This window comes from Ranitomeya imitator, chromosome 2 (genome assembly GCF_032444005.1).
Source record: "Ranitomeya imitator isolate aRanImi1 chromosome 2, aRanImi1.pri, whole genome shotgun sequence".
Classification (NCBI taxonomy): Eukaryota; Metazoa; Chordata; class Amphibia; order Anura; family Dendrobatidae; genus Ranitomeya; species Ranitomeya imitator.
The window spans coordinates 380147529-380624996 of record NC_091283.1 but is presented as its reverse complement, the minus strand read 5'-3'; the positions used below and the strand labels follow the sequence as shown (position 1 = coordinate 380624996).

General features: G+C 44.7%; 7 protein-coding genes and 1 long non-coding RNA gene across 8 annotated transcripts; 6 read left to right on the top strand and 2 right to left on the bottom strand.

Annotated features, from left to right (window-relative positions):
- Positions 1 to 329: 329 nt before the first annotated feature.
- LOC138664045 (zinc finger protein 773-like) lies at positions 330 to 47750 on the top strand. Its single transcript, XM_069750459.1, has 6 exons — positions 330 to 371; positions 1021 to 1458; positions 1588 to 1767; positions 1850 to 1973; positions 2053 to 2196; positions 44723 to 47750. The coding sequence occupies exons 2-6, from the start codon at positions 1276 to 1278 to the stop codon at positions 45727 to 45729; spliced, it is 1638 nt and encodes a 545-aa protein (XP_069606560.1). The 5' UTR covers positions 330 to 371; positions 1021 to 1275; the 3' UTR covers positions 45730 to 47750.
- LOC138664059 (uncharacterized) lies at positions 16633 to 222088 on the bottom strand. Its single transcript, XR_011318287.1, has 3 exons — positions 221724 to 222088; positions 44823 to 44899; positions 16633 to 17011 (listed from the first exon to the last, which is right to left on the bottom strand). It is a non-coding gene; the product is annotated as an uncharacterized lncRNA (long non-coding RNA).
- On the top strand, positions 101250 to 130904 carry LOC138664040 (zinc finger protein 182-like). Its single transcript, XM_069750453.1, has 10 exons — positions 101250 to 101309; positions 106377 to 106465; positions 106595 to 106708; positions 106791 to 106914; positions 106998 to 107095; positions 109018 to 109167; positions 109297 to 109476; positions 109559 to 109682; positions 109766 to 109909; positions 127949 to 130904. The coding sequence occupies exons 2-10, from the start codon at positions 106388 to 106390 to the stop codon at positions 129391 to 129393; spliced, it is 2457 nt and encodes an 818-aa protein (XP_069606554.1). The 5' UTR covers positions 101250 to 101309; positions 106377 to 106387; the 3' UTR covers positions 129394 to 130904.
- LOC138664039 (uncharacterized) lies at positions 193344 to 195330 on the bottom strand. Its single transcript, XM_069750452.1, has 2 exons — positions 194657 to 195330; positions 193344 to 194584 (listed from the first exon to the last, which is right to left on the bottom strand). The coding sequence occupies exons 1-2, from the start codon at positions 194774 to 194776 to the stop codon at positions 193937 to 193939; spliced, it is 768 nt and encodes a 255-aa protein (XP_069606553.1). The 5' UTR covers positions 194777 to 195330; the 3' UTR covers positions 193344 to 193936.
- LOC138664046 (gastrula zinc finger protein XlCGF57.1-like) lies at positions 216273 to 256471 on the top strand. The gene is made up of 7 exons (XM_069750460.1): positions 216273 to 216386; positions 220416 to 220502; positions 220632 to 220811; positions 220894 to 221017; positions 221097 to 221194; positions 221395 to 221485; positions 253588 to 256471. Exons 2-7 carry the CDS (start codon positions 220446 to 220448, stop codon positions 254670 to 254672), a joined length of 1635 nt encoding a protein of 544 aa, XP_069606561.1. The 5' UTR covers positions 216273 to 216386; positions 220416 to 220445; the 3' UTR covers positions 254673 to 256471.
- Positions 256472 to 266011: 9540 nt separating this feature from the next.
- LOC138666628 (zinc finger protein OZF-like) lies at positions 266012 to 274876 on the top strand. Its single transcript, XM_069754824.1, has 4 exons — positions 266012 to 266085; positions 267503 to 267651; positions 272745 to 273011; positions 273058 to 274876. The coding sequence occupies exons 1-4, from the start codon at positions 266012 to 266014 to the stop codon at positions 273756 to 273758; spliced, it is 1191 nt and encodes a 396-aa protein (XP_069610925.1). The 3' UTR covers positions 273759 to 274876.
- A 51905-nt stretch (positions 274877 to 326781) lies between these two features.
- LOC138664057 (zinc finger protein 665-like) lies at positions 326782 to 405365 on the top strand. Its single transcript, XM_069750474.1, has 13 exons — positions 326782 to 326845; positions 328241 to 328386; positions 328516 to 328695; positions 328778 to 328901; positions 328985 to 329058; positions 348122 to 348271; positions 348397 to 348573; positions 348655 to 348778; positions 348859 to 348956; positions 350345 to 350435; positions 351700 to 353123; positions 403729 to 403902; positions 404074 to 405365. The coding sequence occupies exons 2-13, from the start codon at positions 328309 to 328311 to the stop codon at positions 404311 to 404313; spliced, it is 2934 nt and encodes a 977-aa protein (XP_069606575.1). The 5' UTR covers positions 326782 to 326845; positions 328241 to 328308; the 3' UTR covers positions 404314 to 405365.
- Positions 405366 to 421308: 15943 nt separating this feature from the next.
- Positions 421309 to 462657, top strand: LOC138664048 (zinc finger protein 773-like). The gene is made up of 9 exons (XM_069750462.1): positions 421309 to 421426; positions 423153 to 423245; positions 426762 to 426841; positions 430025 to 430174; positions 430304 to 430483; positions 430566 to 430689; positions 430773 to 430870; positions 441524 to 441596; positions 460398 to 462657. Exons 4-9 carry the CDS (start codon positions 430079 to 430081, stop codon positions 461315 to 461317), a joined length of 1491 nt encoding a protein of 496 aa, XP_069606563.1. The 5' UTR covers positions 421309 to 421426; positions 423153 to 423245; positions 426762 to 426841; positions 430025 to 430078; the 3' UTR covers positions 461318 to 462657.
- The last annotated feature ends 14811 nt before the right edge of the window (positions 462658 to 477468 follow it).

The window sequence follows — 477468 nt, the reverse complement described above, 5'->3', positions numbered from 1 at the left end:
ACCTCGTATACACACGGCTCTGCTCCGTACACCTCGTACAGACAGCTCCGCTCCGTACACCTCGTACACACACGGCTCCTCTCCGTACACCTCGTACACACACGGCTCCTCTCCGTACACCTCGTACACACACGGCTCCTCTCCGTACACCTCGTACACACACGGCTCTGCTACATCCACCCTGTAAACCCCTCCTGACCCCACACAGAAACTTCCCCTCATCCAGCACCATGACAACCAGCACAGCAGAGTCCTGCATACACTGAGGCCCCTGATCATGTGACCCCTGACTCCTCCCCTCCTGTGACCTCATCACAGGTCCTGTGCGCACAGAACAGCCATATATGTGGTGTGCGGCTCTGCAGGTGGAGGTAGGTGCTGGAGATTCCCCATTACTGGGCGGAGGCAGGGGGCATTAACCTCCTCAGTGCTGCGGTCCCATTCCAGGAGACAGAACGTGTTCCCGTCTGTGTCGCTATATCATGGCCTCTGTCTGTATTGGATTACATTGGGTCACTTCCCTCCTGACGGCGCTCGCTGCTCTGTTAGGGCACATGCCCATGATCCAGCTCACCTGCACTGCATTCAATATTACAAGAACAGTGGATGCAATTCATAGAAATCCCATTCCCACTGTGCTTCTATTTACCGCGGCGTACACTCACCAGCGCAGGTTTATGAGCCGCAGCATGTCACTTTCAGTTGCGGAGACGATATTCAGAAATTTCCACAATAGAATATATTGGGTGCGGAAAATCCACATCGTTCAGTGAACACATGCAGATTTACCTGCGTAATTAGAACGCGGAGCTTTGAACACAGCGAAAATACGCTGCTACCAAAGCGAAACTACTTCCTGATCATAGGCACATAGCCTTACTGGTTTTTATTAAATATTTAAAGCCCCACTCTAGTAAGTTTTTCTTTTTTCACAGTCCACATGATGTTATTAATGTAAGTTCCCTGCCCCTAGTAAAATACTTACCAGCCGCCGTCTTCTTCTTTTCTCGGCGCCACTAGGTTCTGTTCTGCAGGTTGTGACTGACTGGATCACTCCAATGCTTGTTGGGCGGACCGGAGGTCACTACTCAATATAAAGCTATGAGGGCGAGAACAAGGCCAGAACGAGGCTCTCATTCACGTACACTGAAGGCTTGTGACCATTACCTCTGATTTCCGGTCACTCATAAACTGAAGGCAGGACGGGACCATGACTGGATGTAGTGAACATGTGACGCCGGTAACAGCTCCGGAGATTTCTTACATGGGATCTTTATGATTTTACATCGTCATCTTCTCCCCATTCAGGTCCCTACAATATCGGATCCTCTCAGCGGAGATCTTCTATATAAGAGAATTCTTCTGAGTGACCCTACAAGGATGGATAGGGACAGGGACAAGATGGCGGAGAGGATATTACACCTCACCCTAGAGATCCTCTTCCGGCTTACTGGAGAGGTGAGAGATTCTGATGACGTCACATTACATCATTCTTATCTATGGGAATAACAGATGGACAGAACTGGAGAGGTGAGGACTCTGGAAATGTCTGTAATGAGGTTTATTAATGTGTCTCTCCATAACCAGGATTATACAGTAGTGAAGAAGACCTCTAGTGAGCGCTGTCAGGACCCTGTGTCTGAGGGATGGGGAAGACCCCTGAGCCCAATCACGGGGCCTCCACCTCACCCCCTGATACATGAGGACATCAGTGACCTGAAGATCCTAGAACTCATCTACAAGATGATTGAGCTGCTGACTGGAGAGGTGACACTGCTGGGAATGCTGCGACATTATATAGTAACGCTATGGAGGGATCGGGGGATGACGGTATCATTGTATGTGTCAGGTTCCTATAAGGTGTCAGGATGTCACCATCTATTTCTCCATGGAGGAGTGGGAGTATTTAGAAGAACACAAAGATCTGTACAAGGACGTCATGATGGAGGTTTCCCAGCCCCTCACTTCACCAGGTAATAGGACTAAATACACACGGCCTATAATTATCTGTATGAAAAGAATGAATTCAGTCCCTGTATGTGTTTCCTCCAGTTCTATCCAGTAACAGCCCAACACCAGAGAGATGTCCCCGTCCTATTTCTCCACAAGACAGTCTGCCCAATATCGGTACTACAGAGACATATATGAGGGGTGATGAGTGGTTTAATGAAGAGATTTCTGCATATGACTACCCAGGTAAGTGACCACTAAATGCAGAGAAGTAACAGATTCTACTCGGTTACTGGCTGCTACAAATATGTGTTGACCTTTTTTTTATACACTTAGGCTGAGATCAATGATTACCGTATATACTCGAGTATAAGCCGAGATTTTCAGCCCACTATTTTGGGCTGAAAGTCCCCCTCTCGGCTTATACTCGAGTCATACCCAGGGGTCGGCAGGGGAGGGGGAGCGGGGGCTGTGTAATTATACTTACCTACTCCCGGCGCGGTCCCTGCACGTCCCTGCTTTTTCCAGCGCTGCAGTTTCTTCCTGTACTGAGCAGTCACATGGTACCGCTCATTACAGTAATGAATATGCAGCTCCACCTCTCATAGGGGTGGAGCCGCATATTCATTACTGTAATGAGCGGTAACTGTGACCGCTCAATACAGGAAGAAAATGCGGCGCCGGGGAACAGACCTGCAGCGACGGCGCCAGAAGCAGGTAAGTATGATGGGGGCAGTGTGCGATACTCACCTGCTCCTCGTGCCACCGGCGGCGCCGCTGTGTCTTCTGCGTCCTCTTCAGTGACGCTCAGGTCAGAGGGCGCGGTGACGCGATTAGTGCGCGCCGCCCTCTTCCTGAACGTCGGTGCAGAGGATGGGAAGACACAGCGGCGGTCAGCGGTGGAACGGTAAAGGTGAGTATGTCATTTTTTTATCGCAGCAACAGCTTTTGGGCCAAATATCTGTATGGAGCATGTTATGTGGCCATGTGCAGCATTATATGGGGGCAAATGTCTGTATGGGGCATCTTATCCGGCCATGTGCAGCATTATATGGGGGCAAATGTCTGTATGGGGCATCTTATCCGGCCATGTACAGCATTATATGGGGGCAAATATCTGTATGGGGCATATTATGTGGCCATGTGCAGCATTATATGGGGCAGTTATCTGTATGGAGCATCTTATGGGGCCATAATCCACATTTGTGGAACATTATACGGGGCAAATGTCTGTATGGAGCATCTTATGGGGTCATAATCCAACATTTGTGCAGCATTATATGGGGCATATTTTAATATGGAGCATCTTATGGGGCCTGTTGTGAATTCTGTTGTCGGGCTCCCTCCTGTGGTCATGAATGGTACTTCGGCTGGTTCTGTCCATGGACTTCCTCTGGTGGGTGTTTCTGAGTTTCCTTCCTCAGGTGACGAGGTTAATTCGTTAGCTGGCTGCTCTATTTAACTCCACTTAAATCTTTGCTCCATGCCACCTGTCAATGTTCCAGTATTGGTCTAGTTCTCTCCTCGATCGTTCTTGTGACCTGTCTTCCCAGCAGAAGCTAAGTTCCAGCTTGTATTTCTTTGGTTTGCTATTTTTCTGTCCAGCTCGCTATTTTTATTGTTGTCTTGCTTGCTGGAAGCTCTGGGACGCAGAGGGAGCGCCTCCGCACCGTGAGTCGGTGCGGAGGGTCTTTTTTGCGCCCTCTGCGTGGTCTTTTTGTAGGTTTTTGTGCTGACCGCAAGGTAACCTTTCCTATCCTCGGTCTGTTCAGTAAGTCGGGCCTCACTTTGCTAAATCTATTTCATTTCTGTGTTTGTATTTTCATCTTTACTCACAGTCATTATATGTGGGGGGCTGCCTTTTCCTTTGGGGAATTTCTCTGAGGCAAGGTAGGCTTTATTTTTCTATCTTCAGGGCTAGCTAGTTCCTTACGCTGTGCCGAGTTGCATAGGGAGCGTTAGGCGCAATCCACGGCTATTTCTAGTGTGTTTGATAGGATTAGGGATTGCGGTCAGCAGAGTTCCCACGTCCCAGAGCTCGTCCTTTATTATCAGAAACTATCAGGTCATTCCGTGTGCTCTTAACCACCAGGTCCATTATTGTCCTGACCACCAGGTCATAACAGTACAGGTGGCCCAAAGTACTAATGCATCTCAATAGAGGGATAAGAGAAGTTCTGAGACCATTTTTTTTTCTTTGCAGTGTGTTTTGTCTCTCTCTTCCCCTTTACCTCTGGGTGGTTCAGGACACTGGTGTAAACATGGACATTCAAGGTCTGTCCTCTTGGATGGATAATCTCACTACAAGGGTACAAAACATTCAAGATTTTGTGGTTCAGAATCCGATGTCAGAGCCTAGGATTCCAATTCCTGATTTGTTTTTTGGTGATAGATCTAAGTTCTTGAATTTCAAAAATAATTGTAAATTGTTTCTTGCCTTGAAACCTCGCTCCTCAGGTGACCCTGTTCAACAAGTAAAGATCATTACTTCTTTGTTGCGTGGTGACCCTCAAGACTGGGCATTTTCCCTTGCGCCAGGAGATCCGGCATTGCGTGATGTTGATGCGTTTTTCCTGGCGCTTGGATTGCTTTATGACGAACCTAATTCAGTGGATCAGGCAGAGAAAATCTTGCTGGCTGTGTGTCAGGGTCAGGATGAAGCGGAGATATATTGTCAGAAGTTTAGAAAGTGGTCTATGCTCACTCAGTGGAATGAATGTGCCCTGGCATCAATCTTCAGAAAGGGTCTCTCTGAAGCCCTTAAGGATGTCATGGTGGGGTTTCCCATGCCTGCTGGTCTGAATGAGTCTATGTCCTTGGCCATTCAGATCGATCGACGCTTGCGTGAGCGTAAAGCTGTGCACCATTTGGCGGTACTATCTGAGCATGGGCCTGAGCCTATGCAATGTGATAGGACTTTGACCAGAGCTGAACGGCAAGAACACAGATGTCGGAATGGGCTATGTTTTTACTGTGGTGATTCCACTCATGCTATCTCCGATTGTCCTAAGCGCACTAAGCGGTTCGCTAGGTCTGCCACCATTGGTACGGTACAGTCTAAATTTCTATTGTCTGTTACTCTGATTTGCTCTTTGTCATCCTATTCTGTTATGGCATTTGTGGATTCAGGCGCTGCCCTGAATTTGATGGACTTGGAGTATGCTAGGCGCTGTGGTTTTTTCTTGGAGCCCTTGCAGTATCCTATTCCATTGAGAGGAATTGATGCTACGCCTTTGGCCAAGAATAAGCCTCAGTACTGGACCCAATTGACCATGTGCATGGCTCCTGCACATCAGGAGGATATCCGCTTTCTGGTGTTGCATAATCTGCATGATGTGGTCGTTTTGGGGTTGTCATGGCTACAGGTTCATAATCCAGTATTGGACTGGAAATCTATGTCTGTGTCCAGCTGGGGTTGCCAGGGGGTACATGGTGATGTTCCATTTTTGTCTATTTCGTCTTCCACTCCTTCTGAAGTTCCAGAGTTTTTGTCGGATTATCGGGATGTATTTGATGAGCCCAAAGCCAGTGCCCTACCTCCTCATAGGGATTGCGATTGTGCAATTAATTTGATTCCTGGTAGTAAGTTTCCTAAGGGCCGATTGTTCAATTTATCTGTGCCAGAACACGCCGCTATGCGGAGATATATAAAGGAATCCTTGGAGAAAGGCCATATTCGCCCGTCGTCATCACCGTTAGGAGCAGGGTTCTTTTTTGTGGCCAAGAAGGATGGTTCTTTGAGACCTTGTATTGATTACCGCCTTCTTAATAAAATTACAGTCAAATTTCAGTATCCTTTGCCGTTGCTGTCTGATTTGTTTGCTCGTATTAAAGGGGCTAGTTGGTTCACCAAGATAGATCTTCGAGGGGCGTATAATCTTGTGCTTAGTAAACAAGGCGATGAATGGAAAACAGCATTTAATACGCCCGAGGGCCATTTTGAGTACCTGGTTATGCCATTCGGGCTTTCCAATGCTCCATCAGTATTTCAGTCCTTTATGCATGACATCTTCCGAGAGTACCTGGATAAATTCCTGATTGTGTATTTGGATGATATTTTGGTCTTTTCGGATGATTGGGAGTCTCATGTGAAGCAGGTCAGAATGGTGTTCCAGGTCCTTCGTGCGAATTCCTTGTTTGTGAAGGGGTCAAAGTGTCTCTTTGGAGTTCAGAAGGTTTCATTTTTGGGGTTCATTTTTTCCCCTTCTACTATCGAGATGGACCCTGTTAAAGTTCAGGCCATTTACGATTGGACTCAGCCGACATCTGTGAAGAGCCTGCAAAAGTTCCTGGGCTTTGCTAATTTTTATCGGCGCTTCATCGCTAATTTTTCTACTGTTGCTAAACCTTTGACTGATTTGACCAAGAAGGGTGCTGATGTGGTCAATTGGTCTTCTGCAGCTGTAGAGGCTTTTCAGGAGTTGAAGCATCGTTTTTCTTCTGCCACTGTGTTGTGCCAGCCAGATGTTTCGCTTCCGTTTCAGGTTGAGGTTGATGCTTCTGAGATTGGAGCAGGGGCTGTTTTGTCGCAAAGAAGTTCTGATGGCTCGGTGATGAAGCCATGTGCTTTCTTTTCTAGAAAGTTTTCGCCTGCTGAGCGTAACTATGATGTTGGTAATCGTGAGTTGTTGGCCTTGAAGTGGGCATTCGAGGAGTGGCGTCATTGGCTGGAAGGAGCCAAGCATCGCGTGGTGGTCTTGACAGATCACAAGAATTTGACTTATCTTGAGTCTGCCAAACGGTTGAATCCGAGACAGGCTCGATGGTCGTTATTTTTCTCCCGTTTTGATTTTGTGGTTTCGTACCTTCCGGGCTCTAAGAATGTGAAGGCTGATGCCCTGTCAAGGAGTTTTGTGCCTGACTCTCCGGGTGTTCCTGAGCCGGTGGGTATTCTCAAAGAGGGGGTAATTTTGTCTGCCATCTCCCCTGATTTGCGGCGGGTGCTGCAAAAATTTCAGGCTGATAGACCTGACCGTTGCCCAGCGGAGAAACTGTTTGTCCCTGATAGATGGACTAGTAGAGTTATCTCTGAGATTCATTGTTCAGTGTTGGCTGGGCATCCTGGAATCTTTGGTACCAGAGATTTGGTGGCTAGATCCTTCTGGTGGCTGTCTTTGTCACGGGATGTGCGTTCTTTTGTGCAGTCCTGTGGGACTTGTGCTCGGGCTAAGCCCTGCTGTTCTCGTGCCAGTGGGTTGCTTTTGCCCTTGCCGGTCCCGAAGAGGCCCTGGACGCATATTTCTATGGATTTTATTTCGGATCTCCCCATCTCTCAAAAGATGTTGGTCATTTGGGTGGTTTGTGATCGCTTTTCTAAGATGGTCCATTTGGTACCTTTGTCTAAATTGCCTTCCTCCTCTGATTTGGTGCCATTATTTTTCCAGCATGTGGTTCGTTTACATGGTATCCCGGAGAACATTGTTTCTGACAGAGGTTCCCAGTTTGTTTCGAGGTTTTGGCGATCCTTTTGTGCTAGGATGGGCATTGATTTGTCTTTCTCCTCGGCTTTCCATCCTCAGACAAATGGCCAAACCGAACGAACTAATCAAACTTTGGAAACATATCTGAGATGCTTTGTTTCTGCTGATCAGGATGATTGGGTGTCCTTTTTGCCGTTGGCTGAGTTCGCCCTTAATAATCGGGCCAGCTCGGCTACTTTGGTTTCGCTGTTTTTCTGCAATTCTGGTTTCCATCCTCGTTTCTATTCAGGGCAGGTTGAGTCTTCGGACTGTCCTGGTGTAGATACTGTGGTGGATAGGTTGCAGCAGATTTGGACTCATGTGGTGGACAATTTGACATTGTCCCAGGAGAAGGCTCAACGTTTCGCTAACCGCCGGCGCTGTGTGGGTCCCCGACTTCGTGTTGGGGATTTGGTTTGGTTGTCGTCTCGTTATGTTCCCATGAAGGTTTCCTCTCCTAAGTTTTAAGCCTCGTTTCATTGGTCCGTATAAGATTTCTGAGGTTATCAATCCTGTGTCATTTCGTTTGGCCCTTCCTGCTTCTTTTGCCATCCATAATGTGTTCCATAGGTCGTTATTGCGGAGATATGTGGCGCCTGTGGTTCCATCCGTTGATCCTCCTGCCCCGGTGTTGGTTGAGGGGGAGTTGGAGTATGTGGTGGAGAAGATTTTAGATTCTCGTGTTTCGAGATGGAAACTCCAGTACCTGGTCAAGTGGAAGGGTTATGGTCAGGAAGATAATTCCTGGGTTTTTGCCTCTGATGTTCATGCTGCCGATCTGGTTCGTGCCTTTCATTTGGCTCATCCTGGTCGGCCTGGGGGCTCTGGTGAGGGTTCGGTGACCCCTCCTCAAGGGGGGGGTACTGTTGTGAATTCTGTTGTCGGGCTCCCTCCTGTGGTCATGAATGGTACTTCGGCTGGTTCTGTCCATGGACTTCCTCTGGTGGGTGTTTCTGAGTTTCCTTCCTCAGGTGATGAGGTTAATTCGTTAGCTGGCTGCTCTATTTAACTCCACTTAGATCTTTGCTCCATGCCACCTGTCAATGTTCCAGTATTGGTCTAGTTCTCTCCTGGATCGTTCTTGTGACCTGTCGTTCCAGCTTGTATTTCTTTGGTTTGCTATTTTTCTGTCCAGCTCGTTATTTTTATTGTTGTCTTGCTTGCTGGAAGCTCTGGGACGCAGAGGGAGCGCCTCCGCACCGTGAGTCGGTGCGGAGGGTCTTTTTTGCGCCCTCTGCGTGGTCTTTTTGTAGGTTTTTGTGCTGACCGCAAAGTAACCTTTCCTATCCTCGGTCTGTTCAGTAAGTCGGGCCTCACTTTGCTAAATCTATTTCATTTCTGTGTTTGTATTTTCATCTTTACTCACAGTCATTATATGTGGGGGGCTGCCTTTTCCTTTGGGGAATTTCTCTGAGGCAAGGTAGGCTTTATTTTTCTATCTTCAGGGCTAGCTAGTTCCTTAGGCTGTGCCGAGTTGCATAGGGAGCGTTAGGCGCAATCCACGGCTATTTCTAGTGTGTTTGATAGGATTAGGGATTGCGGTCAGCAGAGTTCCCACGTCCCAGAGCTCGTCCTTTATTATCAGAAACTATCAGGTCATTCCGTGTGCTCTTAACCACCAGGTCCATTATTGTCCTGACCACCAGGTCATAACAGGGGCCATCATGAACTGTATGGAGCATTATATGGGGTTCCTGATTCAATAAGGATATTCAAAAACACTTAACCTACTGATGTCTCAATTAATTTTACTTTTATTGGTATCTATTTTTATTTTTGAAATTTACCAGTAGCTTCTGCATTTTCCACCCTAGGCTTATACTCGAGTCATTAAGTTTTCCCAGTTTTTGTGGCAAAATTAGGGGGGTCGGCTTATACTTGGGTCGGCTTATTCTCGAGTATATACGGTAGATTAGCCACAACATCTGCCTGCTTATCCATCATGTTCTATACTGTGCTGCTGACAAGGCTTTCAGTGCTGGCTATACACAGCCAGAAATGCGTGCCTGTCCGTTGTGTTTTATCCTGTACTGCTGCCATCCCTTGCATAGAGTAAATATAGGAAACTGCTCCCAAAAAAAGGGTAATTTTTGGATGGTTTGTTAAATAGCTATTTGTTTTCACTTTACAAACAACAAACTTGTAGCTCATCCTCAAAAAGGGAATGTTTCTGGATGGCTTAAAAGTTTATTCCAAAAACACAAGTTCTAACCTGTGATCACTTTGATTATGACAGGTGGACTCTGAGTGATCCTGATAATAGGGCACTGCAGCCCCATCTTGAATACAGTAGAGGTGTGCATATTCAACCTCCTTTCTATGGGACTGCTGGAAATAGCCAAGCATTGTTCTCAGCAGGCCCCTAGACGATGAATGGCTTGTAGGACAAGCATTCACTCTATTCAGGATGGGGCTGCACAACTCCATTCCCAGGATCACTTTAAATCTCGGCAATCAGCATGTTATGCCTTATTTTGTTTCTTCGTGAAGCAGATGTTCTCCAAGTGACTTTAGGCTTTTCCCAACCAAAAGTTTATTGCTCAGCTACCTGAAAAAAGTTTCAATGTCATTGTCAAAGGCTGATGAAATAAGCCATTGCTTCAGCTTCATTTTTTTCATTACCGTTTTTGGTGCAGTAATAAACCCGTCTGTTTTACCAGTAACTCAACTGCATGAGGACGTCAAACAGAAAAAGCACACCGTTGAATTATTTCACAAGATAATCAAATGCAATTTTTAATAATATTCAACAACATAATGAAAAAGAATAATAGAGATTTAATACAGATGCTTTAGAGTTGAGGGACGCGGCATTGTCACCACACAGCTTGTACGTTTGACCTTAAATCCTTAGTCTACATGCATGTCCTTTTTTTGGACTGTCATATTACCCTTAGAATGCTATTTGGCATAGCACTGTCCTTACACTAGTGGAAACTCCACTATATCTTTATTTAGAAGGTGGACCTTGCACTAATTTGTCTTGGACCTCTAAAGCCAATCTATCTACCTCAGCACAGTCACTTTTTTATCTCAAAATCCTCTCTAAGGAAAATTTTGTCATAAGGACATGCACTTTTTCCTTGATTTGATAAAATTATACTCTTATTTATTATACACTGTCATACTTTGTTTAACCCCTTCATGACCCAGCCTATTTTGACCTTAAAGACCTTGCCGTTTTTTGCAATTCTGACCAGTGTCCCTTTATGAGGTAATAACTCAGGAACGCTTCAACGGATCCTAGCGGTTCTGAGATTGTTTTTTCGTGACATATTGGGCTTCATGTTAGTGGTAAATTTAGGTCAATAAATTCTGCGTTTATTTGTGATAAAAACGGAAATTTGGCGAAAATTTTGAAAATTGCGTAATTTTCACATTTTGAATTTTTATTCTGTTAAACCAGAGAGATATGTGACACAAAATAGTTAATAAATAACATTTCCCACATGTTTACTTTACATCAGCACAATTTTGGAAACAAAATTTTTTTTTGTTAGGAAGTTATAAGGGTTAAAATTTGACCAGCGATTTGTCATTTTTACAACGAAATTTACAAAACCATTTTTTTTAGGGACCACCTCACATTTGAAGTCAGTTTGAGGGGTCTATATGGCTGAAAATACCCAAAAGTGACACCATTCTAAAAACTGCACCCCTCAAGGTACTCAAAACCACATTCAAGAAGTTTATTAACCCTTCAGGTGCTTCACAGCAGCAGAAGCAACATGGAAGGAAAAAATGAACATTTAACTTTTTAGTCACAAAAATTATCTTTTAGCAACAATTTTTTTATTTTCCCAATGGTAAAAGGAGAAACTGAACCACGAAAGTTGTTGTCCAATTTGTCCTGAGTACGCTGATACCTCATATGTGGGGGTAAACCACTGTTTGGGCGCACGGCAGGGCTTGGAAGGGAAGGAGCGCCATTTGACTTTTTGAATCAAAAATTGGCTCCACTCTTTAGCGGACACCATGTCACGTTTGGAGAGCCCCCGTGTGCCTAAAAATTGGAGCTCCCCCACAAGTGACCCCATTTTGGAAACTAGACGCCCCAAGGAACTTATTTAGATGCATAGTGAGCACTTTGAACCCCCAGGTGCTTCACAAATTGATCCGTAAAAATGAAAAAGTACTTTTTTTTCACAAAAAAATTCTTTTGGCCTCAATTTTTTCATTTTCACATGGGCAACAGGATAAAATGGATCCTAAAATGTGTTGGGCAATTTCTCCTGAGTACACCAATACCTCACATGTGGGGGTAAACCACTGTTTGGGCACATGGTAAGGCTCGGAAGGGAAGGAGCGCCATTTGACTTTTTGAATGAAAAATTATTTCCATCGTTAGCGGACACCATGTCGCGTTTGGATAGCTCCTGTGTGCCTAAACATTGGCGCTCCCCCACAAGTGACCCCATTTTGGAAACTAGACCCCCCAAGGAACTTATTTAGATGCCTAGTGAGCACTTTAAACCCTCAGGTGCTTCACAAATTGATCTGTAAAAATGAAAAAGTACTTTTTTTTCACAAAAAAATTCTTTTCGCCTCAATTTTTTCATTTTCACATGGGCAGTAGGATAAAATGGATCATAAAATTTGTTGGGCAATTTCTCCCGAGTACGCCGATACCTCATATGTGGGGGTAAACCACTGTTTGGGCACACGGCAGGGCTCGGAAGGGAAGGCGCGCCATTTGACTTTTTGAATGGAAAATTAGCTCCAATTGTTAGCGGACACCATGTCGCGTTTGGAGAGCCCCTGTGTGCCTAAACATTGGAGCTCCCCCACAAGTGACCCCATTTTGGAAACTAGACCCCCCAAGGAACTTATCTAGATGCATATTGAGCACTTTAAACCCCCAGGTGCTTCACAGAAGTTTATAACGCAGAGCCATGAAAATAAAAAATAATTTTTCTTTCCTCAAAAATGATTTTTTAGCCTGGAATTTCCTATTTTGCCAAGGATAATGGGAGAAATTGGACCCCAAATATTGTTGTCCAGTTTGTCCTGAGTACGCTGATACCCCATATGTGGGGGTAAACCACTGTTTGGGCGCACGGCAGGGCTCGGAAGGGATGGCACGCCATTTGGCTTTTTAAATGGAAAATTAGCTCCAATCATTAGCGGACACCATGTCACGTTTGGAGAGCCCCTGTGTGCTTAAACATTGGAGATCCCCCAGAAATGACACCATTTTGGAAACTAGACCCCCAAAGGAACTAATCTAGATGTGTGGTGAGGACTTTGAACCCCCAAGTGCTTCACAGAAGTTTATAACGCAGAGCCATGAAAATAAAAAAAAAAAAAAATATTTTCTCAAAAATGATCTTTTAGCCTGCAATTTTTTATTTTCCCAAGGGTAACAGTGCTTCATAGAAGTTTATAATGCAGAGCCGTGAAAATAATACGTTTTCTTTCCTCAAAAATAATTATTTAGCCCAGAATTTTTTATTTTCCCAAGGGTTACAGAAGAAATTGGACCCCAAAAGTTGTTGTCCAGTTTCTCCTGAGTACGCTGATACCCCATATGTGGGGGTAAACCACTGTTTGGGCACATGCCGAGGCTCGGAAGTGAAGTAGTGACGTTTTGAAATGCAGACTTTGATGGAATGCTCTGTGGGCGTCACGTTGCGTTTGCAGAGCCCCTGATGTGGCTTAACAGTAGAAACCCCCCACAAGTGACCCCATTTTAGAAACTAGACCCCCCAAGGAACTTATCTAGATATGTGGTGAGCACTTTGAACCCCCAAGTGCTTCACAGACGTTTACAACGCAGAGCCGTGAAAATAAAAAATCATTTTTCTTTCCTCAAAAATTATGTTTTAGCAAGCATTTTTTTAGATTCACAAGGGTAACAGGAGAAATTGGACCCCAGTAATTGTTGCGCAGTTTGTCCTGAGTATGCTGGTACCCTATATGTGGGGGTAAACCACTGTTTGGGCACACGTCAGGGCTCGGAAGTGAGGGAGCACCATTTGACTTTTTGAATACGAGATTGGCTGGAATCAATGGTGGCGCCATGTTGCGTTTGGAGACCCCTGATGTGCCTAAACAGTGGTAACCCCTCAATTCTACCTCCAACACTAACCCCAACACACCCCTAACTCTAATCCCAACTGTAGCCATAACCCTAATCACAACCCTAACCGCAACACACCCCTAACCACAACCCTAACCACAACACACCCCTAACCACAACCCTAATTCCAACCCTAACCCTAAGGCTATGTGCCCACGTTGTGGATTCGTGTGAGATATTTCCGCACCATTTTTGAAAAATCCACGGGTAAAAGGCACTGCGTTTTACCTGCGGATTTTCCGCGGATTTCCAGTGCTTTTTGTGCGGATTTCACCTGCGGATTCCTATTGAGGAACAGGTGTAAAACGCTGCGGAATCCGCACAAAGAATTGACATGCTGCGGAAAATACAACGCAGCGTTTCCGCGCGGTATTTTCCGCACCATGGGCACAGCGGATTTGGTTTTTCATATGTTTACATGGTACTGTAAACCTGATGGAACACTGCTGCGAATCCGCAGCGGCCAATCCGCAGCCAAATCCGCACAGTGTGCACATAGCCTAATTCTAAAGGTATGTGCACACGCTGCGGATCCGCAGCAGTTTCCCATGAGTTTACAGTTCAATGTAAACCTACGGGAAACAAAAATCGCTGTACACATGCTGCGGAAAAACTGCACGGAAACGCAGCGGTTTACATTCCGCAGCATGTCACTTCTTTGTGCGGATTCCGCAGCGGTTTTACAACTGCTCCAATAGAAAATCGCAGTTGTAAAACCGCAGTGAAATGCGCAGAAAAAAACGCGATAAATCCGCAGCGGTTTAGCACTGCGGATTTATCAAATCCTCAGCGGAAAAATCCGCAGAGGAACAGAATACGTGTGCACATACCGAAACCCTAACCCTAGCCCTAACCCTAGCCCTACCCCTAACCCTACCCCTAACCCTACCCCTAACCCTACCCCTAACCCTACCCCTAACCTTAACCCTATTCTAACATTAGTGGAAAAAAAAAAATTTCTTTATTTTTTTATTGTCCCTACCTATGGGGGTGACAAAGGGGGGGGGGGGTCATTTATTATTTTTTTTATTTTGATCACTGAGATATAATCTATCTCAGTGATCAAAATGCACTTTGGAACGAATCTGCCGGCCGGCAGATTCGGCGGGCGCACTGCACATGCGCCCGCCATTTTGGAAGATGGCGGCGCCCAGGGAGAAGACGGACGGGACCCCGGCTGGATCGGTAAGTATGATGGGGTGGGGGGGACCACGGGGGGGGGATCGGAGCACGGGGGGGGGGAATCGGAGCGCGGGAGGGGTGGAACGGAGAACGGGGGGCGTGGAACGGAGCACGGGGGGGCTGGAACGGAGCACGGGGGGGTGGAACGGAGCACCGGGGGGGGTGGATCGGAGTGCAGGGGGGGTGATCGGAGCACGGGGGGGTGATTGGAGCACGGGGGGAGCGGACAAGAGCACGGGGGGGAGCGGAGCACTGGACGGAGGGGAGCCGGAGCAGTGTACCGGCCAGATCGGGGGGCTGGGGGGGCGATCGGTGGGGTGGGGTGGGGGCACATTAGTATTTCCAGCCATGGCCGATGATATTTCAGCATCGGCCATGGCTGGATTGTAATATTTCACCCGTTATAATAGGTGAAATATTACAAATCGCTCTGATTGGCAGTTTCACTTTCAACAGCCAATCAGAGCGATCGTAGCCACGAGGGGGTGAAGCCACCCCCCCTGGGCTAAACTACCACTCCCCCTGTCCCTGCAGATCGGGTGAAATGGGAGTTAACCCTTTCACCCGGCCTGCAGGGACGCGATCTTTCCATGACGCCACATAGGCGTCATGGGTCGGAATGGCACCGACTTTCATGACGCCTACGTGGCGTCATGGGTCGGGAAGGGGTTAAAGGGAATCTGTCACCTGAATTTGGCGGGACAGGTTTGTGGTCATATGGGCGGGGTTTTCGGGTGTTTGATTCACCCTTTCCTTACCCGCTGGCTGCATGCTGGCCGCAATATTGGGTTGAAGTTCATGCTGTGTCCTCCGTAGTACACGCCTGCGCAAGGCAAGATTGGAGTTGGTAGGAAATTTACATTTTTTCTATGGACTATCAAAATTCAGGCTGGCACAGAGTTATAAAAAACGAAATTTATTCAAAATCCACCTCTTGTGTAATACCATTTATAGTTTTTTACATCATGTCCTGTTATTGTAACATTCCGTCTATAATTACAACAATGAGTCCCACCCTCGGGCGTGATATCTTACATACCGGAGGTGACAGACTCATTTAGATACGAGATATGGGGATGTAGCATTTGGAAGTTAAATTAATAGATTCCTTAATGAGTCTCATAACGCTCTTGAGAGCGTGTCTGATATTTGTAGTGGGACGCAATGTTATGATATGCCGCCGACATGATATGTCCGCTGCACACTGAAATGGCACTACTGCAAGCCTGGAACGTAGAGGAATGATGCCTCCGGCAGATCTGATAGCGTCATCTATGATGACACATTGAGTGGGTGGAGCTATGTCGCCGCAACCTAGAGGCGTGTCTTTGGAGATGTCGGATACATTGCAAGTCCAGATCTGACAGCGTCATCTAGGACGTTACACTGGGGGGCGTGGTTAAGACACCGCAGCCTGGGGGCACACTTCCGGAAATGACGTAGATAGTACAGGCCTGGAACGCAGAGGAATAAACAGCGTCATCTAGAAGGCGCACTGGGTGTGCGTGGTTATGACGCCTAAGGGCGGACTTCCGCCCTTTTCTGAACTTCCGGTGAGATGCACGAGGAGACGCACATGGAGGAACCCAGAAGTGATAGAGGTGGATTTTTTGACGTTTTGGCGTTTTAGGGTCATGAGGATTAATCTCTAACAAGTAGGTCTTTATAAAAAGCATAGACCAGAGCGGCAGCAGACCTCAGGATGATTTTGAACAAGGAGGTTGTTTATCCCTTGTGAGGGAAACACCTTCCTCCCCCAAACTTGCAATTTATTTACAGTGGGGCAAAAAAGTATTTAGTCAGTCAGCAATAGTGCAAGTTCCACCACTTAAAAAGATGAGAGGCGTCTGTAATTTACATCATAGGTAGACCTCAACTATGGGAGACAAACTGGGAAAAAAAAATCCTGAAAATCACATTGTCTGTTTTTTTAACATTTTATTTGCATATTATGGTGGAAAATAAGTATTTGGTCAGAAACAAAATTTCATCTCAATACTTTGTAATATATCCTTTGTTGGCAATGACAGGTCAAACGTTTTCTGTAAGTCTTCACAAGGTTGCCACACACTGTTGTTGGTATGTTGGCCCATTCCTCCATGCAGATCTCCTCTAGAGCAGTGATGTTTTTGGCTTTTCGCTTGGCAACACGGACTTTCAACTCCCTCCAAAGGTTTTCTATAGGGTTGAGATCTGGAGACTGACTAGGCCACTCCAGGACCTTGAAATGCTTCTTACGAAGCCACTCCTTCGTTGCCCTGGCGGTGTGCTTTGGATCATTGTCATGTTGAAAGACCCAGCCACGTTTCATCTTCAATGCCCTTGCTGATGGAAGGAGGTTCTGCAATATGAGATAACAGGTCATATAATATGTATGAATGATTGATATGTAAAGAGATATAACTCTGGATACTATTGTGTTATTGTGAAATTACCCCTTAAAATGCCTTACGTTAAAGTTTTGGAGACTTGCATTGGTATTCTGTCCCTATCCACAGATTCTTAAGCTCTCCTAAACAAGAAACCTGATCATTCAGCCAGGAAGCTTTCTCTATCCAACCCCCATTTTCAGGAGTGTCGGAAACTTATCTCTTAGAGAACAAAAGAATCTGCAGTCCAATATCAAACATGCTGAATCCTGACCTCCACCAACTTTAGACTGTCGACTAAACCTGATGATAGCCTAATGTTTATGTGGATCTTCAGTAGGCCACCCACAGTAGAAGGTGATATTGGCTTTTGTTTCTTAATTGGTGGTTATCTATTAGATTTATTCAACAGATATTGGATGATATCCTCCTCCTCATTTCTGATCTCTTCTACATTCCTAAATGGCATATACACTTGGTCAGGATCATTAGATAATGTGTGTGGTCGATCTTATTATTTTATAGAATGCACTTCTTACAGTGCATAGTAGTTGCAATTGGTTTACAACCATTTTTCATATTTGAAAACACAAAAGCGCACAGAGAGGTAAAAAAATACTCTGTTGTAAAAAAGTCACAGTAAATAAGCAAGTGCTAGTCAAAAAATGAAAAAATACAGGGTATTTAGTAATACTTTTTTTGCAAAAAAAAGGATGTTAAGCTGCTCCACCAATCGCCAAGGTATACCCTTAATAGAGCAGTCCTGTCTAATGTATATAATCCCTATCTGATGTATTAAAAACCTGATCATCTGTATAGTACCTGTTAGAGTTGAGCGACCTTGACCTTTTTAGAGTCGAGCCGGGTTTCGCGAAACCCGACTATCTCAAAAGTCGGGTCGAGTGAAATCGGCCGATTATGACGTAAAGTCGGGATCGACCGAAACACGAAACCCAATGCAAGTCAATGGGGCAGCATAGTCGGCAGTGAGTGGGGGCCAGGAAAACACCTAGAGTGCCCATTTTAATGTCAAAACCATCCATTCTTCTTAATGAAGCTTGTCAAGCGTAATTTACCTTATAATAATTGGAAGGCATTTGAAATTGGGGGTCATTTGGCTAAAGTTGTGGTGGGTAGGGCTGGTTCAAGTAATTAGTGGGCCCAGGAAATCTGGACCACGTCACGGCAGTGGAGCAGGGAGAGGTAAGTATTTCAACTTTGCAAGTGCTGTGAACCTGAGCAAGCAGGGGGGGCCCACTCGTTGGCATTGGCACTGGCACAGGGCCCCTCAAAGTACAGCGGTGTGTTTGCACGGCGGGGGCGCCTCCCACCGGCAGCAACACTTTTGCGTACTATGAGAGGCCCTGTGCCAGTGACGTCGCCAACTAGTATTCCTCCCCCCCACCTGATGAAGGAACCTGCACTTTCATCTGCACCTTCCTCTTTGTCCCCGTGTAAGGTGGTATGGTATGCGGGAAGAGCAACCTGACTTTCAGCAGGGTCACAATGTTGTTGTGTAGCGTGCACGGGGAATGTTGCATTATGGGTCAATGTACCAGCAGACTCATCTATCACTGGCTGGGCAATGGGCAGGATGAGGAGGAAGCACAGATATAGGCCCAAAGAATAAAGTTGGCTAAATGCAGTTCAAAATTGGTAACACAGAAATAACCAGGGGGCATTGCAGTGGAGGACAACTGGAATGAGAGGCTGATACAGAGAGTAGGCCCAAATCAGTAAGTAGTCGAAATGCAGTTCAAAATTGGCAACCGTAGTAAACAGGCGGCACAGCTTTGTTCAGTGGAGGAGAACAGCAAGGAGTGGCAGACACCGATAGTAGGCCCCAACCCAACTAGTAGGCAAAATGCAGTCTAACATTAACAACTACTTAACGAGCGCCTGAAAACGGAATTTCAGGACAGGAAACCAGGAGAACAGCAAGGAGTGGCAGACACCGATAGTAGGCCCCAAACCAACTAGTACGCCAAATGCAGTTGTTCCGTTTAACCACAATTTAATGAGAGCCTGAAGATAGAAGTTCAGGAAAGGCAACCTGGAGAACACCTTGGAGTGGAACACACCATCTCTCTACACCCCATACCCAATTTGTAGGCCTAATGCAGTGTAGTTTCCAAGAACTACTAAACGAGAGCCGGAAGATCGAAGCTCAGGAAAGGCAACCTGGAGAACACCTTGGAGTGGAACACACCATCTCTCTACACCCCATACCCAATTTGTAGGCCTAATGCAGCGTAGTTTCCAACAACTACTAAACGAGAGCATGATGATCGAAGCATTGGCGAGGAAACCTGGGGAACACCTTGGAGTGGAACACACCATCTCTCTACAGTGGAACACACCATCTCTCTACACCCCATACCCAATTTGTAGGCCTAATGCAGCGTAGTTTCCAACAACTACTAAACGAGAGCCGGAAGATCGAAGCTCAGGATAGGCAACCTGGGGAACACCTTGGAGTGGAACACACCATCTCTCTACACCCCATACCCAATTTGTAGGCCCAATGCAGCGTAGTTTCCAACAACTACTAAACGAGAGCCGGAAGATCGAAGCTCAGGAAAGGCAACCTGGGGAACACCTTGGAGTGTAACAAACCCTCTCTCTACACCACGGAAGGGCTGATTCTTAGGAAGGAAGGCTGTCGGAAAGAAGCAGGGCGCGTCCGAGGGTGATTATATTCTTATTAGGTATATACTCACCCTCGGACGCGCCCTGCTTCTTTATTTGTAATGAATGTTTATTTGCAATGTCGTTTTGACTTACTCTATTTTTTGGTAAATAATGATTTTATTATTTTCATTGTTTTGCATCTTCTTGGCAATAATATAAAGAAGACGCGACAGGACAACACTCGGTGGATGCCATATCTGTGTTTAAAATTGAAAAAACCTTTCAGTTAACTACTTGCAGGAGAAAGTTATTGTAGCTGGTGGCCATTTTTAGTACTGTACCAGATTTTTGTTGTATGTATTTGTTTTTAATGTTAAAATGTCTGCATTTGATATCTCTCCAGTATTTTCTTTTTTATAAGCAAAATACTTATTTTTATATTTTCTGATGTTGGTTCCAGGGGTACACGGGCAGCAGTGGTGTGGTCAGTGGAGGCCTAGTGGAAGGAGTGACCGCAGACAGGCATCGAAGGCCTAAAATAATAACACATGGCTGTAGGCAATTTTAAATTGGTTCCAGGGGTACACGGGCAGCAGTGGTGTGGTCAGTGGAGGCCTAGTGGAAGGAGTGACCACAGACCGGCATCGAAGGCCTAAAATAATAACACATGGCTGTAGGCAATTTTAAATTGGTTCCAGGGGTACACGGGCAGCAGTGCCCTGGTCAGTGTAGTAGTAGTTGAAAGAATGGACCGCAGACAGGCATCGAAGGCCTAAAATAAAAAAATTGGGCTGGCTGTAGGCAATTTTAAATTGGTTCCAGGGGTACACGGGCAGCAGTGGTGTGGTCAGTGGAGGCCTAGTGGAAGGAGTGACCGCAGACAGGCATCGAAGGCCTAAAATAATAACACATGGCTGTAGGCAATTTTAAATTGGTTCCAGGGGTACACGGGCAGCAGTGGTGTGGTCAGTGGAGGCCTAGTGGAAGGAGTGACCGCAGACAGGCATCGAAGGCCTAAAATAATAGCACATGGCTGTAGGCAATTTTAAATTGGTTCCAGGGGTACACGGGCAGCAGTGCCCTGGTCAGTGTAGTAGTAGTTGAAAGAATGGACCGCAGACAGGCATCGAAGGCCTAAAATAAAAAAAATTGGGCTGGCTGTAGGCAATTTTAAATTGGTTCCAGGGGTACACGGGCAGCAGTGGTGTGGTCAGTGGAGGCCTAGTGGAAGGAGTGACCGCAGACAGGCATCGAAGGCCTAAAATAATAACACATGGCTGTAGGCAATTTTAAATTGGTTCCAGGGGTACACGGGCAGCAGTGCCCTGGTCAGTGTAGTAGTAGTTGAAAGAATGGACCGCAGACAGGCATCGAAGGCCTAAAATAAAAAAATTGGGCTGGCTGTAGGCAATTTTAAATTGGTTCCAGGGGTACACGGGCAGCAGGGGTGTGGTCAGTGGAGGCCTAGTGGAAGGAGTGACCGCAGACAGGCATCGAAGGCCTAAAATAATAACACATGGCTGTAGGCAATTTTAAATTGGTTCCAGGGGTACACGGGCAGCAGTGGTGTGGTCAGTGGAGGCCTAGTGGAAGGAGTGACCTCAGACAGGCATCGAAGGCCTAACATAACAAAAATGTCAATACAATGGTATTGTCAGTGGCAGGCATTGAAGGATGTCAGCGCATAGACTAAACATTGGTGGAGCTGTGAGATAATTTTGCAAGTGGTAGAGCACTGTTTGAGCTGGGGTGGGGGGAAACTGTCTTGTGGCCGGCGGTACAGGCCCAGGGCCCCTCATATTACAACGGTGTGTCTGACGTTGGGTGCGCACCACCACCGCCAGAGACACTTTATTGTACTAGGAGGGACCCAGTGGCAGTGCCGTCGACCAAAAGCGGGCTCACCTACCTCTTCAGACAAACTGCACTCTCACGGGTGCTGTCGCCAAGTGTCGATACCACGGCCCCGTGTGGGGAGTTTGGCCATTTAGTGAGGTGTAAACATGTCGTATGCTGGACAATCAGGTGCAGAAAATTACGAGATTGGAAAAGGCATTCAGAATAGTCCACAGGCAAGACCTTTTCATAGGAAAGCTAGGTGTCAGCCGGGCAAGGTGGGGCAAAAGATTTCGAAATCCAGTTGTGGTTCATTTTAATGAAGGTTAGATCATCTACATTTTGGGTAGCCAGACGAGTCCTTTTTTCTGTTAGTATTGAACCTGCAGCACTGAATACTCTTTCTGATAGGACACTAGCTGCCGGGCAAGCAAGCTCCTGCAATGCATATTCTGGCCAGGTGTCTAATTTTGATGCCCAGTAATCAAATGGGAATGACGGTTGAGGGAGAACATCGATAAGGGATGAAAAATAGTTTGTAACCATACTGGACAAATGTTGTCTCCTGTCACTTTGAATTGATGCTGCAGTACCTGTCCTGTCTGCGGTCATAGCAAAATCACTCCACAACCTGGTCAGAAAACCCCTCTGGCCAACGCCACTTCTGATTTCTGCCCCTCTAACTCCTCTGGTCTGCTGGCCCCTGCAGCTCGTGTGAGAACGATCACGGGCGCTGTGTGCAGGGAATGCCAGAAGCAAACGGTCAACAAGAGTTGATTGTTTGGTTGCTAATATTAGTTCCAAGTTCTCATGTGGCATTATATTTTGCAATTTGCCTTTATAGCGAGGATCAAGGAGGCAGGCCAACCAGTAATCGTCATCATTCATCATTTTAGTTATGCGTGTGTCCCTTTTGAGGATACGTAAGGCATAATCCGCCATGTGGGCCAAAGTTCCAGTTCTCAAATCTGCGGTTGTGCTTGGTTGAGGGGCAGTTTCAGGCAAATCCACGTCACTTGTGTCCCTCAAAAAACCAGAACCCGGCCTTGCCGCGCCACCAATTTCCAGTGGCCCCGGAAAAGCTTCCTCATTAAAAATATAATCATCCCCATCATCCTCCTCGTCCTCCTCCTCCTCTTCGCCCGCTACCTCGTCCTGTACACTGCCCTGGCCAGACAATGGCTGACTGTCATCAAGGCTTTCCTCTTCCTCAGCTGCAGACGCCTGATCCTTTATGTGCGTCAAACTTTGCATCAGCAGACGCATTAGGGGGATGCTCATGCTTATTATGGCGTTGTCTGCACTAACCAGCCGTGTGCATTCCTCAAAACACTGAAGGACTTGACACATGTCTTGAATCTTCGACCATTGCACACCTGACAACTCCATGTCTGCCATCCTACTGCCTGCCCGTGTATGTGTATCCTCCCACAAAAACATAACAGCCCGCCTCTGTTCGCACAGTCTCTGAAGCATGTGCAGTGTTGAGTTCCACCTTGTTGCAACGTCTATGATTAGGCGATGCTGGGGAAGGTTCAAAGAACGCTGATAGGTCTGCATACGGCTGGAGTGTACGGGCGAACGGCGGATATGTGAGCAAAGTCCACGCACTTTGAGGAGCAGGTCGGATAACCCCGGATAACTTTTCAGGAAGCACTGCACCACCAGGTTTAAGGTGTGAGCCAGGCAAGGAATGTGTTTCAGTTGGGAAAGGGAGATGGCAGCCATGAAATTCCTTCCGTTATCACTCACTACCTTGCCTGCCTCAAGATCTACAGTGCCCAGCCACGACTGCGTTTCTTTCTGCAAGAACTCGGACAGAACTTCCGCGGTGTGTCTGTTGTCGCCCAAACACTTCATAGCCAATACAGCCTGCTGACGTTTGCCAGTAGCTGCCCCATAATGGGAGACCTGGTGTGCAACAGTGGCAGCTGCGGATGGAGTGGTTGTGCGACTGCGGTCTGTGGACGAGCTCTCGCTTCTGCAGGAGGACGAAGAGGAGGAGGAGGGGGTGCGAACGGCTACAGCCAATTGTTTCCTAGACCGTGGGCTAGGCAGAACTGTCCCAAACTTGCTGTCCCCTGTGGACCCTGCATCCACCACATTTACCCAGTGTGCCGTGATGGACACGTAACGTCCCTGGCCATGCCTACTGGTCCATGCATCTGTTGTCAGGTGCACCTTTGTGCTCACAGATTGCCTGAGTGCATGGACGATGCGCTCTTTAACATGCTGGTGGAGGGCTGGGATGGCTTTTCTGGAAAAAAAAGTGTCGACTGGGTAGCTCGTAGCGTGGTACAGCGTAGTCCATCAGGGCTTTGAAAGCTTCGCTTTCAACTAACCGGTAGGGCATCATCTCTAACGAGATTAGTCTAGCTATGTGTGCGTTCAAACCCTGTGTACGCGGATGCGAGGCTAAGTACTTCCTTTTTCTAACCATAGTCTCATGTAGGGTGAGCTGGACTGGAGAGCTGGAGATCGTGGAACTAGCGGGGGTGCCGGTGGACATGGCAGACTGAGAGACGGTGGGAGATGGTATTGTTGCCACCGGTGCCCTAGATGCAGTGTTTCCTACTACGAAACTGGTGATTCCCTGACCCTGACGGCTTTGGCCTGACAAAGAAACCTGCACAGATACTGCAGGTGGTGCGGAAAATGGTGGCCCTACACTGCCGGAAGGGATGTTGCGTTGCTGACTAGCTTCATTGGCCGAGGGTGCTACAACCTTAAGGGACGTTTGGTAGTTAGTCCAGGCTTGCAAATGCATGGTGGTTAAATGTCTATGCATGCAACTTGTATTGAGACTTTTCAGATTCTGTCCTCTGCTTAAGGTAGTTGAACATTTTTGACAGATGACTTTGCGCAGATCAATTGGATGTTGTTTAAAAAAATGCCAGACTGCACTCTTTCTAGCATCGGATACCTTTTCAGGCATTGCAGACTGAGCTTTAACCGGATGGCCACGCTGTCCTCCAACAGGTTTTAGCTTTGCCACGCGTTTTGGGCAAGATACGGGCCCGGCAGATGGAACCTGTTGCGATGTTGATGCCTGCTGCGGCCCCTCCTCCTCCGCTTCAGAACTGCTGCCGCCTGCACCCTGTTCCCCCAATGGCTGCCAATCGGGGTCAAGAACTGGGTCATCTATTACCTCTTCTTGTAGCTCGTGTGCAACTTCGTCTGTGTCACCGTGTCGGTCGGTGGTATAGCGTTCGTGATGGGGCAACATAGTCTCATCAGGGTCTGATTCTTGATCAGCACCCTGCGAGGGCAATGTTGTGGTCTGAGTCAAAGGACCAGCATAGTAGTCTGGCTGTGGCTGTGCATCAGTGCACTCCATGTCAGATTCAACTTGTAATGGGCATGGACTGTTAACTGCTTCACTTTCTAAGCCAGGGACGGTATGTGTAAAGAGCTCCATGGAGTAACCCGTTGTGTCGCCTGCTGCATTTTTCTCTGTTGTTGTTTTTGCTGAAGAGGACAAGGAAGCGACTTGTCCCTGACCGTGAACATCCACTAACGACGCGCTGCTTTGACATTTACCAGTTTCACGAGAGGAGGCAAAAGAGCTAGAGGCTGAGTCAGCAAGATAAGCCAAAACTTGCTCTTGCTACTCCGGCTTTAAAAGCGGTTTTCCTACTCCCAGAAAAGGGAGCGTTCGAGGCCTTGTGTAGCCAGACGACGAACCTGGCTCCACAGCTCCAGACTTAGGTGCAATATTTTTTTTCCCACGACCAGCTGATGCTCCACCACTACCACTACCCTCATTACCAGCTGACAATGAACGGCCCCGGCCACGACCTCTTCCACCATACTTCCTCATTGTTTTAAAAACGTAAACAAACTAACGGTATTTGTTGCTGTCACACAAATTACACGGTGAGCTATAACTTCAGTATGATTTAGCTACCCCTTTAGAGGTGAGTGAGACCACAACGAAAATCAGGCACAATGTTACACACTCTGTTGTTGGTGGCAACAAATGAGAGAGATGCCACACACGCAGGACTGTCACTGAAGCACAAATGTAAATATTAATCTCCCACTGATTTGATTTTTTTTTTTTTTTCAGGGAGACTTTAGAAAAAAAAAAAAAATAGAATAAAATGATTTTTTCAGGAAGAATTTAGAAACCAAAGAAAATAAAATGATTTTTTCAGGGAGAATTTAGAAAACAAATAAAACAAAAAAAGGCTTTCTATGGCCCACTGAGTGAGAGATGACGCACACAGGAGTCAGGAGTGGCACACAAGCCCAGAGGCCAATATTTATCTCCCACTTTTTTTTTTTTGTTCCAGGGAAAATTTATAAACCCAATAAAAAAAATAATAAATAGGCTTTCTATGGCCCACTATCTGAGAGACAGAGAGAGATGGCACGCTTAGGACTGGCACACAAGCCCAAAGGCCAATATTAATCTCCCTTTTTTTTTGTAAGGGAGAATTTATAAAACCAAAAAAAAATAAATAAATAGGCTTTCTATGGCCCACTATTTGTGAGAGAGATGGCACGCTCAGGACTGGCACACAAGCCCAGAGGCCAATATTAATCTCCCACTGATTGATTTATTGATTTTTTCAGGTAGAATTTAGAACCCAAATAAAGCAAAAAAAAAAACAAAAAAGGGCTTTCTATGGCCCACTGAGTGAGTGATGATGCACACAGGAGTCAGGAGTGGCACACAAGCCCTGAGGCCAATATTTTTCTCCCACTGATTGATGTAGTGATTTTTTCAGGTAGATTTTAGAAACAAAATCAAGCAAAAAAATAAATAGGCTTTCTATGGCCCACTGAGTGAGTGATGATGCACACAGGAGTCAAGAGTGGCACACAAGCCCTGAGGCCAATATTTTTCTCCCACTGATTGATGTAGTGATTTTTTCAGGTAGATTTTATAACCCAAATCAAGCAAAAAAATAAATAGGCTTTCTATGGCCCACTGAGTGAGAGATGACACAGACAGGGATGGCACTCTAGCAGAAATGTCAATCTTAATCTCCCACAAAAAAAAAAAAAAAAAAAACAGGGAGTGTCCTTCAATTACTATCTCCCTGCAGTAATCTCAGCCAGGTATGGCAGGCAGCAATAAGGAGTGGACTGATGCACAAATTAAATAAAAAGTGTGTACAAACCAAAAAGATAGCTGTGCAGAAAGGAAGGAACAAGAGGATTTGTGCTTTGAAAAAAGCAGTTGGTTTGCACAGCGGCGTACACACAGCAATGCAGCTATCAGGGAGCCTTCTAGGGCAGCCCAATGAGCTACAGCGCTGAGGGGGAAAAAAAAAAAAATGTAGCTTCCACTGTCCCTGCACACCGAAGGTGGTGTTGGGCAGTGGAAATCGCTACAGCACAAGCGGTTTGGTGGTTAATGGACCCTGCCTAACGCTATCCCTGCTTCTGACGAAGCGGCAGCAACCTCTCCCTAAGCTCAGATCAGCAGCAGTAACATGGCGGTCGGCGGGAACTCCCCTTTATAGCCCCTGTGACGCCGCAGACAGCAAGCCAATCACTGCAATGCCCTTCTCTAAGATGGTGGGGACCAGGACCTATGTCATCACGCTGCCCACACTCTGCGTTTACCTTCATTGGCTGAGAAATGGCGCTTTTCGCGTCATTGAAACGCGACTTTGGCGCGAAAGTCGCGTACCGCATGGCCGACCCCGCACAGGGGTCGGATCGGGTTTCATGAAACCCGACTTTGCCAAAAGTCGGCGACTTTTGAAAATGAACGACCCGTTTCGCTCAACCCTAGTACCTGTATGAACAGGGCTCAGAGAGAAAATATCCACGTTGAACATGCAAAATGGAACAGCTACAATGCAAATGACCCACAGAGGAGTGGTGAACTCCCCAGTCTTGTAGAAACAAGAGAACAATTATAAAACCAAAAACACATGGGCCATCTGCATAGCGAACAAGTCTGTAGAAACCTGTTCACACCACCAAAGAACTTGAAAACACTAAAGCGCACAGAGAGGTCAAAAACAACATGTGTTTTTGGTTTTATAATTGTTCTCTTGTTTCTACTAGACTGGGGAGTTCACTGTTATGACCTGGTGGTTAGGAGCACCCGGAATGACCTGATGGTTAAACTCACAGTACAAGCTCTGGGAAGTGGGAACTTTGCTGACCGCAATCCCTAATCCTAGAACTAGAAATAGCCGTGGAGCGTACCTAACAGGCCTAGACGCCTCAGCACAGCCTAAGAACTAGCTAGCCCTAGAGATAGAAAATAAAGCCTACCTTGCCTCAGAGAAATTTCCCCAAAGGAAAAGGCAGCCCCCCACAAATATTAACTGTGAGTTAAGATGAAAGTCACAAACACAGAAATGAAACAGGTTTTAGCAAAGGGAGGCCAGACTAACTAAATAGACAGAGGATAGGAAAGGTATCTTTGCGGTCAGCACCAAAACTACAAAAGACCACACAGAGTGTGCAAAAAGACCCCCGCACCGACTCACGGTGCGGAGGCGCCACCCTGCATCCCAGAGCTTCCAGCTAGCAAGACAAAATCATGAAAGCAAGCTGGACTAGAAAACCATGAACAGAAAATAAACGGGGACTTAGCTTCTTGCAGGAAGAGACAGGTCTCCAGAAAGATCCAAGAGCGAACTGAACCAGCACAGGAACATTGACAGCTGGCATGGAGTAACGATCTGAGTGGAGTTAAATAGAGCAGCCAACCAAAGGATAAACCACGTCACCTGTGTAAGGAACCTCAGAAGCAGCAGCTTCACTCACAGCCACCAGAGGGAGTCCATGGACAGAACTCGCCGAAGTACCATTCACGACCACAGGAGGGAGTTCAACAACAGAATTCACAACAGTTCACCACTCCTCTGTGGGTCATTTGCATTGTAGCTGTTCCATCTCGCATGTTCAACGTGGATATTTTCTCTCTGAGTCCTGTTCATACAGGTACTATACAGATGATCAGGTTTTTAATACATCAGATAGGGATTATATACATTAGACAAGGCTGCTCTATTAAGGGTATACCTTGGCGATTGGTGGAGCAGCTTAACATACTTTATTCAGTCGCCATGACAGCACAACGAGAGAGGGGATCCGCCCTTCAGGGACAGGAAACCTCAGACATAAAAGGGCGGCACTTCACTCCCCCGCCAGTTGGTTTCCTGTCCCTGACAGTGGAACCTCTTCAGACAGGCCCAGAGAAGAGGGTTGAAGATAGAAGCTATCCCACTCCTGACAGGCCGATGCAGGTAGCGGGGGTCCCCTACCTCGGCCTGATCAGGGGGATGGAAGCACCACACGGCAGGGGGACTGTCTGTGTAGGTGACAGCAGGAGGAAGCAGCCCTAAGCGGGGGGCTTGACTTCTGTGGTGCCGCTGTTCACCTGGTACGTGAGGCCCAATGGTGCGCATCTGCCGGAGCTTCTGGGGTCGGTCCGCCGCTGCTGCTGGGGTCTGCGGTGGCTAGGTGAGCGCTGCCGTCCTTGTTCGGCGCGTCTGCTCTCATCGCCGCGGCCGCGTCCGGAAGGGGCGTGTCCTGATGACGCGGGTGCGGCGCGGGGCGATGACGCGGCCGCGCATGCGCGGTAGCGTCTTATCCTGGCTAATGGCGGCGCCCGGCGTCGCAGGGGGGGATTTTGGCCTCAGGGTGTCTGGCGCTCTACGGGCGCTAGCGGGGGCAGTACCAATTAGCGGTGCACCGAGGGATGTCCCTGCTGACCCCCCATCCGGGGGTGGTACCCAGGGGGATAGATTTAAACGCTGCACTGAGGCCTCAACATTGTTCCTGTCCACCATCTTGGAATGGAGTCTCTGGAAGGAACACCGCAGCTGGGCGGTGAGCAGCAGCAGTTACCTGAACAACCTTTGAGCAGCTCCCAGCGGCGTTCTAGTGGCAGTAGTCGCGCTGGTAGAGCCAAAGAAACTCAGAAGTCAACTAAGTCCTCTGGCCGTAAGGAATCTCCGGCTAAGAAGGACCCCCCGATCACGGTACCATTCACTGCAGGGATGGGTAAGTGAGCTTCGTGAAAGTACATTTCTGATAGCTGTCCCTCCTTGTATTCCCTCTCTCCTTATTAGGGGAGGAAATCTGTGTCCAAATCCAAACATAGAGAGTGTGCCATCTGTACGGAACCTCTTCCGGATGGACATAAAAAGAAATTGTGCAGCATCTGCATTCAACAATTAATTGAGGACGAGACCCCTGACCTTACGTCTACTCTTAGGGATCTGGTTAGACAGGAGGTCAGAGATTCCATAAGGTCTCAGAAGACAGTTTCAAAAAAGAGGAAGGAGATATTATCCCCAGCCTCGGATGTGGATTCAGACACGGGTGATGTGAGTTCGGATTCTCATCCGTCATCATCATCAGAGGACGTGGAATCTAGTCGAACCTGTCTATCACTGGACAGGGTTAACCGCTTAGTCAAAGCTGTCAATAGCACTATGGGCATTGAGGAGACCCAGGCGGAATGTTCCATCCAGGATATAATGTTTAAAGGCATAGATCGCAAATCCAGAAGAGTATTTCCCGTAGTTGATAAAGTTAAGTCTCTGATTACGAGAGAATGGAAAAAACCCGAAAGGAAGGGGTCTCTCCCACCAGCGTTCAAAAGAAGATATCCCTTTGAGGAAGAAGCTTCTTCCTCCTGGGACAAGGTCCCGAAACTGGATGCGGCGGTGGCTAAAGCATGTAAAAAGACGTCTCTTCCGTTTGAGGATCTGGGGAGCCTAAAAGACCCGCTTGATAGGAAAGCTGAGGTATTCCTTAAAGGAGCTTGGGAAACATCAGCGGGTTCCCTGAGACCAGCGATTGCGGCCACCTGCACTGCCCGGTCGTTGATGGTATGGCTGGGTAATCTAGAAGACCAGCTCAAAGATAAGGTTCCTAGGAGCGAGATCCTATCATCTATGTCTATGATTCAGGATGCAGCAGCCTTCCTTGCGGATGCGTCAGCCGATTCTGTTAGGCTAGCGGCAAGGTCATCAGCACTGTCCAATGCGGCCCGTAGGGCTCTTTGGATAAAATGCTGGCCAGGAGACTTGCAGGCCAGATCAAAACTATGTGGCATCCCCTGTGAGGGGGTTCATTTGTTTGGCCCAGTGCTGGATGAGCTTCTAGAAAAAGCAGGTGACAGTAAGAAGCGATTCCCTCTCCTAACAAGACCCTTCTATAGACGGGACTATAATAGAGGAGGGCCATATCGCCGAAGATCGGACAGGGATTCAAATAGAGAATCGACCAGATACAACTCTTACAGGAGAAGAGGTAGAGGTTACATGTTTAACTCTTCTAGAGACTCTAAAAAGCATCAATGACTGGCGGCCCAGGTGGGCGGTAGACTTTTGGCCTTCTACCCAGCCTGGGTAAAAATCACCAATAGTCCATGGATACTCAGTATCATTAAAGAGGGGCTAAAGTTCCAATTCCACCATACCCCCCTGGAAAAATTCAAATTAACTCCTATCCGTTCTTCTCCCGCAGAACAGTTGGCGTTGGAGTCAGAGGTTCGAGATCTCCAAAAAAAGGGGGTTCTCGTTAAAGGACCTACGGAGGAACAAGGTACGGGGTTTTACTCCCCTTTATTCCTGGTAAAGAAGCCAGATGGATCTTATCGTACCATCATCAATCTGAAGGGCCTGAATGTATTCCTGCTGGTCCCATCCTTTAAAATGGAATCTGTGAAGTCGGCAATAAAGCTTCTTTTTCACAATTGCTTCATGGTTGTCTTAGATCTGAAAGACGCCTATTATCATGTCCCGATACATGCAACTCATCAGCGCTTTCTCAGGGTGGCGATTTCTCTTGCCGGCACAGTGGAGCACTTTCAATATCGGGCACTCCCCTTTGGTGTTGCAGTCGCACCTCGGGTGTTCACTAAGATTATGGTGGAGGTTATGGCACACCTTCATGAGCAAAATATACTAATAATTCCCTATCTGGATGATTTATTGATCGTTGGGCGCTCAGAGGTACACTGTAAAGAACAGTTGGGGAAAGTGATGGCGGCGTTACACAACTTAGGATGGATTATCAATCTCAAAAAGTCGCGTCTTCAGCCCTCAACATCACAGCAGTTCTTGGGTCTTACTGTGGATTCAGCTCAGCAGGAATGTCGCCTGCCAGACTCAAAAGTTGATACTATTCTCCGGCTGGCCTCCAGAGCAATTAGTAATCCCGTAGTTTCCCTAAGAAGTGCTATATCACTCTTAGGTTCACTTACTTCTTGTTTTCCGGCGGTGATGTGGGCACAGTTTCACTCCAGGGCTCTGCAATGGGATGTTCTGCATAATTTTCGGCGTCTGGGCGCTAACCTTGACAAAAAATTTTCCCTATCTGTAGAGGCCACGGGTTCACTAAGGTGGTGGACACACATCCCTAATCTGCGTAAAGGGGTACCTTGGACATATCAGATATCACGGGTAATAACAACGGATGCTAGCCCCACGGGGTGGGGAGCACACTGGGAGGGCAATTGCATTCAGGGTCTGTGGTCCCATTCTGAGCGAGACACGTCCTCCAATCTGAAGGAATTGATGGCGGTGGAACGCGCCTTAGATAGGTTCCTTATACCTCTGCAGGGTAGACATGTTAGGATACTCTCTGACAACCAGGTGACCGTTGCTTATGTGAACCACCAAGGAGGTACACGGTCTAGGTCATTAATGAACGTTACAAATCATATCTTTCAGATGGCCGAAAATCACCTGCTCTCCCTTACGGCCCTTCATATAAAGGGAAATCTAAATACCATGGCCGATTACTTAAGCCGCAACGAGCTCAAACAAGGGGACTGGTCTCTAAAACCGGCTGTCTTCAATCAGATCGTGCGGTTGTGGGGATGTCCAGAGATAGATCTGTTTGCCAGTCGAGGAAACAAGAAACTCCATCAATTCTGTTCCCTAGACCCAAGGGACAACCCGTACGCAGTCGACGCTCTTCTGATCCCCTGGAATTTCAATCTCGCCTACGCTTTCCCTCCTCTGAATCTCATTCCTATAGTTCTGAGGAAAATTCCGGAAGACGGAGCCCGAGTGGTTTTAATACCCCCATTCTGGCCCAGAAGGTCTTGGTTCCCATGGTTGAGAAGCATGTCCATTTCCCAACCATGGATCCTCCCAGAAATACCGGACCTCCTTTCCCAGGGTCCAGTCTTCCATCCACGAGTAACCAACTTGCACCTGACAGCGTGGAACTTGAGAGGTCACTTCTGAAAGGAAAGGGTTTCTCCCAGAATCTTGTAAATACTCTACTTAAAAGTAGGAAAGCCTCCACGACTAGCATTTATGTTAGGGTATGGAGGAAGTTCCTATCAAGTTCAGGAGCACAAATCGATCAAAAACCTGATATTGCTCAGATCCTAGAATTTTTACAGAAGGGCCTAGAGTTAGGCTTAGCCACCAGCACCCTTAGAGTTCAGGTTTCAGCTCTAGGGGCACTATATAATTCCAACATAGCCAGTAATCACTGGATAACAAGGTTTTTTAAAGCGGTCACCAGATCCAGGCCGGTTGTTAAACAGAGAATAGTTCCATGGGACCTAAATCTTGTTCTCTCAGCTCTAACACAAGCTCCGTTCGAGCCTATTGACTCTGTCCCGATCAAGATCCTGTCGGTCAAAACAGCCCTCTTAGTTGCTCTTACATCGGCAAGAAGGGTTAGTGATCTTCAGGCATTATCCAGGCAACGTCCATATATGCAATTTTTGGAAGATGGAGTGGTGATGAGTCCTGACCCTCTTTATCTTCCAAAGGTTGCCTCAAAATTTCATAGATCCCAGGAGGTGATCCTACCTTCATTTTGTCCTAATCCCTCTAACAATAAGGAGCAGAGATTTCATTGTTTGGACGTACGTAGGTGCCTTCTTAAATACATTTCAGTAACAGACACCTGGAAAAAAGACCACGCATTATTTTTATCCTACCAGGGGGTCAGGAAGGGACTTAGAGTATCAAAAAATACCCTAGCCAGATGGATTAGGGAGGCGATATCTCTTGCTTATACCGCAGGTGGCGTGGAGATTCCAGAAGGTATAAAGGCTCACTCCACTCGTGCGGTAGCCACATCCTGGGCTGAGAGAGCAGAAGTATCGATTGAGGACATCTGTAAGGCGGCCACATGGTCTTCTCCATCCACCTTTCTTAGACACTATAGATTAGATCTAGGTGGCTCCTCCGACCTCACGTTTGGGAGAAGGGTGCTGGAAGCTATTATCCCTCCCTAGTCACTTTTTCACTTCTCTGAAAGTCTCTCGTTGTGCTGTCATGGCGACTGAATAAATACGTACGCTACTCACCTGGTAGCAGTGTTTTTTCAGGAGCCATGACAGCACCCTTATATTCCCTACCCTCTTTGTTTATGGGTTCAACACTTCCTTTAGAGAAATTCCTAAGTTTATTCACTGGGTGAATTGTACCATATATTAATATTGTTTATGTGCTACTAACCTAGAAGGTCCTTTCATACTCTGTAAACCAACTGGCGGGAGAGTGAAGTGCCGCCCTTTTATGTCTGAGGTTTCCTGTCCCTGAAGGGCGGATCCCCTCTCTCGTTGTGCTGTCATGGCTCCTGAAAAAACACTGCTACCAGGTGAGTAGCGTACGTATTTTTTTGCAAAAAAACGTATTAACTAAATACCCTGTATTTTTTCATTTTTTGACTAGCACTTGCTTATTTACTGTGACTTTTTTACAACACAGTATTTTTTGACCTCTCTGTGCGCTTTTGTGTTTTCAAGTTCTTTGGTGGTGTGAACAGGTTTCTACAGACTTGTTCGCTATGCAGATGGCCCATGTGTTTTTGGTTTTTCATTTTTCATATTTGCTGTGATCTCTATATTTAACTTTTTGTGATGGTGGTAAGTTAAACAAGACTTGAAAAAGCAAATTTGAGCCATTTGTTTGTGACATGAGTGGTAAATGTTATATTTTAGCTGGTCAGGTTTGTGAGCCCTTGCTGCTTTTTAGTCCCAGACTTCCTGGGTCCTGGATTCGTTATTTCCGTTTCTTCTTCATTGGTCATACTGTCTAGGCCTTAATGTTTTCCATTGCTTATTCAGTTTATGAACATACATCAATTGCGATGCAGTGCATCAAAAAGAAACATTTTTTTAGCCACTGCTTGCTAAAAAGCCGTGGCTACCTCCGTATACAACATATGTGTATAAACACCAGCATGACAGGCATCTACTCTGAAAAAGAATACTTTTTTGGACCACTTATCAGGACACGTTTGAAATGGACAAAGACAAACTGGAAGCTGTAAAGGACTTAAACCAACTCTGATCAATGATCACTCAAGCTGCAGCGATGTTACCGAAAGTCAATAGGAAAATAGCTATGGGGAAATCAACAATGAAGTAACTGGCGAAGGTCTTGAAATCGAGGAAGATTTCACTGGCGACGAAGACACAGCTTGTATATAGTCTTGTCCTTCCTGTAACATATGGATGCAAAACCTGGATGATAAAGAAACAAGACTGAAGACGAATCAACGCCTTCAAAATGTGGTGCTAGAGAAGGATGTTATCAATAGCATGCATGGCAAGAAGAACAAACAAATCAATTCTGGAACAGATCAAGCCAGACATGTCACTCGAGGCAAGGATCACCACGTTACGCCTTGCCTAATTTGGACACATAATACAAAGAGAGTAATTACTGGAGAAGGGCAACATGGTCAGAAGAATAGAAGGAACAAGACTTAGAGGAAGACCAGCAACCCGATGGCTTGATACACTCAAGGTATGAAAAAAGGATATGTGGAACTGTCAGCGTTTCATCGGTGAACAAATAGGAATCCACTCCAATCGATATAAAAAGAGAATTTGGCACTCCACATAATGATGCAAAAACGTTTTATCCAATATATAAAGCTGAATGTGTGTGTGTGTATGTCCGGGATTGGCACCTGCACCGTCGCAACTACAGCCACAAAATTTTGCACAGTCACACGTCTGGACCCCGAGGGCGTCATAGGCTATGTTGTGAGGCGAAATTTTAACCCCGCACACATTTCACCACACATACACCAACCTCGCCACATAAAAGTCGAAACACAAAACTCGCCACTCAAAACTCGCCACGCGCAAAATTCGCCACATGCAAAACTAGGCTCAGGCAAAACTCACCACACGTGCAAAACTCACCTCATGGAAAACTCGCCACACGTAAAATTTGCACACGCGGAAAAATTGCCACATGCACAAAAGTTGCCTCATACAAGACTTGCACATACTCAAAACGCAACGCACCAAACATAAAACTCGCCACACGCAAAACTCGCCATGCGCAAAACCTCCTGCACACAACTTGCTACACTAACCTGTCACATGCAATTTGACACACAAAAAGTTGCTACACGCATGTTGCCACACAAAACTCATCTCACAAAAGTTGCTACATGCATGTCGCCACACGCAACTTGACACATGAATCTTGCCCTAAAACACACACAGGTCTGGTATTGTCCTTCAAAAATAAAAATCTGATTAATAAGCAGACAAACTACAAGAGCAACAAATGTATGATATAGGAAATACAACAGCTGTCAGTCACATGACCTGTCTATTATGTGTATGTGTGAGCTAATTTATACTGCCAGGGGGGAGGGCTTCCTGTTGGCTGGGATTTATCAGGCTGCCAATAGCAACCAATCACAGCTCAGCTTCTATTTTGCTGCAGTTAATTAATCTGAGCTCTGATTGGTTAATATAGGCAACAAAGGACATTCTCAGTATAACAAAGCTTGTGTGAGGTAATAGCATGTCAGTTAGGGTGTGTTGGTGGAAAGGCTGATGTCAGTCATATTGCCTCTATGTGAGAGGATATAGAAACTGCCAGTTACAGACTATTTTTACACAATAATGCCTCATAAGAAAAGGAATTCCATGGCACGAATGTCAGCTGATGCGAAAAGAAAAGCTGCATTACGGGCCAATGAAAAATGTGAAGACCGAGAAACAAGGCTGACACATGAGAACAACAGCTGCTTCCTCAAGAGCCAATAAACTTTCTGAGCAGAGGGAAGTGAGGCTTGCAGACATGAAAACAAGAGCTGCTTCCTCAAGAGCTAATTAACTTTCTGAGGAGAGGGAAGCGAGAGTTGCAGACATGAAAACAAGAGCTGCTTTGAACTTTCTGAGGAGAGGGAGCGAGGCTTGCAGACAAGAGAACAAGAACTGCTTCCTCAAGAGCCAATGAACTTTCTGAGGAGAGGGAAGCGAGGCTTGCAGATAAGAGAAGAAGAGCTGCTTCCTCAAGGGCCAATGAGTCATCTCAGCAGAGAGAAGGCCGACTTGCCACTAATAGAATTGCTATTTCTTCCACCAGGGCATAGGAAACGGTTGGAGATTTGAAACATGCTGCCTTTTGCTACCAGTCAGACATAAACTATCAGGATAATCCTAAAGTTCAGATAGGCAAAATGGATGTGGTCTGCATGTACTGCAGTGCCCTAAAATGGAAAGATGAACCGCCAGGTTTATGCTGCGCAAATGGCAAGATAAAACTTCCACCTCTCCTGTCACCACCAGATCCCCTAAAGTCTCTGATGACAGGTACCAGTACAATATCAAAGCATTTCTTGGACAACATCAGGAAGTGCAACTCCTGCTTCCAAATGGCATCATTTGGTGCAACAAAAGAAATGTTAAAACAGGATTTATGCCGACATTTAAAGTTCAAGGACAGGTTTACCACTCAATTGGCTCACTGCTTCCATTACAAGGAGAAGAAAAACACTGGAACGGAGGAAATAGGGGCTTGATATTGAAGGCTATCCAGGGGTGAAAGCAACTGATACTCTTGGTCGCGTCTACACTGTTCATCCGTCAAATGCAGAGTGCTTCTACCTGTGCATGTTACTTCATGTTGTCAAAGGCCCTACATCATTTTCTGACCTGAAGACCGTGGGAGGCCAGGTGTGTGAAACATTGAGGGAAGCTTGCCAAAGAAAAGGACTTCAGGAAAATGATGGACACTGGGACCTGAACCTCAGTGAAGCAGCAGCCACACAAACCCGAAAGCGACTAAGACACCTATTTGCTATTATTCTAACAACCAACCTGTAGCATTTCAAATCCTCTTGAGATTTGAACAAAGTACAAAACTGATCTCAGTGAGGACATCCTCATGCAGAGAAGGGAAAATCCTCAGCAACTCATCAACTTCACTGAGGAAATGTTCAATGAAGCTTCAATGCTCCTTGAAGATCAGTGCATAGCAATGTCAGGAAAAGCCTTACAGTTGCTTGGTTTGCCTGCTCCAATAAGAAATCCTGAAGGCATCCAAATGTGTAGGGAGATTTTCATAGAAACAAGCTACAATATTGATGAACTGACAGCATTTGTGTCTCAGAACGAGCCAATATTGGTACCAGATCAAAGGGACACCTATAACTACATTTTAAAGGGAACCTGTCACCCCCGAAATCGATGGTGAGGTAAGCTCACTGTCATCAGGGGCTTATCTACAGCATTCTGTAATGCTGTAGATAAGCCCCCGATGTAACCTGAAAAAGGAGAAAAAGAGGTTAGATTATACTCACCCAGGGGCCGTCCCGCTGCGGTCCGGTCAAATGGGTGTCTCAGGTCCGCTCCGGCGCTTCCTATCTTCATTCCATGACGTCGTCTTCTGGTCTTCACACTGCGGCTCCGGCGCAGGCGTACTTTGTCTGCCCTGTTGAGGGCAGAGCAAAGTACTGCAGTACGCAGGCGCCGTGCCTCTCTGACCTTTCCAGCGCCTGCGTAGTACTTTGCTCTGCCCTCAACAGGGCAAAGTACGCCGGCGCCGGAGCTGCGGCGTGAAGACCAGAAGAGGACGTAATGGAATGAAGATGGGAGGCGCCGGAGCGGACCTGAGACACCCATTGGAGCAGGACCGCCCCTGGGTGAGTATAATCTAACCTCTTTTTCTCCTCTTTCAGGTAACATCAGCGGCTTATCTACAGCATTACAGAATGCTGTAGATGAGCCCCTGATGACGGTGAGCTTACCTCACCATCGATTTGGGGGGTGACAGGTTCCCTTTAAGTTTCAGTGAAACCAACAAAGGTGGGATTGTCTTCCTTGTTGCTCCAGGTGGAACAGGAAAGACATTTGTAATCAACTTGCTCCTGGCAAAATTTCGGCAACAAAAAAAGATTGCACTTGCAGTGGCATCTTTTGGAATTGCAGCCACGCTTTTAAAAGGTGTCAGGACAGCACATTCGACATTCAAACTACCACTTAACCTGTCTTATAGTGACAGCCCCGTGGGTAATATTGCCAAGGGATTAGGACTGGCCAAATTGCTTCACAAGCGCAGTGCCATCATTTGGGATGAATGCACCATGTCACACAAAAGTGCTCTGGAAGCAGTGGACAGACTGCTGCAAGACTTGCATAGCAACAAATATACCATGGGAGGAGTAGTTGTTGTTTCGGCAGGTGACTTCCGCCAAACACTACTCGTTATTCCAAGATCAACCCCTGCAGACGAACTCAATGCCTGTCTCAAAGCATCGCACCTTTGGAGAAAAGTAAAGAAAATGTCACTGAACACAAACATGAGGGTCTACATGACAGGCGATGTTTCTGCTGGACTGTTTTCGAGCCAACTGTTGACTATTGGAGATGGCAAGGCACCAGTAAACTCAACCACTGGACAGATCACCTTCCCAAGCAACTTTTGTTGCATTGTGACTTCCATTGAGGAGTTGAAAGCAAAGGTTTTTCTAAACATTCAACTACATTTCAAAAATTCTGGTTGGCTGTGTGAAAGGGCTATTCTAGCTCCCAAAAATGACAGCGTCAACAAGATCAATCTTCAAATTCTAAATCTCCTTCCAGGTGTGTGCACAACCTACAAGTCAGTGGATACAGTAATAGACCCTGCTCAAGCATTATTTTATCCAACTGAGTTCCTCAATTCCTTGGAGCCACAAGGACTTCCTCCTCACAAACTCTTTCTAAAACATGGAGCCCCTGTTCTGCTATTGAGGAATTTGGATCCACCAAAGCTGTGTAATGGAACAAGACTCTTGATTAAGAACCTGTTTCCACATGTAATTGCGGCAACCATTTTGACAGGATGTGCCACAGGAGAAGATGTTTTCATTCCAACAATTCCTCTCATTCCATCTGATTTGCCTTTTGATTTTAAACGCCTCCAGTTTCCTGTTCGACTGGCATTTGCTATGTCCATCAACAAGGCTCAGGGACAGTCCTTGAAAGTAGTTGGAATCGATTTACAATCTCCATGCTTTTCTCATGGTCAACTTTATGTGGCCTGTTCAAGAGTTGGAACAGCCAAAAATCTGTTCGTCTTTGCACCTGAAGGAAAAACGAAGAATGTCGTTTATCAAAAGGCTCTCAAATAAGTAGTAGAAGATTACTTCACATTACTTGGCCAATTTACCGTGTATACTCGAGTATAAGCTAAGATTTTCAGCCCATTTTTTTGGGCTGAAAGTCCCCCTCTCGGCTTGTACTCGAGTCATACCCGGGGGTTGGCAGGGGAGGGGGAGCGGGGGCTGTCTAGTTATACTTACCTACTGCTGGCGCAGTCCCTGCTTCTTCCAGCGCTGCATATTCTTCCTGTGCTGAGTGGTCACATGGTACCGCTCATTACAGTAATGAATATGCGGCTCCACCTCCCATAGAGGTGGAGCCGCATATTCAGTGCTCTAATGAGCGGTAAGTGTGAGCGCTCAATACAGGAAGAATATGCAGTGGTGGAAGAAGCAGGGACCGCGCCAGGAGCAGGTAAGTATACAGGGAGGGGAGCGCTGCGCAATATTTACCGCTCCTCATTCCGGTGCGGCTCCGTCTCCAGCGTCCTCTGGCTGTGACGCTCAGGTCAGAGGGCGCGGTGACGTGGTCAGTGCGCGCCCTCTGCTGAGCGTCAGTGCAGGAGACGGAGCCGCACGAGGAGCAGGTAAATATTGAAAGCGCCGGCGTCATGAGTGAAGAGAGGTGAGTATGTGATTTTTTTTTTTTTTTTATTGCAGCAGCATATTATATGTCAAAGCTTTATATGGAGCATCTATGGGCCATAATGAACGGTGCAGAGCATTATATGTGGCACAGCTTTATATGGAGCATCTATGGGGCCATAATGAACGGTGCAGAGCATTATGTGTGGCACAGCTTTATATGGAGCATCTATGGGGCCATAATGAACGGTGCAGAGCATTATATATGGGGCACAGCTTTATATGGAGCATCTATGGGGCCATAATGAACAGTGCAGAGCATTATATGTTGCACAGCTTTATATGGAGCATCTATGGGGCCATAATGAATGGTGCAGAGCATTATGGCACAGCTTTATATGGAGCATCTATGGGGCCATAATGAACTTTGCAGAGCATTATATGTGGCACAGCTTTATATGGAGCATCTATGGGGCAATAATGAACAGTATGGAGCATTATATATGGCACAGCTTTATATGGAGCATCAATGGGGCCATAATGAACGGTGCAGAGCATAATATGTGGCACAGCTTTATATGGAGCATCTATGGAGCAATAATCAACGGTATGGAGCATTATATGTGGCACAGCTTTATATTGAGCATCTTATGGGGCAATAATAAACGGTATGGAGCATCTATTTTTATTTTTGAAATTCACCGGTAGCTGCTGCATTTCCTAACCTAGGCTTATACTCGAGTCAGTAAGTTTTCCCAGTTTTTTGTGGCAAAATTAGGGGGGTCGGCTTATACTCGGGTCGGCTAATACTCGAGTATATACGGTAGTTAAATCTGTGAGGAATATCTCTGGTGTTGAAATATATGTTGTGAAATGCTTCTATTAGCTTAGTTTTTGCCTTTTAATAATTACATTTCTATCTATTTGTTTTGTGGTTTTTGTGTGCAGAATACATTTTTGTTAACACATTCTATTTTGCTAACAGCAGTTATTAACCCGGGCGAAGCCGGGTAGTACAGCTATTATATATAATATCCGTAATTTTGTTGTAAAAAATTAATTGACGTTTCAGCCCAATGGCCTTCCTCAGAACTACACAAGAGATATATTACAATAAGTATACTGCAATACATAAGTTAAATACAATCAAGGTAATGGTGGAGAAGACCCTGGAGACCTATCTAGGCATGCACAAAATTGATCTTCCTACAGACTGTTCATCCATCAAATCGCCATGGCTTGAGATCGAGCTAAAGGCCGATAATAATAAATAATAATATTTATATTTTATTTTTTTCTTAATTCAATAGTATCACACTTAAAAACTTGAATTAGAAACTCTAATCATTAAAATATATGCAAATAACAATGCTCCACTCCCTCTTCTTTACCAGATTAGAGTCTCATCTGAGGAATTAAAAAAATATATATTTTTTCATTTTAAATCAGGATAGACAATTATTCTAATCCCATTGTTTGACATATATATTTTGTTTCCGCGCCCCCTTCCCTATCTTTTTGAAAAAGAGTCTTCACTATGATACTTTGTAGTTGGTAATTGGGCAACAGTTTCTTTCATGTAATGAGTCCTCTTTTCCCAAAAGCAGGGAGAAAGACATTCTTTGCCAATAGGGATGAGCAAAACCATGAAAGTTTGAGTTTGTCAGGTTTGGCCAAACTGGAGATCAAAGTTCGCTTTAGTACTGTTAGGGGCTGCAAAAGTAAGCAAAATGGGGGTAAGAGCAGGACAAGTGCCCTGAAAACAAATGTGGATAGAGAAATGACTTAAAATAGCATAGAATCCCCACAAAAACCGCCCCCCGACGTGCTGTATGAGCTCCGTTCCATGGTGACCTCGGATCACAAAGTATCAGGGGATTATTCTGGAGAGGCCGCCTGATAAACGGGTACCACTTCCAAGGAAGGCAGTAGTCAAGCAAATTAACCACTTCTCAACTGAGTCAGCACTTGATGTAGCGAGAAAAATTAGCCATTCATGACAAATTAGAGGCTCTGTAATTGGAATGAGTAGTTAAATATTTTAATGAGTATCTATTGGAGAGAAAATTTAGTGCCAGCAGCCAGGTAATTTCATCTCCAGTAGCATACACTAAAGTCTCCCACTACCGCGCACACACGAATGGTATAGTGAAACTGCTAATGGTCATTAAATTAGATTATTTTGGCTGCACAGGTGGCTCAGTGGTTAGCACTGTGGCCTTGCAGCACTGGGGGCCTGGGTTCAAATCCCACCAATGACATCTGCAAGGAGATACGTATGTTCTCCCTGTGTTTGCTTGGGTTTGTTCTGAGTACTCCAGTATCCTCCCATATGCCAAAGACCTACTGATATGTAATCTAGATTGTGAGCACCAATGGAAGCCGTGCTGACCATGTCTATAAAGTGAGTGATATCAACACAATAAATAAAGACATTTCTCACTACAGATCACAATAAAAAAACATGAATCTGTCAAAGAATGTATGGAAGGAAGCTGTTAGGTGTCGAGTTCCCGCAGCTGCACAGTGAGAATCTCAAGCCATGTCCTCTGCGGTCTCCCATTCTTCCTCCACCACAGAGGATCCTGCTCAGTAGAGACGTCGGTCCCAGCGTCTTGCTCAGGCTAATGCTGTGCGTCTGGTTGCTGCTGACGTCCCAGGTCCAGCTATAGCAACCAGCAATAGTCAGCGGTGAGCAGACGCTCCTGGGACTAAGTCTTGCTTTTTGCCTTCTGAGCATGCCCATGAGACGACCGCTCATTGGTGGTCGGAGGCCACATGTACAGGTCCTCAAGCAGCTCAGATTGGTCCTCTAGTAAGGTCCCGGAAGGCTGTGACTATAAAAGAATCTAGTATGATCCTAAATTGTGGTGTGTGTGGATGCATGTATGTAACTGGTGCAAGCTCCTAATTATCCCCTTCCCTCGTGTTGTGTCTGAGTCAGGGTGATTAGAGCAAATACAGCGCCATGTAGTGCATTGCCAGCACTGAGCACGATAACCAGCGTCATTAGTGGCGCTCACCAGTGTGACGCCATGCACAATCAGTGCGCTTTACTCCCTAGTCAGGGTGGTTAGTGGTGGTTGCAACGCTGCGCGCACTCTGTGCACTAAATTGGTCGGGTGCTGTCCAGGCATCACTGGTGCGATGCCGAGCGCTTAGTAGGTCTAGAGAGACTCTTACTCCACGTCCATGGGGCTGAGTCTTGTGACCGAACACTAGCGCTGATTCAGCTGTGCCCTGTGATAGCTAACAGGGTACGGTCTGTGTGCTCTGCGGTACTGCGGCTCTGTGAAGTAACAGAGCTCGTCGCAAGTACACATCGGGTGACGGTTAACCCACGTGTGTCCAGTGTGATACCGCCACTTTGTGTCCACCATTGCCGAGCAGCAGTTAACATCTCTGCACGGTGGACCCTGGGCTGCGAACGCACCTTATTATTATCCTTATATTTATTTGGTGTGTTCCGCCAGCCCTAACAGAAGCTATCCAAATAAAATCTGTGGAAGGGAAGTATGTGACCAGAATTAACTTTAATTTCCAGCTGATGATACCGATATGAGACAACAAAAAAGACAACAAAATGTCAAAAAGCAAGAATTTGCCTTGACCTATGAAAAATTTAGGAACAAATATTAAGATTGTGAAGTGGATTTGATTTAAAATAATTAGGAAGATGAGACCCTGTACCAGGAGGTGAAGGTGGACGTGGCGGTATAGGTGGAAGAGGCAAGGGAGGAGTAATCCAACACTGTGTTTTGAGTTTTTTATTTTTGGGGGGAACCTGAGCTCCAACCAGGGTGCAGAGTTCCCTCTGGAGGAAGTGGACATGGTCGTGTAGGTGGAAGAGGCGGAGGAGGTAGTCAACAAATGTAGATAGGGTAATGTCTTAAAATAACATAGAATATAGCAAAAAATAAAAAACAACAATATTGACAAGGAGGCAGAGGTCAAAGTGGAGAAGGCATTTGAGGAGGAGGAGGTGGCGGTGTAGGTGCTCCTGAAACGCATTGTCAATAAAATCCTTTGTGTATATTGGATCCGTTGGTGCTATGCATTCATCTCACATTTACCCCCGATAACTACTAAAGATTGAGTTCTGTCATACACATACTGTAAGTCAGCAGTTGAATGTCTAACAGGAGAATGAGGCAAGATGCAGGTCAGATGTAAAGCGAGATCTACTGTGGCAAACATTGACCTAGTCAATTGAAAATGTTATTTTACTACAAACTGTATAGACATTTTTCTATACAAAATATAAATATATAATAATATAGCTGAATAAGTGACATGTTATTGAAAAATAATAAAATTGTTTTTATTTTTGGCAGATGACTGTACCAGGAGTTCAGAGAAATATCTGTTAGTGTCAAATTTGAAAGCAAATGATCACAGAATCGCAGAAAATACATATGAAAAGCCTGCCATTACCTCAGGTACAGCTCCAGCCCTACACAGCAAAAGTCTATCACCTGATTATTTTCAACAGCTACTATCTTCATCACGGACTGTTAAAAAAAACAAAAATAACAGAAAAAATGGTGAGCATCACAGAGTTCACAAAAGAAAGAAGCAACAAGCACGTTTGGAATATGGGAAATGTTTTAAAAAGAAATCAACTGATGTAACACATGAAAGAAGTTACACAGGGGAGAAACTAATTTCATGTTCGGAATGTGGGAAATGTTTTACATATAGATCTGAATTTGTTCAACATCACAGAATTCACACAGGAGAAAAGCCATATTCATGTTCAGTGTGTGGGAAATGTTTTACAAGGAAATCAAATCTTGTAATACATGAGAGAAGTCACACAGGGGAAAAGCCATTTTCATGTTCAGACTGTGGAAAATGTTATACAGATAATTCAAAACTTGTTAAACATCAGAAAATTCACACAGGAGAGAAGCCATTTTCGTGTTCAGAATGTGGGAAATGTTTTACAGAGAAATCAAAACTTGTTAAACATCAGAAAATTCACACAGGGGAGAAGTTATTTTCATGTTCAGAATGTGGGAAACGTTATGCAGAGAGATCAAAACTTACTATACATCAGAGACTTCACACGGGAGAGAAGCCATTCTCATGCTCAGAATGTGCAAAATGTTTTACAGAGAAATCAAAACTTATTTTACATCAGAGAATTCACACAGGAGAGAAGCCATTTTCATGTTCAGAATGTGGGAGACGTTGTTATAAAAAATCTGATCTTGCTAAACATCAGAGAACTCACACAGGCGAGAAGCCATTTTCATGTTCAGAATGTGGGAAATGTTTTATAGATAAATCAAATCTTGTTAAACATCAGAGAATTCATGCACGTGATTCAAACAAGTGATTTTAATGTCTCGAAACACATTAATTTAAGCATGAGAGTTCTTGGCTGCAGTTTGCTTCACTGTGCATTACCTTTTCATAAGAATTATTGTTTGTCAATATTCTTTTTAATGCACAGTGACCGTGTGCTCCCTCTCTGGCCCTGATGAAAAATTACAAGCAGGTAAGAGAGCGCACTGTCAGCGCGCATTATAACGCAACATCATTTTCAGGGGTGTGTTGTGAATTCTGTTGTCGAACTCCCTCCTGTGGTCGTGAATGGTACTTCGGCGAGTTCTGTCTATGGGCTCCCTCTGGTGGCTGTGAGTGAAGCTGCTGCTTCTGAGGTTCCTTACACAGGTGACGTGGTTTATCCTTTGGTTGGCTGTTCTATTTAACTCCTCTCAGATCGTTACTCCATGCCAGCTGTCAATGTTTTTGCATTGGTTCAGTTCGTTCCTGGATCTCTCTGGTGACCTGCCTTCTCCTGCAGAAGCTAAGTTCCTGATAGTCATTATTTGTTCACTGTTTTCTTGTCCAGCTGGTTTTCATGATTTTGTCTTGCTAGCTGGAAGCTCTGGGATGCAGAGTGGCCCCTCCGCACCGTGAGTCGGTGCGGAGGTCTTTTTTGCACACTCTGCGTGGTCTTTTGTAGGTTTTTGTGCTGATCGCAAAGTTACCTTTCCTATCCTCTGTCTATTTAGTAAGTCTGGCCTCCCTTTGCTGAAACCTGTTTCATTTCTGCGTTTGTGACTTTCATCTTTACTCACAGTCAATATATGTGGGGGGCTTCCTTTACCTTTGGGGAATTTCTCTGAGGCAAGGTAGGCTTTATTTTCTATCTCTAGGGCTAGATAGTTCTTAGGCTGTGACGAGGCGCCTAGGTCTGGTCAGGAGCACTCCACGGCTATTTCTAGTGTGTGTGATAGGATTAGGGCTTGCGGTCAGCAGAGCTCCCACATCCCAGAGCTCGTCTTGTATGAGGTTTAACTATCAGGTCATTCCGGGTGCTCCTAACCACCAGGTCATAACAGGGGTGGGGCTGGTCTCTGAATTTCCTAATCGCTAATGTCTTACAATGCACACTGACAGCTCATAAGTTCTTATCAGAGCTGACGACGGAGCACACTGTGTCTGTGCATTGAAAAGATTATTTCACAGTGTCAATATCCTACTGAGAATTGACAAATAATGCATTCCTTGTAGAGTAGGGACTAGCCCAGACACTGAAACTGATGTCAATAGTCCTTTCAGTGTAGGCACAAAGGCTGTGGCAGTGACCTTAGTCTCTGCCCCTGAAGACTTATTGTTTGAGTATCCCAGCATGCACTCCACATTCTCAAATGAAGTGTCATTATGCCCTTAAGAACTAGGGGTATTTTCTTTTTTTCATCTCTGTCTTTTGCTTCCCTTTTTCCCAGAACCATAACTTTTTTATTTTTATGTCAATATGGCCTTGTGAGGGCTTGTTTTTTTGCGGGACGAGTTTTACTTTTGAATGACACCGTTGGTTTTTCCAAATAGTGTACTGGAAAACAGGAAAAATATTCAAAGTGTTGTGAAACTGCAAAAAAGTGCAATTCTGACCTGCCATTATAATTCCCCAGGTCATTATAAGTTCGTAGATGCCAAATATGTATAGGTTATTTTTTATTTAGGCAGTGAAAAAAAATCCAAAGTTTGTAAAAATAAATAAATAAAAATAAAAAGTTGACATTTTTCGAGACCCTTAGCGTCTCCATTTTTCGTGATCTGGGGCTGGGTGAGGGCTTATTTTTTGCAAGCCGAGCTGACGTTTTTCTTGAAAACATTTGGGTGTAGTTATGATGTTTTGATTGCGCATTATTGCATTTTAATGCAATGTTGTTGCAATCAAAAAAACATAATTCTGGCGTTTTAATTTTTGTTTTTGTGTGACGCCGTTTACCGATCGGATTAATTCTATTTACATATTGATTGTGCGATTCTAAACGCGGCGATATCAAATGTGTAATTTTTTATTTTATCTTGAAGTGATTTAAATATTAAATATTTAATTTTTTTAAAAACTTTTTGTTTTCACTTTACACTTGCTTCAATAGTCTACACGGGAGACTAGATGCTGCGATCATCTGATCGCCTGTGCTACACACACCAGGGCTTCATCCCTACTCTGTGTAGCAGAAATGCTCACTTGCTATATCAATCTGGCTATGACAATCACAGGGGTCTACTGTTGTCATGACAACCTATATATTTATAATTTTTTTTTCTCTTAAGTATCGGCACACTTGATCGCCGGCCCCAGCAAGAAGCAGGCGGCTGACAGTGCGCGCTACTGAAGAGGAGTGGATACTCACCGCGATCTCCAATGAACGGTCCCGGTGAGTATTCCAGCAGCTGTGCTTGATCTGCTTGTGAACAGCGCATGATGTCCCTGCCATGCGCTGCTTACAAGCATTAAGCAGCTGCTGGCACCAGAGCAGGACACTGCGACTGCGAGGGAGCAGAGGAAAGTAAGAGTAATGTTTTTTGCTTTTTTTTTTAATCTTTCCTGATGGGGCCATGGATACCAGGATGCATGGCTCCCGGGTCCCTGTCCTTGTATGCATAGCTCCCCCATCGCTGTCCTTGTATGCATAGCTCCCCCATCCCATCGTTGTATGCATGACTCCTTATCCTCTATCCTTGTATGCATGGCTCCTTGTCACAAATTGGGGGGTGACCTTTGGCCAGCACACGGATATCACATGTGCAGGGGACTTATCTTAGTTATCCCACCACTGCTACAATGTGATGAAAACACAAACAAGGCTATTGACCTACCAATGTACCGCAGGAGCTTACTTTAGCTATCCCACTGCTGCTACAACATAACACGAACTGCAGGGATTTATGTATAACCCTCTTTCCAGTTCCGCTTCGGAAATTGCAGCTCTCCGGCGCCCCCTTACCCTCAGGTCAGTCAGTGAACTACACCTAGGATAATTGGTCGCTGGATGGGCCGCTTCACTGTGTACTGGCTAGCAGGCAAGCTGCAGCCAGGGAATTATAACCCTTACACGACATGCGCCGCACTATTACTGCGCATGATGTGTCACCCCCTTTGATGTGGGCTCCGGCGGTGAGCCCACATCAAAGTCGCGACATGTCGGGGCCGTGGCCTAGCGAGTAATGTGAGCGGACGTGCGACGGATCTCTCTCCCCGCACCGCTCTTAAAATTCACCCTTGAAGGCGCCGCCGAACGCCGAAAACCGGGCAGAGAGGCACCGCAGGTCCCCAGCGTGCAGGAACAAGCACCGGAGGTAGCGAGCGGTGAGGAGCGGTGATGCTCCTAATAACCAGATTCCTACTCCACACTGATGAGGGGCAAAAACCCTGAAACAGCTGTCTGTGGATGGATACCATGCTTGGCATAGGTGGCTTTCCTTCATAGGATGCTGCCCTTCCCGTGGTTGTTCCTTCCCGGGAAAAGGCCTGGCTATTCACTGCTTGCGTCGAGAAACACGTGATGGTGTCTCCGCAGCTTCTTTACATCCACGCCGAAAACAGTCGGCGCCTGCAGCTGGCGCGAAAATCCAAGATGGCGCCGTGGCAGAGGAAGAGGCAGCCAGAGCCAGCGCTTCATACCGCCGGAGGTAATCGCTCGGCTGGAGCGGTTTGCCCGCACGGAGGAGGGGGGTGCCCTGCTGCTGGATCCAGAGGGGCTTGGTGAGGAGGAAGCCCCGCAGAGGCAGATTAGAGGAGGGGAAGATAATCCCAGTGAGGTGGAGGCGCAACGTTCCCCAGGGAGGGTGCAGGGAGTGCACAGTGCTGACAATGTGACACCTGCTGGTAGCCCAGTGCAGACTAATGATTCTGATGATGTGCAGAAACCAAGTATGGGGGAACCAACACTGCAGGACATTTTCTCTGCTGTTATACACTGCAAATCTGCCTTGGCTGCTCTGAATCTAAGGGTGGATGATTTAACAGTTGAAATGAAGTCCCTTAAAGAAGTTGTCCACTACTATAAAGTTTTTTTTTTTTTCATAAATCTTGCTATTATGTGCCACTGAAAACATCTAATGTGTTTATTTTAGCAATATTACCTGTTATCATGCTGAGCAGCACATCTTCAGTGCTGGATTCAGCTCTCATGAGGTTAATCGACAACTTCCTTATTATGCCCTAATACTACAAGTTCCATGATGCTTTGCACTGCCACTAAGCCCGAACCTAGCACACCCACTCCAAAACACACCCAAACCCCTCCCTCCTCTCTCTTCAAAAAGATTTGTGATGTCATTTCTGTCCAACTCCTCTTTTACATTTGTCCAACCCACACTCCATTACACACAGATAGATAGATAGATAGATAGATAATAGATAGATAGATAATAGATAGATAGATATGGGATAGATATATAGATATGGGATAGATAGATAGATAATAGATAGATAGATAGATAATAGATAGATAGATATGGGATAGATAGATATGGGATAGATAGATAGATAGATAGATATGGGATAGATATTGGATAGATAAATAGATAGATATGGGATAGATAGATAGATATGGGATAGATAGATAGATAGATAGATAGATAGATAGATATGGGATAGATAAATAGATAGATATGGGATAGATAGATATGGGATAGATAGATAGATAGATAGACAGATAGATATGGGATAGATAGATATTAAATAGATGGATATTAGATAGATATGGGATAGATAGATGGATATTAGATAGATGGATAGATAGACAGATAGAATTAGATAGATATGGGATAGATAGATACATGCAGATATATCTATATATCTATTTCCATAGATATGTCCATATCCATGTTTCTAAACCCCTTCATCCCTGGAGCTTTTTCCGTTTATCGCTCCCCTTCTTTCCAGAGCCATAATGTTTCCGTCAATATGGCCATGTGAGGGCTTATCTTTTGCGGGACAAGCTCTACTTTTGAACGATATCATTGGTTTTACCATGTCGTGTAGTAGAAAATGTGAAAAAAATTCAAAGTATGATGAAATTGCAAAAAAAGTGCAATCCCACACTTGTTTTTTGCTTGCCTTTTTGCTAGGTTCACTAAATGCTAAGGCTGTGTGCACAGGTTGCGGATTTGATTGCAGATCCGCAGCGTTTTTTGCAGTACGGAATTGCATTAAATCCACAGTGTTGTGCACAACCAATGCAAGTCTATGGGAGCCGCAGACTTGTTGTGCACATGCTGCGGAAAAGGCCGCACCGAAACGCAGCTTTTTTTTTCTCCGCAGCATGTCACTTCTTTTGTGCCGAACTGCAGCGTTTTTGTACCCTTATGCCGCGATCACACACAGCGAGATACGGCCGAGTCTCGCAGGTTAAAACCAAACTCTGGCACCGGCACTCTGGAGCGGAGCGTGCAGCCGCACAGCAATACATGGAGCCGCACGCTCCGCTCCGGAGTGCCGGTGCCAGAGCTTGTATTTAACCTGCGAGACTCGGCCGTATCTCGCTGTAGTGTGACTCCGGCCTTAGACTTTCATTGAGATGTAACAAATATCTGCAGTTTTGCTGCGGATGTGGGCCCGAGAAACGCTGCAGTTCAGGAGGAGGGAAGTGTGTGGGCGGTGACCAGGGCCGGACTGGCCATCGGGCACTTCTGGCAAATGCCAGAAGGGCCGGTGCCAGTAGTGGGCCGCTGCACTCTTTCCCCCCTACTCCCACCAGTGCCGCCGCCGCATTCAACTATACCGGCGTCTATGACGCCGGTATAGTTCAATGCAATGATGGAGGAGAGAGCGTCCGCTGACGCTCCCTCTCCCATCATTCCCCGCTCTGCCTCTGACACTGCGGGTGCGCGATGACGTCATATCATCGCACTCCTGCTGTGTCCCGGGCAGACTGCAGCTGCCGAGACAGGAGACAGGAGCCAGGAGCAGCGCGGGCAAGAGGAAAGGTGAGGAGAGTGTGGAGCCATTATCGGGGGATGAGATGTGGGTTGTGCTGTATATACCACTGTGTGGGCTGTGCTGTGTATATAGCACTGTGTGGACTGTGCTGTGTATATACCACTGTGTGGGCTGTGCTGTGTATATACCACTGTGTGGGCTGTGCTGTGTATACTACTCCGCAGGCTGTGCTGTATATACTACTACGCGTGTTGTGCTGTATATACTACGACCCGGGCTGTGCTGTATACTACTACACGGGCTGTGCTGTATACTACTACGCGGGCTGTGCTATATTATGTGGGCTGTGCTATATACTATGCAAGTTGTGCTATATTATATGCGGGCTTTGATATATACTATGGGAGGTATATTATATTCTATGGGGGAGGCCGTGTTATATACTATGTGGCTGTGTTATATACTATTGCGGGAGTATATTCTATTCTATGGGGGAGGCTGTCTTATATACTATGGGGGGTATATTATATTCTATGGGGGAGGCTGTCTGATATACTATGGGGGGCTGCATTATATTCTATGGGGGCTACATTATACTCTGGGGTGGCTGCATTATACTCAGCAAATTCAGATGTAAGGCTACTTTCACACTTGCGTCGGTACGGGGCCATCGCAAACCTTCGGCCAGACGTACCGACGGACGTTATGCTAACTTTAGCACAACGTGGGCAGCGGATGCAGTTTTACAACGCATCCGCTGCCCATTGTGATGAGCGTGGAGGAGGGGGTGGAGTTCCAGCCACGCATGCGCGGTCGGAAATGGCAGACACGTCGCACAAAAAAAGTTACATTGAACTTTTTTTTGTGCGTTGTGTCCGCCAAAACACGACGGATACGTTGCTAATACAAGTCTATGGGTACAAAACGCATCCTGCGAGCACATTTGCAAAATCCGTTTTTTTTCGCTGGATCTTTTTTTCTTCTGCCGGATCTTTTTTTTCCCGCCGTATCCGTTTTTTACCACCTGATCGTTTTTTTCCGCCAGATCAGTTTTTTTCTCATAGAGTTGTATTAGCGCCGGAGTGCGTCTGATGGCCACACGTTTCATCCGTTTTTTGCTAGATCAGTCGCTGTGCATTTTTTCAACGTACCGAAAAACCGTTCCTCTGTATGTGTTTTCCGTCCGGTGGAAACAGCTTTTTTGACGGATCCTGCAAAAACGTATTAAACGTGTGGCCACCAGGTGCAATCCGGCGCGAATACAACTCTATGAGAAAAAACAGATCTGGCGGAAAAAAAAACATCCGGTGGAATAAAATGGATCCGGCGGAAAAAAACGGATCAGGTTGAAAAAAACGGATCTGGCGGAAAAAACGATCCGGTGCAAATAAACGGATCCTGCAAATGTGCTCGCAGGATGCGTTTTACCCATATACTTGTATTAGCGACGGATCGTGACGGATGGCCAGACATCGGCTCCGTCGTGCTACGGATCCGTCGTGTTTTGGCGGACCGTCGGCACAAAAAAACGTTCAATTGAAAATTTTTTTGGCCGGCTCGCCCGCCATTTTCTACCGCGCATTTGCGGCAGAAACTCCGCCCCCTCCTCCCCGCACTTCAGAATGGGCAGCGGATGCGTTGAAAAACTGCATCCGCTGCCCACGTCGTGCACAAATTTCACAACGTGCGTCGGTACGTTGGCCCGACGCATAGCAATGGACCCGTACTGACGCAAGAGTGAAAGAGGCCTTAATGAGCGATGAATTTAAAAAGAAAAAAAAAAAGCGGAAAAAAAACGGCGTGGGCTCCCGCGCAATTTTCTGCGCCAGAGGGGGAAAGCCGACGGCCGGGGCCAATATCTGTAGCCTGCTATGAATATCAGCCCGCAGCTGTCTGCGTAGCCTTTACTGGCTATTAAAAGAGAGGGACCTCCCCCCCAAAAAAAAAATGACGTGGGGTCCCCCTATATTTTATAGCCAGAAAAGCTACGCAGACAGCTGCAGGCTGATATTCATATTCTAGAGAGGGGCCATGGATATTGGCCCCCCCCCCCCCACTACAAATACCAGTCCGCAGCCGCCCCAGAAATGGCGCATCTGTAAGATGCGCCAATTCCGGCACTTAGCCCCTCTCTTCCCACTCCCGAGTAGTGGTGGGATATGAGGTAATAAGGGGTTAATGTCACCTTGCTATTGTAAGGTGACATTAAGCCGGGTTAATAACGGAGAGGCGTCAATAAGACACCTATCCATTACTAATCCAATAGTAAGAAAGGGTTAATAAAACACACACATTTGGAAAAAAGTATTTTAATATTCTTCATTTAACCATACTTACCATACTTCAGCGCCTGCAAAAAAAAGTAAAATAATAAACCGTATACTACCTTTCCGCCGTAGTCCAATTAATGAGTGTCCCACGACGATCTCCCCTATAGAACAGTGACATCGGGTGATGTCACTGCTCTATAGGGCCCTCAGTGACACACTGACAGGAGACAATGGCTCCTGCAGTGCATCACTGAGGTTACTCTAGTTCACTGGTCTCACTTTATGGCAATTGCTGCGTGGGAAAATGTCTCACCCAGCAATGCCAATAGTGAGACTAGGGACTATTTTCTCACAGGGGCGTAGGAATACCTTGTGAGGAATACATGATGGAAGGATACCTTCCATCATTGTGTTCCTGGAGCCCCTGGAGAGTGGTCGCATCAACTGATGCTCCTGCTCTCCACGGGAGATCGTCGTGGGACACTCGTTTTAATTGGATTTCTGCGGACAGGGAGTATATTGTTTGTTTATTATTTTAATATTTTTTACAGGTGACAATGGCTTCGGGGAACAAAGTGACAAGTGATGGTGAGTATGTACTCTATGTTATATGTACTGTATGTCTGTAGTATGTATGTATGTACTGTATGTTGCATGGTGCATGTCGCATGTCGTCGCATGGTGCATGTCGCCGCATGGTGCATGTAGCATGGTGCATGTCGTCGCATGGTGCATGTCGCATGTCGTCGCATGGTGCATGTCGTCGCATGGTGCATGTCGTCGCATGGTGCATGTCGCATGGTGCATGTCACATGGTGCATGTCGCCGCATGGTGCATGTCACATGGTGCATGTCGTCGCATGGTGCATGTCGCATGGTGCATGTCACATGGTGCATGTCGTCGCGTGGTGCATGTCGTCGCATGGTGCATGCCGTCGCATGGTGCGTGCATGTCGTCGCATGGTGCATGTCGTCGCATGGTGCATGTCGTCGCATCGTGCATGTCGCATGTTGTCGCATGGTGCATGCAGCATGGTGCATGTCGTCGCATGGTGCATGTCGTCGCATGGTGCATGTCGTCGCATGGTGCATGTCGTCGCATGGTGCATGCAGCATGTCGCATGTTGCCGCGTGGTGCATGTCACATGGTGCATGTCGTCACATGGTGCATGTCGTCGCATGTTGCCGCGTGGTGCATGTCACATGGTGCATGTCGTCGCATGGTGCATGTCGTCGCATGCAGCATGTCGCCGCATGGTGCATGTCACATGTCGTCGCATGGTGCATGTCACATGGTGCATGTCGTCGCATGGTGCATGTCGCATGGTGCATGTCACATGGTGCATGTCATCGCGTGGTGCATGCCATCGCATGGTGCGTGCATGTCGTCGCATGGTGCATGTCGTCGCATGGTGCATGTCGTCGCATGGTGCATGTCGCATGTTGTCGCATGGTGCATGCAGCATGGTGCATGTCGTCGCATGGTGCATGTCGTCGCATGGTGCATGCAGCATGTCGCATGTTGCCGCGTGGTGCATGTCACATGGTGCATGTCATCACATGGTGCATGTCGTCGCATGTTGCCGCGTGGTGCATGTCACATGGTGCATGTCGTCGCATGGTGCATGTCGTCGCATGCAGCATGTCGTCGCATGGTGCATGTTGCATGTCGTCGCATGGCGCATGTCGTCGCATGGTGCATGCATGTCGTCGCATGGTGCGTGCATGTCGTCGCATGGTGCATGTCGTCGCATGGTTCATGTCGTCGCATGGCGCATGTCGTCGCATGGTGCGTGCATGTCGTCGCATGGTGCGTGCATGTCGTCGCATGGTGCATGTCGTTGCATGGTGTGTGTTGTATGTATGTATGTATGTACTGTGTATGTTTTTTTTTTTACATTCAACACATTAGCCGGATGATGGGACTACTACTGTCCCATCATTGGCTAATGTGTCACTTACTGTCAGTGTAGCAGGCAGAGCCCGATGGGACTTGTAGTCCCATCGGACGATCCCTGCACACACGCACAGCACCGGCACACACACACACACACATGCCGGCGGGCAGAGCCCCGCACACGCCGGCGGGCAGAGCCCCGCACACGCCGGCGGTGCAGAGCCCCGCACACAACGGCGGGCAGAGCCCCGCACAAGCCGGGAGGCAGAGCCCCGCACAAGGCAGCGGGCAGAGCCCCGCACATGCCGGCGGGCAGAGCCCCGCACACAACGGCGGGCAGGCACCGGCGCCGGTCCACAAAAACACCGGCGCCGGCAGGCAGATCCCCGGCGACCGCAGGCAGCACAGCCCTGCCCGCACATCATGATCCCAGCAGCAGTGAGCACACAGAGCCCCGCCCGCCCCCAGCACAGCCCTGCAGGCAGCCCCCAGCACCGCCCACAGCCCAGTCACTCTTGCTGAGTGACTGCTGACTGTGGGGGCTGGTCACGCCTGCTGCTGACGTCACGTCAATTTCTAGAGTCTGGAAATTGACGTGACATCGGCGGAAATGAGCGGCGGCTGCAGTCTGGGGGTCACGAGACCCGGACTCAGCAGGCAGAATAGCGCCGCTCACAGGCGAAAACGGCAACGCAAGGTAATTGCCCAATTCATTAGGGGCCCCGGGGGGATACATTGGGGGGTTAATTGAAAGTAGTGGACAACCCCTTTAACTCTGCTATGCGTAAGGTGGAGAAAAGAGTGGAGGTGGTGGAGGAGCGTGTGGGCAGTGTGGAGGATCAGACAAACGAACTGTTGAAAAGAGAAAAGAAATACATTCAACGAATTGCAGAATTAGAATTTAAAACAGACGATTTGGAAAATCGATCTCGGAGAAACAACTTAAGAATAGTTGGGGTGCCGGAGAAGGTGGAGGGAAACAACCCTACTGAATATATTGAGGCATGGCTTAAAAACTCGGTGGGAGGCGCAGACCTTACCAACCACTTTTCGGTGGAAAGGGCTCATAGAGTCCCCACTCGTCCACTGCCGCCTGGTTCCGCTCCTCGAGCTATACTGGCAAAAATTTTGGACTACCAGGATCGGGAATCCCTACTAGGGAAGGCTAGGATCAGTGATGGCCTGAGTATAAACGGAAATCGGATCTCCATTTATCTGGATTATTCGGCATCGGTGCAGAAACTCAGAATGAAGTTTGGTGAAGTCAAGCGACGGCTCCGAGAACTGGACCTAAAATACTCAATGCTCTACCCAGCTAAGCTCAGGGTGGTGGCGCTGGATCGTGTTCAATTTTTTCCCTTCACCATGACAGCGCCGCACGTGAGAGATGGCATCCGCCCCCAGGAACAGGAAACCCGTAGCAGAGATATAAGAATGGGGCGGCCCCTCTCTCCTCAGTTTGGTTTCCTGTTCCTGCAGGTGGACGCCTGTTGCAGAGCTCCTACCTCCGGAGGGATCTCCCTCTGATGATTCCGGTCTGGAGGCCGAGGTCCGGCGGGGGGGCCAGCCGTAGTCGGCGGCATCGCGTGCGGTGCTGTCCGGTGTCTGGCTGCTTAGTCCGCGCCATCCCTTTCCCTCGCTGGACTCCCCGGCGACCGCTCTGTGCAGGAGGCCGGTCCGGGGATATGGGGGCGTGTCCTTCACTGACGCTGGCGCCGAAGTGAAGGATGACGACTTCCGGTCGCAGGAAGTGATGTCACACGCCGAGGGAGCCGGTGTGCTGGACACTTCCGGGCGGAAGCTGATCCAGTGGCGCGCACACCGCTCCTCTATAAGATACAGCAGCAAAGAGGAGTCGCTGGTCCTGCTCTTCAGACGGAGATGACCGAACTAGCGGTAGATCCGGAGCTGCTGATGCCTGCGCCCAGAATGTCGGAAGACACTCAAGCTGCAGCGGTACCCAGGGTCCTGGAGGGGTGAGTGCCTTTGTAAGGCAAGCTACACACACACTGATACCCTGTGCACTATGTTTTATAGGAAGGGAAAGCCACCTCCAAGCAAAAGAATAGGGTCTGTCCACTATGTAAAGAAAAACTCCCTAGGCTATACAGCAAAAAGGTCTGCCAGCCCTGTATCGACAGAACAGTTGCGGAGGAATCTTCTTCCCTATTACAAAACATTAAAACAATTATACGGGAGGAAGTTAAATCTACAGTTAAAGAACAGTTGAAACATCACACAAAGGAGACCCCCGCTCCCCCAACAAGTGAACAAGGGTCGGACATAGATTCAGGGGATGAGCTGGGAGCCTTAACCCCCTCTGATGCCTCAGATTTAGACTCCTCAGATGAGGAGTATGGCCACCCATGTTTTCAGTCGGAGGACATTGGGAAGCTGCTCAAACTTGTCAGAACGACTATGGGGATAGAGACCCCTAGAGAACCACGGACAATCCAAGACACCATGTTTAGCAACTTGGAGGAGAAGAAGCGAAAGTTTTTTCCCTTCCATGATAACATAATCAAATTAATAAAACGTGAGTGGAAAAAGCCTAATAAAAAGATGTCCGTCCCTCAGGCATTAAAACGCAAATACCCCTTTGATGAGTAAGTCTGTGAAAAGTGGGATAAGGCCCCTAAACTAGATGCAGCCATCGCTAGCACCTCTAAAGGGGTTGCGTTACCATTTGAAGACATGGGAGCCCTAAGGGACCCACTCGACAAAAAAGCAGATGCTTTTCTAAAGTCGACTTGGGAAGCAGCGACATGGTCATTTAAACCCGGGGTTGCTGCCACTTGCACGGCACGTGCTATGGTCAAGTGGTTAAAGGAGTTAAGTGACCAAATCAAAAACAAATGCCCGAGAGAGAGGCTTCTGGAAGCATTGCCTTCTCTGCAAGGCGCCGCAAGATTCCTAGCAGACGCCTCGATAGATTCGGTTAGAAGTGCCGCACGTGTGTGTGCGTTATCCAATTCAGGAAGGAGAACATTATGGCTAAAAAATTGGACAGCTGACTTCCAATCAAAGGTCAAACTCTGGAGTACCCTGTGAAGGGCAATACCTTTTTGGAAAAGCTCTAGACGAGATCCTTGAGAAAGCGTCGGACAAAAAGAAGCGGTTTCCACCTCCTTCCTTTCCCAGGCGCCGATGGGATACCTCTCGTTCGTCCTTTCGTGGTGGATATAGAGGGACCCGCGGCCGATCAGATGACAGGTCTAGTCGAGGCAGACCCTGGAGAGAGCGAAAGGAAAGGGGATTCCTTTTCAACAAACCTCCCCCCAAGCCTGATCCCAAAAGTCAGTGACGCCAGTATTCCGGTGGGGGGAAGACTCCGGCGGTTTGTCCATCACTGGGCAGCGCTGCCGGCTTCTCAATGGATAACAAATTTGTTGTCAGAGGGTCTGAGGTTCAAGTTCTCCAACCTCCCACCAAATCGTGTAAAAATGACCCAGGTGGCGGGAAAAAATCAGGCCATATTAAAAAGAGAAATCTATCTCCTCATGCAAAAAGAGGTGTTAGTAGAAGTACCCCATCAAGAGATAGGGAAAGGGATCTACAGCACTTTATTTCTAACACCAAAACCAGACGGCTCGCTGAGAGTAATATTCAACCTAAAGGCCCTAAACCATTACATTCAAATAGACAAATTCAAGATGGAAACTTTAAAGACTGCAGTAAAAGTACTCGACCCAAACTGTTACATGGTGGTGATCGATCTTACAGACGCTTACTACCATGTGCCAATCGCTGTCCAACACCAACAATATCTAAGATTAGTGGTAAATCTGGGGGAAACCCCTGTCCATCTACAATATCAATGTCTTCCTTTTGGGGTAGCCATAGCGCCCCGTATATTCACAAAAATTATTTCCGAAGTAGCATCTTTCGTCAGAAAAGAAGACATAATGTTGGTACCCTATTTGGACGATTTTTTGATAATAGCAAAAAACAAAGAAAGTTGCGAAAAAGCGGCTGCAAGAGTACTGGAGGTGCTGACCAGTTTAGGATGGATGATAAACCTGAAAAAATCAAGGCTTGTCCCAACTCAAACTCAAGAATTCCTCGGAATCGTGTTAGATTCAGTCAAGCAGGAGTGTGTCCTCCCACAGAGGAAAGTTCAATCTATTCAGCAGAGAGTACAGTCATTCCAACTACAACAGACTATCTCTCTGAGGAATGCAATGTCACTCTTAGGAGTCCTAACGGCAACAATTCCAGCAACGCGATGGGCACAAAGCCACACACGAGAGTTACAATGGCAAATACTAGCCGAACAAGAAAGAAATCCATACAATCTGAATCGGAAGATTCTTCTATCACCAAAGGTTCAAAACTCACTAGAGTGGTGGCTGAAAATAGAAAATCTAACCAACGCAGTGCCATGGTCAGTACGAGATCCAGTAGTCATTACTACCGATGCGAGTCCGTGGGGTTGGGGGGCACACTTAGGAGATCAGGTCCTTCAGGGTCAATGGGGGAGCCCAATGACAACAGCATCCTCCAATCTAAAAGAATTGTCTGCGGTAAGACTAGCACTTCTTCATATAGGAAAAAGGATTCTGGGAAGACATGTGGTGGTGTTGTCTGACAACAACACAACGATAGCTTATATAAACCGCCAAGGGGGCACAAGATCAACATCCCTTATGGCAGAGGCCAAAGAACTTTTTATATGGGCCGAAAACAACCTTCTTTCACTAACCGGAACATACTTGAAAGGATCAGAGAATCAAGTAGCCGACTACTTAAGCCGTCACACGTTACATCAGGGGGAGTGGTCCCTGAACCAGCGAGTATTTGGGAAAATATGTGCCAGCTGGGGCGTTCCAGACATAGACTTGTTCGCCACAAAACAAAATCGGAAGGTGAAGAGGTTCTATTCTCTGAACCCAAGAGAACACCCGGAGGGGGTAGACCCGTTCCTATATCGGTGGAACTTCCATCTAGCATACGCATTCCCCCCAATACCATTAATCCCGACAGTCCTCAGGAAAATTCGGGAAGACAAAGCACGAGTGATCCTCATAGCTCCCTTTTGGCCGAAAAGAGCATGGTTCACATGGCTCAGGCGCATGTCTATCTCGGACCCGTGGATCTTTCCGGATGCCCCGGATCTCCTATACCAAGGGCCAGTTCAACATCCCCAAGTTCACAGGTTGCATCTCACCTCCTGGAACTTGAAAGGGGACTTCTGTTAGCAAAAGGATGCTCAAGCCCTTTGGTGACCACATTGCTCGCTAGCAGGAAAAAAGTCACCTCAGACAAATACCAGAAAATCTGGCAAAAATTCCTAGATTTCTCGGGGCGACAGTTGTCTAACTCTGGTCAACAGGTCCCGGTAAAGGAAATTCTTGAATTTCTCCAAAAAGGGTTGGAAAAAGGTCTGTCTACTAGCACCTTAAAGGTGCAAGTCTCTGCCCTTGGTGCACTGTTTGATCATAAACTTGCTGACCACCCTTGGGTCTATAGGTTCATTCGAGCCTCCTTTACTTCCAGACCCTCAAAATTAATACCTAAGGTAGCTCCCTGGGATTTAAATTTAGTTTTAAAGGCTCTAACCGTTTCCCCCTTTGAACCTCTTGATTCTATATCAATAAAATCCTTGACTCTAAAAACGGTTCTCCTAGTTGCCTTAACGTCTGCCCGCCGTACTTGTGTGTTACAAGCTATGTCGGTGAACCCTCCTTACACTACTTTCCATGATGACAAAGTAGATATTAAAACCGACCCTGCCTTTCTTCCGAAGGTCAATTCTAAATTTCATAGAGACCAGGAAATTATTCTGCCCTCTTTTTGTTCCCAACCAAAATCCCAGGGGGAGAAAACCTTCCATTGTCTCGATGTCAGATGCTGCCTCCTTCAATACATAGAGGCCACAAAATCTTGGCGTCAGTCATCGGCCCTTTTTGTCACCTTTCAGGGGACAAACAGGGGAAAAAAGGCCTCAAAGGCAACTATTGCACGGTGGTTGCGTACGGCTATTTCACTTTCGTATTCTTTTTCTGGTCAAGTTCCCCCACAGGGTGTTACGGCTCACTCCACGTGTGCTATAGCCACTTCCTGGGCGGAAAGGGCTAATGCCTCGATAGAACAGATTTGTAAAGCGGCAGTATGGTCATCACCCTCTACCTTCTTCCGACATTATAGGTTAGACTTAGGTCAATCAGACTTGTCTTTTGGGAGAAAGGTGTTGTCTGCTGTCGTCCCACCCTAGGAATCTTCTATTTCTTCCTCTCACGTGCGGCGCTGTCATGGTGAAGGGAAAAATGATAATTACTTACGGGTAATTTGATTTTCCAGAACCATGACAGCGCCGCATTAATTCCCGCCCTATCTTGGTGATGGTTGTGTGATTCAAAAAAAAAAAACACTTATTGTATATAAGTAAATGTATATATGCAAAACATGTGTGTAGACAGAAGCTAACGAAAGATTATACAAATGTAAATATGATACATAACTGTGTACTAACAAAGCGGTCATCTTCCATACTCTGGAAACAAACTGAGGAGAGAGGGGCCGCCCCATTCTTATATCTCTGCTACGGGTTTCCTGTTCCTGGGGGCGGATGCCATCTCTCACGTGCGGTGCTGTCATGGTTCTGGAAAATCAAATTACCCGTAAGTAATTATCATTTTCCAAAGTCCGGAGGAGGCGATGCAATGGCTGGACACTAACGCCAAGAAAATTGGCACTGATCGGAACCGATGAGACTGATACTGAAGATCTATAATTCTACTGGTTCTACCTCTTTTTGGGGTTTTTTTGAATGTGATTTGTGTATTTAGACAAAATGCACCCAAAGGTTACAGTATTGTGTTCGGCGGCGCAATGAATAGTTCATATTGGTCGCGGTGGGAGGGGGAGAGATGGACGGCAAATGACATAGTTCTAGGGTATATCAAGTGCTCTCAGTTCTCATATAGAGAAAGAAAGTTTGGTTTAGCTGAGTTATTTTGAGTTTCAGATGGGGGAGGTTGGAATTATTGTGGGGGTGGGGGGAGGAGGGCATTGGTGGAGACCTGGGGGAGACGGTACTCATTTTTTATCTGGGAGGGAGGAAATGGGAGGGAATGTTAATATTATAAGTTGGAATGTTAGGGGGCTAGCGGATGCTACCAAGCGTGCGGCAATATTTCAGTACCTACTGAAACAGAGGCCCTCGGTGATATGCCTGCAAGAAACCCATTTAGTGGAGGAAAAAGTTGATATGTTACAGAAGAGATGGGTGCGCAAGGCGTATCACTCGACGTTCTCTAATTATGCAAGGGGGGTGTCGGTTTTGATCCATACAAGTACTCCATTTGAGGAAGTTGAGGTAAAAACTGATAAAGACGGTCAATATGTTTTTTTAGTGTGTAAAATCTTTAATCGTTTGATTTGCATCGTTTATATATACCCCCGCCATATTCTGGTAAGAAAATTCAGGAGATTTTGGAGTCTATGAGAGGATGGGTTGGGGTTCCCCTTCTGGTGGTGGGAGATGTGAACAATATAGCCGACGACCATTGGGACAAGAGTAATCACGCTCCGCTACGCAGGGACGGTAATGGTACTCCTTTTGGAAACTATCTTAGAGAAATAGGTTGGATTGACTTATGGCGGGCTCGCAATGTTAATACATATTCTTACTCCTGTTACTCGACCACGTATGGTTCTATGTCTCGAATTGATGTCACCTTGGGTAATGACGGGATGAACTAATTGTTAAGCGGGGTGGAATATAGTCCCAGGATTCTATCAGATCATAGCCCAGTTCAGGTCTCTTTAAAGTTATAAGAACAGGTTGGGTCGCGGAGGATGGGCTGGAAGGTTCACCCCTCCTGGCTACAACTCTTGGACATGGAAAGGGTGGGGGCTGAGATAGAGGAGTTTTTTAAGATTAATGAAGGTAGTGCAGAATGCCATGTAGTATGGGACACTATGAAGGCATATTTAAGGGGCATTCTGTTTCGGGACATTTCAAGACACAAGACAAGGACTAGAGTACAGGATCAAGCTGTCCTGGAGGAACTGAAGGCAGCTGAGGCGGCATTGGGGGCCCATTGCACTAGAGAGTCTCAGAGCCGTATGAGGATGGCTCAGAAGGAGGTCAACCAATTATATTTGAGAAAGGCGGAGAGATTGCGGGCTTTTTAAAGAGCATCTTTCTATTCGGAGGGGGAAAAGGTGGGGCATTTACTTTCGGTAGTGGCGTCCGCACAGAGGGCTTCCTCGCAAGTCTACTCCATTAAGACGGAGGATGGAACATTGGTTACTCGGGGGGAACAAACTCTGGAAGTGTTTAGAAAATTCTATGATAAATTATATACTTCTAGTGTGGGGAGGGGGTCCGAGGATATGACGGGTTACTTGGAGGGGATTGATCTGCCCAGGTTGAGTAGAGAGGAATGTGAGGTGATGGAGGAGCCGATTGGGGAAGAAGAATTGGGGGCTGCGTTGGCGGGTGTTGCTGGGAATAAGGCTCCGGGGGCGGATGGTATTCCAGCTGAGGTTTATAAGGTACTGAAAGAAACATTGCTGGCCAAACTGGCGGGGGTGTATAATAGCTCATTGGAAAGAGGGGAGCTACCTTTGTCAATGAGAGAGGCTATTGTGGTAGTGATCCCTAATGCCGACAAGGACCCACAGCTACCAGAATCCTATAGACCAATCTCACTTCTGACGGCCGACATAAAGATTTTGGCAAAAGCTTTGGCAAATAGGTTGTCCAGGGTGATTGACAGACTGGTTCACCTGGATCAGTCAGGCTTTATGCCCAATAAGTCAACGGCACTCAATCTGAGAAGGTTGTTTTTAAATCTGCAAATCCCTTCTGACAATGTCGGCAAACGGGTTGTGGTGTCCTTGGACGCCCATAAGGCTTTCGATTGCGTGGAATGGAGCTATCTGTTTAGCTGATTAGATCCTTGTTTGGTGAGCTGATTTGGGGTGGAAAGAGCCCCAGATTTAAACAGGAAATTCTACAAAGGCCAAAGATGGAGGGAGGGGTGGCACTACCTAATCCGTGGTTGTATTTTTTGGCATCACAGTGTCAGCATTTTAAGGGATGGGGTGATGAGTCGGGTGGGGCGCGGGCACCCTGTAGCCTGAGATCATTGATTGGGATGAAGGTATTGAGTGAGGACCTGGAGGGGGAGCTGTTATGAATAGGTAATTCAGAACCACAATGGACCTTGAAGTTCAGAGCACACAAGTGACCTGACAAAAACCACAAAACATAGGACGAGCTCTGAGACGTGGGAACTCTGCTGACCGCAATCCCTAAACCAATCAAACCACACTAGAGGTAGCCGTGGATTGCGCCTAACGCTCCCTATGCAACTCGGCACAGCCTGAGAAACTAGCTAGCCTGAAGATAGAAAAATAAGCCTTCCTTGCCTCAGAGAAATTCCCCAAAGGAAAAGGCAGCCCCCCACATATAATGACTGTGAGTAAGATGAAAATACAAACACAGAGATGAAATAGATTTAGCAAAGTGAGGCCCGACTTACTGAATAGACCGAGGATAGGAAAGATAGCTTTGCGGTCAACACAAAAACCTACAAACAACCACGCAGAGGGGCAAAAAGACCCTCCGCACCGACTAACGGTACGGAGGTGCTCCCTCTGCGTCTCAGAGCATCCAGCAAGCAAGCAAAACCCCAAAAAGCAAGCTGGACAGAAAATATAGCAACAAAAGTAACACAAGCAGAACTTAGCTTATGCTGAGCAGACAGGCCACAGGAAAGATCCAGGAGGAAGCAAGACCAATACTAGAACATTGACTGGAGGCCAGGATCAAAGCACTAGGTGGAGTTAAATAGAGCAGCACCTAACGACTTAACCTCATCACCTGAGGAAGGAAACTCAGAAGCCGCAGTACCACTCGTGACCACAGGAGGGAGCTTGATCACAGAATTCACAACAGGGGGCATTTTCATGAGAAAGGCAGGCATCTCTCGGATGGGCCAAATTTTACATCAGGGCAGAATTAGGAACTTTGAGGCATTGCAGGAGGAGTTTTTACTGCCAGACTCTGAGATGTATCAGTATCGCCGCCTTTCTCATGCGTACCGGGCACAGTGTAGGAGAGGGCCTGTGGAGATCCAGGTGGATCTTATGCTGGATTTTATCCTTGTAGGGGGAGGCACGAAGGGGGTGATCTCGGGAATATATGAATTCCTTCTATTCTCTTTTTTGGAGGAGCACCCTATTAGAGCCAGGGCGAAATGGGAGGCTAACCTGGGGGTGATTGATAATGACCATTTGGAATCAATACTAGATTATGTGCCCAATATATCAATGAGCGAGCCTGGGAGGTTGTCACAATTATTTGTTATTCATAGGGCTTATAGAACTCCGGACATGTTATTCAAAGCCGGGTTGAGACCTAATTCAGAATGCCCTAGATGCTCGCAGTCTGAGGCGGGTATCCTCCACATGTTGTGGCAGTGCCCCAGGTTGTCCTCCTTCTGGGTGGTGGTGCTGAATAAAGTGGGACTGGCATATAATTGCTCTGTGCCGCGGGATCCTTTGGTATGTGTTTTGGGCTACGTAGAGGAGATTATAACTGATAAGTTGTACAAAATGGTTATTGCTAGACTGTTATTTATTACGCGAAAGTTGATCGCCAAGTTCTGGATTAGGGAAGAGCCACCAACAAGAAGAGACTTTATAATGCAAGTGGATCATATTATTACTTTGGAGAGGAGTATCTACTCTAGGAGAAACAAGATGGACCTCTTTGATAGGTTGTGGAATGTGATTTAAATTATTTTGTTTCTGTTTTTGGGCCTTTTGCCCCCTTGGGAGCATTATTGATTATCTTCCTTTTCTTGTACATCTATGTATGATGTAGTAAAGTGGGGCGGTTCTTGACAGGTCTCTAAAGGGTGGGGGGAAGGGGGGTGGGAGTTTGGTTTGGGATTAAATAAGTTTCCTAAAAAAGTAAAATACATTTGTATATTGCTGACAGCAAGGCATTTTTTATGTACTACCTTTATTGTAATAAAAAATATCTGATTAAAAAAAAAAAGTCGCGACATGTCAGCTGTTTTGTACAGCTGACATGTGCACGCAATAGCGGCGGGTGAAATCGCTATTCACCCACCGCTATTAACCTGTTAAATGCCGCTGTCAAACGCATACAGCGGCATTTAACCGGCGCTTCCGGCCGGGCAGCCGGAAATGATGTCATCGCCGACCTCCGTCACATGATCGGGGGTCGGCGATGCATCAGGAAGGTAACCATAGAGGTCCTTGAGACCTCTACGGTTACTGATGCCTGCCTGCTGTGAGCGCCCCCCTGTGGTCGGCGCTCACAGCACACCTGCATTTCAGCTACATAGCAGCGATCTAGCCTCCCATGGAGGCTATTGAAGCATGGCACAAGTAAAAAAAAAATGTTTTTAAAAATATTAAAAAAATCTAAAAAATATAAATCACCCCCTTTCGCCCCATCCTTAATAAAACAATTAAAAAAAAACAAACCTACACATATTTGGTATCGCCGCGTTCAGAATCGCCCGATCTATCAATATAAAAAAGCATTAACCTGATCGCTAAACAGCGTAGCGAGAAAACAATCCGAAACCCCAGAATTAAGTTTTTTTGGTCGCCGTGACATTGCATTAAAATGCAATAACGGGCGATCATAAGAACGTATCTGCACCGAAATTGTATCATTAAAAACGTCAGCTCGGCACGCAAAAAATAAGCCCTCACCCGACCCCAGATCACGAAAAATGGAGACGCTTCGGGTATCGGAAAATGGCACTTTTTTTTTTTTTTTTTTAAAGCAAAGTTTTGAATTTTTTTTCACCACTTGGATAAAAAATAACCTAGATATGTTAGATGTCTATTAACTCGTAATGACCTATAGAATCACAATGGCAGATTAGTTTTAGCATTTAATGAACCTAGCAAAAAAGCCAAACAAAAAATAAGTGTGGGATTGCACTTTTTTTGCAATTTCACCGCACTTGGAATTTTTTTCCCGTTTTCTAGTAAAAGACATGGTAAAACCAATGGTGTCGTTCAAAAGTACAACTCGTCCCGCAAAAAATAAGCCCTCACATGTCCATATTGACGGAAAAATAAAAAAGTTATGGCTCTGGGAAGGAGGGAAGTGAAAAATTAAAACACAAAAACGAAAAAGGGCCGCGACTTGAAGGGGATAAATACTCAGGCCACAGCCAGACAATAGCTTATAAAACCCTGTTCCGTCGCTGCCAGCTCACCTGCCTAGCCCAGAACACACTTTGCTGCCACCAGCTCAGATATCTCGACAGAGGGGTTCAGAGCCAACCCAAATTAGTAGCGTGGTTAACTTCAGAAGACTTAGGTACGTTTTAGAGCAAGGAAACGAAGCTAGTAAATATTATAACTTTTACTCCATAAAAAGATTAGGCAATGTTTATAAAAGGTATATCAAGATTTTACAAGATGAGACAATTTAAAGTACGTACAGCAATTATAAAAAAAATGGATTGAAACAGAAAGTAAGACTCACATGTGCTCAGATCATTTTAGCTAACCAGGCCGGTGGGTGGAGCCAAATGTCCCAGTTCATCAGAGGGACCTGCAGTAACAGCTCGATAGGCAAGAATGAAGGTTGGGTTGAGTGCCGTGCCTTATACTTGCAGGCTTGTGACATCACTAAAGGGGCTGGTTTACCTGCACCCTCCCCTCACCTCAAAGTTACAGATTTTACCAGCAGTACTTATAATTCTCATAACTTGGCATGAGAATCTAGCAGAGTAACGGCACATACCTCATTCTTATATTGAAATTATCTTTCTATTGATACCAAATTCGTGCTAGTTCTTCCACACGGTTCAGGAGAAATCCGCACTTTGTACTCGTTGTGTTTAGCTGCTAGCACTTACAGTAGTTGACAGATCTACCGATGGAAATTCGCAATGTGTACTCCTTATTTTTCTAGCCTAAATCAGTGTCCCGATATCTTACTATAATAGAACAAAGAACCTCATGACTTTTGAGATAGACTATACCAGTTGTAGCTGGTACTAGATGGGAGAATTGTCTACCGCAGCTACAGGGGCAATAAATATTCTTTTGGTGGGAGGGAGGAAAGGAGAGGTTTGGGATTCACACACACACACACACACACCAGCAGAGTGGACTGACTAGCCCACAGTGTGTGATAACAAGGAAAATTAAAAATCATATTATACATTATTGTCACATTTCTTATCCCCTATCCTTGTATGCATGGCTCTTATAAAACAAAAAAAAAACAAAAACATCCTATTTACCTTGCCTATGTGACCTCGCTGCATCTCGTTCTGGCGCCAGCAGCTCTTCCTGCCGAGCGATCATGTGGCCCCGCTCATTAAGGTAATGACTATTCTCTCCAAGCCTATGGGAGTGGAGAGGCGTGAATATTCATTACTTTAATGAGCGGGGCAATGCTATCGCTCGGTCTGAAAAGCTGCTGGCGCCGGAACGAATGAGTTGCAGCAAGGGCACGTAGGGAAGGTACCTAGGATGTGTGCTGGAAGTCGGTGGCAGTGCAGTGATTATTCATTTCTCTTTTGCAGCGGCACAGGCTTTAGCCACAGCCGCCAGCTCCTGCCTCTGTGACCCGCTGCTTCGCCGTTCCCCCTCCCCTGCCATCTTTCAATGACAATGACAATAAGCCGAGGAGGGTGTTTTCAGCACAAAAAAATGTGCTGAAAAACTTGGCTTATACACGAGTAAGCTGTGGAATTTGGTTAGATTTACCTTCTCCCCTCCCTACGCATTTACAGGGTTTACACATTGGGCATTAGCAGTATGTCACTTCATTTGGCATCTGTTATGTATAACCACTATGTGTGGTGGGTAGTTATTGTGTGTTTTTGTGTGTTTTTTTGCTATTCCCATATGGATATGAATTTTGTCCCTTTTTGGGGAGATTTTATTAGGGTTGATATGGTGGGATAGGACCTGTTCAGGGACTCCTAGGGTAAAACAACATGGAGTGGGAAAGCCATATTGCTTTTAATTTAGAGTGATGACCTCCGCTATTAGGTAGGGGATTCATTTAGGGTTTCATTTGAGGGAAAGTTTTATTTTTGCTCCCTCCCTAATACCTTTTGCTTTTGTCATCCTTCACCATACCAATATTTGATTGTGGCCATAGTACCAGGTATAATAATTTCCTTCCCATTATCCCTTCCATTGAGTTTTTGTTTTGGGTTATTGTTATTTAATAAAATAGCGGATTATTTTGCTATGTGAGATATAAGGTAGTGACTGTCATTAAATAGTGACATTAGGGTGAGATACAGTGTGATAAGCATTGCGTTGTAAGGGAGATCTGCCCAGCAACAGACTGCAGGGACAGATACAGTTACTGTTTGGGACTAGCCCATAGTTGGGAGGGGGAAATGCCAGAAAAAAAGGACACTGCTTTCTGTCTGAAGAGAGTTTGAGTTCATTAGCTAGAGAAATAAGGTCAAGTTCAAGGTGCAATGGTCTTATAGTAAAAGCGAGTACATATTGCTCTAGGTGGTAAGATGTTTTACAAAATTTACTGTGGACAATCCTGCAAATTCCAGAGCTCAAGGCTCTATACAGGTGCTATGGAGAGCACTTTAACCCTTGCGTACAGAGAAAGATGGACATGGAACCGCGTATGGGCAAGGTAACGGATCTTGAGTATTTGGGGAACTGCCCCTCATCAGTGCAAAGTGCTGGGTGTATGTCTGCAAATTGAGATTATGGTTTAGCTTTTATCCTAAGCCATGTGGCAAAGCTCGTTGGAGGGTCGATGTTAACTTTTAGGATTGCTACTTCAAATAGGTGACTCTAGAGGTCTAGTCCTATTCCTCTCTGAAGAGACAATTTGCATTTTTAATTTCCCAGAGGAGCAATGCAAGGCTTAAGTCTCCTCACCTTGACATGGCAGGCTTGACATATCACTCTCCGCAAGGAGAAATGTTGCCTTTTCCATTAACTAATGTGACTAAAACTGAAGATCTTGTAATTAAAGTTACATTATTAACATTATCCGATGAAACAAAAAACCAGGGCCTGGTATAATTAGGCAGCAATTTACCTAAACTAGAATGCAGCCAACAACAGCTTTGTCTTGAATAAAATGTCTCAAGAGGAACTCACTTTTCTCGAATTCCATGAGAAAATTGTTCAGGGTCTCCCATTTGATTTGACAGCACACAAGGCAGCCTACGATTCTTAAGATGTCACAGAGTGCCCTTAGTCATGTTTGTGCTCCTTCACTTTTAAGTCCTGCCATTTGTTTCTGACCACATGTGAGAAATCATCACGTTGAAAAAAAGAAAAGAGCAATTAATTGTCGGGTCAATTTTTCCATGTTTCTCATTGTGAAAATAAAAATTTGGGGGCTAATGCAGTAGTTTAGTGGAAAAATTAAAAATGTTCAATACGAGGACTAAATGTTGTAAAAATTTGGGAAGTTCCAGTGGATTCAAAATGCTAACTGTACCCCTAGATAAAATCTTTGGGGTGCATAGTTTACAAAATGGGGTCACCTATGTGGAGGTGGCAGAGGTTTTGTTGTTTTGGCAGCATAGGCGTCCATGAATGGCAGCATGGCGTCCAACCAAATTTGGGCACCAAAAGTCAAATGGTGCTCCTTTCCTTCCAAGTTCTGTCATTTTTCCAAACAGTTTCTGATCACATATGGGTATCCACATGTTCATGAGAAAGTGGGTAACACATTTTTTGTCCATACTTTCATGTTACCCCTTGTAAAATGAACAAAAAAATAGTACTAGATCAACATTTTAAAGGACAAAATATACGGTATGTAACTAGTGTTTCATTCTGGAAGATGTAGTATGCTGATGCCCCAAGGATATCAGCATGTCTGTTCACAGTATCATCACCCTCTAAAAATAATTCATAGTTAATGAATCAAAGAAAAAGGGGCTGGATGGGCTGGGCAGATCTATCATCCCATGTCTATGAAAAGTCCCCATGGTCCTGAAAATTATATAGCACGGTCACTACATTATCCTTCCAATTTTATGTCCTAACCTATGTCATACCCTATACATATTTTGAATTGTACACTATGCACATCATGCATAACCTTTACATTACCTATGCATCACCATATCACAATACATGGAAAATCATATCACATACCTACACTATACATTCCAAAACCGCAGGACATACAGTACAGACCAAAAGTTTGGACACACCTTCTCATTTAAAGATTTTTCTGTATTTTCATGACTATGAAAATCGTAAATTCACACTGAAGGCATCAAAACTATGAACTAACACATGTGGAATTATATATTTAACAAAAAAGTGTGAAACAACTGAAAATATGTCTTATATTCTAGGTTCTTCAAAGTAGCCACCTTTTGCTTTGATGGCTGCTTTGCACACTCTTGGCATTCTCTTGGTGAGCTTCAAGAGGTAGTCACCAGAAATGGTCTTCCAACAATCTTGAAGGAGTTCCCAGAGATGCTTAGCACTTGTTGGCACTTTTGCGTTCATTCTGCGGTCCAGCTCACCCCAAACCATCTCAGTTGGGTTCAAGTCTGGTGACTGTGGAGGCCAGGTCATCTGGCGTAGCACCCCATCACTCTCTTTCCTGGTCAAATAGCCCTTACACAGCCTGGAGGTGTGTTTTTGGTCATTGTCCTGTTGAAAAATAAATGATGGTCCAACTAAATGCAAACCGGATGGAATAGCATGCCGCTGTGGTAGCCATGCTGGTTCAGTATGCCTTCAATTTTGAATAAATCCCCAACAGTGTCACCAGCAAAGCACCCCCACACCATCACACCTCCTCCTCCATGCTTCACGGTGAGAACAAGGCATGTAGAGTCCATCCATTCACCTTTTCTGCGTCGCACAAATACACAGTGGTTGGAACCAAAGATCTCAAATTTGGACTCATCAGAACAAAGCACAGATTTCCACTGGTCTAATGTCCATTCCTTGTGTTCTTTAGCCCAAACAAGTCTCTTCTGCTTGTTGCCTGTCCTAAGCAGTGGTTTCCTAGCAGCTATTTTTGTTATGTTCTGGTGGTTTAGGAACAACATGAGACAAGCTTTGAAGGAGGTGGTATCTGTACTGACCGCAGACCCTGAACCTAGCAGCGCAACTAGAAATAGCCGTGGGGGGTACCTGACGCTCCCTAGACCCCTCGGCACAGCCTAAGATCTAACTTCCCCTAAAGAAGGAAACAGGAAACCTATCTTGCCTCAGAGAAAATCCCCAAAGGAAAGATAACCCCCCACAAATATTGACGGTGAGAGGAGGGGAAAATAACATACGCAGAGATGAAATCAGATTTTAGCATAAGAGGCCAGTCTAGCTTGATAGATAGGACAGGAAAGGATACTGTGCGGTCAGTATAAAAACTACAAAAATCCACGCAGAGATTACAAAATCTCCACACCTGACTAAAGGTGTGGAGGGTAAATCTGCTTCCCAGAGCTTCCAGCTAACAGAAAAAATCCATAATGACAAGCTGGACAAAAATAGAATGCACAGAACAATAAGTCCACAACATGTGGACTGAAATGAGCAAAGCCAGAACTTATCTTTGCAGAACTGGTCAGGAAACCAGGAGAATCCAAGCAGAGATGTGAATCCAGCCAGAGAACATTGACAAGTGGCATAGGCTGAAGACTAGAGCCAGGTTAAATAGCAGAGCCAGGAGAGACGATTAGTGAAAGCAGCTGCTAAAAATAAACCCAAGGAGCGGCAGTTCCACTCAAAACCACCAGAGGTAGCCCAAGGGCAGAATTCACAAAAGTGCCATTTACAACCACCGGAGGGAGCCCAAGAACGGAATTCACAACAGTACCCCCCCTTGAGGAGGGGTCACCGAACCCTCACCAGAGCCCCCAGGCCGATCAGGACGAGCCAAGTGAAAAGCACGAACCAAATCGGTAGCATGGACATCGGAGGCAACAACCCAAGAATTATCCTCCTGGCCATAACCCTTCCACTTGACAAGATACTGGAGCCTCCGCCTCGAAAAATGAGAATCCAAAATCTTCTCAACCTCATATTCCAACTCTCTCTCAACCAACACCGGGGCAGGAGGGTCAACCGAGGGAACAACGGGCACCACATATCTCCGCAACAAAGATCTATGGAAAACATTATGAATGGCAAAAGAGGCTGGAAGAGCCAAACGAAAAGAGACCGGATTAATAATTTCAGAAATTTTATAAGGACCAATAAACCGAGGCTTAAACTTAGGAGAAGAAACCTTCATAGGAACATGACGAGAAGACAACCAAACCAAATCCCCCACACGAAGCCGGGGACCAACACGCCGACAGCGGTTAGCAAAACGTTGAGCCCTTTCCTGAGACAACGTCAAATTGTCCACCACATGAGTCCAAATCTGCTGCAGCCTGTCCACCACAGAATCAACACCAGGACAATCGGAAGGCTCAACCTGCCCAGAAGAAAAACGAGGATGAAAACCAAAATTACAAAAGAAAGGTGAAACCAAAGTAGCCGAACTAGCCCGATTATTAAGGGCAAACTCGGCCAACGGCAAGAAAGACACCCAATCATCCTGATCAGCAGACACAAAGCATCTCAAATAGGTCTCCAAGGTCTGATTAGTTCGCTCAGTTTGGCCATTAGTCTGAGGATGAAACGCCAAAGAAAAAGACAAATCAATGCCCATCCTAGCACAAAAGGCCCGCCAAAATCTAGAGACAAACTGAGAACCTCTGTCAGACACAATATTCTCCGGAATGCCATGCAAACGAACCACATGCTGAAAAAACAATGGAACCAGATCTGAGGAGGAAGGCAACTTAGGCAAAGGTACCAAATGGACCATTTTAGAGAACCGGTCACAAACAACCCAGATAACAGACATCTTCTGGGAAACAGGAAGATCCGAAATAAAATCCATGGAAATATAAGTCCAGGGCCTCTCAGGGACCGGCAAAGGCAAAAGCAACCCACTAGCGCGGGAGCAGCAAGGCTTGGCCCGGGCGCAAGTCCCACAGGACTGCTGTTGTGAATTCTGTGGCAGAGCTCCCTCCTGTGGTCACAAGTGGTACTTCGGCTGGTTCTCTCTGTGAGCTTCCGTTGGTGGAGGAAGGTGGTACTGCGGCTTCTGAGTTTCCTTCCTCAGGTGATGTGGTGAAGTCGTTAGGTGCTGCTCTATTTAACTCCACCTAGTGCTTTGATCCTGGCCTCCAGTCAATGTTCTAGTATTGGACCTGTTTTCTCCTGGATCGTTCCTGTGGCCTGCTGCTCTGCATAGCTAAGTTCCTCTTTGCTATTTGTTTGCTGTTTTTTTCTGTCCAGCTTGTCAATTTGTTTTTTACTGCTTGCTGGAAGCTCTGGGACGCAGAGGGTGTACCTCCGTGCCGTTAGTTCGGTACGGAGGGTCTTTTTGCCCCCTTTGCGTGGTTTTGGTAGGGTTTTGTGTTGACCGCAAAGTTACCTTTCCTATCCTCGCTCTGTTCAGAAAGTTGGGCCTCACTTTGCTAAATCTATTTCATCTCTACGTTTGTCTTTTCATCTTAACTCACAGTCATTATATGTGGGGGCTGCCTTTTCCTTGGGGGTATTTCTCTGAGGCAAGGTAGGCTTATTTTCTATCTTCAGGCTAGCTAGTTTCTCAGGCCGTGCCGAGTTGCATAGGGAGCGTTAGGCGCAATCCACGGCTGCCTTTAGTGTGGTTGGAGAGGATTAGGGATTGCGGTCAACAGAGTTCCCACGTCTCAGAGCTCGTTCTTGTTTTTGGGTTATTGCCAGGTCACTGTATGTGCGCTGACCTCTATGTCCATTGTGGTACTGAATTACCTTTCATAACAGACTGCACAAAAGCACGCACATCGCGAGACAAGGAAGGCCACCAAAAGGACCTAGCAACCAAATCTCTGGTACCAAAAATCCCAGGATGACCAGCCAACACTGAACAATGAACCTCAGAAATTACCTTACTTGTCCATCTATCAGGAACAAACAGCTTCCCCACTGGACAGCGGTCAGGCCTATCAGCCTGAAATTCCTGAAGCACCCTTCGCAAATCAGGGGAGATAGGAGAAAGAATCACCCCCTCCTTAAGAATGCCAACCGGCTCCAGGACTCCAGGAGAATCAGGCGAAAAACTCCTAGAGAGGGCATCAGCCTTAACATTCTTAGATCCCGGAAGATACGAGACCACAAAATCAAAACGGGAGAAAAACAGGGACCATCGAGCCTGTCTAGGATTCAGCCGCTTGGCCGACTCGAGGTAAATCGGATTCTTATGATCGGTCAGGACCACAACACGGTGTTTAGCTCCCTCAAGCCAATGTCGCCACTCCTCAAACGCCCACTTCATAGCCAACAACTCCCGATTTCCGACATCATAATTGCGTTCCGCAGGCGACAACTTTCTGGAAAAAAAAGCACACTGTTTCATCAAAGAACCATCAGACTCCCTCTGAGACAAGACGGCCCCTGCCCCAATCTCAGAAGCGTCGACCGCAACCTGAAAAGGAAGAGAAACATCCGGTTGACGCAACACAGGGGCAGAAGTAAATCGGCGTTTAAGCTCTTGAAAGGCCTCAACAGCTTCAGAGGACCAATTCGTCACATCAGCGCCTTTCTTCGTCAAATCAGTAAGGGGCTTAACCACACTGGAAAAGTTGGCAATGAAACGGCGATAGAAATTAGCAAAGCCCAAAAATTTTTGAAGACCCTTCACAGATGTGGGTTGGATCCAGTCATGAATAGCTTGGACCTTAACAGGATCCATTTCTATAGAAAAGGGAGAAAAAATAAAACCCAAAAAAGAGACCTTCTGAACTCCGAATAGGCACTTAGACCCCTTCACAAATAAAGCATTATCACGAAGGATCTGGAACACCATCCTGACCTGCTTCACATAAGACTCCCAATCATTGGAAAAAATCAAAATATCATCCAAATATACGACCATGAATTTATCAAGATAATTGCGGAAAACATCATGCATGAAAGACTGGAACACAGATGGAGCATTAGAGAGCCCAAATGGCATCACAAGGTATTCAAAATGGCCTTCGTGCATATTAAATGCAGTTTTCCATTCGTCACCCTGTTTAATACGAACAAGATTATATGCCCCTCGGAGGTCAATCTTAGTAAACCAACTAGCCCCCTTAATCTGAGCAAACAAATCAGAAAGCAAAGGCAAGGGGTATTGGAATTTGACCGTGATCTTATTAAGAAGACGATAATCAATACAGGGTCTCAAAGAGCCATCCTTCTTAGCAACAAAAAAGAAACCCGCTCCCAATGGTGACGAAGAGGGCCGAATATGCCCTTTCTCCAAAGATTCCTTAACATACCTCCGCATGGCGGCATGCTCTGGCACAGACAGATTGAAAAGTCGGCCCTTAGGGAAATTACAACCAGGAATCAAGTTAATAGCACAATCACAGTCCCTATGTGGAGGAAGGGAACTGGACTTGGGCTCATCAAATACATCCTGGAAATCCGACAAAAACTCAGGGACCTCAGAAGAGGGGGAAGAGGAAATTGACATCAAAGGAACGTCACTATGTACCCCTTGACAACCCCAACTAGTCACAGACATAGTTTTCCAATCCAGCACCGGATTATGTTCCTGTAACCATGGAAATCCCAGCACAACAACATCATGCAGGTTATGCAACACCAGAAAACGGCAATCTTCTTGATGTGCAGGAGCCATGTACATAGTCATCTGTGTCCAGTACTGAGGTTTATCCTTGGCCAAGGGTGTAGCATCAATACCCCTCAAAGGAATAGGGCTCTGCAAAGGCTGCAAGGAACAACCACAGCGCCTGGCGAATTCTAAGTCCATTAAGTTCAGGGCAGTGCCTGAATCCACAAATGCCATGACAGAAAAGGACGACAATGAGCAAATCAGGGTCACAGATAAGAGAAATTTAGGCTGTATAGTACTAATGGTAACAGACCTAGCGACTCTCTTAGTACGCTTAGGGCAATCAGAGATAACATGAGCCGAATCACCACAGTAAAAACACAGCCTATTCTGACGTCTGAATTCCTGCCGTTCTATTCTAGTCAAAATCCTATCACATTGCATAGGTTCAGGACTATGCTCAGAGGATACGGCCATATGGTGCACAGCTTTGCGCTCGCGCAGACGCCGATCAATCTGAATGGCTAGAGACATAGATTCGTTCAAACCGGCAGGCGTAGGAAAGCCCACCATAACATCTTTAAGGGTTTCAGAAAGACCTTTTCTGAAAATAGCAGCCAGAGCCTCTTCATTCCATTTAGAGAGCACAGACTATTTTCTAAATTTCTGGCAGTATAATTCTGCCGCTTCCTGACCTTGACACAGGGCCAACAGTGTTTTCTCAGCATGCTCTACAGAGTTAGGTTCGTCATACAATAATCCGAGCGCTTGAAAAAATGCGTCTACATTCAATAATGCCGGATCCCCTGTTTCAAGAGAAAAAGCCCAGTCTTGCGGATCACCACGCAGCAAGGATATGATGATTTTCACCTGCTGAATGGGATCACCTGAAGAACGGGGTTTCAAAGCAAAAAACAATTTGCAGTTATTTTTAAAGTTCAAAAACTTGGATCTGTCCCCAAAGAACAAATCCGGAGTAGGAATTCTGGGCTCTAAAGCCGGAGTCTGGACAACATAGTCCTGAATACTCTGTACTCTTGCAGCCAGTTGATCCACACGAGAAAACAAACCCTGAGCATCCATGCCAGAGCATATATCCAGCACCACCCAGATATCAAGAGGAAAAAAGAGGCAAACCCGAGCACAGAAAAAAAAAATGGTTCAGAACTTTCTTTTCCTTCTTTTGAGATACATTTAATTCATTTTCGGCCACTTGTACTGTTATGTTCTGGTGGTTTAGGAACAACATGAGACAAGCTTTGAAGGAGGTGGTATCTGTACTGACCGCAGACCCTGAACCTAGCAGCGCAACTAGAAATAGCCATGGGGGGTACCTGACGCTCCCTAGACCCCTCGGCACAGCCTAAGATCTAACTTCCCCTAAAGAAGGAAACAGGAAACCTATCTTGCCTCAGAGAAAATCCCCAAAGGAAAGATAGCCCCCCACAAATATTGACGGTGAGAGGAGGGGAAAATAACATACGCAGAGATGAAATCAGATTTTAGCATAAGAGGCCAGTCTAGCTTGATAGATAGGACAGGAAAGGATACTGTGCGGTCAGTATAAAAACTACAAAAATCCATGCAGAGATTACAAAATCTCCACACCTGACTAAAGGTGTGGAGGGTAAATCTGCTTCCCAGAGCTCCCAGCTAACAGAAAAAATCCATAATGACAAGCTGGACAAAAATAGAATGCACAGAATAAGTCCACAACATGTGGACTGAAATGAGCAAAGCCAGAACTTATCTTTACAGAACTGGTCAGGAAACCAGGAGAATCCAAGCAGAGATGTGAATCCAGCCAGAGAACATTGACAAATGGCATAGGCTGAAGACTAGAGCCAGGTTAAATAGCAGAGCCAGGAGAGACGATTAGTGAAAGCAGCTGCTAAAGCTAAACCCAAGGAGCGGCAGTTCCACTCAAAACCACCAGAGGGAGCCCAAGGGCAGAATTCACAAAAGTGCCATTTACAACCACCAGAGGGAGCCCAAGAACGGAATTCACAACATATTTTACCATGAAGGCCTGCTGCACAAAGTCTCCTCTTAAGGCTGGAGTCACACTACAGCGAGATACGGCTGAGTCTCGCAGGTTGAAAACAAGCTCTGGTACCGGCACTCCGGAGCGGAGCATGCAGCTCCATATATTGCTGTGCGGCTGCACGCTCCGCTCCGGAGTGCCGGTGCCAGAGCTTGGTTTTAACCTGTGCGACTCGGCCGTATCTCGCTGTGTGTGATCCCGGCCTAACAGTTGTTGTAGAGCTGTGCCTTCTGCTTGAACACTGTGAAGCAGAGGTGACTCTTGGTCTTCCTTTGCTGGGGCTGTCCTCATGTGAGCCAGTTTCTTTGTAGCGCTTGATGGTTTTTGCAACTGCACTTGGGGACACTTTCAAAGCTTTCCCAATTTTTCTGACTGACTTTCATTTTAATTCATAGTTTTGATGCCTTCTGTGTGAATTTACGATTTTCATAGTCATGAAAATACAGAAATGAGAAGTTGTGTCCAAACTTTTGGTTTGTACTGTAGTTTACACTTCACAAGACACAATATATATATGTGTGTATATATATATATATATATATACACATTATATATATATATATATATATATATATATATATAATATATATGTATTGTGTCTTGTGAAAATCGTAAATTCACACAGAAGGCATCAAAACTATGAATTAACACATGTGGAATTATATACTTAACAAAAAAGGGTGAAACAACTGAAAATATGTCTTATACTCTAGGTTCTTCAAAGTAGCCACCTTTTGGTTTGATGACTGCTTTGCACACTCTTGGCATTCTCTTGATGAGCTTCAAGAGGAAGTCACCGGAAATAGGATTTCTTGCCTTATAAATGGGGTTGGGACCATCAGTTGTGTTGAGCAGAAGTCTGGTGGATACACAGCTGATAGTCCTACTGAATAGACTGTTAGCTGCTTTTTTCTTGCCATAATACAAATTCTAAGTAAAGAAAAGCGAGTGGCCATCATTACTTTAAGAAATGACAGTCAGTCAGAAAAATTGGGAAAACTTTTAAAGTGTCCCCAAGTGCAGTTGCAAAAACCACAAAGAAACTGGCTCACATGAGGACAGCCCCAGGAAAGGAAGACCAAGAGTCACCTCTGCTTCTGAGTATAAGTTTATCCGAGTCACCAGACTCAGAAATCGCAGGTTAACAGTGGCTCAGATTAGAGACCAGGTCAATGCCACACAGTGTTCAAACAGAAGGCACAGCTCTACAACAACTGTTAGGCTGGGATCACACACAGCGAGATACGGCCGAGTCTCGCAGGTTAAAACCAAGCTCTGGCACCGGCACTCCGGAGCGGAGCGTGCAGCCGCACAGCAATACATGGAGCTGCACACTCCGCTCCGGAGTGCCGGTACCAGAGCTTGTTTTTAACCTGCGAGACTTGGCCGTATCTCGCTGTAGTGTGACTCCAGCCTTAAGAGGAGACTTTGTGCAGCAGGCCTTCATGGTAAAATAGCTGCTAGGAAACCACTGCTTAGGACAGGCAACAAGCAGAAGAGACTTGTTTGGGCTAAAGAACACAAGGAATGGACATTAGACCAGTGGAAATCTGTGCTTTGGTCTGATGAGTCCAAATTTGAGATCTTTGGTTCCAACCACCGTGTCTTTGTGCGACGCAGAAAAGGTGAACGGATGGACTCTACATGCCTTGTTCTCACCGTGAAGCATGGAGGAGGAGGTGTGATGGTGTGGGGGTGCTTTGCTGGTGACACTGTTGGGGATTTATTCAAAATTGAAGGCATCCTGAACCAGCATGGCTACCACAGCGGCATGCTATTCCATCCGGTTTGCGTTTAGTTGGACCATCATTTATTTTTCAACAGGACAATGACCAAAAACACACCTCCAGGCTGTGTAAGGGCTATTTGACCAGGAAAGAGAGTGATGGGGTCAGGGTGGATTTGATTTAAATCTAACTGATTTAAATCACGATTTAAATCACTAGTCAGTAAGGCTTGATTTAAATCAGTGATTTAAATCAAAGTTTCTACCTAACTGAATTTGACTCCGCAGAGGTCCCAGCCTCTTCACGGCAAAAATGTTACAACATGAACAGAGTTGAGAAAAAGACCTTAATCCTATTGTTCTACAAACCTATGAATACAGAATCAACCCCTTCAGTGCCAAGTCCACGAAGTTAGACAATATGTTTCTGATTGTTTGGAGTGGAATAGATCTACACAACACAAGAAGAATGTGAATCTAAGTGTGAGGAGGAGGAAGGGCAAGCAGACAAGAAAATGAAAGTGAAACTTTGAGCACAATACTGCAGCATAGCCACAGACAGACAAGTCTGGATCTGTTTGTGTGTACGATCTGAGGTTTATTACATTCTTTCCTTATAATGGCAGCAGGCCATAAAAGAGACCCAGTTTGGGAATATTTTAATGAAGCTCCTTCGCCTATCGGTAAGGCAGGCATGCGTGCAAAATGCAAACGATGCAACAAAGAGATGCAAGGCCTGGTGGCGCGAATGAGGCAACATCATGAGAAGTGCGGTGATGAAGATGAGTCATCTTCATCACCGCACTTCTCATGATGTTGCCTCATTCGCGCCACCAGGCCTTGCATCTCTTTTTGCCGTGAAGAAGAGGCTGGGACCTCTGCGGAGTCAAATTCAGTTTTGAGAACTGCGTAAGTAAAGCGAGCGTCTGTGATAATATAGGAGAGAAACTGCCCACTAATCCTACAGAAACCTCTGGAAGAGCATGGCATTGTGAATGTTACACATATACAGCCTTTATTCTACTGAGTTAAACAACTCAGCTTTATCTCATGATGGAAGAACCTTTGGATGGTAAAATATTTTCCTCAAAAAGCAGTTTATTGAAAAAAATCCGATTTAAATAAAAAAAATCCGATTTAAATAAAAAAAATCCGATTTTTTGGATTTTTTAAAAAATAACATTGATTTTTATCCACCCTGGATGGGGTGCTACGCCAGATGACCTGGCCTCCACAGTCACCAGACTTGAACCCAATTGAGATGGTTTGGGGTGAGCTGGACCGCAGAATAAAGGCAAAAGTGCCAACAAGTGCTAAGCATCTCTGGGAACTCCTTCAAGATTGTTGGAAGACCATTTCTGGTGACTACCTCTTGAAGCTCACCAAGAGAATGCCAAGAGTGTGCAAAGCAGCCATCAAAGCAAATGGTGGCTTCTTTGAAGAACCTAGAATATAAGACATATTTTCAGTTGCTTCACACTTTTTTGTTAAGTATATAATTCCACATGTGTTAATTCATAGTTTTGATGCCTTCTGTGTGAATTTACGATTTTCATAGTCATGAAAATACAGAAATGAGAAGTTGTGTCCAAACTTTTGGTCTGTACTGTAGTTTACACTTCACAAGACACAATGTGTATATATATACATATATATATATACATATATACAGTACATATATATATATATATGTGTGTGTGTGTATATATATATATATATATACATATATATGTGTGTGTGTATATATATATACATATATATGTGTGTGTGTGTGTGTGTATATATATATATATATATATATATATATATATGTATATATATATATATATATATATATATACACACACACAGCCATTTATTGTCAAACTACTGTGGTTTCTCTTTTTAAATCATAACGACAACCCAATCCAAATTACTCTGATCAAAAGTTCACATACCCTGTTGATTTTTGCCTTATAACATGCAAAGAATTTGACACAAATGGGTTTGAATGGCTACTAAAGGTAACATCATCACCTAGTCTTCTACCATCAGTATGATACATTTCCCAGAGCTGCTGGGAGTTGACAGGGTCCAACCAGATCCAGAGCCACCCCTCTGAAAGGCTCTTCATTAATGGGCAGAGTTACCAGTGGGAATTTGAGGTGCTTCCCTGCCTTCCCCACCTTCTGACAGGTGTCATACAAGCGGCAGTAGGTAGCCACATCTTTGTCCAGTAAAAATGCTGGGCTAGCCAGGCCTTTCTTAGTGATCCTTAGATGTCCGACCATCGGAATGTCATGTTTAATCAACAACAACTCTGCCCTGAATGGATAGGGTACCACTAACTGTCGTTCTCTAGGCCACACCTCCGGTGAAAATTGCTGGACCGTCAGCTGGTACAGCCATCCTTGGTCCCAGACCAACTGCTAAAGGTCTGAGTATGAAAGATGCTGTGCCCCCTGCACCTTGAGAGCTGTCAGGCTGTCGACGGTTTCCAGCCACTTGGTCAGAAGGGGAAAAGCAGTTAAACCCCCGAGGGGCCCCTGGGGTACCGGCGTTACCACTTTGCATGACAGCAGTCATGACCATTACAACCACAGAGCGTGTCTGCTTGCCCCGGCTTCTGACTAAGCCGCTGGTCCAGACTGACTAACCTGGCCGTCTGACATCCCGGTGGTGGAAGAAACCTGCAGTGAGGCCTTAACTGGGAGCCCTATCTCTCCTGGGACAGCCCCGCCTTCAGTTGCATGCTCCACCTCTGCAGTTGTCTGCCCAATTTGTCCCTTCTGTGACAACCTCACAGTACAAACGATTCCAGCATGCCTGCTGGCCACACACTAAGGCATTGCTAAAGTTTGCTTGATAATTCCCCCACTTCAATCAGAGAGGGACACAGTACATCAGCGACCCCCACATCCCCAACAGTATGCATATTAATCACATTGACATCAACAACAGGGGTGGACATTACATTGCTGTCTAAAGGATCAGGCCTTGGGAGTTCAGTGGCCACATTCTGGGACACTATCCTCAAGTCTGTCCCAAGCACAACACTTGCAGGAATATTCAAGGATACCTCCACCTCCTACACTCCCTTCCCAGCACCCCAGTCCAAATACAACTTGGCAACAAATAGCACTTTTTCGACTGCTCCAGTCCTGGAGACAGCGAGGGTATTGCTAAGCACCAAATCCTGTGAGGACATCAGCTCAGGCCACACAATATTCATCTCAGCGGCCGTGTCCCTCAGTCCCATGGCAATGGCCAGACATATGGTGACGGGCTGAAAGTTGTCAAGGGACCTCTCATCACCCTCACCCACATACAAAACAGTGGCAGTTTCTGGGGAAGGGACAGGCCCTTCTTGCACTGTGGACACATAACTTTGAAGTGTCCAGGTTGTTTGCAGATATGGCACAATTGGAGTTCCCCTGCCGATGTGGAAAGGGATGCATGGGCAGGTGTCCCCTTAGGCTTGGTTACAGGGACAGCATACACTGCAATCATCTAACCACCTCTTCAGCCAGCAGATTTCTTGGCTTCTGGAGTCTTGTTGTTGGAGTACTCGTCGGCAAGTGTCGCTATTGCAGAGGCCCCCTTTAGCTTCCCGTCAAAGAGATTATGTTGGAGGTCCTCCGGGCACTTCCAAAAAAACTTCAGTTGCAATTAGCTCCTTCAGCTGCTGGACAGTGAAGAGCTCCAATCCCGTGCTACATTGGTCGACTGCTCTCAGTAGGGCCTTCATGTGATTGGCCTAGCTGACTTCAGGACCCCGCTGTATCCTCCATAGCTTCTTCCAGTGCGTCTCAGGGGTCAAGTTGCACTGCTGGAGTAGATCTTGTTAGATATCATCATAGCTCAGGGTGGTCTCACTGGGCAGATATCCCAAAATTTCCAAGCCCTTACCACAAAGGCGAGGGGATAAGAACCAGACCCACTGGTCCTCAGGCAGATGGTATTGATGGCAAGTCTTTTCAAATGTCAACAAGAAAGTGTCCATCTCCCCTCCTTTGTCCTGCAAGGGGAAGTCTTCTGCCTGTAGCTTCAGGACTCAGATCTTAGGGGACTCATGATTGGCTGTGGTCTGCGGCTGGAGTTGTAGCCAGAGCATTTGTAGCTGGTGCTCACGGTAACATTCTGCCATGAGGGTCTCACAGGTGGGCTTGTCTCCTGCGTGGAGTCTGTTCAGGGCAACTTGCAGGAGGGCATCCTAGCCTGCCTGGCTGGGGACAGGCAGGTGGTGAGCAGCCCACTGTTGGTACTGACTGCCAGTGTCTGAATCTGCCCCTGGTGTCACCGGCCATCCTTGCACTCTTTGGTCACTGATACAGAGCTGCAAACTGTCACTTTACTGTGATGTCCCCCCTGGAGCAAAGTAAAAAAAAAAAAAATTACATGTGTGAAAAAAAAAATTTCTAAATAAATAATAATAATAAAAAAATATTGTTCCAATAAATACATTCCTTTATCTATATAAATAAAAAATAAATAAAAGTACACATATTTAGTATCGCCGCGTCCGTAACGACCTATAAAACTGTCCCACTAGTTAACCCCTTCAGTGAACACCGTAAAAAAAAAAAAAAACAAGGCAAAAAACATCGCTTTATTATCATACCGCCGAACAAAAAGTGGAATAACACGCGATCAAAAAGACATATAAATAATCATGGTACCGCTGAAAACGTCATCTTATCACGCCATAAACAAGCCGCCATACAGCATCATCAGCGAAAAAATAAAAAAGTTATAGTCCTCAGAATAAAGCGATGCAAAAATAATTATTTTTTCTATAAAATAGTTTATATCGTATAAAAGCGCCAAAACATCAAAAAATGATATAAATGAGGTATCGCTGTAATCGTACTGACCCGAAGAATAAAACTGCTTTATACCAATAAAAACGTCAACTCGTCCCGCAAAAAACAAGACCTCAAATGACTCTGTGGACCAAAATATGGAAAAATGATAGCTCTCAAGATGTGGTAACGCCAAAAATATTTTTTGCAATAAAAAGCGTCTTTTAGTGTGTGACGGCTGCCAATCATAAAAATCCGCTAAAAAACCTGCTATAATTAGTAAATCAAACCCCCCTTCATCAAACCCCATAGTTAGGGAAAAATAAAAAAATGTACAGTCATGGCCAAAAGTTTTGAGAATGAGACAAATATTAATTTTTCCAAAGTCTACTGCTTCATTTTTTCTAATGGCAATTTGCATACACTCCTGAATGTCAGAGTGATCAGCTTAACAGCAATTACTGTACTTGCAAAGTCAATATTTGCCCAGAAAATTAACTTTAACCCCCAAAACACATTTCAACATCATTGCAGTCCTGCCTTAAAAGGAGCAGCTAACATCGTTTTAGTGATTGATCCATTAACACAGGTGTGGGTGTTGATGAGTACAGGGCTGGCGATCAATCAGTCATGATTAAGTAAGAATGACATCACTGGACACTTTAAAAGGAGGCTGGTGCTTGGTATCATTGTTTCTCTTCAGTTAACCATGGTTATCTCTAAAGAAACACGTGCAGCCATCATTGCACTGCACAAAAATGGCCTAACAGGGAAGAGTATCGCAGCTACAAAGATTGCACCTCAGTCAACAATCTATCGCATTATCACAAACTTCAAGGAGAGAGCTTCCATTGTTGTCAAAAAGGCTCCAGGGCACCCAAGAAAGACCAGCAAGCGCCAGGACCGTATCTTAAAACTGTTTCAGCTGTGGGATCGGACTACCAGCAGTGCCGAGCTTGCTCAGGAATGGCAGCAGGCTGGTGTGAGTGCTTCTGCACGCACTGTGAGGCGGAGAATCTTTGAGCAAGGCCTGGTTTCAAGGAGGGCAGCAAAGAAGCCACTTCTCTCCAGAAAAAAACATCAGGGACCGACTGATATTCTGCAAAAGGTACAGGGAGTGGACTGCTGAGGACTGGGGCAAAGTCATTTTCTCTGATGAATCCCCTTTTCGATTGTTTGGGACATCTGGAAAACAGCTTATTCGGAGAAGAAGAGGTGAGCGCTACCACCAGTCTTGTCTCATGCCAACTGTAAAGCATCCTGAAATCATTCATGTGTGGGGTTGCTTCTCAGCCAAGGGAATCGGCTCACTCACAGTCTTGCCTAAAAACACAGCCATGAATAAAGAATGGTACCAGAATGTCCTCCAAAAGCAACTTCTCCCAACCGTCCAAGAGCAGTTTGGCCCCCAACAATGCCTTTTCCAGCATGATGGAGCACCTTGCCATAAAGCAAAGGTGATAACTAAATGGCTCATTGAACAAAACATAGAGATTTTGGGTCCATGGCCTGGAAACTCCCCAGATCTTAATCCCATTGAGAACTTGTGGTCAATCATCAAGAGACGGGTGGACAAACAAAAACCAACGAATTCTGGCAAAATGCAAGCATTGATTATGCAAGAATGGAGTGCTAACAGTCAGGATTTGGTCCAGAAGTTGATTGAGAGCATGTCGGGGAGAATTGCAGAGGTCTTGAAGAAGAAGGGTCAACACTGCAAATATTGACTTGCTGCATTAACTCATTCTAACTGTAAATATAACCTATTGGTACTCATAATATGATTGCAATTATATTTCTGTATGTGATATAAACATCAGACAAACACTAATAAAAACCAGAGGGCAGCAGATCATGTGAAAATATAATTTTGGTGTCATTCTCAAAACTTCTGGCCATGACTGTATTTATTTCCATTTTCCCATTTGGGATAGGGTTAGGGCTACAGTTAGGGTTGGGGCTACAGTTAGGGTTAGGGTTGGGGCTAAAGTTAGGGTTAGGGTTTGGATTACATTTACGGTTGGGAATAGGGTTAGGGTTAGGGGTGTGTCTGGGTTAGAGGTGTGGTAAGGGTTACCACTGAGATCAGGGTTAGGGATGTGTTTGGATTAGGGTTTCAGTTAGAATTGAGGGGTTTCCACTGTTTAGGCACATTAGGGGCTCTCCAAACGCGACATGGCGTTCGATCTCAATTCTGCGTTGAAAAAGTAAAACTGTGCTCCTTCCCTTCCGAGCTCTCCCGTGCGCCCAAACAGGGGTTTACCCCAACATATGGGGTATCGGCATACTCAGGACACATTGGACAACAGCTTCTGTGGTCCAATTTCTCCTGTTACCCTTGGGAAAATACAAAACTGGGGCTAAAAAATAATTTTTGTGGGAAAAAAAGGATTTATTATTTTCACGGCTCTGCGTTATAAACTGTAGTGAAATACTTGGGGGTTCAAAGTTCTCACAACACATCTAGATAAGTTCCTTGGGGGAGTCTAGTTTCCAATATGGGGTCACTTGTGGGGGGGGGGTTTCTACTGTTTAGTTACATGAGGGGCTCTGCAAATGCAACGTGACGCCTGCAGTCAATCCATCTAAGTCTGCATTCCAAATGACGCTCCTTCCCTTCCGAGCTCTGCCATGCGCCCAAACAGTGGTTTACCCCCACATATGGGGTGTCGTCGTACTCAGGACAAATTGTACAACAACTATTGAGGTCCATTTTCTCCTGTTACCCTTGGTAAAATAGAACAAATTGGAGCTGAATTAGATTTTTTTGTGAAAAAAAGTTAAATGTTCATTTTTATTTAAACATTCCAAAAATTCCTGTGAAACACCTGAAGGGTTAATAAACTTCTTGAATGTGGTTTTGAGCACCTTGAGGGGTGCAGTTTTTAGAATGGTGTCACACTTGGTTATTTTCTATCATATAGACCCCTCAAAATGACTTCAAATGAGATGTGGTCCCTAAAAAAAATGGTGTTGTAAAAATAAGAAATTGCTGGTCAACTTTTAACTCTTATAACTCCCTAACAAAAAAAATTTTGATGTAAAGTAGATATGTGGAGAATGTTACTTATTAAGTATTTTGTGTGACATATCTCTGTGATTTCATTGCATAAAAATTCAAAGTTGGAAAATTGCGACATTTTCAAAATTTTCACCAAATTTCCGTTTTTTCACAAATAAACACAGGTAATATCAAAGAAATGTTACCACTATCATGAAGTACAATATGTCACGAGAAAACAATGTCAGAATCACCGGGATCCGTTGAAGCGTTCCAGAGTCATAACCTCATAAAGGGACAGTGGTCAGAATTGTAAAAATTGGCCAGGTCATTAACGTGCAAACCACCCTTGGGGGTAAAGGGGTTAAAAAGACTGCTGGGTGCACTATAAGCAGGTGTCATATCCTGTTACACCCCTCTCTCTGCGATATATCACTCAAAAAAATAATCGATGAACGCAGTAGTGGTTTTTTTTATCTCTGTCAAATGTGGAGGTTGCACTTACTGGGTGTTATCTAGTTCTGTCATTCCCAGGTGACTTTTGATCCTCTTTCTTCACATATACCTATACCCCGTGTGTACTAATCTTGGCGTGAGTTTGATAGCCTAGGGGTGAGTCGATGAAGGATTGATATATAGCAGATAGAGGGGTGTAACAGGATATGACCCCGTCTGGTTATAGTGCACCCTGCAGCCTTTTTTACGTGTTGCTTGTTCTTTGCACCTTGCACTTAATTTTCATTTTTGTATGTTTGTACTTGGTAGATATCGCTTTTAATGTTTATATTATAGGTTATTTTTTTAATCCAAAATGAGATACATGTATTTTGTAGTATACAGGAAGAAAAAGATTTTTCCACCACCAGGAGCAAAATAGTAACAATGCAGTGACATAACAAGTATCTGCATAACTAATCATATTTAAAACCTATGTATGAGATAGCCAAGATGATTGGTGGTAGTCTCACATTCTAAGAAATAGTGAATGGGGAGATATGGAGGCTGAAGTTAAAAGTTCAAAACATTGTTACCCTTTTGCTCATTAGTGCATGACACCATTCACATTACTTTTTTTGAGAGAGGTAAAATCACCTTCCATGGCTCTTCAGAAGGGCAGCACACCAGCGAAGAGATTACCCTTGTTTGTTAACGCTATCTAGTGTTGTGCCTAATTGCACAACCATACCAGGGAAACAAAACTATTTTCTCTCACCTTGATAAGACGTATCATTTTCACTACAATTAGACAGTGCTCTCCTCTTTTCCCCTCATCTTCTCTTTCCCAAGTTCCATTCACACACCATTCACGCAATTTGTGTCTTCAGGGGCATGAATGCGACAGTTCAGTCCACACCCCCTTACAATGCTATATGTTCACTGGGAAGCGCCCAATAACCTGCCAAGTAGAAAAGCAGCTGTCGTCTCATCCATCAGTCATTTGTGCAATTGTCCTCACCATTGGTGGCAGTGGTGGAGAATATAAATGATAGATCACTCACAATGTAAAAAGCCTTATTACCATATGTGAGAAATGCGTGATCAGAAATACAAAAGTAAAAAATATTTTGCTAAAAAACAAGAATATCATGGAATATCATATTCAGTCATATCATATTAACATAGAAATAATTCAGTGTATCCAGCACTGCTGTATAAATAACATACTAATAAAGGCCAAATATATATCAAATAACTTGCAAAAGTAAAACAAACTACAAAAGAAAAATGCCTTAATTAATTCACTAATTACAAAATTATCTTAAATTAGACATCAAACAGCTTCATAAACCTCTTTCTCTTACAAACGGGTTTGGGCCAACCGTAGGGTGTTTTACCACGGAACCTATAATTCATCGTATATTTAGCCAAAGTTCCTCTTTTACGATGGACATGATTTTCCATCAACAGCCAATTCACTTTAGTTTTAAATTCAGTTATTGTTGCTGAGAAGACATCAATCCAATGCTGAGCCATTAGTTTCCTTGCTATATACGTTGGCTTGTAAAAGTATTCACCTCTTTGGCATTTTTCATGTTTTGCTACCTCACAACCTGGAATTTCCCTTTTTTTGAGGGTTTACATTAATTCACGTAAAGAACATGCCTACAATTGTGAATATTTGTTTTTTCTTTTATTGTGAAGCAAGCAACAAATAGCACAAAATAACTGAAAACTTCAGTGTGCATACCTATTCACCCATCTAAATTCAATACTTTGTAGAGCCTTTGTTACAAGCCGCTTTAGATAAGTCTCTATGAGCTTTCCACATCTTGCCACTGGGATTTTTTCTCATTTCTCAAGGCAAAACTTCTCCAACTCCTTGAAGTTACTGTAGATGGTTTCCTCTGGTGAACAGCAATCTTCAAGTCTGGCCACAGATTCTCAATTGGATTAAGATCTGGGTTTTGACTAGGCCACTCCAAAACATTTACACGATTCCCCTTAAACCACTTGAGTGTTGGTTTAGCAGTATGCTTTAGGTCATTGTCTTGTTGGACTGTTAACCTCCGTCCCAGTCACAAATCACTGAGATACTGAAACAGATTTTGCTCAAGAATATCCCTGTATTTCACATAATTGGTTTGGGGTCAGATATAGAGTTTACCTTGTGGCCAAAAAAGTTCAATTTTAGTTTCTTCTGACCACAGCACATTCTTCCATACATTTTAGACATCTCAAACGTCTTTTGGCAAACTTAAAATGAGCCTTACAATTTTTGTTTGTATGTAAAGGATTTTTTCTGCCCACTCTTCCACAAAGGCCACCCCTATGGAGTGTACGGCTTATTGTGGTTTTATGGACAAATACTTCATTTTCTGCCTGGGAACTCTGTAGCTCCTTCAGTGATACCTTTGGTTTAAAGGCCCCTTCACATAAAGCGACGCTGCAGCGATACCGACAACGATCCGGATCGCTGCAGCGTCGCTGTTTGGTCGCTGGAGAGCTGTCACACAGACCGCTCTCCAGCGACCAACGATGCCGGTAACCAGGGTAAACATCGGGTAACTAAGCGCAGGGCCGCGCTTAGTAACCCGATGTTTACCCTGGTTACCATGCTAAAAGTAAAAAAAAACAAACACTAGATACTTACCTACAGCCGTCTGTCCTCCAGCGCTGCGCTCTGCTTCTCTGCACTCCTCCTGTACTGGCTGTGAGCCGGAAAGCAGAGCGGTGACGTCACCGCTCTGCTTTCCGGCTCACAGCCAGTACAGGAGGAGTGCAGAGCACAGCTCTGGAGGACAGACGGCGGTAGGTAAGTATCTAGTGTTTGTTTTTTTTTACTTTTAGCATGGTAACCAGGGTAAACATCGGGTTACTAAGCGCGGCCCTGCGCTTAGTTACCCGATGTTTACCCTGGTTACCAGTGAAGACATCACTGGATCGGTGTCACACACGCCGATCCAGCGATGTCAGCAGGAGTCCAGCGACGAAATAAAGTTCTGGACTTTCTTCAGCGACCAACGATCTCCCAGCAGGGGCCTGATCATTGGTCGCTGTCACACATAACGATTTCATTAACGATATCGTTGCTACGTCACAAATAGCAACGATATCGTTAACAATATCGTTATGTGTGAAGGTACCTTAAGTGCTGCCTATCTGATTAATGCTCTTTTTGCCTGGGCTGAGAGTTTTGGTGGGAAGCGCTCTCTTGGCAGGTTTGTTGTGGTACCATGTTCTTTCTATTTGATGATAACGGATGGAGCTCCGAGGGATCATCAGAGATTTGGATATTTTTTTTATAACCCAATCCTGACGTACTTCTCAACAACTTTGTCCCTGACTTGTTTGGAAATCTCCTTGGTCTACGTGGTGTTGCTTGGTTAGTGTTCCCTCTTGCTTAATGGTGTCGCAGTATCTGTGACCTTTCAGGAAAGGTGTGCATATACTGATAGACCATGTGACACTTAGATTGGACACAGGTGGACTTTCTTTCACTAAGCATGTGACTTATTAAGATACCGTATTGTTCGGACTATAAGAAGCACCGGACCCCAAATTTTCAAAAGGAAACTAGGGGAAAAAATTAATGTGTCAAATGGGGTTCCGTCTTACAGTTCGAATTCAGCTTACCGCTTGGGGGGGGGGATCGGCAGCGGTGGAGCATGGTCACAGGGGGTGTTTGGTGGTCCGGTGATATGACTCCCATCCCAGACTGGTGCGGCAGGTTTGGTGTGCTCTGTGGTGCGGGGGCTGAGCCATCATTTTGTGAAAGGCCAGAGGCTCCCGCACATCCATTAATGCGATGCGGTGGCCTCCAAGAAATCCCATCCTCGGCTGCTTCGGCAGTGTTCTGTGGTGTGGGGGGCTCCACCAGCATTTTGTGATAGCCGGTGGTCTCCGGGAAAATGGCTGCCGGTGGCGGCGCATGGTCTGATTGAGATCTCGGGAGACGAGATCTCAGCACTGAGATCTCGTCTCCTGATATCTCGGGACGAGATTTAGTTGCCAAGATCTCTATCTGAACTTGCGCCACCCCCAGCTGCCATTTTCCCAGAGGCCACCGCATCGCAGCAAATTGAGATCTCAGGAGAAGAGATGTTTTCCTCTTATATCAGCTTATACAACTTATTGTATGCTAACTTTGCAAAACTGATGCACGGTCATTGACCAATCATGTTTGTTAATATGTTGATTACACATTGTCCAGGCCAGCTAGTTTGTTGACTTGCAAAACAGAGGAATAAAAACTATGCAAATAGATTAAATAATCAATCAATACGAGTTGATCTTGTCACCATTCTTTCCCTTTACCTCTGGATGCTGGCTTGAAGAAGAGTTGTGGACTATAAAAAGGGAATATATACCTCTGTGACAATATAACCAAACATTCAAGATATCTAAAACATCCAAGAGATACAGAGAACAAGAGACCCTTTACAAAACCACAGCCAGGAACACGCTACGGTATAGTTGTCAGATCATGGCTCCTTCACAAGAGACATAGATTTGACATTCTACAGGATGCCAGCTGAACAAATATAGATCTGCTCCACTGACCATCACTGCATCATGGATATGTCTGGCGAAGTCAGGATTTGGACCCGCCAGTCACCTGAGCCCCATGGATACATTTGGGAAAGCCAAGAATAGGACCCACCGGTCACCTGGCTCTAATGAGATGTTCGGAGAAGCCAGATTGTTTATCTCTTGTCACCTGGTCTTGTATTTCAATGGACTGTTATCTTCCTAAGCTTGTTATTACCTCCTCTCTGTGCATGCCACAGGTGGGGTAGTTGGCCCTGGAAGCTCTGAAGTCACAGGTCTTCTTATCCCGGAGAGTCAGTGGAAGGGTGAGAATCTGTAATTTGCACCATCTTGGGTATTTTGATGGGACCGTTGCATGTGTTATTTGCCTGTTTTGTGGTTCAATAAAGTATTGCCACACTGTTTTATTCTCACCCTGTGTTGTCTGAGGAGTATTATGCCCACAGTAAAAGGAGAATGGTGGTTCGGTTTGATGATCCCTGGTCTGTACGGTTTTTGGCTAGCGGACTAGGGCATCCGCTAACTGCCCGTGCCTCCACAGTACATATTCACAAGAGTAATTTATAGTATGGAATCCCATAGAAAATGTGGATTCTGAAAATAAACTAAAGGATTTCTGACAAATCTGTTGGGGTGTACTTATTCATGCTGAGTACTATATATCCCTCTGAGTAAAAATTGCTCCACACTGTAACTGTAAATATAACTTACGCTATGTTCAAACGTTGCCTTTTTGCTGCGTTTTTTAATGCAAATTGTTTTTTCTTCCTGACTGAATTGTAAAACTATTGCGTTTTTGAAAACTGCAGAATGTCACTTTCAGGATTTTTTCACTGATATAAAACAATGAGTAAGAGCAAAAATGCAGCAAAAAAAACGCAGGTATTAGATTTTGCTGTGTTTTTGGTGCAGAAAACTCAGGAAGTATCATTATGTTCCATTGGAGGCCACTACACTTTATCAGCATGCACAAGAGACAAATGTTACTGATAAAACTGCAGTAAAAAATGCAGCAAAATTTGATTTTTGTAAGCAGCTTCTTTACTGCCAACAGACTAGGTTTTGCCTGCAGAAAAAAACAAACTGCAAAAACACAATGTGTGAACATAGCCTTACACTGTGTCACTAAATAAAAACCCTCAGTGTGCCCCTTAACACAAATATACCCCACAATGTATACCTCACTTGAATAAACTCTGCACCACACTTTGCCAGCTGAATAAATAAGGATTCTGGAATTCAGAGCATGTTGGTTCCACATCCAGAGGATAAGGTCGAGGTCACACTACAGTAGAATAGAGTGCTATGTGAGAAAACATCGCATAGCACTCGGACTTGTGTTAATCTATGGGGCAGCTCACATTGCCATATTTTTTCTCAGGCGTATTCAACGTGCGTGTAAAATCCCAGCATGCTGCAGTTTTACACGTACTGTATATCGTCCAAGCCAATGCAAGTCTATGGGTGTGAGAAAAAAATAGGCCACCACATGAACCATCCGTGTGACTTGTGAAAAGCACGCACACATTTTCCTCATTTCAGCCCATTGACCCATTAAATTAAATGGGGAAAAGCAGTGAGAAATGTAAAGCCATACGGATGTCATACAGATACATACAGTAGGTGCGAGAAAATCGCATCATCGCATTGCAAACACATTACACTCGGATGACCTATCAGTAGTGTTGAGCATTCCGATACCGCAAGTATCGGGTATCGGCCGATACTTGCGGTATCGGAATTCCGATACCGAGATCCGATATTTTTGTGATATCGGGTATCGGTATCGGAAGTGTAAAATAAAGAATTAAAATAAAAAATATTGTTATATTCACCTCTCCGGCGGCCCCTGGACATCAGCGGGAGGATCCGGCGTCCGGCACGGCTTCTTTCTTCAAAATGCGCGCCTTCAGGACCTGTGGAATGACGTCCCGGCTTCTGATTGGTCGCGTGCCGCCCATGTGACCGCCACGCGACCAATCAGAAGCCGCGACGTCATTCCTCAGCTAAAGTCCTAGAATGAGCGCCTTCTAGGACCTGAGGAATGACGTCGCGGCTTCTGATTGGTCGCGTGGCGGTCACATGGGCGGCACGCGACCAATCAGAAGCCGGGACGTCATTCCACAGGTCCTGAAGGCGCGCATTTTGAAGAAAGAAGCCGTGCCGGACGCCGGATCCTCCCGCTGATGTCCAGGGGCCGCCGGAGAGGTGAATATAACAATATTTTTTATTTTAATTCTTTATTTTACACTTTAATATGGATCCCAGGGCCTGAAGGAGAGTTTCCTCTCCTTCAGACCCTGGGATCCATGAGGATACATTCCGATACTTGATGTCCCATTGACTTGTATTGGTATCGGATATCGGTATCGGCGATATCCGATATTTTTCGGGTATCGGCCGATACTATCCGATACCGATACTTTCAAGTATCGGACGGTATCGCTCAACACTACCTATCAGAGAACACTTGTGCGACTCTCGGCAGGGAGACTCGTACCGATTTTCCATACGTTTAGTGTGACCGCGGCCTTAAGCAAAAGTCGTGGTCACATTAGCGTATAGCATCCGATGCAATATGCTAATGACACTCGGCTTAAACTCTGCTGCGAGCGGGAGCAGAGTGTCAGTGCTCCGATTTTCCTTTACCTGACAGCATGAAACAACTTTCCATAACCAGTATCAAAAAGCTCATATACAGGTGTTTCTCACTAAGTTAGAATATCATCAAAAAGTTAATGTATTTCAGTTCTTCAATACAAAAAGTGAAACTCATATATTACAGAGTCACTACAAACAGAGTGATCAATTTCAAGTGTTTATTTCTGTTAATGTTGATGATTATGGCTTACAGCCAATGAAAACCCAAAAGTCATTATCTCAGTAAATTAGAATACTTTATAGCACCGGCTTGAAAAATGATTTTAAAATCCGAAATGTTGGCCAACAGAAATGTATGTTCAATACATGCACTCAATACTTGGTCGGGGTTCCTTTTGCATCAATTACTGCATCAATGTGGCGTGGCATGGAAGCGATCAACCTGTGGTTCTGCTGAGGTGTTATGGAAGCCCAGGTTGCTTTGATAGCAGCCTTCAGCTCATCTGCATTGTTGGGTCTGGTGTCTCTCATCTTCCTTTTGACAATACACCATAGATTCTCTATGGGGTTAAGGTCAGGCGAGTTTGCTGGCCAATCAAGCACAGTGATACTGTTGTTTTTAAACCAGGTATTTGCACTTTTGTCAGTGTGGACAGGTGCCAAGTCCTGCTGGAGAATGAAATTTCCATCTCCAAAAAGCTTGTCGGCAGAGGGAACCATGAAGTGCTCTAAACTTTCCTGGTAGATGGCTGCGCTGACTTTGGTCTTGATAAAACACAGTGGACCTACACCAGCAGATGACATGGCTCCCCAAGCCATCACTTATTGTGGAAACTTTACACTAGACCTCAAGCAGCTTGGATTGTGGCTTATCCACTCTTCCTCCAGACTCTTTGACCTTGATTTCCAAATTAAATGCAACATTTACGTTCATCGGAAAACAACACCTTGGACCACTGAGCAACAGTCCAGTTCTTTTTCTCCTTGGTCCAGGTAAGACGCTTCTGGCCACTATTGGTCAGGAATGGCTTGACACAAGGAATGTGACACTTGTAGCCCATGTCCTGGATACGTCTGTGTGTGGTGAAGCAATGACTCCAGCAGCAGTCCACTCCTTGTGAATCTCTCCCAAATTTTTGAATGGCCTTTTCTTAACAATCCTTTCAAGGCTGCGGTTATCCCGGTTGCTTGTGCACCTTTTTCTACCACACTTTTTCCTTCCACTCAACTCCATTAATATGCTTGGATACAGCACTCTGCGAATATGCAGCTTCTTTAGCAATGACCTTTTGTGGCTTCCCCTCCTTGTGGAGTGTGTCAATGACTGCCTTCTGGACATCTGTCAAGTCAGCAGTCTTCTCCGTGATTGTGGAGCCTACTGAAACAGACTAAGGGACCTTTTTAAATGCTTAGGAAGCCTTTGCATGTGTTTTTTGTTAATTATTCTAATTTACTGAGATAATGGCTTTTGGGTTTTCATTGGCTGTAAGCCATAATCGTCAACATTATCAGAAATAAACACTTGAAATAGATCACTCCATTTGTAATGACTCCATATAATATCTGAGTTTCACTTTTTGTTTTGAAGAACTGAAATAAATTAACTTTTTGATGATATTCTAATTTAGTGAGAAGCACTTGTATGTCTTGTATGTCTTGTATAGTATAGTTACATTCACGGCTCCGCTCTGCAGACATGGAACACACATGGCTCCGCTCTGCAGACATCGTACATGCATGGCTCTGTTCTGCAGACATCGTACACATGGCTCCGCTTTGCAGACATCGTATACACACGGCTCTGCTCTGCAGACATGGTATACACATGGCTCTGCTCTGCTGACATCATATACACATGGCTCTGCTCTGCAAACATCGTACTCTGTACACACCGTACACACACTGCTCCCCTCCGTACATGTCCTCATACGGCTCCGCTCCGCAGACATCGTACACACACAACTCCACTATGTACCTGTCTTACATACGGCTCCGCTCCGCACAGGGCCGGCGTTTGGCACAGGCAGACCAGGCAGACGCCTTGGGCCCCCACCTAGAAAGGGGGCCCCCTACCTCTGCAGCCCCTGTATGAAGTGCCCAGAGGGTGTACAGCAATGGCGTCTCTCCCAAAACCCCCCTTGAGGCCCCTTCAGTGCTGTGATTTACTCATGTGCTCCCAGAGCTCTGTGCTGTTTGCTGTCGGATCAGGTTTCACAGTCACATACAGCAGCCATTGGCTCTGACCACAGTCACTTCTTGTAATCTGAAAGTGCGACCTGCTGTCACTACTGTCTGGATGACACAAGGCAGGAATATTGTCTGCTGAATCAGGGTATTTATTATATAGAAATAAATGAATTCCCATGTGAAATAATAAGGGTAAACTATACACATATAGTACAGGTGTGCATAGGAATCAGCGTTTTTGGTGCATTTTTTTTTCAGCCAAAGCCTACTCTCTTGGCAGTAAAAACACTGCTTTCAAAACACCCATTTTTTAGGGTATGTGCAGAGGATACGGAAATGGCAGCACCTTGGACGCAGCGGACATGTGCTGCGTCCAAAGTGCTGCCATGTTTTGAACACAGGTGATTCCGCATGTGTTCATTGATCTGTGCGGAATCACTGCGTCCTATACATTGCACGGGTGAGATTTCTCTTGTGGAGACTCATGTCTACGCCAGATAAATTGGCATGCTGGGGTCTGGACAGACGCGCCGCGTGTCCGTCTCCGCAGGTGAGGTGCGGGTGTCAGTGCATGCATAGTAGAGATGGAATTTCTTGAAATCCCCTCCACTATACTGTAACATCTGGCCGCTGCGGGTTGGACGCTGCACAAGTACACAGCAGCCGACCCACAGCGTTCACTGATTGTGGACACACCCTTAGAGCTTTTGCGGTTTGTTTTTTACATTATGCATTTTGTCTACAGTACATGTTTAATAAAGTTGGTGTTATTCACAAAAACGCAGCAAAAAACAACATTGCAACGTTTGCAGCATGTTTTAAACTTTTTCATTGCTTTCTACGGGTGAAAAAAATTGCTGAAAGTGACACGCTGCAGATTTAAAAAAGGCTGCAGTTGTGAAATTCTGTCAGGAGAAATAAAAGGGTGTGCAGGAGATTTCTGAAAATCTCAGTTTTTGCTTGTGCTGTAAAATGCTGTAAACTTCTTATTTGCAGAAGAAAAGCTGCAAAACTTCTGCATATGAACATGGCGAAAAGCTGCTTTATAAAGTGCCAGCAAAACATAGGAGATTTCCGAAATCTCCGGCAGGCGCTTGTTTGTTTTCTGACTGGATTTCAGAACTGTAGCGCTTTTTAAATCCCCTCAGCTTTACCTGCAGATTTACCGCAGATTTATCGTGGAATTACCGCGGTTTTTGTGCAGTTTTCAACAGCGTTTTTACACCTGCGGATTCCTATTATGGAGCAGGTGTAAAACGCTGCGGAATTCCTCAAAGAATTGACATGCTGAAGAAAATACAACGCAGCGTTTCCGTGCGGTATTTTCCGCAGCATGTGTACTGCGGATTTTGTTTTCCAGTCGTTTACATAGTACTGTAAACGCATGGAAAACTGCTGCAGATCCGCAGCAAAATCCGCAACGTGTTCACATAGCCTGAGAAACACGTCACTACTTCTGTAGTTCTCACCCTCCTGGTTTTGGCTTACATATGCTGACGTGAAATACTGACCAAACACTCAACGTGTGAACGTGGCCTTAAAGGGACTCTGTCACCTGAATTTGGCGGGACTGGTTTTGAGTCATATGGGCGGAGTTTTCGGGTGTTTGATTCACCCTTTCCTTACCCGCTGGCTGCATGCTGGCTGCAATATTGGATTGAAGTTCATTCTCTGTCCTCCATAGTACACACCTGCACAAAGCAATCTTGCCTTGTGCAGGCGTGTACTATGGAGGACAGAGAATGAACTTCAATCCAATATTGCAGCCAGCATGCAGCCAGCGGGTAAGGAAAGGGTGAATCAAACACCCGAAAACTCCGCCCATATGACCCAAAACCAGTCCCGCCAAATTCAGGTGACAGGTTCCCTTTAAACATACTGTAGACAAAACAAACATCCTCACTCCAAAAAAAAGCTGAAAAAAGTGTGAAGAACACCACAAAACAAGCTGAAAAACAGGGGTTTTGAACGCAACATTTTTACTGCTAATAGAAAAGGTTTTGGCTACTGAAAAAAATGCTGCATGTGAACATAGTCTTACTCTGAAACGCTATGTCTATCTGTTGTGTTACATAGGACTGCAGGTGACATCTACTACATTATCTGTTCTCAGAGAGTTAGCACTGTTTTATCTGAAGAGTTAAAAAAAAAATTAAGAGGGGGTTGGGGGCAACTCTTTGTCTTGGGCCCCCAATCTTTTCTGACCCTAGCAACGCCCCTACGTACAGCTAATAGTGGCAGACCCGTTGGCCGATATAAGGCCCCTAAATATGGGGGCCACAGTGCAATGTTATCATTTGGGGCCCCCACTTTAAATTATTGCCTAGGGCCCCACTTTGTCTAAAACCGGCCCTGGCTCCGCATATGTCACACACACACGGCTCCGCTCTGTACACCTCTTACACATGCGGCTCCGCACACCTCATACACACACGGCTCTGCTACATCCACCCTGTAAACCCCTCCTGACCCCACACAGAAACTTCCCCTCATCCAGCACCATGACAACCAGCACAGCAGAGTCCTGCATACACTGAGGCCCCTGATCATGTGACCCCTGACTCCTCCCCTCCTGTGACCTCATCACAGGTCCTGTGTGCACAGAACAGCCATATATGTGGTGTGCGGCTCTGCAGGTGGAGGTAGGTGCTGGAGATTCCCCATTACTGGGCGCAGGGGACATTAACCCCCTCAGTGCTGCGGTCACATTCCAGGAGACAGAACGTGTTCCCGTCTGTGTCGCTATATCAGGGTCTCTGTCTGTATTGGATTACATTGGGTCACTTCCCTCCTGACGTCGCTCACTGCTCTGTTGCTGTACAGTCTCCATTATGGCCGTCACCCGCTCCATGTTGTCACTGTCAGGTGATATTAATGTTCTATCATTATCTGTTACTGACTAGAGATGAGTGAACTTGTTCGTAAAACATTCGCCAATCTCAAATTCGGCACGAACGTAGCACATTCGGATTCGTGTTGGCTTTCACAAGCATTTTTACTCAAAGTCGGCAAAAGCCTGCCACAGTTCAGTAAATAATAGCGTTTCCACTAATGCTTTTCTGTGACTTTTGCTATGACAGTGCTGCTGTTTCATGAGCGGGTGTACGGGGGAACGTATTTGATGAGGGGAGGGGTGTGGAGTGGTTAGAGGATTGTCTGAGGAAATTACAGGAGCGGCGTGCTGTTTTTTGCCCCCTTAACTTTGTGTGATTTCGGCAACCAATCAGGGCACAGAAACAATCCACAATGTCATGACACAAGGTCTTCTGTGATTGGCTGCTGAAGTCACATGTCCCCGCCGATATGGAAAGCAGACATCTTGTTTTGCTGCCTCCATTTGCTCAGTGTCACAGTGCAGAGAGGTCACTCCTGTTTAGGGCTGGTGCTGAAGATGAATTTGTCAGTGAAAAAGATAGGATCCTGTCCTGTGTGAAATTGATTTTCCAGTATCGAAGTAGATTGTGCAAAAACTGGAGGAAGGGATGGAGGAAGCAACCTTAAAGGTACTGTCACACTAGACGATATCGCTAGCGATCCGTGACGTTGCAGCGTCCTCGCTAGCGATATCGTCCAGTGTGACAGGCAGCAGCGATCAGGCCCCTGCTGGGAGATCGCTGGTCGGGGAAGAAAGTCCAGAACTTTATTTCGTCGCTGGACTCCCCGTAGACATCGCTGAATCGGCGTGTGTGACACCGATTCAGCGATGTCTTCACTGGTAACCAGGGTAAACATCGGGTAACTAAGCGCAGGGCCGCGCTTAGTAACCCGCTGTTTACCCTGGTTACCAGCGTAAAAAAACAAACAGTACATACTTACATTCAGCTGTCTGTCCCTTGCCGTCTGGTTCCTGCACTGACTGCTGGCCGTAAAGTGAAAGCAGAGCACAGCCACAGCGGTGAGTCACCGCTGTGTGACTCACCGCTGTGCTGTGCTTTCACTTTCACTTTACGGCCAGCAGTCAGTGCAGGAACCAGACGGCAAGGGACAGACAGCTGAATGTAAGTATGTACTGTTTGTTTTTTTACGCTGGTAACCAGGGTAAACAGCGGGTTACTAAGCGCGGCCCTGCGCTTAGTTACCCGATGTTTACCCTGGTTACCGGGGACCTCGGGATCGTTGGTTGCTGGAGAGCTGTCTGTGTGACAGCTCTCCAGCGACCAAACAGCGACGCTGCAGCGATCCAGATCGTTGTCGGTATCGCTGCAGCGTCGCTAAGTGTGACGGTACCTTTAGTAACATAGTTAATAGTAAGGTTGAAGGAAGTCTTTAAGTCCATCTAGTTTAGCCGATAGCCTAACCTAACATGTCCTAACATGTTACTCCATCACCAAGACAGCATAGACTTGGACCTCATGGAAGCGCCCGACACATGATAGCCTTCTTGCTGCCCTATCTGCAACACGATGCCCATATTCTTAGGATTAGATATAGTGCTGACTACTGGTTTGCAACTTTGTTGGATCCACAGTACAAGAGTAAATTTAGCCAGATGCTTCCCCCACTGGAAAGGGTTACGCGCATTCTGGAGTATTGAAACTCGCTTGTAGACAATCTTAAGAGTGGTTTTCCCCAAGACAGCAGTGAGGCACACAGTGAGCATCCCAGTTCTGGACATCCAACCCCGGGAACGTCAAGGCATCATCGGCAAAACATAAGCAGCAGTAGCAGTGTAAGTGGCATAAGCAATTTCTGTGATTTTTTTTTTTAAACCCAGTTTTAGAGTACAAGTCTGACACATTGTGAACAACTGGAGAGGATAGTACAGGAGTATCTAGAGCTCAATATCAATGCCATCAGGGGGGATTTGGACCCTTTTACATTTTGGTCTTCAAAAATGGCAGAGTGGCCTGAGCTCGCCTATCACGCCTTGGAGGTTTTGTCATGCCCAGCAGCGAGCGTTCTCTCAGCACATATCTTCAGCGCTGCTGGTGGTGTCCTGACATATAAGCGCATCCAGTTGTCCCTTCAAAGTGTAGACCGCCTAACTTTCATCAAAATGATTAAGCCATGGACCTCGAATGACTTTTGCACCCTAGTCGCATATTGGGCAGACTAGGCCATGGTATGGTGTTTAGTATCATGTTTTGATCTCGTGTTATTGCAGTCTGTGCCATCTTTGTGGTGTCTTCTGTGCCTGCTGTTACATAGTTACATAGATTGAAAGAAGACCTAGGTCCATCAAGTTCAACCTTTCTCCACCACTTGTACAAGGTCAGATTTTAATATCCTACATACCGTATATACTCGAGTATAAGCCGAGATTTTCAGCCCAAATTTTTGGGCTGAAAGTGCCCCTCTCGGCTTATACTCGAGTCAAGGTGGGTGGCAGGGTCGGCAGGTGAGGGGGAGAGGGCGCTGAGGCATACTTACCTGCTTCCAGCGATCCTGGCGCTCCCTGCCTGTCCCACGGTCTTCGGTGCTGCAGTTCTTCCACTGTTCAGCGGTCACGTGGGACCGCTCATTAGAGAAATGAATAAGCGGCTCCACCTCCCATAGGGGTGGAGCCACCTATTCATTTCTCTAATCAGCGGTGCCGGTGACCGCTGATAGAGGAAGAAGCTGCGGCACCGAAGACCAGCTGTGCGGGAGAAGGAGCCGGACGCCGGGACCAGGTAAGTATCGCATATTTACCTGTCCCCGTTCCAGTCGCCGGGCGCCGCTCCATCTTCCCGGCGACTCTGCGCTCTGACTGTGCAGGTCAGAGGGCGCGATGACGCATATAGTGTGCGTGGCGCCCTCTGCCTGATCAGTCAGAGCGGAGAGACGCCGGGACCGGACGCTGGGAGCTGCAAGCAAGAAAGGTGAGTATGGCATTTTTTTTTTATTGCAGCAGCAGCAATGGCACAGATATATGTGGAGCATCTGAGGGGAAATATGAACGGTGCAGAGCACTATATGGCACAGCTATGGGGAAATATGAACGGTGCAGAGCACTATATGGCAGAGCTATGGGGAAATATGAACGGTGCAGAGCACTATATGGCACAGCTATGGGGAAATATGAACGGTGCAGAGCACTATATGGGGCACAGCTATGGGGAAATATGAACGGTGCAGAGCACTATGTGGGGCACAGCTATGGGGCAATAATGAACGGTGCAGAGCACTATGTGGCAGAGCTATGGGGAAATATGAACGGTGCAGAGCACTATATGGCACAGCTATAAGGAAATATGAACGGTGCAGAGCACTATATGGCACAGCTATGGGGAAATATGAACGGTGCAGAGCACTATATGGCACAGCTATGGGGAAATATGAACGGTGCAGAGCACTATATGGCACAGCTATGGGGCAAGAATGATCTATTTTTATTTTTGAAATTCACCGGTAAATGCTGCATTTCCACCCTAGGCTTATACTCGAGTCAATAAGTTTTCCCAGTTTTTTGTGGCAAAATTAGGGGGGTCGGCTTATACTCGGGTCGGTGTTGTGAATTCTGTGGTCAAGCTCCCTCCTGTGGTCATGAGTGGTACTTCGGCTGGTTCTGTCTATGAGCTTCCTCTGGTGGATGTGAGTGGGGCTGCGGCTTCTGAGTTTCCTTTCTCAGGTGACGAGGTTAAGTCGTTAGGTGCTGCTCTATTTAACTCCACCTAGTTCTTTGTTCCTGGCCTCCAGTCAATGTTCCAGTATTGGTCGTGCTCTCTCCTGGATCATTCTTGTGGCCTGTCTGCCCTGCATAAGCTAAGTTCTGCTTGTGTTACATTTGTTTGCTATTTTTTCTGTCCAGCTTGCTATATTTGTTTTTCTTGCTTGCTGGAAGCTCTGAGACGCAGAGGGAGCACCTCCGTACCGTTAGTCGGTGCGGAGGGTCTTTTTGCCCCCTCTACGTGGTTGTTTGTTGGTTTTTGTGCTGACCGCAAAGCTATCTTTCCTATCCTCGGTCTATTCAGTAAGTCAGGCCTCACTTTGCTAAAATCTATTTCATCTCTGTGTTTGTATTTTCATCTTAACTCACAGTCATTATATGTGGGGGGCTGCCTTTTCCTTTGGGAAATTTCTCTGAGGCAAGGTAGGCTTATTTTTCTCTCTTCAGGCTAGCTAGTTTCTCAGGCTGTGCCCGAGGCGCCTAGGTTTTGTCAGGAGCGCTCCACGGCTACCTTTAGTGTGGTATGATAGGATTAGGGATTGCGGTCAGCAGAGTTCCCACGTCTCAGAGCTTGTCCTATGTTATTTGTCACTTGTGTGCTCTTAACAACCAGGTCTATTGTGTTTCTGAATCACCTGTTCATAACAGGTCGGCTTATACTCGAGTATATACGGTATTCAAGAAAAAAGCATACAATGGTTAAATGTAAGGACATTAACACTTTTCACCCCAAACTACATTAGAACTTATAAATCTCCATGTTCCTCTTAGCCTCTGTCATTAATCACATCACAGCTCTTAACCCTGTTCCATAATTCTCACTATATTGACAACTATATATGTCTGTTTTCCAATATCACTGCAACAAATACACTTATTTATTACCATATGGTACAATTTTTCTATTATCTCATTGCCCTGCAGCTGATCCAATTAACCTGTGTGTATGTCCACTATACCTGCTAATGGCTATGATCTCATCTGGTGGCTCCAATCTGTCTAGTGCTTCCAGAAGTACATCTTATTAGCTGTTTAGAAGCAGAATCCGTTGCTTTGCACAAGATGGCTGCTAGAGTCCACGTGGCTGCTGAGCATACAAGGACTTCTCATTCTCTTACAGACCCAACAAGGATGGATAGGGACAGGGACAAGATGGCGGAGAGGATATTACACCACACCCTAGAGATCCTCTTCCGGCTTACTGGAGAGGTGAGAGATTCTGATGACGTCACATTACATCATTCTTATCTATGGGAATAACAGATGGACAGAACTGGAGGGGTGAGGACTCTGGAAATGTCTGTAGTGAGATTTATTAATGTGTCTCTCCATAACCAGGATTACACAGTAGTGAAGAAGATCTCTAGTGAGTGCTGTCTGATACATGAGAATAACTATGACCAGAAGATCCTAGAACTCACCAACAAGATGATTGAGCTGCTGACTGGAGAGGTGACACTGCTGGGAATGCTGGGACATTATACAGTAACGCTATGGAGGGATCGGGGGATGACGGTATCATTGTGTGTGTCAGGTTCCTATAAGGTGTCAGGATGTCACCGTCTATTTCTCCATGGAGGAGTGGGAGTATTTAGAAGGACACAAAGTTCTGTACAAGGACGTCATGATGGAGGATCCTCGGTCCCTCACATCACCAGGTAATAGACAGGACTAAATACACATGGCCTATAATTATCTGTATGTAAAGAATGAATTCAGTCCCTGTATGTGTTTCCTCTAGATCTATCCAGTAACAGGACAACACCAGAGAGATGTCCCCGTCCTCTTCTTCCACAGGACTGTAAACAAGAAAATCCCAATGTTCCTCAGGATCATCAGGTAGATGGAGAGAAGGTGTCATGAGATCTCCCCTATGATGTGTAGAAGGCTGTGAATGTCTTGTATTCAGTCATGTTTTATCTACCAGTATTAGACACTGAATGGCCAATTTATTAGAGACATCGGTCATATCCAGATCAAATCTTATCAGTTTGTAAATTAGATTTGTGACCCCGGAGTGCAGCAGAAAATCTAGTGAATAGTTTTCCGTGCCTCCACATAAGAATGAGAATATTGAGTTATCTGAGTGACTTGGAATGCTTTCATCTATAATGATGCTGACAGTCTGCTGAGAATGTTGGGATCCTCCTGTTTCAGTGGGTGATAACTTTGGAGAATTGACCGTGAGGCCATCCCCCAGTGACGTCCTGTTTCAGACTTTCCTCAAACTAAACGTCATATGAAGTCAAGTTTAAAAAAATATAACAGATTTAGGTATTGGCTGAATAGGAAAAGGTACGGAATTTTATTACAAAGCAAAAAAACAAAAGTGAATAGGGCTTAAAGATAGATATTTATAATGATTGCTTAAAGTAAAAGGCAGAGATCATGGCAGGAGAGCCACCGGCCACCGATTTTCACACATGTGACACATAGGATTATAATACAATCACTGTACATCACTGCCAGTGAAATTTGGCATGCAGAATCATTAACCTCTTTGGTTCTGACTGATCAGTAAGGCAAAGTACACATTAGTGTTTCTGTGCGCAGCGTATCTTCTGCATGTGCAAACGCATGCCAAAACGCATGCAAATGCATGCTTACGCTGCGTTTTTACTCTACATCATCTCATGCATGACGCAAAAAAACTTGCTGCATGTGCATGCGTTTAAAAGCGTTTTGGCATGCGTTTGCATTGTTTTTGTGCATACTGGAGATGGTGAAATCATTTCCTGGACATGCGCAGTCTGAAGTACCAATGCATATTGAACGCATGCGTACGCATGTCAATGCGATCCCATAGACAGTAATGCGTTGTTTTGATGCACTCATCCGCATGTGCATGCCTGCGCATAATTGATGCCTCAAAAAATGCAGCATGTTGTATTCGCCGCACACCGCGAAACGATGCATGCGTACACATCTGCATGCGAACTTATGCAAACGCATGCAGATCGGTACACAGGTATACGCTGCGCACACATATGCTAATGTGAACCCGGCCTTAGGCTGGTTTCACATTAGCGTATCTGTGCACAGCGTATGATCCGCATCGATCCGCATACATCATGCGTACATATCTTTAACATGGTGTACGCACGGGACATGCATTTGCATAAGTTCGCATGCAGATGCGTATGCATGCGGCGTTCCGCTTTGTACGGCGAACGCAACATTTTTTGAGGCATCAAATATTGTGCAATCATGCGCATGCTGATGATTGCGGATGAGTGCATAAAAACAACACATTACTGTATCTGGGAATGCATTTGTACGCAAGGACATGCGTACGCATGCGTTTGAAGCGCTTGCGTACTTCGGACTGCGCATGGTCAGGAACTGATTGAGACACGCCCTCCTGGAAATATCTAACGCATGCACATAAACGGCATAAAAGCAGGCAAAAAACGCATACAAACGCAGCGTAAGCATGCATTTAAATGCGTTTTGGCATGCGTTTGCAAATGCAGATGATACGCTGCACACAAATAGGCTAATGTGAACCTAGCCTTAGTATTGACCAACCCATTGAAGCCCTAAACAAAGGTGACTCCACCACATCCCCCTTTTTGCAAGGTTATCTCAGAGAGCACAAATTACCAGCACATTAATGAATGAGACTATAATCGGATTGTGTTATACCGGGGGCAGGATGGGGCCATGACTGAATGTAGTGATCATGTGACGCCGGTAACAGCTCCGTAGATTTCTTACATGGGATCTTTATGATGTTACATCGTCATTTTCTCCCCATTCAGGTCCCTACAATATCGGATCCTCTCAGTGGAGATCTTCTATATAAGAGAATTCTCCTGAGTGACTCTACAAGGATGGATAGGGGCAGGGACAACATGGCGGAGAGGATATTACACCTCACCCTAGATATCCTCTTCCGGCTTACTGGAGAGGTGAGAGATTCTGATGACATCACATTACATCATTCTTATCTATGGGAATAACAGATGGACAGAACTGTAGAGGTGAGGACTCTGGAAATGTCTGTAGTGAGATTTATTAATGTGTCTCTCCATAACCAGGATTACACAGTGGTGAAGAAGACCTCTAGTGAGCGCTGTCAGGCCCCTGTGTCTGAGGGATGGGGAAGACCCCTGAGCCCAATCACGGGACCTCCACCTCACCCCCTGATACATGAGAACATCAATGTCCAGAAGATCCTAGAACTCACCTACAAGATGATTGAGCTGCTGACTGGAGAGGTGACACTGCTGGGAATGCTGGGACATTATACAGTAACGCTATGGAGGGATCGGGGGATGACGGTATCATTGTGTGTGTCAGGTTCCTATAAGGTGTCAGGATGTCACCGTCTATTTCTCCATGGAGGAGTGGGAGTATTTAGAAGGACACAAAGATCAGTACAAGGATGCCATGATGGAGGTTCCCCAGCCCCTCATATCACCAGGTAATAGACAGGACTAAATACACATGTCCTATAAATATCTGTATGTAAAGAATGAATTCAGTCCCTGTATGTGTTTCTTCCAGTTCTATCCAGTAAGAGGACAACACCAGAGAGATGTCCCCATCTTCTTCTTCTACAGGACAATCTGACATATATCAATACTACTGATACGTATGTGAGGGGTTATGAGTGGTGTAAAGAAGAGATTCCTACATATGACTACCCAGGTAAGTAACCACTAAATGCAAAAAAGTAACATTCTACTTAGTCACTGGCTTCTACAATTGTGTTGACTATTTTGATACACTTAGGCTGTGATTAATAATTAGACTGGCCACAGTGGCTGGGTGCTGGAATAATGCTTCCCATGGTTTTGAAATTGGCCATACTGTCTGGGCCCACATTCTTCCCATTGCTTATTCACTTTATGACTGCCTCAGTGTATACCACGTTTGTGTGTATGTGTGTTATATATATATATATATATATATATAGATAGATAGATAGATATTTATATTTTTCTTTTTTCAATAGTATCACAATTTACAATTTGAATTCTGAACTCCAATCATTAAACTTACATATGCAAACACCAATTCCTTACCCCTCCTACTTTTTTTGTGCCTACTTTACCATATAATATATACATATATATTATATGGCATATATACCATTATATGTATACTACAGCCCTCCATCACCCAAGCAGCAGCCCCATCAAACTCTCTCCATGGTTGATAATCTGTTATAAATCACATGCAGATGATAAAGCCTATGACGAGTAAAGTCAAAGAAATCCTCTAAGTGATAAACCTCTAAAAACCTCCTAGAGCCTATAGTGCCTAATCCTAATCTTTTCTGAGGAATTAAAAAACTCATGTTTTCCAGTACGTCGCTCTGGACAGCACACCAGGATGTAGTCCTTCCTTGTCTTATTATGGGACAGGATCACAGAGAGGTTAAAAGGCCCCTTCCACCTCCACCCCCCAGTGCTTTTCTTGTTTCGACAGGGCATAGTTGCATGATAGTTTCTCCTAGAGTGAAGATATTTTATCCTGTGAAGCTTCATTGTACAAACTCGGGGGCACTGGGGGGACCCAGCCTTCTCTTCGCTGCCCAGCAGTTCGGGGGTGACACTTTCTGAGTAAAGGTCCCTCAGCCATCAGTCGCTGTATCAGAGTACAGACTCAGCACGATCGGGTGTTCTCTGCCTTCCCTTCCACCTGTCCAGTGGTCCAGGGCCAGCACCTCTCTCTGTAGAGCTCCTTCAGCCAACAGCCAGCCGGTTCACCTTCTGCAATAGTATTACCAGCTGCCCCTGTTCTTCTAATGGTATCTGGAGGCAAAAATTATGAGGAAGGAAGGGGTGAATCTATAGAATGAAATGGGGCAGCACAGATAATAAAACAGAGTGAATGTTTTCTCTAAGGACTAGGCCTCTGGGCTCATACTAGCCTTATGCCTTTATGCCGAAGGTGGGCCTGGAGCCTCACATGCTGAAGTTTGTCTTTAGGTTCGGAAGTTAGGATCTGTACCTCTAGACTAAAGTTAGGCCGCATGTTTGGGATATGTCTCATGGTTTTACTTGAGTCTGCCACATGTCTTAACTGCACATGACCTCATAATTTGGCTTCAGAGTTTATCTTAGGACTTAGGTTTGTCCTCATTTTGTGGTCGAAAAACACTCAGATGTTTCCACTGTTGCCTGCCAGACCAGTATCAATCTAACTACTCCATCCATAGGAAGGCACATGGTGTTAATATAGCACATTATTTCTGTGAAGACCGCCATTCAGCTGCGCCTCATTAATTGGCTTCTTCAGGTGGGGCTCGTCTAACATTTGAGATGTACCACTCAAAGTGAAGGTTTATCCTGAATTAACAGATACTGAAATTTAAGTCCGAGTCTGGTCTCATGTCTCGTGCCCTCCAATGCGGCCGTAACCTGCGCCTCCAGGCCTGTGTCATGTAGTGTTTCGGTGCCTCAGGGGAGCTCATATTGCCTCATAGTGTCTTGTGATTCTGGCTGTGTGCCTTGTGCCTCTGGCTTCATGCCGCATACATCTGACTTAGTACTTTGTGCCTTGTGCTTCAAACTGCATGCTTCGGGCTGCGTGCCTTGTGCCTCTGACTGCATGCCTTATGACTCTAAGCCGCGTGCCTTGTGTTTGTGTATCTGGCTGCGTGCCTCTGTGCATTTGGGTTCATGCCTCCAGGCTTACACTTCACACTTTGTCTCTAGCCTCGACTCTGGTTAGAGGCTCCTTGTGTCTCTGGACCCAGGTCCAGATTCCTTTGCCTCATTCTTTGGAAGTTGGATTAGCCAAATGAGTAACTATCCTCAGATTGGCAGCAGTCTCAATGCAGCTACTGTCCATGCTCTGTCCAGTCAGACTTGGCCCTTAATTGCTAAAGTTGGGACACTCTTTCATAGTTATAGTTGAAGGGAGACATATGTCTACCGAGTTCATCCTATAACACGACTTACTGATGAGGGAGTAAAAAAAATAAATAATTTCTTCATGTTGGGGGATAAGACCTTCCCGACTCCACATACGACAATCTGACTTGTTAAACATCCTGTCAAGAGATTCTAAATATAACCTTTAATTATTAAGTTAAAAATTCAAAAACTCTCAAAGTCATATATTAAAAAAATGCATGTTACAGCCAAAACACATAAGGGTCCTCCAAAAAGTATAATAAACTTATAAGATATAGTAATATGTAGGGACTATATCACCCTAGAATTCCTTATCGGAGTCCCTGCCTGTCAGTAGAAGTTGGCACCCTAAGTTGTGATATATGGCCCCCCTGCTCCTCGGCGGCTGTCTCTTAGGACCCTAATATACCCCTAATATAAAGTGCAGCACAGGTAGTGATAAATGCAAAATCCTGAATGTGTTTAATTATATTTTATACAATAATCAAAATTCCTAGTTGACATAGTAAAACGTAAGTATTAAAAACAATCCTGCTACGTGGTAAGTATAATAGACCATATTCAAGTTTTTCCATAAACATGGGAATAAACAATAAAAAGCAAAATAAACCCTTGAAACAAAAAACAAGACTATAACTTAACTTAATAATGGAAGTCACCAAATGGATGACAAATATATACTGTATGTACTCGCCACTAGCAGAAAAGGAAACTAACAACATTAAACTGATCTTTGAGTCCTCTCGGACTCATGGATTCCATCCAGTAAATCCACCTCGTTTTGTGCTAAATCATTCTTTTGTCCCAGCCCTTGCATCACCTCCATGTTTTGAATTAACAATACGTGCCAACGGGGTATGTCTGCCGTGCCTAATTTCTCCTAGATGTGCATTGAGAACAAATCACCAAAAGGTGCAATGGCCACTGCTAAAGTTGCCTATCAATGTATTGTCAAGCACAGGTCTTTTCCCTCTTTGATGGGACAAAGTGACTATGTACAATATGATCCTTAATTGATTTTCCTTTCCTAAAGATAACACATGGTTTAGAAGAATTGAGGCTGCAGATGTCGGGATCAGCTCTCAAAATTTGACAATGGCTTCTAAAAATATCCATGACCTTGTTGAATTAATCATCATGGGATCGTGTGATCAAGTCAGATTATTTTTTTGGTTTAGGAGTCAGGAGAGATGGTGTATTGACACATACAGCATGTCTATATGCTGAATCCACAATACCCTCAGAATACCTCCTATCCAGGAATCTTCTTTTTAAGATCCCTCGATTGAGTCCTGAAATCAGCCAAAGAGGAACAATATCTTCTTAGTGTTAGAAATTCCTTTTAGAATTCCTTTCTTTAATGGAGTAGGATGGTAACTCTCCCATTTGAGCAAACTGTTGGTTTCCGTGGGTGTCCGAAATATGAAAGTACTGAGAATCATCCAGGAAAGCAATTTGATCCCCCCAACTTCATAAGTGAATGCCAGGCCTATATCATTGGCGTGATTCAAAGGATTCAAATGACATTCAGTCACCTGGACAACAGTGCCAGTCTACTAGCCTGGAAGCAAATTGGCATAGGTAGGAGTAGAAGGGCTCCCAATCACCCTACCCCTGAGCTGGTGTTAATACTTGCCGTTGAAGAGGGAAAAATTGCAGCTCGAGAAAAAATGTAATGTGAGGCCCTAGATATTTACAGCTGCAAGGCCTACAGTATTCCAAATGCTACTGTAATGTGCCTTAACATTTATGGAAGTCAAGATGGTACCTGAGTCAATAGAAATTCCCACCAGTTTATTCAAGAGAGCTGTCATATTTCTTAAATATGAAGGGAGGGCCTTCAAAAAAGATCTTAGCAATCTGTCCAAGTAGATACTTGAATTCTGAAAAAGGGCATCAACCTCCAAGACGATGTGTTGCCCCTTGAGGGCATTGATGCCCTTATTAATCTTTTGAAGTGCGTAAAAGGTTGCTGTCACAGGAAACTTCGGGAGTATAAAACAGATTCTAGTACCATAATAAGTAATATTATACTTATCAAGGAAGGCATCCAGGCCCTCTTTGTAATTTTATCGCGATTCAGCACTACAGCATCATGTGGCAGAGTGTCCCATACTCCCACTTTTTTTTCAGTGGAGAACCCACGGGCTCCAGACTCTTACTGTAAAGAATCCATAGTCTCAAGGTTCTTACAGTAGATAATCACCCTCTGTGATAAGAAACCTTTTTTCCTATAAATATAGAGGATGGTCACTGTCACCGTTGCAGTCCGAGTGTGCAAATACAAGTGCTTCTCACTAAATTAGAATATCATCAAAAAATTTCAGTTCTTCAATACAAAAACACCACCTCTATCAAGTGGTCTGATGATGAACACATTAATGGCAGGGGTTGTAACCTGCCAGACTGCATATTTCCTTAGTTTCAATAGCGTCCAGCCCCTTACTTGAGGCCTAGAGATTTAAGGACTCAAAATAGATGTTAGTGGGCTCCCTTATGTTTATCTTTAGGCTTATGCAAGATCGATCTTCCTGCAGATTATCAGGATATACACTCCCTGACAGAAGTTATGTAAATAAAAGCTTATAACCTGATGTGAAATTCATCCATTGGTTGTATAAATTATTCTTTTGAAAGCTGAAACCCTCCGAAATGTGGTTTAAGTTAAGAAAATAAATTGGCATCAATGCAGAAAGATTGATCAGTTAATGGACACAGAATGGTCAGATTTTGGCAAGACAAAAGTTTTGTTCCCTGGTCATTAGTGTTGAGCTTTCCGATACCGCAAGTATCGGGTATCGGCCGATATTCGCGGTATCGGAATTCCGATACCGAGTTCCGATAATTTCAGTATATCGGAAACCGGAATTGGAAATTCCCATCATGCAAACTCCCGTTTTTTTATAAATCAGCCAATGAGGAATGATTTGAAGTGTGGGCACATCCTGTTCTGCATGGTGGGCATGTAACTACTGGCATGGCTGTGATTGGCTGCTGAAATGATGTACGACGCCCTATAAAAGTCGCCGCCGCCGTTTTGTGCTCACTCTGCTGTGAATTCAGTTAGGGACAGGACACTGTGTTCTTACTGAGGGCCAGTTTAGAGATTACGATTTGCTTAATTGTGCTTAATCCAGGCTAAATTAGCAACCGCTGTGTTCACCTTGCTTTTGCCTCGCAGCGCTGTTCACAGCTGTCTGCAAGGTCTGTGTGTGTGAGTGCAGCTCGCTCTGTTGTCTGTCCATAGCCACAGCCGGTTGTGGTCAGCTCAGGGTGCTTCACTGCCTCAAACTGCTAAATCCATTGTCCTTTTTTGCAATTAGTGCAGCCTGCTGCACATTTTTTCAAATATATCCTATATTAGTGGCTTTCCATCTGTATCCTGCTAGATTGTGGAAAATCACTATATAGGATTAGATAGAGGAGCTTTGTTTGGCCTTGCAGCGCCATTTGCGGCTGTCTGCACGGTCTGTCTGAGTGCAGCTCACTCTGTAGTCTGTCCGCAGCCACAGCTGGTTGTGTTCAGCTCAGAGTGCATCACTGCCTCATACTGCTAAATCCATTGTCCTTTTTTGCAATTAGTGCAGCCTGCTGCACATTTTTTCAAATATATCCTATATTAGTGGCTTTACATCTGTATCCTGCTAGATTGTGGAAAATCACTATATAGGATTAGATAGAGGAGCTTTTATTTGGCCTTGCAGCGCTGTTTGCGGCTGTCTGCACGGTCTGTGTGAGTGCTGCTCACTCTGTAGTCTGTCCGCAGCCACAGCCGATTGTGTTCAGCTCAGAGTGCGTCACTGCCTCATACTGCTGAATCCATTGTCCTAAATTGCAATTAGTGCAGCCAGCTGCACCTTTTTTCAATAATATCCTATTAGTGTCTTTCCATACGTATCCCGCAAGATTGTGGAAAAACACTATATAGGATTAGATAGAGGAGCTTTTCTTGGCCTTGCAGCGCCGTTCACGGCTGTCTGCACGGTCTGTGTGTCAGTACTGCACTCACTCTGTAGTGTCTGTTCTGCGAAACAAACCCAAAGTTCACCAAACACTCCACTTTACTGTTGTGTAGGCCACATAAGCTCATAATAAAGTCTGGTCCACACTCCATAAAATAAGTGATTCTTATACCTGTTAGCAGCTGTTCAGGAATAAGCACACTAAGCCGTTAGTACTTTCCTGCCTATCTTTATCACTCAGTCTATCACGATGAAGAAGGCAGGGAGTAAGGCACGTGGGCGTGGAGCAGGGAGAGGACGTGGGGATTCTGCGCCAGCTGCGGGCACCGGTGACTCATCATCCCCGAGTTTTAGCAGGGAGCAGACCTTCATGCGCAGCTTTGTCGGAGCACGCCGTACCCTGCTGCTGCGGGACGAACAAATTGAAGCCGTTGTCTGATAGATGGCAGCTAACGCATCGACTTCCATTAGTGCCACATCCTCTCAGGCACAGAGCACTGAAGAGCAACCATCTGTCTCTTCACCACCTGCCAAATTGCCCAGGCAGTCAGAGAGCCCAGGACAGGAGCCATCTCTACTTCTGTTCTCTGAATCTCTTGGCTTGGAAACAGGGGGCCAGCCAAGCAGCATTAGAGAATCAGAAGAAGAGACTGTATGCAGTGATGCCCAACAGCTTTGTCTCTCTGAATCAGAAGAGGCGGGTGGGACAGTGCCTCCGGTTACAACTTCTCAGTACGCATCAGATGATGAGACTCAGGTGCCAGTTTCTGGGGCGTACTTTGCTGCCGAGACTACCCAGGAGAAGCAGTTGGTGGAAGAGGGTAGCGTAGATGATGAGGTCCTCGACCCATCATGGCGTGAGGAACAGGAAGGTGGTGGGAGCAGCTCTGAGGAAGAGATTCCCCGAACGGCTGGGAGAGGGAGGGGGAAGACTGCGGCGCCTGGAGCCTCCACTTCGGCACCCATTAGTAGCACGCCTCTTCCAAAAGCCAAAGCGGGCGCTCCCAAGACTTGCAGTGCCTGGTCCTTTTTTGACACAGTTGCAAATGACATTTGCTTTGTCAAATGCAAGCTGTGTAGTCAGAAAATCAAATGAGGTAGAAATGTCAGCAACCTCAATACCTCAAACATGTGGAAACATGTGCGGACCAAGCACGCGGTGGAGTTACAAAAACACACTGAAGACCTAGGCCAACCTACAGCGGCACCTACCACCTCTTCAGCTCGTGTTGTTGCATCTTCCTCCAGCTCACACACTGCTGGTTTGGCTTCCTCACAGAATCGCCATGGAAGAACCTCTGGCACTGTTGTCCAGAGACCCAGTGTAATTCCACCCACAGCACCACGTTCCCAGTCATCCTCATACTTCCTGCCCAGTCTACAGCCATCAGTAGCACAGGTATGGGAGAAAAGGCGACCATTCTCGGCAAACCACCCACGAGCACAGGCTCTGAATGCAGGCATTGCCAAACTTCTGTCACTTGAAATGCTCTCATTCAGGCTGGTGGAGACTGACAGCTTCCGTAACTTGATGGCATTGGCAGTCCCACAATACAATGTGCCCAGCTGCTTTTATTTCAGCAGGCAAGCCGTCCCTGCCCTGCAAAAGCATGTGGAGGGAAACATCAAACATGCGCTACTAAACGCCATTAGTAGCAAGGTCCACCTCACCACTGATGCGTGGACCAGTCACCATGGACAGGGACGATACCTTTCCCTCACTGCCCATTGAGTCAATGTTGTGGAGCCGGGTACAGACATGGCGAGTAGCGCTGTACGTGTACTGCCAATGCCAAGGATTGCAGGAATCCAGTCTGTGCACATTGACTCCTCCTCATACTCCAGTTCCTCAGAATCATCGCTGCAGGAGCCGTCACGGTCTACCTCCACCTTGACCCGTGAACGCTTACCTGTTACAACCGATATGAGCACAGCTGTGGCCAAACGTCAACAGGCCGTACTTAAATTAATTTCTTTGGGGAATCGAAGCCACACAGCACAGGAGCTCTGGAACGCCATCAATTCTGAGAGCGACAAGTGGTTTGCGCCAGCGAATCTCCAGACAGGCATGGTAGTGTGTGACAATGGCCGAAATCTGGTAGCAGCTCTGGCCCTTGGCAACCTCACTCACATCCCATGTCTGGCACATGTGCTCAATTTGGTTGTGCAGAGTTTTCTGAGGGACTATCCGGATCTTGATGCACTGCTGCACAAGGTCAGCCTTGAGCGTGCTCACTTGCGGCGTTCCAGCATGGCCAGATCGCGCATTGCAACTCTGCAGCGCTGATTCCATCTTCCGGAACATCGCATCATATGTGACCTCCCCACCAGATGGAATTCCACGTTACATATGTTGGAGCGGTTGTGTGAGCAGCAGCCAGCAGTAATGGAGTACCAGCTGCATCAGGCGCAAAAAATGCGCAGTGCGCGCTGTTCAGACTTCAGAACCACTGAGTGGGCCACTATGAAGGATATCTGCCAGGTTTTGCGGGCCTTTGATGAATCCACGCGGATGGCGAGTGCAGATGATGCACTAGTCAGCATGACTGTCCCCCTTATCTGCCTGCTTGAAAGAACCCTGCAAGCGCTAAGGGATGAGGTGGTGGAAGAGGTTGAGGATGAGGAGTCAGAAATGCCATCGGCTTCTGGACAGTCTGCGCGACGAGGTTCCTCACAAAGGAATAGGCAGGGGACCTTTTATGAGGAGGAGTCAATGGAGGAGGAAGACATCTTTCCAGAGGAGGGAGTTACACAAATCTCCAGTAGTCAGTATGTAGAGCGAGGGTGGGGTGATGCAGAGCAGGCAGACATCACGCCTCAAGCAGGGGGCAGCGTTTCTTGGCCAGTTGGCAGTCTGCAGCACATGGTTGATTTCATGCTGCAGTGCCTGAGAAACGACCGCTGCATCGCCCACATTCTTACCACGGCTGATTATTGGGTGTACACCCTCCTCGACCCGCGCTACAGGGACAATTTGCAAACCCTCATACCACTGTTGCAGCGGGAGCGTAAAATGCGGCTGTACCAAGACACACTGGTGCAGTCCATCTTCTTCTCCAGTCCAATCGAGAGAAGTGCTGTGCCTGCTACTGCTAGTGCTTTACAAAGCAGCTCTGTGCATAGAGGCAGTGGAGGAATCTCTGCACAAAGAGGGAGCAGAAGCAGTGGCTCAGCACAAGCCAAGACCAGTCTGTTCCAACAGTGGCAAAGTTTTGTGTGCCCGCCACAAATGTCTACACCATCACTGACGGTGATGGATCCAGTCAGCAGGAGGCCACATTTCCATCAGATGGTGACAGACTACATGTCTTGCACTCTCAGCGTACTCCCAGACGGCTCTTCCCCCTTCAAGTTTTGGGTCTCTAAGCTGGATACATGGCCAGAGCTTAGCCAGTATGCATTGGAGGTGCTGGCTTGCCCTGCTGCCAGTGTATTATCGGAATGCGTCTTTAGTGCTGTAGGTGGTGTACTAACAGACCGTTGCATGCGACTATCATCCGATAACATTGACCGGCTTACTTTTTTGAAAATGAACAAGGCCTGGATCTCACAGGAATTTGCCACTCCTCTTACCGATTAAATAATTGGTTGCCAACAGTATCCAGGTCTCCAGCTGTGTTCATGTTTCAACCACCTGAACTTTAATCCCTGGGCTCCAACACCGCCAGTTGCTGCCCAGAAGTGCCAGCTGCACAGACAACACATGACCCAGTGTTATTGGGTTTCAGTAACGTCCGCTGATCCCCTGCTGTGTATCCGGCAACGTGTCCAGCGACCGCCACGCTGGCACTACAACAGCAATTAAAGGGAACCTGTCCCCCCCCCCCAGGCGTCTGTAACTGAAAGAGCCACATTGTGTAGCAATAATGCTGCACAAGGAACAGGTGGCTCCTTTAGTTCTGCTTCTTGCACACGCTACACTTAACACTTATAAAATATCTGTCCCCTCATACCGTGAAACCGTCTCGTAGGTGGGACTTTCCTTTGCTATGAGACGTAGCACAGCCGGCATTCACACCCCCATGGTGCCGAGCGCCGCCTCCTCAGCGTTGTTTGCATCTGTCCCGGAGCCTGCGCTGTTATTTTTAACCTTGGGCATGCACAGTTAGTGCAGCCCATCTTCTGACATCATTTGATGTCATGCTGACTGTGCCTGTGCAGGCGCGCTGCCAGAGATCACGCCCCGCAGTGTCTTCTGATTTTGTCACACTGTGGGGCTGGGATTCCTGGGCATGCACAGTGCATATCTTCGCCTCTCCCTCTTCTCCCTCTGCCTTCTACAGACAGTGTGGCGTCAGCTGATCCCAATTCACATGCCAGGGCCGTGACGCCGCACACTCTGAAGAAGGCGGATGGAGAGTAGTGAGAGGCGAAGATATGCACTGCGCATGCCCAGGAATCCCAGCCCCGCAGTGGGACTAAATCAGAAGACACTGTGAGGCAGTTTTGTCGGGCGGTGCGGCCGCACAGGCACAGTTACCATGACACCAAATGATGTTAGAAGACAGGCAGCGCTAACTGCGCATGGCCAAGGTTTAACATAACAGCACGGGCTCCGTGACAGATTCAAGCAACGCTGATGAGGCGGCGCCCGGCGGCATGGGGGTATGAATGCCGACTGTGCTTGGTCTCATCCCGACGGAAAGTACCACCTGTGGGACAGTATCACGGTATCAGGGGACACATTTTATAAGTGTTTAGTTCACCGTGTCCACCTTGTCCTTGTGCACCATTAGTGCTGCACAAGTTGGCTCTTTCAGTTGCTAACACATGGGGGGTTAAAGGTTCACTCTCAACTTGATCCAATTAGGCCTCGGCCTACACTCAGCTCCTCCTGCTGTCCCTGGGCTCTAACACAGTCAGTTGGTGCCTGGAAGTGCTGTCCGCACAGTCAATACCTCGAATCTGCTCCTCCTGCTGTCCCTGGGCTCTAACACCGCTAGTTGGTGCCTGGAAGTGCTGGCTGCAGAGTATACACTTGCTGCCGTGTTATTGAGTTTCAGTAACATCAACTGATTCCCAGCTGTGTATCTGGCAAAACCTCCTATCTGCTCCTCCTGCTGTCCCTGGGCTCTAACACCGTTAGTTGGTGCCTGGAAGTGCTGTCCGCAGAGTCAACAGTCGCTCCTCTGTTATTGGGGTTCAGTAACGTCAGCTGTTCCCTAGCTGTGTGTGCGGCAATGTGTCATGCGACCGCCACGCTGGCACAACATCAGATATTAAACTGCCTCCACTGCAGGCTTCGGCCTACACTCTGCTCCTCCTGGATTCCCTGGGTTTCAACACTGTCAGTTGTCGCCCGGAAGTGCTGGCTGCCCAGAAAAAAACATTCGCTCACTTGTCAGTGGGGTTCAGCAACGCCAGCTGTTCCCCTGCTGTGTAGCCGGCAACGTGTCCAGCAAAAGCCACGCTGGCACAATAACAGCAAATAAAAGGGAACCTGTCCCTCCCCCCAGGCTTTTGTAACATAAAGAGCCACCTTGTGTAGCAGTAATGCTGCACGAGCAACAGGTGGTTCTTTTTATTATGCTTCTTGCACATGCTGCACTTAACACTTATTAAATATGTGTTCCCTCATACCGTTAATCCGTCCCGTAGGTGGGACTTTCCTTTGCAATGAGACGCAGCACAGCCGGCATTCATACCTCCATAGTGCCGAGCGCCACCTCCTCAGCGTTGTTTCGGGGTTTTTGCCCCTCATCAGTGTGGAGTAGGAATCTGGCTATTAGGAGCAGTGCCTAGTAAAAAGGCTATAAAGGCACAGATGATTGGCCTCGGGGAGACCAAAACATCCAACACCGCGGAGACACCATCACGTGTTTCTCAACGCAGTGATTCCAGAACACTGCCCCCATCCCTTATGGGAAATATGCAGATGCATGTAAAGAAGCTGCGGAGACACCATCACGTGTTTCTCGACGCAAGCAGTGAATAGCCAGGCCTTTTCCCGGGAAGGAACAACCACGGGAAGGGCAGCATCCTATGAAGGAAAGCCACCTATGCCAAGCATGGTATCCATCCACAGACAGCTGTTTCGGGGTTTTTGCCCCTCATCAGTGTGGAGTAGGAATCTGGCTATTAGGAGCAGTGCCTAGTAAAAAGGCTATAAAGGCACAGATGATTGGCCTCGGGGAGACCAAAACATCCAACACCGCGGAGACACCATCACGTGTTTCTCAACGCAGTGATTCCAGAACACTGCCCCCATCCCTTATGGGAAATATGCAGATGCATGTAAAGAAGCTGCGGAGACACCATCACGTGTTTCTCGACGCAAGCAGTGAATAGCCAGGCCTTTCCCCGGGAAGGAACAACCACGGGAAGGGCAGCATCCTATGAAGGAAAGCCACCTATGCCAAGCATGGTATCCATCCACAGACAGCTGTTTCGGGGTTTTTGCCCCTCATCAGTGTGGAGTAACACTGCGTTGAGAAACACGTGATGGTGTCTCCGCGGTGTTGGATGTTTTGGTCTCCCCGAGGCCAATCATCTGTGCCTTTATAGCCTTTTTACTAGGCACTGCTCCTAATAGCCAAATTCCTACTCCACACTGATGAGGGGCAAAAACCCCGAAACAGCTGTCTGTGGATGGATACCATGCTTGGCATAGGTGGCTTTCCTTCATAGGACAATAGCCCGCGCTGTTGTGTTAAACCTTGGCCATGCGCAGTTAGCGCTGCCCATCTTGTAACATCTTTTGGTGTCAGGATGACTGCGCCTGTGCGGCTGCGCAGCCCGAGATCCTGCCACGCAGTGTCTTCTGATTTAGTCACACTGTGGGGCAGGGATTCATGGACATGCGCAGTGCATATCTTCGCCTCTCACTCATCTCCTTCAGCCTTCCTCACACTGTGCGGCATCACGGCCGTGGCATGTGATTTGGGATCAGCTGACGCCGCACACTCTGAGGAAGGCGTTAGGAGATGAGTGAGTTGCGAAGACAGGCACTGCGCAAGGCCATGAATCCCAGCCCCGCAGTGTCTTCTGATTTACTCACACTGCGGGCCTGGGATTCATGGGAATGCGCTGTGCATATCTTCGCCTCTTCATCTCCTTCCGCCTTCCTCTGACAGTGCGGCGTCACGGCCGTGGCATGTGATTAGGGATCAGCTGACGCCACACACTCTGAAGAAGGCGGATGTAGAGGAGTGAGAGGCAAAGATATGCACTGCGCATGCCCATGAATCCCAGCCCCACAGTGAGACTAAATCAGAAGACACTGCGTGGCGGGATCTCGGGCTGCGCGGCCACACAGGCGCAGTCATCCTGACACCAAAAGATGTCAGAAGATGGGCAGCGCTAACTGCTCATGGCCAAGGTTTAACACAACAGCGCTGGCTCTGTCACAGATTCAAACAACGCTGAGGAGGCGGCGCCAAAGGGGTATGAATGCCAGCTGTGCTGCGTGTCATTATGAAGGAAAGTCCCACCTCCAAGACAGTTTCACGGTGTCAGGGGACACATTTTATAAGTGTTTAGTTCAGCGTGTGCAAGGAACATAATTTAAAAGAGCCACCTTTTCCTTGTGCAGCGTTAGTGCTGCACAAGGTGGTTCTTTCAGCTACTAACGCCTGGGGGGTTAAAGGTTCCCTTTTATCTTGCTCCAATTAGGCCTCTGCCTACACTCTGTTTGTCATGCAATCCCTGGGCTCCAACACCGCCAGTTGCTGCTCAGACGTCTCTTTGGCACGGGTGCTCCCTTCTGCCCAGCCTGGTTCCAGCACCGTCAGCTGTTTCCGGGTAGTGTCAAGGTCACTTAGACTCTAAAACGTTGTTCTGTCGTGTTGCGGTCGGGTTAGCCGACTCCATGGTGCCTCCAGTTTAGGAGCTTCCTATGTGGGCTGCGGGAAGTGGCAATCAAGGCTGGTTCTGTAGTGCCAATAGGACAAGCTCGCCCTGTAGGACTGTTGGTTTTCGGTAACTGCGGTAGCCTCGCGGCCTATCTATTATTTCTTTTCCTGTGGACCCTCTGCTCCACATCCTGGTTCCAGCACCGCCAGCTGTTTCCGGACAGAGCCTTTGGCTTAGGTGCCTCCTTCTGGGTATCCAAGTTCCGCCAACGTCAAGTGGTCCTTGGTAGTGCTTTGAGGCACGGGTACCTCCTGCTTAGTAACCGGGTTCCAGCACCGTCAGCTGGTCCTTCCGAGCCCCGACGTGTGCCCAAACAGTGGTTTACCCCCACATATGGGGTATCAGTGTACTCAGGACAAACTGGGTAACAACAATTGGGGTCCAATTTCTCCTGTTACCTTTGTGAAAATAAAAAATTGCTTGCTAAAACATCATTTTTGAGGAAAGAAAAATGATTTTTTTTTTCACGGCTCTGCGTTGTAAACTTCTGTGAAGCACTAGGGGGTTCAAAGTGCTCACCACATATCTAGATAAGTTCCTTGGGGGATCTAGTTTCCAAAATGGGGTCACTTGTGGGGGGTTTCTACTGTTTAGGCACATCAGGGGCTCTGCAAACGCAACGTGATGCCCGCAGACCATTCCATCAAAGTCTGCATTTCAAAAGCCACTACTTCCCTTCCGAGCCCTGACGTGTGCCCAAACAGTGGTTCCCCCCACATATGGGGCATCAGCGTACTCCGGACAAACTGGACAACAACATTTGGGGTCCAATTTCTCCTGTTACTTTTATGAAAATAAAAAATTGTGGGCTAAAAAATAATTTTTGAGGAAAGAAAAATGATTTTTTATTTTCACGGCTCTGCGCTATAAACTTCTGTGAAGCACTTGAGGGTTTAAAGTGGTCACCGTACATCTAGTTCCATGGGAGGTCTAGTTTCCAAAATGGGGTCACATGTGGGGGGAGCTCCAATGTTTAGGCACACAGGGGCTCTCCAAACGCGACATGGTGTCCGCTAACGATTGGAGCTAATTTTTCATTCAAAAGTCAAATGACGCTCCTTCCCTTCCGAGCCTTGCCGTGTGCACAAACAGTGGTTTGTGACCACACATGAGGTATCGATGTACTCAGGAGAAATTGCCCAACACATTTTAGGATCCATTTTATCCTGTTACCCATGTGAAAATGAAAAAATTGAGGCTAAAAGAAATTTTTTGTGAAGAAAAAGTACTTTTTCATTTTTACGGATCAATTTGTGAAGCACCTGGGGGTTTAAAGGGCTCACTATGCATCTAGATAAGCTCCTTGGGGGGTCTAGTTTCCAAAATGGGATCACATGTGGGGGAGCTCCAATGTTTAGGCACACAGGGGCTCTCCAAACACGACATGGTGTTCGCTATAGATTGGAGCTAATTTTTAATTGAAAAAGTCAAATGGCGCTCCTTCCCTTCCGAGCCCTGTTGTGCGCCCAAACAGTGGTTCCCCCCCACACATGGGGTATCGGCGTACTCAGGACAAATTGTACAATAACTTTTGGTGTCTAGTTTCTCTTTTTACCCTTGGGAAAATAAAAAAAATGGTTGCTAAAACATCATTTTTGTGACTAAAAAGTTAAATGTTCATTTTTTCCTTCCATGTTGCTTCTGCTGCTGTGAAGCACCTGAAGGGTTAATAAACTTCTTGAATGTGGTTTTGAGTACCTTGAGGGGTGCAGTTTTTAGAATGGTGTCACTTTTGGGTATTTTCAGCCATATAGACCCTTCAAACTGACTTCAAATGTGAGGTGGTCCTTAAAAAAAATGGTTTTGTAAATTTCGTTGTAAAAATGAGAAATCGCTGGTCAAATTTTAACCCTTATAACTTCCTAGCAAAAAAAGAAATTGTTTCCAAAATTGTGCTGATGTAAACTAGACATGTGGGTAATGTTATTTATTAACTATTTTATGTCACATAACTCTCTCGTTTAACAGAATAAAAATTCAAAATTTGAAAATTGCAAAATTTTCAAAATCTTAGCCAAATTTCCATTTTTTTCACAAATAAACGCAAAAATTATTGACCTAAATTTACCATTATCATGAAGCCCAATATGTCACAAAAAAACAATCTCAGAACCGCTAGGATTCGTTGAAGCGTTCCTGGGTTATTACCTCATAAATAGACACTGGTCAGAATTGCAAAAAACTGCCAGGTCATTAAGGTCAAAATAGGCTGGGTCATGAAGGGGTTAATGTTTCAAGTACAAAGAATTATAAAAAGATTTGAAGAGACTGGACATATGTTTGACAAGCCCAGGTCCGGCAGACCCCGCAAGACAACTGCTCAGGAGGAACGTTTGTTGGTTAGAAAATCCAAAGAAAACCCCTCTTCCACTGCAGCAGAGCTCCAACAGGCCTGGTCATCTCAAGTCTCTGTGTCAACTAGAACAGTTTGTAGGATTCTGTCTCGCAATGGCCTCCATGGTCGAATCAGTGCCGAGAAGCCAGCACTAAACAAAGGCAAATAAAAAACCGTGTGGCATTTGCAAAGTCCCACAGCCTGCTAAACACATGGACGCTGGAAAAGTGGCAGAAGGTGGATTTCTATGATGAATCTTCAGTAGAATTGCACCACAGCCGTCGCAAATACTGCAGGAGACCTACTGGAGCCCGTATGGATCCAAAATACACCCAGAAAACCGTTACATTTGGTGGTGGAAAGATCATGGTCTGGGGTTACATTCAGTATCAGGGTGTGCAAAACATTTGCAAAGTGGAAGGCAATATCAATAGCCTAAAATATCAAGAAGTATTAGCTACCTCTTATATTCCCAATCATAAAAGGGGTCAAATTCTGCAGCAGGATGGTGCTCCATCTCATACATCCATCTCTACAACAAAGTTCCTCCAGGCAAAAAAAGATCATGGTGCTCAAGGACTTGCCAGCCCAGTCACCAGACATGAACATCATTGAGCATGTTTGGGGTAGGATGAAAGAGGAAACTTGGAAGACAAAGCCAAAGAACCTAGATGAACTCTGGGAGGCATGTAATACTGCATTCTTTGCTATTCCTGATGACTTCATTAATAAATTGTATGAATCATTGTTGAACCGCATGGATGCAGTTATTCAAGCTCATGGAAGTCACACAAAATATTAAATATGACTCTAGTAGCACCACAACTTCATTCACCAATGTTATGCAACATATATTTGTATTGTAAGTTAATTATTTGTTTGAATATCACATTACTTTCTGTGGGCGGCAAAACTTTTGTCTTGCCAAAATCTGACCAATCTGTGTCCATTAACTGATCAATATTTCTGCATTGATGCCAATTTATTTTCTTAACGTAAACCACATTTCGGAGAGTTTCAGCTTTCAAAATAATAATTTATACAACCAATGAATGAATTTAACGTCAGGTTATAAGTTTTTATTTACATAACATGGATAAGCGACATAACTTCTGTCAGGTAGTGTACACTTATTCTATTCCATTTAATGGACATATGCATATTGCTCCCCCAATCTTTCTAATAACATTGTCCATATCTTTTGAACAGAGAATCTTCACTATAATACCTTGTGGTACATAATCGGGTAACGGTTTCTGCCTGTAACCCTGTGCACACTGCAATTTGTCTGACTGATTAAGGTCATCGTAGGATCGAAAACGTCTTCTTAATTTTATTTTGTGCAGGCAATCCAAAAATAATCTGCTTACAACATTTACCTGAGTGCCAAGTTTTCTACAAGATTTACATAGTATAGGATCCTACTTGGGCACCATCCACAGGAGTGCCGTAATTACCAATTTTAAGTGGAGAATGAGGCATAATTCAGGTCAGATGTAAGCCAAGGTTAATATCAGTAGTATGAGGTCCATTATGGCAAACATTGACCAAGTCATTTGAAAATGTTATTTTATTACAAATTGTATAGACATTTTTCTATAAAAATTATAAATAATAGAATAAACTTTGAATGACATGTTATTGAAAATTAATAAAATTATTTTATCTTTGGCAGATGACTGTACCATGAGTTCAGAGAAATATCTGTTGGTTTCAAATTTTAAAGCAAATGATTATGGTATCAAAACAGATACATATGAAGAGCCAGCATTTATCTCGGATATAGCTCCAGCCCTACACAGCAAAAGTCTATCACCTGATTATTTTAAACATCTATATTCATCACAGACTGTTAAACAGAACAAAAATAACAGAAAAAATGCTGAACATCAAAGAGTTTGCAAAAGAAAGAAGCTGCATGCATGTTTAGAATGTGGGAAATGTTTTACAAAGAAATCAACTATTGTAACACATGAGAGAAGTCACACAGGGGAGAAACCATTTTCATGTTTGGAATGTGGGAAATGTTTTATAGATAAATCCAAACTTGTTCAACATCACAGAATTCACACAGGTGAAAAGCCATATTCATGTTCAGTATGTGGGAAATGTTTTACAAGGAAATCAACTCTTGTAATACATGAGAGAAGTCACACAGGGGAAAAGCCATTTTCATGTTCAGAATGTGGGAAATGTTTTACAGAGAAATCTAAACTTGTTAAACATCATAGAATTCACACAGGGGAGAAGCCATATTCATGTTCAGAATGTGGGAAATGTTTTACAGAGAAATCTAAGCTTGTTAAACATCAGATAATTCACTCAGGGCAGAAGCCATTTTCATGTTCAGAATGTGGGAAACGTTGTTTTCTGAAATCTGATCTTGCTAAACATAAGAGAATTCACACAGTGGAGAAGCCATTTTCATGTTCAGAATGTGGGAAATGTTATACAGATGAATCGACTCTTGTTAAGCATCAGCGATTTCACACAGGGGAGGAGTTATTTTCATGTTTAGAATGTGGGAAATGTTTAACAGACAGATACAAATTTGTTAAACATCAAAGAATTCACACAGGAGAAAAGCCATTCTCGTGCTCAGAATGTGCAAAATGTTTTACAGAGAAATCAAAACTTATTATACATCAGAGAATTCACACAGGGGAGAAGCCATTTTCATGTTCAGAATGTGGGAGAAGTTGTTCTACAAAATCCGATCTGGCTAAACATCAGAGAATTCACACAGGGGAGAAGCCATTTTCATGTTTAGAATGTGGGAAATGTTATGCAGATAAATCAAATTTTGTTAAACATCAACGATTTCATACAGGGAAGCAATTATTTTCATGTTCAGAATGTGGTAAATGTTTTAGTCAGAAAACGAGTCTTATTACACATCAGAGAATTCACACAGGGGAGAAGCCATTTTCATGTTCTGTATGTGGGAATTGTTTTACAAGAAAATCAACTCTTGTAACACATGAAAGAAGTCACACAGGGGAGAAGCCATTTTCATGTTCAGAATGTGGGAAATGTTTTGTAGATAAATCAAATCTTGTTAAACATCAGAGAATTCACACGAGAGAAGCGATTTTCATGGACAGAAACTGGAAAATGTAATCAGAAAATTCTTGTTACAAATCTGAGAATTCACACTGGAGAAATGTGATTTACTTGTTCAGAGTTTATGAAATGTTGTTTAACCCCTCTGTGACCTTAGACGTACTATCCCGTCGAGGTGCCCTGGGCTTATCTGACCCTGGACGGGATAGTACGTCATAGCCGATCGGCCGCGCTCACGGGGGGAGCGCGGCCGATCGCGGCCGGGTGTCAGCTGCTTATCGCAGCTGACATCCGGCACTATGTGCCAGGAGCGGTCACGGACCGCCCCCGACACATTAACCCCTGGCACACCGCGATCAAAGATGATCGCGATGTGCCGGCGGTGCAGGGAAGCACCGCGCAGGGAGGGGGCTCCCTGCGGGCTTCCCTGAGACCCCCGGAGCAACGCGATGTGATCGCGTTGCTGCGAGGGTCTCACCTCCCTCCCTGCTCCCTCCAGCCCCGGATCCAAGATGGCCGCGGATCCGGGTCCTGCAGGGAGGGAGGTGGCTTCACAGAGCCTGCTCAGAGCAGGCACTGTGAAGGCTGCAGCGCTGCATGTCAGATCAGTGATCTGACAGAGTGCTGTGCAAACTGTCAGATCACTGATCTGTGATGTCCCCCCCTGGGACAAAGTAAAAAAGTAAAAAAAATTTTTTCCAAATGTGTAAAAAAAAATTAAAAAAATATTCCAAAATAATGAAAAAAAAAAAAATGTTATTCCCATAAATACATTTCTTCATCTAAATAAAAAAAAAAACCAATAAAAGTACACATATTTAGTATCGCCGCGTCCGTAACGACCCGACCTATAAAACTGTCCCACTAGTTAATCCCTTCAGTAAACACCGTAAGAAAAAAAAAAAAAAAACGAGGCAAAAAACAACGCTTTATTATCATACCGCCGAACAAAAAGTGGAATAACACGCGATCAAAAGGACAGATATAAATAACCATGGTGCCGCTGAAAGCGTCATATTGTCCCGCAAAAAAAGAGCCGCCATACAGCATCATCAGCAAAAAAATAAAAAAGTTATAGTCCTGAGAATAAAGCGATGCAAAAATAATTATTTTTTCTGTAAAATAGTTTTTATCGTATAAAAGCGCCAAACCATAAAAAAAGATATAAATGAGGTATCGCTGTAATCGTACTGACCCGAAGAATAAAACTGATTTATCAATTTTACCAAACGCGGAACGGTATAAACGCCTCCCCCAATAGAAATTCATGAATAGCTGACTTTTGGTCATTCTTCCTCACAAAAATCGGAATAAAAAGCGATCAAAAAATGTCACGTGCCCAAAAATGTTTTCAATAAAAACGTCAACTCGTCCCGCAAAAAACAAGACCTCACATGACTCTGTGGACCAAAATATGGAAAAATTATAGCTCTCAAAATGTGGTATTGCAAAAAATATTTTTTGCAATAAAAAGGGTCTTTCAGTGTGTGACGGCTGCCAATCATAAAAATCCGCTAAAAAACTCGCTATAAAAGTAAATCAAACCCCCCTTCATCACCCCCTTAGTTAGGGAAAAATAAAAAAAAATGTATTTATTTCCATTTTCCCATTAGGGCTAGGGCTAGGGTTAGGGCTAGGGTTAGGGCTAGGGTTAGGGCTAGGGCTAGGGTTAGGGCTAGGGTTAGGGCTAGGGTTAGGGCTAGGGTTAGGGTTAGGGCTAGGGTTAGGGCTAGGGTTAGGGTTAGGGTTGGGGCTACAGTTAGGGTTGGGGCTAAAGTTAGGGTTAGGGTTTAGATTACATTTACAGTTGGGAATAGGGTTGGGATTAGGGTTAGGGGTGTGTCAGGGTTAGAGGTGTGGTTAGGGTTACCGTTGGAATTAGGGTTAGGGGTGTGTTTAGATTAGGGTTTCAGTTATAATTGGGGGGTTTCCACTGTTTCGGCACATCAGGGGCTCTCCAAACACGACATGGCGTCCGATCTCAATTCCAGCCAATTCTGCGTTGAAAAAGTAAAACAGTGCTCCTTCCCTTCCGAGCTCTCCTGTGTGCCCAAACAGGGGTTTACCCCAACATATGGGGTATCAGCGTACTCAGGACAAATTGGACAACAACTTTTGTGGACCAATTTCTCCTGTTACCCTTGGGAAAATACAAAACTGGGGGCTAAAAAATAATTTTTGTGGGAAAACAAAAAGATTTTTTATTTTCACGGCTCTGCGTTATAAACTGTAGTGAAACACTTGGGGGTTCAAAGTTCTCACAACACATCTAGATAAGTTCATTGAGGGGTCTAGTTTCCAATATGGGGTCACTTGTGGGGGGTTTCTACTGTTTAGGTACATTAGGGGCTCTGCAAACGCAATGTGACGCCTGCAGACCATTCCATCTAAGTCTGCATTCCAAATGGCGCTCCTTCCCTTCCGAACCCTCCCATGCGCCCAAACGGTGGTTCCCCCCACATATGGGGTATCAGCGTACTCAGGACAAATTGGACAACAACTTTTGGGGTCCAATTTCTCCAGTTACCCTAGGGAAAATACAAAACTGGGGGCTAAAAAATAATTTTTGTGGGAAAAAAATTTTGTTTTATTTTTATGGCTCTGCATTATAAACTTCTGTGAAGCCCTTGGTGGGTCAAAGTGCTCACCACACATCCAGATAAGTTCCTTAGGGGGTCTACTTTCCAAAATGGTGTCACTTGTGGGGGGTTTCAATGTTTAGGCACATCAGTGGCTCTCCAAACGCAACATGGCGTCCCATCTCAATTTCTGTCAATTTTGCATTGAAAAGTCAAACTGCGCTCCTTCCCTTCCGAGCTCTCCCATGCGCCCAAACAGTGGTTTACTGCCACATATGGGGTATCAGCGTACTCAGGACAAATTGGACAACAACTTTTGAGGTCCAATTTCTTCTCTTACCCTTGGAAAAATAAAAAATTGGGGGCAAAAATATAATTTTTGTGAAAAAATATGATTTTTTATTTTTACGGTTCTGCATTATAAACTTCTGTGAAGCACTTGGTGGGTCAAAGTGCTCACCACACATCCAGATAAGTTCCTTAGGGGGTCTACTTTCCAAAATGCTGTCACTTGTGGGGGGTTTCAATGTTTAGGCACATCAGTGGCTCTCCAAACGCAACATGGCGTCCCATCTCAATTCCTGTCAATTTTGCATTGAAAAGTCAAATAGCGCTCCTTCCCTTCCGAGCTCTCCCATGCGCACAAACAGTGGTTTACTGCCACATATGGGGTATCAGCGTACTCAGGACAAATTGGACAACAACTTTTTGGGTCCAATTTCTCCTGTTACCCTTGGTAAAATAAAACAAATTGGAGCTGAAGTAAATTTTTTGTGTAAAAAAGTTAAATGTTCATTTTTATTTAAACATTCCAAAAATTCCTATTAAACACCTGAAGGGTTAATAAACTTCTTGAATGTGGTTTTGAGCACCTTGAGGGGTGCAGTTTTTAGAATGGTGTCACACTTGGGCATTTTCTATCATATAAACCCCTCAAAATGACTTCAAATGAGACGTGGTCCCTAAAAAAAAATGGTGTTGTAAAAATGAGAAATTGCTGGTCAACTTTTAACCCTTATAACTCCCTAACAAAAAAAAAAATTGGTTCCAAAATTATGCTGATGTAAAGGAGACATGTGGGAAATGTTACTTATTAAGTATTTTGTGTGACATATCTCTGTGATTTAATTGCATAAAAATTCAAAGTTTGAAAATTGCGAAATTTTCAAAATTTTCGCCAAATTACCGTTTTTTTCACAAATAAACGCAGGTACTATCAAAGAAATTTTACCACTATCATGAAGTACAATATGTCACGAGAAAACAATGTCAGAATCACCAGGATCCGTTGAAGCGTTTCGGAGTTATAACCTCATAAAGGGACAGTGGTCAGAATTGTAAAAATTGGCCTGGTCATTGACGTGCAAACCACCCTTGGGGGTAAAGGGGTTAAGGACCTTGATTAATACTAAATATCAGAGTTCACACAGAGAAGAAACCATTGTCATGTTAATAATGAGGATAAAGGTCTAATCTTTTAAGCACTAAATCATGATTAAAATGTATGCAATTATCAGTCAACATCTGTTATCAAGAATCAAATGGGATAAAAAAACACAAAAATTGGATCACTACCTACTTGAGTCTTTGATTTCTGTTAAGGTACTGTCACACTAGACGATATCGCTAGCGATCCGTGACGTTGCAGCGTCCTCGCTAGCGATATCGTCCAGTGTGACAGGCAGCAGCGATCAGGCCCCTGCTGGGAGATCGCTGGTCGGGGAAGAAAGTCCAGAACTTTATTTCGTCGCTGGACTCCCCGCAGACATCGCTGAATCGGCGTGTGTGACACCGATTCAGCGATGTCTTTGCTGGTAACCAGGGTAAACATCGGGTAACTAAGCGCAGGGCCGCGCTTAGTAACCCGATGTTTACCCTGGTTACCATCCTAAAAGTAAAAAAACAAACACTACATACTTACCTACCGCTGTCTGTCCTCCAGCGCTGTGCTCTGCTCTCCTCCTGCTCTGGCTGTGAGCGTCGGTCAGCCGGAAAGCAGAGCTGTGACGTCACCGCTCTGCTTTCTGGCTGCCCGGCGCTCACAGCCAGACCAGAGAAGCAGAGCGCCGAGGACAGACGGCTGTAGGTAAGTATGTAGCGTTTGTTTTTTTACTTTTTAGGATGGTAACCAGGGTAAACATCGGGTTACTAAGCGCGGCCCTGCGCTTAGTTACCCAATGTTTACCCTGGTTACCGAGGACCTCGGGAACGTTGGTCGCTGGAGAGTTGTCTGTGTGACAGCTCTCCAGCGACCAAACAGCGACGCTGCAGCGATCCGGATCGTTGTCGGTATCGCTGCAGCGTCGCTATGTGTGACGGTACCTTTAGACATCATTGGCACTTAAGCTGGTAATTTTGTGGATTTAGTCTATTCATGCTAAGAAACAATTAGTTGCGTGATCGAACACATTAATTGGAGCATAAGAGTTTTTGCTTGTCTGTGCGTTACCTTTTCATTAGAATAGTTGTTCATCAACAACTTGTCAATATCTTTCTTAATGCACAGTGACATTGCGCTCCCTTGCCAGCTCTGATGAAAAGTGAAGAGCAGGCAAGGGAGCACAATGTCAGTGCGCATTGTAATGTATCGTCACTTTCAGGGGCTTTCCTCTGTATTTCCTACTCACTGGGTAATCTTATAATATACACTGACAGCTCGCTCTCTTGATGGCTCCTCACTTCTCATCTAATTAGGTCAGATTTGAGGTCATCTATAAAGGAGGATCTGATGGAGGCGATACTATTTCACAGAACAAATTCATAGACTGCACAAATGCTATTCAGCACATTTTGTTGAAAACTTTTTTCCACTTACTGCAAATAAAAATGCCAAATCAAGTGCAATATTGCTAATGCCCAATGTGGAAACTCTGTAAATGGGTAGGAAGGGGAGAGGGTAAATCAAACTAAATCCCACAGCTTACACAAAAGCGAATAAGTAAAGTAAACAGGATGCAAGGAACTCAAAAAAAAAAAAAAAATATATATATATATATATATATACTGTATGTATGTATGTGTGTGTGTATATATATATATAGTACAGACCAAAAGTTTGGACACACCTTCTCATTTAAAGATTTTTCTGTATTTTTATGACTATGAAAATTGTACATTCACACTGAAGGCATCAAAACTATGAATTAACACATGTGGAATTATATACTTAACAAAAAAGTGTGAAACAACTCAAATTATGTCTTATATTCTAGGTTCTTCAAAGTAGCCACCTTTTGCTTTGATGACTGCTTTGCAAACTCTTGGCATTCTTTTGATGAGCTTCAAGAGGTAGTCACTGGAAATGGTTTTCACTTCACAGGTGTGCCCTGTCAGGTTTAATAAGTGGGATTTATTGCCTTATAAATGGGGTTGGGACCATCAGTTGTGTTGTGCAGAAGTCTGGTGGAAACAGTCCTACTGAATAGACTGTTAGAATTTGTATTATGGAAAGAAAAAAAGCAGCGAAGTAAAGAAACATGAGTGGCCATCATTACTTTAAGAAATGAAGGTCAGTCAGTCCAAAAAATTGGGAAAACTTTGAAGGTGTACCCAAGTGCAGTGGCAAAAACCATCAAGCGCAACAAAGAAACTGGCTCACATGAGGACCGCCCCAGGAAAGAAAGATCAAGAGACACATCTGCTTCTGAGGATAAGTTTATCCGAGTCACCAGCCTCTGAAATCGCAGGTTAACAGCAGCTCAGATTAGAGACCAGGTCAATGCCACACAGAGTTCTAGCAGCAGACACATCTCTACAACACTGTTAAGAGGAGACTTTGTGCAGCAGGCCTTCATGGTAAAATAGCTCTAGGAAACCACTGCTAAGGACAGGCAACAAGCAGAAGACACTTCTTTGGGCTAAAGAACACAAGGAATGGACATTAGACCAGTGGAAATCTGTGCTTTGGTGTGATGAGTCCAAATTTGAGATCTTTGGTTCCAACCACCGTGTTTTTGTGCGACGCAGAAAAGATGAACGGATGGACTCTACATGCCTGGTTCCCACCGTTAAGCATGGAGGAGGAGGTGTGATTGTGTGGGGGTGACAATATTAGGGATTTATTCAAAATTGAAGGCATACTGAACCAGCATGGCTACCACAGCATCTTGCAGCGGCATGCTATTCCATCCGGTTTGCGTTTAGTTGGACCATCATTTATTTTTCAACAGGACAATGACCCCAAACACACCTCCAGGCTGTGTAAGGGCTATTTGACCAAGAAGGAGAGTGATGGGGTGCTACGCCAGATGACCTGAACCCATTCAAGATGGTTTAGGGTGAGCTGGACAGCAGAGTGAAGGCAAAATGGCCAACAAGTGCTAAGCATCTCTGGGAACTCCTTCAAGATTGTTGGAAGACCATTTCCAGTGACTACCTCTTGAAGCTCATCATGAGAATGCCAAGAGTGTGCAAAGCAGTCATCAAAGCAAAAGGTGGCTACTTTGAAGAACCTATGATATAAGACATATTTCAGTTGTTTCACACCTTTTTGTTAAGTACATACTGTAATTCCACATGTGTTAATTCATAGTTTTGATATCTTCAGTGTGAATGTACAATTTTCATAATCATGAAAATACAGAAAAATCTTTAAATGAGGTGTCTCCAAACTTTTGGTCTGTACTGTGTATATGTATGTGTATATATATATATATATATATATATATATATATATATATATTATGAGAATGACCTCGACATGTTTCTCCATAATAATACTGGTTTATCGGGGGGCGTGGCCTAGCGAGCGATGTGAGCGGACGTGCGACGGATCTCTCTCCCCGCACTGCTCCTAAATCCTCACCCTTGAAGGCGCCTCCGAGCGCCGAAAACCGGGCGAAGTTGCTCCGCAGGACCCCTGGGCACGGAGGAGAGTGCCGGAGGCAGCGAAAGGAGAAGAGCGGTAATGCCGCGCAAAAGACAGTCAGCGCCCGCGGCTGGCGCGAAAATCCAAGATGGCGCCGTGGCAGAGGAGGAGGCGGCCAGAGCCAGCACCGCATACCGCCGGAGGCTTGAGGTAATCGCCCGGCTGGAGCGGTTTGCTCGGACAGAGGAGGGGGGTGCCCTGCTGCTGGGCCCTGAGGGGCCAGATGAGGAGGAAGTCCCGCAGAGACAGGAGAGAGGAGGGGATGACACCCTCAGTGTGGTGGAGGAGCGGCTTTCTCCAGGGAAGAGGCAGGAGATGCAAGAGACAACTAACATGTCACCCACCGCCAGTCCAGTGCAGGCTAAGGACTCTGAGGGTGCGCAGCAATCAAACGTGGGGGAACCTACACTGCAGGACATTTTCTCAGTCGTTATACACTGCAAATCTGCCCTGGCTGCGCTGAACCTAAGGGTAGACGATCTAACAGTTGAAATGAAGTCCCTTAATTCTGCTATGCGTAAAGTGGAGAAAAGAGTGGAGGTGGTGGAGGAGCGCGTGGGCAGTGTGGAAGATCAGACAAATGAACTGTTGAAAAGAGAAAAGAGATACATTCAGCGCATTGCAGAACTGGAATTTAAAACAGATGACCTGGAAAATCGTTCCCGTAGGAACAATCTAAGAATAATTGGGGTGCCGGAGAAGGTGGAGGGGAATAATCCTACGGAATACATTGAGGCATGGCTCAAAAACTCGGTGGGAGGAGCAGACCTTACCAACCACTTCTCCGTGGAGAGGGCCCATAGAGTCCCCACCCGGCCCCTGCCGCCTGGATCCCCCCCTCGAGCTCTGCTGGCAAAAATTTTGGACTATCGGGACCGGGAAACCCTACTAAGGAAGGCCAGGATCAGTGACGGACTGAGCATAGACGGAAATCGGATCTCCATTTATCCGGACTACTCGGCATCGGTGCAGAAACTGAGAATGAGGTTCGGCGAGGTCAAGAGGCGGCTCCGAGACCTGGACCTAAAATATTCGATGTTATACCCGGCTAAGCTCAGGGTGGTGGCGCTGGACCGTGTTCATTTTTTCCAGAACCCGGAGGAGGCTATGCACTGGCTAGATACCAATACTAAGAAAATTGGCGTGGATCGGAGCCGATGAGACTGACGCTGAGACTTCGTCATTCATTTGTTTATACCCCCTGATGGTGATTTTTGAACTTGTCTTACAGAATGCACCCAAAAGTTTGAAATAGTGTGCTCGGCGGCGCAAAGAATATTTCATGTTGATAGCGGTGGGAGGGGGAGAGATGGACTGCAAGGGGCTCAGTTCTAGGTTGTATCAAGAGCTCTCAGTTCTCATACAGAGAAAGAAAGTTTGTACTAGTTGAATTCTATTGAGTTTTAGATGGGGAAGTTGGGAAAGGGGGATGGGAGGGGGTGGGGGGTGTCGGGGGAGACCTGAAGGAGACTGCTCTAACTCATTGTTTTTTCTCTAGAAAATGGGAGGGGACGTTAATATTATAAGCTGGAATGTTAGGGGGTTAGCGGACGCCACTAAGCGCGCGGCAATATTTCAGTATCTTCTGAAACAGAGGCCCTCGGTGATCTGCCTGCAAGAAACCCACCTAGTGGAGGAAAAAGTTGATATATTACAGAAACGGTGGGTGCGCAAGGCGTATCATTCGACGTTCTCTAGTTACGCGAGGGGAGTGTCAGTCTTAATTCACACTAATACCCCATTTGAGGAAGTTGAGGTTAAAATTGATACGGATGGTCAATACGTTTTGTTAGTGTGTAAAATCCTTGACTGTTTAATGTGCATAGTATCATTGTATATACCTCCGCCATACTCTGGAAGGAAGATCCAGGACATATTGGAGGCTATAAGAGGTTGGGATGGGATCCCCCTTCTGGTGGTGGGTGATGTAAACAATATAGCAAATGACCACTGGGACAAGAGTAACCACGCATCACAGCGCAGGGACGGTAATGACACTCCCTTTGGTAACTATCTCAGAGAAATTGGTTGGATTGATTTATGGAGGGTCCGCAATCCCAATACATATTCCTATTCCTGTTACTCGACTACATACGGCTCGATGTCAAGAATTGATGTTGCCTTGGGTAACGATAGGATGAACGAACTGTTAAACGGGGTGGAATATAATCCCAGGATTTTATCAGACCATAGCCCAGTTCGGGTCTCTCTAAAGTTGTCAGGTCAGGTTGGATTAAGGAGGGCGGGTTGGAAAATTCACCCAGTCTGGCTACAAATTTTGGACATGGCAAAGGTGGGAGTAGAGATAGAGGAATTTTTCAAAATTAATGAAGGGAGCGCGGAATGCCATGTAGTGTGGGACACCATGAAAGCTTATTTAAGGGGAATTTTGTTTAGGGATATCTCAAGACATAAGACAAGGACCAAAGAGCGGGATCAGGGCGTTTTAGAGGAGTTGAAAGCAGCAGAGGCGGCATTGGGGGAACATCGTACCGGGGAATCTCAGAGTCGTATGAGGGCAGCTCAGCGGGAGGTCGATCAGTTATTTTTGAAAAAGGCGGAGAGGTTGAGGGCCTTCCAGAGAGAAACTTTCTACTCGGAGGGGGAGAAAGTGGGGCACTTGCTCTCGGTAGTGGCATCCGCGCAAAGAGACTCTTCACATGTTTACTCTATTAAGACGGAGGAGGGAACGTTGGTTACTCAGGGGGAGCAGATCCTGGAAGTGTTCAGGAAATTTTATGGAAAATTATATACGTCCAGTGTGGAGAAGGGATCCGAGGATATGGAGAGGTACTTGGAAGAAATTGATATGCCCCGGTTGAGTAGAGAGGAGTGTGAATTATTGGAGGAACCGATTGGGGAGGAGGAACTGGGGGTGGCTTTGGCAGGTGTTGCGGGGGGTAAGGCCCCGGGAGCGGACGGCATTCCAGCTGAGGTTTATAAGACCTTGAAAGAAACTCTGTTGGCCAGGCTGGTGGGGGTGTACAATAGCTCGCTGGAAAGAGGGGAGTTGCCTTTGTCGATGAGAGAGGCTATAGTGGTGGTTATCCCTAAGGCTGATAAAGATCCACTGATGCCAGAATCCTATAGACCAATTTCACTATTGACTGCCGATATTAAGATTTTGGCAAAAGCCTTGGCAAATAGGTTGAGTAGGGTGATAGACAAATTGGTGCACCCTGACCAGTCAGGATTTATGCCTAACAAGTCAACGGCAATCAACCTGAGAAGGTTGTTCTTAAATTTACAAATCCCTTCAGATAATGCTGGCAAACGGGTTGTGGCATCTTTGGACGCCCACAAAGCCTTTGACTGTGTGGAGTGGAGTTATCTGTGGACAGTGTTGGAACGTTTGGGGTTTGGACCTAGGTTCATCTCATGGGTGCGGCTGCTGTATTCTTCCCCGGTGGCAAAGGTAAGGGTGAATGGCGTCCTCTCTGAGACTTTCTCTTTGTCTAGGGGGACTAGACAGGGCTGTCCTTTGTCCCCACTGCTTTTTGCCTTGGCGGTGGAACCCCTTGCTGCAAAAATTAGAGGTTCCCAGGAGGTGAGGGGATTTATGTACGGAGATTCGGAAGAGAAGGTAGCGCTATACGCAGATGATATTTTGCTCTTCTTGGAGGATTCGGGGGAGTCCCTGACAGGGGCGGAGGCCATTATTGAAGAATTTGGGAGCTACTCTGGCCTGAGAATCAATTGGGAAAAGTCCAATATGATGTTAGTGGATGGGGATTATGAGAATAGTGCTATGAGGGAATCTCATGCAAAGTTGAGGTTGGTGGATAAATTTAAATATTTGGGGATTCAGATTGCGTTGCCTCTGACGAGTTTTGAGGAACTAAATTTGGCGCCACTATTGCGGAAGATACGTATTAAGGTTCAGGCGTGGAAAAAGTTACACTTATCGGTCATTGGTAGAATAAATCTAATAAAGATGATTGTGATGCCGCAACTTCTCTACGTGCTGCACAACTCCCCTATATGGATATCGCAGAATAGATTTCGGAGGATTAGATCTCTATTTGGCGAGCTGATTTGGGGAGGGAAAAGTCCTAGATTTAAACAGGAAATCCTACAAAGACCAAAGACGGAGGGGGGAGTGGCACTGCCCAACCCATGGTTATATTTTTTGGCTTCACAATGTCAGCATTTTAGGGGATGGGGTGTGGAATCGGGTTGGGAGCGGACACCCTGTAGTCTGAGGAAACTGATTGGGTCAAGGGTACTAGTTGAGGGTTTGGAGGGTGGGCATTTCCGAGAGAAGGGGACTAAATTTTGCACTGTTAGGCTCATCCATAAGGTTTGGGACAAAGTTAAAGGAATTAGGGGTGTGAGGGCACTTACTAGGTTTTCGCCCATATGGAATAATTGTCTCTTGCAGGAGTTTAGACAGATGGAGGGATTCCATGTTTGGAAGGGAGCGGGAATTTCTCGGATAAGCCAAGTTTTGCACCAGGGTAGAATTAAGAATTTTGAAACACTACAGGAGGAATTTCAGCTGCCAAGCTCTGAATTGTACCAATACAACCGCATCTCTCATGCATATCGGGCACAATGTAAGAAGGGGCCTATGGAGATCCAGGTGGATCTAATGCTAGATTTTATCCTCATAGGGGAAGGCACGAAGGGGGTGATCTCAGGAATATATGAATTTCTTCTATTTTCCTTTTTAGAGGGGCACCCTATCAGAGCTAGAGCAAAGTGGGAGGCAGACCTGGGGGTGATTGACGGCGATCAGTGGGACTCAATATTGGAATACGTGCCCAGGATCTCGATGAGTGAGCCTGGGAGGCTGTCACAGCTGTTGGTCATTCATAGGGCTTATAGAACTCCGGACATGTTGTATAAAGCTGGTTTAAGACCTAACTCCGAATGCCCTAGGTGCTCGCAGTCCGAGGCGGGTATCCTCCATATGATGTGGCAGTGCCCCAGGTTATCCTCGTTTTGGATCGTGGTGCTAAATAAAGTGGGACTAACATACAAATGTTCGATACCACGGGATCCTTTGGTATGCATATTGGGTTACGTAGAGGAGATTGTAACTGATAACTCGTACAAAACAGTCATTGCAAGATTGCTGTTTATTGCTCGAAAGTTGATCGCTAAGTTTTGGATAAGGGTAGAGCCACCAACGAGAAGAGATTTCATGACACAAGTGGACTATATCGTGGCATTGGAGAAGAGCATTTATTCTAAAAGAAACAAGATGGACCTTTTCAACAAGTTGTGGAATCCTTGGCTCAAGTCGGCGTGATCTGGAGATTGTTTTCTAGTTTTTTGGGTACTCTGCCCCCGTGGGAGCAGTATTGACATGACACCTTCTTGTTCTTGGTTAAGGATAGACGTTTGGGAGGATCGGAGTGGTTTTTCTTGGGTCTCCGGGGATGGGGGGGAGGGGAGGGGAGGGAAGCTGGTTTGGGATTAAAAAGTTTATTGAAAATGCAGAGCATATGTATGTACTGTTTACAGTAATGTAATCTACTTATATTTTTCTTACTGTTTAATAAAAATATTTGATTAAAAAAAAAATAATACTGGTTTATCAGGAAGTATGAAACTAGTGTTCCATTCTGGAAGATGTAGTATGTCTGTTCACATCACCCTCTAAATATAATTCCTAGCTAATGAATCAAAGAAAAAAAGGTGGGATGGGCTGAGCAGATCTATCATCCCATGTCTCTGAAAAGTCCCCATGTGCTGAAAGTTATATAGCACAGTCACTACCTTATCCTTCCAATTTTATGTCCAAACCTATGTCGTACCCTATACATATTTTGAACTGTACACTACCCACATTATGCATAACCTTTACGTTACCTATATATCACCATATCACAATACATGGCAAGTCATACACGGTGTTCCAAATCACTGTATTATGCACAAAGAGTTTAGGAGTGATAAGGTTAGAATTTTTTTGTTTGTCATTTAAACTCATTGTTGGTGATGTGTGTCAGGGCTCTTTATATCACTGAAAGGAATTGCAGATACCTGTGCAAATTAGTTTGGCAGGTGTGTCCAAATAAAGGCAAGACTACTTAAGAAGGCTGTTCCACATTATTAAGCAGCCTACATTTTTGGCCAAAATGGGAAAGAAAAAGGATGTGTCGGCTGCTGAGAAGCAACAAATTGTGGAGTATTTAGGTCAAGGCATGACTACAATCAATATTGCCAAGACACTTCATCGTGATCATCGCACAATCAAGAAGTATGTAGCTGATTCCCATCACACACGTGTGCGTGCTGATAAGGAAAAATTGAGCACTCTTTCCAACAGGCAATTGCGCAAGGTTAAAAGAGCAGCTGCAAAAATGCCTTGTCATAGCAGCAAACAAGTTTTTGAAGCTGCTGGTGGCTACAAAGTCCCCAGAACAACAAGATGCAGGGTACTTCAGAGGTTTGCAGCTGTGCGTAAGCCATCCTGTCAACCACCTCTATCCACTGCACACAAGCAGAAACTGCTCCTGTGGGCCAAACGATACATAAAGACTGACTTCCAAACTGTTTTGTTCACCAATGAGTTCCGTGCAACGCTCGATGGTCCAGATGGATGGAGTGGAAGATGGCTGGTTGATGGACACCCCATGAAAACACGGCTAAGGCGCCAACAAGGAGGAGGTGGAGTAATGTTTTGGGCTGGAATCATCGGGAGAGAGATTGTCGGCCCCTTTATGATCGCTGAAGGGGTAAAGATGAACTCCATAATCTATGTGGAGTTTCTAAAACAACACTTCCTGCCATGGTTCAAGAGGAAGAACCGTGCTTTCCGCAGCAAGATCATTTTCATGCATGATAATGCACTGTCTTATGCTGCAAAAAACACATCTGCATCTCTGGCTGCTATTGGCATAAAAGAGGACAAACTTATGGTGTGGCCACCATCTTCCCCTGTCCTCAACCCCATTGAGAACCTCTGGAGCATCATCAAAAGGAGTGTCTATGATGGCGGGAGGCAGTTCACATCTAAGCAACAGCTCTGGGAGGGTATTCTGTCCACATGCAAAACAATTGAAGCAGAAACCATCCAAAAACTGACAAATTCAATGGACGAGAGAGTTCAGAAGCTTCTTTCGAACAAGGGGTCCTATGTGCAAATGTAACATCACCTAGAATAAAGTTTTCACTTGTAAACTGTTTGATTTTATATTGTAATAAGCTGATAATGCTTATAACTTCACAATTGACCATTTTTTTGTTGAAATTAAATAGAAAAGGTTGAAAACTCTGCTGTGCATAATAATTTGGAACATGTATTTTGAGTGTTTATTTTTTAAAAAAGATACTGTTTTCATAGGCAGTATGTTCCAAAACATTGCAATTATACTAGAACAGTAGATGACTGGAAAATAACAATGACTGCAATTCAGATAGGTAATTTAGGGAGAATATGAGGAAATATTATTTGCATAATAATTTGGAACACAGTGTATATACCTACACAATACATTCCAAAACTGCACAACATAGCTGACACTTCACATGACACAAAATATATATACTGCATCTACTCATATACTGTATATATACAGTTGTGCTCAAAAATTTACATTACCACAGTAGAATTTTTGCTTTCTTGGCCTTTTTTCAGAGAATACTAATGATAACACCAAAATTTTTTCTCCACTCATGGTTAGTGGTTGGGTGAAGCCATTTATTGTCAAACTACTGTGGTTTCTCTTTTTAAATCATAATGACAACCAAAAACATCCAAATGACCCTGATGAAAAGTTCACATACCCTGGTGATTTTGTCCTTATAGCATGCACAGAAGTTGACACAAATGGGTTTGAATGGCTACTAAAGGTAACATCCTCACCTGTGATCTGTTTGCTTGTAATCAGTGTGTGTGCTTAAAAGCTGAGTGAGTTTCTGTGATCCAGACAGACTCTTGCATCTTTCATCCAGCCACTGACATTTCTGAATGTATGAGGAACGACTTGGTTGTCAAATGACAGGTGTGGGAGGTATTTCTCTCAGTCACCCCCGTAAGAATCAACAAACATCTTAAGCTTCTGCTTCAGAGTGCCATTGAACCATTTGCACAGGCCATCAGTCAGTGGGTGGTACGGGCTTGTCATCATCTGTATCTGCATACAGAGGAACTCCATCAGCTGCTACATTAAGTGTGTCCCCAGGTCAGTGAGCATTTCCTGGGGAAAATTCATTCTGGAGAAAATTTCCAGTTAGATAGTAGTCTCCTTGTTGGCCCCCCTCCTATGGCACCCTCCTTGGGTGCCATACTATACTACTGTCAGTACAAAGCATTTCCCAGAGCTGCTGGGAGTTGACAGGGTCCAACCAGAGCCACTCTTCTGAAAAGCTCTTCATTAATGGTTAATGATAAACTTACCTGGAGCAGCCAGTGCCAGGCAGCAGCTGCCAAGGCAAACAGGATCATGGGGTGCATTAAAAGAGGTCTGGATACACATGATGAGAGCATTATACTGCCTCTGTACAAATCCCTAGTTAGACCGCACATGGAGTACTGTGTCCAGTTTTGGGCACCGGTGCTCAGGAAGGATATGGAACTAGAGAGAGTACAAAGGAGGGCAACAAAATTAATAAAGGGGATGGGAGAACTACAATACCCAGATAGATTAGCGAAATTAGGATTATTTAGTCTAGAAAAAAGACGACTGAGGGGCGATCTAATATCCATGTATAAGTATATAAGGGGACAATACAAATATCTCGCTGAGGATCTGTTTATACCAAGGAAGGTGACGGGCACAAGGGGGCATTCTTTGCGTCTGGAAGAGAGAAGGTTTTTCCCCCAACATAGAAGAGGATTCTTTACTGTTAGGGCAGTGAGAATCTGGAATTGCTTGCCTGAGGAGGTGGTGATGGCGAACTCAGTCGAGGGGTTCAAGAGAGGCCTGGATGTCTTCCTGGAGCAGAACAATATTGTATCATACAATTATTAGGTTCTGTAGAAGGACGTAGATCTGGGGATTTATTATGATGGAATATAGGCTGAACTGGATGGACAAATGTCTTTTTTCAGCCTTACTAACTATGTTACTATATGTTACTATGTAATGGCCAGAGTTACCAGTGGAGCTTTGGGGTGCTGCTCTGACAGGTGTTGTACGAACACCAGTAGGTAGCCACATCAGTCCCCATCTTTGGCCAGTAAAAATACTGGGCTAGCCTGGCCTTTCTTAGTGATCCCTAGATGTCCGGCCATCGGAATGTCATGTTTAATCAGCAACAACTCTGCCCTGAATAGAGTACCACTAACTGTCGTTCCCTAGGCCACGCTTCCGGTGAAAATTGCTGGACTGTCAGCTGGTACAACCATCCTTGGTTCCAGACCACCCGCTCAAGGTTATAGTATGAAAGAACAAAATAGAAGAGAAAATCCAGCTTCCAAAAATATCCAATTTATTAAAGTTAAAATCCAAGGTCCAAAAACATGGTTCACAGGAGAAGAGATAGCAGCATGGTACGCGTTTCGAACACTAGGTTCTTTTTCAAAGCTGCCTACTATGCACCAGAATGAGGTTTAAATAGCAACTGTGACCAATCACAGTGAATTAATCCACACCTGATACATCAGTAATTATATACAATAAAAACGCAATGATATTGCAAAAGAGAAAAACAAAGGAAAGATATAATACAGACATATAAAAAACATATAATGTGACTAAACAGCATTGATCTCTCAGTAATGAAACATGATTTCCTTGCGAGCATTTAAACCCATGGGATAGCAAGTGTTAAGGCAAAACATCCAGTAGGCTTCACGCGTCATTAAGCGTCTTTTCAGATCTCCTCCTCTGGCTGTTATCAGAAGTTTTTCAATGCCGACAACCTGAAGGAATGCAGTATCTCTTTGATGACTGGTAATAAAATGCTTAGAGGCGTGAGACATAGAGCGATTATTATTAGTGGAAACAATAATGTCAGTGATATGTTCAGAAATACGCGTCTTTAACATGCGAGTAGTGCAACCTATATAGCTTAAATTACATTTGATGCATGTTATCATATAAATTACATTCTTACTATTGCAGTTAATAAATTGCTGAATGTTGTGTTCTTGTCTGTTACTACTATCAGTAAAGGAATGCATAACAATGGAATGCGCACATGTGCGACATTTAGAAGCACCACAATGATAAAAGCCTTTATGATGTAACCATGTGTGGGAGACCTTACTAGATCTAAATAGGCTGGGTGAAAGAATATCAGACAAAGTAGTAGCCTTTTTTGCAATCACCTGACAGCCTGAAGACAGAATTTTGGAGAGAATCTCATCCTCATAAAGAATAGGAATGTTTTTCAAAATAAGAGATTTGATGTTATTGTATTGAGGACTGTATTTAATGGAGCAAAAATTTTTTTGGTTTTGATGCAATTTACTCTTATTTTTAGATAACAGCATGTCACTACGTTTTTTATGTTGTACTATATTTTTGGCTCTATCCAGAGACCATAAAGGCTTTTATCATTGTGGTGCTTCTAAATGTCGCACATGTGCGCATTCCACTGTTATGCATTCCTTTACTGATAGTAGTAACAGACAAGAACACAACATTCAGCAATTTATTAACTGCAATAGTAAGAGTGTAATTTATATGATAACATGCATCAAATGTAATTTAAGCTATATAGGTTGCACTACTCGCATGTTAAAGACGCGTATTTCTGAACATATCACTGACATTATTGTTTCCACTAATAATAATCGCTCTATGTCTCACGCCTCTAAGCATTTTATTACCAGTCATCAAAGAGATACTGCATTCCTTCAGGTTGTCGGCATTGAAAAACTTCTGATAACAGCCAGAGGAGGAGATCTGAAAAGACGCTTAATGACGCGTGAAGCCTACTGGATGTTTTGCCTTAACACTTGCTATCCCATGGGTTTAAATGCTCGCAAGGAAATCATGTTTCATTACTGAGAGATCAATGCTGTTTAGTCACATTATATGTTTTTTATATGTCTGTATTATATCTTTCCTTTGTTTTTCTCTTTTGCAATATCATTGCGTTTTTATTGTATATAATTACTGATGTATCAGGTGTGGATTAATTCACTGTGATTGGTCACAGTTGCTATTTAAACCTCATTCTGGTGCATAGTAGGCAGCTTTGAAAAAGAACCTAGTGTTCGAAACGCGTACCATGCTGCTATCTCTTCTCCTGTGAACCATGTTTTTGGACCTTGGATTTTAACTTTAATAAATTGGATATTTTTGGAAGCTGGATTTTCTCTTCTATTTTGTTCTATTGTTTCACGTGAAGACTGCACGGCATCCGGGCTTCCCCCACAACAAATGCCTAGTAGGTGAGCTGGTTTCTCTCCATTTTTTTTTTTTTCTTTTGTGTTAGTCCAGTTTTGAAACCGTGCACACCTAGAGCCTGTGTATACAAGTGCTAGCTTTGTCTAAATACGTTTGTGCTCTAAAGGCATTCAATTTTTTCTTCCTTTTTGTTTGTGGGTTTTTTGATATATATTTTTAATATGAATGAAAGTCCAGAAAGAGCTCGTAAGGCTGCTCAGCTGTTTTCAATGGATCTTTCTTCCACAACTGATAGGTCTGAGTCAGACCTCTTCAGCATAGACGTTAACAAACTGGAAAAACTCATGACAAATGAAATGAAAGTGTGGTGGGATTTTACTACATTGGACAATTATGTGCAAAAAGACATGATCCCAAGAGGATTGCGCATTAAAAAAATTCCCACCACCATATATTCACAGCAGTTTGTGGATGAATGGAATATGATCCTAAGTAATTGCTCGACTAAATTAATGCAATTAATTATGAAATATGAGGACATTAAGCTGAAAAATATTCAGTCAGAAATTAATGACATTAAAACTAGTCTTGAAAAGAAAGATATCAATAAATATAATGAGGAATTAAAAAATATTAAAACATCTCTATTGAAATCAGAGGATTTAATTATGAGCCGCAAGAAAAATAAATTTCAACGTGACTTAAGTGACTATCAAAATAATCAGGTATATGAATGGGGCAGGTGGCAGAAAGCATATAAAAGCCCTCGCCCTATCCTGAAACGTACTAATTCCTCTTACACATCTGAGCGCCGAGTCTCTTTCAGTTCCTCAGACATGGATTCTATGGATAATGGGTCTAGTGAAACTGGTGGTGACGTAAACATCAATCAAAGTATGGACAACATCAATACTTACTACCGTAGACCAAGAAGAATTAATTCAAAAAACGCAAGAGGCGCGGGGGCCGCAAACACCGCAGGAAATTTCCGCATGGCTACCCGCAACAGAAAGTAACATCTTTTTCAGGTGATTTTTCTAATATTTTAAATATTTCCAGCTGTGATCTTTCAGTTGAACAATTGCAAGTGTTGTCTTTGGGACTTAAATATGCACCGGATCAACGATTTGATTTATTTCATACATTGATGGACATTAATAGATTTATTCGCAATTTGACAGTTAAAAGACATTTTTTTAAACAGGAATCAACTGTCACTGCGGACACTTCTGTTGTTATAAATGAATTCTGTGATCTCACATTTAATGAACAATGTCTTTTGATGAACTTGAACGAATTGAATGGTTCTAATGTATCTTTGAATCGCGATGTCAATCAAGCTGATCAATTCATAACAAAAAATCCATCATTCTACCCCATTCATTCGAGGGTGGACTGTATGGACAGATTCCAGGCTGTCATGGAACGAGATTTAAGATCTTTGGATACATATGTCCAGCAAGAAACTCACAAAGGTAATTTAAATTGGAAGCAGCGCAGAGCTCTCCATGAAATTAAAAAAATGGACGAGATCACTATAAAAAAGGCAGACAAAGGTGGCCTAATTGTGGTGATGGACACATTGGTCTACAAAGAACAAATGAATGATCTCCTAAATGACAGCACCACGTATAGAAAATTACTCTCAGATCCTACATCTTCTTACAAAAAGGAATTGTTCAGTTTGATTGATGATGGTGCAGCTCTGGGTGTTCTTACTAGAACACATGCTGAATACCTAAAGGTTGATTGCCCCATTATACCTACAATATATGGCTTACCCAAGGTACATAAAGGTGTTACACCTCCACCAATGCGCCCTATATTATCAGGGATGGGCTCTCTAACAGAACATCTTAGTCAATGGGTAGATTCCCTCTTACAGCCATTGGTTACGAGAGTTCCAGGATTCTTGAGAGATTCGAGAGATGTTTTACATCAGCTCTCTAATATTGTATGGTGTGATGGATTTCAATGGATAAGTTGTGATGTCGTCTCTCTGTACACCTGCATTCCACAAAATATTGTTATTCAAGCACTTGAATTTCATTTGCATAAGTACAGTAATTACACCATTGATTTGTGCAATTATATTTTGCAGGTTATCGTTTTTTTAATGACTCACAATTATTTTTTCTTTGATCAGCAGTTTTTTCTCCAATGTTAAGGAGTTTCTATGGGAGGCAAACATTCACCATCCGTTGCTAATTTGGTAATGTCATACTGGGAGGAATTATTTCTTTATTCGGATCGTAATCCATTTTTGATGGACATATTCTGGTATGGTAGAAATATCGACGATTTGCTGCTCATATGGAGTGGCGATGTATCTACCATACCGGAGTTCCTCAGTTATCTCAATTCTAATGAATTCAATCTTTGTTTTACATGCAGCCATAATTCACACATGATTTCCTTTTTGGACTTGATGCTGCATAGTACTGTTGGCGATGGTATTGCCACTTCCACATTTCATAAACCTTTATCTGGTAATAGTATTTTACATGCGTCCAGCAGTCATCCTGGACATACAATAAAGTCTATACCAGTGGGTGAGCTGACTAGAATAACCAGAAATTGTAGTGATGCTAGCATTTTAAAGCAAGAGACTGATTTGTGTTGTAAAAAATTAGAAAAAAGAGGCTACTCTAATTGGTCTCTGGATAGAGCCAAAAATATAGTACAACATAAAAAACGTAGTGACATGCTGTTATCTAAAAATAAGAGTAAATTGCATCAAAACCAAAAAAATTTTTGCTCCATTAAATACAGTCCTCAATACAATAACATCAAATCTCTTATTTTGAAAAACATTCCTATTCTTTATGAGGATGAGATTCTCTCCAAAATTCTGTCTTCAGGCTGTCAGGTGATTGCAAAAAAGGCTACTACTTTGTCTGATATTCTTTCACCCAGCCTATTTAGATCTAGTAAGGTCTCCCACACATGGTTACATCATAAAGGCTTTTATCATTGTGGTGCTTCTAAATGTCGCACATGTGCGCATTCCACTGTTATGCATTCCTTTACTGATAGTAGTAACAGACAAGAACACAACATTCAGCAATTTATTAACTGCAATAGTAAGAATGTAATTTATATGATAACATGCATCAAATGTAATTTAAGCTATATAGGTTGCACTACTCGCATGTTAAAGACGCGTATTTCTGAACATATCACTGACATTATTGTTTCCACTAATAATAATCGCTCTATGTCTCACGCCTCTAAGCATTTTATTACCAGTCATCAAAGAGATACTGCATTCCTTCAGGTTGTCGGCATTGAAAAACTTCTGATAACAGCCAGAGGAGGAGATCTGAAAAGACGCTTAATGACGCGTGAAGCCTACTGGATGTTTTGCCTTAACACTTGCTATCCCATGGGTTTAAATGCTCGCAAGGAAATCATGTTTCATTACTGAGAGATCAATGCTGTTTAGTCACATTATATGTTTTTTATATGTCTGTATTATATCTTTCCTTTGTTTTTCTCTTTTGCAATATCATTGCGTTTTTATTGTATATAATTACTGATGTATCAGGTGTGGATTAATTCACTGTGATTGGTCACAGTTGCTATTTAAACCTCATTCTGGTGCATAGTAGGCAGCTTTGAAAAAGAACCTAGTGTTCGAAACGCGTACCATGCTGCTATCTCTTCTCCTGTGAACCATGTTTTTGGACCTTGGATTTTAACTTTAATAAATTGGATATTTTTGGAAGCTGGATTTTCTCTTCTATTTTGTTCTATTGTTTCACGTGAAGACTGCACGGCATCCGGGCTTCCCCCACAACAAATGCCTAGTAGGTGAGCTGGTTTCTCTCCATTTTTTTTTTTTCTTTTGTGATAGTATGAAAGAGGCTGTGCCCTCTGCACCTTGAGAACTGTCAGGCTGTCATCAGTTTCCAACGCCGCCTGAAACCCATGACTGGATGTTGCCAGAATAGACGTGAATGCCATGTTTTCTGTTAGGTCCAGGGAAACTATTGGCCTCCGTCTGAACAGACAGCCACTTGGTCAGAAGGGGGAAGCAGTTAAACCCCCAAGGGACCCCTTGGGTCCCGGTGCTACCACTTCGCATGACATCGACCATGGCAGTTAAAAAACACAGAGCGTGTCCGCTTGCACGTGCTTCTGATCAAGCCGGTGGTCCAGACTGACTAACCCAGCCATCTGACATCCCGGTCGTAGAAGAACCCTGCAATGAGGCCTTAACTGGGAGCCCTATCTCTCCTGGGACTGCCCCGCCTTCAAATGCATGCTCCACCTACGCAGTTGTCTGTCCCTTCTGTGACAACCTCACAGGACAAATGGTTCCAGCGTGCCAAATGGCCACACACTAAGGCATTACATAAGTTTGCTTGATAATTCCCTCGCTTCGAGGGGAGAGGGATACAATACATCAGCCACCCCCACATCCCCATCAGTAGGCATGTTAATCACATTGACATCAACAACAGGGTGAATATTACATTGCTGTCTAAAGGATCAGGTCTTGGGGGTTCAGTGGCCACATACTAGGACACTAGCCTCCTCAAGTCTGTCCCAAGCATAACACCTGCTGAATATTCAAGAATACCCCCACCTCCCGCACTCCCTTCCTAGCACCCCAGTCCAAATATACCTTGGCGATGGGTAGCACTGGTTCAACTCCAATCCCGGAGACAGCGAGGGTTTTACCGGGCACCAAATCCTGTGAGGACATCAGCTCAGGCCGCACAATAGTCATCTCCGCGCCGGGGTCCCTCAGTCCCATGGCCATATACAGACATACAGTGGGTATGGAAAGTATTCAGACCCCTTTACATTTTTTACTCTTTGTTTCATTGCAGCCATTTGTTTAATTCAAAAAAGTTCATTTTTTTTCTCATTAATGTACACTCCTGCACCCCATCTTCACTGAAAAATTCACAGAAATGTAGAAATTTTTGCAAATTCATTAAAAAAGAAAAACTGAAATATCGAATGGTCATAAGTATTCAGACCCTTTGCTCAGTATTGAGTAGAAGCACCCTTTTGGTCTAGTACAGCCATGAGTCTTCTTGTGAATGATGCAACAAGTTTTTCACACCTGAATTTGGGGCTCCTCTGCCATTCTTCCTTGCAGATCCTCTCCAGTTCAGTCAGGTTGGATGGTGAACATTGGTGGACAGCCATTTTCAGGTCTCTCCAGAGATGGTCATTTGGGTTTAGGTCAGGGCTCTGGCTGGGCCAGTCAAGAATGGTCACAGAGTTGTTCTGAAGCCATTCCTTTGTTATTTTAGCTGTGTGCTTAGGGTCATTGTCTTGTTGGAAGGTGAACCTTCGGCCAAGTCGGAAGTCCAGAGCACTCTGGAAGAGGTTTTCATCCAGGATATCTCTGTACTTGGCCTCGTTCATTTTTCCTTCAATGACTAGTCGTCCTGTCCCTGCAGCTGAAAAACACCCCCATAGCATGATGCTGCCACCACTATGTTTCACTGTTTGGATTGTATTGGACAAATGATGAACAGTGCCTGGTTTTCTCCACACATACCGCTTAGAATTATCACCAAAAAGGTCTATTTTTGTCTCATCAGACCAGAGAATCTTATTTCTCATAGTCTGGGAGTCCTTCATATGTTTTGTAGCAAACTCTATGCGGGCTTTCATATATCTTGCACTGAGGAGAGGCGTCCGTCGGGCCACTCTGCCATAAAGGCCGACTGGTGGAGAGCTGCAGTGAAAGTTGACTTTGTGGACCTTTCTCCCATCTCCCTAATGCATCTCTGGAGCTCAGCCACAGTGATCTTGGGGTTCTTCTTTATCTCTCTCACCAAGGCTCTTCTCCCACGATTACTCAATTTGGCTGGATGGCCAGGTCAAGGAATACTTCTGGTGGTCCCAAACTTCTTCTATTTAAAGGGACACTGTCACCTGAATTTGGAGGGAACAATCTTCAGCCATGGAGGCGGGGTTTTGGGGTTTTTGATTCACCCTTTCCTTACCCGCTGGCTGCATGCTGGCTGCAATATTGGATTGAAGTTCATTCTCTGTCCTCCATAGTACATGCCCACTATGGTTATCCAATCTTGCCTTGCGCAGGTGTGTACTATGGAGGACAGAGAATGAACTTCAATCCAATATTGCAGCCAGCATGCAGCCAGCGGGTAAGGAAAGGGTGAATCAAAAACCCCGCCTCCATGGCTGAAGATTGTTCCCTCCAAATTCAGGTGACAGTGTCCCTTTAAGGATTAAGGAGGTCACTGTGCTCTTAGGAACCTTGAGTACTGCAGAAATTCTTTTGTAACCTTGGCTAGATCTGTGCCTTGCTACAATTCTAGACAAATCCACAGAACACAAAAGCACTATGTGTACATGCACGTGCCAACATAGGCAATTATATATATATAACGCTCTGTAAAAGTGACCAGTGCGCTGTGGAAGAATTGTGGAAAAACCCACTTGACCAGGGAAAGGGACAACCATAGCCAGTGTATAGATAAAAGCCAGATATGACACCAAGCAGGAAGTATATATAAAACGCCTTTATTAAATACAATTGGCAAATAAATGTATATTTTAATTACTCATAATTTGTGCGCACAAGGACAAAAAATGTTTACTAAGGAATAAAACAATAGTTGTATAAATATTAAAAAATGTATAAAAAGGAAAATGGTAAAGGCTGACCCCAACAATATATTCATATAAGAAAATAGATGTGGCTCCCACAGAATATATATAACCACACAAAAAAAAATATTTTTTTGTAACAAAAGAACACCAATAGATGCCAAAAAGCAAAAAGTGCCGCAGAGAACTCAAAGTATATATAGACGTATAAAAATGAACATAATGAGATATAAAAATAAGACGCCAAAGGCAGTATATATAATAGGCCGCACAAACTAAAGTGCAACGTGCCAGTACACTTCAATTAATTTATATGAAAAAAATAAAAAGTAGAACACCATTATATAATTAAATGTGCAAAAATGTACTTAACCCTGCTGTTCTGTTGGTCAAAAATGACCGACTTTGAACTTCAATATTCTTTAAAATATTCAAGATGCGGCTCTGAAACCCGTGGCCGACCGACCCATCCTCATTTAAGTCAATCAACCACAAGTTTCAGAACCGCATCTTGAACACCCCAAAAAATACCAAAGTTCAAAATAGGTCTCCCCAGACCGAACAGAACAGCAGGGTTAATAAAGTGCAAAGAGGGTGTGCAAAATTGCAAAAAGGTGATAAAACATGCACAGGATGGCGGTCTATATAGTCTAAGCTGAACAATGCAGTGTAAACAGGAGAAATAAATAAAGTGCTGAGGTGCAAAAGTGCAGAATTTGGCAAGGAAGGTGCACAATATGGCAATATATATAGCCTACACGGGAGCAATGCTGCTGAATATTATATATAGATATCAGCAGCAGAAGCCGCTAAAGCACCACGGATGGCTAGGGGAGGTGCAGCAATCACATCATAATGTGGTCTGTGACAAATGGGGAGCGCACTATACCTTAGATGCGATAAACAGGGTCAGCCAAGTCCTCATGAGAACGCGCCCCGACGCGCGTTTCGGATAGTAAGCCTTCGTCAGGGGGGTGCTTCGTCATCCGTGGTGCTTTAGCGGCTTCTAAGGGGACTTAGGACCGGACAGACTATCCTCTCTTGATATGGGTAAATACCGTTGTTTAATCTTTCTGCGGCTGTGGCCCTTTTGTTTGGTTTAATCCACCTCATAGGTAACTTATATCTGGCGGGTTATATGGTAAGGGTATGCCTTAGAGCAGTGGAGGCCACATGACATGTTATGCTCTATATATAGGCTCCCCTCCCCCCGTTTCCCTGTAAACCTATACAACATATAACTAGTGTTACTATTCATGTGATCTGCATCTAACTCCTGCCCAGTATACCGCAGCTATTTGATATATCACACTGTGTGTACCCATCATGGAGGTATAGTCCTACCGCTCCTTATTATTTTTTGGAATCTGTCCATACACCCATTTTTACTATGCCGTCACTGGATATATTGATTGCTCCGTTGTTCTGTACATACGCTTTATGGTAGCTCTGTGTATGTTTTTAATCTTGCATTTAATAAAGATTTTTCACGTTTGTTTAAAAGTGGCATGTCCGTTTGACTCATTTGCTCTCCTGTTGTCCTATATATGTTCCGAGTCGTTTTTTGCCCCTAATAGATATGCTACTTAGCATTTATATGCCAGTCTATGCATGGTAATTCTAGTAGTTTGACTCATTTGCTCTCCTGTTGTCCTATCTCAGGGGTCAAGTTGCATTGCTGGACTAGATCTTGCTAGATATTGTCATAGCTCAGGGTGGTCTCACTGGGCAGGTGCTCAAAAATTTCCAAGCCCTTACCCCAAAGGCAAGGAGATAAGAACCGGACATACTGGTCCTCAGGCAGATAGTATTGATGGCAAGTCTTTTCAAATGTCAACAAGAAAGTGTCCAACTTCCCTCCTTTGTCCAGCAAGGGACAGTCCTCTGCCCGTAGCTTCAGGACTCAGAACATTGGGGACTCATGATTGGCTGCGACCTGCGGCTGGAGTTGTAGCCAGAGCATTTGCAGTTGGTGCCCACGCTAACATTCTGCCATGAGGGTCTCACAAGTGGCCTTGTCTCCTGCCTGGAGTCTGTCCAGGACAGATTGCAGGAGGGCATCCGAGCCTGTCTGGCTAAGGACAGCAGGTGGTGAGCGGCCCTCTGCTGGGACTGACCGCCGGGGTCTGACTCTGCCCCTGTGTGACCGGCCATTCTTGCAATCTTTGGTCACTGACAAAGAGCTGCAAACTGATGCACCCACACACCTCACAGTATTTGCACTTGGACTGTCTAGTGCTGAGCTGATCTTAAGACCCAAGCAAAAATAAGCTATTGCTGGTAATCTTTAGTGCCTGAGAGTATGGGTCCCACACTCTTATCTCAATCCCACTGTGCTGCCGTGATGAACCTGCACCTCTAAGCCCCACCTGACATCACTATTACGTCAGAGAGATCACGCGATACAGTCTCCCCACTTTCACCAAAGCGACGTTCTGCACCCCCTGGAGACACATAATGTCAGCTTGGTACAGTTTACACAGACACCCCCTGTCCACACGGGCACAGGGAGAGTGTGGCCCATGCAGCTGCTGACATGGCACAATGATCGTTCACAACCGTGACCTGCTAAGAGACCCCTTTCACTAGCCCCAGTTAAGTAGAGCCTTGACAGCCTGGTAGGACTGTCACCAGTTCCTGATATAAGTCCGGTCTGTCAATGGGATTATATCGGACCAAAAGCCAGCCCAGGTAGTATGTGAAGTTAAACCAAGAACACTGACATGTAGATTTGTGGATAGAGATAAAAGAGCAGCCTAAGGTTAAATTATATATTTATATGTATTTAAGGCTGGACCACCTGCTGAACCAGGCACCCTGTAACAGCTAAATATAAACCAAAACCAAGAGACAGAGATCCCTAAAAAATAACTTTTAATAATACGATTAAAAAGACTATATTTATCCACAATATAAGTAAAACAGTATTAAATGTACCTAGTAGACCCTATGTCGAATTACAATGAGTCCTGCCTGGCAGTGGAGGTTGGCACCCTACTTTTCTGCGGTAGGCGCCCCCACTCCTCAACGGCTTGCCCTTACAGGCCCTAAAAAGACCTATAATCAGAAAAGGCTAGTAAGCCCTACTAAACAGACCTGTAATAGTCACCTGCCTAACAGTGCAGGTAGACTGTTATGACCTGGTGGTTAAGAGTCCACACTGATATGACCTGGTGGCTAAAACGCAACATGGAACGAGCTCTGAGAAGGTGGTATCTCTACTGACCGCAGTCCCTAATCCTAACAACACAACTAGAAATAGCCGTGGGATGTTCCTGACACTCCCTAGACACCTCGTCACAGCCTCAGATATAGCTACCCCTAAAGAAGGAAATAGAAAGCTATCTTGCCCAGAGAAACCCCCAAAAGGAAAGATAGCCCCCACAAATATTGACTGTGAAAGGAGAGGGAAATGACGAAATCAGAAATGAAATTAGAATTCAGCAAAGGGAGGCCAAAACTAAACTAGATAGACAGAGAGCAAAGGTGTTATGACCTGGTGGTAAGGACAATAATGGACCTAGTGGGTAAGAGCACACGGAATGACCTGATAGTTACTAATAATATAGGACGAGCTCTGAGACGTGGGAACTCTGCTGACCGCAATCCCTAATCCTATCACACACACTAGAAATAGCCGTGGATTGCTCCTAACGCTCCCTATACAACTTGACACAGCCTAAGAAACTAGCTAGCCCTAGAGATAGAAAAATAAAGCCTACCTTGCCTCAGAGAAATTCCCCAAAGGAAAAGGCAGCCCCCCACATATAATGACTGTGAGTAAAGATGAAAATTACAAACACAGAGATGAAATAGATTTAGCACAGTGAGGCCCAACTTACTGAACAGACAGAGGATAGGAAAGGTAACTTTGCGGTCAGCACAAAAACCTACAAAAAGACCACGCAGAGGGCGCAAAAAGACCCTCCGCACCGACTCACGGTGCGGAGGCGCTCCCTCTGCGTCCCAGAGCTTCCAGCAAGCAAGACAAAATCAAAATAGCAAGCTGGACAGAAAAATAGCAAACCAGAGAAAAACAAGCAGTAACTTAGCTTCAGCTAGGAAGACAGGTCACATGAACGATCCAGGAGAGAGCTAGACCAATACTGGAACATTGACAGGTGGCATGGAGCAATGATCTAAGTGGAGTTAAATAGAGCAGCCAGCTAACGAATTAACCTCGTCACCTGTAGAAGGAAACTCAGAAGCCGCAGCTCCACTCACAACCACCAGAGGAAGCCCATGGACAGAACCAGCCGAAGTACCATTTATGACCACAGAAGGGAGCTTGACAACAGAATTCACAACACAAAGGATACTGTGCGGTCAGTATTAAAAACTACAAAATCCACCCAGAGTTTACAAAAATGAACTCCACACCGACTCACGGTGTGGAGGGGCAAATCTGCTTTCCCAGAGCTTCCAGCTAGCCTGAATAAGACATAGTGACAAGCTGGACAAAAGAGACAAAATGCAAAGCAATAGAGTCCAAACAAATGGACAAACAAAACTAGCAAAACTTATCTTTTGCAGACAAGGACTGGCCATATGAGAAATCCAAGGGAAGAATCAAATCCAACCAAGAACATTGACAGCAGGCATGGACTAAAGCCCAGAGCAGGTTTAAATAACAAACCCAGGCAAGGCGATTAGTGAAGGCAGCTGCTACAGCCACCTAACGGAGCAGCAGTTCCACTCGAAACCACCAGAGGGAGCCCAAGGGCAGAACTTGCAAAATCACCATTAGCAACCACAGGAGGGAGCTCCAGAACGGAACTCACAACAGTACCCCCCCCCCTTGAGGAGGGGTCACCGAACCCTCACCAGAGCTCCCAGGCCGATCAGGACGAGCCAAATGGAAAGCATGAACCAAATCGGGAGCATGAACATCGGAGGCAACAACCCAAGAATTATCCTCCTGGCCATAACCCTTCCACTTGACCAGATACTGAAGCTTCCGCCTCGAAAAACGAGAATCCAAAATCTTCTCTACCACATATTCCAATTCCCCCTCAACCAACACCGGAGCAGGAGGATCAACGGAGGGAACCATAGGTACCACATATCTCCGCAACAAGGATCTATGGAACACATTATGAATAGAAAAGGAAGCTGGAAGGGCCAAACGAAAAGACACTGGATTGATAATTTCAGAAATCTTATAAGGCCCAATAAAGCGAGGCTTGAACTTAGGGGAAGAAACCTTCATAGGAACATGATGAGAAGACAACCAGATCAAATCCCCAACACGAAGCCGGGGACCAACACACCGACGATGGTTAGCAAAACGCTGAGCCTTCTCCTGAGACAACGTCAAATTGTCCACCACATGAGTCCAAATTTGCTGCAACCTGTCCACCACGGAATCCACACCAGGACAGTCAGAAGGCTCAACCTGCCCTGAAGAAAAACGAGGATGAAAACCAAAGTTACAAAAAAAAGGCGAAACCAAGGTAGCCGAACTAGCCCGATTATTAAGGGCAAACTCGGCCAATGGCAAAAAGGTCACCCAATCATCCTGATCAGCAGACACGAAGCATCTCAAATAGGTTTCCAAGGTCTGATTGGTTCGCTCCGTTTGGCCATTTGTCTGAGGATGGAATGCAGAAGAAAAAGACAAATCAATGCCCATTCTAGCACAAAAGGACCGCCAAAACCTAGAAACGAACTGGGAACCTCTGTCAGACACAATATTCTCCGGAATACCATGCAAACGAACCACATGCTGAAAAAATAATGGAACCAAATCAGAAGAGGAAGGCAACTTAGGCAACGGCACCAAATGGACCATCTTAGAAAACCGGTCATAAACCACCCAGATGACAGACATCTTCTGAGAAACAGGAAGATCAGAAATAAAATCCATGGAAATATGCGTCCAGGGCCTCTCAGGAATAGGCAAAGACAAAAGCAACCCGCTGGCACGGGAACAGCAAGGCTTAGCCCGAGCACAGGTCCCACAGGACTGCACAAACGAACGCACATCCCGCGACAAGGAAGGCCACCAAAAGGACCTAGCCACCAAATCTCTGGTACCGAAAATCCCAGGGTGACCAGCCAACACCGAACAATGAACCTCAGAAATTACCCTACTAGTCCATCTATCAGGAACGAACAATTTCCCCACAGGACAGCGGTCAGGTTTATCAGCCTGAAACTCCTGAAGTACCCGCCGCAAATCAGGGGAGATGGCAGAAAGAATCACCCCCTCCTTGAGGATCCCAGTCGGCTCAAGAACTCCCGGAGAATCAGGCAAAAAACTCCTAGAAAGGGCATCAGTCTTCACATTCTTAGATCCAGGAATATACGAGACCACAATATCAAAACGTGAGAAAAACAAAGACCACCGAGCCTGTCTAGGATTCAACCGCTTAGCAGACTCGAGGTAAATCAGATTCTTGTGATCAGTCAAGACAACCACGCGATGCTTGGCTCCCTCAAGCCAATGTCGCCACTCCTCAAATGCCCACTTCATAGCCAACAACTCCCGATTGCCGACATCATAATTACGCTCAGAAGACGAAAATTTTCTGGAGAAGAAGGCACAAGGTTTCATCAAAGAGCCATCAGAATTTCTCTGAGACAAAACGGCCCCTGCCCCAATCTCAGAAGCATCAACCTCAACCTGAAAAGGGAGAGACACATTTGGCAGAAGTAAAACGACGTTTAAGCTCCTGAAAGGCCTCAACAGCCGCAGAGGACCAATTCACCACATCAGCGCCCTTCCTCGTCAAATCGGTCAGAGGCTTCACAACACTAGAAAAATTAGCAATAAAGCGACGATAAAAATTGGCAAAGCCCAAAAATTTATGAAGGCTCTTTACAGATGTAGGTTGAGTCCAATCATGAATGGCCTGGACTTTAACAGGGTCCATTTCAATAGCCGAGGGAGAAAAAATGAAACCCAAAAAAGAAACCCTCTGAACTCCAAAGAGGCACTTAGACCCCTTCACAAACAACGCATTAGTACGAAGGACCTGAAACACCATCCTAACCTGCTTCACATGAGACTCCCAATCATCGGAGAAAACCAAAATATCATCCAAATACACAATCATAAATTTATCCAGATAATTCCGGAAGATATCATGCATAAAGGACTGAAATACCGATGGAGCATTAGAGAGCCCGAATGGTATTACAAGATATTCAAAATGGCCTTCAGGCGTATTAAATGCTGTTTTCCATTCATCACCTTGTTTAATACGCACAAGATTATACGCCCCTCGGAGGTCGATTTTAGTAAACCAACTAGCACCCTTAATCCGAGCAAACAAATCAGAAAGCAAAGGTAACGGATACTGGAATTTGACAGTGATCTTATTGAGAAGGCGATAATCTATATAGGGTCTCAAGGAGCCATCCTTCTTGGCAACAAAAAAAATCCCGCTCCCAACGGTGACGAAGACGGGCGAATATGCCCTTTCTCCAAGGACTCCTTTACATAACTCCGCATAGCGGCATGCTCTGGCACAGACAGATTGAAAAGTCGGCCCTTAGGGAACTTACAGCCAGGAATCAAATTAATGGCACAATCGCAGTCCCTATGAGGAGGTAGGGAACTGGACTTGGGCTCATCAAATACATCCTGGAAATCCGACAAAAACTCAGGAACTTCAGAAGAAGGGGACGAGGAAATGGATATCAAAGGAATATCACTATGTATCCCCTGACAACCCCAACCAGTCACAGACATAGATCTCCAATCCAGCACTGGATTATGTTCCTGTAACCATGGAAAACCCAGCACAACAACATCATGCAAATTATGCAACACCAAAAAACGAATATTTTCCTGATGTGCTGGAGCCATGCACATGGTTAACTGTGTCCAGTACTGAGGTTTATTCTTGGCCAATGGCGTAGCATCAATCCCCCTTAAGGGAATAGGACTCTGCAAAGGTTCCAAGGAAAAACCACAGCGCTTGGCAAATTCTAAGTCCATTAAGTTCAGGGCAGCGCCAGAATCCACAAATGCCATAACAGAAAAGGACGACAATGAGCAAATCAGGGTAACAGACAAGAGAAATTTAGGCTGCACAGTACTAATGGTAACAGAGCTAGGGACCCTCCTAGTACGCTTAGGGCAATCAGAAATAGCATGAGCTGAATCACCACAGTAAAAACACAGGCCATTCTGACGTCTGAATTCCTGCCGTTCTGCTCTAGTCAAAATCCTATCACATTGCATAGGCTCAGGACTTCGCTCAGAGGACACTGCCATATGGTGCACCGCCTTACGCTCACGCAAGCGCCGATCAATCTGAATGGCTAGAGACATAGATTCGCTCAAACCGGTAGGCGTAGGAAAGCCCGCCATAACATCTTTAAGGGTTTCAGAAAGACCTTTTCTGAAAAAAGCAGCCAGCGCTTCTTCATTCCATTTAGTGAGCACAGACCATTTTCTAAATTTCTGGCAATATAACTCTGCCGCTTCCTGACCCTGACACAGGGCCAACAGTGTTTTCTCAGCATGCTCTACAGAGTTAGGTTCGTCATACAACAATCCGAGCGCCTGAAAGAATGCATCTACATTCAATAATGCCGCATTCCCTGTTTCAAGAGCAAATGCCCAGTCTTGAGGATCACCACGCAGTAAGGATATGATGATTTTCACTTGCTGAATGGGATCACCAGAAGAACGGGGTTTCAAAGCAAAAAACAATTTGCAGCTATTTTTAAAGTTCAAAAACTTGGATCTGTCCCCAAAAAACAAATCAGGAGTAGGAATTCTTGGCTCTAGAGCCGGAGTCTGAACAATATAATCTTGGATACTCTGGACTCTTGCAGCAAGTTGATCCACACGAGAAAACAAACCCTGAACCTCCATACCAGAGCATATATCCAGCACCACCCAGATATCAAGAGGTAAAAGAAGACAGAACAGAGCACAGAAAAAAAAATGGTTCAGAACTCTTTTTTTTTTCCTTCTTTTGAGATGCATTCAATTCATTCTTGGCCTGCTGTACTGTTATGACCTGGTGGTTAAGAGGCCACACTGATATGACCTGGTGGCTAAAACGCAACATGGAACGAGCTCTGAGAAGGTGGTATCTCTACTGACTGCAGTCCCTAATCCTAACAACACAACTAGAAATAGCCGTTGGATGTTCCTGACACTCCCTAGACACCTCATCACAGCCTCAGATATAGCTACCCCTAAAGAAGGAAATAGAAAGCTATCTTGCCTCAGAGAAACCCCCAAAAGGAAAGATAGCCCCCCACAAATATTGACTGTGAAAGGAGAGGGAAATGACGAACTCAGAAATTAAATTAGAATTCAGCAAAGGGAGGCCAAAACTAAACTAGATAGACAGAGAGCAAAGGATACTGTGCGGTCAGTATTAAAAACTACAAAATCCACCCAGAGTTTACAAAAATGAACTCCACACCGACTCACGGTGTGGAGGGGCAAATCTGCTTTCCCAGAGCTTCCAGCTAGCCTGAATAAGACATAGTGACAAGCTGGACAAAAGAGACAAAATGCAAAGCAATAGAGTCCAAACAAATGGACAAACAAAACTAGAAAAACTTATCTTTTGCAGACAAGGACTGGCCAAATGAGAAATCCAAGGGAAGAATCAAATCCAACCAAGAACATTGACAGCAGGCATGGACTAAAGTCCAGAGCAGGTTTAAATAACAAACCCAGGCAAGGCGATTAGTGAAGGCAGCTGCTACAGCCACCTAACGGAGCAGCAGTTCCACTCGAAACCACCAGAGGGAGCCCAAGGGCAGAACTCGCAAAAACACCATTAGCAACCACAGGAGGGAGCTCCAGAACGGAACTCACAACAGTAGACACCCTAATTTACTGCGGTAGGTGCCCCCACTCAACGGCGGCTAGCCCTAGGGTCCCTAACAGTCCCTATATTTCGGGATAGACAAAAGATATTGTCCCACAAACACCACCGATACCCGTAAGAGAGAAAAAAACAAAACAAAATAGAAAAAGTAACCTAAGCAAAAAAATATAAACAACAAAAAATGTATACTAACACTGTACTCAACCAGTGTACCATAGGGAGCACAACAAGATGCTGTGATGGAGAAAAAATGCTCCCCTACAGGTAATGTACCGTCAAATGACTTAACCCTGATATGGGTATACAGAGTGCAATAATATTTTTGTCCACAAACAGATACCCAGCACTCAAATAAGGTCCAATCTTGTTTCACTATATAGTATGTCAGTGCTTGATGTAAAATGACAAGTAATGTATGTCCATAAATGTGACATAATAACAAGAAAAGGACAAAAAAGAGGAAAAACCTCCAGGTTAGGGACCCTAGGGCTAGCCGCTGTTGAGTGGGGGCACCTACCGCAGTAAATTAGGGTGTCTACCTCCACTGTTAGGCAGGTGACTATTACAGGTCTGTTTAGTAGGGCTTACTAGCCTTTTCTGATTGTAGGTCTTTTTAGGGCCTGTAAGGGCAAGCCGTCGAGGAGTGGGGGCACCTACCGCAGAAAAGTAGGGTGCCAACCTCCACTGCCAGGCAGGACTCATTGTAGTTCGACATAGGGTCTACTAGGTACATTTAATACTGTTTTACTTATATTGTGGATAAATATAGTCTTTTTAATCGTATTATTAAAAGTTATTTTTTAGGGATCTCTGTCTCTTGGTTTTGGTTTATATTTTTCTCTGGGATTCCGCATTATTGTGACTGGTGGTTTTTCAAACCCTGTAACAGCTACACATACTGGAGGAGGATTATAATCTCATACTGTATATGATACAATTGACTGGCATGACATTAAATCCCCCCACATTGTTTACACAGGCTACAGACCTCAGCCATCTCCAAGTCTTCGGTTTAAGGAGTTGCCACTCATGAATCAGTGGACACCCAGTTTTTTTCCACATGCAGAAGTTTTCTTGACAGTTCAAGTGCAACAGATTGTGACACACCCTCTGTTTCCATAATAAATTACATTTCCAGCTTTTCTTTACATTTTACCTGGACTATCCCTGCGTTCTCTTAGCCGTCCAGCCCCAGGAATTTCCAGCCCAGTTTCGCAGTACAGCTGAGATGTTAACTTTCCTACACACTGTTCCATGTCAATCTTCCTTTGTACCGAAGGGCTTAGAGTGACCTGTGAGCAGGATTGAGCTCAGTAAACTACTGACAGTGTCAGGTTGGCGTTATACTGATTTAAAATAATACCTGGGTTGATGAAATCGGTCTTGTGGTTGTTGTTTATCTTTATTTGCAGTTTTCAGTTAATGAGATTCGTGTGCTTCGGGCGGGCCTGTGGTCGAGGCTTTATGTGGTGCTCTGCTTACATATTCATCCCTATGGGATGAATAAGACACTGACCGTAGTTTACTGAGCATAATCCTGCTGACAGGTTCACTTTAAAGTGCTTGCCATAGGACCTGAATCTTGAGCCCTGGACATTGCAGTAATATCCACAGGAAATTTGTAAGGCCTCATGCCGCCCAGAAAAATATGTACTCCCATTTGCCTTCAACTCATTGCACCTTGAACTTTACATTAGCTAACTAACTTAAACTCCTTTCAAGCAGGAAAGCAAGTGTCCTTTTTCTGGCACGTGCCTCTCCCACTATGGGTTAGTCCGGAACAGTAACTATATGTTCCTGCAGTATGTTGCTGGCCACATATGACATTCAAACACTATGTATTACATTAATATATACTAAGCATATTACACTTACAGTGCTTATCATACTCTATCTTACCCTCTTACTATTTAACTACAGTCACTACCTTATCTTGCCTATGTTATGTCTTAAGTCCTAACCTATGTGTTACCCTATAGTTATTCTGTCCTGTACATTACCCACAATATGCACAACATTTATGTTACCTATATCACAATACATGGCAATTCACAACATATCCCATAACTACAGTATACATTCCAAAACTGCAAGACATAGTTTGCAAGAGTGTAACAATGTTTTGAACTTTGACTTTCAGGCTCCATATCTCACCATCCACTACTGCTTCAAACTTGAGACTACCATCATCTTGGCTATCTCATACATAAATTTGACCTGCAAACTATTTAGCATATGATTAAATATGCAGATTTTTGTCATGTCACACAATCTACATTTTTCTTTTTATTATTTTGTCAGTATTTTGTAAATCTACCTTTGTCTTTCAACACTGTCTGAAACCTTCCTGTCATTCAAACATGCCTTGACTGAAATATGACCCCAGGTCTTTTCTACACAATTACAAAAGTTGGTTCATACTGATCGACTCACTTGGGTATGTATAGTTTTTTCTTCAATTCTACACATAAGTATTCGATTGGACTGAGGTCTGGGGAATGTGAGGCCAATCCAGGACCTCTACTTCATTGTGATTGAACCATTTTTAACTAATCTTGATGTATCCTTCAGGGTGTTGTCCTACTGGAACAATATATGTTGTCCTTTTCACTATGTTGGTGTCCTGCTGGAACACTGTTGTTCTTTTCATACCCTCAGTAGTTGAGTGTACGAAGTAACTCGTCTTATTGAGAACTAGCATATAATTCAGCATTGAGACCACCATCGATCCTGGTTAAGTATTCAGCACCTTTGGCTGTGAAACAACCCCATATCATCAGGTTTCCTTCACCAAACTTAACAGTTCCTTCCATTTCTCATTGTTAGCCTTTTTCCCTTAACTCTTACAGACCATTTGCACCCACCAGAGCCTAGTCTATTGACTTGACTTTCGTTTCATCAGTCCAAATCACCTCTTTCCAATCTTCTACAGTCTACTATTAGTACTTTTTTCAAAACTCAAGCAGACACTTCCTATGGTGATATTGAAGTCAAGGCTTCTTCACCTTTTATGAGCCACTATTTCAGACATGTGTCATGTGCGTCACACGATTCTTAAATAGACATCTGTGATTTCACTATTATGAAGCAAACGAGCCACCTTCACCAATGTGTTTGTTGCGCCAGAACTGATAGAACTTGTGATTAGTTGACTTGTTGACTCTGATATTTTGCCTGGATGTCCACCACTTAGCTTTTGAATGGATGGAAGGACTTCATTTTGTATTCTTCCAACTGTCATGGCACTCACATGATGCAGTTTGACAGCTATCGATTAGCTGGGTGATGCTGTTTCTCTTTTCTTGGGAGATCTTCTTCATGGCTGCTCATCGATTCGAACAAGGGACGTTTCGCTTGGGAATCAACCTAATAACACACTAAGCTATTAGGGAATATGAGAACAGGTTGTATTTTGTAGTATACAGGAAGAAAAATATTTTTCCATCACCGGGAGCAAAGTAGTATTAATGCAGTGACATGATAAGTATCTGCATAACTAATCATATGCAAAATTTATGTATGAGATAGCCAAGATTATTGGTGGTAGTCTCACATTCTAAGCAGTAGTGAATGGGGAGATGTTCAAAACATTGTTACCCTTTTGCTCATCAGTGCATGACACCATTAACATGACTTTTTTTTTTAGAGAGATAAAATCACCTTCCATGTCTCTGCAGATGGGCAACACACCGGCAAAAAGATTATCCTTGTTTGTTAACGCTATCTAGTGTTGTGCCTAATTGGACAACCATACCAGGTGAACAAAACCATTTTCTCTCACCTTGACAAGACGTATCACTTTCACTACGCTAAGACAGCACTCTCCTCCTTCCCCTGATCTTCTCTTTCTCATGTTCCATTCACACACCATTCACATGACGCAATTGGTTTCTTCAGGGGCAGTCCGGTCGACACCCCCTTACAGTACTATATGTTCACTGGGAAGCGCCCAATAACCTGCCAAGTAGAAAAGCAGCTGTCGTCTCATCAGTCAATTGTGTAATTGTCCTCATCATTGGTGGCAGTGATGGAGAATGTTTGTGATCTCCCTGACAATTGTTGGCAAGTGGTCTGCAGTTTGTGACACATACAAACACATACTGTAAATATAAACGATAGATTCCTCACAATGTAAAACGCCTTATTACCATTACAAAAGTAGAAAATATTTTGTTAATAAAACCAACAAGAATATCATGGAATATCATATTTAGTCATATAACATTAACACAGAAATAACTCAATGTAACCAGGACTGCTGTATAAATAACAGACTAATAAAGGACAAATATATATCTAATAACTGCAGTATCTTCAGTATCTTGCAAAAGTAAAACAAACGCTAAAAGAAAAATGCCTTAATTAATTCACTAATTCCAAAATTATCTTAAATTAGTAACATAGTAACATAGTAACATAGTTAGTAAGGCCGAAAAAAGACATTTGTCCATCCAGTTCAGCCTATATTCCATCATAATAAATCCCCAGATCTACGTCCTTCTACAGAACCTAATTGTATGATACAATATTGTTCTGCTCCAGGAAGACATCCAGGCCTCTCTTGAACCCCTCGACTGAGTTTGCCATCACCACCTCCTCAGGCAAGCAATTCCAGATTCTCACTGCCCTAACAGTAAAGAATCCTCTTCTATGTTGGTGGAAAAACCTTCTCTCCTCCAGACGCAAAGAATGCCCCCTTGTGCACCTTCCTTGGTATAAACAGATCCTCAGCGAGATATTTGTATTGTCCCCTTATATACTTATACATGGTTATTAGATCGCCCCTCAGTCGTCTTTTTTCTAGACTAAATAATCCTAATTTCGCTAATCTATCTGGGTATTGTAGTTCTCCCATCCCCTTTATTAATTTTGTTGCCCTCCTTTGTACTCTCTCTAGTTCCATTATATCCTTCCTGAGCACCGGTGCCCAAAACTGGACACAGTACTCCATGTGCGGTCTAACTAGGGATTTGTACAGAGGCAGTATAATGCACTCATCATGTGTATCCAGACCTCTTTTAATGCACCCCATGATCCTGTTTGCCTTGGCAGCTGCTGCCTGGCACTGGCTGCTCCAGGTAAGTTTATCATTAACTAGGATCCCCAAGTCCTTCTCCCTGTTAGATTAGACATCAAACAGCTTCATAAACCTCTATCTCTTACAAACGTGTCTGGGCCAACCGTAGGGTGTTTTACCACGGAACCTATAACTTATCGTAGATGTAGCCAAAGTTCCTCTTGTATGATGGACATGATTTTCCATCAACAGCCAATTAACTTTAGTTTTAAGTTCAGTTATTGTTCCTGAGAAAACATCAATCCAATGCTGAGCCATTAGTTTCCTTGCTATATACATTGGCTTGTAAAATTATTTGGAACGCCCGCCAGGGCCGTAGGGTACTCGGTACCGGGTCTGGTACTTAAAGAAATGTGTCACGGCGGCGGCGACCCGGTCCGTGGCCCTGGGCGTCCATGTTAAAGGGACTGTCTTTAAAGGGGTTAGTTGAATCATAAAAGTTTGTGACGCCACCAGGGGTGACCGACGCTGATTAAAGGGGTGCTTAAAGGGGCACCAAGATTTATAAGCCACATTCAAGAGAAGCATGAGTCAAATCCTCGTTGCCTGCGTTTTGCAGGGTTAGAAGTAGTTAAATTCCTACCAAGTGGGGGAGATCATAATAAAATTCTTTTGAGATGAGAGGCAAAATGGATCATCAAAGCAAACGCGCAAGGTCCCTTAGTACTTAATGAAAGATTAGACTACTCTTGCTTCCTGTGAATGTGCTTTAGTAATATCAGATCAAGTCATAGAAATGATCGACGATAATTGTTTTTTGTAAAAATGTTTGTCATTTTAAATGTATAGTTCTATTGGTACTTTTTACAAATGTATTTTAATGATATTCAAATGCCGTCACATGATGAGGCATAAAAGGAAATGACATATTACTTGTTACCCATGGACCCGTGGAAGCGTATCTTAACGCGAAAAGGCAGTCGTCCTGTTCATTTGCCTGTTTTATCTGCACTTGTCCTGCCCGTAAAACCATGTCCATGAAAAACTTTTTGTAATAAAGGACTAAGGTTTATACGCCACCAAAGAACGAAGTGTTGCTGCTTTTTTTTTGCTTTTTTTCACTGGATTGCTTCATGTGTGATTTCTACAGTAAAGACCTTCATCATCGTGTTTTCACTCTGCTATGTGTCGTTGACCCGGAGCTCATCTACTTCACCAGTAAGTAGACTGAAATCTTAGTAACATTCGACTTTTTCCTTTTTTGGCTACACCAGATGAGATGGCTCCACTCCGAACACCTCATACACAGGGCTCCTCTCCGTACACCTACGGCTCTGCTCCGTATGCCTCGTACACACACGACCCTGCTCCGTACACCTTGTACACATGCGGCTCCACTCCGTACACCTCATACACACGGCTCCTCTGTACACCTCGTACACACCCGGCTCCACTCCGTACACCTCATACACACGGCTCCTCTGTACACCTTGTACACACGCGGCTCCACTCTGTACACCTCGTACACACCCGGCTCCACTCCGTACACCTCATACACACGGCTCCTCTGTACACCTCGTACACACCCGGCTCCACTCCGTACACCTCATACACACGGCTCCTCTGTACACCTCGTACACACCCGGCTCCACTCCGTACACCTCATACACACGGCTCCTCTGTATACCTCGTACACACCCGGCTCCACTCCGTACACCTCATACACACGGCTCCTCTGTACACCTCGTACGCACCCGGCTCCACTCCGTACACCTCATACACACGGCTCCTCTGTACACCTCGTACACACCCGGCTCCACTCCGTACACCTCATACACACGGCTCCTCTGTACACCTCGTACACACCCGGCTCCACTCCGTACACATCATACACACACGGCTCCACTGTACACCTCGTACACATACGGCTCCACTCCGTACACCTCATACACACGGCTCCTCTCCATACACCTATGGCTCTGCTCCATATGCCTCGAACACACACGACCCTGCTCCGTACACCTCGTACACACCCGGCTCCGCTCCGTACACCTCGTACACACAGCTCTTCTCTGTACACCTTATACACGCACGGCTCCACTCCATACACCTCGTACACACGCAGCTCTGCTCCGTACACCTCGTACACACACGGCTCCTCTCTGTGCACCTTGTACACACACGGCTCCTCTCCGTACACCTCGTACACACACGGCTCCTCTCCGTACACCTCGTACACACGCAGCTCTGCTCAGTACACCTCGTACACACACGGCTCCTCTCCGTGCACCTCGTACACACACGGCTCCTCTCCGTACACCTCATACACACACGGCTCCTCTCCGTACACCTCTTACACACATGACTCCTCTCCGTACACCTCTTACACACATGACTCCTCTCCATACACCTCGTACACACATGACTCCTCTCCGTGCACCTCGTACACACACGGCTCCTCTCCGTACACCTCGTACACACACGGCTCCTCTCCGTACACCTCGTACACACATGACTCCTCTCCGTACACCTCTTACACACATGACTCCTCTCCGTACACTTCGTACACACATGACTCCTCTCCGTGCACCTCGTACACACACGGCTCCTCTCCGTACACCTCGTACACACACGGCTCCTCTCCGTACACCTCATACACACACGGCTCCTCTCCGTACACCTCATACACATGGCTCCGCTCCGTACACCTCGTACAAACACGGCTCCGCTCCATACACCTCGTACAAACACGGCCCTGTTACATCCACCCTGTAAACCTCTCCTGACCACACACAGAAACTTCCCCTCATCCAGCACCATGACAATCAGCACAGCATATTTTACAATGAGGAAGGTGCTCACTTTAATAGGAGGTGCTCTGGAAATAACAATAATATATAAAGAAACTCCGGCACACTACAGTTCATGAAATTTGCTCTTATTTATTAATTATTCTTTATTTTCAAAAAATTATTACAGCGGTGGGATTCCAAAAATATTCTTCCAACAAACTTTCAACGGACATATATCGTTATTTTCTTTTTCTCAATGTTTCGGCTGAAAAGCCTTTTTCAAGAGATTAATGTCCTTCTGTAACATATACAAACAGATATAACTTACATGGAAAAATAAACAAACATCATAACATAAAGAGAGGAAATTATTATGTAACATGTCTCCTCATAGTGCATCAACAAAATGCTATCCACCGTATGAGTTATCACATAGTAGTCCCATGCCACATATTATATCAGAGGAGCATCACATAATCAAAAATCTGTATGCTTGACTAACCAGCACAGCAGAGCCCTGCATACACTGAGGCCCTTGATCATGTGACCCCTGACTCCTCCCCTCCTGTGACCTCATCACAGGTCCTGTGCGCACATTAGGCAAAGGGGGCATTAACCCCCTCAGCGCTGGGCCTGTATTTTCATTGCTGCATGTTAATATACATAACTTTCTTTCTGGCCTGTGAAACACAGAATACCCTCACAAATACGATACTACGTTTATGACCTACACGTGCTTGCCCCTCACTCCACTATAGTAGCGGAGTGCAGCAGATTTACAGGCAGATCCGTTCTGCTGTGTGGCGATCGCTGATGTAGTGACGTCTTTGCATCTTCTGCCCTGACCTCAGATGGTGCTGGGGACGCAGATACAGGTGGGGACGCAGATGCAGGTGACATCAGGACAGTGCATCGGAAATGATACCTGGATTTCTAAGTATTTTAAAAATATAAATCTGAAAATTGTGACATGCATTTGTATTCAGGCCCCCTAAGTCAATTATTTGTAGGACCACCTTTTGCTGCAATTACTGATGTAAGTCTTTTTGAGTCTGTCTCTATCAGCTTTGCACATATAGAGACCAAACGTTTTGCCCATTCTTCTTGACAGACGAGCTGACTCCGAGGCAGAAACTGCTTGTTATCGCGTGTGGTCTAAAATCAATAGGTTTTATAAGTGGATATATAAAAGACTCTCTGAATGCTATAAAAATAGTAATACATTAACGATCCACCACCGCTCCAGATCTCAATGGTGCCTTAGGTTCTCCATCACTTCCTGCACTTTCTGCTAATGTAATCAGTACAGACAATTTGTAGCCTAAGCAGTTCTTGTCCTTACATTTAAATGTTATATCTTATCATGTTTTCCCTTATCATCTCCAGTAATTGTATTATTACATGGGATCTTTAAGATTGTGGGGATTCACGTCTATAGGTAAGCATGAGGTAGCACTCACACAGGCAACGCAGTTTGGTCCAAACGTGCAGTTTTATTGCTTTTATAAAATTCCAAGGGATTCAAAATCTAAACAGCCTATTCTGCTAGACATTGCTATATTAGCACATAAACAGTATATTCAACAGGCATATACAGTTGTGTGAAAAAATGTTTGCCCCCTTCCTGATTTCCTATTCTTTGCATGTTTCTCAAACTTGAATGTTTCAGATCACCAAATAAATGTAAATATTAAACAAAGATAACACAAGTAATCACAAAATGCAGTTTTTAAATGAAGGTCTTTATTATTAAGAGGAAAAGAAATCCAAATCTACAGGGTCCTGTGTGAAAAAGTGATGGCCCCCTCCCCCCTTAAAACATAAATTAACTGTGGTTTATCATATCTTTGGAAAGCACTGTTCAAATTCCCTAGCCACACGCAGGCCTGATTACTGCCACACCTGTTCTCAAACAAGAGGTCACTTTTAATAGGAACTGCCTCAGAAAGTGAAGTAGACTTAAAGATCCTCAAAAGCTAGACATCATGCCGCAATCCAAAGAAATTCTGGAACAAATGAGAAACAAAGTATTTGAGATCAATCAGTCTGGAAAAGGTTATGAAAACATTTCTAAAGCGTTTGGACTCCATCTAACCACAGTGAGCGCCATTATCCTCAAATGGCAAAAACATGGAACAGTGGTGAAACTTCCCAGGAGTGGTCGCCTGATCAAAATTACCCTGAGAGCGCAGTGACGATTCATCAAAGAGGTCTCAAAGACTCGACAATAACATGCAAAGAACTACAGGCCTCAGTTAAGGTCAGTGTTCATGATTCCACCATAAGAAAGAGACTGGGCAAAAATGGCTTGCATGACAGAGTTCGAAGATAAAAACTTCTGCTGTGCAACAAGAACATAAAGGCTCGTCTCAGTTTTGCCAGAAAACATCTTGATGATCCACAAAACTTTTGGGAGAATACTCTGTGGACTGACGAAACAAAATATTAATTTTTTAGAAAGTGTGTGTCCCATTACATCTGGTGTAGAACTTACACAGCATTTCAGAAAAGGAACATCATACAAGCAGTAAAATATGATGATCTGGGGCTGTTTTGCTGCTTTGGGACCTGGAAGACTTGCTGTGGTAAATGGACCATGAATTTTGCTGTCTACCAAGAAGTCCTGTTAGAGAATATCTGTTTGTGACCTCAAGCTGAAGTACACTTGGTTTATGCAGCAGGATAATGATACAAAACAAACCAGCAAGTCCACCTCTGAATGGCTTCAGAAAAACAAAATTAAGACTTTGGAGGGCCTAGTAGTCAAAATTCTGACCTAAATTCGACTGATGCTGTGGCATGACCTTAAAAAGGCGGTTCATACTCGGAAACTCTCGAACTCGAATGTGGCTGAATCACAACAATTCTGAAAAGATGAATGGGCTAAAATTCCTCCAGAGTGTTGTAAAAGACTTGTTGCCAGTTATCGCAAATGCTTGATTGGGCCACCCTTAGCAGCAACAACTGCAGTCAGTTATTAGGTTTAGGGGGCAATCCCTTTTTTTGTCACACAGGGCCCTGTAAGTTTAGATGTTTCTTTCCCTTAATAAAAGAAGACTGCCATTTAATAACTACATTTTCTGTTTTACTTGTGTTATCGTTGTCTAATTTTTCCATTTGGTGATTAGAAACATTTAAATGTGATAAACATGTAAAAGAATATGAAATCAGTAAGGGGGCAAACACTTTTTCACACAACCGTATATGTCAGTGCAGGCTCACCTATACAGACATCAGTCCTTTCTCCCAGAGCAAACTTTATACAGAGACGAGGTATCGTCCTACCAGTCTCGGTATCCCCTTCAGCCTGAGTTCCAGCATCTTCCAACACCAAAAATAAGTGTTCAGGTCCGTGCACAGTTCACACTGAAAAGCAGCAGCTTCCACATGTTACTCTGCAGCTCTGACATACAGACTGTTCAGATGTCCTAGCTGTCACCATTCAGAGAGACTATGGCTTGTCTCCCAGCTGTCACGTGCAGCTTTACATTCAGAGAGAGACCATGGCTTTTCGCTTCCAATTACAGCTCACTTTTTGGCTGGTCACTCTCCAGCTTCAACCTAATCCACTCTGCTTCATTCGGCAGACTGACTAAAGGAGAACCCACTTTCTGGTTCTTGGTTAAAGCTAGCCAGGTGAATCTAATCAAGACCTGCAGTACTAGGATTTAGCCCAGTCATACCTGGCTTTGGTACAGATGTTGCATCGACTCATCTTTTTACCATTCAGGTCTCTACAATATTGGATCCTCTCACTGGAAATCTTTTAAGAGAATTTTCCTGATTGACCCATCAAGCATGGATAATGACAGGGACAAGATGGTGGAAAGGATATTACACCTCACCCTAGAGATCCTCTTTTGGCTTACTGGAGAGGTGAGAGATTCTGGTGACATTATTATTGTTTTTTTTTATTATTAAAGCGCAATTTATTCCATGGTGCTTTACATAAGGAGTGGTATACATAACAAAAAACAAGTACAATAATCTTAAACAATACAAGTCATGACTGGTACAGGAGGAGAGAGGACTCTGTCAGCAAGGGCTCACAATCTACTAGGGATGGGTGAGGATACAGTAGGTGACCGTAGAGCTGGTCGTGCAACGGTTTGGTGGTTACTGCAGGTTGTAGGCTTGTCAGAAGAGGTAGGTCTTCAGGTTCCTTTTGAAGGTTTTCATGGTAGGCGAGAGTCTGATATGTTGTGGTAGAGAGTTCGAGTAGGGCGATGCGCTGGAGAAATCTTGTATGCGATTGTGGGAAGAGGAGATAAGAGGGGAGTAGAGAAGGAGCTCTTGTGAGGATCGAGGTTGCATGCAGGTAGGTACCGGGAGACTAGATCACAGCTGTATGGAGGAGACAGGTTATCGCTGGCTTTGTATGCCATGGTTAGGGTTTTGAACTGGAGTCTCTGGGTAATGGGGAGCCAGTGCAGGGATTGACAGAGGGGAAAGGCTGGGGAATAGCGGAGGGGCAGGTGGATTAGTTGGGCAGCAGAGTTTAGAATAGATTGGAGGGGTGCAAGTGTATTAGAGGGGAAGCCAGAGAGCAGGAGGTTGCAGTAGTCAAGGCGGGAGATGATGAGTGCATGGACTAGGGTTTTTGTAGATTCTTAGTTGAGGAATGTACGGATCCGGGAAATATTTTTAAGTTGAAGTCGGCAGGAAGTGAAAAGGGATAGGATGTGTGGTTTGAAGGAGAGATCAGAGTCGAGGATTACCCCAAGGCAGGAAGCTTGTGGGACTGGGGAGAGCAAGCATCCATTTACTTTAATGGATAGGTCTGTTGTGGGGGTCGAGTGAGATGGGGGAAAGATGATGACTTCTGTTTTGTCTATATTAAGTTTTAGAACTCTAGCAATGAAAAAGGATGAAATAGCGGACAGACATTGAGGGATTCCGGTTAGTAGGGCGGTGATATCTGGTCCAGAGATGTAGATCTGTGTGTCGTCAGCATAGAGGTGCATTCTTATCTATGGGAAGAACAGATGGATAGAATTGGAGAGGTGAGGACTCTGTAAATGTCTGCAGTGAGATTGATTAATATGTCTCTCCATAACCAGGATTACACAGTAGTGAAGAAGAACTTTAATGAGAACTGTCAGGCCCCTATGTCTGAGGAATGGGGAATAGCCCTGAGCCCTATCACGGGGCCTCCACCTCACCTCGTGATACATGAGGACATCAATGACCAGAAGATTCTACAACTCTCCTATAAGATGATTGAGCTGCTGACTGAAGAGGTGACACTGCTGGGAATGCTGAAACATTATGCAGTAACACTATGAACAGATTCGGATGATGACACAATATCATTGTGACAGGTTTCTATAAGGTGTGAGGATGTCACTGTCTATTTCTCCATGGAGGAGTGGGATTATTTAGAAGAACACAAAGAGCTGTACAAGGATGTCATGATGGAGGTTCCCCAGCCCCTCACATCACCAGGTAATAGACAAGAATAAATACACACAGCCTATAATTATCTGTATGTAAAGAATGAACTCAGTCCCTGTATGTGTTTCCTCCAGTTCTATCCAGTAAGAGGACAACACCAGAGAGATGTCCCCGTCCTCTTCTACCACAGCGCTGTAAACCGGAAAATCTCAATGTTCCTCAGGATCATCAGGTAGATGTAGAGGTGTCATGAAATCTCCCCCATACTGTAGACGGCTGTGATAGCAAAAGGGTGAAAATAAAAATACCTAGGCACTCATCTGTCTTGCCAACACACAGCTTGGTTCAGTCCTCTGCACAACTCCATTTGGTTTCTTCTTTACCTTTACACCACACATGACATCCTCTTTCTCACTTTCTTTACTTTGGTATGGAGCTCATTAGTTTGCTCAAATTTGTCCAGAAAATTTGTTGAGTATTCATTTTGTTCAATCCAAACTGATTAAGCTCCAAGGCATAATAAATGTAAGGTGAATAACATAAAACCTTGCCACTCTTGAGTCTGAAGTTCCTGAGGCCAAAGGAGCTCCAATATGTTACTATATGGCTGTCCGTAATAATGTGTCCATTTAGTGCATGTTTTGTACTTGGTGGAGATGACCAGATAAAGCTGATCACAGAAATTAGATGTTGTCTAGAACTTCTCACAATTCTCTGGTTATAGAGACTGCTGGATACAATAGAAGATAGAAGCCGACTGGTTTGATTTTTGGTCATCATGTTAATTTATGATCTTTTCTGTTCTTCTCAATCTGGCTTCAACTTTTACAATCTTTGTTTCAGGGTGAAAATCGGACCCATTTTAATAATATAGAGATATATGCGAGTGATGATGAGCGGTGTAAAGAGGAGATTTCAACAGGTAACGGCACAGGTGAGTAGGGGCCAATAAATTTGACTTAGTCACTGGCTAGTGTAATTCTGTATTGTAGAATTTACACTGAAAAAATTTGTCACATATTTAACTGGAAAAAATATCTGATTTTTTTTAAACCATATGAGAAAAATACTTTATTTATAATATTAATGCCAAAATGTAATGTGCAAAATGACATGATGCTTTTTCGGGACCAAAAAAAAACAGGGCCAATCTCCATACCTATTATGCTGACCTTATGGATGTGTGATCACCGCAGCCATATTCTGGCCAAACTGAAAGCGCATTGGCCATAACTGCGATTAGTGATTGGCTGTAGCAGTCGCACCCTTGTCTGGTCAGAAGAGTGAGTATAGCTGTGTACCGAGGCAGCATTATAAAAAGCGTTTTGAGGATCATTAAGGTACAAATGCTTTATTCTACTGTTTTAAAGTGTGCTTAATAGTTTTTGAAAATAATTGGGAATCTGAAAAGATGCTGGAGAGCACATCATGGAATTAGCTGTGACTAAGAGCTTAAGTGGATATGTATTGGGGAAAGTCCCTAGATCACAACTAAAAGAGAAACCTGCTTTTCTTAAAAGGGAGTGGAGAGGCGTGCATATTCATTACCTTAGTGAGGGGGGCCATGTGATCACTCGGCCGAAAATGCTGCTGGCGCTGTAACGAACGAGATGCAGCGAGGGCGCGAAGGAAGGTATGTAGGATGTGTGCTGGAAACCGGTGGTTGTCACTGTGCGCTATTACAGAGAAATGAATATTAATTTCTCTTTAGCAGCCGCACAGGCTTTAGCAGCAGCCACTCGCTCCTGCCTCTGTGACCCGCCGCTCCCCCTCCCCGCTGGCTTTCTGGGACAATTGACTCAAGTATAAGCCGAGGGGGCGTTTTCATTACAAAAAAAAATATACAGTATGTTTCCAGGTCATTTTTACTGCACAATGACACCATAAAAATTACATTAAATTGAAGGGTCTCATTCATAACTACAAAACATCTTGAAAAAAAAGTTTTCATAATTCAATGTTCATGGAAAAATAAAACATTATGGCTGTTTGATGAGGGGGGGGGGGGGGGGACAAATTAAAAATTTAAGCCACTCATCAACAGGGAGTGAAACAGTTGATACTTGAATCTTAATGAAATTTGTGTCTAAATGATTATATAGAAATATTCTAAATATATATATTACAAATGCTAATTTAATTTCAAAGCACTGCTATTGAAAAATCATATTTATTCTCTGATATTTTCAGATTTCAGATATCAAGGCATCACATCAGATAACGGTGAAGAAAATGCCATTATCCAAGTTATTGCTCCAGCCTTTCTGAGAAAAATTAAATCATCCAATCTTTTTCAGCAGGTTTTATCTCCTGATTCTCCAAAGTTTGCTAAGCAAAATAATAATCACAGACTGCATGTTGAACATCAAAAGGTTCATACAGTGGACAAGCCATATCCATGTTCAGAATGTGAGAAATGTTTCACACAGAAATCACATCTTGTTCAGCATCAGAGAATTCACACAGGGGAGAAACCATTTTCATGTTCTGAATGTTGGAAATGCTTTACAGAGAAATCAGATCTTGCTAGACATATGAGAATTCATACAGGGGAGAAGCCATTTTCATGTTCAAAATGTGGAAAATGTTTTAACCAGAAATCAAGTCTTGTTAGACATCACAGAAGTCACACAGGGGAGAAGCCATTTCTATGCTCAGAATGTGGAAAATATTTTAGTAGGAAACCAGATGTTGTAAAACATCAACGAATACACTTGGGAAAGAAGCCTTTTTCGTGTTCAGATTGTTCACTTCTTGTTCACTTTGTAAGAAATGTTTTACAGAGAAATCAAGTCTTGTTATACATCAGAGAAATCACAAAAGAAAATGGCCCTTATACACTCCTCAAAATTGAAACTGCATCATCAAGAAGGAAAAGTCTTTGAATTATGGAAATTACAGGATAGATAAATATGTTAATGATAACCAAACTATGAAAATGTGGAAACACTAATTTTGCATGCAAATCAAGATCCATTGTTGGCATTTCCCTTTGCAATTTGCCACCAATGACGTCCCAGATGTACTCGAGGGAGACAGATCCGGAGATGCAGCAAGCAATGGTAGCACGTTTAGGAAGAGCAGGCTCCTCATACTAGCATGAGCAACATACAGGCTGGAGTTGTTGTGCTGATAAACAACTCCTTAGAAACCTTGGAGAAATGGTTGCATCACTGGTTCCATGACAAAATCAATGTAACGCCAAATTGTTCAAGCTGTTAGTGTTCCTGGTATGAAGTCTATAAGAGTCCAGGTTTTCCATGCATAATGCCACACCACACCATAATCCTGGAAGTAGGACCAATGTAACGTTCCCTCATAAATGCCCCATCATATCATTCATTGAACATGTGGTATCCAAATGAAGACCGGAGGATTGAATGGAGCAATGGAGGTCTAACCTCTTCTGAATTTAGTTCCTCTTTTGTAATGGAAGCAATATTTGGTGGAGGCTGGTCTGGAGACCACTTGGACAACTCCATGAAGAGGCCTTCACGAGAGAACATCATACCAGTACTTGCCACAAGAATATTGCGTAGGGTGACATAATGTACGATAATTGAACCCCTCTCGTTTTTATTTAAAGGTGCACTAGCAGCTCAGTGTTACACTAATTTTGTTGCGCAATTCGTGGTATGGCCATGTCTTCAAAGTGTCCTTAGAGCCATTCTACATATCATGGGTTCACCCATTTAGAATAAAGTCCTCTCTCAATCTCTAGAAGAGATTAACGAACAGAAGTCCTTTCCTCCTCCCACACACTGACCGCTCCGAGCCAGCTCAGCTGCCTTAAATAGGCCCGGCAAATCCTGGACCGGAGATAAAGGAGTGACCATTTCCACCCAAGCTCTTCAGGTTTCTACTAAAACCTGGACACAAAATCCAGTCCCATTAAAACTTTTTCAGCAACCTATTGTTACTGGAACCTTCTTCTCTGGAACCTACGTCACCAAGGCTAGCGACATTGGTGATATACAGTGGGTATGGTAAGTATTCAGACCTCTTTAAATTTTTCACTCTTTGCTTCATTGCAACCATTTGGTAAATTAATGTACACTCTGCACCCCATCTTGACTGAAAAAAACAGAAATGCAGAAATTTTTGCAAATTTATTAAAAAAGAAAAACTGAAATATCACATGGCCATAAGTATTTAGACCCTTTGCTCAGTATTGAGTAGAAGCACGCTTTTGAGATAGTACAGCCATGAGTCTTCTTGGGAGTCATGCAACAAGTTATTCACACCTGGATTTGGGGATCCTCTGACATTCTTCCTTGCAGATTCTCTCCAGTTCCATCAGATTGGATGGTGAAGTTGGTGGACAGCCATTTACAGGTCTCTCCAGAGATGCTTAACCCCTTCATGACCCAGCCTATTTTGACCTTAATGACCTTGCCGTTTTTTGCAATTCTGACCAGTGTCCCCTCATGAGGTAATAACTCAGGAACGCTTCAACGGATCCTAGCGGTTCTGAGATTGTTTTTTCGTGACATATTGGGCTTCATGTTAGTGGTAAATTTAGGTCAATAAATTCTGCGTTTATTTGTGATAAAAACGGAAATTTGGCGAAAATTTTGAAAATTTCACAATTTTCACATTTTGAATTTTTATTCTGTTAAACCAGAGAGTTATGTGACACAAAATAGTTAATAAATAACATTTCCCACATGTATACTTTACATCAGCACAATTTTGGAAACAAATTTTTTTTTTGCTAGGAAGTTATAAGGGTTAAAATTTGACCAGCGATTTCTCATTTTTACAACGAAATTTACAAAACCATTTTTTTTAGGGACCACCTCACATTTGAAGTCAGTTTGAGGGGTCTATATGGCTGAAAATACCCAAAAGTGACACCATTCTAAAAACTGCACCCCTCAAGGTACTCAAAACCACATTAAAGAAGTTTATTAACCCTTCAGGTGCTTCACAGCAGCAGAAGCAACATGGAAGGAAAAAATGAACATTTAACTTTTTAGTCACAAAAATAATATTTTAGCAACAATTTTTTTATTTTCCCAATGGTAAAAGGAGAAACTGAACCACGAAAGTTGTTGTCCAATTTGTCCTGAGTACGCTGATATCTCATATGTGGGGGTAAACCACTGTGTGGGCGCACGGCAGAGCTTGGAAGGGAAGGAGCGCCATTTGACTTTTTGAATGAAAAATTGGCTCCACTCTTTAGCGGACACCATGTCACGTTTGGAGAGCCCCAGTGTGCCTAAAAATTGGAGCTCCCCCACAAGTGACCCCATTTTGGAAACTAGACGCCCCAAGGAACTTATCTAGATGCATAGTGAGCACTTTGAACCCCCAGGTGCTTCACGAATTGATACGTAAAAATGAAAAAGTACTTTTTTTTTTCACCAAAAAATTTTTTTACCCTCAATTTTTTCATTTTCACATGGGCAACAGGATAAAATGGATCCTAAAATTTGTTGGGCAATTTCTCCTGAGTACACCAATACCTCACATGTGGGGGTAAACCACTGTTTGGGCACATGGTAAGGCTTGGAAGGGAAGGAGCGCCATTTGACTTTTTGAATGAAAAATTATCTCCATCGTTAGCGGACACCATGTCGCGTTTGGAGAGCCCCTGTGTGCCTAAACATCGGCGCTCCCCCACACATGACCCCATTTTGGAAACTATACCCCCAAAGGAACTAATCTAGATGTGTGGTGAGGACTTTGAACCCCCAAGTGCTTCACAGAAGTTTATAACGCAGAGCCATGAAAATAAAAAAAAAAAATTATTTTCTCAAAAATGATCTTTTAGCCTGCAATTTTTTATTTTTCCAAGGGTAACAGGAGAAATTTGACCCCAAAAGTTGTTGTCCAGTTTCTCCTGAGTACGCTGACACACCATATGTGGGGGTAAACCACTGTTTGGGCACATGTTGGGGCTCGGAAGTGAAGTAGTGACGTTTTGAAATGCAGACTTTGATGGAATGCTCTGTTGGCGTCACGTTGCGTTTGCAGAGCCCCTGATGTGGCTTAACAGTAGAAACCCCCCCCAAGTGACCCCATTTTGGAAACTAGACCCCGAAAGGAACTTATCAAGATGTGTGGTGAGCACTTTGAACCCCCAAGTGCTTCATAGAAGTTAATAATGCAGAGCCGTGAAAATAATAAATACGTTTTATTCCTCAAAAATAATTATTTAGCCCAGAATTTTTTAATTTTCCCAAGGGTAACAGGAGAAATTTGACCCCAATATTTGTTGTCCAGTTTCTCCTGAGTACGGTGATACCCCATATGTGGGGGTAAACTACTGTTTGGGCACATGCCGGGGCTCGGAATTGAAGTAGTGATGTTTTGAAATGCAGACTTTGATGGAATGCTCTGCGGGCGTCACGTTGCGTTTGCAGAGCCCCTGATGTGGCTAAACAGTAGAAACCCCCCACAAGTGACCCCATTTTGGAAACTAGACCCCGAAAGGAACTTATCAAGATGTGTGGTGAGCACTTTGAACCCCAAGTGCTTCATAGAAGTTAATAATGCAGAGCCGTGAAAATAATAAATACGTTTTCTTTCCTCAAAACTAATTATTTAGCCCAGAATTTTTTATTTTCCCAAGGGTTACAGGAGAAATTGGACCCCAAAAGTTGTTGTCCAGTTTCTCCTGAGTACGCTGATACCCCATGTGTGGAGGTAAACCACTGTTTGGGCACACGTCGGGGCTCAGAAGGGAAGTAGTGACTTTTGAAATGCAGACTTTGATGGAATGGTCTGCGGGCGTCACGTTGCGTTTACAGAGCCCCTGGTGTGCCTAAACAGTAGAAACCCCCCACAAGTGACCCCATTTTAGAAACTAGACCCCCCAAGGAACTTATCTAGATATGTGGTGAGCACTTTGAACCCCCAAGTGCTTCACAGACGTTTACAACGCAGAGCCGTGAAAATAAAAAATCATTTTTCTTTCCTCAAAAATGATGTTTTAGCAAGCATTTTTTTATTTTCACAAGGGTAACAGGAGAAATTGGACCCCAGTAATTGTTGCGCAGTTTATCCTGAGTATGCTGGTACCCCATATGTGGGGGTAAACCACTGTTTGGGCACACGTCGGGGCTCGGAATTGAGGGAGCACCATTTGACTTTTTGAATACGAGATTGGCTGGAATCAATGGTGGCGCCATGTTGCGTTTGGAGACCCCTGATGTGCCTAAACAGTGGTAACCCCACAATTCTACCTCCAACACTAACCCCAACACACCCCTAACCCTAATCCCAACTGTAGCCATAACCCTAATCACAACCCTAACCACAACCCTAATTCCAACCCTAACCCTAAGGCTATGTGCCCACGTTGCGGATTCGTGTGAGATTTTTCAGCATCATTTTTGAAAAATCCACGGGTAAAAGGCACTGCGTTTTACCTGCGGATTTTCCGCGGATTTCCAGTGTTTTTTGTGCGGATTTCACCTGCGGATTCCTATTGAGGAACAGGTTAAAACGCTGCGGAATCCGCACAAAGAATTGACATGCTGCGGAAAATACAACGCAGCGTTTCCGCGCGGTATTTTCCGCACCATGGGCACAGCGGATTTGGTTTTCCATAGGTTTACATGGTACTGTAAACCTGATGGAACACTGCTGCGAATCCGCAGCGGCCAATCCGCTGCGGATCCGCAGCCAAATCTGCACCGTGTGCACATAGCCTAATTCTAAAGGTATGTGCACACGCTGCGGAAAACGCTGCGGATCCGCAGCAGTTTCCCATGAGTTTACAGTTCAATGTAAACCTATGGGAAACAAAAATCGCTGTACACATGCTGCGGAAAAACTGCACGGAAACGCAGCGGTTTACATTCCGCAGCATGTCACTTCTTTGTGCGGATTCCGCAGCGGTTTTACAACTGCTCAAATAGAAAATCGCAGTTGTAAAACCGAAGTGAAATGCGCAGAAAAAACGCGGTAAATCCGCCATAAATCCGCAGCGGTTTAGCACTGCGGATTTATCAAATCCGCAGCGGAAAAATCCGCAGAGGACCAGAATACGTGTGCACATACTGAAACCCTAACCCTAGCCCTAACCCTAACCCTAGCCCTACCCCTAACCCTACCCCTAACCCTAACCCTACCCCTAACCCTAGCCCTACCCCTAACCCTACCCCTAACCCTAACCCTACCCCTAACCCTAGCCCTACCCCTAACCCTACCCCTAACCTTACCCCTAGCCCTAACCCTATTCTAACATTAGTGGGAAAAAAAAATTCTTTATTTTTTTATTGTCCCTACCTATGGGGGTGACAAGGGGGGGGGGTCATTTATTATTTTTTTTATTTTGATCACTGTGATAGATTATATCTCAGTGATCAAAATGCACTTTGGAACGAGATTCGGCGTGCGCACTGCGCATGCGCCCGCCATTTTGGAAGATGGCGGCGCCCAGGGAGAAGACGGACGGACCCCGGCAGGATCGGTAAGTATGATGGGGTGGGGGGAGCACGGGTTGGGGATCGGAGCATGGGGGGATGGATCGGAGCACGGGAGGGGTGGAACGGAGCACGGGGGGGTGGAATGGAGCACGGGGGGGTGGAACGGAGCACGGGGGGGTGGAACGGAGCACGGGGGGGTGGATCGGAGTGCGGGGGGGTGATTGGAGCATGGGGAGGGTGATTGGAGCACGGGGGAGCGGACAAGAGCACGGGGGGAGCGGAGCACAGGACGGAGGGGAGTCGGAGCAGTATACTGGACAGATCAGAGGGCTGGGGGGGCGATCGGTGGGGTGGGGTGGGGGCACATTAGTGTTTCCAGCCATGGCCGATGATATTGCAGCATCGGCCATGGCTGGATTGTAATATTTCACCAGTTATAATAGGTGAAATATTACAAATGGCTCTAATTGGCAGTTTCACTTTCAACAGCCAATCAGAGCGATCGTAGCCACGGGGGGGTGAAGCCACCCCCCCTGGGCTAAACTACCACTCCCCCTGTCCCTGCAGATCGGGTGAAATGGGAGTTAACCCTTTCACCCGATCTGCAGGGACGCGATCTTTCCATGACGCCACATAGGCGTCATGGGTCGGATTGGCACCGACTTTCATGACGCCTACGTGGCGTCATGGGTCGGGAAGGGGTTAATTGGGTTAGGTCAGGGCTCTGGCTGGGCCAGTCAGTAATGGTCACAGAGTTGTTCTGAAGCCACTCCTTTGTTATTTTAGCTGTGTGCTTAGGGTCATTGTCTTGTTGGAAGGTAAACCTTCAGTCAAATCTGAGGTCCATAGCACTCTGGAAGAGGTTTTCATCCAGGATATCTCTGTACTTGGCTGCATTCATGTTTCATTCAATGACAACAAGTAGTCCTGTCTCTGCACCTGAAAACACCACCATAGCATGATGTTGCCTCCACGTTTCACTGTTGGGATTGTATTTGGCATTTGATGAGCAGTCCCTGGTTTTCTCCACACATAACGCTTAGAATTATCACCAAAAAGGTCTATTTTCATCTCATCAGACCAGAGAATCTTATTTATCATTGTCTGGGAGTCCTTCATCTGTTTTTAGCAAACTCTATGCTGGCTTTCATATGTCTTGCACTGAGGAGAGGCTTCTGCCATAAAGGCCCTACTGCTGGAGGGCTGCAGTGATTGTTGACTTTGTGGAACTTTCTCCCATCTCCCTACTGCATCTCTGGAGCTCAGCCACAGTGATCTTGGGGTTCCTCTTTACCTCTCTCACCAAGGCTCTTTTCCCACGATTGCTCAGTTTGGCTGGATGGCCAGGTCTAGGAAGACTTCTGGTGGTCCCAAACCTCTGCAGTTTAAGGCTGGGTTCACATTGCGTCCTGGCAGACCGTTAGACCGACTACGTTACACCGCGGCATAAACGCGGTATAACTTAGTCCGTTAAGGCCACCATTGACTGCAATGTCGGACGCATCGCTAGCGCACTCCCACAATGGGCGTTCGCTAGGGATGTGCCCTCATTGAGTGACGGACCCTGAGACGCGGGCTGCAGCGTTTCCGGGTCCTTCACTGCTAGCGCAGATAGAGCTAGCAGATGCTCTATCTGTGCTAGCGCGATGTAAACGTCGGCACTTGCGTTAACAGCAGCCCGTTAGCGTATGTGCTGAACGGGCTGCTGCTAACGCAGTGTGAACCCGGCCGGATTATGGAGGGCACTGTGCTCTTAGGAACCTTGAGTACTGCAGAAATTCTGTTGTGCCTTGCCACAGTTCTGTCTCTGAGCTCCAGTTCTTTTGACCTCATGATTCTCATTTGGTCTGACATGCACTCTGAGGTGTCTTATATAGACAGGTGTGTGCCTTTCTAAATCAAGTCCTATCAGTTTAATTAAACACAGCTGGCCTCCAATGAATGAGTAGAACCATCTCAAGGAGGATCACAAGGAAATGGACAGCATGTGACTGAAATATGAGTGTCTGAGCAAAGGGTCTGAATACTTATGACCATGTGATATTTCAGTTTTACTTTTTTATTAAATTTGCAAAACATTTCTACATTTCTGTTTTTTTCAGTCAAGATGGGGTGCAGAGTGTACAGTAATGTGAAAAAATGAACTTTTTTGAATTTACCAAATGGCTGCAATGATACAAAGAGTGAAAAATGTAAAGGGCTCTGAATACTTTCCGTGCCCACTGTATACCTCCCATCCAGGACTTTACCACCTACATACATATATTCACTAACTGACTAGCAAATGTGTAAGTTCACACTAGGCATGTTTTCAGCATTTGTTTCCTGCAGCGAAACTTGATCTCTTGGCAGGAAAGAAGCTGCAGAAAAAAAACATGTTTTCCTTGGTTTTTTTGCTGCGGTTTTGGCATGCTAGATTGGTTTATTGTGCATGCTGATAAACTTTAGTGTTGAAATAAAGTCCTATTCTATAGAATCGAGTATTGGCACAAAAATGAAGCAAACCCTGATACCTGCATTTTGGGTGCGTTTTTTTCACCAACCATTCATTTCAATGGATGAAAAACACGCAAAGCACAAAATCCTGATAACAGAAAAAACAAGCTGTGTGCATGAGATTTCTGAAATCTCATAGACTTGCTTGTACTTGAAAATGCAGCTGAAAATTTACATACAAAAGCGCATAAAAAAAGCCGCAAAAATGCCTAGTGTAAACTTAGCCTAACAATGTTTGGACTTTCAGGCTCCATATCTCACCATCCATTACAGCTTCAAACGTGAGACTACCATCATTTTATAGACGATCATCTTGGCTATCTCATACATAAATTTGACTTGCAACTATATTTATCACATGATTAGTTATGCAGATTCTTGTCATATCACTACAATGTTACTCCTTTAAAATTGTTATTATTTTGTCAGTATTTTGTAAATCCACCTTTTGGCTTTCAACACTGGCTGAATACTTCTGGGCATACTCTCCATCAAGCATGTCTCGAATAAAATCTGATCCCAGCTATTTTATACACATTCCCAAAGTTGGTACATAAAAGTCGACTCGGGTATGTATACAGCTTTTTCTTCAACTCTACCCACAAGTGTTTGATTGGGTTGAGGTCTGGGGACTGTGGGGGGGCAATGCAGCACCTCTATTCAATCAACAGGCCAGACCGCATATTAAATATAAGGGTTGGGGGTCACTTGAGTAATAGTGATTACAAAATAATAAGTTTTCATGTATCCTTTAATAAGGCTGGAGTCACACTAGACCGTAATACGGACGAGTGCAATGCGATAAAAAATAGCATAGCACTCGGCCCGATGTTAATCTATGGGGCAGCTCCTATTATCCGTTGTTTTGTCTTACTGACACCTCTCCATTATTAACCAGGCTTAAAGGGAAGGTGCCATCAAAAAAAATTTTTTTTCAGAAATTGTAAAAATGTAAAGAATTAATGATTACATTTTCTTAAAACATGTTATCATTTGTTTATAATTTAGTAAAATATGAAAAATAATTTGAAAAGTTTTGGAATTTCCACTTTTCAACACTAGGGGGAGCAGCTGCTGAAATTTCAGAAAAACCTAGTGTACAACTAGCTCACATTACAGCACTGCAGTAATTATGGGCGGAGTCTGCTGACATGTGTGATGTCTCCTCTCCTCCCCTTCTGGGTGTTTGCTAAGGGATTAGAGAGGATGATATTCAGGAACCCAGTGAGCAGGCATTTTGTTGGTGACTGCAGAGTATGGCTGCCGTCACACTATCAGTATTTGGTCAGTATTTTACCTCAGTATTTGTAAGCCAAAACCAGGAGAGGAACAATTAGAGGAAAAGTATAATAGAAACACGTCACCACTTCTGGATTTATCACCCACTCCTGGTTTTGGCTTACAAATACTGAGGTAAAATACTGACCAAATACTGATAGTGGACGGCAGCCTTAGGCTACTTTCACACTAGCGTTGTTGGCTGTACGTTGCAATGAGTCATTCAGGAGAAAAATGGGTATTATACCTACCGATAATTCGGTTTCCAGGAGTCCATCCTGACAGCACATTGGAGGACGTCCTCCTCCTCCTTGCAGGGACAGGAAATACAACACGAGAGGTTAAAAGGTCCCACTCCACCCCATTTCCCTCAGTGTTTTGACAAGTACCACACCATGAATAGATCTAATTTGAATACTTTATTAACCAAACATATTACAGCATATGAACTGGCATACATAGGGGGGGAAATAACGGTGCTGTCAGGATGGACTCCTGGAAACCGAATTATCGGTAGGTATAATACCCATTTTCCAGGACGTCCCCCTGACAGCACATTGGAGAATACCAAAGAAAACTTTGCTTAGGGTGGGACAACTGCTTGGAGAACCTTTCTCCCATAAGACGTCTGCTGAGCTGCTACTACGTCTAGCTTATAGTGCTTACAGAACGTGTTTACTCTGGCCCAAGTTGCGGCCTTGCAAATCTGATCTAGGGACGCTCCTGCTCGCTCAGCCCATGATGCTGAAACAGCCCTAGTAGAGTGTGCTCTAATCCCTGTTGGGCAGGCTACCCCTTCAGATGAGTAGGCTTTTGAAATTATAGTGGTGATCCATCTAGCTATTGAAGCCTTGGAAGCTTTTTTACCTTTATTCTTACCCCCGAATAGAATGAAAAGATTAGAATCTTTCCTCCAGGAGCTAGTGGCCTCCAGATAATTTAATACTGCCTGCCTAACATCAAGGGAGTGTAAAGCCTGTTCTTTTTCATTAGAAGGGTTCTCACAAAAGGAAGGTAAAATTATTTCCTGGTCTCGATTTCTAGCTGAGGCTATTTTAGGGATAAAAGCTGGATCTAATTTTAGGATTATATGGTCCTCTCGGACCTGAAGATATGGATCCTTAATTGATAGGGCCTGAATTTCCCCTACACGTTTAGCTGTTGTTATTGCTACTAGGAAGGCCGTCTTCCAGGTACGAATTGAAATAGGCATATCCTCCTCAAGAGTATAGGGATTTTTACACAGAGCCCTGAGGACCAGATTTAAGTCCCATGTAGGAACTAGCTGTCTTAAGGTAGGCCGTAATCTCTGGATGGCCTTCACAAATCTGATTATCCAGGGGTGGGAGGCTAATGGATAATCCAGGAAAGTACTAAGGGCCGAGATCTGGACTTTAATCATACTTGGCCTGAGCCCCAAATTAAAGCCCTTTTGTAAAAAATTTAAGACTCTAGGAATATCTAAGGCTCCCGGAATCACGGCCGACCCACCACCTTCCATACAAAATTTCCTCCAGATTTTGTGGTAGATGGCTGAGGTGACAGGCTTCCTACTAGCCTGGATGGTTGTAATTACTTCATCTGAAAGACCTCTGGATTTCAAGATGTCCCTCTCAGGAGCCATGCTGATAGATGTAATCTCTCCGGGTCTTGGTGTAGAACGGGCCCCTGATGAATTATATCTTTCCATAACGGGAGTTTGATAGGGTTTTCCGTTGTCATGGCTCCCAACAATGGGAACCAACTTCTCTTCGGCCAAAATGGTACAATCGTCATCACTGTTGCCTGGGCTTCTTGAATCTTCCTGAGCACTACTGGGATAAGTGCTATTGGGGGAAACGCATAAGACAGAGGTTCGTTCCATGCTTGACTTAAGGCGTCGACTGCTTCCGGCATGTCTGAAGGGTTGAGGGAATAAAATTTGGGCACTTTCGCATTTTTTCTTGTGGCAAATAAGTCTATCCTGGGCGTTCCCCAACGGTGGCAAAGTATTTGGAACATTTCTTGATTTAGTTCCCATTCGGTTGGATAAACTTTGCTTCTGCTTAGATAGTCGCCTAGCATGTTCTGAGATCCTTCCAGATGTACTGCTGTTATTGATAGGACCACGTTTTCTGCCCAGGCAAAAATTCTTTGCGCTAGATCCTGAAGCGCCTTGTGTCTGGAACCTCCCTGATGTCTCACGAAGGATACCGCTGTCATGTTGTCGGATAGGATTTTTACGTGCTTGTCCTTTAGGCGAGAATGGTTTCTTCTGAGATCTTCCCAAACTGCGTATAGTTCTCTGTAATTTGATGACATCTGACTGATCTCTTCGGGCCACTTGTCTTGAAAGAATTTTCCTTCCAAGTGCGCTCCCCATCCCCACTGACTTGCGTCCGTGGTGATTACCACGCAAGGGGTTGATATCCAAGGGACGCCCATTCTTAGATTGTAGTCCTGGGTCCACCATCGTAGCGATCTTCTTACCTTCATTGATAGCTGCAGTGTTTTGTCTAATGACGAACGACAACGATCCCATACCATGAGGACTTGTTCTTGTAATGGTCTTGAATGAGCCTGAGCCCATCTGACACACGGGATGCAAGCTGTCATCTTCCCCAAGACCTTCATAGCCGCTCTTATCGTGACTGGACTTCTCTGGAATTCTAAGATCATCTTTTTTATTGAGATTCGTTTGTCCCTTGGTAAGAAGGTTTGTCTGATTGTAGAATCTAGTACTCCTAGAAATATTTTACGGGATTCTGGTCTTAGATGCGACTTTTCCCGGTTTACCACCCATCCTAGTTGTTCCAATACAACTATGACCCGATCTCTGTGCTGCAGCAGAATATCCCTTGTTCGTGCTACAACCAGAAAATCGTCCAAGTGTGGAATTATTGTTATTCCTTGGTTTCTTAGGAAAGCCACCACTTCTGCTACCAATTTTGTGAAAATTCTTGGAGCAGATGCTAGACCGAATGGGAGGCATTGAAATTGGAAGTGGCAGGTCTGGTCCGGGAATCTTACCGAGAATCTCAGAAGATCCTGAGATGAGGGGTGTATCGGAACCTGATAATACGCACTCTTCAGATCGAGAGTGCACATTACCGAATCCTTGTTTATAAGGTGAATTGTTGACCTGACTGATTCCATTCTGAATCGTTTGTATTTGACGAATACGTTCAGAGGTTTCAAATTTATTATCGTATGGGATTCCCCTGACGGTTTTGGAATTGAGAATAGAGAGGAATAATGACCTCTGCCTATTTCTGGAGAGGGAACCCGAACTATGACCCGAGAGACGAACAGATTTTGTAGGTCTGTGAACATAGGGGAATTTGTAGCTACCACTGTTGGTGCAATACACCTTTGTGGTACGCGGGAAATTAGCTCTATTCTGTAACCCTCTGAGATTATTTTGAGGACATAACTGTTGTCTGAGATCCGACTCCAGTATTTTAGAAAGAGGCTTAGTCTCCCGCCTATCCCTATGGCGTCATTGTTTCCTTGGTCTATAGTTTGAACCGAACAAGGAATTTCTTCCCCTTCTGTTCATAGGAACCTCTGAAGGCTCCTCTGCCTGACCTCCATTGTTCTCTATACTCCGGTTGCCTGCGGGGGGAGGGGGGGAGAGGTCTTCTCCGAAAGGGCTGAAATTTCCTGGGTTTTTCCTCGGGGAACCCTTTTTTACTGTCAGCTGTTGATTCTAAAATATCATCTAACGCCTGGCCAAATATTCTGGAACCTGAGAATGGAATGGCACAATTTGTTTTTGGATGCATTATCCCCCGACCAAGATCTAAGCCAAATAGCCCTACGGGTTGCATTGGACAAGGAGCTATTTCTAGCCGCAAATCTAACAGATTCAGCTGATGTGTCCGCCATAAAGGCCGTGGCTGACTTTATGATAGGCAGAGAGGCAATTATATCTGCCCGAGAAGTTTTATTAATTAAATGTTCCTCTAATTGTTCCATCCACAGGAACATGGATCTTGCTACAGATGTGGCTGCGATGTTAGTCTTTATTAAGGCTGCTGAAGTCTCCCAGGCTCGACGTAAAAGGATATCCGCCTTGCGATCCATTGCATCCTTGAGACTAGATGAATCCTCAAAAGGTATGGATGTTTTCTTTGCCACCTTGGCTATTGGGATATCCACCTTAGGAACTTCTTCCCAAATCTTGATCTCTTCTGGATCGAACGGGAGGCGGCTTAAAATCTCTGGACATCACCAATCTTCGCTCCGCGTCTTTCCATTCTTGTGATATCATCTGACGAATATGTTCGCTCACAGGGAACACTGTCCGTTCCCGATATGTGAGCCCTCCAAACATCTGGTCTTGTCTAGATCTCGGACGTGGATCTTCTTTCATCTGCATAGTACGTCTGACCGCCTGAACCAGCTCTTCTGTGTCTTCTACTGGAAAGTAATACCTTCTTCCTTCCTGTTCTTCCATTGGCAATTCTCCTTCTTCTTGATCAGAACCTCTGTATTCTGATTCCGCCTCTGACGAATCATCCTGATCTTCTTGTTCTGGATCCCTTCTTGGTCTCTTACGAGCCGGGCCCGGACTGTACACGTCCCGTTGAGACATTGAGGCCAAGGAATTCTGGACCTCTTCACGGATTATACTCCTCATCTCCGATAACATTGATGGTTGTTCCTCTCTAACAATCTTTTCAACACACGAGCTGCAGAGATCTTTCTTGTATGCTTCTGCCAGCTTCCATATAGAACACCTCTTAGATTTTAACATCTTTCCAGACTTTTTTGTCTGAGGGAGGGGAGTCTGAGTGGCCTCTTCATCCTAAATATAAGAATAAGAATGGCTCAGTGTGTGTGCAGGCGTATATATGTAATCCGTGCACTGCGCACTTACCCCCGTCTCATTTCTGTTCTCCGTATACTCTGTGGAGAGATGCCCATAATAAACATGTGATCTCCCACACAAATAAGGGATATAGCAGCTTCTGCTGCACTCACCCTTAGTCTCCGGCATTTTCCAGCAGCCTGCTAGCACGGATACACACACTTCAGTGTCCTGCTGCCGATAATACTCTGCAGGGATTCAAATCTGGCGCTCTCTTAACCAGAAGGAGCGCTGGATGACGATCTGTGCGTGCCCTGAGATTTTTTGCGCCCTTAAGACTGCTTACTTCCGCGTTCCACAAGGTGGAACGCACGCCGAGATGGTGCCTCCCCCGGATCTGACGTCACCTTACCTGCGTCGATACCGGAAGTACTGCCTGGTATAAGGATTTTACATCCGCGTTCCACTGTGTGGAACGCACGCTGCTCCTGCTGCCGCATCCTCCTCCATGCGGCGCCTCTTCTCCTGGCGCCTGAACCGAGAGCCCCCTCCCGGGAGGAAGCGGTTCAACCCAGGAGCCCGTCCGCTCGACTGGTCTCTAGGCAGAGGGACTCCCCACCGGGAAGTTTCTGCCTCGGGCTTTTGTTGCGGGGGAAGGATATTGGCCCAGCCGCACGATCCCCCGAGCCCTCCGGATCGGTAAGCTTCCGCGCTGTGCTGTGCTGCTCCTCTCGTGTGTCCCTCCATGCAGGGACAGGAAAAACACACTGAGGGAAATGGGGTGGAGTGGGACCTTTTAACCTCTCGTGTTGTATTTCCTGTCCCTGCAAGGAGGAGGAGGACGTCCTCCAATGTGCTGTCAGGGGGACGTCCTGGAAAAACGCATCCTGCAAAGTTGTCTGCAGGATGCGTTTTTTCCCTATAGACTAACATTACCGACGCATTGCGACGTATTGCCACACGTCGTAACTGCCGTGCGACGGTTTCGTCATGTTTTGGTGGACCGCCTCCACAAAAAAAGTTACATGTAACGTTTGTGCGTCGAGTCCGCCATTTTCAACCGCACATGCACGGCAGAAACTCCGCCCCATCCTCCCCAGACCTTACAATGGGGCAGCGGAAGCATCGTAAGACTGCTTCCGCTGCCCACGTCGGGCATTTCTTTCACAGCATGCGTCGGTACGACGCACTGCGACGGGCCCGTACCGACGCTAGTGTGAAAGCAGCCTTATACTGACAAGTCTACGGTCACCGAGGATGGCAGGCAGCAAGGATTCTGGGAGATATGTGGTGGAGGGAGCAGGGTGACAGCAGCACAGAGTATTTCAGGAGAGCAGTGTGCTGGTCTATGGGGGCCCCCTGTTCGGTGTGCGGAGCAGCCAGGGATTGTACATAGAGCGCTGTCTTTTATACACATGGATGGACCGTCTGCTTGTTTGCTCCACAGAAATCCTGGAAACATTTCTGCGGATTGATGGCCTGGTCTGATCCAGACTTTGCATACAGACCCCATTCCCCTCCTCAGATCCTGTCTTCCCCATCCTGTCCTAGCAATATGTGAAAGCGAGGCGACAGGCGCAGTCTGGGGTGACGCTGGGAAGGAAATGTAGCCATATAGTAACGATAAAAATGAGACCCCTCTCTTCAGCTGCCTCACCAGCCTTCCCCTGACTACACCTAACTGGAGGTCATGCTGCCCCCTCTATTACCCCAGACCCGCGTGCAGGTGCTCAGCCAGAACCACCATAGAATGGGTCCGCTTTCTGAAGATAATACTGCCATAGTGTTCTCACATAATACCGCCATATAGATCACACACAATACTATCAAATAAATCACACAATACTGTCATACAGTTCTCACATAATACCACCATATAGATCACACATAATACCGCCAGTGTTCTCACATACCGCCATATAGATCACACATAATACCGCCAGTGTTCTCACATACCGCCATATAGATCACACATAATACCGCCAGTGTTCTCACATACCACCATATAGATCACACATAATACTGCCATAGTGTTCTCACATAATACCGCCATATAGATCACACATAATACCGCCAGTGTTCTCACATACCGCCATATAGATCACACATAATACCGCCAGTGTTCTCACATACCGCCATATAGATCACACATAATACTGCCATAGTGTTCTCACATAATACCACCATATAGATCACACATAATACCGCCAGTGTTCTCACATACCACCATATAGATCACACATAATACTGCCATAGTGTTCTCACATAATACCGCCATATAGATCACACATAATACTGCCATAGTGTTCTCACATAATACCGCCATATAGATCACACATAATACTGCCATAGTGTTCACATAATACCGCCATATAGATCACACAATACTGCCATAGTGTTCTCACATACCGCCATATAGATCACACATAATACTGCCATAGTGTTCACATAATACCGCCATATAGATCACACAATACTGCCATAGTGTTCTCACATAATACCGCCATATAGATCACACACAATGCTGCCAGTGTTCTCACATAATACCGCCATATAGATCGCACACAGTACCACCATATAATTCTGACAATACTGATCAACCATAATACCACCATACAGATCACATAATACCGTCATATAGATCTCACAATGCCATAATACAGCATGACGCCCGCAGCTCCTGTTATCGCACGCATTGAGTTGTGTGTGCAATGGGGAAAGATATGCAGGGGGGAGAGGAGTGCATAGAAGAGGATTAGATACACGGTTCACCAGACAGTATCACACAAGAGAGGATTAGATACACGGTTCACCAGACAGTATCACACAGGAGAGGATTAGATACACGGCTCAGCATAATATCACACAGTATAGGATTAGATGCACGGCTCAGCAGACAGTATCACACAGGAGAGGATTAGATACACGGCTCAGCAGTCAGTATTTCACAGGATTAGGCTATGTGCACACGTCAGGATTTTTTCCTGACATAATCCTGAGAATTCTGCCAGAAATCCGCGTGCTTTTTTTCGCGCGGATTTCTCACGGAATTTGCGCTTTTTTTGCGGATTTTTTGCGTTTTTTATTTTTTTATTTTCCGGAATGTCCTTTTTTATAGGAAATCTGCAAAAAATCCGCAAAAAGATAGAGCATGTCCGGATTTTTTGCGGTATGCGTTTTTTTAGCGGATTTATAGCGTTTTTATGGCGAAATTCCTGCTTAGATACACTGGTCAGTAGGGTTGAGCGACCTTGACTTTTTTAGGGTCGAGCCGGGTTTCGCGAAACCCGACTATCGCAAAAGTCGAGTCGAGTGAAATCGGCCGATTATGGCGAAAAGTCGAGGATCGACCGAAACACGAAACCCAATGCAAAGGCAATGGTTTTTTTTTTTTTTTTCTCTCTCTCTCTCTCTCTCTCTCTCTCTCTCTCTCTCGAACTGAAAAGCTGGTGTTACACAGTGCAAATCGCTACATCACACAAGCGACAATATGGCGATAGGCGTCCACGCCCCTAAGACCTATCTCATCACTCTGCCCACGCCCCTTCATTGGCTGAAAAAAACGAAACGCGACTTTGGCGCGAAAGTCGCGTACCGCATGGCCGACCCCAAACAGGGATTGGGTCGGGTTTCATGAAACCCGACTTTGCCAAAAGTCGGCGACTTTTGAAAATGAACGATCCGTTTCGCTCAACCCTACTGGTCAGCACAGGATTGGATTTGATACACGGCTCAGCAGACACTATCACACAGGAGAGGATTAGATACACGGCTCACCAGACAGTATCACACAGGAGAGGATTAGATACACGGCTCACCAGACAGTATCACACAGGAGAGGATTAGATACACGGCTCAGCAGACACTATCACACAGGAGAGGATTAGATACACGGCTCAGCAGTCAGTATTCCATAGGATTAGATACACAGGATAGGATTAGATACACTGCTCAGCAGACAGTATCACACAGGAGAGGATTTGATACACGGCTCACCAGACAGTATCACACAGGAGAGGATTAGATACACGGCTCAGCAGACAGTATCACACAGGAGAGGATTAGATACACAGGTCAGCACAGGAGAGGATTAGATACATGGCTCAGCACAGTATAGTGATAGATGCAGGGTCTGATGTCCTGTGAGGAGCTGCAGTGAGGTCGAGCAGCACAGAGATTCTCCCCCATCCCCCTGTTACCTCTCTGCAGCTCCTGATAAGAGGACATCAGACCGCAGCACTTCACCCTCTCTAGCGATTCTAGAGATTACAGGCAGCAGAGGACAGGGAACGGCCGCTGACAGTGTGAGGGGAGACAGATGTAGCTGCTCCTCCAACAGCACAGCTCTCAGTCACAGTGGAGCTCACATGTACACTCCACTGTAGGCTGAAGCAAGATGGCGCCGATCTCCTGCCTCTGCTGTGATGTGGAGACAGCCCAGGGGGCGTGGCCACATCAGAGCAGAGAAGCTTATAATGCATTACTAGCAATGGGGTCGGACGCCGACTGCTGAGTCCTATGCCCAGGGCTGCCGTATGTGAAGACTGTAAGTGTCGTGCAACTACACTTACAGTTCTGCAAATGAAAATGGCGGCGCCCAGTGGCAGAAAAAAAAAATGAATAAAAAAAAAAAAAAATACTATGCACTTGAAAATAACTTATAAAAATAAGCAATTAAAGAGGTTTTTTTTTTTTACAATATTAAAACGCGGCACCTTCCCTTTAATGTCACCTTACAATAGCAAGGTGATATTAACCCTTTATTACCCCATATCTCACTGCTACAGGGGAGTGGGAAGAGAGTGGCCAAGTGCCAGAATAGGAGCATCTTACAGATAAGCCTTTTCTGGGGTGGCTGGGGGCAGATGTTTTTAGCCAGGAAGGGGGGCAATAACCGTGGACCCTCTCTAGGCTATTAATATCTGCCCTCAGTCACTGGCTTTACCTTTACCTGGGGGAGAAAATTGCGCAGGAACCCACACTAGTTTTTTCCGTGATTTAACCCTTTATTTTAACAGAGCCACCACATTTTGCACACAGACACTTTTAACATTAGTAGTGAGGGATATGTTAAAAAATAAGGGATATGAAATGGTTTACTGTATGTAAACCATGTCTCATATCCTGTCGGGTTTGGGAAGGAGATAGCAAAAGCCGGTAACTGAATTACCGGCTTTAAAGCTATCTAGCGCTATATGAAATATAAATATATGTATATATATTTGTCTCAATGACATATCTATATATATAATTGTCTAAGGGCTTTTCCGTCTGTCTGTCTTTCTGTCTGTCTGTCTGTCTGTCCTGGAAATCCCCCGTCTCTGATTGGTCGAGGCCGCCAGGCCTCGACCAATCAGCAACGGGCACAGCGACGATGATGTCATAAAGGACGTAGACATCTCACGTTTCTGATTCAGCGACGGGCACAGTATCGACGTAGATGTCATAATGGTTGCCATGGCGACGATGATGTCATAAAGGTTGCCTCGACCAATCAGCGACGGGCACAGTCTGCCGCGAATTCTGGAATCATCATTGTCCATATACTACGGAGACATGTATATTCTAGAATACCCGATGCGTTAGAATCGGGCCACAATCTAGTATATATATCTATATATATAATTGTCTAAGGGTTTTTCCGTCTGTCTGTCTTTCTGTCTGTCTGTCTATCTGTCTGTCTGTCTGTCCTGGAAATCCCGCGTCTCTGATTGGTCGAGGCCGTCAGGCCTCGACCAATCAGCGACGGGCACAGCGACGATGATGTCATAAAGGACGTAGACATCCCGCGTCTCTGATTGGTCGAGGCAGCCAGGCCTCGACCAATCAGCAACGGGCACAGCGACGATGATGTCATAATGGTTGCCATGGCGACGATGATGTCATAAAGGTTGCCTCGACCAATCAGCGACGGGCACAGTCTGCCGCGAATTCTGGAATCATCATTGTCCATATACTACGGAGACATGCATATTCTAGAATACCCGATGCGTTAGAATCGGGCCACAATCTAGTATATATATATGTATAGACTGTATATATGTTTTTACAAATATTTGAGGCCATGGATCCATTCTATGTCCATTTTGCAAGCCGGCGAGAAAATCTCGCTGTACGGATGCCATACGGATGACTCACGGATAATTTTTGGAGAAAAAATCGCATCCTCACATTGAATACTGATCACTGTTAAGGAAATTTTCTGCGTATCTCGGCCATGAAAAACGGACCGTATTTTTATACGTTGTGTGTGACTCCAGCCTAAGATGTGTAGTAGAGGACACTAATCTTCAGAACGGCAAATTTCCAACAGATGAGAGATGATCTTGGTGCAATTAACTGCGACGATATCCTGAGACATAAAAATGCACAAGGAAAATGGGCGACGTTTCTTAGCATCCTGGATAGGACCTGTGCACAATATATACCGTATGGGAATAAACATACTAGGAATAGGAGGAAACCAATATGACTAAATAGAGCTGTAAGGGGCGCAATAAGTGACAAAAAGAAAGCATTTAGAGAATTAAAGCAAGTAGGTAGTGATGAGGCATTAACCCCTTAGTGACAGAGCCAATTTGGTACTTAATGACTGAGCCAATTTTTACAATTCTTACCACTGTCACTTAATGAGGTTATAACTCTGGAACGCTTTAACGGATCCCGCTGATTCTGAGATTGTTTTTTCGTGACATATTACTTCATGTTAGTGGTAACATTTCTTTGATAGTACTTGTGATTATTTATGAAAAAAAACGGAAATATGGCGAAAATTTTAAAAATTTTGCAATTTACAAACTTTGAATTTTTATGCCCTTAAACAAGAGAGATATGTCACACAAAATAGTTAATGAATAACATTTCCCAAATATCTACTTTACATCAGCACAATTTTGGAAACAAAATTTTGTTTTTGTTAGGAAGATATAAGGGTTAAAATTTGACCAGCGATTTCTCATTTTTACAACAATATTTACAAAACCATTTTTTTAGGGACCACCCCACATTTAAAGTCACTTTGAGGGGTGTACATGACAGAAAATACCCAAACTTGACACCATTCTAAAAACGACACCCCTCAAGGTGCTCAAAACCACATTCAAGAAGTTTATTAACCCTTGCCATGCTTCACAGCAACTGAAACAATGTGGAAGGAAAAAATGAACATTTAACTTTTTTTGCAAACATTTTACTTCAGAACCAATTTTTTTATTTTCACAAGGGTACAAAGAGAAAATGAACAGCAAAATTTGTTGTGCCATTTCTCCTGAATACGTCGATACCCCATATGTGGGGGTAAACCACTGTTTGGGCACACTGCAGGGCTTGGGAGAGGAGCGCCGTTTGACTTTTTCAATGCAGAATTGGCTGGAATTGAGATCGGACGCCATGTCGCGTTTGGAGAGCCCCTGATGTGCCTAAACAATGGAAACCCCCCACAAGTGACACCATTTTGTAAACTAGACCCCATAAGGAACTTATCTAGATGTGTAGTGAGCACTTTCAACCCCCACGTGCTTCACAGAAGTTTATAACGTAGAGCCATGAAAATAAAAAAAATCTAATTTTTTACACAAAAATTATCTTTTCGCCCACAAATTCTTATTTTCACAAGGGTAACAGGAGAAATTAGACCATGAAAGTTGTGCAATTTCTCTTGAGTACGTCAATACCCCATATGTGGGGTTTAACCGCTGTTTCGGCGCACAGCAGAGCTTGGAAGAGAAGGAGCACCGTTTGACTTTTTCGATGCAGAATTGGCTGGAATTGAGATCGGACGCCATGTCGCATTTGGAGAGCCCCTAATGTGCCTAAACTGTAGAAACCCCCCCACAAGTGACCCCATTTTGGAAACTAGACCATTTAAGGAACTTGTCTAGATGTGTGGTGAGCACTTTAAACCCCCAGGTGCTTCACAGAAGTTTATAACGTAGAGCCTTGAAAATAAAAAAAATCACATTTTTTTCTACAAAAATGATCTTTTCGCCCCCAAATCTTTATTTTCACAAGGGTAATAGGAGAAATTAGACCCGAAAAGTTATTGTGCAATTTGTCCTGAGTAAGCTGATACCCCATATGTTTGGGTAAACCACAGTTTGGGTGCATGGCAGAGCTTGGAAGAGAACTAGTTCCGTTTGACTTTTTCAATGCAGAATTGGCTGGAATTGAGATTGGACGCCATGTCTCGTTTGGAGAGCCCCTGATGTGACTAGACAGTGGAAACCCCCCACAAGTGACCCCATTTTGGAAACTAAACCCATTAAGGAACTTATCTAGATGTGTGGTGAGCACTTTGAACCCCCAAGTGCTTCACAGAAATTTATAACGTAGAGCCGTGAAAATAAAAAATCCTTTTTTATTCATCAAAAATTATTTTTTTAGCTCGGAATTTTTTAATTTCTCAAGGGTAACAGGAGAAATTGGACCCCAAAATTTGTTGTCCAGTTTGTCCTGAGTACGCTGATATCCCATATGTGGGGGAGGGACCACTGTTTGGGCACACATCGGGGCTCGGAAGGGAAGTAGTGACGTTTTAAAATGCAGACTTTGATGGAATGCTCTGTGGGCGTCATGTTGCATTTGCAGAGCTTCTGATGTAGCCAAACAGTAGAAACCCCCCACAAGTGACCCCATTTTGGAAACTATACCCCCCAAGGAACTTATCTAGATGTGTGATGACCACTATGAACCCCCAACTGCTTCACAGAAATTTATAATGTAGAGCCATGAAAATAAAAAAAAACATTTTTTTCCACAAAAATGATCTTTACACCCCCAGATTTTTACTTTCACAAGGGTAACAGGAGAAATTGGACCACAATATTTATTGTGCAATTTCTCCTGAATACGCTGATACCTCATATGTGGGGGACCACTGTTTGGGCGCATAGCAGAGCTCGGAAGGGAAGGCGCGCCGTTTTGGAATGCAAACTATGATAGAATGGTCTGCTGGCGTTATGTTGCATTTGCATAGCCCCTGATGTACCTAAACAGTAGAAACCCCCCACAAGTGACCCCATTTTGGAAACTATACCCCCAAGGAACTTATCTAGATGTGTGGTGAGCTCTTTGAACGCCCAAGTGCTTCACAGAAGTTTATAATGCAGAGTCGTGAAAATATATATATTTTTTTCCACAAAAATTATTTTTTTTATCCCCCAATTTTTTATTTTCCCAAGGGTAACACTAGAAATTGGACCCCAAAATTTGTTGTTCAATTTGTTCTGAGTACGCGGATACCCCATTTGTGGGGGGGACCACTGGGCACACATCAGGGCTCGGAAGGGAAGTAGTGACGTTTCAAAATCCAGACTTTGATGGAATGATCTGCGGGTGTTATGTTGCATTTTCAGAGCCCCTGATGTACCTAAACAGTAGAAACCCCCCACAAGTGACCCTATTTTGGGAACTAGACCCCCCCAAGGAACTTATCTAGATATGTGGTGAGCATTTTGAACCCCCAAGTGCTTCACAAAAGTTTGACGCAGAGCCATGAAAATAAAAAGTCATTTTTTTCCCCGCAAAAATGATTTTTTAGCCCCCAATTTTATTTTATTTTCACAAGGGTAACAGGAGAAACTGGACCCCAAAAGTTGTGCAATCAGTCCTGAGTACGCTGATACCCCATATGTGGGGGTAAACCGCTGTTTGGGTGCACGGCAGAGCTCAGAAGGGAGAGAGCACCAATTGACTTTTTGAATGCAAAATTGGCTGTTGCATTTGGAGACCCCCTGATGTACCTAAACAGTGGAAACCCCCCAATTCTAACGCCAACCATAACCCCAACACACCCCTAACGCTAATCCCAATCCAATCCATAACCCTAATCAAAACCTTAACCCCAAAACACCCCTAACGGTTAGGGTCGGGATTAGGGTTAGGGGTGTTTTGGCGTTAGGGTTGTGATTAGGGTTATGGCATAACCCTAATCACAACCCTAACGCCAAAACACCCCTAACCCTAGTCCTAACCCTAATCAAATCCCTAAGCCCAACACACCCCTAATCATAATCTCAAATCTAACCCCAACCCTAATCCCAAACCTAACCCTAATCCCAAACATAACCCTAATGCCAACCTTAACCCTAGTACCAACCCTAATCTCAACTCTAACCCTAATTTTAGCCTCAACCCTAACCCTAACTTTAGCCCAAACGCTAACCCTAACTTTAGCCCCAACCCTAACTTTAGCACCAGCCCTAACCCTAACTTTAGCCCCAACCCTAACTTTAGCCCCAACCCTAGCCCTAATCGTAACCCTAACCCCAATTGGAAAAAAAAATACATACATTTTTTTTATTTTATCATTTTTTCCTAACTAAGGGGGTGATAAAGGTAGGGTTATTTACAATTTTTTTTAATTTTGATCACTGTGATAGGATCTCACAGTGACCAAATAAAACAAGAGGAAGAATCTGCTGGTCGGCACATCACGGCGGGCGCACTGCGCCTGCACCTGCCATTTTCCTCCCGGAGGAAGAAGCTGGCGCCCAGGAGGGGACGCAGGAGGACTCATGGACACCGGTAAGTATGATAGGGTCCCCGAATCCCCCTATTTCTCTCCTCTGATGTGCGATCACATCAGAGGACAGAGAATGACACGCCGTGTTTTTTTTGTGCGTTCGCCGGTAAATGGATAATTACCGGCGATCGCAAAACAGGAGTCAGTAAAAACCGACCCCGATCATGCCGGGTGCCAGCCGGCGGGCGCACTGCGCATGCGCCCGACATTTTGTCCTCGGAAAAAGATGGCGGCTCCCATCGGGAGCCACAAGGAGCATTGGGGGAGACGGGTGAGTATCGGAGGGGCTATCGTGGACCCCATTTCTCTGTCTTCTGATGTGAGATCACATCGGATGCCAAAGAAATTAAATGGGAAATCGCTTTTTCTTTTTTTTTTTGCGGCTGCCGGTAAGCGGTTAATTACCGGCGGTCGCAACCCCGGGGTCGGTAAACCCCCCCGAATCATATTCTCTGGGGTCTCGGCTACCCTCGGCAACCGAGACCCCAGAGAAAATCCAACTCTGGGGGGTGCTATTCACTTTTTCCACAGCGCCGTTAATTAACAGCGCTGTGGTTTAAGTACCCTTAACTGCCACCGTTAAAAGGCGTATCGGCGGTCGTTAAGGGGTTAGATAAATACAGAAAATTAAATAAATTCTGTAAAAAGCAAATCAAGGCAGCAAAGATTGAGACAGACTCATTGCCAGAGAGACTAAAATGAATCCCAAATTATTTTTTAACTACGTTAATGGTAAGAAACTAAAAAATGATGGTGTTGGCCCCCTTAAAAATAGTCTGGGTGAAATGGTGGGTGAGGATGAGGAAAAAGCCAATATGCTAAATGACAGTTTTCAACAGTATTTACATAAGAAAATCCTATGGCAGACAATATGATCAGTGATAACAAAAATTCCCCAATAAATGTCACCTGCTTAACCCAGCAGGAAGTATGGCTGTGTCTAAAAGTCACTAAAGTTGACAAATCCCCGGGCCCGGATGGGATAAACCCCCGAGTACTGCAGGAATTAAGTACAGTCATTGATAAACCATTATTTATAATCTTTAAAGACTCCATAATAACAGGGTCTGTACCACAGGACTGGCGTATAGCAAATGTGGTGGCAATATTCCAAAAGGGGAAAAAAAAATGAACTCTGAAATTATAGGCCAGTAAGCTTAACCTCTACTGTGGGTAAAATCCTGGAGGGCATTCTAAGAGATGCTATGCTGGAGTATCTGAAGAGGAATAACCTTATTATTATTTATTATTATAGCGCCATTTATTCCATGGCGCTTTACATGTATGGAGGGGTATACATAATAAAAACAAATAAAATAATCTTAAACAATACAAGTCACAACTGGTACAGAAGGAGAGAGGACCCTGCCCGAAAGGGCTCACAATCTCATGACCCAATATCAACATGGCAATAGTAGACACGGCATTCAGGGCTTCTTGGAGGTGCACAAGTTAGGTATCCAACCCGTCAACTGTAAGCAATAAATTACTTGGCACTCAGGAGAATTTTTTCATGATAAGAAGTGAACAATTCGTTTATTAGGTTCATCCAGTTCAAATTTAAACGTTTTCGGTCTAATCACAAGACCTTCATCAGAAATCGTTTGAGAATACTGGAATATATATACAGAAAAAACAAGAAAAGGTTTTTAGAAAAAATTATATGATGCACAGTACATATATAAACATGATACATTAACAGTGGCTGCATCATGGTATCCTTTTCCCTTATTGTTCCTTTTTTTCCGGGCTTGGGCTTCATAGCCAGCTCCATACGATGGGTCATTCTCCTCTTTCATGTTTTGGTTCCCAGGCGCTCTCCTCTCCCGGACCCTATCTGACGCCGGCACCCTTGTGGGCCCGTACATAGTTAGTGTGTCTTCCAGGTATTATTTTGGGGCCTCTGATGGCGCATTATCTGGGTCTTTTACGCTGTACACTCATACCCATACATCCTGTTACACTATATACAGGCTCTGGGTCGTCACACATAAGGGCTGGTTCGGTAGCTCATAGTATTTAACAGGGCCTTATGCCCGGTCGCTCCACACGGTACCTGCACTATGGCATCTATGTGTATTTTCATATGTCCATGTTTTAATATACTTTTTTGTATTTTAGGCAGTCTCACCTTGCACCATCTCTCTGTGACCCCGCATTTTGGGAGGTCACTTCATAGTCTGTATCCTTTTCTGTGGATGGTCTACTTGCCTCCCACACGGCTATGCCCTTGGCAGGACTTGTCACCATCACTGTACAAATTTTTCCTTAACACGTCCACAGTTTGTAATATCCCCTGTACAAGGCTCACGACTCACGAAACACCAGGCCGGATTCGTTCTGACCGCCACTGTTGTTGTCTATTGTGTAGCAAGTGATGTATTTAATAATCTTGACCAGAATGTATCATGTTTATATATGTACTGTGCATCATATAATTTTTTCTAAAAACCTATTCTTGTTTTTTCTGTATATATATTCCAGTATTCTCAAACGATTTCTGATGAAGGTCTTGTGATTAGACCGAAAACGTTTAAATTTGAACTGGATGCACCTAATAAACGAATTGTTCACTTCTTATCATGAAAAAATTCTCCTGAGTGCCAAGTAATTTATTGCTTCCAATATCAACATGGGTTTACTAGGGACCGTTCGTGTCAGACTAATCTGATCAATTTCTATGAAGAGGTAAGTTCCGGACTGGACCAAGGGAACGCAATGGACGTAGTGTATATGGACTTTTCTAAAGCTTTTGATACGGTGCCACACAAAAGGTTGATACATAAAATGAGAACATTGGGGATAGGGAAAAATATGTGTAAGTGGGTTAACAGCTGGCTCAGGGATAGGAAACAAAGGGTGGTTATTAATGGAGTACACTCGGACTGGGTCGCGGTTAGCAGTGGGGTACCACAGGGGTCAGTATTAGGCCCACTTTTTAACATTTATTAATGACTTTGTAGGGGGCATACAGAGTAGAATTTCAATATTTGCAGATTGTATTGTGGTACCGTGTTAGCCAGAAAAATCGATGTGAATATTTTTCTGCCCAATGATGACAGAAGTATTCTAGGAGTGATACCTTTATTGACTAACCAGAAAATAATATGTTTGCAAGCTTTCAGAGCACAGTGGCTCCTACAAAAATTTTGCAATCCTGCCTGAAGAAGGAGCCACTGTGCTCTGAAAGCTTGCAAACATATTATTTTCTGGTTAGCCAATAAAGGTATCACTCCTAGAATACTTCTGTCATCATTGGGCAGAAAAATATTCACATCAATATTTGCAGATGACACTAAACTCTGCAGGGTAATCAATACAGAGGACAATTTTATATTACAGGAGGATTTATGTAAACTGGAATGTAAATGTAGAGGTCATACACTTGAGCAGAAGAAATAAGATGGATAATTATGTGCTTAATTGTAAAACACTGGGCAAAACCGCATCGCATGGTGCTTGCATGGATGCCTGTGATCTCATTATTACGAAGCATACGAGCCAACTCCACTGCCGTGTTTGTCGCACCACAACTGATAGACCTTGTGATAAGCTGACATGTTGACTTCGATATTTTGCCTGGACGTCCACTTCTTGGCTTTTGAATGGATGGACAGATTTAATTTCATATTCTTCCTACTGTTATGGAACTTATGAAGCAGTCTGGCAATTTTCTTGGTCGAGAGACCACTATTGATGAGCTGGATGATGTTGTTTCTCTTTTCTTGGGAAATCTTTATGGCTTTTCCTCGATTCGAACTAGTGAAACTTTGCTTGCGAGTCAACCTGATACACAATGAACTATTAGTGATTGTGTGAACAGGTCATGTTTTGTAGTATAAAGGAAGAAATAGATGTTTCCATCACGAGGAGCAAAACAGTAACAAAGCAGTGACATGACAATGAATGTAAGTTCGCAAGGACTGTACCAGTCTGTCACTGTAAATTTGTTTACTGTAAATGATATCTATAACTCTGTATGTAACCCCTTTCTCATGTACAGAACCATGGAATTAATGGTGCTATATAAATAAATAATAATGACAAGAATCTGTATAACTAATCATATGCTAAATAGTTGCAACTTAAATTTATGTAATAGATAGCCAATATGATTGTCTATAAAATTATGGTAGTCTCATGTTCGAAGACATAGTGGATGGTGAGATATGGAGTCCTAAAGTCAAACGTTCAAAACATTTTTGCCCTTTTGCTTGTCAGTGTATATACAATATATCCCCTCACAGTTTTGTAAATATTTTATATCTTTTCCTGGGACAACACTGAAGATATATACAGTTGGTACGGAAAGTATTCAGACCCCTTTACATTTTTCACTCTTTGTTTCATTGCAGCCATTTGGCAAATTCGACAAAGTTAATTTTTTTCTCGTTAATGCACCCCATCTAGTCAGTGTACGGCTTGTATAAGAGTGTAAATTTGGTGTGCCTTCTAAATAACTCAACATACAGCCATTAATGTCTAAACCACTGGCAACAAAAGCGAGTGCTCTCCTAAGTGAAAATGGCCAAATTCTGCTGAAATTGACATTATTTTGTGTGGCCACCATTATTTTCAAGCACTGCCTTAACTCTCTTGGTATGGAGTTCACTAGAGCTTCACAGGTTGCCACTGGAATCCTCTACCACTCCTCCATGACTACATCAAGATGGATGTTGGAGTCCTTGGGTTCCTCCACCTTCTGGTTAAGGCCTCTTTCACACTTCCGTCTTTCTTTTCCATCATAATGCGTCGTTTTGTGAAAAAAACGGATCCAGCAAATGTTTCTGCTGGATCCTTTTTTTCTCATAGATATGTATTAGCAACGGATTGTGACGGATGGCCTTCTGTTTCATCCGTCTTGCACTGGATCCGTCGTAAAATTGCTGTCCGTTGTGCGGAGACAACGCACATAGAAACGTTTTTTCTGTGCGTCGGAAAATCGCTCAGCAACGGATCCTGTGCTGCCCATCATTGGCTATAATCTTGCTGCACAGCTGCACTATGTCCCGGAAGTATTTTGCTGTGTTCCGGGGCATAGTGCGGCGACGCATGCGCACTAATGCCTTTCGGCTTTGCCCGCAGTTGGGCAAAGCATACTGCGCGTGCGCAAGGCAAGATTGCCTTGCGCACGCGTGAACTACAGAGGAAAGAGACTCATATTCAAGATAATATTGCGGCCAGCGGGAAAGGAAGGGGTGAATGAAAGGAGAGAAAACACCGCCCATTGGACCGGACAGAGAGCCCGCCAAATTCAGGTGACAGAGTCCCTTTAATATCAGTATTTTATAAATCATATTTATGATTTCTTGTTAAATTTACCCCTTTTTGTCTTTGGTGTCTATTATTCCTGAAGGGCCATATAATTCCTATGTCGTAGTCTCACTATTTGTCTAAGCCAGGTTGAACATAGAGTGAGATACAATTAGTTTTGGTCATGTAGTTCAGTCCAGGGGTGTGCACCACTTGTGGTTTTTTGTTGTAGGTTAATATCTGTGTATATACTTTTCCTTAGGGTTTGCATGACTTTGGCCCCACTAGGTTGGGACCCTGGACTAAAGTGTCTATGTCCATATTTAACAGAGAATCACAGGCCCACACAGCAGCAGCCCTTCCTGTCCAAGGCCACAGTCCTCAAGGTTCCTGACCTGGCCTGAGCATCTGATCATCCAATCCCCTTCCCCAAACATTGGTCCTCACGACCAGGACACAGTCATTTGGGGGTACAGTCCCTTGTCCCCCATCAGTCCATGCGCCATAGGATGGGGATACAGTCCTTATATTAAAGTCTTCACCTTAACACAATTTCTACAAGCAGGCCTCTTCCAGCCACGAGGGCGTCCTAAAACATTCCCTCCTTCCTGTTAAGGGAGAGAAAACACAGGCCTTACTGCCAAATAAAAGGTTCCATTAGTCATTTTTTTCTTTTTGCAAACAAACAGAAGCTGACTTCGCCTACTCCTGGGCTGGACTTCTGACACAACCACCGTGTCACGCTTCACTCCCGGCGCCTTCACATTCGGCCACACCTCTTGCCTTTCGAGTCTTCCACTCGACGGGCTGCGTGTCACATTGCGCCATGTCCTCTTCAGGTACGCACCTCCCACTCTGGGCTGGATCCTGGCTGCAGTGCACATACTTCTTTTGGCCGGCACCTTTGGGGGCTGGACACATTTTTGCACTCTTGGGTACCATCCATGCCCATGATAGGCGGTCGTTCTCTCAACCGCTGCCATCGTCATCTTGGAGTCCATGCTTCTGGTTGCCATCTGTATTCGAGTGCTCACTCTTCTGCACTGTGGGCATTCTTTCAACCGCTCTGTTCATGTGAGGAACTTGCATCCTTCTGAATATGACACTTGTAAACGTGCCCAAGCAACAGGTACACAGAGGCATGGGGAGAAGTTGGAGCTGCATGCATTTTCCCAGGAGTAGGGTCATACGTGTCCTGGTGTGTTGCTATGACCCTGTTTCTCTGAGTCCTTGTCTATATCAGTCCCAGTCGTTGAGATGATGCACCCTGTTTCAATAATAATGTGAATGATGTCATCAGGGGAAAATACAAGAACCCGACCACCACCTACACACACAAGGCTTAATACAGATCGTAAACACACTGCTCCACTCTGTACAAATTTTACACACACAATTCTGCTCTGTACACATACGCACACACATCTCTGCTACATACATGTCCTTTGCACACGGCTCTGCTACATACACATCGTACGCACACGCAGGGCCGGCTCCAGGTTTTTGAGGGCCCCGGGCGAAAGAGTCTCAGTGGGCCCCCCCTTTAACACATACCCCGATTCATGATCGCATATAAACACAGCCATGTAGTATATAACACTGCCCACGTAGTATATAGCAGCCCATGTAGTATATAGCAGCCCACGTAGCATATAGCAGCCCATGTAGTATATAGCAGCCCACGTAGTATATAGCAGCGCCACTCACTCAGGCACTGGTAGGACTAGGAGCTCCTCCTGAATCTGCCTCATAACTTCAGCAGCAAGGCAGCCAGCCAGGGACCATCAGAGCAGAGAACGTGCTCTCTCCGCCCACAAACAATGTCACACTGGCTGCCTTCTCTTAACCCCTATGTGTGCCTGCCTGGCTGCACTGATTGAGTAAGAAGATGCTTGTGTCAGAGCTGACACATAGGGGTTAAGAGAACGCAGCCAGCAGTGACTTTGTGGGCGGAGAGAGCATGTTATCTCCTGCTCTGCTCTCCCAGCTGTATCTATGACAGCATGAGTGGGCCCCCCTCTCTCCCCAGGGCCCCGGCATTTGCCCAGGTGCGCCGGGTGCTGACGCCGGCCCTGCGCACACGACTCCACACCTGTTGTAAACACAGCTCTGCTCCACTGCATACACGTCGTACACACATGGCTCTGCTTCATACACACACGAGGCTCTGCTCCATACACATTGTAAACACACAGCGCTGCTCCGTACACCTTTACACACACACACACACCGCTCTGCTCCGTTCACGTCGTACACATGCAGCTCTGCCCCATACACCTCGTAAACACACGGCTTTGCTCTGTACACCTTGTACACACAGACAGCTCCCCTCCATACACCGTGTAAATGGAGCGCCCCCAGACACAGGGCCACGAGTTCTCGGTACCGGGCCTCTCTGGTTCGGTTCTGAGGCTGTCACGGTGGCTAGACCCGGTCCGCGACCCTGCTAAGGGGCGTCCAATAAAGGTGGTACAGTCTGTCAGGGATTCGTGACGCCACCTGTGGTGTTCGGTCAGGGTGACCGACGCTGCTGTGGGGTCCGCTGGGGTGATGGAATGGCAGCTGGATGGTATACCTTCCCACAGGTGAAGTATGTCCCCAGGGCTTCCCAGTTAGGTGGAAGGTGATGATGTGAGGTGCAGTCAATAACGAGGACACAAGGTTGCAGTCTCTTTACCTCTTTACTGAAGACTTCAGGATCCCCAATCCAGAGCACGCTTAACTGGGCTATCTGAGACCGGCCGGTCCGATGGGCACTTCCAGAGTTCTCTTTGCAAGTGGAAATCAGTGCCTACCACTAGCGCCTGTGTGTTGTAGTGCTACCCTGCTGGGCATTCGGAATAGTCCTCACAACTGCTGTTCTCATTCGTTCGTTCTTTCTAATTCTCTCTCGCTTGTTCCAGATTATTATTATTATTATTTTATTATTATTATACATTTTTATAGCGCCATTTATTCCATGGCGCTTTCCATGTGAATACAAGGCAAATATAGACAAATACATTAAACATGAGCAGATAACAGGCACACGGGTACATAAGGTGAGAGGACCCTGCCCCCGAGGGCTCACAGTCTGCAGGGGATGGGTGATGAAACACTAGGAGAGGGTAGGGCAAGTTGCGCGGCGGTTCAGTAACTTCAGGATCACTGCAGGCTGTAGGCTTGTCGGAAGAGGTGGGTCTTCAGGTTCTTTTTGAAGGTTTCTATGGTAGGCGAGAGTCTGATGTGTTGGGGTAGAGCGTTCCAGAGTATGGGGCAAGCACGGGAGAAGTCTTGGATGCGGTTGTGGGAAGAAGAGATGAGAGGGGAGTAGAGAAGGAAGTCTTGAGAGGATCGGAGGTTGCGTGTAGGTAGGTACCGGGAGACCATGTCACAGATGTATGGAGGAGAAAGGTTGTGGATGGCTTTGTATGTCATTGTGAGGGTTTTGAACTGGAGTCTCTGGGCGATAGGAAGCCAGTGAAGGGCTTGACATAGGGGAGAGGCTGGGGAATAGCGGGGAGACAGGTAGATTAGTCGGGCAGCAGAGTGTAGGATGGATTGGAGCGGTGCCAGAGTGCTAGAGGGGAGTCCAGAGAGTAGGAGGTTGTAGATGTTACTAGTTTCTCGTCCCCCAGTATGTTATGGCTAGGACGCACCCGTATGAAGGGAAGGCTCGGAGCTCTTCCGGGACCCTAGAGACGCCCCTCTCCATGCGTTGCCCCCTATGTCTTCGTAGGAAATTTTAGGTAGAGAGCCATCCTATAATGAACTATCCTGTGGAGTTCGAAGTAAGGCCTAGAGTCAGTTACTCCCGCGGTGTTCCGGCGACCGGCTCCGCGCCTCAGCAGGATGTTGCCTCGGTCTCACGGCACGACTCCTACTGGCTCTCCTTTGTGCTTGATCTCGTTTCTCACTGTTCCACAATATCCTGTCACTTTCGTGTCACTTTCTTAGGATACCACCGCGGGGTTTGCAGGCGCGGTTCCGTAACGTTCTGCTCTGTTCGCTAGGCACCTGCCAGGTTCCCACGCCTGACAGGGACCCCCCTGTGTCTTCTCCCTGCAACACCCCCTGCCACGGGATGTTGCCTGAATCCAACCCAGTCAGCTTCTGACTAACTTCCTATCCAACCCCTAGTTTTACCAGTGTGAGGAGTAGCCCAATAAATAAAGCCTTTTTCTCCCCCTAGTGGCCGGAGTGTGAAGTGTAATGTGTGCTGGTGATACCTGGTCAGTAGAATTCCTTCAGTGCCATCAGACGTACCATCACTCCCCTTTGTGGCAGAGTGTCATACTGCAACGACCAGATCTCTGGGGCGCTGCATAAACACATAGCTCCGCTCCGTACACCTTGTACACACACACGGCTCCTCTCCGTACACCTCGCGTACACACAACTCCACTCCATACGCACGGCTCTGCCTCAACCAGTACAGCAGAGCCCTGCATACACTGAGGCCCCTGATCATGTGACCCCTGACTCCTCCCCTCCTGTGACCTCATCACAGGTCCTGTGCGCACAGAACAGCCATATATGTGGTGTGCGGCTCTGCAGGTGGAGGTAGGTGCTGGAGATTCCCCATTACTGGGCGCAGGGGACATTAACCCCCTCGATGCTGAAGGTGTTTAGATGTATTTTTGTTGCTGCATTCTAATATCTGTAATGTTTTTTTTTTCACTTTTCCTCTGAACTATCAAACACAGGACACATATTGCCCTCACACAGTATGTTGTCCCCCACAGAGCACCCCACCACACAGTGCAGACCCCCTCCTTCCACTATAGGCGCTGACTATTCCGTGCTGTTTGCCCCTGGGGTGATATAGTGGTGTCATTGCGTCTACTTCGCCGACCTCAGAAGGTGTGGTGGGCACAAATACAGATAATATCAGGCAACTGACCTCACAAAAGGTGCCACTTCCAAGATGTGGGGGGAATAGTGGATGTGTGAGGGGCTGCTCTCTGCACATTCTGATTAAAGCATTGCTAATAAAAAAATAATTCCAAAAGATCCAGCTATTTACCTTTTATTATTGATTTGTTTATGTGTTTTATATACCTGGTTTAAAAATAACAGTATCACTCTGCTTGATTGGCCAGCAAACTCGCTTGACCTTAACCCCATTGAGAATCTATGGGATATTGTCAAGAGGAAGATGAGACACACCAGACCCAACAATGCAGACGAGCTGAAGGCTGCTATCAAAGCAACCTGGGCTTCCATAACACCTCAGCAGTGCCACAAGCTGATCGCCTCCATGCCACGCCGCATTGATGCAGTAATTGATGCAAAGGAGCCACGACCAAGTATTGAGTGCATTTACTGAATATACATTTCAGTAGGCCAATATTTTGGATGTTAAAATCATTTTTTTCAAGCTGGTGTTATAAAGTATTCTAATTTACTGAGATAATGACTTTTGGGTTTTCATTGGCTGTAAGCCATAATCATCAACATTAAAAGAAATAAACACTTGAAATAGATCACTCTGTTTGTAATGACTCTATATGAGTTTCACTTTTTGTATTGAAGAACTGAAATAAATTAACTTTTTGATGATATTTTAATTTTATGAGAAGCCCCTGTATAACACAGTGATCACATAGACTTAGAAGGTGTGACTATGCGGTCATTGTCATTTATAGGTGTGCAGCCTATCTTAGCCAGATCCTGACCTTACCGTATATTTAAGACTACCATGTTACCTGGCCACCTAATTAGTCTTATTCACTTTTAATTATACACCCCTTTAAAAGAGATACCCTCGCCATCAAACACCTTTTTCAGACTGTATGGCACCAAGAATCACACATCAATAAGATTTTTTACTTATAGTCCAGTTTCACACATTTGCATTTTGCGATCCATACTCTAACCACAATGCACGGACTGGCCACGGGTCTCATGATTTCAACTTTACATCTTCATAGGTGTGTGAGCTTTCCAAGTTTAGGTCTGGAGACCCCCTGTCAGCCTGGGCATTAAGGTCCAAGTAGGAGCTGAGAACAGTAAAGATTTGAAACCAGCCTTACACTAGGAAAGGTAATCTGGGTTTCCCAGGAGTGAAAAAATGTTCAAAGCTTTCCCCTAAGGTATTGAATTTTGGAATTACTGCCTATCATTGTAAGTGGTTTGGAGACCGATTGAAGTTTTTCCGGTCACACTGTATACGGTTAATTTCAAGCACAGATAACCTTGGCCCAACATGGTCGAGGCTTTCAGGTTTACATAACCAATTAAAAAGATGCTTTGGACTAATCCTCTTCGCTCTTCGCCAGTCGTTACTCTGGCTGCCCATTCATTACAGGATACAATTCAAAGTACTTGTTCTCACCCACAAAGCTCTCCACAGTGCGGCACCCCCTTACATCTCCTCCCTCATTTCGGTCTATCGGCCTAACCGACCGCTGCGCTCTGCAAACTACTTTCAACTAACCTCTGCACTGATCTGTACCTCCCACTCCCGACTCTAAGACTTCTCCCGCACTGCGCCAATACTCTGGAATGCTCTACCCCAAGATATTAGGACCATCCACAATTTGCATAGTTTTAGGCACTCCCTAAAAACACATTTGTTCAGAGCGGCCTATCACGTTCACTAATCAAAGTCATTTTATGTTTGTGTGTGTAGCCCATTCACTATCCCCATCTATCCCCCACCCCCTGAAGATGGCTGGACCATCATTGTAAATACATCATTGTAAATACACACCTGTGCATTTCCCCCACCTCATTGTAGATTGTAAGCTCTCATGAGCAGGGTCGTCTTATTTCGCTTTAATTTTTGTATTGTTAACGTTGTTACTTATGACTGTTGTGTTTGAAACTGTTAGGCTATGTGCATACGTTGCAGATTATTTGCAGTTTTTTAGCGTTTTTGTGCTATAAAAACGCTATAAAACCGCAAATAATCTGCATAAATTAAGCATCCTATCATTTTTAATGAAATCCGCAATTTCTGTGCACATGATGTGCGTTTTTCCGCATGAAAAACGCATTGCGGAAAAATAATGAACCTACTCATTAATTTTGCGTTTTTTTTCGCGGTTTTCCCACTGTCTAATGCATTGGAAAATTTCCGGGAAAAAACACGCAAAAAACGCGCAAAAACCACGCAAAAAACGCGCAAAAAACGCATGCGGATTTCATGCGGAAATCTGGCAGAAATGTCCGGATTTCCACAGGAATTTTCTGCATGAATTCCTGAACGTGTGCACATAGCCTAAAACTATAAAGCCCTGCAGAATATGTTGGCGCTATACAAATAAAGATTATTATTATTATTATCCTGGTACGGACAAAGGCCTTCAGCCCACAACTTTGGGCAAAAATCTTTAAGACTGAATTTAACCTGTAATCACACCCCGACACTTTGATTCACTGCTCGCTCTGCAGATACACGCTGCAGAGTGAGGTTTGATTCAAAGTGGCGTTGTGTGATTACACTCGCAGTATAGTGAGCAGTAACTGTAACCACTCCATGCACACCCCTGTGATTGAAAGCGGCGGCTCCTAGGAGGATATAAATTAATTTTCTCATAGTAATTTTGCTTTTAATAAGGTGGCCGGACAGCATTTTAAAAATATTTACCAGCATATTGACCCAATATCTGCAGCTTACATCCTGCCCAGACCCTTGTATGATTTCAGCCAGGGCTGTGGAGTCGGTAAGCCAAACCTCTGACTTCGACTCCTCAATTTCCATGACACCGACTCCATCAAAATGGGCTATGATTCTGACTCCACAGCCTTGCCAGGGTTGTGGAGTCGGTAAACCAAACCTCCGACTCCACCAAAATTGGCTCTGAATCCATGACTCTGGCTCCACAGCCTGATTCCAGCCTTGTATATTTGAATCTGAAATGCTATGCCGTTTCGTAGAAAAACTTTGTTTATAAACTGACCGAGGACCAAGCAGGTGACTTGTCAAAATGGACAGTCCCTGGTGACTACTCCCCAACTGCTGCCAGTGACTTATAGAACATTCCCTATGCATGCATGCAGGGGAAGACCCTTCACCCAAGGGGTTCAAGTGAGGACAAGCCGCTGGGCATCAGACAAGTGTTTGGTGCTTCTGCACCATGAGTGCAGCTGGACTTCATCACCCACTTGTTTGTTATCTATTTCCACCCTCTTCTCACTACTGTAAAGCTAGAACTGTCAATCAAATAAGAGGAGGACAGAAATCAAGTATGTGGGAAGTAGCATTGAATTGTTCCGCCATCTAATGGGTGCACTGAGCATCTGTGCTTGGTTTAAAGTTATTTTGTGCTGACAAACTCTATAAAGGGAACCTGTCAGCAGGATTGTGCTCAGTAACCTACAGACAGTATCAGATCGGCGCCGTTATACTGATTACAATTATTCCTTTGTTGATGAAATCCTTCTTGTGGTTGTTATTTAATCTTTATTTGTAGTTTTCAGTTAAAGAGATTCTTGTGCTCCCAGGGCAGGCCTGTGGGGTGTCTTTATGGGGAGCTTGGCTTACATATTCATCTGTATGGCTTCTGACAGGTCAATGGTCCTTCTCTGACCTGCCTGCTATTTTACATACTGCATAGAATATTGTGTGGGGAAAGAAAGCAAAATTAACATTTATCACACCAATGCCTGCACTGTAGCATAATATAATGGACAATATGCATATATTCATTCATAATTTAGTCAAATGTATAGTATTGTGGGGAGAAAAAAAAATTATATACAAAAATGGCGCTGGCAGCCGTGTCTGCACAGTAGCATCTATCATGTTCACCGGCACCATTTTTCTAGAGAAAAAAAAATTGGCTCCATCAAAATGGTGCCTTCGCAGTAGTGCCAATAATTGTTTTTCTCTAGTAAAATGGCAGTGGCGCAGTAGCATCTATTGCGTTCCAATAGATGATACTGGGCAGGCGCCGCCATCTTGATGGAGCCAATTTTTTTCCTGTAGCAAAATGGCGGCAGCGCCTTCGCAGTAGTGTCTATCGGAACATGTGGCCGCCGGCACCAGTTTGATGAAGATTTTTTTTCCCCCACAATACTATATATACATACTATTGATTGTATCATACTACAGCGCAGGTGCTGTCGTCTACGTGATAAATGTTAATTTTTTTTTTCCCACACAATATCCTATGCAGTATGTAAAATAGGGGGCAGGTCAGTGAGGGATCAGTGACCTGTCATAAGCCATACAGATGAATATGTAAGCAGAGCACCACATAAAGCCCAGCCCACAGGACCACGAAAATCTCCATAACTGGAACCTGCAAATACAGATTAAACACCAACCACAAGACGCGTTTCATCAACCAAGGTATCATTTTAATAAGTATAATGGGGCCAACCTGACACTATCTGTAGTTTACTGAGCACAATCCTGCTGACAGGTTCGCTTTAACTGGAGTTAGCTCAATCTTGGAGTGTCCAGTATTTTGCAGAAGAGCCTGCATTAGACTAACTGGGACTAACTATAGACTATCACAAGGGCTTGCTTCGACAACTCTCCATTTTTTGGCTGTATCACACAAGTAAGTAACATTATGTTTTTACAGTACCTCTCATTGTAAACCTAACTATATGAAATTTGTGACTCTTTATTATTAGTATAAACTGAACAATTTGTCCTCATCAAGTACTACATATTTGTGAACCTAGAACTTGCAGTGTTAGTAATGCCAAATTCGTTGAATGTAATGGGAGACATTAATGAGCAAATTGGAAGATGAATCTATGAACAACATATTCAGCTGCCGACTGTGAGCAAGAAACTTCTTGTTACTGTGTGAGGCCTAAAATATATAGTTTTTACCTGTAGATAAATATGCAGGAAAACTCTCAGATGGTGTAATATAATAGATATAGTGAAATTAACATTAACAATTCACTGCCATTTCATATCCAATGATGCTTGAGTTCTCCACCAGTTTCTATTTTTCCTGCTCAAACATGTAATCAATAGAAACTATTAGTGGCAAAAGCAGTTCCAGTCCTTAACAAGAGCGAAAGTACTATCAATCTCCTCTTGTTTCCCTTAATTTCTCTAATAATTCTATTAATACTTGGGATCTTTTTGATTTCCCTTGCAAGTCTCTACAATATTGGATCCTCTCAGTGGAGATGGCGACAAAGATATTACACCTCACCCTAGAGATCCTCTTCCGGCTTATTGGAGAGGTGAGAGATTCTGATGAAGTCACATTACATCATTCTTATCTATGGGAATAACAGATGGACATAACTGGAGAAGTGAGGACTCTGGAAATGTCTGAAGTGAGGTTTATTAATGTGTCTCTCTATAACCAGGATTACACAGTAGTGAAGAAGACCTCTAGTGAGCGCTGTCAGGACCCTGTGTCTGAGGGATTGGGAAGACCCCTGAGCCCAAGCACTGGGCCTCCACCTCACCCCCTGATACATGAGGACAGCAATGACCAGAAGATCCTAAAACTCACCTACAAGATGATTGAGCTGCTGACTGGAGAGGTGACACTGCTGGGAATGCTGGGACAATATGCAGTAATGCTATGGAGGGATTGGGGGATGACGGTATCATTGTATGTGTCAGGTTCCTATAAGGTGTCAGGATGTCGCCGTCTATTTCTCCATGGAGGAGTGGGAGTATTTAGAAGAACACAAAGATCTGAACAAGGACGTCATGATGGAGGTTCCTCAGCCCCTCACATCACCAGGTAATAGGACTAAATACACACGGCCTATAATTATCTGTATGTAAAGAATGAATTTGGTCCCTATATGTGTTTCCTCCAGTTCTATCCAGTAAGAGGACAACACCAGAGAGATGTCCACATCCTCTTCTTCCAAAGGACTGTAGACAAGAAAACCCCAATGTTCCTCAGGATCACCAGGTAGATGGAGAGAAAGTGTCATGAGATCTCCCCTATGATGTGTAGACGGCTGTGAAGGTCTTTTTTTCAGTCTTGTTTTATCCACCAGTATTATATGTTTTATACTTATGTAATGGGAACGGTGGACATGGCAGGATTAGTGCTGATCACAGATGTGACTTCTCCATCTCCATCTGTGACTTTTACAATATTTGTTTCAGGGTAAAGATCTGATCCATATTAATACTACAGAGACATATGTGAGGGGTGATGAGCGGTGTAAAGAGGACATTACTACAGATAACCGCCCAGGTGAGTAGTAACTTCTAAATGCAAAGAGTTTGTATGTTCTCTCCGTGTTTGCGTGGGTTTCCTCCGGGTTCTCTGGTTGCCTCCCACATTCCAAAGACATACTGATAGGGAATTTAAGAAAACTATATGTGATATTTGCGCTAAGTTCACCTATATGAAGCCATAAATAGTTAAAATACTAGGAAATGTCATAAACAAGGTTCCCCATACAGGACTGTGATTAACAAGATGTGTTTACCTTAATATCAAAGAAAAGGAAATCTGTGTCCAGTGCTGACATGTGGAAAGGTCCTTCACTCATGTGCTGAAAGGTTGGTATCTGAAGCCTTCTCTGAATTTCTGTTCCGGAAATATCCAATATGTTGCAGAGCAAATAGTAGTATAGGAGACGCTGTCCCGGCCGGTGACTAGCGTACTCCCCCAGAGCTTGGTAACTGCCGTGCACAGGCAGTGGCGGTCGCTAGTATAGAGCTGAAGCCGACAAGGTGCAGGACCTTGTGTGACGTCACAGTCACGTGATGTGTACACGTGACCAGCTGCAAAGCTGCGGAGCTACGGAGCTACGAATAGCACACAGGACCAAATAATCCTACGCGTTTCAGAGTCACTGACTCCTTCATCAGGGATGGTGCTGTGTGCAAGATGTGTGCTTTATATAGCGGGCCGCCTTTTTTTTTTTTTTTCTTTATTTGCTCATTGGATAAAAGCAAACAGTTCTATCTCAGTATTTAGACCATGGGGTGCCAAAGTATTCAGTTCAAATATGTACCTCATTTCTTCTCTTGACATTTGGTGAATAAAGTTGCCACCTCTCCAGTCTTTTTTCACTATTTTCAATCCAGTGACTAAGATGTCCTCAAGTGAACCCCCGTGATATTTGGCAAAATGTTGAGATAAAGGGTGTTCCGAGAATTTTTTACTAATGTTGCACAAATGTTCTCTAATCCTTACATTCATAGGGCGAATAGTGCGACCTATGTACAATTTCTTGCAAGGGCACATAATACTGTAAATAACTCCTTTAGTGGAGCAGGTGATGAAATCTTTAATATTAATTACTGTTGACTGATTGGAGATGGAGATTTTTTTTTGTGCCTAGTTTCTTACATGATAAGCATTTTTTGCATGGGAAGAAGCCATTGGGGCGTTTTGATAAAAAATGATGATTTTTTTCTTCTTTCTCCAGAGGTCTACATATCGTTGGGGCAATTAGATTCCCCAAATTTTTTGCCCTTTTGAAAACGAATTTTGGACGCACTGGTAGTAACTCCCCAATTATCTTATCCTCTTTGAGTATGTTCCAATGTTTATTTACAATCTTGTTCAGCAGTCCACTTTTAGAATTATATTGCATTATAATTGGAATCTCATAATCTCCCCATTTTTCTCCATTCATTTTTTCTGACTTCTTTTCTATCTGCGTCAAAGAATAGCCAGACACCCAGGGATCAGAATCTTTTCATTCTAGATTGTATCGATTTTATACTCACTCACAATTATTTTAAATTTGGGGCGGACTACTACTCCCAGGAATGGGGTACTGCCATGGGTACCAGGTTCGCCCCTAGTTATGCCAACCTTTACGTAGGGAGGTGAGAAGAAGAAACCATCTTCAGCGGGGGTGAGCTACGGGCGAACCTGGTCCTATGGCAGAGGTTCATTGACGATATCATATTTATTTGGTCCGGGGGCCCCATTTTATTAAATGATTTTATTCAACACTTAAACACAAATGATTACTTTTTAAAATTCACTTCAGTTATAAATAATAAAGAAATACATTTTTTAGACTTGAGAATTTTTATTGATAGCAACAAAATACATACTCAAATATATCATAAACCCACTGATTCTGGAAACTATATAGCCTTGGACAGTTGTCATCTTCCCAGTTGGCTTCTCAATGTTCCAAAGAGCCAATTTATCAGGGCACATAGAAATTGCTCTAGACTGGACGACTATAATAAGGAAGCAAACCTCCTGGTGGAGAAATTTGTAATTAAAGGATATGACAAAAAATTCCTGTTAGAAACTAAGGAACAGGTTGGAGAACACCCGAGGGAAAGGTTCCTGATGCAGATAGAAAAGAAGTCAGAAAAAATGAATGGAGAAAAATGGGGAGATTATGAGATTCCAATTATAATGCAATATAATTCTAAAAGTGGACTGCTGAACAAGATTGTAAATAAACATTGGAACATACTCAAAGAGGATAAGATAATTGGGGAGTTACTACCAGTGCGTCCAAAATTCGTTTTCAAAAGGGCAAAAAATTTGGGGAATCTAATTGCCCCAACGATATGTAGACCTCTGGAGAAAGAAGAAAAAAATCATCATTTTTTATCAAAACGCCCCAATGGCTTCTTCCCATGCAAAAAATGCTTATCATGTAAGAAACTAGGCACAAAAAAAAATCTCCATCTCCAATCAGTCAACAGTAATTAATATTAAAGATTTCATCACCTGCTCCACTAAAGGAGTTATTTACAGTATTATGTGCCCTTGCAAGAAATTGTACATAGGTCGCACTATTCGCCCTATGAATGTAAGGATTAGAGAACATTTGTGCAACATTAGTAAAAAATTCTCGGAACACCCTTTATCTCAACATTTTGCCAAATATCACGGGGGTTCACTTGAGGACATCTTAGTCACTGGATTGAAAATAGTGAAAAAAGACTGGAGAGGTGGCAACTTTATTCACCAAATGTCAAGAGAAGAAATGAGGTACATATTTGAACTGAATACTTTGGCACCCCACGGTCTAAATACTGAGATAGAACTGTTTGCTTTTATCCAATGAGCAAATAAAGAAAAAAAAAAAAAAAGGCGGCCCGCTATATAAAGCACACATCTTGCACACAGCACCATCCCTGATGAAGGAGTCAGTGACTCTGAAACGCGTAGGATTAGTTGGTCCTGTGTGCTATTCGTAGCTCCGTAGCTCCGCAGCTTTGCAGCTGGTCACGTGTACACATCACGTGACTGTGACGTCACACAAGGTCCTGCACCTTGTCGGCTTCAGCTCTATACTAGCGACCGCCACTGCCTGTGCACGGCAGTTACCAAGCTCTGGGGGAGCACGCTAGTCACCGGCCGGGACAGCGTCTCCTATACTACTATTTGCTCTGCAACATATTGGATATTTCCGGAACAGAAATTCAGAGAAGGCTTCAGATACCAACCTTTCAGCACATGAGTGAAGGACCTTTCCACATGTCAGCACTGGACACAGATTTCCTTTTCTTTGATATTAAGGTAAACACATCTTGTTAATCACAGTCCTGTATGGGGAACCTTGTTTATGACATTTCCTAGTATTTTAACTATTTATGGCTTCATATAGGTGAACTTAGCGCAAATATCACATGTAGTTTTCTTTGATTAACCACTTCTGGGACGATTGGGAGTGATTTCGTCCATATATTTGCTGCTTATTCACCTGAAGCAACTAAGCAGCGCCTTATGGTTCATTTTTAGACATTTTTGATAGGGAATTTAGATTGTGAGCCCCATTGGGGACAGCGATGATAATGTATGCAACCTGTAAAGCGCTGCGGAATATGTTAGCGCTACATAAAAATGAAGGTTATTATTATTATAAATGCAGAGAAGTGACAGAGTCTAGGCATGTTAAGAAGCAAACTGGGCACTCTCTTAGGGGTCCCCAACGTTTCTGTTCTGACTTTAAGACACCCCCAAAACAAAGCAGACACCAAGAAAAGAATTGCACTCACAAGATCACACAATAATAAGAGTTGACCAGTGCCAGGCTTTCGCACAGATTGCATAGTTCCGTTGTCATCACTCCACTCCGTAGCCTGAGAATTATGGTTGCTTCTAGCCATCAAGGGGAGCCAACCACTACACTTGGCTGCAGTAGAACGTATCTGCAGTGCAGGTGTGACTTGACAGTGATACGTCTTTGACAGGAGTGACGCAGCTCTGTGAACGAGAACCCATGCACCATTGGCACTTGCCAACTAATTGATTTGGGCCTAAGGGGGTCTAGGGATTGTGATTCTTTTGGTGGTGCATGCTTTTCTTGTTGAATAGACATCCACCATTTACTGCAGTACAGTACTCAATGTACCGTAAAGCAGAGGAACAAGAAATATTCTGTACATTTTGACCCATAGACAAAGCAGTTCTAAAAGAAAGAGCTATTCCATTTAGTACAAGAAATGAATTGTGGAGAACTTCCAGGGTGAAAATCTTAATGCTTTCTGCAAAGCATAATATAGCAAAGTATGATAACCTCAGTCAATAGGTGTGCAAGGGAAATGCTAAAAAGCATGAGTGTAGATCACGTTGGCATCCATTATTTCCTGAGCTGGAAGACATGATCTGTGAATGGGTTGCTGACAGGAGAGCAAAGGCTTTGGTTATGCGCAGGTATGATATTCAAGAATTTGCTTTTGCAATGGCACCACAATTAGAAATATCCCCAGAAGATTTCAAAGTATCACATCACTGGCTTGATGGCTTCCATCAGTGATGTGAACTGTCTCTAAGAAGATCTACAACTCTGTTTAAGTTAGAAGATGCCTATTAAACGTGGATTTGAATTCAAGATCTTTGATGGCATTGACTTTTCAAAGTACCAACATTCTAACATGTTTTCTATGGAAGCAACTCCAGTGTTTATGGGCAATGGATCACGAATGACAATTGATCAGCAGGGTACCTCCTCACTCTACTTTTCCTCTACTGGTCATGAAAGTATGAAAGTGCATTTGTTACCTGTATTTTGTTAATTCATCTGGATGGAACTAAAGTCCCATCTCTAATCATTACTTAGTGGAAGAAGTAGAAGATAGAACATGTTTCAAGTATTTATAATCTTGAAACCAAAAAAACCATGATGCACAGAAGCAGTTATAAGGCATTGTGTTGACTTAATACTACCGCTTTTTTTGCGAGGTGGCCAAAGAGTTTGTGAATTGGGTGAGGAAAGATATATATTTTTGTACCTTGTTAATCAGTTGATTAAAAAATATTTAGAATTAAGAGTCCTCAGTGGTTGATACCTTTTTAATGACTAACTGAAAAGATGGTAGCAAATTGCAAGCTTTCGGGACTACTCAGGCCTCTTCATCAGGCATAGATTAACCCCTTCATGACCCAGCCTATTTTGACCTTAAAGACCTTGCCGTTTTTTGCAATTCTGACCAGTGTCCCTTTATGAGGTAATAACTCAGGAACGCTTCAACCGATCCTAGCGATTCTGAGATTGTTTTTTCGTGACATATTGGGCTTCATGTTAGTGGTAAATTTAGGTCAATAAATTCTGCGTTTATTTGTGATAAAAACGGAAATTTGGCGAAAATTTTGAAAATTTCGCAATTTTCACATTTTGAATTTTTATTCTGTTAAGCCAGAGAGTTATGTGACACAAAATAGTTAATAAATAACATTTCCCACATGTATACTTTACATCAGCACAATTTTGGAAACAAAATTTTTTTTTCCTAGGAAGTTATAAGGGTTAAAATTTGACCAGCGATTTCTCATTTTTACAACGAAATTAACAAAACCATTTTTTTTAGGGACCACCTCACATTTGAAGTCAGTTTGAGGGGTCTATATGGCTGAAAATACCCAAAAGTGACACCATTCTAAAAACTGCACCCCTCAAGGTACTCAAAACCACATTCAAGAAGTTTATTAACCCTTCAGGTGCTTCACAGCAGCAGAAGCAACATGGAAGGAAAAAATGAACATTTAACTTTTTAGTCACAAAAATTATCTTTTAGCAACAATTTTTTTATTTTCCCAATGGTAAAAGGAGAAACTGAACCACGAAAGTTGTTGTCCAATTTGTCCTGAGTACGCTGATACCTCATATGTGGGGGTAAACCACTGTTTGGGCGCACGGCAGGGCTTGGAAGGGAAAGAGCGCCATTTGACTTTTTGAATCAAAAATTGGCTCCACTCTTTAGCGGACACCATGTCACGTTTGGAGAGCCCCCGTGTGCCTAAAAATTGGAGCTCCCCCACAAGTGACCCCATTTTGGAAACTAGACGCCCCAAGGAACTTATCTAGATGCATAGTGAGCACTTTGAACCCCCAGGTGCTTCACAAATTGATCCGTAAAAATGAAAAAGTACTTTTTTTTCACAAAAAAATTCTTTTAGCCTCAATTTTTTCATTTTCACATGGGCAACAGGATAAAATGGATCCTAAAATGTGTTGGGCAATTTCTCCTGAGTACACCAATACCTCACATGTGGGGGTAAACCACTGTTTGGGCACATGGTAAGGCTTGGAAGGGAAGGAGCGCCATTTGACTTTTTGAATGAAAAATTATTTCCATCGTTAGCGGACACCATGTCGCGTTTGGATAGCTCCTGTGTGCCTAAACATTGGCGCTCCCACACAAGTGACCCCATTTTGGAAACTAGATCCCCCAAGGAACTTATTTAGATGCCTAGTGAGCACTTTAAACCCTCAGGTGCTTCACAAATTGATCTGTAAAAATGAAAAAGTACTTTTTTTTCACAAAAAAATTCTTTTCGCCTCAATTTTTTCATTTTCACATGGGCAGTAGGATAAAATGGATCATAAAATTTTTGGGCAATTTCTCGCGAGTACGTCGATACCTCATATGTGGGGGTAAACCACTGTTTGGGCACTCGGCAGGGCTCGGAAGGGAAGGCGCGCCATTTGACTTTTTGAATGGAAAATTAGCTCCAATTGTTAGCGGACACCATGTCGCGTTTGGAGAGCCCCTGTGTGCCTAAACATTGGAGCTCCCCCACAAGTGACCCCATTTTGGAAACTAGACCCCCCAAGGAACTTATCTAGATGCATATTGAGCACTTTAAACCCCCAGATGCTTCACAGAAGTTTATAACGCAGAGCCATGAAAATAAAAAATAATTTTTCTTTCCTCAAAAATGATTTTTTAGCCTGGAATTTCCTATTTTGCCAAGGATAATAGGAGAAATTGGACCCCAAATATTGTTGTCCAGTTTGTCCTGAGTACGCTGATACCCCATATGTGGGGGTAAACCACTGTTTGGGCGCACGGCAGGGCTCGGAAGGGATGGCACGCCATTTGGCTTTTTAAATGGAAAATTAGCTCCAATTATTAGCGGACACCAAGTCACGTTTGGAGAGCCCCTGTGTGCCTAAACATTGGAGATCCCCCAGAAATGACACCATTTTGGAAACTAGACCCCCAAAGGAACTAATCTAGATGTGTGGTGAGGACTTTGAACCCCCAAGTGCTTCACAGAAGTTTATAACGCAGAGCCATGAAAATAAAAAAAAAAAATTATTTTCTCAAAAATGATCTTTTAGCCTGCAATTTTTTATTTTCCCAAGGGTAACAGGAGAAATTTGACCCCAAAAGTTGTTGTCCAGTTTCTCCTGAGTACGCTGATACCCCATATGTGGGGGTAAACCACTGTTTGGGCACATGCCGAGGCTCGGAAGTGAAGTAGTGACATTTTGAAATGCAGACTTTGATGGAATGCTCTGTGGGCGTCACGTTGCGTTTGCAGAGCCCCTGATGTGGCTTAACAGTAGAAACCCCCCACAAGTGACCCCATTTTGGAAACTAGACCCCGAAAGGAACTTATCTAGATGTGTGGTGAGCACTTTGAACCCCCAAGCGCTTCATAGAAGTTTATAATGCAGAGCCGTGAAAATAATAAATACGTTTTCTTTCCTCAAAAATAATTATTTAGCCCAGAATTTTTTAATTTTCCCAAGGGTAACAGGAGAAATTTGACCCCAATATTTGTTGTCCAGTTTCTCCTGAGTACGGTGATACCCCATATGTGGGGGTAAACTACTGTTTGGGCACATGCCGGGGCTTGGAATTGAAGTAGTGACGTTTTGAAATGCAGACTTTGATGGAATGCTCTGCGGGCGTCACGTTGCGTTTGCAGAGCCCCTGATGTGCCTAAACAGTAGAAACCCCCCACAAGTGACCCCATTTTGGAAACTAGACCCCGAAAGGAACTTATCTAGATGTGTGGTGAGCACTTTGAACCCCCAAGTGCTTCATAGAAGTTTATAATGCAGAGCCGTTAAAATAATAAATACGTTTTCTTTCCTCAAAAATAATTATTTAGCCCAGAATTTTTTATTTTCCCAAGGGTTACAGGAGAAATTGGACCCCAAAAGTTGTTGTCCAGTTTCTCCTGAGTACGCTGATACCCCATGAGTGGGGGTAAACCACTGTTTGGGCACACGTCGGGGCTCAGAAGGGAAGTAGTGACTTTTGAAATGCAGACTTTGATGGAATGGTCTGCGGGTGTCACGTTGTGTTTGCAGAGCCCCTGGTGTGCCTAAACAGTAGAAACCCCCACAAGTGACCCCATTTTAGAAACTAGACCCCCCAAGGAACTTATCTAGATATGTGGTGAGCACTTTGAACCCCCAAGTGCTTCACAGACGTTTACAACGCAGAGCCGTGAAAATAAAAAATCATTTTTCTTTCCTCAAAAATTATGTTTTAGCAAGCATTTTTTTAGATTCACAAGGGTAACAGGAGAAATTGGACCCCAGTAATTGTTGCGCAGTTTGTCCTGAGTATGCTGGTACCCCATATGTGGGGGTAAACCACTGTTTGGGCACACGTCAGGGCTCGGAAGTGAGGGAGCACCATTTGACTTTTTGAATACGAGATTGGCTGGAATCAATGGTGGCGCCATGTTGCGTTTGGAGACCCCTGATGTGTCTAAACAGTGGTAACCCCTCAATTCTAACTCCAACACTAACGCCAACACACCCCTAACCCTAATCCCAACTGTAGCCATAACCCTAATCACAACCCTAACCCCAACACACCCCTAACCCTAATCCCAACTGTAGCCATAACCCTAATCACAACCCTAACCACAACCCTAATTCCAACCCTAACCCTAAGGCTATGTGCCCACGTTGCGGATTCGTGTGAGATATTTCCGCACCAGTTTTGAAAAATCCGCGGGTAAAAGGCACTGCGTTTTACCTGCGGATTTTCCGCGGATTTCCAGTGTTTTTTGTGCGGATTTCACCTGCGGATTCCTATTGAGGAACAGGTGTAAAACGCTGCGGAATCCGCACAAAGAATTGACATGCTGCGGAAAATACAACGCAGCGTTTCCGCGCGGTATTTTCCGCACCATGGGCACAGCGGATTTGGTTTTTCATATGTTTACATGGTACTGTAAACCTGATGGAACACTGCTGCGACTCCGCAGCGGCCAATCCGCAGCCAAATCCGCACCGTGTGCACATAGCCTAATTCTAAAGGTATGTGCACACGCTGCGGATCCGCAGCAGTTTCCCATGAGTTTACAGTTCAATGTAAACCTACGGGAAACAAAAATCGCTGTACACATGCTGCGGAAAAACTGCGCGGAAACGCAGCGGTTTACATTCCGCAGCATGTCACTTCTTTGTGCGGATTCCGCAGCGGTTTTACAACTGCTCCAATAGAAAATCGCAGTTGTAAAACCGCAGTGAAATGCGCAGAAAAAAACGCGGTAAATCCGCCATAAATCCGCAGCGGTTTAGCACTGCGGATTTATCAAATCCGCAGCGGAAAAATCCGCATAGGACCAGAATACGTGTGCACATACCGAAACCCTAACCCTAGCCCTAACCCTAACCCTACCCATAACCCTAACCCTACCCCTAACCCTAACCCTACCCCTAACCCTAACCCTACCCCTAACCCTACCCCTAACCCTACCCCTACCCCTAACCCTAACCCTATTCTAACATTAGTGGAAAAAAAAAATTTCTTTATTTTTTTATTGTCCCTACCTATGGGGGTGACAAAGGGGGGGGGTCATTTATTGTTAGGAGTCGAGTTTCCTCTGCTGCACAGGGGGAATCTCGATCCGTCTCCGCTGCGGTCTCCCATTCTCCTCCAGCCGCCGTGGAGTCTGCTCAGCAGGGACGCCGCTCCCAGTGTCTTGCTCGCTCTCACTCTGTACAGAGAGTTACTGCTGCTTCTTCAGCTCCTGCCATTAAAGTCAGTGCTGGTCAGCGGCGAGCGGACTACCCTGGGACTAAGTCCTTGTTTGCGCACACTGAGCATGCCCAGAGCAAGATCTCCCGTTGGAGATCGAGGGTCATGTGCTCTGGCTCTGCAACGCATTCCATTGGTCCTCTTGGCAGGCCCTGGAAGGGCAAAGTTTCTGTGGCCACTTCCTGTCCTGCAATTATATAAACTGCGCATGACCGCACGGCCATGCGCTAGTGTACAATTGAATACGTGTGTTTGTTGTGAGTGCAAGTCGTTCATTAAATACCCCTACCCTATTGTATGACTGTTCGCGTACGGAGTATGGCTGCTATCTAGCGCCCGACAAATCACTCAACGTGTCACACACGTATCAGCGTCTATTGCTGTGACCGCCAGTGCGGCGCCACGCGCCAGTAGTGCGCTTCCTGACCCACGTCTGGGTGCTTAGTGGTGCCTGCCAGCACGGCACAGTTCGCACTTCGGTGCTCTAATTATAAGAGTTGCCTAACACACCCTGTTGCGGTGTTGTGTCAGCAAGTGGTCTAATCGGACTTCAATCCTAGTTGGGGTTAAGTTCGCTGACTGCTTGCTCGCCTTCTATGTGAGGTACCGCGATCCTGTGATGCAACAGGATCGCTTCCTTCTCGTTGGGTGAAGTTTAACCCACGCGAGTATACTTATGAGTATCGCCATATAGTCCGTCATTACTCAGCAGCAGGTTCCATCTCTGCACGGTGGACCCCGGGCTACGAACGCACCGTACACTATCAGTCTTATTATTTGGTGCGTTCCGCTAGCCCTAACATTACACTAGCGCCAGGGTCTGGCTAGTGATGACGGACAAACAGCAATCCCTGCGGTATATACAGCAGCTGGAGGGTAGGTTGGCGGCTCTCGAGAGCGCAACTCCAGCTGTGGATGTTACCGCAGTTGCTGTACAGGCTGCCAGCGTGGCTGCAGCAACTTTGTCCATTGCCACCCCTGTTCCGACATTTTCTCGCCTCCCGCTGCCAGAAAAATTTTCTGGTAATAGCAAATTTTGTAGGGGATTCGTGAGTCAGTGCTCTATTCATCTCGAGCTTCTGGCTGCAAGTTTCCCCACAGAGCGGGCTAAGGTGGGATTTATTGTGTCTCTATTGTCGGACAGGGCATTGGAATGGGCTACGCCGCTGTGGGAGCGTGGCAATCATGTGGTGCAAAGTGCTCCTCTGTTTTTGAGCACTTTAAAACAGGTCTTTTTAGGACCTCAAGTCACCCATGACACTGCGCTCCAACTGCTGGCATTAACTCAGAGTGAGTCTTTGGTCAGTAATTTTGCCGTCCAATTCCGCACTTTAGCATCTGAGCTGGAATGGTCGGATAAAGCTCTTATCCCCATATTTTGGAGGGGCTTGGCTGACCATGTAAAGGACGCTCTGGCCTCTAGGGAGATTCCTGCCACACTGGAGGAGTTAATAACAATCTCCACTCGAATTGACCTCCGTTTTAACGAGCGGAGGTTACAGCGAGCCCAGTGTAGGCAGAGGTTTCGGCTGGCTCCTACTTTCGCCAAACCTCTGGAATCTCCGGTCCTGGTTCCTGAGTCACATGAGGCCAGGGAAGTGTCACAAGTGGGACCTAAGTCCCGGACTGCTTGTGCACTCAGGGTCTGTCATGTTTGCCAGCAGTCTGGACATTTAGCCACCAGATGTCCTCAGCGGTCGAGGAAACGTCAGCGTCTAGTGGTCGTAGGTGGAGGTACACTAGACACGGCGACGTTTGCCTCTAAATTGTCCTTTAAGGGGACAATTACTTTAGGCTCATTCTCCCACTCGGTAGAGCTCTGCGTGGATTCTGGGGCGGAGGGCAATTTTATGTCTTCTGCCTTCGCCCAACGCCACGCAATACCTCTGGTTATGCTAGCTCAACCTGTAACGGTACGAGTGGTGAATGGGTCGACTCTGCCCTCACAGATAACTCACCAGACCATCCCTTTTACTCTGTCCATGTCGCCATCTCATCAGGAGATTATTTCTCTGCTCGTCATTCCAGAGGGAATTGATGAAGTCCTGTTGGGAATACCTTGGCTACGGTACCACTCTCCTCATATCGAGTGGTCCTCAGGCAGAATTCTGGGATGGGGTGAATCTTGTGGGGGTAGGTGTCAGAGGGAGTGCGTTCAGGTAGCTACAACTGAGGTACCCGCAGATCTTTCCTCTCTCCCCAAGCAGTATTGGTCGTATGCAGACGTATTCTCCAAAAAGGCGGCGGAGACCCTTCCGCCCCATCGCCCCTATGACTGTCCTATTGACCTCTTGCCTGGTGCTGAGCCTCCCCGGGGTCGAGTCTATCCGCTATCTCTCCCGGAGACGGAGGCAATGTCACAGTACATCCAGGAAAATCTGGCAAGAGGGTTCATCAGGAAGTCAGTGTCACCTGCTGGGGCAGGGTTCTTCTTCGTGCAGAAGAAGAGTGGGGAATTGCGTCCATGCATAGACTACAGGGGTCTTAACGCCATCACCGTTAAGAATAAATACCCTTTGCCTTTGATATCTGAACTGTTTGATAGGCTTCAGGGAGCAAGGGTATTTACTAAATTAGATCTGCGGGGTGCTTACAACCTGATTCGCATCCGTGAGGGGGACGAATGGAAGACGGCTTTTAACACCAGGGATGGGCACTATGAATATCTGGTGATGCCCTTTGGGCTCTGTAATGCCCCAGCCGTTTTCCAAGACTTTGTGAATGATATCTTCCGGGATATGCTTTCCACCTCGGTCGTAGTCTATCTGGATGATATTCTCATCTACTCTCCAGATATTGACTCCCACCGGAGAGATGTTTGCAAAGTCTTCGACCTCCTACGGGCAAACTCCCTCTATGCCAAGTTGGAGAAGTGTATGTTTGAGCAGGAGTCCTTACCTTTCTTAGGCTACATCATCTCAGCCCAGGGATTGGCTATGGATCCTGCCAAACTACAGGCTGTGATGGACTGGCAGGAACCCCATTCTCTTAAAGCGGTGCAGCGCTTTATGGGGTTCATCAATGATTATCGCCAGTTCATCCCGCATTTCTCAACTTTCGTAGCTCCCTTGGTTGCCCTCACCAAGAAGGGGGCGAATCCCAAATTGTGGTCTGAGGAGGTCTCCAAGGCCTTTATCTCTATAAAGTCACACTTCGCTAGCGCTCCCATTCTTCATCGCCCCGATGTTGATAAGCCATTTATCATGGAGGTGGATGCCTCTTCTGTTGGTGCTGGAGCAGTCCTCTTCCAAAAGGATGCTCAAGGTCGGAAGCATCCTTGCTTCTTTTTCTCCAAGACCTTCGCACCAGCAGAGAGGAATTATTCCATCGGGGACAGGGAGTTGCTAGCCATGAAGTTGGCTTTCTCGGAGTGGAGACATCTCTTGGAGGGAGCACGTTTTCCCTTCCAAGTATTCACAGATCACAAAAATTTGGTGTATCTGCAGACAGCTCAGCGGTTGAATTCTCGCCAGGCCAGATGGTCCTTGTTCTTCTCCCGGTTTCATTTCACCCTCCATTTCCTTTCTGGGGAGAAGAACATTCGGGCCGACGCTCTCTCTCGCTCCGTTGTGTCATCTGCGGAGGAGGAGCCTCGGCTTATTGTCCCCACCGAGAGTTTGAGAACCGTGGCCCCGGTTTCGCTGGAGTCTGTGCCCCCGGGCAAGACTTTTGTTCCATCTAGTTTGCGACCGGAGGTTCTCTCTTGGGCGCACTCGTCCAGGGTGGGTGGACATTTTGGTACTAAAAGGTCATCAGAGTTACTGGCGAGGACATACTGGTGGCCGCATATGGCTCGTGATGTCGCGGAGTACGTTCGGGCGTGTGTCTCTTGCGCCAGGAACAAGACTCCTCGGCAACGGCCAGCTGGTTTGCTTTATCCTCTGCCCGTGGCTGACAGGCCCTGGGAGATGGTCGGGATGGACTTTGTGGTTGGCTTACCCAAGTCTCGTAATTGCACCATTATCTGGGTGATCACCGATCATTTTTCCAAAATGGTGCATTTGGTGCCTCTTCCACGGCTACCATCTGCACGGGCGTTGGCTGTCTTGTTAGTGACCGGGGTCCCCAGTTTGCGTCTCGATTCTGGAGGGAGCTATGTCGTCTACTCAGTATTGAGTTAAATCTCTCTTCGGCATATCATCCCGAGACGAATGGGTTGGTAGAAAGGGCCAACCAGACCTTGGTCACATATCTGCGACATTTTGATTCTGCCAGACAGGATGACTGGGCATCCTTGCTACCGTGGGCAGAGTTTGCACTTAACAATGCCGTAGCCGACTCCACCGGTCAGACTCCATTCCTCTTAAATTACGGCCAGCATCCGCGTGTTCCTGTGCCCATGCCTGTGTCTTCCGCTGATCCCAGGGTGGCAGACTGGGCTGTGGAGGCACGGGACATTTGGGATCGCACGCAGGATGCCATTCGGGCCTCCAAGGAGAGAATGAGGTCCTCCGCCGATGTTCATCGGCGCCCCGCTCCGACTTTTGCCCCTGGCGACTTGGTGTGGCTCTCCGCCCGTAACATCAGGCTGCGAGTTGAGTCCACTAAGTTTGCTCCTCGCTATTTGGGTCCCTTCAAGGTTCTCGAACAGGTTAATCCTGTGGTCTACCGCCTGGCTCTTCCTCCACGCTTGGGTATCACCGACACCTTTCATGTGTCCCTCTTGAAACCCGTATACATGTCCCGGTTTTCTGAGTCATCTGCCGGGACATCGGGTTCGTCTACGGACGATTACGAGGTGAACGCTATTTTGGGGTGCAAGGTGGTACGCGGCAAAAAGTTTTATTTGGTGGATTGGAAGGGTTATGGTCCAGAGGACAGGTCTTGGGAGCCTGCTGAAAACATTTGGGCCCCACAGCTCATTGCTGCCTTCGAGCGTAGCGAGGCCCAAAGAGGGGGGGGCCCTAGGAGGGGGGGTAATGTTAGGAGTCGAGTTTCCTCTGCTGCACAGGGGGAATCTCAATCCGTCTCCGCTGCAGTCTCCCATTCTCCTCCAGCCGCAGTGGAGTCTGCTCAGCAGGGACGTCGCTCCCAGTGTCTTGCTCGCTCTCACTCTGTACAGAGAGTTACTGCTGCTTCTTCAGCTCCTGCCATTAAAGTCAGTGCTGGTCAGCGGCGAGCGGACTTCCCTGGGACTAAGTCCTTGTTTGCGCACACTGAGCATGCCCAGAGCAAGATCTCCCGTTGGAGATCGAGGGTCATGTGCTCTGGCTCTGCAGCGCATTCCATTGGTCCTCTTGGCAGGCCCTGGAAGGGCAAAGTTTCTGTGGCCACTTCCTGTCCTGCAATTATATAAACTGCGCATGACCGCACGGCCATGCGCTAGTGTACAATTGAATACGTGTGTTTGTTGTGAGTGCAAGTCGTTCATTAAATACCCCTACCTGTTGTGAATTCTGTGGCTGAGTTCACTTCTGTGGTCACAAGTGGTATTGCAGTCTCTGGGCTTCCTCCCTCAGGTGTTTTGGTGAGCTCGTTGGCTGCCTTGCTATTTAGCTCCACCTGAGTCTGTCTTCCTTGCTCCTTGTCAATGTTCCAGTGTTGGATCTGAGCTACTGCATCTTTCCTTGGGCCTGCTGCTCTGCTAGATAAGTTCTTCTAGTTTGTTTTCTGTTTTTTCTGTCCAGCTTGTTATTATCTTTTGCTGGAAGCTCTGAGAAGCAAAGGGGTGCACCGCCGTGCTGTTAGTTCGGCACGGTGGGTCTTTTTGCCCCTTTGCGTGGTTTTCGTTTTAGGGTTTTTTGTAGACTGCATAGTTCTCTTTGCTATCCTCGCTCTGTCTAGAATATCGGGCCTCACTTTGCTGAATCTATTTCATTCCTACGTTTGTCTTTTCATCTTGCTAACAGTCATTATATGTGGGGGGCTGCCTATTCCTTTGGGGTATTTCTCTGAGGTAAGTCAGGCTTGTATTTCTATCTTCAGGCTAGTCAGCTCCTCAGGCAGTGCCGAGTTGCATAGGTAGTGGATAGGCGCAATCCACTGCTGCTTCCAGTTGTGTGAGGATAGATCAGGTACTGCAGTCTACAGAGATTCCACGTCTCAGAGCTCGTCCTATTGTTTTGGGTTATTGCCAGATCTCTGTATGTGCGCTGATTACTGCACGCTGTGTTGCCTGATTGCCAGCCATAACAGTACAAGGAGCCTTTCAATGATTTCCAATAGAGGGAAAAAAGAAATCCTGACATCATTTTTTTTTCTTAGCTCTGTCTTCAGTCTTTTTTTTCCCCTAGACATTAGAGTGCTTCAGGACACAGCTGTGGACATGGATATTCAGGCTCTGTGCTCCTCAATGGATAATCTCGTTGTAAATGTACAAAAGATTCAAGATACTATTGATCAGAAATCGATGCTAGAACCAAGAATTCCGATTCCTGATTTGTTTTTTGGTGACAGAACTAAGTTCCTGAGCTTCAGAAATAATTGTAAGCTATTTTTGGCCTTGAAACCTCATTCTTCTGGTAATCCTATTCAACAGGTTTTGATTATTATTTCTTTTTTGCGCGGCGACCCACAGGACTGGGCGTTTTCTCTTGCACCAGGAGATTCTGCATTGAGTAATGTTGATGCATTTTTCCAGGCGCTGGGATTGCTTTACGATGAGCCTAATTCAGTGGATCAAGCTGAGAAAAATCTGCTGGCTTTATGCCAGGGTCAGGATGATGTAGAAGTATATTGTCAGAAATTTAGAAAATGGTCAGTACTCACTCTGTGGAATGAATCTGCACTAGCGGCTTTGTTCAGAAAGGGTCTCTCTGAAGCTCTTAAGGATGTAATGGTGGGATTTCCTATGCCTGCTGGTTTGAATGAGTCTATGTCCTTGGCCATTCAGATCGGTCGTCGCTTGCGCGAGCGTAAATCTGTGCACCATCTGGCGGTATTGTCTGAGAGTAAACCTGAGCCTATGCAGTGCGACAGGACTATGACTAAAGTAGAACGGCACGAACACAGACGTCTGAACAGACTGTGTTTCTATTGTGGTGATTCTACTCATGCTATTTCTAATTGTCCTAAACGCACTAGGCGGTTCGATAGCTCTGCCGTTATTGGTACTGTACAGTCCAAATTCCTTTTGTCCATTACCTTAATGTGCTCTTTGTCATCATATTCTGTCATGGCGTTTGTGGATTCAGGCGCTGCCCTGAATCTGATGGATTTGGATTATGCTAAACGTTGTGGATTTTTCTTGGAGCCTTTGCGGTGTCCTATTCCGTTGAGAGGAATTGATGCTACACCTCTGGCCAAGAATAAGCCTCAGTACTGGGCCCAGCTGACCATGTGCATGGCTCCTGCACATCAGGAAGTTATTCGCTTTTTGGTACTGCATAATTTGCATGATGTGGTCGTGTTGGGGTTGCCATGGCTGCAAACCCATAATCCAGTATTGGATTGGAACTCTATGTCGGTAACCAGCTGGGGTTGTCAGGGAGTACATGGTGATGTTCCATTTTTGTCTATTTCGTCATCCATTCCTTCTGACATCCCAGAGTTCTTGTCGGACTTTCAGGATGTATTTGAAGAGTCCAAGTCTGATGCCCTTCCTCCGCATAGGGATTGTGATTGTGCTATCGATTTGATTCCTGGTAGTAAATTCCCTAAGGGTCGTTTATTTAATTTGTCCGTGCCTGAACACACCGCTATGCGCAGTTATGTGAAGGAGTCCCTGGAGAAGGGACATATTCGCCCATCGTCGTCACCATTGGGAGCAGGGTTCTTTTTTGTAGCCAAGAAGGATGGTTCGCTAAGACCGTGTATTGATTACCGCCTTCTTAATAAGATCACTGTTAAGTTTCAGTATCCCTTGCCATTGATTTCTGACTTGTTTGCTCGGATTAAGGGGGCTAGTTGGTTTACTAAGATTGATCTTCGTGGTGCGTATAATCTGGTGAGAATCAGGCAGGGAGATGAGTGGAAGACGGCATTTAATACGCCCGAGGGTCATTTTGAGTATCTGGTGATGCCGTTCGGACTTGCCAATGCTCCATCTGTTTTTCAGTCTTTTATGCATGACATTTTCCGTGAGTATCTGGATAAATTCTTGATTGTTTACTTGGATGACATTTTGATCTTCTCAGATGATTGGGAGTCTCATGTGAAGCAAGTCAGAATGGTTTTCCAGGTACTGCGTGCTAATTCATTGTTCGTGAAGGGATCAAAGTGTCTCTTCGGTGTGCAGAAAGTTTCATTTTTGGGGTTCATCTTTTCCCCTTCTACTATCGAGATGGATCCGGTTAAGGTTCAGGCCATCCAGGATTGGACTCAGCCGACATCTCTAAAAAGTTTGCAGAAATTCCTGGGCTTTGCTAATTTTTATCGTCGCTTCATCTGTAATTTTTCTAGCATTGCCAGACCATTGACCGATTTGACCAAGAAGGGTGCTGATTTGGTTAATTGGTCTTCTGCTGCCGTGGAAGCTTTTCAGGAGTTGAAGCGTCGTTTTTGCTGTGCCCCTGTGTTGTGTCAACCTGATGTTTCTCTTCCGTTCCAGGTCGAGGTTGATGCTTCTGAGATTGGTGCAGGGGCGGTTTTGTCACAGAGAGGTTCTGGTTGCTCAGTGTTCAAACCATGTGCTTTCTTTTCCAGGAAATTTTCTGCTGCTGAGCGTAATTATGATGTGGGCAACCGAGAGTTGCTGGCCATGAAGTGGGCATTCGAGGAGTGGCGTCATTGGCTTGAGGGTGCTAAGCATCGCGTGGTGGTTTTGACTGATCATAAGAACCTTACTTATCTTGAGTCTGCCAAGCGCTTGAATCCTAGACAGGCCCGTTGGTCGTTGTTTTTTGCTCGTTTTGATTTTGTGATTTCATACCTTCCGGGCTCTAAAAATGTGAAGGCGGATGCTCTGTCTAGGAGTTTTGTGGCCGACTCTCCGGGGTTATCTGAGCCGGCGAGTATCCTCAAGGAAGGAGTCATTGTGTCTGCCATCTCCCCTGATTTGCGGAGAGTGTTGCAGAAATTTCAGGCTAATAAACCTGATCGTTGTCCGGCCGAGAAACTGTTCGTCCCTGATAGGTGGACTAGTAAAGTTATCTCTGAACTTCATTGTTCGGTGCTGGCCGGTCATCCAGGAATCTTTGGTACCAGGGAGTTGGTTGCTAGATCCTTCTGGTGGCCATCTCTGTCACGGGATGTGCGTGTTTTTGTGCAGTCCTGTGGAATTTGTGCTAGGGCTAAGCCCTGCTGTTCACGTGCCAGTGGGTTGCTTTTGCCCTTGCCGGTCCCGAAGAGGCCTTGGACACATATTTCGATGGATTTCATTTCTGACCTTCCCGTTTCTCAAAAGATGTCTGTCATTTGGGTGGTCTGTGATCGCTTTTCTAAAATGGTCCATCTGGTGCCCTTGGTTAAATTGCCTTCCTCCTCTGATTTGGTGCCTTTGTTCTTCCAGCATGTGGTTCGTTTACATGGCATTCCTGAGAATATTGTTTCTGACAGAGGTTCCCAGTTTGTCTCGAGGTTCTGGCGAGCCTTTTGTGGTAGGATGGGCATTGACCTATCTTTTTCCTCGGCCTTCCATCCTCAGACTAATGGCCAGACCGAACGAACCAATCAGACCTTGGAAACATATCTGAGATGTTTTGTTTCCGCTGACCAGGATGATTGGGTGTCATTTTTGCCGTTGGCTGAGTTCGCCCTTAATAATCGGGCCAGCTCGGCTACCTTGGTCTCTCCATTTTTCTGCAATTCTGGGTTCCATCCTCGTTTCTCTTCAGGACAGGTTGAGTCTTCGGACTGTCCTGGTGTGGATAATGTGGTGGACAGGTTGCAGCAGATCTGGACTCAGGTAGTGGACAATTTGACCTTGTCCCAGGAGAAGGCTCAGCTTTTCGCTAATCGCAGACGCCGTGTGGGACCCCGACTTCGTGTTGGGGATCTGGTTTGGTTATCTTCTCGTCATATACCTATGAAGGTCTCCTCTCCTAAATTTAAACCTCGTTTTATTGGTCCGTATAGGATTTCTGAGATTCTCAATCCGGTGTCTTTTCGTCTGACCCTCCCAGACTCCTTTTCCATACATAATGTATTCCATAGGTCGTTGTTGAGGAGATACGTGGCACCTATGGTTCCATCTGTGGAGCCTCCTGCCCCTGTTTTGGTGGAGGGGGAATTGGAGTATATTGTGGAGAAGATTTTGGATTCTCGTGTCTCTAGACGGAAACTCCAGTATCTGGTCAAATGGAAGGGTTATGCTCAGGAAGATAATTCCTGGGTTTTTGCCTCTGATGTCCATGCCCCAGATCTTGTTCGTGCCTTTCATGTGGCTCATCCTGGTCGGCCTGGGGGTTCTGGTGAGGGTTCGGTGACCCCTCCTCAAGGGGGGGGTACTGTTGTGAATTCTGTGGCTGAGTTCACTTCTGTGGTCACAAGTGGTATTGCAGTCTCTGGGCTTCCTCCCTCAGGTGTTTTGGTGAGCTCGTTGGCTGCCTTGCTATTTAGCTCCACCTGAGTCTGTCTTCCTTGCTCCTTGTCAATGTTCCAGTGTTGGATCTGAGCTACTGCATCTTTCCTTGGGCCTGCTGCTCTGCTAGATAAGTTCTTCTAGTTTGTTTTCTGTTTTTTCTGTCCAGCTTGTTATTATCTTTTGCTGGAAGCTCTGAGAAGCAAAGGGGTGCACCGCCGTGCTGTTAGTTCGGCACGGTGGGTCTTTTTGCCCCTTTGCGTGGTTTTCGTTTTAGGGTTTTTTGTAGACTGCATAGTTCTCTTTGCTATCCTCGCTCTGTCTAGAATATCGGGCCTCACTTTGCTGAATCTATTTCATTCCTACGTTTGTCTTTTCATCTTGCTAACAGTCATTATATGTGGGGGGCTGCCTATTCCTTTGGGGTATTTCTCTGAGGTAAGTCAGGCTTGTATTTCTATCTTCAGGCTAGTCAGCTCCTCAGGCAGTGCCGAGTTGCATAGGTAGTGGATAGGCGCAATCCACTGCTGCTTCCAGTTGTGTGAGGATAGATCAGGTACTGCAGTCTACAGAGATTCCACGTCTCAGAGCTCGTCCTATTGTTTTGGGTTATTGCCAGATCTCTGTATGTGCGCTGATTACTGCACGCTGTGTTGCCTGATTGCCAGCCATAACACCTACCCTATTGTATGACTGTTCGCGTATGGAGTATGGCTGCTATCTAGCGCCCGACAAATCACTCAACGTGTCACACACGTATCAGCGTCTATTGCTGTGACCGCCAGTGCGGCGCCACGCGCCAGTAGTGCGCTTCCTGACCCACGTCTGGGTGCTTAGTGGTGCCTGCCAGCACGGCACAGTTCGCACTTCGGTGCTCTAATTATAAGAGTTGCCTAACACACCCTGTTGCGGTGTTGTGTCAGCAAGTGGTCTAATCGGACTTCAATCCTAGTTGGGGTTAAGTTCGCTGACTGCTTGCTCGCCTTCTATGTGCGGTACCGCGATCCTGTGACGCAACAGGATCGCTTCCTTCTCGTTGGGTGAAGTTTAACCCACGCGAGTATACTTATGAGTATCGCCATATAGTCCATCATTACTCAGCAGCAGGTTCCATCTCTGCACGGTGGACCCCGGGCTACGAACGCACCGTACACTATCAGTCTTATTATTTGGTGCGTTCCGCTAGCCCTAACATTTATTATTTTTTTTATTTTGATCACTGAGATATAATCTATCTCAGTGATCAAAATGCACTTTGGAACGAATCTGCCGGCCGGCAGATTCGGCGGGCGCACTGCGCATGCGCCCGCCATTTTGGAAGATGGCGGCGCCCAGGGAGAAGACGGACGGGACCCCGGCTGGATCGGTAAGTATGATGGGGTGGGGGGGGACCACAGGGGGGGGATCGGAGCACGGGGGGGGGGGGGGAATCGGAGCACGGGAGGGGTGGAACGGAGCACGGGGGGGCGTGGAATGGAGCACGGGGGGGCTGGAATGGAGCACGGGGGGGTGGAACGGAGCACCGGGGGGGGTGGATCGGAATGCAGGGGGGGTGATTGGAGCATGGGGGGGTGATTGGAGCACGGGGGTGAGCGGACAAGAGCACGGGGGTAGCGGCGCACAGGACGGAGGGGAGCCGGAGCAGTGTACCGGCCAGATCGGGGGGTTGGGGGGGCGATGGGTGGGGTGGGGGCACATTAATATTTCCAGCCATGGCCGATGATATTTCAGCATCGGCCATGGCTGGATTGTAATATTTCACCCGTTATAATAGGTGAAATATTACAAATCGCTCTGATTGGCAGTTTCACTTTCAACAGCCAATCAGAGCGATCGTAGCCACGAGGGGGTGAAGCCACCCCCCCCTGGGCTAAACTACCACTCCCCCTGTCCCTGCAGATCGGGTGAAATGGGAGTTAACCCTTTCACCCGATCTGCAGGGACGCGATCTTTCCATGACGCCACATAGGCGTCATGGGTCGGATTGGCACCGACTTTCATGACGCCTACGTGGCGTCATGGGTCGGGAAGGGGTTAAAAGAAATTCTGAAGAATCACATATTTATACACAACACCGCACAGAGCTGTCATTATGGGAGAGTGATAAACAGTCGTGTCCATAAATATTGGAAAGTTCCTAGATTGGGGTTTGGTTCTGTGTTATGATGCCCCATAAGGTCCGAGTGCAAATTCCTTAATTGATGTAAAAAGACATAAATCCATGGGACACATTCATTCCTGCACCAAGTGTGTCAAAGGTTGTCATAAATTTATACTCCGAGATTCTCCTGTCTCTCTGAAATTTGAAGTTACCTTTCAATACAAGTAATTTCAGGTCCATGGTGCTATGATCAGGCATACAGAAATGTTTGGCCACCAGTAGATCCATTCATTTTTAAGTAAGGCTGAACTCTTAGGTTCCAGGCTGCAGCAGTGGAATCTCCTAGCAGGCAATGTTCGGATTTCTTTGTTCCGCAACTCTTAAAAAGATCTTGTCCAATACTTCTACATGGAGGACGATCTTGTGGCATGCAACAACATCAACAGTTTAGTTAGCGCTCTGAAACTAAGTAATAATCCAGAGGAATGGAGACTTTTCGTCAATTCATTCAAAACAAACCTAAAAGCCTTATGGCTGCATAATGGCAATGTGCTACCTTTAATTCCTTTTAGTTATGCAGTCCACATGAAAGAAACCCATTACAAAATGAAACAGCTGCTGAGGTTCCTGAACTATGACCAACTTTTGTGACCTTTCTGTGGTGACTTAAAAGTTGTTGCCCTCTTTGTCTCCAGGGTGGATGCACTGCTGCTTTCTGTGTACGACTAATCCGTGCTCCAAACAGGGTAAAACCAAGAACCACCAAAACAGAGAATGCACAATAAAAAGATATATCTTTATTTAGGAATAATATGACAATAGAAAAGCATACGATAAATGTGTACGTATCAAGATATGCATAAAAAATGGAAATTATTAAAAATACATTTTTGTATATAAAAAAGACCAGTTTGGCATGTGGCGGGCAAGGTAAAATTAACAAGATAGAATATATATATATATATATATATATATATATATATATATTTTATAACATTTCCCCAAAGAAGTATAAGTACCAAACATAAAGATTCATAAAACTAAATAATAAAGAAAAAAAATATTTTGCAATATTTATATAGTCACTCCAATGCACAAGCAATGCGAGAATTGGAAAAATGAGTCACACCAGTGTAGTACATAAAAAATGTAATAACATAATGCAATAAACATTTTTAATAAAAAATAAATACATAAGAAATCCTATATCACAAGGTGCATATGGGCTGAAAATTATATATCTATATATGTGTAAGTACACATATAGATCTAGGAGAAAATAATTATATACGCTGTGTACAACAGTGAACACTATATATAAAAGGCACAAATAATAAAGTGCAATTGCGTAAGATCAACAAGGTGCTATTCAATGTGCATTTTAAAGTAGCCTGTGCATGGTGCTCAAAAATCACCAAAGAGAAAAATGGGGGAATATAGCTTTTAAATGCCACCAGATCTTGAAACACACCCCGACGTGCATTTCGGAATGTGGATTCTTTTGTCAGGGGCTTTCTGTGTACGGGGGATAGTCATGCAAGAGAATATCACTATAATAAGAGACCTGCCTCTTCGACATTCACTTCAGCTAGGGAGGAAAAATGTCCAGCATCCAGCACTTGTTGACCCACATAAGATTTTGTTACCACCATTGCATATCAAGTTTTGCCTAGTGAAAAACTTTGTAAAGGCAATTGATAAGAATGCAAAGGCACTCAAGTATCCCATTGATATATTTCCAAGGTTGAATGAAACAAATATAAAGGAAGGAGTCTTTATTAGGCCTCAGATGTGTAAGCTTCTTAAAGATGAGAAGTTTCTCCATTTGTTGCAGGGCAAGGAAAAGCCTGCATGGGTAACATTTGTGGTAACTAATTTTTTTGGGGAAATTCAAGAGCGTATTGCTATGGAGAGTTGGTGTCAAATCTCAAAATATATAAGGGTCTTGGCTGTAAAATATCCTTAAAAATTCATTTCTTGCATTCGCCTCTAGTCATTTTTCCACCAAACTGCAGAGCAGTAATTGACGATTTCAGTGATAGATTTCACCTAATGTAATCCATCAATTCTTGCAGATTACTGTTGGACAATTGTAAGAGATTATCCAATGCAGTTGTACAAGAGACAAGCAAACAAGAGTTGTCACTGAATGAGGACCAAACTTTGTAGTGCAATTTCTGTAACTGTTTATACCGTATTTTGTGGTTATCTAAGACGCACTGGATTATAAGACGCACCTCAAATTTTGAGGAGAAAACTAGGAAAAACAACTTTTTTTAATAAAATGGTGGTGCTTCTTACAATCCAGGCATCTTATTGCTTACCGGGGGTGAAGGCTGCAGTGAAGCAGGGTCCCAGGGTTGCTGCTGGAGGAGGCAGGAGTGGGGCGATTCTGCGGACCGTAGACTGGGAGAAAGGGGTGTTCGGATGTGCGACGCTGCGGGTGTTCCATGGTGCAGGCCACAGTGGAGCAGGGTCCCAGGGTCGAAGCAGGAGGAGGCAAGAGTGATGCTGCTGGTGTTCGGTGATGCGGGGGCTCCACCAACATTTTGTGAAAGGCCAGAGCCCCCGCACTGTTCACTATGTCGTGCGCCCCAAGAAAATGGCTGCCAGGGCAGCGCATGTGCAGATGGAGATCTTGGCGCTGAGATCTCATCTCCCGAGATCTCCATCTACGCTGCATCGGCAGCCATTTTCCTGGAGACATAGCGTAGAAGCAGGCACGGATGGAGATCTCAGCTTTCCTCCATTTGCACCTGTGCCAAGTGAGAAGCCGGACCCTGGAAGAAGAATGGCGGCCACCATATGCCACCGCCGCAGGGCTACCGCTATCATAGAAACTACAGCCAACTAAGGGTATGTTTCCACGGTCAGTATTGTCAGAGCTTTGGACGCAACACATGTCTGCTCCGTCCAAAGTGATGCAGGCTTTTGTACGCACAGTGATTCTGCATGTGTTGATTGAACCATATGGAATCACCGCATCCTATACATTGTATGGGTGACTTTATCTTGCAGAGACGAAGCATCTCCGCAAGGTAAATAGACATGCTGCAGTCTGGAAAGATGTGCCGCATGCCGGGTATACAAGGAAGCCGGAGTGTCCCTGGATGCATAGTGTAGATGGGATTTCTTGAAATCTCATCCACTTTGCTGTAACATCTGTCCGGCAGCATTTACTGACCGTGGAAATTTACCCTACAAATTTTCATTGTCAGATTTGAATTCAGGAGGTCAAAATCATTGAGAAATGACTCATTTCATAACTGAAACTGACAAAATTTGGATAGTGTAATTGGCTCTGGAATCATTATTATTATTATTATTATACATTTTTATAGCGCCATTTATTCCATGGCGCTTTACATGTGAATACGGGGCAAATATAGACAAATACATTAAACATGAGCAGATAACAAGGCACACGAGTACATAAGGAGGGAGGACCCTGCCCGCGAGGGCTCACAGTCTGCAGGGGGTGGGTGAGGATACACTAGGAGAGGGAAGAGCTGGCTGTGCGGCTGTTCAGTAGGTTGAGGATCACTGCAGGCTGTAGGCTTGTCGGAAGAGATGAGTCTTCAGGTTCTTTTTGAAGGTTTCTATGGTAGGCGCAAGTCTGATGTGTTGGGGTAGAGAGTTCCAGAGTATGGGGGAAGCACGGGAGAAGTCTTGGATGCGGTTATGGGAAGAATCATGAGGCAGAAAGTAAGTCTAGCATGTTGTTTTTAACAGGGGATGGTGCTTGAAACAAAGTTCACCAAGGAGAAGCACACTTGTTTTTGTTGTAATCTCTAGAAAATTGATCTGATCAAATGACATTGGTTCAACTGCACGCGCATGCGCTAAAGCCACAACATTTAAAATATAATTCCTGAGTTTGAATTTATTTGGCCACTTCATGCTCCAGCTGAGAGAGCTTGATCCACCACAGGTTGCAGACTGCCCATCGTAGTCATACTGTCATGTAGATAAAGACAAAACACACGCCACTCAAGGATCCTGTGTGGTGCCCAAGTCAGGTTTCCAGCCCGTCAATCCAATAGTAATAAATCACTTGGCACTCAAATGGTTTCCTTCAGATGAAAAAGTGAACATCCCATTTATTTGTGCATCCAGTTCAAAGATTATTTAAACGTTTTCGGTCAAATCACAAGACCTTCATCAGAAATATCTGACTACGGGACTACTCCACACAGCGTGACGGACCGGACGTCTATGAGCGCCATATGCAGCAGCGGATACACGCCCTCCTTCTCCCTTCAGGATCTGTGAGACGTTCCAGGTGCGCTTTCCATCCCGGGTTGCCTAGGCTCATATACCCCATTGTCCTATGCTTCCAGTTTTGTTAAAGATATTTCTGATGAAGGTCTTGTGATTTGACCGAAAACGTTTAAATAATCTTTGAACTGGATGCACAAATAAATGGGATGTTCACTTTTTCATCTGAAAGAAACCATTTGAGTGCCAAGTGATTTATTACTATTACATACTGTCATGTAGTCACTTAGCATGGTTTTATTATGTTTACCAGCATGGTGCAGAAGACTGTGAAGAGCATGAATCTGCCTAATATAGTGTTTCCAAGAGATCCCTGGTATCCTCCCTTTAGCAGGAATTTGGACGTCACTGCAGGAAGTCCCCTGGTCACTCCGTTGATTAGTCATTGACTATCAATTATTGTATTGTGCAACACATACAGTAATACGGGCATCAGAATCATCTTGATCAGATTTATTCTCCCCACCACTGAAAGACACAGTCTACCCCACGCCCCTATTTTATTCCTAAATTTACCTAATAGTGGTATAAAATTCAGATCTACTTAGCTTGAGAGCGGAAGTGACACCCGAATACCCAAATATTTAAACTGTCGAACCACAGGCAGCCTACTTCCCTTCCCTGTTAGCAGGAGCTCATCTTCTTTACCATCTACTGCCAGAATATTGGATTTCTCCCAATTGATTACTAGGCCCGATAGATTACCGAACAACTGAAGGATGTTCATCACTCCCAACAATGACTCTCCAGAATCTTCCAAAAGAGCAGCATGTCATCCGCATAAAGAGCTATTTTCTCCTCTATCTTTCCATATCTGAACCCTTTGACCGAGGCTGCATTCCTAATTGTCTGCGCCAGGGGTTCCAAAGCCAGCGCAAAAAGTAGCGGCGACAGCGGACACCCCTGTCTGGTCCCTCTGTGAAGACTAAAGCTGTCAGACAATTGCCCATTAACCTTAATCCTAGCAGTCGGGAATGTATACAGTAACTGTACCCATGATATAAAAGTTGGCCCAAACCCAAAACTCATCAAGACTTCCCTAAGATAGCCCCATTCAACACTATCAAATGCTTTACTCGCATCCAGCGACACCACTACCCTACAACCCCTGTTGTCTGACGGTAGCTTCAGATTAAAAAATAGTCTACGCAGATTTATCGCTGTAGACTTGTTCGGCATAACGCCAGACTGATCAGGATAAACAAGTTCCAGAACCGCACTCGTTAATCGGTTAGCCAGGATCTTAGCAAGTACCTTAACGTCCACCGTAAGCAACGAGATGGGCCTATAGGATTCTGCCAGTTCTCAATCCTTACCCTCCTTTGGAATAACCACCACCACTGCCTCTCACATGGATATTGGTAATTTTCCTTCCCTTCCTTCAGTGCCTCCTCAAAGACTGCCTTCAATTTGGTCACTGTCACCCCCTTAAGTGCTTATAAATTTTGCCCGGAAGACCATCCGCCCCAGGGGCCCTGTTGTTCGATATTGACATGATAGCGGACTCAATCTCCTCTTCCGTTAAGGGCTCCTCCAACCTATTTCTATCACTATCCTTAATGCTAGGAAGTTTCGCCCTCCCAAGAAAACTCTTTATAGTTTCTGAAGAAGCCTCCAACCCAGATGTATACAACTGCTTATAGAACTCTCTGAATTTCCCTAAAATGCCTTCTGTAGTTCCCAACACTACCCCTTCCTCTGTCTTTAGTTTGTACACATATGAGGAGTCTCTCTGTGCCGCCGACACTGCCGAGAGTAAATGACCCACTCTTTCCCCATCCTCATAAAATTGTGTTTTCTGGAAAGCTCTCCTTTTCTCCGCAATTTTCAAATGTAACTTATTAACTACTTCCTGTGCTTTCATAAGCCTTTTTTTATTTTCCAGTGATGGGTCTGTCACCATGTCCATTTCTGCCTTCTCCAACGCCTCTATAACCACCCTATCTTTTGATCGAGTCTTGGACTTACACTTGGATATCTCACGAAAAAGAAGGCCCCTCAGAAAAGCTTTCATGGCATCCCAGACTACCCGTCTACTAGCACTAACTTCATTAAACTGCCAATACTCTTTCAATTCCCTCTCTATGACATCCATACTAATTTGTGCAAGCCATAATGGGTGCATCCACCCCCCCTCCCAGTCTTTCCTCCTACCCATTTAATAGACAGTTCTATGGGCTTATGATCGGGAGGTATTCCACCCCACAAGCCATCCGCATCATTAATTCATTGCCCAATGCCATATCTATTTCTATCACTATCCTTAATGCTAGGAAGTTTCGCCCTCCCAAGAAAACTCTTTATAGTTTCTGAAGAAGCCTCCAACCCAGATGTATACAACTGCTTATAGAACTCTCTGAATTTCCCTAAAATGCCTTCTGTAGTTCCCAACACTACCCCTTCCTCTGTCTTTAGTTTGTACACATATGAGGAGTCTCTCTGTGCCGCCGACACTGCCGAGAGTAAATGACCCACTCTTTCCCCATCCTCATAAAATTGTGTTTTCTGGAAAGCTCTCCTTTTCTCCGCAATTTTCAAATGTAACTTATTAACTACTTCTTGTGCTTTCATAAGCCTTTTTTGATTTTCCAGTGATGGGTCTGTCACCATGTCCATTTCTGCCTTCTCCAACGCCTCTATAACCACCCTATCTTTTGATCGAGTCTTGGACTTACACTTGGATATCTCACGAAAAAGAAGGCCCCTCAGAAAAGCTTTCATGGCATCCCAGACTACCCGTCTACTAGCACTAACTTCATTAAACTGCCAATACTCTTTCAATTCCCTCTCTATGACATCCATACTAATATGTGCAAGCCATAATGGGTGCATCCACCCCCCCTCCCAGTCTTTCCTCCTACCCATTTAATAGACAGTTCTATGGGCTTATGATCGGGAGGTATTCCACCCCACAAGCCATCCGCATCATTAATTCATTGCCCAATGCCATATCTATAATTGAAAGAGACCCATGAGTCGAAGAGTAACAGGAATAGCATACTTCATTGTCATTCCTCACTCTCCAGAGATCCACCATCCCCAGTCCTTTTATAAAATGCCCAAATGGCTACAATTTCTTTACACCTTTATCCATTCCCTTTTTTATGTCTGTCCCACCCTTCATCGATAACATTAAAATCCCCAATAAGCAGCAGTGGTAATCCCATTCCCCTCTTAAATAAATCAAATATTTCTTGAATCTTGTTTCTCGAGTACGGGGGCGGAATATACACAGCCGCTATACACATCGGTTGCCCATAAATTCTACAGATTATAAAGACATACTATCCCTCACTATCCACATGACTCTCAATTTCTTCAAATGGTGTAGATGCTCCTATAAGCAAAACAACCCCCCTAGCATATGAAGAGTATGTGGAGTGATATGCCCCCCTAATCCACCTCCTCTGCAACACCACCTTTTCCCTTAATAAATGCGTCTCCTGAAGGCATATCACATCCAGACCCCTCTTTCTAATTTGTTCCATAAGTGCTGTTCTTCGCTTTCCCTCAGACAGTCCTCTTATATTCCAACTAAGGATTTTAATTCTATCCCCCATCATTTGTACTCATATGTACAAATTTCTGACCCCATAAAATAAAACACTGTTTTTTGTGTTTCTTAGAACCAATTTTAAAACAACAAACCTCAAGTCCCCCCTCCCTCCTCCCTCCCCAGCATATATTATTACAATAACCCGAAACCATAACTTTGGTGTATTTCTCCTCTTCCATCGGAGGTTGGGTTAACCTGCTACAATCTACCATCTTAACTTTACCTCTAAAGTCACTATCTGACTTATCACACTCCCACAACCCCTCTGCATGTACATAACTACAATAATACAAATTCAACTTCAAATAGTCCCTCCGTAATCAGCATCACATATTAAAATAGGGATCAGCAGATTCTACAGAGCAGTAGTCTTTTAACTTTCTCCATTTCAACTTTTGCCATCTTCTATTTCAACTTTTGCCATCTTCTCACTTCTCTCTTTCCTTTTCCGCTTTATGTTTCTTAATATTTGAGTCTAGCCATTTAGCAGCCTCCTCCGGTGTTAGAAAAAAAATGAACCGCACTCAGGGCCACAACCCTGAGCTTTGCTGGGTATAATGTAGAATAGCTCAGTGCCAAGTCTCTCAGTCTCTTCTTTACTGCTCCATATCCCATCCTCTGCTTTTGCACCTCAGCCGAGTAGTCAGGGTAGATAGAGATCTTTTGGCCATTAATACATAAAACATCGGACTCTCTTGCATTCTTCAATATGATGTCTTTGTCTCTATAATTAAAGATTCTGGCAATAATAGCACGAGGGGGGAGATCCCGGTGGGAGGGCTTTCATGGGGACACGATTCTCCCTTTCCACCGCAAACAACCTAGTCCGATTATCAGCAACGATTTTATTTTGGAGCCATTCTTCAATAAACTTCGTAGGATCAGTCCCTTCAGCCTTATCAGGGAGGCCCACCAGTCTCACATTCCTCCTGGACCGACTTTCCAAATCATAATTTTTATCAGACAAGGCAGCACATTTCTGCAGGCACTGAGTGTGGGATTTCTGCACCTTAGCGAGTTGATCCTCCAGTATCAACTTTGTTCATAGCAGCCTTCATCATGGTCGCCTCTTTTATAACCCCATCAACTCTGTGTGTAAGAGCCGTTAGAGTAGTTTTGCAAAATTTGATTAGATCATAGATATCACGCAGTGTGGGCTCCCCTACTGCAGTATCTTCAATATTTTTTTGCTCCACACCCTCCTGCTCTTGGCATTCTTCCTCCCCCTCTGACCCCTCCCACACCACATCTTTCTCTGAGTCTCCTCTTGTCTCTCTCACAGTCTCTCCAAGTTTCTCACCTCGGCCACTTTCTTCTGAGCTCCCTCCACCCACGCATACTTCTCCAGTCTGGCTGACACCTCCAGCCTCCTTGCATAAGAGGCATTTGCGGCGTCTGCCCTCTGACTATCCTCCTTGCCGCCAGCGCCATCTTGAGCCTGGCTCCCCACTCCTTGCTTGGCATCCTGCTGCTGTTTCTGAACCATCTCTGCAGCTCCCAGCAGCGCTGCATGACGGGACCAGCCTGGTCAAAGATTAATTCAGGTCATACTCAGAAGTCAGGCAGGTGGATGTCTGAGCAGGAGCTGAGGCAAGAAACAGGTAAGATAGTGAAAATCAATTTCTTCCAGTGATACAAGGTATACTTTTCATGCCACTTGCCTAGTGAGCTAAAAATTCAATACTACAAATTGTATAGAGATTAGAAATGCTATAAAAATGTATAATAATAAGAATTTATATACTTTTAAGGAATGTTATTTCAAAATAATAAAACTGACTTTATTTTTGGCAGACGACTGTACCAGAAGCTCAGAGAAAAATGTGATATTTTCAGATTTTAAAGCAGATGAACATATTACATCTGATACATGTGAAGAGAATGCTATTGTCCCAAATATGCTTCAATCCATACACAGAAATGGTCTGTCATCTGATAATTTGGAACTTGTTCTTTCTCCTGATTCATCACAAATTGTTAAACAAAATGAAAATAACAGAACTTATTATGAACATCAAAGAGACCACACACAAAAAAAGCCATTTTCATGTTCAAATTGTGGGAAATGTTTTACAGATAAGTCAAATCTTGTTAGACATGAGAGAATTCACATAGGGGAGAAATTATTTTCTTGTCCAGAATGTGGGCAATGTTTTAACTATAAATCTGTTTTAGTTACACATCAGAGAATTCACACAGGGGAGAAGCCATTTTCATGTTCCCAATGTAGGAAATGTTTTTCAAACAAATCAAATCTTGTAACACATTTGAGAATTCACACAGGTGAGAAGCCATTTTCATGTTCTCAATGTGGAAAATGTTTTACAAACAAATCATATCTTTCTTCACATCAGAGAATTCACAGAGGTGATAAGCCATTTTCATGTTCAGAATGTGGGAAAAGTTTTAAAGATAAATCAAATCTTGCTGCACACCAGAGAGATCACACTGGGGAGAAGTTTTTTTCTTGTTCAGAATGTAGGAAAAGTTTTAATCGGAAGACAAAGCTTGTTATACATCTAAGAACGCACACAGGGGAGAAGCCATTTTTGTGTTCAGAATGTGGGAAATGTTTTATAGATAAATCAACTCTGGTAGGGCATCAGAGAATTCACACATGGGTGAAATTGTTTTCATGTTCAGAATGTGGGAAACGTTTTACAGATAAATCAGCTCTTGCTGGACATAAGAGAATTCACACTGGGGAGAAACCATTTTCATGTTTAGAATGTGGGAAATGTTTTACTAGCAAATCAAATTTTGTTGGACATCAGAGAATTCACACAGGAGTGAAGCCATTTTCATGTTCAGAATGCAGGAAATGTTTTACACGGAAATCTGCTCTTGTTAGACATCTGAGAAGTCACATACAGAAGTGATTTTCATGTTCAGAATGTGAGAAATGTTGTTCTTTGAAAACTGATCTTGCAAAACTTCAGAAAACTCATACAGGAGAGAAGCCATTTTCATGGCCATAATGTGGGAAATGTTAGAGTAATAAATCAAGACTTGTTAGTTGTTACACATCAGAAAATTCACATGGCGAGTAAATTCATGTTCAGAATGTGGGACATGTCACAGTGAGAACTCCAAATTTGTTACATGCAGTATGTACGAAGTCTGAGAATTTATACAGGGTAGAGACCAATTTCAGATTCAGAAAGTAGGAAATGTTTTATAGATAAATCAAATCCTGTTACATATACAAGTGAAATGCAAAACATTGTAAAGCACTAAATAATGATTTACAGTGGTGTTTCAGAGCTTGTGAACAATCACAAATTTTACATAATTTCTGCATACACCGTATGCACAATTATTAGACAATTTATATTTTTGATGATTAATTTTATTGTTAAACAACTACAGTGCTGTTGGTCAATCCAAAAGGTTAAAAAACCTGAAACCTGAATATTTAGGAAAGTAAAAGCGAGATTTTGTCTTTTTTAGGAAAATATTTGTGTGTACAATTATTATCCAAATATTAGTGTGCAGAAGTTTTATTCAACTGAAATCCAAATGTTCCAATTTAAAGATTTTATTTTAATTTATTAAAGTGAAAATAATAACCAAACAACTCAAAATGTTCAAAAATAATTTTTTACTTTTCCATAAATATTAATTTCAATAAATATCAGCAACCAATATTTCAACCCTTCTTTTCAATAATAGTCATAAGAAATCTTGCAAGCAGCACCCTCACTCCTCTTCGTATGTATTGAACTATGTGCTACCCTGTAAAGTCTTATCTTATTTGTAAAAGCACCCTCTAAATTGTAACGTGCTGTAAAATATGTTGGCGCTATAGAAATAAAAATTTCTATTAAATCATTATTATAAGCCTTCCATACACAAGGCATCTGTCAGTTTCTTAATCTGTAGACGATCAACTTATTGCAAAACTTATACTCACATATTACCAGCAAATACAGTCCGCATACCAAACCTAAATCAGGACTGGATTTCTTTTCATGTACATTCTCCAATGTTGTGTACATGATGCAATGTACAAGGTGCCCTGGAAGTATCTATATTGGGGAAACTATGCAAAAACTACAAACAAGGATGAATCTACACAGACACACAATCAGGAATGAAATGGACACGCCTGTGGGAAAACATTTCTCTGGGCCTGGACACTGTATGATGGATTTAAAAGTCTTAATCCTAAAAGGTCATTTTAAGGATGACCGAGAAAGAAAAATTTGGGAATTCAAACTGATAGAGATGTTCAATTCTTTGACACTAGGACTCAATTTAACACCTGGATTTATGACTCGCTACATGGATACAATTCACAACTCCACCAGAGGGACACGAGATAGCTAAGAAGAACATTGCCACTGCCTCTCCATTTGTAGGAAAATGCCTAATTTGATTTGGCTTATCTTTAGGAGGCATCACCCCTCGCAGCCTTATGAACAAATGTCCTGCTGTAATATCTCTTATATGTTGTGCCTTTTTCTTATTCATTTGTAATCCTGTCTGAAGTAGGAGTCTCTGTGCTCTGAAGGCTTGCAAACATCTATTTTTTTGTGGTTGGCCAATAAAAGTATCACTCCCAGAATACTTTTGTCATCATTGGGCCGAAAAGTATTCACATGCAGAAATTTGGAAAATTCAACCAAGTCTATATGCGATTACCAATAAACAATGCACGTATACATTAAGTACGTTACTGGAGAAAGCTATCTAGTAGAGCATTGTTTTTTTTTGGCTTTATGAATGACTTCAGTTTGCCATGACATACATATGAAGTGCAGGACTTATGAGAACAGGAAATCATCTTGCCTATTCTGCAAAAAAAAAAATTGATTTTTGCCTACATGAGTCTTTCATTTATTTTATTTATACACTAATGACATTGGAATTGGTCGTCCGCTGTTAGGGTATGTGCACACAGTTAGGAATTGGCAGCGCATTGGACGCTAAGCATGTTCGCTGCATCCAAAGCACAGCCAGCTATTGAACGCAGGTGAATCCGCATGTGATGACTGAACCAGGCGGATTCACCAAATCCAATGCATTGTATGGGTGAAATTTATCTTGGGGAGGCTCGCGTGTCCACAAGATAAATAGACATGCTGCGGTCGTAAAGTGAAAGCACAGCGGTGACGTCACCGCTGTGCTCTGCTTTCACTTTACGGCCGGCAGTCAGTGAGTGCGGGAAGCAGACGGCAAGAGACCTGACGGACACCGGAATGTAAGTATGTGCTGTTTGGTTTTTTTTACGCTGGTAACCAGGGTAAACATCGGGTTACTAAGCGCGGCCCTGCGCTTAGTAACCCGATGTTTACCCTGGTTACCAGCGAACGCATCGCTAGATCAGTGTCACACACACCGATCTAGCGATGACAGCGGGAGATCCAGCGACGAAAGAAAGTTCCAAACGATCTGCTACGACGTACGATTCGCAGCAGGATCCCTGATCGCTGCTTCGGGTCAGACACAGCGATATCGTATGGATATCGCTGGAACGTCACGAATCGTACCGTCGTAGAGATCGAAATGGCACTGTGTGACGGTACCCTAAGTCTCCTCTGTCTTCTTTTCTGCAAGCTAAACATTCCCAAATTCTGTAAACGTTCCTCATAGGACATGGTTTGCAGACCAGTAACCATTCTGGTCGCTCTTCTCTGAACTTGCTCCAGCTTTTTAGCTTTTTGATTTCTTTTTTTTTTTTTAAATGTGCCCAAAACTGCACACAGTATTCCAGATGAGGTCTCACCAAAGAGGAGTAGAGGGCAATAATGACTTTGCATCATCTAGACTGTATGCTTCTGTTAATACATCCCAGAATAGTATTTGCCTTTTAGCTGCTGCATCACACTGTTGACTCATATTCAGTCTGTGATCTATTAGTATGCCCAAGTCTTTTTCACATGTGCTGTTGCTTAGCCTTATTCCTCCCATTCTGTATATGCTTTTTTCATTTTTATTGCCCAGGTGTAGTACTTTGCATTTTCCCTGTTAAAAACCATTCTGTTAGTTGCTGCCCACTGCTCCAGTTTATTGATATATTTTTGAATCCTCTCTCTCTTTAGTATTAGCTATCCATCCTAGCCTTGTGTCATCAGCAAATTTAATCAATTTATCCTCAATTCCTTCATCTAAATCATTGATAAAGATGTTGAACAATACAGGGCCCAGGACAGAGCCCTGTCGTATCCCACTTGAGACATTCTTCCAACTGGATGTGCAGCCATTTATGACCACTCTTTGGGTCCGATCACTAAGCCAGTTATGAATCCACCTAACAGTTGCCTTGTCCATTCCATACTTAGTCATTTTTTCAATAAGGATTGTGTGAGATACTTTGTCAAATGCTTTGCTTAAGTCAATATATACTATACTGCATTTCCCTGATCAACCCAGTCAGTGATTCTGTCATAGAAGGAAATTAAGTTAGTCTGACATGACTTATTAGTCATGCTGACTCTGTTTAATCACTTTATTCTTATCCAGGTACTTATGTACATGTTGTTTAATAATTTGTTCAAAGATCTTTCCTGGTATAGATGTCAGACTCACCGGCCTATAGCTCCCTGGGTCCACCTTCTTCCCCTTTTTGAAGATGGGAACAACATTTACTCTTCTCCAGTCTTCTGGGACTTCTCGTGTTCTCCAAGAATTTTCAGAGATTATGGAGAGTGGTTCAAAAATTTCTTCTGCTCTCTCCCTCAGTACTCTATGGTGTAATTCATCTGAACCTGGAGACTTGAATTCATTTATGTTAGTTAAGTGTTTCCTCACTCTCTTTCTATTTATAGATATCCTGGATTCTTCTATTCCCTTAATAGGATAGTGAAAATCAGTGGATGTTACATTTCTTTTCTGAGAGAAAACAGATGCAAAATAGGAATGTAAAAGTTCGGCCTTCTCAACATGCTTTCTTACCATTTCATAATTTCCATTCTGTAAAAATCCTACAGCATCTTTTAATTTTCTTTCACTTTTGACATATCCCTCAAATCCTTTTTTATTGGTTTTGACATATCTTGCAAGCCTTAATTCATTGTCAGCTGACAGCATTATATTCTTCTTTAGATATGCCTCCCTCTTTCCATTTGATAAACGTTTCTTTCTTCCTTTTTAGCATGTGTTTAAGTTCTGTGTTCATCCATCCTGGTTTCCTTAAATGCTTCCTATTCTTCCCTCTTTTCGGAATTGTTAACGATTGTGCTTTGAGAATCTATTTTTTCAAGATTTCCCATCCTTTGTGGACATTTTTGTCCTTAAGGATATCCAGCCATTGGATCCCTCCGATTCTATTTCGGAGTCCCTTAAAATCTGCCTTTCTGAAATCTAACCTTGATGTCTGAGTCTTCACAGGTCTTCCCTCTCTAGTTATCCAAAATTCTAAAATAGCATGGTTGCTGGGTCCCAGCCACTCTTACCTCTCAACCATTTCGTCCCTGTTTATAAGGATTAGATCCAAGGTAGCAGATCCCCTTGTTTTCTCCCCTACCTTTTGGAAGATAAAATTGTCAGCAAGAGAGGATAAGAATTTGCTTGACCAGTTAGTTTTGCCTGAGAAAGATTCTCAACAAATATCTGCATAGTTGAAATCTCCCATGACAACTATGAAATGTTTTTTTGGAGAACTTGGCCATTTGATGCCACAGCTTGCACAGGCGACCTGTAGTAAATGCCTACAATGGTGTCCTTTCCATTGTTCTGTCCTTGTATTCTTACCCAAACAGTTTCCATAGAGCTCCATGTCTCTGAAGCTTCAATCTCTTTGCAGATATACGCTTTTCTAACATACAATGCGACACCTCCTCCTCGTGATCAAGTCTGTTTCTTGCAAATAAGTTGTATCCTTCTAGCCTTGTATTCCAATCATGTGTATCGTCCCACCAAGTTTCAGTGATTCCAATGACATCATATTTCTTTTCCTGCATTAGTAGTTCCAATTCTCCTTGTTTGTTGCCCATGCTTTGTGCATTCGCTTAGAAACATTTTAGTTTGTGGGTGGTTTCTCTTTCTCCAATATTTTTATTATTTAGATTTTTTTGTCTTTGTTTTTCCCTTCCACTTCTAATAGCAGAGTTCTCAGTAGTATTTGTCAGGTGTATGGCTGTTTCTGGCCTTTTGCTTCCCTTCCCATATTGTTCTAGTTTGTTAAATATTAATTAATTGAATTATTCTTATTCTGTACTGAGCACATTGCTTCTTGCTGACACTACCAAAAGCTATTTCTGTGTATGTAGCTCAGAGTATAAGTTAACACCATATACAGAGAACATGTGATCTGTGGGAGACATATAAATAACGTCTCTTAGGAGGGTGGGGGGATTTTTTGTCACTTGGGGCTGTCACCTCCGGCCTTCACATTCATTCTCCATGGATATGAGACAAGACACAAGGAACAGCAGCCGGTAGCCATGATGACCTTCAGATTTCACACAGATAGACGGTTTTACCATTCAGGACTTTTGGGAAAGATGAGTAACAAGACAAGCGCTGATATTTACACATGGACAATCTGTTCGTAACTATTTCATCTACTTTTATGTTTTGCTGCAATGTGGTTTTTCTGCGGACAATTCAATAAACCACTATACTTTTTATGAGAATATCATGACATTTTTTCTTTAAGAGTAAGCACCTGGTGAATAGTCCTGATTAAATAAATGTGCGAAATAAGAATTTTTAACATAGTTAAAAGCTCTCCTGAGGAGTGTAGCAAGGCGACTTCCAAATACATGTTTTCCAGTCTTCATAAGGTGCACCCCATCACTAGCAAGTAGTCCATCATGTCGGTAGTTCACTACATGATCCAGAAATCCAAATCCTTGCTGACGGCACCATCAACGTAGCCATTTCACCTGCAGAATCTTATTCCACCTCCTTGATCCATGGACATCCACTGGAAGGATGGAAGAGAAGACCACCTGTGCTCCCAAATTCTTTCACTTTCTTACCTAAGTTTTCAAAGTCACTGCAGATGGTTTCCGGTTTGTATCTTGCGGTGTCATTTGTCCCCACAGTAGTAAGGGGTAGTCATCTGTAGGTCTGAAGAGTCCTGATATCCTTTCTCCTTAATGATTTTCAATGAAGCTAACCTCTCTCCTAGATTTTGTAACTTTTCCTCCAACTTTTCCTCACCTGAACCTTGCGCCCAATCAGCGCCGGCGCCACTGCCCCCCCTTTGGACGTATAAGTAGTGAAGAGGAAGGGAGCAACCAGCCGCAGCTTTCATTGCCTCGTGATTACTTATACGCCAAGGGGGGACAGTGACACCGGCGCTGATTGGGCACAAGGTTCAGTTGACGACACAATCTCACATGAACCCTGGCAATGTGAGTGCTGACAGCACAGGAACGGGAACGGCGCCGGCACAGGTGAGGGTGAGTAGTTTCTTTTATTTAAGTCAACAAAAGAAAGAAAGTAAGCGGCACAGCCCAACTGCCCTGCGATTATCTGCTCAATGTGGAAAAGTCTAAGACAATAGGCAGTCCGCCCAGATGAGAGGAGGTGCTTGCGTGAAACGAAGTATCCATGTAAGACAAAAATAAAGAAAAGACGCAATAGCACTCACCAATCTGTAGCAGTTCAAACGTCCTTTATTGGAACATACAGTGAAAAATCTTCACGGCACAAGGGAGGGAGGGAGTGAGAACAGGAGTGCGGCAGACAGGACAGTCTGCCGCACTCCTGTTCTCACTCCCTCCCTTGAGCCGTGAAGATTTTTCACTGTATGTTCCAATAAAGGACGTTTGAACTGCTACAGATTGGTGAGTGCTATTGCGTCTTTTCTTTATTTTTGTCTTACATGGATAGTTTCTTTTATTTAGGCAATCATAAAAGTTGTTAAATGTTTTCGGTCTTACATTCACACCTTCATCAGTAATGCGGGGGGAGGTATACAGAAAATAATTGGAATTATATAAAGAATAAAGTTGGAAGATGTAGCATAAACTTTATAGCGATTATCATGATTATATACATTACGTTCAGATTCTTTATGTTTAAAGTTATTTTGTTGAACTCTGTGCCCTCTCATTACGCATGTTGCCTTCATTTTCTTGATATAGCATTCTGCTGTGTAATGAATTCTATATAAAACGTAATTAGAGGACACAGAGTTCAACAAAATAACTTTAAACATAAAGAATCTGAACATAATGTATATAATCATGATAATTATGCTACAACTTCAACTTTTTTCTTTATATAATTCCACTTTTTATTTTCTGTTCCCCCCCTCCTCAGTTCTCATGAAGGTCTGAAAGTAAGACCTAAAACGTTTAACAACTTTTATGATTTTATGACTACCTAAATAAAAGAATCTCCATTCACTGCAAACCTAATTGAGTGCCAAGTTTCTTTTTTATTGTATACAGGCTGGATACCCTACTGGAGCACCACTTCTCACACCACTTCTAGGAGTGACGTATGCTACTTTAGCATTACCACTGAAAAGTTGTCGGCATGGGAGGGGAGTTTAGATGTTTTATTTTAACAGGGGCTACATTCAAATTGAGAGGAGGTTGTCATAGTAGTGGATAAACCCTGTTAATAAAAATTCAGGTATTTTAGATATTTCCTTTAGATTTGTTCTGTGTTTATGTTGCTGGATTGGACACATTATGTGATAAATCTCTGTATGTGACTATACTGTAATGGGACTGTGTGTTATCCTGGGGACAGGACGGGGCCATGACTAGATGTAGTGATCATGTGACGCCGGTAACAGCTCCGGAGGTTTCTTACATGGGATCTTTATGATGTTACATCGTCATCTTCTCCCCATTCAGGTCCCTACAATATTGGATCCTCTCAGTGGAGATCTTCTATATAAAAGAATTCTCCTGAGTGACCCTACAAGGATGGATAGGGACAGGGACAAGATGGCAGAGAGGATATTACACCTCACCCTAGAGATCCTCTTCCGGCTTACTGGAGAGGTGAGCGATTCTGATGACGTCACATTACATCATTCTTATCTATGGGAATAACAGGTGGACACAACTGGAGAGGTGAGGACTCTGGAAATGTCTGTAGTGAGATTTATTAATGTATCTTTCTATAACTAGGATTACACAGCAGTGAAGAAGACCTCTAGTGAGCGCTGTCAGGCCTCTGTGTCTGAGGGATGGGGAAGACCCCTGAGCCCAATCAAGGGGCCTCCACCTCACCCCCACACACATGAGGACATCAATGAACAGAAGATCCTAGAACTCACCTACAAGATGATTGAGCTGCTGACTGGAGAGGTGACACTGCTGGGAATGCTGGGACATTATACAGTAACACTATGGAGGGATCGGGGAGATAATGGTATCATTGTATGTGTCAGGTTCCTATAAGAAATCAGGATATCACTGTCTATTTCTCCATGGAGGAGTGGGAGTATTTAGAAGGACACAAAGATCTGTACAAGGACATCAAGATGGAGGTTCCCCAGCCCCTCACATCACCAGGTAATAGACAGGACTAAATACACACGGCCTATAATTATCTGTATGTAAAGAATGAATTCAGTCCCTGTATGCGTTTCCTCCAGTTCTATCAAGTAAGATGACAACACCAGAGAGATGTCCCTGTCCCCTTCAGGATCATGAGGTAGATGGAGAGATATTCAATATGATGTGTTGATGACTGTGAAGGTATTGTGTTCAGTCTCGTTTAATCCACCAGTATTATACACTGAATGTAAAATTTATTACAGACACCTGCCCTTTTCCTGATTGGAGCCCTTGTGCAAGTTAAACTAGTGACTGTAGAGTGCAACAAAAAAAAGTGATCAGTTTTCAATGTAAATCCTCAGTAGAATGGGAAAGTTGAGCTATCTGAGCCACTTAGAACATGGCATGGTCATCGTTAATAGATTTGCCAGGAGAAGCTTAGAATCAAAATCTGAAGTCATTGTACATGACTGCGGACTTCTGCAGCCTCATAGTGTAAGCACCGCACACGTTGCCATAGAGAGTTGACGATAACGTGACCCCAAATACGTGATTTGCTTGGGAGAATTTCAGGCTGATGGAGGTGGAGTAATGGTGTTGGGAATGCTTTCTGGGCGCATGCTGGGTCCTCTGATTTCTGTGGATATATGTTTGGACACTATGAATAACTTAAACATTTTGCCATTCCAAGTTCATCATGCAGTGCTGCCAGAAACATGAAAGCATTTTTTTCTAGCATTCTAAAGGATTTACCAACGATCACGACCAGCGATATGACCTGGCCGTGATCGTTGGTAAGTCGTTGTGTGGTCGCTGGGGAGCTGTCACACAGACAGCTCTCTCCAGGGACCAACGATCAGGGGAACGACTTCGGCATCGTTGAAACTGTCTTCAACGATGCCGAAGTCCCCGGGTAACCAGGGTAAACATCGGGTTACTAAGTGCAGGGCCGCGCTTAGTAACCCGATATTTACCCTGGTTACCATTGTAAAAGTAAAAAAAAAAAACACTACATACTCACATTCCGATGTCTGTCACGTCCCCCGGCGTCAGCTTCTTTGCACTGTGTAAGCGCCGGCCGTAAAGCAGAGCGGTGACGTCCCCGCTGTGCTCTGCTTTACGGCCGGCCGGCGCTGACACAGTGCAGGGAAGCTGACGCCGGGGGACGTGACAGACATCGGAATGTGAGTATTTAGTTTTTTTTTTTTTTACTTTTACAATGGTAACCAGGGTAAATATCGGGTTACTAAGCGCGGCCCTGCACTTAGTAACCCGATGTTTACCCTGGTTACAGGTGAACACATCGCCAGATCGGCGTCACACATGCCGATCTAGCAATGACAGCGGGGTGATCAGCGACCAAAAAAGGTCCTGATCATTCCCCACGACCAACGATCTCCCAGCAGGGGCCTGATCGTTGGTCGCTGTCACACATGAAGATATCGTTAGCAGGATCGTTGCTACGTCACAAAAAACGTGACGTTGCAATTATATCCTTAATGATATCGTTATGTGTGAAGGTACCTTAAGCCTTCACAATCTCCAGATCTTAATCCTATAGAGCATCTCAGGAACAAATTTGAATAGACTGTTAAAAACATCTAAGTACCTCCATCTGGAATATATGACATGACAAATTGTTGAGATTCTGAAGGTCAGTGAAAGTCCAATATGCTACTAAATGGCTGACTCTGATAATCATTCATTTTATGTTTATACTTGGAGATGACTGTATAAAGCTTATCATAGACATTAGATGTTGTCTGTATCTTCTCTCAATTTTCTGGTTATGGAGACTGCTGGTCTAAATTAGGAGCCAACAGGTTAGATTTATAGAGGAGACCTGCAGCTATGTTCTAACTACTGCTGTCTTTTAACTTTTGTTTATTTATGATCTTTTCAGTTCTTTTAAATCATTTCATGCAACTTCTCCATCTTTCTGTGACCTTTACAATATTTGTTTCAGGGTAAAGATCTGACCCATATTAATACTACAGAGACATATGTGAGGGGTGATGAGCGGTGTAAAGAGGAGATTCCTACAGATAACTGTATAGGTGAGTAGTAACCACTAAATGCCAGAGTTTGGCTAGAAGAGGAAGCACAGAGTTTGGCCATGTACTAGTCCAGCATTGAATTTTTCCACTCAGAGATAAAATAGTTTTACTGAGGATCTCCTCCATAATATTTTTGACTCTTAATTTTGCATCAGGACTAGAACATTCTGAGTTAACAGAGTGACTCCAGTGAAAATGATTTAATATTAATGACCTAAGATGAGACATATGAGCTACCGTATATACTCGAGTATGAGCCGAGATTTTTAGCCCATTTTTTGGGCTGAAAGTGCCCCTCTCGGCTAATACTCCAGTCATTGTCCCAGGGAGTTGGCGGGGGAGGGCGAGCGGCAGCTGGCGAATCATACTTACCTGCTCCCGGCACATCTCTGCATTTCTGATGGTCTCCGGGCGCTGGAGTGATCAGCGGTCACGTGGTACCGCTCATTAAAGTAATGAATATGGATGCATATTTATTAGTTTAATGAGCGGTACCAGTGACCGCTGACCACCGATACAAGCTGCCGATGCTCGGAGACCATCTGTCACTGAGAAGCAGGGACCACGCCAGGAGCAGGTGAGTATAAAAGGGAAGGGTAAGCTTTGCGCGATATTCACCTCTCCCCGTTCCACCGCCGGGCGCCGCTCCTTCTTCCGCATCTTCTGGCTGTGACTGTTCAGGTCAGAGGGCGCGATGATGTGGTTAGTGTGCACGCCGCCCTTTGCCTAAACAGTCAGAGAGCCGGGATGATAGAGCGGCGCCTGGCGATGGAACGGGGACAGTTGAATATCGCAAGTGCCGGGGGCCTGAGCGACGAGAGGTGAGTATGTGATTTTTTTTAATCACAGCAACAGCATATGGGGCATAATCCATGGAGCATCTTATAGGGCCATAATCAACCTTTGTGCAGCATTATATGGGGCAAATGTTTCTATGGAGCATCTTATGGGGCCATAATCAACCTTTGTGCAGCATTATATGGGGCAAATGTTTCTATGGAGCATCTTATGGGGCCATTATTAACTTTTGTGCAGCATTGTATGGGGAATATTTTAATTTGGAGCATCTTATGGGGCCCATCATAAACTGTATGGAGCATTATATGGGACGTATTTTGTATGGAGCATCTTATGGGGCCATCATGAACTGTATGGAGCATTATATGGGGCTCCTGATTCAATATGGATATTCAAAAACACTTAACCTACTGATGTCTCAATTAATTTTACTTTTATTGGTATCTATTTTTATTTTTGAAATTTACCGGTAGCTTCTGAATTTCCTACCCTAGGCTTATACTCGAGTCATTAAGTTTTCTCAGTTTTTTGTGGCAAAACTAGGGGTCTCAGCTTATACTCAGGTCGGCTTATACTCGAGTATATACGGTAATTGATAATCTGAAGGGATATTGGAATGGGCAGCTTGTAACACACCACATTTTCCTGCTTGTTATGTTAAGGAGAGTAGGCCCTTGTTTGTAGGCCCAAACTAATTGACCCATTCAATTTGGATTGAGGATGAGAAGTAAAAAATTAAGTTAACTTGTCATGTAATTATCAACAGCGCCTTGCAAAAACCTAATGCAAGTTGGGCAGCTTTGTCAAAGACTATTTTCAATGGTTCTAAGAAAAGCACTGTAATGAATGGAAACGGAGGCACAGGTGGTGAAGTTCACATTCGTTTTTATTAAAGTTTAATGTGGAACCTCTGGACCAAGGTCCGGGGGGCTCTGAAGGGGGCGTGACTATGTGAGCCCCAGACACCTGTGGTAAGACCCCTCGAACAGGGTCGGAATGAAATGCCTGAGGGACACTGGTGCTACCTCCAGATAGACCCCGAACTCGTGGCAGCTGCCCCAGCGGGACAGGCGGACTAGCTTGTTTAACAGGTGTCGTAGAGCTAACCAGATGGTACCGGGTGTTCGGGTAGAAGTAGGTACTGGCGTTGTTCTGAGTAGAGGATGGCAGATTGGTGGGATGAGACAGAACTGTCGTAGACAGAACGGACGTCGTCCAGGATAACCAGGTAACAGGTAGCTGATGATCTGTGGAGACAGACAATGTAAGCAGAGCAGTGGCAGAGAACTTCAGAGACGGAAGCACATGCTAGCAGGAACCGGAAATGAGCAACAATGTTGCTCCGGCGCCCTCCCTATGGTAGAGGCGCTAGAAATAGAGATCCAAAACACGCCATTGGTCAGAAGTACCTTTTTTAAAAATGTGAGCTGTCTCTTTAAGAGACCGGGAGCGCATGCGCGACCTAAGCACTCTGTCCGAGAACCTGCTGGGCGCGCTCCAGGAAGCAGAGGAGGATGGGGAGGCAGAGACCACACCAGGACAGCGTGGAGCTGGCACACAGGTTGAGACCCGACTGGGACCCCGCAGAGGTACAGGGACCGGGTGTAACAAGCACTAAAAGACCACGAAAACTTTCAACTTCTTTTAATGGGTGTTGAAATTGGGAGAAAACAGGAGAAAACACTGTGTTATCATCCTTGAGTAACACTGACATATAAGAGGTTTCGAACAATATCGTTGACTAACTCTTGGAAGTTGGAAGACGGCTGAAGAATTACCAAGTCCAAAAAGACATGGATGTCATTATATTCAAAGGTCCATGATGAGATCTTAAAGCAGTTTTCATTTTGAAATATTGAGAATGTCCAGACAAATTTATTTACACATTCAAGGAGAATATTGGAGGTTTCAGTATTGTAGACTTTGTACTATTAAATTGTTTGCACTAGTTCCCTGCAAATCTGTCAAGTGTTATAAATTTGCACAATTACAAAAATTCTTTCTAATTTATCACTAAGCACTGGCTGGCTCTTAACTGTCTTAACAATAAAAATGTTAATATACTCAGTTCCAGGAAAGTAGTGACCAGTTCTCAAAATATTAATAATAATAATTCTAATATATCATAGAAAACTCTTTAAAATAAATGATGATCATGCATATTGGGCATGCATCATGCACCAGCCCAACCGGGAACTGTAGTGCATTTGTAGAAGTGTGAAGAGACCACTCACAATAGCGCTCCCTTTTAGTATAGGACTGCAGACCCATAGAATCAGAACAGCTTCTTTACATGGTCAGCAATGTCAGAACCCATGATCTTTCCTCTCGTCCACAACCTATCCAATGAACGTAATTCTGTAGAGAGTACGTTTTACCTTGCTAGAATCAATGTTTTGTTGAATATCAAATTCCTGATGGTTATCAATAACAACTGAAGGAGAAGTCTTAGCTGTATCTACCGAGGAGCAATATAATTTGAGCAAGGAGTTTGAAATACATGAGAAGTCTTGAAAGAATCTGGAAGTTGGAGATGGAAAGTAGTTGGATCAATGATTTAATTCATCTTCTATGGGGCTGTATACTTAAGGTTGAGTTTAGTGGACTCAACCTTGATCCTAACAACCACACCTTTAGTCCTATATTAAAGAAAAGACCCATGGATCGTTCAGTTGGTGAGACATCAAAGCTTTGGATTTGAGTGGCCAGAATTGAGCGCTTATTGATTTGCCTGCTAATGCAATCTGATACAAAATGTGATACATAGCAGTGTGCAACTCCAAACTACATTAATCAGCTGGTGGTACAAAGTTCCTTTCCCCTTTCAGGAGAAGAAGCCAAGAATGTTTAAGGTCAAGTTTATGAAATATGCAATCCAGTCTGAAAGTAAAGTCATAGCAGTGTCCATAAGGGGTTGATTAATGCATCATCCTCATTTTTAGTCTGATAGGTGTAGAAAAATTTCCATCAGATTCCAGAATCATTCCACTGAGATTTTGGCACATACATCTAAAAGCCAAAGCCAACTCCAATTACTGCTGTTTAACCATTAAAAAAAATCTCTAAGAGGCATTTAAATGTTTCCAATTAGCGTCTGTCTAGTTGCCAATTGTCCCCTTTTTCCCCTCCTGAAGCAATGAATCCTTCATGAGGAGAAGAATGGATTAAAGGATTGTCATGACAGCTGGGGAGCCACTAAAGAGCACCCCTGTTTCGCCTAGCAAGTCCAAGGGTTAAAAGTTGACCAGCGATTTCTCATTTTTACAACACCATTTTTTAGGGACCATATCACATTTGAAGTCACTTAGAGGGGTCTATATGATAGAAAATACCCAAGTGTGAAATCATTCTAAAAACTGCACCCTTCAAGGTGTGCAAAACCACATTCAAGAAGTTTATTAACCCTTCTGGTGCTTCACAGGAATTTTTGGAATGATTAAAAAAATGAACATTTAACTTTTTTTCACAAAAAAATTACTTCCGATCCAATTTTATTTTCCCAAGGGTAACAGGAGAAATTGGAAAAAAGTTATTGTGCAATTTGTCTTGAGTATGCTGATACTCCATATGTGGGGGGAACCACTGGACGCAAGGAAGGGAAGGAGCGGCGTTTGACTTTTTCAATGCAAAATTGGCTGAAATTGAGATCGGACGCCGTGTCGAGTTTGGAGAGCCTCTTATGTGCCTAAACAGTGGAAATCCCCCACAAGTGACACCATTTTGGAAACTAGACCCCCCAAGGAACTTATCTGAGAGGGTGGTGAGAACTTTGAACCCATAAGGGCTTCACAGAAGTTCATAATGTAGAGCCGTAAAATTAAAAAATCATATTTTTCCCACAAAAATGATCTTTTCACCCCCATTTTTAATTTTCCTAAGGGTAACAGGACTCCAAAAGTTATTGTTATGTTGTAGCTCGGAAGGGAAGTAGTGACGTTTTGGAATGCAGACTTTGATGGAATGGTCTGCGAGCATTTGGAGAGCCCCTGATGTGCCTAAGCAATGGAAACCCCCACAAGTGACCCCATTTTGGAAACTACACCCCCCCAAGGAACTTATCTAGATGTGTGGTGAGAATTTTGAGCTCCTAGTTGTTTCACTAAAGTTTATAAAGCCCGGGCGTGAAAATAAAAAATCATATTTTTTCCACAAACATGATTTTTTAGTCCCCAATTTTTTATTTTCCCAAGGGTAACAGGAGAAATCGGACCCCAAAAGTTGTTGTGCAATTTGTCCTGAGTATGCTGATACCCCATATGTGGGGGAAAACCACTGTTTGGATGCATGGCAGAGCTTGGAAGGGAAAGAGCACCGTTTGACACTTTCAATGCAGAATTTGCAGGAATTGATATCTGAAGCCATGTCGCGTTTGGAGACCCCTGATGTGCCTAAACAGTGGAAACCCCCCAATTCTAACTCCAACCCTAACCCCAGCACACCCCTAATCCCAACCCTAACCATAACCCTAATCACAAATCTAACCCTAACACACCCCTAACCCTAATCCCAACCATAACTGTAATCCTAACTTTAGCCCCAACCCTAACCCTAACGGGAAAATGGAAATAAATTAAAAAAAAATTTTTTATTATTTTTCCCTGGCTAAGGGGGTGATACATGGGGGTTTGATTTACTATTTATATTCAGTTTCTATAGTTGGTTTTTATGTTTGGCTGCTGTCACACACTAAAAGGCACTTTTCATTTCAAAAAATAGTTTTTGCATCACCACATTTAGGATGAGTTGATGTTTTTATTGGTACCTTTTTTGGGGCATATGACATTTTTTATTGCTTTTTATTCAGATTTTTGTGAGGCAGAATGAACAAAAACCAGCAGTTCATGAATTTCTTTTGGGGGGGAGATGTTTATATCGTTCCGTGTGTGGTAAAATTGATAAAGCAGTTTTATTTTTCGGGTCAGTACGATTACAGCGATAAAAACTATTTTATATAAAAAATAATTATTTTTGCATCTTTTTTTCCGAGAGCCATAACTTTTTTATTTTTCCGCTGATGGAGCTGTATGACGGTTTGTTTTTTTGCGGGACAAGATTACGTTTTCAGCGGTACCATGTGTAGTGCTGCAGTAGCACCGTACGTAGTGAAGAGGCAGTGAACCACAAAGTTCAAACACAAAAGTCTCTTTAACGTGTTACTTCACACATAAAGGTGCATAGCATTTTATAGTACACGTCATCAACGATCAATACACACAGTTGCATCTCATCTCAGTGCCCGTTTTATAGCACTACACATCATATGGCTTTTAGATTGCTGTCCCTAAACATGCCAGACATCTCCTTGCCCAGTATCCGTGGGACGACCGCACACCATATTACAGTCTCCAAACACAGCTTTACCTGTTGCAGACACTACAGATGCCAGTCCTCCTCTGACTAGTTCCTGTGGGTGTCCTGCACCGCTGTATCACAGACTCGTTACTCACACAGCCGTACACAGCCCAGGATATCCTCCGGATAGCAGCCGGGCACCATATCCACCTGTTTGCAATCGTTACACATGCCAGTCCTCTTTCAAGCATAGGACATCCAACTCCGGGCACAGGACTGTCCACATCCAAGACCAGTTAACATGGACAACTTGCATCGCTGTATACGCTGTGGGTGCCAGGCTATTTAGCTGCCATAGCTGCTGCCTCCGCTGGCCTGTGCTGCTTCACACACACACAGCCAGCGACTTCAGGCCTCTGCTCTGCACAACAGCGCACACCAGACTGACACTGACGTTGCACCTGACACACCCATACCTCTTACTGCAGGGTTTTTAACAAACAAACCCGTGGCTTTCATCCACATGGAAAACCCGGACCAGAAATCCATGACTACCATGCACACCTATGGACTTCATCAGTCTCCTTGCACAACCTGGGAAGAACTGTGACATGAGTCACTGCCTCACACATGTTTATTAATATTCATCTTTTTGATTGCATGTTATTCCACTTTTTGTTCGGCAGTATGATGATAAAGCATTGTTTTTGGGTCATTACGGATGCAGTAGTACTAAATATGTGTACTTTTATTGTTTAGATTTGTTTTTAATTCAAATATTTATTTATTGATGGAATAAATATTGTTTTTTTATTATTATTTTTTATTTATTTTTAAATATTTTTACAATTATTATTATTATTTTTTTTATTCATTCTTACTTTTACACTGTGTCCCACTATGGGACACTCATTTTGTGCAGGCTGATCACTTCTACAGCATGCAGATCTGTTACACTGACCTGAGAGTCTTCCGGCTCATCACTGCGCATGACAGGAAGCCTCTCAGGTCTGGAGACCCGGATTTCGTCATGACGACATTGGGTCTCCATGGCAGCGATCGGGACCCCGTGTCATGGGAGGGGCTCTGGAATGCTGCGATCATGTTATGAAGACAGGTAAAAGATTAATTCAGGTCATACACAGAAATCAGGCAGGTAGATGTCTAAGCAACAGATGAGGCAGGAAGCAAATCAAGAGCAAACCAAGATCATTTTCTACTAATGATATAGAATATAGTTTTGATGCCACTGTCTTGTTCAGTTGAAAATTGAATGTTACTACAAATCATAATTATAAATGCTATGAAATATTATATGCTAAATAAGAATTGATATATATTTTCAAGGAATGTTGTTTAAAAATAATAAAACTGATTTTATTTTTGGCAGATGACTGTACCAGAAGCATAGAGAAAAATTTGATATTTTCAGATTTTAAAGAAGATGATCATAATATTACACCAGATACATATAAAGTGAATGTCATAGTCCCAGATACACCTCCAGCCCTACAGAGTAATTGTCTATCAACTGACTCTTTTGAACTTGTTCCATCTCCTGATTCATCACAAATTGTAAAGCAAAATGAAAATAACAGAATTTATCATGACCATCAAAGAGATCACACAAGAAAGAAGCCATTCTCATGTTCAAATCGTGGGAAATGTTTTACAGATAAGTCAATTCTTGTTAGACATGAGATAATTCACACAGGGAGGAATTTATTTTCATGTTCACAATGTGAAAAAAAGTTTTACAGGTAAGTCAAATCTTGTTAGACATGAGAGAATTCACACATGGAGGAGATTATTTTCTTGTCCAGAATGTGGGAAAAGTTTTACAGATAAGTCAATTCTTGTTAGACATCTGAGAATTCACACATGGGGAAACTTATTTTCATATTCAGAATGTGGGAAAAGTTTTACAGGAAAATCACATCTTGTTAGGCATCTGAGAACTCACACAGGAGAGAAATTATTTTTATGTTCAGAATGTGGGAAAAGTTTTACAGATAAGTCAAATCTTGTTAGACATCAGAGAATTCACACAGGGGAGAAATTATTTTCTTGTTCGATATGTGGGCAATGTTTTAATTATAAATCTGTTTTAGTTACACATCAGAAAACTCACACAGGGGAGAAGCCATTTTCATGTTCCCAATGTAGGAAATGTTTTTCAAACAAATCAAATCTTGTAACACATTTGAAAATTCACACAGGCGAGAGGCCATTTTCGTGTTCCCAGTGTGGGAAATGTTTTATAAACAAATCACATCTTGTCACACATCAGAGAATTCACAGAGGTGAGAAGCCTTTTTGTTGCTCAGAATGTGGGAAATGTTTTAGAAATAAGCGAAATCTCATCATACACCAGAGAAATCACACAGGGGAGAAGGTATTTTAATGTTCAGAATATGGGAAATGATTTAATTTAATTGGCTTCTAATACATCAGAGATTTCACACAGGAGAGAAGCCATTTTCATGATCAGAATGAGAGAAATATTATTCTATAAACTGTGATCTTGCAAAGCATCAGAGAATGCACACAGGGGAGAAGCCATGCTCATGTTCATAATGTGAGAAATATTGTAGTAATAAATTAAGACATGTTAAACATCAGAAAATTCAAGTGTAGAGTAGAGGCCAGTTTCAGATTCAGAAAATGGGAAATGTAGAGATAAATGTACTCTTCCTGGACACAAGAGAATTCACAGAGGGGAGAATCCATTTTCATGTTCAGAATGTGGGAAATATTTTGCAAATTAATCAAATCTTGTTGCACATTAAATAATTGACACAAGGATGAGTAATTGACACAAGGATGAGTAATTTTCCTGTTCAGGAATTAGGATATTTCATCTATTAATTTAATATCAGAAGAGGTGGCAAATTGTACAAGAAAGAAAATAAAAGTAAAGTCCCGTGTCATACAAGAGAAATGTAAAACAATTTAAAACACTAAATAATGATTTACAGTGGTGCTTGAAAGTTAGTGAACCCTCCCAAATTTTCCATATTTCTGCATAGATTGTTTGCACAATTATGAGGCAGTTTGTATTTTTGATTAATTTTATTAGTGAACGACTCCAGTGCTGCTGTTCTATCCAAAAGGCTAAAAATGAAACCTGAATATTTAAGAAAGTAAAAGTTCTATTTTGACTTGCGTGGATATCCATGTGGGCAGAATTATTGGCCAAATATTATAGTACAGAATTATTATGCAACTAAATAAAAAGCTTACAATTTTCCACCTCCGTTATTTATTTTCATCTGTTTGAGAATAATAACCAAACAGCTCCAAATGTACAAAAATACAATTCCATAAATAATATCAGTGACCATTATATCCACCCTTCTTTTCCATAACAGTAGGGCTTTCACTTATCTTATGTGAACTGTGTGTTACTCTGTAAGGTTTTATCTTATTTGTACATGTCCACTCTGAATTGTAAAGTGCTGCAGGCGTGCTGTTGTCGCTAAAGAAATAAAAAATTGTTGTTATTATTAGAAGCTTTTCATACATTTAGTCTATCAGTTTCTTACTCTGTTGACGATCATCTTTTTGGGCAGCACAGAAGCATAGTTAGGGATTCGGCTCAGAGGGCTAAATTTCTGAGTGGGCCCCTAACCAGGTAACCATGTTTCCAACTATGGTGCCGCACCCCATAGTGGGTATAGGGGAATTTCAGCAGATGACCATGCCGTTACTGAAAATAAATCACTATACAAAGACTGACACTGATATTACTCCTCATTATATGGTAACCATAAAATGATAGATACCAGTCCTGCAGAACATGTAAGAGATTTTAGTGCAGTTATAGATGGTGACTTACAGCTAATGTTCTTGATGGAGTCGCTCATCTTTTCCATCTGGCCCAGACCAACAACACAACTTCTTCCAGCCATGACTCATCTGCAGAGTTTGCAACAAAGACACATTTGACTTATATTTCCAGCACCTTCCCCAGCTATATTTCCAACCTTCAAAAACTACTCATCCTGCTGATACCCTTATTCTGAGCCAACGCTGTGGTATGTGTCCTTATTACTGCACCTCCTGTGGGTACTAGCCTTTTTTGTGGCTTTTAGATGGTGAAAGCAAACCCCAGAATATATTAATGCCCAATGAAAGTGCCTTAGAAGACAATGCCCACATTTTGTCTCTAGAAAGTAATAATGTTCATATGTACCACTTTAAGTCCTAATACCCTGAATGCCCCTATAACAAAAAGTGCCCACTGAACATTGTATAATGTCCCTTGAGTCCCCCCATATAAAGCTTAGTATGATGTCCTCACAGCTCCCCTATACACAGTGTCATGTCCCCACATCTCCCTTCTACACAGTATGATCATAGAATGTTAGAGATGGAAGGGAACTCATAGATTGTAAGCTTGCAGGCAAGGAGCTCACTCCTCTTGGTATCTGTTGATTTATGAGATTATTGTTATTCTGTAATGTCTTTTATTGTCTGTGCAAGTACCCTCTAAAATGTAAAGCGCTGCGGGATATGTTGGCGCTATAGCAATAAAATTATTATCTCAAGGGACATCGTGTCCAAACCCCTGCTCAATGCAGAATTCACTAAACCATTCACTAAACCATCTCAGACGCATGTCTATCCAGCCTCTGTTTGAAAACTTCCATTGAAGGAGAACTCACTACCTCTCGTTGCAGCCTGTTCCACTAATTGATCATCCTCACTGTCAAAAAGTTTTTTTTTCTAATATCAAATCTGTATCTTCTCCCTTTCAGTTTCATTCCATTGTGTAACAAATGGAAACGGAGGCACAGATGGTGAAGTTCACATTCGTTTTTATTAAACGTGGAACCTCTGGACCATGGTCCGGGGGGCTCCGAAGGCGGCATGACTGTGTGAGCCCCAGACATCCGAGGTAAGACCCCTCAAATAGGGTTTGAATGGGATACCTGAGGGACACGGGTGCTACTTCCAGTTAGACCCTGGACTCGTAGCTGACCCAGCGGGACAGACAGAAAAACAGGGTTAGCGGGTAACATAGAGCTAACCAGTGGGTACCAGGGGTACAGGTAGAAGCTGGTTCCAGTGGTACTGATGTTATCCTGAGGTTCAGGTGACTGAATGGCGGGACAAGATAGAACAGGTAACGGGTAGCAGATAGTCTGTGGAGACAAACAGTATAAGCACTGACAGAGACTTAAGAAGCACATGCTAGCAGGAACCGGAAGTTAGCAACTGTGGATACTTGTTGCTTCGGCACCCTCCCTATGGTGGAGGGGCTAGAAATAGTAATCCTTAAAACGTCATTGGTCAAAAGCACCTTTTGGAAAAATGCACGCTGTCTCTTTAAGAGACCGGGAGCAAGTGCGCGACCAAAGCACACAGCCCGAGGACCTGCTGGCTGCATGCCAGGAAGCAGAGGAGGGAGGGGAAGCAGAGGCCTTGTCAGGACAGCGTGGAGCCGGCACAGAGCGGGAGTCCCGACGGGTACCCCACGAAGGTACAGGGGCCGGACCAGGCGTAACACATTGCTTCTTGTGTTTCCATGTGCATGTGAGAATAAGGATGATCCCTTTACATTGGGACATCCCTTCAGATATTTGTAGACAGCTATTAAGTATCCTCTTACCCTTCTTTTTTGCAAGCTAAACATTCCCAGATACTTTAAACGTTCTTCATAGGGCATACTTTGCAGTCCGCTTACCATCCTGTTAGCTCTTCTCTGAACTTGCTCCAATTTTTCAATGTCTTTTTTAAAATGTGGTGCCCAGAACTGGACACAGTATACCAGATGAGGCCTTGCCAGGGAAGAGTAGAGGGGGATCATTAGTTCACGTGATCTAGACTCTATGCTTCTCTTAACACATTCTAGAACCGTGTTTGCCCTTTTTGCTGCAGCATCACACTGTTGACTCATGTGCCGTCTGTGATTTATTAGTATACCCAAGTCTTTTTCACACCTGCTGTTCCTTAGTTCTGCAGTGCCTTGCGAAAGTATTCGGCATCATAGACCGTGAGTTATCACATCTGCAAAATATCACAGTGCTTCTCCAGTAAATACAGTGCCTTGCGAAAGTATTTGGTCCCCTGGAACTTTTCAACCTTTTCCCACATATCATGCTTCAAATATAAAGATACCAAATGTAAATTTTTGGTGATGAATCAACAACAAGTGGAACACAATTGTGAAGTTGAATGAAATTTATTGGTTATTTAAAATTTTTGTGGAAATTCAAAAACTGAAAAGTGGGGCGTGCACTATTATTCGGCCCCTTTACTTTCAGTGCAGCAAACTCACTCCAGAAGTTCATTGTGGATCTCTGAGTGATCCAACGTTGTCCTAAATGCCTAATGATGATAAATATAATCCACCTGTGTGTAATCAAGTCTCCGTATAAATGCACCTGCTCTGTGATAGTCTCAGGATTCTGTTTGAAGCACAGAGAGCATCCTGAATACCAAGGAACACAACAGGCAGGTCCATGATACTGTTGTGGAGAAGTTTAAAGCCGGATTTGGATACATAATGATTTCCAAAACTTTAAACATCCCAAGGAGCACTGTGCAAGCGATCATATTTAAATGGAATGAGTATATGAGAATATATTGTTGAAGAACAGTAATGTGCTTCTTGTTTCCTTTTTGGCAGCTTTAATTAGTTTTTTAGATAAAGTATTTTTCTCCCTATAGTTTTTTAGAGCTTCAACGGTGCCATCTAGCTTTAGTAGTTTAAATGCTTTCTTTTTACTGTTAATTGCCCCTCTTACTTCTTTGTTTAGCCACATTGGGTTTTTCCCATTTCTTGTCCTTTTATTCCCACAAGGTATAAACCTCTTACAGTGCCTATTTAGGATGTTCTTAAACATTTCCCATGTATTATCTGTATTCTTATTTCTGAGGACATTGTCCCAGTCAATCAGATTAAGGGCATCTCTAAGCTGGTCAAACTTTGCCTTCCTAAAGTTTAGTGTTTTTGTGACTTTCTGACAAGTCCCCCTAGTGAAAGACAAGTGAAACTGTACAATATTGTGGTCGCTATTTCCTAGATACCAGACAACCTGCAGATTTGTTATTCTGTCAGGGCTATTAGATAGTATTAGGTATAAAAGTGCTGCTCCTCTGGTTGGATTCTGCACCAATTGTGAAAGATAATTTTTCTTGGTTATTAGCAGAAACCTGTTGCCTTTATGGGTTTCGCAGGTCTCTGTTTCCCAGTTAATATCTGGGTAGGTAAAGTCCCCCATAACCAGGACCTCATTATGGATTGCAGCTTCATCTATCTGCCTTAGTAGTAGACTGTCCATGGTTTCTGTTATATTTGGGGGTTTGTAACAGACCCCAATGAGAATTTTGTTACCATTTTTCCCTCCATGAATTTCGACCCATATGGACTCGACATCCTCATTTCCTTCGCTAATATCCTCCCTTAAAGTGGACTTTAGACAAGACTTTTTAGATAAAGATAAACCCCTCCTCCTCCTCTCCGATTTTTACGATCCTTTCTAAAGAGACTGTAACCCTGTAAGTTAACTGCCCAGTCATAGCTTTCATCTAACCATGTCTCGGTTATTCCCACTATGTCAAAGTTACCTATAGATATTTCTGCTTCTAAAAGATAAAGTTGTCAGCAAGGGAAAATAAGAATTTTCTGGACCCATATCTGGATAGGTAAAATCTCCCATGATCACTATGCCATACTTTTTTGAGAATAGAGACATCTGATGTAAAAAGAGTTAATCCATATCTTCAGTCTGTCCAGGTGGCCTATAGTAAACACCTACAATTGTTTCCTTTCTGTTCTTCTCTCTTTGAATTCTTACCCAGTTTCTGCACAGCTACCAGTCTCTGAAGCTTGGATCTCTGGGAAATATATGTTTCCCTAACAGGGCCGGACTGGGACCAAAAAGCAGCCCTGGCACAAAAAAATTCACTTCATATAGTCACACAGACACACACATCGTACATGTACACAGCACACATGCTGGACAACACAGGCTCATTACATACATCATAGTTACACACATCATACATGCTGGACAACACAGGCTCATTACATGCACATCATATAGTCACATACATGTACACAGCACACATGCTGGACAACACAGACTCATTACATACACGTCATATAGTCACACATACATGTGCACAGCACACATGCTGTACAACACAGGCTCATTACATACAATTCATATAGTCACACATCATACATGTACACAGCACACATGCTGGACAACACAGGCTCATTACATACACATCATATAGTCACATAAATGTACACAGCACACATGCTGGACAACACAGTCTCATTACATACACTTCATATAGTCACACACATCATACATGTGCACAGCACACATGCTGGACAACACAGGCTCATTACATACACTTCATATAGTCACACAGACACATCATACATGTACACAGCACATATGCTGGACAACACAGACTCATTACATACCCATTAAATAGTCACACATCATACATGCACACAGCACACATGTTGGACAACACAGACTCATTACATATACATCATGTAGTCACACACATCACACATGCTGGACAACACAAGCTCATTACATACACCTGATATAGTCACACAGGCACACGCATCATACGTGTACATAGCACACATGCTGAACAGGCTCATTACGTATACATTACTCATTATTGCACACACAAGTATTACACACATGCAAACACTACAGATACCACACACACATTACACACACACTAGACACCACACACACATTATACACACACACACACTACAGATGCCTCACACACATTACACACACACACTACAGATATCGCACACAAAAGTATTACACACACACTACAGATACCATACACACATGCATTACACACTCACACACTACAGATACCATACACACAAGTATTACACACTCAGGCTACATATTTTAAGAGTCGAGTTTCCTCTGCTGCACAGGGGGAATCTCGATCCGTGTCTGCTGCGGTCTCCCATTCTGCATCGGCCGCAGTGCAGCCTGCTCAGCGGAGACGTCGCTCCCAGCGTCTCACTGGGACTGATGCTGTGCATAGGGTTACTGCTGCCTCTCCAGGCTCTGCTGTTGTACCCTGCACTGATCTGCGGCGAGCAGGCTTTTCTGGTTCTAAGTCCTGCTTTGCACACACTGAGCATGCCCAGGGCAAGATCTCTCAGTGGAGATCTAGGGTCACATGCTCAGGTACTGCAGCGACTTCCATTGGTCCTTCTCATGGAAGGTCCTGCAGGTGCTAGGACTAAGTTCTGCTTTGCTCTGAGCATGCCCAGGGCAAGATCTCTCAGTGGAGATCTAGGGTCACATGCTCAGGTACTGCAGCAATTCCATTGGTCCTTCTTTGAAGGGTCCTGTACGTGCTGCAGCTATTTAAGGCTTGCATGGCCGCACGGCCATGCGCTAATATCATATGTGTTTTGGCTTATGCCAGTGGATACTATACCACTCTGTTCTATGTGGTGTGAAGCTGTTAGCATTGGGACTGTACACTCAGGCAGGCAGCTAGCGTCAGTGGGGGCAATTAGCCTAGTTAGGGCATTAGCTCCGTGTACAGCGCGACTCTGTGAAGCAACAGAGTTCGCTACCAGTTCACACAGGGTAAAGCCTAACCCACGTGTGAGCTCAGAGTCCATCTGCCTTTACTTAGCAGCAGATATCTCTGCACGGTGGATCCCGGGGTGCGAACGCACCTTGTAGCTATCTACCTATTACTCGGTGCGTTCCGCTAGCCCTAACACAGATAACACACACAAGTACTGCATTACACACACACACACACTACAGCTACCGCACATACACTACAGATACCGCACACACAAGCATTACACACCATACACACACATGTATTACACACTCAGACTACAGATAACACATACACACAAGTATTACACACACACACTACAGATACCACACACACATTACACAACACAGGTTCTAGTGCTCACAGCAGCTCTGTCCCGCCACCTCCCCGTCTCTCCTTTTCTGCCAGGAATGAAAGCAGATCAGAGCAGGAGATAATGTCACAGTGCTGACTTTGTGCTTCCAGGGAGAGCTAGGGAAGCAATTCCTCATGCAGGTATTACCTTTTATCTTGGGTGCTGCTGGCTCTCTCCACTGTTCACTGATGCTGGTACTTGCCAGCGTCTGATAGAGAGAAGCAGGAGTCCTGTGTATGCTGCTGCCTCCTTTTTAAACTTTTGAGTGGGTCCTTTGTGTGCGCTCTCCTGCTTGCCTGCACTGACAGGTCAGCATCTGCGTGCACAATCACGGACGGGGGTCATGCTCAGGCACTTGTCAGCGTGTGCAACGGGAGGGAGCACGCACACAGAGCCTAGTCAAAGATTTTAAAAGCTCCAGCGGCCCATTTCGTAGATTAGAGTCGCCGGCCCACTGGGAATTTGCCCAGCTCGGCAGATTAGCAATCCGGGTCTGTTCCCTAACATACAATGCAACACCTCCTCCCTTCTTGTTAATTCTGTTTCTAATAAATAAGTTGTAGCCTTCAAGGTTTGTATTCCAAGCATGTGTATCATCCCACCAAGTTTCAGTGATGCCTATGACGTATCTCTCTTCCTGTGTTAGCAGCTTCAATTCTCCTTGTTTGTTTCCCATGCTCTGTGCATTTGTGTAGACATATTTTAATTTGTAGTCGGTTTCTCTTGCTCATCTACTTCCATTCAGAGTTTGTTGTTTTTGTTCTTTCCACTTTTAATAGCAGGGCTTTCAAAAGAATTAATTAGCTGCATATTGGCCTAGTTTGAAGCTCTCCAGATGAGTGTAGCAAGGTGTCTGCCAAATAATAATAATCTTTATTTTTATGCAGCGCAAACATATTCCGCAGCGCTTTACAGTTTGCACACATTATCATTGCTGTCCCCAATGGGTATCACAATATAAATTTCCTATCAGTATGTTTTTGGAATGTGGGAGGAAACCGGACTACCCGGAGGAAACCCAGATGTTGTCCTTGGTGGGGTTTGAACCCAGGACTCCAGCACTGCAAGGCTGCAGTTCTAACCACTGAGCCACCGTGCTACCCAATATGTGTTTTCCTGTTTTTGCAAGACGCAACCTATCTCTAGCAAGGAGTCCATCATACAGGTAATTCACTTCATGGTCAAGAAACCCAAAACGTTGCTCATGGCAGCATTGATGTAGACCCGTTGTTCACCTGTAGAATCCTGTTCAATCTCCTTGCTCCATGTCCACCCACTGGGAGGATGGATGAGAAGATGACCTGCGCTCCTAGTTCCTTCTCTTTCCAGCCTACGTCTTCAAAGTCTCTGCTATAGTTTCCAGGTCCTTTCTTGCAGTGTCATTTGTTCCTACATGTGTTGGTGGGCTTGGGTAGTTGTCTGTAGCACTGAAGAGTCTTGAGACCCTATCAGACACATCTTTGATTTGGGCACCAGGAAGACAGCGCATTTCTTGTGAAGTAACATCCGGTCAGCAGATAGCAGCTTCTGTTACTCTCAGTAGGGAATGCCCCCCCACCACCACCACTCTCCTTTTCTTCTACACCACATCACTTCTTCTCCCTTCAAGAGGCTTCTGATTTCTTACTGGAGTGTTCTTTGTGGGCAAAGCACTTTTTTATGTACATATTCATAGTTGTCCTGAATGGTATCAGTTCTTCAGTGGTATGTGTGCTGACTGCCTCCTCACCCTCCTGCTTCTTTAGGTCACTTGCTTCCAAATATCTTTTCTACAAGTACATTGAAAGGTGCTTCTCTTCGAACACTCTGAAAAGTTAGTTCTCCTCTGCAGGAACACTGAAAAGTTCTTATCTTGCAACATTCTGAAGAGATTCTTCTGCTCTGTCAAGGAAATTCTCATCTTGTTTGAGCTTCAGTGTAGACATTCTCTCTTGAAGACTGTGCACCTTTGCCGCTAACAGAGTCACAAGCTTGCATTTCTGGAATGTAAGGCTATGTGCACACGTTGCGGATTAGGCTTAGGAATTTCTGGTGTGGATTCTGCCTTTCCTGGCAGAAAACGCACCTGCAGTTCCGCAGCGTTTTTTGTGCAGTTCCGCAGCGTTTTTTGTGCGTTTTTGCTGCGGTTTTCTTGCGGATTTGCTGCGGTTTTTACCCCTGCAGTTTTCTATAATGGAATGGGTACAAAAACGCTGCAGATTCACAAAAAAGAAGTGACATGCTACTTCTTTTAAACCGCAGCGTTTCCGCAGCTGATTTTCCACAAAGTGTGCACAACATTTTTTTTTCTCATTGATTTACATTGTACTGTAAATCAATTGCGGATCTGCAGTGTTTCTGCACCTCAAAAAACGCTGCGGATCCGCAGAGAATCCGCAACGTGTGCACATACTCTAAAGTTTGACTTTTCCTCTGGCAAGTTTATAAAAATATAGCACACATTTGAGCACACCATATGGGTAATCTCCTCCATACTGAACAAATCAAATTTCTATGGAATCGCTGTAAAGGTTTCACGATTTTCTCCAAACAGCTCGATTCAGCTCCACCCAAAGATCCTCAGACTTGCGGCCACTCTTCACTCTCCGCAGAATGCACCAGGAATATGCAAATGATCTCCTACAAGCTTAGTAGTAGAGAAGAGGGAGGTCTCGTCAAACTCAATTTGACAGGTGGACCTGCCCCTATCAAAGTGTGTAACCCCTCCCCTCCCTGTCTGCCAGCTGTCCCTCCTTGGCTGGTTTTCCCTTTTGATACAGTTTGATATTGTTATCACAGTATTTTGATACAGTGATTATAATCCCAGTATTTGTTTTTATATCCTATTAGATTTTCATTTTATATGTAGCTGCTGTGAGATTGCATTCTGTAATCAGAGCAATGTATTTTATTCACAGTGTTCACATATAGTGCAAAATTGTGTGTTTGTTTTTATATCCTATTAGATTTTCATATTATACGTAGTTGTTGTGAGCTTGCTTGATGTATTTTAGAACCAGTGTTTCTGTCCATAATGCTCAGCATATGGTCATCTCATTTACACAGAGTAGCTGTCTACTCCTTACTTAACTACAACCAGATGTAGTTCTGCAAGACACACACCAAATGGTTAGGCAATCAACCCAGCAAAAGAGACGGCTCATAAACTACAGCCAGAGTTTCACATGTTATTCAACACCATACATGACAACCGACAAATGGGGACTAGACAATCAGAATTTCTGCAGGTGTCAAACAGCACCATACAAAACAGAAAGGGCAATACACAACTGTGACCGAAGCAGCAAAAAACAGATGTGGAAGTACACAGAGAGTGGCTTAAAATATTTATTGTCACATACCACAACTACAGGAAAAACACATTATAAGGCAGTTTTAACTAATAGCAGATGCTAGCTAGCAGTGTGAAGCGGACAGACAAGTACATTTTTGATTAAATTGGTAATTTCTGTTCGTGTTGGCAAAAACTATATGATGAAATCTCTCTCTCTTTTCCCCACGCCAGATTTGTGGAGGGTCTGCCAAATACATTCGTAGATGACGAATTATTCCTGCCGGAGAAGGTGAATTTGGCTATTGTTGATGATCTCATGGAGAGTGCTAGTGACAATTGTGATAGAAAAAGCCTTTACCAAGTATATGCACCACAGAAATCTCAGCATTTTCTACCTGGTACAAAACATATTTTGTCAGGGTAAGAAAAGTCGAACGATAAATTTAAACACAAAATACATGGTGCTTTTTAATAACCCCCGAGATAAATTACAAATTTTAACTCTATAAAAAAAGGATGCTGAATTTTTACTAAACAGGTTACTGCAGAATAAAAATGTTACAGCCTGGAATAATAAAGCTGAATTTATTTTCAAAGGATCCGTAATACCAGGGTCTAACTTACTGGATTTGGTACGTAGTACAACGCCGGGTCATGCTCTGACCAGCAGAAATTTACCGCCGGGTCGGGATTCGTTTATGCAGGCTATGGCCGAGCTAAATATACCGTCTACAATTGTGGCTAACCCCACTACTAGGAAGCTTTTAGATGAATTACAAATTTCCAGCAGTGAGGCACACGCTGTATCTACACCACAGAAGCTAGCCCCAACGCCACGTACAATTCAATCTTTACATTCCCCGTCATTAGGTACCACACGCGGAACTCTGCTACCTAAAAAAAAGGTCTCTACCGATACTACAAACCATGTGGCTCACGATGTAAAGAATGTACAGGATAAATGCTGTACTTGGCATGTAACACTATATTATTTATTTTGTAAGAAGTGTAATGATGTATGTTAATTGTACTTGTGATACTATTTACTTATTTATTTTGTAAGAAGTGTGTTGGTGTATGTTCATTGTACTATTTAATGTTTTTGCTTTTATACTCTAAGAATTTTTATATTATTGAAATGTCTTTGAGATGTATTTATTTTACTATAATAAAATCTTTTAAACTTTTACAATATTGTGTCTTTGCTTTTTTTTTATACCCGTATAAAACACACCGCTTCATACTTGCGGGTGTTGTAACATGGCCATATACATAATATGCCCATATAATGAGCCTGGTGTTATAAACCACATGTAAAAATGAGAATCCAGTATCAAATAAATACAGATCTCCTAGCTTTTCTTAAAGTCTTTATGGGGTAAGTTTGCTCAGAGATCTAATCTATCATGTACCAGCATTGTTAGGGACCCAGATGAGCTTTTTAAGTATTTGTTCCTGCCTTACTATGACATCTCGATGTTACATTTCCTTGATGATGACACCGCAACCATTAACTGGAAATACGCAAAAGGCCACCACATCGTCAACAAAAACACAAACATTTTTATAGCGTGTTTTACAACAGCGCATGCCCGGCTAGAGCTCTATTCGCTGCTGGACCGGCTGCAGGAGAGGTGCCTTTATCACGACACAGATTCTGTTATTTTTGTACAGAGAGCTGGTGAGTGGCAGCCGCCTTTAGGCAATTACCTGGGGGAACTGACCAGTGAAATACCCGATGGTACACACATCACAGAATTTGTATCCGCGGGCCCCAAAACTTACGGATACAAACTCAACACCGGTAAAACTGTCTTAAAAGTTAAGGGGATAACACTAAATGTCGGTAACTCTCAATCTATTAATTTCAACAGTCTAAAAGATCTAGTTCTGGACTACCCGCGCAATTCTGCCGCAGAAACTCAGAAACGTATTGTCGTACAGCAGCCGTCCATTGTAAGAAATAAAAAGTACTGGGAGATTGAAACAAGGCCATTACGCAAAACACAAAAGTGCGTTTACACAAAGCGGCGACTAATTGACAGTTTCACCACCCTGCCTTTTGGGTATTAGCCGAGTATTGTGGTGATGGATACACGCCTGCAACACCCATTCTCATGCATTCTAGCAGGACCATCTAATTCTGGAAAGAGCTATTTTGTAAAACAGTTGCTATATAATATTGAAACTAATTTTTCTCAGAAACCTGATAATATTGTTTGGATTTATTCGTGTTGGCAAAAACTATATGATGAAATCTCTCTCTCTTTTCCCCACGCCAGATTTGTGGAGGGTCTGCCGAATACATTCGTAGATGACGAATTATTCCCATCGGAGAAGGTGAATTTGGCTATTGTTGATGATCTCATGGAGAGTGCTAGTGAAAATTGTGAGATAGAAAAAGCCTTTACCAAGTATGCGCACCACAGAAATCTCAGAATTTTCTACCTGGTACAAAACATATTTTGTCAGGGTAAGAAAAGTCGCACGATAAATTTAAACACAAAATACATGGTGCTTTTTAATAACCCCCGAGATAAATTACAAATTTTAACTCTAGCTCGTCAGATGTATCCCGGAAAAACACGTTTTTTCCTAGAAGCTTTTGAGGATGCCACGCGGGAGCCTTATGGGTATTTGCTTGTAGATTTGAGAGCTAATACCCCTGAGGATCTGCGCTTATGGACCGGATTGTTTCCACCAGCATTGCCTGCTGTCTATGTTCAAAAGAAAAACACTTCTAAAAAGTGAATTTTACCCAGTATCAGACATTCTACGCTGTGTGCGTTGTGATGTAAAGATGTCTGAGAGACTCTGGCGTAACTGGGCTCTCTTAAAAACTCTGGTGAAAGCAACCCCCGCTGTCAGAAAGTCTATTTTGCGCAATGCAAGCAATGATTTAATTACAGCCATAGGCGAGATTGCTTTAAACATCTTAAAAGGCAGGATTCCTCTGAAAGAGCGTCAAAAAGGCATATTAAAGAAGTGGCATAAAGCTATAAGAACCCTGAGCGACAGATCTCAGCCCATAAAGAAAAAGAAGAGACTACTAAAGCAGGCCGGCGGGTTTATTGGGCCTCTTTTAGCTTTTGCAATTCCAATAATAACAAGCCTGCTCGCTGGAAAATAATGGAGCATACAGAGAAAATGTATCTAGTGCCCAAACAGGAGCTAGACAAACTAAGGCCCTGTACTACAGATAACATACGCGACAGTGTTATTCGGCGGCTTGATGGTGAGATTAGCGCCATTTTACAACGTCGTGACATTCCCGATGATGTGAAAATTAAAATGTATAGCACCGTTCTACAGCGCTACTTGGTACATACGCGACACAGCTCAAAAGAAGTAACGGCTTTAAATCTCGTTAGCACTCCTGATCCTGGTCAGCAACAATTGTCAAATACCGACTCTGATAAAAATCAAGAGATCACTGAAATTGTCAGCCATATAAACCAAAGATATAAAAAGAATGCTGAATTTTTACTAAACAGGTTACTGCAGAATAAAAATGTTACAGCCTGGAATAAAAAAGCTAAATTTATTTTCAAAGGATCCGTAATACCAGGGTCTAACTTACTGGATTTGGTACGTAGTACAACGCAGAGTCATGATCTGACCGGCAGAAATTTACCGCCAGGTTGGGATTCATTTATGCAGGCTATGGCCAAGCTAAATATATCGTCTACAGTTGTGGGTAACCCCACTACTAGGAAGCTTTTAGATGAATTAAAAATTTCCAGCAGTGAGACACACGCTGTATCTACACCACAGAAGCTAGCCCCAACGCCACGTACAATTTAATCTTTACATTCCCCGTCATTAGGTACCACACGCAGAAATCTGCTACCTAAAAATAGGTCTCTACCGATACTACAAACCATGTGGCTCACGATGTAAAGAATGTACTGGTTAAATGCTGTACTTGGCTTGTAACACTATATCATTTATTTTGTAAGAAGTGTAATGATGTATGTTAATTGTACTTGTGATACTATTTACTTATTTATTTTGTAAGTGTGTTGGTGTATGTTCATTGTACTATTTAATGTTTTTGCTTTTATACTCTAAGAATTTTTATATTATTGAAATGTCTGATTGATTGCAGAATGCAATCTCACAGCAGCTACATATAAAATGAAAATCTAATAGGATATAAAAACAAATACTGGGATAATAATCACTGTATCAAAATACTGTGATAACAATATCAAACTGTATCAAAAGGGAAAACCAGCCAAGGAGGGACAGCTGGCAGACAGGGAGGGGAGGGGTTACATACTTTGATACACTTTGATAGGGGCGGGTCCACCTGTCAAATTGAGTTTGACGAGACCTCCCTCTTCCCTACTACTAAGCTTCAATTCTTGCTTTGACAATTTCCTCCATGCAGCTTGATCCATCTACACCCAAAGATCCTTTAACTTGCAGTGACTCTTCCCAGAATGCACAAGTTTCAATTCCTGCTTTGACGATTTCCTCCAAGCAGCTCAATACAGCTCCACTCAAAGATCTTCAGACTCTGGGCAACTCTTCACTGTTCCCAGAATGCACCAGTAATAGGCATATCATCTCTCAAGATCTTCAATTCCTGCCTTGATGATTTCCTCCAAGCAGCTCGATCCAGCTACACCCAAAAGTCCTCAGACATGCAGCGACTCCACTCTTCCCAGAATGCACCAGCAATATATGAATTACCTCCCAGGAGTTGAAATTTCTGATTTGATTATTTCCTTCAAGCAGCTCCATCCAGCTACACTAAAAGATCCTTAGACTCACAGTGACTCTTCAGTCTTCCCATAATGCACCATGAGTATGCAAATTATCTCCCATAATTGAATTCCTGGTTTTGCAATTTCTTCCTAGCAGCTGGATCCAGCTACACCCAAAGATCCTCAGACTCATGGTGACTCTTCACTCTTCCCAAAATGCACCAGGAATATGCAAATTATCTACCATGAGCTTCAATTCCTGGTTTTGTCCCCACAACTCCCCTCTACACAATATGATGTCCCCATAGGTACCCTATACACAATATAATGCATGAATAGCTCTCAATACACAGTATAATAGGCCCACAAATCCCCTATACACAATAGGATGTCCTTATAGCAGAAGGGGTTGTATTATATGATGGATCTCACAGTAGTCCCCACAGTTTGATGGCCCCTCAGTAGCCCTCACACTGTTTAATGGCTCCTTAGTAGCCACCATACTATATGTATAGTGGCCCCACACACTGTATCATGCCACCACCCTGTATAATGGACCCCATAGTAGTCCCCATACTGTATAATGGGCCCCTTAGTTGCCTCCACTCTGTAGGATGTTAGTAGCTCACAACGTACAGTACAGACCAAAAGTTTGGACACACCTTCTCATTTAAATATTTTTCTGTATTTTCATGACTATGAAAATTGTACATTCACACTGAAGTCATCAAAACTATGAATTAACACATGTGGAATTATATACTTAGCAAAAAAGTGTGAAACAACTGAAACTATGTCTTATATTCTAGGTTCTTCAAATTAGCCACCTTTTGCTTTGATGACTGCTTTACACACTCTTGGCATTCTCTTGATGAGCTTCAAGAGGTAGTCACCAGGAATGGTCTTCCAACAATCTTGAAGGAATTCTCAGAGATGCTTAGCCCTTGTTGGCCCTTTTGCCTTCACTCTGCGGTTTAGCTCACCCCAAACCATCTCGATTGGGTTCAGGTCTGGTGACTGTGGAGGCCAGGTCATCTGGCATAGCACCACATCACTCTCCTTCTTGGTCAAATAGCCCTTACCCAGCCTGGAGGTGTGTTTGGGGTCATTGTCCTGTTGAAAAATAAATGATGGTCCAACTAAACACAAACCGGATGGAATAGCATGCCGCTGCAAGATGCTGTGGTAGCCATGCTGGTTCAGTATGCCTTCAATTTTGAATAAATCCCCAAACGTGTCACCAGCAAAGCACCCCCACCATCACACCTCCTCCTCCATGCTTCATGGTGGGAACCAGGCATGTAGAGTCCGTTCATAGTCATGAAAATGCAGAAAAATCTTTAAATGAGGTGTGTCCAAACTTTTGGTCTGTACTGTATATGTATATATGTATATATATATATATGTGTATGTATGTGTGTATGTCCGGGATTGGCATCTGCACCGTCGCAGCTACAGCCACAAAATTTTGCACAGTCACACGTCTGGACCCCGAGAGCGTCATAGGCTATGTTTTGAGGCGAAATTTTAATCCCGCGCGTTCCAATTCACCAAACAATTTTGCCCCTATCTACATAATGGGGAAAAAGTGAAAGGAAAAGTGTTGGAGGCACATTGACAGCTGCCAGATGTGAACAAGGGGGACTTAAAGAGTGAGAGCGATGGCACCAAAGAGTATATACCGTACAGTTGCTAAGGTGGGGCCCCGACATGGGATACTCGCCACACACGGGGATCTGAACACACACACAAAAGGCGCCACAAACTACCACGTGCTTGAACACATATACCACCCTCAGCACACATTTCACCACACATACACCAACCTCACCACATAAAAGTCGAAACACAAAAGTCGCCGCTCAAAACTCGCCACGAGCATAACTCGCCGCATGCAAAACTAGGCTCACGCAAAACTCGCCACACATGCAAAACTCACCTCATGGAAAACTCGCCACACGCAGAAAAATTGCCACATGCACAAAAGTTGCAACACATGCAAAAGTTGCCTCACACAAAACTTGCACATACTCAAAACGCACCACATATAAAACTCGCCACGTGCAAAACTTGCCATGTGAAAAACTTGCTGCACACAACTTGCTACACTAACCTGTCACATGCAACTCGACACACAAAAAGTTGCTACACGCATGTCGCCACACAAAACTCATCTCACAAAAGTCGCTACATGCATGTCGCCACATGCAACTCAACACACACAACTTGACACATGAAACTCGCCCTAAAACACACACAAGTCTGGTATTATCCTTCAAAAATAAAAATCTGATTAATAAGCAGACAAACTACAAGAGCAACAAATGTACCATATAGGAAATACGGCACGTGTCAGTCACATGACCTGTCTATTATATGTATGTGTGAGCTAATATATACTCCCGGGGAGAGGGCTTCCTGTTGGCTGGGGATTTACCAGGCTGCCAATTTAGCTTGCAAATACTGAGGTAAAAATACTGACCAAATAATGTGTGAATGCTGTCTAATACAGGAGGAGATGACACACAGGTATATACTATATACAGGAGCAGATGACACACAGGTATATACTATATACAGGAGGAGATGACACACAGGTATATACTATATACAGGAGGAGATGACACACAGGTATATACTATATACAGGAGCAGATGACACAGGTATATACTATATACAGGAGGAGATGACACACGGGTATATACTATATACAGGAGCAGATGACACACAGGTATATACTATATACAGGAGCAGATGACACACAGGTATATACTATATACAGGAGCAGATGACACACAGGTATATACTATATACAGGAGCAGATGACACACAGGTATATACTATATACAGGAGCAGATGACACACAGGTATATACTATATACAGGAGGAGATGACACACAGGTATATACTATATACAGGAGCAGATGACACACAGGTATATACTATATACAGGAGCAGATGACACACAGGTATATACTATATACAGGAACAGATGACACACAGGTATATACTATATACAGGAGGAGATGACACACAGGTATATACTATATACAGGAGCAGATGACACACAGGTATATACTATATACAGGAGCAGATGACACACAGGTATATACTACATACAGGAGGAGATGACTTACAGGTATATACTATATACAGGAGGAGATGACACACAGGTATATACTATATACAGGAGGAGATGACACACAGGTATATACTATATACAGGAGGAGATGACACACAGGTATATACTATCTACAGGAGCAGATGACACACAGGTATATACTATATACAGGAGCAGATGACACACAGGTATATACTACATACAGGAGGCGATGACTTACAGGTATATACTATATACAGGAGGAGATGACACACAGGTATATACTATATACAGGAGATGACACACACATATATACTATATACAGGGGAGATGACTTACAGGTACATACTATATACAGGGGCGATGACACACAGGTATATACTATATACAGTGGAGATGACACACAGGTATATACTATATACAGGAGGAGATGACATACAGGTATATACTATATACTGGAGGAGATGACACACAGGTATATACTATATACAGGAGCAGATGATACACAGATATATACTATATACAGGAGATGACTTACAGGTATATACTATATATAGGAGCAGATGATACACAGGTATATACTATATACAGATGACTTACAGGTATATACTATATACAGGAGGAGATGACACACAGGTATATATATACAGGAGGAGATGACACACAGGTATATACTATATACAGGAGGAGATGACACATGTATATACTATATACAGGAGGAGATGACATACAGGTATATACTATATAAAAAAGGAGATGACACATACTGTAGGTATATAGAGGAGGAGATGACATACAGCAAGTATATACTATATACAGGGGAGATGACATACAGGTATATACTATATACAGGAGATGACATACAGGTATATACTATATATAGGAGGAGATGACATACAGGTATATAGTATATACAGAAGAGATGACATACAGGTATATAATATATACAGGAGGAGATGACACATGGGTATATACAATATACAGGAGGAGATGACATACAGCAGGTATATACTATTTACAGGGGAGATGACATACAGGTATATACTATATACAAGAGAAGACATATAGGTGTATACTATATATGAGGGAGATGACAAACATGTATATACTGAGGTGAAAATGAGGGGTGTGAGGTGAAAATGAAAAGGTGTGAGTGCAAAATGAGAGGAGTGAGGGAAAATAGTGGAGTGATTGGAAAATGACAGATGTGAGGTCGAAATGACAAGTGTTAGGGAGGAATGAGAGGAGTGAGGGGAAAAATAAGAGGAGGGAGGGGGAAAATGAGAGGTGTAAGGGAGAAAATGAGAGGTGTAAGGGAGAAAATGAGAGGCATGATGAGAAAATAAGAGACGTGAGGTGCTATAACTAACCACAGATATTTACTGTGCCCAGGCAACGCCGGGCTCTTCAGCTAGTATATATATATATATATATATATATATATATATATATACATATAGGGCTGATGCTGGGCTGTATATATTAGAAGCTGCTGTTGGGCTGTATATATATATGAGGGGCTGATGCCAGGCTGTATATATCAGAGGCTGTTGCTGTGCTGGCTGTATACAGAATAGAGGCTGAGGGGCTGTATAAAGTGTATACACAGCAATATACTGTAAACAGGTCCACACTATATACATACAGTATACACAGACACACTGTAATGCAGGATATAGTGTGGACTTGTATATACAGTATGGCACTGTGTAGAACAGGAGCTGCAAGAAAGATACACAGACAGACACACATAGACACACACAGAGATCATACTCACCCACCACGACACTGTGAAGATTGAACCACTTCACCTCTGGATCTTCAGTGACTGAAGATCCAGAGTGAAGTCCTGCCGCGCTCTGCGGTGGAGAGTCCTCTTCTCGCGCCGACATCGTGGCTCCACCTCCTTCCTCGAAGGTAGCTGAACAAACTCTCATCTGATCTAATCCGAGGGAGTGATCATATACTGTAGCTGAATAGGTAGTGCCTAGAAGCTTCTGTTGGGATTGGAGAAGGCTGCCGCATTCCATAAGCTAAGCATTAGGTACAGGGAGGGCACTAAGGAAGTCTGGCTAGGCTAGCCAGGTCAGTGGATGCTGACACAGGTCACAGGTCAGACTCTGCCGCTCTGTGCCAGCCACTGAGATGTAGGACCGTAGCCAGGACCCTACACTTCCAATAGTTTCTCTTTTGTTAAATATTCCTTATCATTAGAAATGGTTCACAGCAAAGAGACGTGTATTTTACATGTTTTGAGATATTTATCCCTATGTTGTTGGGAGGCCCCTGCTTGGTGGGTGGCCCAGGGCCCGGGCCCCTTGGGCCCACCCCTGGATCCGGGCCTGCTTTGCACGTTAATGACAGGGCAATTTTTACAATTCTGACCACTGTCCCTTTATGAGGTAATAACTCTGGAATGCTTTAACGGGTCTTGGCAATTCTGAGGCTGCCGTCACACTAGCAGTATTTGGTCAGTATTTTACATCAGTATTTGCAAGCCAAAACCAGGAGTGGGTGATAAATGCAGAAGTGGTGCATGTTTCTATTATACTTTTCCTTTAATTGTTCCACTCCTGGTTTTGGCTTGCAAATACTGATGTAAAATACTGACCAAATACTGCTAGTGTGACGGCAGCCTGAGACTGTTTTCTTGTGACATAGGCCGGATTCACACTAGCAGTATTTGGTCAGTATTTTACATCAGTATTTGCAAGCCAAAACCAGGAGTGGAACAATCAGAGGAAAAGTATAATAGAAAGATATGCACCACTTCTGTATTTATCACCCACTGCTGGTTTTGGCTTACAAATACTGATGTAAAATACTCACCAAATACTGACCGTGTAACTGTAGCCATATTGTACTTCACTTTAGTGGTAAAATTTATTTGCTATAACTTGCATTTATTTGTCTAAAAAAATTAAATTTGGCGAAAATTTGGAAAATTTAGCAATTTTCAAAATTTGAATTTTTATGCCCTTAAAACAGAGAAATATGTTACACAAAATAGTTAATAAATAACATTTCCCACATGTTTACTTTACATCAGCACAATTTTGGAACAATATTTTTTTTCGTTAAGAAGTTATAAGGGTTAATTGACCAGCGATTTCTCATTTTTACAACAAAATTTACAAATCCATCTTTTTTAGGGGCCACCTCACATTTGAAGTCACTTTGAGAGGTCTACATGTCAGAAAATACCAAAAAGTGACTCCATTCTCAAAAATTGCACCCCTCAAGCTGATCAAAACCACATTCAAGAAGTTTATTAACCATTCAGGTGTTTCACAGGAGAAGAAGCAATGTGGATGGAAAAAATGAACATTTAACATTTTAGTCACAAAAATGACCTTTTTAGCAACAATTTTATTTTCACAAGGGTAAAAGGAGAAAATGAACAGATAAAGATGTTGTGCAATTTCTCCTGAGTACGCCTATACCCCATATGTGTGGGAAAACCACTGTTTGGGTGCATGGCAGAGCTCGGAAGGGAAGGAGCGCCATTTGACTTTTTCATACTACAATTGGCTGGAATTGAGATCAGACGCCATGTCGCTTTTGGCGAGCCCCTGATGTGCCTAAACAGAGGAAACCCCCCAAAAGTGACCCCATTTTGGAAACTAGACCCCCTAAGGAACTTATCTAGATGTGTGGTGAGAACTTTGAACCCCCAAGTGTTTCACTAAAGTTTATAACATCCGGGTGTGAAAATAAAAAATCATATTTTTTCCACAAACATTGTTTAGTCCCCAATTTTTCCAATTTCCCCTGGGCAACAGGAGAAATTAGACCCCAAAAGTTGTTATCCAATTTGTCCTGAGTATGCTGATGCCCTATATGTTGGAGAAAACTACTGTTTTGAAATGCAGACTTTGATGGAATGATCTGCGGGCGTCATGTTCCGTTTACAGAGCCCCTGATGTGCCTAAACAGTAGAACCCCCTTAGAAGTGACCCCATTTTGGAAACTAGACCCCGTAAGGAACTTATCTAGATGTGTGGTAAGAACTTTGAACCCCCAAGTGTTTCACTAAAGTTTATAATGTCCGGGCGTGAAAATAAAAAATCCTATTTTTTGCCCACAAAAAAAATGATCTTTTAGTCCTCAATTTTTTATTTTCCCAAAAGTTGTTGTTCAATTTGTCCTGAGTATGCTCGTACCCCATATATGGGAAAAAAAACAGTTTGGGCACACGTCGGGGCTCGAAAGGGAAGTAGTGACGTGCCTAAACAGTAAAAAAAAAATCATTTTGGAAACTAGACCCCCAAGGAACTTGTCTAGATGTGCCCCCTTTTTGGAACTAATCTACAGTTTCCTGTAAATCTAAGGAAATCAGTAGTGCATGGAGGTGTGGTACAGTTTGAAGCAATTTTTCCTTTTTTGAAGCTTACCTTTTCTTTCAGTTGGTGGGACCACCCCTGGGAAATGCCGACCTGGTACGATACGAGCACCTTCAGTTCCAGAAGTACTGGGGCCCACTCCTTCCCGAGTGCCAAATATCAGGGCCTTAACCACTAACTCCTGGAACTGAAGGTACGACGTATCGGTGTGGTGTGCACATTGTGACAGCAGGAAAGTGTTGAGCATTGCCATTTGTACATTGTGCTCGGACAACTTTTTGTATAACTTGGCCTTTCCCAAAGCACTGTATGGTTGGAGGCAGGGGTGGATTATAAGAGGGTCAATATGGGCGGTAGCCCAGGGCCCAGTGGTGTGGGGGGGCCCTGGGCTACCGCACAGATTGCCCGCCGCCATCAGGGCATTACTGCCCGTGCCCTGACTGGCGTATCATTTATGGGCCTGGTGGGCAGAGAGAGGGGGCCCACATCGGGCCCCGTCTCATCTGCTCACCGGGCCCCTACCAGCGCTGCGGTGGTTTCCTATTGACATGCGGGTGTGCGCCCGCACATCAATAGTTAACAACAGCCGCCAGCCAATTGGAGGCTGGCAGCTGAAGTCGGCCGCAGGCGCAGCGCACACGTCGCCGGCGTCTGACGTCATTGTGAGTCGCTGGCGAGTGCGCGCTGCTGGAGGGAGCTCGCAGCTGGTGCGCTGCTCAGGTGAGGAGAACTCGGTTTGTTTTTTTTGCTAACTAACGTCAATCCGGGCGGGCCAGAATGCTGAACAGTCTGTGACACTGTCTGACTGAGGGCAATATGCTGGAGCCGGAGGAAACACTGGGGCAGATGATAGCTGGACACACTGGGGCAATACTGGATACACTGGGGGCAATGCTGGAGGACACACTGGGGCAATGCTGGAGACACTGGGGCAGATTGTTGGAGACACTGGGGGCAATGCTGGAGGACACACTGGGGCAGATGATTGCTAGACACACTGGGGCAATGCTGAAGATGCTGGGGCAATGCTGGAGACACTGGGGCAGATTGCTGGACACACTGTCTGGGGGCAATGCTGGACACTCTGGGGCAATATGCTGGACACACTGTCTGGGGGCAATGCTGGACACACTGGGGCAATGCTGGGGACACTGGGGCAGATTGCTGGACACACTAGGGCAATGCTGGACACACTGGGGCAGATGATTGCTGGACACCCTGGGGCAATGCTGGAGACACTGGGGGCAATGCTGGAGGACACACTGGGGCAAATGATTTCTGGACACACTGGGGCAATGCTGGAGACACTGGGGCAATGCTGGAGACAATGGGGCAGATTGCTGGACACACTGGAGCAATGCTGGACACACTGGGGCAGATGATTGCTGGACACACTGGGGCAATGCTGAAGACACTGGGGGCAATGCTGGAGGACACACTGGGGCAGATGATTGCTGGATACACTGGGGCAATGCTGGAGACACGGGCAATGCTGGAGGACACACTGGGGCAGACGATTGCTGGACACACTGGGGCAATGCTGGACACACTGGGGCAGATGATTGCTGGACACACTGGGGCAATGCTGGAGACACTGGGGGCAATTCTGGAAGACACACTGGGGCAGATGATTGCTGGACACACTGGGGCAATGCTGGAGACACTGGGGCAATATGCTGGACATACTGGGGCAGATTGCTGGACACACTGTCTGGGGGCAATGCTGGAGACACAGGGGCAATGCTGGAGACACTGGGGCAGATTGCTGGACACACTGGGGCAGATGATTGCTGAACACACTGGGGAAATGCTGGGGCAATATGCTGGACATACTGGGGCAGATTGCTGGACACTGGGGGCAATGCTGGACACACTGGGGGTAATATGCTGGACACACTGGGGGTAATATGCTGGACACACTGGGGGTAAGATGCTGGACACACTGGGGCAATATGCTGGACACACTGGGGGTAATATGCTGGACACACTGGGGCAGATTGCTGGACACACTGTCTGGGGGCAATGCTGGACACTCTGGGGCAATATGCTGGACACACTGGGGCAGATTGCTGGACACACTGGGGGCAATATGCTGGAGTCAGACACTGAGGCAGATTGCTGGACACACTGTCTGGGGGCAATGCTGGACACACTGGGGCAGATTGCTGGACACTGGGGCAATATGCTGGACATACTGGGGTAATATGCTGGACACACTGGGGGTAATATGCTGGACACACTGGGGCAGATTGCTGGACACACTGGGGGCAGGACTGGCATGGGCAGAATGTAGATACGGGGCATGATTGGAGACACGGAGCAGAATGAAAGAAATGGGGCAGGATTGGATCATGGGGCAGGATGGATATGATGGAGATGGATGGGGAGATCATATGGGGTAGAATGGATACTCATGAGGGCAGGATGCAAGAACATATGGCTGGAGCCAGGAATGAGAGAAACGGGCCAGGATGGGGAATATTATTACCATAGGGGCTAATTAAGGGATATTATTACTGCAGTGATGTATTTATTTTATTTTTTGAGTATATTGTTTTAAATGGGGGGGTGGTCCTATTACTGTGCAGAGTGACACTATATCGCCTTTTTTTCTTCATGTGGTGTAATGTAGAAATTGGGAAAAATTAAGTAATGTGTTCTGCAAGCGGAGCTTGAGATAACTGTGTTATTTCCTGCAGAAACGAGTCCTGGCTGGAAGACGTGATGGCGGTCTGTGCTGGATAAAAGATGAAGGACTTCACCTAGAGACGTCACTGGTGAGTCAGTGTTACCTATACACTGACACTATACACTGTACTGTATACTATATACAGAGGTCCTGTGTACAATGTCACCAGTGATCACTGTATTACCTCTACATTTTATACAGAGCTCCTGTGTATAACACCACCAGTGATCTCTGTATTACCTCTACACAGACACTGCATACTAAGTACAGATCTCCTGTGAATACTGGCACTTATGGTGATAGTATTGTGTTTTTTTATTTTTTAAATTACTGATCAGTATTGTAGTATTCAGTCATGTGGTGGTAATATGTGGTCTGGAAATGGTGTTGTGGTATTTGTCCCTTGTATGTGCTATTTGGTCACCAAGTGGTGGTAATATGTGGTCTTGACATGGTGCGGTGGTATTTGTTCCTTGTATGTGATATTATTCGATCACTGTGGTTGTAATTTGTGGTCTGGTCATGGTGCTGTGGTATTTGTTCCTTGTATGTGATATTATTCGATCACTGTGGTTGTAATTTGTGGTCTGGTCATGGTGCTGTGGTATTTGTTCCTTGTATGTGATATTGGTCAAAATATACCTAAACTGTATTGCATATTTTAACAAATATTTAATAGGTTACAGTAGAGTAGGGCCCGGCCATTTTTCTGGAATAATCTGGTTCAGGTATATCATGACCCCCGTCACATGACCCCCATCACATGACCCCCGTCACATGACCGGGGGGCCCACAGTGACTGAACAGCCCGGGGCCCTGGCTACCCTTAATCCACCCCTGGTTGGAGGACTTGATCAGAGAGATCAATGCCTCCCATATTTTTTGTTGTACCCCAGTGCACAGTCCAGCTTGCAGACCAGGATAGAGGTACCATGTACAGTGCTAAGGGCTCTGCCATTACCGTGTATGGTTGTCAAGAGAAGGACAACCCTCTTGTCCTTGTACTTGACCATCTGCAGGTGGTCGCTACAATGGACTCTGTTGTCACCCTTTCTGAGCATCTGCCCACGTAGCATTTTCGGGAGGCCTCTCTGATTTTTGCGGACAGCACCGATCCAGGCAGGTAACACCGCGGCTGTGCCCTGCGATTGGCGCCATTGATGTGATCATCGATCGCATCAATCTGAGCAGTTTTGGCCGATGCCTGGCTTGCCAGGCACCGACCTAAGATCGAGTACATCAGTACTCGATCCTAGCCTGGGACTTCACTGTTTCAGCTAATCTGATTGGCTGAAACAATTAAAAAGGCTGCGATTGGCTGTTCAGAATTAAACAGCCAATCACAGCGATTGGGAGGCCGAGTGGGTGAAGACAGGTGAGATGCCGACACCATCTTCCTACAGGTAAGATGGTGTCAGAATTTTAATGCAATCATCGCGACTTAATGCGCAGTGTCGCATTCAAGGGCATGATGTACTATCCCATCCATGGTCATACGAGCCTGGGTCACATGGATGGGATAGTACATCAGATGTTAGAAAGGGGTTAATATTTGCCAGATGCCGGAATAATGAGAGTGAGAATGTTTTAAGGCATTTTTTATTACTTACTGCAAAGTCAAGTTTACATGCATTTCATTAGTATTTGGTACCATTGTCCTTAAACTGATTGACTTGGGTCAAACATTTGGGATATCCTTCTACAAGCTTCTCATAACAGTTGGCTGGAATTTGGACCCATTCCTCCTGACAAAACTGGTATAACTGATCGAGGTTTGCAGGTCGCCTTGCTTGCACCTGTCTTTTCAGCTTTGCCCATACATTTTCAATTGGATTGAGATCAGGGTTTTGTGATGTCTACTCCAAAACATTGACTTTGTTATCCTTAAGCTACTTTGTTACCATTTTGGCAGTATGCTTCGGGTCATTGTCCATTTGGAAGACCCATTTCCACCCAAGCTTTAACTTCTTGGCTGATGTCTTGAAATGTTGCTTCAGTATTGCCACATAATTTTCTTTTCCCATGATGCAATCTATTTTGTAAAGAGCACCAGTCCCCCCTGCAGCAAAACACCCTACAACATGATGCTGCCACCCCCGTGTTTCACAGTTGGGGTGGTGTTCTAATGCTTCCAAGCATCTCCATTTTTCCTCCAAACGTAATGATGGTCATCATGCCCAAAAAGTTCAATTTTAGTTTCATCAGACCACAGGACATGTCTCCAAAAATTAAGGTCTTTGTTCCTGTGTGCATTTGCAAACATTAATTTGGCTTTTTTATGTTTTATTTGGAGTAATGGCTTCTTCACGGCAGAGTGGCCTTTCAGCCAATGTTGATACAGTACTTGTTTCACTGTGGATATTGACACAATCTTACCGGTTTCTGCCATCATCTTCACCAGGTCTTTTGCTTTTGTCCTCAGGTTGATATGCACTTGTCAGACCAAAGAGAAAAAGGGAAAAAAACACCAAAAAAGAGTCCCAGTACAATAGTGAATACAAACAATGCTTTATTTGAGAACCAGGTGAAAAAAGGGGGTAACAAAACAATGATAGAAAAATAAAAACTATTAAAATATACAGTTGTGCTCAAACGTTTACATACCCCAGCAGAATTTTTGCTGTCTTGGATTTTTTTCAGATAATATGAATGATAACACCAAAACTTTTTCTCCACTCATGGTTAGTGATTGGGTGAAGCCATTATTATCAAACTACGTTGTTTTCTTTTTTTAAAATCATAATGACAATCCAAAACATCCAAATGATCCTGATCAAAAGTTGACATGCCCTGGAGATTTTGGCCTGATAACATGCACAGAAGTTGACACAAAAACAACTTTTGAGCACAACTGTATATGTAAAAACAAGAACACACACACAGGAGTGTAGGATCGCCCTGGAAGGAGACATAAGGCTAGCACAAAGTAACCATAATGGTATAAGGTGCATAAAAATCGGCACAGTAAAGTGTATAGCCAAAGAAGAACATGTGTATTTAAATAATGCAAGGGTATGATGTAAACAGTATTACTGATGTAAACAGTATCAACTGAGTAGCTCAGATAAGGTCCATATTCAGGTAGTAAAATATGTGAGTACGGTAGAACATAAAAGTACAGCAAATAGTGAGACAGTGCTCATAATGCGATATGGAGCTAGTGCAGTAGATCACCTAACAGTGTAAGCCATATAGTAGTTAAGTATTGGGGACAGTGGACTTACACTAGCAAAGGGGCTCCTTCATCCGAGTGGCGTCTTCCTTGCTCTGTTATTGCAAGGGTTAAATAGTACTGTCTATGTCCTGGAGCTTTCCTTCCTAAATTGTCTCAGCTGTTCTGTGTTGGCCACTCCTCTCAGGTATATATGATTACCTCTTGCACCACAGAAATGCTGGTGATAGTTTATAACTTCCTGGTTTGGTGTTGAAGGAATAGTCTGAATTAGTTGTAGTTGGTTGTCTTAGTGTTTGCTGAAGCTGTCGTTACTTTGATTGACAACTCGGACATCCAATCTGAGACTGGGAGGCACTAGCTATCTCAGGTGTTCATTGACCCAGGTGATTGCCAGTCTATTGAACTGGGCTGTAACTCCCAGACCTCTGCCAGACATGCATTCAGCTACTGTGTGGTTTTTCTTTCTGTGCCTTGCATTCTGTACAGTGGGGCAAAAAAGTATTTAGTCAGTCAGCAATAGTGCAAGTTCCACCACTTAAAAAGATGAGAGGCGTCTGTAATTTACATCATAGGTAGACCTCAACTATGGGAGACAAACTGAGAAAAAAAAAATCCAGAAAATCACATTGTCTGTTTTTTTAACATTTTATTTGCATATTATGGTGGAAAATAAGTATTTGGTCAGAAACAAAATTTCATCTCAATACTTTGTAATATATCCTTTGTTGGCAATGACAGAGGTCAAACGTTTTCTGTAAGTCTTCACAAGGTTGCCACACACTGTTGTTGGTATGTTGGCCCATTCCTCCATGCAGATCTCCTCTAGAGCAGTGATGTTTTTGGCTTTTCGCTTGGCAACACGGACTTTCAACTCCCTCCAAAGGTTTTCTATAGGGTTGAGATCTGGAGACTGGCTAGGCCACTCCAGGACCTTGAAATGCTTCTTACGAAGCCACTCCTTCGTTGCCCTGGCTGTGTGCTTTGGATCATTGTCATGTTGAAAGACCCAGCCACGTTTCATCTTCAATGCCCTTGCTGATAGAAGGAGGTTTGCACTCAAAATCTCACGATACATGGCCCCATTCATTCTTTCATGTACCCGGATCAGTCGTCCTGGCCCCTTTGCAGAGAAACAGCCCCAAAGCATGATGTTTCCACCACCATGCTTTACAGTAGGTATGGTGTTTGATGGATGCAACTCAGTATTCTTTTTCCTCCAAACACGACAAGTTGTGTTTCTACCAAACAGTTCCAGTTTGGTTTCATCAGACCATAGGACATTCTCCCAAAACTCCTCTGGATCATCCAAATGCTCTCTAGCAAACTTCAGACGGGCCCGGACATGTACTGGCTTAAGCAGTGGGACACGTCTGGCACTGCAGGATCTGAGTCCATGGTGGCGTAGTGTGTTACTTATGGTAGGCCTTGTTACATTGGTCCCAGCTCTCTGCAGTTCATTCACTAGGTCCCCCCGCGTGGTTCTGGGATTTTTGCTCACCGTTCTTGTGATCATTCTGACCCCACGGGGTGGAATTTTGCGTGGAGCCCCAGATCGAGGGAGATTATCAGTGGTCTTGTATGTCTTCCATTTTCTAATTATTGCTCCCACTGTTGATTTCTTCACTCCAAGCTGGTTGGCTATTGCAGATTCAGTCTTCCCAGCCTGGTGCAGGGCTACAATTTTGTTTCTGGTGTCCTTTGACAGCTCTTTGGTCTTCACCATAGTGGAGTTTGGAGTCAGACTGTTTGAGGGTGTGCACAGGTGTCTTTTTATACTGATAACAAGTTTAAACAGGTGCCATTACTACAGGTAATGAGTGGAGGAAAGAGGAGACTCTTAAAGAAGAAGTTACAGGTCTGTGAGAGCCAGAAATCTTGATTGTTTGTTTCTGACCAAATACTTATTTTCCACCATAATATGCAAATAAAATGTTAAAAAAACAGACAATGTGATTTTCTGGATTTTTTTTTCTCAGTTTGTCTCCCATAGTTGAGGTCTACCTATGATGTAAATTACAGACGCCTCTCATCTTTTTAAGTGGTGGAACTTGCACTATTGCTGACTGACTAAATACTTTTTTGCCCCACTGTATGTAGCTATTTCGTTGCCTGGCCTTGGACCTCATTCTGACATCTGTCTGCTTAACCCCTTCTGCTCTGATTCACTATCCTCCTGGAATTCTGGTATACAGTTTGTATATACAGTGTGTATGGTGTGTGTGCAGGCTGTGTGCTGTAATGTGAGTATATATGTGCAGGGCCGCCATCAGATCATTACTGGTATATGTGGCCCCTCTCTTCTGCTCACCAAGCCCCAGCGGCAGGATTCTGTCGGTGTAGTAACTGAACCTGTGTCTAAGACCCAGGTTCATTTAAAATCTTTTGCTGATTGGACCCAAACAGCAATAGTTAAAAGCTGCCAGCCAATCAGAGGCTGGCAGCTGACGTCAGCACTCACGTCACCAGTAGGGTTGAGCGAAACGGGTCGAACATTTTCAAAAGTCGCCGACTTTTGGCGAAGTCGAGTTTCATGAAACCCGATCCGACCCCTGTGCGTGGTCGGCCATGCGGTACGCGACTTTCGCGCCAAAGTCGCGTTTCAATGACGCGAAAAGCGCCATTTCTCAGCCAATGAAGGTAAACGCAGAGTGTGGGCAGCGTGATGACATAGGTCCTGGTCCCCACCATCTTAGAGAAGGGCATTGCAGTGATTGGCTTGCTGTCCGCGGCGTCACAGGGGCTATAAAGGGGCGTTCCCGCCGACCGCCATCTTACTGCTGCTGATCTGAGCTTAGGGAGAGGTTGCTGCCGCTTCGTCAGAAGCAGGGATAGCGTTAGGCAGGGTCCATTAACCACAAAACCGCTTGTGCTGTAGCGATTTCCACTGCCCAACACCACCTTCGGTGTGCAGGGACAGTGGAAGCTCCTTTTTTTTTTTTTTCCTCAGCGCTGTAGCTCATTGGGCTGCCCTAGAAGGCTCCCTGATAGCTGCATTGCTGTGTGTACGCCGCTGTGCAAACCAACTGCTTTTTTCAAAGCACAAATCCTCTTGTTCCTTCCTTTCTGCACAGCTATCTTGTTTGTTTGTCCACACTTTTTATTTAATTTGTGCATCAGTCCACTCCTTATTGCTGCCTGCCATACCTGGCTGAGATTACTGCAGGGAGATAGTAATTGAAGGACAGTTCCTTTTTTTTTTTTTTTTTTTTTGTGGGAGATTAAGATTGACATTTCTGCTAGAGTGCCATCCCTGTCTGTGTCATCTCTCACTCAGTGGGCCATAGAAAGCCTATTTATTTTTTTGCTTGATTTGGGTTCCAAAATCTACCAGAAAAAATCACAACATCAATCAGTGGGAGAAAAATATTGGCCTCAGGGCTTGTGTGCCACTCCTTACTCCTGTGTGTGCCATCTCTCACTCAGTGGGCCATAGAAAGCCTATTAATTTTTTTGCTTGATTTGGGTTCTAAATTCTACCTGAAAAAATCAATAAATCAATCAGTGGGAGATTAATATTGGCCTTTGGGCTTGTGTGCCAGTCCTAAGCGTGCCATCTCTCTCTCTCTCAGATAGTGGGCCATAGAAAGCCTATTTTTTTATTATTTTATTGGGTTTATAAATTTTCCCTGGAAAAAAAAAAAAGTGGGAGATTAATATTGGCCTCTGGGCTTGTGTGCCAGTCCTGAGCGTGCCATCTCTCTCACAAATAGTGGGCCATAGAAAGCCTATTTATTTTTTTGGTTGATTTGGGTTCATAATTCTACCTGAAAAAATCAATCAATCAATCAGTGGGAGATTAATATTGGCCTTTGGGCTTGTGTGCCAGTCCTAAGCGTGCCATCTCTCTCTCTCAGATAGTGGGCCATAGAAAGCCTATTTATTATTATTTTTTTTATTGGGTTTATAAATTTTCCCTGGAAAAAAAAAAAAGGGAGATTAATATTGGCCTCTGGGCTTGTGTGCCAGTCCTGAGCGTGCCATCTCTCTCACAAATAGTGGGCCATAGAAAGCCTATTAATTTTTTTGCTTGATTTGGGTTCCAAAATCTACCAAAAAAAATCACTAAATCAATCAGTGGGAGATTAATATTGGCCTCTGGGCTTGTGTACCACTCCTGACTCCTGTGAGCGTCATCGGTCACTCAGTGGGCCCTAGAAAGCCTATTTTTTGTTTTATTTGTTTTCTAAATTCTCCCTGAAAAAATCATTTTATTTTCTTTGGTTTCTAAATTATTCCTGAAAAAAATCATTTTTTTTGTATTTTTTTTTCTCTAAAGTCTCCCTGAAAAAAAAAAATCTGTGGGAGATTCATATTGCCCCTTCTGCTTGTGTGCCAGTCTTGACTCCTGGGTGTGCCATCTCTCTCTCTCTCCCCAATTGTGGGCCATAGAAAGCCTATTAATTTTTTTGCTTGATTTGGGTTCCAAAATCTACCAAAAATAATCACTAAATCAATCAGTGGGAGATTAAAATTGGCCTCTGGGCTTGTCTGCCACTCCTGACTCCTGTGTGCGTCATCTGTCACTCAGTGGGCCCTAGAAAGCCTATTTTTTGTTTTATTTGTTTTCTAAATTCTCCCTGAAAAAATCATTTTATTTTCTTTGGTTTCTAAATTATTCCTGAAAAAAATCATTTTTTTTGTATTTTTTTTCTCTAAAGTCTCCCTGAAAAAAAAAAAAAAAAAAAATCTGTGGGAGATTCATATTGCCCCTTCTGCTTGTGTGCCAGTCTTGACTCCTGGGTGTGCCATCTCTCTCTCTCTCCCCAATTGTGGGCCATAGAAAGCCTATTAATTTTTTTGCTTGATTTGGGTTCCAAAATCTACCAAAAAAAATAACTAAATCAATCAGTGGGAGATTAATATTGGCCTCTGGGCTTGTGTGCCACTCCTGACTCCTGTGTGCGTCATCTGTCACTCAGTGGGCCCTAGAAAGCCTATTTTTTGTTTTATTTGTTTTCTAAATTCTCCCTGAAACAATCATTTTATTTTCTTTGGTTTCTAAATTATTCCTGAAAAAAATCATTTTTTTTGTATTTTTTTTTCTCTCAAATCTCCCTGAAAAAAAAAAAAAAAAATCTGTGGGAGATTCATATTGCCCCTTCTGCTTGTGTGCCAGTCTTGACTCCTGGGTGTGCCATCTCTCTCTCTCTCCCCAATTGTGGGCCATAGAAAGCCTAATAATTTTTTTGCTTGATTTGGGTTCCAAAATCTACCAAAAAAAATCACTAAATCAATCAGTGGGAGATTAATATTGGCCTCTGGGCTTGTGTGCCACTCCTGACTCCTGTGTGCGTCATCTGTCACTCAGTGGGCCCTAGAAAGCCTATTTTTTGTTTTATTTGTTTTCTAAATTCTCCCTGAAACAATCATTTTATTTTCTTTGGTTTCTAAATTATTCCTGAAAAAAATCATTTTTTTTGTATTTTTTTTTCTCTCAAGTCTCCCTGAAAAAAAAAAAAAAAATCTGTGGGAGATTCATATTGCCCCTTCTGCTTGTGTGCCAGTCTTGACTCCTGGGTGTGCCATCTCTCTCTCTCTCTCCCCAATTGTGGGCCATAGAAAGCCTATTAATTTTTTTGCTTGATTTGGGTTCCAAAATCTACCAAAAAAAATAACTAAATCAATCGGTGGGAGATTAATATTGGCCTCTGGGCTTGTGTGCCACTCCTGACTCCTGTGTGCGTCCTCTCTCACTCAGTGGGCCCTACAAAGCCTTTTTTTTTTTTTTTTTTCCTAAATTCTCCCTGAAACAATCATTTCATTTTATTTGTTTTATAAATTCTTCTGTAAAAAATATTTTTTTTTTTTTTTTTTTTCTGAAGTCTCCCTTTTAAAAAAAACAAACACAAATCAGTGGGAGATAAATATTTACATTTGCGCTTCAGTGACAGTCCTGTGTGTGTGCCATCTCATTTGTTGCCAACAACAACAGAGTGTGTAACATTGTGGCTGATTTTCGTTGTGGTCTCACCCACCTGTAAAGGGGTAGCTAAATCATACTGAAGTTATAGCTCACCGTGTAAGTTGTGTGACAGCAACAAATACCGTTCGTTTGGTAACGTTTTTAAAACAATGAGGAAGTCTGGTGGAAGAGGTCGTGGCCGGGGGCGTTCATTGTCAGCTGGTAATGAGGGTAGTGGTAGTGGTGGAGCATCAGGTGGTCGTGGGAAAAAAAATATTGCACCTAAGTCTGGAGCTGTGGAGCCAGGTTCGTCGTCTGGCTACACAAGGCCTCGAACCCTCCCTTTTCTGGGAGTAGGAAAACCGCTTTTAAAGCCGGAGCATCAAGAGCAAGTTTTGGCTTATCTTGCTGACTCAGCCTCTAGCTCTTTTCCCTCCTCTCGTGAAACTGGTAAAAGTAAAAGCAGCGCGTCGTTAGTGGATGTTCACGGTCAGGGACAAGTCGCTTCCTTGTCCTCTTCAGCAAAAACAACAACAGAGAAGAATGCAGCAGGCGACACAATGGGTTACTCCATGGAGCTCTTTACACATACCGTCCCTGGCTTAGAAAGTGAAGCAGTTAACAGTGCATGCCCATTACAAGTTGAATCTGACATGGAGTGCACTGATGCACAGCCACAGCCAGACTACTATGCTGGTCCTTTGACTCAGACCACAACATTGCCCTCGCAGGGTGCTGATCAAGAATCAGACCCTGATGAGACTATGTTGCCCCATCACGAACGCTATACCACCGACCGACACGGTGACACAGACGAAGTTGCACACGAGCTACAAGAAGAGGTAATAGATGACCCAGTTCTTGACCCCGATTGGCAGCCATTGGGGGAACAGGGTGCAGGCGGCAGTAGTTCTGAAGCGGAGGAGGAGGGGCCGCAGCAGGCATCAACATCGCAACAGGTTCCATCTGCCGGGCCCGTATCTTGGCCAAAACGCGTGGCAAAGTCAAAACCTGTTGGAGGACAGCGTGGCCATCCGGTTAAAGCTCAGTCTGCAATGCCTGAAAAGGTATCCGATGCTAGAAAGAGTGCAGTCTGGCATTTTTTTAAACAACATCCAATTGATCAGCACAAAGTAATCTGTCAAAAATGTTCAACTACCTTAAGCAGAGGGCAGAATCTGAAAAGTCTCAATACAAGTTGCATGCATAGACATTTAACCACCATGCATTTGCAAGCTTGGACTAACTACCAAACGTCCCTTAAGGTTGTAGCACCCTCGGCCAATGAAGCTACTCATCAACGCAACATCCCTTCCGGCAGTGTAGGGCCACCATTTTCTGCACCACCTGCAGTATCTGTGCAGGTTTCTTTGCCAGGCCAAAGCAGTCAGGGTCAGGGAATCTCCAGTTTCGTAGTAGGAAACACTGCATCTAGGGCACCGGCGGCAACAATACCATCTCCCACCGTCTCTCAGTCTGCCATGTCCACCGGCACCCCCGCTAGTTCCACGATCTCCAGCTCTCCAGTCCAGCTCACCCTACATGAGACTATGGTTAGAAAAAGGAAGTACTTAGCCTCGCATCCGCGTACACAGGGTTTGAACGCCCACATAGCTAGACTAATCTCGTTAGAGATGATGCCCTACCGGTTAGTTGAAAGCGAAGCTTTCAAAGACCTGATGGACTACGCTGTACCACGCTACGAGCTACCCAGTCGACACTTTTTTTCCAGAAAAGCCATCCCAGCCCTCCACCAGCATGTTAAAGAGCGCATCGTCCATGCACTCAGGCAATCTGTGAGCACAAAGGTGCACCTGACAACAGATGCATGGACCAGTAAGCATGGCCAGGGACGTTACGTGTCCATCACGGCACACTGGGTAAATGTGGTGGATTCAGGGTCCACAGGGGACAGCAAGTTTGGGACAGTTCTGCCTAGCCCACGGTCTAGGAAACAGTTGGCTGTAGCCGTTCGCACCCCCTCCTCCTCCTCCTCCTCCTCGTCCTCCTGCAGAAGCGAGAGCTCGTCCACAGACCGCAGTCGCACAACCACTCCATCCGCAGCTGCCACTGTTGCACACCAGGTCTCCCATTATGGGGCAGCTACTGGCAAACGTCAGCAGGCTGTATTGGCTATGAAGTGTTTGGGCGACAACAGACACACCGCGGAAGTTCTGTCCGAGTTCTTGCAGCAAGAAATGCAGTCGTGGCTAGGCACTGTAGATCTTGAGGCAGGCAAGGTAGTGAGTGATAACGGAAGGAATTTCATGGCTGCCATCTCCCTTTCCCAACTGCAACACATTCCTTGCCTGGCTCACACCTTAAACCTGGTGGTGCAGTGCTTCCTGAAAAGTTATCCGGGGTTATCCGACCTGCTCCTCAAAGTGCGTGGACTTTGCGCACATATCCGCCGTTCGCCTGTACACTCCAGCCGTATGCAGACCTATCAGCGTTCTTTGAACCTTCCCCAGCATCGCCTAATCATAGACGTTGTTACAAGGTGGAACTCAACACTGCACATGCTTCAGAGACTGTGCGAACAGAGGCGGGCTGTTATGTTTTTGTGGGAGGATACACATACACGGGCAGGCAGTAGGATGGCAGACATGGAGTTGTCAGGTGTGCAGTGGTCGAAGATTAAAGACATGTGTCAAGTCCTTCAGTGTTTTGAGGAATGCACACGGCTGGTTAGTGCAGACAACGCCATAATAAGCATGAGCATCCCCCTAATGTGTCTGCTGATGCAAAGTTTGACGCACATAAAGGATCAGGCGTCTGCACCAGAGGAAGAGGAAAGCCTTGATGACAGTCAGCCATTGTCTGGTCAGGGCAGTGTACAGGACGAGGTAGCGGGCGAAGAGGAGGTGGAGGATGAGGAGGATGATGGGGATGAGTATATTTTTAATGAGGAAGCTTTCCCGGGGTCATTGGAAATTGGTGGCGTGGCAAGGGCGGGTTCTGGTTTTTTGAGGGACACAAGTGACGTAGATTTGCCTGCAACTGCCCCTCAACCAAGCACAACCGCAGATTTGACAACTGGAACTTTGGCCCACATGGCGGATTATGCCTTGCGTATCCTCAAAAGGGACACACGCATTACAAAAATGATGAACGATGACGATTACTGGTTGGCCTGCCTCCTTGATCCTCGCTATAAAGGCAAATTGCAAAATATTATGCCACATGAGAACTTGGAACTAATATTAGCAACAAAACAATCAACTCTTGTTGACCGTTTGCTTCTGGCATTCCCTGCACACAGCGCCCGTGATCGTTCTCACACGAGCTCCAGGGGCCAGCAGACCAGAGGTGTTAGAGGGGCAGAAATCAGAAGTGGCGTTGGCCAGAGGGGTTTTCTGACCAGGTTGTGGAGTGATTTTGCTATGACCGCAGACAGGACAGGTACTGCAGCATCAATTCAAAGTGACAGGAGACAACATTTGTCCAGTATGGTTACAAACTATTTTTCATCCCTTATCGACGTTCTCCCTCAACCGTCATTCCCATTTGATTACTGGGCATCCAAATTAGACACCTGGCCAGAATTGGCAGAATATGCATTGCAGGAGCTTGCTTGCCCGGCAGCTAGTGTCCTATCAGAAAGAGTATTCAGTGCTGCAGGTTCAATACTAACTGAAAAAAGGACTCGTCTGGCTACCCAAAATGTAGATGATCTAACCTTCATTAAAATGAACCACAACTGGATTTCGAAATCTTTTGCCCCACCTTGCCCGGCTGACACCTAACTTTCCTATGAAAAGGTCTTGCCTGTGGACTCTTCTGAATGACTTTTCCAATCTCGTAATTTTCTGCACCTGATTGTCCAGCATACGACATGTTTACTCCTAACAAAATGGCCAAACTCCCCACACGGGGCCGTGGTATCGCCACTTTGCGCCAGCACCCGTGAGAGTGCTGTTTGTCTGAAGAGGTGGGTGTGCCCGCTTTTGGTCGACGGCACTGCCACTGGGTCCCTCATAGTACAATAAAGTGTCTCTGGCGGTGGTGGTGCGCACCCAACGTCAGACACACCATTGTAATATGAGGGGCCCTGGGCCTGTACCGCCGGCCACAAGACAGTTCCCCCCCCAGCTCAAACAGTGCTCTACCACTAGCAAAATTATCTCTCACAGCTTCACCAATGTTTAGTCTATGCGCTGACATCCTTCAATGCCTGGCACTGACAATACCATTGTTTTGACATTTTTGTTATGTTAGGCCTTCGAAGCCTGTCTGCGGTCCGTTCTTTCTACAACTACTACACTGACCAGGCCACTGCTGGCCGTGTTCCCCTGGAACCAATTTAAACTTGCCTACAGCCAGCCCAATTTTGTTATGTTAGGCCTTCTTAGCCTGTCTGCCGTCACTCCTTCCACTAGACTTCCACTGACCAGACCACTGTTGCCCGTGTACCCCTGGAACCAATTTTAAATTGCCAACAGCCCAATGTTATGATGTTAGGCCTTTGATGCCTGTCTGCCGTCACTCCTTCCACTAGGCCTCCACTGACCTGTCTACTGCTGCCCGTGTTCCCATGGAACCAATTGTAAATTGCCTACAGCCAGCCCAATTTATTATGTTAGGGCTTCGAAGCCTGTCTGCGGTCCCTCCTTCCACTAGGCCTCCACTGACCTGTCTACTGCTGCCCGTGTTCCCCTGGAACCAATTTTAAACTGCCTACAGGCAGCCCAATTTATTATGTTAGGGCTTCGAAGCCTGTCTGCGGTCCCTCCTTCCACTAGGCCTCCACTGACCTGTCTACTGCTGCCCGTGTACCCCTTGAACCAACATCATAAAATAAAATAAAAAGTATTTTGCTTATAAAAAAGAAAATACTGGTGAGATATCAAATGCAGACATTTTAACATTAAAAACAAACACACAACTAAAATCTGGTACAGTACTAAAAATGGCCACCAGCTACAATTACTTTCTCCTGCAAGTAGTTAACTGAAAGGTTTTTTAAATTGAAAACACAGATATGGCATCCACCGAGTGTTGGCCTGTCGCGTCTTCTTTATATTATTGCCGAGAAGATGCAAAACAATGAAAATAATAAAATCATTAATTACCAAAATAATAGAGAAAGTCAACACCACATTGCAAATAAACATTCATTCCAAATAAAGAAGCAGGGCGCGTCCGAGGGTGAGTATATACCTAATAAGAATATAATCACCCTCGGACGCGCAATGCTTATTTCCAACAGCCTTCCTTCCTAAGAATCAGCCCTTCCGTGGTGTAGAGAGACGTTGTGTTACACTCCAAGGTGTTCCCCAGGTTGTCTTTCCTGAGCTTCGATCTTCCGGCTCTCGTTTAGTAGTTCTTGGAAACTACACTGCATTAGGCCTTCAAATTGGGTATGGGGTGTAGAGAGAGGGTGTGTTACACTCCAAGGTGTTCCCCAGGTTGCCTTTCCTGAGCTTCGATCTTCCGGCTCTCGTTTAGTAGTTGTTGGAAACTACGCTGCATTAGGCCTTCAAATTGGGTATGGGGTGTAGAGAGAGGGTGTGTTACACTCCAAGGTGTTCCCCAGGTTGCCTTTCCTGAGCTTCGATCTTCCGGCTCTCGTTTAGTAGTTCTTGGAAACTACACTGCATTAGGCCTTCAAATTGGGTATGGGGTGTAGAGAGAGGGTGTGTTACACTCCAAGGTGTTCCCCAGGTTGCCTTTCCTGAGCTTCGATCTTCATGCTCTCGTTTAGTAGTTGTCGGAAACTACGCTGCATTAGGCCTACAAATTGGGTATGGGGTGTAGAGAGAGGGTTTGTTACACTCCAAGGTGTTCCCCAGGTTGCCTTTCCTGAGCTTCGATCTTCCGGCTCTCGTTTAGTAGTTGTTGGAAACTACGCTGCATTAGGCCTTCAAATTGGGTATGGGGTGTAGAGAGAGGGTGTGTTACACTCCAAGGTGTTCCCCAGGTTGCCTTTCCTGAGCTTCAATCTTCCGGCTCTCGTTTAGTAGTTCTTGGAAACTACACTGCATTAGGCCTACAAATTGGGTATGGGGTGTAGAGAGAGGGTGTGTTACACTCCAAGGTGTTCCCCAGGTTGCCTTTCCTGAGCTTCGATATTCCGGCTCTCGTTTAGTAGTTGTTGGAAACTACACTGCATTAGGCCTACAAATTTGGTATGGGGGAAACATTGGCGCATCTGCGGTCCCTCCTTCCTCTAGGCCTCCACTGACCTGTCTACTGCTACCCGTGTTCCCCTGGAACGAATTTTAAATTGCCTACAGGCAGCCCAATTTATTATGTTAGGGCTTCGAAGCCTGTCTGCGGTCCCTCCTTCCACTAGGCCTCCACTGACCTGTCTACTGCTGCCCGTGTACCCCTTGAACCAACATCATAAAATAAAAAAATAAGTATTTTGCTTATAAAAAAGAAAATACTGGTGAGATATCAAATGCAGACATTTTAACATTAAAAACAAACACACAACTAAAATCTGGTACAGTACTAAAAATGGCCACCAGCTACAATTACTTTCTCCTGCAAGTAGTTAACTGAAAGGTTTTTTAAATTGAAAACACAGATATGGCATCCACTGAGTGTTGTCCTGTCGCGTCTTCTTTATATTATTGCCGAGAAGATGCAAAACAATGAAAATAATAAAATCATTAATTACCAAAATAATAGAGAAAGTCAACACCACATTGCAAATAAACATTCATTCCAAATAAAGAAGCAGGGCGCGTCCGAGGGTGAGTATATACCTAATAAGAATATAATCACCCTCGGACGCGCAATGCTTATTTCCAACAGCCTTCCTTCCTAAGAATCAGCCCTTCCGTGGTGTAGAGAGACGTTGTGTTACACTCCAAGGTGTTCCCCAGGTTGCCTTTCCTGAGCTTCGATCTTCCGGCTCTCATTTAGTAGTTCTTGGAAACTACACTGCATTAGGCCTACAAATAGGGTATGGGGTGTACAGAGAGGGTTTGTTACACTCCAAGGTGTTCCCCAGGTTGCCTTTCCTGAGCTTCGATCTTCCGGCTCTCGTTTAGTAGTTGTTGGAAACTACGCTGCATTAGGCCTTCAAATTGGGTATGGGGTGTAGAGAGAGGGTGTGTTACACTCCAAGGTGTTCCCCAGGTTGCCTTTCCTGAGCTTCGATCTTCATGCTCTCGTTTAGTAGTTGTCGGAAACTACGCTGCATTAGGCCTACAAATTGGGTATGGGGTGTAGAGAGAGGGTTTGTTACACTCCAAGGTGTTCCCCAGGTTGCCTTTCCTGAGCTTCGATCTTCCGGCTCTCGTTTAGTAGTTGTTGGAAACTACGCTGCATTAGGCCTTCAAATTGGGTATGGGGTGTAGAGAGAGGGTGTGTTACACTCCAAGGTGTTCCCCAGGTTGCCTTTCCTGAGCTTCGATCTTCATGCTCTCGTTTAGTAGTTGTCGGAAACTACGCTGCATTAGGCCTACAAATTGGGTATGGGGTGTAGAGAGAGGGTGTGTTACACTCCAAGGTGTTCCCCAGGTTGCCTTTCCTGAGCTTCGATCTTCCGGCTCTCGTTTAGTAGTTCTTGGAAACTACACTGCATTAGGCCTTCAAATTGGGTATGGGGTGTAGAGAGAGGGTGTGTTACACTCCAAGGTGTTCCCCAGGTTGCCTTTCCTGAGCTTCGATCTTCCGGCTCTCGTTTAGTAGTTCTTGGAAACTACACTGCATTAGGCCTACAAATTGGGTATGGGGTGGAGAGAGATGGTGTGTTACACTCCAAGGTGTTCCCCAGGTTTCCTTGCCATTGCTTCGGTCTTCCGACTCTCGTTTAGTAGTTGTAGAAAAGTACACTGCATTAGGCCTACAAAATGGGTATGGGGTGGAGAGAGATGGTGTGTTACACTCCAAGGTGTTCCCCAGGTTGCCTTTCCTGAGCTTCTATCTTCAGGCTCTCATTAAATTGTGGTTAAATGGAACAACTGCATTTGGCGTACTAGTTGGTTTGGGGCCTACTATCGGTGTCTGCCACTCCTTGCTGTTCTCCTGGTTTCCTGTCCTGAAATTCCATTTTCAGGCTCTCGTTAAGTAGTTGTTAATGTTAGACTGCATTTGGCCTACTAGTTGGGTTGGGGCCTACTATCGGTGTCTGCCACTCCTTGCTGTTCTCCTCCACTGAACAAAGCTGTGCCGCCTGTTTACTACGGTTGCCAATTTTGAACTGCATTTCGACTACTTACTGATTTGGCCCTACTCTCTGTGTCAGCCTCTCATTCCTGTTGTCCTCCACTGCAATGCCCCCTGGTTATTCCTGTGTTACCAATTTTGAACTGCATTTTGCCCACTTTATTCTTTGGGCCTATATCTGTGTTTCCACTTCATCGTGCCCATTGCCCAGCCAGTGATAGATGAGTCTGCTGGTACATTGACCCATAACGCAACATTCCCCGTGCATGCTACACAACAACATTGTGACCCTGCTGAAAGTCAGGTTGCTCTTCCCGCATACCATACCACCTTACACGGGGACAAAGAGGAAGGTGCAGATGAAAGTGCAGGTTCCTTCATCAGGTGGGGGGAGGAATACTAGTTGGCGACGTCACTGGCACAGGGCCTCTCATAGTACGCAAAAGTGTTGCTGCCGGTGGGAGGCGCCCCCGCCGTGCAAACACACCGCTGTACTTTGAGGGGCCCTGTGCCAGTGCCAATGCCAACAAGTGGGCCCCCCCTGCTTGCTCAGGTTCACAGCACTTGCAAAGTTGAAATACTTACCTCTCCCTGCTCCACTGCCGTGACGTGGTCCAGATTTCCTGGGCCCACTAATTACTTGAACCAGCCCAACCCCACACAACTTTAGCCAAATGACCCCCAATTTCAAATGCCTTCCAATTATTATAAGGTAAATTACGCTTGACAAGCTTCATTAAGAAGAATGGATGGTTTTGACATTAAAATGGGCACTCTAGGTGTTTTCCTGGCCCCCACTCACTGCCGACTATGCTGCCCCATTGACTTGCATTGGGTTTCGTGTTTCGGTCGATCCCGACTTTTCGCCATAATCGGCCGATTTCACTCGACCCGACTTTTGAGATAGTCGGGTTTCGCGAAACCCGGCTCGACTCTAAAAAGGTCAAGGTCGCTCAACTCTAGTCACCAGCGTATGACATTGTCATTTGCCGGCGAGTCTGCGCTTGAAAGTACTGGAGGCCAGGTAAGGAGAAAGTGTTCTTTTTTAATTGAAACCGGCAAACCTCAATATGTTTTGACAGCAAGATGGAGACACATGGGGCACGATGGAGACAGATGGGACAGGATGGAGACAGATGGGGCAGGATCATGGGGCACGATGGAAACATATTGGGCAGAATGAAGACAGATTGGGTAGGAACATGGTGCAGGATCATGGGGCAAGATGGAGACATATGGTGCAGGATGGAGACAGATGAAGCAGGATCATGGGGCAGGATAGAGACAGATGGGGCAGGGTGGAGACACATGGTGGAGGATCATGCGGCCCGATGGGAGACATGGGACAGGATGGAGATAAATGGAGCAGGCTCATGGGACAGATAGGGCAGGATAGAGACAGATGGTGCAGCATGGAGACAGATGGGGCAGCATCATGGAGCAGGATGGACACACATGGGGCAGGATGGAGACACATAGTGCAGAATCATGGGGCATGATAGAGACATATAGGGCAGAATGGAGACTGATGGGGCAGGATGGGGAGAACATATGGGGCAGGATGGGACATCACATGGGGCAAAATGGATATTCATGAGGGCAGGATCGGAGAACATATGGGGCCAGGATTGGAAAACATATGGCTGGAGCCAGGAATGAGAGACAAGGGGGCTAGGATGGGGATATTATTATTGTAGGGGCTAATTAAGGGATATTATTACTGCAGTGATGTATTTTATTTTTTAAGGATTCCGTTTTCAATGGGGGGAGTTCTGTTACTGTGCAGAGTGATGCTGTCACTTTTTTTCTTCATCTGGTGTAGTGTAGAAGTTGTGAAAAGATTAAGTAATATGCTCTGCAAGCGGTGCTCTAGATAACTGTGTTATTTCCTGCAGAGATGAGTCCTGGCTAGAAGAAATGATGGCGGTCTTTGCTGGATGAAGATGAAAAGCGAAGATGAAGGGCTTCACCTAGTGAAATGGTGGATGAGGATGAGGAAAAAGTCAATATGCTAAATGACTTTTTTCATCAGTATTTACACAAGAAAATCCCATGGCAGACAATATGATCAGTGATAACAAAAATTCCCCATTAAATGTTACCTGCTTAACCCAGCAGGAAGTATGGCGGCGTCTAAAAATCACTAAAATTGACAAATCTCCGGGCCCGGATGGGATACACCCCCGAGTACTGCAGGAATTAAGTACAGTCATTGATAGACCATTATTTTCAATTTTTAAAGACTCCATAATAACAGGGTCTGTACCACAGGACTGGCGTATAGCAAATGTGCCAATATTCAAAAAGCGGACAAAAACTGAACTCGGAAATTATAGGCCAGTAAGCTTAACCTCTACTGTGGGTAAAATCCTGGAGGGTATTCTAAGGGATCCTATGCTGGAGTATCTGAAGAGGAATAACCTCATGACCCAATATCAGCATGGGTTTACGAGGGACCATTCCTGTCAAACAAATCTGATCAATTTCTATGAAGAGGTAAGTTTCGGCCTGGACTGTTGTGAATTCCACTCTTGGGCTCCCTCCGGTGGTTGTAAGTAGCATTTTTTTTAGTTCTGCTCTTGGGCTCCCTCCTGTGGTTTTAAGTGGTATGGCTGCTTCTTGGATTTAGCTTCAGCAGCTGTTTTCACTGATCGTCTTTCTGGCTCGGCTATATTAGTCTGGCCTTATCCCTTATTCAATGCCAGTTGGCAATTGTTTCTGCCTGGAGTCATTGCTCTTAGGACTTTCCTGACACTCTGACCAGTTCATCTAAGCTAAGTCTTTGCTTGTCCTTTTGCGGTTCACTTGTTGTGGACTTTGTTGTTCAGCACTTTCTTTGTTTTTGTTGATTGTCCAGCTTTTCAGTATGGATCTATTCAGCTAAGCTGGAAGCTCTGGGCAGCAGGTTTGCCCTCCACACCTTTAGTCTGGTGTGGAGATTTTTGCATTTCTCTGCGGTGGACTTTTTCTAGTTTTTATTACTGACCGCACAGCGTTCTGTCCTGTACTATTTCTATCTAGCTAGAAGTGGCCTCCTGTGCTAAATCTTGTTTCATACTACGTATGTAATTTCCTTCTCCTCTCACAGTCATTACTTGTGGGGGGCTAATCTATCCTTTGGGGATTTTCTCTGAGGCAAGATAGTTTTCCTGCTTCTATCTTTAGGGGTAGTTAGCTCTTAGGCTGTGACGAGATGCCTAGGCAGAGTTAGGAGCATTCCACGGCTACTGCTAGTGTTGTGTTGAGCTTAGGGACTGCGGTCAGTATAGTTGCCACCTGCTCAGAGCTAGACGCATGTCGCTCCTTAATCACCAGATCATAACACTGGACCAAGGGAATGCAGTGGACGTAGTGTATATGGACTTTTCAAAAGCCTTTGATACGGTGCCACACAAAAGGTTGATATATAAAATGAGAATAATGGGGATAGGGGAAAATAAGTGGGTTAAGAGCTGGCTCAGGGATAGGAAACAAGGGGTGGTTATTAATGGAGCACACTCGGACTGGGTCGTGGTTAGTAGTGGGATACCACAGGGGTCAGTAATGGGCCCTCTTCTTTTTAACATATTTATTAATAACCTTGTAGGGGGCATGCAGAGCAGAATTTCAATATTTGCAGATGACACTAAACTCTGCAGGGTAATCAATACAGAGGAGGACAATTTTATATTACAGGATGATTTATGTAAACTAGAAGCTTGGGCTGATAAATGGCAAATGAGCTTTAATGGGGATAAATGTAAGGTCATGCACTTGGGTAGAAGTAATAGGATGCATAACTATGTGCTTAATTCTAAAACTCTGGGCAAAACCATCAATTAAAAAGACCTGGGTGTACGGGTGTATGACAAACTCACATTTAGTGGCCAGTGTCAAGCAGCTGCTGCAAAGGCAAATAAAATAAGGGGATGCATTAAAAGAGGCATAGATGCTCATGAGGAGAACATAATAACTAGAGCGGGTGCAGAGAAGAGCGACCAAGGTTATGAGAGGACTGGGGGGTCTGCAATACCAAGATAGGTTATTACACTTGGCGCTATTTAGTTTGGAAAAACGAAGCCTAAGGGGTGATCTTATTTTAATGTATAAATATATGAGGGGACAGTACAAAGACCTTTCTGATGATCTTTTTAATCATAGACCTGAGACAGGGACAAGGGGGCATCCTCTACGTCTGGAGGAAAGAAGATTTAAGCATAATAACAGACGCGGATTCTTTACTGTAAGAGCAGTGAGACTATGGAACTCTATGCCGTATGATGTTGTAATGAGTGAATTCATTACTAAAATTTAAGAGGGGACTGGATACCTTTCATGAAAAGTATGTTACAGGTTATATATACTAGATTCCTTGATAGATAAGAAATACGGAGGGCACCGCACACTGATTAATGAGCCAGAGAGTTCACCATGGGCTTGGAAACAACATGAGAACACATAGAAAAAAAAGATCATGCCCATATATTGGGAACACCTCAGATTATATTAAAGTAAAAAAAGCTTTATTGGTAGGAATGCACAGCACAAACAACAGTTAAAAACACTAAAATACAAACAGAAATCTATACAAGAAACCATGCCCTAGTATAGGGGCAATGATGACTAGCACCTAAAGTCCCCTTCCCCCCTTCTTTTTCACACAAAAAACAATATGCAAATAATGTGCAAAAAAATGCAAGCACGCAAAATATGTGGAAAATACAAAAAATGGCTCCTAAGTAGTAAACCATACAGGTCTCAATATGCATATATCCAGACACAATGTGCAGATGAAAAATATATGAGCCTAAACCGATGTCACAGTACCGTATGGGTGCAAAAAGATGTTAGATAACATCCTTGCAAAGAAAATGCAATGCACAATGAACGAAGATAAGAAAACAGATGGGGATGGCAAAAAAATAAAGGAATTTTTTCCCCAATGTGGAGCTTACTCTTTGCCACATGGGTTTTTTTGCCTTCCTCTGGATCAACATGTTAGGGCATGTTAAGTTAGGCTATGGGTTGAACTAGATGGACTTAAAGTCTTCCTTCAACCTTAATAACTATGTTAGTATGTTACATAGAGACGTCATTGGTGACTCAGTGTATTACATGTACACGAACACTATACATTATATATAGAGCTCCTGTGTATAATGTCACTGGTGATCACTGTATTACCTGTACACTGACACTATATACAGACCTCTTTTGTATAATGTCACCGATGATAACTGTATTACCTGTACACTATATACAGAGCTCATGTGTATAATGTCACTGGTGATCGTTGTATTACCTATGTACTATATACAGAGTTCCTGTGTATAATGTCACTGGTGATCACTATTACCTGTGCACTATAGACTATATACAGAGGTCCTGTATATAATGTCACCGATCACTGTATTAAATGTATTACCTGTACACTGACACTGTATACTAAGTGCTGATCTCCTTTGCATAGTGACAGAGTGATTTTAGTATTGTGTGTTTCTATTAATGATCAGTATTGTAGTATTTGGTCACTGTGGTGGTAATATGTGGTCTAGCCATGGTGTGGTGATATTTGTCCACTGTATGTGGTATTATTCGGTCGCTGTGTGGTGGTAATTTGTGGTCTGGTCATGGTGTGTTGGTATTTGTTCCTTGTATGTGAAATTATTGGTCATTTTAAAAATTGAAAAATAAATAAAAATATACCTAAAGAGTATTGGATATTTTAAAAAAATGTTTAATAAGTTTCAGTAGAATAGGGCCCGGCCCGAGGAGTCTACCTTGTAGTGGTGGTGGCTTAAAAAATATTTTGGCTAAAAAAAAGCTGCTGGCTATATATGTGATATGGTGATGGGAACTGATAATGTGTGATTGGTGAGGACATTGTGCAGATATGGAGTTTTTCCAAGAGTGGGCGGTGGGACTGAACAGTTCGAGGGGTGGAGGCAGAGTTGGGGTCGTGCCTGGGTGGAGTCTCAAGGGGGCCCTGAAAATTTTGCCAGTATAGGGCCCCGAAATTCCTAGTGGCAGCCCTGCCGCTCCGTACACCTCGTACACAAACGACTCCGCTCCGTACACTTTGCACACGTGGTTCCTCTCCGGACACCTCGCACACATGTGAGCAGGTTTGCAAGATGCCATAACGGGTCGGAGGCAGAACCAGGGTTAACGTGGGGTTTATTTTTACTGGTAAACTACTTGCAGGGGAAAAATGGGGAAAACAGTATAATTGAACAAGAGGTTTGGAACTCAGGGAAAACAGGGAAAGTGAATAGGGTAGGAAGTTCAAGAATAGCAAACTTATCAGTCTGACGACATCAAAATGCGGTTTTCAGGTTGTGAGCGTTGGTGCCAAGGCCATGGCACGTATGTGAGTCTGGTGTAGTTCTGGAGAAGATGGCGTCCTGGATCATGGCGGTGGCAGTGATTCCTCGTGGTCCGGTGGATGATCGTCGAGAGAAATGACGAGCAAGGAATAACACAGTCTTTTTCCGTGTCAGAGTCCAGAGACAAGTATGATGGAAAGCAGGTATGATGGGAAATCCCTCCCGCCTATGTGGTGACTGCGTGACTTATCACGGTCAGCACTGTCAGCGGGGACCGGACGCATCTTTGTCTGCAGTCTCTGGTCGCGGCTCCCAGGCCCTTTTGGCTTGGGCCTACTCTGGATGCTCTGCAGTAGGAGCCCTGACACTGCCATCCTGCGCGCTGCACGTTCCCGCTAAGACTGCCCAATTTCCCATGCACTGCAGCTCTTTTACCTTAGCAGGGCCTCCTGCTCCAGAGTTCAAAGGTCGGTCCGGGGCCTTATGCTTTCCCCCATGCAACCTGGGTGACAGTCCTGACAGTTCCAGATCCATCGCAGAGTAGGTTTGCCTGTTCCGGGTCTTCTCCTTACACACACAAAGCCCCGCACACCTCATACACACGCGGCTCCGCTCAGTACACCCCGTACACACACGGCTCCGCTCCGTACACCTCGTACACACACAAAGCCCCGCTCAGTACACCCCGTACACACACGGCTCCTCTCCGTACACCTCGTACACACACGGCTCCTCTCCGTACACCTCGTACACACACGGCTCCGCTCCGTACACCTCGTACACACACACAGGGCCGCCATCAGGGCATGACGGCCGTGACTGGCGTATGGGGCCCGGTGAGCAGAGGGGGCCCGCATCGGGCCCCGTCTTATCTGCTCACCGGGCCCCTACCGGCAGCCGCAGGCTAACCGGGCCCTTAGCGCCGACGCTGCAGCTGTTTAAAGCTATTGACGTGCGGGCGCAGGCCCGCACGTCAATAGTTAATAGCTGCGGCGCCGCCAGCCAATCTGAGGCTGGCAGGCGCTGATGTCAGCCGCAGCGTGCGTGCATGTCGCCGGCGTCTGACATCATTGTCAGTCGCCGGCGAGTGCATGCACGCTGCAGCTGCGTGGAGACTTCGCCCGCCGCAGGAGCGCGGTAGGTAAGAAGAACTTCTTTTTTTTTTTTTTAGAGCGGCGATCCGGGGGCCCAGGGAAGAACGCTGGACAGAGATGGGGCAGAGTGCTGGGAAGAGATGGGGCAGAGTGCTGGACAGAGATGGGGCAGAGTGCTGGGAAGAGATGGGGCAGAGTGCTGGACAGAGATGGGGCAGAGTGCTGGGAAGAGATGGGGCAGAGTGCTGGGAAGAGATGGGGCAGAGTGCTGGACAGAGATGGGGCAGAGTGCTGGACACAGGGGCAAAACGCTGGACAGAGATGGGGCAGAGTGCTGGGAAGAGATGGGGCAGAGTGCTGGGAAGAGATGGGGCAGAGTGCTGGGCAGAGTGCTGGACAGAGATGGGGCAGAGTGCTGGACAGAGATGGGGCAGAGTGCTGGACAGAGATGGGGCAGAGTGCTGGGAAGAGATGGGGCAGAGTTCTGGGCAGAGTGCTGGACAGAGATGGGGCAGAGTGCTGGACAGAGATGGGGCAGAGTGCTGGGAAGAGATGGGGCAGAGTGCTGGGCAGAGTGCTGGACAGAGATGGGGCAGAGTGCTGGACAGAGATGGGGCAGAGCGCTGGACAGAGATGGGGCAGAGCGCTGGACAGAGATGGGGCAGAGCGCTGGACAGAGATGGGGCAGAGCGCTGGACAGAGATGGGGCAGAGCGCTGGACAGAGATGGGGCAGAGCGCTGGACAGAGATGGGGCAGAGCGCTGGGAAGAGATGGGGCAGAGCGCTGGGAAGAGATGGGGCAGAGCGCTGGGAAGAGATGGGGCAGAGCGCTGGACAGAGATGGGGCAGAGCGCTGGACAGAGATGGGGCAGAGCGCTGGACACAGATGGGGCAGAGCGCTGGGAAGAGATGGGGCAGAGCGCTGGGAAGAGATGGGGCAGAGCGCTGGGAAGAGATGGGGCAGAGCGCTGGACAGAGATGGGGCAGAGCGCTGGACAGAGATGGGGCAGAGCGCTGGACAGAGATGGGGCAGAGCGCTGGACAGAGATGGGGCAGAGCGCTGGACAGAGATGGGGCAGAGCGCTGGACAGAGATGGGGCAGAGCGCTGGACAGAGATGGAGCAGAGCGCTGGACAGAGATGGGGCAAAGCGCTGGACAGAGATGGGGCAGAGCGCTGGACAGAGATGGGGCAGAGCGCTGGACAGAGATGGGGCAGAGCGCTGGACACAGATGGGGCAGGATTGGACACAGATGGGACAGAGTGCTGAACACAGATGGGGCAGAGTGCTGGACACAGATGGGGCAGGATTGGAAACAGATGGGGCAGAGTGCTGGACACAGATGGGGCAGAGTGCTGGACACAGATGGGGCAGGATTGGAAACAGATGGGGCAGAATGGAGACAGATGGGGCAGGATTGGAGACAGATGGGGCAGGATGGGGAGATCATATGGGGCAGAATGGATACTCATGAGGGCAGGATGGGAGAACATATGGCTGGAGCCTGCAATGAGACACACGGGGGCTAGGATGGCGAATATTACCATAGGGGCTAATTAAGGGATATTATTATTGCAGTGATGTATTTATTTTATTTTTTGAGTATACTGTTTTAAATGGGGGGAGGTCCTGTTACTGTGCAGAGTGATACTATGTCGCCTTCTTTATGTGGTGTAATGTAGAGGCTGTGAAAATTAAGTAATGTATTCTGCAAGTGGAACTCGAGATAACTGTGTTATTTCCTGCAGAGACGAGTCCTGGCTGGAAGAAATGATGGCGGTCTGTGCTGGATGAAAGATGAAGGACTTCACCTAGAGACGTCACTGGTGAGTCAGTGTTAACTATACACTGACACTATACACTGTATACTATATACAGCGATCCTGTGTACAATGTCACCGGTGATCACTGTATTACCTGTACACAGACACTGCTTACTAATTACAGATCTCCTGTGTATAATGGCACTGATGGTGATAGTATTGTGGTTGTTTTTTTTTATTACTGATCAGTATTGTAGTATTCAGGCACTATGTGGTGGTAATATGCGGTCTGGTCATGGTGTTGTGGTATTTGTTCTTTGTATGTGATATTATTCGATCACTGTGCTGGTAATATGTCATCTGGTCATAGTGCGGTGGTATTTGTTCCTTGTATGTAGTATTATAGGTCATTTTAAAAATTGAAAAATAAATAAAAATATACCTAAATTGTATTGCATATTTTAACAAATATTTAGTAGGTTACAGTAGAGTAGGGCCCGGCCAAAAGTGTCTACCGTGTTCTGGTGGCGGCTTAAAAAATCTTTTGGCCAAAACAAAAGCTGCCGGCTATATGTGTGATCTGGTGATGGGAACTGTCAATGTGTGATTGGTGAGAAGTGGAGATTTTCCAAGAGAGAGCGGTGGGACTGTGGACAGTTCGAGGGGTGGAGCCTGGAGGCGGGGCTGGGGTGGAGCCTGGGCGGAGTCTCAAGGGGGCCCCGAAAATTTTGCCAGTATGGGGCCCCGAAATTTCTAGTGGCAGCCCTGCACACACAGCTCCGCTCCGTACACCTCGTACACACACAGCTCCGCTCTGTACACCTCGTACACACACGGCTCCTCTCCGTACACCTCGTACACACACGGCTCTGCTCCTTACACCGTATACCCCTCCAGACCCCACACATAAACTTCCCCTCATCCAGCACCATGACAACCAGCACAGCAGAGTCCTGCATACACTGAGGCCCCTGATCATGTGACCCCTGACTCATCCCTCCTGTGACCTCATCACAGGTCCTGTGCGCACAGAACAGCCATATATGTGGTGTGCGGCTCTGCAGGTGGAGGTATGTGCTGGAGTTTCCCCATTACTGGGCGCGGGGACATTAACCCCCTCAGTGCTGCGGTCCCATTCCAGGAGACACAACGTGTTCCCGTCTGTGTCGCTATATCAGGGTCTCTGTATTGGATTACATTGCGTCACTTTCCTCCTGACGTCGCTCGCTGCTCTGTTACTGTACAGTCTCCATTATGGCGCTCCATGTTGTCACTATCAGGAGATATTAACTCCTTAATGACCGCCAGTACGTCTTTTAACTGACCATCTGATATAAGAGAATAGCATCCGCATACAGATGACAATCCAGCAGCGGTCAGCTATACACTATAGCTGACAACTTGCTGCATCAGCCGCAATCAGTGTTGTCACTGTCCATATCTGTTTAACCCCTCAGATGATGTTGTCAATAATGACTATATCATATACTGTAAATAACAGAGTGTGGGGGCTTCCTCTTTATCCATAACGGTGCCCTCAGATCATGATTGTGTGGTCCTGATGTTTGCCATGGCAGTTCACAGCCAAATAGTGGCCATAGAGTCTCTGGGCTATAGCGGCATATTCAGAAGTGAAGCGACATTTAGGTGGTAAGGATACACTTTTCCGTTCCTATCATGCCACTTTGCATTAATTCCTGAAAATCACTTGAAGGATTAATAAACTACCTGACAGCAGTTTTCAATATGTCAAGGGTTGCTGTTTTTAAAATGGTGTCACATTTGGGGGGTTTCCAATATATAGGACCCCCAGAGTCACTCCAAACCTGGAAAGGTCCCTAAAAAATTTTTTTTTTGTAAATTTCCATGAAAAAATGAAAAATTGCTGCTACATTTTTAAACCTCCTAAAATGCTACCAAAATAAAATAACATTTTACAAATGGTGCTAATGTAAAGCAGACATGTGGGAAATGTTATTTATTAATGTTTTGCTGTGTTATGACCATCTGGATTAAAGGGATAATCATTCAAAGTTTGAAGATTGCTAATTTTTTTACATTTTTGTCAAATTTCTGTTATTTTTTTTTATAAATAAACTTAAAACATATTGACCTAAATTTACCATTGTCATAAAGTATAATGTGTCACGAAAACACAAACTCAAAATCACTGGGATTTTGTTGAAGCATTCCAGAGTTATTACTACATAAAGTGACGCTGGTCGGACGTTACTGACGTCCCCAGTTCTGCCATTCCGATCTCTGTGGATGTTCCCGACACTTTATAACTTTGTGTCTTGTTTTTATGGAATATTTAAGAAAGGTTCAGATATTTTAGATTTTCTCTTTCAGATGTGTTCTGTGTTGTTGGCTGGATGTAATGATCATGTGACGCCGGTAACAGCTCCGGAGGTTTCTTACATGGGATCTTTATGATGTTACATCGTCATCTTCTCCCCATTCAGGTCCCTACAATATCGGATCCTCTCAGTGGAGATCTTCTATATAAGAGAATTCTCCTGACCCTACAAGGATGGATAGGGACAGGGACAAGATGGCGGAGAGGATATTACACCTCACCCTAGAGATCCTCTTCCGGCTTACTGGAGAGGTGAGAGATTCTGATGACGTCACATTACATCATTCTTATCTATGGGAATAACAGATGGACAGAACTGGAGAGGTGAGGACTCTGGAAATGTCTGTAGTGAGGTTTATTAATGTGTCTCTCCATAACCAGGATTACACAGTAGTGAAGAAGACCTCTAGTGAGCGCTGTCAGGACCCTGTGTCTGAGGGATGGGGAAGACCCCTGAGCCCAATCACGGGGCCTCCACCTCACCCCCTGATACATGAGGACATCAATGACCAGAAGATCCTAGAACTCACCTACAAGATGATTGAGCTGCTGACTGGAGAGGTGACACTGCTGGGAATGCTGGGACATTATACAGTAACGCTATGGAGGGATCGGGGGATGACGGTATCATTGTATGTGTCAGGTTCCCTTAAGGTGTCAGGATGTCACCGTCTATTTCTCCATGGAGGAGTGGGAGTATTTAGAAGGACACAAAGATCTGTACAAGGACGTTATGATGGAGGTTCCTCAGCCCCTCACATCACCAGGTAATAGACAGGACTAAATACACACGGCCAATAATTATCTGTATGTAAAGAATGAATTCAGTCCCTGTATGTGTTTCCTCCAGTTCTATCCAGTAAGAGAACAACACCAGAGAGATGTCCCCGTCCTCTTCTTCCCAAAGTTCCTCAGGATCATCAGGTAGATGGAGAAAAGGTGTCATGAGTTCTTCCCTATAATGTGTAGAAGGCTGTGAAGGTCTTGTGTTCAGTCTTGTTTTATCCACCGCTATTTTACACTGAATGGACAATGTATTAGGCCGGAGTCACACTAGACCGTAATACGGACGAGTGCTATGCGATAAAAAATCGCCTAGCACTCGAACCAATGTTAATCTATGGGGCAGCTCCTATCATCAGTTGTTTTCTCTGCCGTATTTAGGATCTGAGTGAAATCGCAGCATGCTGCGATTGTCAGCGTATCTCAGCCGAGACTCACCAATGCAAGTCTATGGGTGCGAGAAAAACTCGGACAGCACACTGACCATTAGTGTGAGATCCGAATGCAATGCTTTTTTAAAATGACCTTTTACATAGAGCGAACTGCTGTATGTAAAAGCTCATGTTAAAATCGCATTGCATACGGATGCCATACGGATGTCACACTGTTACTAGATGCGAGGAAATCACATCCTCGCATTGCACACAAATGACATACGGATCACTGTTCGGGAACATTTGTGCGATTTTCGGCCGTCACAATCGGACAGTTTTTTTTTACACGGTAAGTGTGACGCCGGCCTTAAGACACATTTCCTAACTGGAGCTTTTCTGCATAGAAATTAGTCCCATCATTCTGGAGCATGACAGAAAAACTATTTAATAATTTTCTGTCCATATTAGAATGTTAATATTACTCGGTCTGAGCAGCTTTGAATTTTTTTTACATACATAGTGTTGATCATGCGCTGTGAAATTTATTATCAAAGAAAACTATTTATTTCTTTAATTTACTTTTTACAACTTATTGATAAAAAAAGAATTTTCCACCAAAACCTGAGCACAATTGTCGATCAGAGGTGCGTGTCTGTGATCAGCACTCATACACTGCAGGATATACACAGTGATGTGGTTCAAATGGAAAAATCAATAATTGACAGCAAAAATTGTCCTTTTGATAGAATATTAGAACTGACTCTTATCAGTTAAGTGCAATACTGCTCAAAGCACAGTGACAGATCAGGATGACAAATGGATCTGGTAAAAGTGAAAAAATATAGCTGGAAATAATGCTGTGTGCCAAAAATTGAGCAGATGTTGGATGCAATTGGGTGGAGGTGGAGAAAGGGGATTGGAAGACTGGGAGATTTAAGGAATATGAGATGAGATCAGGAAAGATATTAATGATGGCTGATCAAAGCACGCAGCATTGGCTACAGATCCAACAGCCTACAATTTTCAAAGAGGGACATGGGGAAAAGCTTAACAGTTTATAGAACTGTTTTGCATGACAATCTCAGTGAAATATTACACGGACAAGTTGAGGAAAGTCACTTGGTTAATTTGTCCAGATTACCTAACTACCTAACTACAACCTTGAATGACGCACAGATTAGACAGACTACATCTGCTAGTAAGAGTCCAAGCTTTGATGTTGGGGATAAGGTATGGTTATCTAATAAAAATATAAAACTCAAGATTTCTTCAGCCAAACTGGGGCCCAAATGCATTGCAACATAAAGAAATAGTTGATGATGTTAATTCGGTATCCTTCTGACCGCAACTTTCTCCATTCTTTTGGATACATAATGTATCCTTTTCCTGTTACGATAAGAGGTAACTTGGAGTATGACATGCAAAAAAATCTTGAGTTCCGTATCTTGAGAGGCTCTCTGCATTATCTGGTTCACTAGAGAGACCATGATTCAGAGAATAGATACTGGGCATCAGCAGAGATACTAGTAACCTCAACATCGATAACCTGATCAGGAAATTTGACAAATCTTTTCCTGACAAGCCTGGACCCAAGGTGTCACGGATCCCAGGGAGGATCACTTTATCATCCCCACTGCTCACACCAATTTGTCATGAACCAGGGTTGTTTGGTTGCCCCTGGTTCCTTTCTGAAGAAGATTTATCTATATCCCACTTCCCAGTTCAGGTTTGGAGATTGCAGCTCTCTGGCGCCCCGCTTACACTCAAGTCAGACAGGGTACTACACCTAGAATGATTAGTCGCCAGAAAGGCTGCCTTTCTTTGTACTGACTAATGGGCACCCTGCAGCGAGGGTGATATAGCTACTCCCACTAGGGCGGGAAAAATAATTATCAACGCCGTCCATCGCTACAACGTCTTCCAAACGCACAGGACAAGTCTGCTGCCACCAGCTCCGATTTCTTCATTAATAACGGGTCCGGAGCCAACCCAAATTAGTAGCGCAAATCACTTCAGAGGATGTGATAGTACATTATAGAGCTTGAAGAAACAAAACTATTAATTTTATATATTTTACTCCAAAAAGGTAGGCAGTGTTTACCAAAGGGTAAAAGGATATTATAAAAGAAGACAAGTATCGTATGTACAGTATAATTACAAATAAACAGGGATTAACAGAAGAAAAACTCACCTACCGGTTCGTTCATATCAGCTATTAGCTGACCATGTGCTGTGTTGTGAATTCTGTGGCTGAATTCACTCCTGTGGTCACAAGTGGTACTGCAGCTTCTGAGCTTCCTCCCTCAGGTGTTCTGGTGAGCTCGTTAACTGCTTCATTACTTAACTCCGCCTGATGCTGCTATCCTTGCTCCTTGTCAATGTTTCAGTGTTGGATCTGAGCTTCTCCTGATTGTTCCTGTGACCTGCTGCTCTGTATAGCTAAGTGCTTTTTGCTTTTTTGTTGCTTTTTTTTCTGTCCAGCTTGTCTTTTGTTTTGCTGGAAGCTCTGAGACGCAAAGGGTGTACCGCCGTGCCGTTAGTTCGGCACGGTGGGTTTTTTTTGCCAACTTTGTGTGGTTTTGCTTTAGGGTTTTTTGTAGACTGCAAAGTTCGCTTTACTGTCCTCGCTCTGTCCTAGAATATCGGGCCCCACTTTGCTGAATCTATTTCATCCCTTCGTTTTGTCTTTTCATCTTACTCACAGTCATTATATGTGGGGGGCTGCCTTTTCCTTTGGGGAATTTCTCTGGGGCAAGTCAGGCCTATTTTTCTATCTTCAGGCTAGCTAGTTTCTTAGGCTGTGCCGAGTTGCCTAGGTAGTTGTTAGGCGCAATCCACAGCCGCTTTTAGTTGTGTTTAGGATAGGATCAGGTGTGCAGTCTACAGAGTTTCCACGTCTCAGAGCTCGTTCTTGTATTTTTGGGTATTTGTCAGATCACTGTGTGCGCTCTGATCGCTAAGCACACTGTGTTTCTGGATTGCCTTCATAACACCTGTCATTAGCAAACATAACAGTACAAGGAGCCTAACTAATGATTCTCAATAGAGGGAAAGAAAAAGTTCTGACATCATTTTTTTTTTTTTTTTCTGCTCTGTGTTCACTTTTTTTTTTCCCCTAGACATTTGGGTGATTCTGGACACAGGTGTGGACATGGATATTCAGGGTCTGTGCTCTTCAATGGATAATCTCGTTATAAATGTACAAAAAATTCAAGATACTATTGATCAGAAATCTATGTTAGAACCAAGAATTCCTATTCCTGATTTGTTTTTTGGAGATAGAACTAAGTTTTCTAAGTTTCAAAAATAATTGTAAGCTATTTCTGGCCTTGAAACCTCATTCTTCTGGTAATCCTATTCAGCAGGTTTTGATTATTATTTCTTTTTTGCGCGGCGACCCTCAAGACTGGGCATTTTCTCTTGCGCCAGGAGACCCTGCATTGAGTAGTGTCGATGCGTTTTTCCTGGCGCTCGGATTGCTGTACGATGAGCCTAATTCAGTGGATCAGGCTGAGAAAAATTTGCTGGCTTTGTGCCAGGGTCAGGATGATATAGAAGTATATTGTCAGAAATTTAGGAAATGGTCAGTACTCACTCAGTGGAATGAATCTGCGCTGGCAGCTTTGTTCAGAAAGGGTCTCTCTGAGGCTCTTAAGGATGTCATGGTGGGATTTCCTATGCCTGCTGGTTTGAATGAGTCTTTGTCTTTGGCCATTCGGATCGGTCGACGCTTGCGCGAGCGTAAATCTGTGCACCATTTGGCGGTACTGCCTGAGGTTAAACCTGAGCCTATGCAGTGCGATAGGACTATGACTAGAGTTGAACGGCAGGAATACAGACGTCTGAATGGTCTGTGTTTCTACTGTGGTGATTCCACTCATGCTATTTCTGATTGTCCTAAGCGCACTAAGCGGTCCGCTAGGTCTGCCGTCATTGGTACTGTACAGTCCAAATTCCTTCTGTCCATTACCTTGATATGCTCTTTGTCGTCATTTTCTGTCATGGCGTTTGTGGATTCGGGCGCTGCCCTGAATCTGATGGATTTGGATTATGCTAAACGTTGTGGGTTTTTCTTGGAGCCTTTGCGGTGTCCTATTCCATTGAGAGGAATTGATGCTACACCTTTGGCCAAGAATAAACCTCAATACTGGGCCCAGCTGACCATGTGCATGGCTCCTGCACATCAGGAAGTTATTCGCTTTCTGGTGTTGCATAATCTGCATGATGTGGTCGTGTTGGGGTTGCCATGGCTACAAACCCATAATCCAGTATTGGATTGGAATTCCATGTCGGTATCCAGCTGGGGTTGTCAGGGGGTACATGGTGATGTTCCATTTTTGTCGATTTCGTCATCCACCCCTTCTGAGGTCCCAGAGTTCTTGTCTGATTATCAGGATGTATTTGAAGAGCCCAAGTCCGATGCTCTACCTCCGCATAGGGATTGTGATTGTGCTATCAATTTGATTCCTGGTAGTAAATTCCCTAAAGGTCGATTATTTAATTTATCCGTGCCCGAACACGCCGCTATGCGCAGTTATGTGAAGGAATCCCTGGAGAAGGGACATATTCGCCCATCGTCATCACCACTGGGAGCAGGGTTCTTCTTTGTAGCCAAGAAGGATGGTTCGCTGAGACCGTGTATTGATTACCGCCTTCTTAATAAGATCACTGTTAAATTTCAGTATCCCTTGCCATTGTTATCTGACTTGTTTGCTCGGATTAAGGGGGCTAGTTGGTTCACTAAGATAGATCTTCGTGGTGCGTATAATCTGGTGAGAATCAGGCAAGGAGATGAATGGAAAACTGCATTCAATACGCCCGAGGGTCATTTTGAGTATCTAGTGATGCCGTTCGGACTTGCCAATGCTCCATCTGTGTTTCAGTCTTTTATGCATGACATCTTCCGTGAGTATCTGGATAAATTCCTGATTGTTTACTTGGATGACATTTTGATCTTCTCAGATGATTGGGAGTCTCATGTGAAGCAGGTCAGAATGGTTTTTCAGGTCCTGCGTGCTAACTCTTTGTTTGTGAAGGGATCAAAGTGTCTCTTCGGTGTGCAGAAAGTTTCATTTTTGGGGTTCATCTTTATCCCTTCTACTATCGAGATGGATCCAGTTAAGGTCCAAGCCATCCAGGATTGGATTCAGCCGACATCTCTGTAAAGTCTGCAAAAGTTCCTGGGCTTTGCTAATTTTTATCGTCGCTTCATCTGTAATTTTTCTAGCATTGCCAAACCATTGACCGATTTGACCAAGAAGGGTGCTGATTTGGTTAATTGGTCTTCTGCTGCTGTGGAAGCTTTTCAGGAGTTGAAGCGTCGTTTTTGTTCTGCCCCTGTGTTGTGTCAGCCAGATGTTTCTCTTCCGTTCCAGGTCGAGGTTGATGCTTCTGAGATTGGAGCAGGGGCGGTTTTGTCACAGAGAGGTTCTGATTGCTCAGTGATGAAACCATGTGCTTTCTTTTCCAGGAAGTTTTCGCCCGCTGAGCGTAATTATGATGTGGGCAATCGAGAGTTGCTGGCCATGAAGTGGGCATTCGAGGAGTGGCGTCATTGGCTTGAAGGAGCTAAGCATCGCGTGGTGGTATTGACTGATCATAAGAACTTGACTTATCTCGAGTCTGCCAAGCGCTTGAATCCTAGACAGGCCCGTTGGTCGTTATTTTTTGCCCGCTTCGACTTTGTGATTTCGTACCTTCCGGGCTCTAAAAATGTGAAGGCGGATGCTCTGTCTAGGAGTTTTGTGCCCGACTCTCCGGGTTTATCTGAGCCAGCGGGTATCCTCAAGGAAGGAGTCATTGTGTCTGCCATCTCCCCTGATTTGCGGCGGGTGCTGCAAAAATTTCAGGCGAATAAACCTGATCGTTGTCCAGCAGAGAAACTGTTCGTCCCTGATAGGTGGACTAATAAACTTATCTCTGAACTTCATTGTTCGGTGTTGGCTGGTCATCCTGGAATCTTTGGTACCAGAGAGTTAGTGGCTAGATCCTTCTGGTGGCCATCTCTGTCACGGGATGTACGTACTTTTGTGCAGTCCTGTGGGATTTGTGCTAGGGCTAAGCCCTGCTGTTCTCGTGCCAGTGGGTTGCTTTTGCCCTTGCCGGTCCCAAAGAGGCCTTGGACACATATTTCGATGGATTTCATTTCTGACCTTCCCGTTTCTCAAAAGATGTCAGTCATTTGGGTGGTCTGTGATCGCTTTTCTAAAATGGTCCATCTGGTGCCCTTGGCTAAATTGCCTTCCTCCTCTGATTTGGTACCTTTGTTCTTTCAGCATGTGGTTCGGTTGCATGGCATTCCTGAGAATATTGTTTCTGACAGAGGTTCCCAGTTTGTTTCAAGGTTTTGGCGAGCCTTTTGTGGTAGGATGGGCATTGACCTATCCTTTTCCTCGGCTTTCCATCCTCAGACTAATGGCCAGACCGAACGAACCAATCAGACCTTGGAAACATATCTGAGATGTTTTGTTTCTGCAGACCAGGATGATTGGGTGTCCTTTTTGCCGTTGGCTGAGTTCGCCCTTAATAATCGGGCCAGCTCGGCTACCTTGGTTTCTCCATTTTTTTGCAATTCTGGGTTCCATCCTCGTTTCTCTTCAGGACAGGTTGAGTCTTCGGACTGTCCTGGTGTGGATTCTGTGGTGGATAGGTTGCAGCAGATCTGGACTCAGGTAGTGGACAATTTGATCTTGTCCCAGGAGAAAGCTCAACTTTTCGCTAATCGCAGACGCCGTGTGGGTCCCCGACTTCGTGTTGGGGATCTGGTTTGGTTATCTTCTCGTCATATTCCTATGAAGGTTTCCTCTCCTAAATTTAAACCTCGTTTTATTGGTCCATATAGGATTTCTGAGGTTCTCAATCCTGTGTCTTTTCGTTTGACCCTCCCAGACTCCTTTTCCATACATAATGTATTCCATAGGTCGTTGTTGCGGAGATACGTGGCACCTATGGTTCCATCTGTTGAGCCTCCTGTCCCGGTTTTGGTGGAGGGGGAATTGGAGTATATTGTGGAGAAGATTTTGGATTCTCGTGTTTCTAGACGGAAACTCCAGTATCTGGTTAAATGGAAGGGTTATGCTCAGGAAGATAATTCCTGGGTTTTTGCCTCTGATGTTCATGCTTCCGATCTTGTTTGTGCCTTTCATGCGGCTCATCCTGGTCGGCCTAGGGGCTCTGGTGAGGGTTCGGTGACCCCTCCTCAAGGGGGGGGTACTGTTGTGAATTCTGTGGCTGAATTCACTCCTGTGGTCACAAGTGGTACTGCAGCTTCTGAGCTTCCTCCCTCAGGTGTTCTGGTGAGCTCGTTAACTGCTTCATTACTTAACTCCGCCTGATGCTGCTATCCTTGCTCCTTGTCAATGTTTCAGTGTTGGATCTGAGCTTCTCCTGATTGTTCCTGTGACCTGCTGCTCTGTATAGCTAAGTGCTTTTTGCTTTTTTGTTGCTTTTTTTCTGTCCAGCTTGTCTTTTGTTTTGCTGGAAGCTCTGAGACGCAAAGGGTGTACCGCCGTGCCGTTAGTTCGGCACGGTGGGTTTTTTTTGCCCCCTTTGCGTGGTTTTGCTTTAGGGTTTTTTGTAGACTGCAAAGTTCGCTTTACTGTCCTCGCTCTGTCCTAGAATATCGGGCCCCACTTTGCTGAATCTATTTCATCCCTTCGTTTTGTCTTTTCATCTTACTCACAGTCATTATATGTGGGGGGCTGCCTTTTCCTTTGGGGAATTTCTCTGGGGCAAGTCAGGCCTATTTTTCTATCTTCAGGCTAGCTAGTTTCTTAGGCTGTGCCGAGTTGCCTAGGTAGTTGTTAGGCGCAATCCACAGCCGCTTTTAGTTGTGTTTAGGATAGGATCAGGTGTGCAGTCTACAGAGTTTCCACGTCTCAGAGCTCGTTCTTGTATTTTTGGGTATTTGTCAGATCACTGTGTGCGCTCTGATCGCTAAGCACACTGTGTTTCTGGATTGCCTTCATAACACCTGTCATTAGCAAACATAACAGTGCTGTGGGGGATGGGCACATCTCTAGATGCATCACAGATCTGTCTCGCAGCTAGACCCGGGACAAAAGACTAGTGAAAACTGATGCCTCACTCACTTATCTCCGTGCCCAAGACCAAGGCACTCCCCCTGTGGTGACCTCACTCAGAGGCTGAATACTCCCCTTTCTTAGAGTTATGACAAGCCATTTCTATACATAACTCTCTGCATTTCATTGGGTTTAGATCCTAGCGATTTCAGTGAGTTATAGATCTCTCAGTGGACATCCGGAATATGTAACTTTTATATTTCTATCCCTGATCGGTGCCATTATACATAACTTTTCATGAACAAGAGTCCCATGCGGATGGAAAATTGCTGTACCAGTTATAGCTGGTATCAGGCGGGAGGGGGTTCAGACAGGAGACTGGCTTTCGCAGCACAAAGCCATAGAAATTCCTCAGTGGATGATGCTGGCTGGTCTCACATTACAGCGATCTAGCAGGAGGGAGGGAGGAAGAGTGGCTTAGAATTCTAGCCTGTGTTGGCAGGCTGTTATGATCTGGTGGCCTAGGAGCAGCATGAGATGGACTCTGGAGAAGGTGGTCCCTGTACTGACCGCAAACCCTGAACCTAGCAGCGCAACTAGAAGTAGCCGTGGGGGGTACCTAACACTCCCTAGACCCCTCGGCACAGCCTTAGATCTAACTTCCCCTAAAGACAGAAACAGGAAACCTATCTTGCCTCAGAGAAAATCCCCAAAGGATAGATAGCCCCCCACAAATATTGACTGTGAGAGGAGAGGGAAATAACATACGCAGATATGAAATCAGATTTTAGCATAGGAGGCCATACTAGCTAAAAAGAAAGAATAGAACAGAGTACTATGCGGTCAGTATAAAAACACTAGAAAATATCCACCACAGAAAATACGAATCACCACATCTGACTAAAGACATGGGGGGGTATATCTGCATCTCCAGAGACACAGCTTGGCTGCAAAAAAAATCCTTCACAGACAAAGCTGGACAAGACAAAAACATGAATATGCACAGAACTGTAAGGTCCACAGCAGGTGGACAGCAAAAACAAAGCCAGGACTTTGTAGAAAAGCACAGCAAACTGGAGAGACCAGCAGGGAAGTGAATCCTCCAAAAACAATGGACAACTGGCAGGGACTAAAGAGTCCTGCAAAGCTATATACCCCAGTCAGTTTTGCAATTAGTAGATACACCTGTCCAATCCTGCAGTCCAGGCACAACTGCATTACCCTCTATAACCACCGGAGGGAGCCCAAAAGCTGAATTCACAACACAGGCAGAGGAAACTGCAGCTGAGAGCTTTGTGTTAGGGCTAGCGGAACACACCAAATAATAAGACAGATAGAGTATGGTGCGTTCGCAGCCCGGGGTCCACCGTGCAGAGATGGAACCTGCTGCCAAGTAATGACGGACTATATGGCGGTTGTTGTGAATTCTGTGGCAGAGCTCCCTCCTGTGGTCACAAGTGGTACTTCGGCTGATTCTCTCTATGAGCTTCCGTTGGTGGAGGAAAGTGGTACTGCGGCTTCTGATTTTCTTTCCTCAGGTGATGTGGTGAAGTCGTTAGGTGCTGCTCTATTTAACTCCACCTAGTGCTTTGATCCTGGCTTCCAGTCAATGTTCTAGTATTGGACTTGCTTCCTCCTGGATCGTTCCTGTGGCCTGCTACTCTGCATAGCTAAGTTCCGCTTTTGTTATTTTTGTTTGCTGTTTTTTCTGTCCAGCTTGCTTATTTGGTTTTTTCTTGCTTGCTGGAAGCTCTGGGACGCAGAGGGTGTACCTCCGTACCGTTAGTCGGTACGGAGGGTCTTTTTGCCCCCTTTGCGTGGTTGTTTGTAGGGTTTTGTGTTGACCGCAAAGTTACCTTTCCTATCCTCGCTCTGTTCAGAAAGTCGGGCCTCACTTTGCTAAATCTATTTCATCTCTGCGTTTGTCTTTTCATCTTACTCACAGTCATTATATGTGGGGGCTGCCTTTTCCTTTGGGGTATTTCTCTGAGGCAAGGTAGGCTTATTTTCTATCTTCAGGCTAGCTAGTTTCTCAGGCTGTGCCGAGTTGCATAGGGAGCGTTAGGCGCAATCCACGGCTGCCTTTAGTTTGGTTGGAGAGGATTAGGGATTGCGGTCAGCAGAGTTCCCACGTCTCAGAGCTCGTTCTATGTTTTTGGGTTATTGTCAGGTCACTATATGTGCTCTGACTTCTATGTCCATTGTGGTACTGAATTACCTAATCATAACAGGCGGTACAAAGTGAATACACACATGGGCTAACCTCACCCTGTGTGAAGGAAGCGAACCCTGTTACGTCACAGGGCCGTGGTACCGCACCAAGAGCGCAAGCAACGAGTCTCAGAACTCAATCCCAAGACACAGAATTTGAGTTCATAGACCTCATGCGCTCGACACCGCTACTGAGGTGTCAGAGTGACAGCAATAGAAGCACGAGAGTGCATGCAGTGCCGCACTGGCGAACGCCACTAACCACCCAGGCTTGGGTCAGGAAAGCGCTGTGAAAGCCACAAGGCGCCGCACTGGCGGTCACAGCAATAAGACGCTGTATTGTGTGTATACGTGCTGATGGCTAAGTCGGGCGCTAGATAGCAAACATACACCTTCCGCGAACAGTCATCCAATAGGGAGGGTTATTTAAAGAGCGACTTTCACTCACAACACACACACATTTACAAATGTACACTAGCGCATGGCCGTGCGGTCATGCGCAGCTTATATAGTTGCAGCACGTTCAGGACCTTCCAATAAAGGACCAATGGGAAGCTGCTACCAAAGTTTTGCCCTTTCAGGACCTTCCTGGAGGACCAATGGGATGTGCTGCAGTACCTGAGCATGTGACCCTCGATCTCCAATGGGAGATCTTGCCCTGGGCATGCTTAGAAAGAGAAAAGCAGGACTTGGCCCCAAAAGCATCTGCTCGCCGCTGCCCAACACTGACTTCAATGGCAGAAGCAGGAAAAGCAGCAGTAACTCTTTGTACAGAGTGAGACTGAGCAAGACGCTGGGACCGACGTCTCTGCTGAGCAGACTCCACTGCGGCTGGATAAGAATGGGAGACCGCAGCGGAGATGGCTCGAGATTCCCCTTGTGCAGAAGCGGGAACTCGACACCTAACTTTACCCCCCCTCCTAGGACCCCCCCCCTCCTTGGGCCTCACTACGCTCGAAGGCAGCAATGAGCTGTGGGGCCCGAATGTTTTCAGCAGGCTCCCAGGACCTGTCCTCTGGGCCATAACCCTTCCAATCCACCAGATAGAGCTTTTTGCCACGTACCACCTTGCACCCCAAAATAGCGTTCACCTCGTAATCGTCCGTAGACTAACCCGATGTCCCGGCAGATGACTCGGAAAACCGGGACATGTATACGGGTTTCAAGAGGGACACATGAAAGGTGTCGGTAATACCCAAGCGTGGAGGAAGGGCCAGACGGTAGACCACAGGGTTAACCTGTTCAAGGACCTTGAAGGGACCCAAGTAGCGAGGTGCAAACTTAGTGGACTCAACACGCAGCCTGATGTTACGGGCGGAGAGCCACACTAAGTCGCCAGGAGCAAAGGTCGAAGCGGGACGCCGATGAGCATCGGCGGAGGACCTCATTCTCTCCTTGGAGGCCCGAATGGCATCCTGAGTGCGGTCCCAAATGTCCCGTGCCTCCACAGCCCAGTCTGCCACCCTGGAGTCAGCAGAAGACACAGGCATGGGCACAGGGACACGCGGATGCTGGCCGTAATTTAGGAGGAATGGAGTCTGACCGGTGAAGTCGGCTACGGCATTGTTAAGCGCAAACTCTGCCCACGGTAGCAAGGATGCCCAGTCATCCTGCCTGGCAGAAACAAAATGTCGTAAATATGTGACCAAGGTCTGGTTGGCCCTCTCTACCAACCCATTCGTCTCGGGATGATATGCCGAAGAGAGATTCAACTCAATACTGAGTAGACGACTAAGCTCTCTCCAGAATCGAGACGCAAACTGGGGACCCCGGTCACTAACAATTTTGTCTGGCATACCGTGTAGGCGAAAGATATGTTTGATGAACAAGACAGCCAACGCCCGTGCAGAAGGTAGCCGTGGAAGAGGCACCAAGTGCACCATTTTGGAAAAATGGTCGGTGATCACCCAGATAATGGTGCAGTTACGAGACTTGGGTAAGCCCACCACAAAGTCCATCCCGACCATCTCCCAGGGCCTGTCCGCCAACGGCAGAGGGTAAAGCAAACCAGCTGGCCGTTGCCGAGGGGACTTGTTCTTGGCGCAAGAGACACACGCCCGAACATATTCTGCGACATCAAGAGCCATATGCGGCCACCAGTATGTCCTCGCCAGTAACTCAGATGTCCTTTTGGAACCAAAATGTCCACCCACCCTGGACGAGTGTGCCCAAGAGAGAACCTCCGGTCGCAAACTGGATGGTACAAAAGTCTTGCCCGGAGGCACAGACTCTAGCGAAACCGGGGCCACAGTTCTCAAGCTCTCGGTGGGGACAATAAGCGGAGGCTCCTCTTCCTCCTCCGCAGATGACACAACGGAGCGAGAGAGAGCGTCGGCCCGAATGTTCTTCTCCCAGAAAGAAAATGGAGGGTGAAATGAAACCGGGAGAAGAATAAGGACCATCTGGCCTGGCGAGAATTCAACCGCTGGGCTGTCTGCAGGTACACCAAATTTTTATGGTCTGTGAAGACTTGGAAGGGAAAACGTGCTCCCTCCAAGAGATGTCTCCACTCCGAGAAAGCCAACTTCATGGCTAGCAACTCCCTGTCCCCGATGGAATAATTCCTCTCTGCTGGTGAGAAGGTCTTAGAAAAGAAGAAGCAAGGATGCTTCCGACCTTGAGCATCCTTTTGGAAGAGGACTGCTCCAGCACCAACAGAAGAGGCATCCACCTCCATGATAAATGGCTTATCAACATCGGGGCGATGTAGGATGGGAGCGCTAGCGAAGTGTGACTTTATGGAGTTAAAGGCCTTGGAGACCTCCTCAGACCACAATTTGGGATTTGCCCCCTTCTTGGTGAGGGCAACCAAGGGAGCTACCAAAGTTGAGAAGTGCGGAATGAATTGGCGATAATAATTAATGAACCCCATAAAGCGCTGCACCGCTTTAAGAGAATGGGGTTCCTGCCAGTCCATCACAGCCTGTAGTTTGGCAGGATCCATAGCCAATCCCTGGGCAGAGATGATGTAGCCTAGGAAAGGTAAGGACTCCTTCTCGAACATACACTTCTCCAACTTGGCATAGAGGGAGTTTGCCCGTAGGAGGTCGAAGACTTTGCAAACATCTCTCCGGTGGGAGTCAATATCTGGAGAGTAGATGAGAATATCATCCAGATAGACTACGACCGAGGTGGAAAGCATATCCCGGAAGATGTCGTTCACAAAGTCTTGGAAAACGGCTGGGGCATTACAGAGCCCGAAGGGCATCACCAGATATTCATAGTGCCCATCCCTGGTGTTAAAAGCCGTCTTCCATTCGTCCCCCTCACGGATGCGAATCAGGTTGTAAGCACCCCGCAGATGTAATTTAGTAAATACCCTTGCTCCCCGAAGCCTATCGAAGAGCTCAGATATCAAGGGCAAAGGATACTTATTCTTAACGGTGATGGCGTTAAGACCCCTGTAGTCTATGCATGGACGCAATTCCCCATTCTTCTTCTGCACGAAGAAGAACCCTGCCCCAGCAGGTGACACTGACTTCCTAATGAATCCTCTTGCCAGATTTTCCTGGATGTACTGTGACTTTGCCTCCGTCTCCGGGAGAGATAACGGATAGACTCGACCCCGGGGAGGCTCAGCACCAGGCAAGAGATCAATAGGACAGTCATAGGGGCGATGGGGCGGAAGGATCTCCGCCGCCTTTTTGGAGAACACGTCTGCATAAGACCAATACTGCTTGGGGAGAGAGGATAGATCTGCGGGTACCTCTGTAGTAGCAACCTGAATGCACTCCCTCTGACACCTACCCCCACAAGATTCGCCCCATCCCAGAATTCTGCCTGAGGACCACTCGATATGAGGAGAGTGGTACCGTAGCCAAGGTATTCCCAACAGGACCTCATCAATTCCCTCAGGAATTATGAGCAGAGATATAATCTCCTGATGAGATGGCGACATGGACAGAGTAAAAGGGATGGTCTGGTGTGTTATCTGTGAGGGCAGTGTCGACCCATTCACCACTCGTACCGTTACTTGTTGAGCTAGCATAACCAGGGGTATTGCGTGACGTTGGGCGAAGGCAGAAGACATAAAATTGCCCTCCGCCCCAGAATCCACGCAGAGCTCTACCGAGTGGGAGAATGAGCCTATAATAATTGTCCCCTTAAAGGACAATTTAGAGGCAAACGTCGCCGTGTCTAGTGTACCTCCACCTACTACCACTAGACGCTGACGTTTCCTCGACCGCTGAGGACATCTGGTGGCTAGATGTCCTGACTGCTGGCAAACATGACAGACCTTGAGTGCACAAGCGGTCCGGGACTTAGATCCCGCTTGTGACACTTCCATGGCCTCATGTGACTCAGGAACCAGGACCGGAGATTCCAGAGGTTTGGCGAAGGTAGGAGTCAGCCGAAACCTCTGCCTACACTGGGCTCGCTCTAACCTCCGCTCGTTAAAACGGAGGTCAATTCGAGTGGAGACAGTTATTAACTCCTCCAGTGTGGCAGGAATCTCCCTAGTGGCCAGAGCGTCCTTAACATGATCAGCCAGGCCCCTCCAAAATATGGGGATAAGGGCTTTATCCGACCAGTCCAGCTCAGAAGCTAAAGTGCGGAATTGGACGGCAAAATGACTGACCAAGGACTCACCCTGAGTTATTGCCAGCAGTTGGAGCGCAGTATCATGGGTGACTTGAGGTCCTAAAAAGACCTGTTTCAGAGTGCTCAGGAACAGAGGAGCACTCTGCACCACATGATCGCCACGCTCCCACAGCGGCGTAGCCCATTCCAACGCCCTGTCCGACAAGAGAGACACTATAAATCCCACCTTAGCTCGCTCTGTGGGAAAACGTGCAGCCAGGAGCTCGAGGTGAATAGAGCACTGACTCACGAATCCCCTACAAAATTTGCTATCACCAGAAAATTTTTCTGGCAGCGGGAGGCGAGATAATGTCGGAACAGGGGTGGCAATGGACAAGGTTGCTGCAGCCACGCTAGCAGCCTGTACAGCAACTGCGGTAACATCCACAGCTGAGGTTGAGCTCTCAAGAGCCGCCAACCTACCCTCCAGCTGCTGGATATACCACAAGGATTGCTGTTTGTCCGTCATTACTAGCCAGACCCTGGCGCTAGTGTAATGTTAGGGCTAGCGGAACGCACCAAATAATAAGACAGATAGAGTATGGTGCGTTCGCAGCCCGGGGTCCACCGTGCAGAGATGGAACCTGCTGCCAAGTAATGACGGACTATATGGCGGTACAAAGTGAATACATACATGGGCTAACCTCACCCTGTGTGAAGGAAGCGAACCCTGTTACGTCACAGGGCCGTGGTACCGCACCAAGAGCGCAAGCAACGAGTCTCAGAACTCAATCCCAAGACACAGGATTTGAGTACATAGACCTCATGCGCTCGACACCGCTACTGAGGTGTCAGAGTAACAGCAATAGAAGCACGAGAGTGCATGCAGTGCCGCACTGGCGAACGCCACTAACCACCCAGGCTTGGGTCAGGAAAGTGCTGTGAAAGCACAAGGCGCCGCACTGGCGGTCACAGCAATAAGACGCTGTATTGTGTGTATACGTGCTGATGGCTAAGTCGGGCGCTAGATAGCAAACATACACCTTCCGCGAACAGTCATCCAATAGAGAGGGTTATTTAAAGAGCGACTTTCACTCACAACACACACACATTTACAAATGTACACTAGCGCATGGCCGTGCGGTCATGAGCAGTTTATATAGTTGCAGCACGTTCAGGACCTTCCAATAAAGGACCAATGGGAAGCTGCTACCAAAGTTTTGCCCTTTCAGGACCTTCCTGGAAGACCAATGGGATGTGCTGCAGTACCTGAGCATGTGACCCTCGATCTCCAATGGGAAATCTTGCCCTGGGCATGCTCAGAAAGAGAAAAGCAGGACTTAGCCCCAAAAGCATCTGCTCGCCGCTGCCCAACACTGACTTCAATGGCAGAAGCAGGAAAAGTAGCAGTAACTCTTTGTACAGAGTGAGACTGAGCAAGACGCTGGGACCGACGTCTCTGCTGAGCAGACTCCACTGCGGCTGGATAAGAATGGGAGACCGCAGCGGAGATGGCTCGAGATTCCCCTTGTGCAGAAGCGGGAACTCGACACCTAACACTTTGTATGTGTAATTGAAGTAATCAGAACTTCTTCCTATTTCCTGACAAAAGGGTTTGGAGGATACTCTTAAAAGACAAAGTACTGTCACATATCTACTTAGAACTGCTTTATCGATGTCTGCGTTTGTCAGTAGGTGCCACCTTATTTCATCCGTTGGTGATGGTGGATACATCTTGGTCAGTATCTCTAGACATTGCAGGCACTGTCCAGCCAGGGATACTAGTGTAGTTGGAACATGTGTTCTACCCAGCCAGATACAATGGGTGTGAGTGCTGTTCATTATCTCAGTGGTAGTTATCAGCTCCCTGCTCTGTTCAATGGTGTAGTACCACACCATACTTTAACTCCCATTGTACTGCTGAGAATTCACAGGTGTTGTCCTTAGTTTACCTTTGACATCTCTGGTTCTATTCCTGCTGATATCCTCATTCTGACCCAGCTTGATCCTGACTTTGTTTTTTCTTTTATCCTTCATTACTTTGACCGTAGCGTGTTGGACTTTGTTTTTAACTGTCCTCCTGGTATCTGACCTTGGCGATTCCTTTGGCTACAATTTTGTCTCATGATTTTGCTCTTGGTTTGGCCTTTCAGTTACTGATCTGGCTAGTGTGACTATCCTGTCTTCAGGCTCGCTTTGTCATCAAGTAGCTGATCCGTTGATACAACTCAGGGGTCCCAATATAACTCCAAATTTGTGGAAGGCTGCAATTCGTCTATCTAAAGGTACCTTCACACATAACGATATTGTTAACGATATCGTTGCTTTTTGTGACGTAGCAACGATATCGTTAATAAAATCGCTATGTGTGACAGCGACCAACGATCAGGCCCCTGCTGGGAGATCGTTGGTCGCTGAACAAAGTCCAGAACTTTATTTCGTCGCTGGATCTCCCGTGGACATCGCTGGATCGGCGTGTGTGACACCGATCCAGCGATGTCTTCACTGGTAACCAGGGTAAACATCGGGTAACTAAGCGCAGGGCCGCGCTTAGTAACCCGATGTTTACCCTGGTTACCATGCTAAAAGTAAAAAAAAACAAACACTAGATACTTACCTACCGCTGTCTGTCCTCCAGCGCTGCGCTCTGCACTCCTCCTGTACTGTCTGTGAGCCGGAAAGCAGAGCGGTGACGTCACCGCTCTGCTTTCCGGCTCCCAGACAGTACAGGAGGAGAGCAGAGAAGCAGAGCGCAGCGCTGGAGGACAGACAGTGGTAGGTAAGTATGTAGTGTTTGTTTTTTTTTACTTTTAGCATGGTAACCAGGGTAAACATCGGGTTACTAAGCGCGGCCCTGCGCTTAGTTACCCGATGTTTACCCTGGTTACCGGCATCGTTGGTCGCTGGAGAGCGGTCTGTGTGACAGCTCTCCAGCGACCAAACAGCGACGCTGCAGCGATCCGGATCGTTGTCGGTATCGCTGCAGCGTCGCTAAATGTGAAGGGGCCTTAAGACCTGCTGGATGGCTTGGCTAGCGTCAAGTCTGTCTGAGGTTACCTTTTTGAGTTGACTACATCTTACGGACTTTACATGTGTTTTGGTTTGTTTTTGCATTTCAGAGATTGGCTTGATTGAATTGTTTGGCTAATCACAGTGATCGCTAATCATGGGAGCACAAAAGTCCCCAGGTGATAAATTCAGATGGCCCCCTGACAAGGGACAGCAGTCAGTTTTACTCAAGTCACTGCGTGATTAAATATGATGGCTGCTTCCTACTGCTTTGTACAATTGCTTTGTGGAAACTCTTTACCTGCAGCATTGTACATGTATGGGAGATGTATGGGCGTGGTAAAAGGAACCTGACGAGTGATTCATGCTTCACAAACCATGAGCTGCATAAATCAGAACCTGTCTGCAGGATTGCAGCCACAAATGTTCTTCTCTGAAATGCTCCAGTATTTTTACAGAAAACATGGTTTAAAGATGGGGTAAGGACTTTAGAGAGAGATAAGAAATGAGACTAGTCTAGCGTCTTCCCTGGCAAGCTTCTCTCCACACCGCTCTAGTTGATTAACAGATCTCTCCCTATGTACACAATTGGCTAGAGAAGTGTAGGGAGAAGGCGGTCAGTGGTGGCGCAGGAGCGTTTCAGAGGGAAACATACCTGGCTGCAATTGAGCATCCAGGATCTGAGTCACGTTGTCCGCGGTTTGTAAAGCATAAATCACGTGATGGTTCTCTTTAACGTTATATCACTGCTTGTGACTCATTTCTTCGGTTCTTCTGTCCCAATCTCTGTGGATGTTTTCTGCACTTCATATCTTTTTTATTCAATATTTAATAAACATTTAGATATTGTTGATTTTTTTTTCTTTTAGATTTGTTCTGTGTTTTTGGTGCTGGATTGGAGATAATCTGTGTTAAATATCTGTAAGGGACTATAATGGGATTGTGTGTTATACCGGGGCAGGACGGGGCCATGACTGGATGTGGTGATCATGTGAGGCCGGTAACAGCTCCGGAGGTTTCTTACATGGGATCTTTATGATGTTATATCATCATCTTCTCCCCATTCAGGTCCCTACAATATCGGATTCTCTTAGTGGAGATCTTCTATATAAGAGACTTCTCCTGAGTGACCCTACAAGGACGGATAGGGACAGAGACAACATGGTGGAGAGGATATTACACCTCACCTTAGAGATCCTCTTCCGTCTTACTGGAGAGGTGAGAGATTCTGATGATGTCACATTATATCATTCTTATCTATGGGAATAACAGATGGCCAGAATTAGAGAGGTGATAACTCTGGAAATGTCTGTAGTGAGATTGATGTGTCTCTCCATAACCAGGACTACACAGTAGAGAAGACCTCTAGTGGCAACTGTCAGGCCCCTGTGTCTGAGGGATTGGGCAGACCCCTGAGCCCAATCATGGGACCTCCACCTCACCCTCTGATACATAAGGACATCAATGACCAGAAGATCCTAGAACTTGCCTACAAGATGATTGAGCTGCTGACTGGAGAGGTGACACTGCTAGGAATGCTGGGACATTATACAGTTACACTGTGAAGAGATGGGGGATGACCGTATCATTGTATGTGTCAGGTTCGCATAAGGTGTCAGAATGTCACCATCTATTTCTCCATGGAGGAGTGGGAGTATTTAGAAGGACACAAAGATTTGTACAAGGACATCATGATGGAGGTTCCCCAGCCCCTCACATCAACAGGTAATAGACAGGACTAAATACACACGGCCTATAATCTAGAAGTAGATAATGAATTCAATCCCTGTATGTGTTTTCTCCAGTTCTATCCAGTAAGAGGACAATACCAGAGAGATGTCTCCGTCTTCTTCTTCCACAGGACTGTAAACAAGAAGATCCCTATGTTCCTCAGGATCATCAGGTAGATGGAGAGAAGGTGTCATGAAATTTCCTCTATGTTGTATAGAAGGCTGTGAAGGTCTTGTATTTAGTCTTATTTTATCCACCAGTATTATACACTAATGGAAAAATTTTAAAATTTGTGACACCTGTCCTCTCCTATTTGAGACTGTATGGAATAGACCCCTGAACTCTGTGCGTAAATCCATTGGAAGATTGACTGATCTGAGCAACTTCAAATAAGGCAGCATAATCTGGGCTAGGGCCTTTATTTCAAAAACTTCCAACCTTGTGGGGTTTTTGACATGCAATGATCTCCAGAGTAAACTAAGAATGTTATGATCAAGGAAAAACCTCCAATGAAAGGGGATCCTATGGACATAATCAACTTTTCAAAGAAGATGTAAGAGATTATTTTCAAGAACAGGTCAAGCAAATTTCATATATATACAGCTCTGGTGTCCATCTAATGAGTCTGAATGCACTTGTTGCTTTTTAGTACCCATGCTATTAATGCAGACAACCAGTTGCAATGCCATTGCTGTCTGAGAGAATTAAAGAGATAAAATTTGATTGGGTGCAAGACCACAAAAAATATATTACTGAGCAGTGGAAAACATTGTTCCAGATGTCTGTTGCACAATACACATTAACGGGTGAGAATTTCACACATGTAGAATGAATCCATGAACGCTTCCTGTCAGCGATTAACATTTCAGGCTGGTAGAGGTGAATTAATGATGTAGTGAATGTTTTCCAAGTACATTCATGGTCCTTTGATACCTTTGCATGGACATTTAGACAATAGGGTTTACTTAACCATTTCGCCACAAGTGTCATATAGTCTTGGATTACTTCCAAAAGCATGACAGCAAATTTTGTTTGCTTCCCTGGCTTTCCGTCTCCAGATGTTAATCCTATAGAGATTCTTTGGAATGGGATAGAATGGGTTGTTAAGGGCACATCAGTACCTCCATCTAATTTGCAGAAACTGCAAGCAGCTACCCTCTTAAGTATGGGTCAATATTCTTGCGGAACAATTTAGTTGTTATGTGGAATCTCTGACTCGATGAATTACTGAGGTTCTAAAGGCCAATAGAGGTAAAATTCTTGGTGGGTGTCTCTAATAATGTGGCCATTCACTGTTTGTTTCATACTTGGTGGAGATGACAGGGTAAAGCTGATCATAGACATTAAATGTTGTCTGGATCTTCTCACAATTTTCTGGTTATGGAGACTGCTGGTTAGAATTAGGAGAAGACAGCTTGGATTTATACATGAGACTTGCAGTTATGTGATATAAAATGCTATCAGAACATGTATGGTCATCATGTTCATTTATGATCGTTTTTGTTATTCATTTCACACAACTTCCCTATCTCTATATGACTTTTACAATATTTGTTTCAGGGTAAATATCTGACCCATAATAATGCTACAGAGATATATGTGACGGGGGATGAGTGGTGTAAAGAGGAGATTTCTACAGATAACAACACAGGTGAGTAGTAACCACTAAAAGCAGAAAAAGTATAGATTTCACTCAGTCAATGGACTGTAGAATTAGGTTTTGAATTGTTTAGGGTTTGTTAACACAGTTTGTTGATGTAGACTTTTCACATAAAGCTTTTTTTGAGCAAAAACATACCCTTTACACTATTTTGTACAATCATCTCTCTGCATCTGAGCTGCTGAAGAAGAAATATTTTGTGATCACAGGATGCTCTAAATGTACCATTGAAGTTCTATGTTCACATCTTATACCTGTCTGGTAGCGAGAGGGTGGAAGGTGGGGGCTGAGTTTCGGCTGTGCTACTTCATGAGAAATTAAGATATACCATGTGACCAGGGCTGGGGAAAAAATTGGAGAAGTGAAATAACAGCTAGGAGTGTTCCGGGAAAATTGACTACATAAAACAGATTAAGTATAACTTTATTAGCTGTAGAAAAGTAAGTCACATGAGTATACTTAATTTTAGTGCGTGCAAAAAGATGTCCATATTCTGTAAGCTAGGTAGTCTACGAATGAACCAGGAAATGGAAACTATGGCTTGCAGAGGACATTGATGTAAATTTTTGTGGTGGAATCCAATTTTTTGTAGGCATTCATCAAGTACAAAAAAAGAAGTATAATGGACTTGTCCTTTTTTCATGTATCCATAGCTTAGTTTCATTAAAAAAAATCAAAGCCCTACACTTTCTTCAAAGCCATGGCTTATTTTGACATGACCATATTGTGCCTCTTATTTGCCTGTTCAGTGTTAGACTGCATGTAGCTGTCAGGGAGGGTATGAGTTCGAGACTACCGTATTGTACTTACAGTCTTAGTTATGAGTCACCAAGAGCAGATAACTGGAAAAGATTAGTGACAGACAGTGAAACATGAACCTATAGAGAGGTCAAAAAATGTAAGCGTCGACTTCAACATCGAAGTTAAAAATGAAAAGAGCACAAGTCTGGTGGTCTTATATCGTAATCTATTAGTGCCTGTTTATAGTCTACTTTCTTAGTCAGTTGATAATTGAATTGCATTACAATTTCTATTATAATAATAATAATCTTTATTTTTATATAGCGCTAACATATTCCGTAGCGCTTTACAGGTTGCAGGTTTACAGGGTCGTCGCTGTCCCCGTTGAGGCTCACAATCTAAATTCCCTATCAGTATGTCTTTGGACATATATTAAAATGTGTTAAATATATAGTAATATGAATATCCTTTCACTGTAATTGAAAAACAATAAAAGAAGTTTTATTCTTTACAGATGACTTTACCAGGAGCTTAGAGGGACATCTAATGTTTTCAGATATTGCTACAGATGATTATGGCATCCCTTCAGCTACATGGGAACAGCATGCCATTATCCCAGATTCACCTCAAGCCCATCTAAGAAGAAATCTGTCATCTGATCCTTTTCAACAAATCCATTCTTCTGCTTCATTAATTACCAATATGCAAAACGAAAGTCACATAAGGGTTTTTGAACATCAAATAACTCAAATAAGGGAAAAAACATTTTCATGTTCAGAATGTGGAAAATGTTATAGTATTAAATCAAGACTTATAACACATCAGAGAAGTCACACAGGGGAAAAGCCATATTTATGTTCTGAATGTGGGAAATTTTTTAAACGGAAATCAGTTTTAGTTGTACATCAGAGAATTCACACAGGGGAGAAACCATATTCATGTTCAGAATGTGGGAAATGCTTTTCAAAGAGATCACATCTTGTTACACATCAGAGAAGTCACACAGGGGAAAAGCCATATTTATGTTCAGAATGTGGGAAATATTATAGCGAGAAATCAAAACTTGCTACACATCAGAGAATTCACACAGGGGAGAAGCCATTTTCATGTTCAGAGTGTGGAAAATGTTTTAATCAGAAAAAAAATCTTGTTACACATCAGAGAATTCACACAGGGGAGAAGCCATTTTTATGTTCCGAATGTGGGAAATGTTATAGTGAGAAATCCAAACTTGTTACACATCAGAAGATGCACACAGGAAATAAGCCATTTTCATGTTCAAAATGTGGAAAATGTTTTACAGAGAAATCACATCTTGTTACACATCAGAGAAGTCATACTGGAGAAAAGCCATTTTCATGTTCAGAATGTGGGAAATGTTATAATGAGAAATCCAATCTTGTTAAACATCAGAGAATTCACACAGGGGAGAAGCCATTTTCATGCTCAGAATGTGGTAAATGTTTTAATCGAAAGTCAAATCTTGTAACACATGAGAGAATTCACACAGGGGAGAAGCCTTTTTCATGTTTTGAATGCGGAAAATGTTTTAGTCGAAAATTAATTCTTGTTGCACATCAGAGAATTCATACAGGGGATAAGCCATTTTCATGTTCAGAATGTGGGCAACATTATAGCGAGAAATCCAAACTTCTTACACATCAGAGAATTCACACAGGTGAGAAGCCATTTTCATGTTCACAATGTGGAAAATGTTTTAATCGGAAAACGCATCTTGTTAGACATCAAAAAAGTCACACAAAGGATAAGCCATTTTCATGTTCAGAATGTGGGAAATGTTATCGCGAGAAATTCAAACTTGTTACACATCAGAGAATTCATACAGGGGAGAAGCCATTTTCATGTTCAGAATGTGGGAAGTATTTTAATCGGAAAACAAATCTTGTTAGACATAAGAAAATTCACACAGGGGATGAGGCATGTTCAGAATGTGGTAAAAGTTTTACAGAAAAATCATGTCTTGTTGCACATCAGAGAATTCATATAGGGGAGAAATCATTTTTATGTTCCTAATGTGGGAATTTTTTTTTAGTCTTATTAAACATCAGAGAAATCCAACAGGGGAAAAGCCATCTTCATGATCGAAATGTGGGAAATTTTTTAAAAAGAAAAATTTTAGGCTTCATTCAGACTTGAATATTTTCTTATAAACAGGAAAAATACAGACCTTTGTTCATCAGTGTTTTGGATCCAAGTTTCATCTGTGTATTGCCAGTGTGTACCGTCAGTGATTTTCACGTATGAAAAATAAATAAATAAATTGCAATGCTCCTCCTATCCTTTGTATTCTTAATCACAGACAGCATGTGGATTGCACAGGGTGTGTTCTATTGAAAAAATAAAATTTAGTTTTATTCAAAGTCTCACCCCCTATAATTGTTACACATAATGATCTGTAATATCCTTTTAAAAATTATTTCTTTTGATTGTGTTAAAAAGGTGGCTCAATGATAGACCATGGACACTTACTAGCTGTTAAAATAGGATTTGGGTAGTTTTAATATAGACCAGCAATAAGATCCCTGTGTATTCGGCTTCGGACGCTGTCCATCCCACACTTGAAATGAATGGAGCGGAGGGCGAGCATGTGCCGTAGCACGCACTCGCACTCTATTCACTGTCCAGTGCTACCGTCGCAGCCAATGAAGTTCTTTGATTCTCAGAAAAAAACAAGAATCCCGACAAGACAACAATCTCACGTGATCAGTGGGCAACATGGTGGTACAGTGGTTAGCACTGCAACCTTGCAGCGCTGGGGTCCTGGGTTCAAATCCCACCAAGGACAACATTTGCAAGGAGTTTGTATGTTCTTCCGGTGTTTACGTGGGTTTACTCCGGGTTCTTCGGTTCTCTCACACTCCAGAAGACATACTGATAGGGAATCTAGATTGTGAGCCCCAATGGGGACATTGCCGTGTATGTAAAGCGCTGTGGAATTAATGACGCTATATAAGTAAGTAAAATAAATAAATTAGTAAGGTGAAGAGTCTGTTTGGTCCATGGAAAAGTCAAGAAGAAATGCTAAACGGCGAACCAAAACACAAGAATCCAAGGAGAAGGAATGTGTTAATAAACTTGATGATTTAATAAAACAAAAAGAAAAAAAGTGAGCTGCACAGCTACAGAATCCAAAGAGGCGCTGAATGGAGACTTTCAGTAAGTGGTAATCCAATAGGTAAACGGAGGTGCTCGTGTGAAAATGAGAGATCAAATCATGGTAAATCATAGAACAAACGCGGCAGCACTCACCGGTCCTGTAGTCAGAAGTTCCTTTATTCAAATATAGACAAGCATCTTTACGGCTCGGGGGAACAGGGCAGTGAGAGGAGTGTGCAGGAGGAGACGACGGCCGTTTCGCGCTTGAAACAGCGCTTCTAGGGGACCCGTTGAAGCGCTGTTTCAAGCGCAAAATGGCCGTCGTCTCCTCTCCTATGATTTACCAAAACTTGATGATTTATTTGATGTCATTCATGATGTTGCCCATGAAACTTATAAAACTTCAGGAAGACCGTGAGTTCTTGCTTACTCAAAGATAAAAATGTTGTCATGGAAGCATGGGACAACTAGACAGAAAGCTGGCCAAGGTTGAGGAAAGAAGATTTCAGAGAGAATTACAGGTACAGAAACAAAGAAAAGAAAACTGAGTGAGTTCAGCAGTCGACAGCTTCTGCTGAACTTTGCAGCAACAAGGGCACTTGAGACAGCAATAGTGATGAGGTCGAAGGGCATTTTAGTCCCAAGAAACTTAAGTCAGTAAAATCTTTCAACATTGTGACTCCTGTATTTTGCTCATAGATTCTACTTTTAACATTGTGACTACGGAAGTTGCTGCAGCTCTAAACAGAACTAATACTAGTGATAGAAAAGCGACATACCTGCTTGTTGCTGTTTTTCAGTCTCTTGGCCATGATCCAGACAGTTTCATGTTGAATAGTCAATCTATCAGACAGGCTCGTCGCCGGCATCGAGAGATTGCAGCAAATGCTATCAAAGCTTCCACTGATAGCAGTGGTCAACTGTCTGTACACTAGGACAGAAAATGAATTTGCAAGCCAGACCCGAAATGAAACTGCTGAGTGACTGGCAGTACTAATGTCGGTCAGGAGGAGCTGAGAAGTTGTCAGTCCCAGAGATACTGACACATGTAGACCCATTCAAATTAATGGGTCTATGCAGATGTCTGGATATTTTGACGGACCGTGTGTCCGTGTGCAAAACATGCAGACATGTCCATTCTTATCCGGACGCACGGCCTGCCAAACGTCCCGCTCACGTGCACACGGAGAACAACAGCAGCACGATCAGGGGACAATGAATGAAAGAAAACCCGATGTGGTGTCCCCCCTATATTTTACAACCAACCCGGCAAAACTCACAGGTGCGGGCTGCTATTCTCAGGCTGGTAAGGGGCCATGGGTATGGGCTCCCCCAGCTTTAAAACAGCAGCCCGCAGCTGGCCAGAAAAGCGCATCTATTAGATGCGCCAATTCTGGAGCTTTGGCCTGTTCTTCTCACTCGCACTGTAGTGTTGGCAAGTGGGGTAATCAGGGGTTAATGTCTCCTTCCTATTGTAAGGTTACATTAAGCCGGCTAGAGTAGTTAAAGGGTTAATCAAACACTTGAAGAAAAGGATCACAGTTCCAGCTCCTTAAAACGATTAGTTTATTAAGTTCAAAATATAAAATCCAAATATCCAAAGTGAGTAAACTCCCAACGGTTGGTGCTAAGATAGCGAAGACTGACTGGCAACGCGTTTCGATCACATTGATCTTTATCCGAGCCACATGTCAGTATGGTTGCGTCTTTCCTATATAGGGAGACTTGTCCAACCATGACACAGATTTAAGTCATATGACTACCTCGAAGGTCCTGTCTAAAACCAAATACTATTACAATAGAGATGCAATAAAACAGTAAAAATAAAAATAATCATCTTTAGCAATAGTGTAGCATAATTTCGTTTCTCTTATTTAGTCCCATTGGAGCCCGGGTATTTAATTGTAGAATCCAATACGCTTCCCGTGTGAGAAGTCGGCGTCTGATATCACCGCCGCGGGGGGAGGGATTAACCCTTTCTATTCCCTGGACCTGAAGACAGCTTATGCTGCGTGCATGATGAATGACAAAGTGTTTTGATGCCGCTGACATGTTTCTATTTTGGTTATCCGTATTTTTTATATCATATAGGTGTTCCCTAATGCGTATTTTTAATTTTCTGGATGTACATCCAACATACATTAGATTGCATTCTGTGCATCTGATGTTATATACTACGTTGGACGAGTTGCAATTAATATATTGCTTTACATCAAATTCCATAGTTCTATCCGCATTATGGAAAGTTTTAGCAATGGCAGCCACTTTACATGTGCCACAATTTTGTATGCCGCATCTGAAAAATCCTGGATAATTCAACCAGGTTTTTTTATTTCTTTCCGAACTGAACATGCTAGGAGCTATTTTGCTGCCAATCGTTGGAGCCCTCCTGGACACAACATTAATACCCGAATTCAAAATTTCGTATAATTGATCATCCTCATACAATAATGGCAAGTATTTGTAAATGATATTTTTAATTTTAGGAAACTGGGGACTATATTGAAAACATATATATGGTTTCTTATTTATTTGTACATTATCTTTATTTTTTTGGGGTGCAATTAGCTCTTTTCGATTTTTTTCATTAACAATTCCCTTAGCCCGATCAATTGTCCATTGAGGATATTTACGGCATTTTAGTATTTTCGTTATCTGATTGAACTCACCATTTAGATCTTTTGATGAGCTACAATTACGCTTGATCCTGGTGAGTTCGCCCACAGGTATTGATTTAATTGTGTGCTTGCTATGGCTACTATGGGCATGCAAAATTGTGTTTCCCCTAACTGGTTTATGATGTGTTTTAGTTGCAATTCCCTGATCAACATGTCCTGTAAGTTCCAGATCTAAGAAAGAAATATTATTTTTATCCACTTTGTGCATAAATCTAATGTTATACATATTACAATTCAAGTACTCCATAAAGTGTGGTATGGTAGATACATCCCCCTCCCAAATTATGAGGGTATCATCTATGTATCTACCATACCACACCAGATGTTCCAGAAAAGGATTAGCCACAGAAAATACACACTCCATCTCCCAAAAGGCCATGACTAAATTTGCGAGGGAGGGTGAATATTTAGCACCCATGGCCACTCCTGCTTGCTGAACAAAAAACTGACCATCAAATGAAAAATAATTATTAGTCATCAGAAAATGTATAACCATAAGCAAATATTCAATCAGGTCCACAGAATAATTACTATGTTTCTCAAGATGATATTGTATAGCCCTCATTGCCAGATCATGCGGAATGCACGTATATAAGGATATCACATCGCAACAAAGCCATGAGTAATTAGACTGCCAGACTTTATTCTCAAAGATACATAGGACCTCTTTGGAATCCCTGATGTGTCCTGGAGTGCGTTTGACCAGTGGTTGGAGGAGAGAATCGACCCACTGGCAAAGTTTTTCGTTACATTATCCGATTCCGGACACAATGGGACGCATGGGGGGAATACCTTCTTTTTTGTGTATTTTTGGTACCCCATAAATGATGGGGATAACCGGATTTCGTACTGTAAGGTATTCTATTTGCTTTTTAGTTAATACCCCCAAATTCTGTCCTTTTATGATTTGATCTCTTTTGTCAATAATTTCCTGAGAGGGATTATATTTCAATTTTTTGTATATTGTATGATCAGATAATAATTCTACCATCTTCTTCTGATAATCCGTTGTGTTAAGTACCACAACTACTCCCCCTTTATCTGACATCTTAATAGTTAAGTCTGACATGTCTTGAAGTTCTTTTATTGCTTTGCGATGTTTTATAGATATATTTTTTTGACTACTATTCCTTTTACTTATTGTGTCCTCATATAATCGTTTTAATTCTTTTTCGACACTTTCTTGGAATCTGTCCATACATTCAGATCTAGTCTGGACTGGATAAAAGTATGGATTTTTAGTCGTAAAATTTTGAGAGAAATGCACATGTAAAGTGGCTGCCATTGCTAAAACTTTCCATAATGCGGATAGAACTATGGAATTTGATGTAAAGCAATATATTAATTGCAACTCGTCCAACGTAGTATATAACATCAGATGCACAGAATGCAATCTAATGTATGTTGGATGTACATCCAGAAAATTAAAAATACGCATTAGGGAACACCTATATGATATAAAAAATACGGATAACCAAAATAGAAACATGTCAGCGGCATCAAAACACTTTGTCATTCATCATGCACGCAGCATAAGCTGTCTTCAGGTCCAGGGAATAGAAAGGGTTAATCCCTCCCCCCGCGGCGGTGATATCAGACGCCAACTTCTCACACGGGATGCGTATTGGATTCTACAATTAAATACCCGGGCTCCAATGGGACTAAATAAGAGAAACGAAATTATGCTACACTATTGCTAAAGATGATTATTTTTATTTTTACTGTTTTATTGCATCTCTATTGTAATAGTATTTGGTTTTAGACAGGACCTTCGAGGTAGTCATATGACTTAAATCTGTGTCATGGTTGGACAAGTCTCCCTATATAGGAAAGACGCAACCATACTGACATGTGGCTCGGATAAAGATCAATGTGATCGAAACGCGTTGCCAGTCAGTCTTCGCTATCTTAGCACCAACCGTTGGGAGTTTACTCACTTTGGATATTTGGATTTTATATTTTGAACTTAATAAACTAATCGTTTTAAGGAGCTGGAACTGTGATCCTTTTCTTCAAGTATGAACATTTCGCCTGTCTGCAGCGGAGTTCCGTGCACCTACGGTGATTACTGGTGAGCTGGTTACATACCCCTTCTCTATGTTAATCAAACGCACCACACAGAAAACAAGTATTTTAATTAAATAAAACATACACATTTTTTTCAATCTATTACTCTGCCATTCCAAGCGAAGCCCTCCATCTCCTGGAAAAAAAAGTCAAAAAAATAAACCAACAATATACCATACCTCAAACAATTTATATCTGCGCTGTAAGACACTCCTTTGTTTTATTGTATGGGCCAAGGAAAAAACTATGAAGCCGCTATTGGATAAAAGAAAAAAGGAGTAAAGAGAGTGGGAAATGCTTCCGCAGTGGGAAATGCACAAGCGATGCCCCCTAGTATGTTATATACTATATTATATATAAAAACTTAAAGTTAGCAGGTATACGTCATAGGACAACAGCTAAAGGTGCAGATAGACAGGGTTTACCTGATGTGCTCATTCATATTTCATGATGGAATGCTCTTGAAAGCTGTTTGTCCATGAAGATTATCCTGTATTTTAAGAGGTCCGGTGTCAATCCTCCAGGAAATGGCACTAGATAACTACCCCGGCCGGTGGCAGGGTGCCACTGAAGCTATGACCGCATGTGAGAAATGCGCGTTGCGCTCTGTAGCCGCTTGGTACACTGTGCGTACAGGACTTTGTGTGACGTCACGGTCACGTGATTGATCACGTGACTGGCTAAGAGAAGCGAGGCAGACCAATTCTATTCCTACGCGTTTCAGAACAACCGTGTTCCTTCCTCAGTGAGCTCTGGCCTTCTGACGTCACAGCCAGGCTTGCAGACTACACCTGTGCGGCCAGTGCGGCCCCCCACCTTGGGAATCCCAGCCCCGCAGTGTGTTATGCATTTTGCACAGTGCGGGGATTCATAGGCAGGGCGGCCGCACAGGCGCAGTCTGCAAGCCTGGCTGTGACGTCAGACGGCCAGAGCTCACTGCACCTGCACTAGACAGTACTACACAGCGCAGGAGCCGGATTTCATACGAAAACAGAATGGAGGGGGTGGCGCCCGGCGCCCCTGAAGATTTGAGTGATGGCAGTGTGGCGTTTCAAGCAGGGGGGTGAGGACCTGCCTCCCTGGCTAAAGACAGGTATTTTGGAGAAGTTATAAAACGTTTTATTTTGGGAATAAATGCACCAAAAACTAAAAGAGCCACCTTGTTAGAATGCAGCATTACTGCTGAACAAGGTGGCTCTTTTAGTTTATAACGGCTGGAGGGGGTGACAGTGGCCCTTTAAGGAGTGTCTTGTTTAATTTTGTACCAATCAGCTTGCGCAATGCCATCCAAGAGATGATTGCAAGGAATTGTTAACACTAGCACACCTGTTCTTTGATTCACCAGCAAACCCAGATGTACACATGAATAATCCAGGCACCTACCATCAGGCATGATGGATGGTGTTATGATCTGGTGTGTTGTGAATTCTGTGGCAAAGCTCCCTCCTGTGGTCACAAGTGGTACTTCGGCTGATTCTCTCTGTGAGCTTCCGTTGGTGGAGGAAAGTGGTACTGCGGCTTCTGAGTTTCCTTCCTCAGGTGATGTGGTGAAGTCGTTAGGTGCTGCTCTATTTAACTCCACCGAGTGCTTTGATCCTGGCCTCCAGTCAATGTTCTAGTATTGGACCTGTTTCCTCCTGGATCGTTCCTGTGGCCTGCTGCTCTGCATAGCTAAGTTCCGCTTTGCTATTTTGTTTGCTGTTTTTTCTGTCCAGCTTGTATATTTGTTTTTTCCTGCTTGCTGGAAGCTCTGGGACGCAGAGGGTGTACCTCCGTGCCGTTAGTTCGGTACGGAGGGTCTTTTTGCCCCCTTTGCGTGGTTTTTGTAGGGTTTTGTGTTGACCGCAAAGTTACCTTTCCTATCCTCGCTCTGTTCAGAAAGTCGGGCCTCACTTTGCTAAATCTATTTAATCTCTACGTTTGTCTTTTCATCTTAACTCACAGTCATTATATGTGGGGGCTGCCTTTTCCTTTGGGGTATTTCTCTGAGGCAAGGTAGGCTTATTTTCTATCTTCAGGCTAGCTAGTTTCTCAGGCTGTGCCGAGTTGCATAGGTAGCGTTAGGCGCAATCCACGGCTGCCTCTAGTGTGGTTGGAGAGGATTAGGGATTGCGGTCAGCAGAGTTCCCACGTCTCAGAGCTCGTTCTATGTTTTTGGGTTATTGTCAGGTCACTGTATGTGCTCTGACCTCTATGTCCATTGTGGTACTGAATTATCTTATCATAACAGTACTGGAGGACCAAAAGTACTAATGATTCTCAATAGAGGGAAAAAAGAAGTTCTGAGACCATTTTTTTTTTCTCTGCACTGTGTTTTGCCTTCTTTTTCCCCTAGACATTTGGGTGGTTCAGGACACAGGTGTAGCGATGGACATTAAAGGTCTGTCTTCATGTGTGGATCAGCTCACGGCAAGAGTACAAAATATTCAAGACTTTGTGGTTCAGAGTTCTATGTTAGAACCGAGAATTCCTATTCCTGATTTGTTTTTTGGAGATAGAACTAAATTTCTGAGTTTCAAAAATAATTGTAAACTATTTCTGGCTTTGAAACCTCGCTCCTCTGGTGACCCAGTTCAACAAGTTAGGATCATTATTTCTTTTTTACGTGGCGACCCTCAGGACTGGGCATTTTCTCTTGCGTCAGGAGATCCTGCATTAAGTAATATCGATGCGTTTTTCCTGGCGCTCGGATTGCTGTACGATGAACCTAATTCAGTGGATCAGGCAGAGAAAAATTTGCTGGCTCTGTGTCAGGGTCAGGATGAGATAGAGGTATATTGTCAGAAATTTAGAAAGTGGTCCGTACTCACTCAATGGAATGAAGGTGCGCTCGCAGCTATTTTCAGAAAAGGTCTCTCTGAAGCCCTTAAGGATGTCATGGTGGGATTTCCTATGCCTGCTGGTCTGAATGAGTCTATGTCTTTGGCCATTCAGATCGGTCGACGCTTGCGTGAGCGTAAATCTGTGCACCATTTGGCGGTATTACCTGAGCTTAAACCTGAGTCTATGCAGTGCGATAGGACTTTGACCAGAGTTGAACGGCAAGAACACAGACGTCTGAATGGGCTGTGTTTCTACTGTGGTGATTCCACTCATGCTATCTCTGATTGTCCTAAGCGCACTAAGCGGTTCGCCAGGTCTGCCACCATTGGTACGGTACAGTCAAAATTTCTTCTGTCCGTTACCTTGATCTGCTCTTTGTCATCATATTCTGTCATGGCATTTGTGGATTCAGGCGCTGCCCTGAATTTGATGGACTTGGAGTATGCTAGGCGTTGTGGGTTTTTCTTGGAGCCCTTGCAGTGTCCTATTCCATTGAGAGGAATTGATGCTACGCCTTTGGCCAAGAATAAGCCTCAGTACTGGACCCAGCTGACCATGTGCATGGCTCCTGCACATCAGGAGGTTATTCGCTTTCTGGTGTTGCATAATCTGCATGATGTGGTCGTGTTGGGGTTGCCATGGCTGCAAGTCCATAATCCAGTATTAGATTGGAAATCCATGTCTGTGTCCAGCTGGGGTTGTCAGGGGGTACATGGTGATGTCCCATTTCTGACTATTTCATCATCCACCCCTTCTGAGGTTCCAGAGTTCTTGTCTGATTACCGGGATGTATTTGATGAGCCTAAGTCCGATACCCTACCTCTGCATAGGGATTGTGATTGTGCTATCGATTTGATTCCTGGTAGTAAATTCCCAAAAGGTCGACTGTTTACTTTATCTGTGCCTGAGCACGCCGCTATGCGGAGTTATGTGAAGGAGTCCTTGGAGAAGGGGCATATTCGCCCGTCATCGTCGCCATTAGGAGCAGGGTTCTTTTTTGTAGCCAAGAAGGATGGTTCACTGAGACCTTGTATAGATTACCGCCTTCTAAATAAGATCACGGTTAAATTTCAGTACCCCTTGCCGTTGTTATCTGATTTGTTTGCTCGGATTAAGGGGGCTAGTTGGTTCACCAAGATAGATCTTCGTGGTGCGTATAATCTTGTGCGTATTAAGCGAGGCGATGAATGGAAAACTGCATTTAATACGCCCGAGGGCCATTTTGAGTATCTAGTAATGCCATTCGGACTTGCCAATGCTCCATCAGTGTTTCAGTCCTTTATGCATGACATCTTCCGAGAGTACCTGGATAAATTCCTGATTGTGTACTTTGATGACATTTTGATCTTCTCGGATGATTGGGAGTCTCATGTGAAGCAGGTCAGAACGGTGTTTCAGGTCCTGCATGCTAATTCTTTGTTTGTGAAGGGATCAAAGTGTCTCTTTGGTGTTCAGAAGGTTTCATTTTTGGGGTTCATCTTTTCCCCTTCTACTATCGAGATGGACCCTGTTAAGATCCAAGCCATCCATGATTGGACTCAGCCGACATCTCTGAAAAGTCTGCAAAAGTTCCTGGGCTTTGCTAATTTTTATCGTCGCTTCATCTGCAATTTTTCTTGTATTGCTAAACCATTGACTGATTTGACCAAGAAGGGTGCTGATGTGGTCAATTGGTCTTCTGCTGCTGTGGAAGCTTTTCAAGAGTTGAAGCGTCGTTTTTCTTCTGCCCCTGTGTTGTGTCAACCAGATGTTTCGCTTCCATTCCAGGTCGAGGTTGATGCTTCTGAGATTGGAGCAGGGGCTGTTTTGTCGCAGAGAAGTTCTGATTGCTCGGTGATGAAACCATGCGCCTTCTTTTCCAGGAAGTTTTCGCCTGCTGAGCGAAATTATGATGTTGGCAATCGAGAGTTGCTGGCCATGAAGTGGGCATTCGAGGAGTGGCGTCATTGGCTTGAAGGAGCTAAGCATCGCGTGGTGGTCGTGACTGATCATAAGAACTTGACTTATCTTGAGTCTGCTAAGCGGTTGAATCCTAGACAGGCTCGTTGGTCGCTGTTTTTTGCCCGTTTTGACTTTGTGATTTCGTACCTTCCGGGCTCTAAAAATGTGAAGGCGGATGCTCTGTCTAGGAGTTTTGTGCCCGACTCTCCGGGTTTATCTGAGCCGGCGGGTATCCTCAAAGAGGGAGTAATTGTGTCTGCCATCTCCCCTGATTTGCGGCGGGTGCTGCAAAAATTTCAGGCTAATAAACCTGATCGTTGCCCAGCGGAGAAACTGTTTGTCCCTGATAGGTGGACGAATAAAGTTATCTCTGAGGTTCATTGTTCGGTGTTGGCTGGTCATCCTGGAATCTTTGGTACCAGAGAGTTAGGGGCTAGATCCTTTTGGTGGCCATCTCTGTCGCTGGATGTGCGTACTTTTGTGCAGTCCTGTGGGATTTGTGCTCGGGCTAAGCCCTGCTGTTCTCGTGCCAGTGGGTTGCTTTTGCCCTTGCCGGTCCCGAAGAGGCCTTGGACACATATCTCTATGGATTTTATTTCAGATCTTCCCGTTTCTCAAAAGATGTCAGTCATTTGGGTGGTCTGTGATCGCTTCTCTAAGATGGTCCATTTGGTACCCTTGTCTAAATTACCTTCCTCCTCTGATTTGGTGCCATTGTTCTTCCAGCATGTGGTTCGTTTACATGGCATTCCAGAGAATATCGTGTCTGACAGAGGTTCCCAGTTTGTTTCGAGGTTTTGGCGAGCCTTTTGTGGTAGGATGGGCATTGACTTGTCTTTTTCCTCGGCTTTCCATCCTCAGACTAATGGCCAGACCGAACGAACCAATCAGACCTTGGAAACATATCTGAGATGCTTTGTTTCTGCTGATCAGGATGACTGGGTGTCCTTTTTGCCGTTGGCTGAGTTCGCCCTTAATAATCGGGCCAGCTCGGCTACCTTGGTTTCGCCTTTTTTCTGCAACTCTGGGTTCCATCCTCGTTTCTCTTCAGGGCAGGTTGAGTCTTCGGACTGTCCTGGTGTGGATACTGTGGTGGACAGGTTGCAGCAGATTTGGACTCCACATACATACTCTACATAGTGGACAATTTGACCTTGTCCCAGGAGAAGGCTCAACGTTTGTTTCGCTAATCGCAGACGCTGTGTGGGTCCCCGACTTCGTGTTGGGGATTTGGTTTGGTTATCTTCTCGTCATATTCCTATGAAGGTTTCCTCTCCTAAGTTTAAACCTCGTTTCATTGGTCCGTATAGGATTTCTGAGGTTCTTAATCCTGTGTCTTTTCGTCTGACCCTTCCAGATTCTTTTTCCATACATAACGTATTCCATAGGTCATTGTTGCGGAGATACGTGGCACCTATGGTTCCATCTGTTGATCCTCCTGCCCCGGTTTTGGTGGAGGGGGAGTTGGAGTATATTGTGGAGAAGATTTTGGATTCTCGTGTTTCAAGACGGAAACTCCAGTATCTGGTTAAGTGGAAGGGTTATGCTCAGGAAGATAATTCCTGGGTCTTTGCCTCTGATGTCCATGCTCCCGATCTTGTTTGTGCCTTTCATATGGCTCATCCTGGTCGTCCTGGGGGCTCTGGTGAGGGTTCGGTGACCCCTCCTCAAGGGGGGGGTACTGTTGTGAATTCTGTGCAAAGCTCCCTCCTGTGGTCACAAGTGGTACTTCGGCTGATTCTCTCTGTGAGCTTCCGTTGGTGGAGGAAAGTGGTACTGCGGCTTCTGAGTTTCCTTCCTCAGGTGATGTGGTGAAGTCGTTAGGTGCTGCTCTATTTAACTCCACCTAGTGCTTTGATCCTGGCCTCCAGTCAATGTTCTAGTATTGGACCTGTTTCCTCCTGGATCGTTCCTGTGGCCTGCTGCTCTGCATAGCTAAGTTCCGCTTTGCTATTTTGTTTGCTGTTTTTTCTGTCCAGCTTGTATATTTGTTTTTTCCTGCTTGCTGGAAGCTCTGGGACGCAGAGGGTGTACCTCCGTGCCGTTAGTTCGGTACGGAGGGTCTTTTTGCCCCCTTTGCGTGGTTTTTGTAGGGTTTTATGTTGACCGCAAAGTTACCTTTCCTATCCTCGCTCTGTTCAGAAAGTCGGGCCTCACTTTGCTAAATCTATTTAATCTCTACGTTTGTCTTTTCATCTTAACTCACAGTCATTATATGTGGGGGCTGCCTTTTCCTTTGGGGTATTTCTCTGAGGCAAGGTAGGCTTATTTTCTATCTTCAGGCTAGCTAGTTTCTCAGGCTGTGCCGAGTTGCATAGGTAGCGTTAGGCGCAATCCACGGCTGCCTCTAGTGTGGTTGGAGAGGATTAGGGATTGCGGTCAGCAGAGTTCCCACGTCTCAGAGCTCGTTCTATGTTTTTGGGTTATTGTCAGGTCACTGTATGTGCTCTGACCTCTATGTCCATTGTGGTACTGAATTATCTTATCATAACACTGGTGGCCTTGGAGCAGCATGAGACGTACTGTGGAGAAGGTGGTCCCTGTACTGACCGCAAACCCTGAACCTAGCAGCGCAACTAAAAGCAGCCGTGGGGGGTACCTAACACTCCCTAGACCCCTCGACACAGCCTAAGATCTAACTACCCCTAAAGACACAAACAGGAAACCTATCTTGCCTCAAAGAAAATCCCCAAAGGATAGACAGCCCCCCACAAACATTGACCGCGAGAGGAGAGGGAAAAAACATACGCAGATATGAAATCAGATTTTAGCATAGGAGGCCATACTAGCCAAAAAGAAAGAACAGAACAGAGTACCATGCGGTCAGTACAAAAACACTAGAAAAATATCCACCGCAGAAAATACGGATCACCACATCCGACTAAAGACATGGGGGGTATATCTGCATCTCCAGAGAAATAGCTAGGCTGCAAAAAATCCTTCACAGACCAAGCTGGACAAGACAAAAGCATGAAAATGCACAGAACCATAAGGTCCACTGCAGGTGGACAGCAAAAACAAAGCCAGGACTTATCTTTGTAGAAAAACACAGCAAACTGGAAAGACCAGCAGGAAGTGAATCCTCCAAGAACAATGGACAACTGGCACTGACTAAAGGATCCAGCAAAGCTATATACCCCAGTCAGTTTTGCAATTAGTAGATACACCTGTCCACTCCTGCAGTCCAGGCACAACTGCATTACCCTCTACAACCACCGGAGGGAGCCCAAAAGCTGAATTCACAACAGTACCCCCCCCTTGAGGAGGGGTCACCGAACCCTCACCAGAGCCCCCAGGCCGATCAGGATGAGCCCGATGAAAGGCACAAACCAAATCAACGGCATGGACATCAGAGGCAGAAACCCAAGAATTATCTTCCTGGCCATAACCCTTCCACTTGACAAGGTACCGAAGCTTCCGCCTCGAAAAACGGAAGTCCAAAATCTTCTCAACAACATATTCCAGCTCCCCATCGACCAACACAGGGGCCAGAGGATCAACAGAGGGAACAATGGGCTCCACATATTTCTGCAACAAAGATCTATGGAAGACATTATGAATAGCAAAAGAGGCCGGAAGCGCCAGGCGAAAGGAAACCGGATTAATAATCTCAGAAATCCTATAAGGACCAATAAATCGAGGCTTAAACTTAGGGGAAGAAACCTTCATAGGAACATGATGGGAAGATAACCAAACCAGATCACCAACCCGAAGCCGGGAACCAACACACCGACGACGGTTAGCAAAACGCTGAGCCTCCTCCTGAGACAGCACCAAATTGTCCACCACATAAGCCCAAATCTGCTGCAACCTGTCGACCACAGAATCCACACCAGGAAGGTCAGAAGGCTCAACCTGCCCAGAAGAAAAACGAGGATGAAAACCAAAATTACAAAAAAAGGCGAAACCAAAGTAGCCGAACTAGCCCGATTATTAAGGGCAAACTCGGCCAATGGCAAAAAAGCCACCCAATCATCCTGATCAGCAGACACAAAGCATCTCAAATAGGTCTCCAAGGTCTGATTAGTTCGCTCAGTCTGGCCATTTGTCTGAGGATGAAATGCAGAGGAAAAAGACAAATCAATGCCCAGCTTGGCACAAAAGGCCCGCCAAAACCTAGAAACAAACTGGGAACCTCTGTTGGACACAATATTCTCCGGAATACCATGCAAACGTACCACATGCTGAAAAAACAACGGAACCAAATCAGAAGAAGAAGGCAATTTAGGCAAAGGCACCAAATGAACCATCTTAGAAAATCGGTCACAGACAACCCAGATAACCGACATTCTTTGGGAAACAGGAAGATCGGAAATAAAATCCATAGAAATATGCGTCCAAGGTCTCTCAGGGACCGGCAATGGTAAAAGCAACCCATTAGCGCGGGAACAGCAAGGCTTAGCCCGCGCACAAATCCCACAGGACTGCACAAAAGAACGCACATCCCGTGACAAGGCCACCAAATAGTTCCTACCAATCAAATCTCTGGTACCAAAAATCCCAGGATGGCCAGCCAACACAGAACAATGAACCTCAGAAATCACTTTACTAGTCAATCTATCAGGAACAAACAGTTTCCCCACAGGACAGCGGTCAGGCTTATCAGCCTGAAATTCCTGAAGAACCCGTCGCAAATCAGGGGAGATGGCAGAAAGAATCACCCCTTCCTTCAAAATGCCGACCGGCTCAAGAACCCCAGGGGAATCAGGAAAAAAACTCCTAGAGAGGGCATCCGCCTTAACATTCTTAGTACCAGGAATGTACGAGACCACAAAATCAAAACGGGAGAAAAACAGGGACCATCGAGCCTGTCTAGGATTCAGCCGTTTGGCAGACTCGAGGTAAATCAGATTCTTATGATCGGTCAGGATCACAATACGGTGCTTGGCCCCCTCAAGCCAATGTCGCCACCCCTCAAATGCCCACTTCATAGCCAACAACTCCCAATTGCCGACATCATAATTGCGTTCCGCAGGCGAAAACTTCTGAGAAAAGAAGGCACACGGTTTCATCAAGGAACCATCAGAATTCATCTGAGACAAAACGGCCCCTGCCCCAATCTCAGACGCATCAACCTCAACCTGAAATGGAAGAGAAACATCTGGCTGACGCAACACAGGGGCAGAAGTAAATCGGCGTTTAAGCTCCTGAAAGGCAGAAACAGCCGCGGAGGACCAATTCGTCACATCAGCGCCTTTCTTGGTCAAATCGGTCAGAGGTTTAACCACACTGGAGAAGTTGGCAATGAAACGACGATAAAAATTAGCAAAGCACAAAAATTTCTGAAAGCTCTTCACAGATGTGGGCTGAATCCAATCATGAATGGCCTGAACCTTAACCGGATCCATTTCTATAGATGAGGGAGAAAAAATGAAACCCAAAAAAGAAACCTTCTGCACTCCAAAGAGGCACTTTGACCCCTTCACAAACAAAGCATTATTACGGAGGATCTGAAATACCATCCTGACCTGTTTCACATGAGACTCCCAATCATTGGAAAAAATCAAAATATCATCCAAATATACAACCATGAATGTATCAAGATAACTCCGAAAGATATCATGCATGAAGGATTGGAACACAGATGGGGCATTAGAGAGTCCGAATGGCATCACAAGGTATTCAAAATGGCCTTCGGGCGTGTTAAATGCAGTTTTCCATTCGTCACCCTGCTTGATACGAATAAGATTATATGCCCCTCGAAGGTCAATCTTAGTAAACCAGCTAGACCCCTTAATCCTAGCAAACAAATCAGTAATCAAAGGCAAGGCGTATTGAAATTTAACCGTGATCTTATTCAAGAGGCGATAATCAATACAGGGTCTCAAGGAGCCATCCTTCTTGGCAACAAAAAAGAACCCCGCTCCCAACGGTGAAGAAGATGGCAGAATATGCCCTTTCTCCAAAGACTCCTTAATATAGCTCCGCATGGCGGTATGTTCAGGCACAGACAGGTTGAAAAGTCGGCCCTTAGGGAACTTACAACCTGGAATCAAGTCAATAGCACAATCACAGTCCCTATGCGGTGGAAGGGAACTGGATTTGGGCTCATCGAATACATCCTGGAAGTCAGACAAAAACTCAGGAATTTCAGAAGAGGGGGAAGAGGAGATTGACATCAAAGGAACCTGATCATGAACCCCCTGACAACCCCAACCAGTCACAGACATGGATTTCCAATGTAACACCGGATTATGTAGCTGCAACCATGGAAAACCCAGCACAATATCATCATGCAAATTATGCAACACCAGAAAACGACAATCTTCCTGATGGGCTGGCGCCATGCGCATGGTCAGCTGTGTCCAAAACTGAGGTTTATTTTTAGTTAACAGTGTAGCATCAATGCCCCTCAAAGGAATAGGGTTCTGTAAAGGCTGCAAGGGAAAACCACAACGTCTGGCAAATTCTAAGTCCATTAAAGGGAACCTGTCACCTCGAAAATCGCGGGTGAGGTAAGCCAACCGGCATCAGGGGCTTATCTACAGCATTCTGTAATGCTGTAGATAAGCCCCCGATGTTACCTGAAAGAGGAGAAAAAGACGTTATATTATACTCACCCAGGGGCGGTCCCGCTGCTGGTCAGGTCAGACGGACGTCTCCGGTCCGCTGCGGCGCCTCCCATCTTCATTACAAGACGTCCTCTTCTGATCTTCAGCCACGGCTCCGGCGCAGGCGTACTTTGCTCTGCCCTGTTGAGGGCAGACAAAGTACTGCAGTGCGCAGGCGCCGGGCCTCTGACCTTTCCGGCGCCTGCGCACTGCAGTACTATCCTCTGCCCTCAAGAGGGCAGAGCAAAGTACGCCTGCGCCGGAGCCGTGGCTGAAGATCAGAAGAGGACGTCTTGTAATGAAGATGGGAGGCGTCGCAGCGGACCAGAGACACCCATCCGACCTGACCAGCAGCGGGACTGCCCCTGGGTGAGTATAATATAACGTCTTTTTCTCCTCTTTCAGGATACATCGGGGGCTTATCTACAGCATTCCAGAATGCTGTAGATAAGCCCCTGATGCCGGTGGGCTTACCTCACCCGCGATTTTCGTGGTGACAGGATCCCTTTAAGTTCAGAGCGGCGCCTGAATCCACAAATGCCATGACAGAAAATGATGATAATGAGCAGATCAAGGTCACAGATAACAGAAATTTAGGTTGTATAGTACTGATGGCAACAGAACTAGCGATTCTCTTAGTACGCTTAGGGCAATCAGAAATAACATGAGCAGAATCGCCGCAGTAAAAACACAACCTATTCTGACGCCTGAATGCTTGACGTTCAGCTCTAGACAGAATTCTATCACATTGCATAGGCTCAGAAATTTGCTCTGAGGATAACGCCACAGTGCGCACAGTTCTGTGCTCCCACAAGCGCCGATCAATCTGAATGGCCAGAGACATAGAATCACTCAGACCAGCAGGCGTGGGGAACCCCACCATAACATCTTTGACGGATTCAGAAAGACCCTTTCTGAAAATTGCCGCCAAGGCGTCCCCATTCCATTTAGTCAGTACAGACCATTTTCTAAATTTCTGGCAATACGATTCTGCAGCTTCTTGACCTTGACACAGGGCTAACAAGATTTTCTCAGCCTGATCCACAGAATTAGGCTCATCATACAACAACCCCAATGCCTGAAAGAACGAATCAACATTAAGCAAAGCAGGATTGCCAGATTCCAGGGAAAATGCCCAATCCTGTGGGTCACCACGCAGCAGAGATATGATGATTTTAACCTGCTGAATAGGATCACCAGAAGACCGGGGTCTTAATGCAAAAAACAGTTTACAGTTATTTTTGAAACTCAAAAATTTGGATCTGTCACCAAAGAATCAGGAGGGGGAATCTTAGGTTCTAAGGCAGGAGTCCAAACAATATATTCTGAAATACCCTGTATCCTAGCAGCAAGCTGATCCACACGAGAAACTAACTCCTGAACATTCATGTTAATACTAGACTCCGTAGCCACCCAGAGGTAAAGAGGGAGGAACAGACCAAACAGGCTAAGGAAAAAAAATGGCTCAAAAGCTTTCCACCCTTCTTCTGAGATGCAATTAACTCATTGTGGGCCAGTTGTACTGTTATGATCTGGTGGCCTTGGAGCAGCATGAGACGTACTCTGGAGAAGGTGGTCCCTGTACTGACCGCAAACCCTGAACCTAGCAGCGCAACTAAAAGCAGCCGTGGGGGGTACCTAACACTCCCTAGACCCCTCGACACAGCCTAAGATCTAACTACCCCTAAAGACAGAAACAGGAAACCTATCTTGCCTCAAAGAAAATCCCCAAAGGATAGACAGCCCCCCACAAACATTGACCGCGAGAGGAGAGGGATAAAACATACGCAGATATGAAATCAGATTTTAGCATAGGAGGCCATACTAGCCAAAAAGAAAGAACAGAACAGAGTACCATGCGGTCAGTACAAAAACACTAGAAAAATATCCACCGCAGAAAATACGGATCACCACATCCGACTAAAGACATGGGGGGTATATCTGCATCTCCAGAGAAATAGCTAGGCTGCAAAAAATCCTTCACAGACCAAGCTGGACAAGACAAAAGCATGAAAATGCACAGAACCATAAGGTCCACTGCAGGTGGACAGCAAAAACAAAGCCAGGACTTATCTTTGTAGAAAAACACAGCAAACTGGAAAGACCAGCAGGAAGTGAATCCTCCAAGAACAATGGACAACTGGCATTGACTAAAGGATCCAGCAAAGCTATATACCCCATTCAGTTTTGCAATTAGTAGATACACCTGTCCACTCCTGCAGTCCAGGCACAACTGCATTACCCTCTACAACCACCGGAGGGAGCCCAAAAGCTGAATTCACAACAGGATGGCCAAAGTGATATATGCTCTAAAGATCTTCATGTTTTGTCACCAATTTCATTTAACTTTGACAGAGGTAAAAAATCGTCATCAATTTAGCATGTTTACTGTCTGCCAGATACGGACTGGGACTGAAATTCAGCCCTGGCATTTGAAATTACACAGGCCCATGCTGTCCCAGTCCCCTGAGCACCAGATGGAATATATTACTAATATTACCCTGGATGGAGGAAAGCAAGATTTACTACATGACCAATATTTCTAATGATCCCCGTGGCCTGCTGGGATAATTGATGGAAATGACAGAAAAAAGACTCGCACATCCAAACTAGTGTGAATAGGTGCATACCAGGAGCAGCTACCTCCATACATAAATATACAAAAAAGGTTGCACTCTATCGTGCAAAAGCATGTCTAATATGAAATATATGAAATATGAATAGCAAAATGGCTTTTGAACATTAGGAAAATATTTAAGAGACGCTTTGCACAGAATTTGATATAATCAAATAGTGTGAGCCCATCAACCAATCGTCAAGGTGGTCTCATAAAACTGATGGGTCCCTGATCTCCCTGTCCAAATGTGAACACTTACCGAAGGCCAATGTCTGTATGCCTGGGTGAATGTGGATACCTCTGTTCAGCAAAGCCTACATATGGGTTGACCGGGACCAAGTGTGATGAGATGCAATTAAAAACCACATGGTGATGGGAGGAGTGCGCAGTCAGTCAGCTAACATAGAAATGACAGAAAAAAGACTCGCACATCCAAACTAGTGTGAATAGGTGCATACCAGGAGCAGCTACCTCCATACATAAATATACAAAAAAGGTTGCACTCTATCGTGCAAAAGCATGTCTAATATGAAATATATGAAATATGAATAGCAAAATGGCTTTTGAACATTAGGAAAGGTGGTCTCATAAAACTGATGGGTCCCTGATCTCCCTGCTTTGCTGAACAGAGGTATCCACATTCACCCAGGCATACAGACATTGGCCTTCGGTAAGTGTTCACATTTGGACAGGGAGATCAGGGACCCATCAGTTTTATGAGACCACCTTGACGATTGGTTGATGGGCTCACACTATTTGATTATATCAAATTCTGTGCAAAGCGTCTCTTAAATATTTTCCTAATGTTCAAAAGCCATTTTGCTATTCATATTTCATATATTTCATATTAGACATGCTTTTGCACGATAGAGTGCAACCTTTTTTGGGATAATTGATGGAGTCAGTGACGTGCTCCTTCACAATTCTTAACAGTATGGGTGTCTTGAGAACACTAATTCTGTTAATAACATTGCAGACAAGGCGCCCCAAAACCAGACAGGCCCTTCTGGCTTTTGCCAGAATTGCCAGATGACCAGTCCGGCCCTGCTGTCTGCTTACACTTGAAGGCTTGGTACCAGGAATCAACGCGCCTGTTGCTGATGCAGCAACGAAAACTTTCAACAGAAATCTGTGGTACCTCAGTGAGATCAAGGTGGGTCTTGGTGGCTTTTTTTTGTCAGTGAGATTACTACCGCAGAAAAGGTTGAGATGTTACCTGCTCTGCAGAAGGAAGGCAACTATGTCTGCTCAACTCGTGTGCAGCTTGCTGAAGACCTTGTGTCACAAAAGAAGCTTTGTCATTACATGTTGTCCAACACAAAAAAACTGTTTGTTGCAATAGAAATAAACCAAGATTTTCTTAATCAAAATCCTTGTCTGTAGCACACTAATGTAAGTTACATCGATACATCCTCAAAAGTCATTGGATTGAAAATCATGAATGATGCCACTGAAAGCTCCATTGCACTGAGCGAATCGAGACAAGACTGGGAATACACAAAATGATACCGAGTAACAAGACAGCACTCCTAAAATCAGTAAAAATATGAATGTAGACAGAATGACACTCCACACACCATATCACACCAGCTCCCAATGTCTCTCCGGAGAAAAAAGTTTTTGAGGTGGAAGGAAGGGGTGAAGATACGGGACAGTGGGCAGGCAGCACAGATAAGTGTGATATGCAAATATTGTTTCTTGGGCTAGACCTCTGGGCTGATACTAGCTGCACACCTATATGCTGAAGCTGGTCCTTGGGCCTCGTGGTGACATCGCTTCAGATATGGAAGCGAGACCTGGAGCCTCTGAACTAAAGTTGTTTCCCTGGGGTTTGCTTCATGGTTTTACTTTAGTTTGCTGCCTAATGTCATGACTGCATGGTTGTTGTCATGGTTTGACCTCATACAGCCTCAGTATTGGGTTTCAGACTTTTAACTTATGCTGAGGCTTCATGTTTGTCCGCTATCTTGGCACATCAGGTTCAGTCTTAATACTCCATCTGTAGGAGGGCATATAAAGTTAATGCATAACATTATCTCGTATATGGAGACTACTCTCCAGCTGCGCCTCATGAAATAATTGGCTCCTTCAGGTGGGGTTAGTCTGACAATTGAGATTTTCCACTTAGAGAGAAGGCTGGTCCTGAATTCACAGATGAATTACTCTCTTAAATGTAAGTCTGAGCACTGCTCTCCTTTATGCACAGCGCTAGCCTCCTGCCTCATAGTGTGGTGCTTGCCTACTGCCTAATGGAACCAGGCCTTGTGAATCCAGGGCTCCAATCCTGTAGCCTTATGCTTTGGACTTCCAGGACTTGTACACCTCATGCTTCCAGCATCGTGACACTGGCCTTCGGACTCATTCCATTGGCATCTGGGCTTGTGCCTCCAAGCATCAGAACCTTGTACACCTCATGCCAATGGGGTTTGTGCCACTGAGCCTTCGGGTTCGTGCTGCTCACCGTACACCTCTTGGCTCACACATCACTCCTTGTGCCTCTATCCTCAACTCTGGTAGAGGGGCCTATTGCTTCTGGCCCCGTATTTAGCTTAATTTGCCTCACTCTGTCGGACTTAATTGAAAAACTCTGGACTCTATTTCATTGTTTATCGTTGAAGGGAGGCATATGTATATCGAGTTCTTCCCATTAAATGACATACATATTTATCCAGGGAGAGGAGTGTAAAAAAAACTACATGAGGCAAATGCTAATTTCCTCCATATTAGGAGAAAAGATCATTCCCGACTCCACATATGGCAATGAAACTCCGGTACATAGTTCAAATTTGGCCCACAGGGTGAGAATATTTGGCCTTCAAAGCTGGGAGGGTCCCCCGAGTATAGTTGGCCCCTGCCCGTCATTGCACTTTTAACCATCCTAGATGCCGATATGTGATGCCCCAGGGTCCTGGTTGTAACAGTGGCATTGCTTTCCTCACAGGGAGAGGGATATCACGTATGGAAGCAAGGAAAGATCTCTTCTATCAGGTAAACACAAACATGCAACATGTTCGCACTCTAGGCCAGAAGGGGGAGCTCTGAACCCAGTTTTCCGGGGAACTGCCCTAGAGATAAATTCTGGCTGGAGGGGAGGTGAGTAAGGAGTCTGTCAGCAGGACAGAGAAGTGAGCAGACAGTGAGTGTCGGAAAGACTGAAGGGGCCGTGCAGCCATAGTTGCTGCAGCTCCTGGGGAAATAGAATTAAGAAAGAAAAACAGTTTGTAGAGAGCGTGCAGGAGAGCAAAGCACAGGAGAGTGACATCTGGGAAAGATAGCTGTGACTGGGCTACCTCCCTGGCCGAGCGCAGGCACCGGTAGCCCGTGTCGGACTCTAAGAGGCACAGCAGAAACCGGCAGGACAGCAGGATTACAAATCACCTGTCCACCTTAATACCCAGGAGGCACAGTGGCACATAGAGCCCGGGTCATGATAGAGACCCTGTAAAAAGGCTCAAGCCACCTGTCATACGGGTTTGTGTCCTACCTTTATAGAGGACAGAGAGGAACTATGAGGACCTTGCTAGAAGCCATAGGCAGAAAGGGACTACATTACCACCGCGCTATGAGGAAGGCTTTCATCTCCACCTGGTAGAGGGGACTCTGAACTTGCTTCCATGCCGGCTGGACCCTGCCTGTACCTGTGATCTGCTGCCCTGGACTGCGGTTGCCTGAAGCCTACAGTAAACCAGGTAAAGAGACTGCAAACCTGTGTCCTCCGTTCTTTACTGCACCACTTACCATCCTCATCTATACACCGGGAGCCCTGGGGACCCAACTTCACCTGTGGGAAATTATACCATCCAGCTGCCATAACATCACCCCAGAGGACCCCTTTAAGCAGCTTCGGTCCCTACTGACCGAATACCACAGGTGGCATCACGAACACAAACTTTATTCACCAAACCCTTAAAAGACCATTCCCTTTAATTGGGCACCCAGGGCCACGGATCGGGTCGCAGCCACCGTGACATCCCCTTTAAGTACCGGACCCGGTACCGAGTACCCCACGGCCCTGGCGGGCATTCCAGACATTTCAAAGCAATGATGGAGTGACAGCTCCCATCATTCCCCTTCTGTGTCTGATGTCATAGTGCAGCAGGCACAATGACGTTATTATAATGCACCCACTGTACTGAGATAAGCAGAGGATCTGAAAAGGCCATGAAGGGACCAAAGCAGCGGGGAATGGGCATGAGTATTTTTTTCTATTATACTGTATACAGCACTATTTGAGGCCGTTATGCTGCATGAGGCAGAGCACTATGTGAGGCTATTATACTGTATGGAGGAATTTGTGGGGCCATTATACTACATGGAACACCAGTTGGAGCCTATTATACTGCATGGAGCACTATGTGGGGTGCATTATATTGTATGGAACACCATGTGGAGCCATTATACTGCATGGAGCACTATGTGGGGCATATTATACTGTATGGAGCACTACTATGTGAGCCCATTATACTGTATAGAGCACTATGTGGGATGATTATATGTCATGGAGCACTATGTGAGGCCATTATACTGTATGGAGGATTTTGTGGGACCATTATACTGCTTGGAACATTATGTAAGGCCATTATACTGTATGGAGGATTTTGTGGGACCATTATACTGCTTGGAACACTATGTGGGGCCATTATACTGCATGGAACACTATGAGGGACCTATTATACTGTATGGAGCACTACGTGGGATACATTATATTGTATGGAGCACTATGTGGGGCCATTATACTGCATGGAGCACTGTGTCGGGCTATTGTATTGCATGGAACACTATGTGGGCGATATTATACTATATGGAGCACTATGTGAGGCCATTATACTGTATAGAATACTATATGGGGCATACTATACTGCATGGAGCACTATGTGAGGCCATTATACTGTATGGAGGATTTTGTGGGGCCATTATACTGCATGGAACACTATGTGGGGCCATTATACTGCATGGAACACTATGTGGGGCCTATTATACTGCATGGAGCACTATGAAGGACCTATTATACTATATGGAGCACTCCTCCCATAGGGGTGGAGCCGCATATTCATCACTGTAATGAGCGGCACCACGTGACCGCTCATACAGGACAAGCTGTGGCGCTGAGAGGAAGCAGCGAGGGAGCTGGGTAAGTATTTTAATGCCAGCGGGCGGGCGCACAGGGGGAGGGAGGCGGGAGCTGACCGGGAACTTTATTTTAAACACACACAAACCCCCCCCCCCCCCCCCCGATTTTTCATTCCTTCTCTCCAGTGAACGCTGCTGGGAAGAAGGAATGAATTCTGGATTCAGCACCCAAAGCAGGAGACAACGCTTAACTCTAGCGCTATCTCCTGCACGGTGCGTGTGGTACCCAGTCGGCACACGGCTGCCGCACGTGTGCCACACTAATGTGCCACGTGAGCACACGGACACGGATAACTCCGTACCGATTTTTCCGGTACCGGAATTATCTGGACGTGTGGGACAGGCCTAAGGCTATGTGCACACGTTCAGGATTTCTTGCAGAAATTTCCTGAGCAAAAACGGACATTTTCTGCAAGAAATCCGCATGCGTTTTTTTCCCGCTTTTTTGAACGCATTTTTTGCGTGTTTTTTTTTAACGCTTTCTTTAATGCGTTATTTGTGCGTTCTTAACGCTTTTTTTTTCCTGGAGCTTCCCAATGCATTAAAGGGAAGGTGCCACCAGTTTTCTTGTATTTTGTTTTTTTGTGAAATTAAGCTTAAAATAGTAATTAAAATGTATTAATGCAATGTTTGCACTGTTTGCAAACATTTCTATATGAAAAATATTATATATTTTTCTACAAATATACATATTTACCACTAGGGGGAGCATTTTCCGTTTTAGACCTCAAGCAGCTATAGTAAGATTTAGCAGCTCTGCCCCAGGGATATTAGACCACCCAAAATGGGAGGGAAATGGTGATGTCAGCAGTTACTGCCCCAACAGTAAGAATGAAGAGCAGCATCACAGGGCAGAGCCATTTTGTGTGTGACTGCCCTGTGACCTGCTGTCACCAGCAGTTACTGCATCAGAGGCACAGCTTGTTTACAGAGGAGCAGAACACAGTGGACTCAGCAGCATCTGGACCCAAGAAGAGTGAAGACATGTGGTGTGCATGGAGCAGCATTAGGAGCTGTCTGGGAGCTCCAGGTCTGCAGTGAATAGCCAGGCATTATGGAGGGAGGGGAGAGATGCATTGTATGGCTAAGGCCGGGGTCACACTAGACCGTAATACGTAATCCGATATTTTCTCGGCTGTATTCAGAATCCGAGTGAAATCGCCGCATGCTGCGATTGTCAGCGTATCTCGGCCGAGAATCGCCAATGAAAGTCTATGGGGGCGAGAAAAAATAGCACAGCACACGGACCATCAGTGTGACTTGCGAGAAATTCTCAGGCATTGGGCAGGTGACAGGAAAGGCTCAGCCATTATTTGCTCATTTTGCAAGTGTTTGAGAAAATCTCACCATACGGATGTCACACGGATCATTGGATGCGAGAAAATCGCATCCTCGCACTGCACACGGATCACTGTTTTGGTAACATTTGTGCGATTCTCGTCCGTCAAAAACGGACCTTTTTTTATACGTTGTGTGTGTCCCCGGCCTAAGAGTGACTGATGGGAGAGAAAGAGACGTGAAGTATGATGAGTGAGACACATAAGGAGTGTGATGGGGAGATACACATTGAGGCTGTGTGCACACGTTCAGGATTTTTCGCATTTTTTTGCGTTTGTTCGCTATAAAAATGCGATAAAAACAATTTAAAAATGCATACATATGCATCCCATCATTTATAATGCATTCCGCAATTTTTGTGCATATGTTGCGTTTTTTCTGGGGAAAAAACGCATCGCAGTAAAAAACGCAACATGTTCTGCGCATGTCGTGTCTCCTCCTTTGATGTGGGCTCCGGCGCTGAGCCCACATCAAAGTCACGACATGTCGGCTGTTTTGTACAGCTGACATGTGCGCGCAATAGCGTCAGGATGGTCACCATAGAGGTCCTTGAGACCTCTATAGTTACTGATGCCGGCCTGCTGTGAGCGCCTCCCTATGGTCGGCACTCATAGCAAGCCTGTAATTCAGCTACGGAGCAGCAATCTGATGATCGCTGCTATGTAGCTGAGCCGATCGAGTTGTGCCAGCTTCTAGTTTCCCATGGAGGCTATTGAAGCATGGCAAATGTAAAAAAAAAATGTTTTTAAAAATATGAAAAAAATAAAATAAAAATTAAAGTTTAAATCACCCCCCTTTTGCCCCATCAAAAATAAAACAATAAAAAAAATCAAACCTACACATATTTAGTATCGCCGCGTTCAGAATCGCCCGATCTGTCAATAAAAAAAAACATGACTGACATGTGCCCGCAATAGCGGCAGGTGAAATCGCGATTCAACCGTTCCTCTGTAAGTGTTTTCCGTCCGGCGGAAACAGCTGTTTTGACGGATCCTGCAAAAAACGGATGAAACGTGTGGCCATCCGGCGCTAATACAGCTCAATGAGAAAATAACGGATCCGGCGGAAAAAACCTGATCTGGCAGAAAAAAAAGGAACTTGTGGAAAAAACGTATCTGGCGGGAAAAAACGTATCTGGCGGAAAAAACTGATCTGGCAGAAAAAAAGGAACTTGTGGAAAAAAAAACGGATCCGGCGGAAAAAAACGGATCAGGCGGGAAAAAAAGGATCCGATGGAAAAAAAACTGATCTGGCAGAAAAAAAGGAAATTGTGGAAAAAAAACAGATCCGGCGCAAAAAAAATGGATCAGGCGGGAAAAATAGGATCCGATGGAAAAAAAACTGATCTGGCAGAAAAAAAAGGAAATTGTGGAAAAAAACTGATCAGGCGGAAAAAAACGGATCAGGCAGGAAAAAACGGAACTGGCAGATAAAAAAAAGAACTTGTGGAAAAAAACGGATCCGGCGGAAAAAACTGATCTGGCAGAAAAAAAGGGAACTTGTGGAAAAAAAACGGATCCGGCGGGAAAAAAAAGGATCCGATGGAAAAAAAAACTGATTTGACAGAAAAAAAAGGAAATTGATGAAAAAAACGGATCAGGCGGGAAAAAAAGGATCCGATGGAAAAAAACCTGATCTGGCAGAAAAAAAAGGAACTTGTAGAAAAAAAACGGATCAGGCGGGAAAAAAAAGGATCCGATGGAAAAAAAACCTGATCTGGCAGAAAAAAAAGTAAATTGTGGAAAAAAACGGATCCGGCAGGAAAAAAGTGGATACGGCGGGAATTAATGGATCCAGCAGGAAAAAATGGATCCGGCGGGAAAAAACGGATCCGGCGGAACAAAACAGATCCAGCGGGAAAAAATGGATCCGGTGGAAAAAACGGATCTGGCGGAAAAAAACGGATTCAGCAAATGTACTCGCAGGATGCGTTTTTTCCCCATAAACTTGTATTAGCGATGGATCGTGACGGATGGCCACACGTCGCGTGGTCGCGTCTGTCGTGCAACGGATCCGTCGTGTTTTGGCAGACCGTCGGCACAAAAAAAGTTCAAGTAAACTTTTTTTGTCCAGCGCGTCCACCATTTTCTACCGCGCATGCGCTGCCAAAACTCCGCCCCCTCCTTCCAGACTTCAGAATGGGCAGTGGATGTGTTGAAAAACTGCATCCGCTGCCCACGTCGGGCACAAATTTCACAACGTGCGTCGGTACGTCAGCCCGACACATAGCGACGGACTCATACAGACGCAAGTGTGAAAGAGGCCTTTATGAGGGTTGAATTAAAACAAAACAAAAAAAACGCGTGGGCGCCCATGCAATTTTCTGCGCCAGAGGAGGAAAGCTGACGGCCGGGGCCAATATCTGTAGCCTGCTATGAATATCAGCCCGCAGCTGTCTGCGTAGCCTTTACTGGCTATTAAAATAGGGGGACCCCCCCTAAAAAATGACGTGGGGTCCCCCTATATTTTATAGCCAGAAAGGCTACGCAGACAGCTGCAGGCTGATATTCATAGCCTAGAGAGGGGCCATGGATATTGCCCCCCCCCGGGCTACAAATACCAGTCCACAGCCGCCCCAGAAATGGCGCATCTGTAAGATGCGCCAATTCCGGCACTTAGCCCCTCTCTTCACACTCCCGTGTAGCGGTGGGATATGGGGTAATGAAGGGTTAATGTCACCTTGCTATTGTATGGTGAGATTAAGCCGGGTTAATAACGGAGAGGCGTCAATAAGACACCTATCCGTTATTAATCCAATAGTAAGAAAGGGTTAAAAAAAACACGCACACATTAGGAAAAAAGTATTTTAATATTCTTCATTTCACCATACTTACCATACTTCAGCGCCTGCAAAAAACGTAAAATAATAAACCGTATACTACCTGTCCGCCGTAGTCCAATTAATATCGAGTGTCCCACGACGATCTCTCCTATAGAACAGTGACATCGGGTGATGTCACTGCTCTATAGGACCCTCAGTGACACACTGACAGGAGACAATGGCTCCTACAGTGCATCACTGAGAGGTTACCTTAGGACAAGGTCTCACTTTATGGCAATTGCTGCCTGGGAAAATTTCTCATACAGCAATGGCATAAAGTGAGACTAGGGACTTTTTTTTTTACAGCGGCGGAGGAATACAGTGGTGGAAGGATACCTTCCTGCTGTCATTGTGTTCCTGGTGCCCCTAGAGAGCAGTCGCATTATCTGATGCTGCTGCTCTCCACGGGAGATCGTCGTGGGACACTCGTGGATTTCTGCGGACAGGGAGTATATTGGTTGTTTGTTTTTTTCATATTTTTTTTTACAGATGACACTGGCTTCGGGGAACAAAATGACAAGTAATGGTGAGTATGAAATCTATGTTTAATGTACTGTATGTCTATAAGTATGTAATGTATTGTATGTAGCATGTATGTATGGAGTATGTATGGAGTATTTTTTTTTTTTTTTTTTTCATTCAACACATTAGCCGGATGATGGGACTATTACTGTCCCATAATTGGCTAATGTGTCAATCACTGTCATTGTAGCAGGCATCGTCCGATGGGACTTGTAGTCCCATCGGACGATGCTTGCATACACGCATAGAGACCCCCCCACGCCGCACAGACCCCCCCACGCCCCACAGAGACCCCCCCACACCGCACAGAGACACCCCCACACCGCACAGAGACACCCCCAAGCTGCAGAGACCCCCCCAAGCTGCAGACGCCCCCATGCCGCAGAGACCCCCCCACGCCGCACAGAGACCCCCCCACGCCGCACAGAGACCCCCCACGCCGCACAGAGACCCCCCCACGCCGCACAGAGACCCCCCCACGCCGCACAGACCCCCCCCACGCCGCAGAGACCCCCACGCCGCACAGAGACACCCCCCACGCTGCACAGAGACCCCACCAAGCTGCAGAGACCCCCCCACACCGCACAGAGACCCCCCCCACGCTGCACAGAGACCCCCCCAAGCTGCAGAGACCCCCCCATGCCGCACAGAGACCCCCCCACGCTGCACAGAGACCCCCCCAAGCTGCAGAGACCCCCCCATGCCGCACAGAGACCCCCCCATGCCGCACAGAGACCCCCACGCCGCACAGAGACCCCCCCACGCCGCACAGAGACCCCCCCACGCCGCACAGAGACCCCCCCACGCCGCAGAGACCCCCACGCCGCACAGAGACACCCCCCACGCTGCACAGAGACCCCACCAAGCTGCAGAGACCCCCCCACACCGCACAGAGACCCCCCCCACGCTGCACAGAGACCCCCCCAAGCTGCAGAGACCCCCCCATGCCGCACAGAGACCCCCCCACGCCGCACAGAGACCCCCCCAAGCTGCAGAGACCCCCCCATGCCGCACAGAGACCCCCCCATGCCGCACAGAGACCCCCACGCCGCACAGAGACCCCCCCACGCCGCACAGAGACCCCCCCACGCCGCACAGAGATCCCCCACGCCGCACAGAGACCCCCCCCACGCCGCAGAGACACCCCCACGCTGCACAGAGACCCCCCCACGCCGCACAGAGACCCCCCCACGCCGCACAGAGACCCCCCCACGCCGCACAGAGACCCCCCCACGCCGCAGAGACAACCCCATGCTGCACAGAGACCCCCCCAAGCTGCAGAGACCCCCCCAAGCTGCAGAGACCCCCTCCATGCCGCACAGAGACCCCCCCACGCCGCACAGAGACCACCCCACGCCGCACAGAGAGGGAGAGCAACACAGGGGGAGAGTGCAGTTTACCGGAGATCACTGGGATTGTGGGGAGGCGGAGACAGAGCAGGAGAAGCACACGGCAGAGAGTGAGAGCAGAGGCTGTGTGCCCAGAACCTGCAGTGCCTGGAGTACAGAGGAGCAGTCAGTGCTTCTGTCCTGTGATAGAGAGTAAGTGGAGCTCAACAAATAGCACTGGACTATAATAAAATGGCAGCTAGTCACACCTACAGCAGTGAGTTGTGCAGCCCACAGAGGCGTGCCCAGCTCACTGCTAATGCTGCTGCAATGTTACAGATAGGGTCCGAGCCGGTCTATTATCTCCTATGTCCATGGGGTGCCATAATCTGACACTGATAGTGCCCTGGTACTGCTGCAAAACCAAGATGTCAGCCCCCAGTGCATTCTTTCTACTCTTATAACACACGGAATCTGTTTTACATGCATTCAAATCTGGGTTATAACAGCATGTTATGCTACATTACATTGATTAATTAATGATCTACAAACGCGGTACCTTCCCTTTAAATAGTGGGAAAAAATCTGCAAAATTAATTAACATGCTGCGTTTTTTACTGCGATACGTTTGTTTCACGGAAAAAAAAACGCATCATGTGCACAAATATTGCGGAATGCATTCTAATTGATGGGATGCATAATGTATGCGTTTTTATAGCGAAAAAACGTGAAACAAAGTGAAAAATCCGCAACGTGTGCACACAGGCTTAGTGTTTTTGAGTTTTCAGATTTAACCCTGCTGTTCTGTTAGGTCAAAAATGACCGTTTTTGAAATTCTATAATGTTATAAAAATTCAGCGTGTGATTCTGAGACTTGAGGCTCCCTGACTTTTCGTCATTAGGGGGGTACTCTCTGGGGGAATTTTTTTTTTTTTTAATTTTTGTTTACTTTATTTGGTACAAGTTTTTTTACACTTGTACTGTTCGGTCAAAAATGACCGATAGGCCTTTATTCAGCTCTCCAGACAATTTTTGACAAAAATAAAGGTGCTATCACCTCATTTTGAACTATATATTGCATCTACTACTATTTATCAATGTATCTGACTACTTTTGGTCAGAAAAGATTTACACATACCAACATTTTCAAGTTGCGATACAGCCGACGGATTTGCTTCCAGTATAGCTATGCGCAATTTATTTCACTGGTTTTTATTTACCCTGCTGTTCATATAGATCTAGTTCCATTCAGTTGTCAACATTTCATATTGTAAATCATGATTTTCTGATTTTCCATGTGTTTGCTGGTTGTACAATATTACACTGTGCAATGCTGTCCTAAGCAGAATTCACCTAAACTGTAGACAGATAACAGCAGTGTAGAGTTTCAGTTCAGCTGGAGACAACACAGAGTGAGCAGAGGTTCAGACGTCAGAGCTCTGAAGTCCCATTTTTACAGGTATGTTACAGATAAATTATTCTTTTATTCTAAAATTATTCAATATTCTCACTGCTGTGATAAAATGGATGATAGGGGGTTAGCATTAGGGTTGTGTAGACTCAATGTCTGCTTATGAGTACATATTCTCACTGCTGTGATAGAATGGATGATAGGGGGTTAGCATTAGGGTTGTGTAGACTCAATGTCTGCTTATGAGTACATATTCTCACTGCTGTGATAGAATGAGTGCATGCCTCATTTTTGTTTGCGACGCTCCAGCACCATAATCACAGGGCATATCTCAATGTGTGACGGGACGTTATTGTGTGTATTGTTGCGAAATTGTTTTGATTTATTTTTTCATTCATTGTTTATGGATATATTTTATTTTTTCATTCAACAGTGATGCCTTACAGCATGAGAAGAAGACACTTCACCCAAGCTGAATTGGAGGAGTTTATAAACGACTCCGATACAGACGAGGATGTCCCACCTGAAAATGTCTCCGAAGAGGAGGACAACATTAGTGAGGATGAAGATATTGCCGAGAACTCGGATTCTGAGGGTGAATCTGATGTGGAAACCCCAACAACCGGTCTGACGCAAGAAATCAATTCAAAAAACAAAGATGTCGTTTGGAAATTGCAGCCTCCTGCTCCGACTGGTAGAAGGTCTTCATCAAATGTCATCACAGATACTCAAGGTCCCACTAGATATGCAATTGCTAGAATTGATGACATTCAATCGGCATTCCTATTATTCATAAATATAGCCATGCAAAATATACTTATCCAAATGACAAACATTGAGGGAAAAAAGGTTTATGGCGATAAATGGAAGAACTTCGATGTGACGGCTATGAATGCTTACATCGGGTTACTTCTATTAGCTGGAGTATACAAATCATATGGAGAGTCCACTAAAAGTTTGTGGAATTCGGAAACGGGGCACCATATATTTAGGGCCACCATGTCTTTAGAAAGATTCCACGAAATTTCCAGAGTTCTACGGTTTGATGACAAAACGGATAGATCTGAAAGAAGAAGCACAGATAAACTTGCCCCAATTAGGGATTTGTGGAGTAAATGGGTCGAGATACTCCCAAAATGTTATAATACCGTAGAAAATGTCACTGTTGATGAGCAGCTGGTGTCATTTAGAGGCAGGTGCCCATTCAGGCAATACATTCCAAGTAAACCAGCAAAATACGGTATAAAAATCTGGACTCTGTGTGACAGTAATACATCATATGCTGCAAATGTTCAAGTATATATTGGAAAAAACCCTCTAGAAAGACCTGAAAAAAACCAAGGCATGAGGGTAGTTTTGGACTTGACCCATGGACTCAAAGGGAGAAACGTTACCTGTGACAATTTCTTCACATCCTACCAATTGGGGCAGATGTTACAAAAAAACAATATAACTATGCTGGGTACTGTACGAAAAAATAAACCTGAACTTCCACAGGGTATCCTCAATAAGAGAGACGTACACAGTTCAATGTTTTATTTTACAAAGGACACTACGGTAGTGTCGTACGTTCCCAAAAAAAATAAACAAGTTATCCTCATGAGCACCATGCACCATGATGCAAAAATAAGTGAGAGAGATGACAGAAAGCCAGACATGATTCTTCACTATAACGCCACTAAAGGTGCTGTTGACACATTAGACCAGCTTGTAGGCACGTATACATGTAAAAGAAAAACAAATAGGTGGCCTATGATTCTCGTTTACAACCTGATCGATGTATCTGCCTATAATGCCTTTGTATTGTGGCGGGAAATAAACCCCAAATGGCAAGAAAAAAAATTACACAAACGACGGCTTTTTATTGAGGAATTGGGGAAGTCTCTCACTAATCCATATGTAAAAACACGGCCACGAAATCCAAGAAATGAGAGTGCAGAAAAAGTGGCCCGACAAATTCGAGAGCATGGTGGAGACGGCGAGCCAACAGCTTCGACCACCACTGATACTGAAACGGCTTCCACCATCGCAACCAGCTGCAAGCGAAAAAGATGCTCATTCTGTCCAACGTCCAGTAACCATAAATCTAATATTATGTGTTGCAAATGTGCAAAATACTTGTGCAAGCGTCATGTAAATTATACATGTGATCAATGCAAGTAATACATTGATCGCATTTATCATTTGTTTTTGACAAAAAAACTTTTTTTTTGAAAAGTTTGTATATAGTTTAGAATAAAGAAAAGTTTTTATGTGCAATATGAAGCAAATATTGCAAAAAATGTTAATTTATTTGATTCAAAAAATAAAAGTTTTTGATTTAATTTTTCATCTGATTATTGAAAACCATGTTCACATACAGTAAAACAATGCAACAGGTAATCAAATAACACTTGAATTAGGTACAAATCACAACTTTGTTAGGTCCGGTCAAAAATGACCGGGAACAGTATAAGTGTATAAAAAACAACGTTTTTTGCCATTTTATAGAGAAAAAAGCTTTTTTTTTTTTTTTTTTTGCCTTTGAAAAAAGTATATCTACATAATGTTTGATATTATTACTTATAGTTAACATTTAGATCAAGATTTTTTTTTATCTGCAAAAATAATCAATTTTTACAAAAATCGAAAAAATACCATGTTCCCTTTTGGATATAAAAAAAATATAAAACAAGCTTTGTATTTATTTTTTTTTCTGGTATTTGAACAACCATCTTCACAAGCAATATAATAGTGCAAAAACTGTTTAAAAAAACCACTTAGATTAGCTAAAAATGATTATTTTATAAGGACGGTCAAAAATGACCGGGAACAGTACAAGTGTATGTGAAATCTAAACAGAACAGCAGGGTTAAGGAAGATTTTCCACATAACCAAATCTCTTCCCCTTGCATATTTGTACGGTTATTCTCCTAAATTGACAGCCCAGTCATAGCTCTCATCCAGCCGTGTCTCAGTTATCCTCACAATATCATAATTATTTTCCAACATTATTAATTTTAATTCCTCCATCTTGATGGTGAGGTTTCTGGCATTAGTGTACAGTGGATATAAAAAGTCTACACACTGTTGTTAAAATGCCACCAGTCAGTCAGGTAAAAAAAATAACCCCATGAAGACACAATTCAGAACTTTTTCCTCTGATCCCAACCAACACATGGTCCATCCTGACCCCACACAGAAGCTTCCCCTCATCCAGCACCATGACAACCAGCACAGCAGAGTCCTGCAGACACTGAGGCCCCTGATCATGTGACCCCTGACTCCTCCCCTCCTGTGACCTCATCACAGGTCCTGTGCGCACAGAACAGCCATATATGTGGTGTGCGGCTCTGCAGGTGGAGGTAGGTGCTGGAGATTCCCCATTACTGGGCGGGGGCAGGGGGCAGTAACCCCCTCACTGCTGCGGTCACATTCCAGGAGAATGTAGAAGATGGCTGGACCATCATTGTAAATACACACCTGTGCTTTGTATCCCCCCCACCTCATTGTAGATTATTATTATTATTATTTATTTATATAGCACCATTAATTTCATGGTGATGTACATGAGAAGGAGTTACATCAAAATATAAATATCACTTACAGTAAACAAAACTAACAATGACAGACCGGTACAGAGGGAAGAGGACCCTGCCCTTGCGGGCTTACATTCTACAGGATTATGGGGAAGGAGACAGTAGGTCGGGGGTTGCAGGAGCTCCGATGGTGTTGAGGTGGCCGTGTGGTCGTTACAGGTTGTAGGCTTTCCTGAACAGATGGGTTTTCAGGTTTCTTTTGAAGGATCCAAATGTGATGGATAACCGGACGTGTTGGGGCACAGAATTCCAGAGGATGGGGGATATTCGGGAGAAGTCTTGGAGGCGATTGGGTGAGGAGGGAATAAGCGTGGAGGAGAGAAGGAGATCTTGGGAGGACCGGAGATTACGTGAGGGAAGATATTGAGAGATTAGTATGGAAATATACGGAGGAGAAAGATTATGGATGGCTTTGTAGGTCAGTGTTAGTAGTTTAAACTGGATACGCTGGGAAATTGGGAGCCAGTGAAGGGATTTGCAAAGAGGGGAAGCAGGAGTGTAGCGAGGAGAGAGATTAATTAGTCGGGCAGCAGAGTTAAGGATGGATTGGAGGGGTGCGAGAGTGTTAGGCTAGGTTTGCATTGCGTTAGTAGGTGTCCGCTAACGGAATCCGTTACATGGCGCAATTGTCGCAATTAACGCTATGTAACGGATTCGTTAGCGCCCCCATTGACTGCAGTGTACTAACGCATCGCTAACGTATGCCTTTTTTGGCATGCGTCAGCGATGTTCCATTATTTTCGGACGCACCTTGAACACTGCTTGCAGCATTCAGGGTCCGTTCTTCGCTAGCGCAGATCGGGCATGTGCACTAGCGGGATCGCCAAACGCAATCCCTTTTTTGGACATTGCGTTAGCACATTCCGTTAGCGTATGTGCTAAATGGATTGCACTAACGCAATGTGAACCTAGCCAGAAGGTAGGCCACAGAGGAGGATGTTGCAGTAGTCGAGGCCAGAGATGATTAGGGCATGCACGAGCATTTTGGTAGAGTGAGGGCTGAGGAAAGGACGGATTCTGGAAATATTTTTTGAGCTGGAGGCGACAGGAGGTGGGGAGAGCTTGGATGTGCGGTTTGAAGGACAGGGCAGAGTCAAGGGTTACTCCGAGGCAGCGGATTTTGGGGACAGGGGAAAGTGTGATTTCATTTATTGTATGGTTATTCTCCCAAATTGACAGCCCAGTCATAGCTCTCATCCAGCCGTGTCTCAGTTATCCTCACAATATCATAATTATTTTCCTCTCACGAGCAGGGTCATCTTATTTCGCTTTAATTATTGTATTGTTAACGTTAAAAAGAATATGTGAGCGGGCACCACTGAAATAACGTCTATGATAGATGCCAGGTGCTACGTATGCGCCAATAAATACTTGTACAAAAAAAAAGAGAAAAGAAGCGCAATAAATGTGCACACTCAGCTGTTATTTAGAAAATGTGAACAATGCTTTATTGAGGTGGAAAAACACAGTGCCTATACATATAAAAACATTTAAAACAGCATGTAAAAACATACCCAAACATATCACTACCGTACCCTCTGGATAAAGGAGTACGGTCAAAAAGCAGACCCCATAGGGAGAAATAATCCCTCAAGACTAGATGGTGAGTATATAGAAAAGATTTTTTAATAAATGGTGCACACAAAATGCTGCAGGGCATGAAAATCAAGGCTTCCCAATGGTAAAAGATATGATGAAATAAAGCGCTGTCACAGCTGGTGTCGGATTCACTAGATGGAAGCTAAGTTGACTCAGTGAGTAAAGCAAGAGCTATACAAAGCTGTGACACTGCTGGGAATTGCCCCGCCACAATGCCTACAGCATATCGTGTGCACAATGCTAGCAGCACAATAAAATAACAAAATGACAGCGTAAATAATAATGCTCACTAGTCTGAATGGGGCCCACTGGCTCCCAAGACTAAATGGTGAGTGTATGAGGAAAAAAAACAAAAAACACGTTGTAATAGATAGTGCACACAAAATGCTGCAAGGCATAAGGATCAGGGCTTTCCAATAGAGAAAATATAATAAAATAACACACTGCCACAGCTAGTAGATGATTCACTGAATGGAGGCTCAGCTGACTAAACAATGAAGCTGAAGTTTTAACAACGCTGTGACACTGCTGGGAATAGCCCCGCCAGAGTGCCTGCAGCACACCGTGTGCACAATGCTAGCAGCACATTAACATAATGACAGCATAAATGGTGATACTCACTAGTAATGCTGGTCTAAGCACCTGCGCTGTGCTGGATTCCACAGGATGTGCCGTGATTCTATGGTGCCACGCATGCGCTCTACTCATACCGCAGGTGTCTAGATAACCTACCTAGTGCAGCTAGGGGCGCATGTGCTGTGAAGTGGGGCTGTTCTTCCAGATTGTAACAGAGCGGCGAGATATATAAAAGCAGAAAACTGCCCTCAGATCCCTCCTATCAGATAGAATAAATGTATCTCTTATAGGAGAGACACTAAGGTCCTGGCCATTTAAGCCAAAAAACCCCATGAGTCCCTAGATCTAAATAGAAGTGTCCCTGAGATCCAGCGCCCCTAGCTGCACTAGGTAGGTTATCTAGACACCTGCGGTATGAGTATAGCGCATGCGCGGCACCATAGAATCACGGCACATCCTGTGGAATCCAGCACAGCGCAGGTGCTTAGACCAGCATTTCAGGCTGGAATGGATTATTTCAACAGCTCTGTGTACTAGCGGCGGCGATGGGGGCGTATCGCTTAGCAGCGGCCTCTGCTCACGCTGGCACATGCACGTGGGTCAGTCACCGCTGATAGGGGCATAGGATATTGCAAGGTTTTTTTTTGTTTGTTTTTTTTTCCTCTGGCCGCCGTACTGGGACTTTCATTACATCATGTGGATTCCCCTGATTTATTCTGACAGACTGCTCTCATAGGTCAATGTCTGCCGGACGCAGGTGCCGGCAGTCAATTGACTAATCACATAAGTGCACTTATGACATATATACCTGACGGGACTGACAGTCCATCACTTCCCCTGACGAAGCTACCGTGAGTAGCGATACGCGTAGGGAGCCAGTGGGCCCCATACAGACTAGTATCACCATTTATGCTGTCATTATGTTAATGTGCTGCTAGCATTGTGCACACGTTGTGCTGCAGGCACTCTGGCGGGGCTATTCCCAGCAGTGTCACAGCGTTGTTAAAACTTCAGCTTCATTGTTTAGTCAGCTGAGCCTCCATTCAGTGAATCATCTACTAGCTGTGGCAGTGTGTTATTTTATTATATTTTCTCTATTGGAAAGCCCTGATCCTTATGCCTTGCAGCATTTTGTGTGCACTGTCTATTACAACGTGTTTTTTTTTTTTTCTCCTCATACACTCACCATTTAGTCTTGGGAGCCAGTGGGCCCCATTCAGACTAGTGAGCATTATTATTTACGCTGTCATTTTGTTATTATGTTATTGTGCTGCTAGCATTGTGCACACGATATGCTGTAGGCATTGTGGCGGGGCAATTCCCAGCAGTGTCACAGCTTTGTATAGCTCTTGCTTTACTCACTGAGTCAACTTAGCTTCCATCTAGTGAATCCGACACCAGCTGTGACAGCGCTTTATTTCATTATATCTTTTACCATTGGGAAGCCTTGATTTTCATGCCCTGCAGCATTTTGTGTGCACCATTTATTAAAAAATCTTTTCTATATACTCACCATCTAGTCTTGATTGATTATTTCTCCCTATGGGGTCTGCTTTTTGACCGTACTCCTTTATCCAGAGGGTACGGTAGTGATATGTTTGGGTATGTTTTTACATGCTGTATTGTTAACGTTGTTACTTATAACTGTTGTGTTTGAAACTGTTAAACTGTAAAGCGCTGCGGAATATGTTGGCGCTATATAAATAAAGATTATTATTATTATGGGCGGCACGGTGGCGCAGTGGTTAGCACTGCAGCCTTGCAGCGCTGGAGTCCTGGGTTCAAACCCCACCAAGGATAACATCTGCAAAGAGTTTGTATGTTCTCTCTGTGTTTGCGTGGGTTTCCTCTGGGTACTCCGGTTTCCTCCCACATTCCAAAGACATACTGATAGGGAATTTAGATTGTGAGCCCCATCAGGGACAGTGATGCAAAATGTAAAGCGCTGCGGAATATGTTAGCGCTATATAAAAAATAAAGATTATAAAAATAAAGATTATTATATGTACGAGGGGCCGGTATTTGTGCTTTGAGATTTACATTCTGTGCATTTAGGATACATATAATTCCAGAAGTTGGAACTTATTATCTCTTTTAGTAATAATTGACTTGGACTCCATAGCCCCATCTCTGATAATGTGTGTGAATCAGATCTGAGATCAGAGCTTTACCACAAGAAGATTCGATGATAAGTGAGCAGTGCTATATTAATTCTGACTTGTCTCCCTGGTTTATTGCTGCAGATTTCTTACATGGGATCTTTCTGATATTACATCATCTTCTCCCCATTCAGGTCCCTACAATATCAGATCCTCTCAGTGGAGATCTTCTATATAAGAGAATTCTCCTGAGTGACCCTACAAGGATGGATAGGGACAGGGACAAGATGGCGGAGAGGATATTACACCTCACCCTAGAGATCCTCTTCTGGCTTACTGGAGAGGTGAGAGATTCTGATGACGTCACATTACATCATTCTTATCTATGGGAATAACAGATGGACAGAACTGGAGAGGTGAGGACTCTGGAAATGTCTGTAGTGAGATTTATTAATGTGTCTCTCCATAACCAGGATTACATATTGGTAAAAACCTCTAGTGAGCGCTATCAGGACCCTGTGTCTGAGGGATGGGAAAGACCCCTGAGCCTATTCACGGGGCCTCCACCTCACCCCCTGATACATGAGGACATCAATGACCAGAAGATCCTAGAACTCACCTACAAGATGATTGAGCTGCTGACTGGAGAGGTGACACTGCTGGGAATGCTGGGACATTATACAGTAACGCTATGAAGGGATGGGGGGATGACGGTATCATTGTATGTTTCAGGTTCCTATAAGGTGTCAGGATGTCGCCATCTATTTCTCCATGGAGGAGTGGGAGTATTTAGAAGGACACAAAGATCTGTACAAGGACGTCATGATGGAGGTTCCCCAGCCCCTCACATCACCAGGTAATAGACAGGACTAAATACACATGGCCTATAATTATCTGTATGTAAAGAATGAATTCAGTCCCTCTATGTGTTTCCTCCAGTTCTATCCAGTGAGAGGACAACACCAGAGAGATGTCCCCGTCCTCTTCTTCCACAGGATTGTAAACAAGAAGATCCCAATGTTCTTCAGGATCATCAGGTAGATAGAGATGAGGTGTCATGAAGTGTGTAGAAGGTTGTAAGGTCTTGTGTTCAGTCTTGTTTTATTCACCAGTATTACACCCTGAATGGCCAGTTTATTGGGGACACCTGTATGGAATTTAGAAATGTCATAGTAGTTCATCAAGAATCGTTCTGAAGAATTGATCATGTACACTGAAGCTGAGTACAATATTGGTGCTACAGCTGACATTTCCAAATGTACAATTCTTTAACACTGATTTGCTATAACAGAAGACGACCAGTTTCAATGCCATTGCTAAGTGAAAAATAAAGAATTAAAAGAGTGCTGTAAGGAAACGAGAGAGCTGGGGGATACGGATATCACCCCACCGTCACCAATCTGTGATGGAGCTTACACAGTCGTAACGCTCCCCCTTACCCTCAGGTCAGTCAGGGAACTGCACCTAGGATAAGTAGTTGCCAGAGAGGCTGCCCTGTTACTTACTGGTTATCGGGGAACTCTGCAGTGAGGGCGATACATATATCGCCAGACCGGGACTATATATATATATATAAGCGTCCGATCTGTCATTGCCAGGATCCCCCAATAACACTAGAACGGTATGCTGCTACCAGTTCCTCGCTAGCTATAAGCTCGATCCGTTAACAAGCTTATATCTGGTCAGAAACCAACTACAGGTAATCTATCAGTACTAGCTGGACTCATGGACGTGGGAAATCAGGTTTCGAGATAAAATAGCAGCCCAAAATGAATTGATATTTTAATTGCCGAAAGGTGCACTAGATAGCACAAATACATACAGGGCAATATACAGATATTACAGCCAGAAATACAAATAATGTAGGGTGCAGTTATGGGATTGCAATTACCTGTATGTGTCAAGTTACCAATTCTTATAGCATGTGGGTCCCAGGGAAGCGCTTGAGTCCACAGGTACTTTCTAGGTTTCAGTCTGTCTTCACACATGACGTAACGTGGCTTCCATGTCAGAACAATGACAAAGGCTAAAGGTGTGTAGCTGGCTTTTAACCCCTAGCTCACCCACTCATCGCCACACAATAAGAGAAAAAGGAATGGATCTACATGTGGCCAAACACTTTTGTATCCTTGATCACAGCACCATGGACATGAAATTACTTGTATTAAAAGCTAACTTCAAATCTCAGAGAGACAGAAGGGTCTGGGAGTATAAAGTCATGACAACCTTTGACACACTCAGTGCAGGAATGAATGTGTCGTATGGATATATGTCTTTTTACATCAATTAAAGAATTTGCTCCTCGGGCCTTGTGGGGGCATCACAACACAGAACCAGACCCCAATCAGAGGATAATAAAACTTTCACACTCCCTATCTATGAACTGTTCCAATATTTATGGCCACAATTATTTATCTCTCTCCTATAATGATAGTTCTGCTTCATGTCACTTGTCTTATCTGTTTCTTTATTTCTGTGCTGTGTTGAGTATAAATATGTGATTCTTCAGATTTTGTATTAGTCTATGCCTGATGGAGAGACTAGAGTAGTCTCGAAAGCTTGCAATTTGTTACCATCTTTTCAGTTAGGCTGGAGTCACACTTGCCGTATAAAAAATCGGTCCGATTCTATCGGCCCAGAATCGCACCAATGTTCTCCATATGGTCAATCCGTATGTAATCCGTTTGCAATGCGATTTCCTTGCATCTATGTATTCGTATGACATGCGTATGGCTTTACATTTCTCACTTCTTTTCCTCATTAAATTTAATGGCTCAATGGGCTGAAATCCGAAAAATATGTGTATTTCTCGCAAGTCACGCATGGTCCGTGTGTAATCTGTTTTTTTGTCGCACCCACAGACTTGCATTGGCGAGTCTCAGCCGTAATACGGTGCAAATTGCAGCATGCTGCGATTTCTCTCGCACCTATAATACGGCCGATAAAAAAACGATGTGAGCTTCACCATAGATTAAGAATGGTCCGAGTGCTATGCGATGTTTTCTCGCATAGCATTCGTCCGTATTACGCTCTAGTGTGACGCCGGCCTTAGCCATTAAAAGGCATCAACCACTGAGGACTCTCAATTCTAAATATTTTTTCTATATACCCTTAGACATAAGAACAATGGTCTATGGCTCAAGGTTCTGCAAGAAGCTATCCTGTTGACATGGGCCAGTATTACCCCTAAATGATTTCATCACCTAATAGAATCAATGACACCACAAATTGCTGAGGTTCTGAAGGCCAACAGAGATCAAATGTGTTACTAGATGGGTGTCTCTAATAATGTGACCATTCGGTTACTGGTTAAAGCTGATTGTAGACATTAGATGTTGTCTGGATCTTCTCACAATTTTCTGGTTATGAAGACTGCTGGTTAGAATTAGAAGCCAACAGGTTGGGTTTATACAGGAGACCTGCAGCTATGTGACAACTACTGCTGTCATGTTAATTAGTGACCATTCTTCTTCTTTGATTTAATGTAATGCTTCTTCTCCATCTATCTGTGTCTTCTAAAAACTTTTTATAGGATTATACTACAGAGACATATGTGAGAGGTGATGAGCGGTGTAAAGAGGAGATTCTTACAGATGACCGCACAGGTGAGTAGTGACCACTAAATGCTGAGAAGTTACAGATTTTTCAGATCCGTTTTCTGGTATAATTTGTGTTGATTTTTTTAGGATACGTTACTCAGACTTTTCAGACTTGTTTTGTTTATGCATTGTTGGCATGGTATCAATGGACAAAATTAAAAAAGTGCATTTTGGATTGAAAACATGGACCAATCTCCATACATTTAGTTCTGGCTGTACAGACGAGATTGCTGTAGTCAATCACTGGCCACAACACCGCTGCATTAAGTTATTTGCTAAAGTGGTCATATGTTGGTATGGAAGAGGAAGCACACAGAGAGTGGCGGTGTACTTGGGCTGCATTGTGAGAGGAGCGTCATGAAATTGATAAGATGTGTATGCTATCATTATTTTAACACATGCTGATCCATAGTTTTTGCAGACCATCAGATATGAGATAATATAGTTTAAGCCTGGATCTTTTAATTTCCAAAAACTTTGGTAATGCAGGATCGGGACTTGAAGATTCTGACATAATACTGGGACTCCTGGATAAACAATTTAGAATTAGTGTTTTAAGTTGTGATACATGAAATAACTGAGTATCTGCAAATATGCTGAAATGTGCAGCTTGTAGCCCATGGAAATGACCTGCTTGATATGGACTCTTTGGACTGAGGTTGAGAGGAAAAGGACTAGAACTCTAGTGCTATCTACTGGAAGTGGTAATCCAAAAAGTCAGTGTTGACCCATTAACAATAAAGAGTCTTGTGACATGACTTAGGATAAAAGCCAAAACCAGAATCTCAATCAGCAGACACTGTGTTCCAGGGTACTGCCCCTCGTCAGTGCTAGGTGTGATATCAGTTTGGTTGTGTGAGAGGCGTCTGATCGGGATCCAAGAAGTATCAATTCTCCTTGCGGAGAGTGACATGTTAAGCATGCCGAGATATTCAGAATATCTTGAGCTAACGTAGAGAACCAGAAATGTCGAGAGATAAAATCCAGTGTTTTGTGTAAACCTGGATGTCAGTCATGTTAGAGAAATATCCTCTAGGTGTTATGTCTTACCTGACCAGGTGGATTTTCAAAGGTATTGTTCTGTACGAGCGGTTATAGTGCATCACCATCAAATGATGTTGGTACAGCAGGAAGGTCTAATAGGAGCAAGGGAGGCTGTAGAGACTGAACAGCAACTTGAGTTCTTGAATAGTAGTCCACTGAGAAGCTGGAGGCACAATGTTGGGAGACTGGTGAAGAAGTGTCAAGATAGTTGCAAATCAGAGTAGAGTTAGTCATGAGGCAGAGCAAAGTATATCACAGAATGCTATGTGGACTGGTTATACAGTGTAGCAGAGCCGGGTGCTTCTGGAGGCTCAATGGAGAAATGAACAGCAAAGTAATTATCAGAAGTTGAATAGGTCAAGTCAGGACATTCACTGTTTCTATGTAGCAAAGATGAGTGGTGTATCAGAGCAGGGTTAGAGACTAAGGTTAAATGCAGAATACTGTTGAGCAAAGACATGGCAGATATCGGAAAAATACTGTATATATTTTTTTTCATTTTCACAGATAAATGTAAAATTCTGTGAACCAACGGTGATAAATTACTTCAGGGGTCTAGTTTCCAAAATGGTGTAACGTGTGGGGGGTTTCCACGTGGTAAGGCTGAGGATCCCTTTGGCTTTAGAGCACAGTGAGCTCTATGTAGCTTAATTTTGATAAGTGTTTGAAAGATTTATGATTCTATTAAAGATGGATTTCAAAATTTTTGGGAGGTCCTCATTTCCCTCTTGTTCGGAGAGGCCCCTTAATCGTCTATTATTACGTCGTCCTCTATTATCGATGTCCTCTAATTGCTGATTAGCAGCCCTAAGAGCTTCTGCCTGTGTTAGACACAGATTCCTGGAGCAGAGACAAATTTTTACGTGTGTTGTCATGGGCTCCTTCTAATGACTCTATACTTTCCGCAATTAATTTAATATACTGACGCGCAACACAGTGATCTCAGATCTGCATGTAGATTTCACCTTTGAGATGAGGGCCCCAAAAACCTGTTTAGTGGGAATTTGTTGTAAGTAGGCATGTATTTCCTCAGGAATAGAGGATCTTAAAGGAGAATTTGTAATGGAAGAAGCAGAGCCAAGGTTGCTGTTCCCTGACAATGATTTCTCCATAAGGCCAAAGAGGGATGGGGTTGCCCATAGGTCTCCTGGGGAGTCAGTTTGGTTTGCCGAGTAAAGTGCCCTTGGTTATATTGGAATCAAGAGATTTTGATGCTATAGGATGTCCAGTAGCTTCTGTTGAAGATGGACAGATTTCTGTCATAGGCAGTTTGTCCGATGATGGGTTCAATTTCAGAGCTGAGGGAGAGAGATTTGAGGTAACTTTCACTGTCTCGGGTACCCCTGCTGAGAAGCTACAGCATACATTTGGTGGAATTTTGTTGTACCCCCTTTTTCAATGATACATGGGGTTGTTGGACCTGTAATATTTACAGTTTAAGAAGACGTCAAGGTTCCAAGATTGTCCTGAGAAAAGCTTGGTAGCGCACTAGAAGTGCATGTCAGTAGACCAACCCGTTTGGAGGAGCGCCTTGGAGTAAGTGATTCCCCACTTTGAGAGTTATCAGGTCTACGGAGGAAGTTGTCTAAAGTCCCAGAATTAGTTAATGAGGTCTGCAGAGATCCAGTTTTTTCCGGATGTCTTTTTCCCCATTAGTGTGTAGAGGAGCTGCAGAGACACCATCACGTGTTTCTCAACGCAGGCAGTGAATAGCCAGGCCTTTCCCCGGGAAGGAACAACCAAGCGAAGGGCAGCATCCAATAAAGGAAAACATCCAATAAAGGAAAACCACCTATGCCAAGCATGGTATCCATCCACAGACAGCTGTTTCGGGGTTTTTGCCCCTCATCAGTGTGGAGTAAGAAACTGGCTATCAGGAGCAGTGCCTAGTAGAAAGTCTGTAAAGGCACGGATGATTGACCTCGTGGAGACCAAAACATCCAACACCGCGGAGACACCATCACGTGTTTCTCAACGCAGTGATCCAGAACACTGCCCCCAAATATGCAAATGCATGTAGAGGAGCTTCGGAGACACCATCACGTGTTTCTCAACGCAGGTAGTGAATAACCAGGCCTTTCCCCGGGAAGGAACAACCAAGGGAAGGGCAGCATTCCCATATCAGGAGCAGTGCCTAGTAGTCATCCGTGCCTTTATAGACTTTCTACTAGGCACTGCTCCCGCTAGCCAGTTTCCTACTCCACACTGATGAGGGGCAAAAACCCCGAAACAGCTGTCTGTGGATGGATACCATGCTTGGCATAGGTGGTTTTTCTTTATTGGATGTTTTCCTTTATTGGATGCTGCCCTTCCCTTGGTTGTTCCTTCCCGGGGAAAGGCCTGGCTATTCACTGCCTGCGTTGAGAAACACGTGATGGTGTCTCCGCAGCTCCTCTACATGCATTTGCATATTTGGGGGCAGTGTTCTGGATCACTGCGTTGAGAAACACGTGATGGTGTCTCCGCGGTGTTGGATGTTTTTTCCCCATTAGTTCTGGGGTAGGTTTAGTGTGTGGCCCCTCATATTTTTTTTTTGTTACTGGGAAGTAGATTTAGTGTCCGAAATGTCTATTTTCTCTTGCATGCGGCTATTCCTGTGCTTTTAGGGACTGTATAGTAGAGTAGGGTATAGGTAGGTGAAGACCATTAAAGTGTTGTCACAGTTTGTGTAGATATAATCACTTATACTTGGAAATAATGATGTGGTTACATGAATAGGTCACTTGATGTCAGCAGAGAGCTAGAGAAGATCCCATTGTAATAAGGAACAGTTCTTAGGCCTCTGTAACAATATAAGTAATATATTATAAGATGGTCAGAAAGTTTGAATTGAGGAGAACCCCAACTAAAACTGCTCCTCGGCATTTGCAGTATTCCCCTTAGTGGTTAGGAGGGCTTTTGGGATGCCGCTCTTCAGGACAGCACTCCTAGATGACTGTATTTTTTCCAGTAAAAGGTTAACTCCTAGAGTTTTATTATTTGAGGAGCATGAGGCTGTTTTAAATAGAAAATGCAGTCAGTTCAGCGAAGCTACAAGTGAAGTTGGAGGGGGACTATGTCCGGTGAGGGGAATTCCTCTCAAGTAATTGAGATATTAGAGGAGGGAGAGCTGCCAGAAGTGATACTTGCACAGGCAGCACAGAGCTCAGCCTGTGACAGGGCAGGAGTGTGCTCAGATAGAAAAGGGAGCTAAGTGGAGTCTCCCCTGCTGTGGGTGATAATTGATTTTTAATTCAGGCTGGGAGATTTCAGCCCACAGATAGCTCCCTGGAAGCTACAGCCTGTCCTCCCTCCGTTACCTTCCACAAGACCGCAGGAGACCTTAAGACTGGACAGCGATGATGCTAGGACCCAGGGAGCCTCCACAACTCTCCCAGACCAGGCAGGGAGACCGGACACCCTCATCTTCAACAGACAGCAGCTTAGAGATGCTAGGACCCAGAGAGATGCTAGGACCCAGGGAGCCTCCACAACTCTCCCAGACCAGGCAGGGAGACCGGACACCCTCATCTTCAACAGACAGCAGCTTAGAGATGCTAGGACCCAGAGAGATGCTAGGACCCAGGGAGCCTCCACAACTCTCCCAGACCAGGCAGGGAGACCGGACACCCTCATCTTCAACAGACAGCAGCTTAGAGATGCTAGGACCCAGAGAGATGCTAGGACCCAGGGAACCTCCACAACTCTCCCAGACCAGGCAGGGAGACCGGACACCCTCATCTTCAACAGACAGCAGCTTAGAGATGCTAGGACCCAGAGAGATGCTAGGACCCAGGGAACCTCTACAGCTCTCCCAGACCAGGCAGGGAGACCGGACACCCTTGTCTTCAACAGGCAACAGCCCAGAGAGAATCAAAGCAGGTGAGGGCTGAGCTTTGTTTTCGACAGATTTTCATGCAGCTGTATTCCAGTGGGGAGGTTACACTCTTCTCCTCAGAGCTGCACTGAGCACAAGCACCAAGATGGCTGCCACAACTTTTCCTACTTGCTGCTTCACCAGATCAAAGTCTCCTCTGTCAGAACCCGGGGGACGCCCGATGTCCTCTCTCAGCTCCACTGTTTCTCCACTCGCTTAGGATGCTTAGAATAGTTTTTAAAACCCCAGCTAGTGGATCTTCTCCAGGATATTGTATATGATGTACAGACTCATCCTCTGAGGTCCACAGCATAATCATACCCTCATTTGGGGATTTGAAAAAAAATATTTTTACACCTTTAATTTTTTTTAAACTTTTTTACTTTGTCCCATCCTGGGACTTGACTGCATACTGTCAGATCGCTGATCTGATACTCTGCAATGTTTATGCACTGCAAAGTATCACAGCAGCATCTAACAGGCAGGGAAGGAGGCATGTCCGAACCAAGTAATGTTCCCAGAAGAACCCCGCGCCCATCTTGCGGCCGGGGGTCTCCTTGGAGATCATCAGGACAACGTGATCGCATAGCGTTGTCCTGATGGAAGCACGCAGGGAACCCATTCCCTGTGCGATGCTCCTCTATGTCGCTGTCACTAACAGTGACATCAGAGGTGTTAAATGCCTGCAATCAGTGCTAGCACCGATCGTGGGCGTTTCTGCAGTGTCAGCTGTCACACAGAGCTGACACCCGCACTCAAATCGCTGCAGCACTCAGCAGGAGGCAGCACGACTGTGCCGCCGTACATATACAGTTGTTTGCAGGAACGCAGCTCCTGCAGAGCAGTATATATATGAGTCATGTCGGGAAGGGGTTGACAGAGAAAACCCATTCCCATTTCATGATGTCAGCAATTGCACCACATGGAAGAGAAATGTCACAACTCACAAAAACTCAATTTCTTTACACAAGAAATGGGGTTGGCTGTAAGAAGATCTGCAAAGCTTGATTGAACTGCAGCCATCTCTCATTGACCTCAAGGCCGACCACAGAACTTAACACCTAAAAAGGAGCATCTTCTGATTAGAAAGGTTGTAGAAAATCAATATTCAAGTTCACTGCAGTTAGTTAAAGAAATAGAACGCCAAACCAGGGTTAGAAGACTTGGTGTTATCCTTAAAAATCATGGAGGTCATACAAAATACTACATGTAGCAGCTTTGCATGTGGGGTATATTTATATTTGCATCAACTAATTTTAGTAAAATTGAAGATTTTGTAATGAAAGTTATATCATTAAGCTTACTTTCATATTACGGTTTTTAAAAAATGTTCTATGAAATTCAGTTTTTACAAAATTTTGGAAATTGTTCTTGAGTTCAATATTGTATAAAATCTTACTTTTCTATGGAGGTCTACTCATTTATGCTGAGCACTGTATATATATATCATAAAATATATATTTAAAAATACTTATACTTCTAAGGCTCGGATATTGAGTAATAATGGTTTTATTTTTAACAGATGACTATACCAGGGGATCAGAGGCACATATATTTTCAGATGTTATGGCAGATGATTGTGGTATCACACCAGATCCATATGAAGAGCATGCCATTATTCCAGTAATACTTCCAGTCCTTCACAGCAAAGATCCATCATCTGATACGTTTCAACGGCTCCTATCTTTTGACTCCTCACAGAATATCAAGCAAAATAAAGATAACAGATCCGATAGTAAACATCAAAGAACTCACACAAGAAAGTCGTATATATGTTCGGAATGTGAGAAATGTTTTAATCACAAATCTCATCTTGTAACACATCAAAGAAGACACACAGGGGAGAAGCCATTTTCATGTTCAGAATGTGGGAAATGTTTTAATCAAAAAACAAATCTTGTTACACATCTGAGAATTCACACAGGCGAGAAGCCATTTCCTTGTTCCCAATGTGGAAAATGTTTTACACAGAAATCTGATCTTGTTAAACATCAGAGAATTCACACAGGGGAAAAACCATTTCCATGTTCAGAATGTAGGAAATGTTTTAAAGACAAATCAACTCTTGCTAGACATAATAAAATTCACACTGGGGAGAAGTTATTTTCATGTTCTGTATGTGGGAGATGTTTTTCTCAGAAATCTGATCTTGCTAAACATCTGGTAGTTCACACAAAGAAGAACCCACTTTCATGCTCAGAATGTGGGAAATGTTTTAAACAGAAATCAAATCTTGATGCACATCTGAGCATTCACAAGGGGGAGAAGCCATTTTCATGTTCAGAATGTGGGAAATGTTTTAAACAGAAATCAAATCTTGATGCACATCAGAGAATTCACACAGGGGAGAAGCCATTCTCCTGTTCAGAATGTGGGAAATGTTTTTCAAAAAAAATAAACCTTGTTAGACATCAGAAAATTCACACGGGGTAGAAGCTATTCTCATTTTTAGAATGTGAGATATGATTTAAATCCAAATCAGCTCTTATTACACATCAGAGAAATTACCATGGCTGTATTTGACACTACGCACTTGAAGTACAGTGCCTAAGATGACAAGTTGTTTTGGGGCAGGCGGCATCAAGAACAGGAAATGCATTATTTATTTAGATTTGTTTTACATCATTCTCCTTCCGTTGGACTGGAAAAACATCTCCTGGGAGAAGAGTAGGAGTTTTAGGCTTTTATTGCTGAGAGAGTGAGAAACGGGTCTCCAGAAACTCAGCACCCAGGTCACCTAAGCTGTGCATTTTCCTGGAGTTTTTTGAGCAATCTGTGGGGTCTTATGACACCCCCAATCTGTTTGCAATAAGGCGGATGAAAAATTGTTTAAAATGTTTAGTAAAAATATGAAATTTCACTTTATTTAAACTAAGGTTCCTGGGCCAATCTCTGAAAAAAAAACATAGTGTTATCCCTCATGCATCAAATTTAAGGTTGGCAAAGACAGGTAACAATCTTTTGACATTAGCCAGACCCACACTCATCTATCAGATGGCCAGACAGAGAATTGTAAATTGTCACTCTAGAGAATATTCCAGAAATGTCCACAACTCTAAAATCCAATGGGAGCCTATTTTACACCACTGCATCTGATGCTTTGCATTGTTCTTGGCAATGTAAGAATTAAATGCAACTACATAGCCATGAAATTCCATGCCATAAAGCTCACAATGGCGTTTTTGTACTAATGTCATTGTCAAATGAAATGTAGGAAAGTGCAAATACTGAGTCAGCAAAGCTTTGTCAACATTTATAAACAATGCACTTCAGGACACAGTAATCCCACGTTGTGACTTTATGGCTGAGCTGATCCTGGAATATTTATGAGGCAAACATATTTCACAAACAGCCTTTTTGCAAGTGTGGCATCCAATTGCAGTAGCATGCTCAGATAAAGTTGCTTAAACAATGACCCATTCTTTTTCTTATCAATGGCTATGTGCTTTGTTTTATACAGCTGTGGCAATATGACCAAATAAAAATCCTCAATTTAGTGATTAGAGATGTAGTCCCATATTTTTGTCTCTAAATTGTACAGTATGAGGCCTGCAGATTATTAGTACCCAGATGAGTAACTTTACATTTATACACATTGAATATTACCGTATATAATCGAGTATAAGCCGACCCCCTTAATTTTGCAACAAAAAACTGGGAAAATTTATTGACTCGAGTATAAGCCTAGGGTGGAAAATGCAGCAGCCACCGGTAAATGCCAAAAATAAAAATAGATACCAATAAGAGTAAAATTAATTGAGACATCAGTAGGTTAAGTGTTTTTGAATATCCATATTGAATCAGGAGCCCCATATAATGCTCCATACAGTTCATTATGGCCCCATAAGATGCTCCATATTAAAATATGCCCCATATAATGCTCCATACGGTTCTTTATGGCCCCATAAGATGCCCCATATACAAGTATGTCCCATATAATGCTCCATGCAGTTCTTTATGGCCCCATAGATGCCCCATATAATGCTCCATGCAGTTCTTTATGGCCCCATACATGCCCCATATAATGTTCCATGTAGTTCTTTATGGCCCCATAGATGCTCCATATAATTCTCCATGCAGTTCATTATGGCCCCATAGATGCCCCATATAATGCTCTATTCAGTTCTTTATGGCCCCATAGATGCCCCATATAATGCTCCATGCAGTTCATTATGGCCCCATAGATGCTCCATATAATGCTCCATGCAGTTCTTTATGGCCCCATAGATGCCCCATATAATGCTCCATGCAGTTCATTATGGCCCCATAGATGCCCCATATAATGCTCCATGCAGTTCTTTATGGCCCCATAGATGCCCCATATAATGCTTCATGCAGTTCTTTATGGCCCCATAGATGCTCTATATAAAACTGTGCCACATATAATGCTCCATACCGTTCATTATTGCCCCATAGATGCTCCATATAAAGCTGTGCCACATATAATGCTGCTGCAATAAAAAAAAAATGACATACTCTCCTCTCGTTGCTACCCGCTGCTCCTCAGCGTCCCGTCTCTCCGCAGTGACTGTTCAGGCAGAGGGCGGCGCGCACACTAATACGTCATCGCGCCCTCTGACCTGAACAGTCACAGCATACGGACGGGAAGACGGAGCGGCGCCCGGCTGGTGGAACGCGAACAGGTAAATATGAAATACTCACCTGCTCCGGCGTGGTCCCTGGCTCCTTGTCCTGGACAGATGGTCTCCGGGCACTGCAGCTTCTTCCTCTGTCAGCGGTCACTGGTACCGCTCATTACAGGAATGAATATGCGGCTCCACCCCTATGGGAGTGGAGTCCATATTCATTACTTTAACCCCTTTCTGACCTCGGACGGGATAGTACGTTTGAGGTCAGATCCCCTGCTTTGATGCGGGCTCCGGCGGTGATTTGAACAGCTGACATGTGCCCGTAAAAGGCGCGAGCAGAATCGCAATCTGGCCGCACCTATTAACTAGTTAAATGCCGCTGTCAAACGCAGACAGCGGCATTTAACTACCACTTCCGGCCGGGCGGCTGGAAATGATCGCATCGCCGACCCCCGTCACATGATCGGGGGTCGGCGATGCTTCAGAATAGTAACCATAGAGGTCCTTGAGACCTCTATGGTTACTGATCCCCGGCAGCTGTGAGCGCGACCTTGTGGTCGGCGCTCACAGCACACCTGATTTTCTGCTACATAGCAGTGAACAGCTATGCCTGCTTCTAGCCTCCCATGGAGGCTATTGAAGCATGGCAAAAGTAAAAAAAAAAAATGTGAAAAAAATAAAAAAAATATAAAAGTTTAAATCACCCCCCCTTTCGCCCCAATCAAAATAAATGAATTAAAAAAAATAAATCTACACATATTTGGTATCGCCGCGTTCAGAATCACCCGATCTATCAATTAAAAAAAAGCATTAACCTGATCACTAAGCGGCGTAGTGAGAAAAAAATGCGAAACGCCAGAATTACGTTTTTTTGGTCGCCGCGACATTGCATTAAAATACAATAACGGGCGATCAAAAGAACGTATCTGCACCAAAATGCTATCAATAAAAACGTCATCTCGGCATGCAAAAAATAAGCCCTCAAACGACCCCAGATCATGAAAAATGGAGACGCTATGAGTATCGGAAAATGGCGCATTTTTTTTTTTTTTTTAGCAAAGTTTGAAATTTTTTTTCACCACTTAGGTAAAAAATAACCTAGTCATGTTAGGTGTCTATGAACTCGTACTGACCTGGAGAATCATAATGTCAGGTCAGTTTTAGCATTTAGTGAACCTAGCAAAAAAGCCAAACAAAAAACAAGTGTGGGATTGCACTTTTTTGCAATTTCACCGCACTTGGAATTTTTTTCCCGTTTTCTAGTACACGACACGCTAAAACCAATGATGTTGTTCAAAAGTACAACTCGTCCCGCAAAAAATAAGCCCTCACATGGCCAAATTGACAGAAAAATAAAAAAGTTATGGCTCTGGGAAGGAGGGGAGTGAAAAACGACCATGGAAAAATGAAAAATCCCAAGGTCATGAAGGGGTTAATGAGCGGTACCACGTGACCGCTGAACAGAGGAAGAGCTGCGGCACCCGAAGACCATGGGCAGGGCCAGCTCCAGGTTTTCGAGGGCCCCGGGCGAAAGAGTCTCATTGGGCCCCCCCCCCCTTTAACACATACCCCGATTTATGATGCACAGATACGGCAGAGAAATGTATAGTACAATGCCAGATTTCACTTCTTACATGAGTGACAGCTATTGTAGATTCTGCATTGTATATATACAGGAGGAAAGGTGCTGTGCAGTGTATACATACAGGAGAGGGGCTGTGCAGTGTATATATACAGGAGGAAAGGTGCTGTGCAGTGTATATATACAGGAGAGGTGCTTTTCTGTTTTGAGTTTTTCTATGAAACAAAGACTTCTCTACATAAACAACGTTGTTTGGTTTTGCGGCCCCAACAGATCTGTGCTACAAAGTAACAGGCGGCTCGGGCATTAATGAGGGACCTGATGCTGAATCCTTTCCACAAACCCTAATGACCCAATTAGTGCCCCGTCATTAGAAGCTCATTAAACGCCTCCCTGTCCCGAGCAGTCATGTATAGTATGGGGGGATCCTGCAGCCCACCCCCTGACTGCTCCATACCATACACTGTCCTCTGTCGCGCTCACTATTATCCTGTGCATTTCTCTGTCATCGTTACCCCATGTTACACTTGTCACTCCCCACTACAGAGTAGCAGGGCAGCCAATGTCACAGGTCACACCCTCCCGGACCCTAATGGCAGCAGGAAATGTCTGCTCCTCTATTGGGTTGGAACCTGATTTAATCAAGGAATAATGTGGATTTGTTGCCGGTGGCTGCAGGGGAAGGGTTAAGTGATGCCATGTCCGTGGTGGGAGCAGTGGCAACTGCTGGGACCTGGACAGAGACAACCAATGTTGCTGTGCTTGCAGTGTGATGTGGAGGAGAGAAGCTGAGACTCCGGAGCAGAAATCACCCACATGCCAGCACTGGGCAGAGTCCCTCCAGTCACCAGCCTGGGGCCACGCGGCCCCAACCTACAGCCCACAGCTCAGATTTATCCATGGCAGCAGATCCCCTTCCTCCTGGCATCTAGTTAACCCCATTTATGCGGGTCGGATTGTTATCTTTAAGGTTCAGCAATAACCTTCATACAGATGGGAAGGGGTTAAGCTTCTTCCTACCCCACTGGTGCAGGTTTGGTGCAGCATGCATGTATTCTGGGAGAGCTGGGTGGCTGCAGGTTGCAGGCTGCACCCCACCAGCTGCTCCTCCAGACATCACCCACATTTTTAGGCAGCGGAGACAGACAGCAGCAGACTGAGCCACAACTGCAACCACTGCTGGATACCTTTGCACTCACTCAGGCACTGGTAGGACTGAGCTCCTCTGGAATCTGCCTGGTAAACTTCAGCAGCACTGTCTGCAGCCACCCAGGGGGGAGAGCAGAGAAAGTGCTCTCTCCGCCCACAATGTCACACTGGCTGCCTTCTGTTAACCCCTATGTGTGCCTGCCTGGCTGCACTGACTGAGTGAGAAGATGCTTGTGTCAGAGCTGGCACATAGGGGTTAAGAGAACGCAGCCAGCAGTGACTTTGTGGGGGGAGAGAGCATGTTATCTCCTGCTCTGCTCTCCCAGCTGTATCTATGACAGCATGAGTGGGCCCCCCCTCTCCCCAGGGCCCCGGCACTTGCCCGGTGTGCCGGGTGCTGACGCCGGCCCTGACCATGGGACAGGCAGGGGACAGCGCCAGGAGCAGGTGAGTATGTGACAGTCCTATCTCCCCCTCACCCGCCGACCCTGCCGCCGACCATGACTCGAGCATAAGCCGAGAGGGGCACTTTCAGCCCAAAAATTTGGGCTGAAAATCTCTGCTTATACTCGAGTATATACAGTATCTGTCAAGTGGATGCCCAAACATTCATTTTGTCCAATTCTGCTTGTAACTTTTGAACATTGTGTAAAGACTGCACAATACTTGGTGTCATTTTAAAAAATAACGAGATTGTTCACATTCTTTTTGTCTACATCATTAATGAATATGCTGAATATTAGTTGACCCAGCAGCTGAACCTTGGATTTACCTATATACAGTGGAGAAAATAAGAATTTGACACACTGCCAATTTTGCAAGTTTTCCCACCTACAAAGAATGGAGAGGTCTGTGATTTTTATTGTCGAAACACTTCAACCCTGAGAACCAGAATCTAAAAAAAAAGACAGAAAATCACATTATATGTTTTTTAAAAACTAAATTGCATTTTATTGTATAAAATAAGTATTTAATCACCTACCAACCAGCAAGAATTCTGGTTCTCACAGGCCTTTGAGTTTTTCTTTAAAAGACTCCCTCCTACTCTGCACTCATTTCTTGTATTAATTGCACCTGTTTAAATCTTACCTGTATAAAAGACACCTGTCCACACACGCAATTAATTACACTCCAATTTCTCCACCATGGCCCAGACAAAAGAGCTGTCTAAGGCCGGCGACACACAAGCGAGTTTTATGGACGTATGAGCGCATAAAATACGTCCGTAAAACACGCCTAACAAATGTCCCAATTATTCTCTATGCCCCTGCTCCTATCTGCCGTATTTTACTGATCAGTATTATACGGCTTTCTACGGCCGTAGAAAATCGCAGCATGCTGCATTTGTCACCGTATTGCGCAAAAAAAGCCAATGAAAGTCTATGGAAGCCCCAAAAATACGGATTACACACGGACCAGCAGTGTGACTTGCGAGAAATATGCAGCGGTGTTAGAGAGAAAAGCCGGTAATTCAGTGCGGTGTACAGTAAAATCACACTGACAGCTTACATTAGAATAGGTAGAATAAATGTGTACACATAGAATAGGTATATATATATATATATATATGTCAGTGAGACACATATATGTATATATATTAATATTTCATACAGCGCTAGATAGCTTTAAAGCCTGTAATTCAATTACCGGCTTTTGCTATCTCCTTCCTAAACCCGACATGATATGAGACATGGTTTACATACAGTAAACCATCTCATATCACCATTTTTTTTTGCATATTCCACACTACTAATGCTGGTTGTCCTCATATGAACTCGAGCCTGGGAGCTTTCTAGGAAAGTTCCCACGCTCCAGAAACAACCAGCAGAGGGCGCCTCACCGCGAATTAAGGTAAATATAGGTCATTGACCTACTTTACCTTCATTCTCCGGGGTTTTGCAGCATGGAGCACCGCTGCATTAGCAGAGCTCCTGGCTGCAAAATTTTTTTAACCCCTTCAGATGGATTAACATCGTGGGACCTTACAGATCTTCGGAAGGTATGTATATTGTTGGTTTATTATTTTTACTTTGTTACAGAGCGAGGGTCTTCAGAAGGATTGAGCGTAGAATAAATTATTACAACAACCTTTGTTTTTATTTCATTAAAATAATTTTTAATAATGTGTTTGTGTTTTTTTTAACCCTTTACTAGTATTGGATTAATAACGCATAGGTGTCATAATTGACGCCTCTCCATTCTTAATTTGGCTTAATGTCACCTTACAATAGCAAGGTGGCATTAACCCTTCATTACCCCATATCCCACCACTACACGGGAATGGGAAGAGAGTGGCCAAGTGCCAGAATAGGCGCATCTTCCAGATGTGCCTTTTCTGGGGTGGCTGGGGGCAGATGTTTTTAGCCAGGGGGGGGCCAATAACCGTGGACCCTCTCCAGGCTATTAATATCTGCCCTCAGTCACTGGCTTTACTACTCTGGCGGAGAAAATTGCGCGGGAGCCCACGCCAATTTTTCCGCCATTTAACCCTTTATTTTAATAGCTAGAACGGCCAAATTTTGCATATACACACTACTAACAGTAGTGTGGAATATGCAAAAAAAAATGGTGATATGAGATGGTTTACTGTATGTAAACCAGGTCTCATATCATGTCGGGTTTAGGAAGGAGATAGCAAAAGCCGGTAATTGAATTACCGGCTTTAAAGCTATCTAGCGCTGTATGAAGTAATAATATATATACATATATGTGTCTACTGACATATATATATATATAGACAGTATATATGGTTTGGTTTTTTTTAACACATGGATCCCTTGTATGTCGGTTTTGCAAGCCTGCGAGAAAAACACGCAGTACAGATGCCATACGGATTACATACGGAGGATGCCATGCGCAAAAAACGCTGAAACACCCTGCCTACGGAGGAGCTACGGACCACTATTTTGGGGACTTTTCAGCGTATTACGGCCGTAATATACGGACCATATTGTCTTACGCTGAGTGTGACTCCAGCCTAAGGCTACTTTCACACTTCCGTCTTTTGGGCTCCGTCGCAATCCGTCGTTATGGGCAAAAAATGGATCCTGCAAATGTGCTTTCAGGATGCGTTTTTTGCCCATAGACTTGTATTAGCGACGGATGGGCACACGTTGCATCCGTTGTGCGACGGATCCGTCGTGTTTTGGCGGATGCGACACACAAAAAAACGTTCAATGTAATTTTTTTTGTGCGACGTGTCCGCCCCCTCCTCCCCGCTCATCAAAATGGGCAGCGGATGCGTTGTAAAACTGCATCCGCTGCCCACGTTGTGCTAAATTTAGCACAACGTCCGTCGGGCCTACGGTTTGCGACGGCCCCGTACCGACGGAAGTGTGAAAGTAGCCTTAGGACACCAGGAACAAAATTGTAGACCTGCGCAAGGTTGGGATGAGCTACAAGAATAGACTAGCAGCTTGGTGAGAAGGCAACAACTATTGGCACGATTTTTAGAAACTTGAAGAAACACAAGATGGCTGTCAATCTTCCTCGGTCTGGGCTCCATGCAAGATTTTTTTCTACCAAAATGATCTTTTCGCCCCAAATTTTTATTTTCCCAAGGGTAACAGGAGAAATTAGACCTCCAAAGTTGTTGTGCAATTTGTCCTGAGTTTGCTGATACCCCATATGTGGGGGTAAAACACTGTTTGGGTGTGCGGCAGAGCTCGGAAGGGAAGGAGCGCTGCTTGACTTTTTAATCTCAAAATTGTGAGAGCGGATGCCATGTTGGGTTTGGAGATGTGCCTAAACAGCAGAACCCTATAATGACCGCACATGATGCTCCATACTGTATAATGACCCCACATGATGCTCCATACTGTATAATGACCCCACATGATGCTCCATACTGTATAATGACCCCACATGATGCTCCATACTGTATAATGGCCACACATGATGCTCCATACTGTATAATGACCCCACATGATGCTCCATACTGTATAATGACCCCACATGATGCTCCATACTGTATAATGACCCCACATGATGCTCCATACTGTATAATGACCGCTGTTGTGAGTTCTGTTTTTGGGCTCCCTCTGGTGGTTACTGATGGTACTGGGTGACTTGTCTTTCCTGGGTTTCTGGGTTCCACCTGTTCCATCAGCATATGGGAGTTTCCTATTTAACCTGGCTTTGCTGGCATTTCCTCGCCGGTTATCAATGTATCCAGTGTGTCTTGTTACCTCTGCTCCCTGCTCCTAGAACCTTCTGGACAAGCTAAGTTTGGATTTTCCTGTTTTGTGTTTTGCTTAATTTGGTTTTTAGTCCAGCCTGCAGATATGTGATTCTCTGCTGCTGGTTGCTCTAGTGGGCTGAAATTGCTTTTCATGTACCATGAGTTGGCACATGAGTTCAAGTAATTTCAGGATGGTTTTTTGAAGGGTTTTTTGCTGACCGCGCAGTTCACTTTTGTATCCTCTGCTATCTAGCTTTAGCGGGCCTCATTTTGCTGAAACTGTTTTCATACTACGTATGTGCCTTCCTCTCATTTCACCCTCATTATATGTGGGGGGCTGCTATTGCTGTGGGGTATTTCTCTGGAGGCAAGAGAGGTCTGTGTTTCTTCTAATAGGGGAAGTTAGATCTTCGGCTGGAGCGAGACGTCTAGGATCATCGTAGGCACGTTCCCCGGCTACTTTTATTTGTGTGTTAGGTTCAGGGTCGCGGTCAGCTCAGGTTCCATCGCCCTAGAGCTTGTTTGTATCTGTGCTTGTCCTTTTTGTGATCCCCTGCCATTGGGATAATGACAGTATAATCGGCCCACAAAGTGTTAATTGTATTGGCTGAAGTAGGAGGATAAGTAGTCTGAGGAAGTTTTTTTTTTTTTTTTTTCCCTTTCCCTCAGAGTTTGCTGCCTAGCCTTATTGCAGCCTGGCTACTTCCTCCTCCTCTTAATCTTTGAATGGCTCTGATCTCAGCTGTTTATCATGGACGTCCAGAGTTTGGCTTCCAGCCTGAATAATCTTGCCACTAAGGTTCAAAATATACAGGATTTTGTTGTACATGCTCCTATGTCTGAACCTAGAATTCCTGTCCCAGAGTTTTTTTCTGGAGATAGATCTCGTTTTTTGAATTTTAGGAACAATTGCAAGTTGTTTCTTTCTTTGAAATCTCGCTCCTCTGGAGACCCTGCTCAGCAAGTCAAGATAATTATATCTTTCCTGCGGGGTGACCCTCAGGATTGGGCATTTGCATTGGCACCAGGGGACCCTGCGTTGCTTAATGCGGATGCGTTTTTTCTGGCATTGGGTTTGCTCTATGAGGAACCTAACCAAGAGATTCAGGCTGAAAAAGCTTTGTTGGTCCTCTCTCAGGGGCAAGATGAAGCAGAAATTTATTGTCAAAAATTTCGGAAGTGGTCGGTACTTACTCAGTGGAATGAGTGCGCTCTGGCTGCAAAGTTTAGAGATGGCCTTTCTGAGGCCATTAAAGATGTTATGGTGGGGTTCCCTGCACCTGCTGGTCTGAATGAGTCTATGACTATGGCTGTTCAGATTGATCGGCGTTTACGGGAGCGCAAACCTGTGCATCATTTGGCGGTGTCGTCTGAACCGTCACCTGAGATAATGCAATGTGATAGAATTCAGTCCAGAAGTGAACGGCAAAAGTATAGGCGGAAAAAAGGGTTGTGCTTTTATTGTGGTGATTCAGCTCATGTTATATCAGCATGCTCTAAACGCACAAAAAAGGTTGATAAGTCTGTTGCCATTAGTAGTTTACAGTCTAAGTTCATTCTGTCTGTGACTCTGATTTGTTCATTATCATCCATTTCCGTCGATGCCTATGTGGATTCAGGCGCTGCCCTGAGTCTTATGGATTGGTCATTTGCCAATCGCTGTGGGTTTAGTCTGGAGCCTCTGGAAGTCCCTATTCCTTTGAAGGGAATTGACTCTACACCTTTGGCTATGAATAAACCTCAGTATTGGACACAAGTGACCATGCGTATGACTCCCGTTCATCAGGAGGTGATTCGCTTCCTGGTACTGTATAATTTGCATGATGTTCTAGTACTTGGTCTGCCATGGTTACAAACTCATAATCCAGTCCTTGACTGGAAATCAATGTCTGTGTTAAACTGGGGTTGTCAGGGGGTTCATGATGATGCACCTCCGATTTCTATCGCTTCATCTACTCCTTCTGAGATTCCTGTGTTTTTGTCTGACTATCGGGATGTTTTTGAGGAGCCTAAGCTCAGTTCGCTTCCTCCTCACAGGGATTGCGATTGTGCTATAAATTTAATTCCAGGCAGTAAATTTCCTAAAGGTCGTTTGTTCAATCTGTCAGTGCCAGAGCATACTGCTATGCGGGATTATGTTAAGGAGTCCTTGGAAAAGGGACATATCCGTCCATCTTTGTCCCCTTTGGGAGCAGGTTTTTTTTTCGTGGCCAAAAAAAATGGTTCCTTGAGGCCTTGTATAGATTATCGTCTTTTGAATAAGATTACCGTAAAATATCAGTATCCTTTGCCATTGTTGACTGATTTGTTTGCTCGCATTAAGGGGGCTAGGTGGTTCACTAAGATTGATCTTCGGGGTGCGTATAATCTTATACGAATAAAGCAAGGTGATGAGTGGAAAACCGCATTTAATACGCCTGAGGGCCATTTTGAGTATTTGGTAATGCCTTTTGGACTTTCTAATGCTCCTTCAGTCTTCCAGTCCTTTATGCACGATATTTTCCGTGAATATCTGGATAAATTTATGATTGTGTATTTGGATGATATTTTGGTTTTTTCTGATGACTGGGAGTCTCATGTTCAGCAGGTCAGGAAGGTGTTTCAGGTCCTGCGGGCCAATTCCTTGTTTGTAAAAGGCTCAAAGTGTCTCTTTGGAGTCCAGAAGATTTCTTTCTTGGGGTATATTTTTTCCCCTTCTACTATTGAGATGGATCCCGTCAAGGTTCAGGCTATTTGTGACTGGATGCAGCCTACATCTCTTAAGAGTCTACAGAAGTTCTTGGGCTTTGCTAATTTCTATCGTCGTTTTATAACTAATTTTTCTAGTGTTGTTAAGCCTTTGACGGATTTGACTAAGAAGGGTGCTGATGTTGCTAATTGGTCTCCTGCGGCTGTGGAGGCCTTTCAGGAACTTAAGCGCCGGTTTTCTTCTGCTCCTGTGTTGCGTCAGCCAGATGTTTCGCTCCCTTTTCAGGTTGAGGTTGATGCTTCCGAGATTGGAGCGGGGGCGGTTTTGTCACAGAGAAGCTCCGATGGCTCAGTGATGAAGCCATGCGCGTTTTTTTCTAGAAAGTTTTCGCCGGCTGAGCGGAATTATGATGTTGGTAATCGGGAACTTTTGGCCATGAAGTGGGCATTTGAGGAGTGGCGTCATTGGCTAGAGGGTGCTAGACATCGTGTGGTGGTCTTGACTGATCACAAAAATTTGATTTACCTTGAGTCTGCCAGGCATCTGAATCCTAGACAGGCTCGTTGGTCACTGTTTTTCTCTCGTTTCAATTTTGTGGTTTCATACCTGCCAGGTTCAAAGAATGTGAAGGCGGATGCTCTTTCTAGGAGTTTTGTGCCTGACTCCCTTGGAAATTCTGAGCCCTCTGGTATCCTTAGGGATGGGGTGATTTTGTCTGCTGTCTCCCCAGACTTGCGACGTGCTTTGCAGGAGTTTCAGGCGGTTAAACCTGATCGTTGTCCGCCTGAGAGACTGTTTGTTCCGGATAATTGGACCAGTAGAGTCATCTCCGAGGTCCATTCTTCTGCGTTGGCAGGTCATCCTGGAATATTTGGTACTAGAGACTTGGTGGCCAGGTCTTTTTGGTGGCCTTCCTTGTCGAGGGATGTGCGTTCTTTTGTGCAGTCTTGTGAGGTTTGTGCTCGGGCTAAGCCTTGCTGTTCTCGGGCCAGTGGATTGTTGTCACCTTTGCCTATCCCGAAGAGGCCTTGGACGCACATTTCCATGGACTTTATTTCGGATCTCCCTGTCTCTCAAAAAATGTCCGTCATCTGGGTTGTGTGTGATCGCTTTTCTAAAATGGTTCATCTGGTACCCTTGCCTAAGTTGCCTTCCTCCTCTGAGTTGGTCCCTCTGTTTTTTCAGAATGTGGTTCGTTTGCATGGGATTCCTGAGAACATCGTTTCTGACAGGGGATCCCAGTTTGTGTCTAGATTTTGGCGGACGTTCTGTGCTAAGATGGGCATTGATTTGTCCTTTTCGTCTGCATTCCATCCTCAGACGAATGGCCAGACTGAACGAACTAATCAGACCTTGGAAACTTATTTAAGGTGTTTTGTTTCTGCTGATCAGGATGACTGGGTTACCTTTTTGCCGCTGGCCGAGTTTGCCCTTAATAATCGGGCTAGTTCTGCTACCTTGGTTTCTCCTTTCTTTTGTAATTCGGGGTTTCATCCTCGTTTTTCCTCTGGTCAGGTGGAACCTTCTGATTGTCCTGGAGTGGACATGGTGGTGGATAGGTTGCATCGGATTTGGAGTCATGTGGTGGACAATTTGAAGTTGTCCCAGGAGAAGGCTCAGCAGTTTGCTAATCGCCGTCGCCGCGTGGGTCCTCGACTTCTTGTTGGTGACTTGGTGTGGTTGTCTTCTCGTTTTGTTCCTATGAAGGTCTCTTCTCCTAAGTTCAAGCCTCGGTTCATCGGTCCCTATAGGATCTTGGAAATTCTTAACCCTGTGTCGTTTCGTTTGGATCTCCCGGCATCGTTTGCTATGCATAATGTGTTTCATCGGTCGTTGTTGCGGAAGTATGAGGTACCTGTTGTTCCTTCTCTTGAGCCTCCTGCTCCAGTGCTGGTGGAGGGAGAATTGGAGTATGTTGTGGAGAAGATCTTGGATTCTCGTGTTTCCAGACGGAAACTCCAGTATTTGGTCAAGTGGAAGGGTTATGGTCAGGAGGATAATTCTTGGGTGGTTGCCTCGGATGTTCATGCTGATGATTTGGTTCGCGCTTTTCATAGGGCTCATCCTGGTCGCCCTGGTGGTTCTCGTGAGGGTTCGGTGACCCCTCCTCAAGGGGGGGGTACTGTTGTGAGTTCTGTTTTTGGGCTCCCTCTGGTGGTTACTGATGGTACTGGGTGACTTGTCTTTCCTGGGTTTCTGGGTTCCACCTGTTCCATCAGCATATGGGAGTTTCCTATTTAACCTGGCTTTGCTGGCATTTCCTCGCCGGTTATCAATGTATCCAGTGTGTCTTGTTACCTCTGCTCCCTGCTCCTAGAACCTTCTGGACAAGCTAAGTTTGGATTTTCCTGTTTTGTGTTTTGCTTAATTTGGTTTTTAGTCCAGCCTGCAGATATGTGATTCTCTGCTGCTGGTTGCTCTAGTGGGCTGAAATTGCTTTTCATGTACCATGAGTTGGCACATGAGTTCAAGTAATTTCAGGATGGTTTTTTGAAGGGTTTTTCGCTGACCGCGCAGTTCACTTTTGTATCCTCTGCTATCTAGCTTTAGCGGGCCTCATTTTGCTGAAACTGTTTTCATACTACGTATGTGCCTTCCTCTCATTTCACCCTCATTATATGTGGGGGGCTGCTATTGCTGTGGGGTATTTCTCTGGAGGCAAGAGAGGTCTGTGTTTCTTCTAATAGGGGAAGTTAGATCTTCGGCTGGAGCGAGACGTCTAGGATCATCGTAGGCACGTTCCCCGGCTACTTTTATTTGTGTGTTAGGTTCAGGGTCGCGGTCAGCTCAGGTTCCATCGCCCTAGAGCTTGTTTGTATCTGTGCTTGTCCTTTTTGTGATCCCCTGCCATTGGGATCATGACAGACCGCACATGATGCTCAATACTGTATAATGACCGCACATGATGCTCCATACTGTATAATGACCCCACATGATGCTCCATACTGTATAATGGCCGCACATGATGCTCCATACTTTATAATGACCCCACATGATGCTCAATACTGTATAATGACCGCACATGATGCTCCATACTGTATAATGGGCGCACATGATGCTCAATACTGTATAATGACCGCACATGATGCTCCATACTGTATAATGACCCTACATGATGCTCCATACTGTATAATGACCCCACATGATGCTCCATACAGTATAATGGCCGCACATGATGCTCCATACTTTATAATGGCCCCACATGATGCTCAATACTGTATAATGGTCACACATGATGCTCCATATTTTATAATGGCCATGGCTCATATCCCCAGCCCTTCCTCCTGTATGCATGGCCCATAATTCCCCCCCCTCCCTCCCTATGCATGGCTGATGGCGCTCATAATTCCCCCCCCCTCCCCATGCATGGCTGATGGCGCTCATAATTCCCCCCCCTCCCTATGCATGGCTGATGGCGCTCATAATTCCCCCCCCCTCCCTATGCATGGCTGAGGGCGCTCATAATTCCCCCCCCCTCCCTATGCATGGCTGATGGCGCTCATAATTCCCCCCCCTCCCTATGCATAGCTGATGATGGCGCTCATAATTCCCCCCTCCCTATGCATGGCTGATGATGGCGCTCTTAATTCCCCCCCCTCCCTATGCATGGCTGATGATGGCGCTCATAATTCCCCCCCCCCTCCCTATGCATGGCTGATGATGGCGCTCATAATTCCCCCCCCTCCCTATGCATGGCTGATGATGGCGCTCATAATTCCCCCCCCTCCCTATGCATGGCTGATGGCGCTCATAATTCCCCCTCCCACCCCTCCCTATGCATGGCTCATCTCTCCACCCCCTCCCCGCTCCTTCTCCCAGGCCATCTTGCATGGCGCGGGTGGCTTCCCATTCTCCCCCCGCCCCCCGTCCCTCATACTCACCTGTCAGCTGCCTGTCTGTCCCACACGCCGCACCGACATCCCTCCGGCTCCGGCTCTGTCCCGCGGCGCCGCAGCGCCTTCGTCCTGAGTGAGCGGTCATGTGGTACCGCTAATTAAGGTCATGAATATGCGCATATTCATGACCTTAATTAGCGGTGCCACGTGACCGCTCACTCAGGATGCGCTACAGACGCTTTTTTTTACCTGCGATACTTCATGGGTAGTGTATCTAATCAAGTGCCCGTGCGGTCTGCTGTATGTGGGCGAAACTACGCAACCCATACGCGATCGCATTTCAAAGCACAAATCCACCATACGCTGTAAGAATCTGTTATTACCTATTCCCTTACATTTCACCACCCAAGGCCATAACATTTCGCAGCTTAAATTCCAGGTTATCGAACATATACCCCCTTTAAGACGCGGAGGGAACAGGATTGCTCGTTTGAAGCGCAGGGAGGCTTTTTGGATCCATAACCTGGAGACCCTACACCCAAAAGGCCTTAACAGGGATTATGACCTGGCATCTTTCCTATAAAATAAGCCGTTGCCAGGCTAACATAGTCCCCCCTCTTGCACCACCTTATACCTATTTAACGTTACTTATTTTATAATCTAGTCCACGTTCTGAATACTATTTTAAGTGCTTTATGAAATGCTATGTTACATTGGATTCTGCTCATAGGATTATTAAACATCTGTTCACGGAACCACAGGGCCTATCTAGGGTATTTGTGAATCCATTAAGTAATGGTTGGGCGGAGCGTTTATTCATTTATTTATTTGTTAATTTATTTTATTATTTTTCTGATAACATCTTATATCAGGTATGTATGCATTATATGCTCCGTTGTCCAAACGTCCGTTACCAGTATGTTACGATATGGCAGTACCTCCATTTCATCATTACAATGTCCATCTTGCGTGTATCCAGTGTATACTTCTGTACCTAACCTCTATTCTCTCTATTATAGAGTCGCCTCTATTGAAGTTATATACACTCCACTTGGTCACGCTCTCCACTGAATTCCGCCTCACGGGACATAGTTCACCTGCACCTGCTATGTCCTCATGTGTCTGGATCTGTTATATGCCTGTTAACTGTAATAGCATACTTTTTTCTTTCATTGTCCTACTTCATACTCCACCTCTTTATTAAGTCCTCCCCTCAGTTTTACATTCGTACCTAAACCGGTGCCATTTGGAACTAATTGCTCCATCATATAAATCACACGGACGTTCCACATTTTGCGACGTCACATCCGCAAGGTAAGCACGTTTAGGAGAGACACACACAGCTCTTAGACCTCGGGGCAACGTCACTTCCGCCCACCCTGTGCGCTCTGTCATTCGCTGCCCAGCGTTACCAGATACACGCCCCTTTCCTATTTCAAAGCTGCTTGTTCCCCAGCACTTCAGACGAGCGGAGGACTCCGCGTCTATGCATGGCACACACCACCCCCTCCTCTGTTTAAGGTAAATACTCCGGCATCATGTTTCATCTCCTATCTCACACCATCTAGCCTTTAACAGGGCTCTGCCTCACTTAGGCTATGTTCACATTAGCGTTGCGCGCCGCTGCGTCGGCGACGCAACGCACGACGCACAAAAAAACGCGCGCAAACGCACGCAAAAACGCTGCGTTTTGCGACGCGTGCGTCGTTTTTTGACGAAAATCGGACGCACGAAAAATGCAACTTGTTGCATTTTCTTGCTTCCGACGCTAGCGTCGGAAACGACGCACGTGTCGGAAAACGCAACAAAAAAAACGCACGCGTGGGAAAACGCAACAAAAAAAACGCACGCGTCCCCCATGTTAAACATAGGGGCGCGTCGCCGCTGCGTCGCTGCTGCGTCACCGACGCAACAGCGACGCACATTAGCGGAACGCTAATGTGAACGTAGCCTTAAGTCCTTTATCTCCCCGCAGTGGATGTTAACTCTTGCCTGTCTTCATCTCAGGTATGGCATTTCACAAGATACATGGGGCACTCCTATGCGTCGTCACTAACAGCTTTTGTCAAGTTACCACTTTTCTCTTTGTCCCAGACGCTGCTCTTTCTGTGTGCCCAGAGACACTGTTTTTGTCTCTTCTCGTATCTCCTCACATAGTACGGTACGTTATGATACAGTTCCCTCTCACTCCTATTCTCCACGTTAGTGCCAGATATTAGATATAAGTCCCTCTGCTGGACATTTTGTCCAAAACCTACTCTTCTCTCTGAGACCAGTCTCACTACTTCAGCTCTGATGCGTCAACCGTTATAGGTTTTTTGTATATACTTTTTTTCTGTTATTTGATTTTTCTTTCATGTATGACTTTAGTTTATTTATTTATTTTGTCACTTTCTGTAGTAACTGATGAAGGTCCGGTGTGTTGGACCGAAACGTTTTTTGGGTACTACATTAAAATTCACTAAGAGCATAAAGTTGAGTGCAAGGTTTTTCTTTATATATACTGTAAGGTGTGGGAACCTACCTTTGCACCACCATCAGTAGTGCACACCTTTCTACCATTTGCGCTACAGACGCTGAGACCAGGCATCGCTGGAGCAGGTGAGTATCCTCTTCAGGGAGGGTGGGTGGGACTCGGAGACTTGGAGGTGGGGGGAGCACAGTGGCTCCTTCAGGCAAGATTCTATTTGTAATCTTGCCTGAAGAAGGAGCCACTGTGCTCTGAAAGCTTTCAAACATATCATTTTCTGGTTAGACGATAAAGGTATCACTCCTAGAATACTTCTGTCATCATTGGGCAGAAATATATTCACTTCCAAAGATGAAAGAACACCAGCAGGGCTAGAATGGCAGACACAGTCAGAGACCACATCCGTTTAGCTCATCAATCTCTATATGAAAGGCGAATGTGCCAATAGACGTGGTACAGCATAGCAAGCTCCCACCTGCCAAGGTCGGAACTGCCATATGCACAAAACAACCAGTTCTCTATAGAAACCGTAAAGTATTTTCTGGTACCAGAGGTTCGGCAAGAACCATAAATTATAACCCATAGTGTATAAGTACGGAACTTCATCATTATTTATGACCCTACAATAAAATGATCATGCCCGTATCACCAACATAAATATAAGGTAATATAAATGGAAGCCAAAGTTTTGTGTAGCAAGACGTCATAAAAACAGTCAAAGTTAGATAAATGGTCAAAAATGTTTGTGAGTAATTAAATCCTATAATTAATTTTCAGATGACCTGACTATTCAAGAACATTTGTGGGGTACACACTCTGGAGTGTACAGACGTGGGTACGTGGACAAGAATTTGTTGGACTAGTAGTTTGGTATGTGATTGATCAAGTCCTAGAATTAATTTTCAGATTAAGGGACTTTTCAAGAACATTTGTGGGGTCCACACTCTGGAATGTAGAGATGTGATTAAATGGATGAGAACTTGTTGGAATAGTAGTTTGGCATGTGATTGATCAAGTCCTTGAATTTATTGTAAAATGAGGTAAGATGAAATCTTCTAATGAAAATATTCTCTATTATTTGTTCCAAAAAACTCTACTGGGGCCACTAAGCAGAACATAAAAATTGAAACAAAAACCTTATAATGGTAAGAGGTGTGGTAGGTCTCAAAACAAAGGTCTGGTTGGGATGGGCATGTGGGGCAATAGTAGCAGGAATTTCTCCGTCTGCCATGCTTCCTACAAAACCGGCATCTTTTTTGAGGATACCTTTGGGTGGGAGTGCCAGGAACAGGGCGAGTAAAGTGGCGCTCTACAAGTCTCCGGGAATCCTCACACTCAAATGCTTCCCCCTGTGCCAACGACTCAAATATGAGGCCCTCTACAATTTTTTTCCTGAAATTAGAGGAATGTAAACGGTCCTTGGGACTTTTTATACAGGACAAAACTGTTGTATTTGGCAGCTTGGATAAGGTATATTGCCACCTTTTTGTTCCAGGCCCTGGTCTTCCGCTTCACCAGGTATGGTTGCAGAACCTGTTCTGACAAGTCTACGCCACCCATATGTTTGTTATAGTCTTTGTGCAGACTGTTTTTTCCTTTTCCCTGGTGGCACCCCTCTCTGACCATCACAGTGGTGTCCGCATGCAGTGTGGTCAGCATATAGACGTCCTTCCTGTCATTCCACTTCACTGCAAGAAGTTAGTCACTTGCGAGTGAGAATGATGCCCCCTTCTTTAAATGTCTGGACACCAAATGTGACTGAAACCCCACTCTGTTTTTCCTGACTGTCCCATAGGCCCCTGTATTTGCAGTGTGGAGGGATTTATATAGGGGGATTATAGTGTAATAGTTGTCCATATACATGTGGTACCCTTGATGGAGAAAGGGTATCATTAGCTCCCAGACAATTTTGCCAGGGATGCCAACTGTTTGGGGGGTTGATTTGGTGGTCCCTACCTTCATAAATTAGGAAGTTTTGTACAATTTTATGCCGTATTTTGCTCGCTTGGAGGGGATAAATTGGCAGAATGACGGACGGCCCTTGTACTTATCAATCAATCAATGGAAATTAGGGGTCTAAATTTATTTAGCTGATTATAGTTGGGGTCAGTTCTTGGGGGGCTTGGGAATTGTCACTGAAGTGGAGGAATCTCATCAGGGCTTTGTAACGAGAATCTGATATGTTATGGTATGTAACCTCTAGTTCTGGTAGATTTGTTATGAGACTATCACAGAGCAGGTGCATTTATACAGAGACTTGCTTACACACAGGTGGATTATATTTATCATCATTAGGCATTTAGGACAACATTGGATCATTCAGAGATCCACAATGAACTTCTGGAGTGAGCTTACTGCAATGAAAGTAAAGGGGCCGAATAATATTGTACGCCCCACTTTTCAGTTTTTGAATTTCCACAAAAATTTAAAATAACCAATAAATTTCGTGCAACTTCACAATTGTGTTCCACTTGTTGTTGATTCTTCACCAAACATTTACATTTGGTATCTTTATGTTTGAAGCATGATATGTGGGAAAAGATTGAAAAGTTCCAGGGGGCCGAATATTTTCGCAAGGCACTTTATTTACTGGAGAAGCACTGTGATATTTTGCAGATGTGATAACTCACAGTCTATGATCCCTGTACTAGGGCATCTCTTTGCATAGTGTCATCATAACAAATCTACCAGAACTAGCGTTTACATATCATAACATATCAGACTCTTGCCTTACATGGAAACCTTCAAAAAGAACCTGAAGACCCACCTCTTCCGACAAGCCTACAACCTGCAGTAACCACTGATCGACCAAACTGCTGCAGGGCCAGCTCTATCCTCACCTACTGTATCCTCACCCATCCCTTGTAGATTGTGAGCCTTCGCGGGCAGGGTCCTCTCTCCTCCTGTACCAGTCGTGACTTGTATTGTTTAAGATTATTGTACCTGTTTTTATTATGTATACCCCCCCTCACATGTAAAGCGCAATGGAATAAATGGCGCTATAATAATAAATAATAATAATAATAATACACTAGTAATACCTACATTTATGTAATGAAAGGGTAAATGAATATACTCTTATTCCCTATCTCCATGTCCACTCTATGAGGTCCGCCATTCGGTCTGGGGCGATTGTCTGCAGCTCGTTTATATAGGGAATGTTTGGGGACAGAATTTATATCTAGATCACCATGCGGAAGTATGAAGGTAGCAGGAGTAAGGTTCCTTCTTCACCCAGGGGAAGACATTTATAGGCCTGGTGACCACCTCCTAGATATATGCAGTATGCAGAGTAAGTATGATGTCAGTGGGTCTCGAAAAACAATGTATAAAGGCAAAAGTCCTTGCATGGGAGGTTTGGCATACACTGAGGCCCTTGATCATGTGACCCCTGACTCCTCCCCTCCTGTGACCTCATCACTTGTCCAGTGCGCACAGAACAGCCATATATGTGGTGTGCGGCTTTGCAGGTGGAGGTAGGTGCTGGAGATTCCCCATTACTGGGGAAGTAACCTGCTTTACCATTACTGCCTGGACAGCTTATAATTTAATCCATTCCCTGCAAGCATCGGTATTACAGGTACTGAACTGAGATTATACCTATTTTTGAACTCTATATTAGCCAATCCACCAGCCGAATAAGCACCAAGGTTCCTTTCCGTGCATTTCACTTGTGGGATAATAGTTTAAGCATTCCTTGACCAAAGGATCACAGATTTTACTCACTATATCTTTCAGTATTTTATCGTTTTTTAATGGGACTAATACACAATTATGTATAACTAGATGGCAGCCCGATTCTAAAGAATCGGGAGTCTAGAATCCATATATACTTTATTTATTCAAATGTAAGAATAATACAATTAATAAATAATAGTAAGAAAGAACAAAAATAATAGGCAGTATATGGAGAAAACACCAAACAAAAGTTCAAAATTGGTGTGAAAATGTCACTGAACCACTTCACAACTAAATATATATAGTTTTGGTAAATGGTATTATCATTTTTTTGACGAAATTCGGCAGGAGCTTGAAGAGCAACGTCACTGGGCCCGCCTCCACGCAGTAGAAACTTGCTGTGAGGTAAAAATTCAAAAATCACACCAAAATGGCGGGCGGAGTGTGTCACAGTACGGCACGTTTCTGATTGGTCGCTCCCAGCAGGCAGCAACCAATCAGACACTGGACACTGTTGACGTCACTTATCTCCGGACATTAGCTCCGGACATTAGCTCCGGACATTAGCTCCGGACAAAGCCACGGAAGTTGGCACAAATTGCAGGAAGTAGTATTCTAGGCAATTATATATTAGACAACTAAGTGTCGCACGAGTGATCTAGGCATTGTGATATATCTCCCTTCCCCCCCTCCCCCTTTGTTTCCCAGCACAGCCCTTGCCTACGACTAATCCTTGATCCGATCCATATGTTTAATAGAGAAATCTGAGCACCGCTCCCATCAAACAGGTAATTACTCATCGTGGAAGTTTGACTAATATTACCCACAGCTACCTTTGTCCATCTCACGAGCGCCGCTACCCTATAAACTTTTCTATTATCTCTTTTAGTAATAATTGACTTGGACTCCATAGCCCCATCTCTGATAATGTGTGTGAATCAGATCTGAGGTCAGAGCTTTGCAACAAGAAGCTTAACCCCTTCATGACCTTGGGATTTTTCGTTTTTCCGTGTTCGTTTTTCACTCCCCTCCTTCCCAGAGCCATAACTTTTTTATTTTTCCGTCAATTTGGCCATGTGAGGGCTTATTTTTTGCGGGACGAGTTGTACTTTTGAACGACGTCATTGGTTTTAGCATGTCGTGTCCTAGAAAACGGGAAAAAAATTCCAAGTGCGGTGAAATTGCAAAAAAAAAGTGCAATCCCACACTTGTTTTTTGTTTGGCTTTTTTGCTAGGTTCACTAAATGCTAAAACTGACCTGACATTATGATTCTCCAGGTCATTACGAGTTCATTGACACCTAACATGACTAGGTTATTTTTAATGTAAGTGGTGAAAAAAAATTCCAAACTTTGCTAAAAAAAAAAAATTGCGCCATTTTCCGATACTCGTAGCGTCTCCATTTTTCGTGATCTGGGGTCGGTTGAGAGCTAATTTTTTGCATACCGAGATGACGTTTTTAATGATAGCATTTTGGTGCAAATACGTTCTTTTGATCGCCCGCTATTGCATTTTAATGCAATGTCGCGGCGACCTAAAAAATGTAATTCTGGCGTTTCGAATTTTTTTTCTCGCTACGCCGTTTAACGATCAGGTTAATGCTTTTTTTTAATTGATAGATCGGGCGATTCTGAGCGCGGCGATACCAAATATGTGTAGATTTGATTTTTTTTTTTATTGATTTATTTTGATTGGGGCGAAAGGGGGGTGATTTAAACTTTTATATTTTTTTTTATTTTTTTCACATTTTTTTTTAACTTTTTTTTTTTTTTACTTTTGCCATGCTTCAATAGCCTCCATGGGAGGCTAGAAGCAGGCACAACTCGATCACCTCTGCTACATAGCAGCGATCTGCTGTTCGCTGCTATGTAGCAGAATTGCAGGTGTGCTGTGAGCGCCGACCACAGGGTGGCGCTCACAGCCACTGGTGATCAGTAACCATAGAGGTCTCTAGGACCTCTATGGTTACCATCCTGATGCATCGCTGACCCCCGATCATGTGACGGGGGTCGGCGATGACGTCATTTCCGGCCGCCCGGCCAGAAGCGGTAGTTAAATGCCGCTGTCTGCGTTTGACAGCGGCATTTAACTAGTTAATAGGTGCGGGCAGATCGCGATTCTGCCTGCGCCTATTACGGGCACATGTCAGCTGTTCAAAACAGCTGACATGTCCCGGCTTTGATGCGGGCTCACCGCGGAGCCCTGCATCAAAGCAGGGGATCTGACCTTGGACGTACTATCCCGTCCAAGGTCAGAAAGGGGTTAAGGCTATGTGCCCATGATCTGGAAGTAGCAGCACTTTGGATGCAGCACATGTTCGCTACGTCCAAAGTGCTGCCGTCTATTGAACGCAGGTGAATTTGCATGTGTTCAGTGAATCGTGCGGATTTACCGCATTCTGTACATTTCTATTGATTTTATTTCTGTGCGTCTCCGCTGTAGAAATTGACATATTGCGGCCTTGAGGCTGCCGTCACACTAGCAGTATTTGGTCAGTATTTTCCATCAGTATTTGTAGCCAAAACCAGGAGTGGAACAAATAGAGGAAAAGTATAATAGAAACATATGCACAACTTCTGTATTTATTACCCACTCCTGGTTTTGGCTACAAATACTGATGTAAAATACTGACCAAATACTGCTAGTGTGACGGCAGGGTGAAAGAGGTGCCGCATATCAGTGTCCACGGGTGATCTGCAGGCGAAAATGCACGCACATCGGATATGGGATTTCAAGAAATACCATCCACTATGCTGTCACAGCTGGCTGCTGCGGTTTTGACACTGCTTTTTCGTTTTTCGCTCCCCTCCTTCCCAGAGCCATAACTTTTTTATTTTCCCATCAATATGGCCATGTGAGGGCTTATTTTTGTGGGACGAGTTGTACTTTTGAGTGACTCCATTGGTTTTAGCATGTCTTGTACTAGAAAACAATAAAAAATTCCAAGTACAGTGAAATTGCAAACAAAGTGCAATCCCACACTTGTTTTTTGTTTGGCTTTTTTGCTAGGTTCACTAAATGCTAAAACTGACCTGCCATCATGATTATCCCTTTTTTTCATGATCTGGGGTCGAGTGAAGGCTTATTTTTTTGCGTGCCGAGCTTAGGTTTTTAATGATACCATTTCGGAGCAGATACCTTCTTTTGATCGCCCATTATTGCATTTTAATGCAATGTCACAGCGAACAAAAAAACGTAATTCTGGCATTTTGACTTATTTTCTCGCTACACCGTTTAGCGATCAGGTTAATCCTTTTTTAATTGATAGATCGGGCGATTCTGAGTGCAGCAATACCAAATATGTGTAGGTTTGATTTTTTTTTTTTTTTTTTTATTTTGAATGGGGCGAAAGGGGGGTGATTTAAACTTTTATATATTTTTCATTTTTTTTCATATTTTAAATTTTATTGTTTTTTACTTTTGCCATGCTTCAATAGCTTCCATGGGAGGCTAGAAGCTGCCATAACTTGATCGCCTCTGCTACATAGAGGCGATGCACAGATCTCCCCTATGTAGCAGAATTACGGCATTGCTATGAGCGCCGGCCACTGAGTGGCGCTCATAGCAATCCGGCATCCAACAACCATAGAGGCCTCTGGTTGTCATGCTGATGCACCAATGACCCCCCCCCCCCGATCATGTGATGGGGGGTCACTGGTGCGCGCATTTCCGGCCGTATGTCCGGAAGCGCTTGTTAAATGTCAGCTGACATGTCCCAGCTTTGATGTGGGCTCACTGCCAGAGTCAAAATCAAAGCGGGGGTTCTGCCATCGGAAGTACTATTCCGTCCTATGGCAGAAAGGGGTTAAACATGAAGCATCAAACCTGCAGCAGTTCCTGATCATGGCCACATTCCCTCAATGAAAAGTGAGTGGGGCTTCATTAATTCTGACCTATTTCGCTAGTTTAAAACAGGGGATTTCTTAAACGGTAACTTTCTGCTTTTACATCGTCATCTTCTCCCCATTCAGGTCCCTAAAATATTGGATCCTCTAAGTGGAGATCTTCTATATAAGAGAATTCTCATGTGTGACCCTACAAAGATGGAGAGGGACAGGGACAAGATGGCGGAGAGGATATTACACCTCACCCTAGAGATCCTCTTCCGGCTTACTGGAGAGGTGAGAGATTCTGATGAAGTCACATTACATCATTCTTATCTATGGGAATAACAGATGGATAGAACTGGAGAGGTGAGAACTCTGGAAATGTCTGTAGTGAGATTTATTAATGTGTCTCTCCATAACCAGGATTACACAGTAGTGAAGAAGACCTCTAGTGAGCGCTGTCAGGACCCTGTGTCTGAGGGATGGGGAAGACCCCTGAGCCCAATCACGGGGCCTCCACCTCACCCCTTGATACATGAGGACATCAATGATCAGAAGATCCTAGAACTCTCCTACAAGATAATAGAGCTGCTGACTGGAGAGGTGACACTGTTGGGAATGCTGGGACATTGAACAGTAACACTATGGAGGGATCGGGGGATGACGGTATCATTGTTTGTGTCAGGTTCCTATAAGGTGTCAGGATGTCACCGTCTATTTCTCCATGGAGGAGTGGGAGTATTTAGAAGGACACGAAGATCTGTACAAGGACGTCATGATGGAGGTTCCCCAGCTCCTCACATCACCAGGTAATAGACAGGACTTAATACACATGGCCTATAATTATCTGTATGTAAAGAATGAATTCAGTCCCTGTATGTGTTTCCTCCAGTTCTATCCAGTAACAGGACAACACCAGAGAGATGTCCCCGTCCTCTTCTTCCACAGGACTGTAAACAAGAAAATCCCAATGTTCTTCAGGATCATCAGGTAGATAGAGATGAGGTGTCATGAAGTGTGTAGAAGGTTGTAAGGTCTTGTGTTCAGTCTTGTTTTATTCACCAGTATTACACCCTGAGTGGACAATTTATTAGGGACACCTATATGGAATTTCGAAGGAATTCAGCAAGAATAGTTTTGAAGAACAGGTCATGTACTCTGAATCGGAGTACAATATTGGTGCTACAGCTGACATTTCCAAGTGTACAATTATTTAACACTAATTTGCTATAACAGAAGACTAGTTTCAATGCCATTGCTGACTGAGTGAAAAAGAGAATTCAAAGAGCGCAAAAATTATACTACTGAGCAGCAGAGAACATTGTCAAGTTTCTGGAGATGTAATAATGGTGTGAGTAATATTTTATTGGCACATCCCTAGTCCTCTAATATTTGTGTATGGACTATTGGACAGTAGGGCTTGGCGATTATTGAACTTTAACTGTCTATTAGATGCTCTTTGATTATAATTAATTTTCGAATCAAAAATTCAATTGTAGCCTTTCCTCCCTCAACAGGAAGTTAGCAGCTGCTAAACTTCTTGTTTAAGCTAAGCTGCTCAGATAACTACATGCAGAGTTGGGCTACGTTCACATTTGCGTTGTGCGGTGCTGCGTCGGCAACGCACAACGCATGCAAAAACGCAGCTTTTTGTGACGCATGCGTTCATTTTTTCATGATTTTTGGCGCAGAAAAAACTTCATCATGCAGCGTTTTCTGTTGCGCTAAAAAAGACGCATGCGTCACAAAACGCAAGACAACGCATGTCCATGCGCCCCCATGTTAAATATAGGGGCGCATGGCGCATGCATCGCCATGGCTGCGCCCGACGCAGCCCCGCACAACGCTAATGTGAACGTAGCCTAAGAGGACTGTTTGTTTGGTGAGCAGCAATAATTAGTAATTGTTCGGGTGAGATATCGTTAAATGCATAGACTGTCAGGGTAGTGTAAAATGCACAAGTGCGCCTCCTGTTACCCTCAGGTAAATGCTGAGCAGCTGGAGTACAGTCTTGCTTTTTGTTCTCTTGTCAGATGCGGCAGATTGATAGTGGATAAAATCATGCCAATAAAGTTGGTGCTATATATTCTTGATAACACTTTGTCCTGCAAGTCAAGTGACTTTCTCATCCTTTCATTTCTACTGTACTCTGTCCACCAGTACTAAATTTGGAACCATTCCCCGAGCTCCTCTCCTTGTGCCCCCTCCTACATTTCCCACACAGTTCTGTTTGCAGTGGTGCTTGAACGTTTCAGAATTTTCCATATTTCTGAATAAATTTGACTTAAAGGAACACTGTCACCTGAATTCCTTCCATGTTTCCCTTCTGAAGCCACTTGTTCTCAATCAGTTTCATGCCTCTACTGCGCCTTCTTCCCGGCCGGTCTCCGCTAATGATGTTTTTGAGATTAAGGACATCCTTGCCATGAAGAGAGTGAGGGGGAGGACCTTTTTTCTGGTAGACTGGAAGGGTTTTGGTCCAGAGGAGAGATCTTGGGAGCCTCGGGAGAACATCCAAGCTCCTCGAGTTTTGGCTAGATTTCTTTCTGGTCTTAAAAAGGGGGGAGGTAAGGAGGGGAGTACTGTCAGGTCGCCATTATCACCGCCGCGGCCCCTGCTGTCCGCTTTTACTTACCGCTCCTCGGCGTCCCGGCGCGCTCCTGTTCCTTCTCCAGCGCCGCCTTCTCTGCTCGCTGTCCCGGCTCCTGCTTCCTGTCGGGCGCCATATGGAGTGACTCGGGAGGGACGAAGCGCTATTTGTCTCCTGGAGCGCAACTTTTCCAAGACTAGTTTGCAGATTCCATATAAAGAGCCCCTAAGTACTAGAAATGCAGAATCCCCCTCAAGTGACCACGTTTTGGAAATTATAACCCTTTGGGAATTTATCTACAGGTTGAGTGATTTTGACTCCATGCGTATTTTCCAGAAACAGGCAGCAGTGGATGTTGCTGAGTGAAACTTACAAATTGCCATTGTAGTGACCAGTACGTTGTAGTCACCAGTACATTATGCACAGCTCATGCTTCTGGAGACACGCACCTGTAAATTAGGCGGGCTCTCATCACTACAGAAATTACAAACATGTGGGTGCTAAATGTTGTTTAGGCACACTGAAGCTCAGAATGGAGGGGGCATTTGGATTTGGCAGCAGAGAATTTGCTGTTTTTCTTTCGGGGAGCGAGGAGCCATTTAGCTTTTCCAGAGCCTTTGTGCTACCAGTAGCGTGCAAACCCCTTATATTTCAGCTAACAGATGACAGATCTGAGTGGGACTTGCTTTTTTGTGGATTGAGTTGAAGCTTTTATTGGGAACATTTTACATAATGCTTGGGATCACATTTATCTGGGGCTCTACGCTGAGCACTTACTTTGGGGTTTCCAAAGGCAGGAGATTTACTCTGGACTCCGTCTGGCCTCTGTTCAGTGGTGTCCTTTTGAGAAGTGCACAAAACTGTGGACGATGGCACTTTTATGAAATCCTAAAAAGACGGACACCGCCGGATCACAGGTCAGACGGCGTCCACAGTGCCTCCATCTGCCTCATTAGAGGGAATCTTACATCGAGGGTTCTGTCTGAATCACGTATTTCAGAGATTTACACGGAAACCCCAGTGTAAGCGCTCAGTGCAGAGCACAGGATAAATGTCTTCTGAGCCTTACTGCAATCTTTGGAAGGCAGCATGAAAAAATCAACAGCATGTGAAGAATTGGTTTTATTTATTTTTTACGCCGTTCCTTGTGCAGTAAAAGTGCATTGTCTACTATCTTATCAATGAAATTGGCTTGATCCTGATTAGGGGTATATACATTTATGATTGTGAATAGCTGACCACTGATAACGGACACTAAGATAATATACCTCGCTTCCCTATCTACTACACAGTTGATGACTTGATGCATTAATGATTTATTAATCGCTATAGCACCTCCTTTTGAGCGAGATTCAGGGTTTTGAGCAAAATGCCAAAATGTGTAATATTAGTGTCTAATTGTAGGAGCATGGTTCGTCCTAAAGTGTGTCTCCTGGAAACATACAATATGTACGTTTCAGGCATGTTGAATCCTTTCACATTCAGAGAAGCGATATTTAGGTCTGCCATTCATAACCAATATTAGGTTCTTCGTCTATAGATATCAAGTAAGATGGCTGAGCTGCCTGGTCCTCATGGTCAAAGAGATAAAGTACAGGAAAGGTTAGGGAAGAAAAAATCTTAACAAAAGAAATAACAAACACGAGGAAAAGCCTCTGCAATTGACTGTATAGGAAACAGTCCAAACCGGGAGTGTGCGAGCCCGCCTAAATGGGGGTTACAAAAGCTAAACATCATAGATAGCTACTCCTTAAGTAATTTGCTACAAAAAAGTGATAATAATTGTCATGATCCAGTTCTGAGTTTATGTTCAGCTGTCTTATCTCTGGGCTGGTCATGTGGGAGTTAATCCCCTCTGCCTCACTTTGAAGCTGGCTGAGCTATTTAAGTCTTCTGCAGCCTGTGGGCCAGTGTCAGCTATAGTTCATGCTGCACGGTTTGAGCACCTGACCTGGATACTTGTACTAGTGTTCCTTTTGCCTCTGACTGCCTGCACCCGTTTATGACTTGTTCTGACCTCTGGCTTGTACCCCGACTCCGTCTTACGTCTCACGTTTTGGATACCACGTTCCCGGTAGGCTCTGACTTCTTGCTTGTCCCCGACTATTCTCTGCTCGCCCCTTCTGTACCACACTGCTATCTCCGTGTATGACCTTGGCTTGTCTGACTTCTCTTACATTACCTGTGACACCTGTGTTGTTGTTCAGTGTTGCTGCGCTATGTGTACAGCCTCTTTTCCTTAACCAGCACCCCCTGGTGGAGGTTGCTCTATACTGCACTGCAGCAGCACATTACAATAATAATAGCAATCGATGATTTAAACCTAATGGCTATAAACATGGTATGGGCTCCATACGTCCAATTAAAACCTCCAAGGTCCAAAGATTCCTTGGAAATGAAAAGAAAAGGGGGTATTATAACTTATATACAGCATTTGCTGTATCACCTGTATAATTTATACACTACTGTATATACATTATATAGGTGATACAGCTGTGTATAGTCTCAGTATACACATACACGCTGTGTGTGTGGATATGGATATATATTGCGACTACACAGCGTTATCACCTTATATAACGTGTATACAGTAGTCTATACAATATACAGGTGAACTGCAAATGCTGATTACACATTATATTGGCAAAATTTTTATATATGTTTTGCCTATATAATGTGTATACAGCATTTGCAAGGTCACATACAATATAAAGGTGACACTAAAACTATACACAGCAGTCGCAGTATCAACTATGTATTGTATATACAGTAGTTTCAATGTGACATATATTCAGCAGTCGCGGTGCCTCCTATGTCATCCTATGTACATCAGCCTCAGTGTCTAATATATGATATATGTGTGTCTCCTATGTGATGTATATATCATAATACAGTATAATGCTGTCTTAATTATATTGTAGAGTTGTGTGTATACATGCTATATAGTGTAGAGATGTTTATATAGTATGGCGCTGTGTATATAGTGTGGAATTCACACTATATATACACTGACACATCTCTATACTATATAGTATATACACCGCTCTATATTCCTTACCATGGTATATAATATGGAGCTGTGTATATAATTGATTCTAGCATATATTGTGGAGCTGTGTATTCTTCTGTCCTGTATAAATGGTGTAATTCTCAGTATCTATTCTTATGTATGTGTGTGTATATATATATTGTGATACAGTGACTGGCATCATTGTGAAGGGCCGGTATGGGTTGTAGTTCCACAAGTGTTTGTTTTGTTATAAGGGGGGCTTACAGGGTTAGTTGGAGAGCTGGGCGGGACTGACTAACCACACACCTCCCACCTATGGGGGTGGTTACAGGTACATAATGTGACCATGGTTTGGGTCACATGGTCAGAGTGTATGGACCTGAATGGTCAGCGTGTGAGGTCCTGGATGGCCTGTGTGTTGTAATGTCCTGGAGTGGACTGGATTCCTGGAAGCACATGGTGAGGCCATGGACTGAAGGCCTGTGTGTTGGAAGTTCCTGGGATTGGTCTTCCTGAATAGCACATCGAGAGGTCGCATGTGCAGAGTCTGTGACGGCACTGCGTTGGGGAAGCTACTGTCCTTCTGTGGGTCTGAGACTGTCGGGTGTCCTGGTGAGCAAGGCATCGTCCGGGAAGGTGATCCCAGTTGGGCAGCTTCCCTGGAAACAAGGACTGACAAGGAGTCAGTGTGCAGAGCAGGATATCCAAGAAAGTAACTCCAGAAAGGGGGTTATAATATGGGCAGAGAATTATCTGCCATTAGAACAGACTGTCGGTGGTGATTGTGTTGCATTGATGTATATAATGAACTGTTAGTGGTGCAGCTTATGAGTCTAAATAAACTAGATAGACTGTTTATGTGAGAAAAACTTTCCTGTGGGCTTTAATCCCGCTGTCAAGCGAGTGTCCCCAACGCACTCAGGGAGCGCTATCTAAAAAAAATAATTATATATATATATATATATATATATATATAAATTGATACTGAGAATTACACCATTTATATAGGACGGAAGTATACACAGTTCAGAGTATAGCAAAATCCACTGATCAGGTATGGGGAGTGTTTGTATGTGGGCTGGTGGGGTTTGTGTGGCAGGGCTGCTTTTTTGCCCCAATCCAGCCCTGCCTGGAAGGGTGACTACTGCAAAGTTTTGTTTGTTTGTTTTTTAAACAAATTGCTGCCATGGAACAGGTGTGTTCTGAAACAGTTGTAACCCCTTTGCAATGCGGGTGTGAACCGAGTCTTACAAAGAACCCTCACTAGAACCTATGTTGTCTGCTAAGTAAAGTCATTATTGGTGTGCTGATGTCCTATTTAATTTATTAGTTTTTTCACCATTGTATGACAGATTATATACCTTGATCAAGTTTAGCAAAAAGAAAATAATCTAAAAGCTTTAAAAAAAAACAAAACAGGATTTTACTTTTAGGCAAAATTGCCCAGTCCTACCTTAGCATTGTAGAGAAACAAGCTTTCACGATCCAGGTTTGGATCTGTGGCAGATCTGGTTTCCCTCTGATTAAAACCTTTTTTCCTTTCTGGTCATTTGGGGTTAATGCAGTTTTCCCCCGGTGGCCGCTGGTGTTATTGCATTGCATTGCTGCTGGGTCAGCTGATGTTGGTGACCAGTCCCACAATCCTTCATAAGGTCACCTGATGTATCACCTGACTGTTGGATATACAGGTACTTTAGTATACCAACCTTGCTGGAAAAGGAGCTTGCTGAGCGCGGTTGTTCTTCAGCTGAATTCACATACCTGGTGCATTACTCTGCTGTGTGGTGCATTGCAGCAGAGAAAGCGAAGTGTGGTGTTATTGTTTCTTTGTCCCTTTGTTGTGTAACTTTCCCTGTGTTGTATTAGTGCAGCGGTGGGACCAGTGCTTTCCCCTGCCAATTCCCTACCCAGGGATTGGTGCAGGGCGAGTGAGGGCTACGGTATCCAGCTCGGTGATGGGTTGAAAGAACCTGTGTAGGGACGTCAGGAAGTTTAGGGCACATCCTTAGGAGAGTGCAGGAGGTGTCCATTTCCCCGTTCCCTATCGTAGGGCCCACCGTTGTTAAAGTGTCCCCAGTGTACCCTTGTGTGTGTTTCGCCATTTTGTCAGCGGCCACCCGTTGGGACGTGTCACGTCAGGACAGTCACTTCGTGACATTATAACCAACTGACCCATTTTTTTCTGGTGATCCATGGCTCAAATGCAGGCCTTTGCCCAACTGATTCTGCCCCTCACCGAGGAGTTTAAGGTGCTGCATGGTGAGGTGGTGCAGCAGCTGCAGCAGTTATTGGGGTTTTGGGCTTCGGCCCAGGTATATGTTCAACCAGAACCCAAGATATCTCTTCCTGACGGATTCTCTGGAGTGAGAGTTACATTTTTGGTTTTTCAGGAAGCCTGTAAGCTGTACTTCAGGCTCCGCACTCGTTCATCAGGGAGTGAGGAACAGTGTGTGGGGATTATAATCTCCCTTCTTAAGGGTGATCCCCAATCCTGGGCTTTCTCCCTGCCGGCCGGTTCTCCATCTTTACGGTCGGTGGACGAGTTTTTCGCTGCTCTGGCGCTTGTGTATGGGGATCCTGATGGCGTCTCCCTGGCGGAATCCCGACTGTGTAAAATCAAGCAGGGGGGTCGGCCAGCTGAGGAGTACTGCTCGGAGTTCAGTAGGTGGGCCACTGACACACAGTGGAATGACCCTGCCCTTAGGAGCCATTTTAGGCAGGGTCTGTCTCCAAGGTTGCAGGATACTCTTGTGCAGTATGCCGCCCCCCAGGTCGTTGGAGGCCGCCATGTCCCTTGCTATTTGGGTAGATAGACGCTTGAGGGAGAGACATACACCTAATGTGCCTCCGGTAGTCCTTGCTAGGGAGGGGGACACACCTGAGCAGGAGGACAAACCGATGCAGGTGGGAGGAGTTGTTTCCCAAACGGGGTTGCCTGTGGTTCTCCGTGGTGTGGGGGCATGTTTTTACTGTGGGCAGACTGGTCATTTTATCGGTGTCTGCCCAGCTCACACCAAAATACCTGCACCACCTAAGAAGCCGCGTCCCCCCGGTCGTATGGAGGGAGGCGACCAGGGAGTGTATATTTCCTCCATATCTTCCCCTCAGTGTACCCTGTAAGCTGAAGTAGTGGTTGGTGGGGTAACTGAGTGTATACCGGTGCTTGTGGACAGTGGAGCAGGTGTCAATCTCGTGGATGCTCATTTTGTCCAGACCCATGGCCTGAGGTGTAGAACACTAGCTAAACCCCTAAGTGTCAAGGCCATTGACTCTGTACCACTCAGCCAGGGGTGGGTGACCCAAGTCGTGGATGATATACACCTGCGTATAGGGACTCGTCATGAGGAGTTCCTGTCGTGCTACGTCTTGGGGGGAATACCAACACCCATCGTTTTAGGACTCCCTTGGTTGAAAAAACACAACCCGGTCATAGATTGGCGGTCAAGGAAAGTGGTCAGCTGGGATCAGTCTTTTGAGGGCTGCTTCCCAGGGGCTACTGTCTCTGCCGTCCTTCTATAATTTTACCCTTTCTCCATTGGGGGCAGCAGAGGTGCTCCCAGGGAGTAGGGGCAGGACTCAACCCTCTCCACAAGCTAACCCTGAGTGTCGGAGTCTTCTTGGGAGGAGGGATCAGGAGAGGGTGGTGGTTCCCTCTGAGCATTGTTGGGGTGTAAGTGTGGTGACACAGGGGGATGCCTCTGCTGTCAAGTCCTCAAAGAATTCACCATCTTGTGGCAGATGTATGCGTGGAAATAAACGTTCAGGTCCGGACCTGCGTGTGAATGAGTACGTATGGGTGTCCACCAAAAACATCAGGTGGAAGTGTGCAACTGGGACCTGGAGTTCCAGGGTGATTGGGCCATATCGAGTGTCGGCCAATCTCAGCCCGGGAACTTACCAGCTGGAGTTACCCCCAGTAATGCCTGTACATAACTCATTCCCCAGGTCGGCGCTCTGGAGATTTGTGGTGCCTCTGGAGCCTACGTTGTTGGTATCTCCATCGTGCCCCATTTGCCATAAATCTGAGTGTCAGGTGACTGCCAAGGTGAACTCTGGTGGATCGAGGCGTCCTCACCGTAGGTTGTTTTCTGGTGAGGTTCGGTGTAGAGTGTCCAGCGACCCTTCATTGAAAGGGGGGTATTGTCACGATCCAGGGTTGGATCTGTGGCAGATCTGGTTTCCCTCTGATTAAAACTTTTTTTTCCTTTCTGGTCATTTGGGGTTAATGCAGTTTTCCCCCTGGTGGCCGCTGGTGTTATTGCATTGCATTGCTGCTAGGTCAGCTGATGTTGGTGACCACTCCCACCATCCTTCATAAGGTCACCAGATGCATCAGCTGACTGTCGGTTATACAGGTACTTTTGGATACCAACCTTGCTGGAAAAGGAGCTTGCTGAGTGCGGTTGATCTTCAGCTGAATTCACATACCTGGTGCATTACTCTGCTGTACGGGGCATTGCAGCAGAGAAAGCTAAGTGTGGTGTTATTGTTCTTTGTCCCTTTCTTGTGTAACTTTCCCTGTGTTGTATTAGTGCAGTTGTGGGACCAGTGCTTTCACCTGCCAATTCCCTACCCAGGGATAGGTGCAGGGCGAGTGAAGGCTAAGGGTACCGTTACACTATACGATTTACCAACGATCACGACCAGCGATACGACCTGGCCGTGATCGTAGGTAAGTCGTTGTGTGGTCGCTGGAGAGCTGTCACACAGACAGCTCTCCAGCGACCAACGATGCCGAGGTCCCCGGGTAACCAGGGTAAACATCGGGTTACTAAGCGCAGGACCGCGCTTAGTAACCCGATGTTTACCCTGGTTACCAGTGTAAAAAAAACAAACAGTACATACTTACATTCCGGTGTCTGTCCCTTGCCGTTTGCTTCCCGCACTCACTGACTGCCGGCCGTAAAGTGAAAGCACAGCACAGCGGTGACGTCACCGCTGTGCTCTGCTTTCACTTTACGGCCGGCAGTCAGTCAGTGCGGGAAGCAGACGGCAAGGGACCTGACGGACACCGGAATGTAAGTATGTACTGTTTTTTTTTTTTTTTTTCTTTACATTTACGATGGCAACTAAGATAAACATCGGGTTACTAAGCGCGGCCCTGCGCTTAGTAACCCGATGTTTACCCTGGTTACAAGCGAACGCATCGCTGGATCGGTGTCACACACACCGATCCAGCGATGACAGCGGGAGATCCAGCGACGAAAGAAAGTTCGAAACGATCTGCTACGACGTACGATTCTCAGCAGGGTCCCTGATCGCTGCTGCGTGTCAGACACAGCGATATCGTAACGATATCACTGGAACGTCACGGATCGTAGCGACAAAAGTGCCACTGTGAGACGGTACTCTTAGGTATCCAGTTCAGCAATGGGTTGCAAGAACCTGTATAGGGACGTCAGGAAGTTTAGGGCACATCCTTAGGAGAGTGCAGGAGGTGTCCATTTCCCCGTTCCCTATCGCAGGGCCCACCGTTGTTAAAGTGTCCCCAATGTACCCTTGTGTGTGTTTCGCCGTTTTGTCAGCGACCACCCATTGGGTCGTATCACGCCAGGACAGTCACTTTGTGACACAAGCTCATCACTTCATTGCGCCTATAAACCCTTAGACATAAGACCAATGGTCTATGGCACAAGTTTCAGCAAGAAGCTATCCTGTTGGCATGGGCCAATATTGCCACTGAATGATTTCATCACCTAATGGAACCAACAACACCACAAATTGCTGAGATTCTGAAAGCCAACGGAGATCAAATGTATTACTGGATGGGTGTCTCTAATAAAGTGTCCATTCTGTGCATGTTTTATACCTGGTGGAAATGACCTGATAAAGCTGATTCTAGACATTAGATGTGTTTGGATCGTCTCTCAATTTTCTGGTTATGAAGACTGCTGGTTAGAATTAGGAGCCGACAGGTTAGATTTATACAAGAGACCTGTAGCTATGTGATAACTACTGCTGTCATGTTAATTTAATGACTATTATTCTTCAATTTAATTTAATGATTCTCCATCTATTTGTGTATTCTAAAAAAATGTTATAGGGTTATACTACAGAGACATATGTGAGGGGCGATGAGCCGTGTAAAGTGGAAATTCCTACAGATAACCGCACAGGTGAGTAGTAACTTGTGCTGAGCGAATTTGTTCAGAAAACGATTGCCAAACATAAATTCGGCATGAATATGGCACATTCGGATTTGTGATTGGAAACAAACAGGGGGTTTGCAGAGCTCAGAGGTGCGGCGTTCATGTAAACAGTCTTTTTTTCCCCTATGTGTATGTGTGCACATTGCGGCTAGCGAATCAGGGAGCAGGAAACACCCACAATGTCCTGACACAACAGATTGTGTCATTGGCTGCTCAAATCACATGGCCCTCTCCATATAATTAGCGGACATCTTGTTTTAGCACCATATTAACACTGTAACAGCGCAGAGAGGCTGCTCCTGATGCTGGCACTGATAACAGCAAGATTTTAGTTAGTTAGGCAGTTGTATATCAGTCATATAGTGTGGCTAGATGGTGTCCAGTGTGGCTATTAAATTTACCTTCCGGCACTTTTTTCATTTTGGGCCATTACTGAGGTCCACAAAGAAAGCTTCCATTGTGCTCCATGCACGACTATAGCATTCTAATTAATATTTTTTCACTAGCTGAATGTGAAACAGCCTGCTGTATCCCACCTTGTCATTTAGTGCTGTGGTGATATAAAACTGTCTGCAGACCTAAGGCACATAAAAAAATATCTATAATATTTTCTGTTGCTGAATGTGAGACAGCCCGCCGTATCCCACATTGTCATGTTGTGGCAGTGATATGTATCTGTACGCAGACCTAACACGCATTAAAAAAAAACTCAAATTTTTCTGTTGCTGAATGTGATACAGCCCGTCGTATCTCACATTGTCATGTTGTGGCGGTGATATGAACTTGTCCGCAGACCTAACGTGCATTAAAATATCTATTTTTTTCTGTTGATAAATATGATACATCCCGCTATATCCAACCTTTTCATTTAATGATGTTGAAATTGTTCTGTGTGCTGAGCTGTTGCACATTAAAATTAATTTATTTTATTTATTTTTTTTACAAACGTGATACAGCAGCCGAGATCTGAGTTTGAAATAGTTTTGAGCCTATCTTCTAGATTATGTGCATCTTTGGCATCCAATTTCTCACTGACATCTTTTATACATAGCTTGAGATGTGCATCTGTTACACCCATCTTCTCTCTGGTAATTGGTGTTGGGTAAATGAGTGTTGTAGGTTGGATCCTGGATCTCATACTTCTCATAGCCGCCCCTTCCCTTGCAGGCTTTCAGAGGGATACAGAACAGTGATTTCACCACCTTGCCCGTTACAGTCTCCATCTGTTGGGTTGGCTGTAGTGAAAGATGTCGGTCCCGCTATATTAATTCTACTTTATATCAATTGATGTCACTCTGTGTCTGCCACTAATTTTTGAAAATGTGTAGGCTCCTGGTTGGGTCTCCTTTATGCATGTTGCCTGTAGCAGTATGCCTCCAAGACCATCAGGCATCACACTTCCTTGGACTCAACTACCCCCGTATTACTATCCTTAAATGTTTCTGACGATGGTAGTCTACAAAACTGATATTTGTGCCACCTGAGTGTGGCTCAGCATGAAAGCAGGTAGGGATGTTGCATGTGGTATCAGGGCTCCCAGCACAGGAGGCTTACACCGATCCCTCACCTACCTCGTCTTACTGTGAGGTTCAATTGAAAGCTCTAAATGCTGTCCAAGACCCTGATACCTCATTCCTGGCTGATTGCTGCAGTTCCATACTAAAATTTGTACTGTTGGTGAATTGGGGCCACTTTCCTGCTGTCTGTCTTTCATTTGATGTGTTTTGGCAGCATTTGGGGCCATAATAAGGTGTTGTGCATGCATTTGTTTTTGCCTCCCATTGACGTGAATGGCGTTCGGTAATGTTCGGCGAATATTTGACAAATTAATTGGCGAATATTCCAAATTTGGCGATCGTAATCCGAACCGAACATGGAAATTTTTGCTCATCTCTAGTAGTAACCACTAAATGCAGAGAAGTTACAGATTCTTCTTAACCGTTTTCTGGTAGAATTTATGTTGAATTTTTTTAGGGTACGCTACTCAGACTTTTTAGACTTGTTTTTTTATGCATTGTTGTTGGTAAAGTATCAATGGATGAAATTGCAAAGATGCATTTCGAACTGAAAAAAGTGGCCAAACTCTATACATTTCTTCTGGCTGTACAGACGACATTGCTATAGTCAATCACTGTCCACAACACCGCTGCGTTAAGTTATTTGCTAAAGCGGTCATATGTTTGTATGGAGGAGGAATCACATAGACTGGCGGCATACCTGGGTCGTATTGTGAGAGGAGCGTCAAGAAATTAATAAGGTGAGTATGCTATCATTATTTTAACACATGCTGGACCATAGTGTTTGCAGACCATGAGATAATATAGGTTTAACCTGGGTCTTTTCATTTCCAAAAACTTTTGTAACCTGAATTCAGGATCGGGACTTGAAGACTCTGAGATAATACTGGGGCTGCTAGATAAACAATTAAGAATTAGTGTCTTTAGTTGTGACACATGAAATAACTGAGTATCTGCAAAGATGCTGGAATGTGCTGCTTGTAGCCCATGGAAATGACCTGCTGGATATGGACACTTTGGACAGAGGTTGAGCGGAAAATAAATCTAACTTGACTTGCAATAATCCACAGATTACACTCAAAAGAATTGATGCAAATTGTGTTCTTCTATCAGAGATTATATGCTATGGTAATTCATTCAGAGGGAAGGCTCACATAAATAACTGAGGACTGACGGGTGGCTGCAGGAAGACCAATTAGAAGAAAGTACAGCATTTTGAAAACCAGTCCACCATCACTCAAATACCCCAACAATCAGATGGTAAATCTGTTAGAAAGTCCTGAGATCAAGGAGGAATTAGAAACAGGTTAAGGTAACAAGGCCAGCAGTTTTTGAATGAGAACATTATATTTGTTCAGAAGTAGAGCACAATACCCAGAATATCTTGAGCTAAGGTAGAGGACCAGAAATGTTGAGAGAACAAATCCAGTGTTTGTGTACACCTGGATGTCAGTCATCTTAAGGTACCTTCACACTGAGCAACTTTAGGACGATAACGATAGCGATCCGTGACGTTGCAGCGTCCTGGATAGCGATATTGTTGTGCAGCGCCCCAGAGTTCTGGTCGTTGCAGTATGACACTCTGCCACTAAGGGGAGTGATGGTACGTCTGATGGCACTGAAGGAATTCCACTGACCAGGTGTTCCTTACACAGTGCAGGGAAGCTGACGCCAGGGGACGCGACAGACACAGGAATGTAAGTATGTAGTGTTTTTTTTTTTACATTTACAATGGTAACCAGGGTAAACATCGGGTTACTAAGCGCGGCCCTGCGCTTAGTAACCCGATGTTTACCCTTGTTACCCGGGGACTTCGGCATCGTTGGTCGCTGGAGAGCTGTCTGTGTGACAACTCTCCAGCGACCACACAACGACTAAACAGCGACGCTGCAGCGATCGGCATAGTTGTCTATCTCGCTGCAGCGTCGCTTAATGTGACGATACCTTTAGAGAAATGTCCTTTTAGGTGTTATGTCTTACCTGGTGAGGTGGATTTTCAAACCTATTGTTCTGTGCAGGAAGTTATAGTGCATCATCATCAAATGATGTTAGTGCAGCAGGAAGGTCTGATAGGAGCAAGAGAGGCTGTAGTGACTGTACAGCAACTTAAGTTCTTGAATAGTAGTCCACTATGAAGCTGGAGGCTCAATGTTGAGAGACTGGTGAAGAAGTGTCAAGATAGTTGCAAATCAGAGTAGAGTTAGTCATGAGGCAGAGCAAAGTATATCACAGAATGCTATGTGGACTGGTTATACAGTGTAGCAAAGTGCTTCTGGAGGCTCAATGAAGAAATGAACAGCAGGGTAAAGTGTTGTGAATTCTGCTCTTGGGTTCCCTCCAGTGGTTGTAGGTGGGAATGCAGTTGTGTCTGAGTCGCAGTCCTGGCCAGGTGTATCTGCTGATTACAATTCTGACTGGGATATTTAGGTGTGCAGGATTCATTAGCCCTTGCCAGTTGTCAATGTTCCTTGTGAAGTGTTGGTTCACTTTCTGGCTTCTCCTGCTTAGCTGCCAAATTCAGCAAAGATAAGTGTTTGGTTTTTTGTCTCTGTGGCACGCTGCTGTGTGCTTGTTTTTGTTTGTATTCCTGCTCTGATTGTAGGATTCGCTGGAGTTGCAGATATACGCTCCTACATCTTTAGTTAGATGTAGGAAGTTTTTGTATATTCTGCTGTGGATATTTTTGAAGGGTTTTAATACTGACCACACAGAACTCTGTCCTATCCTGTCCTATTTAGCTAGAAGTGGCCTCCTGTGCTAAATCCTGTTTTTCTGCCTGTGTATGTTTTTTCCTCTCCGACTCACCGCCAATATTTGTGGGGGGCTGTCTATCCTTTGGGGATCTGCTCTGAGGCAAGATAGTATTCCTATTTCTATCTTTAGGAATATTTAGTCCTCCGGCTGTGACGAGGTGTCTAGGATTGTTAGGTACACTCCATGGCTACTTCTAGTTGCGGTGTTAAGTTCAGGATTGCGGTCAGTATAGTGACCACCTACTCCAGTGAAAGTTCTCATGCTGCTCCAAGGTCACCGGATCATAACAGTACAACTGGCCAGCAATGCATCTCAGAAGAAGGGAAGAAAGGTCTTGAGCCATTTTTTTTTCTCAGTCTGTTTTGTGTTCTCTTCCCTCTTAATATCTGGGTGGCTGAGGAGCCTGGTGCAAGCATGAATGTTCAGGAATTAGCTTCTAGTGTAGACCAGCTTGCTGCTAGGGTGCAGGGTATTTCTGATTATATTGTTCAGACTCCTGCTTTAGAACCGAAGATTCCTACTCCTGATTTGTTTTCTGGTGACCAATCCAAATTTTTGAGTTTTAAAAACAACTGTAAACTGTTTTTTGCTCTGAGACCTCGATCCTCTGGTGATTCCATTCAGCAGGTAAAAATCGTAATCTCCCTGCTGCGTGGCGACCCGCAGGATTGGGCGTTTTCCCTGGAATCTGGGAATCCGGCTTTGCTTAATATTGATTCCTTTTTTCAGGCTTTGGGATTATTATATGATGAACCTAATTCTGTGGATCAAGCTGAGAAGACCTTGTTGGCCCTCTCTCAGGGTCAAGAGGCGGCAGAATTGTATTGTCAGAAATTCAAAAAATGGTCTGTGTTGACTAAATGGAATAATGATGCTTTGGCGGCAATTTTCAGAAGGGGGCTTTCTGAATCCGTTAAAGATGTTATGGTGGGGTTTCCCACGCCTTCCGATCTGAGTGATTCTATGTCTCTGGCCATTCAGATTGACCGGCGCTTGCGGGAGAGCAGAACTGTGCGCGCTGTGGCGTTATCCTCAGAGCAAATTCCTGAGCCTATGCAGTGTGATAGGATTCTGTCTAGAACGGAACGACAAGGTTTCAGACGTCAAAATAGGTTGTGTTATTATTGTGGCGACGCTTCTCATGTCATTTCTGTCTGCCCTAAGCGGACAAAGAGGATCGCCAGTTCAATTACCATCAGTACTGTACAACCTAAATTTCTGTTATCTGTGTCCTTGATCTGCTCATTGTCATCATTTTCTGTCATGGGGTTTGTGGATTCAGGCGCCACCTTGAATTTAATGGACTTTGAGTTTGCCAAGCGTTGTGGTTTTCCCTTGCAGCCTTTGCAGAACCTTATTCCTTTAAGGGGCATTGATGCTACACCCTTGGCTAAAAATAAGCCCCAGTTTTGGACACAGGTGACCATGCGCATGGCGCCAGCCCATCAGGAGATTGTCCATTTCTGGTGTTGCATAACTTGCATGATGCTATCGTGCTGGGTTTTCCGTGGTTGCAGGTACATAATCCTGTGTTGGATTGGAAGTCCATGTCTGTGACTAGTTGGGGTTGTCAGGTGGTTCATAATGATGTTCCTTTGATGTCAATCTCCTCTTCTTCCTCTTCTGAAATTCCGGAGTTTTTGTCTGATTTTCAGGATGTATTCGATGAGCCCAAGTCCAGTTTCCTTCCACCGCACAGGGACTGCGATTCTGCTATTGACTTGATTCCAGGCTGTAAGTTTCCTAAGGGTCGACTTTTCAACCTGTCTGTGCCTGAACATACCGCCATGCAGAGCTATATTAAGGAGTCTTTGGAGAAAGGGCATATTCGACCATCTTCTTCACCGTTGGGAGCGGGGTTCTTTTTTGTTGCTAAAAAAGATGGTTCCTTGAGACCCTGTATAGATTATCGCCTCTTGAATAAAATCACGGTCAAGTTTCAATACCCTTTACCTTTGCTTTCCGATTTGTTTGCTAGGATTAAGGGAGCTAGTTGGTTTACGAAGATTGACCTTCGAGGGGCATATAATCTTGTTCGTATTAAGCAGGGTGATGAATGGAAAACTGTGTTTAACATGCCAGAAGGCTATTTCGAATACCTTGTGATGCCATTCAGACTCTCTAATGCTCCATCTGTTTTTCAGTCCTTCATGCATGATATCTTCCGGACTTATCTTGATAAATTCTTGATTGTATATTGGGACGATATTTTGATTTTTTCCGATGATTGGGAGTCTCATGTGCAACAGGTCAGGATGGTATTTCAGATCCTTCGTGACAATGCTTTGTTTGTGAAAGGGTCTAAGTGTCTTTTTGGGGTGCAGAAGGTTTCTTTTTTGGGCTTTATTTTTTCTCCCTCGTCTATAGAGATGGATCCGGTTAAGGTTCAGGCCATTCATGATTGGATTCAGCCCACATCCGTGAAGAGCCTTCAGAAATTTTTGGGTTTTGCAAATTTTTATCGCCGTTTCATTGCTAATTTTTCCAGCGTGGTTAAACCCTTGACCGATTTGACGAAAAAAAGGCGCTGATGTGGCGAATTGGTCCTCTGCGGCTGTCTCTGCCTTTCAGGAGCTTACACGTCGATTTACTTCTGCTCCGGTGTTGCGCCAACCGGATGTTTCTCTTCCGTTTCAGGTTGAGGTTGACGCTTCTGAGATTGGGGCAGGGGCCGTTTTGTCTCAGAGGGATCCTGTTGGTTCCTTTAATGAAACCGTGTGCCTTCTTTTCCCGTAAGTTTTCGCTTGCTGAACGCAATTATGATGTCGGCAATCGGGAGTTGTTGGCTATGAAGTGGGTGTTTGAGGAGTGGCGACACTGGCTTGAGGGAGCTAAGCACCGTATTGTGGTCTTGACCGATCATAAGAATTTGATTTACCTCGAGTCTGCTAAACGGCTGAATCCTAGACAGGCTCGATGGTCCTTGTTTTTTTCCCGTTTTGATTTCGTGGTCTCGTACCTTCCGGGATCTAAGAATATTATGGCTGATGCCCTCTCTAGGAGTTTTTTGCCTGATTCTCCTGAGGTCTTAGAGCCGGTCGGTATTCTGAAAGAGGGGGTGGTCCTTTCTGCCATTTCCCCTGATTTACGACGGGTTCTTCAGGAATTTCAGGCTGACAAGCCTGACCGCTGTCCTGTGGGGAAACTGTTTGTTCCTGACAGATGGACTAGTAGAGTGATTTCTGAGGTTCACTGTTCCGTGTTGGCTGGTCATCCCGGCATTTTTGGTACCAGAGATTTGGTTGGTAGGTCCTTTTGGTGGCCTTCATTGTCGCGTGATGTGCGTTCTTTTGTGCAGTCCTGTGGGACTTGTGCGCGGGCCAAGCCTTGTTGTTCCCATGCTAGTGGGTTGCTTTTGCCATTGCCAGTTCCTGAGAGGCCCTGGACGCATATTTCGATGGATTTTATTTCTGATCTTCCGGTCTCCCAGAAGATGTCTGTTATCTGTGTTGTTTGTGACCAGTTCTCTTAGATGGTTCATTTGGTGCCTTTGCCTAAATTTCCTTCCTCTTCAGATTTGGTTCCGTTGTTTTTTCAGCATGTGGTCCGTTTGCATGGTATTCCGGAGAATATTGTGTCCGACAGAGGTTCCCAGTTTGTTTCTAGGTTTTGGCGGGCCTTTTGTGCTAGGCTGGGCATTGATTTGTCTTTTTCTTCTGCGTTTCATCCTCAGACAAATGGCCAGACCGAGCGAACTAATCAGACTTTGGAGACTTATTTGAGATGCTTTGTGTCTGCTGATCAGGATGATTGGGTGGCTTTCTTTCCATTGGCCGAGTTTGCCCTTAATAATCGGGCTAGTTCGGCTACCTTCGTTTCGCCTTTCTTTTGTAATTTTGGTTTTCAGACTTGTTTTTCTTCTGGGCAGGTGGAGCCTTCTGACTGTCCTGGTGTGGATTCTGTGGTGGACAGGTTGCAGCAGATTTGGGCTCATGTGGTGGACAATTTGGTGTTGTCTCAAGAGGCTCAACGTTTTGCTAATCGTCGTCGGTGTGTTGGTTCCCGGCTTCGGGTTGAGGATCTGGTCTGGTTGTCTTCCCGTCATGTTCCTATGAAGGTTTCTTCTCCTAAGTTTAATCCTCGGTTTATTGGTCCTTATAGGATTTCTGAGATTATTAATCCGGTGTCTTTTCGACTGGCGCTTCCGGCCTCTTTTGCTATCCATAATGTCTTCCATAGATCTTTGTTGCGGAAATATGTGGAGCTTGTTGTTCCCTCTGTTGATCCTCCAGCCCCTGTGTTGGTTGATGGGGAGTTGGAATATGTTGTTGAGAAGATTTTGGATTCCCGTTTTTCGAGGCGGAAGCTTCAGTACCTGGACAAATGGAAGGGTTATGGCCAGGAGGATAATTCTTGGGTTTTTGCCTCTGATGTCCATGCTGCTGATTTGGTCCGTGCCTTTCATCTGGCTCATCCTGATCGTCCTGGGGGCCCTGGTGAGGGTTCGGTGACCCCTCCTCAAGGGGGGAGGTACTGTTGTGAATTCTGCTCTTGGGTTCCCTCCAGACCCCTCCTCAAGGGGGGAGGTACTGTTGTGAATTCTGCTCTTGGGTTCCCTCCAGTGGTTGTAGGTGGGAATGCAGTTGTCTCTGAGCCGCAGTCCTGGCCAGGTGTATCTGCTGATTACAATTCTGACTGGGATATTTAGGTGTGCAGGATTCATTAGCCCTTTCCAGTTGTCAATGTTCCTTGTGAAGTGTTGGTTCACTTTCTGGCTTCTCCTGCTTAGCTGCCAAATTCAGCAAAGATAAGTGTTTGGTTTTTTGTCTCTGTGGCACACTGCTGTGTGCTTGTTTTTGTTTGTATTCCTGCTCTGATTGTAGGATTCGCTGGAGTTGCAGATATACTCTCCTACATCTTTAGTTAGATGTAGGAAGTTTTTGTATATTCTGCTGTGGATATTTTTGAAGGGTTTTAATACTGACCGCACAGAACTCTGTCCTATCCTGTCCTATTTAGCTAGAAGTGGCCTCCTGTGCTAAATCCTGTTTTTCTGCCTGTGTGTTTTTTCCTCTCCGGCTCACCGCCAATATTTGTGGGGGGCTGTCTATACTTTGGGGATCTGCTCTGAGGCAAGATAATATTCCTATTTCTATCTTTAGGGGTATTTAGTCCTCCGGCTGTGATGAGGTGTCTAGGATTGTTAGGTACACTCCATGGCTACTTCTAGTTGCGGTGTTAAGTTCAGGATTGCGGTCAGTATAGTGACCACCTACTCCAGTGAAAGTTATCATGCTGCTCCAAGGTCACCGGATCATAACAGTAAAGTAACAGAGTTGAATAGGTCAAGTTTGGACATTCATTGTTTCTATGTAGTAAAGTTGAGTGGTGTATCAGAGCAGGGTTAGAGACTATGTTAAAATGCAGAATGATGTTGAGGAAAGTAGTGGCAGATATGAGCTACCTGAGGTCTCAGGTGATGAGTCCCTGCCCGAGCTGACTTATAAGGCCTTAGAGCATAACATCAAAGGAGTGTGCCAAATTAGCTTTGGACAAAACTCAGAAGATGCCAGTACAGAGGAAGGATGGAGAGTCCAGTGCTGGAGCTGGAACAATTCAGCTTACCGTGATAGAATCTTCTTAATTTGATTCTGTTCATTGAAGATCTTTCCACCTGCCAGGCCCATCTGTCCAACACCCAGTCCAGCCCGCACCTGCCAATGCTTTTCTGTTCCTCCGCCGGTCCTATCAGCACCTGTGGTTCCAGAGTCCCTACAGTGCCTGTCTGCATTTTTCATCCGTCCTTTGGGTCGTAGCAGCTTACCCGCTGTAGGGGGTCAGCTGCCATATTCTGTAGGTTAGGCATGGAGTAGCTCCTGATGCCACCTCTTTGTACCTTCTTGGGTCGCAGTTTTCACCTGCTGCCACTTGTCAGAGTAGGGATTTGGTAGGCCACCAGCTAGCTTGGAGGTAGCCAAAACAGGAAAAGGTTCCAAGGCATCCCTGATATACTTCCTTTAGCAGGGAATTGCTCTTGGATACAAGGAGTCCCAAGGTCACCCCAGGGATTACAGTTTATGATCTATAGTCCTATAGTTTATAGTCCAACATTGTAAAAATATTAAGTTGTGTCACAAAAACCATGTTGCAAAAATTTGTATACCCTAATGAAAGTTTTAAGAGTAAAGCCAAGGTTTAGATTTCAAAATTCCACATAGGATTCAACTACAGGTAAGTATAATTATTCAGTATTATAAAAGAGTTCCTTAAAAGAGAAAACACTTCCATTTCATGTCAGCAATTGCACCACATGGAAGAGACATATAGCAAGAAATCACTTTAAAAAAAAAAAAAGAAATGGGGTTGGCTATAAGAAGTTTTATGAAGCTATACTTAACAGTCAGAATAATGTAGCAAAAGTGATACAAAAAATTAAAGATTGAACTGCAACCATCTCATATTGAACTCCAGGCCGACCAGGGAAGTTAACACCTAAAAAGGATAAGAACGGTTGAAGAAAGTCAATATTCAAGTTCACTGCAGTTAGTTAAAGAAATAGAAAGCCCAACCAGGGTTAGAAGACTTGGTGTTATCCTTAAAAATCATGGAGGTCATACAAAATACTAGATATAGCAGTTTTTGATGTGGGGTATATTTATTTTTGCATCAACAAATTTTAGTAAAATTGAAGTTTTTGTAATGAAAGTTATATAATTAAGCTGACTTTCATGACTTTCATGTTATGGTTTAAAAAAAAAATCTATGAAATTCAATTTTGACAAAATTTAGGAAATTGTTCCTGTGTTTATTGAGACATTGAATAAAATCTTACTTTTCTATGGAGGTCTACTCATTTATGCTGAGCACTGTATGTGTGTGTGTGTGTGTATATATATATATATATATGTATGTATATATATATATATATATATATATATATATATATATATATATATATAGTAAGACTCATGTCGGTGTGGTAGTCGGAGGCAGGTATATCTCGCCCAGGTATTTGTCCTATGTGAATTAGGCCACTCACTATCTTCAGGATGCTAATGGGTTAACAAGTGCAGGAATAAAGGATGACCAGCTGGGGGTTTCCAGCGTCAGCCTGGGGCACACAGATTGCCTGTCTGTGTGAGACAAACGTGAGTGAGAGCTGTGCTCAAGAATTGTGTGATGTTAGCTGGGTGGGAGAAGCCCCCCCAGTTGTTGAGATAGCAACGTGTTGGTTTAGTTAGTGCCGGACAGGCTAGGATTTATTTTTATGTTTTGTTTTATCTATGTTGCTTTCACGTTAATAAATCTGACCTGAGGTCAGCCTGCTTAGAAAACCTGCTGTACGCCTCAGATTCAATGCACAAACCACGTGGCCTTTGACCCCAGCAAAGGCGATCCCGGAGTGTTGTGTCACATTGTGGTGGAGAACGCGGGCATACCGTGGCACAGGCGACAGCATGGAAGACGTGGTGAAAGCCTTAGTACAGTCCACTGCCGTACAGCAGCAGGCCACTGCCGCACAGCACGAAGCTAATCGCTTGATGGCCGCACAGCTGAAGGAGTTAGTGGACATGACGGTTGCAGACCGCCAACTTCTCCAACAGGTGGCGCAGCGCCTGGTGAGCATGCCTGACGCTGACCCGGAAGCAGAGTCCAGAAGGATCCATGTGAGTCGATACTGGCAGAAGATGACGTCGAGGCATACCTGACAACGTTTGAGCGGACGGCATTGAGAGAGAAGTGGCCGAAGGCACGATGGGCCGATTTGATTGACCCCCGTTTCTCTCCGGCGAGGCCCTTTTTGGACTTACCATGATTTGGACCCGGAGGTCGCTCAGGACTTTGAGAAGCTGAAAGCTGAGATCCTGGCCCGGCTGGGTGTGACGACGGCTGTCCGGGCACAGAGGGTACATCAGTGGACATACCAGCAAGATAAACCGGCGCGGTCTCAGATGTTTGACCTGATCTACTTGACAAAGAAATGGCTGCAACCCGAGGTACTGACAATACCCGAAATAATCCAGCGGGTTGTCCTGGACAAGTACCTGAGAGTACTACCGCCAGCGCTGAAAAGGTGGGTAAGCCAAGGAAATCCCACGACAGCGGATCAACTTGTGGAGTTGGTCAAGCGTTATTCCGTGGCAGAAGGACTTCCCGACGACACCGCCAGCCCCCGGTCTGTGCCTCCTCCTCGTGGAAACGGTAAGACTGTTCCAGGGACCACGGGTGAAGGAAAATCGCTTAAAACTGTGGGGGAGGAACCCGGGACTGCTCGCACTCCGAGACCGAGAGTATTGGACGGTGGTCTCAGTAGGGGACCTGTTAGGTGTTTCCGCTGCCATGAGAAGGGCCATGTTTCTGCGAACTGTCCTGTTACCACTGAACCCATGCAGTGCGACGTTATAGACTCTAAAAAACGCATGTCTTTGGTTACACGGCTAGTGAGTGTGAATGCGGGTCAAAATGATACAGCGAAACACCTGTGTGAATTATCTGTTGATGGGAAAAATGTTGTGGCATTACTAGACTCTGGAAGTGTGGTGACTCTGGTGAAAGCTAGTCTGGTGGCACTTCCATCTGGTCCGTCTGACAAGTTTTCTGTAACGTGTGTGCATGGTGACACCTGCTCTTACTTAACAGCGGTCATATTGATTTCCACTCCCTATGGGTCAGTGCAGCACAAAGTGGGACTCGTTCCCGCATTGTTACAGGATGTAATCCTGGGCAGGGATTTTCCCTATTTCTGGCAGTTGTGGGAGAATCAGTTGCTTCTTCACGGTAGCTGTACCCGTGAATCTTCTCCCATGCCATCTGGAGGTCCCGAGTCCCTAGAGGAGACCCCACAGGAAGATGTTGCTGGGGAGGTTAGTGAATCTAACCTTCAGTACCCCTTCTCCGTCATGGCGGGGGAAACGGAGGAAACTGAGGAACCTCAGCGAGAGGTGGAGGCAGACAGCCATCCGGCACCCTGCCTGCCAGATTTGGGAGTCCAGTTGGATGACTTCCACAGCGAGCAAATGAAAGATCCTACCCTGACTCCGGCTAGGAAAATGTAAAAATGATAGATGGGGTACCCGTAGAACCTGACACTAAGCTAGCGTACCCGTATATGGTTCTTGAAAATGATTTGCTCTACCAGGTAGAAAAAAAAGGGGAAGACACAGTGCAACGGTTAGTGGTACCCAAACCTTATCGGCGGAAGGTACTGGACTTGGCCCACGGACATATAATGGGGGGACATCTGGGGGTACAGAAAACCACAGAAAGGATATTGCATTGTTTTGTGTGGCCTGGAATACATAATGATGTGCGTAACTATTGTGAGTCCTGTCCATAGTGCCAAATCGTGGCACCTAAACCTCGGTTCCGTAGCCCTTTGGTACCCCTTCCTATCATTGGAGTCCCTTTTGATAGAATTGGAATGGATTTGGTTGGGCCCCTTCCCCGATCCGCACGTGGGCACCAACATATCCTCGTCATCGTGGACTATGCCACTCGTTACCCGGAAGCCATCCCTTTGCGTAACACAGCTACCAAGACGATCGCCAAGGAATTGGTACAAGTGTTTAGTCGGGTGGGAATTCCAAAACAGATACTCACCGACCAGGGGACTCCCTTTATGTCGAGGGTAATGAAAGAGCTCTGCAGACTCTTACAAATAGACCCGTTGCGTACGTCTGTCTATCACCCTCAAACAGATGGCCTGGTTGAGCGGTTCAACAAAACCTTAAAACAGATGCTCCGGAAGGCGATAGACAAAGATGGGAAGAACTGGGATTACTTGTTACCCTATTTGCTGTTTGCCATTAGGGAAGTTCCCCAGTCTTCCACAGGGTTTTCGCCTTTCGAACTGTTGTACGCCCGTCGTCCCCGGGGACTGTTGGACGTCGCAAAAGAAACCTGGGAAGGTCAAATCACTCCCTTTAAAACGGTGATCGACCATGTAACACAAATGCAGGATCGTATTGCTGCTGTCATGCCCATTGTTAGGGACCATATGTTACAGGCCCAGGGAGCCCAGAGGCAAAGTTATGATAGAGGCGCTAAGGTCCGTACATTTGCATCCGGGGATAGGGTGTTGGTCCTAATCCCTACGGTGGATAGTAAATTTCTGGCGAAATGGCAGGGCCCATTTGAGGTCCTGGAAAGAGTTGGTGAAGTGAACTATAAAGTGTACCAGCCTGGTAAGAGAAAACCAGAACAGATTTATCATGTGACTCTGATAAAACCCTGGAAAGACCGCTCTGCCCTAACGGCGGATCTGCCCCGTCCGGTTGGTTCACCTACCGTACCGGAGGTGCAGGTTGCCGAGACTCTCTCGGAACGACAAAAATCTGAGGTTAAGCAGTTTTTGTTACAGAACCGACAGTTTTTCTCGGAAAAACCTGGCCGGACTAAGCTAGTGAAACATGAGATTGTCACAGAGCCTGGCGTCACAGTTCATGTGAAGCCCTACCGGATCCTGGAAGCACGCCGTGAAGCCGTTTCCCGGGAAGTGATGGCAATGTTGGACTTAGGAGTCATTGAGGAGTCGCACAGCACCTGGTCCACTCCAATCGTGTTGATACCTAAACCGGATGGCTCCATACGGTTTTGTAATGACTTTAGGAAACTGAATGCGGTTTCTAAATTTGATGCGTACCCTATGCCCCGGGTCGATGAGTTGATCGACCGGCTTGGTAAAGCCCGATACATTACGACCCTGGATTTAACAAAGGGGTACTGGCAGATCCCTCTGGCCGAGGCGGCAAGAGAGAAGACGGCATTTGCTACACCAGAAGGTCTTTTCCAGTATGTCTACATGCCGTTTGGACTTCACGGAGCTCCCGCAACGTTCCAGAGATTGATGGATCGAGTCTTGAGGCCCCACAGACAGTACGCTTCTGCCTACTTGGATGACATCGTAATTTACAGCATGGACTGGGAAACTCACCTCCGGAAGGTACAAGCGGTGATTGATGACCTGCGAGATGCAGGCTTAACGGCAAACCCCAAGAAATGTCACATCGGGCTTGAAGAAGCCCGATACTTGGGCTACATGATTGGCAGAGGAGTGGTTAAACCCCAGATCGACAAAATACAGGCAATCCAGGGCTGGCCACAACCAGTGAACAAAAAACAAGTACAAGCTTTCCTTGGGATTGCCGGCTATTATCGCCGGTTCATACCCAATTTTGCAGCCATGGCTACCCCCTTGACGGATCTTACCAAAGGGAAGGGTTCCGTCATGGTAAAATGGACCTCAGCTGCTGAAGAGGCCTTCCACAGCCTGAAACGGGCTTTGTGCTCTCAGCCTGTACTAGTGACTCCTGATTTCAGCAGCGAGTTTGTGGTACAAACTGATGCCTCTGATACTGGTGTCGGAGCTGTACTTTCCCAGGTGAGGGACGGAGTCGAACACCCGGTCCTCTACCTCAGTCGGAAACTGAATGTACATGAGCAGAGGTATGCGGTGGTTGAAAAAGAGTGCCTAGCCATTAAATGGGCTCTCGACTCCGTCAAGTATTACCTGGCCGGTAGGAAGTTTAGGCTGGTCACGGACCATGCCCCTCTCAAGTGGATGCACCTCCACAAGGACCGTAATAGTCGGGTAACCCGGTGGTTCCTTGCCCTGCAGGCTTACTCTTTTACGGTGGAGCACCGACATGGGGTGCAGATGGGGAACGCCGATGCCCTGTCCCGAGTGCACTGTTTCAAGAGTGTTCTTGCTCGACCGGAGTGGTCTGAGCAAGGGGGGGGATATGTAAGACTCATGTCGGTGTGGTAGTTGGGGGCAGGTATATCTCGCCCAGGTATTTGTCCTATGTGAATTAGGCCACTCAGTATCTTCAGGATGCTAATGGGTTAACAAGTGCAGGAATAAAGGATGACCAGCTGGGGGTTTCCAGCGTCAGCCTGGGGCACACAGATTGCCTGTCTGTGTGAGACAAACGTGAGTGAGAGCTGTGCTCAAGAATTGTGTGATGTTAGCTGCGTGGGAGAAGCCCCCCCAGTTGTTGAGATAGCAACGTGTTGTTTTAGTTAGCGCCGGACAGGCTAGGATTTATTTTTATGTTTTGTTTTATCTATGTTGCTTTCACGTTAATAAATCTGACCTGAGGTCAGCCTGCTTAGAAAACCTGCTGTACGCCTCAGATTCAATGCACAAACCACGTGGCCTTTGACCCCAGCAAAGGCGATCCCGGAGTGTTGTGTCACATTGTGGTGGAGAACGCGGGCATACCGTGGCACAGGCGACAGCATGGAAGACGTGGTGAAAGCCTTAGTACAGTCCACTGCCGTACAGCAGCAGGCCACTGCCGCACAGCATGAAGCTAATCGCTTGATGGCCGCTCAGCTGAAGGAGTTAGTGGACATGACGGTTGCAGACCGCCAACTTCTCCAACAGGTGGTGCAGCGCCTGGTGAGCATGCCTGACGCTGACCCGGAAGCAGAGTCCAGAAGGATCCATGTGAGTTGATACTGGCAAAAGCTGACTGCAGAAGATGACGTCGAGGCATACCTGACAACGTTTGAGCGGACGGCATTGAGAGAGAAGTGGCCGAAGGCACGATGGGCCGATTTGATTGCCCCGTTTCTCTCCGGCGAGGCCCAAAAAGCTTACCATGATTTGGACCTGGAGGTCGCTCAGGACTTTGAGAAGCTGAAAGCTGAGATCCTGGCCTGGCTGGGTGTGACGACGGCTGTCCGGGCACAGAGGGTACATCAGTGGACATACCAGCAAGATAAACCGGCGCGGTCTCAGATGTTCGACCTGACAAAGAAATGGCTGCAATGTCTACTTGACAAAGAAATGGCTGCAACCCGATCCCGGAGTGTTGTGTAACAAAATATATATATATATATATATATATATATATATATATATATACAGTGGGGCAAAAAAGTATTTAGTCAGTCAGCAATAGTGCAAGTTCCACCACTTAAAAAGATGAGAGGCGTCTGTAATTTACATCATAGGTAGACCTCAACTATGGGAGACAAACTGAGAAAAAAAAATCCAGAAAATCACATTGTCTGTTTTTTTATCATTTTATTTGCATATTATGGTGGAAAATAAGTATTTGGTCAGAAACAAACAATCAAGATTTCTGGCTCTCACAGACCTGTAACTTCTTCTTTAAGAGTCTCCTCTTTCCTCCACTCATTACCTGTAGTAATGGCACCTGTTTAAACTTGTTATCAGTATAAAAAGACACCTGTGCACACCCTCAAACAGTCTGACTCCAAACTCCACTATGGTGAAGACCAAAGAGCTGTCAAAGGACACTAGAAACAAAATTGTAGCCCTGCACCAGGCTGGGAAGACTGAATCTGCAATAGCCAACCAGCTTGGAGTGAAGAAATCAACAGTGGGAGCAATAATTAGAAAATGGAAGACATACAAGACCACTGATAATCTCCCTCGATCTGGGGCTCCACGCAAAATCACACCACTTGGGGTCAGAATGATCACAAGAACGGTGAGCAAAAATCCCAGAACCACGCGGGGGGACCTAGTGAATGAACTGCAGAGAGCTGGGACCAATGTAACAAGGCCTACCATAAGTAACACACTACGCCACCATGGACTCAGATCCTGCAGTACCAGACGTTTCCCACTGCTTAAGCCAGTACATGTCCGGGCCCATCTGAAGTTTGCTAGAGAGCATTTGGATGATCCAGAGGAGTTTTGGGAGAATGTCCTATGGTCTGATGAAACCAAACTGGAACTGTTTGGTAGAAACACAACTTGTCGTGTTTGGAGGAAAAAGAATACTGAGTTGCATCCATCAAACACCATACCTACTGTAAAGCATGGTGGTGGAAACATCATGCTTTGGGGCTGTTTCTCTGCAAAGGGGCCAGGACGACTGATCCGGGTACATGAAAGAATGAATGGGGCCATGTATCGTGAGATTTTGAGTGCAAACCTCCTTCCATCAGCAAGGGCATTGAAGATGAAACGTGGCTGGGTCTTTCAACATGACAATGATCCAAAGCACACCGCCAGGGCAACGAAGGAGTGGCTTCGTAAGAAGCATTTCAAGGTCCTGGAGTGGCCTAGCCAGTCTCCAGATCTCAACCCTATAGAAAACCTTTGGAGGGAGTTGAAAGTCCGTGTTGCCAAGCGAAAAGCCAAAAACATCACTGCTCTAGAGGAGATCTGCATGGAGGAATGGGCCAACATACCAACAACAGTGTGTGGCAACCTTGTGAAGACTTACAGAAAACATTTGACCTCTGTCATTGCCAACAAAGGATATATTACAAATTATTGAGATGAAATTTTGTTTCTGACCAAATACTTATTTTCCACCATAATATGCAAATAAAATGATAAAAAAACAGACAATGTGATTTTCTGGATTTTTTTTTCTCAGTTTGTCTCCCATAGTTGAGGTCTACCTATGATGTAAATTACAGACGCCTCTCATCTTTTTAAGTGGTGGAACTTGCACTATTGCTGACTGACTAAATACTTTTTTGCCCCACTGTATATATATATTATCATACTTAAAAATACATATACTTCTAAGACTGTGATATTGAATAACAATGGTTTCTGTTTTGACAGATGGCTATACCAGGGGAACAGAGGCACGTATAGTTTCAGATGTTATGGCAGATGATTGTGGTATCACACCACATCCATATGAAGAACATGCCAGTATTCCAGTAATACTTCCAGTCCTTCACAGCAAAGATCCATCATCCAATACTTTTCAACAGCTCCTATCTTCTGACTCATCACAGAATATCAAGCAAAATAAAGATAACAAATCAGACAGTAAACATCAAAGAACTCGCACAAGAAAGAAGTCGTATATATGTTCGGAATGTGGGAAATGTTTTACTGACAAATCTCATCTTGTGACACATCAAAGAAGTCACACAGGGGAGAAGCCATTTTTATGTTCAGAATGTGGGAAATGTTTTAATAAAAAAACAAATCTTGTTACACATCTGAGAATTCACACAGGGGAGAAGCCATTTTCCTGTTGCCAATGTGGAAAATGTTTTACAGAGAAATCTGATCTTGTTAAACATCAGAGAATTCACACAGGGGAAAAACCATTTCCATGTTCAGAATGTAGGAAATGTTTTAAAGACCAATCAACTCTTGCTAGACATGAGAAAACTCACACTGGGGAGAAGTTATTTTCATGTTCTGTATGTGGGAGATGTTTTTCTCAGAAATCTGATCTTGCTAAACATCTGATAACTCACACAGGGAAGAAACCATTTTCATGCTCAGAATGTGGGAAATGTTTTAAACAGAAATCGAGTATTGAAGCACATTGGAGAATACACAAGGGGGAGAAGCCATTTTCATGTTCAGAATGTGGAAAATGTTTTAGAGACAAATCAACTCTTTCTAGACATCAGAGAATTCACACAGGGGAGAAACCATTTTCATGCTCAGAATGTGGGAAATGCTTTAAAGACAAATCGTCTCTTATTCCACATCAGAGAAATTACCATGGCTGTATTTGACACTACGCACTTGAAGTATATTGCCTAAGATGACAGGTTTTAGGGGGCGGGCGGCATCAAGAGCAAGAAATTAATTATGAGGGAGAGGGGTAGGAGTTTTAGGCTTCCATTGCTGAGAGAGTGAGAAACAGGTTTCCAGACGCTCAGTGTCCAAGTCTCCTAAGCTGTGCACTTTCCTAGCTTTTCTGAGCAATCTGTGGGGTCTTTAGACTCCACCAATCTGTTTGCAATAAGGAGGTTGAAAAATGTAAAGAATTGTTTCAAAATTTTTGTAAAAAGATTGTGACCTGTCTTTGCCAACCTTAAATTTGGTGCAGGAGTGATAATACTATGGGTTTTTTCAGGAGTTGGCCACGGAACCTTAGTTAAAATTAAGTGAAAATTCATATTTTGGCATTTGCCAGACCAACACTCATCTATCAGGCGGCCAGACAGAGAATTATTATTTATTATTATTATAGCGCCATTTATTCCATGGCGCTTTACATGTGAGGAGGGGTATACATATTAAAAGCAAGTGCAATAATCTTGAACAATACAAGTCACAACTGGTAGAGGAGGAGAGGGGACCCTGCCTGCGAGGGCTCACAATCTACAAGGGATGGGTGAGGATACAGTAGGTGAGGGTAGAGCTGGTCGTGCAGCGGTTTGGTCGATCGGTAGTCATTGCAGGTTGTAGGCTTGTCGGAAGAGGTGGGTCTTCAGGTTCTTTTTGAAGGTTTCGATGGTAGCTGAGAGTCTGATGTGTTGTAATAGAGAGTTCCAGCGTAGGGATGATGCGCGAGAGAAATCTTGTATGCGATTGTGGGAAGAGGAGATAAGAGGGGAGTAGAGAAGGAGATCTTGTGAGGATCGAAGAATTGTAAATTATCACCCCAGAGAACACTCCAGAAATGTCCACAACTCTAAAATCCAATGGGAGCCTGTTTTACACCACGGCATCTGATGCTTTGCATTGTTCTTGGAGATGTAATGTTTAAATGTAACTACTTAACCATGAAATCCCATTAATGAGAAATAAAATAGCGCAAATAATGAGTCAGCAAAGCTTTGTTAAAATGTATAAACCATGGACTTCAGAAATCAGTAACCCACTTTATGGCTGTGCTACTGTGGTTTCAAAACACTTCCATGTTTCATTATCACTCATACAGTAGTTGATCCTGGAATATTTAGGAGGCAAACAAATTTTACAAATAGCCTTTTTGCAAGTGTGGCATCCAATTGCACTAGCATGCTAGGATTAATTTGCCTAAACAATGACCCATTCTTTTTCTTATCAATGGCTATGTGCTTTGTTTTACACATCTGTGGCAATATGACCAAATAAATTTCCTCAATTTAGTGATTAGAGATCCCGCATTTTTGTTTCTAAATTGTACAGTATGAGGCATGCAGATTATTGGTACCCAGATGAGTAACTTTACATTTATACACATTGAATATCATCTGTCAAGTGGATGCCCAAACATTCAGCTTGGCCATTTCTGTTTGTGACTTTTGAACATTGTGTAAAGACTGCACAATACTTGGTGTCATTTTCAAAAATGAAAAGAATTTGAACAATCCCGTCTTCTACATCATTAATATTTTGAATATTAGTAAACCCAGCAGCTGAACCTTAGATTTAACCATTTACAGTAGGGAAAATAAGAATTTGATAAACTGCCGATTTTGCAAGTTTTCCCAAAATACAAAGGATGGAGAGGTCTGTAATTTTTATCCTAGTAATACCAACTGTGAGAGACAGAATCTAAAAATTAAAAAAACAAAAAAAACAAAATCACATTATATGAGTAATTAAATTGCATATTATTGCATAAAATAAGTATTTGATCACCTACCAACCAGCAAGAATTCTGGTTCTCACAGGCCTGTGAGTTTTTCTTTAAGACTCCTTCCTACTCTGCACTCATTACTCCTATTAATTTAACCTTGTATAAATTCGTTACCTGTATAAAAGACATCTGTCCACACCCGCAATCAATCACACACACACCAACTGTCACGGGGCTACCGCGACAGAGAGGTTCCAGAGAACCGCAGCGCTCTGGGCCTCGTTCACACACAGTGAACAGAAGCTCTTCACCTATATTCTGACCTGGCTGCTTTGTGGCAGCAGTGCAGGAGTTAACCTTATTGCTGAGAGCTGGGTCTCTCTCAGCTGAAGGGGATTTTGTAATCTGATCCTCTATATAGACCCAGTCTTGACTTCAGCTATTGTCAGTGATCAGTTCTACTGCCTGGCTTGGAGGTTGAAGTAGCGTAGTGTTGGTGTTGGAGGTTTATTTACAGAGATTGGTGTCTGCGGTTTTGGTTGCATGTTTAACCTGTTTTCCTTCCTAGTTTATTCCTTCTCTTCCCTTCTCTGTGTTTCCTCTGTGTTTGTGTGAGCATTTGGTGAGTTTGAGACTTTTAGTTACCTTGTCTGTTTATCCTGTTATTTGTTGTATTATTACACTGGTGCAGTCCACCTCCTTTGGGGGGAGAGGGGGCCACTGATAGGGCCTGCACAGGAGACAGGGATACGCTGGTGGCTCGGGCCTCCTAACCATCATAGGTACCCCCGAAATAAGGGAAAGCCAGGGCCCCATTAAAGTGGCAGGGACAGGTGCGGGTTCCAGTACGCCGTCATGCCCCTTTAACGCCGCTTACGGCGTGACGGTATCACTGAAATTAAAGATTTTTCCTGGTCCCATATGGACCCCATTGCTGCTTTAGCTGGACAAATGCAGTAACTCAGTCTGGAGGTGGCTGACCTCCGCTCGGCGATTGTGCAGCGCACTCCAGTGGCCACTGCAGGGGTTGCTACACCTCCACAAGCTTCGCTGGAGCCGAAGATTGCGTTACCTGACAGGTTCTCAGGGGGGCGTGACAAATTTGTTACATTCAGGGAGGCCTGTAGATTTTATCAAGGCCTATCTGATAAAATGAAAGATGCCTTCGCCCTAGAGGAGACACCAACCACACTGGAGGCAGCTATGTCTCTTGCAATCCGTGTGGACCGCCTCCTGCGCCAGAGACTTAATGAATCACCGCTATTCAAGGGTAATTCAGATTTGGACTCACCAGAATCTGAGTCTCTAGGAGAACCTATGCAGTTGGGTGGCGCTTCTCATTCTAAGGGGGCTGCAGTAGTACGGCATAAGGAAGGTGCATGTTTTTTTTGTGGCAGAAGGGGTCATTATGTGAATGTGTGTCGTTGAAGAAAGTCAATATAAGTCAATAGAAGACAACCGCCGGAAAACTATTGAGCCCGGGTTGCGGGGAGTTGGCAACTCGGGTGTACTAATTTTCTCCTTAGGTAAACCTCAATTTTTCCTACCAGCCGAGATTCGTCTTGGTGAAAATAGGTTCAATATCTCTGCCTTTCTGGACTCTGGGGCAGGGTTTAATTTAATTGATGCTGGGTTTGTTCAGGCACATGGGCTTAAGACTCAAGATTGATTCTGCACCTTTGAGCCAGGGGACTTTCACTCAGATCGTCCGTGGGGTGAGCCTACAAATAGGGGCGTTACACTCTGAGTCATTAGATTGTTATGTGTTGGGGGGTTTGCCGTCGCCTGTAGTTCTCAGCTTTTGCCAGAGTTCATCTCAGATTTTGAGGATGTTTTCTCTGAGGAGGGGAGTCGAGAGCTACCTCCACACCGTCCTTATGATTGCGCCATACGTCTCATTCCTGGTGCTAAACTGCCTAAGAGTAGGCTATACAACATCTCAGCCCCAGAGAGACAGGTCATGAAGGACTATATCACGGAGAGTCTGGCCAAGGGTCATATCAGACCCTCGTCATCACCCATTGCTGCCGGGTTCCTTTTTGTTAAGAAGAAGGACGGGGGTTTATGCCCATGCTTAGACTTCCGTGAATTAAATCAGATTACGGTCCGGGATTCTTTTCCGCTCCCTCTTATTCCGGACATCTTTAACCAAATTGTGGGGGCTAAATGGTTCTCCAAATTAGACCTCGGGGGCATATAATCTCATTCGGATGAAGGAGGGGGATGAATGGAAGACGGCGTTTAATACTCCAGAGGGACATTACGAGAACTTGGTTATGCCTTTTGGGTTAAGTAATGCTCCTGCTGTGTTTCAACACTTTGTCAATGATATACTTAAGGTACCTTCACACATAACGATATTGTTAACGATATCGTTGCTATTTGTGACGTAGCAACAATATCGTTAATGAAATCGTTCTGTGTGACAGCGACCAACGATCAGGCCCCTGCTGGGAGATCGTTGGTCGCTGAATAAAGTCCAGAACTTTATTTCGTCGCTGGACTCCCTGGAGACATCGCTGGATCGGCGTGTGTGACACCGATCCAGCGATGTCTTCACTGGTAACCAGGGTAAACATCGGGTTACTAAGCGCAGGGCCGCGCTTAGTAACCCGATGTTTACCCTGGTTACCATGCTAAAAGTAAAAAAAAACAAACACTACATACTTACCTACCGCTGTCTGTCCTCCAGCGCTGTGCACTGCACTCCTCCTGTACTGTCTGTGAGCCGGAAAGCAGAGCGGTGACGTCACCGCTCTGCTTTCCGGCTCCCAGACAGTACAAGAGGAGAGCAGAGAAGCAGAGCGCAGCGCTGGAGGACAGACAGCTGTAGGTAAGTATGTAGTGTTTGTTTTTTTTTACTTTTAGCATGGTAACCAGGGTAAACATCGGGTTACTAAGCGCGGCCCTGCGCTTAGTTACCCGATGTTTACCCTGGTTACCGGCATCGTTGGTCGCTGGAGAGCTGTCTGTGTGACAGCTCTCCAGCGACCAAACAGCGACGCTGCAGCGATCCGGAACGTTGTCGGTATCGCTGCAGCGTCGCTAAATGTGAAGGGGCCTTTAGTCACTTAATAGGTAGGTTTGTGGTGGTATATATCGATGACATCTTAATTTATTCCCCTGACCTCGAGTCTCATCAGGATCATGTACGGCAGGTCTTTCAGGTACTCAGGGACAATAAACTGTTTGCCAAACTTGAGAAATGCATGTTCGCGGTCAAAGAGATTCCGTTTCTGGGTTATTTCTTATCCTCCACAGGTTTTCGTATGGATCCGGCTAAGGTCAGGGCGGTCTTGGAGTGGGATTGTCCTGAGGACCTTAAGGCTTTACAGAGGTTTTTAGGTTTTGCAAATTTCTATCGCAAATTTATTAAAGACTTTTCAGTGGTAGCCAAACCATTGACAGACATGACCAAGAGAGGCACGGATTTCTCCGTATGGTCCAGCGCGGCCAGTAAAGCTTTTGAAACTTTGAAAAAGTGTTTTTCCACTGCACCCATATTAATACAGCCTGACATCACTCAGCCATTTGTGGTAGAGGTGGATGCCTCTGAGGTAGGGGTGGGAGCTGTATTGTCTCAGGAGATTTCTCCAAGTAAGTGGCATCCGTGTGCATTTTTCTCTAGAAAATTATCTCCTACGGAGAAGAATTATGACATTGGTAACAGGGAGCTGTTGGCAATTAAATGAGCATTTGAGGAATGGCGTCATTTTTTGGAGGGAGCACTTCACCCTGTCATGGTGGTCACAAAAATCTGTTATATTTAGAATCTGCAAAGCGTCTTACACCTAGGCAGGCAAGGTGGTCTCTGTTCTTCGCCAGGTTCAATTTCTACATTACGTACCGGCCAGGAAATAAGAATGTCAAGACTGATGCGTTATCCCATTGTTTCCTGGGGGGTGGGGATAATTGTGAACCAGGTCCTATACTGCAGAAGGGTCTAGTAGTCACCGCAATTAATTCTGATCTTGAGAAAGAGGTGGTAGAGGCACAGGGGGACGCCCCAGCTGCCTGTCCATTAGGTAAACTTTTTGTTCCAGCTAATCTCCGTCTCAGGGTCATCAATGAGCATCATGACTCGGTTTTGGCCGGACACCCTGGAAGTAAGGTTACCGCGGACCTACTCAATCGCCGTTTTTGGTGGTCTGAGGTAAGACATGATGTACAGGAATATGTCACTGCCTGCAGTGTGTGTGCGCGTTCCAAGTCCTCTCGTTCTTGCCTGTCTGGGTCTCTCCATCCTTTGGAGATTCCCAATAGACCTTGGACTCATTTGTCAATAGACTTCATCACTGACTTACCGGTTTTGGAGGGTAATACAGTTATACAGGTCCTTCTCAAAAAATTAGCATATAGTGTTAAATTTAATTATTTACCATAATGTAATGATTACAATTAAACTTTCATATATTATAGATTCATTATCCACCAACTGAAATTTGTCAGGTCTTTTATTGTTTTAATACTGATGATTTTGGCATACAACTCCTGATAACCCAAAAAACCTGTCTCAATAAATTAGCATATCAAGAAAAGGTTCTCTAAACGACCTATTACCCTAATCTTCTGAATCAACTAATTAACTCTAAACACATGCAAAAGATACCTGAGGCTTTTATAAACTCCCTGCCTGGTTCATTACTCAAAACCCCCATCATGGGTAAGACTAGCGACCTGACAGATGTCAAGAAGGCCATCATTGACACCCTCAAGCAAGAGGGTAAGACCCAGAAAGAAATTTCTCAACAAATAGGCTGTTCCCAGAGTGCTGTATCAAGGCACCTCAATGGTAAGTCTGTTGGAAGGAAACAATGTGGCAGAAAACGCTGTACAACGAGAAGAGGAGACCGGACCCTGAGGAAGATTGTGGAGAAGGACCGATTCCAGACCTTGGGGAACCTGAGGAAGCAGTGGACTGAGTCTGGTGTGGAAACATCCAGAGCCACCGTGCACAGGCGTGTGCAGGAAATGGGCTACAGGTGCCGCATTCCCCAGGTAAAGCCACTTTTGAACCATAAACAGCGGCAGAGGCGCCTGACCTGGGCTACAGAGAAGCAGCACTGGACTGTTGCTAAGTGGTCCCAAGTACTTTTTTCTGATGAAAGCAAATTTTGCATGTCATTCGGAAATCAAGGTGCCAGAGTCTGGAGGAAGACTGGGGAGAAGGAAATGCCAAAATGCCTGAAGTCCAGTGTCAAGTACCCACAGTCAGTGATGGTGTGGGGTGCCATGTCAGCTGCTGGTGTTGGTCCACTGTGTTTCATCAAGGGCAGGGTCAATGCAGCTAGCTATCAGGAGATTTTGGAGCACTTCATGCTTCCATCGGCTGAAATGCTTTATGGAGATGAAGATTTCATTTTTCAGCACGACCTGGCACCTGCTCACAATGCCAAAACCACTGGTAAATGGTTTACTGACCATGGTATTACTGTGCTCAATTGGCCTGCCAACTCTCCTGACCTGAACCCCATAGAGAATCTGTGGGATATTGTGAAGAGAAAGTTGAGAGACGCAAGACCCAACACTCTGGATGAGCTTAAGGCCGCTATTGAAGCATCCTGGGCCTCCATAACATCTCAGCAGTGTCACAGGCTGATTGCCTCCATGCCACGCCGCATTGAAGCAGTCATTTCTGCCAAAGGATTCCCGACCAAGTATTGAGTGCATAACTGAACATTATTATTTGATGGTTTTTTTGTTTGTTATTAAAAAACACTTTTATTTGATTGGATGGGTGAAATATGCTAATTTATTGAGACAGGTTTTTTGGGTTATCAGGAGTTGTATGCCAAAATCATCAGTATTAAAACAATAAAAGACCTGACAAATTTCAGTTGGTGGATAATGAATCTATAATATATGAAAGTTTAATTGTAATCATTACATTATGGTAAATAATGAAATTTAACACTATATGCTAATTTTTTGAGAAGGACCTGTATTAGTCGTAGTTGATAGATTTCGCAAGATGTCTCATTTCATTGCGCTCCCCGCATTACCAAATGCTAAGACTCTGGCACAGGTCTTTATTAAGGAGGTTGTGAGACTGCATGGTATTCCTTCAGATATCGTCTCAGACCGGGGGGTTTATTTTTAAGTTTTGGAGGGCTTTCTGCAGCCGGCTGGGGATTCATTTGTCATTTTCTTCAGCTTTTCATCCTCAATCCAATGGTCAGACTGAACGCGTAAATCAAAGTCTTGAGACTTATCTCAGGTGTTTCCTCTCAGAGAATCAGGAGGACTGGGTTAAATACTTACCATTAGCAGAATTTGCTATAAACAATCGTACTCATAAGTCTACTGGTAAGTCCCCGTTTTTCGGGGCATATGGTTTTCATCCTCAATCTTGTTCATCTAATAGGAGGGATTCCTCAGGTGTTCCTGAAGAGGAGAGGTTTTCTTCATCACGTCCGTATGGCAAGGGGTTCTTGAAAAATTAAAGAGGATGGGTTCCAGGTATAAGAATGCGGCTGATCAGAGATGTGTGGAAGGTCCAGACCTGTGTGTGGGTGATTGGGTTTGGTTGTCCTTGAAAAATATTAAGCTGAGAGTTCCCTCGTGGAAATTGGGCCCTAGGTTCATTGGCCCTTATAGGATTGTGGCCGTCGTGAATTCCATTGCTTTTTGGCTGGCTTTGCCTCAGTCATTTAAGGTCCATAATGTTTTTCATCGCTCCTTACTCAAAAAGGTTGTGGCGTCATCCAATCAGTCCCCTTCATCTCCATCTCTGGTCCTTGTTGATGGAAATCTCGAGTTCCAGATTTCCAGGGTTATGGATTCTCGTTTAGTTCGTCGATCCCTACAATATCTGGTACACTGGAGAGGGTACGGTCCTGAGGAAAGGACGTGGGTACCTGCTGCCGATGTCCATGCAGTTAGGTTGGTTCGGGCATTTCATACAGCTCGTCCTGAGAAACCTGGTCCTGAGGTTCTGGAGGTCCCTCGTAGAAGGGTGGGTTCTGTCACGGGGCTACCGCGACAGAGAGGTTCCAGAGAACCGGAGCGCTCTGGGCCTCGTTCACACACAGTGAACAGAAGCTTTTCACCTATATTCTGACCTGGCTGCTTTGTGCCAGGAGTGCAGGAGTTAACCTTATTGCTGAGAGCTGGGTCTCTCTCAGCTGAAGTGGATTTTGTAATCTGATCCTCTATATAGACCCAGTCCTGACTTCAGCTATTGTCAGTGATCAGTTCTACTGCCTGGCTTGGAGGTTGAAGGAGCGTAGTGTTGGTGTTGGAGGTTTATTTACAGAGATTGGTGTCTGCGGTTTTGGTTGCATGTTTAACCTGTTTTCCTTCCTAGTTTATTCCTTCTCCTCCCTTCTCTGTGTTTCCTCTGTGGTTGTGTGAGCATTTGGTCAGTTTGAGACTTTTAGTTACCTTGTCTGTTTACCCTGTTATTTGTTGTATTATTACACTGGTGCAGTCCACCTTCTTTGGGTGGAGAGGGGGCCACTGATAGGGCCTGCACAGGAGACAGGGATACGCTGGCGGCTCGGGCCTCCTAACCATCATAGGTACCCCCAAGATAAGGGAAAGCCAGGGCCCATTAAAGTGGTAGGACAGGTGCGGGTTCCAGTACGCCATCCTGCCCCTTTAACGCCGCTTACGGCGTGACACCAACCTCGCAACCACGGCCCAGACGAAAGAGCTGTCTAAGGCTTCTTTTACACTGACTGTTTTTTTTTTTGCGGCCCATTATTGCGGCCCTTTTTTGCGGGCCGTATCGCAGCAATTTTCATAGTCTGCTGCAATAACGGACCACAAAAAACGTGCGGATCGACGTTTTTTGGGTTCCAAATACTATAGCAAAAGTATTGGGGAAAAAATACGGCGGTCTGCAAAACCAGAAGTCACGGTGCACTGCAAAAACAACCTTCCGTTTTTTTTGTGGCCCCATTGATTTTCAATGTTGGCCATGTCCGTAATCCGTGAAGAAATCGAGCAGGCTCGATATTTTTTCACGGCCGTAAATATGGCCCTATATATAGAGCCCAGCAGAAGCCTCTCATACATATACAGCCCAGCAGAAGCCTCTCATACATATAGAGCCCAGCAGAAGCCCCTCATATATATACAGCCCAGCAGAAGCCTCTCATACATATACAGCCCAGCAGAAGCCCCTCATATATACAGCCCAGCAGAAGCCACTCATATATATACAGCCCAGCAGAAGCCTCTCATATATATACAGCCCAGCAGAAGCCTCTCATATATATACAGCCCAGCAGAAGCCTCTCATACAAATAGAGCCCAGCAGAAGCCTCTGACATATAGAGCCCAGCAGAAGCCCCTCATATATATACAGCCCAGCAGAAGCCTCTCTTACATATACAGCCCAGCAGAAGCCTATCCTACATATAGAGCCCAGGAGAAGCCCCTCATATTTATACAGCCCAGCAGAAGCCTCTCATACAAATAGAGCCCAGCAGAAGCCTCTGACATATAGAGCCCAGCAGAAGCCCCTCATATATATACAGCCCAGCAGAAGCCTATCCTACATATAGAGCCCAGCAGAAGCCCCTCATATTTATACAGCCCATCAGAAGCCTCTCATACAAATAGAGCCCAGCAGAAGCCTCTGACATATAGAGCCCAGCAGAAGCCCCTCATATATATACAGCCCAGCAGAAGCCTCTCATACATATACAGCTCAGCAGAAGCCTCTCATACATATACAGCCCAGCAGAAGCCTATCCTACATATAGAGCCCAACAGAAGCCCATCATATTTATACAGCCCAGCAGAAGCCTCTCATACATATACAGCCCAGCAGAAGCCTCTCATACATATACAGCCAGCACAGCAACAGCCTCTGATATATATGGATCGCCCCCACGTAAGGGCAATGGGGTACTCGGTACTGGTTTCTTCAGTTCCCTCAGCGAGGATGTCACAGTGGCCCGACCCGGACCGTGGCCCTATGAGGGGCGCCCAATAAAAGGCAGAGTTCGTAGATAACGGTAGTGTTTGTGATGCCACCTGTGGTATTCGGTCAGGGTGACCGACGCTGCTCAGGGGTCCACTGGGGTGATGGAATTTCAGCTAGATGGTATACCTTCCCACAGGTGAAGTATATCCCCAGGGCTTCCCAGATGTGTAGATGGTGCTGGTTAGGGTTGAGCGAAACGGGTCGAAATTGTTCAAAAGTCGACGACTTTTGGCAAGGTCGGGTTTCATGAAACCCGACCCGACCCCAGTGGGGGGTCGGCCATGAAGTCGGCGATCTTTTGAATCTGGAATCGGAATTCCAAAATGTTTAATAAATACAGTTTGGAAAAAAAAAAAAAAAAAAAAGGAATTCCGATCCCGATTCCCGATATGTTTAAGATATCGGGAATTGGTATCGGAATTCAGATTAAAGTGTAAAATATAGAATTAAAATAAAAAATATTGCAATACTTACCCTCTGACGCGCCCTGGTACTAACCGGCAGCCTTCCTCCTTCGAATCCGCGCTTCTAGGACCTTGCCGTGACGTCGCGGTGACGTCGCGGCTTGTGATTGGCCGTGCGGCCGCCCATGTGACCGCTCGCACGGCCAATCACAAGCCGCGACGTCACCCGCGACGTCACCGAAGGTCCTGGAAGGGCTGATTCTTAGGAAGGAAGGCTGTCGGAAGGAAGCAGGGCGCTTCCGAGGGTGAGTATATACCTAATAGGAATATACTCACCCTCGGAAGCGCCCTGCTTCCTTCCGACAGCCTTCCTTCCTAAGAATCAGCCCTTCCAGGACCTTCGGTGACTTCGCGGGTGACGTCGCGGCTTGTGATTGGCCGCGCGAGCGGTCACATGGGCGGCCGCGCGGCCAATCACAAACCGCGACGTCACCCGCGACGTCACCGAAGGTCCTGGAAGGCTGATTCTAAGGAAGGAAGGTTCCCGGTTAGTACCAGGGCGCGTCAGAGGGTAAGTATAAGGATATTTTTTATTTTAATTCTATATTTTACACTTAAATATGGATCCCAGGGCCTGAAGGAGAGTTTCCGCTCCTTCAGACCCTGGGAACCATGGAAACCCAATGCACTGCATTGGGTTTCGAGTTTCGGCCGACCCCGACTTTTTTATAGGATCGGCCGATTTCACTCGACCCGACTTTTCCAAAAGTCGGGTTTCGTGAAACCCGACCCGATCCTATAAAAGTGAAGGTCGCTCAACCCTAGTGCTGGTGGATGGTGCAAGGCGCGGTGAATAACGAGGACACAATGGGTGCAGTCTCTTTACCTTTACTGAAGGCTTCAGCATCCACAGTCCAGGGTGCCGGATGACAGGGTCGGCAGAGTTCGGCCGGTCTGATGGCAATTCCAGAGTCCCCTTATCCGGGTGGAAATCAGTAGCCTTCCCCTTGCGCACAGTAACGTAGTAGGTCCCAACTTGCATTAGCTACCATAAGGTCCTCACTCTTGTTACTTCTCTCTCTGTCCCCCAGATGGATAGGACATAACCTGTATGACGGTGCTGTCCTGAGGCTATTTTATAGGGACCCTAGCGTCGCCCCTCCTCCGCATTGCCACCTTGTCTGCTTAGGTTTTTAGGTCAGACAGCCAACCTGGAATCGACTGCCCTGCCGGTCTCTGAAGTAAAGCGTAGAGTCTATTACTCCCTCGGTGTTCCGGCCATCAAATCTGCGCTCAGATGGAGGCAGCCTGCTTCTAGCTGGTCTCCCGCTGTTGTTTTACTCCGGTTGCTATGACTTCTGTGCTCACTCACTACGGCACACTTCCTTTCGTGTCCTTCCTTAGGAGGCTGCCGCATGGGTTGCAGGCGCAGCTCCGTGTCCTTCTTTCCCTTTCCTGGGCCGAGCCCAGTCTGCTCCTCTCCTCCTCCTGGCTCCCTCTCCGACTGACTATCTCCTTCTCCCTCCAGTCAGCTTCTCCCTGACTTCCTAACCAACCTGCAGTTTTACCCAACTGTGAGGAGTGGCCTAATAGAACCTTTTGCTCCCCCTGGTGGCCGGCGTGTGAAGTGTGTGTGTGCCTGTGATACCTGGCAGGGTGAACTCCTTTGGTGCCATCAGACGTAACATCGCTCCCCCTGGTGGAAGAACGACATTACTGCAACGACCAGGACTCTGGGGCGCTGCATATTGTTAGGGCTAGCGGAACGCATCGAATAAATAGAGATGTTTATTGATATTGGTGCGTTCGCAGCCCGGGGTCCACCGTGCAGGAGTACCTGCTGCTAGCAAACGGCGGAGCTATATGGCGGTATAGACTAACTCAGTTAATTCACTGAGTAGCCGTGAAAGGAAAGCACTGTGCCCTGTTAGACTCCACAGAGGCACAGGCTAACTGTCCAAACAGAGAGCAGTCAGTGGTCACACAAACACACAAAACTCCTCGCCGGAGGAGCCAGCATTCTAGGGGCTTATTTCAGCCGGGTCCCTGAATACACTCAGACTCAATCTCCTCGACGGAGGAGCCAGCATTCTAGGGGCTTATTTCAGCCGGGTCCCTGAACACACATACATGTGACCACACTGGCGCAAAGCACATAACATAAGACAATACTAGCGCATGGCCGTGCGGTCATGCGCAGTTTATATAGTTCAGGACCTTCCAGAAGGATCAATGGAAAGTGCTGCAGTACCTGAGCATGTTTTGCCCTTTCAGGACCTTCCAGAAGGACCAATGGAATGTACTGCAGCACCTGAGCATGTGACCGAACATGTGGCCCTCGACCTCCAATGGGAGACCCTGCCCTGGGCATGCTCAGTGTGAGTAAACAAGGACTTAGTCTCGCTCGCCGCAGATCAGTGCAGGTACCATAGGAAAGCCAGAAAAGGCAGTAGTGACCCTATGCACCGAATCAGCCCCAGCGAGACGCTGGGAGCGACGTCTCCGCTGAGCAGAGCCCACTGCGGCCGATACCGAATGGGAGACCGCAGCAGACATGGATCGAGATTCCCCCTGTGCAGCAGAGGAAACTCGACTCCTAACATTACCCCCCTCCTAAGGCCCCCCCCTCCTTGAGCCTCACTACGCTCAAAAGCTGCGATAAGCAGCGGAGCCCGAATGTGCTCCACAGGCTCCCAGGTTCTATCCTCTGGGCCGTGACCCTTCCAGTCCACCAGATAAAATTTCTTGCCACGTACCACCTTGCACCCCACAATAGCATTCACCTCAAACTCATCCGTGGATGAACCCGATGTCCCAGCAGATGACTCCGAAAACCGGGACAAATGAACGGGCTTTAAGAGGGAAACGTGAAAAGTATCGGTGATACTAAGGCGTGGAGGAATAGCCAAACGGTAGACCACAGGGTTGACCTGTTCCAGAACCTTAAACGGGCCAATGTAGCGAGGAGCAAACTTAGTGGACTCAACTCGCAGCCTGATGTTACGGGCGGAGAGCCACACTAAGTCGCCAGGAGCAAAGACCGGAGCGGGGCGCCGGTGTGTATCAGCCGAAACCCTCATTCTCTCCTTGGAGGCCCGGATGGCATCCTGTGTGCGGTCCCAGATGTCACGTGCCTCCACCGCCCAGTCTGCCACCCTAGAATCGGTGGATGACACGGGCATGGGCACAGGGACACGCGGATGCTGGCCGTAATTAAGGAGAAAAGGAGTTTGACCAGTGGAATCGGCTACGGCGTTGTTCAGGGCAAATTCCGCCCAAGGTAGCAAAGATGCCCAGTCATCCTGCCTAGCAGAGATGAAATGTTGCAAATATGTCACCAGAGTCTGGTTGGTTCTCTCCACCAACCCATTCGTCTCGGGATGGTATGCAGAGGAGAGGTTTAACTCTATGCTGAGTAAACGGCAGAGCTCTCTCCAAAACCGAGATGCGAACTGGGGACCCCGATCGCTGACAATCTTATCAGGCATACCATGCAATCGGAAAACGTGTTTAATGAACAACACCGCCAAGGCCCGTGCTGAGGGTAACCGAGGAAGCGGCACCAAATGCACCATCTTGGAGAAATGGTCGGTGACAACCCAAATAATGGAGCAGCCACACGACTTGGGTAGACCCACCACAAAGTCCATCCCGACCATCTCCCAGGGCCTGTCTGCCACCGGTAGAGGGTAAAGCAACCCATCAGGCTGTTGCCGAGGAGACCGATTCTGGGCGCAAGAAACGCACGCCTGAATATAGTCCTTGACATCTCGGGCCATATGCGGCCACCAGTATGTTCTCGCCAGAAGCTCAGATGTCCTCTTGGTCCCAAAATGCCCACCCACTCTGGAGGAGTGAGCCCAAGAGAGAACCTCCGGTCGCAAGTTAGCTGGTACGAAAGTCTTGCCCGGGGGCACAGACTCTAGCGAAACCGGAGCTACAGTTCTCAGGCTCTCAGAAGGGACAATAAGCCGAGGCTCCTCCTCCTCCGATGACACCACGGAGCGGGAGAGAGCGTCAGTACGAACGTTCTTCTCCCCGGAGAGGAAATGGAGAGTAAAATGGAACCGGGAGAAGAACAGGGACCATCTAGCCTGGCGAGAATTGAGCCGCTGGGCCGTTTGCAGATACACCAAGTTCTTGTGGTCAGTGAAGACTTGGAAGGGAAAGCGAGCTCCCTCCAAGAGATGTCTCCACTCCGAAAAAGCCAACTTCATGGCCAGCAACTCCCTGTCCCCGATGGAATAATTCCTCTCCGCTGGTGTGAAGGTCTTGGAGAAGAAGAAGCAAGGATGCTTCCGACCTTGAGCATCCTTTTGGAAAAGGACTGCTCCAGCACCAACGGATGAGGCATCCACCTCCAAGATAAATGGCTTATCAACATCGGGGCGATGTAGGATGGGAGCGCTAGCGAAGTGTGACTTGATCGAGAGAAAGGCTTTGGAGACCTCCTCTGACCACAACTTGGGATTTGCTCCCTTCTTGGTGAGGGCAACCAAGGGAGCTACCAAAGTTGAGAAGTGTGGAATGAACTGGTGATAGTAATTAATGAACCCCATAAAGCGCTGCACCGCTTTAAGAGAATGGGGTTCCTGCCAGTCCATTACAGCCTGTAGCTTGGCAGGATCCATAGCCAAACCCTGGGCAGAGATGATATAACCAAGGAAAGGCAAGGACTCCTGCTCAAACACACACTTCTCCAACTTGGCGTAGAGGGAGTTTGCCCGTAAGAGGTCGAAGACTTTGCGAACATCTCTCCGATGGGAGTCAATATCTGGAGAGAAGATGAGAATATCATCCAGATAGACTACGACCGAGGTGGTGAGCATATCCCGGAAGATGTCGTTCACAAAGTCTTGGAAAACGGCTGGGGCATTACAGAGCCCAAAGGGCATCACCAGATATTCATAGTGCCCATCCCTGGTGTTAAAAGCCGTCTTCCATTCATCCCCCTCACGGATGCGAATCAGGTTGTAAGCACCCCGCAGATCTAATTTAGTAAATACCCTCGCTCCCCGTAGCCTATCAAACAGC

Excerpts from the sequence above, each read along its gene's own strand:
- LOC138664040 (XM_069750453.1), top strand. The coding sequence starts at position 106,388 with ATGGATAGGGACAGGGACAAGATGGCGGAGAGGATATTACACCACACC. Across the intron at positions 106,709-106,790 it reads TTGAGCTGCTGACTGGAGAG|GTTCCTATAAGGTGTCAGGA; the intron begins GTGACACTGCTG and ends TGTGTGTGTCAG. Across the intron at positions 109,477-109,558 it reads TTGAGCTGCTGACTGGAGAG|GTTCCTATAAGGTGTCAGGA; the intron begins GTGACACTGCTG and ends TGTGTGTGTCAG.
- LOC138666628 (XM_069754824.1), top strand. The coding sequence starts at position 266,012 with ATGATAGAGCGGCGCCTGGCGATGGAACGGGGACAGTTGAATATCGCA. Across the intron at positions 267,652-272,744 it reads CCGACTGGGACCCCGCAGAG|ATGACTGTACCAGAAGCATA; the intron begins GTACAGGGACCG and ends TATTTTTGGCAG. Across the intron at positions 273,012-273,057 it reads GCCATTCTCATGTTCAAATC|AATTCACACAGGGAGGAATT; the intron begins GTGGGAAATGTT and ends TAGACATGAGAT.
- LOC138664046 (XM_069750460.1), top strand. The coding sequence starts at position 220,446 with ATGGCGACAAAGATATTACACCTCACCCTAGAGATCCTCTTCCGGCTT. Across the intron at positions 220,503-220,631 it reads TCTTCCGGCTTATTGGAGAG|GATTACACAGTAGTGAAGAA; the intron begins GTGAGAGATTCT and ends CTCTATAACCAG. Across the intron at positions 221,486-253,587 it reads TACTACAGATAACCGCCCAG|ACGACTGTACCAGAAGCTCA; the intron begins GTGAGTAGTAAC and ends TATTTTTGGCAG.
- LOC138664048 (XM_069750462.1), top strand. The coding sequence starts at position 430,079 with ATGTGTGACCCTACAAAGATGGAGAGGGACAGGGACAAGATGGCGGAG. Across the intron at positions 430,484-430,565 it reads TAGAGCTGCTGACTGGAGAG|GTTCCTATAAGGTGTCAGGA; the intron begins GTGACACTGTTG and ends TGTTTGTGTCAG. Across the intron at positions 430,690-430,772 it reads CCAGCTCCTCACATCACCAG|TTCTATCCAGTAACAGGACA; the intron begins GTAATAGACAGG and ends TGTTTCCTCCAG.
- LOC138664039 (XM_069750452.1), bottom strand. The coding sequence starts at position 194,776 with ATGCCGGAGACTAAGGGTGAGTGCAGCAGAAGCTGCTATATCCCTTAT. Across the intron at positions 194,585-194,656 it reads AGAACAGAAATGAGACGGGG|GATGAAGAGGCCACTCAGAC; the intron begins GTAAGTGCGCAG and ends TCTTATATTTAG.
- LOC138664045 (XM_069750459.1), top strand. The coding sequence starts at position 1,276 with ATGATTTTACATCGTCATCTTCTCCCCATTCAGGTCCCTACAATATCG. Across the intron at positions 1,768-1,849 it reads TTGAGCTGCTGACTGGAGAG|GTTCCTATAAGGTGTCAGGA; the intron begins GTGACACTGCTG and ends TGTATGTGTCAG. Across the intron at positions 1,974-2,052 it reads CCAGCCCCTCACTTCACCAG|TTCTATCCAGTAACAGCCCA; the intron begins GTAATAGGACTA and ends TGTTTCCTCCAG.
- LOC138664057 (XM_069750474.1), top strand. The coding sequence starts at position 328,309 with ATGGATAGGGACAGGGACAAGATGGCGGAGAGGATATTACACCTCACC. Across the intron at positions 329,059-348,121 it reads AAGTTCCTCAGGATCATCAG|GTCCCTACAATATCGGATTC; the intron begins GTAGATGGAGAA and ends CTCCCCATTCAG. Across the intron at positions 403,903-404,073 it reads ACACAGGGGAAAAACCATTT|TGCTCAGAATGTGGGAAATG; the intron begins CCATGTTCAGAA and ends AACCCACTTTCA.